Here is a 414,410-nt window from a genome sequence, read left to right on the forward strand (position 1 = left end):
TTTATCATTTTAGTTAGTTAGAGTCATACACATCTCTCATCTATATAGTGCCTTGCTATATACGAGATTTCTATTAGTTATAATGTAAAGGATACCTTTCCTTACAACCTGAGGCCCCACTTAGTGCTTCAGGAATCTTTTATGTATAAATTCTTTCATCTATGCAGGAGTAAAGATGGCATCATGCATAGTTCCATAAAGAGTAGCGGAAGTACAAAGAGATCATCATCTTTACGCTTGTATTCTTGGATAGTATCTATAAAGGATCGAGATCCCAGGAATGACTTCCCCCTGGCAAGAATTTGTCGATGTATGAAGAATACAATACTTTCCTCTCCACTGCTGCTTCTTGCCTGGTTAACAGGTGCTGGCCTGACAACTAGGCATCCTCTATTACACGGCCGAGGTTAGGCGCGTGCGAGGCATTTTTGCTATTAGCCTATATCGCCATACTATGCCTTCGAGATTTATCGAGTAGTTGCAGAGAGACCGGAGAGACCGGAGAGACCAACGATAATAATAAATAGGCGTCACGGGATTCGCGACGAGGCAACGGAGAGTTATTCTGCGATATCGAGGCTATGTAAATGTAATCTCAGATAGGGCGGATACGATGGAGCGGGGCATATAGCATCGGAGGTAGTATACCGGAACTTTGCAGATGCGATAAAAGGCCGGTAGAATAAGTGACGCTTAACGAGCAAAGTGCTCTAGCAGAGAAGGGGACCTAGATAGCTTCGTAGCACGATATACTGTTGCTCCCCTGTGAAAAGAGTAAGAGGGAGTATGATGATGCTCATTGATAACACAGACTAGGTTAGGTCTAGGCTAGGTCTGGGTTTTACTGGGTTGTGTAGAAGACTAGCTATACTACATTAGTAGCTAGGTTAGTAGCTAGTATATAATGTAATCCCTACCTAATTTAGCGTAGATCGGTACATATCACGTGATTTAGGTAATAAAAATGACTAACTAGTTAAGGTAGTCAAATAGGGAAAGATCACGTGCTTATAAGGTGTCTAGACATTTAAGATTTTTAAAGTAAATCACGTGATATGGTGCTACCCTACCTAGTCACGTTACATATAAATTCTGCCACCAATCAGAGGCCAGATCTCAAATCTGAAAGGCGGGGATTTAGACCTAGTAATTAAGAAATTCAATGTTCAGTATGTTTGCTTCGCTTCGCTCAGCAAAAGTAATTATAGACTTATGAGTATACTTTATTTAAGCAAATCAAATATATTCTCACTACCTTCGGAAGATCTTAGAGGTTTCCAAGAATCAAGCCCTTGAATGGGGCTGGCCCGTTATACTATATAGTCTGTTGAAGAAAATATAGGGCAGATGCCAGAACGCATTCTTTCTAAGATTTATCCTCCTCTAGCAGACCCCCCCAAACCACGTCTGCAACACAAAGGCCCTGTGCCATAGCCGGGGCCACTCCCTTGATCAGACTACCGGCATCACCACAGACAAATAACCCCGGAACACTAGTCGCCCCAGTCGGCTCCTTGCACGCGATTACCGAGCCTTGGCCAGGAATTTCGTTGACTTGGAGGCCTAGCTGTAGTGCTAGATCGGTACTAGCGGGCCGAGTGAGTGTCTTATACACTAGGAAGTCAACATGCTCCAATTGACCGCCCTCTAGATAAATATCAACCCCAAGGCCTTTGTTATTAGGCTCTAGACGGCTAATAGGTGTATGTTTTAGAGTAACACCTTGGGCTAATGCGGGTGCAAATAGCTTCGCGGCCTCGTCTTGCTGCTCTTTGGTGTAGAGACTGTCGGTATAGACAACCACGCGGTCATTAAAGCATCGCGCCCGTAAGGCGAGATGCACATAGTGCGCCGATAGAGGCTTAGCAAGGACCCCAACACCAAATGGACCCTCGGCTCGCTCAAAGCCATCGCAGAGTAGGCATTGGTAGATATGGTCAGGCCAACAGGTCGCAAAGCCGGCAATCTCATTTGGGAGTTCATCGATAGCGCCGGTCGCGAGGATAAGACGCCTGCCTTGGTAAACCGCGCCTGTAGCTGTCTGAACCTCAAAGACTGGTTTCTCTTGGGTACCGATCTGCGCGGCACGCTGGACAACAGTGTCAGACTCTAGGCGAACGGTCGGGTATAGAGCTGTGATCTGATGCTGACTCCGAGTGAGGAACTCGATGGGATTCATCCCTTCGCAAGCTAGAACGCCATGCATTGCAGGGCTCGCCCGGTTTCGATAGTCGGGACCAGCGATAATCAGGACATGTCGGCGAGCGCGGCCTAGGGCGCTGGCTGCTGCGAGGCCGGCCGGGCCGGCGCCGAGAATAAGGGCGTCAACAATCATGATGTTTATGGTTCATATAGCAGGAGAAGAAGCAGAGAGGCAACAGATAATAACATGACTTCAAGTACTCCCCTCTGCAGTGGTACCACCCAACGTAGTGCGGGGTTTATTTTGTTTTGATTTATCCACTAGCTGGGTAAAGAGGAACCGGAGACCGACGATAACGACAACGGGGCCATGCTATTCGCGGGCCACGCTGTGACGTCGGGGCTGTACAATGTAACCCCAGGGGTGGTAGAGAAATTACCTGCGCATACGGCATTGAGAGACAGCTAGCACTCTGCACTTGTTAGGGAGGCCGCTGGCATCAGAGGCGGGTAAGATGTACTCCGCAGAGGGAAATCTAGATAGCTTCGTAGCACGATACACTGTTGCTCCCCTGGGAAAAGAGTAAGAGGGAGTATTAACACGAGACCGAACGATGCGGTTAGATCATCTTATCCTAGAGGCTCTGTACCTAGGCAACTGGATTGATCGTAGCCTAGGCTAGCTAGAACAAACTAGGCGTCGGACCAAGCGATATCTCTAGTAAAAATGACAGGGGTAGTACGTAAGGCTAAAAGTAAATTTGTAGTATTTAGTAGGTACTAAAGTAAAAGAAATAGGGCGGTGATAACTTATAAGTATAAGATAGAGACGTAGATTAATAGAAAATTAAGAGCAAGGGAGGAAGGGTAGCGAAGACGAGTCTTTTATATTGGAGGGCATTGGGGTGAGGTTACGTGACAGCGTATTAGGGCGCTAAACCACAAAAAAGGTAAAACTAACCCGATACAGTAATTCACAGGTTCGCCGTTTATAACATACTGTAGATAATGGCTATTAGCGTTGCCAACCGTTTCCCGATGTCGACGTACCACGTGTGGAGTACATGGTTTTGCACTAGAATACTACATGTAACGATCGACGACCTGTATCGATCGATCCGCCTAAGCGAACTCGGTGGAGTTGAGAAGGCTATATCGATAATAGTGAAAGGTGGCAAAAGTAGTTATATATCTAACCTACGTGCAATCAAGTAGTCAATTTACACGTACCATAGAGCGAAACTGAGAAGAAAAAACCACCCAAAAAATGAAATCAAACTTTCACAAGCTTTACTTTATACACCAATTAACGGTTTTATCCATGATTTCTTGAAGCTTGCTCTATCAGCTAAAACAGGATGTGATAAGTCCCCTCTCACTTTGAAACTGGGGACGGGTCGACAACCCCTGCAGTCTGGTTTTCAAAACCAACGGTCCAGTCGGAATTGTCGAGTCCTTGAGCTGAAGAAATGACCCACTACCGTCTATACGAGCAGATGACGTCGACTATATGAGGGGAAGTTATCCCACCTGGACTGGACAATGGTTCCCAGTTCCCTCCCCCCCCCCGCCCAGTCCATTGTAGCATAAGCATACTCCGTACTATAGTATTTTGTGCATTGAATTTACATCATTAAATTACAGAGTTGTGTATTGTATGTATCGGAAGCACAACAGGTTGTCCCCCGGGGCCGTAGAGTCTAGACATGTCATCGGAAGTCAGAATCCCACTTAGGCATCAGCGGTATGATCAACCTTTAGCTCCACAATGCCTAACCAGGCTTGACCCCTCAGTTTACCCAGCGTCCGGCCCAGCCGGTGTGATGGGCGTCCTATCACCGCCGCTAGGCCAGTGGACTGAGATACGGCGGCATACAGGGTTCTCTATCCCGGAGCCTATGAAAGGATCGACCCGTGTATGCTTGGTACGGTACGGAATGATTCGGATCCCGAAGTACCTGAAGCTCGGCACTAAAGGCCAAGGTGAATGCACAGCCTTGAGGCGCAGAATAGTCACTTTCACTGTACGGAGTACTCCGTAAGATCCCCCATCACTTGCACATACTTGATAAGCTTAGAGTTTGTATGGGACAGGGTTTGGCAGGGACTCAAATTCGGGATACTTTACTAGGATACTTTGCTAGGTAGTTTATAATGTGATGGGATGTGCTGTATCGGGTACTAACAATCCAATATTGGCTAGATTCCATTTGCCAAGAAGACCCTTGCGAATGGACATTCAAGATCCTGCATTCTTGATTGAGGGCAATGTGGGTTCGAGAACAAGATAGGGAATCTTAAGACCCTTTCATAGTTAAATGTCTTAAAGGTCTCAAGTAAAAAGAAATAGAACAAGAATATAAAATCCAAAACTGCAGAAATAAGTAGAAGACCCGCAAGAACTGACGACACCTAGTTTTTTTTGGATTTTATTTCCCTCTATTGTTTTGTTTTCTACTTCTATCGCTATTTCTATTCTATTTATTTTTATGTTCAGATATATACACATATTATATATTTATTTTCACCTGATTTCTTTTTTCTTCTCTCTTATTAAAGATTTGCGTTGGTTGGCCCCATCGATCTTCGTTTCCACCATTCCCGGGTCGAAACGCCCACACAGGTCATTCCCATCCCTGTCGAGAACGGCCTGATTCCTTCCACACTCCCCCCCCCCAACCCAATCCATCCACTCTCTCACTCTCTCTATCCCCTCGACTCGCTCAAGGGGTTAGAGATTTCTCTAATCATGCACAAGATATCCAACTTCACGGGCCAAGCCCGTCATGGTTGGGAACGAATGACACCGACTTTCGGGATGTCTAGACCTCACACCGACATGGCTTTTCGCCGACCACACGGTGCGCCACCCATGACACCGCCGACTAGCATCGATCCAACGGTCAATCTGTCCTTCAACGTCCCATTCTCGTCGACCCTAGCCGGCCCCGATGTCGAGGATGTGCTCCACGCCAGTCCTGGTGCCCTCCAGCGCTGGACTTTCCCGGAAGACACCTTGGAGGGCACATCGGTACACCAGCTTCCTGTCCACACAAACAATGTTGAAGGCTTGCAGAGGTTATGTCGGAAGATCACAGAAGAAAAGGGAGGACGGGTGGAAGCTACGCTCACGACCTCCGAAGCCAAGGCTGTGCCAGCGCTACAACGCCGGCCGAATGGCTTGGTGACCAACGTCTGTGTCACGGGTGATGGGGAGATGGCACGAAAGATGCGGGCGAGAATCTTGAATGAGACCCCGATCATGCTGGTACGTGGACGAAATTTTTTGGTTTCCGACACCAACAGGATTTTCAGGCCCACAGACATCCCTTGCTAACATCGGACCGTTCAGAGATGTGCGACCGTTGATGTAGATATGCATCTGATTATAGATGGATCACCAAAAGGAATCAGAGCTAGCGTCCTCGAGCACCTCGACACTTTAGCCGCCTACACCGGGGCTGACATTTTCCTGCTGACTCCCAAGCTCCATGATGCGGATAGTGCGGTAGTTTCGTCCTATGGCTACGCTTCGGACAATGGCTTGGACCAGCGCTTCCGGGTTGCCATTTACGGTGATTTGGAGAGCTCGGAACATGCCAAAACCCGGGTCCTGATCATGATTGACCAAATAGTACGTCTTTGTGTGCGTGTGTCATGAGGCCGGCAAACTAACTGGAGACCAGCTCAAACGCCATGTGGATGCCATCAAATTGGACTCGACTATGCATACCTTGGTCTGTGGCCGCACCCGCAAGAACATCAAGCTCATCGAGGCTGCTACTGGCACCGCTATCTACTTCCCTCCGCCTTTCCCCCAAATTTTTGGTTATATACCCCCCGGTGCGAACCGCCGAAGTGAGGATGAGGTCTACATTACGGGTGAGACCCCGGAACAGATTGCTCGCGCCAAGCAGAAGCTGCGAGAACTTGTCATGGGTGTAAAGATTTTTGTCAAAGACGTGGTTGTCAGTTCAAGCAAGATCGACAACATCTTACTCGATCGTTTGGATAAGGTCCGGAAGGTGATGGAAATGAACGGGTCTTATGTTCTTTTCCCGCAGCTGGGTAGCCAACGCGGCCTTGTTCGGATTCAAGGTACCGAGGTGCTGCACGTTGAGCGGACAGTTCGGGAAATCATGGCTCTGGTATGTCGCTTTGTGATATTCTGACGAAATGATCTGCTAATCTTTAAATGCACAGGCTGGTCAATTCTATAGTGCCTCGTGGTGGATCATCATGCCTGACCCGGCCCAAGGTGGTCTCCGTGCTCCCGCAACTGCCGATATTCGCTCCATGCTATCGGATATCTGCACCAACTCGGAAGCGGAAGTCAGCTTTGACAATCTAACTTTCACGATCAACGGTTCCGATGATGCAGTTAAGGCTGCCATGACAGTCATCAACCAGATTCCCTTCGTGATGCGAAGCCAGTATCAGATGCGGGTTAAGATCGAGCTGGCCAACGAGCACAAGGAGTTCGTTAGTGGCAAGAAGAACGGAAAGATCAACAAGATCATGGGACAGAGTGAGTTTTACCAGACAGTCTACCTGTGACGCGAGATACTGACTCGCACTCAGGCAATGTCCAGATCATCTTCGACGGTTTCAACGAGTACAACTTCTACATCGATGTGTGCGGCAACCAGTATGAGTCGACCAAGAATGGCTTGGACTTGGTTGAGCAGGAGATGCCTGCATCGATCTCGTTCCATGTGCCTGACCAGTATCACAAGCGGATCATTGGGATTGGTGGACAGCATATCCAGCGCATCATGAAGAAGTACTCCGTCTTCGTGAAGTTCTCCAATGCCATGGACCGCGGCGGCATGGGCAAGGAGGATGACGACATTAAGGTTGACAACGTGATCTGTCGGACCCCTGCTCGCAACGCTCAGAGTCTGGACCTTGTCAAGCAGGAGATTATGGACATGGTTGAGAAAGTCGTAAGTGCTTACATTGTCCACAGCTTTGATCTCATGATTAGAAACTTACAATTTGCAGGATGCCGAATACGTGGCCGAGAGAGTCGTCATCAACCGCCTATATCATCGTGAGCTATTGGCCCGTATGACCGAGATCGACGAGCTGGAGAAGAAATGGAACTGCAAGATCGAGTTCCCAAGCACCGAACTTGCCAGTGACGTTGTCACTATCTCCGGCCCTGAGTATCAGGTCCCCCAAGCGGTCGACGCATTGCTTGGCATGGTGCCAGAGAGCCACGAGCTTCACTTCCAGAGCTCAGTTGAACTCCAGGACTACTTCAAGTGCTCCGATTTCCTCGCCGATGTTCGCACCAAGCTCAAGGAACAGTACGAGGTCGATATCAACGTCGATGTTGGTACCGATCTTCCTACTACCCGCGAGGAAGGTTCCTCGTCTCCCACCCCCGGGCCTGAAGACCGTGTGGTCCTCGGCTACACGCGCAACAACGCCGGTGGTTTGAAGGATGCGATTGACTTCCTGATTTCCCGCCTTGTTGCACATGGACTTGACGCGAACACCGTCAAGGGTGCTATTCCGCGCCCTAAATCCGACTCGTTCGAAGAGTCGCTGCCCTTCTTCGACTCGAAGCTACTGCAGCACGCTCCAGCGCCCCTCTCGACCGACTCGCCCACCCGGCCCAACTTCTCCGATGAGACCAGCGAACGAGGATCGATCTTCGAGCGCCTCCGCAAACCCGGAAGCATCTCGTCCTTCTCCTCGTTCATCGGCCGCAAGAATCACTCCGCCTCGCCGGGATCGTTCTTCAAACACGCCTCGAGCAACGCCTCCAAGGCCTCACTCGTCTCCATGGAGTCGCGCGATAGCGGCTACCGGAACCCATGGAACGACTCCGGCGTGAACCTCCCCGAAGACGACTTGCCCGTCCTGGGGAGCTCCCACAGCCACAAGAGCAGTACCAGCAATGGCTGGCCCACGCGCTTCGATGCCAAGTTCCCCTTCGGCACCGCGCCGGGCGACATGACCCCAAAGCATGACCCGCGCACCTCTTTTGATAGTGGTCGTCCTAGCACTTCCAATTCTACTTCTGGATACCCGGCCCCAATTGGGCCACCGCGTTAAAACCAAAATATCCATTTGCAGCAGTATACCCTTTTTTTGGTTGAGTTGTTTTTGTTTTATTGTCTTTTTCTGCTTTTATTCTCATTCCCAGCGTGTTTTTTTTTCGGTTGTCTTTTTGTTGGTCTTCTTGTTGATTGATACCACGGAACGCAAGCAATGAAGGCGTCAAGAAAAGAAAACGAGATATCCAAGATCTGCGTGCGATAGAGCAAGGAGTCATGGTCTTGACCATATCCTGCCTCTTCTTGTCTTTTTTTTTATTTATTTATTTCGCGGTGCGCATTCGGAGGAAAGGGTTGGATAGTCTGAATTGATACCAGGGCGATCTGGCATTGACTTCGGAGGAGTTTTCCGATAAGTTGGGTTTTTATGTTGATGTTTTACTCTTTTGATATCCCCCAATCATCAATGAGATTTTGCCATTAGAACACATTCTCCAATCTAAGTTTTTTGAGGAAACTGCTCCCCTGTTCGAGCATCACACATACATGTCTTAAGATGAACCTCATAGATAGCTTCCAGTGACATGTATGTCTCGGTATGCCCCCCGTGGCGAGTGACGTTAGACGCGGGGTCGAAGTGAACGCACACCTCTACTTCTCTCTCCCACACTTCCAATCGTCAACCTACAACTCCCAAGAAATCATAAACCCCTTGAGCTAAATAACTAAACTCCCATAATACCCAAAAATGGCAACATCCTACCCCCGCCCGGACTTCCAACGCAGCTCTCTAAACTGGAATACCCTAGACGGTCCCTGGACCTTCACCTTCGACGACAAAGACGAAGGGCTAAGCTCGCAATGGCACAAAACCACCCTCCAGGGAAAACCCTCCCACCAGATAACAGTCCCATATGCCTTCCAAACCCCAGCCTCGGGTGTAAACCTCATCGAAGCGCACGAGGTAATGTGGTACGAGCGACGCATCAAAGACATCCGCACAGCCGGTGAAAAACAAAACGGGAATAAACTCCTCCTCCGCTTCGGCGCTGTCGATTACGAGTGCTCTGTCTGGGTAGATGGTATCCTTGTCGGCGGACACCGTGGTGGACATGTGCCATTCGATATAGATATCTCCGACGCCCTGACCGACGGCGCTACAGAGGCTCGGCTCACTCTTCGGGTTAGAGACTCGCCTTATGACATGACCCAACCGCGTGGGAAGCAGTACTGGGGTCCCGTGCCGCAGAATATCTTCTACACGCCCAGCGGGGGTATCTGGCAGTCTGTTTGGTTGGAGAGTGTTCCGACTATGCGGTTGCTTTGTGGGAGTGGAGGGACGGTGTTTCGGTCTGATGATATTGAACGCGGCCAGTTGCATGCAAAGGTTCATGTTGCCGGACGTCGGGTTGGAAGTGCGGCGAAGGTCGAGGTTGAAGTGTCCCTTGGAGGGCTGAGTATTGCGAAGGTCGACGGCGAGCTGATGCAGGATAAAACCTTTGCTGCGGTTGATTTGGGTATAAAGGTTACTGAAGCTGCAGTGGGGAACTTGAAGACAAAGAGCCCGGAGTTGTTTGGCGTTGATGGAGTCTGGAGTCGGGGTGTTGCGCTCTGGGCTCCGGAGCATCCTGTCCTCTATGATATCACGCTTCGTCTGTTCGATGGGGCCGGAAGTCTTGTTGATGAAGTCCAGACTACAACCGGAATGCGCAGTCTATCCTGGCAAAACGGCGATGGAACATTCCGACTGAACGGAAAGCCGTATCTTCAGATGCTATTCCTGGACCAGGGATACTGGCCCGAAACAGGCATGACACCTCCTTCCTCTGAGGCTTTGAAAACAGATATCAAGCTAGCGCAGAAACTCGGCTTCAATGGATGTCGCAAGCACCAGAAAGTTGAAGATCCGCGCTTCTACTACTGGGCAGACCGGATGGGCTTCCTCGTCTGGGGCGAGATGGCAAATGCCTACGAGTTCGACACTGACTACATTGAGCGGTTTACCAGCGAGTGGACCGAGGCCGTGAAGAGGGATATCAACCACCCATCGCTGGTCACCTGGACACCGCTTAATGAGTCGTGGGGTGTATCTGCCTTGAAGGACAATATCGAGCAGCGTAATCATGTTCGCGCTCTGTACTACTTGACCAAGTATGCCCCACCCGGTGGCATTTTCAATGTGTCCACACTGCCAAGATGAAATTGATGAACCAGCTAATATAAAATTCAGGATCCTCGACCCTAGCAGACCAATCAACGACAACTGCGGCTGGGAACACGTCAAAACAGATCTAACAACCTTCCACGATTACAGCGACTCCGTTGAACTGAGTGCAGCATGCGCTACCATGTCAGGAATCCTCGAATTGAAAGGTGGGCACGAGGTTTTCACCAAACCGATCTACTCTGGATATTCCGGCTCCGTGATCGTCGATAAAGGTGCCCGGCATACTCCTGGTGCACCGGTGATCTGCACTGAGTTTGGCGGGGTTAATATCGCACCGCCTAAGGACTCTGCTGCTGCCGGGGAGCGGGACTGGGGGTATACGACTGCGAGTGACCCGGCAGATTTCTTAGTGCGATTTGAGAAGCTGGTCATGGCGGTTGTGAAGCCAGGACATATTTGTGGGCTTGTCTGGACTCAATTGTACGTTGCACACATCATTCCTGGCTTTTGGAATTGGCACCTGGGAACTTCTGCTAATATTGGGTTTCTTTTCTGATCTAGATGCGATATCGAGCAGGAGGTGAATGGTCTGTATACTTACGATCGTAAAGAGAAAGTTCCTGCAGAGAAGGTGAAGGCGATTATGGATGCTGCGAGGGATCATTACTACCAGCATCTCACGTCTCATCACTCGAAGGGTTTCAAGAAGCTACTGGATCAGTATAAGAATATTGTGCATCGTTAGGTCTAGGAATGGTCATTGTAAATTAGTGATATGGTATCTCCAAAACCATAGTCGCCTGCAATAGGACATCATGTTAGGTAATTTTCATATTCATGTTGAACGCTAAACCGCCACTTAAATCCCCCTGATACATAATTTATAATAAACGTTGTGGGGTTCTATATATTTTGAACTGAAAGATGAAGATGTAGCACTTTGTCGACACCCGAGCACCCGATATATTTTCGAGTTTTGCAATCTGGAATGCAAGACACGATATCGGTCAAGATTGAAGTCCGCGGTCCTACGAGGCAAGATATATATTTATAAAAGATGCAAGGGCCAAATTCAACATCATCGAAACATATATTATTGTCACTGGGCGCTAGGAAGATCCCGTTAAGTGAAGACTAAAGAGCAAAGTAGCTCAAAGACCAAGACGCTAGATGCTGTGCTCGCAAAAAAAAAAAGAAACGAACCCCATGAAAACTCCAGAGATGCCGAGACCCAATATCAGTAAAAAATAGAAACGTGCTAGATGAATGTGATGCGGAATGCAGAGTGCATATTACAAGTTAAAAAAAATCACATGTTAGCCAATTCCTGGTCGATCTGTCGGTCCAGGAAGGCTCGCTTGTCGCCCGTGAGCGAGGTTTGCAGGCGGTGTTCGACGAGAACGCGAACTATTGGGATACAGTTAGTGAACTGTATGGTTATTGTTGAAAGAGAGTTTAAAACTTACCCTGTTTTTTGGTGACAGTATCTAGATCAACCTCGGCCAGGCAGCCGCGAATTGCCTCGGTAATGGCACCCTCATCGGGCCCACTGCCAGCACGGAAATCAAAGGCAGTGCTGGTGGGTCGAGAGGTGTACTGAGGCAGGGGGCTGCGAGAGCCAGCATTGCCGAGGAGGTTATCGCTGCTCTGCATCATGCCGACGCTATGTCTGCTCGCGGCCATCGGGTTGTCCTGGTAGGCGCTGAGGCCACCCATGGACATGTGCCGGGAAGCTTGGGCAGAGTGGCCACCCATCTGAGCGCCCGCTTGTGGCATATCCGTGTAGCGGGAGAAGTTTGACATGTGCGAGTTGCGGTTGCCGGGGAGGTTGCCGCCGACGAAGGGTGCGGGGGACTGTGGGGGTAGGTAGGGGTGGTGACGGCCCTGGCCCGGGAATCCGGTAAGAATGGTGGAGGCTGGCTTGACAGATGAGTACTGCGAGTGCATGTCATCCATCTCCATAGCCATGTCATCGTACCGGCCGGTAGCGTAGACCTTCTCCTGGCTGGCGCTGAGGTCGCCGCGGCGGCCAGGGAGGTTGTTGGCCATGGCGTAGTCATCCCAGCGCTGGAGTGGGATGCTGCGTGGGTCGAAGGGCTCATCTTCCACGGCGATGACTCGCTTGTCGCCCTTTTCGCCGATGACAACACGAGTGGTACCCCATCCGAAATCGTCCTGTTTCCAGAAGGCATACAGCGGCAGGATGAAGTTGTAGATCGGGTACGCAAGAAGGTAGATAATCATCCATCCGATATGTTGCCATTGCCGTTTGACAATGAAGATGATCGCTTGCAGACCGTATACACCAGCCAGCATGATAATCGAGATCATAGGGAAGGGACCCGTCTTACTAGCAACTAGGTAGATCAGGTAGGTGAGGTATACGCAGGTCGCAGGAAGGATGAGAGTTCCCACCAGATCGACGAGAACGACGAAACGCATACTGAAACAGCAGAAACCGCAGAGATCTTCCAGAGCTGCCAGTTCCACCAGGTTGTGGATTGTGGAGTTGATCCAGCGGCGTCTCTGCGACAAAAGCACACCCCATGTTTCAGGGGCGGCTGTGCTTGCGTAGGCATCGGGAATAAACTTGTACGACATTGCTGGGAAGTGTTTGGTCATGATGGTTGTCAGGTACCGATCCTCACCAAGAGACAGGAGGTTCTTCTTGTGGAGGGTATCAACATCATTGTCAGCGTAATCGTGAATGACTTTGTCCGAGATGATGAGAGGACGTCCTTTGTCCGCAGTTCGAAGGCGATACATGGTGAAACTAGGCATAGTTAGTATCAATTTATTTCCCCTCAAAAATCATATAGGGGGAACTCACCATCCAGGAAGACAGGTAACACTGCCGAAGAGCGACTCAAATGCCTTGGCCAGGTGATGCGAGATGTAGTATTCGTAAACCTGAATCATCGTCCACCAACTACGTTCCTCATTCTGAAGACTAGTCTCGCCGCAAATTCCGGCGATTTTAGCATCTGCTGCACACGCGGCGACCAAGCGATTCAGAGAATCCTCCCTAACAGTGGTATCTGCGTCGACCATGAGACAGTATTCATATAGCTCGGGATCCACACCGATGACGTTGTTGATTTGGTGGAACATTTCCAATTCGAGGGGCGACATAGGTGAGCGATGATGAACACGGTTCAAGAACTGCATAAGAAGGACCTGCGTATCACGCTTGCCACGATTGCCAGGTTTGGATTTGCGCTGCTCGGATTCCTTGCCAACCTTGACGACCACGATGTACGGCACGACATTGCCTTCGTACTCATACAGTCCGGAGTAAACCTTGCCGTAGTTAAGCTGCTCACTTCCCTGACCGAGCGATTTGCATGGCAGTGCTGGTGGATCCATCTTAGGATCAACTCCGAGGATGTCCAGAACGATCTTGGGCGTGGGGCGGTCATTTCCACCGCCAACAATCATACCATCACAGATGACAAAGATCAGCTTTCGCTTGTTGTCGTACTGCAAGGCAGTCAAAGAATCGAGGCCTTTCCGAAGATCGTTCTCGCCCTCTGTGTATGCGGGAACCATGCAGATGACGAATTTGTCCTGAGGCGTGGGCCGACGTTTGGATCCCAACTGCAGAGCAGCAAGGAACTTGATCAGGATGACAGCGCAGATGAGAATGGTGAAGGCGAGCAGGATCCAGTTGTTGACTGTGCATCGTGGACTATCACGGAAATCAACTTTGCCGACATAGAAGACAAAGTCGAGACATGTCTGGGCATTTCTGAAGTCCGTTGTGTCCTGCCATAGGTCGGTGACATCTTCACCCATGTTGTTCTTGAAGAGAGTAGTCACAGATGACGGTAGCCAATTGTATTGGTCGAGGTTGTTCATAGTTTTTAGAGTATAGAAGTAGTCGGTCAAGTCGTACACCTTTTGGTCTTTGATAACCCAGTAGCGAGAATCATCGTTAGCCTGTGTCTGAATGGCACTCCTTTTCCAAACCAGATCACCCTTGTAGTATGAAGCAATCTTTGGCAAGAATTTATTTTCATACCAGGTATCCTTGTGGAGTGCCGTGGTGGTGGTTAATGACAGTGCTCCAGATTTGTGCTCGGCCGTAGGATACGCGACAGCGTCTGTGTCGTTGTGTTGGAGGGCGAGCGTATCGGATGTAACAAATGGGGCACAATAACGGTTGAGAGGAGGGGGAAAGTAGGCATCTAAAATCTCTCCTCCAAATTGCCGCATGTTGTCTGAGCTTGTGTCTTCTCCAGTTATGTCACTGTGCTGTGTGCGCCAGAACTTGCTGATGTCATAGACACGGCCGTGGATGCCGACGTAGAAGTTATTATCAGTCGTGTGCCAGCTAACCTCCTTCTCATTCCAGACCTTGTCCTTGTTGGGACAGAGAAGGTCACCAAAGGCAATGATGTAGAAGCAGACAATTGCGTTGAAGAGCAGAATCAAAAATACAAGAACAAGCTTTTCTCGCCAGGCCAGGCGGACATCCGGGCGTTTCATGCGACCAACGTATCGAAGCACGAAGGAAGGTATCCAGAACGTCATGGCCCAGACGAAACCAGCCCAAAGTCGACGGCTCCAGGGGATGGTTTTCTTCTCAATGTGCTTCGGATCACCAAACTCAGGGTCGAATTCGCCGACGTACCGGCCATATTCATCATAGTATGCAATGTCTCCTTTCTTGTCGTCACCTTTCCGGCCCAAGCCATAGTCACCGGTATTGGCAGCGTTGGTGAATGGCGCACTGGGAGCAATGGACTTGGCACCGCCCATCACACTTGGGGCCATGGCGCCGCCAGGTGGCATTCCAAGAAGGTTGGAACTTTCATGGATAGCAGTGCCCTCTGGGGTGAAGCCGGACTCGTATAGCGCAGGGCCGTACATGAATGGATTGACCTGAGCCTCTTCTGGCTTGAGATCCAGCATACTCTCCGCTTCCCACCATGCCCCCTCGCGCATCCACACGCGCTGTTCGCCGACGACGGCATCGCCATTGCTCCAGCCTCTCTCGATGATCCAATTTTCAACACCATCTTGGCCTTCAGCACAACCGAGTCGCGCATACCGACCTACAAACTCTTCCACGTCAAAATCGGCAGTGAAATCGAGTTGCTTCAAGCGACGGTTGGCCCATTCCGGGAGTCGCCAGTCTCGCAATTGGCGGGAGACTGCACCCGCAGACCATGCCGTAGATGCCGATGACGCGAGCTGCGCTGGCATGTCATCAGTGGGATGGAGGGAGAGGTGGTACCAGACACGGCTACTGTTGAGCGTGGTAGGAAGATCGAATCGGCCGCGTTTTCCCACGGTGATACCTTCGGTATCAACCGGAAATAGAACGCGTCGGAGAAAGGCGTCAATCTCGAGTTCAACACCAACCTTTTCCAGTACCCCCTGCCGCTTGTCGAGATCGTGTTCGCGTTCTCGCCCGGCAAGGCCTGTGATGATATTGAGATCTGGCTCAACTTGGGCCACTGCGGAGTTCATTTCACTGATGACAGAAGCTCCAATGGGAGGGAGAGGAATTCCATCATCCTTCATTTCAGCATTGAGACCAAGACCATCATCGAAGATACCTCTCATCATGATCGCTTTACCGAGAGCCGGTCGTGGGATATCAACGACAGTCAGGTTGACCGTGTCATCGCTTGACCATTGTGCTGCACCGCCTCCGTTGCTGGAATCGTTTTCCAATGCAGCCTGAATCTCAGCTGTGATGGCTTCGTTTGCTTTGCTGATGACCCAATCAACTAGAGCCTCGTAGATTCCCGCGATCAACACTTCTCGTTCATCAGTGGAACATTTGTGAAGAAGGATCTCTGGATCAATTCCCAAAAGACCCCCGGCATCCTCACAGACCTCCTCTAGATCTTCCTGGTCCACCTCGAACCCAACAGCATTACCGAGCTTAAGGAGACCAGCAAGGACTGATAGCAAACCTCGCTGGGAAGCACCTTTGATGCCGATGGATTTCAAGGAAGCACGGAAGTCTTCTGCTGCTGCAGCATCGTCGGCTGCGGGCAGATAGTGTGGGGGATTATAGGTGCTTGATCGGTTGAACAAGGTATATGCAGCTGGGTCTTTCAAGTCCAAAAATTCACGCTCCGCAGCTGTCGATGTAGAAGTGAGGAGATAGTAGAAGGCATCAAACGCACGGTAGCCGGTCTCAGGTTGGATTTCCAGAAGACCCTTACGCACATTGATGCCGGAAGTGGACAAGGCGAAGGAGAGGCCAACGACAGATCCTTGCAAAGACAAGGTGTAAGTGGCGGCCAATGCTGAATGAAGAGAGTAGGAGGGGTTGAAAGCGGTGACTGCAGTGAGGAAAGGTCGTAGAGCGGAGAGAGCGATCAGAGCTAGCTCGGGTGTTTCCACCGGGATCGCCGCGATAAACGGTTCTAGCAGTGAGGGCGTGGATTGATGGAGAGCGCTATTTTATGTTATGTTAGGACTTATGCTCTTGAGATAAATTCACTTTCAAAACATACCCCAGAACAATGCAGCCATCCTCGGCGCGGCGTCGGGCATGTTCCCAAGCTCTGATAGCTAGATCACGGTCGACCGTGGCGCCAGTTCGGCCATCAGGTAAAGTGGTTGCTGCGGTTACCCATGTATTCACAACCAAACTCGTGGCAGAGTCTAGTTGATACGGTTGACCCGCAGTATAAAACGAATGGAGGGCATTCAATAATGTTGTTGTTGAGACCTGAGTTGCATGTTGTGGTCTGGGTCCGCCCGAGAACCCCGTGGACTGCGTGGAGAAGACCGAGTGACGGTTCGACATGACGAAGGTGAGGTCGGAGGGTCAACGATGTTCACGGCAAGATGCGATGTCCGGCCTGTTCGCTATCACAACCGCATGAGGGTACTTTTGTTTTGTGTTGGGTGCTTGTCTCGCTAAATGTACAGTGAGAGCTGGCGTATAGAGGTTGGAGGAGAGTTGGATTAGTTAGATTTGGAGTAGGTCAGGGTTGGACGATCAATAATTGAGCGAGCGACTGGAGACGGAACTCCTGAATGGATGAGGGAGAAGACAAAACAAGAAGAAGTTAGGCGTGGGGAGAAAGAAATCGATGGAGTTGAAAATTACGGGATATGGAAAAATACCGTCGATCCTGACGATCGTTTCGACCCTGCGCAATCAAGTAGTTAAGCTTTTGGCATTCTTGTTGGTCTTAATGAACGAGCAAAACCATACGATTCAAGTTTCTGTCTGATTTCAAATGCTGACATGGCCCAGGATTTATTCCAACTACGTATTTGCATTCTACCAGACGGGGGGTTCCCCTGTAATTTTGAAACCATGGGATGTTTGTTGCTCTTTCACCCTGATGGGCTTGTGCTTGATAAGTTCCGACCAATGAAAATGCATCGGATGGACAGGGACCTGGGGACCGAGAACCCCGTAGAATGATAGATGGGGTATTGTATGCTTCGTATATTTCGTATCTGTGTATTTAATGTATTAATAGTATTTTGGTATGGCACATGTGTGCACTATATTTGGGATGTCTCACTCATCTTTTTTCTAACAGATGACTAGTTTCGCCACATAATGTATGATCGGAGACTTGATCCACTGTGCCACCTCTACTAGTCTGTCTACTGGCCTATCCATCCTCGCGAGAATGTCGAGCCACTTTATCTTCTTAGGCCGAACCCCCTAGTTTCAGACCATCCATTGTATTCTGGGTCATATTTTCAGAGTTTTTGATATGCAGGTCCCTTGCAAGGAGGTCAATGATCAAAATGTGGGAGTTGACGTGTTCTAAGGACATGGACCTTATACCGACCATGCACACTTTATAATATGTAAACACATTGTTGTACAAAGTGTACTCCGTATGTAGCTCCTTAACAGCTGGAGTGGAGATCCCTCAACATGAGACTGAGGTATATTAAAAGATTCAAAACCCGCTTTTTTCTGATTCATGTATTTTGGTTTTTTTTCCTTTCCATTTTTTTCACTTTCTCTAAGTTGTCAGTCGTATTTCCAAGCTCTTATATCATTCTCTCTGACTCTGACTGTCTCTGGAATATGATTATTGTGGGAACATTATCAGCTCTGGTGGATTCCCGCCGAGACACATCCTATGAAGCCGAAACCAATCAGATATTCGATATTCAATAATCCCCAACTAGACCCTTTTTAATCGGTATGCCCGAGGTTCACCTATTCTTAGCGACCGAGCTAGTAATTTGTGTTGTATTGTACAATACACATCCACCCCCGACCTCTTATCGATTTGTTGCTTTTTTTCCCTTTGTGATCTTGCATTCTGGGCTTCTGACTTCTGCTTCTGTTTCTGTTTCGATTCTTGTGTCTCTCAGCCACTCGTTCATCCTATACTCTCGCCATTGCACCCCAAATCACAACTTCGTCGAATATTTACCCCCCTTGGCACCCCGATGCGTGCCATCTCGATCTGTTGCTAGGGGTCTTTATTCCGCCAAGTCTACGAGGCATTCTTGCTCTCGCTCAACGTTCGTTCCGTCACTGCGAGGCTTCATAAGCCATTCGCTCCGTTGATACTTGTCGTCTCGGTTGCCCCTCATACACTCGTTCACACCCCCAGATCTCAACTGAGGGGATCCAAACATGGTCAATACCTTTTCTGGGAGTGGGCCGGCACACGCTCAGCCCTCACTCCCCTCATTGCCCGCCCACCTCCAGTCTGATACACATCTCACGGCCCATCTCGCCAGTCGGTAGGAAGATCCCCAACCCTGTCAATGAGTATACTTTCGGCATAGCTAACGTGCGTATTAGCTTTCATGTTGGTTTACCAACTGCCCACCTGTCATCTCAGGCCCTCATTGCTTTGAATACATATTCATCGGCGACCAAAGGACCTGATGGCGGAAAAGAGGGAAGCGCTGCGGGCGAAGCTGAAGATCTCGCGCGCCGCGCCTTCACTCGCCTGGGTGCCCGCGCTGAGAACCAAGCCGTTGTATTCTTGTAAGTTGAATCAACTCTCTATATAAAACCTACATCTAACGTTCGATTACAGAGGAGAGAGTGGATCTGGAAAGACTACCATTCGCTCGCACTTGCTGTCTTCGTTCTTATCCTTTTCATCCACCCCGCTCTCCTCTAAAATCTCATATGCCGCCTTTGTATTCGACACTCTTACAACCACTAAATCCGTTACTACACCCACCGCTTCAAAAGCCGGTCTGTTCCTTGAGCTTCAATATGATGGATCATCTTCTGTGAACCCCACCCTGATCGGTGGTAAGATCATTGACTACCGATTGGAGCGAAGCCGCATTTCTTCAGTGCCCACGGGAGAGCGAAGCTTCCATGCGCTTTACTATTTGCTAGCTGGAACAAGTGCGGCAGAGAAGTCACACCTGGGATTTGAGACTGGCATCCATGTTCAAACCGGCAGCAGGCTTTCCGGAGGCGCTGTCAGCCACAAACGCTGGCGGTATCTCGGTCACCCAACCCAGCTGAAGGTTGGAATCAATGATACAGAGGGCTTCCAGCACTTCAAAACCGCACTGCGGAAGTTGGAATTTTCCCGCGGAGAGATCGCCGAGATCTGCCAGATCCTAGCCAGTATCCTTCACATTGGCCAACTTGAATTCGGCATGGGTCAGTCTACCACCACCGGTGCGGAAGAAAGTGGTGGTTATTCTCACGAGGGTGGTGAGACTGTAACGGTGGTGAAGAATAAGGAGGTCCTCGACAATGTGGCCGCTTTCTTGGGTCTTAGTGTCGATGCTCTGGAAAATAGCCTTGGCTACCGGACGAAGACGATCCACCGCGAGCGGGTGACGGTCATGCTTGACGCAAAGGGAGCGCGAGAGAATGCTGACGCATTTGCACGTACTATTTATTCTCTCTTAGTGACCTACGTCATTGAAACCGTGAACCAAAGGCTCTGTGCCGCTGAGGACAGTGTCGCTAACACCATCTCCATTGTTGATTTCCCTGGTTTTGCTCAAGCCCCTTCCACAGGGTCTACTCTCGATCAGCTTCTCAGCAATGCCGCAACTGAATCGCTCTACAACTACTGCCTTCAGTCATTCTTCGACCGCAAAGCAGATATCCTGGACCGCGAGGAGATCACAGTGGCTGCGACCAGCTATTTTGATAATACAGATACCGTGCGTGGTCTGCTGAAGCATGGCAACGGTCTGTTGAGCATTTTGGATGACCAAACCCGCCGTGGAAGATCCGATGCACAGTTTCTGGACAGTGTGCGAAAGCGCTTTGAGAACAAGAACCCCGCCATTTCCGTGGGTGGCACCAGTGGATCAGGTGGCTATATGTCCCAGACCCGGAGTGCATTTACCGTCAAGCATTTCGCTGGCGAGGTGGACTACTCCACAACCGGCCTGCTTGAGGAGAATGGAGAGGTTATCTCGGGAGACTTGATGAACCTTATGCGCTCCACCAGGAGTGACTTTGTGCGTGAATTGTTCCACCAAGAAGCTCTACAGACCATATCCCACCCGCAAGAAAAGACTGCCATCATGCAGGCTCAGGTGAGCTCAAAGCCACTGCGTATGCCTAGCATGGCTAGACGCAAGACCGGACCCCCGTCCCGTTTCGCTGCCCCAAGCACGCACCCCGAAAGTGAAGAAGGCGATGACAACGAAAGCCAGGTTGCAGGATCTAAGCGAGCTACCGGCCGGAAGAGCGGAATGCCTTCCGGACCGGCCCAGGGAGCCGCTGGCCAGTTCCTTTCTGGCCTGGAGATTGTGAACAAATGCCTGAGCTCCTCGAACCTCAATCCCTATTTCGTCATCTGTCTCAAGCCCAATGATCGTCGCATTGCCAACCAGTTCGACAGCAAGTGTGTGCGGATGCAGGTCCAAACGTTCGGCATCGCCGAAATCAGCTCACGGCTTCGCAACGCCGATTACAGTGTCTTCCTACCGTTCGGAGAGTTCCTTGGCCTCGCTGATATCGGCAATGTTGTGGTGGGAAGCGACCGCGAAAAGTCCGAGGTTGTTCTCGACGAAAAGCGCTGGCCTGGCAACGAAGCTCGTGTCGGTAGCACCGGTGTCTTCTTGAGCGAGCGATGCTGGGCAGATATCGCCAAAGTGGGCGAGCGCGTGGTACCATCCTATGGAAATGCTGGTGCTGATGAAGGCGATGGCTTCCAGACCGCCGGTGGAAACCCGGACTCCAAACTCCGACTTCTTCACCCCACCGACCCGTCTCCAGGTGCTTTCATTTATGGAAATGATCCCAAACAAGGCTACTTTGGTAGCCGCGAACTGGATGGACGCTCGGATGCCGGAGGTTCTGCCTTCAACTCCGGTGATATGTTCAAAAATCTTGACACTAAAGAGCAAATGCTTGAGAAAAACAACGAAAAGAAGATGGAGGAAGTCGACGAGGCTCCGACCTCCCCAGGTCGTCGTCGTTGGATGTTCCTTGTCTATCTCCTTACATTCTTCATCCCCGATTTCGTGATTAGGTTCGTTGGGCGAATGAAGCGCAAGGATGTGCGGATTGCCTGGCGCGAAAAGCTGGCTATCAACATGATCATTTGGTTCTCCTGTGGTGTAGCAGTTTTCATGATTGTTGGGTTCCCTGGGGTGGTTTGTCCAACCCAGGCTGTTTATAACACGGCAGAGCTCAGCGGTAAGAATGGTGCGGGTACAGCAGACTCTTATGTTGCTATCCGAGGCGTAGTTTTCAACCTTGGAAGTTTCATGCCCTCCCACTTCCCTTCTATCGTTCCCCAGAAGTCACTCAAGGCCTACGCAGGCACTGACGCAACCAATCTGTTCCCTGTTCAGGTCTCGGCTTTATGTCAGGGTGTCAATGGGAATGTGGATCCCAGTGTACCATTGGACTATCGATCAAATTTGAATGATTCCGCAGCCACAGCGTCCAGCACCACCTTCGATATCAATGCCAAGTACCACGATTTCCGCTACTGGACTAATGACTCCCGAGCTGATTGGTTCTATGAGCAAATGGTTATGATGCGCTCGAATTACAAGAAAGGCTACCTTGGCTATACTTCCAAGGCAATGAAAAAGCTGGCAACCGACAAATCTATGAAGGTTGCAAGTATCCACGGTAAAATTTATGACTTGACCTATTACATTGCTGGACCCCGAGTACCTCGCCGGCCAGCCGGGAAGAACGCGACTGGCACTGTTGATACCAATTACATGGAGCCTCTGCTCGTCGATATCTTCCAAGGAAAGGCCGGAGATGATGTGACCAAATATTGGGAGGACCTGAATTACAGCACGGCACTTAGGTCCCGAATGCAACTTTGCCTTGACAACCTGTTCTTCATCGGCAAGATCGACACTCGAGACTCAGTTCGCTGTCAGTTTGCGCGATACTTCATTCTCGCAATTTCCATCATGCTTGTTTCCATCATTGGCTTCAAGTTTTTAGCTGCTTTGCAATTCGGAAGGAAGAACCTTCCGGAGAATCTAGACAAGTTCATTATTTGCCAAGTCCCAGTGTATACCGAGGACGAGGAGTCATTGCGTCGTGCGATGGACTCTATGGCTCGCATGCGCTATGACGACAAACGCAAGCTGCTGCTCGTTATTTGTGATGGTATGATTATTGGACAGGGCAACGATCGCCCGACTCCCCGCATCGTCCTTGACATTTTGGGTGTCCCCGAATCTGTTGATCCTGAACCACTCAGCTTCGAGAGTCTGGGCGAGGGTATGAAGCAGCATAACATGGCCAAGCTCTATTCTGGTCTGTACGAAGTCCAGGGCCACATCGTTCCTTTCCTGGTCGTTGTGAAAGTCGGCAAGCCTTCTGAAGTGTCCCGTCCTGGTAACCGCGGAAAACGTGATTCCCAGATGGTTCTCATGCGCTTCCTCAACCGTGTTCACTACAACCTGCCCATGAGCCCCATGGAGCTTGAGATGCATCATCACATCAGGAACATCATTGGTGTCAATCCACAATTCTACGAGTATATTCTACAGGTCGATGCTGATACCATGGTGGCGCCCGATGCCGCCACACGCTTTGTGTCGGCATTCCTGTCCGATACGCGTCTTATTGGCGCCTGTGGAGAGACGTCTTTGTCAAACGCCAAGACCTCCATCGTGACAATGATCCAGGTTTATGAATACTACATCTCTCACAACCTGACGAAGGCATTTGAAAGTTTGTTTGGATCTGTTACTTGCTTGCCCGGTTGTTTCACTATGTATCGTGTCCGCACAGCGGAGAACGGGACGCCTCTCTTTGTTAGTAAGGCCGTAGTTGACGCCTACTCGGAAATTCGTGTCGATACCCTCCACATGAAGAATCTGCTGCACCTCGGTGAAGATCGCTACTTGACGACACTGCTTATCAAGTTCCACCCGAAGTTCAAGACAAAGTACATCTTCCGTTGTCATGCTTGGACAGTTGCACCGGAAAGCTTTGCTGTCTTCCTTTCCCAGCGTCGCCGATGGATCAATTCCACAGTGCACAACTTGATGGAGTTGATTCCGCTGCAACAACTGTGTGGTTTCTGCTGTTTCAGTATGCGATTCATTGTGCTCATCGATCTGCTCATGACCGTCATTCAACCAGTCACAGTTGCCTATATCGCTTACCTGATCTATTGGTGTGTGTCTCAGCCAGACGTGCTGCCCATCACTTCTTTTATCCTTCTTGGTGTCATCTACGGTCTACAGGCCTTGATCTTCCTCGTTAGGCGCAGGTGGGAAATGATTGGCTGGATGTTGATCTACCTCCTAGCCATTCCCATTTTCTCCCTTGCTCTGCCACTCTACTCCTTCTGGAACATGGACGACTTCTCCTGGGGTAATACCCGTGTCATCACCGGAGAGAAAGGCCGCAAGGTTGTCATTTCCGACGAAGGCAAATTCGACCCCGACTCCATCCCCAAGAAGATCTGGGAGGACTATCAAGCCGAGCTATGGGAATCGCAAACTTCGCGCGACGACCGATCTGAATTCTCTGCACACTCCTACGGCACCAGACTGCCTCCCTTCCCGCAGTCAGAGTATGGGTACCATACCAACCATACCAACTCGCGCCCGGTCTCGCAACTCGACTTGCCTCTTGGAAGCGGTGGTGCTCGTTACTCAGTCGCCCCGTCTGAAATGATGAGCAACTTTGGTATGGAAGACCTCAGCCATCTCCCTCCTGATGATGAGATTCTCGAAGAGATCCGTAAGATCTTGGCAACTGCAGACTTGATGAAGGTCTCGAAGAAGACCGTCAAGCAGGAGCTTGAAAGGCGGTTCGATGTCAACCTGGACGCCAAGCGTCCGTACATCAATTCTGGTAAGTGATAACTCAGTCGGTATCTTAACGTACACAGCTAACAGATATGCAGCCACCGAAGCCGTTCTATCGGGAGTTCTTTGAACGATCCATCTTTTTTACACCATTCCATTTTCTGTGTGTGGCCATTGTAAGATGTGGATATGTGTTATTAATTCTTTTCGTGTCTTGATTTGTCTTCTTTTTACAAGCGAACTTATGCATGGATGAGAGCTTTGCGCAGCGATTTCCTTTCGGCCCTGGATTTTCTTGAACATTTCGTCTTTTGCCTCATAAAATTATTATATTACCTGCATACTTGAAATCAATAATTCCCAGATGTTGTCTCTGGTGTTTGGCTTGTGATCCATGTGAATGTATCGTCGTAGTTCGTAGGCCGCATGTCTTATATTAAACTATTCTATAACACCATTGGTCAAGTGGAGGATCCTTGAATTCACTCAATCTCAGATCAACGATATCAGCAAGGCCTGCAAGGTTGACTTCGACAAAAAGGACTTCACTCCAGCTGATCGAGCTGTACATAAGCTACTGAATGCAAATCAATGACCAGGAATTAGGACTCGTCCTGTCTAGTTTTGCTTGCCTGGATCTCATATAAAACCGCCAAAGTGAACTTACATTCTGTCACTTTCTGTTCATTTTAATTCCAAGGGTCTAAACGGTGGACTAAGGACTCATACCTACACCTAGGTACCTACAACATAGGTAGGCAGTAATGGGCAAACAAAGAAAACAAAGAAAACAAAGAAATTTCCACTAGTCCTAATTTGGAAGTGACGGCCCCACTTTTCAAGAGAACAAAGAAACTACAGAGCTACTAAGCCTAATTGGGAAATGGAAGCAGGTGCTCAATATGACATGTGATTGGCTGCATAGACTCTATAAAATCCCCCATCTCTCTTCTTCTCTTCTTCTTTCCTTCTTCTCTCTTTTCTCTCACCCCTTTGATCACCGCGAGAACCACGAGCTCGCTGCTGTCCGGGTTTTTGTCATCGACGGATCTTGCATGACGGAGCAACACACCTTAGAGGCAATAGTCCGTAGAAGATCTCTTCTACTGGTATCCCAGGCAGCAGCTGGGCGAGATTTGTGGGACTTGCGTGTGTGAGTTTTCACATCACTGAACCTCAACTTACAGTATGTGCAAATGGGCTGTCTGTGCAAGCTTCAGACTCAATATCTGTCGACTGTACAACTATGGCAGAACCAAAGATCAATTACCTCCTGGGTAAATTCCATCACATTGCAGGATCGAAGTGGCTCATTCTCCCTTCGGTCGGCTTTGTTACCGGAATAAATTTCTCAGTTTGTTGTATTAGCAAAGCATGATTTGAATACTGTTCCTACTAGAAGACGTTTTGCACGCTTTTGAAAGAATCAATCCCGTGTTGATTAAGATATTGATATGAAAGGGGAGAAAACAACAAACCGTAACGATGCGACAATCTCCTCTCTTCACCCTATCTATGTACCCCTATCCCTTCTTCACATGCATGTGGGGATGTCGCTCCTCCTCAAGTGACTGTAAACACATGTGTTAAACTGAGTAGATTTCCAATATAATACATATTCCATTTAGGATACGAACCTTGGCCAGTTCACTCAGAACATGAATGGCGTCGGGATGAGAACCACCCTAGAGATAATATTAGCTTGAAGCTCATGAGGAAGACCGTGGGATGAATTAAAAACTCTTACCATTTCATGGTAGTGGTTCAACAAAGCATTGAAAATGGCCTCAATGCGGGCACGACGCGCGTTCTTGCGCTCTCGCTTTTCCTTTTTAATGGCAGGCCACCATTCTCTTTTCTTCTGCTTATTATTTTTGGGGGGTAGTGGAGGAGGAGGAGGAGGAGGAGGGGGGGGGGGCGCATCGGCAGAGGTTTCGGCCATGGTGGAAAAAAGGCAACACAAAAGAGGCTTGAAAAGAGGCTTGAGAAGACCCTTGGGAAATCAGGTGAAAAGTCCTCTTGGAAGAATGGTTGTGGGGGGACGTGGTAGGAGAAAGAAGGAAGAAGGAAAGATCTTTTGCTGTGTCTTGGGGACTTTCAAGGGTATTTATATTCTTCCTCTAGCTCTCAACTGTCCTTGCCATGTCAATCAGCACCCCCAGCCATTCGGCCTCCTGCTTTGTGAAGTCCTTTGCCACAGAATTTGACAAGCAACAGAGATTACTCTCCTCCAGTTGCCACGGTGCTCGATCCAACGATTCACCCGGCTCCTCCATAAACATCTCGAAATTTCCTAGAACTCGCTTACTCCCCGCATATTTATTCTCATACAGCCAGTCATTGAACCACAGAGGGCGCTTGTCGCGGTCCAAATGAAGAAGTTGGGGGGCACATATGGTTAGGTCAGATTCATGGCCAGGTGCCATTTTGCGCACTTTTTTCGTTGGGACCGGTTCAGTCTCTGTACCAACGGTCGATGCAAGGCCTTCGTCAGTGGAGTTCAAGTTGTCAGGGGTTTGCACTACGCCCATGACTCCAGATCCGCCCTGGTGGAAGGCATAGGAAGTGTCACCAGCGAGCTCCCATCCAATCCAAAAGGTTTCCTTATCACCTATGTAGTTTCACGGATCAGTAGATAAACAAGAGGTTTTGGGGGATATACACTGGGAAATAACGAACCATAGACCATATCATAAGTTCCTACAGTGTCCACGCCGTTCTTATTCCTATCTGGCCCATTCATTCTGCATACAAGCAACAATGCAACAAAGTGCTTCCACTTATCCACAACAACAACTCCCGACTCTTGTACATGCCCGCTCTCCCCAGTCCACATTCTGCTTTGCTGCACAGATTGCGAAATCGGCTTCGGCAAGATTTTCTGTAGCCATTCCTTCTTACTCTCCGGCAGGATATTTCTATCTCTGAAGAAAAGAGCGCCAGTGCGCACATAATCCGGGTCATCAAATAGCAACTCGGGGTTGACAAAGAACAGTGAGTCGGCGTCGATGAATACAACTTCCCGGAAAGAAGAGAGGAGTATAGAAAAGGGCTTACCAGCCCATCCGTTAAGTCGCCAACCTTCGTCGCTCACCATTGCGGAAAGGTCACGCGTTGTGACGCCTGGCAGTGCATCAAGCTTCTTGCGGAAATCTTCACTTAAATCGTTCTCGCCGAGATACATTACCTCGACGGGAAGATCGCAGCCCAGGAGGCGAAATGAAGGAATTGCAGCCAGTAAAAAAGGGGCGTGGTTATTGCCCGCCGTTGTCACGATACCGCGGCCTCCATGGCGCGTCGAAACGTGCAAACTCATGTGATCTGCAAAGTATGGGCTCGTCCATGGAAACAACAGTGCGGAAAACTCGGTGATAAAGTGGCGGTAAGCTTCATATTTGTGCAGCGCCTCAGGGAATGTTGACCCGCTGAACCTGTCGCGGATTTGGGGGAAAATATCGTCCCGTACGTAAGTATGGTCATCGTTGCTGACGAGGTGGACATTCTCCCAAGCCTCAAACAGCTTTTTATATGCACGTGTGCGTAGGGCAAGCTCGTGCAGCTTCTCCTCGCCTGTGCCGATTACTGGCTGAATGAGCTCTCGAAGATAGAGGTCGTTGGAAATTGTCGATAAAAGGGAATCAAGAGCATCGCCAAAGAATTCAGACTCCAAGTTCTTTGAATTCGTGTTCTTTTTGGTATTTTCGACATTATTTTCGAGTGGCTTCAGTGATTCTTGGTCTTTCCTTGTTGCAGAGTCTATATTTTCCTGCAATCCTATTGGATTTTTCACAATAGGTTTTTCATCAGGCGTCCCTTGCGAGGTCGAATCATGTGCCGGTAATTCCACTGTCCTGATATCAGTGGGCTGGAATTGCAAATTTTTGTCCGTGACCAAGCTGGAAGTCGATCGCAGATTATTTGCGTCTGAAGCTGGTGAGCCAAGTAGAAATGATATCACCAACCACCCAGCTACTACCGCAAAAGTGAGGCGCGTGATCCGCAAAAGCATGCGTTTTCGTCGTGTTTTGACGCTAGGCCTCGGATGTGACGGAGCAAATCGGCCTTCTTTGGGTGGAATTGAGTGCTGTGGGAGCATGATGTGGGCAACAGTGGGGAACCACTTGATTCCTCTCACAGCAAAAGCATTAATTTCACAAATTGGAGAAACCAAAGACCTTGTGAAAAGGAACTGAAATAAGCCCATGGATAACCCCGGAACTCTGACCCTGAAAGGACAACGCGCTCTATACCCTTTCCAGTTAGTGTGCCCCGTTCAGTCTATTTTTGACCTTTCCTCGTACTCGTGAACTTTGTACCAAATTCCTAATTAGGTATCGTTTTTACGCTGAATAAATAGTGATAGACCGGCTCTTCACTAAAGAAGTTAATAGTCGTGAATCTGTTGTCTCTTAACTCTCCAAGGAAGAACTTTCGAGAACACCAGTGGACCCGAAGAGCTTTCTCCCGGGCCGGGCCGGTGTCCCAGTGGACCCTTCAGATACAACCTTGGAACATGTCAAGGCTGCAAGGCTATCCAGCCTGTGTTCATAGGTAGTACTGTGTATATTTCGCCCTCACTAAGCGTTCTAAACCCTTGAATGAGGCCTATACGTTAAAAGGTGAAAAAAAGGGGTTATCACGGCTTACAGGGCCAGCTCATTCAACCGACAGATATGATGGGCTCAGCTCCACTAGAGAAGAACCACCACAAATCCGTGAACCACAAAATATGAGTTGCTCTTGTTGTTTGCGCTGGTGGGCCCGAAAGAGGAGGCTGAAGAGGAGGAGCTCCTGGGGTTGGGGACTGTTTCACTTTCGTCAGTGTAACTCTCCTAGAAATACAGGATTGACCCTCTGACATACCGGGGGGGGGCATATTTTCGGTTTCCTCAACCGCGAGAGAGACATGAGGCTCTGCGCCGGTGGGGTTTCTGCCTGTGTGAAATTCAGGGTGCTTTGATCGTACCCTTTTACGCTGCATGTCAGTTATGTTGCTTTCAAATGCAAGATAAGGATGCTTACAGCTTGCACCGGCGCGGTTGGGGGGGGGAGCCGACCCCGCAGATTCACCGGTAGGGCCTGAGCCTCAGCCCTGGCCGCGCGTACTAGTCTATCGTGAATGCTTCCGCCTACCATCTTGTTATGTCGGAATAAGTGTAGCTCTAAGGGCTGTCGGTTCGTAGGCAAGACATGGTACCTTCCCGTCTCAACGGGACCATCAAAACTAGGTAGCCACGATGGACGCACGATCAATGCTTATATCGCTTATTCTTTATTGCTGCGGATCTCCTGATTCTTTATTTCTGTCTCCCCTTTGATTTTCAAGATGGGAAGAATAAAGGCAAATGTCGTATGGTTTGCTGTCAATTTTGTGGGAGGTTCTGTTTATAGACGGGAATAATATACACTAACAGAAAATCAAGGTGACAAAAATCAACTAATTGACAATATATACGGACATCAATCAATGACTGAGCTCATGGTACCGGGGCCGTATCTGAAGCGGTCTATATATTTTCCGAGGGTTTTGACTTGGTTTCCAGCCATGTATTGTAACATGGCTTTTGACACAATACATCTTGGTCCAACAGAAATGCTATCTCCCACCTGTGCCGGGGTCCTCCAGACACACCAACTCATCGAGAATCATAGCATCTTGATCCGAGATGAAATATACGGAGAGGAACTGGTCCATGAGCCAGTTCTCGTAGAGCTGCTTCAAAGCCCGGAGGTGCAGCGACTGCAAGGCATCTGCCAGTATGGAGTCACTGGATTCCTGGGCCTGGCACCGCGAGTCACACGGCTTGAACATTCGGTCGGTGCATTTATACTCGTGCGAAGAGTTGGTGCCACGATTGAAGAACAAGTCGCTGCTCTTCTCCATGATATCTCTCATACCACCCTAAGTCACGTCATGGATTACGCCCTCTCTAAGCCTGGGGAAGGAAGCTATCACGAGGTACATAAGACGCGGTATCTTGAGATGACGCGGCTACCGGATATCCTCGCTAGACATGGGATCAACCAGAAGGTTTTCGAAGAAGAACTGTTCCCTTTGGTAGAGATGCCATCGCCTCAACTGTGTGCCGATCGGTTAGACTATGCTCTACGCGACGCCGTTAGCTTCGGCAAGCTTGCCATGGAAGATGCCAGAAGGGTTGTCGGCTCACTGAAGGCGTTTCCTAGTGCTACAGCGACCCGCCGTCTGCTGGTTCTGGACGATCCCTATTTAGCGCTGATTCTTTCTCGCGCATACATTACTACCGATAAAGATGTCTGGTCAAGTCCGGCCCATATGGATATATATCAGCGGACGGGCTGGGTGATAGGCGAACTGGTAGAGGCAGGGTCTGTGGATGATAAGGTGTTATGGCAAGTGTCCGATGCAGAATTTTGGACTCTGCTTCGTCAAACAGCGAATCCTAAGCAGCTTCGCGCTATTGAGAGACTGGAAGAGGAAGGGATTCCAGAGGATAACGGACTCCGACTGCCACATTGCGCTAAAATTCGCACTCTCGATCCAGACGTTTGGCAAGGAGGAGAAAAGCAACCCGCACCGTTATCGATAGTGTTGCCAACGTGGGGATCAGAGCGACAGCAGTACATTCTCAGTCGTAGTCAGCATCAATGATGACTATTTCATTGTAGATAGCTATGGCCGTCTGCAGGCGTTGATATAGAGTCTACAACTTGAACGTATGGCAGCACGCGCAAGCCGTAAAGTCGATGAATATGAGCTTCTGTGTTACATATGGCCATAAGCCTGCTAATTCTGGCAGGAAGGCGGTCATAGGTAATCTATCACCATTTACTACCAGATAGCCTAGATAAACAATCTACACACTACTTTTACAGCACCAATATTCCCTGTGAAGCCGTATACTCCAGCGATCCCGTTGACAAGTAACGCTGTTAAGAACAGAGGCCGTCATTCCTGACGAGCTCTCGGGTGGCACCCTGGCACCGCCCTACCCGGAGGACCTTCCCGTGACCGCGCCCAGCTAACAGACACTGGAAGCAAACCCGATGTTGTCTGATGTCTGTGGCCGTCGGTAACACTTGTGAGTTGTGACCACGACGTCGGAGCAGACTAGTCTAAATAGTTATATTATTTTTTTTCGAAAGCTATGTTACAATATATCGTTGAGAATCGAGTCAAAACCCTCGGAAAATACATACACTGCTACGGCTGCGAAAAGTGCATATTAGGAGTAGTCATTAATATCTACACAGATTGTGAAATGGTGAATTTTTGTCATTCTAGTTACATAGTTAGAGTCAGACATATCTGTCATCCATACCATACATTGCTGTACACCTTGATTTCTGTCAGGTATTTAGGTAGCCTTGGAACGTGGACCTGATAAGTACGGCAACAAAAGGAGGTTGCACCGGGGCACCGTCGGAACTAGTGAGATTGTAATCGCTGAGCAGCGTCACATCCACTTTGTCTAGTATATACAAAGTAGGCATCCTGATTTTCATGCTAGTGGCCTAATCCTAGGCATCTCAGTAGCTATAACACACAAGCTATCATTGCGTGCTTAGTTGCGTAATTTCGACTGCCTGGAGCCGCTTCTGTAGTGGGAAAATGCGCTGTAAAGTTCCCACTAGACAAGGTTTTTGTTTAGGGCCTAGGGAGTCAGTAGTTATGAAATGTACCTGCCCGAGCCTCATCTCTTTCTTAAAAGGGGGAACATCCCCGAACATCTTGTTGCGCCGCATTCAGTTTATTTTCAAGTCAAATTTATAGAAACCAGACTTTTATATATATATATGTTCAATCGTATTTCATCTCTTGACTGGCCATGGGGCCAGTCTGTGGCCCAGGCTGGAGCAGCAGGTCTTTTCTTGGCCGCAGCCAGCGCTCGGGTGGCCCACCTCAAGTACCAATCTATCAAAGTCAACCCATCCGGGTTACGAAGATCGAAGCTCTTCGTGCTTATCATTTTTGTCACTTTGCGCCTGTCTGTTTTGATTCTATGGACATTGAAGCCCTCGAGTATTGCCGCCCCGGTCGCAGGTTCCGAATTGGTGGCTAGCATTGCTCTGCTGGTTCTGTCAGCCTTTGAGCATGATCGATCAGTGGCGCCTTCAGATCTCATTGCCCTCTATTTTGCGGTCACCCTTCCTCTGGACATCTCTCAGATCAGAGCGCTGCTATCTCTCGACAAACCATCAAGCGCCTTGGCCTTGGAGACAACGATAGACCCCATTCCAACAATTTCCATCATCCTTGTTGTGGTAAAATTAATTGCGCTTGTCAGTGAAGCCCTGCCCAAACGACACCTTTTGCTCGCTAGCTACCGTGATCTCAGTCCTGCGGATACTAGCGGCCCATATAGCAAGATCTTTCTCTGGTGGATTAACCCTCTGCTATGGCGCGGCTTTTTCAACACACTCACACCCGGGGATCTTTATTCTCTAGATTCAGCCTTGTCATCCCAGAAGCTCGAAGCCCAGTTCCGGGGAGAATGGAAGCGAAAACGGAATGCGGGTGCAAACCGACTTTTGCGAGTGGTTCTATCAACCCTGAAATGGCAAATCCTGGCCTCAGGTTTACCACAGCTGCTGTTGATCGGTGTCAAGTTCCTCCAGCCACAATTGATTCGGGATACCACTAATTTCGTGAACAACCCGACCGGTCATCAGGATGGTTTTGGTTGGCGCCTGGTCAGTACATATGCTCTTGTATATCTCAGTATCGCGGTCCTTGGTGCAGCCTCAAAACATCAGATAAACCGATTCATTGTCAGCATTCGAGGCGGACTGATATCCTTGATCTATCAAAAAACTGTGAATTTGAGTATCACCGAACTGGAAGAGAAGGCTGCGTTAACCCTTATTTCCGCCGATGTTGAGCGGATCACGACAGCTTTCGGCACCTTGCATGAGACCTCTGCAGCATTTATTGAGGTTGTGGTCGCTTTATACCTTCTTTACACTCAACTAGGCCCTGGCTTTGTTGCCCCTGGGTTTTTCTTCAGCTGTGCGGTCGTCGCCATAGCCGTCTGCACACGGTTATTTCCCAAATATCTGGACATATGGCTCGAAGCCATTCAAACTCGTACCTCTTCTACTGCAGACATGCTGGGCGCAATCAGGAACATCAAGCTTCTCGGACTATCTTCCGTTGTTGGAGGTCTGGTGCAGCGCTTGCGGGTGCAGGAAAACCAAGTCGCACGTAAGATCCGTTGGGTGGTTCTTGTTCAAGTGGTCTTTCAAAATGTCACTAGCATCGCTGCGCCGGTCTCCACATTTGCGATCTACATTTTCCAGGAACGGTACACGGGGCAGCGATTGGACATTCCCACCGCGTTTGCTATCCTCTCAATTCTTCAGCTCTTGGAGCCACCGCTGATGATGCTAGTCCGAGCACTTCCTGAGCTAGTGGGCTCTCTCGGATGCTTCAGTCGGATACAGGAATTTCTTCTGTCTCCTTCACGACAAGAGCGTCGAACTTTGCAATCGTCGGCCCCCAGACTGGTCGATGAGAATTTGATGGGTCAAAGAACGGACGATGTCCTGGTCCTTCGAAATTCCTCTTTTGGGTGGGGGGACGATAGCCCAGTGCTTCACAATCTTGATCTCCGCGTCAAACGGGGCTCCCTGGTCATGGTAATCGGCCCGACAGGTTGTGGTAAGAGCACCCTGCTGAAAGGCATACTTGGTGAGACTCCCTTCTCATCTGGGACCGTTTGGCTGTCGACCCCTTCGGTTGGGTTTGCGGACCAAACACCATGGACTATCAATTCAACAATCAAGGCTGGTATATGTGGGAGTTCATCTGAAAATGAGCCTTTCTATAGGGAGGTAATTCACTGCTGTGGCCTTTCAGCAGATTTAAGTAACCTACCAAACAAAGACCGAACCATAGTAGGAACCAATGGAATTGCCCTCAGTGGCGGCCAAAAACTCCGTCTTGCCCTAGCCCGGGCGGTCTTTGCGCGGAAAGATCTCTTGATTCTGGATGATATTTTCAGCGGCTTGGATGCGGACACTGAGGACAATATCGTTCGCAGGCTCTTCTCCCAGTCAGGCCCCCTCCGCTCTCAGAACACCAGTGTTGTTCTTGTCACCCATGCCGTTGCCCGCTTGCCACATGCTGACTGGGTAGTCGTACTGTCGAAAGATGGGAAAATCGCCGAGCAAGGAACTTATGAGACTCTTGTTCAACAGACCGGAGGATACGTGGCTGGTCTCGCTGTCCGCTTCAAGGACGATTCCGGTAATGCCGATGAGGCTGGCTCTCAGTCTGGCAGCGTAGAAACACCGGCAAAGCACCCAGCGGTTGACATGACGCATGAAGAGGAAGAAGATGAGATCTCGACTAAGTCCATAGTGTCGAACATTGGGGATTGGAAGGCGATCACACATTATTTCGCTGTAGCAGGCCGATTCTCGATAGGACTCGCCGCTTTTTGGAGTTTGATCTACGTCACTGCAATCAAGGCTCCCGGGCTGCTTCTTAGCTATTTCGCCAGTCCGGTCGATCATTCAACGATTGTGTCTACCTCATGGTTCTTGGGATCTCTAGGGTTGGCAGCTGTAATCTCCCTGGTTTCACTCACTCTGTTGGTCTTGGGACAGTTCTTCTACATCGTCCCTCGAGTATCGAACGGCCTCCACCAGCGGCTCTTGCACACCGTATTGCTGGCCCCTTTGTCGTTTTTCACCTCTACTGATTCAGGCACAGTACTGAACTGGTTTAGCAACGACCTCGGCGTTATCGACAATGAACTACCAGGAGTGCTGATTGGCACTATGATACAGTTAGCGATCTTTGTGATCGGGGCTGGTCTCATCGCGGTTTCAGCATCGTACCTGCTAGCAATTATTCCATTGCTTGTTCTTGTCCTCATCGCCATCCAAAGATTCTACCTTCAGACCTCTCGCCAGCTCCGAGCGATGCGCCAGGAGCAACAAGCGCCTCTGTACACTCACTTCCAAGAAACCATCGCCGGCGTCGTCAGCATCCGAGCCTTGGGCTGGACTGAGCAATTCTGCGCCAAAAACTCTGAGCTACTAGACAATAGCCAGAGACCCGTTTATCTTCTACAAGCAATCCAGATCTGGCTTGCACTTGTGCTGAATCTATTGGTCGCCGGACTCGGAACACTTTTGATTGCAACAATCGTCTCCCTTCGCGACACTGTTCCTCCCGCCCTGGTTGGCCTGGGCCTGCTGAATATCATGAGCTTCAATGAGAGCCTCTGCGAATTGGTCCAACTGTGGAGCATGACGGAGACTTCCCTCGGTTCTCTCGCACGCGTACGCGGTTTTATCGACAACATCGAGCCAGAAGTCAAACTCCTCGAGACAGTTTCTCCTGCACCAACTTGGCCTCCTCATGGTGCAGTCGATATCAACAACTTCGCAGCCTCATACAGTGAATCTTCTTCACTCGTCCTCCAAGACGTCTCTCTCCAGATCCAGCCTGGGGAGAAAATCGGTATCTGTGGCCGAACCGGTAGTGGCAAATCCTCGCTCCTTGCCTCGCTCTTTCACCTCCTGGAATTCCGTCAGGGCTCCATAACCATAGATGGCTTAGACCTGACTCTTCTTTCCCGGGAAACATTACGCCAGCGGCTCAACATCATCACCCAGGAGCCGTACTGGGTTACCTCCGAAACCGTGCGATTTAACCTCGACCCGTGGGGTGCGACGACCCAAGATGACGAGATCTTGATCCGAGTCTTGGAAAAATGTCAGGTCTGGTCTGTGGTCGAATCGAAAGGCGGGCTGAGTGCAATCATGGCTGGGGACTTTTTAAGTCATGGTCAGCGACAGCTGTTTTGCCTGGCAAGGAGTCTCCTACGAAAGAGTAAGGTTGTGGTGTTGGATGAGGTGTCTTCGAGGTGAGTCTTGTGTAGTTTCTAGTCCCCCAAACTGCAGAAGCTAACAATGGAAACAGTGTCGACATCCAAACCGATAGGATTATGCAGGCCATCATCCGAGATGAATTCCAGGGTTGTACTATAATCTCCGTTGCGCATCGTCTCAACACGATCGTCGATTTCGACCGTGTAGTTGTGCTCCATGAGGGGCGCGTCGTGGAGTCGGGGAAGCCTCAAGAGCTATTGGCGCAGTCTGAAAGTAGATTCAAGAAGCTATATGAGCTGTAATCACTGAGAAGAAGGCGTCTTAATACCATACAACTTGTATGAATCGGCAGGTTCATTTTTGCACAATCTTGTACTCCGTACTTGGTAGCTGTAATCCACAATTGAGGTCACCTTTCTCTGCCGATCCTTTCCATGCACGGTCTGCGGATTTATCAACCATCGTATGATCGGGTGTTCGGTCCTGGAAGTATGGAGTACGACCTCAGGTGAACCCTGTTGATTAGTCACGTTGACCCCTTTTCCTTGGAAGGTACCAAGACCGCCCAGGATTCTTGGCATTCAGCCTCATTTTGTATAACCAAACCTTGCCAGGTTAGTCCTTATTGATCTTTGTTGATCCTAAAAGAATATTATGACATCAATAACCGAGGTCTCGTAAAGACGTTTTTTTTTCTATTTTGAATTGTGCACATCTATCATGTGAAGGTGGGTCTAATCGACAAATATATCCAGAACCCCAAGCGACCACTAGTTTGTGTTTATGAAATTGTTGCCTATGGGCCCCATTTTCATCTCTTCTCGATCTCTTTCTACTTCCACACGCTACAGCATGGAAAGCAGTTGTCATACTGCCATCTACCGGAGTTTCATCATCCATGACCTAGGCTGAAAGCAGATATTTTGGCACTAATATCAACATTGTTCCGCCCATCATGTCAAAATCTGACATCTCCAGTAACTCGGAGGCGGATGAGGCAATACCGGCCTCAGCAAAGGCAACCTTTTGGAGCCGGTTCAAGGCACATATGAAGAAGTTCTGGTGGGCTTGTTTAATCGCATTCTGCATATCTGTCTTCGTCATCATTCTCCCACTGTGAGCTTTGCCATAGAAGATTATTCTGTTTATACTAATTGTTTCCTCAGCTTTTATGTCGGGGTTCCCAATTTCGCGAATGACTATATCAACAAGTACGACTACGACTACGACGGCCTCGAGATTACCAACCCCCGGCCTACTGCCTTCCATATCAAACAAAAGAAAAGCCTCAAAATCAAAGGAGCGTTTAGTGGTAGTGGTCATATAACTCCATTCAATGCCACATGTCGTCTCAAAGACACCAATGAAGCTTTTGCAGTACTCCCTGTTCCGAGGATTGCATTTGGCAACGGCGCCGTCCTTGAAATAGACCAAGATTTGGATTTGTCTTGTGTCGACTGTCTGTCGCAATTGGCTTCTGCTGTTGCATCTAACAAGAGCTCTTCCTTTTTGATTGAAGGTTCACCGGATTTGAAATATGGTGCTCTACCGACTGCTCATTTGAACATTCATAAAACCATCAAGGTGGATAGTGAGTGGGCCCTTTTTCCCACATATCCATGAAACAAGCTGACAATGTTAAATTAGGTTTCAATATCACAAGTAAGATATACCATATGACATACTAAATTACCCCGGGGTTACTCTTTCTAAAATTAGCAGGTTTCCTCAATATGAAGGGCGCATTCAACATCACCAGCATGGAACTCCTGGTTCCTCCAGTTGATGGTTATAACTTCAATGCCACAATCTCCGTGCGCAATCCGAATCCCATCATTATTGAGTTGGTATGTCAATTCCTCCCATGCCCTGGGATGTAAGTATGGCTGACACGCTCAGGGACATGTGACTTTCAATCTCACCTTAGGTGGCTCAGACTTGGGTTGGGTCGATTTCCCCTATCTCTTTCTGGAAAAGAGTGTCACCAGCACCGTGGTCCTCGGTTCAGTTAGCAAAGAAGCGTTAATCCAAGAGGCCATTTCGGGTAACGATGACTTTGGCACTGTGACTATTGGGGTTCGTGGGGAAAGCTGTTCTTTCAAGGGGGTTGATATCCCTTACTTCACAGCAGCTATCAGGGCTATGTCTGCGGAAGTAAAAGTCGATCTATTAGAATATGCATCAAGTCTATTTTCTTGATATAGAATATATATGGTCGCGAGTACTTGGTGGATGAGTTTCGAGATGACTAGATGATCTGTGAACCAAGACTGTAGAACTACTTAGATTTTTCAAATATGTTTACTAAATAAAGATCTTACTCGGTTGTAACTAGCCGAGAAACATGTAAAAATTGGAAAACTACGTGCGGAGTCTCCGCTTCCATCAAAAGATTCCTACCTAATATGTGCACAAAATAACAGGAATCACGAAAGCCAAACCCCCAAAAACAAGCATGTTTCTTACTGCTCGCTTATGATGAGCCGCCATTGTCTTACCAATTCGTTCTGCCCATGCCTTTGGAGGATTACCGTTGGGAAACGGAATATCAGGAACTGGCTTGTTCAGGAACCGACAAAGAGGCTCCCAGCCATCTTCAACAGACCATTCGAGAAGTCGATCCTCCGGCAAACCTAGACCTCTAACCATCGCAACATGCTGCTCATAGACCCACTTCCCATTCGATTCGAAACTTCCTCTAAAGAATCGCGGCATCATATTCCTTGACATTGTTTGGCGAATCCAGAACAGATCTGCGCTGAACCAAGATTTGCACCAGTCCCAATCAATAGGATTTTTATCAAAATATCCCATTGTGTTTTGCATGCTACGGTACCAGCCGTCAAGGTCCTGGCGGACATTGAGGATGACTTTTGCGTCCGGGTAGGCTTCAATGAGTTCGGGCGCGAACTCTGCTGCGAATAAATCGCTGACACCCACACTATTTAGAAGAATTGAGTCGAAGTCTTTCGCTGTCAATTTCTTCACCTCGTTCTTCTCTGGGGCTGTGGTGTATTTCTTTTGCAAAAGTCGGTATATCCCTTCTAGAGATGAAGGGGGGAGGATGGTGTCAAAGCCATGATGGGTATGGTCAAATCCCAAAATATGCAATGCTTCGCGGAGACTGTCGGTGCCGCTTCGTGAGATCCCGACGGCTAGCACTTGCATTGGCTCTTTGCGTACACCGCTGGTCGGGGGTGGGAGTCCATAGATTGAATGAAGGATTCGATCGGTCAAGGTCATTTTTAGATGGTGAATGGGAACAGGATGAGGCAGCTTTGATTGAAAGAGATAGCTGCAAATCAAGGTCCGAGGGATGTTTTATATCGTTGTTGCTGATGTGAGGCGCAACATGAAGCCTATTTTGGGTTAGCGGCATGCGTTGAGCCTCGATGACGCAGTCGAGGTTCTTTAATTGGTTCACGCAGATTTCAGGCAGATTCAAGGCAGGTTTATTCAAAAAGGATCAATGCCTAAGTAGCGATGTTCAGTTATGTAATTATTTGGCTCTTTGTATAGGTACAATCACTTTTAGAGCCTTACTCTCGAAGATTGTAACGATGCCTCGGGCTTGTCGCTATACCCTCGAGACATCAAAGAACAAAAGCTTAACAACCATTGATTTTCCTAGTCGCTACTACCATTGCTTAGAGTGCTGCGGAGAGTGAGAGATTCTACATGCATCCATGCAAAAATAAAAAATCCGAACCCTATACGAAGTTTCCGATATACCTATGTAGTGCATTATGGCACACCAAAGACATAAACAATCCCATTCAGTGGCTCGGCTCCAGCGATAAAGTCTTTATCCCTAATTCTTTATCAATTTTATTACTGTTCAATCCACAAAGAATGAATAGTGACAAAGAACACAAGTAAACTCTTTGTGACTCGCATTGTTCCTTCTATGATATTATTTTCTTTTGGTTCCGATGCTCAGAGTTTCACTCTAAAGAAATTGCATAAATAGACTAGACTAGATCCCACCCTCTTCTCAAGAGTCATCAGACATCACTCGAAGCATCTGCATCAACTACATCTCTCTTGACACCCCTAGCTATCCTCACAGAATTCTAACCCTCCACTTAGGTTTATTATACAGTGCTCATTCGTCAGTATGCTGGTCCCCGCAGGAAACGCCGAAACCCAGTTTCTGCACACACGCGATCAGTTCGTAGCTGGCATACAGGTCGAGCTTGACGCCATTGCGAGTCGCAATGGGACTTCGCCCTTCCGCCTGGCACTGGCTGTTGACAATCTCACCGACCTTATTCGCCAGATACGTGTCGTTGAACGAGCTAGTGCCGATATGTTCAGGGAGATGCCGCGATGCCGTACCGTGCTTGATAGACGTGGCTATTATGGGCATAATTGTGCATTTCTAGTGAAGACTCACAAGCTTGGGGGCCATTTGGTTGTGCTTAGGGATAACCTCGTGTCTCTATATTCTGACCGTCGTAGGATTTCCCGGCAGGTTGAGGCCGTAGACCGGTACTTAGATCTTTAGATACATTTCAATTCATTCTTTTAAAAAAGGATTTTGCTTTCAAATGCGCCAGCATTATTCGTAGTATTGTAGTCAGTCGTAGTTCGTAGGCCAAGAAGTTGCTGGCCCGACAGGGTAAGATCACCTGCTAGAACTTATCGACAGGGCGATGAAACCTAGGATTTCATCATAGGGCGTCAATAGCGTTGTTCTATCCCTGTTATCCCTGTTTGGCTAACCGAACAAAGATTCGAAGGATTCGGATTCGTCGGGGTGTGGGGAAGTCCCCGCGGGGAAGACCCTGCGCCAGTCCTGTTTCGTCCCGCGGGTAAAGCAAATGACGACCCCGGGATGCATTAAACCGAACAATTCTTCTCGGGCAAGAGTGAACTGAAATACCATGGGATTGAAATGGTTGAATGTATGGAGAAAAGGACCTGGGGCCCCAGATCTCAGCGTCCCTTCAAGTTCCCCCATTGATCTAAGCACAAGATGGTCCTGCGCGGAAAATACCTACACTGGGCTGTGACAGCTGCAAGCTGTCAAGCGTTTCTTCTCCTTGGATATGACCAGGGCGTTATGAGCGGCCTGATTGGCGCGAACAATCAATTCGGACAAACATTCAACAATCCAGATAGCACTATGCAGGGTCTTCTCACTTCTATCTATGATATCGGCTGTGCAGTCGGCTGTCTCCTCAGTCTCGTCATTGGCCACAAATTTGGCCGCCGAAAGATGATTATTGCTGGTGGCTCAATCATGATTATAGGAACAATTATCCTCGGAAGTTCCTATACCGTTCCTCAATTCCTCGTTGGCCGAATCGTCACTGGTCTTGGTAACGGAATTAACAGCAGTACCGTTCCAGCCTACCAATCCGAACTAGCGCGTCCAGAGCAGCGTGGCATGTTGCTCTCTGCTCAAGGCACCGTGACAATCCTCGGCCTGTGCATCGCGTACTGGCTGGACTATGGACTGAGCTTCGTGGACACGCCTGTGCAGTGGCGGTTCCCAATTAGTTTCCAGGCTTTCTTTGCCATCTGCTTGGTTTTACAGATGATTCCACTGCCTGATTCTCCACGCTGGCTCTGTGAGCAAGATCGCAGCGACGAGGCAGCGTCGGTCCTAGCTCGTCTACAACTGGATCAGCCCGCCGATGAGTCCAATCCTGAGGTTGTTCTTCTACGTCGTCAAATTGAATCATCGATCGAGATTGAGTCTGCTGGCGGACCCTTCAAGTACAAAGAGCTCTGGTCAGGTGGCCAGATGGGAAATCTTCGACGTATGATCTTGGCTGCTGTTGTCAATATCCAGCAGCAGTTTACAGGTGAGTAATACCCATTCGGGCACTGCAGGGAATTCAGGTATTGACATATCCCAGGCTCTAACATGATCAACTACTACGCCCCCGTTGTCTACCAGGTATACTCCTATACCCATATCCAGCTAAACAAGTGAACTGATAGCAAGCTCAATACAGAATGCCATCAATCTATCTCGCAACTTATCCTTGGTTCTCGGCGGCTGCACCTCTCTCGCGTACCTTGTTGGCTCTGTCATCCCCTTGTGGAGCATGGATAAATTCGGCCGACGGGTATCACTTATGGTCTCTGCCGCTGGTCTCTGCTTCTGTTTCGTGATGACTGCTATTCTATTATCGATCGGTACTGCGCCATGTGCATATGCAGCTACCGTATTTGTTTTTATATTCCAGTTGTTCCTCGGTATCGGATATCTTCCAGTTCCCTGGTGTGTTTTGCTATCTTGGTTGTATTCGTGTATCACTGCTAACAACTACCAAGGTTCTATCCTTCTGAAATTTCGACTACGCGTATCCGAGCTAGAGCTCAAGCGTTTGGTGGATTTGTCAATTGGATTTGTGTTTGTAAGTTGAATGAACCTCATAGAGAGTATGTGACTTCGCTAACCCTCGCAGTCATTGTCGTCCAAATTACGCCAACGGCAATTGATAATATTGGATGGAAAACATTCATCATCTTCGCCTGCTTCTGCTTTGCCTGGGTATGACCCCGATTCTGAACCCAATTCTTTATGTTTAATGATACTAACTGAACTAAGATTCCTATGGTGTTTTTCTTCTTTCCAGAGACCAAAGGCTTGGAACTGGAGGATGTTGACCACCTCTTCTCAAGAGGCGGCATTACTGGAGGTGTTTGGGAAACTAGAGGTTATCCCGTTCTCCCTGGCCACCATCGAACTTTGAACACCGAGAGAATGGAAAAACCAATGGTCGAGACTGCGCACATCGAGGTATGAGAGAGTATGAGACTGAAGTCGTGCAAAATAGGTCCTGAGGTTCTTCATATCTTTTTAAAATTTATTTGAAATTAGATTTAGACTGCTCAAGTGCCCTCGTCAAGGCATTACGATAACTAATATACCGCACGATTGGGTAGTACTGTCTACATGTTTGAATTATGAGAGAGCGAAATAAATGTTCATTTTGAAGCTCGGAACAACCTCAGATGTCAAGTACAAGTAGTTGCCCATACGACAACAGCCGTATACTCTATGTTCATCTGCCTTATTTATCCATCTGGCGAAGATACCGCCCTATTTTCTAGACTAGAGCGGCCCTATCAGAGATGATGGGATAATTCCCGCCTATTTTGCAGAAGTTTAGGTGCTTTTGGCGCACCCTGCTGGGCTTTGGGCAGTCTATAATGCATTAGCTCTGTTGCCTTCGAAGGGTTGAAGGGGAAACTCACAGTGGGAGCGGGGGGGGGGGTCTTACCTAGGCTTTGTGAGGATCAACCCCATCACAGCCTCATGCTTGGTTCTCTCCTGGGCCCTTACGTTGGATCGTTGTGAGTATGTATCTGATCAACAGGGGAAAAAGAAGAGACATGCTGGGATATATGACAACTGATTAATGGCTTACCTGCCGTTTGGTTACCCCCGTCTTGCCCGTTGTTTCTTCCTATAGGTGGGGGAAGAGGAGTTGTAGTTTGGAAAACACCTCGATGCTTTCCAGTAAGATGCTTGCAAGATACGCATTTTCATCAGATAGCTTGACACCGTTCGGGGGCTTCACCAATTTTTCATCACTGTTGTAAGGGATATTGGAACAGAATGGCATGGTGGCCAGTGTTTCTGCGTCAGGGTCAGGAGCTCTCAAGGCCGTCGAATTGTTGGATGGCTTTATGTAGGCCGGTATTGAGGAAACCGCATTTGACTTGGGTCGTCCAAGAAAATAGAAATGAAAGTAAGGGAAGAAGAATTGCCTTGACGTCAAATATTGTAAACGAGGGCAAAGCGATAGAGAGGTGAGATACCCTCCAGGGTGACTGAAGTCATTTCTCATGCTCTTCCCAAACACTCTGCAACTACCAACTCATCATATCGTAATGTATTGATACTTTTAAGCTATTTTCCTTTGAATTTCTGTCATGTCAGTATTGAGGCTCAGAGGTTATAGTTGGAACATCAAAAGTCTCTTGAATTCAAAGCTAGATACTAAATAAAACTACCGCCAATCTTGTTCGAACAAGACAAATGTGTCCAGGTATATCAATGACCAAGAGCATAGCAGGTGAATAATTCTGTGTATATTCAACCCACTCCGATCAGGGATGTAATGGAAGTTTTGTTCTATGGCCCTGCTGGGTGTACGGACTCAAAAGTATATCTTTGGATCCCGTGCCCATGCAACAGACCAATTGGTCTTAATTTCCTTGAGTCAAAATCCCACAGCCCACAGAAAGGTACCCGAAGGCTAAACAAGTTTACCGCAAGGTTGGAGCTCCAACTTGTTTCTTCGCTTTTTCGAAAAAGAGCGGGGTTGCACGGCCAGTTGCAAGGGAAATCACACAGTTGCTGCGTAATGCCCCAAACTCCGCTGAAAGCACTGATCAGAGATAACCCAAGTTAGTAACAAAGACAATTAAACCGAGCAAGAGGACTCACCTGGAGTTTAGCCGGACCCGCCTGGACTGGGATGGTGCACCCCCAGTCTGACTTCAGGTCTTCCCACAAAGGTTCTGGTGAGAGAAGAGCATGGGTTAGTAATGATGAAAAACCATAGGCGGGGAAGAACGTACCTTGGACTTGCGTCCCGGATGCCCCGCAAGACGAAATGGCAACGTGTATTGCTACAGCGCGTACCGACTCCGCCTCAGGCCTCCAAACCCGTGTGGATTGATGGGACTTGCGGATGATCCCATCTACCTCCCCAAATCCTCTAAGAGGGACAATCCTGCTAAGAGGGCGCCGATTTGGTCCAGGCATTTGCGACAATTTTCTAATGAGAGGAGACTATGGTTAGAAATGGTAAAATTCCACGGGCTGGAGAACTCACCCGCACATCACCAAGGCTGATAGGACAATCAAAGAAAGCCCATGCTCAGTGCAGGTACATTGCCGTCATCCAACGAAGGTCCTGATGGGTGAACAGTCAGTGATGGGAAAAGTATTATGACTGGCAGGGGAACATACGACCACTGCCGAGGCTTGGGGGCCTGGCTTAGGATTTCCGACGAAGGCTCTAATCAAGAAAAAGCGCGAGTCAGTCTTGTCAAAACTTATGCCAAAAATCGGTGGGTGGGAAAACGTACGGTGCCGGTTCGATGTGTACAGGGTATGACCCCCGTAAATCTACTAAGGCTTTCGATTGTCAGCAGATCATCTTGACTGAGAGGGTGTGATACTCACCTTCACCACTGAATGTCACGGAAGCTAGCCATGCCAGATTAGATCTGGGGAGCTTGCGACGGAGGTGGTTGACAGGAGGAAGGTGAAGAAGCGGGGGTAGGGGGGGCTTTTATATGGGGGAGCTCGCGATGTGACAGCCAAGGTTGTTGAAGAAGGTACGACTCACCTCGCTCTGGCCTAATTGGGAAGTCACCCCACTTTTGATCTGCACAAACAAAGAAAACAAAACACTAAGCCTAATTGGGATACCTACCTGGCCCTGGGGGTGGTCCAGGCGGGTACCCACATCAGCTGAACATTCGAGTATGTTGTAAACATGTGCTCTCTCCCTGGTGTTCTATCACGCTTCTCTCAACGAGCTGTTCATGTCTCCCGCAACTCACTGTTATGGAATAGAAGAGACCACTACAGTCGAGAGTACTACCAGAGCACTCCTCGCGCACAAAAAGAGCCATCCCTCTATATCCCATCCGCTTTAATGGCGTGAGACGAGTAATCAGTGGGAATAATCCAAGGATTGAATTGCAGTGAGCACTACTAGAGCTCCGCAAAGCCCATAAAGCCCATAGCCCAGCCCAACCCAACCCGCAAATGGGCTAGGCTTTGGGCCCTACCTTCGGGCCCACCGGTAGGCCATGGGCTTAAGGAGAAGCCCACTGCGGGTTAATAGGTCCCTAAATAGGCCTCAAGCAGTACAAATATGCCGGAAATTCAGAAGTTCAACCCCCTTTTAGGGATTTTGAAGTTATCCTTCGTTTTACCCCCGTTTCTAAGCCTTATGTTAAGGTAATATTTTATTAGTTTAAATCATTTAGAATTAGTTACTAGTTATCTCTCTATACTATATTTAGAAATGCGAGAAAGCGCATTATTAAGATAATTTATAAAGTATAGAAGTTAAGGCGGGGAACGAATGTCAACAGAGATGACATGTGCCGGGTGGGGTTGTCGATCTTTTGTTTACAGCTGATTTCGTATATCAGTAACCAGATATCCAGAAAAAAAAAATACATACAAAGAGACCTAGAGACCCCAGCAGTTACTTGGATCATATCTCCAAAGCTCATAATCTACAAATCCACCGACAAAATCCGAACCAAATAAACAGCCAACCATGGACAACCCTACCCCACAACCGAACCCAAACCCAAATACAACCGCAGACCCAGTCGCGAACACGCCAGACGATCAACAACAAAAAGAAGCGCTGGCAGCCTTTACTGCGACACTCCTCTCAGTTGGAACAAACCTCGAAACACCGCTCCGCGACCGCGCAGCAAACATCCAATCCAACGCGGCAGCGCTGGAAAGACAAGAAGTCGAGCTAGCGGAAAATACGCAGCGACTAGCGCGGCAGAATCAGCAGTGGGTTGGATTAGCGGATGAGACGCGCGAGGGGTTAAAGGAGATTGGGGATGTACAGAATTGGGCGGAGATGATTGAGCGCGATTTGCTGGCGTTGGAGGATATGATGGATGATGTTGAGAGGGGTCATGGGGAACATGGGAATGAGGATGATGAGGACCGAGAGGATAGTGATACGGAACTGAATGGGGGTGTTGGGGGTGTTGGGAATGGCAATTCAAATGGGCAGAATGGACATGTTGATGTTGATGCTAATGGGAAGAAAGTAGATCAGCCCGCGAAAGGGTGGTTGCGATGGTGGTGATGGGTTCATGTCTTTTGTTCATTTGATTTAATTATTCTTGTTATACATTTATATCACGCACAGGGTATCGTTATTGGTTATTCTTCTTCATCTTCATCTTCTTCGCCTTCTGCTTCCAAGTATTGTTTCCAAGGGTCGAGTTCTTCGGTTTCCTGAAATTCATTCCATTCATCCCACTGACCAAGACTCATCAAATGCCGCATGGTCGGTCGACCGTGGGGGCAATTCCACGGTTTATCGATAGTACCCATGTTCTGAACGACTCGTTCCATCTGGCGGCTCGTCAAGGTCTTCCCGATCATGATACTTGAGCGACAGGCGCGCATAGCAAACATTTTGCGCACTTTGCTTGGTCGTGGTACTGACGCTCCATTTGATGTTGAAATTGACTCTGACAGCAACACGATCAGCTCCTCCAGATCGCGTACGCCGAAGACCACTTCCTTGCTCAGCGGTAACGAGACTAGTTGACATCGACGACCGATAGGCTCATCGCCGCTTTCGTCGACGGTCACGAGGAAACCATTTTTCTCAAGAGCGGCACGGTTCTCAAGGACAACCTCTTCTTCGACGGCAGTGAGATCGAGGCGTTGCGGACGGACGAGTCGCTGATTTTGCACCACGGTTTCAGCTTGCAAGCGCTCGAAGTTGAATTTCTCATCAGAGGCATGTTGGTCAATGATGAAGAGCTCATCATGGTCCTCTCCTGGACGGACTGCGATAATGAAGCCCAAGTTGAACTGGCCGATGATACGCATTTGTGCGAAATCGTTCTTGCTTACAGTCAATGAAAGCTTGTCCTCGGCGGTTTTCTCGCCAAGGTCAGTGGCTTCCTCTTCGGTTTTCTTGGGGCCCGCTTGCATCGTCCTTTGCAGTTTGATGAGTTGAGATTGAAGACTTGAAATAGACCCGTCTACCGTGCCGACAAGTTGTATAGTCGCGTCGCGATGCGTAGCACCTTTGCTCATCTTCTTTGCACGGTTCACGCTGTTTTCTTGGGGAAGCATAGCAGTTTCCTCGGCTTGATGAATGAGCCGTTGAACTGTAGCTTCTTCCTGTGCCTTTTTCTCGGCTTCGTCGAGACTTTCATCTGCAGCAGTTTCTTTGTCTTTCGTCTCGGTGTTTTCGGTTTCTGACAGAACTATATCTTGGTCGGGAACATAGTCGACATCCTCAGGCGGAGGAGAGCCTTCGTCTTCAGGCTCTTGCTCGGCGTCTTGTGTATCCTCGACTTCACTTAAAATGTCATCTCTATTTTCTTCAGCCTGGTCATCCTCACTGGCAGAGCCCTCTTCATCTTCTTCGTCATCCAGCTGCGATCCAGGCGCAGCAAACGCTTTCATATGTTCACCGAAGATATTAGGGCGCGATGGTGTGTGTATCCGTCTCTTCCGTCGGGGCGGCTCTCTCATTAGAGGTGGATCTTCTGAGAATCGTTTTCGTGGAGGACCACTACCGACCATGGATGTTATGGTCCGGTTGCCGATAGTGATGGTGGCTAGTTCGGCAGGTTCTCGTCGTGGACGCATTCTATCGAAGGCATTTTGGACAATATTGGGGATTTCTGCGGGGTCTCCACGAGCGCGAGATGGAGTCTCGTCAGGGGCTGATGGCTGGGATGAGGGTTCCTGAGAGATAGGGGTTGGATCAGGCTCCTCCTGTGTGGCTTCTCGGACGAAAAGTTCATCGTCAGAGATCGCCGCAGCAGGCGTTTCTAGCTCACTTGGAGCTGGGGTCGACATCGAAGAGCGATTGGTTGCAGCGCGGGGTGTTCTCATTGAACGAGCCGGAGATGGCGTAGCCTGCGCACTTCCCATGCCCGCTTGTGAGCTCGCAAAACGCTGAATCGCACTTTGTTGACTCGCCCCCGGAGTTTCCACCGAGCTTTCTTTCGTCCGATCTTGATTTGGGGTTGTAAGTCCACTGCTTTCGCTCAGTTCCCGAGCAGTGACGAACCCTGGAAGTGATGATAGTGGCTGCTGTTTTGGCAAAGGCTTGGATTTGACCGTTGACTGCGGCACAGTTTGGTCCGCATCCGCAAAGAGTTGCGTAAGAGAGACTTTGAGCGATTCAATCATAGCCCCCGCATCATGAAGCAAAATTTGGCGCTTATCAGGCGAAACATTGACATCGTAAGCGTTTGTATCCATCTGAAAGTCCGCAAATATAAACGCCGACTGCGAGACATTAAACGACTTGTAAACCTCGTTGAACGCCTTCTGAATCTGCGGCAGGCCACATGGCCGCGAGTTGACAAAGAACATCTGACGATCCGGAGTCTGACGGCCCTCGCCGAACACAGGACGCGAGATATGGCCTCGGACCTGAATTTTACTCAATTGATCGTCGCCAGCTCGTTTCGTAGCCGTGGCAGGCTCAAACTCCAGCTCTAGATCAAGGGATATCAGGGCGGATAATGTCTTCGCGCCATACACATTGGCAATATTCTCCTTGGTAGTCTTATTTCCATTTGTAGAAAAGACCACCACATTCCGTGTCTTGCCAACAGTGTTCCTGACGCTGAACCGGACTCCAGTGCTAATGCATGCATAGGCATGTAACAGGTTCAGAACCTTTCCGTATTCCCGCTTGATGTTCTTTTCCAATTCCCGCCGACGCACTGGAAGCCGCTTGAAGATACCTTCTACCGATGCGGTCGTTCCTTTCTGCCCAGCAACGATCTGTGTCTTTCGGAGCTTTCCAGATTGTTCAAAGTCGAGTCGATTCGCGCGGGGAACTTGCTTTTCTTGTGCCGTAACGATGTGGAAGTCGGCCAACGCGCAGAGAGAGGATATCGCCTCGCCCCGGAAACCGAAGGTGTGCAGGTTCGAGAGGTCATCGTATGACGACAATTTGGAGGTATAGTGTTTCAATGCTAAGAAAAAGGAATAATCAGTTTGAGCGCCATGTACTAAGAAAGAAGTGACAACTCACCGACGTTCTCATAGTTCTCCGGCGAGATCCCGCTGCCGTTATCTTGGACCTCAATTAGATCCAGACCATTATTCTTGAATCGGACCTCTGAAACCCCCCAGAATCATCAGAAAATGTTTCACAGACTATGTTGGGAAAGTCATTCACCCACCGATCGTCGTTGCGCCGGCATCCAGACTATTTTCGACAAGCTCTTTGGCGACAGAACACAAGTCAACGATAACTTGACCCGATTGGATTTGGTGTACCTGAATAATCCGCTGGTCAGTTTAACACTTTGCGGAAGGACATCGGATTTCATACTGAGCGCGCCTCGATGGCTTGGATTGTCGCCATCTTCATCCCATAATGTCTGCGGAGGATAAGTTGGCACGCGTCTCACTTAACGCGTTGGTTTGCCAAGACCGTGGTGGGCCGGTAGCATATGACAGCTCTGTACGGAGTACATGATGACCCCTGTTCTACTTGACCCAAGGAAGTTTTATTTGCGCTACAAGGATGTGGATATATTCATTTGAATTATTCAGCACTGTAATTACGGATATAAATCAAAACAAACGAATCATGAGCAACACTACCGCTCTTAACGCGCAAAATAAATATGAAAAGACCTAATAGACACCAAAGCGATCCGGCAGCATAACAGGCGCAACCAGAGTCCACAGATAGATAGCATAGCAGACCCAGGAGCTGACGATCTTCACCCAGCTGGCCCAGTATGTGCGGCCCACCGGTGCGAAATCTCCCGTTGTCTCCAGCGTCAGTCCCTGGACTAACAAAGTGGCCACCCATGTCGTGGCGAGGAAGAAGATGATGTGGAAGAGCGAGTAATTGTATTGGGTTGAACCACGCTCGTCGTCCTTCGCGGTGTCGTAGTCGTCCTCGTCATCACTTTCATCCAGGGCACTGGCAGGAAGACTGCCGCTCTCGACAGCGGCCCGGAGAGCTTCAGCGCGCATCTCCCGACGGGTATTTGGCTGTTGGGTCACCAAGCCGTGCTCGTTGTCATCTGTGCCCAGCTGAATGTAGCTGTGACCACCCTTCGATCCTAGGGCAATTCCTTGGGTGGCAGCGCGTGTGGTGGTGTATGCGATGGTCAGCATAGTTACAATCGCACCGAGAACGATAGTGGTCGTCCTGGCTCCGCGGGACCGGACGAGAGGGTTGCAGTTATTGTCATCCGGTTCCATCGAAACGGCAGACATAGTGAGGTAGGTGCAGTAGACAGTGACCATTGCAGCTTGAGCTAGTCCTGCGCGAGAGTTTGACTCTTGGACTGCCGGTTGAACGGAAACGAAGGAGATGATCAAAAACACGATTAGGTTAACCTGCAACAAGTCAGTTGGGCGCCAAGATTCGTGGAGTGGGGGATACATACGGTGATAGCAGCCTGGTTCATGGAGCAGCCACTATTCGCGAAGAAGATGTACATCAAGATGGTCATGACGAAAGAGGCCAAGTACATGCCCAGGGTCGAACCAATAAGCAGACCACGCCACACACGAGAGTCACTGTCTTCGATCTTCTGCAGGCATAGCTCCGCCCACGAGTGCGCAAGGTCCACCAGAAGGATCAAACCCAAAAGGAGGAAGAGCATGGCGCAGAAGAATGCGATATAGTTGCCATAGACGAAGAAGAAGGGTTCAGGGATAAAGAACGACATGACGATAAAGGCCAACCAGAGGATGACCTTCGGACCCCAAAATCCATTCTGGAGAGCGGCGCGAGTATCTTTCGAACTTTTAACCCCGAGAAGCAAAAGGGCGAAGATCAAATGGAAGAGACCGAGGGCAAAGTTGATCCGATGGACCGCGACCCAACCGTGACATTCCTTCCCGTCGCATCGAATCTCCATATAATCCAGTGTCAAATTCTGCAATTTTTTCAGAGCCCACGGCGTGAGCATGATCCAGGAGAGTATGGAATTGATCAAAAGGATGAGGGCATACGCGATTCTCGTCGCCATACTGTTGTCCTTGTTAGTCCGAGGTTCTCCATACTAGGCAGCCGATAAGTGGTACCTGTTTTGAAACTTTCCGCAGGCGCTGCAGACCGCAGAACATGTCGCTGCTCCACAGCATGATGTTCCGACTGTTAATAGCTGTAGAGGGAGAAAACCAAGTTAGCTAACTGTGCAACGAGTGTATCGGTGAAGTGGAGATTGGTGGGCGACAACATACTGTACCAACACTCGGTACGGCCAACAGCGGAATGGAAAGGAGGGCACCCATCTTGGGAGTGCAGATATCCAATAACCCACTGGTCAGGATCTAATGTATACGGCCTTGGAAGTGAACCTAGATCAAGAATCGATGAGAGTGTGGAGAGAGGCAAGTGACCAGATTGAAGATCATCACCTGAGGCCGCCTCCGTCATGGATGTTACGTAATATCTCCAAGTTGAAAATTGATCACGTGCCAAGCCTTTAGGATTAGCCTTTCCACCCCGCTATCCAGCATGACCCTCGACATCATTATCAACACAGCACTATACGAACTCCAAAGGTCTAAATTTGTTTAGTATGACATTTGAACCAGTTTCTAGGTTCTGACAAGATCATCTACAATGAATAGCAGTAGCCCTTTGTTGAGAACATTCCTTATCTCAAGACAGAGAGCAAAGATCGGAGATTCATGGTCAAACTATAAGAAGTTGAGTTGTTAAATGAGATGGTAGAAGGAAGGAAACTAGTATCTCGGTAGAATATGGATACATAGAGAATAACTGTTACTATGTCGTACATACACACAAATCAATGGGTTGCCTTTTACTATTATACAAAATGCTCTCTGCTCAATGATGAATTCGGGAAATAGATAGATACCTACTGGGCAGGTACAAGTCACATGTAACTATGTCGTGACTTGAAACGTAAATCAGGCACTGAGGCCTCAAGGCATCCAAATGTATCAAGTTCCGCCTTATCGCGTGTGGAGAAACACATTTGGCCGGGTAATCGAACTATGACGAGTCCCGATTCGCGCAATTCCGGAGGATTTGACGGATTTGCATAATCTTGATGTGTGTTATCAAGGATGCAACGTAGGACTAAGACGACATAGTACATCCCCCGGCTACATTCCATTCCTCTTTTTTTTCATCCCTCCACAATTTCCTTAATTTATTCACATCTTAGAAATCAATTCATTCTCCATCGTATTTGTACATCAGTTGACGTGGAGCAAAGTTTCCTTGGCGCTTGCTTGACGGCTGTTCCGACCACGCGGCCCCCAGGATCATCTCCAAGTCCTTACCTAAGTGTACGCTCCTGAAAACTCCCAAGTGGCCTTCTTCCCTCAATCTCTCCTATATAACTCCATTCGCTCTTTTCGCCCTTTTCGTCTTTCATTTTCGGGTCCGATGTTTCTCCTAGTGTCGGCCTCACATCTGTCTAGGGCCTAATCAACCACTCCCGCCGCTAAACCACTTGTATCGCACGAGATATCAACCAGAACGACTTGCTGAGGAACGACATAATGTCCGGCTCTCTCCACCGAACTGCCCGGATTATTTCCGTTATTGCGGGGACGCTGGTCGCCCTCTCCTGCGGAACCAATGTACGTGATATCTCCAATCTTATCTCATTCAGGACCATTAAGCTTAACTCCGTGTCAGTATGCATACTCCGCGTGGGCGCCACAATTCGCGCAGCGAATGAAGCTCTCTTCGACTGAGAGCAATTTTATTGTGAGTTGTCCAATGCCCGGTGTCGGGAAACGGGTCTTAACAACCTCTAGGGTGTCGCGGGGAACCTGGGGATGTATGCTATGGGGATTCCAATGGGATTATTGACAGATGCTCGTGGTCCCCGGCTTGTCTCACTTATCGGCTCTATTTGCCTAGGCCTGGGCTACTTCCCAATCTATATGGGTATGTCTTGAGATTACCTTGTCAGAATTGAGTAGTTCTAATGTTTTGTAGCATATGATAATGGGCAAGGATCGATGCCGGTTGTCTTCCTATGCCTCTTCACTTTCCTTACTGGCATGGGCGGTTGCGCTGCCTTTGGCGGTGCCATCAAAACAGGTATGTTACACCAAGGACTCTGCTTGGTAGGGTTAAACTGATGATTCTAGCGGCATGCAACTTCCCTGACCACCGCGGCACGGCAACCGCTTTCCCGATGGCCGCCTTCGGACTGAGCGCGCTATTCTGGTCCAATCTGTCGACCCTCGTTTTCAAGGACGATACCGGCCGCTTTCTTTTGCTTCTAGCCCTCGGAACCTCGATTCTGTCCTTTGCCTCAATTCCATTCCTTCGAATCCTCGCTAGCGAGCCGTACTCGTCCATTCCACACAACGCTCATGAACACAACACCAGCGACCTTCGATCTGTCCCAGAGAACTCCGATCTACATGGCTCTACTGCTTTTGATCACGAACAATACCCCGCGCATGCGCGGTCGCACTCGGTTGCCTCGAACTCCCAAGGCAGAGCATTCGCCAATGACGACGAGACTTCCACCTTGGTATCCAAGCACGACCACCCGCGTCCCTCTTTCGACACACTTGACGATGACTTCTTAGATGAGGTGGCCATTGAGGCGCACCAAAACGACATTAGAGGTCTCGCCATGCTCCGCAAAGTCGAGTTCTGGCAACTCTTCTTGACCATGGCACTCTTGTCCGGTATCGGCTTGATGACCATCAACAACATCGGCAACAGTGTGAAGGCCCTGTGGCTGTACTATGACGACAGCGCAACAGACCTTTTCATCCAACACCGCCAGGTCATGCACGTTTCCATTCTTTCCTTCGGCAATTTCCTTGGCCGTCTATTCAGCGGCATCGGCTCTGATTTACTAGTCAAGAAGCTCGGCATGTCCCGCATCTGGTGTTTATTCTTGTCAGCGGTAGTCTTCACCTTGACCCAGCTTGCCGGCACCACCATTTCCAATCCCAACAGCCTTGTCGTTGTCTCTGGCTTCACCGGAATCGCGTACGGTTTCCTGTTTGGCGTCTTCCCTTCCCTAACCGCACACACTTTCGGCATCGGCGGCTTGTCCCAGAATTGGGGCGTCATGACACTAGCCCCAGTGTTCAGTGGTAACGTTTTCAATCTGCTATACGGCAACATATACGATGGTCACTCTGTTGTCGGCCATGATGGTGATCGCGAGTGCCCCGATGGACTGGGCTGCTACCGCTCAGCCTACTTCATGACCTTTGTTTCCGGGTTGTTTGGTATCGCTGTTTGTCTGTGGACCATTATCCGCGAGAGGAACAAAGATAACATCATGAATAAGAAGCTAGACCACCGACTTGCGTGAGTTTGATGATGTTGTTCTATCAACTTGGATCATCTAGGTGCAGTACGACCTACATGGCAAGTGTGGGCTTATGAATTGCTTTCTTGCTTGCATGTTTGCTTAGACTTTTTGCGATTTGTGATGGCTTCTCATAGAGTACATTTTATAAGGGATGTTATTTGGCTGGTGTCCTCATTTGGTATACCCATGATGCACTGTTTTCTCTATAGGCTTGATACTTTGCGTCTAACTTTGTTTCTTTCTTTGGTTTATCTTAGCTTTCCATGGGCCAGGACTTGGTCAATTTCATTATTGTACATTTGGACATCTTGCCGTATTATTCAACTTATTATCCAAGTAGTCATTAGCCCCGGTCTCGATCTAATGGTGAATTTCCTTCAATATCCCTTCCCAATTGTATATCTTGCTGCCTCATCTATACGATATTCGAACCAGGTCATAATATTGCTACGAGTCGGAAGATTTCGCATGACACTTTCATTTCCCTCCTAGCATACATGTAGATATCGCAACACAGAAAGCGAGAACGTTCGTGTAAAACAAAAAAAGAAAACCCGGCCCGCAGACCCGTCAAAGCTGGCATAAACAATCCAAAACAGTTGCATTGCTCTATCAAAGCAGACAACTGAAGTAATGACGATTGCAAGCACCAACTAGCGCATTGAGAGAAACATCCAAGGCAAAAACACCTAGACGACAAGGCATTTCCCAGTTGGATCACCGATCCATTGATCTTCCGGACACTCGAGTTCTGGAAGAAAAGAAGGATAGTGACCAAGTATTGTATTAGAAGCATAGTGAAAGAGTTCGTACAGCACACCGCAAGGAAAGCAGATTAAAACAAGATGTTTGGGGAAACATCCGCACATAAGAAAGTAAGAGAAATTGAGACCATTCAATAGTAGCTTTTTTTGGGTAAAGTTCCAGCCAGTGATGACGAAGGAGCCATGAAGGGTATCAAGAATATCAGAGGTTGGAGCAGAGCAGCAAGCGTAATGTAGCTCAAAAGCTTGTACTACCCGTGGACCGATGATGGAGTGAATAAGCAGGTGGGAAAGGAGCCGGAAATAGCAGGTTACCGCAAGACCTAAACGCTCTTAGGAGATTTGACTAGCACATCCTCGCCAGATTCCACAACATCCGACAGACGGATCTTTTTTGCGACCGGTTCGCCGGACTCGGCGTCGCCAGCGCTACTAGAACCAAACTGGCGCTCGAGATCGCTAACACGACGCTTAAGATCCTCCTCGCGGCGCTGAGCATCCTCGAGAGATCGTCTCAAACGAACCTCGGAGTCGCGTACAATCATCTCCGATCGACGGGCGCTGGCGTCACTCTGTTCGAGTTCCGTCACGCGACCGCGGAAGAGCTCGTTGACGAACTCGAGTTCACTAACGCGTGTCTTCAGGGATGTGTTGAGGGCCAGAAGGCTTTCGAATGTGTGGGGGGAATCGAGTTGGCGGTCGACTGCCGAGGGAGAGGGTTGGCGCATCTGGCGGGAGGGAAGACCGCTGGAAGGATTAATGCTGTCGCCCAGGGTAACGCTGTCAAACATGTGCTGCGGCGCGATATTCGAGTTGTGCGCGTGCATCGAGCCAAAGCCAGGTGTCTCGGTCCGGGAAACGGGGGAGTTGGAGCGATCCGAATGACCCGATGACATCTTGCGCGACGCGCGACGGTATCCATGCGAGCCGAGGGGAGGGGTACCCGCCTCAGATCGTGGTGGAATGCCATTGGTATCGACAGGGCCACCAGACTACGAAATCGTAATCTCGATTAGCGCATGTTCTTATCTAAGAAAGGTGGAACTTGGGAGGCAGGGGAACTGGGGGGAAAATTTTTTAATCGCGAACTCACCTTGCGCTTAGGGCCCTGGCCGGTCTTCACGCGATTGCGACTTTTAATCACATCTGTTTTCAAGCTTATCGGACGAGGTCGGCCATGCAGTTTCAAGAAGAGTCCACATGCGTTGCAAAGGACTGAACCGAGTTCGTCCCTACGCCACAGAGGAGTGGTAGAGGTGCCGCAATTTTGGCAAACGGGCTGTAATTGAGGTCGCTTGTCGTCAGTCAATGTGGTCGCCATTATGAGGGTATAGAAGTTGGGAAGAGGAAGAGGATGGATGATAAGATTGTGAGAGATTTGAGTCGATAAGGAAAGGGAAAAAGCGGGTGCACGGATCGAGTGGCGCCAAGACTTTCGATAACTCCCCAGAGATAACGAGCGCTCCGATAACAGTTTCTTAATATAAGGCATATTTCACACTTACAGGTCCACTCCCTTGTCCTCCTGTCGTAGCTGCCGGTGATGATGTAGCGTAGGTCATATTTGCCATACTCATACTTGCATCACTGGATGAACTAAAAAAAATAAGGGAAAATATATGTATTAGCCAATTGATTCGAATTCTTATGAGGGGCCGGATTACTGCTCCCCAGGGCCCGATTGAAGATTACGCAAACAAGATAGATCGTCCAAAGATCCACGTGTGGTTTCCATTTAGGACTCATATGGGGTATCAACGCACCGAAGATTAGAGGTTGGTGCTGAAGCGACCGAGGCCAGAGCTGCGAGTCCAGGAAGCGATGTGCTAACAGAAGAGCCTGGGTATCCGTCGCTCTCACCTGAGCCGAATTTGGTCACACTCTTGATATCCGGTAGTGTCGTAGAAAACGGTGTGGATCCGTTAGATGCGTGACGGGCGGAAGAATTCTCGGCGGACAAGTCGTAAGGGAACTCGCGCTCCTGTGGAGAACCAGATTTGAGAGCCGGGTCGATGGGCGACGCCCGATAGAGGGTGGAAGCCACCGTGGAGGGGAGAGGTAGGTGTCAATTGAAATCCGGCCCTAGACCGAATTAAAGGAGAAACGGTAGGTGTCAAGCGAGTCGCGCGATGGATGCGATTATGAACAACGGACTCGGAGCAGGACTCGGAGTCAATGGGTCTATATCAGGACAATTCCTCAGTGATCGATTCAAAGTGAAGTTCCGAACAGTGATAATGGATACCAGAGAGAAGGGACAGGATTAGACTTGCGAGCAATTATCGTGTCTGAATAAGTTAATAAGACCGAAAAGAAGAATGAAGTTTTAAATTAACGACATGATGGCCGAGGATAGGTGAGGGTAGGGGTTGAGAGAGGATGCAGAATTGAGATTGACGATAAGACGCGATAATAACAATCGGGATAACGATTGCCCCAGTATCAACCATTATTTAATACGGCATGTCAGGGGCGTCAACGTTGTGATATTTTGTCTCGCAAAGAATGTATTCAATTCAATTAACCTGCGCTGTTTTGCCTCTTCATTCTACGACCCCAGCCTCTCAATATCAGGAAGCGCAACAATCAGTCCATTCTGCACTATCTGATTTGATTACGGGCGATTAACTCCTTGACGGGTTTTATGCGTATAAAATTTCCTGCACCAGAGCGGATATTTGCCAGCGTGGCGGATTTACCAACATTGACCGTGTATACAAAGTTGCTGTCCCCTGAATGTCCCAATTCGTCATAGAGGGGTGCCATATGGAGATCAATTGCGGTTCTGTCCAAGTTTCAGGGCTCTTAACACATACTTCTTGATGCATCCATCCATCGAGGCCCCTTTCGATTAGGGGGTGGAGACAGAGTGTGGCGGTGCGTAATTGTATAACGGTAATTAACAAGGTGGACCTGCCCACCTCACACACTTTCCTCCATTCTGCCACTCAATACGCCACCGCCTGTGTAAATTAACTGTAATCATGCTTTCGGGACACCCAAGGGGGCGTCCCGACAGCGTCCCGACATAGGTGACACTTATTTCAACTGCCTTCACTCTATCAACTCTCTATTGTATCCACCAGTGGTCCTTTCCTTCTATTATCTTCTCTGTGATGGATTAATCTCTTTTGGTGTCCTTTCGTTCTTTGCCAGCCTTCCTCTCATTTGCCTTCGAGTTATTTTGCCCGTTTGCATCTTCCATAGATCCAACCACCCTCCTCAATCACAATGCCGAAGAATCGTCCTGCCACCTCAGGATATGCCCGGCTCGCTCAGGCTGAAGAGGAGCGAGGGTACCTTCACGATGACTCAGAAGACGAAGACATCGGCGCGTTTTCAACAGCGTCCACCTCCGCTCCCCGATATGCTCCCATCTCCTCCAGAGCCCAGATGCAGGCGTCCGGTCTCCACACTCCCCCAGGCCATCGACGCAGACACAGTGGTTTCCAGTACCCCCAAGGTCGTCGAAACTCCGGGGTGGACATCAAAGCCATCAATGCGCGTCTCGAAAAATGGGCGGACGAAATTGCCTCCAAATTCAAGATCAACCGTGTCAAGGGCAAAAGCTATGAGGAAGAGAAGCTAGAGATTTACCATTCAGTCTTCCAGGCACCTCCCGGAGTTACCCCCGTGACCGCCGAAGCTCTCGAGTCAGATGAGTTTGAGGGTCAGCAACGGCGGGCCCGCGCCGAGTACGAGGAGATCATTGAAAGTGTGCGCCTTGCAATTGAAATGGACATACATCCTCGGATGATCTCACAAGGAAGCTCGGGCAGCTACTTTGCTCGAAACCCCGAAGGGAAAGTAGTGGGTGTGTTCAAGCCAAAGGACGAAGAGCCGTACGCCTCACGCAACCCCAAATGGACAAAATGGATTCACCGCAATTTGTTCCCCTGCTTCTTCGGCCGCGCGTGTCTCATTCCTAATCTCTCCTACGTTTCCGAAGCCGCTGCATACGTTCTCGATGCCCGCCTACACACGAACCTCGTCCCATACACTGGTATCGTACGACTGTCTTCGAGGTCGTTCTTCTACGATTTCTGGGATCGGAGAAAAGCATGGAAAGGCAAGAAGGTTTTGCCTCCTAAAGCTGGCAGTTTCCAAGTCTTCCTCAAGGGATTCAAGGACGCCAATATTTTCCTCCGAGAACATCCCTGGCCTGACCAGGCGAATACTGGATTCCGCACTCAGGATGCCCCGAAGCGCAAGAAGCGGCCATGGAATGAGGCCTGCCGTCCATCTGGGGCACAGTCAGAAGACGAGGATGACGAAGATCCGGGCTATGTGCCCTCGCCTGCCGGTTCCGGTTCGCGTGACGAAAGTGCTGAGCGCCGATTCTACTGGACCGAGAATCTCAAGCAATCCTTCCGTGAAGAGTTGGAGAAGCTTGTGATTCTAGATTATATCATGCGAAACACCGATCGAGGTCTGGACAACTGGATGGTCAAGATTGACTGGGGGACAGAGCAGGTTTCTATCGTGGCAGAGCCCCCAAAACAAACTGGACCGCAGCCTAAGCACGATGAAGACGAGCTTATGCCCCCAGCTCGTCCTGTTTCCGTGAATTCGAATGGCACCCCCAATCCCTCCTTCCACCCATACAAGCGGCATGAAACAATGATGGCTATCAGTCGCACGGGAACCCCACTAGCCTCATCGGAACAGTCAGCTTCTGTCCAGCTTGGTGCCATTGACAACAGTCTGTCCTGGCCATGGAAACATCCAGATGCCGTAAGTTTTCGTATGCACGTGTAATTGTGACTTCCCAACACTAACAACTTGTAGTGGCGCAGCTTCCCCTTCGGCTGGCTTTTCCTACCAGTTTCCTTGATCGGACAACCTTTTTCGCAGAGAACCCGTGACCATTTCCTTCCATTACTAACATCCACAGCCTGGTGGAGCGGTACACAGATGGCCTTGCGTAGTGTCTTTGCGCAAGATGATGATTTCAAAGAGAGCATGTTCGCTCGACAAATCGCCGTCATGAAGGGTCAAGCCTGGAATGTGGTGGAAACATTGAAGCAACCGGATCATGGCCCGCTTGAGCTGACTCGACGAACCCGAGTCTGTGTATGGGATGACTTGGTTGATGTCCCCGTTGCTATTCCGATGCGCGCGCCTTCCACAGACAGGCCAAGGAACAAATCTATGAATTACGACCCTGATGAAGAAGAGATGGATATTGGTGCATCCGCATCTTCCCAGCCAATTCCCGAACACGATTTATTGGGATTAAATTCGTCGCCAAGCGACCTCCCCAACCCAAACCGGTTCGAACTCACCCGTGGTCGACCTGACGCTGACAGCGAACGTGCTGATGGTTCTGTCGGTAGCCCCGCGACTATAAATGACTTCGGCGGTCGAAACACTGGGGGCTCTCTAGATGGATGGCCTTCACTTCCTTCCCGACAGCAGAAGCATCGCAAAAACGGCGGTGCCAAGCCCTTCCGCGTTCCTCATGTTAACACATTTGGCAGCGATGATCTTGAAGGTGACCTTGGCTATGCAGTTGCAGAGGGCATGGAAGGCAACCAGCGCAAGGTGATTGTCGAGCGCCTGGAAGCCGTCAAGAGCAAAAATCCTGTTTTCACCTGGTGTTAAGGCCAAATTGTGTCGTACTACCCTTTGCACTTTTCACTTTTCTACATTCTTGCATTACTTCTTCATTTTCATTTAATTTGCAGCTATCTTCTGCGGCGTTGTCTTCTCGGGGTATTTGTTGGGTCCCCGTCCTTACGGAAACGGTTCCCAATTTCTGTTCACGATTTTGACTGCCTTTTTTTTAACACGAGTCCTTTGCTGGACATGCTCATGATTTGGGAGATTTCCGTGTTGTATATAGACATTCTCTAACTGTTGGGGTAGCCTTGGGCTATGGCGCATTGATTGGGCGATCTGCCTCATGTAGCATATTGACGAGACTTAATTCCATGATACCTTTATCATCTATTCTCTTAGATCAGTTGAACTAAATTAATCAGGTCAGCTAGTGGCGGCATAGATGTAACCCTGCAATATATCACAAGATATAAATCTTAACCTAGGCCGGGGTAGTATACGATCTCTGGTGCTCAAGTCAGAAATATCTCATATTGTTGAGAATGAAGCCGGGGCTTGACGCAATAGTCCCTCATGCAAGACCTCGCGGACTGTTTGATGACATTGTTTCGTGAGACAACATCTTAGCCATCGCAAACACACCTGGCCTAGGCCAAAACAGATAAGCAATCCACAAACGTGGCCATTCACATATCTAGGTACATACATATGTACATACAAGAATAATCGGCCGCGTGTGCGGCCTTGAGACGTATCTTTTTGGTAGTCTTTTCAAAGGTCTTTTTGTAGGTCTTTTTAGACGTTTACTCAGATATTCTTCTCAGATGTCCCCCTTATTGGCGGTGAAAGCGGCTTCAAATGTGCAAACAGTCTCTCCGTGTATAACATTTACATATATAGTTAGCATATAACCTCAGGTAACATGTCATAGAAGGAGAGAAGAAGCCAAAAAAAAGTACCCAAGTCTCAAGCCTCAAGATCTAATATATCTCCACAATCTATAGAAAATGACCGGGGGCATAGTGGGGACCTCGGGACCTCATATATCCATGTCACGCGTTTAGATGCATACGGGTTTTGCTCTCTTATATTTTGCACTCTTCAACTTTCCAGCTTTCTCCAAGTTAAAATTAATTCAAGTACTTCAAAGTTGCGTTCTATACCAAACGCGCGCGGACTGATAAGATCTTATCGGCGGGTTTCTCCGAGGCACCGAGTTCACTGGAGGAACAACTTCGTCATTTCGAGTTTCTAAGCACACGACTGACCTTACGAGTGACTCGGGCAAAGAAGTCGCGCAAACCGAAACACCCACGGCGAGAACACTCGCGGTCAAGGACACTCCCCTCGAACAATACAAGAGCCGCCCACGAACGTGATCACGATTCCCTCGACGAGGCAAACGACAAGGCGCCGACTGGATTGCGACCAGGAAAACGACGTGATTCCCCCCAGGATATATACGTCGACGACCAAGACAACAGCGCAACTAGTGTTGCCCGCAATTTTCTTCAGTATCTCTCACTTTCAATGACGCCGGATATTTCGCGACTCTCGCGTCTGGAAGACGCACCTTTCGTTTACCGGACCATTTGCGCAATCACTCAGCTGCAGCGTTAATATTTGATACGTAACATCAAGGCTCAAAGGTCTTGAACTTGATTGATCTGCCCTCACCAGCAAAACTTACGACAAACAAGTCAGGCGGATAATCGATCCCAAACCGCAACCGCCCATCTCTCATCCCAAACCACCTGATACCACTACGAATCCTTCTCAAATTGAGTTTGGTCATAAAGCTTGAAAGCTTGCCAGTCTGAAGGAACTCGGTCCTTTACTTCATCCACAGCAAGTGAAACGAACAACCAGCCCTTTTGCCTCTCTGATCCACTAACTTCCATCAGTTCGCTTTTACAACACCGTTCAACCTAGAATCCGACCAAACCTTATCCCGGAGTTCTCGGTCACGATTGAGACATCATGGCATCTCATGCTGCGATGCTCCTGAATCCGAAGGGTGCTAAAAGACAAGCTCAAGGCAATGGTAATCCTCCCTTTTCTTCTTCCCCAGCGAGTGATTTACCTCCCGTGGATGCTGTCGCTATGTCCCGCGAGCTTTCCCATGACACGCCTGAGTCTATGACTTCTTCTTCTGCATTTTCTTCTCCTGCTGCTTCTTCTCACGTGGACACAATGGATGCCTCGGCCATGCCTAGAGATCTTAATGACTCACCTGAGGCTCCTGTCCATCTTGGCACTCAGATGGATACCCAGCCTATCTCCGAGGACATGATGCATCCAGCTCAATCTTGTGTCTTTTCTGCCCCTCAGATGGATACTTCAGTTATGCATACAACGTCTCTTAGCCCAACTGACTCTTCCCCCCCTCGTGCTCCAAATTCGCCGAGTCCATCTTCGAGCCTTTCTTCCCACAATTTATCTCATCTTGTTACTTCTCCCCCAGCAGACCCCATGATTCTCAACTCCACGGATTCCCAAGGCTTACTTTTGGAAGGACCAGGAAAACAGCCGGGAAATGGTTCATCTTCTGCCTCTCCCATGGCTCCTTCGGGCACTACAGCCGCTACGCGCTTCCATCAACCCACTATTCGCACGTCTCCGAGTGCGGCGTCTGGAATCTCTACCCCGGCTATGAAGTCAGAATCCAGTCTGACTGTGCAGTTCAGCACCACGCATGATGAAGACAACGAAAGCGACACGAAAAGAAGTCACCACGAGATGAGCGATGACGAAGACATGATTTACCGCCCCAATTTGATCGAGAATGTCTATGGCGTTGAAAAAAGGAAAAACCAACCGTCGAAGAAGATTAAGACTGATCATGATGTGGAAGATAAACAGAACATGACCAAAGCACCGATCTCGATCCCTGGAGATAGCGGGCTTGGGAAGTGGATGAAAGAGGAGAATGCGAAATCAACCCCGGTTTCCACTACACCCAGCGTAGTGGATTTGACAGCAGGTATGAGATGTTTCATTTCTCCCGTTTCCCCTGATTTTGTTTGAATTAATCTAATATTGTTCTAGACCTTCCGAGCACGCCCCAGGACGATGACGAAGTCCAATGCACCGGTTCAACAGATCTCAGCGCCCAGCGTGTCTGCTTCGGCAAAGTTGAAAACGCAATGATCGTTTCGCACACAGTTCCCAAACCAGGACACTCTGTTTTCACTGACTGGTCCCACGCTTGGCCGTCTATCAAATTAGACATACAACGCCAGCCGGTGAAAGGAAATCTTCAGATCCACGTCGCGGACCCTCACGGCAAAGTGTTCGGTTCAATCGACCCTAAAACGGCACAAGGATTGTGTCCGCTCCTAGACTCCGAACCAAAAATTATCGATGTGACAGCCTTATTGGATATCCGGAGAACCTCACCAGATGAGGAAATATGGGGTCCCTCCTCAGGACTATGGCGTGCAACTCTCAATATATACGGCCAAAGAAAGCACGCAGAGGCTGTCGGCAACTTCCTATCTCACCGTAACATCTGGCTAGGAACTCCAAATTCCGTGGACAAAGGAATTACTGTATTCAATCCACACGCAGAGCGCCGACGCCAGCTTGCCGCAAGCACTGCCGCCAACAACTCTGGCCGGTCTCGCCCAGGGCCAACCGTCCGATATGAAGCGCGAACTGCCGAAGAGGCCAATGATGCAGTCATGAAGATGTTCGACCAGCTTGCCAACGCGAACATTCCGACGATGGAGCCATCTCCTCACATCACTACAAAAATGCTCCATCACCAAAAGCAAGCACTTTGGTTCATGACAGAGAAAGAAAAGCCGCGCAAATTTGGCCGAAAAGAAGAAGACAACAATTCTTTGTGGCGAATGGAACGTGCACCAAATGGGAAGACTCAGTACCGTGAGATTATCACTGGAATGATCTCAGAGCAAAAGCCTGAGGAAGCTCTAGGTGGCTTGCTAGCCGACATGATGGGCCTGGGCAAGACTCTGAGTATTCTCTCGTTGATCACCTCATCGCTTGCGTTAGCTGAAGACTGGACTGAGATGGCTCCTGATCCCGTCCTTGTTCGCCGAGCTCCAGGAATTCGAAACACACGGACAACACTATTAGTTGTCCCATTGAGTGCAGTGAGCAACTGGGTGACACAGATCAAGGACCATCTCAAGCCAGACTCCATCAGCTACTACGTCTTCCACGGTCCATCGCGCACCACGGAGTTCAGGGAACTTTCCAAGTACGATATCATTATCACGACATACAGTACCATTCTCAGCGAGATCTCAGGGCGTGGCGCCAGAAGTGGAAAATTGAGTCCTTTGACAAAAATGAACATGTTCCGAATTGTTCTTGACGAAGCTCATATCATCAGAGAACAAAATGCAGCACAGACCAAGGCGATCCTTGGGCTCAACTCCGAGCGTCGGTGGTCGGTTACCGGAACCCCAATCCAAAACCGCATGGAAGATCTCCTCTCTGTGACCAAGTTTTTACGGATTGCCCCTTACGACCAACGCAGTCAATTTTCCCAGCATGTATCTAGCCCGGTCAAAAATGGTGACCCCAATGTACTTGCCAGGTTGCGAGTTTTGGTGGATTCATTCACCTTGCGCAGAGTCAAGGACAAAATCAATCTGCCACCCAGGACAGACAATATCATCACACTAGAATTCACTGAGCAAGAACAGCAATTGCATGACTTCTTCCGCGCGGAATCGAATGTGATGATGAGTGTCATTGCTGGTGAGGAGATGCGCAAGATGGGTGGCCGGATGTATCACCATGTTTTGAAAGCCATGATGATTCTCCGCCAAGTCAGCGCACACGGAAAAGAGCTTCTTGACACTTCAGACCGGGAGAGAGCAAAGGGAATGTCCGTTAACGACGCAATTGACCTGGAGGAGGGCGACTCGGACGAAACCCCGGCAGCCATAGACAAGAAGGCATATGAAATGTTCGCCCTAATGCAGGAAACCGCAGTTCCCCGGTGTGGCAATTGCAATCGAGAACTCGATGAACCTTTGAACTCAATCGGAGCTGTCGCCCGTAACTCTCCAATGGCTTTTGCCCTCCCATGCTCCGATATCTTCTGCCCCGGTTGCTTCTCTGGCTGGAAAGAAGCATTCGATTCGTCTCCCGACGCCCAGATCCGTTGCCCTAGATGCGAAGGCTGGGTTCACATGAAATACTCAACTATCACGCCTGCTGGCTTTGAAGAATACGAGGCCCAAAAGGAAAGTAATCGGCAAACCCGGAAGCTGGGCAAGAATCTGGGTGAATACGAAGGACCGCACACCAAAACCATTGCACTGGTCAACTACCTCAAGGAAAGTGTCGAAGATAGCAAGAAACTCGAAGGCGAGTCGCCGATCAAGAGTGTCGTGTTCTCTGGATGGACCTCGCACCTGGATCTCATTGAGATCGCCTTGCAAAACAATGGGCTTGACGGGTATACTCGACTCGATGGTACCATGACCCTTGCAGCGCGCACCAAGGCACTTGAGGAATTTGCCAACAATGACAACATCAAAGTTCTTCTGGCAACCATCGGTGCCGGTGGTGTGGCCCTGAATCTCACCTCTGCCTCGCGTGTTTTTATCATGGAACCCCAGTACAACCCAGCAGCCGTTGCTCAGGCGATTGACCGTGTTCATCGCCTTGGCCAAACTCGCCCCGTGCAAACCTTCCAATTCGTGATGAAGGGCAGCATCGAGGAGAAGATCATGGACCTCGCCAAGAAGAAGCAAGAGATGGCCGACACGAGCTTGAATCGCGTAAAGCGGGACAAGCGAGAGACCCAAGAGGCTCGCATGCGTGAATACCGCAATCTCTTCAGGTAGATTTGATTCTCTTATATTTTGTTTCCATGTTTCAGCTGTGCATGCTTTTTGCATGCTTCAGTTTTCCGTTTACCCCTGCGTTTTTTCGTTTTCAGTTCCCATTGATTTTTTTGATTTTCTTTTGATTTTGCCCCAATCCCGGTGGCTCGCTGGTTTCGTTTCATGATACCCGGAAAAGGAGAAGGCGTTAGTATCTATTATTACATCTTTTATTCTCCTTATGGTCATATCCCGGGCGTTTGTTTTCTCTTTTTCATTTTTACGGTGAAGTTTTCAAGCACGTTTATACACGGGCTTGCTTGCTTTGACCAAAGAAATAATTTTTTTCCTGCATGTGCCATTCACTGTCTCTAAACATATTTATCTGCACGTACACTAGATTATACACACTTCAAGTTCACTTCAGAAAAGAGGATATAGGAGTTGGAATATGACTCCTGAGTAGAATGCTATCGTTTATACTCTTTGTATGTATGGCGAGATGCCAATAGAAGTGTCCAACTCAGAACGATTTAACACCACAAACTATACGTTCTATGTCACACTGTTCCTAGGTTGATTGAAAGTCTTTTCTCTAGTGACTCTAGCTTGCTGATTTTGCTCACGACCCTACCAAAGTGTACATGAACAACATTGGAAAGTGTGGACATGTGTATCCAGCCCTAACTGATGGTACAAAGCCTGCCTGGTTGCCCTGGGTTTCCACTGAATGAAGAACGTTGACTTTCACGAAGTCGACGTAGTTGTTGCTAAGCCCATGAGCCTCGAAGTCGTTTTGCAGGATTTCAGCAGCGCTTAATTGGCATCTGCACCATTTCGACATCAATCAGCATTCTTCAATGCAAACATGTCGAAATCAATCCATATTGAGCTTCTGGAGAATCAGGCTGCTGTCGAATTGGAGATTGGAAGGGGGATAAATGTGTCAAGATATCATTTGTTTCAGCACCATGTCCATCAACTCAAAGCGAGGGGCAACTGGAAATTCAGCATTGATATCAACCTTGGAATGCAACATGCTTAATTAGCTAAACCATGTACACCGGCCTCAGGCCAATATATCAAGACATCATTCTTCTAGACGAGGAGCGTCTTGCAAAGAAAGACCCCATCACAAGACTGGAAGAAATTAGAATGGTATCATCATGTGGTATTCGTGGGATTTATTCATGTCTGTGCAATTGGTAAAAGATCCTCCATCACATAACGCCGAGAATATAGCAAGGAAAATGAAACCCCGCGCTAGCCCTATCTTTTTCATATTACTCCGAAATTGCAGGTAAATCGTATTGTCTCGAGCACACGCATAATCACTTTGAAGGGTACCCATCCCCATGGATACCAACAGCAACAGCGCCGAGAACATCCTCCAGCCGAGTCCTTAACTTTTTCAACTCCCGCACTTTCGCAGCGCGTTCCTTCTCAACGTCTCTAAGCTCTATCTCCAGTTCCCGGATTCTGGTCTCTTGCTCGGCTTCAGAGGCGCCAATTCCAGGAAGCACAGAGATAAGGTACTCGATCTGCTGTTCCTTGATAATGAGATCGCGCGCAAGCTCTCGTTGGCGGCTCGCAAATGTGCTGGGTGAGTCTGGCGCGGGAGGAAGGTTGGGATCATCACCCTGTAGTGCTGTCCCTGGCGCAGCTCCGGGTTGTTGAGGAGGCGCATGCGGGGGTGATGCATTTCCTGCAACGGCGGCTGCACCCCCCACTTTATTTGCGATAGCTGCTGGGACCGGGGGTGATGACGAGTTCTTGGTGATCTTGGCTAGGGCTGGTACTGCGTTGGGGACATTTGGCGGTGGTGTTGTTGGGGCATTGTCGTGGTATGTTGTGAGATAGCCAAGTGTTGCGTAGAATTGTGTTGCGAGCTATTTTGTCCGTATGGTTAGCCAGAGTTTGAATGTAGGTGCCAGGGAGAGAATTTTACCTGATCCAGACAAGTCTGGAGCTGTGTGAGGATGTCAGCCATATTAGCGACTCGAAAGGAAAATGAAATAAGCTTAAAGTGGCATGAGAAAGGAAAGTAGAATGTATGGTCGAGTGAAAGAAGCGGAGCAAATGCGGAGAGAAGCTCCAATGCGGTGAGACGGGCTTTTCTCCCTCACATCACTCAATGCGCCTGTTGCCACTACGCCATGGCCTTGCTGCCGGATACTCTCCCTTGAGACTTAGAACAAACACCTGTCGCTGCTTTTCTAGCTCCCAGGTTCATTATGAGCTGACACCCTTTACCCGCCGGCTCTTCAAACTCCCTTCAGCCCCATCTCCACCCTCGCAACACCACAATGACCTGACAACATTCCTCTCCTACGCGGAGCATATTTCTCTCCCAGAAACGAGTACGGTACATGTCGGCACACACTACGAGTACACCGTTCTCCAGACCCTACGCCGTTATGCGCTAAGCCTCAATCGCATCGGCGGTCGCGACGACGCCGGCATCGATCTTGTTGGCACCTGGCACCTCCCGGAGCGGGAACGAGAGCGCGCACTACGTGTACTAGTACAATGCAAATCACTGAAGGCCAAACTAGGCCCGAATGTCGTCCGCGAGCTAGAAGGAACATTCCGCCAGGCACCTGTCGGGTGGCGCACGGGCGAGACGGTTGGCGTGCTAGTGAGCCCGCGCGAGGCAACCAAAGGTGTTCGTGATACCTTAGCTCGGAGCGCGTATCCGTTGTTCTGGATGATGATTGAACGGGATGGAACCTTGAAGCAGGCGCTCTGGAATGCCCGTGCAGAGGAACTTGGGATCGGCCCTCTAGGCGTGGAAACGCGATATAGAACCACAGAATACGCCGCGTCTGGCGCAGCTACAAAGGAAATGCTATTGACATGGGATGGGTGTGATATCCCCGATATGGACCAGGTGGAGCAAAACCTTATCGAGTTCGCCGAGCAATGGGTTGCATCCTGGGGTATGGACTTGTCAGAAACCCAGAAGGGAGAGCTGCTGGATGCTATAGAAAGAGTCTTGCCACATGATGGATCTGCTCAATTGCTTGATAGGACAATATCGGATACAGACCGGAAGAAGGTCATCCAAGCTTTACAAGAGCGGCTACAACAGCAGCCGATTTCCGAGTGAACGCTCTACTACTTGAAAAACATGCTATATCCAGGTAGCCATATGGCTAGAATATATTCAGAAGAATTGTATGACTCATGACAGAAAATAATCCAAGGGTATAGAAACACCAACAACGATAGAAAGACACAGCTTCCAGCCTCCAAAAATAAAACGCCAGAGAGCACAAACACCCACAAAATCGTCCCTCGTCGTGATCATCCTTGCATCGTTGACCAAAAGTAGTTTGCGTAGAAAAAGCGGGAGAATTTCGGGTCGATATTGACGACATGAACATCGCCCTTGCGGCTATTGCGAATGACCGCTCGGTTGAAATTACCCGCCTCATCGGGCTCGATATCAACACCGAGTGAACGGAAGATCTTGAGCCGCAAACTAAATTGAAATTAGCAAGAGTATCAATCCATGACCGAGATATAGGCACGCACATTGTCGCATCATCAGCCTCACGCTCGCGCCGCGTTGTTTCGTCGCCCTCGAGACCCTGGGACTCTAGGTCGACCAGTCTTTCCTTGAGCATTTCTAGCTCACTCTCCAAGCGCTCGCTTTCAATTTCTAGTTCTGACGCAGCCTTGGCAATGCGAAACTTCTTGGTATCCAACTCCACGATCTCCGCCGCGTGTTTGCCAGAGTCGTGCACGGCTACGGCTTCTTCATGTTGTGTAGATAAGGAATTCAGGTGACGTGATAGTTTTCGCATGGCCGACTCGGCCTCGCGAATGCGCAGGTCGCGCGATTGCTGCAGGGTTGCAAGCGAGTCATTGATGCGTGTGACGGCTTGTTTATCGGGGTGGATGTTAAAGTTGCCGATCGTGTGGTGGATGAGCTGGAATCGTCAGTAAACTCATTGAGCCTAAATTACGACAGTAAACAGAGTAGCACATACAGTTCCAGGGTCCTCGTCGAGCAACATGGTGTCGGTGGTTACAGATTGTCAAGATGGAAAGTCGGTTGTTTTGGGTTTGTTGCGGCAGCAACAGCCACTGCACCGCCACATATGTTGCTCCTCCGCAAAGTGACGTTGTGCCTATGATTTCTCCGTCCTCGCTTCTATCTTCTCGCCTAACGCAGCCACGACTCTTACCTTTGACGAACTGTTATTGAACTATTAGAATTCTCGTTCTGATCAATATTGCTACGTCTAAATCCACCAAGCCTCTACCTCGCCATGTCCAACCTTCCATGTACGTGGTGTGGTGTGTTCCGACCGATGCCTGATGCTTAGAAACTGACTTGCTTTTCCCCTCCAGATGCCGCTGATGCGGAAAGGTTTGTTTTCTGCGAATAAATCAGCGAAAGAAAATATCGGAATTAAAAGAACTGACTTGACTACCACCGACACAGTCCCTTGAAACCCGCCGAGCTACAGGTCCTCAGAGCGCAATACGAGAAAGAAGGCGACTATGTCGGGATCCAGACGAAGTTCAACTACGCATGGGTATCTTTTATCTAGTCTTCGTCAGGTGTACCCACGCTAACCGGTACTCCCCGCCTATGCGGGGGTGATATTGACTACAGGGTCTGATCAAATCCAACACCCGTTCCGAACAGCAAGAAGGCGTTCGCCTGCTTTCAGAGATCTTCCGCGGAGCTCCAGAGCGGCGACGCGAATGTCTCTATTATCTGGCCCTCGGCAACTTCAAGCTAGGCAATTATGGAGAAGCCCGCCGATACAACGATTTGCTCCTCGAGAAGGAACCCGCAAACCTCCAGGCTGCCAGCCTTGGGTCACTCATCGATGATAAGGTCGCCAAGGAGGGTCTTGTGGGTGTCGCAATTGTGGGCGGATTGGCTCTCGTCGCGGGTGTGGTTGGTAGTCTGGTGATCAAGGGAGCCAGAAGACGATAAACACCTGTTGATGATGGGCGTGGCCTGAAAAGGCCGTGACAGCCGAAAGTTGTCCGTCTGGAGTATAACCACCTATGTATATTTTTCGTGTGGGGTCTGATTCATTGGCCGTTGGCGATTTCTTTTCTATTGTCGGAGCATCCGAGGGCGTTATCTTTGTCTCTACTCTATCTCTCTCTTTTTAAGCCACCAGTAAGTAGGGTGGTGGTATGCTACATACCTGCCAATCGTACATGACCCAAAATTTATTTGATGCGTGCATACACCTAGGTTCTAGTAGCAAACCTATTTTGTCACATTCATAGATTGCTATGCAGTATATACCTCGGCATGGAAGCTCACCATACTGCAATGTTGATACCGACAATTACTGATTCTCTCTAACCTGAACAATCTTCCCAGTCTCAACTTCATACACATAGCCTGTGATTGGAACATCCAAGACAAGAGCACTATCCTTCAATATCTGGATATCATCCCGAACACTCTGCTCGACATCCCCGAAGGGTAAAAACGCAATGTGGTCGGCGTTCTGGTGTAAATCCACACGGATCTTGTCTCTGATCCCCTCATCGGTGAAAGTGAGCATACCACAATTTGTCTGAAGATAGTCAGCAACTGATTCAAAAGTTGACAAGATTTAAGCCAGGATTGAGGCCTAGTCTCAATGATCTGCAGGGGTTATGTACATGATGCACGATAACGATCTCGCGGGTGCCCAGCAGCTGCTGCGAAATGATGACGCTGCGTAGTGCATCTGAGGCTCTACCGCCAGCATTGCGGATTACATGGGCATCGCCTTCTTCAAGACCGAGGGCGCGGGCGGGATCTATAGAGACATAGTAGGGGTGAGTATCATTCTGGCGTATCAGAAGTGCTGCAGAGTATACGGACCAAGGCGAGCGTCCATGCAGGCCACCACGGCTACCTTTCTGAATTCAAAGAAATAGAGTCAGATATATCTATTACATGACACTTGTGTAGTATAAGTTGGAACTAGAACGAGGGCTATCAACGCACCGCTGTGGGGGTAGCTGCAAGTCGCCCTTGGTGAAGGATGCGACGTAATTGGCATTGGCTGCTTCGAATTCCTTTGCAACAGACATAATAACTTAGTACGTGTCGAATAGATTAATTTAGAGGACCTTTGGGACTAATCGTGGTATATAAAGAACATGCACACCCCGCTTCTGGTGTGATATGGCGGAAGAAAGGCAACATATTTTACCAGTAGTCCTCGCCAAAAATCAAGTTTTCGAGTGAGCTAGAATCTTTAACCCCAGTTCCCTTCTTAGATCGAATTTCTGGGGAAATATGGATTTGGGTGGAGTTTGTTATGAAGGGTTGTTTCTATGGCAGTTCAATCATGTATCCGGACACTTACTCTGTATAGCTTTGACCTAATAATTACTTCTGGCCCTAATATGAAGCTGGTCATAAATGGAGTGATTATTTGCAATTATTGCAACTCAAGTGCTAGATATAGCCAACCAGATCAAGCCTTGAATTCCTTCTTCGCAATCTGTCCACAGATGTCACGCAAAACAACCCCAATAGCTTCGAAATCACTTGTCTCCAAATAAGTCTGGCCACTCAGACGAGTCCACAACCAAGGACCATGGCGGAAAACCGGCAGGAAAGTGTTATGCTTGTCCAGCAACTGCGTCTGAATCCAAGAAAATGCCTTAGGAGCTTCTTCCTCAGACAACACAACCAAAGGGGTATGGTTGAGAGATTCAGTCTCCTTTCCGGCAGCAGCAACAGCAATGGGCAGCCGGATTGTAGTCATGGAACATTGGCGCATACGGCTCTGCTCGCCAGGCTTCAGATCAGGTTCTTGCAAGACCTCAGTACCGAGAATAGCAGCAACAGCGTCTGCGCCTTCATTTGCAACACGTTGGTTGTAGGCAATGATAGCATCCTCGCCTCCGCATACTTCAGCGCGGAACTTCAGTGCTGCGGGGACGCAGATGTAAGCGGAGTCATCACTGGTGGCGACGAACTCGAAAAGTTGCTCGAAGGCAGTCTTTGTCACCGGGGCGTTAGGGTCTTGCAACACTGAGGCAATAGTCTCAGCGGAGTCCGGAGCTGGGATGAATCCCCAAGATGTTGGCATGGTGGTGCGCAATAGATGCTGGTTACGTCGGGGGACGTAGAGGACTGCACAGCTGCGGGGTGTGTAGAGCCATCTTTATGAAGCCAAGTCAATATTCAAGAGGTTACTCAATTTATTGGGAAGGGTAGGATAATGGGGATTGTTCATACTTGTGACAATTTGATACGAAAAAGTCAGCCTGTAGCTTCTCCATATCAAGATGGATATTTCCAATGCCGTGCGCAGCATCGATAACGCTCAAAATACCCTCTTCACGACAAATGGCAGTAATACGCTCAAAGGGGAATCGCACACCCGGATTACTGACAATGGCGTCGAAGACACTGGCCCGGACTTTGAGTCCCTCTTCACGAGTCTGGCGAATCACTTCGCGGAAACGGCGTTCCAGCTCATCTTCAGTAATGGGAAATTGGAAAGACACTTTTCGGGACTGCAAAGAGCTATGCTCCTGTAGCGAGACAACACCTTTCTCAACAGCACCGTAGACAGGCTCGAAGTAAATGAGCGCCTCACCCGGCTGGAAAGCCAAATTATACAGTACCGTCGCCACGCCTGTAGTCGCATTTTTGACAAATACGCACTCCTCCCTCTGAGCGTTCAGGAGCTTTGCGACAGCCCCACGGGCTTCATCCAGATGCTCTGCGTGGTATCGGCGGATATACGGATCTGGCCGCACATCGGCGAGATCCATGAAGGCACGCTGTGCGTCCTTAACAGGAATCGGATGCGCACCGAATGATCCATGGTTCAAGTTCTTATAGGCAGGATCAAACATCCAGTGCTTCAGCATCGGCTTGCCAAAGGGAGTTGGTTGGGTTGTCGCGGCCATGATGTTGGGAAATGCAAAAAAACACCTTGGAAAGAGTAGTGGGGATAAGTTCGGAACACCACGACTTCAGCGGGAAGAAGTGAATTTAAACACAAAACCGAGGCGCAATGACTCAAGTTGGCTCTATGATAGCTTTGTCCACTGCTTCACATATCGAGATTAAAAACACAGGTGAGTCACGCCGAGCCAATGAACCCCTCTTGCGATGCTACCCGGAGATCCACATGCCGCCGAAGGGCGTACAAGTAGAAAATACCTAGGTAGCTTGCGTGTCTTACAAAGCTGAGATACGAGATAAGGATGTGTATAAGATCTGTACACTGGTTTGCATTGACTTGCATTGACACGCTTATACAGTAGATCTTGGGGGTTGCAGCAATGCGGCTTTTTGCCTAACAAAAAAAAATGAGTCGTTTTATAGTTCATCCCAATTCAACAAAAATGTATCCTGAAATGAACGTGGAAATTGGATAGACGGGTGAAACATTATTTCAGGGGCAGTCGCTGCCAGTACAATCAAATGGGCTATAGTCAATTGTTTGAATTGCCGGGTCACATGCCCGGTGGTTCGTGTATGCATTATATATTTACAGGTAGATATTGCGCTATAATTCACAAAGATTATCAAAACCCCAGCCTACACTAACCGTTGCCAGACGCAGAACCTTTTCAACGCTCTGGCGTCGGAATACTGGTCCATTGCCAACGCATATGGCTTCTTTTGAGAGGGCTACAGTGGCGTTAGTGGACTTCTTCAAGAGGGTTCCGTTCCCGAGAACTCACATTTGATGAACATCGTTATATCAAGTGATGACGAGACTGTATAATCAAAACGGCCGGAGGAATCAGGAAAGTTCTCAAAGAGCACTCTCTTGTCACGCAGGTATCCTTGCACTCCACTGGCATCCAGCCACGCACCAGTAGTTGACTCGAGCGCAATCTGCCATATCTTAGACGGGACCTGGAGTTGCTCATTCGAAAATATGGCCATATTGGACTGCAGGGCGTGAAGCACATTGGCCTTGGGATCTGTCAAGACACCGGTCTTATCCTGCATGACATCGTAAAAGCCTGAGATCAGACGATTGCGTGCTGACAGACTCGGAACAGACCCAAAGACTCGGAGGACTGCGGGACTGTTTGGATTGTCGATAAGAAGGCGATATCCACCCTGGCAGCAAGTCCGGACTAGACGTTGTGCGATATTCCACTGCCTGTCAGGCGATATATTACTAGAGAGTAAATCTAGTGTTGAGGAGTTTGATGATAATGGCGGAGTGATTTCAGGAAATTGAACAGTGGATGATGACATAACGAGGTCGAATGGCAAGATGGAGTGACCTTGATATGGCGGAGTAGGAGGGCCGGGCCATTTTGTAGCAGCTGATCGTATTATATCCTCGGCATCTGTTGAAGTCTCTGAGTATTCGTTATCCAGAACTGGTGTCGAGATTGTATTATTATTTGTGGTTTGTGACTCTTTTGCGGCCTGAATGAGGTGGAAGGCTCCTTCAGTCGGATCATCGCTCCCAGCCTTCGCAAGCGACACGCATTGCTGAGTTATGTCTTGAAGAGCCGATGCAATATGCGGATATCGTGAGAGGAGTTGTTCTTGTATAAGAAGACTACTGAAGGAGAGGAAAGATTGGCTGATATTCTCGATGCCGGTTTCTAATTCGTGTACGCGATTCTGTAGGTTACCGATTGTGGTCTCCTTTCTCTTGCGATATGCCTGCTGCGCGAGGCGGAGTTGTTTGCGACGTCTCTAGAAATTCATGACGATAAGTATAGGAACTTGGAGCGTTGGGATCTGACCCACCTCTGGCACTTCTTGCTCGTTGGTCACAGTTCGAGGACGACCGCGTTTGCGACCACTCGGTTTAGCCGTTTCTTCACTCATTTTTCGAAATTAGATATGTGAGGAGATCTCAGTCTTCTCTGTCACGAGTTGTCCTGAAAATGTGCAGCCCGCTTGAGATCCATAAGAAGCATGACAAATGCAGAGGCGATGCGATGATTAGGCGACTAGCCGAGGCGTCGGGATGTTGAATAATCGAAAAATCAACCCGTCTTTGCAGCAGGCGGATGACATAACATGTCCACGGGTCCACGGGTAGGCGATCAATGGATCCATGGATGTGGCAGAATTTCAAGGTTCCAATTCTATTGGTTGGTCGACTTTTATCATTTAGCAATGGACCCACTATCCATTCTTCAGTTCATACTATGTTGTATAGATGGGAAACTTATTGTCTAGGGCCTCCCTAAAGACTGCAGATCTGCACTTCTGTATCCATAGAGCTCTCAAAAACAAAACGATGACGAAGTGTGTTCCAAAAGGCCAGCTGGGTTCAAGCAATAGTACTGTAAAATCCAGCACAAACACAATACAACAATTAGTAAGAGATTCTAGACTAAAAGAAGCATGTCCTACACCAGATTGCTGAAATCCTCATCATCCGTATCCATTATCCAAATCCTCGTTGTCCGTATCCTCGTCTGTATCCTCGTCGTCCCAGTTCTCAGTGAATCTATCCTCCACAATATGTTCTATGTCGGACAGAGACACGATTTTCTCAAACTCGAAAGATTCCAACTTCGGCAAGCTTTTAGATAAAGCCTCAAACCCCGCAATTTAAAGGACGACTGGTATCTCAATTCGAACATTCAACAACCCCGGAAAGAGCTTCTAGATATGTAGAGGTAGTGGTTAGTCATGCGGTGCATCAGATAATAGCTAGTGAAACAAACCGGAATCTGGTAAGCGAAATAGTCCCATTGATCCGGGCACAGATAGACCGGCCCATTGGAGCGGTTGACATAAAGGGTCTCGAGGTTTGGCATGCTCAAAGTTGGGATGCGGATACGCTTCTCGGTGCGCGAGCCGTGAAAGACTGGAATAAGGCGCAAAGTGTGTAACTGTGAGAAGAACAAATTTTCCAGAGCTGGCCGTATTGCTGATTCAGTCTCCTGGCTATAGGTTGTCACAGTTGCAGTCTTCACAAAGTTGTAATACATCTGGCGGCGATCGGGGGAGATGTCCATCATGACCTCGTCGAGGGATTCCCCATCTGCTTCCATGTCGCTCCACAAGATACGTAGCGCTTCATAGCACCACGTCTTATTCACCAAGGCGCAGTTCAGTAGCCAAGGTGTGCGACACCAAATTTTAGAGTTCTTGTTGGCCCAAAGGAGGATTTCACACACGATTTCTGGAATAGCCAAAGCTCGGTGGGGAGCGAAGAAGCCGCTTTTAGGGCTCATGTTAGGAAGTGACGGCTTTGGAAGTGAGCGTTGCAATCCATTTGCCGCTTCGCTTCCGAGAGATCACTCACTGGATCTGGAAGAGGTGGTGCGTCAGGCATCTCGGTGTTTCTAAATTCAATGCTAGCAAGTGATCTTGTACAAAATGGATATGAATGTATTAACTTACTAGTTCATTGGTTGGCACCTTCGTCATCTGAACGTCGGTGTGGTACTGGATCTGATGGTATTGGAAGGGTTGTTGGAAAAGGAAGACGTGGAGAGAATGGTAAGATTCTACAAGAAGTCGATAGTCAGAGTGAGATTTCTCATCAAGAATTTCTTCAAAAGGTTCTCCGTAAAGGAGCCATGGATCACAGTTGTCTCCGATTCCTGTTCTGGAGTAAGCGGTACTTCAGTCCCCTTCCTCTTCTTGTATAGTAGTTTCTTTTTCTTCGCTTGATATTCCAGATTCCATGGTCTATGCCTTCCAAGGCTAATTTAAAATACTTACAACTGTCTCCAGGGCTACCTCATGATGTAGATCGGTGTTTGTAATTTAATTTTCTGCTTAATCCCTCATCGTCACGATCCTGTCAACATAGAGTACACCAAACCTAGAGAGCTATTGCTATTTTGGTACGGAAGCCTCAAAAAGCCTATTCTGACCGCAAGATCTTGCTATAAATTATATACAAAAATGAGGGCTTTTGAATAAAAACCAGACTATCGGTATTCCAATAAGGTATGAATACACCAAGACTCATTATGTATGTAGGGCACAGGTGTCCCATCAATTGGATATTGTCATTTGGCGTCTATGAATAATAAAGGTAAACTGTAAACAAGAATAGAAGGTGCCTCTAAGCGCCGCGGCTGTTTCGTGAGCCGTTGAAGTCATCGCTCATGTATCATGTCCAATAAAAATTTAATCCAACGCCGGGTCCGATGAAGTCGTCAATAATAATACAAACGCGGATGCGTTCAACCCAATGCAATAACACGCCCAAAGAGTGCACACAAGACACCTGCCATTGCAGGAACTGGCTATTCGCACTGCCCACCGATGAAGCAGTATGAGGATCGAAAGCCGACTCTTTAGCCTCTCGAATGGGTGTGTTGGTAAAAGTAATGATAGTAGTGGGTTTAGTCGAACATGTAGTTCTGATCATCAATCGAGTCGACGTTCTCGCAAAATCTCACCGCCAGAGGGGGAAAAGGCAGCCGAAGAAAAAGGCAATGCTGCTGACATAAAGCGGAAGGTAGACTGTGTGGGAAAAGACTCGATATTAACTAACGAATCTAAGAAAAAAGGGATTCGGGGGGTAGCTCACTCATTGAGCCTCCGCCTGGTGGCTGGTTTTGGCCAGAGCTGGACTCCCAGCTATACTGGTATCCTGTCGACGAGGTCGTAGGAGAGCCGGTCGCCACCCAGGGCCAGACATTTGGGGTGACCCAGCTTGAGGTTTCTTTGTGGGTTCCACTCCAGGGAACTGGGACGCTGTCGATGGTTGCAGTAATTGTGGGTGCGGACTCGGTCGATTTGGGCTCGGCGGCTTTGTTGCCATTGACTTGGCCTCCTTCCGCGACGATTGACTGCCATGAGCCACTTGTGTCACCATATCTGTACGAAGTTCCGGTGGAGTAATCAGTTACGGTCATTGACTTCAAATACATCTTGAACGGGCCCTGGCTATAGTCTGTTTGACCACCAGCCCAGTCTGCACAAACACAGGCTGTTAGCAAGAACGATATGGGTAGTTTTTAGAACAATGCCACTCACCAATAGTGCCCTTGGGGTTACTCGGATCACCGCCAGCCCACACACCGACCTTGACCATCATCGGGCTCTGTGGGTACTGGTTGGTTTCTGCTGTCTCGGGAGTGAGAACACGAACAGTCTTGCCATCAATTGCCCACACAATCTGGCTGCTGGTCCAGTCAATGGAGAAAGTGTGGAAGTCGTCATGGTTTCCGGAATTGTCATGGAAGGCGCCACGGCTGAATGAACTTGTGTCTCCTTTGCCGAAGTAATTGGTCTGCACTTGGGCGTTGTTTCCACCCAGCCACTCCCAGTCAATTTCATCCAAATCGTCGGACTGCATGACTGCACTGCTCACGATTCCCGTCCCTGGCGCTGCCTTGATGGTGCATTCCACGCGGCCGAACATGATGTACCAGCCGGACTGAATCAGCGGGCCATCACCCTGCTTAGCAATAGTGAAGGTTGCACCGTTCGTTTGGTCATATGTGACGGATCCAGTCGACTTGAAACCATCAGATGCGCCACTTGTGAAATCAAATGTCTTGTCAGATTGGCCAAATGCAGTATCAGCGGGACATGCTGCTAAATGTTAGTAACCTGTCGACACAACGGTAGTTATGAGCCTTACACTTCTTTGTCGGATTGCAATCGGTGTAAGTCTGGGCCACAACTAGCGTGGAAGATAGCAGGCTCAGGGCCGCACCAAGAAAGAATCGCATGGTGGGCCAAGTAGAGTAAGTTATAAGTAATCAACTATTATGCAATATTGAAGATGAGTGTTGATACGAAAGGGTAACAGGTGAGGAAAGAAGAACGAGGAAATTTCAAGTAAGTCAGGGGAGTACACAAACGGTCTTAAACATCTTGGGAAGGTGCCAGCCTCCTCCGTTTTCCGTGGCTTCTTTCCAAGGTTTTCTGGTCGATCCGTGGGTCCCCGGCTGTCATTCGTCCAATCACATCCCGTGCTGGATCGAGATTGTGCCCACAGGTGGACCAGTAGTGGACCACCTGGGCAGCTACGGAGAGAGCTACGCCACGTTGTTCCATGGAGTCTACTTTTTGTACATGGAGTCATTCCATGTAGTCCCTCGTACACTCAACGGATGTGCAGTCGAGATATCAATGTGCATTCTCAGTTTGAGGGTGCATGTGCATGTACAATAGCTATTCTAGATAGTGCGTGGCACAGAACACATTCGATTAGGTATCTTCGATCGAGAACCTTGGAATACGTACGGAGTACTTCGTACATAGTTATTCATTCGATGAAACCAGTTTACCTGAAAAACCAAGAAAAAGCGGCAAGGCCCAAGCAAAATTAATAGGTGGCAGGGTACACACGTATAGTAAGACCCACAACCCCCAGCCTCTCGCATTTAAATACTCCGTACTCCGTATGTACTCCGTACACCGGTTATTATAAGAGATGTGATCTCATATTGAAGGTTTCCTCTGCAGGATATTAAGTCATACTCCGTACGGAGTCCTCGTAGGTACTATTACTCGTCAATAGTCATGATTCCAATCTTTGGGCCAGGGCTGCCTACCATTGGGCAGCCATCTCCCCATTGACTCTAGCGGCCTTATGAATGATATGACCTTGTGAATGATATGACTTAACGATCAACTTTGGCTAACTTTTGATATCCGTACTTTTCACTTAATGGGCACTCTGCTTGAGCGCAGGAGTAGCACGAGAGGCTGGTCCAGACCTTGGTCGACATAAAGCCGCCGATCGATGTACGCGATCGATGTAAGGGGGATCTGCCGGGTGACGAATTGAACCACAACAACGGGAGAAAGAATAGTCCGATAACTGTGGGTCCTATTATGTCTCGATGCTTACAACTTGTTTCTTTGGCCATGAAGAATTGCCTAAGTGCAAGTTCTATTCAGGTGTGCACCTAGGCTCCTGTACGACCAAGCAACCTCTTGCGGTATACCAGACTACCTAGTCTGGTGGCCTCTCTACCTGCAGTTACTGTAATAATGTCGAAGTAGCCCGAATTACCAATGGCTCTAGGAAAAGCTCTAAGAAACTCAAAGTTCTTGCGGTGAGTATCGCTTGATGAACGCATTTTGTGCTTCATTTACTACCTTGTTATTCCACTTATGCCACGATAGTTTCAGATATACACAACGCTACTAGCTTGATTTTAAGACCCTCACCTGATTTCTTCACCATGGGTGATCTGGTTCCTTTCGTTCCTGGTGGCACCCCTCTTGCCGAAAGAACAGTGATCGTGAGCAGCGATAACAAAGACCTAGGGTTTGAGACGACTCATCTGATCATCACCATCAGCGATGAGGCTTTGAGCAAGGCGGCCTCTCGCTGCTCTTTGGACTGACAGTGAAGTCGAAGCGAATTTCACTGACAAAAGTCGTGCAAATACCGAGTGGGTCTAGCTGTATCTCAATAGCTATAGTTCAGGCGTGATATTCACACGTAACTTGCCAGCTTGGTCTCCTAGTTTACAATGCTGAGGTCAACCATTTCAGCTTTTAATACAGCGACAATGGACGAGAAAGTCATGCAGGGTAAGTTGATGCTCCACTCACCTAGATCTGTAGGGTCCTTGAACTAGTGGTCTCTACTCCGTAGTGGATTGCTAGACCACTTCTCGGTTGTGTTCGATATGATTCATACCTTGAAAGAAATAGCTAGGAAGCGAAGATCTCCCAGTTAAATCATGCTCCTGGAATCCTACACGAAGCTAGTGTCATGACCAATTTTGACATCCAGCAAAGTCTGCCGTTACTAGGACTGCAATATGGGGGCCAATTATTTCGTCCACGAATTAGCGCACAGAGCGTACTCTGAGGAGTATATCATAAATAACGTCTGCCCGGTTATTTCTAGCAAACTGACTAGTACCATACCTACTTAGTTCAAGTGTAAGAGCGAAAGTCTAGAAGAGGGAGATCGTGTATTTATTCATGCTACTGTCGTCATTACAAAATTCGCCCAGAAAATCCGAATGGATTCTCCTGTTCGAACTAGATAAATTTGAGAAGAAAAAGGTGCGCTTCGGTCTTCAATTGGTGCGATGAAAGTCACCTGAAGCTTGATCTAGCATATCTGTATCTCGGGACCATTCTGTGGGCATATTGTCATGTACAGTACTAGAGCTCTGTTTGACCATATCACAATCTGTGACTTTTATTTCATAATATCATTATATCCAATGTAGCTTTTGGTTTGAATAGATATATCACAGGCTAGATAGATTACAATAAAGGAAAATTGGGCTGTGCAACGGTAGCAACACATTACTTGGCAATCCAAGCTGTCACCTTCCAGTGAAGCCAAGAAAATACGAGTACAACATTGGAAGTGGTACAGGGGCTCTTTGTCACAGCCTCGATACCTCGAGAGTGGAATCACCCCCGGGGCCGGGATGACGGTCCAATGACTCGACTATACTCCGAAGATGGCTATGCAATGTAAGAATGGCACACGTATATGGAGTAATTTAGTACATTATACATACTCTTCATGAGAGAAAGCAAAAAATAGAACAGACTACAAAAGTTGAAGCTGAACAAAGATGGGGGGGGGAGCTCCACAGTCTCCCTGTCGAGCACGGACGGCATCACGGACCATCCTCAATGAAAATGGTTATATCTATAAAAAAAACATCGAAAGAAGTGAAGAAGTGAAGACATAAAGAAATGAAGAAGGATACAAAGAATAGTCTCATGTACCTAATCTCCAAGTAATCTACAAGCTTCAGGGTGAAGATGTTCTGTGTATTCTCAGGCAAAAAGTGTAGCGTTAAAAGAGCCTCATGACTTCCGAGGGCCTAGTACCCGAAGCTCTCACAGATTTCTTCTTCGTCCATCTCTTTCTTATTATCTGAATCTTATGTTGAGCTTCGATTTTGAATTTATTATTTTATAAGGATCTTGGCTTTGTTCTCGATCGTCATTACGTTGATCCGCCTTTGTCACGAGTCACGACTATCCCCACTCTACCTCTTTCCCCCCCAGTTAACACTCTGGGACCTCAATAATCACCCCGTTTGCCTTGCCAGCATGCGCCCGGGTTGTCCTTAACCACAATCACTTCCTAAAACCTCATGAAATAACGCCCCATTTTGATATTCACGCCCGACGCTAAACTCACGCCCTCGGTCCGCCTCGGATTTTGCTTTTCATACGCCTCCCTCCGCTATCCTCACGCCCCGCTAGCCATCCCAACTCCTTCGCGCTCTTGGTGCCAACTCACTTATTTTCCACATCTCGGTTTCAAATCGAATGCCCTACAGAGTTCCTTCCAGCTATTAGACCCTCTACCGCGTCGCCGGGTCGGCCTCCACAACGTGGCGCTAGCACCCGAGACAGCAGAATCGATAACCGCCCGTTGCAGCTTCCCCCGGTCGCCCACACCATCCGATAGTCATCGGTTCTTTTAATGCTGGACGGTTCTGACATATTACCACACCCAAGATACAGCTGGCTGCAACTTGACTAGGACCGCCGTGGTGGCATTCGGCCGAGTCTGAGCGCAACCATGCCGGCGTGGGACCGCAACCAACCCGACAATCGTCAGGGTTCAGAGAGCTCTGGAAATAGCTGGATGTCGCAAGATACTGTGCGACACTCTGAGAGTCTGTCTCGAGATCGAGACGAGGGCTCTACGGGAGGTCACAATGCTGACCCGTTTCCGGGATCCTTGAAAATGGACTCCAAGTAAGCTTCTGTTTCTCCAAATGACCCGCTGACTTTCTACGCGGTTATGGCGCGTCGAATCTAAGCTCAAAAGAAGAGACGCTAAGATTTTTTTTTTTTTTTGCCAGGCCCGACTCCTCAAAACCCCCTCGGATTGATTGGGGAAATTCCATGTGGTCATGGAACTCCCCCGATATTTCCCCCACTGAACAACGCAAAGCCTCTGGCTTTAGCAATCATCGAGAGGCTTTGATAGTCCCGGGCAACAGAGATGGCCCGTCTCAATCATCCGTCTCAAGTCCTCGACCTCCGCCCCTTCACCCATCTCGCGCCGACTCCGATGAGATCGAGTCGATTGCCCCGTGGTCCACACTCCCCAGCAGTGGTCAGCCAGATGCCAGTGGTACTTTCTATCACGATTACTCTGAGCACGAAGCCTCGCCTGCATCATTCACATTTCGCCCCACGACCGGACGAACCATCGCAAGCGAACCAGCTGAGTATGAATACCATGGGGAACATCGCCGGCCATCTGCTGCAAGCGCAACCACAGTCAGTAGCCAGGGGTCTAGATCTAGTATTAGCCAAAAATTCCGAAAGAAGCATCTGAAAGGTCTACTTGGAGATGACTATCATTCGCCTGGAGAGCTTCAAACTGATGACGACGGCTCTCAGAACCCGCCAAGCAGGCGTGGGGGACCAGTCGACCAGTTGAAGGCGCGAGAGAGAGCAAACTCAGATGGCTCGCGCAATACGCCCGAGGGCTCCAACTCCTCGCAACGTCCCCAGAGGTCACGGGCAAATAACCCTCTACCCTCCAGTGACATCACTCCATGGGATTACCAGAGCTTTAATGACATTCCGCAATATGGGGAGGCACCAGTACGTCATGTACCCATCGGACCCAATGGACAGCGTCTTCCATCCTCGGAAAATGGTGCCTCGGGCCAGAGGGAGCCAAGCCGACGGGGACCTGGCAGGCATCGTTCCTCACGAAGCAAAGAAGAGAACCCGACTCTTGCTGGCGATCTGGCATGGTCCCAACCCCGACCTACTACTGGCAGAGACGACATTGGACTGCGGCCGTTTAATGAGAACTATTTGCATTCAGTGACAGACATGAGCGACACCACTACAATTGCAGGCCGGTCGACAAGTCCAACACCCAGTGTGCGCAGCGCATACCGAGACCATGATCAAAACTCACAGCATCCCAGACTCGGCGGGTTTATCAAAAAGATCCTCGGCAAGTCGCACGACAAATCGAGAAACTCTTCCCCACCACGGCGCGATAGGCAAGGAAGCCTTGAAGGGAGTACTTCCTCTCGATACGCAGAGTCAGTGGATTCGGACCGAAAGAAAGATTCTGGGAAGGGCCTGATGGTTGGAAGAAAACTTGGTAATCGTCGTGTATTCACTCATCAAGGTGGTGACCTTTACAACCCTAACAAGGACGACAAAAATCAAGAAGAGAATAAGCATGTCTTCCACCTTGATGTCGATATGGAAAACTTGAAAGGGATTGTCCGACCACCTTCGCCTGGCCAAATGAAGCGTGGAAGGGATGGGACAATCACACCCGGCGGCGACGATTCCAAACTCGAAAAGCCGTGGAATGCGCCTGAAAGTTGGCAAGTCAGGGGGCCCATTGACCCTACCTTGGAAGACCCTACCTTGGAAGAACCCACCCCTGTCGGCCCTCGTGATCGTGAAGCTTCGTACTTTATTCGGATCTTCCGAATTGATTCTACTTTTGCCACGCTATCGGCTGGTGTGAATGCTACCGTATCCGAGATCCTCCTGATGCTTGGTCGGAAGTCTTTCTTGCAAGATCATCTCAACAATTATGAGATAGTTCTGCGGAAACATGATCTTTCACGGCAACTTGACCACAATGAGCGACCTATTCAAATGCAAAAGCGGCTGCTGGAACAAGTTGGCTATACCGAAAAGGACCGTATCGGAGATATTGGCCGCGAGGATCACAGTTATCTCTGTCGCTTCATCTTCCTGCCGACCAAGCTCAGCGGTTACAGCAGTCTCGAGGCTGAGCCAGGTTTCAACAAAGTGCAAAAGTTCAGCCATGTGGATCTCCAAGGCCGCAGTCTTGTCACTATTCCAATTACGCTGTATGCAAAATCCTCCGAGATCATCTCGCTGAACTTGTCGAGGAACTTGTCATTGGATGTTCCCAAAGACTTCATTCAAAGCTGCATTAATCTGCGAGAGATCAAGTTCATTGGGAATGAGGCCGCATTCCTCCCACAAAGTTTTGGTTTAGCCAGCCGATTGACCTATCTGGATGTGTCAAACAACTGCCTTGAGGACTTGGATCATGCGGGTCTCGATCGACTGACTGGTCTTGTTAGCATCAAGATGGCCAACAATCAGTTAACCAAGCTTCCCAGCTCCTTCGGCAACTTCCAAAACCTGCGAAGCCTGAACATGTCGTCAAATGGTTTCAAGGTCTTCCCCGATTTCCTTTGCAATCTCAAGAGTCTGGTTGATCTCGATATCAGCTTCAATGGCATAGAAGAACTTCCCAATATCGGCCGCTTGGCCACTCTCGAGCGCCTTTGGATGACGAACAACAACTTGAGCGGCCCTCTTGATGATTCCTTCGGGGAATTAGTGAATCTCAAGGAGTTTGATGGACGCTTCAATGCTATCACCAATATCGATGCTCTCTCTAGTCTTCCACGCCTAGAGCAGATATTCTTCGGTCACAATCTTCTATCACGTTTCAAAGGCTCCTTCCCGAGGTTGCGGAGTTTACACCTGGACCACTGCCCTATGACGCAATTTGATGTTGACGCTCCTATGCCAACATTGACTTCTTTGAACCTTGCCTCCGGCAAGCTCTCCCAATTCAGGGATACCATCTTCGAGAATTGCCCGAATATAGCGAAGCTCGTCCTTGACAAAAATCATATCTCCTCGGTTTCAGCTCAGGTTGGCAAGTTGCGTCGACTGGAACACTTCAGTATGATCAAGAACCCACTGTCGTCTTTGCCCTCAACTCTGGGTTGCCTTGCGGAGCTCAAGCACCTCAATCTGAGGGAGTGTAATTTGAACTCTCTGCCAGCTGAAATTTGGCACTGTGCTAAGCTGGAAATACTCAACGTATCCTCAAACATTTTGTCGAGCTTTCCAAAGTGCGGTGCTCCATACCCTCAAATTCCTGGTGAGCCTACAAACACACCTGGGACTACACCAGGCATCGCTGGAAACCCCAGCTATGAAGATATAGGCCCACTGGATGAACCAAGTCTACGTCGACCGAGTCAAACGTCGAATGGTCTTATGAGTTCTGTACCACCAAACGGGTACCGGCATCCTTCAAATGCTCAATCTAGTAGGAAGGTATCGGCGGCGTCGCCACCATATACCGACCCGAACTCGGTGACTAGGAAGGACTCGAACTTCTCTCAGCAGATGGCAATGACATTTGCGGCGTCCCTTCGCACACTTTCACTTGCCGACAACAGGCTTGAAGATGATGTTTTCCGGGAACTATCCTTGCTCCCAGAGCTGCGCATTGTCAACCTTTCCTACAATGACCTTACGGAATTGCCGCAAGGTATTCTCAAAAGGTGGCCATTGATCTCCGAGCTGTACCTGTCCGGTAACGAGTTGACCTCTCTCCCATCCGATGACCTGGAAGAGGGAAGCAACCTCAAAGTTCTTCACATCAATGCCAACCGGTTCCAAGTCTTGCCTGCGGAGCTTTGCAAGGTCAGCAAGCTTTCCATTCTGGACGTGGGGAGCAACGGGCTGAAGTACAATGTGTCAAACTGGCCTTATGACTGGAACTGGAACTGGAACCGTAATCTCAAATATCTGAATTTCTCGGGCAACAAACGTCTGGAAATCAAGCCGAATATCGCGTCGCTGGGTCCTCCGGCCGCCAATGGCGCTGACCTGACTGATTTCAATTCCCTAACCCATCTCCGTGTTTTGGGACTGATGGATGTCACACTCACCATTCCCACCATCCCAGAGGAAACTGAAGATCGCCGTGTGAGAACATCCGCCTCCTTGGCTGGTACTCTCGCCTACGGTATGGCCGACTCTCTTGGTAAGACCGAGCATCTATCTATCATTGATATGATTGTTCCGCGGTTGAAGCAAGACAATGTGGAAACACTTGTGGGAATGTTTGACGGACAGACATTTTCCAGTGGTGGTTCTCGCGTCGCAAAGTACTTGCATGAGAATTTCACTTCTACCTTCTCGTTTGAGCTTAAGAAGCTTCAGCGAGAGCAGGGTGAAACACCATTAGATGCACTCCGACGGTCGTTCTTGGCATTGAATAAGAACATGGCAGGCTCTGCCTACAGGTCCATTGATGACCGCGAGGTCCGGCAGTACCATCGAGGATCGACTGCGGCCAAAATGCTCAACCAGGACGACATACAGTCCGGGGGTGTTGCTACTGTCCTGTATCTGAACAATATGGACTTGTACGCCGCGAATGTCGGTGATGCCCAGGCTATTTTGATCCGGTCAGATGGCTCAATGCTTTCTTTGACGCAAAATCATGATCCCGCGGAACCCAACGAGCGCGCACGCATTCGTGAAGCAGGAGGTTTCGTGTCTCGCACAGGGAAGCTGAATGATGTCCTCACCGTGTCGAGGTGCTTCGGGCACTTCCCTATGATGCCTGCTGTCATTGCGGCCCCTTCCACATTGCATACCATCTTGACGGAGCAAGATGAGATGATCGTGTTGGCATCAAAGGAGCTCTGGGATTATGTTACTCCCGAGGTGGTGGTGGACATTACAAGGAGAGAACAGCCAGACTTGATGTTTGCAGCTCAAAAGTTGCGTGATTTGGCCATCTCCTTCGGTGCCACCAACAAGCTGATGGTGATGATTCTCGGTGTCGGGGAAATTCAAAGGAGACGCCCAAAGCCCCGTCCTTCTCTCAACACTGGCTCGTCCACATTTGCTGAGGAGCAGATCATCCCCACTGCCAAGCGTCCCAAGAAGCGCGATGGTCCTGGAGATTCGCGACTCGCGCGTTTCGAACACGTGAATGCTCCCGAGGGTGAATTGACTATCATGTTCACTGATATCAAGAAATCCACGGGCCTATGGGAGATTTGTCCGGATGCTATGCGCTCTGCTATTCAAATCCACAATGACATCCTGCGCCGGCAACTTGCAATCTTCGGTGGCTACGAGGTCAAGACAGAAGGTGATGCTTTCATGGTGGCTTTCTCAACCACGACGGCTGCCTTGCTGTGGTGTTTCAACTGTCAAAATCAGCTCCTTGAAGCTGAATGGCCTACAGAGATTCTTGATCAACCCCAGTGCCGGGTTGTGGTGGATATGGACAATAATGTTATCTTCCGTGGCTTGTCTGTCCGCATGGGTGGCCATTGGGGCGAGCCTGTCTGCGCAAAAGATCCGGTCACCAGTCGAATGGACTATTTCGGTCCAATGGTGAATCGTGCGTCACGAATTTCTGCCGTCGCGGATGGAGGTCAGATTTTCGTTTCGTCAGATTTCATGACCGACATCCACCGCAGCCTAGAGATTTTCGCAGATACTGAGCGTTCTGCATCCACCAGCTCGACCGACAGCAACTCCCGCGGCGATAGCCTCGGCCACAACATCCGTCGCGAACTGCAACAGCTCAATAGCCAAGGTTTCGTTATCAAAGATCAAGGCGAAAGAAAGCTGAAGGGTCTGGAAAATCCGGAACCCCTCTACCTTGTTTACCCCTCCGCGCTTTCTGGTCGCATGACCTCTTCGGAAGAATCCCAGGATCGCGACAGCTCCGTTGCAACCATCAGCCCAGACAATCAACTTGACATCCAGACAAACGTCATTTGGCGTCTCTGGGAAGTCACACTCCGTCTTGAGCGACTTTGCGGTGCTTTGGAGCATCCAAGTGAACCAAGCCTCAGAGAGCCGAACGTCGCTCTCTTCAACATGGTCAAGAGGCACGGCGGTGAGCTCAACGACTCGACCGTTCTCAGTTTGGTCGATCAACAAGTCACCCGTATCGAGGTTAGTATTACACAAATTCCCCTTTAGTTCTACTTTGAATCCTAACAAATTCCAGGTATGCATCAACACACTCTCCCTGCGCCACATGATGCGTCCCTTCAAGCCAGGCGACAACCTCAGTGACCACGCTGTACCCATCACCGAGGTACTACAGCAACTACAAACACAACTCGCCGAATTCCAAGCTCTCAAGGAGCAGATGGCCGTTGGTGCTGCGGGCAACATCGGCGGACCACCAACTCATGACAAAATGGGCCCTTCAGGCAATAGCGACAGCGGTATTACCTCCGCTTCGTCTTCTTTCCTCCATCTCCCTGGCGATGCCAATCGCTCTTTTGATTCCGGCCGCGGCTAGTACTGATTTCTGCCGTCTGCTTTATCGCACTAATTTAAATCTTACTTTTGGATTCCGTTTACTTGCTTATTTTACTCTTTTTCCTTCTTGTATCTCTCTGGCTTTTTTTTAGTGGGCGGCGTTCCACTGGCGGGAGGGGGTCTGCAGATTGTTTTATATAAAGCATTATGGCATGGAGCCACGGTGGTTGTTTCGGTATCTTTTTTCTATTATTGTCTCTGATCTTTGAATCTTAGGGCTGTAAGTAGCTCGGACAGTGAATATATATTACAGTCTATATGATACTACCTTCATGGGCTTCTTTCTTGTCATCTAGATCCTTCGCTCCTTTGAATCCAAGTACATACTTCAACCTAAGTCAAGTCCTCTGTACGAGTTATGTATTTTACCGCCTTCATATAAAAGGAACCCCCAAAAAGCATGTCGGTATGTTCTTACATATAATATATCAGGTTATTAAAGTATTCTTGTTTCTTTGATATCACAGCTACTGGCCTGAGGCCGCAACGTCACATTTCACAGGTCACGTGCTACTGTTTATGCGTGCGTCATCGACCTTGTTTTCTTTCTGCTTGGTCTGCTCACCCCTTCATCTGGTGAACCGAATCCAAGAACAAAAGGGAGAGACATCTGTTTCTTGAGCTTTATTACCAACATTTACATAGTTCAAGTCGTTAGTCCCAACGTCGGCTGTTTTTCCCGCCCCGCTTGTTGCCCTGGCTACGAACTGAACGAATGATCGAACTGGGTCTGGCGTAATTAACAGCTCGACAAAAAAACAACGTTCTCCTACCCCAGTTAAAAATTCGAAAAAGGGAACGATCAGTGGCATCTCACTTGCATATTGCAATATCATCTAGCCACGCACCGTGCTGCAAGTTCGGTGTCCATCTTGAGAAAAATCCCCCTTGACTACGACATCTCGGTCGGGGTCTTCGCACATTAAGCAGACCGCAGCGTCGCACATTACACGTCACACAAAATGGCGGACGAACTGGAATACCTCCATCCAGATTTCGATCTGAACTCTCTCACCGTCCCTCGTCTCCGCTCCATCCTCGTCAGCCACGATATCCCGTACCCTGCCTCAGCAAAAAAGGCTCAACTGATCGGCATCCTTGAGGATGAAGTCCTTCCGCAAGCTAGAAAGCTCTTACGCGACCGCGATACGGTTCGACGAACTAGTATGGGAATTACAGACATGAGCAGTCGGTCGACATCAGTGGCTAGCGACGCGAACGACAGAGAGTCGATGCCTCCTCCTCCCACACCCTCAACAGTCGGATCCACAAGAAGAGGCGAGCGAGGTACATCGCGACGCAGCACTCGTCACTCAACGGTAGACACCGATGATGGTCTCGGCCCTGCCACACCTGTCAGGAACACAAAGCGCACGAGCGTTGCTCGCTCAGTGGGTAAACACGCCCGCACGTCTGACACGGAAACCGGCGACGACACATTCGCTACTCCAATCGCTGCTACTCGTCCTACGCCTCGCAAATCTACAGCCAGAAAAGTAGGACGGAGTGAGGTCCTCCCGTCGACAGAAGTGGATGAATACACTCCTACTGGGTTCAAGTTAGAATCACGCTATGAGAGCACGTTTACGGATGACAATCCTTTCCAGAGTGGAAGCCCTGAGGCTCCTAAAAGCGCAAGGATGAGCTATGATGCCAAGCGGAAGAGTGTTTCGCGCTTATCTACCGACAGCCCAGCTCGGGGCCGCGGACTTAGGTCACGGAAATCAGCAACCCCATCTAGCATTCAGCAAGATGGTGGTTTCCAGCCACCCAGGCGGGATTCGTTTGACTTCGCCTCTCGGTTAATACCTCCGCAGGAGGAGCCCGAGGGGGAGTCGGAAGAATCCGAGGATGATGAAGAAAGCGAAATTGGCGCGGGTGAAGAATTCACGCCCGAGGAACAGCTCGCTATGTCTATGGAGAATGATCAGTACTCGCGACAAACTCAGCCTAGGCGACGACCCCAAAAGCAAGGAACCCTCAGCCGCTTGGCCCCTTGGGTGGTCATCCTTTCACTGGCCGGCAGTTTTGGTACCTGGTGGCGCAAAGAAAAGCTCGAAATTGGATATTGCGGCCTGGGAAAGCCCACCTGGTCTTTGGCAGAGACCAAGGTTCCCGAATGGGCGAATGTTCTGGAGCCTCGGTGCGAACCGTGCCCAAGCCATGCCTTCTGCTACCCGGACTTTGAGGTGCGCTGCGAGAATGATTTCCTTTTGAAGCCGCACCCTCTTGCCCTCGGGGGGCTGGTGCCGTTGCCGCCAACATGTGAACCCGATAGTGAGAAGGAGCGCCGCGTGAAGGCCGTTGCGGATAAAGCTGTTGAAGAGCTTCGTGAGCGCCGGGCAAAGTGGGAATGCGGCCAGCTGAAGGAAGACGGCAAGGGCGCCAGATCTCCAGACATCAGCGAGCCAGAATTGAAGGAAGAGGTGGCTAAGAAACGCCGCAAGGGCCTGAGTGACACCGAATTTGACGAGCTGTGGAAGGGTGCCATTGGTGAGATCCTTGGCAAAGATGAGGTTATCAGCAAGACCAAGCAGTAAGTTTCCTTCACCCTAGGAGGGATTCCCGTGTCTCCTTGGCTACGCTCATCGCTCTGGACTCCCACATCCAGCGGCATTTCTTAATAAAGATCTGGTCTGACCTTGTGTACCGGAACTGACAGAAACGCGTTCGCAATCACAGAAATTCCGACATCCTCATTCTCTCATCTACCTCCATCGCACGACTCCCACTCGCATGCGCCGTCCGCCGTCACTTCCGACTCGCTCTCCTCGCGTATCGACTCCCTATTTCACTTCTAATCGCGGCCATTGGTCTCCTTGTTTACGCCCGTGCGCGTGTCCTTGCACGTCGGTCTGACATTGCTCGCGTGCCTGAATTAGTAGCTACAACCCTTGATCGACTATCCACACAGGCCGCACTCTACGCCCGCGGCGATGCCAAAGAACCGCATATTGCTATCGGTCAGCTCCGCGATGACGTCCTCCGTTTTGAACTCCAAGGAAAGCGTCGCGAGGAGCTCTGGCGACGGGTCCGCAACTTTGTCGAGGGCAACGCTAACGTCCGCGCTTCTGTGCGAGAAGGACGTAGCGGTGATGTATCTCGAGTCTGGGAGTGGATCGGTGGGATCAACGCTGTCGGCGAGCCGGAACATAATGGCCGCCGCGAGAGCGCACGATTCTCTATCCCTTCTCCGTCCGGCAACATAGTGGCAAGCCCTCACACCCCTGCGGGTGAAAGCCAACCCGAGCCTATCTCTAGTCCAAGAGAATCTCGCCGCTGGGACGAGGGCCGTCCGATCTACTGATTCTCGTCCTGCTGTTTTGGGGATGCCTTTGGTATCTTATGCACGCAGCTCGGCTGTGACTGTATCCTTTTTGATATCCCACCCGTTTCTTTCCTGATGTATGAGATATGGTTCTTGTTTTCCGGGGTTTCTTGTCTTTTTTTTAAACACTTTATTCCCTGTTTCCTTCGCCTACTTCATCAGTACATATTAATTCTTGTCCATACAAATTTCATTTCCCATTCCAACCAAAACTTCATTTTTCTCAGACACGATCGTACTTTGTGCATGATGCATACAAACTAGTCCATCTGCAATCGTTCTCACGGATTTCGTCAGTGCTTGGTGCCAAGCCTAACCGCATTGCACAGCACATATGTTGTATGCAACACACCCCATTGGGTATATGTTGCATGTGTCTGTGGGACTACTATCACACCGATGGAACCCGCGGGGTTCTTCTGCGGGTGAATACGCATGATTCAGGGGAATGCACATATTCATTGATCCTAATGCGTATAGTACTCCGTGCCAGAAAGGTAGTAAGTATCGTGTATCAGCTCGAATGATCCAGGCAATATCAGCCCAACCATAAAGATCAAGACCCACAGTATCTTCCCACGATGTGGACAAAAGCGGGCATTGGTAAGCTACTTCTACAACATACAATGTGACCAATGCGAAGAGTCTAGAAGCACTCTATACAGATAAGCGTATAGTTGGAATGAATTAACTTACTTTTAGCATTCTTTCCACTTAGCCAAGCACTCTATACCCTGTATGCAGGTGAATATGCAGCTCGGTAAAAAGGCATATCGCTTTCGCTCCCGCTGTTGCCCGTCTCTATCCTTGGTGCCCAACGTGCGGAGTATATGTTCCGTATCGAGAGCTGATCAATCAATATCCCTGTTGGTTTCGAATCGCTAGTGCCCGTGTGCTTTTGTTGGCATTAACGGTCTAGATGCTGATTGGACCGAGCGGAATACCAGTTCGTGTGGGGTTTGTGTTGAGGTTCGTTGCTTTCATTTTTGGGTCTTGGGTCTCATAAAGAAGTCTTTATAATGGTAGGATGTACATAGTGTCACCAAGGCAGGGTTGTTTGATATGAGCGTCCAATGAAACGGGGAATATGAGAAGTGATGGTCGAAGCTACTGTAGGCCGCGCGAGTCACGTATATCAAAGGTATCGTAATTTGAAATAACATCACAAAACCATCTGGTGAACAACAAAGAAGGTGAGATATTAGTTGCTTCGCGCATTAGTGTCTGCCGTCACAGTGGTTCGAATGACGTATCTACAGATGCGCGATACTCACTTCGAATATCGCCGAGGTATGTTGTAGGTATTGCAGCAAAGACCAATCACGAAGAGAGGTGCTAAGTGATACTTGAGGACTGAGTGCATGAAACATAGTAGCACTGGGATCCCGTGGTAAAGGGGGGATCCCCGATCCTGTTCAGCCAGTCAGCCAACCAACCAAATCCCATATTTGCTCGGTGAAAGGTTCCCTGGGAAGATGGGGGGCAGCTTTTGTGTGCTTGGTGTGCATACGGAGTACAATTGTGCCTGACACGCAAGTAAGCTACATCGGGAAGGTAATATAGCCCTAAATAAGAGGACTTGTGTGGCGAATCCCGGGTTTGACCGCTTCTTGAGAGTAATCAAAGAGAGGCATCCTATCAAGGAAGGCTAGGGGCAATGGAGTGGGTACGAACACTATCCGTAGTGCACCGTATGGTCTTTGGTTTTCTTTTTTTTTTCACCCTTTTTTTCACGAGATTGCGTTTTCATCTCCGGCCCCGCTCTTCTTAGTGCCGAGATACAGCAAGTTAGGGCAACAGGTAGCGATCTGGTAGATAGTGTGGATGACTGCTTGCTCTAGGGCAACTTTGGGAAGCTTGCTTCCTTCTATGGCCGTAGGTAGTCCTACGGAGTAAGCAGGATTATACCTGAATGGTTGGTAGCTGTGCTGGGTAGGGGCCACGTAGCGTTGTGGCGCCGAAGATCGGTGAACGGGCGTAGAACTTTGCGTGGTAGAATCACGGGGGGTCAGGATAGTGGAGATACTTGTACTCCGTAAATTGAGGAGCATGTGTGGTATGTCCTCCGTACCGAGTATTGATATGGGGTAACATTGCAAAGACTGCAGATATGTATTTAGCATACTCCGCTTCGACCTGCTTATATCGAGTAAGCCCCCGAGTCTAATATATGGATGAGATTGGATGGGATTGGATTGGATGGAAAGTACGGTTCTTCACCTCTCTGCAGACGCAGTTGAGCCATGGTTGAATTGGCTAATAAAAGCAATAGTTGTGAATACCTTCTTGAGAGCCTTCAAGGTTTTCTCAGCAAGAAGAAAATCGCGTATGGCCATGTCCAAGTATGCGGTAACGGACTTTTGTTTTTCTTTACCTTCTTTTTCTATTAAAAAAAGAGATCGGAAAAGTTAGAGGTAAAGGTCATGTTGTGCATAGTGAAACCGATACGGCCAAGTCTGTAATAAGCCTCGGGGTGAGGAACCAGATGAGGGAGGACATTGAGCCATGGAAATCTTCGCCGGCACCAGTCAGAGTGCTGGATTATGGCCCACCTGTCAAACTTATACCCAAAAGCCTGTCATAGTGTTTTGGTTTCCAAGGTTGGTCCTGGTCCGTATTAGTGCCTTGTCCCACTTGGTCTTAGTATATCCACAAGTGGTGCCAGTCGAAATCGTATAGCTATACGGAGTACTCTGTATGTATAACATACTCCATAGTCAGCATGCCGAAGGAAATTCAATGTACACATGTTGTAGTCATCAGCCCAGATAAGACCGAAAGTGAATATACTTTATACTGAGTATGTTGTACACGGGATAGAGTTGAGCCATGCGAATGGGGCAATCAAGGGGCACATGTCAAGAATCCGTTAATGACCGCGAACAAACCGTGGTAGAGCTAGCCCCGAGAGCAGCCCAGAGCTTAGACAGTGGTTAGAGCCCCGTTATGAGTGCAATATTGTTAGCTCGATGGGTGCTATTCGATACTTGGGGATGGATGAAGTTTCCAGCCAATATTGAGTTACTTTGTACTGAGGGCGGTCAGAGAGATGTTCACTTCTCGTTAATCGACGGTCTTGGCGAATTAAGTTCCACAGTGTAATAAGGAGGTCAGAAGGGTCAGAAATCATAGTGTGACTTGTAAATTGAGAGTACAACATAAAATGATCACTTTAGCGACTTGGTTCACTGGTGTGGCAAAACAGGCACAGTGGAGATTTGACAACGTTTCGCCTGGTTTCACACATTGCCTACTGCACAATCTACAACATACAACATAGACAAAATGTTAAGTGGGGTTTCTAGTCGAGGGGTAATGTTCCAAGAAAGGTATGGAGTACTCCATACTCCATACTCCGTGCAGAAACAGGATATCTGGGCATGTGTGGATACGCACTATAACGTGTACAACATAGAGGAAAGTAGACTCATCACTCAAGGCTTTGCGCATGAAGTTCCGAAGCCCCGAAATAGAGTTAGATCAGAGAAAGGGGGAAAAGAATTTGTATTAGACTTTAGATCATCTTGATCGCCAAATTCGACCGAAAATGACAGGGATCGACTCGAGGGCATGTGTTGTACTCCGTACCTATACTAACTAGCACAGCAAGGGAACCTAGGAAAAAGAAAAGAGAAGGAAAAAACCGAATTTTAGATTAAGCAATGATGTTCAGTGTACTCTGTATGTTGTAAGTGGTAAAAATCATCGGTGGTAGTGTGATGATTCCATGGCAATCTTGGTATTAGGGGTTGAGCCTATCAATTACACCGGAAAATAATTCCGGAGGTCGATAAATTAGGGTTATGGATAGGTTAAACGGAGATGTCAACCGGGTGTATAAGCCTATGAATGATAATAATACGAACGTAAAGAATATTGTATATATATGCGGAGTACGGAGTACACGGATATATACACATATACTAAATCGTACAATATAGAACTATAAATGGGGATTTTAATTATTTGTACGGAGTACTTTCTTCTCCGTACCTCGTACTTAAATAGCTATTAACTCCGTGTAATTGCAATATTACTTCCATTCGGCCATTAGCAGATAGAGGAGATTTGCAATGCTGATTTTGATACGGAGTACGGAGTAGTAATATGTGTAAGAAAATAAAAAATAAAAAATAAAATTATATACAACATAGATACAAAATTACAATTTCTGATTTAGATTTGAGATCTGAGATCAACCAGTATTATTTCCTGGAGCCTCAGTAATCCTCTGCTTATTTTCTGGATATGCCTAAGAGGCCCACATCTGTCATTTCTCCTCAATTTTCCCTGTTTTTTTTTTATATTTTTTCCTGCTTTTTTTTCATTTCTTTACCTGTCATTTACCTGTCATTTTCATATTTTTGGGTTTTGGGGTTTTGGGGTTTTTTTGGTTATTCCCCCCCTATTGTCTTTCTTTCCCCCCCCCCACTTTACCCTCATATCCTAATCTCTAGGCAGCGCACAGTGCAGAATTGTCACTGCATACAACATAGGTCTAGCGTGGCCCGGCCCCTCCTCTCGTTCCCCATTCTATAACTCTCTTTCTCTACGCTCTTTCAGTCTGCCACGTGATTTGCTTGATTATCATGCTTTCAAATGGTGGCTGGGAAGACAGAGAGTTGTGCCTTTGATCTGCTATTTATCACTTTGTTTTTCAGACTTCATGACTGAACAGACACCCCGAGGCTATAGGCCTCTTGCGCCTCGTACCAGGTTGCTTGGAGGGGCAGATGGGGGAGATGGACCAGGGAATCCTGCTGGCGGGGGTGTAACAGAAGAAAGACGCATGAAGCGAGTATCGACGGCTTGTACGGAGTGTCAGAAACGCCGAACTAGGGTACACATTCACTACCCTTCCTTTTTTTTCCCCTTAGCATCTCTCCCATTCCACCTAATCTGTACTATCAATCTGACATGCTCTTTTTCTTATTGTCGTTAGTGTTCCGGCCCTCTTGTATGCTCCGAATGCTTAACCCACGGCCGCGAATGTATCTTCGATGAGTCCTCCGATAAACGCCGAAAGGCCTCCAGCAAGAGAGCCCTGGATGAATTGGACTATTACAGGTCGTTTGTGGAGGATTTCTTCGGTATCTTCCGGGCTAGTCCCGAGGAGACGGTGCAATACCTCGTCAATACCATACGAGCGGGAGCAGCCATGGAGCAGATCCGAGAAATCATCACCAGTATCATGCAGGATGAGAATCGATCCATTTCCCAAAATTCAGACGTGGGCGACTCAAATCTGAATCTGAACGACACTCCAAACAATAAAAAGGACAGTTTCTTCAACCCTCGCTGAATTGGCCCAATCTCCTCGGGCAATAGGGTAATACACACATCTCTGTATGAATATGTGCCAGCATTACCCCGGCCAACCCAAATCCTCCCCCGCCAAATCCCTCGATCTCAAGTTCTCGAACGACTAAACGAACATGGTTGTCTCATAGCGTTTCCTTCATAGCTGTTATTCGTGTCGCGTTTCTTTTCGATATGGAGCAGGTCATTCAGAGAACTGTCACATTATCCATCATAGCTGTGTGGCCAGCTCCATCTTCATGTTTATTGCCATATCTCGAGACAGATTGAGATCTCGCAAAGAAACCAGACTGTTCCTATTCTCTTACCTGACCCCTAGCATTATATTTCCTTTTTCTTTGTTGCAAATGTTCTTTGCTATCCCAGAACCAGGGGCTTTAAAATCTTGCGACATTGCGGAGAGTCCCATTGTACCTTGACAAAAGTGAATATACCCAGAGATACCCAGTTCTAGCTTGTCACATTCAGACATTGTTTCTCGGGTTGGAGTTACACGCCGGGGTGTTCGTGGTTCGGAGCAAGTGGGATCTGTTTTTCTTTTTATATTAAAATGTGCATCAACCTAGTAGTTATTTTTCCAACAGCAACCATCCTGCAATAAATATCCTTCCTAGCCTCAGACTTTGGTCCACATTTCTTCTTTGGTGGAGATATGCTCCTTCGGTCTATGATGTGCACCAGTTGTCCTTTGCAGATTGGGGCTGCTCTCTGTCAGTGTCAATCACTCGCATTCCAGCATGATATTTGATTCCCGATAACACGCTCAGATGGTTACATAGGCAGCCAATCACACAATCACATTTTTGGGCATCCATCCATCTATGGATGTTCTTCTCCTGCCCCTATCAATCTATATGAACACGATGATATTGTCAGTTGTGCTTTCCCAACCAGCACATAGTCTATGAGCTCACGGTAAAAGTGCTTACCGAGGGCCCATATATAAGTTTCTCTCCACTTGTAGCTATAGAGAGCAAATGAGCGATTTCGTTGGATGCCTATAACAGCATCGGTGAACAGTGTAATAACTATAACTTGTGTAGTTTAACCTATATCTGTACTCCAAATATACTATGTGTACCTATGTATGTAGGTAAGAATCCGGGGAGGTGGAGGCATCCCCGCGCCGACCGGAGACTTGCCGAGATCCTGTGCTTTTCTATTTTCCCCCTCTTCCCCGGATACTTCTCCTTTCTAGCTACCTCTAGGTCATCTCCTTGCGATATTACTCGGGAACTATTTCCCTGGCTCGGCTTGTTTTGCCGATCTCGATATGATAACCACTAATATTGCCATGCAATCTCGGCCCGCAATCAAACCAAATGAAACTTCAGGGTTGCCCGCCTCTCACAAGAGGAAAGCATCCGACACATTAAAAGACGGTGTTGCACACCGCCAGAAAATTACCAGAGCCTGTGACTCGTGCAAAGTAAAAAAAACTCGATGTACTGGTACTTTACCATGCACAAGATGTACACGACTGTCACTGCCTTGCAGATACAACGCCGCATACTCTCGGGGCCTACCACCAGATCCTCTTCCTGCATCACCGAGTCCCCTTTTGACTCCAAATGGGTATCGTGCATCTGAGGATTTGGAAGGGCACACATCCAGCCCCAATCTACAGGACAATGGTCGGGATTCGACTGTGACGGACAATCTACTTTCAATCCCAAACAAAAGCCGAAACCAGCACCAGCAAGCGGTATCATCACGGAACTCTCCAGAGCCAGGTTCAACGGATTTTGAAGGTAATTACCTTGGCCCTTCATCCGGTGTGTCGTTTATCAACCGTGTATGGAGCCGTCTACATCAAGACGAAACGACACACTATCCAGATGAACTCCAAAATGAGTCCTCGCGGAATACAGCGGTGTTTATGTTTGGAGATAAGCCTTACTCCAACCCCTCAGAGGCGGAGTTTACCCTCCCGTCTCTGGAAAAGGCACTGGAGCTGGTGGGAATTTACTTCGATTACTCTATGGTCACTTATCGGTTTGTGCATAGGGGCAATGTGGAAGATTGGACTAGACAGGTTTACCAAAATAACATTGGCCTCTCGAATCTCCCTGTGGGAAATATGGTTGCTCGGACTGCTATCGTTCTCATGATCATTGCTGTGAGTACTTTATATATGGAAATGAAGCCCGGGGGAATGCCCGGTGGGCGGGGTGAAAGGCTAGAAAGGTCGGTAATATCTTCATATGGTCAGGAAAGCAGCCTAACGGAGCGATTACAGTGAGCGCTGGTATGCAGCGTCAAAATACATGTCTTCTCTTGAGTCAGGGCCGCCGCGACTGGAAACCATCCAGGCCCGGCTGGGCCAATGCCTATATCTGCTGTCATCGTCACGGGCCAATGAATGCTGGTACTCATTCGGCACGACAATGCAGATTGTGACTGCACTCGGATTACACAGGAAGGGTCCAGCCAAAGTCTCGAATAATGGGTGCTCGCATCTTGAATCGGAGCTCCGCAGGCGCATCTTCTGGAGTGTATACACCCTAGATAAATATTTAAGCATTATGTTCGGAAGACCTCGGCTGCTCCACGACGAGGACATCGACCAAGAACTACCAGAAGAGACGAACGACGAAGATTTACTGGAAGAAGATCCAACACGAAGAACAGGCTCCACTGATAGCATGATGATTGCCTCTGTTCTTCATTACCGGTGAGTCCCTCTGGGTACCCTATACTTATTATGCCCATTTAGTGTGCCTGGGCACCTAACACTGAACCCAGACTCGGTCGTATTCTGGGCGATATATCTCGTCAACTATACAGCATAAACACCCTCTCTCGAGACTCCCCCCTCGAAACCGCGATCCGCCTAACCTCAGAACTCGAAAAATGGAAAGAAACCGTCCCACCCTTATTCAATAGTGTTCACCCAACCAGTCTAATACCACCCCTCTGCCGCCAAAGCCAAGTCCTCCAACTCGCCTACTCACACGCCATGATCCATGTTACTCGCTCATTCCTCTTAAACGATTTCACAGACCTCAGCCGCAGACCGAAAGTCCCACACCCAATGGTCAGCTCGCACGTCCAGAAATGCATTCAGGCTGCCGAGGACATCATGACAATAACTGATGGTCTTGCGCATCAAGGTGTGCTGATCCAGTCCTTCTGGTTCACGCACTATGTGTGCTTCTGTGCTGTTTTGGTCATTTACATCCATACCATTCAACAGCACCGTAAGTCATTGAGCGGACCTAGAGCCTCTGTCTCTTCGGTCGGAAGTCCTCATGACTCAGATAAATTGCGCCAGCTCTTTTATCTCGCTGAATCTTGTCAGCAACATCTGGCTGAAGCCACGCGCAAGAACTGTCCGAGTCGTCGTTACGGGATTATTCTGGAGGAGTTGAGACAGGAGGTTCATCGGCAGATTGGATCCAATGGGGTCTCTGTTGAAACCCGGACTCATTCTGCTAGTGGAAATGATACTATCTATGTCTCTGGAGAGGGTTCACAGAATGTGGATGTAAAATCGGTTCTCTTTGACGCCCAGGCAGCTGATTTCATGATGCCACCAGCCGAATTGGGGATGAATACGGGAGACGATGCAGGCTTCCTTGAGAGTCTTGAAGGATCGATATGGTGGGCTCAGCTTGACTCATGGGTATGTATTAGGCTTTCCCTGATAATGACGAGTACGGAATGTTGCTCGCTTATACACACCTTGTGTTAACACTTTGTTCTAGGCTTTGTCCAATCTCCCTAATGACCCATCTACATTTAACTTTTAAGCACAGAATGCATGTAGCTTACGAGTCACAAGGCCAAAATCGCGTTAAGGTGCAAATATCCTGCTGCAGTTTGTGTCACATTCTGGTCATTCTTCCTTCAACACGCTATCTCGTTATAAATCCTGATTTAGTGGCGATCAAAACTGCATGAGACTACTGCGGTGAGTGTTTTCCAAGTACTCATCGAACCTTGCAGACACCTCAATCACATCCTTGAGGTGATCATAAGTCAGAACCTCCCTTTTCCACTTCGCATACTGGCGAGCAGTGGTGACAGCATTCCGAATTTGCCGACCATTCAACTTCTCCCTCTGAAGTACATGCAAGTTCCCCATAATATCTTCAACATCAATAGCATCCTCATCGAACCCATCCAGTCGCTTGATAAACGTTTGCCAGATAGATCGTCTCTGTTCCTCGCCGAGGGGGGGATAGTGTAGTGCCAGCTGGATACGCGATTTGAACGCCTCGTCGAAGGTGCCTACTCGATTGGTGGTCAAGATCAGGATTCCCTCGAAATACTCCACGACGCGCAGGAATGCCGATACAAGTGCGTTCCGGTTCATATCTTCCAGACTGCGCTGCTCAAGGAAAACATCTGCTTCATCGAGCAGGACCACGCAGTTCCAGATCTTGCCCAGATGTAGCACAGACTCGAGGTACTTCTCCACCTCCTCTGGCTTGATGCCGATGTCACCGCATGTGACTCGATAGAGAGGCCTCTCGGCTATTTCAGCCACACTCTCTGCGGTCAGTGTTTTGCCCGTTCCCGGCCCACCGTGCAGAAGCAAGACAAGCCCGTTTCCTTTGCCGGCGATCAAATCGGCAGAGTATTCGAGCTCGATGTGATTGGTCACTAGTGCCTCGATAAGATCTCTGGATTTGGAGTCGATGGCTAGACTCTCGAAGGCGTCTTTGTTCCACTCGATAGGCGAGATGCGGTCGACTGAGAGATCGAACCATTTCTTGCGCCGGAGGTTGAAGCCCGTCACCCTCGGAGGCATCAACATGCTGAACGGCTCTTGCGGGGGTTGCTCTCTGGCCATGACTCGGTCATTGAGTGTCTTTCTGCGTGGGCCGTCATCAAAGTACCTGGTTGGGTTTGGATGTAGTCTGTTGTATGTCTTCATGTCTATGATGTATCGGTCGTCGGCCTAGTAGCAATGGTTCCAAGGTTAGCTCGGCTTATCGTTACAGGCTGATGATAAACACATACCACGGTCTGGAAATTCTCTTCTTCGGTTGCCTCATAGGACACATACTTATGTGTGCGGAATGTCCAGAAAATCTCACCACGACGCTGAAGTTTCCGGACGAGATAATCAGGGGCATACTTGATTGGGAATACCCCAAGGTCCGTGATAGCACATTCTTTGTCTGCGTTACTGTCGGGTAGAGGAAGGCTAGAGCCATGCGACAAATAGTCCACTTCAAGCGACTTTGGCATTTCGAAACTGAGGTTAGTCCGAGATTCATAAAACTCGCCATCGAAGTCCCAGGTCTGGACACTGATCCGCCAATAAGTGCTGCCATCGAGGTCTATTATCGGATATGGCCAGTCCTTGACTACATAACCAATATGCTCTTTGCTTTTGTTCGACACCAGGACTTCATTGGGCTTGAACAGATATTGAATGTACTCCGGGCGAATTTTGCCTTTCTCCAAAAGCCGGTTTGCTGCAGCATACTCAGTGCCGCAAGCCTCTTGGACATAGTCCATGAAGAGATCAAATTGTCTTTGCGCCTCAGAGCTCAGCCCTTGTTTGATTTCAAACTCAACATCACCCTGGTGATGGTAGACGAAGAGATAAGGTGACTGGACCTCCCCCTTGTCTCGGTAGTTTCTGGACATAGATTGAAACTCTTCACCCCTGAGGAATTCTGCAATCACGTCTTTGAGATCTTCGGAAACTGGAAAGATGGTCTCGCTGAATGGTTCTGGCTTGCCATACTTTGTGTTCGGTGACTGCGGCTCGGCCCTTCTTTTGTAGTTCCGGAAAACTACAAAAGATATGTCTCTGTTGAGAGCGAGGTACAGCTCGAAGTTAGTCAGCGGATCATTGCAGCGCAGATATGGCGCACCCATGTTTCGATGGATGAGCTCGGGCGGATCGGAATAAATCCCCATCCATGGAGACCTAGGCGGAGACCTGTGTGACCTTCGCCTAGGCCTGTGGCTGAATTCATCGTCATTATCATCCATGCTATGATTGTCACTCGGATAGGTGTCGTCTTTCTCAATCCGATAAAGGATCTGATACTTTGAGGCTGTGGGTAGAGCAGGCTTTCCTTCCAGCTCCCGGACCTTGTTTTGAAGCGCTGTGACTTGGGCCTTGAGGTCATTTGCCTCTGATAGAGAGATACTTCCTTGACTGGGAGGAGTGTGCATATTTGAGCGAACAGTGTTTGCATTCTGCGGATCCATATCGTATGAGTCCACAGACGGTGGACTCAAATTCCGTTGCCTTGCCGAAGTATAAAGGGCATTGGGATGATACGTTGGGGCTTGGGGATATTGATATGGAACAGGACCCGGCGGGAAAGGGCCTGGCGTTTGCATGTTTTGGTTGTTGACTACCGACGGCCCGAAAGAAGGGATGGGAGTATGATACTCGACTGGTCTTTGGTATGCGCTACTCTGGGACGCAGCCAACTGGCTTCTGACGTTCTGTTGTTCTAACAGCATCAGTTGGAATGGGTAATCCTGATTGTTGTGGTGTTCTTGCTGTGTGCTAGGATTTGGAATATAAGATGTACCATCAAGAGGTTGGGGAGCTCTCCCTCCGAGCAAAGCAGGAACCGGTTGCTCTTGTGAAGCGTTTTTACCGCTCAGATCTTCGGAGATGGTGTTGGTCATGTACAGTTCGTCACGAGGACGAGCTGGGTTTGAATGAGGATACATGCCCACAGATGACAAAGATGCTTCTCAAGAATCAAACAGACCGTTCTACTATCCAGAGAGAATGGGAAATAGACAATAAATAGGCAAAAACGGGGAATACGAGGAGATTCTGATTCCAACCACCCCCGCGTTTTGAGCCTCTGGATTGTCATGTGTTGTGGCTGTGTGCATGTTCATGTTAGGATGGTTATATTTTCATGCATAGATACCTATCTCATGAATGTTGGTGCCTCCCAGGTCTCCATGTCTACCTACATATATGCAGCACTATGTACTGGGACCATCCTTGTATACCTCTTGCAAGCACTGCGATAGTCGGATGACTCCCAAATTGCTATCATATAACCTCAAATCTTGACATCGTCGGCTCGCATGTATTCAACTTGATTGTGGCCAGGAATAGGAGGCAACACACTGTGTGTACATATTTTGACTAGCAAGCAGATTATCGTGCAAGATATCGGCTTAACGGTGAAGACGAGGCATTCCAAGGTTATTCTAGCGACTTTGATAGACTAATTTCACCTGGGTCATATCTACTGTCAGAAGTACTAATGGATCGTAGGGGATATCATGGACTTGGACACTCTTAGCTAGTCGGTTTAATTTACTTACCTTTTTTTTAGCAAACTCTTGTTCGAGGTTAACCACACAGTAAATTGTTATTTAATAATATCTAGACCTTTTTGAGCATTCTCTCGCGTAGTGATAGCTGCAGACTTATGTGGTTATTGAGATATAAATGTTGATTTACTATATGTTTTGGTGATCTATTCGCTTACCGATTATGTTAGGGGCATTGATCACGTCAAAACAATTACAAGATCCCATATTATAGTGTGCATCAGGGCATTTTCCAAGCCAATACAATTTGATAGATGATTGCTTCATCTCGGAGAGTCCGGCCCGAAATGGAGTTTATACAAAGGACCGATCGGTTATAAGACATATTTCCGCTAACTCCATCGATGGGTATACCGTCAGTGATCGTGATGCCATTCTACTATAAATCAGGTCAAATTGCAGAGGGATGGGAGGGGTTATATATACTCTTGTTTGTTTAGTTTCTCTCTTCCCCTAACCCCCTGCCCACTGAGCTTGAAACCCCGGCATCGCCATTGTTATCGCCACCGCAATCATGCCAGCCCCGTACGACACAGACACCACCGCCGACGAGCTAGTTAACGATTACAGCCATCTCATCAAGGACAAGGTCGTTCTAACGACCGGTGTCTCTTCCGGTTCCCTGGGCGGCTTCTTTGTCCAATCCATCGCCAAAGCCAAACCCGCCTGGCTCATCCTGGCCGCCCGCAACGCCGACAAACTCCAACAAATCGCCAACGACATCACGACCGCATATCCGGATGTCAAGGTCCGCAAGGTCAATGTTGATCTGGGTTCGCTGAAGAGTGTGCGTGATGCGGCTGCCCAGGTGAATTCCTGGGATGATATTCCAGTCATCGACGTGATGGTAAACAATGCCGGTATCATGGCGGTTGATTACCAGCTCTCGCCAGAGGGATTTGAGTCCCACCTGGCAACCAACCATCTAGGTCCATTTCTATTCACAAATCTGATTATCAAGAAGATTTTGGCTTCCAAGAGCCCTCGGATCGTCGTGGTTAGCAGCGACGGTCATCGTATGAGTCCTTTCCGCTTCGATGACTACAACTTTGATGTAAGTGATGCATGTGATTTTGCTTTTGTAAGACACCCGTACTTAGATATCGATCAGGCAGGGAAAACTTACCACAAATGGTTCGCCTATGGCCAGAGCAAAACAGCCAACATATTGTTCGCAATCTCCCTGGCGGAGAAGCTCGGCCTAAAACGCGGCCTTCTCGCATTCAGCCTACATCCGGGCGTCATCTGGACAAATCTGGGTAACCACCTAGACTGGAGTGTGGATCTGGATGGAATTCGTAAGTACTAGCTATGACCATCAAATGCACGGCCGCTAACATTACCATAGGGAGCGCCGATAAGGCGTTGGGCAACCGGGAGGGCTGGAAAGAGTTCGATACTAAGCCGTTGGAGCGGGGTGTTGCGACTCATATCTATGCTGCGTTTGATCCGGCTCTTAAAGGTATGTTAGATACGGATCCATGGGAGACGGAGAGTATACTGACAGGCTGACTCGGTAGCTAACAATGGTGCTTATCTTATTGATTCCCACGTAGCAGATCCACTGTCTGATACAGTCAAGCCGTGGGTGACCAGTAGGTTTGAAGCCGAGAGACTGTGGAGGTTGAGCGAGAAGCTTGTGGGCGAGGAATTTCCATACTAGAGTCGCAGTGTATATGTGAGCTCGTCTCATATGGCACCCCAACACGATGCAGGACATCCATACGCCAGATGAGATTTATATATGGATGAAATGATGAAACGACAATCAATTTAAGTTAAAAAAAAAACATGTTCTATTCAATTCAAGGTAAACAGCGTAGAGAGTATAACCCAACATCAAAACTGCCGTGACGGCACAAGACAAATACACCATGGATCGACTTAGAAGATATATTTCCTTCACCCCTTTGAGTGGAAGTACCTGGGCTCTACCCCCCTCATCTTCGTCATAACATGAAACTTGACCTCGTGCAAATCCACCCAAATAGAATGATCGCTTAGGTCCACGAAATGATTTGACGCCTATAGTGGCAAGACCGTAGAGTCTATTGACTAGCAAGTAAAAGTGATAGATAGTAATACCCTGCGGAACCAACAAGAACAAGCCAACACAAAAACAAAAATTTGGCCGTCCTTCAAAACACCTAAATCACCGGAACTCACTTGTTGGCCGCAATCCCAATCCGCTCTTCTCATAAGCCATGTCAATCATTTTCATCTGATCCCATGAATCCTGACCCTCAACCCAATATTGCGTGGAACGCCCCTTCACACGATTGACAAACTCTTCAAGCTGGTATCGATATGACATCCACCAGTCCTCACCGGGGAGGTTTGCAAACTCACCCCCCGCCTCCTTGTAACTGTAAGCCTTATGCGACTTGGACTCGGTCCAAGTCTTGACCGGCCTGCGATCACCCTTGTCACGAATTACGAAGGTATCCTTGACATCGATACGGTGCCAGACAAAAGCGTGGATGAACCCGTGCAGCGTCACGACCCGGGTGCGTAGCTTCTCCTGTGTCTCCGGGAGGGACCTGTCCTCAACGACGACTTCCTTGTGCGTGACGCGAGCCTCGGACGGTTTCCACAGGATAGGCCCACGCATATTGGTGGAAGCTTCGGCAATACCGCCGTTCGGGAACCGGAATGTGGCTTTGAAGTCGGTATCGCACTGGTCGTGGATACCGTCGCCGAAGATGCCAGGTTCACAGGTCAGACACTCTACGGGGTTGTCGTCGAAGATCATGCGGGTGATGCTGAAGTTGTATGTGCCTAGCATCATCATACTGCCTCCGGCGAGTTTGTAGTTAAATCCGATGTTGTCCTTGTCGAGAATCAACCATGGAATCATGGAGTCTGTGTGGACGTGGACGACATCAGCGGGGGTGATGAAGGACCGGAACTTGCGCACTGCAGGATGGAACCGATTGTGAAAAGCCTCGAGCAATACGGGGGCATTCGGCTGTGACAGTTCAGGTAAATTGAAGAGAATCTCGGCCTCGATAGCGTTAGAGGTCGATGGCTTCTCTAGAAGGACGTGCTTTCCGGCGCGAATAGCGCGCACGGCCCATTCGAAATGCAAACTGTTAGGCAAAGGGATCAAGACTGCATCGATATTGGGGTCTTCGAGAATTTCTGTTTATAGTGAGTTGCAGTTCTCTGGTAAGCCTCTGAGTCTAACGCACCTTCATAGGATGTGCGAACATCGGGGATGTTGTGCTTTTTAGCAAATGCTGAGGCACGAGCATGGTCTCTAGCGGCGATCGCTTGCACAATAACCTCGGGATGTGAGAGGGCAGGTGTGATCAAGGCGAGAGGTCTATTGAATATCAAGGTCAGCGAGGTGGTGCAATGAGCCCCTGGGCATTGAATGCGGCTCACGCAATCTGGGCCGCCCCCAGAATGCCAAAACGGATAGCATCGTCCTTCTTTTCGACCTTCGGAGGGACGAATGCCGTGAATAATCGCATAACTATGGCTGCCATTTTATTTGCTTTTTTGTTTGGTTGGAAGCTTAGAGAGGCAAACAATATGAATTTAATACCAAGGTAGGAAGGGTAGTTGCACCGTCGGGGTTAAAGATTGGACCGGCTGACAGGGTATAGAGCCGCTAGTGTCTCTCAATATTTAGGACCGTCACAACCTCTCGCTCGAAAATTCCGGACCATTGAAGTCATCATCTTCAGCCCTATTGACAGCTGGATAGGTGCGCGGACGCAACGCCGAACGTTCAACACTAAGAAAATGGACATTCCAGCATGACTTTCATTGAATCCCCTCAACCCGGCAAGCTCGGTATTCAACACAATGTGCATATTCCCCCTCTAACCTCTGACATGGCACTGGTGAAGACAGTGCTGTCCATCTTGGACACATATGTACATGTAGATATTAGATTCATCGGGTCCGATAGAAAGTCCGGTGGTGCTTACCCTCTTACGTGGTTGCCAGCCCTAACAACATGACGACTTTACACCGCTTGGGATCATACTTCTACTTCATGCTTCAATGCATCTATTCAATATATCGTTAAGGCCGACAGATGTGTTATTCACTCATTGATTCAAAGAGGCAAATATGACAGCCTCCAATAAAAAAGATACAACACGACGAAGTCTTTTCAATCTCTGGATCCCAGCTAAAGTCGTCTCTGGAAAGCCAGACACTTCTCCAACTGACTCGGGGGCGACAGAAAGCCCAGCATCAGAGCCAATTATCCCGAGGGGAAAAGATCGTCTTAGGGTTCGTTTAACTCGCAGTGGCTCCAAGATTCTACTGTTGCTGGGTTTGCGTGGTTCATCCAGGAGTGAGTGATGGTGTCTTTTATTTCTATAACAGACCATTTACTGACTCTCCTTCGCAGGCAACAAAGGGTCTAGCGTCGACACTGATTGCTGTGATTCTGCACAGGCCGGCGACGAAAGCCCAGATTCCTCGAACCCATCCTCCCCAGGTGGTAATGGCGATGATACGCCAGGATATCTGACTGCAGCCGAGTCCCCTCAAAGTGAACCAATACCTGTCACTCCTTCGCTCAGCACCCCCACCGAAGGGTTTGGAACTTTGTCCGAGCCGCTTCCCGACCTGCGACCGTCACCCGACAGTCAGGGTGAATTGGCTGTTGTCAATGACGTCCAGCAACATGCCACAAATGAGGACCCTCTGCCAACTACTGTCACTGAGCAACCGAGCTCAACAAGTTCAAAATTCGTCGATCGCTTCTCGCATAGGATCTCGCTAGCGTTTGGCCAGCCCACTGTCATACGCCGTGCACATCTTCAGTCAAGACCGAGTGTTCTTCGCCTCAATTCTCCAGTATTAGATGATCTGAGCAGACAGAGTGATGGAGCCAATGATAGCTCAAGCCCATCAGCCAGCCCCAGCAGTGGTAGGTCTCCTGCTGGTGGGCAGTCAACTTCATTGACTCCGCCCACGTCTGGAGGGCCGTCTCCTTCCTCGGATAAAGACAAGCTGCAAGACGGACACGAAACTGCAGTGATGCATTTGCCCTCACTCTCCGAGATCAATGAAGCTGTCAACGCTTCAGACACAATTGTAACCGCGATAACGCCGTCAATCAAAACTGTGGAAGCGACATCAGTGGCAAAAGTTTACTTGGAGCTATACTTCAACTTCATTTTCCAAAACAAAGATCCCCGTCAGCAACGTCAGCTCGAGTTAGAGCAGCATATCTATGCGTTTGATCTCACGCCTGAGGAACGGTTGATGACAAGACACAATTGGGTCTTGGGAGAGAACGATTATCTTCGACAGTGCCGTGTGCTCAAATCAAATCGATACTGCACTCAAAGCGAAAACGCGATGTCTATTGCAGGGTACAAAGCCATAAAGGTACTGGGGAAAGGAAGCTTTGGTGTTGTGCGTCTTGTTCGACGGAATGGCTCTGATTTAAACAGTTCCCATGAAGATGACCCTCTGGCTCTCAAAGACAACAATGTTCACTACAGATCGAATCCTCTTGGAGCTCTGATTTCTGCTGTGGAAGGTGCCAAACAAAGCCGTCGAAGGTATATGACCGGCGAAAAGAAAGAGGTATATGCCATGAAAGTCATCAACAAGGCAGAGATGATCCGCAACTCCCAGGAAGGCCATATTCGAGCGGAAAGAGATTTCCTTGTTGCCTCTGAGACCTCTCGCTGGGTTATTCCTTTGACCGCCAGTTTTCAAGATGCCAACAATCTATATCTTGTGATGGATTACATGGTTGGTGGTGACTTTTTGGGGTTACTCATCCGCAAAGATACACTCCGCGAGGACTGGGCACGATTTTACGTTGCTGAGATGATATTGTGCATTGAGGAGGCACATCGACTTTTCTGGATTCATCGTGATGTCAAGCCTGACAACTTCCTCATCTCTGCGTCGGGCCATTTGAAAATTTCCGACTTCGGTCTGGCTTTTAATGGGCATTGGTCGCATGATCAAGCATATTATAACAGCCATCGCTACTCCTTGCTGGAGAAACTTGGTATTGATATCAAGGGAGATTCCGAAGACCAGAAGGAGGTTTCCGAGGCGAAGGAGCTCGCACCCGAGATCAAATTGCACAGTCTAGATGACTATACTCTTCATCAGTCATCCTCAACAAGTTTATTGGATTGGCGAAACAACAAGGGGCGACGCAGATTCGCAAAAAGCGTTGTTGGAACCAGTCAATACATGGCACCTGAGGTCATTCGCGGGGAAATGTATGATGGACGATGCGACTGGTGGAGTTTGGGTATCATTCTATACGAGGTAGGTCGCTCGATATTGCCGTTTGTGTGTATCGACTTCTCATAGCGTTTCCAGTGTCTATATGGTTTCACGCCCTTTGCCTGTGAAAATCGCCACGATACAAAGATCAAGATCCTTGTAAGTATCCCCTCTGTTCCCTTGTTCTGGTTGATATTCCATTCTGAAATCTCTCAAGCAACACTCAAGAACTCTACGATTCCCACGAGAGAAATCCACGGACAAGTTAGTCTCTCAGGAAGCCGTGGATCTGATCACCAGAATTCTCCAAGAGCGCGAATATCGCCTGTGCTCTCCGAAGTACCAAGCCAATGATATACTGAATGGACGTCCTGTCTCAACTCAAATGCTGTATTCCATGGACGCGCGGTACAGAAATATCGCCAGCTACTACGTGTACCCTAACGATGCAGCAGATATCAAGATTCATCCGTTCTTTCGAGGTATCCGATGGCAAAATCTCCACATGTGCCAACCACCGATGGTTCCTAGGGTCAGGAACTGGGAAGATACTAGATATTTCGACGACTGGAAGTTGGGCGGCGATGATGTCGAGCATGGTGTTGGTAGTGAACCGGAGGACCATGACCAAGAGCCTGACCAGGTCGCCCCTGGGAATCAAGAAATCAGTCCAGCGGAGGACGCTGTTGAGCCGCTAGTTGCTCAGACTACACCACACGCAGCACAGGAGCAGGCAAAAGATGCCGAGAAGAAAAAGGAGAAGAAGCGGCCCCGCGATAAAATCCTTCGGGACAAACAGATGACCAAGACAGTCCTGGACATCCGCAAAAAGGGCGCTTTTCTGGGATATACATACCGGCGACCCCACGATGTTGCTTTGGCTTTCAGCACAGAGCGAGGGCGTCAACCCTATACCAGAGGCCAATTGACTGGCCTGTACACATCGTGATTACACCAAGCATAGCCGTGGAATGGAGAGCTGACGCCCTACTTGACTTGGAACAAACCTGTTGCCGACTATCATATTTCCATTCACGCGCCACACCACCACCGTCCCTTCGCCGAGCAAAGCATATCCATATAACCCTCTTTTCATTCTGTATAGCGCCTCATTCCCTCATAGGTGATATGTTCACCGTCCTTCGAACGTCTTCACTACACTCTCCCTCGTATGTATCCTTAGGAATGAATATATAATTATGGACCGAAGATGTTAGCCTACTATGCAAAAAGAGAGTATTGTCATCAGATGGATACATCCTATTTCCTATGGTACTTCATCAAAGAAGAATGAAGCGAGACACCCAAAAGAAAATGAAACAACGCTGAAAAATTCATACACACAGCAAGAAGAAAGTACCTATGTATGGTCTCAAATCACATCGGGTGGGTAGGAAAACGGGGTATCGGAGAGCAAATTCAGGACAGAGAAGCTTTTAAGGGGGTATCAAGTTCGGAGTAGATGGATATGGAGGGAGAAAAGATTAAGGAGATGGGTGCATAAGTAGCAAAAAGCAAACAGAGTTCACAGAACCGGCGCGCTCATGGAGAAAGCCGAATCCGTGACACGATCCTCGGGCTTCATAGTACCATTGAGCAATGGACAGAGCTTCTTGTTTGTTTTGATGTGTCCGACCTGGCCACAGTTGGCACACTTGCGTTGAGTACCAGCAGGCTTGCCGTCCGGATCGCCGGAACGAGGAATGCCCTTTTGCTTCTCGCGGGCGAAACGACGCTCTTTGTTGCGGTTGAGACGGCCGAGCTCGGCCTCGATCAACTTGCGGTTGCGGGCGTCGACTTCTGGATCGCCCGTGGGCTGGAGGGATTCCAGCTTTGTGTGCATGGCTTCGTTGTGGTGACGGTGTTGGATGTAGTGTCTGATCACTCGGGGATCGAAAACATGTTGTTCCTGCTCCACGATCTCGCCGTTTTCCAGTTTGACCTGGCGGGTGATGCGTAACACTTTCCCACGCTGGCTGTTGAAACTCATTTTACTGAACTGACTTGTTGTCTCATCGTCACGACGATATGGTCCAGGTGTCGGTGCTTCGGATCGGGGTGTTGGTTTGTTGAATTGATCTTGGTATTCGTCTTCCTGGTCCACGTCGCTTTCCTGATCGGAATGCTCGATGGTAGAGGAAAGGCTGCTTTTTTGAGCATCCCAGATCCGACGAATGGATGTTTCGTATGATTTTTGCTGGCGGGCAACATTGTAACTGTGACCTCCAAGCTCCTTCAGTCGCTGCGCGTCCAGCTTATCTTCAACACTTTCACCGATGGCCTTGAACCCACCCTTCATGCTTGTTTTGATGAAGTTGTAACCTTCACCACGGCCGGTGGGGTCTCCTTCGCCATGAAGTTTCAGCATAGCCTTACCCTGAGAGGCCAACAAAAAGTTGCGAGTTGCCTTCCAGGGAGCCATCTGCTGCTCGAAGCTTTCGAATTCTTCGTCTTCCTCGTTTTCGCCACCAGTTTCGGCATCATTACCATAACCAGTGTCGTGGAGATGCTGCTGTCCAATCTGCATGGATTCGAGAAGACAAACATCTTCGGGCTGCACCCAAGAGCGGATTGTGTCTTGGTCAGGGAGAACTGGATCCAGTGGCTTCCAATATTTAGTGTCTTTGTCGTGCTGAAGGAAATCCTTGACCTTCTGTCGGTTCTGCATATCCGTGGTGTTTGGTATGTGAGCTGTAACATCGCTGATCGCGAGTCGCTCATCCGGGCTCTTCTTCAATAAACGATACACCAGCATCTTCATGCGATTCTTGGCGACAGTTGTCACCTTGCGCGAATGCGGTCCAGGGATGTCAACCGATGGGAATTGCTGTCCGGCGACGTAGAAATTTTCAATGTTGCGCAGGTAATAGTTACAGCCGTCAGATCCAGTAGTGTTGCGGACAACGAGGAAGTCCGTAGATTTTGGTTGGTGCTGGAATAGCGGTGCTCGGTACATGGAGTTTGAGATTGCCGGGGAAATTTCGCCAGGGTCAACATGGCCAAAGATTGAGTAGGGACTCTTGTCCTGGGGTAAGAGAACAACTGTTTCGCCAATATCTGCCCTTGGGCGAGTGGGATCATCAATATTCTTTCGCCGGTAATAATTGATGAAGCGATTGCACATTCCAAAGTTAGCTAGCGTCATGGGCAGCTCCTCAGAATACTCCACCAGCAAGACATTGGAGTTATCTCCCATGGACAATGACTTTGTAGAATCGTAGACAGTTTTAGCATCTTTGCCACGCAAGTGCTTGCGTCGTAACTGAACGGGGTTCTTGAACCAAGACGTTTGGCCAGGCCGGAAAGCCATAGCAGGTCGGTGAAAAGATCTAGCTTCAGCCTTGGCCAACTCAGTCTTGTAGTAGGGCCACTGCAGACGCAGGGCTGGCAGACCGTGCTCGAGTGTCACGTTGCCAAGAGTACTGCGGATCTTGTTCTGATGATTCTGTTTAAGCATGTCGTATGCTTGATCATTCGAAATGTTGTATCGCTGAGTGAGTCGGCGCGTCAGATTCAGGTCCACTTCATCCCTGGTGCGAGGAGCGGCGTGTTTTGGTTTATTTGCGACAGCATCCGCTCTTAATTCGTCGACAAGAATGTTCGGATCATTGAGATCAATTGTCACTCTCTTTGCGACTTTCATTGTCGCTTGTTCTGGGTCATCCAATAGTGGAATATCGATATGTGATAGAGCAATGACATCCATCGGAGTCGGCCCGGTCTTTCGTTTTTTGTTCGGAACCTCAGTTTCCATGAGCCAATCTGCTTCATCCTCATCAAAGACATCTTTTCTTTGTGTCAATGGCTTCTCTTCCGAGTCAATGCTGGAGACATCATCCTTCACATCCCAGTCCACACAAATCGTTCGAAGGTCCTGCATGGTGAAGCCACCCGGCAGGACTTCATCTCCATCCACATCATCCAGGTCAAGGTCATCCTTTGTATCCTCCTCCGCCTCATCTCCCTCCTCTTCGCGATCCGATTGTGTAATCATCACCAAGCCATGAGTTTCATGGTCGAGGCCACGCTTGAGGGGTTGTCCAGTTCTGAATGCACGCTCTTGATCAGCCGCCAGCTCGATGTTCACTTTCGTGGGTAAGACAGGTTTAGGCGGCTTGTTCGGCTGTTTTCCAATGAAGATTGCCTTCTTGTGGGGAATCAACTCGAGCCAACGTGGAAGAGTGTTGCGGTCGAACGAGGGAAACAAGGAATGCAAAAGCTCTTCGTGGTTCTCAGGCGGTGCAGGTGGATTTTCAACGCCGGACATGGCAAACAACTGCTGTTGAAGTTTCCATGCGCGGAGTTCGACGGGATTCATGTCTTCCGACATGATACTGTCATCATCCGGGAATTCATCTTCCTCCTCCATCATAGGCGGCTCTGGTTGCGGTTCCGGGGCTGACGGAATGGGTGGTAGGTCAACGGGTGCATCTGTCAAGGGCATTTCTTCGTCTTCGAAAAGGCCACGGGTAGGATCATCCTGTCCAGCAGGAGGCGGCGAAAAAGGACCTTCGCCAAAGAGATCATCGAGATTGTCATCCTGGGCCGGAGCCCCCTCTACCTGTTCACCGAACAGATCGTCGCCATTTCCGAAAAGAGCGGCGTCATCCGATCCCAGGTTCGCGAAAGGATCTTGATTGTCATCCACTGCAGGCAGGGCTGGGGCTGGGTGTCCGGCGACCTCTTCCTCCGGAAGTTCATCGTCTTCAAAATCCTCGTAGTCGATTGCATCGTCTGCCTTTTCCCCAACCTCTAAATCACGCGACAAGAAATCTAGAGAGGGACCGGTATCTTCGTAGTTGTTCAGTTGTCGCATCACATCGTCGAAATCGGCATCATCCTCGCCCTCCGGCGCCTTCGGTGTTGCGTGAGGCATGATGGGCAAGTGCGCTGGTGTTTAAGGTGAGAGAAGTGTTGTAAATGAAGAAAGCGTTAGATTCAACAAGTTGGTGAGAGAAATCGTATGGTTAAGAATGTAGGCGCGAGCCAGACAAGGCGACGACGCGATTCAGAATATGCACATCTGGGTATTATGCGAGTCTGCGGTTTGGATGTGGGTTTTGCCGTAGCTCTGGTCGCGCAGGAGAGAGAGGAGAGGAGGAGGGGCGTGTCGGACAGGTGGTTGAAGAGAGAAAACGGGTTTCCAGGATAATGCGCAAGGGACGGGTCCACGCTAACCCGATAAGGCAATCAGCTTGGTGCCTGAAGTTCAATACTTGAGGGCTCAATAGGATCTTTTGAAAAAAAAGACAATGAAGAACAATAGATAATAAAACATATTTAGAAGTAAAAGTACAGTTCATGACATTATTGTCAAATGAATAGCAACCATAAGTCATGACACATTGAAATCCCCATAGAAAATACACAACGCCTTGCTTGCACCCTCCATACAATAGTGCATCACGGTAGCCTTGTCACCATCAGGAACTAGTTTTGCGATTTGTTTCAGATCAGATGTCCTTGGGATGTAAAGTACCATGTGCTTGCTGAATACTGAGTATTCATCATACAATCTTTGGAGGGAATATGGCTCCATGGTCTTCAGGTTGAATACCTGATCTGAACGATATCCCGGGCCTATTATATTTAGTTAATGTCATAGAAGCAAATACTTGATGAGACTTACCTCCCCAGGGAGGGCTAGCAAATACGACACTGTACGGCGCCAGTTCTTTAAGTTGATTCTTGAGAATCTCGAAACAATCGCCTTCGAACCAAGTGATTTTGTCCTCCACCCCATAGATCTTCGCGTTGTGTTTTGCGCACTTAAGCACAGCAGGATTTTTTTCAATCGCATAGATTCGCTTCCATTTTCCGGTCAAGGCAAATGCAATGGTGTTTCCGCCTGCGCCAGCGAAGGCATCCACGAGAATCCTGCGCCCAGCAGGCGCTGATTCGGCAATCTGTGAAGCTATTACGCTAGATAAAGGTCAGCAGGAAATATGGCATAATAGAAGAGAGTTACAAACTTCGCGACTGGTTCTGGTGTAACGCCAAACCAAGCATCATCGGTCAACCATACACCATCGTCGTACTTGGAAAAGATCCGGTAGCGTTGTGCCCAGTAGCTGGCAATTGGGTTAGCATTAGTATTTTTCAATGGCAATGACACTTACTTCTGGATATCCCAGGGCACTTCGTGCAAGCTGCTGTAGTGATGCACCTCTGGAGGCGCGTCTTCGTCTGCCATGATACAATGCAGCGATAAAGCGAAATGATCGATCTATTCTCGATAACTGATAAAGATGGGTGGTGTTTGCATGGTTTGCACCTTCGTATCTGGCCAGCTCGCATGAGGTAAACACACCTAACCACAGCTTCTTTATTCAGCTTCATTCGATCACCTCTCCCAATTTTAATTATAGCAGTGAATTATGTTCGGCGCATTAAATCGCTTCATCGGCCGACTAGACGGGGAGCCTGGCCAGCAGCCTCGCAACGGTCCCAGTGACAACGCATTTGGTTTCCAGGTCCTCCGCAACAAAGACCCAGAACTACCACTAGAGCCATGGTTTGACTTTATCGTGGGTATCAACGGTCATACAATTGTGAGTATAGAGGATCATTCTATTTCATGGCATTATAACTTCGCTCACACTGACATACAGGAAGATCCGGACCCGAACCTCTTTGCGACAGAATGCCGAAATTGCGCTGGGGGGAGCTTGACACTTGAAGTGTGGAGTGCGAAGGTAAGGATACTAAGATGGTATCGCTAGATTCGAGCTAAACTTCTATTCTATCAGGGTCAACGAACACACACAGTCACACATCCTATACCGCCAACAAACCCCACTCTCGGCCTCGCATTGCAGCTTGCCCCCCTCTCTTCTACGCAAAACATCTGGCATGTTATTGCAATTCCATCGCCACTGAGCCCTGCATACCGAGCTGGGCTGCTTCCTTACTCAGACTATATCATTGGAACCCCCAGCGGGACGTTAAGAGGGGAGTCAGCACTCGGGGAGTTGGTTGAAGACCATCTAAATCGCACGCTGGTTCTGTGGGTTTACAATAGCGAATTTGATGTGGTTCGTGAGGTCGAGCTTGTTCCTACCAGAGGCTGGGGTGGGGAGGGCGCCCTTGGTGCAGAGTTGGGATACGGTGCTCTTCACCGACTACCCATTGGACTTGGAGAAGAGGTCGAAGGACCAGGGGAAGTTGTATTTGAGACTCGCGAGGATGGCACTGCTGCCCCGGTTGGTGGCCCGGAAAGCGCTATTCCAGGCATGGCAGCTCCGTCGGGTAACTTGCTAGTCCCAGCAAACATCACAGCCCCGCCGCCCCTAGCCTCCACTCAAGCAAGAGTTGGCTCGCCTTTACAAAGCAGATCACCCGCCGCCCGTCGTGCAGGGAGGTCACGGCCAGCGGCATCGCCAAACAGAGCTTTTGATGATTACTTTGCCGAGGGTGAAGAGAAAAGTCGGGAGCAAGACTATGCGCCGTCACGGCATGGAACTCCTCTACCTCCGCCACCGAAGGTAGGAGCCGAGCCCTCTCACTCGGAGAGCCCTGCGCCGGAAGGATCACCAGGGCCTGCGCAGGAAGAATGAATGAATAGCTTAGAGAAAACAGAAATCAATTTAATGTAGAGTATGACGAAATCAAATTATGTCGATCATCGCAAGCTACCTGTTCCCATTTGCAAGCATACGCTCATAGGTGCTCTTGTCAGGCCACATACTCTATGACTGAACGATTCAAACAAAAGGAATCAATCCGGGTATGTCTTCGGATCTACGAGTTCTAAGCGTACATATGCAACAAATAAATCCGCTCTATAGCCCCAAACAGCTGGGCTATATTTAGTGACCCTTGCTCACCAGCTCTTCCAACTTCTTCCGAGTGTCACCGATCTTCTCCTCCATCATCTGGCGCGCCATTCCGCTGTGCGCAAGGCCGGTGTACCAGATGTGGTCCGCACGCTCACGGAAAGCCAAGTGCTTCTCCGCAACGGCAGGGACCTTCTTCTCGTACTCCCAAACCAAGTCTCCAACATTCCGCATCGTCACGGGCAGGAGGGTGTAGGCGGCAGCAGTACCGAAAGCGAGCGGGGAGGCAGTGCGGAGGAAGATGCCACGGTTACGGGAGACAATGGAACCGGCCATGGCGGCCACGACGACATAGACACCGCCGGGCAAAAGACGCTCGCCGGACTCGGCAGAAGGTGCGAGCGAAGCAACGGTGTTGGTGAAGCAGTTTTCGATGTTGAGGGCCCGAGACAGGAAGTTGTTGAAGCCCTGCTCTGCGGCAAGGGAGTGTGAGTAGAGGAAGAGGCGAGCTTGTCGGACCTGAGCGGTCAGGATGTCTGTCGGGGTGGGCGAAGAGGGAGCTTGTTGCGCAGCCGGCGCGGCGATCAACTTGGGGGTGGTAGGCGCAGCAAGCTGAGAGGGTTTGGAGGGTTCAGGAATGTCGGCTGGGAAGTCATCGTAGATAGGTTTCCGCTATATTAGGGAAGCAGTCGTGTGTCAGACCAAGCCTTTCAGACATTCAACAGAGCTAGGAACAGATTTGGTCATACATTGTCTCGAGGCTCTTCTGCGAATGCGGTCTTCTTAGGGTACAGAGCAATACCTCCCGCGAGGAGAGTGGCTGCGATCGGAGCCACAGCCCGCTGGTCACAAGTCAGTATGGAAACGGGACATTGGGGAATCAATTGCATCCAGCTTGAAAGGAAGCAATTATACAAAGACATACCTGTTGCAACATCGGCCGGAATGACATCCTGAAGGTGTGGGGAAGAGCAGAGGGGGGGGGGAGCTGGTAGTGAGGATGAAGCAAAGTCGTGTTGGAGCAGGACGGGAATTCTTCGGCTCGGCGGAACGTCCAGAAAACTCCGTCATTGCCCGTTCTCCTTCACTCTATATTTCTTTCAATAGGGAATTTGTGATTTACATTTTCCGATGGTTTTAATCTGCTTCTAATATAATATCCAAAATGCTTCGCCCTTTACGACGAACATGGACATGTCGGAAATGCCTACATCTGCGGCCCCAATATCGAGCCTTCGAGAGCGCCGCATCTTCTCCGTCAACATCGTTTGAGTACATTCCAGCCGATAACAGTGCACCAAGAAAGAAGACCGATGACCATACTCTGCGCCGCGTTTTTGATTCCCAACCGTTTTGGAATGAGTTCTCCCAGCAGCGCACCACCACAATCCCACGGCGAGCTGGATTGGTCCAAAACCAGTACCTGACAAGCCCCGAGGGCTTTAGGACATTCGCAAATGTCTCGCTACAGAGATGCCAGGCTATCGTTGCCAAGGTGCTTGCCGCCTCGACAGTTGAAGAATACAGGGCCCTAGCACGAGACCTTGACCAGCTGAGCGATCTCCTGTGTCGCGTCATCGATCTGTCCGACTTCATTCGAACCATTCACCCCGATCCGCGGATACAAGAAGCAGCCACGCAGGCGTGGGCTCTTATGTTTGAATATATGAACGTTTTGAACACAACTACAGGGCTTCATGAACAGCTCAATAAGGCCTTAAACAACCCCGACGTGACATCACACTGGACCGAGGCAGAACGGATCGTGGCACAGATTCTCAACAAGGATTTCTCGAACTCTGCAATTCATATGCCACCCAATGTGAGGCAGCGTTTTGTAAATCTCTCGAATGATGTGAGCCAGTTAGGTTCTGATTTCATGAATGGCGCGGAGCCTGCAAGGTCCCAGGTAGTTTTTGGTGCCAACAGCCTTCAAGGATTGGATCCTATGGTTATCTCCAAGATCAAGCGGTGGAATAAGAAAGCGCCAGTTCCGACTATGGGAATTGTCCCTCGACTTGCTTTGCGCTCGGTGCATGATGAAGATGTTCGCAAAGACATCTATCTCGCGACTCGAACATCCAGCAAGCGCCAAATTCAAAGGTTGGAAGAGCTTCTAGTGAAGAGGGCGGAGTTGGCACAACTTACGGGCTACAATAGCTTTGCGCACATGACTCTCGGTGACAAAATGGCCAAGACACCCGAAGCAGTGTCGAACTTCTTGACTTCGCTTGTGTCAAGCAACCAGGGTCCAGTCCGGGAAGAACTTTCTAAGCTGCAGGACTTGAAAGGGGGCTCCTCTCTGCGGCCCTGGGATCATGCATACTACGTTCATAAGCGCGTCCTAGAGTATTCCCAAGCTCGTCGCTCTCGTCACATGGGTGTTATCAATGAGTTCTTTTCTCTAGGCACAGTGATGCAAGGTCTCTCTCGACTGTTCGACCGTTTGTACGGTGTGCGTCTAGTCCCTCATGAAGCATCTCCGGGCGAGACTTGGCATCCGGACGTTCGTCGATTAGATGTGGTGGATGAATCGGAGAATCACATTGCAGTCGTCTACTGTGACCTGTTTACACGGCCGAGCAAACACCCGAATCCGGCTCACTTTACTCTGCGCTGCTCGCGCGAAATATCTGCAGAGGAGATTGCCGAGTGTGCCTCCCTGGATCAATCTGCGCACCCGAATGACGGCATGGCCACTGGCGTGGACCCGCAAACTAACACACTGCGCCAACTACCAACCATTGCCCTCGTGTGTGATTTCCAGGAACCTCAAGCCAATGGCAGCGGCCAACCAACCCTCTTGAGTGAGCAGAGTGTTCGCACCTTATTCCACGAGATGGGCCATGCTGTTCACTCCATCCTAGGCCAGACACCTCTGCAGTCCATCTCGGGTACTCGTTGCGCCACGGACTTCGCTGAACTTCCGTCCGTATTGATGGAGAGCTTTGCGACTGCGCCAGAGGTGCTGCGTCTCTACGCGCGACACTGGAAGACCGATGAGCCTCTGTCTGAGAGCATGATGCAGAGCATGGAGCTAGACCGCACTGCGCATGGGTCCATCTATGGTGCCGTTGAGAACGAAGCACAGATCCTCATGGCGCTCGTTGATCAGGCCTATCACTCGATCCCAGCTGATGTCAGCTCAGCTGGCATTGATTCCACCGCTATCTATCATCGTGTCTTTTCTGAGTATTCCAGTCTGCCCGACCCAAACAATGTCCAGCCACGTACCTCTTGGCAGGGCTTCTTCGGCCACTTGTATGGCTACGGTGCCACGTACTACAGCTATATCTTTGACCGCGCGATCGCAAACAAACTCTGGCAGGACGTCTTCCAGTCTGGTCAGGCAGCAACTGATCGTGCCGCCGGAGAGCGATACAAGAACGAAGTCCTCCGCTGGGGTGGTGGCCGCAATGGCTGGCAATGTGTGGCCGGTGTCCTGGGAAACAGCAACCCCTCCAATACCAACGGACGGCTGGCTGAAGGTGGTGATGAGGCCATGCGTGAGGTTGGTCGCTGGGGCCTCGGGCGTGAAGGTATGTCTGGATAATGTGACACGAGTGTACTTTTATTGCCTTTTTGATACATCTATACCTGCCTTAAAAGGCTTTGTAAATATACATAGGTTCGTGATATGATTTGATCTGGACATTTTCGATTAAACTCTTAAGGCTTGAACTGCCCATTCACTGTGGACAAATGATTATCATCGAATACGATTCAGCCGCACGGACATTATGGGCCTATAATACATTGTGAACTAGTATATCCAATAAGAGCCCACAACATAGTTAGGCAATCCAGTGATCTCCGGTGTGCATTGGATGCAATGTCTGAGACAAGGCTCCTCCTAAGTAGCGCCACCGTTATTGGCGTTGGTTATGCTGGTTATGGCGGGGTGACTACAATGTCTCACTACCCCTTTGTCTCGTGTCGTACGAGGTTTTAATCCCGTTTATTATTGTACGGAGTACGGAGTACTACTTGAAAAGTCTTCACACAAAATGAAAGTGAATAGACAATAGGATCAAGACTAGGGGAGTAAGACTAGGCAAAGTATGACTTTCCCACAACCAACAAGCCTTATCGCACGTTTTCGTCCTCCAGTCTCAGTGCCTCTGACGTATTTCCTCTTTCGCTGTGCATGTGGTGGCTTGCCGTAGCGTAGCAGACCCTGCTACGCCCCGATGATAACAGGCAAAGCGCGGTCTTGGAGTTGTATTGCCTAGGCATGGCACATGCTCTTTGTGTAGTTTATACTCCGTATACTCCGTAGTATTCCAAGTAACCTAAGTTGCCGTGAATAATACTTTAATATAGAAAGTATGTCCCACTTTAGGGGTGTGGGTTATATACCTGCTTGAGCATCTAGGCCTTCTTATCTTCTTACTACATCTGCAATTCATTTGCAATAGATACAAAGTACCTCCCATGTACTTCATAATTCACCGCTCTCTCTTGTTCATTGTATGATATTGCAATTTTAACCTATTTTCGTTTCACCCCTGCTCAATCAGACTGAATACCGTTTGCAACGCGGAGAAATTATTTATTTCCAGCCTGACCTTCGATCTTCTTCTTGCAAACACCATTCAAATTAGTCTACTCATTCAAAATGCCTAATATCCTCATTGTCAATGACAATGCCTCCTTCGCTTCAAGCGATACCTTCTCTACTCGAGATTCGATAGAGCAATCACGCCACTCACTCCGTCGAAGAAACACAGTTTCCCAGCTTACAAGAAAGGTCTCTAAGAGAATATCTCAAAAAATCCTCAAGGCCGGAGCTCAAGAACATGTGCTGAGCGCAAGGAATCTCAAAGATCTCAACGACGCAGCAGATATTGATCCACACAACCTATGCTCGCCAGCTCATCAAGTTCACGACGTTAAGATATACGACCCTATTCACGAGATCATTGAGGAGGAATGCCCTATATTTGATGTGGAAGCAGCCAGAGAGATGCGTCTTCATCAGTCGTACGCAACCTTCTGTCAAAACTTCACGCTATCGGGGACAACAAGCAGGAGTAGGAAGTTCGATTTATCAATGGGAACGGAGGGGGCAGATGAACATACACAATCCTCTCACACGGATCTGACTCTCAAAAACAACGACACATCGGAATTTTCGGGTTCTCATGCCTCTCCCGAGCACATAACGGTCCATTCAAGGCCCAGACCAAATACAGTCACATTCCCAATATCATACCCATCTACGGATCTTGATGATACACCCATACCACACTCAGCAACTGTCAAAAATACCTCTTCGGAACTTCCAGTCACAGAAACATCAAAAGTCGACGACGACTTTGACAGAATCAGTTCAAGTTTCGAGATAACGCCCAGCTCCAACTACCCCCAACCACCACCTCGCATTATCACCCCGACTGTCTGGATGGACATGCAGCGCAACGAGCGAGAACGCAAAGCAGCTCGACGGCAAAGACTTTTAAACCCGTTTCGGTCATGGTTCATGACAAGCCAGCCCTTGTCGGGGCAGAGATATGAAGTTGGTAAATAGCGGGTTAGAATAACGGGTTCTGCTGTCGGGCAAAGCAGAGCAGGTCTGATATATTGGATGGCTTTCAAATTCGCTGGTTGTATTTTAAATAGAATTCTATCTTAATCAAACAAACAATTCATACTTGCTTTTTGCTTTGAAACATGTTAATATCACTTGCCTGGACCCCGCATGGGCAGTCTCATCTCGCCTCCAAATGCCTGGGTTTCAACGCCATATGCGCCAATCTTGAAATTGGATAGGCTTTTGGGATCTTGTGTGTGTGGTTTGACCCCGCGAGGCTTATCATTGTATATTGTATAATATAAGATACATATGATAGGAACACCACTTCATTTCAACACGAGTTTGCAGAAGCCATGACCTCTTAGGAGGTAAAGTAGACAAACTATGCAGTACCTAGTCATGCGTTTCGTATCTCATTCACTGCAATTTTTTTTAAAAGAAGTGTCTCGGGCATATAAACGAAACTTGAACTCAGCAAGTCATTGATGCATCGGAGGGGTCAGCATACGCCACTATATGATAAGACGATCGTATTCACTCTGCCCAGGAAATCTAACCCGACGCCACCATCTAAATAACCTTCAATGAATTTAAGACAGCTCACCATCCACCTCAGGATGGCGGACCCTATGGCCAGCCCGAAATAATACGACAGTTGCCGCTGCAGTCACTTTCACAACGCAGATCCCATCACCCATAGCAAACCAACCCGTCAAGCCATGCGACGGTACGGGGTACAGAATCTTTCTTGAGGTACAAGTGGGAGGAAACGGCCACAAGACCATTCGGCGCTAAAACTTGTCATGCAGGCTTAAGTCTATAATATCAACAGATATATCTCAGTTTGTGTCCCAAGCGCCCATCTGACCTACTATGATACCGATGGGCTGCCAGGGCTTGAATCATACCCCCTGCTTGTGCTGGGTGTCCTTGTTACCCTCTGTTCCAATCATTTGAAAGGTACTATTTTGGAACTGGCATGTATGCTCGAGAATGATATCTTCGGTATCGATGTGGGGGTCTGGGGGATAAAATGCCATATATTTTCTCTTTTAATAAACAAACAGGTACCAAATTTGAAAAATGTCAATATTAGCTCATTTTTGAATACCGACAAGTCAATGGGAGTGAATTAGTTCAAAATTTGGGGTCAATTTTAAAGATAGATACATAAACAAGCGCGGAGACTCAAAATATATAGCCAGCGAAAACATCGATTAAGAGACCCAACAAAACAAGATATGTGCCAAAAAGTTACATACAGCCAAAAGGAACTTATCTACAACATGTAAAAGTAATAAAACAAGATTAAGAGCTCGGGAGCTTGGAGCTGTTTGAGCATAAAGCACCAAACCAAGTATGCATAAGTAGGCTAACAAAGACAAAAGTCAAGAGTATCTATCCATGGATGAAAAACCTAAGCCTTGGTAAAAAATAGTATATTTGAAATAAACTAAAAGACCTCGCTAAGCTTAACTTGACAAAATAAGATGAGAAAAAGAAATTCACCCGTCTTCAGTGAGGATGTACAAAAGCAAAACGCCAAAAAAATGGACTCGCGGGGAATCGAACCCCGGACCACTCCCATGCTAAGGGAGTATTATACCACTAAACCACAAGCCCAATTTGATGGAGGATGCGAGCATCTAATGCTATATGAACGGAAAAAAGGGTTTCCTCAGAAAAAATTACAAATATGGTGCTTCACCAATGAAAGGGCTACGATGTTCCATACTCCCCGATCGGGATTGTCAACAACGATATTGTTGTAGTACTAGCCGTGTCTAGTTGGACTACAACCCTAAGTCTAACAGTCAAATGGCAACTTCATCACATATAAATGGCACTTAGGAATCATAATCAAGCCGGAACAGTGGAACTGGGAAGGTGTGATGTGATGTAAGGAGAGGCCGATCTCAATGTTAGCCTCGTACCGTTTTTTTTTAACAAGGAATAAATATTCATAATATACTACTAAAGAGAATATTCCTATGGCATATGCACTGGTTAATCCAAACACAAAATGGCAATGTGTGGGATGAGTATGTACATGGAGCAGGGGAAGAAACAGCTTTATGAGACACTCTCTCGCAAAAGACCAGACATGTTTCAATTCCTCATCACACGGATTGATAGACACTCAGAAAAGGGGTATGGAGGAATCGAAAAATCGCACAAGGAAAGAAAAAGTAATCGAACCTGTCGAATCGCTAAAGTTGATAGATGAAGTATGGTGTGAAACACATCCCGAAGACCAAGAAGAAAAAAAAAAAGGGCCCGCCGCGTGCAAATAAATATTGATATGTCGATTCTTCTCATGTGCTGCTCCCAAATCGGTTTGTCAGCCAACTGGTGAAACCCCCTCCACTGCTACCCTCACTGCGGCTGGACCGTCGGTTGCTAGATTGCACCTCATCCGGTGTAGGGGACCGGCGTGGTGAAATCCGATTGTGCAATGAAGACAACGAGGATCGACCACTGCGTGCGGTGCGAGCAGAACTGTGACGCCGTTGGGATCTCGATTGGTCAGGACTATCTTGGATCACTACCGGATTCTCACAGGTGCCTTCTCCGCCTCTGTGGAATATACTGTCAGGTGAAAGTTCTCGGTTTGTGCATATAGCCCATAGAGACTCACGCTGTGTTTGAATTAATACTACGCCGGCAATGCGGACAAGTATCATGTTGGGTCAGCCATGCATGGATGCAGTTGAAATGAAACCAGTGCGTGCATGGTAAAACTGTGACTTCCAAGCCGAGTTCAACATTATCCATGCAAATTGAGCACACTGCTTTCCCTTCAGATCCCATCATCTCTTCGTTAACCTTTTTCTTCGGCAAAGCTTGAACGGCAGCATCAGATGCTGGCGGTGCTGCAGTGCTGGTCCCTCCAGTATTCTCAAGCAGTTGTGAGATGACTCGGTCGAGCTCCTGTTGCGAATATACTGCATCCCCGTTTCGACTCATGTTGAGAATGGCGGACAGGATCGAAAGAGCATGTGGACTTGCCAGGCCACGAGCTCCACGAGAGCTTCGCATGGTTTGTACCCCAAGGTCCGCGCGAATGGCGTCCATGATTCTAGATTCTGATCAGTCTGCAAACAATCAGAACAGATAGAGCCATTACATACTCATTTATATCCATCGGATTGCGGTTATTAGGTTGCGGTGCATCTGTATTGCGGGGAGATAGGCCTGGGTGATAGCCTCTGAGGTGGTCGTCTTCAAGCCAGTCGGGAGAGGTAGAGGATTGAGGATGGAAGGGGTCCTCTCCGTATCCCCTATATCCACGAGGATTTGGCTCCATTAAATTTTGTAGAATTGTATCGAAGCTTTGCATCATCATCGGAACCATAGGGTTCGGGCCATTGTTGCGCTGACTAGAAGCAGTTCCAGTGTCAAGTGTCGCGCTGCTGAAGGAGAAACGGCCGTCGGGTGATCTATATGTGCGCAAGGAGGTGAATGGAGGAGTGCCACTTCCGAGAAGCCCAGGGGCTTGCCGTTCTTGTGTGTCACGTTCCCAAGGATTGTGATCTATCCACGGGTTGGCGCGTGAAGGCGACGGGGAATCGGCACGGTGTGAGGGGGAACCTTCGGAAGGCAGTTCTGGAGGAATCTCAATCTAGAGGAATAGATAATGTTAGAATTAAATCAATCAAGAGAGAAAGCATTCACTGTACTATTTCTGTGAACTCGGATTCACAATACGGGCATGTCAAATCATCCTCCTTTGTCCAAACCCTGCCACAGGCATGGCATAACATGCGGTCGCTGCTGTCCATGTCGCAATACAGACTGATAATGACCTAAAGAGTCATAAGATGTTGTACAACGCAGATGTTAGGATTGAAGCTGATAGAATCGATAAGCACCAGAGCAGTCACGAGTCATGGCCTTATCTGCGGGGAGTGATCACAGTTGGCTAGATGACCATCATAAAAAAAAGATTATTGGACAAAGAAGAACAGGAAGTGATGGAGGGGTTAATGTATCACACACGTGGCAAGGTAACGTGTTAGAACAAAGAATAATCGGAAGGGATTACTTGATTTAGTGAGCCTTAAGAGGCTCTAGAGAGGTTGGGAGGTTGGCTGGAAAGAGGCAATGACGTTGATCAGCAATCGCCTCCATAGCCTCAAAAAGGCAAAGGGAACCACCCGTGGACTTATACCCGAGACTACATGTATGAAACAAAAAATATCCACGTTTCATATATACAAAAATAAAAGATCATGCATCAGGCAGCCCTATTCCCTGTTATTTAACATTGGGTTTCATATCGGGGAAGTTTGTTGCGACGCAAGGGCAAGAGGGGCAAGGTATACAGCCCCGTATAATCAGAGAAAAAAAAAGGTAAAGAAGCAATCCTCTTTTTACACTGGAATAGACATTAAGACTCAATCATATGATCAATTCATAAAGAAACTAGTACAAAGTATATAATAAACAGCAATAAATGGTCACTTTTTCCATGCAGGGATACAAATTCCTCGCGATCATCTCATCCCTGCCAAATGCAGTGGGGGAGTGAACTGAAAAAAGAGACAGCAATGGATATCACAGGAATGATGCAATTGAACCGGTAACCTCAAACACCCCGATGAAAAGACGGATGGCAATATCGAGCAGTTTACTTAATCTCGAGGAGCTTGACGTCGAAGACAAGCTTAGAGTTGGCAGGGATGCCGGGGAGGGCCTTCTTGCCGTATGCGAGAGCAGGAGGGATGGAGATGCGACGCTCACCACCGACAGCCATGCCGGCGACACCGATGTCCCAACCCTTGATGACTTCGCCCCTTCCGAGCTTGAAGGTGAAAGGCTTGCCCTTCTTGTTGGAGTCGAAGACCTTGCCGTCCTCGAGCTTGCCGATGTAGCGCATAGCGACAGTGTTACCGCTCTTGGCAGCAACACCCTTTCCAAGCTTCTTATCGTCCAGCTTGACGCCACGGATCTCCTTAACGCCGAGAGTGCCAGTGGGCTTGTCGCCGGAGGGAGTAGGGCCCTGCTCGAGGTTCTTGGCGAACTGGACCTTCTTGTCGGTCTTGGCCTCCTTCTTGTCATCCTTCTTCTCCTCCTTCTTAGCATCCTTCTTAACATCCTTCTTGACCTCCTTAGGCTCAACAGCGGCGGCATCGCCGTTGTTCTTCTTGAGCTTCTTTTGCTGGGCCTTGGTCAAGGCGGGCTCCTCAGCCTTGGTAGACTTGGCCTTGTTGGCCTTGGCCATCAGATCATCCAGGGTGACTTCATCCTCGGCGGCGCGCTTGTTCTTGCCCTTCTTGGACTCAACAAGCTTAGGGGCCTCCTCCTCACTCTCGACCTCGGTGATTCTGGGGTCCTCAATGTCATCAAGGTCATCGCTCTCATCATCATCCTGCATGGCCATAAGCTCATCCATGTCGAGCTCATCCTCATCGGGAGACAGGTCGTAGTCATCCTCGTCCTCATCATCGTGGTCATGGTCATGGTCGTGGTCGTGACCCTCATCGAGACCAATGACGTAGTTACCAGTCAGGAAGACAGTGTGGTTACCAGTGACCTTGAAGAACACGGGCTCACCCTCGCAGACAGTGATATCCAGAGGCTGTTGGTAGATCTGTAGGGGTATTAGACGTCAATATTCAACAAGTGGTGAAACCAAATAGGGTGTTGTTCTTACCTGGCTGGGGCTGAGGGTGCAGATAACGTTCTCATCGAGCTCCAGACCCTCCTCGGACTCTGAGTCCTCATCGTCAAGGGCAGGGCCCTTACCCTTGATGAGCTTAGAGATGGCAGCCTTCAGGTCGAAGTCCTCATCATCATCCTCCTCATCATCATCTTCCTCCATGGCGTCCTCGAGGTCCTTGAGGGCAGCAGCTGCCTTAAGCTTGCGGGCCTTCTCCTTGTCACTAGGGCCACCGTTGGACTCCTCCTCATCGGATTCCTCCTCCTCCTCATCACTGTAGTCCTCATCATCCTCGTCATCCTCGTCAAGGTCAAGACCGGGAGGAGCGCGAATAATCTTCAGAGTGGAGCGGGAAGGCTTGCTTGAGTCCTGGTCATCCTCGAACTCTGGGGCCTCATCGGGATCGATAGCGGCCATGCTGATGCGGAACTAGATTCAATGTTAGCATAAGCCATCAAGTAATTGATCATCACAGCAAGACTGACCGAAGCAGCAGCGTTGGGAACTGCTTGAACCATGGCACCGGGAGGAACCCGGAGCGCATAGACTGCGACAGGCTGAACGGCAGACATTGTGAATAATTAGGATAGATTGAGGGAGGTGAAAGAAGATCAAATTCAAAAAGAGAATGAACCACGTGGAAAAGGATGTGGATGGAGGGAAGAAAAGAGAAGAAAAGAAAAGATGCTCCCAAGCAACAAATGCGGCAAAAAATTGGAGAAAAAAAAATCGATCAATGAGATCAACGAATCATTCACCGCTGGTGTGTTGCCACAGGTGACCGCTTTCCAAAAGCTTGGATCCACGTGATGATTACCGAGCTTCGCGCGAAAGGGCATGGATGTTTCCCTCTTTCGTCTTTATACTGTCTTATTGGTCATGATGGTTGTTGTAGCCCAAAATGGGCTCCCGTCATGAGATAAATTCTAGTGCAGTGCGCAAACGCATTGAAAATCGTACGTTCAGTCCAAATATCAGTCCCCGCTCTTATCTGACTGTGTCTAGATGACTTCAATGATGAAGCAGGAGAGGAATATGAGGCCTCCAGCTTCGGCGGGTTTGGGGACTATATGCGCCGGAAAAAATTGAAGTTACAGAATCTTGACGCAGAAATTCGAGCATCAGCTGGCGATTGCCCCCCAATATTCCGTGGTGTAGTTGCCCATGTCAATGGGTACACTCAACCTTCTTTGCAAGACCTGCACCGTTTGATTGTCAGCCATGGGGGTGGCTTCCTTCAATATTTAGATGGCAAAACTACAGCCACTCATATCATTGCTAGTGCTCTGACACCCAAGAAGCGTGAAGAGTTCCGCCGCTACCGCATAGTGAAACCTACGTGGGTGACAGACAGCATCAAAGCAGGACGTCTACTGCCATGGGATGAATTTAGAATAGTAGACGAAGGTCAAGCACAGAGGGTGCTCAAGTTTGACGATGGCCGGTTTACCAGCCAGACAAATACCCCTCGCACAGGTTACAAAGAACAATCAAGGGCTAGTTGGTATAACTCTCAGCTCCGAGATATGAGCACAACTGAAGCAGGTCTCGACTCTTCGTTAAAGCCTCTGATCCCATCTACGCGGTCCAAGGCCCCGCAGATGGTCACACCAACCATGCCGAGCCAATCATCCCAGTCAGACTATGGTGACTTCCCTAGCTTTACTATGGAGAAAGAGGAGGAAGTTCATGATCCTCAGTATCAACAAGAGACACCAGCCAATGATGTAACACAATTTACAATCCCACAACAAGCTCCCAACTCCGACCAAGTGCCCACTTCACCAGATCCATTGGTTGACCTCGAGTCAACCTCGCCTCTCGACCAAATAAGTCCATCAAAACCCGCTTTGACCTCTGAAGAGTACAATGCACAGCTCCTTTCCGACCCAAGGATGCAGAAGTCCTCGGTTGTCAATCCGGAATTCCTGCAGCAGTATTATAGAGAGTCTCGCCTCCATCATTTGTCAACCTGGAAGGCGGATTTGAAAGCCCAACTGCAGGCCGCAACGAAGGAAAATGCACAGTCTCAGATATCGAAAAAGAAACCCTTCCCTGGATCAAGACGGTACATTCTACATGTCGACTTCGACTCATTCTTTGCGGCTGTCTCGGTTTTAAAACGCCCCGAGCTCCAAAACAAGCCGGTTGCTATCGCCCATGGCTCTGGAGCAGGCTCTGAGATTGCTAGTTGTAATTATCCTGCACGTGCTCAAGGTGTTAAGAATGGGATGTGGATGAAAGGAGCTTTGCAATTATGCCCCGATCTCAACGTCCTGCCGTATGATTTCCCTGCCTATGAAGATGCGAGTCGCAAGTTCTACACCTCGATACTTGCTATTGATGGTACGGTGCAAAGTGTAAGTATCGATGAGGCTTTGATTGACGTCACAAATCTATGTTTGGAAGCTGGCGGCTCAGATGGAAAGACTATATCAGAAGGATCAATTTATCGCGAGCAAGCGAAAGCGGATGAAATTGCCCAAGCTTTACGCGATTCAATCAAGGAGAAAACCGGATGCGCAGTCTCTGTCGGAATTGGCAACAATATTCTGCTCGCAAAAGTGTCTCTCAGAAAAGCCAAGCCTGCTGGGCAGTTTCAATTAAAGCCAGATGCTGTTCTGGACTTTATTGGAGATCTCACAGTTCGCGATCTTCCTGGAGTGGGCAGTAGCATGGCAATCAAACTCGAAGAGCTGAGTGTGAAGTTTGTCAAAGACCTCAGAGATCTCCCAAAAGAGAGACTGATATCTGCCCTGGGACCCAAAACTGGAATTAAATTATGGGAATACGCTCGCGGAATTGATCGAACCGAAGTCGGCGATCAAACGATGAGGAAATCTGTTTCGGCCGAGGTAAACTGGGGGATTCGATTTGTCAATCAGGACCAAGCAGATGACTTTGTGCGTTCTCTGTGCGAGGAGCTGAATCGAAGATTGATGGAAAATATGGTGAAGGGAAAACAGCTCACCCTAAAGGTCATGCGTCGATCGATGGACGCTCCTCTAGAACCGGTCAAGCATCTCGGCCATGGAAAGTGTGATACATTCAATAAGAGCGTCGCTCTTGGTGTTGCGACCAATGTACCAGAAGTCATTGGGAAAGAGGCAATATCGATGTTGAGAAGTTTCAACTTTTCGCCTGGAGACTTGAGAGGTCTTGGTGTACAGATGACCAAACTCGAACCAATCAAGTCTGGCCCTTCAGGGCCCGAGAGCAGCCAGCGACAACTGAAATTCCAGAAATCTCCACCTCGCGAGAAAGTCATTTTAAATGCAGACCCTGACGAGCTGGAGAGTCCGCAGAAAGATGACTCTGTTCGTATTCAAGCGGATCCAGTACTCAGCGATAGTGCCCACAAGCCACTCAACATCTCGGGGTCTCAGTTTATCATGCCCACTCAAGCAGATCCCAAAGTCCTTGCCGAGTTGCCTACGGATATCAGATCAAGACTCGTTGCACAAGCAAAGCCGCGCCAGGATCCTCGCTCTGGCTCTCCTTGTCCTCTCCCGCGTGAAGCACGACAGCCTGTCCAAGCAGACCTTCCCCCGCAGTCCCAGCTTGACCCAGATGCATTGGCGGCTTTGCCTGAAGATGTCCGCCAAGAAGTATTAGGATATTATAACCACCCAGCCACTAACGTTGCGCCGCCGCTGGCGCCGGCCGTACCAGAGTCGCGCCCATCAACCTCTAGCTCTCTCAAGCTGAGAAGACCAGTCTCGCCACCAAAAAAGAGGCGTGGTCGCCCACCCAAGTCGGCGACGACTGCGAACAAGCCTAAGCCCAAGCCTCTGGATCAGTCAAGCTTTGGATTCGTTCTTTCACGCCCAGCGGCTGTATCTGCTAGTTTGAATGAAGAGGCTTTGTCTAGACAAGTGTCACCAAATGTCGAAGAGCCAGCCGAAGCTTCAGCCGAATTCCTTGCTGCTCTACCTGAAGATATCAGACAAGAACTTCTTGAAGAACAACAACGCTCCCGCATGCAACAGCGCCTGCGAGCTACTGAACCTGCACAAAGACCTCCATCTCGGGCACAGGAGGCTCCTCCTGCACCAATTGCCGTAGAAAAACTTTTACCTCTACCGCCACTCCCCAAACGTCCCGTATTTACATCACAGCGTCTGTCCCAGTTACCAGATCTGCGAGATGCTGTTGGCTCATGGCATGAAGTCTTTGCAGATGGCGGCCCGTACGGTGATGACGTTACTTCGTTATGTAAATATCTGTCCAGTGTGATATTGCAAGAGAAGGATGTGGACAAAGCTGTTTCAGTGGTGCGTTGGCTGATGTGGTTGGTCGGTGATCATTCGCAGCAGCAGGCGCCTAAACAGCCACAAGGGTCCCGACCCGAGGGAACTATAAGCTGGGAAGAGGCTATAGAGAGCATGCAGTATAGTGTACAGGTGGCTCTAGAACAGAGAGAGCTCCCTCCGGTGGACTTTTTGTAAATTATACCCAAATGTTAAACTTAACATCGTTGACTGTATATACCTAACTGAGCCCACAAAGGTCAATAATTTATGCAAGATCTGCATGCATACATTGTAAACATACCTAGGTGGTACTTATGTACGAATTGGACAAATTCTGAAAGAGAAGAAAGCGAGAAAAAAAAGATCAAATAAAGTATTGAGAGGCGAAGATGACATGAAGATGAGGCGCAGATCAAGGTGGAGCCGTGGTCCACGGGTACGGCCCACATCTGTCAATCTTCTACCCCGTACGGAGTATATTCGCTGTGTTTAGACATTGAACCCATCATGCCGCCTGTCACCAACGGTCAATTCTCCTTCAATGTCGACACATTCTATGTCGCCGCGTCGGGAGGACAAATCCACCGCCGTGCAGCGCCAGCTGAGATAAAAGCTCTTTACGATACCTCGAGGGCAGACAAGAGCACACCGGATCACCCAGGCCATTGGTATGAAGCACAGCTCCTTCACTATGGCCTGCCACCGTCAAAGGTCAAGGCTACTGCTAAGATAAGGCTCTTGAAAGCCGTGCAAGATGGCGCCCTGAGTGTCCCCAAGGAAAGCCTACAAATCGAAAAGAATCTGAAGAAGGAATGGAAGAAACAGGATTCAGAGGAACTGCCACAGGCAAATACCAAGATCACAACGACGAAGACTGTTACTACCAAGACTATCACAGTTTCTAAGACGGTTGCGTGCAAAACCACTGAGAGCAATACTACTGCATCCAAAGCCGCGGCTAAACCTGCGGCGACGAAGGCTGCTGCCAAAAGCGCAGCTGCCAAGCCAGCTACGCCTCAAACTGCCCCAGCCAAGAGAAAGAGGACCTCGAATGACGAGGAGACAGCTAATCAACCACAGACTGCCAAACGCCGCGTGTATGGCAAAAAGGCCCAAGACAACACGAATGACCCCAAGCCGAGCGGATGGCCTGAGCAGCCTGAGTATCAGGATGCGCCTCCCTCGTATGAATTCGCCTGTGGAATGGTAAATCTCCCCCCCAATTCACAAACACAAAGGGCACGTAGCTAACCCACCCGAGTAGAACGGAGAACATCCTTACGATGCATTAGATGAACAGATGAACATTGACAATGCGAGCTGGTTCAATGCATACTCAGACCCACCATCTCCACCCCGAACCCTGAAACACACCCTGGGCCTACTCAACGGGACGTACAAAGTTCGTTCCTCTGATATTGAAGACAGCTGGCCACACGCTATACCATCTGACGGGATCACCTTATCCCTCCGCCTTAATGGACGGGAGATTTGGGGAGCATACGAGTTCGGGATGTTTGAGGGTGTACTGTGGATGCCAGAAAGACCCATGAGGCCCTCCTTTGGTAGGATTCCGTTTAAGTGGCGTGGACGGGAGACTGGTGAGGGTGAAATGAGCATTGAAGATGACCAGGAAGGTTGGATTGAGTTTTTGGGTGATGGTGATATTGTTGGGATGATCAGCTGCTACGGAAATCAACATTTCCGAGGTCAACGGATTGATAGTTTTGTCCGGACAGCTAGTGATCTGCGTGATGAATGGGATGGCTACAATGAAGAGGAATATGAACGAGAGAGAAGGAGTCGGTGGGGTCGGTGGTAAATTGTGAATGCTGGCGAATGAATATCTCGTTTCAATGATTCCCAGGTGGTCTCCGAGGAATATGGACGAAAGAGCAGGGCCTGGTGGGCCGGGTGATATATCGTGAAAGCTAGCTAATGGATATCTTGTCTTAATGATTCCTAGATGGTCTATTTGACCCTAGTTCAAGCTAGTCTGGCAAAATCCTCCCTGGATGGAATAATGATCACGGGTGATACCGCATTAGGAAGGTCAGCAATGGTGAAACTGGCCAGGGTTTCGATCCTCACCAGGAGTAGTTGGGACGGATAATCTTTTTTTGCTCCTTTCCTATATCAGCCCTTTACCATCAGAATCTCTTCCCTTAGCTTGTATCGGGGTATAGTGGTGGAGTAGCTCTATCTAACAGGAGATTCTAATATCATATAACACTCATATTGCTTTAGTTTCTCTTCTATTGCACCCACCTCGAGGAGATACAATGCACTGTTAGCATTCTTATCAACTTGACACTAGGGGTTACAAGCAACACCCTCTGTCGGTATCTATATTTTTGCTATATATACTGGAAAGCCAACTATAATAACGTCCCTGACCAACGTTCTATGTACAGGCTTCACTCAAAAGTTAACCAGCTGCGATTCTACTGACGAACGAATCCGACTGTCCGGCCTGTAACAGACCAAATATTCCAGAGCATCCACACCGCGGAGAGTTTAGGCCCAGGCGCCAACGATACTCATGCAGAAAGCACCCAAGAATACTAGGATGCAGGCATAAACTCTTCTCTTCCCACGAAGAATGCGCCAGCTCTCATCACTGAGAAAGTCCTCCGACATCAACTCCACAAGCGAGGCAAAAATCAGAAGTCCAGCTGAAATGGCATTCATGACGCCGACAACAAGTAGACCGACCTCCGAGTCGGGGCTGTAAAGTGTATGGGTTGCCAGGCCAATAGCCTGCCCGATTGGTGTTCTGGACCTTGGTCAGCACCATTGAGTTTAAAGTGAGTGGGAGTTAACTTACGTGCATCCATACGCAAGGGACATGATCCAAGGCTGGAGTTGCTTCTCTGACCAGGGAAGCGAGGCAATACGGGATCCAAGAGCCAGACCTTCAAATGTTTCTGTAGTCGATTTAGTCAAATGCACTGCTCTGATTAAGCATATGGACATGGAGAACTCACGATGGAATACAATGGCAATTAGTAGAATCACAAATTCACTGCCAACCGACACACTGAGTGACATGCCGATAAACACGCTGTGGAAAAGAATGCCCATCTCAAGAAGGTAGACCTGCATGGTCTCTTTTTTCTGCTTCTGCTCGGGGGTTAAGGCGAAGGTATCGTCATGACGCTCCACATCTGTCTCGATAGCCCCATTATCCTTCTCGTGATGAGTTCGAATATCAGGCGCAGATGAAACTCGAACTATGTCTTCAGTGCCTTCACCCATGCGATTGATAGCTCGGCTAATGCTCGCGGACCTTCCAATTAGCGGACCCATATCTCGCAGATGAGATCGGCCATCCATTCTAGCGGCGTGTGAGATCGGCACCCTAGTGTGCTTGGGGTATGCAGGGACATCAAGGGTTGGGATTGGAGCAGCTGTCCTGGAAGCTGGCTTTTCGGCTGGCACCTGGTTCCCTCCACGGCAGATACTCTGGGCTGGACTGAATACCATTTCGATGACCGTGACGAGGAATATACCACCCAAGGCAATGGCACCCGGCATGGCAGGGTAGTCCTTTGTCCAGAAATTAGATAGACATGGGTCTCCCAGCGAAGTAAACGCCGTCGGAAGGAGATGCACAAATGCTGTGGCGATGAGGACACCGGTACCGAAATGGGTGACGAAAAAAAGGAATGCGGGTGGGATATGCATTCGTGGGAATCGAGTTGCAAGGATGGGGAATGCGCACGCAATGCTCGAAGTGGCTAGGATGATGAAGAGGGCTGCAACGTGTAGAGGTAGGTCGTATGCACCGCGGGTACCTCCCTGAGCACAACTTGATCGTTTGACTGGCTCCGTATACTGCTGTGTAGCAGGTGCTTCCAGTATGAGAGGTTGTTTAGATGTGAAATACTGCTTCAGACTACCGAAGGAGATGACTGCCGAGACAAGAAGCACGGAGAGGAGCCATAACGCCCAATCCTTGATACTTTGGTATGATGGAAAAACATCTTTATTTGGATTAAGCCCTGTGTGGCCAATTCCAACATGAGTATTTTGGGGAGCGAGACGTCCTGCTCACTCGTTAGAAGGTTATTGTTTAAAAATATATGCTTGCTGTTCATACCTGACATTGTCAGGGACGCCTCGCACCCCGGGCTAAGGTAATTCCCTGCATCCTTTTCCTCTAGCGGAGGAATGCCCTTCCAATTAGAACTTCCCCCCAGAGTGCCTGGGCCAGAATCATCGTCTTTGTTTTCACGGGTGTTTGAAATGCCATTGAGGTCTTGGCGGGTGGTCAGGTCGGGAGAGAGCAAGCGCGGGTTCTGATTCCACCCATCGTGCAGTAGGGTGTCGTCAGTCCGAGATGGGCAATTCATGATGCTTTGATATTGAACCGTGCTTTTAACTGACTATCTGGACTCAGTGTAACAAGTGAAAATAATCAATTCGCCCCCATGGGCTTAAGGCAGCACCGATCCCGAGGGCTTGGCATTGGGTGGACTCCGGCCCGATTTTTCTTGGCAATGGACCATCAACTATCGCCGTGATTCGCCCAGACAACCTATTCGATCCGGTATTGGCCGAACCGTGAATCCCTGGGGCAAGATGCTTGCGTTGCAAGCACGAAGAAATCTGCGATATGGAACCGAGGCTACCAAAACGTAACTTTAGACAAAGGGGCCCCAGAGCTTTAGGTCTGGCGCGGCCCCGGGGCTGATCCAAGATTACCAATGGATCAGTAGGACCTTGGGAGAAACAACAGCCGGGGGCCAAATTCAGGTTGATGGGTATCTCTCAATTGATATAGGAACTATGTGTTACAAGAGCACAATAGTATACATTGGTATTCGTATCACTTTTCTTCATGATCATTTTGCCCAGGGAGCCTTGGTATGCACATCGGCATTTCCAGTCTGTGAAGGCGAAGGCCGAGGCTGAGCAGACCAAGGGGCTCGGGTCGGTGCCATGGGGCCTGGAGGCACCCTTGAAGTATCTGGAAGAGCAGAGTTCCCTCTGCTCGCACCACTAGGCATCGAGTTTGGAATTCCCTCTCTACGCACCCCAGTCCATGGGGCTGCTGTCGAGGCCATCGGGGGAACAGCCTGCGTGCCTGCCCCGGACTTAGCCCAGGGAGCCTGGGTGCCACTCCCAGGTATGGGACGGGAAGCGGCAACAGAAGGGTGGCCAGAATCCGGCGCAACAGGCCGTGCCTGAGGACCAGATGTGGCATGGACTGTGGAAGGGGGCAGAGGCGCATTTGGATCACGGTCCCAGCTGAACAGAGACCCGAAAGAGAAGTGCTGTACCACGGGGAATTTTGAGAGCACTTCCGCGTTGTACATCTTGATCATTCCCTGGTGTAACCTGTCAGCGAGAACATCCCCACAGATTATCAAGACTGCGAACCTTGTTGATCTTGCCCCAGCCAGCTCGAATGCCAGAAATATCGAACAACATGGGGCTGTGCTCCCAGAATGGGCCTCTCTTCACATCATAAATGAATCCGATAGCGGAGAAATAGAGATTAGTTTGGCGTTCCCTTTCAACAACTTTTGCATTGGCAACCCCACCCGGGTCGGGTGCATTGGGTAGTGAGCCTTCTTCAGGAGTTAGGTCAGTATCATTGATTGCAGGTGATAATTGTGCAGATCCAAAGATATAAGGGGCGAAGGAGTGATCATCAAGACCCCACACGCCGTGGGAGCCAGCAGGCTCGAGGTTGTATGTCTTAATAAGTAGTCTGATAAGCTCTAGGTATCTATGTGACGACAGTCAGTAAGGGAAAAAGCATATCTGGCGTGGTAGATTCTTGGGAGACGCACGGGTGGATGATTCCGATGACGATAGCTCGTTCCTCCACGCCTGGACCGGCGTTGGGAAATCCATTCAGCTTCCATATTCCACCCAGGAAAGCCAGGAAGCTCAGTTCATGCCCAGTACCATAGTCCAATCGCTGGCCACTTCCCCAGCTGCCCAAGAAGTACGATTTCAACTCCCTCTCCGCCGTTGCGCCCTCATCCGATAATTTCCTATCCAGGAGGTCGGCCGGTAGGCATTCCTTCAGAAGGTCGGATGCGCGACTTTCGACCACTTCAGACCATCTCCGAAAGCTTATATTTCCAAACCTCCGCGGGCCGGTATCTGGTGGAACCTCCTGTATGATATCTTCGAGTCTCGAGAGAAGTCGCTGCAATTGTCGGACCGGAGCAGAGTATTGTATCGCATCGCTGTTGATAGTCCAGGTTTGTAGAGTGTCATCGGATACCTTTACTGGAAACATAGATCGGTTGAGTTGTAGTATCCACGTCATGATATCAGTATAGGCTTTGGAGGTTAGGAAAGTCGATACATCTTGTGACTCGTGGATCTTTTTGCTTGGTTCGATAAAGGCGTGCGGTGTAGAGTCCAAAGTGGACAATACACGAAAAACTGGGTTAGCCATGTTTGCTGAATGAGAAAATCCGAGGTTGGAGTGAGATGAGGGAAAGAAGGTTGGAGGGGAAGCGGGATGATGTTATTTGCGGCTCCACTAGAGCTCTTCCCTTACCGCGTCTTGTCCTCTTTTTTTTTTAAACTTCCCCACGCGTTTTCGAGAAGATGGCGCCAAAAAGATCCAATCAATCTACTGACTACAGTCTTGGACTCTTGAATAATATCAATGTACTCGGGCGCGACACCGTGAAAATACAGGACCCCAAAAGGCGCCGCACCACCCATGCCGATGTCTTTGATCTTCCTATTTCCCCCTCCCCGACAAAATCTCGGAAGACCCCTCAAACCGAACCAAAAACTACAAGCCGGTTGAATTTGCGAAACCGTACGGTGCTTAGATTCACGCGACCGACTCCACCTCCTAACGTTTCCAACAATGAAGAAGACAACGGGCTAAGCAACGACGAATCCGGGTCAGGCGATAGCGAGTCCGAATTAATTCAACATGGTCTCAGTGGCAGCGGAGAGGAAGAGTTGTATGATAATCGGGACGAGCTTCAGCGTCAGGCTGAACATGATCCGTTTCCCGAACCAGTCGATCTGTTCCCAGCTGAAGATGAGGATCAAGCTGATGATCAGGTTGGATACGAAGCTAGAAATGCACAAGCAGATGCATCTAGAGGCGGATACGAAGATGAAGCCGAAGAAGAGATAGATACTGAAGCTGGAGAGGAACCTAGGAACGCACAAGACGATGCATCTGGAAACGGATCTGAATATGAAGACGAAGAAGGGGCAGATGATCAAGCTGGAGAAGAAGCGATAGACGCGCGAGACAATGCGTCTGAAGACGAATCCGAATATGAAGATGAAGAAGATGCAGAAGATGCAGAAGATGAAGAAGATGAAGAAGAGACAGGCGATCATCCTCTAGCTGAGGTCCAGAATCATTCAACACCCACCCAGCAGATCACAATTGCAGACGCTCTCGAGGCGCAAATCCTCGAGAGTGTACCAATGAACCAAAAGGATAGCATACATATAAGTCGCGTGTCAGCAAATGCTCAAGAATCGCAAAATGCCTCGTCGCAGCTTCAAGAAGTACCAGAGACACCAACAATCCAGTCGGCCCGCCCAAATCAGGACCATCGAAGCACTCGCTCAGATATCTTCACGTGGCTGACCGAGACCACTAAAGAATCCGGCTTCAAGGATACCTGGGAAGCAATCCGCAGAATAAGAAAAGCTCTCAAGGCCCACGCTGATCCCTTCACGAAAGAGCATTTCAGGGGTATCATAAAGCTCATTGAGCGGCTACGAGGTCTGTTCGAAACTATGGCCAAGGATCCTGCTTCAGCTTCTCCCTTGAAAAACCAGTGCAGGCTCATCGCCAACAGCATCTTTAAAGAAAACCAGTGGATCGTTTACACCGAAGCTCCTGAGGATGAAGATGACGGTGCACACCTAGTCAATCAGCTCGAGGCCCATATTGTTCCCCGATTGATTGACCTGATCATACTCGGATTCAAGACCTACAAGACTATAAATGACCAGGGAGCGCGACATTTTTGCATTATCCTGGATTTGCTTTGGGGGTCCTGTGATAGGATATCTTCTCTCGCCCAGATGCATTATGATATTAGTGGGGGCGTGATGGCTCATTCTAAACTGGCGATGCGACACGTGAAGACTCTCAAGGATGCACTAAAAGACGGCCGGCTACGCGAGACACCTCATCGTATTCCCCAACGCCCTCTAGCGTACAGGCAATTTGAGTTGGAAGAGGTCGAAAGCCATATTTCTTGTGGACGGTGGACCTCTGCAGAGAAGAGTGCACTCCGTGATGGGTTACAATTATACGGGGGTAAGAGTTTTCATTTATCATGCTATATGCTATTCTGACGGTATCACCAGGGGAAGATCGATATATCGATATCAAGTGTGACAACACAATCGGCGGCCAACTCTCCGAGCGCATCCTGCAAGATATCCAGGGCCAAGCAGTCAAACTCGGATTGGATGATCGATGACCCAATCAAGAGTTGGGAGGGACATGATTAGGTGGAAGATTGCATTCTGTAGTAGATTTGATTTCATATACCCTTTTGCGAGAATGGAGTTCATAGAGAGAAGATTTTGAATATATCAGAGTACCTAGGTGCTAGTATGGCAGTACAAGCTATGTGGGGTGCCGCGAACCACAAACTGTGAACCACCGGTGTTCGGTTGAATATCCATGGTTGCCAACTATCTTTGCCTCGGCTGAAGCCTTATTATCTTCTTAGGGGTAGTGCAGATATTTTAGTAAAGTTCGATAGGATATAGTTCGATATCGGTGAGATGGCCTGGTGATAGGATCGGGATTTTTGTCTTTGAGCTCCTGATTCTGTTTCTGAGACATCTTGGGTACTAGTACCTACTAAGGTGGTACTACACACGTAGATGAGAAGGTGGCCGGAGCTTTGACTATTATAATGGATACCAAGCTGCAAAGCAAAGAATGAGCATACAAGACTGATCTCGAATCCAGTCAAAATATATATTATATATTATATTTTCAAAATAAAAACAGTAAGACAAAATGCAAGGAGATAATAGTTTACCCCGGATGCACGACCCATTTAGGGGGGTGTCTATAAGAGAAAGAGTACAAAGTATAGAGCAGCGACGATCCCCCCCTCCTAAATTGACACCGCTTTCTCTTTTTCCCGCTTTCCCCTTTTCTTCCCCAAAGCATCTTGACACCATTTGCTTTTGTCGGTTTATTTGCTTTTTTTTTTTACAACTGTGATCTGGACTTCTCTTGGTCTGGATATCAGTCTGCGAGTAACTGTGAAGAATTCACATTGGAACGGTTGTGCGGCGCGTGAGTACATTCTTCTCTTTTCTGCATGTTTGTTTATAGACGGGAGCTTCGGTTGAGCTGCACAATGGCACTTGGTTCTGCTATGTGCACAGCTGGAATACCTTGGGTGACTAGGAAAAGGGGGCTTTATCCTTGTATTCAGCACGCTACAAGCTCCTGGCGAGCTCACTGGAGCTGCAGGAATTCGAAAGCTTAAATCTGGGGTTGAGAGCATACCGGTTGGGCAGTCATGTGTTTAGGGGTTTGAATTTACAACAAGAGCTGGCAACTGACAATGTTTTGCGCAGACAGCTCATTGGTACATGCCAACTGAACCTTACCGCGAACCTTGCCCTCTTTAATACATTAATTCGAACACTCTACCGATATGTCCTCAAACGACGAACCGGTCGTTGTCCCTGCTCCTGTCGAGGTCGATGAAAATGAGCCCCCAGCTACTCCGATAGAGTCCAGCGTTGTCTCTGGAGGCGAAGAGTTTGTTAAGCCCAGCCCCGAGGTATCCAAGGAAAGCCCTGCGGCCTCTCCGGCCAAGGCCAGCCCTGGTGCACCTGGCACCGCGAAGCGTCCTTTATCTTCTGGAACAGCTACCACCAAACGGCCCACCTCATCCTCTGCGTCGAAACCCATGACCGGTACAACCCGCACGACCACCAGCACGCTGAACAAACCTCCCACTCGTCCCCCGACTACAACAAGCACCCGGAAGCCTCTGAGCACCTCGACTGTCTCGTCTCACCGTTCTCGTATGTCAGTCAGCAGCTCAGCAGATGAGAAGCCTCGGTCTGTGGCGAGCTCGGGAGATGAGAGGCGGGGAATCTCTGGTACTGCGAAGCGCATGTCCATGGCTGGAACTACCTCCACCCGTGCTCCTCTCAAACCCACATCGTCTTCCGTCGATCGTAGATCGAGTGTTGCTAGTATCACCGCCGAGAGGAAGCCCGCGACCACAACTGCGCGCACCGCGACCTCGACCTCGACCTCGACGAGCAAGCCTGTGGGCAGGTTGACTTCATCGGCGACACCTGCAAGCCGGACTGCCACTTCCACTTCCACCTCCACCACTAGACCTGCTACTGCTACTGCTCGGCCAACTTCGACTACGAGCACCGTGAGATCTGCCACTGCGACTGACCCTAAGAAGCGACTGAGTACACTTCCTGGCTCAATTTCCCGAGCTGGTGATTCCGAGAAGCTGCAGGCCCTTCAGACTAAGCTCACAGAGAGCGAGGAGACTGTTGCTAGCCTAAAGACTGAATTGGAGACCGTCAACGAGAAGCTCAGCCAGCTTTCTGTCGCGGCCGAACAGCCCTTGGGTGATGCTGGTGCCACCGAGACTATTCGCGCGGATCACACCGCAGAGATTGAGAAGTTGACAGCAGCCCATACCGAGGAGCTCCAGGCCTTGCAAGCGCGACTAGACGAAGCGGAGTCTCAACGGAAAGAGCTAGAGGAGAGCTCGCAAAAGGAGCTGGAGGAAGCTAGACAATCCGCCGCTGCGCAAGGGGATGACAAGACAGTTGCCCTACTTGACGAGCTCAAGTCAACACATCAGACTCAGCTTGAGACCATCGAAAAAGAGCTGGCAGAGCACAAGTCTGCAGCAACTCACTTTGAGGAGCAGATCATTGCCTTGAAGAAAGAACTCGAGTTCCGGAAGGTTGCCCTGGAGGAAGAGAAAGTTCTGGAGCTCGAAAACTTTAACCGAGAACTCAAAGGCTGTGAGCAGCTCATAGAGAAACTCAACACGGAAATTGTTAAATTGAATGCACTCAAGGAGCAGGAGGTCCGTGCCGCGGAGGAGTCTGCCCAGGAGAGTGTCTCTGGTCTTCAAGAACAAGTAGCTTCCCTCGAGGCGAAGCTTGCTGCGGCTGAATCTGCTAGCCAGGAAAGCTCCGAGCAGAACGCTTTGATTGCCGAGAAGGACCAAGAAATCACCGAGCTTAAGCAGACCCTTGAGAAGACTCAAGGCGAGCTCCAGGAGGCACGTGACGCTGCGGCTACTGAATTGTCATCAAAGGTCGAGGAGTTGGAGACTGCTCATGAGGTTGCTATCGCAAGCCTCAAGGCCGAACATGAAGCTGCTATTACTGATATTTCGGCTTCCCACGCGGAGAAGCTCACTGTTGCCATGGCGGCGGCGGAATCGAGTGGGGTAGAGCACACCGCGCAACTCCAGGAACTTCGTGATGCCCTCGAGGCGTCTAAGGCCACTGCCCAAAAGGGACAAGAAGATGCCGTTGCTGAGCTTAAGACAACGCACGAAGCGGAGCTCAAATTGCTGCAAGAAAAGCTGGAGGCTTCCGAGAATGCCCTCGGCGAGTCCCGCCGTGCACTTGATGAGGGTAACGCCTCTGCACAAGACCTTGCCATCCAGGAGATCGACGCTCTTCGACAAAAGTGTGAGTCGCTAGAGTCGCAGCTGACTACTGGCACTGGGAAGATCAACGCGCTGCTTGAAGAGATGCAGAGCAAGCAAGCCGAAGCCGAAGCTATCCACCGCACTCTACGTGATGTTGAAGATCACTCCAAGCAAGAGGGTGTGCAGAAGGACAACAAGATGAAGGCTCTGGAGGAGAAGGCTGCGGAGGCCGTGTTCCTTCTCGAGCAACACACCTTGCAGGCTGCTGGTGTGTCCGAAAAGCACGCACAAGCTTTGGAAGAGTTGAAGGCTGAGCATGCTGCTCAGCTCGCATCCGAATTGGAGCGGGCCAAGGAGGCATCGGGCTCTCATGAAAGCACTCTGAGTGACCTTCAGACGAAGTACGATGATTTGCTTGCTGCAAACAAGGAACTGGAGTCTACTCACGCTACGCGGGTTCAGTCCCTTGACGCTGAATTGAAGGCCGCACTCGAAAACCATGCTCGTGAGATTGCTACCCATACCGAGGGTCGCGAAAAGGAGACCACTGAACTTAAGAATCAATTTGAAGAGACTCAGTCGAAGTTGCAAGCCGAGCTTTCCGCTTTGCAGAATTCCAGCAAAGCTGATGCCGAGATTCACGAACAGCAAATCGCCGAACTGCAAAAGGGTTTTGAAGAGACCAAAGCCAAGCTGCAGGCTGAGATTGAGGCTGTGCAAACCTCCAAATCTGCTGACGTCGATGCTGAGCACAGTAAGGCAATTGCTGAGCTACAGCAGGGATTTGAAGAGACCAAGGCTAAGCTGCAGGCTGAGATTGAGGCTGCTCAAGCCTCCAAGGCTGCTGAGATTGATGCTGAGCATGGAAATGCGATTGAGCAGCTTCTTACTATGCACGAGGTTAAGTTGTCTAGTCTCAAGGAGGAGCTCGAAGCTTCTAACAAGACCAAGATTGACGATCTCCAGAAGGCCCACGATGCAGCTCTAGCCAGTGCCAACGAACAGTTGTCTCAGGCCAAGGCTGCTGCCCAAGACACCTCCGCGCTGGATGACTTGAAGGCCACAGTCGCTGATCTGCAAGCCAAGCTTGCTGACTCTGAGAAGGCCCACCTTGCGATACAGGAATCTGCCAGCACTACTTCTAAAGAAATCGAGGGTCGTTACTCAGCTGAGCTCGCCAAGATCCAGGCTGACCATGCTGCACTTGGAGAAAAGTACCAAGCTGCCGTTGCCCAGGTGGGTGAATTCGAGAAGCTTGCCAAAGACTCGGATAGCCAGAAGTCGCACCTCGAGTCGATTATGAAGCAGCTCTCTGAATCCCGCGACCAACTTCTCAAGGTCAAGGCTGATAACGCCGCAATCTCCGACTCGCTCGTTGATTGCAAGAGCCAAAACAAGACCTTGTCCGAAAAGCTTGAAGCTGGCGAACGTGACCTGAACTCTCAGATTGACAAGAACATGGGTCTCCTCAACCAGCTTGGCGATGTTGATTCCGACATCTCTGCCAGCCGGCGCCGTGTTCGTGAACTCGAAACCGAGCTCGCAGTTCTGAAGGCGGACAATGGCGAGAAGAGCAGCTCTTCGGGCTTGGAGGCTAGCCGGTGGGCGACAGCTGATGAGGGTAGCGAGAACGCTGAAGATGGGGGTCCAGCCACAACGGAAGGTGAGGACCTAGGCCCATCCATTGAGGGAACGGTGGGAGATCCCCGATTGAAGAAGTCTTCCTACTCATCAGATCTTCCCGCATTCCACCCATTCACATGATTATGAAGACTATATTAGCGTATACAGAAACTAATGCATTCCATAGATGGCAAGCATCCAGGAACAGCTTAAGCACATCCGAACGGCCAATGATGATTGGTACAGCGAGCATCACAGGTCAGTCAAATATACGCTCATAAAAAACAAAGATTATGCTGATCCCTCCCAGACTTATTGGCGAACTTGCCAACCTCTCCCGGCAAGCATCCTCCGAGTCTCCTAGTCCCTCGACCACACCCAATTCAGAAGTTCCACCAGCCCTCGAGCCAGAGCCTACTCGCACCCGCGCAGCAACGGTCTCATTTTTCAGTAGACGCTGAGTTTCGCGTGGATTTTGTACCTTTTTGAGCTCTTAGTCGTGATGCAGCATGACTTTCTTTTGTTGAATCCTGTTTCACTCTCTGCTCTTGTGATTCTACTGTATGTAATAACTACGCAGGATACCCTGTCTTACTGTGTCGGGGTTTTCCCACTATTCTTGTTTCAATATCTTTTATCTTACACATACAACTTGTTTGAGTTGAGCTTCGTACCATCCGTTTCGCATTACAAAAATGGTCAGACTGGCCGGTTCTTAAATAGCAAGAGATGTATAACTGGTTTGATGCTTGATTTAAGCATGCCGAAATGGATAATTCAAGTGCAATGCTATGATCGAAAGTCTAGAACAAAGTGGGTATCTCAATACATAAAATAACAATAAAGTACAAAGAACGCCTTTCCCATGTCCCAATATAGTCCGCAAAGGTGGATTGAAAGTCACTCCGAGTCGGAAGCGTAGCTGACCAGCGCTGGTGTTGGTGCCACAGCAGAGGAATCAACTTCTGTGCCACTGGGATCTTCGCGGAGGGATGGAGTTGAAGAGGCAGCGGTTTTCCTCTTCTTGATGCTAGGCTGCCATGCATTCTTATCATCAGCATCCACCAAGAACGGATCAATGATAGCACGAGTATTCCCAGCCAGCTCACGGCGGAGAGAAGCTTTCGGGGTCTCAGCCATATCATCCTTCCTAGGCCTCCTCGAGGAACGAGATTTTTTCTCTCCAGGCCCCGTACTTCCTGCAGGCTTTTCCTCCCGCTGCTCGAACATAGGCCGAAGACGAGTCACCCGGGCAGCATGCGAGCTGAGAGTATTAGGATCCTGCCCAAACCCCACCATACTCGCCATCTGCCGATCCACCTCTGTCTCATCTAAGAGCTCAATCCCAAGACTCATTTTATCCTTAAGAGCCTCACTCTTAGCCTGAGCCTTCTCAAGCCCCTTCCTCTCCTGCCGAAACGTCCTCCGCAACCGCATAGACTTCTCATACGGATCCTCCCAATCCCGATTCTGCCGTTCCTGCAGCTCAAGAATGCGAGCCGCCTCCGTCTTCGCCCGAATCTTATCCTCAACCTTCCCCTCGATCTTCGAAAACGGATCCTTCTCCGCGGGATCAATCTCTCGCGCATACGGCTTGATAGCTATTTCTCCAGGCTGCAGCTCCTTGTCCTCGCCAGTATCGCGTTTCCGTCCACCCTCGGTAACGACATACGCCGTGTTCTGTGGGTCGGTCTTGATCTCGATCGTTCCGCCGCAGACGGTGTGTTTCATGCGGAAGCTGTATATCGGCGTCGAGTAGTAGTTGCCTACTTTTTTCTTCTCTGCGTTGAACCGTACGCCCTGCCCAATTATTATAGGGTGCGGCTTGCAGGTCGTGCACCATACTGCGAAGGGCATCTCGAACCGCACGATCAGTGCGCCTGTTGTGTGGAGGTGGCGGGCGCGCGCGCCGAGTGCGTGCTTTCCGGCGAGTTTGTTGCCTGTTGTTAGGCCTTCTTGGTCCGGGGGGACATATCTATTGGAAGTGTTAGTTGGGGGTTAGGTGGGGATTTGGTTATTTTGCTGACCGTCCCATGTCTATTAAGCGGCATGTTAGTCGGCTGTTTCGCATGTTCTTTGTAGTGGGATCGGGACTTACTGAAGCCCTGCATCTTGGGCGAGTTGTGTAGGTATCGCCGGACCGATGTGGTTGGAGCTCCGAGGGTGTACAGGTTACTGGCCGTGCTCGCAGACAGCCAGTCCGAGTTGACAGTGTTGTAGAAGCGAAGTGTCGGCGGAACTGACTTTGGTCGGAGATAGCGGGATTAAGGTAGATGACTCATCATTGTCTAGGGCTATCCATAAGGCATCTATACTCAGGACATCACCAAAGACGAAAAAAAAGAATAGATACATTATGTAACAAAGTAAATCAAAGAAAAAGCTGGCAGGACAATAACAATGATCATACTTCTAGAATGGTGCATCGACGTGCATCTACCTCATCCTTACAGCGCGAAGCACCATACTTCGTCATACACTCACTCTTCCGAATAACATTTTCGTTAACCAAGACGCTCTACACAGTTGAGAGGCTGCTCCCTTGAGGATTTAAAGCTGATTACTTCCAGAGTCGGTTTGCATCTTCTTTTCTACTTCTCTCTTCTTGTGACAACCCCGTTCTGAGTAACACCAAGCCCACTTCAATAGTTCGAGAGCCTTGCTCGGAAAATGGACCAAGATACGCCCCAAGATACAAAGCACCTACTCTTGGAGCTGCTTCTGGACGACGTGGGCGACAAAATCGACAATTTCGAAGCACAACTGCTGCTGAAGGATACAAACCAGCCAGCCGGTAGGCTAGAAGAAATAGATCCCGATAGGGGGGTGGCACTTCATATATGGAAAGCCGAAATCGAAAGACAAAGAGTCATATTGAGTGACTTTCGCATGGCCACAGCTCTGTCGCTAGGAAGGGAGGCAGAAGAGACACCGTTACCCAAAGAAACAAAGACATTCACCAAACTTATCTCTACCGCTATTCAGAAGCTAGTTCACTCTCTCAAGAACATCATGCGTTCCATCAAAGTCCTGGGTTTGGCCGACTCCCAGCCCGAGGTCTGCACATCCTGTAGAGAAGTCTGCAGCGAAATCTTCAAAACACAATGTTCCCACTTCTATTGCAAGAATTGCTTAATCCGCATGGTCACGAAATCTTTGCAGGACGAATCCTTGTTTCCTCCTCAATGCTGCCACAACCCGATAAAAGGCTCAGGTATGAAGAAGATGATAGGAGCTGCATTGGTGCAAGAACAAAAGAAGAGGGCAACCGAGCTCAGTGATCCGGACCGAACTTACTGTTCAGACTTGACATGCTCTCGATATATCTCGCCAACAACGAAATTTTGGCCGGCTTTTATTTCAAACACAGTTGGTACCTGCAAGTGTGGTGTATGCACGTGCAGGAAGTGCAAGAGGGGTGCCCATGGGGGTAGATATCTATCTCAGCTAGACAAGTCATTGGAGAAATTGATGAAGAGGAAGAGATGGCAACGGTGCACTAAATGCGGCCGTGTGATAGAGCTTCAAGAGGGCTGTCCTCATATCACGTAAGTTCTTTTGTTGGCTCTTCCAAGGCATATAAGGTACTGCGAGGCCTTATACTGAAATCTGGTAGTTGTGTTTGCAGAGCTCAGTGGTGTTACTTCTGCGGGAGGAAGTGGAAAATTTGCGACTGTTAAATACAAGCAAAACGGAAATCCAAACAAACCCTTTTCATGAGTCCAAGCGATTCAAACAGACTGTGTGTATAATACAATGGGGGTTATTCTGACTGAACTTGGTCAAGAGTAAAGTATGTGTGGCTTTGGTACACTTGGCTTGGAGGAATATGGGATCTACTCTGTCAGATATCTGAAATCACTCAATCACTTACATGTTAGTGATGTGTCATTGCCTGATTTTGCTCAAGGCAAGCAAATTGATACCTTTAAATTGCTGTACAACCGAGAAATGATATACTTACAAAATTTTAGGGTTGTACGTAGTACATTACTATGTATGTATATTAGGCACTCTGTAAGCCCAAATAGCCTCAATTTATGTAAACCCACAATTACGTTGAGTATTAAATGACTAGATAGATGTATGACAAAATGATGAGTGGTAGAAGGGTGAAAAAATCAAGTTGACGTTTTATATTAGGAGGTAAGTAGGTTGATGTGTTGATCACCAGCTCTGCTCTTCTAATACCATGAGACATGACGGTATAAAAACCAAAACCTTTGAAAGATCGCTAAAGATACGTCGTTGTGTATTATTTGTGCCGTGAGCCTTGTTTTCTAGGCATTGACGTGGGTATACTACGTCGTATCAACCTCACCACCAACTTACTTTCTTACCCTCTTTTGCAGAAGCTCCAACCTATTCTAAGGAGTCTATCCTTTTCAAAAGTCTTCCATTACGCATATTTGGAGACCTTTATCGCATGGAGTACTATACATATCGAGATACAAGCCTCCAGTCTTACAGGTATTCTTGGTGAACACAACTAGGAGACCAACAAACCGCAAAAGAAAATACAAACAAGGCAACGACTCACCCTTGATGAGATACTAGAAGAAGGATCAGCATGAGCAACGTCAGTATGGGTACAGCTATGTCAATGGGATTAGAGACAGAAAATGACCTGTCCAAGTACAAGAAAAAGAAAACCTCATCCAGCTCCCTCTCTATCGATATTCGAAAACTTGGTAATTCCATCGAAAATGCCATCAACCTAACTGACTCCCCCGAACCTGAGATTTGGCGCGAGTGTGTCTCCTGCCGGGACGACCAACTCCAAGATGATATGATCAAAACGAAGTGCTCACACTTCTATTGCAAGGCATGCTTGGTCCGCCTATTCCAGAATTCTTTGCGTGATGAATCCTTGTTTCCTCCTCAATGCTGCAACAAACCAATCGCAGCCTCGGAAAAGATGCTCGGGTCTGCATTGGTTCAAAAGCACCGGGAGAAAGCGATTGAGGTTAAAGACCCAGACCGAACCTACTGTGCAGATTCGAAGTGCGCTCGATATCTCCCACCAACGGCTGCACGAAATCGGGTTTGCAAATGCGTGGGCTGTGGAGTGCGCACATGCAGGAAGTGCAAAAAGCACGCTCATCAGGGAACTTGTGTATATAAGCTTGATGCGCTTCTGGAGGAATTGGCAAATTCGAAGGAATGGCAACGATGCTCTAATTGCAGTCGTCTGATTGAGCTCGTCACAGGCTGTTATCATATCACGTAAGGGCAATTTCATTTATGGTTTCATTGTTGTCTTCTTCATCTTTGACAGTGCAAGGTTTTGGACTCACATCTACTAGATGTCTTTGCAAGTTCGAATTTTGTTACTTTTGCGGGAAACAGTGGAAAACGTGCGACTGTCTCTACGCAGAAGAGGAGAACCTTTACGAACGAGATACCTGAACTAGCCAACTCAAGGAGTGCTCCAGATTTTTATTGGAGCGGACATGATAGGATTTGACTGGTCATCTGGGAGATTGATATGGATGCAATTGAAGTGAAGTTGGAACAAAAGGAATTATGTGGTTTACATGTTTTTGAGTCAATCAATTTGATTTATTTCTCGTGGAATAGCCTAAATTGTTCAACAACTTCCTATTTGGTCAAGAATGGTGCATTTTCTGGTCTTTGGTGGTTAACCAGTCGATAGCTTCAGTGCTGCTTTTTGATATCTAGAACAATACCAGCGGATTATACCAGACGATTAAACACATATGTTGGCCATCATAATTACATAAAGATGCTGTAGTAGACTTTTCTGTAAATACGATACGAATTACTATTTACACATTATCTTCTTTATACTCCTCATTATGACTTCACTTATAAATAAAGCAAGATCTGTCAAACATGATCAATGTTTTTGATCTTCCAAAAGCAATTCCACCTTGCTTTGCAAGAGCATCTAAAACTTTGTCCATGATATCAATTCATCGACTGTGATATGAAATCAGGTCAGAATGAGTACCCTAGTACAGCTGGGAGCACGCATTAGTAAGATTTGGAGACGCAGAGCAACCTTGAGAAACTCGAGAGGTGCAGCTCTATCCCTGGAAACAATGGCTGATCAAAACACATCGTTAGGGAGTCTAATGGAACCGAAGAGGTCTGCAGAACTGGCTGATCATATCACCTCGGATGATAGCGATGAAGACATGCTTGATGAAGGTCCGAATGATGATGATGCCGCTGAAATCAGCGAAGAAGAAACCGAGACTCGGCAACAGTGTGTATGCTGTACGGAAGAGCACCCACTGTCGGATATTATTCAAACAGAGTGTGCCCACAACTATTGTTGCGAATGCATTGTTCGCCTTTTTGAAAACTCCCTTGCGAACGAAGCCTTGTTTCCTCCTCGATGTTGCCGCTTGCCAATTCAGGCCTCTGCCGCCGTCGAGGATATGATAGGCATCGAGATGGCGAAGAGATACAAGGAACGAAAGACCGAAATGAGCGACTATGGAAGAACTTATTGCGCAATTCCAACCTGCTCTCACTATATTCCGCCACAGAACATCCGTCGTGGAGTGGGAATCTGCGGGCTCTGTAAGGCTCGAACATGCACCGATTGCAAAAGCCAGGGGCACAGAGGTGATTGCAACTACAAGAAGGTCAAGGCTAGGAAGAAGGCCATTGCTAAGGAGAAGGCCGCGGCTAAAAAGAAGGCCACGGCTCAGAAGAGGGCCATGGCTAAGGAGAAGGCCATTGCTAAGAAGAAGGCAATGGAGGAGGAGATGGCCAATGATGAGAACTATCAGTTGCTTGAAAAACTAGCAAAGAAGAAGAAGTGGCAACGATGTTCCAAGTGCTCTAGAATCATAGAGCGTGTGACAGGCTGCTGGCACGTAGTGTAAGTCGAGTTTGTCCCCATCAAGTTCAGAATTTTTGAAAACTGACAATGTCATTTAGGTGTGTGTGTGGAAACAACTTTTGTTATAACTGTGGGGAAAAGGCTCAGGGCGGTCCATGTTCTAACAAAACTCCAGCAAGCTTCCGAGCAAGAAGACGATGAAAGTGTGAACACCATGCCATGTAGAAGACAGAAATTTGATGCGAATAGAGGAATGATGGATAATGTCGAGTACGAGTTTAGGGGATTGAATAATGATTCACGTTGAATTAGTTTAATTTGTTCGTCTTGTTTTTTGTGTTATGGCTTTTGGTTTATGTGGCTTGAATCTGTGTCCGATGTGCTCCATGGTAACTCTGATAGCTAAAATTACAGTCAATTAATCAGAATGTGAGCACTGATTGCGATCCAGACTCTAATAAAACTAAAATTGGAGGACATTTGCATTGAGAAATCTTCGTCGAAAGGAAGCCATAGACCGGGCTATCGACAAATCACCTACTATGTCTTTTGTCTTTTTGAAGGTCTATTACCTCCAGCTTCTTCTCCATCATTTGCAAATTCTTTCTTCCAAGAGCCATCTTTGACCTTGGTGTCATTGCCGTGTAACCCAACACCGTAAGCGTGTTTCATGCCAGCCAGGCATATCTCCCTTCGCTCATTGAAATCGAACATTGGCTTTGGATACGTGTGTGCAGAGTCCTCGGAGCTAGAGGAACTGCCATCTCCAGTGATCCTGCATCCCCATTTCCTCTGATCTGCAATGGGGGCTTTCCACGGCTCGTATATGTGCTTTTTGTCAAATTTGGCCAGCTCGGGACAATACTTTCTGATAAGAGAGCCTTCTGGATCCCACTTCTTTCCGAACGCGATAGGCGAGTAGCAGCGGTAGAATTGAGCGAAAAATGCCGTGCAGGAGAGCCACATCCAATTTCCCACGTTGCAGGCGACTTCGTCTGTCTTTTTGTTAGCTCTCGCCGGAATCATTTCAACGACGAAGACTCACGATCTATCAACAATTCCTCAAACACCTCTGCACCCCGTTCCCATGATACATAACACCCACCTCGAGTCAGAAAGCAGGCAACGCTGTGTCTTCCTAGATGGTGGATCCAGCCCTCCTGCCTCAGTTGGCGCATCAAAGCATCGATCCATGGGAATCCGGTACGACCATCCTTCCACCGTTGAAACCATTCCTCTGCTTCTTGCGAGTCAACTTCGTAGGACCCGTCGATCGACCCATCCTGATTGGGAGGGTTTGTTTGAAGACGCCAGTCGATGAATCTAGCAACCTCGTTTCCATATGTGTAGGAGAACGCATGCCCAAGAGGTGCTTGGGCAGCGAAGTACATATCGCGGAAGAGCAGCTGGCCAGGGAGATTGGTGGGCACAGTCGAGACTGGCTTTTTGGCTTTTCGTTGTTTGGTTAAAACGCCTTGAACATCCCACCAAAACTTCCGCACAGAAAGCGAGCCAAAATGAAGATGAGGGGATAATAAAGTTGTTGACTGGGGCTCGAAATCGGCTGGCGATGTATTGGGTTTTTCAAACCTGCCGATATAATCCTCATTTTTGATACATTCCCCTAGTATTCTCAACGCTTCTTGCTCGCCTCCTCGGTGGGGAGTGGTCGCTTGGGAAAGATCAATGCCGATGTCTTGCCAAGGAACAGCAAAGTCCCTCGAGGGACCCATAAGATCAGCATATTGTTCATCTTTCTTGGTACGGTGTTCCGCATTCAAGTCCGGCTGGCTATCAATAGACTCTCGTTTGAGACTACCCAAGTCCATACGTTCCTCACCCCAAGGATCAGGAATGCTTTTAGGGGAATCTAGTGGCTTTTCCGGGTTGCCATTGTTGATTTTCACTGCAGCCTTTTCCAGTTGGGTGATGCTCATGGTTGGTTTGCCATTGTTTTTCCGCACAACCTCATCGGGATCAAACAGAGTCCGACCCATTTTGACAATCACTTCGACACCAGCCTTCTGCGCCATATGCATGACCGCGTTATCTCGGTCTCGAGCATACGCATCAGTGTCCTTTTCAAAAACGAGATGTGTCACACCCCAATGTTTCCAAAGCTTTGGAAGGATGGTCTGTGGCCCCTCCCGCACGACGTGGAGCTTTTGTTTCGGATTGAGCTTTGTATATGCCGTAGACAAATCACTTTGACACTCAAGCAGAAACTTCCACCTGTTGGGTCCGACTCGTGCTTTATAAACATAATGCTGGTCCCATGTCCAAATTGGAATAAAGACCGATGGATTTAATGACAGAGCGGCATGTAAAGCTGGGGAATCATGGAGCCTCAAGTCGGTCCTATGCCAGTACAGCACCACTGGATTCGAGGCAGCTCCAGCTTTCATGTTTCTAGCAAGTGACCAGCTTTCCTGGCCAAGTGAAAATGACAATTTCTGACGGAAGAAAGAATGTGGAACAGGAAAGATAGCAATGCAAGCCTTTTATGCAGTTCAGTGCAGAATATGCAAGGTGGTTGACAGACCAGAAAGCAGGGCTAGTCGGTGACGTCATCGGATGTCAAGAGCTGTTTCCTACGAAAGCTATAAGTATAATCATTGCGAAATGAGAAAATCAAAGTGATTGAATTGATGCTACGCATTCGGCGCATATGTGACATATGCTACTATTTAATTAATATCCAAAATAACATTCACTGGGGGATAAGGCCACGGATTTCCTCCTTGGACAGAGTCTTCAGGCCAAACAAATCGTTAGAAAGCTTCTCAGAATTGAAAAGAGAACCAAATCCTTCACCAAAGATAGCCCGCAAAATGAATTTAGTTGCAAAGATTGCTGGGTTGGGGGCCGGCTTAGCCAATTCTGCGAAAGCATCCTGTTCCAGGTCTGTGGTCTTAACAACATTCTTCTCAATGCTCTTGCCGGACAATTCCAGCAGCTCATTCTGCGTGACCCTAGCCTCCTCGATATAAACAGGGGAGTTCTTTGTGGCTTCAAGGTTGTTGATGATTCCAACAACTCCCTTGCCGATGCCACCGAGCGTGGTTGAGCTAAAACGACGATCACCGCCATCGTAGAGCGCAGCCGGGCCAGCCAGATTGAGCACGAAGTTGTGCTGAAGACCCCAGTCGAGGAAGGGGCCAGTAATGAGCAGCGAGTAGCTGAGACCAGACTGCTGAGCGACGTTCTTGAGATGCTCCTGAACGCTGACCTTATCGCCAAAGACAGGCAATTTAGCAGTGAGGGCATTTGTGGTGTCGCACCCGTATTCAGAAGGGATAATTCTCTTAACACCAGTTGCTGCTGCTGCATCGATCAAGCGCACATGGGTGGACTTGGGAACTGCGCCAACATTCAAAGTGCTGACAACAACATCCTGGCCGGACAGAGCGGCCTTGAGCGAGTCGAGGGACTCATAGTCCACCTGTGCAACGTGGGCACGGGAGTCAAAGGTCTTATCGCTACCTTGTCGAGTAAGGACAGTCACGTCAAAGCCTGCGGCGAGCAGCTCCTTGAGCACTGCAGGACCGAGGTTTCCGCTAGCCTGGGGATCACGTTAGCGAACGAAAAGGTATGAGGGTTATTGTGCTGACATACTCCGGCAAGGGCAACCTTAATGCTAGTCATGTTTAAGTTAAGATATAAATGTGTGAGATAATCACAAACTTGGCTCTTCAAGTGAGAATTGTAGGGGGATAGAGTATTCGAAGTAATGAACAGAGTGTGAGTGTTGGATGTCCAATTCGAAGCCCCCAGATAGAGGGGTCATAGCCCTTTATAACCTGATGCCATAGCATATTCGCACGCAATACTGGTACATCATGGGTGATTACAGAGCCATTGTACTACGTTATACTACAGATTTCAAAGGCACATCCATGGATCGCGCGATCCATGACAGGATCAGCGGAATTACATCCGTGATTATGTCAGCTTACGAATTCTCCTGTAGAATTCCGCACTTGGTTATCAATCAATTCCTCCATCTAAAAATACCTGGAATGGTTTCACTTGATAACAAATACATTCTTGGTCATCCTCCAGTGAATCCCGCGCTTGGAATAGGTAATCACCTTGACTGAATAATTCATGTCCCATTTCACGGTTCCTTCTCGCACCCCCTCAATTAGAACCTATGTATTCGACAGGAATTGCAGGCTTGGAGTCCACAATGCCTGCATTCGAAAATATAATCGGGCATCAAGTCACCACATTCCTCGCATTCGGCGGAGATCCCGAGCTTTTTCCACGCCCCTTCATGGTAGCAATCATGCTGCGCAATTAGGAATTGAGCTGCTTGCTCAACAATCTGTGGGGCAGGAGGAACAGGCTGGTTCCGAGCCGCAATCAGCTCCGCTCGCTCTTGAAGCCTGGCCTCATCCCAATGGGCGCATCGGCACTGCTTCCATGGCGTAGAACAAACATAACAGAATTCATGCTGGCAACGGCATCTAGGCAAATGATCGTGTATTAGCATGTGTAGCCATAATGTCAAGCAGTTTTCATGTCGATGGAACGAAACTCTTACGTGATATGGTTGCAGCCGCTACGAAGCTCAACAAGATGACTGCAATTCAAGCATCTTTGCCATCCTTTTTCTTTTGCAAGCTTGAGGACCTCTGCACGGTCATCGACGCATTCTCCCTGATGAGTGGCCTTCTTGCAGAGGGTACACGTTTGTCGATTGCAAGCCCTGCAAGTTGCGGTTGTACCACGGACATGTACTGGCAAAATGTACCGCGAACAAGCTGGGTCTGAGCAATACGTCCGATGTCGATCTCCTTGCTCAATCCTCTTCTCCTCAAATCTCGCCCACAGCTCATCATCGATAATAGCCCGCGCAGCTTCCAATGGCAAAGGCACACGGCAACAACGAGGAGGAAACAAACTTTCGTCAGCCAGGGAATTTTGAAGAAGATGAATCACACATCCTTGGCAATAGATATGCGAGCAACTGCTCTGAATCATGTTGAACTCGGTATGACTTTCCGAGCAAGCGGTGCATTCCCGCAAGACACTAGGAGGAGGCACTGTTGGAGTGGTCGTGGCATCTGCTCGCTGGCAGGATTGAGCCCGAGCATCTGGTTTGGGGACTAGGTCCAATGTGCCACGAGGTTGCTGTCTTTGGAGTGGTTGCTGTTCCTGGGGAGGTTGTTGCGCTCGAGGCTGTTGCTGTGCTCGAGGAGGCACGCGGCCAGCAGGTGGTACAGGAGCTGCCGGAGCTTCATTCACCTCACGATTATGAATGTCTTGAAGAATGGCAGCCTGGTCGAAACGTGATTCTTTCGATATCTGTATAGCCGCTCGAAGGTCTTGTTGGGTCCTCATTCGCCGCCGAAGCTCGGCTCGCCAGTGTAAAAGAGCAAGATTCTGATCACCAACCCGCGCTCTTTCATTGTTTGCGTCACGACTCAATGACCTCAAAGCATCTTCAACCTCCTGCAGTGCAGCTTGTAAAACAAGATCGGCTGTGTCAAGGTCCGTTGTGTTGGGATCCATAGTAAAGTCAGAAATAGAGCGGGGAGAAGTGGTTCTTTGGTCTGTAGGTCAAAGACAATGTTCACCCAGATATAAGAAGAGATTTGCATCCCACGACTCGATGGCCAAGGGGAAGGGCATACAGGGGTTGAGACAAATGGCAAACAGGCAGTCACACGGCTTGATAAATAAGGGAAAGAGATTGAGAAGTCAGACATAGATATAAGGTGAAGAAAATGGAGATGAAACAAAGTAATTGGGAAGATTGAAGAAGAAAAGACCGGAAAGAGACACTGATGAAATCACGCTCGACTCTCGAGTCTCAAGTCTCGATCCAGTGGACAGTAAAGGGTGCACGTGAACACAGACTAATTTTGGGAAAGAACGAGGGACAGTCAGAGAGGGAGGTCACTTGGGAAATACCTAGAAGAGAAAAGAGATAGAGAAAAGGTCTCGACCACAATAGAAGAGGAAATGAAGATGCTAGAGGGCTGGTTCTGGAACACCTGATTTCCAGGCCCTCCCTACACCATGTGAGCAAAACCTCGCGTATAATAAGGATGAATGATGATATATAATTGAACAAACTTATTCTAGTTCTGTGCCAATTCTGGCAACTAAGAACAGTATATAGCATTGCCTGTGAAGCCATTGAAAACAAGACAGACTACTTTGAGCTAACAAATTTCATGTTGGCATTCTTCTTTTGCTTGGTGCAATTCCTTGGACCTGGTCACAATCACTAAACTGTAAGTGGATAATGTGCTTTGGTAGAAATGTCTTGCGTATTATTATAATCTCCTAGCTTAATATTCAATTGTTTGTTTAATTGCGTCGTAGATTCCTAGAGCGAGAAGATCATCGGTTAGTTATAATAGGAACGAACTGAAGGGTACTGGGTACTAACTTGCAACATCAGGCAGGATGAATTGCTCGTAACTCAGCCCAGTATGTGTGCTCCACCCAGCAACTCGCTTAACGGGGGCTTCAAGACATAAGAAAGCACTATCTTGTATTGTGGATGCAACCTCTGCACCTACGCCATAGTTGATCATACTCTCATGCACGACAATGGCTCGACCCGTCTTCTTGACACTGTTGATGACGGTTTGCCTATCCCAGGGATATATAGTTCGTAGGTCAATCAGTTCCACACTGGCACCGGGCATGGTCTTCTCAATGGCGGAGATAGCAGAAGAGCACATGTAAAGAGGCTGTCCATATGAAATGACGGTCAAGTCCTTACCAGGTTTGATGACCTCAGCCTTGCTGAGCGGGATGGTGTAGTATTCATTCGGGACATATTCCACGGCTGCACGGTAGAGGATCTTGGGTTCCATAAAGATCACCGGATCGTTGTGCTCGAAGATAGAAGACAGAAGAAGTCCTTTTGCTTGAGCAGGAGAGCGTGGCATGACTACTCGCAAACCAGGAATATGCGCAAAGAGCGATTCTGGGGATTGAGAGTGGTACCTATTCCAGTCAATTAGCATACCAATTTGCTTGGCATTCAGATACAACATAACGTACAGAGCACCGTGTCCAACCGCACCACACGGCATGCGGATGACAAGACCCCCGACATTGATGCCTGTCCCACCCTCTCGATACCGAAACTTGGCCGCTTCATTCACAATCTGATCGAATGCTGGAAATACGTAGTCGGCGAATTGGATCTCAGCTATAGGTTTCATCCCTTCCGCTGCTGCCCCAATTGCAAAACCCGCAATACCTTGTTCTGTCAAGGGGGTATTGAACACTCGATCTGACCCAAATTCTGTTTGGAGATCCATCGAGCATCGGAAAACACCCCCAAATCCAACATCCTCGCCAAAAACGATTGTTCGATCGGATTTGGATAGTGCTGTCCGTAGTGCTGAGTTGATAGCTTGGTAGAGGTTAAGTCGTTTACTTGTAGCACCTGCCGGGTACTCTGATGTATTTGACAAGGATGATGAAGTGTGGTGTAAAATGGGGGTGGTTTTGTAGTCAATAGGTAGGTTCAGCTTTGCTGCCGGAGTAGGAGCTCCAGAGTAGAACCGGCGAGGAGTTTGGGCAAGAGACCGTAAAGAGGTTCTTAAAGAAGCCATCTCTAGTTAATATTATGGGATATGAACAGAATGTAAATGCATAAGTTTTCTTCTTTGTAGGGATGATTGCCTTTAAATTTACTCCTTGTTCATTGTCCGGGGCATTGCGCGGGGAAACCGCCGCGGATAGCCGAGATGATGCAAACGGGGCAAACCAGCCAAACGAGTCAAACCGGACCTATGACGAAGTGTGATGGGTAACATAGTAAATAATGGATATATATTATAAGCACTGTGGAATATCGAATCTCCATAGAGCGTAGAATCATAGAGTGTTCAGGGTGAGACCTAACATGCTGATTGTGTACTCTCTTTCAATGGATTCCGAGATCGGACTTGATCTTTGCTCTAGTGTTATCTTCGTGTGTAAAAGTTGAAGCCGGATTTTGCTCATCCTCTCCATAAGAAACTGGATAAAACCCAAACTTGACTCTTCATAGCGAGACTCACAAGCTTATATCTCTTTTTGAAAGCCATTGGACTTGTAGGTTTGCTGTAGGAGTATCTCGGATTTGATTCGGTCAAAGATTAGAGGGGCAATAATCTCTTATCGGGGCTATCACTTCGGACCCGTGACTTGCTTCCCCGGCCCACCAAAATTGCCATTTTTTCCCAATGACTCAATCTTCCTTCTGTTTTATACTCCACGTCTATAAGTCTTTTTTGAATTTTACATTCAATTCTACACAATGGCACAGGGAAAGGTATGAACTATTGCTTCTGCGCTACAGCTTCCTTCTCAATCCCCAATCTCAATCCCTCAATTCTATCTCACACCGCCACCGGCTCTCCACACTTTGTCTGACAGTTCAATCACACAGGTTTGCCTCGCCTACTCCGGCGGTCTCGACACCAGCTGCATCTGTATGAATATCACCGGTCAATTCATTCACCAATTTCGGATACTAATGATACCGAATTTTAGTGAAGTACCTCATTGAAGAGGGCTATGAGGTCGTCTGTTTCAGTAAGCCACGATTCAATACCATGTCAAATAATGATCAAGTACTAATATGAATATAGTGGCCGATGTTGGCCAGGAAGGTAATTAATTCAGTCGGCATATCGTCATCCAACACCACTCTAATAACTATTCGCAGAGGACTTCGAGGCTGCCCGCGAGAAGGCTCTGAAGATTGGTGCCCTCAAGTGCGAGATTGTTGACATCCGCCGCGAGTTCATCGAGGAGCTTTGCTTCCCCGCCATTGCTTGCAACGCTGTCTACGAGAACGTCTACTTGCTCGGTACCTCCCTTGCTCGCCCCGTTATTGCCCGTGCCCAGATCGATGTCGCCCAGGTACGCTTTACTTAACCCGCCAGCAGAAAGATGTCATACTGACTCAAACCTAGCGCGAGGGCTGCTTCGCTGTCTCCCACGGCTGCACTGGTAAGGGTAACGACCAGGTCCGCTTCGAGCTTGCCTTCTACGCCCTCCAGCCTGACATCAAGGTCATTGCCCCGTGGCGCGACCCCGTCTTCTACGAGCGCTTCAAGGGCCGTCAGGATCTGCTCGACTACGCTGAGGAGAAGGGTATTCCCGTCACCTCTACTAAGTCTAAGCCCTGGTCTATGGACGAGAACCTTGCCCACTGCTCTTACGAGGCCGGCATCCTGGAGGACCCCAATACCACTCCTCCCGCCGACATGTGGAAGCTGACCCAGGATCCCCTGACCGCCCCCGATCAGCCCGAGGACTTCACTCTCTACTTCGAGAAGGGTGTCCCCGTCAAGCTTGAGTACACTGAGGCTGGCAAGCAGAAGGCTGTTACCGACTCCGTCGAGCTCTTCCTCACCGCTAACGCCATTGCCCGCCGTCACGGTGTTGGCCGTATCGATATCGTCGAGAACCGTTTCATCGGTATCAAGTCCCGCGGCTGCTACGAGACCCCCGGTCTCACCTGCCTGCGCTCTGCCCACCTGTGAGTATTGTATCGCGAAAGTATGATGGCATAACTGACATGTGTCTAGTGACCTTGAGGGTCTTGTCATGGACCGTGAGGTCCGTGCTCTGCGCGATTCTTTCGTCACCTACAACTACTCCAAGGTAAGCACGATATTCCCGGTATTTGAATCTCTGATCTAACATATCCAGCTCCTGTACAACGGCATGTACTTCTCCCCCGAGCGCGAGTTCCTCGAGTCTTCCATCACCGCTTCCCAGAAGTCTGTCAACGGCCAGGTCCGCTGCCGTGCTTACAAGGGTACCGTTTCCATCCTCGGTCGCTCCTCCGAGACTGAGAAGCTCTACGACATGAGCGAGTCCTCCATGGATGAGATCGGTGACTTCTCCCCTGCCGAGACCACTGGTTTCATCAGCGTGTCTGCCATTCGTCTCAAGAAGTACGGTCTGATGAAGGCCGCCGCTGGCGAGAGATTGTAAATTGTGTCTCCGGAAGGATGACCATATCATCTTCAATTTCGAATGATTGGAATGCCAAATGTTGACCGTCCCTGGCTTCCTCAGGCCAGCATGTCAAGTCTCATTGTCCAATATTCCACCGATGTGTGATGGATGGTCTTGGGCTTGAATGACTGTATAATGACTAGAGAAAATATTAACAATATGGGAATTGGTATTAAAAATGCAATGTGTTGGATGAATTGAACGATCCCATCTTTAATATGTCCACATAAACTTGTGCCTCCAATGAAGGGGAGTTGACATTTCTAAAGCTATGTACTCTTTATTCTAGTCGCTAGATGGTAACAAAAACCGAGGTATAAACAGGTGATGTATCGTATCGACAACGTCTACAGATTCGCATTGGCCCTGATCTGTCCTTGGTCTTCTGCCCACAAGTTAGCACATGACTACCAGAGATAAGAGGGAACATACCATTCCAAGTATCCAATGCCGCCTTCTCTGCGTCCCAACCCCAAAGGAACTCTTGTGTCCTACGATCGGACCATTTATCGGGGTTATTTCCGCTGGCCGAAGCCTTGAACTGCGCATCTCGGGCAATTTGCTCAGGCCCATCTGGCAAATGTAACGTAACACGATTTTCCGATCCAGACTGCTGCACCGTCTCAGCACGTTTCTTCCGAGACCTTTCATAAACACTCAATGCATGCGGAATCTCCTCGCGTGATGAAATAGCCGATAAGACGACACCAAGCGCGGCCGCATCTTCAACAGCCTGGGCAGCACCTTGAGCAACATATGGACTAAACAAATGAGATTAGTCGTGAAGCAAACCAGCCAAAATTTCTTGAGCACATACAGCATGGGATGACAAGCGTCACCGATCAGAGCAACGGATCCCCGGATCCATGTTTTCAACGGACGATGCAGACACAACTTCCACTCCAAAACTTCATTATCATCGACCAGATCAATAAGTTTCCGCACCGTGCTATCCCACCCATCATAGTTGTCCACCATAGCCTGCTTGGAACCCTTCGTGGTCCAAGACTCCTCAACACCATGGCTATCAGGATGAAGCAGAACAACATTGTACAATTCATGCTTGCGCACAGGGTATGCGATAATATGGCGTGAGGGGCCAATCCAACGAGTCGCTTGCGGCTCGTCAATGAGCTTCTTCAATGCAGGATCTTCCTCCATAATGTGCCGGGGTAGCATGATGCGGTACGCCGCGTCACCAGTAGCAACTGCTTTAATAGTCGAGTCTTCAAGCAGGTGGTCACGAATAGTGGACTTGATGCCGTCTGCACCGATTACCACGTCACAGCGGATGATTTGGCCATTGGCAAGACTAACACTTGCTGGGTAGAACTGCACATCTGTGACGGTTGAGTCCTCGCGCAGCTCAACGTTGGGTAGGGCTAGGGCCCTGTCGATGATAGCATTGTGCAGGTCTGCGCGGTGGATAACGACTTGCTGGCCGAATGTCTTATTCACTGGCATTGTGCCGAGGAGCTTTCCGTTGTCCCATCTTCGGACATGGATGTGCTCTAGGGCTACATCTTGGGCGTGGATTAGGTCCGAGACGCCCCATCCTGATGCCAGTTAGCATGAACACATGGACATTTTCTTCGCAGAACGCAGACTGACGGTCGAATAGACGCAACATGTTTGGGGACACTTGAATTCCAGCTCCCACTTCCATGAGCTGTCGTGGGTTGTTAGCCTTGGTTGAGACGCCACGGGTTTTTGACGACACATACTTTCGGCGCAGCTTCAAGGACAATGACATGGTGCCCTCGCAGACCTAGTGTGAGGGCTGCCGCCATACCGCCGATGCCTGGTTCGATTATTGTTAATACAGCTCTTTTCCCGAGCCAATGCAGCTTTTTGCTGCGTTCAGAAACAACATACCAGCACTACAACACATTAGTATAACAATCTCACATCTTGAACCATGCACAACGGAAAACATACCCGACAACAATCACCTCTAAAGGCACATTTGCCTTTGGGACCTCCATCCTGACACTTCCGTTATACGAGAATGAGAGTGGTATGCGATAGAAACAAATGCTTCGAAACGACGAGCTTTTGGTCGGCAAGCCAGGTCTTGAAGTACTCGAGAAATTACTACCCCCAGTCTATTCGTTCAAAGGATTGCCGTTCCGATCCACACTATTTTGGGGAAGGGAAAGATGAAATTGGCGAATGCCGAAGAAAAATATACAATTTCTCATTCCCAGCTGCTTTAGCGCCTTGCACCGATCCACAGCTTACCCCCCGTCAGCTTATCAGACCGGAGAAATTGGAATGGAGCCATCATTTCCTTATATCATCTGGATTCTTGGCCAATGCGACGGCACTCTGCGGCTTCCTGTGGGGCCAACGGGTTCCCCCAGCTCCCCCAGCATTGCTTAAGTACCGAATTTGCAAATTGAGGGCAGAGTCCATATTGAAGACGATATTTTCTTCGACATAATTGTGCAACTGAGCGCAATAATTGCACATGGAAAAAAAGCATATACTAATAATATCTGGCTTTGTGGCTTGTCTCTGGCAACCCCGATCGCCTGTTCGTTGCCGGTCCGGGATTAGCCAATGGGCGCATTGCTATGCTGAACCTCCGGCTCTTTAAGAGCCCTCCATCTGCCGACCACGTCAGATCACTGTCTTTGGGGACCCCCTGGGCTTCGCAACTTCGATCCGTACGGGGGCTGTTTCGGTCATGCATGTTGCATCTTGACGAGGCTCACGGCAAATACTTGGATTGAATATTGCCGATTAGACATTCTTTACTTTGGACTTATTGGCTCGATGAGTATCTTACTGATTTATGAAGTACTCCGTACCTACGTACAGAGTACGGAGTATTCCGTAGACTATCAAAGCTCGTGGAACTGATACCGTCGGTGATCCGATCAATTGTCGTTTCAGGAGAATGCTCGTCATTCCACGCTGTGGGATTAAATTGAAATGTTATGCGTAGACATTCTTTGCTAGGTTATTTGCTAAAAAAAATTGCTAGAACCACTTTTTTGAGAGGTCACACAGCTCTATCTCTTCCAATGTACCCTATATGGATGTCTATTTCCAGGGCTCTACAATATACATACAATCTAGAGCTGCACCCCGAGCTTGTGCGTAAGTATCCACCAAGGAGTTTACCCTGCCGATCATCGGCTTTCTTTGGACACCAGTCACCCTATTTGCCGGACAGGACGGTATGTAGGATTTTATTTGAACGACCATGAGTTCAAAATAGGACAAGGAAAAAAAAAACAAAATAAAAAAATAATAGATATCTAGCTTGAGTGCCAAAAAAACCTCGGCACTATTGCCCTTTGCACAACGTGCTAGACCTCGCCAACCACCAATATGATGACACATGGCCCATTTAGCTCTAAGGAGCTTCTGAGGAGCTTAGTGTATATGCTTGGTACTTTGTCTCCCTATCATAGACAGCGAAATCCAATCCTACAGTACTATTCTCCGTCTCAATCACGCGAGCTTCGAGCTGCGAGTCATAATCTAACACCTAATCGGAGTGGGTCACTTCTTACATACACGGGACAAGGGACCCTAGGTTTACCGGAAACGAATTTCTCATAAAGAAAGGTCAATGATACGACATCCTTGAAGGATATCTATCCACTTGAACACGCAATTCTGATAAGAAATCTGCTTGGCCAGACCCTGGCCATTGGGCATCTAACTTTCCAGTCGAATACTATTATTCGAGAATTAAGAGCTTCTATATTCGAAGTCTTTTCCTAAGAAGCATGAAGCCTAGATATCCATATGTAGGTGCATGATGGATGAGATATTTGTAAATTTGAGGTAGACACCAAAAGCGAAAGACGTAGTAGAATATGTATTTTGAAGATATGTAAGATATCTATTTTTTTTCCCTGGTCGGGTGTATAATACAGCAGATGCCACCAACGAACGCCAAAATATGCTTGCGCGAAGGGATTTGCATTGCTGAAAGTAGTTGAAGGAAGAAGAAGAGGAAGAAGAAGAAGAAGAAGAAGAAGAAGAAGAAGAAGAAGAAGAAGAAGAAGAAGAAGAAGAAGAAGCAAAATGATAGAAAAGCAGGCGATGACCATATCCAAAAGAAATGTAGAATGAGGGGAAGTGACGCATAAGTCATGGGTCGTCGTAAGAAGCGTTGTGTGGATCAAAGCGGCTGCATGAGCCGTTTGAAGTGCATATCCACTCATTAATGACATCAGTGGAGGATGAAGATATGTATGTACAAATTGTGATTCTGTCGGGTGGCGAGGGTTGTGGGGTTAAGAGGAAGAGGTGAACATAAGTCGTAGGCGGCTGGGACCCTTCTTTTTCTCCTTGGGCCGTTTCTCGGTTTCGGAGACATAGGTGCTGTGTTTAGATGGGGCGCGACTGGGGGCGTTGCTGGGAGCTCGACTAGGAGCTCGACTAGGAGCTCTGCTTGGTGCTCTACTAGGCGCTCTGCTGGGGGCCTTTGATGGCGCCTTGGACCTCGAAGAGCTTCGTCCGAAGAATCCACTCGGCGCCTCTGAAGGAGCCCTTGATCTCCGTTCGTGCCGCTCTGATGGTGCATGCGTCGGAGCCCGGGTGGTGCGTGAACGGCGGGAGCGACGGGACGAGGCGACCGACTCATCTTCATCGAATTTGAAACGAGGATCGCGTCGCGCACGAGCAGTCGTCACATCGATGCCTGACATCGCTGCCGCGGTGGGTGTGATGAATTCGCCATCAACAGATGTTCCAACGCTGTGGACTTGCTGGTCAGCGACGCCGCGTCTCCACATCTCAACAGAGCTGAGATCTTCTGTGTTGAGTTCCATCATTTCCTCCATTTCCAATTCCATTTCTTCTTCGGCGGGCTTTCCCTCTTCCCCGATAGCACCAGCTTTAATTCGTTGGATAATCTTGTACCCTCCAAACATGACCACCGTCACACCTAGACCGACTCCAGCAGCGATGAGGAATTGAGGACTTGCAAGAAGAGCGAAGACGGCTGGCGAGGCTGACTTGAGCGCAGTCAACGCGGCGGGCGCCATCTTGGTCCCCAGGTTGCTGATCTCCGCTAGGGTCAAGGCGACGGCGGCCATGGCATCTGGGTTCTTCTGGAGATGGGCTATAGTCGCGGTAGCACCATGTTGCATACAGTGTGCTTCTTCCAGAAGCCACTGTGCCCGGTTGACGAGACCATCAAGCTGTTGTTGTTCGTTCTTGGGCTCTGGGGGGTTGTATCGAGATAAGGCTGCATGAGAGGCGTCTCCATATGCAAGATCCATGTCGATATGCGCATCAGATCTTGACCGAGCCGTTGATGGGCGAGCGGCGTTATCTCGGACCGACAAATCGTGATGGGTATGACGGCGGGCGAGTGTCTGCTCGGGCTCGTAATGAGAGTCCCGTCGCGATACAACTGTCTGCTCGTCGTCGTAGTGAGACGAAGCACGATGACTACGGCCGCTGTGATGTCTTGAGCGAGTCCCACGGCTTCGTCGAGAAGCGGCTACCGACGGCGCGTCATCGATCTGATAATTGGCGAGTCCTTCGAGTGCCTGTTGCTCTGCAATTTTTGCATTACGTTCTGATTGGAAGGCGGACTTGCGCTCGCGATAGGCGTTTTTGGCATGGCTGAAAACACCAAATAGTTGCTTACTCTAGTACTTGTCAGGATGCGGGGTTGGGTGTCCGCTAGAAATCGAACTTACCGTGCTCACAACTTTGCCGGACTTGTCAATCACAGCGATTGTTTGACCAAAAGGCGCCATAGCAAATAGTAAGTCGTTGCGACGACCTTACCGAAAATCAGTCATCAGACGGTCGAGCCCTGGAGATCGACGGCCAACAAGGAAGCGGTGTAGGGTTAAAAAAAATGGGTTAAAAGAAATGTCCGGGGTATAGATCAAAATGTCGAAGAACTAAGCAGGGTATAAAAGAATACGCAAGGCACAGCCCAGGAGAGTTCTCGGTTAATAAGGCAGTTGGGTTGTTAACCTCAGGCCTTTATCAGCGCAAAGGTCCGATCGGAGGCGTCCCAACGAGGTTTTAAGGCGTGGGAGAAGTGATGCGGAATAGGGAGGCTGGGGATCAAGTGCATCCACGTTGGGCAGAGCAACGAACAGTGCCAGGTTGCAGGAGCTATAGTGCAGAGTAATTGGGTGCCACTTTAGGAGGCAAACACGTATGAACTGGTTCAGTAGGTTCAATGAGCTCACACCACATATCACACTCGAAAGCTGTTGGGCGCCAAAGTCGATCTTTGCGGTATAGCTGCATGTGCCGGGACCCGGAAGAGAATTTCCAGGGAAATCGAGATCACATTATTATATTTAGATGCATCGAAGGGGGAAAAATGGAAAAGAAATAATCCTGGGTTTTTTGACATAGGTACGGAGTACATACAATATAGGTCTGCATTGCCATTTGATCAGCTGTTACTGAGTACCTAGGAGGTAGACTACAATGGAAGGTGAGCCCAGATGCAAAGAGCGGTGACATTTGACATTTCATTGGCTGACGGGGTCACCGCCACTGTGGCTGATGCCATCCAATGTCAGCTGTGGCAAGCCATGTGTGGCGGTGCTGAGGCTTTAACATGTGAGGACAGATTCGATGGCTTCGGAGACTTATTTCTCTTTTATCTCCAGGGATATACATTGTGTATCTAATTATGGGAGGTATACTCCGTATTCCTGCAATGATGATTTCAAGACCAGAATTGCGCCATTACTGTTGTATCACTTGATTCCCAGTCATTTTCAAAGGTTTCGTAAGATGCCCCTGGACACATTGATCACAGATGGGCACCTGCAGGCCAATATTGCTAGTCCAGTACGGAAGGATGAAAACCATCAGGGGGTTGTACACGGTACATACTCGGGCATAATCCTACCTACAAAGTACATGTCGGTATCTCTCTCTCTTATCAATAAAGGACTTTCATAAATTTCAAAATTGGAGTGCAGATCACCGTCGGTGTACACTTCATTGTTCTTTTTCCATATTGGACCGTTTTCATTGATACTCCAGACTCAATCTAAATCTCCCCTGAATCAATACTGAATCCTAAATCCCCATATCATGGTCGCCCGTCGCCCCAGTACCCCTTTAGCACGATTATTGTGGGAGCCAAGGTGCGTCTCATAGTTATGGAATTCCAATGTTCAACCTCAATGAATGGACATGCGACCGTGGCATAGAGAAGCCAAACCCAATTAATCTGACAACTGATTCTTTTCCTATATAGAAGGACTTGTTGCCGGAAACAAAGGGATGCTAGGGATGGTGAGTCAAATATTTTATCGATGGTGCAATATCTTCTTATTGTTATTATTGTTTTTTTTTTTGCCCGTGCCGTCTTGGTGATTCATATTCCTTTATATTCCTTCATTTTGGTTTTAAAAAAACTTTGAAACTCTTCAACCTCAAAAAAAAAAAAAAAAAAACAGAATGGAGTGAATCCGCGAAATTTCGAGTGTTCTGTTTGGTTGATTTTGAAGCGGAGAGAATCCGAGAACACCAACATCACTTAACTCTCCACATTGAATACCATTGCAAATTGCAAAAGCTTCTCAGACTGATTATGGATTTAGTCGAATCAGGGAGCACCTCTGAGGAGGATCAGAAAAGCTGGGACTCTGATTCTCGTACTCAATCCGATGCCAGTGCTCTTCCCAATAGTGACTGCGGCATCGGCCACCGCGTGCTTGCCAGTCGCTCCGTTCTCGCTCTGGCTGTTGATGAGCAGTGTGTTTTTGCTGGTTTACAAGGAGGAGATATTGTTGTAAGTTAAATTTGGATTCTTCTTTCAAATTGTCCACGGCAATGTTCTTCTACTGCCAAGGTTCAAAGCTGACCGCTTCATTAGGCGTGGTCCCTTGAAACCTATGATCTCGTGGCATCTGTCCACGCACACAAAGAGAGTGTGTTAGGCCTCTATCTCTCTGAAGATGGAAATTTACTATTTTCAAGCGGCGGCGACTCCGTGGTCAATGTGAGTCATGCAAATGAATAATCTCCCGAACCGGGATTAATGACGTGGATAGGTGTGGTCCACGCGAACATTTGAGCGTCTCTACTCAATTTATTCACACCACGATGTGGGCGATATATTTACAGTAGTCTATTCGTCAGATAACCAAACTATCTACTGTGGTGCGCAGAACACAAGTATACAGGTACCTGACCCTTGTCTGCGCCCCCATTTAGCGACATTCTAACCCGGACAGTGGTGTGATCTCTCCGAGGAAGGGTTAACATTGAACCAAGCATCGTCTGCCCATCCATCTAAGCGGACACATCGCTTCTTTGATTCTCGAGGGCCGGACGGTACTCGTGCTCCAGGATCATCGGATGGTGCCCTCTCTGACGGTGGTCGTGTGTTGAGCTTCAAGCGGGATCATCATAAGCTCTTCGCTCATCATGGCTACGTTTACTGTATGCTCCTAGTCAAAGGTCTGGTTGAGACCGCTCCTTCCGAGGAGGTTCTTTTAACTGGTGCGGGCGATGGTGTGGTGAAGTTGTGGCGCCTAGGTCAAGATCCTGGCGCGGCTCCATCCCAAATTGCCAAGCTACAGAATGGAGATGCTGTGTTGAGTGTTGCTGTTGAGGGATCACTACTATACTGTGGTTTGGCTGGCGGCGCCCTTAACATTTGGAATTTGGACTCTCAGCAGCTCGTTAAGCGGATCACTAGACATGCTGGGGATCTGTGGGCTGTGCATGTCATCCAGGGTATCGCTATCTGTGGTGACTCTAGTGGAACGGTCAAGGTATGCACTAATCTAGATTACCCTCACCTTCGAATCGAATTCCGCTAACCTCTGCTAGAAATTCAACTCCCGCTTTGAAGAGGTCGGTGGCTGGGTTGCTCATGAGGGCACCATGCTCGCCTCGGCTGCCGGACGGTTCAAGGATCGTCGGATCTATGCCACTGGTGGAAATGACAACTCAGTAGGAATCTGGGATTTGACTGAATTCTTTATGACCCAGGAAGAGCTGCCTCCGATCAGCAACGGTACGTCCCGTACAGGTCATTCACGTTGAATACTCGCTAAATTTTCCCCAGACGAAATGGTCAACAGTCTTGCAAAGTTCGTCTCTTTCAAGACCATCTCAGCAAGCCCCAAATTCGCTGGCGAATGCAACCAGGGTGCTGCTTTCCTTCGGCGACACTGCAACTACCTCGGTGCCAAGACCAAGCTCTTGACTACTGGCCAGGATACCAACCCCATTGTTTTTGCTAGATTTAACGCTACCTCGCCCGACAAGGTGGATAAGACTATCCTCTTCTATGGCCACTATGACGTTGTGGGTGCAGAGACGAACCGACCAAAGTGGAGGACAGATCCTTATCAGCTCACCTCTATTAACGGCTTTCTGTACGGCCGTGGTGTCTCTGATAACAAGGGACCCATTCTGGCATCACTATACGCCGCAGCCGATCTCGCCCGGACGAAGACCTTGCGTTGCAACGTCGTTTTCCTCATTGAGGGTGAAGAAGAGTCCGGTTCCCAAGGTTTCCACGAAACAGTTCGCGAGCACAAGGCTCAGATTGGACCGGTCGACTGGGTTCTACTAGCCAACAGTTATTGGCTTGACGATTACAACCCGTGCTTAACTTACGGGTTACGCGGTGTCGTGCACGCCAACTTGGTCGTTACTAGCGATCATCCTGATCTTCACAGTGGTATCGACGGCAGTACACTGCTGGATGAACCAGTCAAGGATATTGCCATGCTTCTGTCCACAATTGTGGGACGTAAAGGAAAGATCAATCTCCCCGGTTTCCACGATGCCGTCAGGCCTATCACAGACGCCGAGCAGAAGCGGTTTGAGGCTATCGCCGATGTATTGCTTCTGCAGCACCCCGAGATCCCCGACAGCCAGGCGCTGATCAAGTCATTGATGCATCGCTGGCGTGAACCCGCCTTGACCGTCCACTCGGTGGAAGTCCCCGGAAGCAAGAGCGCAACGACCATCGCACGCCGAGCCAAAGCAACCCTATCGATCCGTATCGTACCGGATCAGTACGCCGACGAAGTCGCAGCCGATCTCACCGCTTATGCGCAAGAGCAATTCGCGCTGCTCGACTCACAAAACGACCTCACAGTCGAAATCACGGGCAAATCCGACGCCTGGCTTGGAGACCCAGATAATGAAATATTTGCCACGCTCTCAGAGGCGATCACCGCAGCGTGGTCCCCGGGCCAAAAGGACCCGAAACGCCAATACCCGCCCCTCTCACAATCATCAAACACTCGCCCAGCGACCAAGCCCAAACCCAGCGCGGGCCCAATCCCCGAACTCCGTCGCAAAGACTCCGACGACAGTCTGGCCTCGCACGTTGAGCGGGTAATCACATCGACAACGACCTCATCAGCGGGTAAGGAAGCCGCGCGCAAACGGTCCACGCAAACAGCCGCCACAGTGCCAACTTCCTCCACTCTCACACAAGCCACGCCGACTTCGTCTGAGGAGTCGGTCACATTGCCAATCCGGGCCAAGTCTACTCCGGATGCCAAAACTCCCACTACAAATGCACCAGCTGTTGCGTCTGGGGCAGCCAAAGTGAAACCGATGTTTATCCGTGAGGGCGGGTCCATCCCGACAATCCGGTTTTTGGAAAAGGAATTTTCAGCCCCGGCTGCTAACTTGCCTTGTGGGCAGGCGAGTGACAACGCCCATTTGGACAACGAGCGCATGCGGGTGGAGAATTTGTATAAAAGCCGGGAGATTTTCCGGTATGTGTTTGCTAACTTGGTAGATAAGTCTTGAGCGGTGTTCAAGTTTTTTTTTTAGGGTCTCATTTTGTAAAATTATCTCTTCAATTGCATTTGATGTGTATCTTTTCCGGGGCTTGACTTTCTTTACCGGGGCATTCATTACATCTGGAATCCTCCAGACCGATAGTCTGTAGACCCATGACTAGTCTGTAGACTCATGACCGTAGTCTACACATCCTGGATTAGCTCCTAATTAACGTTTGACGCTATAGTCCATAAATGAGAAAGACAACGCCCCAAAGCGGATCATCTCACCGTTTCCCCCTGCCTAGTTAGGTACTCCACCGCTCCATACCTACATGTAGGTATTCCAAGGCTGTCTTACACCAACCCGGGTCCCCGCTTTAGAGGCTGTTTAATCCCAAAGCCGTTAAATCACTAGGCTTTTGAGTCGTTGTACGGAGTACATCCACTTCCGATGTGCAACGTCTGGAAATTTTTGCCTTTCCGATTCATAATCCTACTATGTACATGTGTCTCGTATAATCGCAGCTGCCCCTCCACAGGAAGGTCAATGCTGTGTGGAAATTGGCTGGTACTAGGTTTAATGCACCGGCTGGGGTTCGGCGAGCCTGGAAGAAACTCGGCCTTAAGCCGAATAGGGGGTTCCATGCATGATGCTCGCTTTGTTTGAAAGGGTATTACGTAGCGCCACAGCAGGGTTCACTACTTAGATCTAAGAAGAGTATTGGATAGGTCGTTTGTGTGTTCGATCGTGGCTCGGGGAAGTGTACTAGTGCATGGTTATTCTGTGGGGCTCGGGGTTTGAGGTATGTTTTTCTTTGTTTGCTGGCATAGAGGCTGAGATGGTACTTGGATATCTAGATATTTGGATATTTGGATAATACATATGTACATACCTTACATATGTACATATGTGTAGAGATATAAGAAGAAGGTGCTGGTCAACGTTGATTCCCACTAAAGGCCTATTTGTGTTTGCATTTTCCTATCCTCAAAATGAATTCTCTTCCGTTTCAGAAATTTCTCTCCAGTCTGTCCAGGCTCTTTAAGAGCTTGGTCAATATGGGGAGTATGTCTCATCCAGTCTATCTGTTGGATCGAAACGAGGAGGAGACTAAACGGTATGTGTTTACTCTTCCTATTGGACTTTTTCAGACCATTTCACTATGTCATATCCCCCGTTTTGGCTGGTGCTGATATTCTTATACATAGTCTCAATGACCAGCATCGCTTTCTCGTCGATCTCTCGAGCCTCATTCATCCGTCTATTCCAAGAGACCTTACTGCAATCGCTGATTTAGGCACTGGCACAGGGTATGTTGATCCCCCTTCTTTTCAACAATAAGCAAAAGAAATTCGAAGCAAACAACAAACCATTATCCCACAGAAGCTAACTCACCACAGCATCTGGCTCCAAGATGTCGCCAACCTCCTTCCCAATAAGTCAGTGTACCTCCACGGCTTCGACATCTCCTCAACCCAATACCCACGACGCCACGAGATCCCACGGCCTGACCAAAAGCCCATCCTCCTGACTGTCCACAACGCACTTCGCCCATTCCCAGCAGAGCACCTTGGCCGATACGACCTCGTACACATCCGACTCCTAACAGCAGGCTTGAAACAAGCTGATTACATAACTGTGCTTGCAAACGCGCGGGCTTTACTCAGTATGCTTTCCTGTCTCTCCCTTTCTCTTCCATCTTCTCTCACAAAAGGAATATACACCCTCAAACTTGAACCCCCAACTAACAACCACAGAACCAAATGGATGGATCCAATGGGAGGAAGTCGACCACACAGCCTTCTGTACAGACGCGGTACCAGAGCCAGCAGCTATAACCCGACTGCGGGAATGCGTAATCGAAGCTATGCTGAAACTAGGCCTGTGGCCGTTCGCTCCACAGCGTGTCTATGACGAGATCAATGCAGACGGATTCACTGACGTCGTCCGTGAGACTTACACTACTGTTGGGAAGGAGCATCTACGTCCTATTGCGCAGAAATGGGTTGCGGGTGTGATGCGTGCGCTGGTGCCGCCTTCTATGCTTGCTATCGGTCAGGCTGAGGATATCAAGCAGGCACGTGGGATTACTGAGAAGTTAGTTGGCGAGTTTGAGGCTCATTGTGAGTCTGCGACGGCGCTGGTTAACTTTGGGGTTACAGTTGGTCGGAGGGTGAATTAATATTTCGGAGAAGTCTGAGTTGGAGGGTTTGTGGACATGATTTTACTGGGAGGCTTTTTTTAACAAATTTGCAGTGCTCACAATCTTTGAAATGAAACTACGATTCATTGAAAATCCTTTGTAATATAAACTAGGCATGTAGCACTTGATGTCTCATTCAAGATCTATTGTCTATATATATATTAGTACCAAATAAGCCCCAGTGCCCCACAAAATTAATCCGGGGAGAAAATATTTTCGAATCTTCAACTTCAAAAATCAGACCCTTCAAAACTCCAGATCTACCAGCAATGGCAGAATCAATGGAAATTCAAGATGCCCCCAGAGAGCGAAGCAAAGTCCAAGTTACTGCAATTATGATAGCGCTTTCAGTAAGACCTATGGACACTGAACTAAAACTGCATATCCGCCTACTAATTCCCACTAGTTATCGATGTTTATCGCCGCACTTGATCAAACGATCATGGCAACAGCGATCCCAACAATCGCAGCGTATTTCCACTCTTCTGCTGGATATACGTGGATTGGCGGAGCTTATCTGCTTAGCTCCGCCGCCAGCGCATGTATCTGGGCCAAGCTTTCTGATATCTGGGGACGGAAACCGATCTTGCTTTTGGCTGTTGGGTGGTTTTTCCTTAGCTCCATTCTTTGTGCTGCTTCTACGAGCATGGAGATGTTGATTGCCGGTCGAGCGCTGCAGGGTGTTGCTGGTGGTGGTTTGCTCCAGCTCGTTACGATTATCATTTCGGATTTGTTCAGTGTTAGGTAAGATACTTTGATTATCTACAGCCTGATTTGGGCTGTATATGCTTGCCATGCAGGGTTCTTACTAACTGTTGCCACAGACATCGCAGTCTATACCTCGGCCTGATGGAGGTCATGTGGGCTTTTGCTGGTGGTGTTGGACCATTGCTTGGCGGTGCATTCAGCCAGTACGTCACTTGGAGATGGACTTACTGGATCAATCTCCCGATCTCCGGGGTGACCTTTGTGCTCCTTTTCTTTTTCTTGGATGTGCATAACCCCCAGACGAAAATCATGGATGGTGTCCGCGCCATTGACTGGTTCGGCAGTCTCTCAGTTCTAGGTCTTACTCTCATGCTGCTGCTGGGATTGGACTTTGGTGGTGAGACATTTGCCTGGAAATCACCGCAGGTCATCTGTCTGATTGTCTTTGGATCGCTATGTTCTTTGCTGTTCGTCTACAGCGAGAAGAAATTAGCCAAGTATCCCTTGATGCCTATGGATATCTTTACTCGATTCTCTAACATTGCCACCTTATTGGTAGCCTTTGCGCATGGTTTCGTTAGTATCTTCATTCCATTGGTCATCTTCAACCACTAACAAACCTATAGGTCTTCATCGCTGGGGAATACTATATCCCGCTCTACCTACAATCCGTACACGGCTCCTCACCAATGGGCTCCGGTGTCCTTATTCTTCCACTAGTAGTGATGGAAGCATTCTCCGGCATGTTCACTGGCGCGATCATTCACCGCACAGGCCGATACCTCGAGCTCATCTGGATCGGCCTAGTACTAATGACTATCGGAAATGGACTATACATCAACCTAGGCGTGGGATCCTCCGTCGGTAAGATAGTCGGATACCAGATCCTCAGCGGTCTCGGCGCCGGATTCCTCTTCCAAACACCCATCATCGCTATCCAGGCCATGGTCTCCCAGGAAGACACTGCGACCGCGACGGCAACAATCGGGTTCATTCGCAACATGGCAACCGCGGCTTCCATTGTGATCGGCGGCGTCGTCTTCCAGAATAGTATGGGCCAGAAACAGTCCAGCTTGTTGGCTTCTGGTATGTCGCCTAGCATGGCGGCTCAGATGTCTGGGGATTCGGCGGCTGCGAGTATCGAGTCGATTAAATTCATTACCGACCCCGAGCAGTTGCTTGCTGTTAGGGAGGCTTTTGCTTGGAGCTTGAGGAATATGTGGATTCTTTATACGTGCATGTCGGCTGTTGGGGTCTTCTTTTCGGCTTTTATTCTTAAGGCCAAATTGACTAAGGAGCATGTTGAGACTAAGACGGGATTGAATGTTGAGAAGACGCCGGTTGTTGAGGAGAATGTATGATAGAAATTAAGGTGTATAGCAATGTATGGTACGGTCAATAATATTTATACAACAAAACCCGGTTATAACGAACCAAAACTGGTGCACCAATTAATCCCCCATAGTAATAAGAAATTCCCTCCTTACTACGAAGTTCGTTAATTCACTATTCTTCCCATACAAAATTCGTTATATCGAAGTTTTACCACCTGATTTTAACCCACTTTAACCAATTAAAATAAGGGATTGATATAACCACCACCCCACCCCCCCTGCTTGAAACGTCATCTATCATAGTGGTTATGTGAACAGCTTCAGAAAACTAGCCCGCGGCAGTATCATGTGCCTGCTTCCTTGCCCTATAGCTAGGAGTGGCGTAAGGCATTCGATTGCTCTGCAGATTACTGAGGGGATACTATAATAACTTGTACAGCCAGTGAAAAATGCTAGCCAAGAAGCGCCTTTCCTAAATTAGTTTAAATGAATGTGTGACTAGTAATTTGGGGGTGTGCAAATAATATGTATGTTATACATAGCACATGTGTGAGAGGTTTCGACCGGTACGGAGTAGAACTGGCACAATTGAAAGACGGTATAAAAAAGTGCCCATCACCGTAATTTGGTCTTGTTTCGTTCTCTAGAATGGAATGTCTCAAGGTGATTAGATCTTCTGATCCACCTTTTAGCCCCCTAACAACAAGTACAGTGGGACCTCCGAAGTAACTACTCCGTATTGGGCGGAATTTTGTGCCTATGTGAAGGTAGCCGCCCAATACTTCGGAGGTCCCCCACATTGTAGACTCCCCTGTGCGAAACCACTTCTTGTTTAGTTGCAATTCTAAAATCACTCAATACAAACATTCACAGCTTTCACCATGGTCTGGCATGAGTTAAAAAAAAAGACCAAGAGAAAATTTCACCGAAACGCGGCGACCAGATCAACTGAAATTCCAAGCACCCAGGCGTCCCTACCCCTCATCCAGCCTGCAACCTCTTCCACAACTACAAATTCACCCAATCTCGATACGACATCGGAAACATCTAAAAGCGATCCAGTGGTTGAGATCGTGGGACCGGCCTCAAACTCTCGGCCTAATAGCACAGATGCCTACATGACCCCCCCCCCCCCCCCCCCCCCCCCCCCCCCCCCCCCCCCCCCCCCCCCCCNGCTTTCACCAAAGGAACAGCAGCAACTTGACGCCTTTAGAACACAAGGACAGCTCACATTCAGTGAGGATGCTCAGAAATCTTATATCAAAGACCTCATCGACATTACCATAGGAAAGCAGAAAGAATGGGAGGATCGTCGATGGGTTCTCAAATTTGATGGCCACACAATCGTCCCAAGGGAATATATGGAGGACATAGTGAACTGCCTTACGCTTGCTGGTGATATTGGTGTCAACTTCTTACCTCAACCCGCAGATGTTGTTTGGCCTGTGATCAAGGGTGCCATGCAGGTACGCTACCTCCTTCTCCCACTAGTCACTAGTCACTGGCTCACTCTTCAAGGCTCCCATCACCGCAGAAGCTGAAATTGGGGCCACCCTTACGGTCACCGATCTACTGGTTCGATATATTAGCTGTGGAAACGCATACGAGAAAAATTATCTTCCTAAAGCTACGGATCAGCTTAAAGAGAGACTTAAGTCAGCTTTGGAGGATATGTATGTTGCGTGTTTGAAGCTCATATGTGTTACTCTGAAGCAACTACAGCGTCATACGGCTTCACGAGTGGCCCAGGCCTTTTGGAATCCTCAGGAAGTCCAATCACAAGTCTCGGAATTGGAGCAGTTCTATTCTACACTACTCGGGGTTACTCAAAATTGTCAGAGTGAGATAGTCGACCAGATCGACGACCGCATCCTTGATTTTGTCAAGAATTTCAACAACTTTGAATCCTTCGTCGCAAACAACTTTCACATGATTTTGGAGCGACTGGACGAGCAGAGAATAACCGAAATGCTTGATTGGATCTCACCCACGAAGGAGCGAGATCGACACGACCCTACCAACACAGATCGCTTGCTTGATACTTGCGAATGGCTATTGCAAAATTCCACCTTTAAGGAATGGGATATGAGCGAGGGGAAAGCGACTCTTTGGCTCCAGGGGTCCCGTAAGTTTCGTATCTTTTATATGACTGAGAAGGATCATTGCTACGATGGACAAGTAAGAAGCTAATATCAATAGTTGGAACTGGGAAAACATACCTGACATCTAAAATCATCGATCACCTCCTCAAAACGACGCTTCCCTGGGAGGGCCTTGCGTACTACTACTGTAAGCGAACTGAGGGACACCGTGATGAGAAGCCAGATGATGTTATTCGAAGCCTATTTCGTCAACTAGCAGCTCCAGACCAGAACTCGAAGATCAGCAAGGATGTTCAAAGTCTGTTCCTTCAGATGAAGAACAAGACATCTTCTCCAGACATCAACATCTGCAAAGAGCAACTTGTCAAGTTGGTCAATGAATATAGTCGAACCACCATTGTTCTAGACGCTCTTGATGAATGTGATAAACGTACAAGAAAGGTACTATTCGACTTCATTGACCGTCTTCAGTCCTGTTCCGAAAAGCCGATAAGAGTATTTTTCTCTGCTCGTCCAGACCCGGACATCAAGAAGCGCTTTGGCGACCATTCCACTATCCAAACTCGAACCACTGATGTCAATGGTGATATCAGACTATTGATTGAAGAAAAGGTCAAGGATATCCAATGCTGGAATGATATGTCAGAAGAAAATCAAATGGAAACCGTTGACAAACTTTTAGAAAAGGGTGCCGGGATGTAAGCGCCTTAGGCCATTGTATAAGCATGAAGAAGGACTGACGATAACATAGGTTTCAACTCGTGAATCTCCAAATCCCTTATCTCATAGACTGCGGCTTGAAACAAGACGTTTTCGCTCAACTTGAGAAGATACCAGAGGACCTCACAAAAGCCTACGAAGAAATCTATGACAGATTATCTCAGAAAAGGTTCCAAAAACGGCTTGTGGACCGTGCATTTATGTGGGCAATGTGCTCATACGAACCTCTCACCACGGATCTTATTTTGGCAGCAATTCGTTTTGATGGGGGGGGAAGAGGAGCCGCAAGAAAGAATTACTAAGGATACCTTACTGGGCCTCTGCAGCAATTTGCTTGTCTGTGATACACATCAGGACAGTGATAGTTGGGGATTCCCACATGCTTCTGTTATAGATTTCATCGAAGAAAAGTTATGGGACGTACATACGGCCCATTGCCATGCTGCCAAAGTTTGTCTCCGATTTCTTATGCGTGTGTATGGAAAATCGATGAGCGATATACCCACAACTCACAATAACGCCAATGAGATTGTATCGACTCGAAGTCAAGATCAAGACATCCTTCAAAAGAATCACCCATTCCATCGCTATTGCCGACATCATTGGGTACGCCATGTCCAGTATCAAGAATTCAATCTACCGAATGAGGAGGGGGAATTTGATATGGAGCTAAGATCCCTACTCCATCGGTTTCTGGGCTCTCCCACCCAAGGTGGGCCAGCCTATCAGGAGTGGTATCAAGACATAGTCAATGATGACAGGGAGTTTTGTCCATTGAACTCGATCTTCCGGTTCGAAATACAACACCAAGACCTCTCACCGCCCATCCTCCCAGTTCTTGCGATGTCACGTCTCTCATTTGATGGCATTCTTTCCGACTGGTGGGATAGCTACGAGATATCTTTATCACACATAAATGATCGAAATGAAGCCCCTCTCATCCTTGCTGCCAAAGCTGGCTGCTTTTCGATATGTGAAAGGCTTATTAGGAAAGGGGCGTCTGTGAACCAATGTGCCAATGGATTTAGTGCTCTTTCAGCTGCAGCACAGGGCGGTAATATGAATACGGCCAAACTTCTTATCGAGCATGGAGCCTCGGTAGATCTGCTTATTCAGGGGTATTTGGGAAGTGCTCTTGCAGCTGCAGCATGTGACGGTAATATTAAGATGGCCAAACTTCTTATCGAGCATGGAGCCTCGGTGGATCTGCTTCTTCAGGGGTACTTTGAAAGTGCTCTTGCAGCTGCAGTATGGTACGGTGGAAATATAATAGCCCAGTTTCTTCTCGATCATGGAGCCTCAGTGGATCTGCTTCTTCAAGGGAAGTATGGAAGTGCTCTTGCAGCTGCGGCATATGGCGGTGAAGATAAGATAGTCCAGCTTCTTCTCGATCATGGAGCCTCTATTGATCTTCCTGTCCAAAGTGGTTTCTATGGGAGCAGTCTTGCGGCGGCAGCCGCAAAAGGAAACGCTTTGGTGGTCAAGTATTTTATTAGCCAATGCAACGCCAACGTGAATCTGACTTTGACCACGGGAAGATATGGAACTGCTTTAAACGCAGCCTCCTATTGGGGTCAAATCGATTGTGTCAAGATTCTGCTCCAAGCTGGAGCCATTGTGGATCGTTCCCTGACTCCTCAAGGCTTCAGTGATGCTTTTCTGGCCTCTGAAGCGGTTGTTGTCACAAACGATTCATATAGATTCCCAGAGTCGCGATGCTGGGGAGATCGAACTGAGCGCGAAATGGCTGATGATAAACAGGAGGTAACGAGGATTTTGAAGGAGAGCGTATCCTCAAAAGCCATTAGTGAGTAGTGCGCAAGAGAATCAAGAGACCGTCTCTGCGATGAATAAATCATCTGTACTTATCAAAGAGAAGAAAGATCTTTAGTCGCATTGCTGGGTGATTGCATGGGCGCTAAACGTTTGAAGTATGATTTTTTTTACCTAATTCTGAATTTATCTTGCACCGATAGAACAAGAAGGTTGTTTCACATGACCAAGCTGATCAAATTCAGGATCAACCGCGGGGTACAGAGTAGGTGATGAAATGAAAATGGCATCCAGATACGAGCAATTGGGGATGTAGTCATTCATAGATGAGTTTCCGATGAAAACGTCAGATCAAAAGCTATTTTTGACGAATAGCCCTTGGTACAATGCTATAGTGACCTGAGTTGAATAATAACTTATTGAGCATAAGAATCCATTCTCCGATCTTTCTATCTTATAACCAGTTCCCGAAGAGTTGGGATATATTAACGTGTCCCTACGCCCGGGAATCTTAGTGCATTCGGCAATATTACTGATACTTTCCTCGTAGCGGGCCGTATTACTCGTATAAACCTAGAAACCCTACATAGGGGCTAGGTGGTAGATAACCTGGTATGCATCAAAGAGCTGTCTGGTACGATTGGGGCCCTACCCACAGCTATGCACAGGATGTAGGTTAATCCTACAGCCATTAACAGTTCTTCTAGGCTAGTCTTAGTATTGAACTTCGACCACGGCGGATAATAATGGCTGTAGGGGTTCCTATGTGCGGAACGCGCCCCTTCATATGTTCTATCCCCAGTATGGTCTAGGTTTCTCGTGATTTTTTGAAGCTTTCCACGAGAGTCGCGTTATCCTTGCTGGAGTGACACAAAATTGTAACCTACATGGTCTCTAGATGTCTACATATTGAAGTATTGGGCGGCATTTCGGTACCTTCACATACCGCCTGTTGTGAAGAGACACAAAATTCCGCCCAATACTTCAGAGGAACAGTCATTGTATTTACTACGGAGTATATGATTAATAATTGTATGCCAAGAGCTACCTACCTAGTACCTACTAGGTAATATTCGTATTAGGTTTATACACTATGCCAACAGTATTTCACATTCACAAAACTCAGGAGTCAGCTAGCTGAAGACTTGGAAGCAGGAAAAACCAGTATTATTCGCATAATGTATGTGCAACGCATAACAATATATTAAAAATCGAGTCAAACAAACAAGAAGCCAATATAGACAAGTAAACAAGTGAGCAGTCATCGCAAAGCATCAATATTCCCTTATTGAATCGAACACTTTCCTCCGACTACACAAAGAACAGGCAGATCAGCAACACTATTTCCAACCCAGATCTTAATGCCCTGTCCATTGACGGGAGCCTTCCAATCCTGCACCACAACATCCCAAACACTAACATCCTTGCGAGTAAGGTGCAGCGTAACCGTCTGACTCTGACCAGGTGCAAGCTCCTTTGTCTTCTCAAACTGTCGGAGCTGCAAGGCCGGCGTGTCCAGTCCCAGACTAGATGGAAGCTCAACATATAGCTGAGCAACAGCCTTTCCAGTTCGTTTACCCGTATTCTGGACCTCCAACTGGACCGAAAATACAGTCTCGAAGAGAGCGGGATTTCCGCCCTCGCCACCCCCAGCCCGGGGGACTGCGTGCGGCTCGGTACTGTAGCCGTCCGGGTAAGAGTACTTCTTCGTCGCAGTGATCAGCTGCGGGTTGAGCAGGTAGGGGTAGATGTAGCGCCAGATGCGGGTGAAGCTGGTAGAGGACCAGGCAACCTCCGATGCGTCAGGAATGCTGGTGTTGTAAGAGGGGGTCAGCGGCTTGGTGGGTCGTGCAGCTGGGTAGGCCGAGTCTAGCAAAGTTCCTGTTGACAGCGAAGGCTGGGAGAAGTTGAAGGTGGTGTAGGAGAGACCGTGGCCAAAGGCATACCGAGGTGTGATATTGGCCTTGATAAAATGGCGATAGTCGATGTATAGCCCCTCGGTGTAGGTGTCCTGGATCTGGCCGAATGGCTGACTGATCAAGTCCACACTATCCGGGTAATTGTCTTCACTGCGGGGAATGGTGTATGGCATGTGACCGCTTGGGCTGTAGTCACCAAACAGGATATCGGTAAGGGAGTTTCCGGCTTCTTGTCCGGGAAGATGTGCTACAACCACTGCTTTCACAGACTTGAGTTCAATCCACTCTTCCATCAGGATGGGACCGACGGTGTGGATAATCACGACTACATTGGAAAACTTCTCTGCTGCTGCTTTGACAAGATCGTCGCCATTGTGCCAAGCATTGAGTCCAGCTATGGTTCGATCTCCAGGGTTTCCTTCGACTGTAATATAGTTCTCGCCTGAATCTGCACTGATGAAAACAAGAGCGATATCGTTGTCATTGGCAGTAACGTCCGAGGGGAATTTGTCGGTGATGTGGAACTCAGCATTCTTAGTGATATTAGAGATTGCCTCTTGGGGTGTAATTAGGTAGGGTAGCCTGGCTGTGCCACTGCCCCAGCCCATGGTCAAAACGCCTTTGTTGCATCCTTGGTCGACGCAGGAGTTGAGACCGTCTGGATTTCCACCTGCATCTGTGCCGAATATCTTGAGAGAATCATTGCTATGCAGAGGAAGAATGTCCATGTCGTTCTTCAACAAAGTGATTGCTTCCCGTGCAACAGCTCTCGCGGTGATGTTGTGGTCACCCTTCACATCGACAAACTGGTTAACAATACCAGATGGAGAAATTAGAGCTCCGGGGTAGATCAGGCCCTCCTTGTCCTGGGTGTTGGTCGAAAAGTTTGGTAAGGGATAGTTCTCATCCTGTTTGTATTTATACCAAGTAGCAACGATACGTTGAACCTAGACCGATATATTAGACATGAGGAAAATCAAAATATACTGGACCACATACCATATCGTTGAGACGGTCGACGGGAACACTGCCGTTCAAAACTGAACGCGACAGCTCAGAGCCCCAGTATGAATCTCCAAACAACGGAACTGCTCCATCACCAGGCATGGCCATATCCAAGCCAGCTATGGCGGACGCAACGCCAGAGTAGTGGCCCAGCCAATCCGTCATCACAAATCCTTGGAAACCAAGTTCATCCTTCAGAATGCCATTGATCAACTTGCTGTTCTGGGAGCATGACGAGCTATTGACCTATTAGGTGTCAGCAAAATACAAATACCTCAGAACATGGATTTGAAGAGACTCACATCGGAATAAGCTGTCATCAAGGATCCCACACCCGCGCGAACACCCTCGGCGAAAGGCCAGAGGTACAGCTCATGCAGCGTGCGATCATCAATGTTAGATGAATAGCCCTTGGTAACAACACTGCTCATGCGGTGCATTTCCTGCTCATTACCAATGAAATGCTTGATAGCCGCGATAGCGCCGGTACTCTGCATACCCTTCACAGTCTGAGCACCACCAAAGGCCTGCAGAGTGGGATCAGCACCGAAGCCTTCCCAGTTCCGTCCACCGCGTGGCTTGCGTCCAAGTGCTCCCACAGATGGTCCGAGGAGCACGTTGACTCCCTTGCCGCGAGCTTCTTCGCCGAGCCCAACACCCTCGCTCATACATGAGGTCTTTATTAAATGTTGCGCCAACCGTGATACCAGGCGGAAAGGCAGTGTTGTGGTCCGAGTTGCGAATTCCCAGAGGGCTGTCTTGGAGGCACAGGTTGGGAATACCTAGGCGAGGCACGCTCCCTGTTTGCCCTACGCAGGGTCCCATGAAGAAGCCCGTGCCTGTTGTTAGATTAACTTTCTCAGCCAGCGTCATATTGCTGACGAGATGATGTGCCTTGGAGTAGGCTTCACTCCAGTCGGGAATCCATCCTCCCGGAGGCGTGGGGTAGTATGGAGGTGATTCATAGCCTTCTGCTGCTCTCGCGTGCAGGGCTGTAGTAGAGTCAGATTCGTCTGGTACTGGGGAAGCCAGGAGAAGTGGGGTCAAAAGAGAGACTAGAGCTAGATGTGCCCAAGGAGCCATGGTGATGGATTCGCGAAAAAAAAAAGGAAAAAAAAGAAAAAAAAGGAAGGTATATGAGAAAAGATTGTATATGGGCCAGTCAAAAGAATGAGTGCATTATGTTCCGCAGAATCGAACCTGCAAGATTTCAATCTAACAGGATCCCTGGGGAGCTATAACATATAAGGAAACTACAGACTACTTGCTAGGAACAGGGAAAGAGCAACGCCCGCGTGCACATCTCGGGGAAATGTATATTCACGGGATGATCCTTGCTGGATTCGACGAGGATCGTCGTGAGATCCTGTTAACATCGCACTTGGCAGTGCAGTGAATACCGTGAAGCCTTGTCACCTTTTCACAATTGTTCAAGGATCGACTCCTGGCTAGTCTACTAGTGACTTCACCTGCATAGCCGAGGCCTGTCGGACAGGAAACCGCAATTCTGATAGGCTGTGCATATGGATTCGGAGCATAACAGAGGTACCTATTCCGTACTCCATACTCTGTACTAGTACTACGGAGTACGGAGTAGTATTTTCTAAATAATTAGCCCCCGGATTACCCTCCCTAAAAGAGACAAGTGTCAGGGGTTTCAATAGTTAAATATGCAACCCAGCACGTGCCCCCTTTTCTCGACTCACAGAGTTCATTTCGTTGGTACGTACGGAGTACAACTTAGTTCAAGATATCACCAGAAGTTATAAATGGAAAAGTAGTTTGCACATCGCCCATTCAAGCCATTTTCACTGCCTATGTTCTAGCCACAACAGGGGGAAATTTATCTAAAAGACATATAAAAAGACTCCCGAAGGACGTGACAGGGCCGCATAAGCGGCCGACTTTTATTACTGTAAATAGAACATCCGTTTGATCGGCATTGAAATGGCGTTTGCTCAATTTCACCCGTCATCTTTAGATCTTGGTATAGCGCAGGTAAGGCTTGACCTCGCGAACTTCACCAAACTTTTTCTTGGCATCGGCAGTGCTGACAGAGGGAGGCACGATGACATCATCGCCAACGTTCCAGTCAATCGGGGTAGTTACACCTTTCTTGTCACCGGTCTGCAAGGAGTCGATGACCCGCAGGACCTCAGCGGAGTTTCGGCCCGTGGAGGCGGGGTACATCATGGTCAGGCGGATCTTCTTGCTCGGGTCGATGATAAACACGGAGCGAATAGTAAACGCGATTTCCTTCTGTCCGAGGCTATCCTGGTCGATCATATCGTAGAGGAAGGCAACTTTGCGGTCGGCATCGGCGATGATTGGGAATTGGACTTGTGTGGAGCCGACTTCGTTAATGTCCTTGATCCACTGATCGTGGGAACCGAGCTCGTTGGCACTCTGGAGAGAAAGGGGGTATCAGCTAAGTCTATACAAAGTAGGTGTTGTAAATGACGGGGACTCACCAATCCGATCATTTTGACCCCGCGTGCGTCGAACTCATTTTGAAGCCGGGCGAAGGCGCCCAACTCAGTTGTACACACCTAATTAAATGTTAATCCAGTGTCTTCATAGAGTATGTTGGTGAGCGATACGGGGGTGAAGTCGGCAGGGTGTGAAAAGAGGATGGTCCAATTATCACCGATGAACTCGTGGAAGTCAATCTCGCCCTGGGTGGTCAGTGCCTTGAAGTTTGGGGCTATCTTATGTTAGCATGGTGTCTTGGCAAATGGAATCCTCTCAAAACGGTACCAATTGAGCCCAGGCGCAGACGCGGCTGTTCCATCTTGGCTGAGATGAAGCGGCGGAAAGCGGGCGCACGAGGCACCTGTGCAGACCACGAGGGCCGTGGAGCAGCTCTGAATGCACGGAACATCTGAGGACCAATTCTGGAAGCCATGATTGTGAAGAGTGAAAGGTCAAAGCTCCTAGATCTCAAAGTTGACTCGGGACTTTAGAGATCCTGGGGCCGTGAACCCTTGAACCCTTGAACCCGTGGACGTCATCGAATCTGACTAAGCGACCACTTTGCCAGTACCAGATGGCCTCAGGCCCTAACTTGTACATGCACAGGTGTTTATATGCGATCGACAATGCTTTTGTCACTTGAATTTAATCTATGTTTCATCCTTCTCGTATCGAATCTAAACGTGGCGTGCTTTGTACTATTCTCTTCAAGATGTTGCATTTGTGTCACTCGTGAACGCAAACTGCAGGGATTGTGAACTCGGCAGATTTATGCAGCCAAGAAAAATTCTATTAAGGTCCAGACTTATATCCCATTTATAGAACACCTTGATCCCATACAATTGGAGAAATGAGATGTGCTGTGTATCTGAGACATTCCAAGGTGGGAAATTAGACACTATCCACGGGTTGAACTGAATTCTATAATTGGACCAATGAGAGGTCCAATCTGAGACCCTTAATATCGACACTCGGTCCATGTCCACAATGCTGTTAGCCAATGCCCAGTTTAGGAATAATTTTTAGAAAACTCAATAGCATCAATGCTTTCTAAAACCGTGCATTTCACTTGGAAAAAAAAGGATAGATTGAGGTACAAAGTAGAAGTCTTGCTATAACCATGCACCTATACTCCGTACTAATCTACTTGAACTCCCAATACAAAACTTCAGAAAATGAAAGCCAAGCTTTTGTGGGCCCTAGATGGGCCCTGAATGGATCCTGCTCAAGAGATAGACACTTTTCCCTCATAAACCGGAGGCGGATCCCTTTTTGAAAGTGTTATTTTCGTTCGTATTCCTCCCAAGAGGTTCCCTCACATTCAAGATGGGACGGTTTCACTATCTACTCGGTTTGCTGCTATTATTCATATGTTCATTTATCTGGATTGCATCGAACCTGGCAAAACAACCACCAAGCATTGTTCTTACTCATGGATCGTGCGTCTGCAGCGAAGAAAATGTTACCGTCGCTTCAGATGCCAGTATCATACCCTCAAATCTACCGAAACTTCCCCTTAAAGATATGAAACCAATACCAGAGCCCAAGATACCAAGCTACCTCCCAATCGCAAACTCTCATGGTCACCATGCACAGTCATCAATCCCATTCAAACTCTGGCAAAAGGCCGGTTCAAAGAAAATCAATGACGCCCGCCAGAGAGACATCCATAGTTGGCTAGATGTGAACCCACGTCTACGACACGAGATATTCACAGACGACAGTGCAGATGAGTACGTTCGTGAGCATTTTGCCGACTACCCAGACGTCCTTGACCACTATCTCTCTCTTCCGGTGCCAATCCTAAAAGCGGATCTCCTTCGTCTATTGATCTTACATGTTGACGGAGGAATTTGGAGCGATCTTGACGTGACATGCCACAAACCAATTTCTACCTGGATTCCGGAACAATACCAGAACAGAACAAATGTTGTTGTCGGTTTGGAGTTCGACGGGTCCCAGTTCGCGAGTTGGACGATCATGGCAAAACCCAAGACAAGCCATATCGTAGCGACCATCAAATATGTCGTCGATAAACTGAAAGCGACTGCTGCACAGCACCATGTGACCACCGCCGGACTTAACATGACGATGATCACCGATGTGGTAGATCTCACGGGCCCACAGGCGATGACTGTTGCCATATTGCAGAACCTGCAAAAGGAAATGGGCGTTCCTGTCGGCCGAGCGAATATAACCAATATCAAAGAACCCATCCTATTTCAGGACGTGCTCGTGCTGCCTAATGCGGCTTTTGCCTCTAGACAGGGTGGCTACCCGACGGATAGAGGGCCATATCTTGTTGAACACCATTACGCTGGCTCTTGGAAGAATGTCAATGGTGGCGAGACAAAATCGTGATATACTCGGAACCTTTTGTATTGGTATGCACCGCATAAAACATATGTGACACGATGGACATAGAAGCATAAAAGATAATCTAATTATTGCATTCAGCGTTTAATTGACTCCCAAGGAAGTGAGTATTGCTAGGATGATAATTACATGTAAATTCCTGTCAACTATGGCTTTCTAATCTTGCGGTCAAACCTGGGTTACGAGAGGGATGAACCGAATCATGAGATCCCTGATTCTATATGGTGCCGCCGCAACTTTGTGTCTAGTCCGCTATTTGGGTATTCGACGGGCCAAACTGTAAACCGTCAATGGAAAGCCCACAGCCCGGTAAATTTGAATCAATAGCCATCTCAGCCCGGTTAGACGTATACATTGGGATGCTCTGAAATTAGTGTGGCAAGGAATATATGGTTCAATTCTCTTACGTCGTTCAGTACTATATAGCAGAGTTTTTCTCACCTAGGTTGCGCAATTCGTGTTCTGTATAACCTGGAACGTCAATTTCAACTTCAAGGCAAGGCAGCCCTTGCAGAAGCTGGCTAACCAAATCCTCAAATTGAACTTATTGTAGCTCCTGTGTATGCCTTATCATGTTGAACCTCCGTCCAAGCTGCATGATACTTTCTGACTTTCGTATGACTGAATGCTAGAGGTCCATATCAACCCAACACTAAAGCAGGCATAGGGGTGGTGGGGATTTGGTTGCGCAACTAAGAGAATCGTCAAACCACTGTGGCCAAAATCACTTTTGAGCGTGATTATATGTATGCCAAACAAGACTAGTGAGCCACTTATGCGGCCTTCTAACGTCTTTTTAGCTGGTATTTTTAGCTGGTTGTTCTAGAGGAATCTTCCGATATATGTGAAGGAGGTAAAAACAGCACTTTTCTGTATATAACCTGTGATTAATGCAGTTGCTTGTAGCGCTATTTGTGAGGTCTTTTTGGTCATCTTTTTAGATGCCTTTTTATAGACATTTTCCCCTTCCGCAGTTTCATACATAAACGACAGAAGAAGGCGGAGAAAGGCTCAATTAGTGAAATGGACCTTTCTATATATGGCCAAGGTTACTTGCTTGTAGCGCTATGCGATAGAAGCATGTGGTTGTATGGAGAAGAAGAGTTTGAAGAGACCTATGTTGTTTGTTGGCTTTTCTTCGAGGTTTTTAATGTTGCTTTCTACCTGTTTACCTTTTGTTCATTCATTCCTATCAATTTCATGTCACTTACGGCTCTATCCCAACTTTCTTTCATTCTTCTTGTTTCCCTTTAAACACCAAAACCCAGAGCTAGACACTCTCTCCACAGATATCACGCCTTTCCGCCAGTCCAAAAATCCGCGATGAGAATCATATCGGTCAACCCGTACGTCATACGTGGGGCTCACCCCTCCAGCAGCACTCAAGATCCCAACTGGGGATATAGCTGCCTGGTGCGCATTGAAACCGACACGGGCCTTGTTGGGTGGGGTGAGGGAACCACCGATCTGGGTTGGGGGGCGCCAAAACTTCTCGAGAGGATCAACACAATGTTCGCCCCAACCCTGATTGGACGTGACCCCACTGAGCCGATGGCCATATGGAAGACCTACAAACCCTCTCGGTTTCTAACTACGGACGTGAACTATGAACCTCCGATGAACAACAGACATCCATCGGTGCAATCAGCGCAATCGATATTGCGCTGTGGGACATTACCGGAAACGCCAAAGGCCAGCCCATCTGCAAGTTACTAAGCAGTGCCATTCGATCCCATATCAAGTTCTGTGTGGAAGTCTCGCTTGATGACCTTTGGGTGCAACAGTTTTCCTCTGACTCCCCATGGCAGCTAGCCTCTGCTACAATACCAGAGGCACAGTCATTGCTTGATTTGGGCTTCGACACTTTCCAGGTCAAAATTGAGGGCCGACCTGAAAGCAATATGCAAGTTGTCCGGGCGACTCGCGAGGCATTTGGCCGACACGCAAGCATTGTCGTCGAAAACTACAATCTAAATGCACCAGGAAAGGAGTTAGTTTGGGCAATGTCGTCTGCAAGAATCTCTCTTTTCGTCGAAGCTTTTAAGCCACACTCCAAAGACAACCTGAGGCCCTCGGTGCCGGTGGCTTGGGGCGAAAATGAATGGGACGGGAAGAAGCTCTGCGAGGGAATGGCTGGAGGCGGTGTTGACATCCTTTGACCAAACATCATTATTTGCGGGGGTTTCACTGCTTTACTTCGGATTATGATCATTGCCAAATCCCATGATGTTCTGGTTATGCCATCGTGCAGCTCGCTACACGGCTCCGGGATTGCTCTTGCGGCTATAATCCAGGCCTCTGCTGCGGTTCCATGGCGCCGAATGAATGCCGAGCAAGAGACCAGCCCCAGAGATCCCATGATCAAGCTTTCACCCGATACGTTGAACATTCGGAACCAGTTCCTTGTGCAGAAGATTGGTGGCTCGGGTGGATATCTAGGTGTGCCCGAAAGGCCGGGCTTGGGAACGATAGTTGACGAACAAGTCTTAAGCAGAGTAACAATTATTTGAATGAAGGGACTACTTTTTCAATCAAACTGGCCCCGGTTTAGTGGTACCTAGACAAGGCATAAATTTGACAATCGATTTTGTGACGTCAGGCCGAAGTTCCGTCGATTCCAAGGTTCATTCATGTATGTACCCCACGCGGGCCGCAAAGCTTAATTTATTGAATCTGCAACTCCACAATAATGCACAACTTTGGAATGTAGACAATATGTATGCTATTGTATCACAAGAACATTGATTGATATTATGCTAATTTTCTATTTGGAGGGGGATGTCTGAAGGCTGCCTTGGGTGGGTAGGGGACTGTTTGAAGGGTAGTTGTTCAGGAAGGAAGGAACGCGTAGGACTCTTTAAAAGGTCAACATTGATCTTGTTTTCTCTCTTTTCTCTCTTCTTTGTTCTCTCCTCTCATATTCGTCAAAACGTCTGAATTGTTTTTTTTTTCTTCAACCACAATGCCTGGCGTCAATTCGTTCGTGTTTTTTGTGCTTCTTGCGGCCATGGCCGCATATTGGCACCGTGACCTCTTCCAACTCGTTGGAAGTATCGTTGTTGTTTTCACCGTGTCGGTGGCGGGGGCTTGCTGTTTCAGCGGGTAAGTTTAGGACATTTCATCCCTCATATGTCCCCTCTGTATGGCCAACCTATGGGTCATGTCTCATGACACCAAAAGAGTTGCCAAAGATGCCTTGCCCAAAAACCCATCCAAATACCCCTCCAAATACCCATCCAAGTACCCTTCCAAATACCCATCCAAGTACCCTTCCAAATACCCATCCAAATACTATTCCAAATACCCTTCCAGATACCCTTCCAGATACAGTATGGAGACTAACATTGAGTAGTCCCCGTTTCTGTTTGTTTCGCCTGCTGCAATCAGTGGCAGCGTTGGCCTGCGAGCCAACACACGACAACCACCACGCCGAGGCCACCGAGGCCGAGGCCGAGAAGAAGAGATTGAGAGCTCAGGTGGGGCTTTTGGAGCAGCAGCTCCGTGGCACGGAGGCACGAGTTCGTGATTCCGAGGTAGCCCGGGAGATCGAAAAGAAACGCCACGAAAAGGAGGTCCGTCACCTGGACGCTCGACTGGCGACTATCTCCCGGGGTATCAAGGAATCCCTGCTTGCGAAGGATCGGGTCATCGTCGAGTGTCGCCAGTGGCGGCGCAAGTTCGAGGACCTGGAAGACCTACAGCAGCAGGCCCTGGAAAATCCCGTTCGCGAGATGAAGGGACGTCCTCGTTGGGTCCCGGCCAAGAAAAACGGAGTTGGGAAGGGGGGACGTGGTCGGCCGGCAAAAACATTCACTGCCATTGCGCAGGTGGCGATCGTCAATGCGGCGTGGGAGTCGAAGCTGGTCAAGTTCGAGAACGAGGCCCGAGACTATGTGACTCGCACCGACGACCAGCTTCGGTCTCTTCACGACGCCGCCACCGCGCTCAGCAATGAGAACGCATACCTCAAGCAGCAAGTCCAGGCGACCCCCGACATCCCCCACGAGCTGGCCCAGCAGCAAGTGAGGGATGCGGTGAGAAGCACAATGCTGTACGCTGACCAGCAGCATGAGGAGCGTGTCGATTTGCTGAAGCAGACTTTTAGCAAGGAGCTGATGGCAGCCAAGGTCGACTACGAGGGGAAATTGGCGGAGGCAACAACGGAAATCAATGCAAAGGAGACCGCGTTCGCTCAGCAGCGTGAGGCAGCCGAGAAAGTAGCTACGGCTACTGCCCAGGAGATTGATTCTCTGAAGCGCGAGCTGGGCGAGCTGCGAGCCTCCAATGCTCAGATTGCCGGTGACCTACGGGTCAAGGAAGCAGAAACTGCCAAGCTTGACGAGGGGCTACAGAAAGAAGCTGCTAAGGTCCTCAAGCTTGGGCAGGAGAACGACGGCCATAAACAGGCCGGCAAGAGGATGCAACGGGATTATGAAAAGTTGCAGTCTGCGAATGCAACTCTTGTGGGGGAAAAGCAGGACCTGGAACAACAGCTAGAAGACCAGGATGCCGCATGCCACGATCTCGCGGAAGACGCTGAGAAGTGGCGTCGGAAGTCTAAGGGCTGGAAGGCCAAGACGCACGAGCTTGGCCAAGAACTGGCCACCATTCAGACGGCAGACCTCAACCAGGCGATTGGAGGCATGGGGTTTGGTGCTGAATAAGCACCCGTCCCGGCCTCCCGACTCCTAATCGCCATCCTGTCGCCTGGTTGATCACTCTGTCGTCTCCTTCCAGCCCTTCCTCGGTCTTCTGGCTGTTCCCAGGCCCTCTTCCCCCTCGTTCCTTCCTTGTTGTCCTCATCTAACCCCCACCCCCCCTTTAATCTGCCCAATTCCCACCTGCTCAATCTAGTTAATCATTTCCTCCCCCCGCCGCTCCGCTCATCGAAACAAGAGCATGGGCCATCAGTCACCCATGCTCTAATGAATTCTTTGCAAAACCGTTCATTTGCCGCTCAGCCATTAGTGCTGAGCCTGGCCAAGCTTCTCCTCATCGCCGTCTCGCAACTTCCTTTTACCACTGCTGCGCCCATATTCTCGCCTCTCTTTCTATCATCCCGCGACACAGAACCACCAAAGGAACCGAGCGATCCGAGTTTATGGCTTTACTTGGGATTTTCAGCTGCTCTTGTGTTGAGCGGTGGAGCATTTGCGGGTCTTACAATTGCATTGATGGGACAGGTTAGCTCTTTCCAACGCGGCTAAAAATCCCCCGATGAACCAGGCTGACATCCTGATTGCTTTGTACAGGATGAAGTTTATCTCCAAGTCATCAAGTCATCCGGCGAAGGGCACGAAAGGAAAAATGCTACTAGCGTTCTCAATCTCTTGAACCACGGAAAACATTGGGTTCTTGTCACACTCCTCCTCAGCAATGTGATCACAAATGAAACCTTACCCATCGTCCTCGACCGAACACTCGGTGGTGGTTGGCCGGCAGTACTAGGAAGTACTGCTCTGATTGTTATCTTCGGCGAAATTGTTCCACAATCCATTTGCGTTCGTTATGGTCTTCCCATTGGTGCCTGGATGGCACCTTGCGTCTTGGTCTTGATGTACATCATGTCCCCAGTTGCCTGGCCAATCGCAAAATTGCTGGACAGGCTGCTTGGAGAGGACCATGGTACCATCTACAAAAAGGCTGGATTAAAAACTCTCGTCACTCTCCACAAAACCTTGGGTGAAGCCGGAGAGCAACTGAACTCCGATGAAGTGACCATTATCAGTGCAGTTCTTGACCTCAAAGAGAAGTCGGTAGGCAGCATCATGACACCAATGGACGATGTCTTCACCATGTCTGCCGACACTGTCTTAGATGAGCGCACGATGGACCACATTCTTTCCCAAGGATATTCCCGCATTCCTATCCACGCCCCTGAAAACCCGATGAATTTTGTTGGTATGCTCCTTGTCAAAATGCTCATTACATACGACCCGGAAGATTGCAAACGGGTCCGCGAGTTTGCTTTGGCCACGCTTCCTGAAACACGTCCTGAAACCAGCTGTCTGGATATTGTGAATTTCTTCCAAGAGGGCAAGTCCCATATGGTTCTGGTCTCTGAATATCCTAGTGAGGATCGTGGCGCTCTTGGAGTTGTCACCCTGGAAGATGTCATTGAAGAACTGATCGGAGAAGAAATCATTGACGAATCTGACGTCTTTATCGATGTCCACAAAGCCATCCGACGAATGACACCTGCACCTAAGTCTCGTGTTGCTAAAGGCAAGATCGTCGAGGAGCCTCCTTTGAACGCCTCTGTTGTCACCGATGGCGACTTGATTGACGTAGATTCCACACAACCTGATTCCACGCAACCTTCATCTCTTCCCAAGCCTTCAGACTTGATTCGACGCCGCAGTTCTGTGGAAGCACCCCTTCCCCGCTTTCAACTTCGCAAAACAAATACAAATACCGACATCAATCCAGACTCAGCAAATGAATGGGTCACACAAGTCGGCACCACAGATGAGATTCGAGAACATCTAAAACACCTTGGTCCCTCCAACCTGGCCAGCAGGCCGCGCCAAACCCGTTACCATGCCGTCAAGATAAAGCGCAACAGTACTTCTCCATCCCGCTCCGCACAAACCGACTTTGAGTCTGGACAAAGTAACTCCGACTCCCAAAAGCTTATCCCTTCTTCTACCGGATATCAAGGTGGCATAGGCGCGGGCTTGCTCAACTCCGCTGGAACAGACGCTAAAGATGGTGCGCATGCTCTCAAAATTGGCTACGGCACCATGGCTTCGCAGGACAGTGTGAGCAAAGGCACCGGTGCTCAGCAATACAAAGACCTTCCCCAAGTCTCCATTCCCGAGGCTGTTCGTGAGGAACACGAAGACCAACCGCGTTCTGGGTCGACGCGCGCGGCTAGTAGTGACAAAGGCAGTGTTGAATCGTCTGGTACACCAGGCTTTGTTTATCACCACCGCGGACCGGCGCGTAGTGGAAGCATCACAGAACAGGTCGTGGATGTCAATGGTATTCGCAAAGTTGTCCTCCATGCAAATTGCACGAGTTCTTCAGAAGGTGAATCACACCCATCAGGCCATCATCGCCATCGCGACCACCACCATACCGACGGTTCAGTCCTTGATACCGATGACGCAAAATCTGAAAACCCCGACAGTGGCCACGCAAAATCAAAAAAGAAGCGCCGCCGAAAGAAGCATGGCAAAGCTTCAAAGTCTGATGGCGGTCCCTCAGAGGACCAGCCGTTACTTCGATAACCCGTTATTCCAATGAGCCGTTACTCCAATAAACCATTACTCTGATGACCCGGTAGTTAGTTCAATGGAACATATTCCAGTACCACAATTATGCCCGTATATCCATGAGATGTAGAAGTGCCCCGGGGTTCCAAGGGTATTTTCATTGCTTCGTAGCCGTATGTGCCAGCTGAGAAGCAAAAATTATCTTGTACCCCCCGGGAACTTGATATACCGTACGAATTCTTTAGGTGGAGATTTCAGTCACAGGTTTTTTTTACAGCCAACATTGGAAAGCATTGATTTATTTGAATGCAAGGTTGGTGGAGGGATCGATCCAAAATTGAGCCAACATGTAGCAGGCTACGTCTACAATTATAACATGCCCCACTAGGCAGATATTGAGCAGATTTGTTTTGATTTTGCTCAGACTACTTACATGAATGATATTTCCAAAAGACTCCCCCAGATAACATGAGATGACGACACAATGATGACAGCTGTAACAAAAGGTATATGCAACATGTAATCGCTATCCATAAAGACGTCCCTCCATAAAGTTGTCCAATGTTCGGTGAGGCCTCGTTAAAACCGACCGGGTTGAAAAACTCATTTGAGAAAATGGCCCGGCTCGGAAAGAGTACCTCACTTGGTTGTTTCGTTGCTGAATCGAAGGGCTTATAGAAGCCCGAAGGTTGCCAAAAGTCGAGCAGTCTCACGGCACGGGAGTAACAAGCGTGCAAGTTGAAGAACTGCGGTGGTTGTCGATGTATTGCGAGTATTGGCGAATGTTTCGGTGGTGACATCGAGAAGACGATGCCGTGATTGAAAACCGGTCGATTGATGTGATTTCCCGTTGGTGTTGTTGTGAAGCGATCATTGCAGCAGGGGATCCTAGATAGGAAGTTAGTTTTGAAAGATAAAAGAAGAGTACAGGTAGAACATACGCGGAAGTGCTTCTGGTGATTGTTGGCTCTTTGGACGCGGGCAACGTAACGGTTCTCTTGGCGGAGGGCCCGAGTTCTCTCACGGCGCTCGGAAGTGAGAGCAGCTTCCTTTTGTTCTTCGGTGACACCAATCATACCCATGCCGCCGTTGGCACGAGTGACAAGGGCACGGTGATGGCTGGGGCGGACACGGGGTGGTTCCTCCTCAATTTCTCCATTCGCAATGGCAAGCTGTCGGGCAGCTCGCTCAGCGGCTGTGGGGTATTTGTGAAGGTTTTGCCTGTAGTATTTGGCAAGCGAGCGATGACCGACACTCTTTCCAGATGGAAGGTGGAGCTCATAGTCTGCCTCGTAGGCACCTGATGCATTTCGATATGAGTCAAGATCGTCCTCGTCGACGGAGGATGCGGAACTGTCGGTTTCCCAACCTTGGTCCTCTCCATCTCCGTTCACCTTAACGCCACCGCTCTCGCCAGTGGACTCGTCTTCATCCTCGGAGTAGGTGCTCCGGAAATCGTAGTATTGGCCGATTTCAACTTGCTCTTCTTCGGACTCAAAGGCAATCATGCAGTGGCTCTTGTCGCGCATGTGGGTTTGAATGGCTTGTGCGTCGTTCTTGATGGCATGACAGTACAGGCATTCGAAGTTTTCGGTGATTTTGCGGTAGAGGTAGTTCACGAGGCCATCAAGATCAGCCAAATATTTTTGCTCGGGGATGAACATGCCGTGGTCGATGCGCATGTGGTCCACGTTGGTGCGAATATCAGTTGAATCGGTTTTGCAGAAAAGACAGCGAGACGGCGAGAATTCGTCCTTTTTGACATCAGATTCCATATCCTCGTCTTCTTCTTCATCAATGGTAGCAGTCTTGAGGTCCTCGGTGACCTTGCTGACGTCATTGTCGGACTTGGTCACAGGTTCGCCGAGAGAGAAAGCGGAACTCTGGACGGAGGCAGCATCACCATCCTTACGTAGGCTGGCCGCACGTTGCTTGTGCTTCGAGCTGTTGAGATGATTTTGGTACGAGTTCTCGCTGTAGAATGCCTTGTTGCAAGTGTGGCAAGTCTTTTCGTATGAAGCCTTTGCGGCGGCCTCGTTGGAGGTAGCTTTGGCGGCAAGAACTTTTTCGTTGAAAGTTTCGAGAGTGACAGGTGGCAGGGAAGCGATGCGACGCTTCATGTTGTATAGACTAGGGAAAATCAGCTTCTGAAGTCGGAAAAATGATATAAAAAAATGTTTGAGAGAAAAAGAATTCAAGACTTACTGCCAGTCTTTGCGCATGTGATCTCTCTGCGCATCGCTGCGTTGGAAGGCAACGAGACAGGTGTTGCAAGTGTATTGCAGCGAGGCTGCGTCTTGGTTGGTTGACGACATATCGGTGGTTTTTCGAGAGTCGTTGGTGGTTGAAAGGGAGGGTTTTCCCTGTGGATTGTGGGATGAATATTTGTTGTAGGCGGGGTACATATGAAGGCTCTGCCTTCGGTCGATTTCTATGATTTTTTGATGAACTGAATGCAGATTGATGATCAAAGTGGATGAAAGTTATGAGACCCAGATGGATGTAAGAGAGAAGTATTTTTGAAATGGGACGATCCTCCAAGTCAGTCTTTATGCCCTCGATAGACCGTCAGGGTTGATCTGACTCCGAAATTATGTTTCTTATCGAGCGACTAAGCCCCTCTGAAATGCTACTAGTCCTATTCCAGTAAGCGTGATGTTCGTAAACGGCTTAGTAATCACCGAAAAGGTCGGCGGGCTGAGTAATCCAAGGTCCGCCGGACTATCAGACTTCCGACAGCTCCGATGACAAGAGTGGATATAATTTGCCTGAGGCATCGTCATCTTACTACGTTATCAGCGAGAGCGTCTTGGTCGCAATTACTCAACGCGTGGAGACGAGCAAACCACTAGCGCTCATTCTCACATACAGCTATTTTCAAACCCTCAGATATGCCACTTTGTTAAAATGACAAGGCTCCGCGGAGGTTCCATCGACGCCCCCAACATCGCGCAATCCCCCGGCCACGGGCGAACTCACAGTTACCGGTCAAAGCTCCCACCAAACGCACCGGATGCGCTCGTACAGAACACTATCGAGGTATCCGATCCCTCAAGAGTGTTACCCCGGTATCGCGATGATCGAAGACGAAAATTCAACGGCTTAGTACGCAGGTGAGTAGAACTCCAAATACTGTGCCTAAACCTCCTAACTCCGCATGACACTAATTGGTTTGGCGGAATAGGTACAAAGCTCAACTGCTTCACGGCTGCAATGATCCCGGATGTCGAACCTCTACATGTGCTAGTCATCGTCGAAGACTCAGTGAAGGTCCATATCGTAGATACACGGAGCTCAGTGCGAGGACCCTGGCATGCTACCTCGCTAGCCTAGACGACCCGGAGACCGGTTTATGTTTGAACTTGCCTAAGCCTCCGCCGCAGTTGACAGCAGAAGATTACCATCGGATTTCCCTGCGCCGAACCCGCACGCTTGAAGCACAGACCGCCGCAGCTCACAGGTCGCCAAAACCGGATCGGTACGATGAAGATCACTCGGCCCACGACGTGTCCAGACCTTCACAAAATAGATCAGCTGTGTCGGAAGTTAAAGAAGGTGGTTCTTCACCGCAAATACGTACCGGTGGTAGCTATATTCGAGACCTCGACCACACCGCGGAGCAACAACTAAAAGACCCCAAGTCTTTTACACAGAACCTCTTCGATACAATCTCGCTCCGTATGGTCGAATGGCTTCCCCTTCGCCGTGCTCCAGCCACATTGGAGCCCAATTCTAAATTACCCGCACCGGGAGCCGCAAACCATCCATCTACTCACGAGAAGCATCACCACCATGCCGACAAAATTCCCGGCAGAGATGTCAAAACTACAGGCAGTTCCACAGCTTCAAACCAGCCTGGCTCTCAACCTCGTACTCCTTCATCGCGAACATCGGCATCTCAACATCCCGCGGTCGAGCTCAAGTTTCAGAACCAGCATGTGAAACGACTATCAGTCTCTGAGGTTGACCATTGGCGCCAGAGTCCACGTTCAAGCCTTGAGGATAAAAGGAAACCAGAATTTAACATGAAGCTCCCCGTGGCTTCTTCTGATGAATTTGTTAGCCTACCCTCACCACCAGCGTTAAAGCACCGTCCGCAAAAGCACCGCGGAAGAATTGGGGACGTCGATTCAGTTCCCCCGAAGGAACAGCGCAAAAGTCAAAGACGTGTCTCCTGGGATAGCCAGAAGCTGCTGGATGAGGTATCTCCTATCCCTAGCACGAGGAGCACAGAGCCCATGCCTCCTCCTCGCCCTCTTCCTCCTTCTGTTGCACAATCTCCGAGTGAGCGTAAACCAAAGCAAATTCTCGTCGAAAACTCGCTAGACACCATTCCGCTGGCTCAAACAGTCACTCATCTTACCCCCGAGATCATCGATGGTCTGTCACAGATTATGATTGAATCTGCGGAAGATGCTGATTGCTGGGAGGAAGAACTTGATCGTATCCAGTGCACTGGCAGCTTTGAGCAGCCAGATTGGCTTTTTGCAACTCTGCGTCAACGTGAAGTATTTCCGTTCGTTGCTCAAAGTGCATTCTTTGTGTTCAGCAACCCCAGTCAGATTTTGCGCTCCTTTAATAGCGAGTCATCGGATATGATCGGGGCTACGTTCGGTCGCCTTGATGTTTCCCGTCTGCGTCTATCGCTGCAGCGCCTTTTCACGATTTGTCCATGGGATATTGCACTACATAGCCTATGGAGCTCTCTGGACAAGCTCTTTGTTCCCCCGCGGGGATTTACTTCCTCTGGACGGCCATCCCGCCGATCATCTCGCAGTTCGACCATGACAGGACCTGCGGGTCCTCCGGTCGTTCCTCGACGAATGTCGGAATCTGCCAGTGAAGATCACATGTCGGATCCTGATGCCGCCTACATTGCCACAATTGCCTTGTTCACTTTGGTCAGCTTTGTGCCTAATATTGACTTGGGGACTTGGAGAACGGTGGTTCGGATGCGTGCCGCTGGGTCTGTAGCTTCACTGTCGGACATGCGCAGGCTACCTTCGAAGAATGCTCAGCAAGCTATCGAATTGACAGACAGATTGGAGCACGAATTAGGTCTCCGTCTCATTAATCGCCTCGTGCGGGCTCTCACTGCACGACTAGCCTATGATGAAATCTCCAAGTCCTGCCAAGTATACAGCCTAGACGTACCAAAACAACGAAGACTCAGCGTGCTGGACCGTGTGGTTGACTATCTTAGCGAACACCACATTTCTCATACTGCTGGCAGCGATGAGCCTGCTGATTCTATTAGTCCAGCCTCCCTTATTGTTGAGTGGCTTCGGACTCTTTTCCTGCGTGAATGGGACGGTAACCCCGAGATGGCTCGTAGCAGCCCAGCCGGCGGTGCCATTCAGATTTTAGCCTCAATGTACAAGGAACGAAACCGCTTAGGTCTTTCACCTGAAGACTTCCATACACCCCTTCTTACGGAGCGGCTTGATCCATTGGATATGCCCGTCGGATGGGTTGGAGGTCTCTCAAACAACCGAACCATGCATCTTCTATCATATTCATTCCTTTTCCCTCCGTCCTCTCTCGTCATCTACTTTCGTGCTTTGAACTATTCTGCCATGACCAAGTCCTATGAGGCTGCTATGACCACCACGAGACATGTCACTCAGACTGCCTTCGGTGCTATTCAAATTTCCGATGATCCTCGGCTCCTCACCCGCATGAAAACATCCATGTCCACTTACCTTGTTCTTGTTGTCCGCCGAGACAATATTCTTTCCGATGCCTTGAGCCAATTATGGCGCCGTGAAAAGCGAGAATTGATGCGACCTCTGAAGGTGCAGATGGGCATGGATGAAGGAGAAGAAGGGCTTGACCATGGTGGTGTTCAACAAGAGTTCTTCCGTTTGCTAATGGGTCAAGCCTTTGACCCGTCCTATGGCATGTTCACAGTTGATACTCGACACCGCATGTCTTGGTTCCAACCATGCTCATTGGAACCACTCTACAAGTTCGAACTTATCGGTCTGTTGATGTCTATTGCAATTTACAACGGCCTGACCCTCCCCGTGAATCTTCCTACTGCCTTCTACCGCAAGATGCTGGGCCTGAAGGTAAAGCATCTGGACCACATTCGGGATGGATGGCCGGAGCTCAGCCAAGGGCTCGATACATTATTAGCATGGAAAGATGGCGATGTCGGCGATATTTTCACACGAACCTACGAGTTCAGCTTCGAAGCCTTTGGAAGCATTGAGACAATCGATATGCAAAAGGTTGATCGTGATGCGGCGTGGCCTCTCGTCAGCAAAGTCAAAATCACCGCCCCAGCTCCTACCGCGGGATCCAGCGCCTGGATGGATGTGCCAGCTTACTGCGACCCTGCAATATTGAAATCACCAACTCCCGTCACAGTCGAGGAGGCTACCGATGTCACATCCTACAAGCCTAACTCAGGCACGGCCGCGAAATCAGTGTCTGAGTCCACACCACTTCAGTCCCCTCTACCTCCGGCTGAAGAGGCTGCTCTTGTGACCAATAAAAATCGACACCAGTTTGTCAAGGATTACATTTTCTGGCTCACAGACAAATCCATTCGACCACAGTTTGAAGCCTTCCAGAGGGGGTTCAACACGTGTCTGGACCGATCAGCTCTGTCCATCTTCTCCCCGGAAGCACTGAAAACCGTGGTAGAAGGTATCCAATCAATTGACGTAGAAGAGCTCGAGAACCATACCCGGTACGAGGGTGGATTTGGTCCTGATCATCGTGTCATTCGTGATTTCTGGGATATTATCCAGGAATACCCCAATGAAAAGAGGGCCCAGTTACTCGAATTCGTCACTGCTAGTGACCGAGTGCCTGTCAACGGAATATCAAGCATTATGTTTGTGATCCAGAAAAATGGCGTCGGAGATTTGGTAAGTGCTGCAACTTTCTATAACCTACATAATATGGATTGTCATACTGATTATTCTTCTAGCGTCTTCCTACCAGCTTGACGTGCTTCGGACGTTTGCTTTTGCCAGAGTACTCGTCAAGGGAAGCCTTAGCGAAAAAGCTTGACAAGGCTCTCGAAAACGCCCAAGGATTCGGCGTTGCATAAAAGGTTGTCTATTTCATTGTTCCTATACATACCCATTTGTTCTATATTTCATTGATATGGTGTTGGCATTCTATTTTACATGGTGCAAATAGCATATTTTCATGAAGTACCCGGCCTCCCACTTAACATCTAAAGAGGACCCCGAAGTACTCGGCCTCCCACTTAACATATAAAGGAGGCCCCTTATTAAGATAGACAAATCAAAATTTATAGATCTCCATCAGACTCCAGTGCAGAGCTGTGGTTCGCTTGACGATGTGGCGCTCCGCAAATTTATAAGACCAGATCGGACTTCTGAGGTCCGGGGGGTTGATGACTCTTAACAGTCACTTCTTTGAATTGTATATATTTGTTTTTTACATATATCTCTCCATTATATTCTTTGGAATTCCCAAATTCTTTTTGGGTCAAAATATACGGAGTACTCTGTAAGCCACTCCGATTTACCCGTACCCCTTGCCCAAGCCCTCCACCGCTATCAACCCCCCACGTCCCGCGATAAGCGCTTCAGCGTCTTCAATATCTGCAACTCGTGCAACTCCTACAAGTTTTTAACGTGAAATTTACCAGCTTGCCCTTGATACTCTCTTGAACATCGAAAATGGCCCCAATTATTCACTGCGTTCGCCACGCCCAAGTATGTCCATCTCGTGACAATGATCGCAGCCCAAGTCCCTGAGCCTCGACAAATGATTCGCAACATGGCCCTTCACTGCTCTGTCGATCTAATACATAATAACAGGGCCTGCACAATGTTTGCACCGCCAACCACGTCATCCAAGACCCCCTCCTAACTAACCTTGGCCACGAGCAATGCCAAACGCTCCGCGAGAATTTCCCCCGCCATGCCAATATTGACCTGGTAACCGCCTCGCCCCTCCGTCGCACCCTCTATACTGCGCTCGAGAGCTTTGCGCCTGTCTTTGAGTCAAAGCCAGACTTGAAGATCATTGCCCTGCCCGATATTCAGGAGACCTCGGATGTTCCCTGTGATACCGGGAGCGAACCTTCTGTTCTGAAGGAGGAGTTCAACACAGGAGTTGATCTGGATCTTGTACAAGATGGGTGGAACAACAAGGTATGTGTCTCACTTGTCTACAGCGCGGGGTTTGCCCTATTAGTATCCAGCATGTGGTATACTCACATTTATCTCTCAAAAAGCTATCCGGTCGTTACGCCCCAACCAACAAAGCCCTCAAGGAACGCGCTCGTGCAGCCCGTCGCTGGTTGAAAGCCCGCCCGGAGAAGGAAATTGTGATGGTCACGCACGGCGGGTTCTTGCACTATTTCACTGAAGACTGGGAAGACAGCAGCCAGTACCAGGGTATGTGAAGTGACAAGCTACGATTGTGAGGGATCATTCCGCTAACGCTGTTTTTCATTCTCCCAGGCACCGGCTGGTCCAACACTGAGTACCGCACTTTCTCTTTCAGCGAGGAAACACACACAGACGATCTGGAGGGATACCAGTTGGACGGTGATAATGCCTCACTTGAGGAGACACTTGACTCACGGCAGCGCCGGGGTAAGACTGGACCTATGCCTAGCAGAGAGGAACAGAAGACACTGTATAAGAAGGGCACCCAAGGCTGGGATGACCAGGGATTGCAGATGAGCACCGCTGATCGGGAGGCCGCTAAGGTCACCGGAGGTAAGGAGGTCAATGGGGTCCGGATATAATACGGGCAATGAACAAAAGTGTGATTTGATGGACATTGCTATTGTACTTTTCGGTTGTCGCAGATTGCGACGGGTTACAAAGATAGAACCAGTATATACATAGATTTGACATAAACCAAAAATAATTCCTTGGATCTTCAAGCAAGGCTCTTTATTCCATTGTCTGTTAATTTCTTTACCCTATCTCCCTTGGTTCTTGAGCCCCCTTTGCTATTTTATCCATCGGTGGCTGTTTCAGCAGACAATAGAACAAAGCTGACAACTATGCATTATACCATGGCTTTCATTGTCGAATCCTTTACTCGATATAAATCTTCTTTACCTTCGGTCGTGCACAATGGCCTTCTTCGGCCTCGGGAACGCAATAATACAGTCTGCTATAGCATCGACAAGGATGCCGACAAAGAACATGTATAGAACAACTTTGAGGTGGGCTACCCTTTGTCTTGGATATGATTGTCTATATAATAGCTTTCGGGCCCCTCGCTTTTGATCCCATCATCAGGAGTATTCCAGCTCAAGACAAAGCTCAGCACATGTCTTCTGCCTACTATATATGACTACGAGCCATCCGCTGAGTATCTTTTCCATTAACTTGCAGGATAGACACTAAAATTTCTATCTAGGGTTAACTACATCCCACGCTATCATATCTTCCTATATATCGCAGGTGGGCAGCTTCCCGCTATATGATCATTGCTAACACACAAGGTAACAAACTAGGGCACTATAGGCTTCAACGACGACAACGAGTACCGATCCGAACATCCTTTACTACCTGCCTACGGCTAAGCTTTTTTATAACTCTTATCCTCACCATTTGACCCCCCCTTACTAACGAGATCTAGATATACCGCACCATACATCGTCCGAGGCCATTCGAGTATACCGTTCCATATATTATACCACATCAGGTAGGTCATTCTCGATGCGGAGAACTACACTAAGAGATTGAAACAGGCCCCGTACAAAAAGAATCCCCCAATAAGAGTTCAGATAATGATAACTAAATGGCCAAGTTCTTTATTACCCTCATTGGAAAGATGAATTGAGTACTAACGAAGCATAGGTCCGTCGATATTCTCTATTTGAGCATCATCACATCTATGGCCAGCCCCTCTATTAAGATGGTAAGTCATCATCCCTCCTCGTCTCACTAACCAGAATTTTATAGATACCTCTCGACGATAGGTCACAATATACTGTGGTCAGCGATCAGCCATATAGTGAGCTAGATTTACTACACTCCTTCCCCTATGATTTGGATTCAGTACTAACGTATCTATACCAGACTTGCTTATTTTTCCAGAATATTGCACATAATCCTCTTTTTAAAGCAGCTAGGTCATTCCCTTAAGCCCCTATTATGACTAATTTGGATTTCACAGGCAGGGACTAGCTTGATTAATTGACTAGCTGAATGGTTTACCACATTCCTATCTAAAACTTCTATACTATAATTGCCAATCAGCTAAGTCATTCCTTTGAAAACGCCGTTGTGACTAACTTGTGCCATATTGGCATTCAGGAATGCTTCCTATTGCTAGCTCAATTATTGTGCAAGCTAACTCAGTATATGACTCTCCCCGTGTATTCGTATAATTCAATTATGGTGACCATTTGTTGACCAATGACTTATGGATGACTTCAAGGGGTTTTAAGTTCAAACACAGCTAAGTCGTTCCAATCTATCTTGACCCTCTGTACTAATATGAAATTTAGATGCAGCACCTCGATGAATTAATGTGAACATTGTCAAATTAATTTATTATTGAGTATCCATGTATAACATTCCTTCCTCTGAATTCAGACTCAGTACTAATTAAACTCGCAATATAGACATCCTCCTAAAGAAAGCCCTTGCATGGCCACAAAAGGGTCTGTCATGGAAAACCGCCACAAATACGGAGTACATAGTAGACTTGTGAGAACATTGATTCTCAAAGGTCGTCATCAATATCACCAAATCTGTTATAGTCCGGGTCTTTCCAGAAGGGTTCTAGATCATAGTGACTCCATGGAGAATATGAGGATCAACCCCTGTTTTGTATGTATGGAGTCAATAATCTCTAAGCCCAGTCATAGGCAGTTAGATTTGATGTCATGCATAGAATGCCGATGCCTACATTTCCCCGTATAGCTTGATCATAGATAGCCTTGCAAAATACTTTAAATGCTGGTGCCTTCAATTGACGTACGAATCAGCGGGGATAGGTCTTCTATTTTTAGGCGCCGATCGCTAAGTCCCGTGGCGCAGACTTCACTCCGGGCGAGCTCTGGAGATATAACTTCTCCACATAACCACACTGGGTAGTCTCTTGCTGAATTGTACACAACCCAAATGACAAGATGATCGACGAAAATTTACCCAGTACGTTGTAAGGATTAAGGCAGTCTCGTCTCTTAGTGCGGGCTACGTCATCTCCCAGCTTCAAGATTATCATACTGACCGCAGCACAGCGTTCTTCCTCAAGAACAACTCAAAACAGCCTCAGATCAGCACAATATACCATAGTCAACATGGTAATGACCCCGAACCAGCTTACTCCTTGCGCGCCCTCGACCCCACCTCCCCAACATCACAAAACCGCTACGGAGTGGCGCTGTACGACCCGTATGTGACAGATGTTGTCTACGGCGAGGTCGCCGTGGTTCCAGATTGGACCCAACCAAGTATGTCGGCAGACGCAATACGAGCAAATGGCGGCGTTGCACCGCCCCCGGAACCTATCCTTCCTACCGAGTTCACCATCCAGCTCTACAATCCCGACCAAGAGATCACAGTGCAATATCATACCAAAACATGGAACAAACCAGCTCGGTGGGAATTTGAGATGCCGCAAACCACATTCCGGGTTCCGTCCGCTTCAGCGCTCGACCAGACTCAGATCGATCCCTCTATCGCAGATATTACTCCGAAGTTGAGATTCAGTTGGCGCAAGGATGGGAAACTGTCAAAGGATTTGACATGTTTGTTGAACGGCAAAACCTCAACAATTTCGGACACGCGCACAAAGAGCCGTGAGCCAGATATTACGGTCGCTCTATTCCAAGGGCTGAAGGAGCTTACTCTCTACGAGCCCAATCTCTACCGCGTCGAGATGGAAGATTTCAAGGGGTTGGAGGTCGTGCTACTGTTGGCCGCCGTTGCAATTCGAGATATTTTCTTTGGACCTGCCAAGGAGGCCTTCCATATCACCCCCGGTGGGCCGAACCAAGCTCGCAAGCCAGTAGCAGGGCCAACTGCAACTGCGGCGCCAGTCACACCAACTAGTGATCCCAGGCTGAACCCACAGGCCCGACCTACTGGGCCAGCAATGAGTGGAAGGCCATCACCGCCTCGGCTCAACATTCCGAACTCCTCATCTCCAGCCCCACAAGAGAGGAGGCGACAAGACGAACTCGCAAGACAGGAAGAGGAGCGACGAAGCCAGGAAGTGTTGGCCGCAGAACAAAAAGCACGGCATCGGCGGGAAGCTGAAGTCGAGAAAGAGACCAGACGCCTGCAGCAGTTGTACGGGAAAGAAGAAGAGCAAGCACGAAAGCAACGACATACCCCGGCTCCATCTTCTACACCCTATCTTTCACCCCGACACACCGGACCCCCTCAATCTTACTCCCATCAACACTCTCAATCCTCAGTCCAACTTTCTTCCCAACCTACAGGCCGTCCATCCCATCATCCCCGTCAACAACATTCCCCAGGCGCACAGGTCCCTACCTTCGCCAACAACCCATACCTCAATGCACCGGGGCACTTGGATCCCCGAGCCCAATCATCCATCCATCTCATGCAGTCCCGACCACAGCAAGCACGCCCGCAACCCCGACCACAGTCTACCGTTGGGTTCCTCCCTACTAGCAGCGGTGCTCTCCCCGCGGCGTCGAGGCCTCAAATCCAGCCGAAAAAGAGCAGTTTCTTTGGGTTCCGGCGTAACAAGGAGGAAAGCAATGCTACCAAGCTTGAAAAAAAGCGGAGTTCTATGTTCTGATCATTTATACCCTGGGGTTTTCCTTTTATTTTTCTTTTCCCCGCATCATACTTTGCATTTCGTGGTGGATACAACTTGCCCTCATGACCATCTCATTATACTTACACAGCGATTATGTTTTCATTCCAGTGCATCTAAATGGCATTTCCTCTTCCACAAATTTCAGACCTAGTAAACAGGCGACATAGCCGTCGTGTATTGTTTTAGAGTGCCCATAGAGTGGCGAATGGCTGACTACTGGCAATAGAATACATCTTGAAGCATTGAATAGAAGAATGATTGTGCCTATGTAAGTATAGGATATAACATTTTGCATAAAACCTATCCCTACATAATATAATTTAACAGACAAATACACCCACAGAGTTGTTTGATTTGATTCATTCCTTCAATCGCCTGGTTGATGTCTGCCGTCTGAATATTGGCCAATTCTTGGCCAGACTCAGCATGAATGGCCGAGCGGCAAATGAACGGTTTCGCAAAGAATTCATGAGATCATGGGTAACTGATGGCCCACGCTCTTATTTCGATGAGCGGAGCGGCGGGGGGAGGAAATGACTAACTAGATTGAGCAGATGGGAATTGGGCAGATAAAAGGGGGGTGGGGGGTAGATGAGGACAACAAGGAAGGAACGAGGGGGAAGAGGACCTGGGAACAGCCAGAAGACTGAGGAAGGGCTGGCTGGAGACGACAGAGTGGTCGTTCTCCTGTGCAAGCTTGGCAGTTCCTTCCTTGTGTTGTAGCTCATCGGCAATCTTCCCTCTCAGTCGGCCTTGGCTGCCATCAGCTCCTTTTAGCAAGTCTGCTTCAGCAAATCAACACGCTCCTCGTGCTTCTGGTCAGCAAGCAACATTGTGCTTTCCAAGGCATCCCTCACTTGCTGCTGGGCTAGCTGTGGCTTCTTGGTGTGAAGTTGACCCCTCAAAGAGCTGCTTTGCTCTTTGGGTTGAGCTAGAGCATCTCCCCGCTCCCTGTTGCAAGCTTTAAATCAGCCAATAGCTCAGATATAAGCGCGGTTGAGGTCAGACTCAAACAGAAATGTAAGACAAAGTGAGAGAAGGGTCAAAGCTGGATGAGGAAGAAATGAGATGATATATCTTGCTCCGCCTAAAAATGGATTCAATGTTTATGATGATGAGAAGGGGGAATAGGAAGATAGAAGAACCGAGGAATGGGATATAAATACCTCAACATATATATAGAAGGGAAGCATGGAAGGTATAGAGAGTAAAGAGACACAGGGAGATGTGTAAGAGGAAAGAATGAGTGAAGAAGTAAGGGAAGGGGGTATAAATACCTTGGGAGGTATAGAGGAAGGGAGGATTGGAAGAGAGAAGAAGTTGAAAGGCGGGGATGGTAATATATATACCTTCATACCTTGGTAGGTATGGATGGTGGACGAGTCGAGAGAAGTGAGAGAAGAATGAAAAGAGAGAGAAACAGAGTAAAGAAGATTGCAATTTCCTTATAAGGATACTTGGCTTTCTTTACCTTGGTATGCTATTCTTACTCTTACAAGAATACTAGCTTATGTTCTGTTGTGATGTCTTGTTAGATGGTCTTTTAGTAGTATTTTTAGTAGTCTTTTAGGTGGTATCTCTTAGGTTCATTGATATACAGGAAATGGGCTGATTTGTGAATTCGACATATGTCATGTTGAATGAAAAAAGGAAAAGCACCAAATCCTAGGAAGGTTTGCTACAGTTCCGAATCCAGCTCTTGCTCGGCCATTCACGCTTCCCCAGATTGCGGTTCAAAGTAATCTCCAGTGGTCCTTCGTCGCTCACATCCCAACTAAACCATCCACAGGGCGTCCAATCCATTCTCATGCCGAAAGGATTCACGGCTTCACGGAAAAATTTACCAACCCACTCTCCAGTGTTTTCACGCACACATATATCACCCCGCTTGTTCCAGAAGTCTTCCAGCTGCGAAGGGGTCGACTTTGTGAAATCGAATAGAAAACGAGTACGCATGCGTAATCTCTGGTCTCGACAGCCCAAAGAGAACGAGACGCTGATTTGAACCTGAGCGATGGGATGTTCGTCGAAGGTACATGTGTGTAGCAACATCTCACATTTGCAGCTGCAATTTGTCAGGGGTTGAAGACCACCTTTGGAATCGAGGGGCTGCTGACGGCATAGAGAGATCAATTGGAGCTTGTGGTGGATGGTGAGCGTGCTACAGGGATACATATGAACTTCACCGGCGTACGGCAAATAGCACTTTCGACTACCAAGTGTGTCGCAGCCAAAAGAGCACTTCTTATGGTCCAGCCTCCAGAAGTGTTGTATATTCCAAATGGAGCGTGGATGAAGTATCCAGCATTGTTCGCAGAATTTCCAACGGGAATTTTGGAGTCGGCGAAGTAGATGTATTCGAATCCATGGGAAGCTTTTGATGTCTAGGAACATCGGCGGTTGGGGTGTCACGGGCATAGTCCTTCCAAGTTTCTCGAGAACTGTGAGGTATAAGGCGAGCGTAAATTTACAAGTCAGCGCGAAACAAATGGCATCGTCAGTCGAAATAGTCGTATACATTAAGGTTACTATTTTGGGAGGCATCTCCGGCCATTGGCGTCTCGGTGGAAAGGTCTCTAGGGAAATTTTTCCACTCATTTTGAATATCTTCACAGAGATGTGAAGAGTGAAAAGAATCCATTGGTCCTAACTAATGATTTAACTAATGATTCAACTCAACCCTGACGTCGATCTTCATCATCGACCACATTTTGGACTTAGGTAGAGGAACCAGTCTTTGGTATCTGTTCAGTTCGTTGATTCTGGGCTGGACCCAGTAAAGAGATGATTATATAAAATCTGCCATGGTTGAAAGACAGAAAGGCGTCGAATAATTATAGCCGAAAGCAATCCCTCATTCCCTCCGAGTATCCGAGTATCCCGCAACACTGACCAATGATCAAAGCATACACATCCATGGATAGAATCAAAGGGTGACAGTGCACGCACTCAAGATTCCGGTTTCCTTAGCCAAAGCAGCAGTAACATGGGCAGGAACTCCTCTGTCAATACCGAGGATCATCAGGGCTTCCTTCAATGATTGACCCTTTGCAGATGGTTCTTGGGAGCCTTCATCTGTGGGGTGAGACTTCTCTGGGCTTTCATTGATAGCCAACTTGTTTGACACAGGAGCAACAGTCATGAAATTGATATTGACGCCCTCCTGGCCAAGGGTGTTACCTACAACACCAATCTTCCCCGGTGAATCATAGTTCTCGCAGATCAATAAGGTCCCCTCCGGCTCAAAGGACGCTTCAAATCGACCCAGGCGAGTGATCAGTGGCTGATCACCAGAGCAGGTGCCGGAGATAATTCGCTGGTGTTGGTCTGGAATTGACCCAGTGGAGGTGTCGCCGGAAGCTGGGGCTCGGGACGATGCCCGAGAAGGTGGACGTGCGACAAGAGTGACTAGCGACGAATAGGACGAGTGGTCTGATGGGTCGCGGGAGTGTTGCTCCGAAACATAGATTCCACGTTCGCGAGCCACCAGCTCAGCGTTGACAATATTGATGTTAAGTCCCTCCATGCTGCTAATGGGAGCAAGAAGACCCTTGATCAAAGCGGCAAAGAGTGGTTTCGTGTTATTGATGCTGCTCAACTCGCCTTCATAAATCAGATCAAAGGTATTTCTGCCCATTGCTCCGCCTGGAGAAGCTGCATAGTGCTGAGTATACAGGCTGCCCAGTTTTTCGACTAGGCGTACAAATGGCTCAACTTTTCGTATTCCTCTGGCAGAATGAGAGGAGCATTGACAGCGCTGCGCGGCAACGATCCTTGCAGGATTTCCAGAACTTGTTCGCACACATCGACTGACACGTTTTCTTGTGCCTCTACTGCGGAGGCACCAAGGTGCGGTGTAACGACTGCTCGTGGGTGGGCGATTAGTCGTGCCGCAGATGAATCAGGAGCAGGAGGTTCTGAAGTGAAAACATCAATAGCGGCACTGGCAATATGGCCTGACTCCAGTGCCGCGAGCAGTGCATCCTCATCAAACGTTCCTCCCCGTGCTACATTTAATACCCGGGCACCTGGCTTCAACTGTGCTAGCTCGGCTTCCGCAATCATTCCCCGAGTTGAGGCGATGAGAGGTGTATGAATCGTTAGGAAGTCGGCAGATGCCAGCAGCTCTGGGAGCGAGGATATGAGGGCGACCGAAGCCGAAGCCGCAACCGCCGGGGATGCATATGGATCGAGGGCATTCACATTCATGCCCAAACCCTTGGCCAGTCGTGCTACTGTCAATCCCACTAGTATAGTGCAATGTCAACTCACGTTTCCAAATGAAGCAAATTGAGAAACAGTTACCTTTTCCCAGACCAATAATCGACAATGTCTTCCCCTTGACTTCCACACCGACGAATCTACTTCGTTCCCATTTCCCATCTTTGAGACTAGCACAGCTCTCAGGAATTTTTCTCGCCATGGACATCATCAATGCAATTGTATGCTCAGCTGCGGCGCCAATATTCCCTGAAGGTGAGTTGACGACCACAATCCCTAGCTTTGTAGCTTCCGCGACATCTATACACGGGGTCAATAACACACAGCCTTTAACAAGATTGAAACTTACCAACGTTGTCAACTCCAACACCGGCACGTGCTACAACCTTTAGGTTCTTTGCAGCTCGCAGCACAGTCGCAGTGACTTTAGTCTCGGAGCGAACGAGGAGGGCATCATGATCGGGGATTATCTGGAGTAATTCATCGGCACTGAGACCCTTTCGTTCATGGACATCCAGCGAGCCGCGCAGAAGAGCCAGTCCATCCGGTGACAGCTTTTCTGGCACAAGAGCCTTGGGACGAGAGGCCCTCAAAAGAGCCATTGGAATTCAATTAAGTCAATTAGGGAGAAAGAAAGAAAAATCGGCCAGTTTTAGAGCATTGTATTACTCCCCGCGGCAGGCGCGCCCTCAGGTTTCTTCCATTTTATCCAAACATCCTCTATACGACCTTGGGAAATATGTACAACTGTACAGAACGCGGGGTACAGCCGCCCTGATTGGAGAAAAGCCTTCTACAGGGTACCCCTAGGACTAGTACTCAACTCCCAATTGGACTTCATGTCCACCCTCCCGTCATACTTGCGCCCTCATCCCTCATATTATCCTAGGCATCCTCGTTTGTTGAGGGCCACATTGTCTCCCTTTCAAACATGCCTTGTTTTTAATCCGGTTCTAGAAACGGGTGGCCATCTGGAAGATGACCAATTATCACATAAAAAGAGACTCAAATCCTCTCCAAAGCCTCCTTTAGCTTCTAGTGGTCAATGAATACAGCAGTATTGACCCCAGAGACATGCCTACCCCCGGATTGGTCGTCCAAGAGGGCGCAGCCCTGGAGGAAAGCTTCATATCCCTAATGAAAAGGTACCGGGGAAGCTGGCAAGGTAGCATCATCATTCTCTTGATGAATGAAAGGTCACACTACAGTTTCTCAATGCCCATTGCTGGTATGAACTCATGATGCCGAACACATCGCCCAGTTATGTGGTTACGCGAAGTGTACAGGCGACTAAGTACGGGCGACTAAGTATGCCACCGGTTCATAAGTCTCCTATTGGATATCACCTCACCGCCTTCTTAAAGCATACACTACTACGGAGTACTTTGTAATTAATTTCAACTTCTCTTTTATTTTCTACAAGAATAGTCGGCCGGGTTTGCGGCCATATGATGTCTTTTAGCTGGTCTTTTTAAATGTCTTTTTAGATATATATAAAGGGGGTAAAAAAAGTATCCTTCATGTAAGCGACTTTTCTACCTACGTACTTGATTTCCTCTGCCACTTCTTGGCTTTCCCTTTCCGCTTTAGTGCTCACCTCTTGCCGCTTTTTACTCACTGAGTGGAACTGAGCTGAGTATTATTACATAATCACCAGACTCGCGGGCTCACTGAGCAGCCTGATCTTACTCACTGGTTATTACTTGCCCAGGTTAATGAAATCTTGGCAAGAGACTGGACAAGGGCCTGGCAAACGCTTTCATTGACGTTGGTATAAGGCCGTGACTCTGAATAATGACAAGAGAGCCCTAGTAGGTTGAGCTCTAAATGCTGGATACGACGTTGTTGAACGATGTTGGCGAGAAGATGATATGGCTACATTGATGTCAGCAATTGCATGTCTGGTGAGTCTTTGCAATGGTTAGGAGACTAACCAATTCCTCATCGGGTGTCCAGTCAACGTTGAGGCCAAGGGAATGAATATTTGGGAACTGTTCGAACAAGTGGTCGAGGTTATGGAGGCTCGCGCGAAAAGAAAGTTGTTCCCATGAATTTGTTCCCGTATCAACATTGGAACTGAGTTCATGTCGAAAACGTACGTTATTTAAGGAATTGGAGTGACTTTTCGCCAACACTGCCAGTGTATCCCGTGGAAAGCCCTACCCAATGAACTTTTTCAAAGGTGGGAGCTCCTTCAGGAAGGCGTGGAGCTGGCTTATACATTCGACAGAGGCAGGGCACTACGCCAATTTGGAATGCCTGTTGAAGTATCGAGTACGCGATGATGAGGATGTCCAATGACTGGACTTGACTGTTTGCACAACATAGACTTACCAATATCGCTAATTATATCACGTTGCAATTGGCTCCATTCAACCCCAGTAACCGTGGGATCTTGCTGACGAAGGCGATGGTGCTCATTACCTCAACCAGAAATTAGAGAGGTCTTCCTCTCGCGGGTATCAGGATTTTATCCATGTCCTTCGTCATACGGGTTTTCCACGTGAATTAGTATCTCTAGAGTTGCTAGAGTATGCTGCTATTATAAATCCATTGAATGCTGACAAGAGTCTTAAAGAAATTGCTCAAAAAACTATGCTCCTGAGATATGGGCCCACTTAAGCCTTTCAAATGAACAGTTCTTGCAGATTACATGAGACGTACAAACGACCGAAAATGGTACTGAAAAATACGCAAGTATCTCACTAAGTGAGTTTCATGTTTCCAGCACAGGTTTGTCTGTGCAGTCATTCAAGTGGACCCTGGACGGGTACAGATATACTGACAGGGTGTGTACCACTGAAAATACAAGATAGCTTGGATTATACAAATAGAGGCGATACGCCGAATCCACACATGTATATCCATATCCCTTACCAAGAAGCCAAAATGCGAGACAAAGGCTGGTACTCCGCTCTGTCGGTAAGGTTAGCTATATTCTGCTATCAGTCAGTGTAGGGTTGGGATTTATTGCCTACCTCAGGTAATGGTAATGCGCCCCGAACACAAGCACTCCAAGCACTTGCTTCCCTGCCTCCGCATAGTTGTCTGCAGCCTGCTGGCCCTCACCAATGCTCCAAGTCATGGATCGAGAACCGGTCTCCGTCGTGACTATAGTACTGGTGCGTTGGTCGAGATTCTGTGTCATATAGTCCATCTTTTCAACCGAGGGACGGTTTCCTGTATCTCAAGATGGTGTGGTTAGTGCTGTCGAGGTTATGGAATAGGCATGAATGGAGAATGGCTCACCGATCATATCGATTCGAAATGTCACGTCAAATAGGTTATAGGTAAGACTATCCTTCAAGTAGTCCCCTTTATCGGCGATCACACTCAACTTGGTCAAGATAGGCTTGACAGACGAGGAAGGGCTCATCACCATGGCCGCCCCGTTCTGCTCCGTTGTAGACCCAGGTGTGTTACCGGGCGAAGGCGCCGGGGTCACCATGTCTGGAATCCCGTTGGGAATGGCACCGGTGTTTACAGGGTCCTTGACTTGCACTTGGACAGGAACTATGGAGTCCGCTCGCTGAAAGCCTGGGAACGGAGTCCGCAGATAGAGGCTATCGTGGATTTCTTCGGGTTTGGTGAAGCGACGCCGGCCGTAGACGTCGTTGAAAAAGTCACGGAAGCCGCATGTCTGATCAGAAAACCGCCAGCACAGTCGAATAGGATCCCCTTCCTTGATATACTGGGCGCTCGATCCCCCGACCGTCTGCACCCGCCACAAAGGGAACTCCCCGGAATCGGTCATCGCTGGTAAGACAACACCCTGCTCGTTGCGGAAAACAGTAAGGTAAATATTCATCTTCTCGTGATAGCTTCGAAGGGCGACTAAACTATCGTGTTTGAGCTGTCATTTGCAAGTATTAGCTATCTGGACTGGTAGGAAGGCTGGGGAAGCCTACATGTTGGCCATCGGGTATAATCATCTGCCAGGCGGTCTCCTGGTAGTCCGTGACCGATAGGTGTTCAATTTCTTCGGCCTTGTCAGCTCTCGGATTTTGTTACTTGTTGGAGCAGGGATCTCACTTTTCAGCCTCTCTTCGTATTGAAGGAGAACCGGGGCTTGGAATCTAGATCCTGATCTCAGCACTGTCTTTCTTGGACGATTCTGCACTAGAGAAGCTCACCTTGCTGGGGAGAACAGGGCCAATTGTTTTTGTACATCGAGCTACTTTTTGCATTAGATGACGAAAGAAAAGTCCCGATGGGATCGACAGTGACGAACCTGCTTGAAATCCCTGGTAATATCTGTGACCGGCATTCCAAAGGATGTACCGCCCGACCGTTTGATCTCGGTGACCTTCAACTGTCTCCGTTTAAGTCCCATGCGAATTGGGTGGATGGCCTTGCCAAACTGATGACCTAAATAATTGCAGATGTGATGCTGCTTTTCTATGGGGGTCTCCTTGTCCCCAATCTCCTGGGTCAATCCTGGAATGTCGGACTGTACTTTCAATCGCACATCAAGGCAACGGGATGGAGGAATCGCCAAGTATTGAGATAGTTGAGGAACAGCGGAGAGGAACCACTGCTTGACATCCACCATCTTGACATCGCTGCAGCTACTAATAGCTGTCGCTAGCAGCAATGGCTCAGATCTTTCGATCACTCGCCAGTTATTGAACGGCAGAACTGATGCACACCACGTCGGCGGATTAGCCGCATAGATGGTTTGCCCTCCCTTCGCCTCGAAGGCGGACATATCATTGACGTTGGTCTCTTTTATGGCCTCTTCATCTTCCGAGCCGGTCTGCTTGGAGGCCTTGGATGAGCCACCAATGCCCCAGGGAGTGGACACGGCAAGACCGAAATGAGCTTTAAACTCTTCCTTCTGCCGCGACTCACTGACAGTGCTCTTGCTGTTGGTGACCCTAGTGGTCTGCAGACTGCCTCCGACTATGACCTCCTGGCAGAAGATATGGCCGAACTCGGCCTGTAGTGCCCGGAGGTCATTGATGTTTTTGGTCCTGCGCACCTTGTCCACCGCGCTGCGTAGGGCGTCAGTCGGCTCAAGGTCTTCGGGACGCAGGAATATCGTCGCCCGAGGGAACTTAAACTCGGCAATCAACTTCTTCTCATAAATCGTTTCGGATTTGGCCTCCCCCTTTGTCGTGCTTGACTTAGTTCCGGCGGTGACGCCGACACTGACACCCTTGAAACCACCCGATCTATTGAAGGTATGAGCAAGAGGCCGCGGACCTGAGAACTACTTTTCCATGGAGAGACTTACACTTCACCCTCAAAAGAGGTAGATGAGAAGCTGTTGCGCGCCATTGACTCTTGAAGCTCATGACTAACAAGAGAAACGGTAATCTTGGACTCATCGTTCACCACAAAGGAAGGCAGAGCATTCGCTTTCTTGGGAAGGTCGCTGGTCATTGCCTTTGCTGAGACCACCTGAGGGGAAGCCTCAACTGGAATCGCGAGAGGGAGAAGGCTCGCATCCTGCGTCAGCTCTTTTTTAGTCGACGCTTGGGCAACCTCCTTATTCGGCGCTGCGGATGGTTGTTCCTCAGTGGGCTTCGTCGTCGAGCCTGTTTTGATGGCTGCACTTGCCGCCTTGGTGTTGCCGGGGGTAGAAGTCGGGGGTAACACAGCTGCGGGGGCCTTTGGGGCTACCGGGGTAGTCGTTGACCCTGTGGTTAGATGCGGGAGAGAGATAGGACTGTCCATGTTGAGTCCGGCACGGAGTTTAAACGCTATGAGTTTCCAGAGGTCAGGTCCACCGTTGTATCTTAAATTACAGCAGAGTGGTGTCAAAAGGCAAAGAAGGAAAAGGAAAGAAACCCACCAGCACGAGGAGCGGGTTTGACGATGTTCCTTTCCAGGTCGACCGTCCAGCCATGCATCAAACCGCAATTTCGGAGGACCGAGTGCCATTGGTTCTCGTCTAACTCAGACGCATGTCTACAATGAGAATCTTATCAGTTTCATCGCACATTTGTTCTTTCAGTAGACAACGAGCTTACAGTGTATTTGCCGACGTCGCGGTTATCTTGACAAGATCGTTTAACTCATTTGCTGCGAGACCCTGGTTTTTGAGATCACCGGCTTTACCCTGAATGGTTTCCAATGATGAGAGCTTGGTAAAGCCCTGTTAATTTGTACAAGTTAGTCATGGTGCTCCTCAACCTTCGAGTTCTTTCAAACTAACCGTGCTAAGATCAACCTTCGTGTCGATTTTCTGGGGCTTTACAACATCAGAAGCTGCCGACCACTCGGATCTCTGAGTAGGCGAGCTGAAGTAAATATCGTAAATAGGAATTTTCCCATCTTTCTTATCCGACAGTGTCTATAGGGCGCAAAGGCAGGTGGGTTAGTGTTTTGGAAGCTACAACCGGCATTCGAGAGTCGTCTCGGACAGTATACGTATCGTACCGAATGAGAAAGATAGGTGGATAGGAGAGTACGGTCCTCAAACGGTGTCTCATCCTGCAAACAAAACTCATGTTTCTGAGACTGTGCCGACCTGTGATAGCGTGTGAAATCAGTGATTGGTCTTCACTCTTGATGAGAACACAACTGATGTCCTACATGGAAGCAACGAGTGGACGCAGGTGACCCAAAATGAGGGATGGCAACTGATCGCTTGGAAATCTTGACGAGCTGATTGACGCCTCGTATTTATTCTTTCCATTCGCTTTTTGTACAAATCGGAGGGTGAACGGCAGATTTTTGAAGATATCCGTTGGGGATAGTGTCGCAGGTAGCTCTTTCACGTAGACGATACCGATCGGGGCCTGCATATTACGCCATCAGATCGGATCAGAACAAAATTGACACGAGATGTGCCGTCTCGGGTTAGTTCTCTTGCCTTGGTATTGTGGGCTTTAGGATCGGCAGGCTTAGTTTGCTCTTTCTCCGCACTATCGCCAGCTTTTTTCTCTTTATTGGCGCCGCCATCAGCTGGCTTGCTTGCTGGTTCCGTCAGTTTCTTCTCCCCGGTGGCCGGTGGCTGCGCCTCTTTCTTCGGCGGGAGAGGCTCGAGTGACTGGAAATATAGCTTCATACTCATGGTTTCCGGAACAACGGAACCGTCATTTAGACAAATGATGAATTTGAAAGGGCTATAGAACATAACATCCCGGATTAGCGATCTCTATGGCGCATCATAGAACTAGGAGTTTGGAATGTGAATGCGTGGTGACTTACATTTCAGCCTTGAGCATCTGCTTTATTTTAGCTACATTGTAGCCCACTAAGAATTCTTGCAGCGAACGTCTGCCAAGTCAAAAGGTTCAGTACTTGATAGTTGCGACTACAAAAGAAAACATTGGTTATGTACTTACCCCGGTGCACGAACAACTTGCAGCGCATGTGGTGTTCCTGTCTCAATATATTTGTGAACTTTGACAGTCTCCCAAAACTCTTCTGGAGACTTATAGATGGGCTTGGCTCTGCCGCGAGTTGGTAGATCAGCCAGATCAAGCTCGTCTTTGTCTGAAGAGCCACGGTCATCTTGCACTTCCGGGACTGTGTCCACGTTGTCCTTCGCATCTTGTAGGTGCTCTTCTGATTCCATGATTCAATCTGTTGAGAAATAGAGTTATATGCAAAAAAGAGTTCAATGGGTTTGGGGACTCAGGGGCGTATGAACAGTAAGTGGTAGATGAAGGATGGGTAAGTTGAGATCAATTTATTTCAACTGACGACAGAGATGGGAGGTTCTTTTTCTTCGGGTGTTTGAGTTTGTAGTTCTCCCTATCTGTCAATCGGCCAAAATTACTGTGGCTTGGTCACCTCTATCTAGGTCTTGGTGGCCGGAGACGCCGACTTCGATCTTGCAAGTATCGGGAGGCCTTCGTCTCAATGAGTGGCCAGCTGAACCCCTGCTCACTTGTCTAAAATATACTTTCCCAAGATAACAGGAATTTATGCCGATGGAACATGCTCATGGGGTCAACAGGAGGCTAGCGGGAAGAGAATATCTCACGATGAACTACTCCGTACTGTAGAAAACGTGACCCGCAGTGGATCCTTCCAAGGTTCCCCGTTCATGCGAGTAGCCCCACTCGCTATTATGCAGTCAGCAGATGTGGAGCTTCTTCGCTTTCCTCGGCTTGTAGCACCGCATTTCTCAACTTTTAGCAAATCGGTGTTCCCCTGTCTGTTAGACACGGCCATTGGCAATCCACTTTTTGCGGCTTTGGGGGTATATTTACGCGTAACCTTCTATCCATTACCATTCAGCTAAAGAAAAACAGCCATAGGCACTCGGAAAGGTCGAGACTATCGCCAGTCTAAGGAAATAGTTAGCGACCAAAAAATTCATTGCAGCTAGGATTTGGGATAGAGAGATACAAGAAAAATGTAAAGGATACCCAAGAGATCCCGCCCAGAGTAAGCCAGTTTCCTCTTGAAGATTCACTATTTCTTCTCGTCTTGATCTCTGCTTGAAAGCACCAACCTATACCGCTAGTCGAAGAAGTGATTTCAAACTGCCCTTACTATGCCTGCTCTTATTCTTTCTCCATACAATGACTCCATGCGCCTTGGCCAAGGTTACAATTCCTTCCTGCAAACACCATGCTTGGAGGACTCTGTTACCATTCAGCAGGCTCCTGGCTCACAGGGTACTCGTCCCGAGAATCAGTCCCAGACGGTCTCCTACTCAACTAGATGCGTGGACCGGATCTCTGAGGTTGTTCGCTTGATGGGTGTCTCTGCTGGATCATCGATCAAGAGCGGATCAATCGACAACTCGGGAGCCTTCACGATCGATGAGGTCAAATTCGCAGAAAGTGATCTGAATGTGGTAGTTTCCGTCAAGGTATGGAATATCACCTCTATCCACGGCTGTTGCGAATCTTGACTAACATTATGTTCTAATCGCGCAGGTGATTAATCGTGAGTAGTGATCCGGAACCCTAGCTCGTTTTATCAACCCTGTGTAGCAGCTGATGACAAGGACCATAGAGATACAACGTCACCGTGGGAGTGCTACCTTGTAAGTGTTTCATATTGTCGAAATCCAGCAAGAATTTGATGAATAACATGCACGCAGCATGCCCAACGCGAAGATTGGCGAGCTTACCGAAGCCGAATTCCACGAAATCTATGGCGACTGCTTCATCTCCGGCTTTCTCGAGGGGGGGGAGCTTCATGGCATCGTTTCCATCCGAGTTCTAGATTCTTCACGTCGAAATGCTGTCATTGCGGAGTAAGTCCATAGTATCAGTGAAATACGCTCCAAGCTATAAATAAAGCCACTCTAACATATCAAAGGCTGAAATCCCATCTCAACACGACTTCGTCAGCCCCGGGATGGTCGCTGGGGGATACCAGCAAAATCAGTTCCTACATGAGTGAGACAGAGACCAATATCACTGTAAACTGGTCTGGCGGCGGATTCATCAAGCCCGGTATGTATTCACCGCTGTAAAATGCATAATGGGACAAATCTAAATTTCTTTGCACATTCTAGAGCAGGATGAATGGGATTTTGATACCCTCATTCGTGTCGCAAGCAGTTTCTCGCATCGCGTGGCTCAGTGTCCTCATAAGACCTGGGCTATATTGACGCGATATGACGCGCTGGATAGTTTCATTGAATGGGCCAGGATCCCTAAGATCAAGATCCGAAAATATGACAACATACAAAGACATGTTGCTGACCTTCTTGATACTCATCTTGAGTACAAATCCAATTTGGCTCGCCTGAACAACGCGCTTTCGAACCCGGAGAAATATATTGCTGCCACTGGGGAGAATGCAATTCCCGTGACGATTAAATCTCTGGTGTTTGAACGGTCACGGCTCAAGCTGGAGATGGATTGCATTGTGAAGGAGATAGAAGACCTGTAGGAGGGCATTTCTTGGCTATAATAAGGTATCTGCTGATTGAAGATCTAGTGATGCTGCTCCTGAGCAAGTCAAAATGATGGAACTCAAGCCGAGAGTGACAGCGCCGGAGATCTGGCGCGCTCGACTGCCTGTAAGATCAATCTGCTTGAAAAATTCTGATCTCAAGTGATTGCTGATAACTTCATTCTAGGTGCTGAAAAAGCATGAAATGGAAACTCTGAGCTCCATTGATAACGAAGTAGATTATCTACGGGGACTTCCATCCATTCTAGGAGACAACGGCGAGCCAGAGAATCATCCGCTTGTGGATCATTACCAGGACCTCAAGGAACGAGGAACATCTTCTGTTACGGGAACTCCAGCTGTCAAGCCAGCTGAGAAATCCGTCGAGCAGCCCATTGAGACAGGTTTATCTCAGCACGCTCCTCCTCCGTCATTTGAGTCAGCCTCCGTTACCCTCTGTGACCCAGCAATCCTATCTCACCTCAACCAAAATGAGGTCGACTTCGTGACCAGTGCCAAGAATGCGGAATTATACAAAGCATTCTACTTCGGTCGGCCTGTGGGAAATCTCTACGGTGGCAGTTTCTTCAACGATGCCCCTGATCTGCTTAATGCGGTAGGAGCCGATGAATGGCCCACCCGACTCGAGATGGATGCAACCAGTGAAAATGTCGTCCATCGTATCAAATTGGTCTACCCCAAATTCACCTCGTCTCACGCAGCCGAGCATTCACCCTTCAGTGCAGGAGGTGTTGCGAATGTTCGAGAAACCCTTCCGGCAAATGCGAAAATTGTTGAGATTCGCTTTACCGAGCGGTTGACATATGTTGCAGTGGAGTTGAGCAATGGCCGCAAATATGCTTGTGGTACTCGCCCTTCGAATGCTGCGGCACTGATAACTTTTTCTGTACCTGAAGGCTTCAAAGGATTGAAGGGTTTCTGGGGCCGAGAGGGTCACTCTTTGGAGAGAATTGGTCCTATCTGGGGCTAGAATACGCTTCAGATTTTGCAACCTGTTGTATGAGTGCTTTTTGTGTGTTTTGAATGAAGATTATAGTATTTTGTCTTGCTAGAATCCCTTCAGATCACGTATGCTTCATAGTTTCACTTTTTCAACTCCGGGCCAGGTGTGTTCAACAATCTACGTCCCAGTACAGCTAACATGTGGCTTTGGGAGTTCTTTCACAAAAATAAAATAGAAATTTATATACAACGGTACGTGGCTATCGCGGAGATTTTCTTGAAAGAGATATTATACTCGCCACCTTCTCAATAGTTATCTACACTTGTACCCCTCTTCAACAATGGAAAAATTGTAAGATAGATTGTTTAAAACATACAGAGCTTCGGGCTGTCGGATGAGCTCTAGACAAACAGCTTACGGTCTCGGCTATTATATCTCTCCTTGTCCGCAGCTCGGCATGAAATTCCCGTGAACATACTATATCCACTTTCCAAGGTTGCCATTGTTGACGACCCTAGCTGGAAGTAAAGTTTGGAAGTGGATATCATCAATGTTAGCTATCTACAAACCCCGCAAGTTCTTTGTCTAGCAGAGCTGACGACGGTTCGCCTATAATTTACTCCACTAAAAGTTCATAGTCAGCCAGCCATGCATTTGCATGCGCCTTGCTACCCCTGGTCACTTAGTGGCTGTACGGAAAGTGGATATCAGAACGCTATTTCAGCTGCACCAGAGCGTACAAAGGCTCACGGTATTTGAAAAACATGTCGGGTAATGAGGAAAAACTTCGGACTTCAGCTGATGTCTCTTTGTTCGCGACGTCGATTTGACTAGATTGAGTATCATTCTAGACCTAGTGTCTCATACTACGGCTTGATCGCAAATTGTTTAGGAAATGGAAACCGATAATGTGCCATTCTTATCTTATGGTTAAAGTAGGCGAAGCACAGCCTGTGCTGGATCAAGTTCATCTATAAATTGGCTCTAGTTTCTGCATCTCTATCTCAGTGTAACAACGTGCATCTCGTGAGTTCAGAAACTACTATCAGATTGTGATTTACCAAGATTCACCAAACTTCAATCCCTCCAAGCATACCTTCATCACCCTTCCCCTCACCTAGACAGAATGTCAAAAGAAGATCGTATTTTCAAGACTAGCGTATGATCAAAACCCCGAACCCATCATTGTTCTAGGTGAACTAATTCACAATACAGATTGGTGCCTATGACCAGGTCATTGCATTGTAAGTCAACCGATCATGTTCCAAGAACAAAAACAGCGGACAAAAGTGAGCTAACCACTCGCGTCAATGGTATAGGTCTCAGGTCATGATCAATGAGGGCCTGAAGAATCTCTGGAGCAAATCCGTTTTCGCCGAAGACTTGGCTCTTGCGAGATCTCGCCAGACAATTCTGGAGAAAGGAGAGGAGCTTCCTGAACTAGAGAAGCCCCTGGGGTTCTCCTGCAGCCCCACGCCCAACTCATTCCTCGATGAAGTCGTTTTTGGTCCTCCCCAGCTCATTCTTAAGCCCACCGGAAGCGATCTCAGTTCCATCGAGTATAAGTTCCATCTTGCTAGTGGAGAGCTACAGGCCATCTGCGATGAGAATGCCGAGTCCAGCGCACCTGAGCCCGTCAAGCGTAAGCCGGGCACTCGCGCTCCCATCAAGAAGGCGTCACGGCTGTATTCGCGATATACCATCAAGGATTGGTACGTGACCATTCCAATCAAGCTTTGTAAGACCAACTCCGATCCCCTTTCCTGTCTCATCGTTCAATAACTTACTGACTGATCCTTTGCCTGCAGCTCTCGTTCCGATGGAACCAACCTCGAAGGAATTTGCAGAAGCGATGAAGTTGAAGAAGAAGGGTAACCACTCCTTACAGAAGCTTCTGGTTGATACATCTACCATCAACTGGGCGACTGCCACAGTGGACCTGGGCTACTGGGCCGAGACAGATGAGATGGTGGATGAAGATGGGTTTGCCCGCACCATTGAGCACAAGGTTGTTGGCAACCACCGCTTGTGGGAACAGGAAACCCCAACCTTCCAGTTTTATTTCCGGCAAATGATCGAACAAGGATTCAAGGACACATGGGAGAAAGGCCTCGGAAGACTGTGCACGATTGTCAAAGACAAAGAGGATGGTATGCGATTGAAATCTGCTCTCAACAACAAGCACCCTCGACGCTGCTAACCAACTCTCCGTCTTCTTATAGACTCTCTGACGCCGACATTCGAGATCAATGATGTTCGCCACCAGACCTATCCATACCGAGAAGGTAACACCGACGTTCTTCATGGCATTCCCCAGGGCAATAATCACTACCTTTTGTACCTGGAAACCGTGGGATCCAATATCCCTCCACCCGTCACCCAGGAGGGTGCCACTCTCTCCCCCAGCGGGGGAAACTGGACCGAAGGTGGGGACTACCATAGTACCAACAACAAAAGCAAATTTGGTACCTACGTGCTTTCCAAGAAATGCTTCCTGGAGGGACACCTGCTCCCTAAGCTCACCGAATTCAATCGCATCATGCAGCTAGACATCATGGAGCGGCAGGCTGAGTCGGATGCCCAATTCTTCCACTGGTACGCCAAGGTTGGTTACAAGGTGCACCTGGGCAAAGGATTTGAGGATCGGGTAGGCAACTCGGCCAAATTTGACTGGACGCCTGGAAACCCCGTCATCAAGCCATATTGGGATGATCAGCACTGGTATAACAAGTTCAGAGACCAGGAAGAAGGCCAACTCATCTGGTCGAACGTGGATGAAGAGTGGGACACATCCGGAGCATACCACCACAACGGATCCGTCGAGACCTGGGCGTATGGTTCTAGTAAGTTTTCACTGCGAGCATTTTGTGGGAAAATGTACACTACTAACCCCAGGCAAGCTATCACAATCAATCGCGTGGTAGTCACCCCAGGCTCCAACGTCATCCGGATGCATGGTATGTCCTGGAACAGATTCACCTACAAGGTTGATCCCAGTAAGATCGAGTGGAATCGCATTGGAGGGTAAGTAGCCCTTTCCTCGTATTGCTCTCTGTTCTGTATCTTATTTGCTAATATCCCATTAGATTCCTCAATGTCGTTCACTGGGAGATAAACTTTGTTCTTCAAGCAAGTCGCGACGGAGGCCTCTTCATCGAGGTCAAGTCTGAGCTGCCGCGCGTTGAATTCCCATGGCAGGCCAATGGCAAGTGGGGCCTGGAGCCCTTTAGACAGAAACTTCAGACTTCCTACGAAACTGTCCAGAAGAACTTCGAATACATTACTGAGGGTTTGAAAAACTGTCTTCAAGGTCAGGATCGCCTTATTCTGCCTGTAAGTGACCATCGACATGACTTTTTCCTACTCGCACTTCCCTCCCAGCCCTCTCAGCTTCACGGAAAGTTGACTCATTGTGCACAGTCTACCGGCGTTTACCTCTTCAGCAACCCGCTAATGGGCCACAACGGCGACCTGGTCTGTAATCTGGAATATGTTGAGTGAGTGACCCCCAAAGCTTTTGATCCTCTCGAGATGTTAATATGACAATTTAGGGAACCATTTGATGCCGATGGTGAAGTCAAGAAGGATCTGAATGAGATGACTAATTTCAAGCGCACTCCAACTCGTGATCTGGCGAGGCACCCGGTTTTTGAAATTGCTGGCAACGTGCAAGCATCCGAAGCTGATCATAAAGAGGAAATTTAAGTTCATTGTGGTTCTGTCAGCTTGCGCGTGAAGCCGATTGATGAGCTGGTGAAGGGAGGCTAGCTAGATGAATTCTGCGATATAGCATGCTGTATTTCCAGGCTTGTAGCAGTCTGTATTGAAATATATCTTATGTCCAATCCCCTAAGTCCATATCAAAACCAGCTTTCAGGTATATTGTTACAAACCATTGAAATCATGACATTATATTTACTAGAGACGACAGTCAAAAACAAAAAGAAACGGAGAGAAAAAGAAAAAGAATACATATGTAGCTGCTTCTCAAAGTGCAATACAGTACACAAGTGTACGTCAGCACATGGGCATTGGCAATTGGTATTCCGATCATCACAATATCACAACAACAGACCCCCCACTACATTGCTCTGAGAAGGTTGGTTAATTATTGAACACCCTATTTTAAACTTTGTCGGCATGCACCATACAGTGGGTCCTGCCTTTCCGAGAACTATAGTGTGTTCGAATGCGCTCGCTAAATAAAGCTCGTCATGGGTTCGGGCCGGTAGGAGTTGCTGTTACTGCGTCTTCAGCTTCGCCATTTTTCAGCAAGCCCCACTCCACATGGGAGCTCCCGCTCCACTGGCAGGCCAGGCCGAGAATGGGCCCAGTCCTGTACTTTGCAGCCTGTAAGGTACCCCAGATCTCGATCTAATTGAGGTCAGCTAGACATCAGAATGTTTACAAGCGAGGCGCTGCTGAACAACGGAGTCTGGCCGATATCAGATGATAAGGCCTCTGAAGTGTATCGCTTAATTTCACCACTTCTCATGGAAGTCATGCCGTCCAAATCTTAGAAAATACCCGGTTATCATGTCCAGTAATCACACGGAGCAGTCTAGATTCAAGACACCTATCGCCTGACGATGCTCTGATCCTTCTGTCGCTATGCCTGGACGGGCGACCGGAAAACAGATTTAAAGAGGTGCTCCCTCCCGGGAAACAAAGGTCATGTTGATCATCAACTGCAAACACCGCTTCTGTGTCAAAGAGATATCTCATTTCTACTCAATATCTTGTCAGAGCTCCAGCTATTCAGTATCTCCGTCACAACACTATCAACCCTTCACCAGAAAACATTCTGCCATGGCCCAAGAAGTCGACCAGGTGGCCGCAACCCTCCACCGTTTCGGCGAAGACAACACCCTCTACAACGAGGGCTACGGATCCAAATGGAATCCTGAAGGAAAACCCGACAACTGCGTCTGGGTTTCCGTCTCCCGCTTCTTTAATCACCCTGTGCCGGAATGGTCTAGCATGGTGAGCGCCGCGGCACCTCCCGGAGGGGCCAGCGTGGGAGAGATCGCGCACTTCATCCGACAGACCTGTACCATGGCCCGATGCTACATGAAGGACGTCGAGCCCACCGATATCTTTTACCAGGGCACGCTCGTGTGCTACTCGCGGCCCGACGGCTCTGGACACTGTGTCCTGCAGCGTGAGGGGCGGTATATGTGCTTCCAGCACAGCGACGACGGGATTGATCTCTCCGATGAGGTCAATGACCCAGATAACACGATCTTTTATTGTTGGACCTTTGTAGATAGTGTCTACTAGGAGGTAATTGATCAAGGAAGGTGACAGAACGGGGATCTGATTGTTTTTAATGTTGGTCACTTTTCTTAACTTCAGCAAGAACAATGACAGACATGAAGTTCTATCATTCCACCTCAGATAGTAAAAGAATGCGACGTTTATGTCATATCATACCTTGGTAGAAGTACCTATTGCCTTCCTACTTAAAGACAGTTTCTGAAATTCTTTGGGCAACCAAAGGCAATATCCAAGGGAATGCCAAAACACTTCACCTTGATACTGATCTCAATATTGATAGCCACTAATGGCCATGGGTCTTGTATTCATTTTACATCTGTGATATTCGTTTCGAATAGACGGTCATTCTGTTGAAAATACTTTGATAGAGCATAGCTCGAAAAGCATGGAAGTGACAAGCCACAATGATTGGTGATATATTGTACTGGAAAGATACGTAAATTCCGAGGATTTTCAGGCTCTTGGTCAATACTGAAAGTTTTCACAGGAATGATCTGAGAACCTGTTTCTTGAAGAGCATCCATTTCCTCACTCTACTATGACGAGAGCTCAAACATGTTGAATCGGCCTCGAGCGCCATCCAAAATGGGCGGCCTCTCAATTCGTCAACGCCGCCACACTTAATTGCGTTTGCCTGTCTTATTCTGGTCTAAACCCAGCTATATTCAATCATTGCTCCTAGAATCATACTCACGGCCTCTGGGGTCCTCTAGGAACTGTACCTGTCCCCCTGGGAGTGAGACAGTTCGTTCCTGGGCTCTCTACCTTGGATCCTGGAGCCACACCCGTACGTTCACGGGGCCCTATAGTTCTCTGGGAACTGTGGTTACGCTTCCGAATGCACATGGGTCGTGCGGGGGAACTCTACAGGAGCAAGATGATCCAAGAACCACTACATGTTGACTTCTGTAGACTACTGAAAGGTGGACAGGGCTAAAGCAGAGAGACTTCCTCTAACCTCGTATATGGAAGTGTACTCGGACTACAGCTTTGGGGCGCATCCTGATAAAACAGGAGGTATTAGCCATATTCGGAAATTAGTTTAGCGGAGAGTTAGCGTGACTCTGAACAGCATTCAGAGTGCCACGCCTCTGATCAGTCTGAGTAATCAGGGAGCGCTCATTGGACCTCACGGCTTTATCACGTGATGAATTTGAGCAGCTCACTGAGTCTGAGCCCGGACTGAAATTTACTCAGTGAGCCTGACTCTAAGCGCCCTCGTAAAAGCGGCGGCAGCTAAGATAGGAATGCCCCACCGGGAGAGGAAATATGTTATGTACAGTGACCCAGGTGTACAGTGACCCAGGTACAGTGACTGTTCATAAGTTTTAATACCCCCTTTAGCCCCACCCATATACCGCCTGCCTTTATCGTCTATACCGCCTATGTAAGATGAACTGGTAGACCTCATATCTTTCGAGTTCAAGTCACATTCCTAGATATTTTGATATATTTTCCTAATATGATGCCTAGTCTTGTGTAGATAATAATTTAAAGCCAGAGATCTTCTTGTACAACGATATCGCAGAAAATATTTTGACCGGCAGAATATTATATAATCAAGATGGTGTGGGGCCGGGGTGTTAAAACTTATGAACAGTCACTGTATAGTTATATATATACCGAGGTACTTTGTAATAAGGGCCACTTTAACTTTACAAAAGTACTTCTAAGGTTAGAAAGTGAGGGTGGATCTGAATTACTGCCTGGCAATATTAACCAATGAGAGAGTTATGAATCGGTGGCATACTTATGTTGTAGTCGTCTGTAGAAGTGCTCGTAGGCCTGTTGTCATCCCTGGTATTTTATGTTGTAGATCCACGACCCGTTGAGTAAAACAGCAAACGCCCTTAGTATTGCGAAACTGTTTCGTACTGACGAAGGCTTTCCCGACTAGTTGGGCATGCATAATGAGTGGGAGATGCTTCCCTGTTGTATTCGACCTGCAGGGATAATGCTGGCAATTTATAAATAGGGGCAGAATGTTGGGAATACCCTGCCACCCAAGATGAGACTATAAGACTCCCTAGTTCACAATTTCAAAGGGGATAAGAGAGTAAGCTACAAAGGACTTGGATGACATGATTTGAAGGGCGATTGACTATGTGAGTGAAGATGAATATAAATTCGGATCCGAACGTGAGACGGCTTGTTTTCCCCGCCCAATTGGACGTTTTGCTTGGCAAAGGGTTCTCGACATGTAACAACCTGGATTTTCCTAGGACAGCCTCTCAATTTTTCATCTCAAATCAACTTTACTTGGCTCTAATTGGCTCTAGACAGCTTCATGAAACCTGAGCCCGAAAAATGGGCACATAAATTCATTAGCCTTTCATCTACCCCGTGATGACAGCTTATCGGTCTTGACACCATGGTGGGAGTTCCGCACAGTACAGGCTGTGCTCTATGTCGCGAGCGACGGATCAAGGTAAATTTCAATTCTCACGGTAAGATCGAGCTCAAGGGCTAATAAGGATCTCCAGTGCGACGAGGCAGTCCCGGAGTGCAACCCGTGTCAGAAATATGGCCGCGCCTGTCCGGGCTACAAACGAACCTTCCGCTTTCAAGACGAAGGCCCCAACCTCGCTCGGCGACATCGCTCCAGCACGCGACGAAAGGGGAGAGGCGCATCGGCAGGCTCAACCACATCGGCAGGCTCAACCGCGTCGGCTACATCTTCAACCCGAACGGACCGATCGCCCCCCATTCACGGTGACTCCGCTACCGCTGCAGACGTAGTGCGCGGCAATGCGATTGCGCTTATACAACGACACTCCTCCTTGGGCGGCTGGGATGAAAAGGTGTCGCCGTCGCTAGTGCGCAAGTCGTTCCGTGCGGCACAGCCACAATTATTCCTCGACTTCATCAGCACGTCGTTTCCGACCCTCTATTATCATAATCGGTTCCGGTCCGGCGATGCGCCCGGGTTCGCCGAATATATTGTCATGAATTTCGGCAACGATGCCTACCTCGACTCTGCGGTTTGCTGCTTGAGCTCCGTCTATTTAGCACACTTGACTCAAGATAAGGCTCTCCTCCAAGCAAGTCGGCAAATGTACTCCAAGTCGCTGCGTGAGGTCATCCGGTCCATTGCGAAACCCGAACATGCCAAGTCGGACAACATGCTTTGCACATCCATTATCCTCAGTGTCTTCGAGATGTACGCGCAGACCACGCCCGACGCCTGGGTCGTGCACTCCGACGGCGCCAAGCGGCTGATGATAAGCCGAGGCCCAGAAGCGCACGGGACCGGGTTCGGAAGATGGTGCTGGATTGCATTCCGCGGCTTCCTCATCGCCACAGCAGTCTATGAGGGCAAACCCTGCTTCCTAGACCAAGAAGAATGGCAATCCTACGCGACGAAAGTCAGGGTTGAAGACTGTCAGAAATCAGGGGAGTGGTCTGCATACGGAGAAATATCCGACCTGGCTTTCATGGAAATCGCCAAATGCCCGCGGTATATCAGCGAGACTCGGGATCTGCTTTCAATGCCGACTGAGCCAGACTCAACCACCTTCACAAATCTCATCGCGCGCATACATAACACTTCCCGTCAGCTGCGCTCGCTCACTACAGAGCTCCGGGCATGCATCAGTGCGCATAGTGAGCGCCAGCAAGGTATCGTCCAGCGGCCCGGATCATTCATAGGTCCCGTACCAGAGATCTTCCCGGACACCGGTCCATCCCTGCTCCTCAATGGAGCAGAGAATATGCTAGAGACACTACAACAGCTCTCCGACCGTCTTGGAGACCGATTGCGCTTTGTTTCCATCGCGGATTCGCCAGATTCGTCTGTTGCCACGCCACCCAGCAGTGGCAGTGAATATTCCACATCCCCCTATCCTGCGACATCGAAGAGCTTCACCCTCCCCTTTCGCATACATTCCGAGCTTGGACAGGGTCCGTCTAAGACCTCTGATCCACATGATCCCCGTGCTGTGATCTGGTTGGATCGCATAGCGTCGTCAATGGGTGTCCTCGGCACAAAGGTCCTCCTGGGTGACGAGAGTGATTCAGTACAGATGGTCGGCTCATCACCTCAAGTGGTGGAGCTGCCGTAGTCAATGGTGATTATTGCGTTGACATGAAATGTAATACGAAAGGATATCTGTTCCTAGCCGGTCTAGGATGAACTTTCCCCTACCACACAACATTACACTCTACCTCTACTTCCCTCCCCAACATGAACAAATGAACAACTCAGATATCCAAATTTGATGGGTCTTATCGGCGTATATAAGTATAGAGATATCAGATGCAATCATATTTTAATCTCACTTGAATACAAGGTACCATCCTAATAATCCAAAGACTGCTCCAACAAGCTCCTCAACTCGCCCCTTTCAGCCTCCAACTCCTTACTCAAACTCGGCGCAAGCATAAGCACCCGCTGCTGTGGAATAGTCCCCTCAACCAACCCCTCCAAATCCGCAGCCTTGAATCCTAGATCCTTCAACCCACGCGGCTGATCACCAAGCGTGACGAGGAACTCCGCAATGGCAGCCCCAAGCACCTCGCCCGCACTCTCCCGCTTAACATTCGAGATATCCACACCAAACGCCTCAGCCGCCGCTAGATGGCGATCAGGGTTCGACGCCGCGGTAAAGCGGAAGACAGCAGGCGCAGTGACAGCCACGGAAACACCGTGCGGGATAATGGGATGATCAACCTCATAGCCTGCATGCTTATAACCCGGGTTCTGGCTGGAAATCGGGTAACTCATACCATGGCAGAGGTGAACGCCTGCATTTCCGAAGCCGACGCCTGCGAGAGTAGCCGCGAGCAACATCTCCGATTGTGCTTCATGGTCATTTGGATCGCGGACTGCGCGCGGCAGGTACTTGACTGTTGCGCGCAGGGCGGCGAGGGAGAAGATGTCGGAGATAGGGTTTGCGCCCTGATAGGCGGGCCGGTTGATGGGGTTTGTTGGGCGCGGGGTGCGCTCGTTGTATGGGATTGCGGTCCAGGATTCAAGGGAGTGGCAGAGGACGTCGAGGCCAGAGGCGGCGTGCACGGCTGAGGGCATGGTGCGGGTGTTGAGTGGGTCACAGATTCCGAGGGTTGGCTTCAGATTTCGGTGGGCGATACCTGTTTTAGCCTTTTTGGAGACTAGGTCGAAGATTGCGGTGCCTGTTGTCTCTGAGCCTGTGCCGGCTGTTGTCGGGACGGCGACGAGGGGGAGAAGGGGTCTGTCTACTGGGAGGCCTTTGCCCAAGGGTGCGTTGACGAAGTCAAGGAAGTCTGCTTCGGGAAAGACGGTATATAGGTTCATCAGTTTAGCCGTGTCGATTACGGAACCGCCACCTGTTTTGGTGTTAGTTTGTGTATACCCTAGGGGTAGGGGTTCAGGGAGATGTACCGACGGCTAGGAAGGCATCGGGTTTATAGGGCTTAGCGAAAGCGATAGCCTCTTTTATACTTAATTCGGAAACATGTTAGTGTCTATACAACAGCCACGCATCAAGCTCGAGGTTGACTTACGAGCTATCCTTGGGCTCGGTGCGAACTTTGTCAAAGATAGTAAACTCAATGCCTTCACGGGTAAGACCCTCAACGGCCTGCTTCATGGCATTAAGCTTGGCCACATTGGAATCGGTGACAATGCACACGCGCTTTGCGCCGAGGTTGGTAAAGTCCATTCCGACCTCCTTGGTCGCGCCGGGTCCGAAGCGAATGCTAGATGCCGCCATCTCGAAGGCATACTCCTTCTCGCGCGAGGGATCCACAGGTGTGGACATGCGGCGCTTTACATGGTTGAGCAGAGATGGGGTTTGCTGGTGGTTGTGGTGGTGGTTGGGGTTCTTGTGGCATGGGCAGTTGGGTGGGTGAGTGTATTGTACTGTGCGTAGCAAGTTCAGGGCTCGATTGGCCGCCGAGGGGGCGACTCTGATTGCTGGAGAAACCATTGCTCTATGTTTTCCCTAGACTGTGTAGGATGAGGAGAGAGGGAAAGTGAAGTTGAAGTAGAGAAAGGTCAAAGAAGGTCAAGAGACTGGAAGAAGAAATGTGGGACAAATTGGGGAAATGCGGGGAAATGCCCCGGACTTCTGGCCGAGGTTTGTTTTTTGGTTCTGCACTCTCTTTCTCTCTCTTCCTACTCCCTTATTCCGGTGAATTATTCATAGCTATCCAATATATTCATATAGGATTCTCCAAAATGGAGAAACTGGAATCCAATGCCTCTATATCCTACAGCCGAGGTTGAAATCCGCCGATCATGACGTCTGCAACCCTATATATCCTCCGCGACACCAATAAAAATGAGTAATTAGACATACGAAGTCGAGTAATTCAATTGAGCATCACTAACATATCCAACTCACACACATATCCAGATTCCTTAACAATGTCTGAACATAAATTTTATACTCTGATCCCTTCTCACTCCAAACTAAACCCGTAAACTCTCAACAAAGTGACAGGACCAAATCCGTCGAAGCATCAACAGCCCTCACCTGACTTCCAGCAGGCGGAACTCCATTCTTCCAAGAAATCAACGGTTCAGAAGGCGTGAGACTCACCGGGTGACCGACAAGCGGATCCCCGAAGACATCAGAGAGATCATACCACACTTTATCCTGTCTCAGACCCCGCTCCTTTGTAGAGGAAAGATTGTATGCAAAAATCATCTGCGGCGCACTGGTATACAGCCCGTCACGGTTGGTGCTGATTTTGATTGCGATGCCGCCAGTGTCGGGGTTCTCGCGGAAGACCTCAGTGTACTTATCGTTCGGGAGGAGAGTTCGCTCCGGTAGGACCGTAGAGGCCACGGACCAGAGGTAGACTGGGAATTTGCAGTTGTTGTGCACTATCGCATGGCCCAGATTTCGGTGCGCCGGTGGTGGCGTGCTCAGTGGTCTCAATGGGCCACTGCTTGAGGATGGATAGGCACTGAAAGCAATGTCTCTTGGGCCGTGGTGGTTGTTGTGGATTTTTGGGGTCGAGAGGGCGAGAGTGGTGAGCGAGAGGAGAGGGAGGATAGTTGAGAGATGCATCTTGCTTGATTGATTGTGGGGCTGTTGGGATACTCTTTCGTTATTCCTGGGTTAGAATTAGGAATGGGGATGGCTTTATATAGGCGTGTTCTATTCCTGCATCTAGTATCATTCCACTTGTTGTTGTGTTGTACTGCGAGCCTAGACCATTGGATCTGATTCTTCGCGGCAGGATGCTTCTAGGCAGTTGCTATGAGCCCTAGCTCAGGGGAAATTGGACGCCAAGTCATGTTGTGCTATGTAGATGTGGCGCAAAATGAAGGGGTGCGAAACTATCACAATGTAGTAGCCAAGGAGGACCCCTCCGATTGTTCAACAGAAACAGATGAAGAATGTTACCATTTCCCTAGTTAGTGCCCATGTTGACTTTTTATCCCCAGAGCAAGATCGGACGATCGACAAGATTGATTTCCGAGATTCTTAAGTTCCAGCGTGGAATGTGCGGGCCTTTCATTTTATATTGTATGTTGAGGATAGAATGGGAAGAGCCAAACTGTCGGATATTTTACAGGTGTCTAATATAATTTACCAAAGAATGTGAGTACTCTACCTCGAGGTATAATTTAAAAAGGAATGAATCAAGTTATTCTATAGTTATAGGCCAGACTGCAGAGCAAAGTTGAAGGATTATACTTCTTCAACAACCTTTATAGTCAGTTCCACCCGTGAACGGCATGACACAGTCTGGATACACAGGCTGATACTACCATCTGAAACTCTGGACTTGATCAAAATATAAAACTCGGTGGCTAGGGCAACTGTGGCGTTCTAAGCATTCATTTTCCCCCTCAGGAATGTGAGCTTTTATAGCGAGACAACACGGAGAATTCTTTTGGGTTTGAAACCACCGAGGAATGTCAGATAGAGAACTTCAGGGGCTTATAATGGAGATATAAGCCCCTCCTAGAATGGCCTGCTGCAGAACTTGAATTTAAGGAATAGGACAACTCGGTAGTTCATGTGGCACGCCCAAAGGTCGGACCCTCATTTGTGGCATCTTCAGCGAGATGTCCAACATCCATTAGAGAAAATGGTAAGACAGACCTAAATTTCTGTGCAACATACGAAAGGTTTGATAGATGTAACACTATACTGTGATTCAGACTAGGAATATCGCCATCTTGCCATTGCAGCAACCCGGTGGTTTAGCTAGAAAGCCAAACGATTGATAGGGCTAGATGAGATATAGATCTAATCTGATATAATTACTCTACCTAGGTATGTAACAAATTTCCAGTTCTTCGAAATTTTGCTTGAGATCAAGATGTGCCAAAAAAAGAAAGTAATTGTATGTTCAAAATATGATGTCAGGTTTGTACATGAAAGTAAGTATATGATAGGTGTGACCAAACTAGGAGTCGTGAAAGAAAAACTTTAGGAAGAAGAGCTGAATAGTGTTTAATAATGGTAATTCAAATGGATTAACAGCTTGTATGCCTAATGGAGGTCATTGTGCACCTAATTCAACACTATGTGAAACTGCACTATGAAAAGATGCTCAGAATATAGCTAAAAAGAAGAAAAATTCAGGTATAATCAATAAACCTACACCTAGGGAATGAAGGTAAGGGTAAGTTTTCGCCCAGATCAAATCCATGACCCGCTTAGAATGGGATACTCTTTAAGGTGCTGAGAACGGCGGTACCTATGCGAGCGACAACCCGAACGAAATTAGTAGTAGAGTCAACAATAGTAGCAGAAGTCTCGAAGGCAATAAGCTTAACTATAGTAATCTAAGTGTTATTAGTTAATATTGCAAAGGAAGCTACATAAAAGACCCAGTTGTCATATTCAGTAGCGCCGTTCCAGCTCATGTAGACAGTGGCACCAGAGCTGGTGATTTTCACCGGTATGGAGGGTTCCAAAAAGGAAAGGCAGTCCACTGGCAGTGGTAGTCGCAGTAAGATGCAACTTCATTGTCGTCACCATCAAACTTCTTGACCTTTTAAATGTAGTCGTATGCCAGGAAGGCATGACTGTCTACCTCACTAAGTAGCTAGCAGCTACCGTAGCTAACGGAGTGGATGGGGTAATTGGGGTCATTCAGAGAGCGGAGACCAGTAACCGTCTTCTTGTGGTGATGGAGTTGATGTGGTAAGCACCACAGGGGAAATCCTGGGAACCGACATCCTTTCTGAGTCGCCGGTGGGAGGTGGTGGGAATGTAAGCCTCATGCTCAATTGCACCCCATGAATGTACTACCGAACTTTTGTTGGGCTTCAGACAGTTTGGAGAGTACATCAATCTTGAGGGGTTTTGAATCAGCCGTAAAAACATTAAGTGCCACGCATCTGTTGGATTTCTCGTCCTAGGCTAGTCAGATCGTTGGGTATGTACCATGGCCAGGCTTACGGACTACCCGGTAGCGGCTGTGGAAATAACCCCGATTCGTTATTGGGTTCATGGTTGGATCGGTCGATTTTAATGTAGTGACAAAATAATGTACGAGGTCGAGGATGAAAATATTCTAGGCTCGCCCTCTTATGAATGAGACGATGTGGAAAAGAAGCGGACGAATGTAAGGACCTGAGGAGCAAGCAGGATCTTCTCATTTTTCGTATCGCAATCAAGGTGTTCTGATCTTAAAACGAAGCTGGTACATATTCTAGCTTATTGGTCTCGCCTGTATCAGCTCGGTAACATATAAAGGAGGTGAAGAGGCTGTAAGAGTCGAGAGGAACGCGAATGTTAATATTGGGTCTGGGATAAATTCTCTCCGGGCACTCTGCACCTTGTGTAGTTCTAGCATAAGCAATTGTTCATAGTAAAGGCATAAAACAACAAGCAAACATACACATGTCCATTTACACATAGATGTTTAGTTAAGAAAATATTCGTTGAGCTACCACGTGCAGAATATATATACGCGATGAAGTGCTCTATACTCTTTTAAGGGTGTAATATTATACTAATAGCTGGAACCAGGTGATCCCCAAGGATATATTTCCTCCTATTCATAATATTTAGAGTCTGCTCATGCCGCGTACAACAGCAAGAAGCCAGATCCCACAATGAAGGGAATGTGGCCATCGGAAGACAGTCTCAAATTGCAGAAATTGGCTACGGGTGCGACAGCTATGACGTGTTGGTTGAACAGATCATCAGGCGCAGGGAAACCGCGGCAGACAAATATCATTGTTCTAATTCACTCTTCTTCAGCGCTATGTACCTTGGTTATAAGTAAAAAAGGCTTCTGTGCGGTTCATGCTTTTTACCTCTTAGTATGTCGCAGAGTGATAAATCGAACATGTCTTCCCTTCTATAGCTAATGATCATCCTTCTAGCTAAACATGTAAGTAAAAGGATATCTCAAAGAACATCCAAAAAGAAGATCGAAGTGCCGTCTTACAAATAAGGTCCCTTATGTCATCTCGAACCGGATAAGTTTGACTACTGAAGCCCTACATCTTTGAGGATAAAGGCCTCATACGCGTCCGCGTCCTCTCGCATATATCCAACGAGTATCGCAGGACGTGTAATTGCAGGATTGGCAGTGTATTCGGCTCATAAATGTTAGAAGAGATCTGCGACTGATGCCTATTACCAATTTTCTTTTGCACTAGGCGTGGTGGAAGTGGTTGTGGCTTCAGACTGTTCAATTTTATAATTTCTGGGTTCACTCCCCGCGCGATCGGAAGTATTGGATTGCGTATGTTTCTAACGTTCGTTGCACGTTCGCTGCATGTTTGCTACATTGAGTTATACGAGCACCGTATATTGGATGGCTTTAAAAGAGGTAAATCTGGTGGTATACTCGGCCCCGGGGTAATGGACCATTGGCTAATAGCACAGACTCCACGGCACTGAAGGACCTCGGGAACCGCATGCATGTGCTGGGGTAATTAATAACATGAACCTGTGGATCGAGCAGAGAGTCCTATTCTACTTTCGTAGGTAAATTGACGAAGAGAAAAAGTGTATATAATATGAAACATTTCGTTGACTAAAAGCTCGGGTTAAATGACCCTCCATCGCCAAGCGACCAGTCAATAGACGTAAGAGACGGAGAAATAGCGGGAACACAAAGACCTGACAATTAGACTTCTTAAGGTCCTTTGTATCCTTTGTATTCTTTGTTTTTTTTTATGACCTCAATGTTCTTGATCTTCTTTGTGCCGTTGAGTTCTGAAACACGCGTGTTTTGGATCTTTGCTTGATCTATGTTGTGTGGAATAGTAAAACTGCCTTTCTTTAGGCCACTTCATTCTTGATTGGCCTCAAAATTATGACAAACGCGAGATTAAAAACCAAAATACCGTGCAGTAGCTCGCTTAGCTCGTAACCCCATGAACGCCACCTCCGTTTCTCCGCAGGCACGGACACATCCGACTCATCGCGGAGACCCCCCAGTCAGGGGGTCTCAGGGGATCTCCGGGCTTTTCCCGGGGTTTCCCCAAGGCAGTGTGAAATTGCCTGGCCAGGAAGATAAGAGACAAACGATTGTGGTGACATTGAAATCTAAAGGTGTTTCTAAAGGTGTTGCACGTTGAGTCTTCAACTTCCCAGGTTGTGCCCTATTCCAGCCTACAACCCCTGTAGAGCCAACAACTTTAGACCATCTGGTGGCGTCACAAATTGCTTTTTTTCGGGTTGAATTAGCCAAATAAGACAAGGAATAACTTACGCTAATTGCGGTGCTTATGCGAATCTTGAATTAATAAATTATAAATCTCCTTTCATCTTCACTCTGAACCCTAATGATGTTGCACGTATGCGCGAGATGAAGACGGCTCTTTTTGTGACTTCTTTGCCTTCATGAAGTTTGCGCTTCATCGATTTTCTCTACATCTCTCTCTATTGTGAACTCTTCCCCCTATTCCACCTCTTCCCTAATTTGCCTAGCCTTTGTTTACCCTCCACGATAACTCCCCAGCAACCGCCGACGGTTGACATGAATACAGCCCACGATGGCTACCGATCATATTTCGAAGCCTTCCGAGGCCGATGCCCTGATCCTCGAGGCTTGGGGTCAGGGTCTGATGGTCGGAAGTCTACTCATTATGGCTGCTATCACTCTTGCCAATATGAAGTCACATATTCTCTTGCATAAGTTGATCTTCGCTGAGGTAAGGAAAAAGACTGGCCCACTCATATATGGGCTATGAATCTTCGGCTAATATTTGGATTGACTATAGCTCATCCTGGCTATGGCCCATGGTACTTTCATCTTCCCCCACGAGCCGGTCTACGGCTGGTATCTATCCGTGACCGCGATCGGTCTCAACATCTCCTGGGCTCTACATAATGTCATTGCCTGGATGAAGAACCGCCCATTCTTATCACGAAAGGTCTCAATAATCTACATTACCACTGTGATCCTCTGCTGGCCCTATTGGGCTCTGGAGATCTATGCGAACTTCACATACTTCAACAATATCAATAAGATTTTCTTAACGACTCGGCCAATGGAGCCATTATTCCGGTTCGTCATTCCCCTTCTGCCCAAATATCAACTACTGCTCTTTCAAATTTTGAATTCCTGTCGCCCTAACATAATCTATCAACAGCGACCCATGGTGGATCTTCACAACGGCCAGCCTATTCTGGACAATCAAGCGCGAGTACAACTTCGGATTATGGGAGCTAGTAGTAGTCAGCCCACGCTTCGGAATCATGCTGGCAGCAATGTGTCTGTCAATTATTTTCATGATTGTCGATACCTGCAGCGTGTTGAATGTCTTTTCCAGCATGCTCCCAACAGGTGTCGAGCCGTTCTGGAAGGTAAACCCTACGCTGTCCATCTAGTTTCCATTTTCCCACAACACACACTAACAATCCCAGTTATCCTTTATCTTCAAATGCCTCTGCGACACAGTCATTCTCGACGACTTCAAGACCGCCCTCGATCACTTACGCGTACACTGGATGCGTAAGAAGAACGGGGAGTTATTTGTCACTCCACTTACCACCCCGAGCTCCAGCCCTCGTACATACAGGACACGAAGGGATATCGAGACTGGTGATTTGCCTACTACCCCAACTACCCCTACGAAGGGATCTTACGCCCGTGCGGTGCATATGGACGACGTTTAAATGTTTAACGAAATTCCCGGTACCCCATTGCGGATGGCGTGTGACTACCTGGATTGCGACTGTTTTCTTTTAGTCAGGGCTTTCGGCTTCACATTATGCGTTGGCTTCACATTATGCGTTGGGAATGGTGTTTGGGGCTTTGAGTCTGGTTTCTTGATCTCGGGGTATCCGGACGGATGGACTGAAATTATTGCGATTTTACATACCCATTTTACTTGAGGATAGTTAGCGATTTGAAGCGTAACATCCAAAGAAGAAGAAAAAGACAAAACAAAAAAAGACACAGAAAGCTTCCATAGGTTAAGTAGTCAATGGAACATACAAGTCCTCTTCTTTTCTATTTGTACATGCTGCCATAGGTAAGGAGATCTGCAATGCACGAAACCCCCCGGAGAATTGACTCGGAGAATTAGCATGTTTTCATGCAGTGTCACATCTATGAAGTTCATTTTCATGGTCTGACTACCAATGGTAAAAGGTATCCAAGTCTGATCTACTCTATTTATCCGAGTCTGTCTTGTTGATATTCACATCATCTACACAAAGATTGAATAGGCTGTCCACTTCCTCCTCACCTGATGATCAAATCACATCTCTGACCAGTCATATCTATTACTTGGCCTGGATTGGAGAAAAAACTGATAATGCAAATTCCCCGCTCAAGATAGTACATCATGCACCACTTAATGTACACTCGGAAAATTGAGGTGGTTCATTGATGACACGACATCCCACAATCCATACTCAGTATCACAATGTAGGCTCGAGTTTTGGATATAAATATAGCCATTTCGCCTATATAACACGCATAATCCAATATCTTCTAAACATACCCCACATTCCATCCAATATCTCCTCGGCAAGATAAAATTCAAATAACAATGGACTCCTTCAACATCCCACAGACCCAAACAGTCGCTCTCGTCCATTCCCTGGGCGGCCAAGTCGAGTTCAGAACAGACTATCCTGTGCCAATCCCGGGACGCAACGAAGTCCTCGCCAAAGTGCTCTACACCGGCGTCTGCCAGAGCGGTATGTATTCTGTCAAATTGTCCAACCAGCGCTCTCACTTGAATGCCATCTATCTCTCAACAAGAGCCAGTCTAACACATCAACAGATCTACATACTAAATCCGGCACCGCAGCCGGACCAGACGGCAATTCGATCACAAAGATTAAACTTCCACACGTGGGCGGCCACGAAGGTATCGGCCGGGTGGTCGCGCTTGGACAAGATATCACGCACGCCGCGGGTCTGAAAGTCGGCGGGCTGGTCGGGATCCGGTTCGCAAGCCGCATCTGTCGACGGTGCGAGTTCTGTCTTGCGGGTACAGAGCAGTACTGCATTTCTAGTACGAACCATCTTCACCACGAGGATGGCTCTTTTCAACAGTACATTGCGCTCGATGCGGATTACTTGACGATTTTGCCTGATGATGTTGATCCAAAGGTTATGGGGCCGGTGCTTTGTGCGGGTTTGACGGCTTATAAGGTGGGTTTGGGGCTCTGTGTTGTGTGGTTTGGAGTTAATTGGTGATTGATTAGGCCGTCTTGAATGCGAATGTTCGTCCTGGGAATTGGCTGGTGGTTGTTGGAGCCGGAGGTGGTCTTGGGCATTTGGCTGGTATGTGTTTTCCTTTTCTGTGTGGTCTGGGAGATGAGTTGCAATCGACTGATATTGTCCAGTTCAATATGCAAGAGCTCAAGGGGCTCTGGTAATTGGTGTTGACACTGGTCCTGGTAAGGGAGAGTTTGTCAAAGGTCTCGGCGCGCAGGAATTTATCGACTTTGCCTGTGAGGATCCCGTCAAGAGGGTGCTAGAGATTACTGGCTTGGGTGCCCATGCTGCTGTAGTAACAGCAGGTAATGCAAAGGCGTTTGCACATGCTTGTGATATGCTGCGGGTTGGTGGTACTTTGAGTTGTGTTGGTATTCCCCCGGGAAGACCGAGCTTGGAGACTCCCATCTGCACGATTGTGATCAAGGGCCTCAGGATTACGGGTAATCTGGTGGGCTCGCTGAAGGAATGTATGGAGGCTGTTGATATGGTACAACGTGGTATTGTCAAGCCTGTGGTCAAGGTCCGGCCATTTAAGGATTTGCCTCAGGTATATGAAGAGATGGAGAAGGGTGATATTTCAGGACGGATTGTCCTTCAGATCACAGAATGATCCGGTGGAAGTTTTGACCAGATGATTGTTAAATTATCTGCAGATAGGTTGTTCTAGCCAGTCTGATAAATCTGGTATTAACTCGTTCTGTTCATCGAGCTCGCTGTTTGGTATGTATCCGAAAATCTGAGCTTGACCACCGGGTCCATTTCCGCCCAATTGCAGGCCCGCATCTTCCTCCCCGATTGTCAGTAAGCGAGCTGGAGCCGCGACTAGAGCCTCAGCAGTTTTAGCTCGAATTATTGATTTTAACATGGTATCCTGCTCGAGAAACGGGGCTATCTTCTGGTATAATGCATGCAGAAAGTCCTGTGGTCCTAGTTCGAGCCGAGAACTTATTTTGTGTGGGGACAAAATAACCGTGTCCGCCAGCGAGTTGGCAACTTCGAAGCATTTCAGTAACTGCAAAATGACATTAGCCATAGCCTGCATTTCCTTGGTATCAAGGCACTAGCCTGGTCTCGTCCTAATGGGAGCAAATCCGTATCACTAAAACCCCGCAAGGCTTGCAGTAAGGCACGGCCAACTTGCGCTGGAAATCCAAAAGCCAAGACGGATGTGCACGGCGAAGAAGACAGTAATCCCAAAGCGAGTGCCTCTTGCCAAAGGATAGTCCTCATCCACTCCCGCGTGATGTGGTAATCTGCTGATCGGGTCGAAACGTGATTAGCCATGCTGAAGCATAGTGAGGCAACCTTCAGCTCGGTGTCGGTCAAATGTGTAGCCATGATAACCCCAGGACGCGAGTTGCGCCGTATCGATATTTGATCAAATGCAATGAAGAGCTTAACGAGCTCTAGCAGCCCTTGGGCATGAAAATCAGCATTCATATCTCTCTCCAAATTTATTAATTCAGGAGGGTCAATATATGAAGGAGAGAGATTCAGGTGTAGTGAATAACCTCTGTGGACAGTTAATAAGTTACTCTGCGTGTTCACAGGTTCTGGCCTACCTCTCTGATACCCAAAGTAGCGGAAATACCAAGGCCTTGCTTACAATCAACTCATCTTCCTCGTGCGGGAACTCTTCATTCAGTCTCAGGATACGAGCTCCGGCCATGGCCTCTTGGATGAACATCATTGCCGAATTTCGTTGGTTGACCTTGGCGTGGTACACATGTAAGAAGAAAGACACCAGAACGCTTCTGAGATCCAGATTTGCTCCATGGCTGTCGTAACTTGCACGCATTCGCAGGCAAGCCTGAGCCATTGTGGTGCTATCCACTGTCCGGGATCCATCTACGAAAGGATCAAGATGCAACTGAGCCATTGTGGCAGCACAGAGGGCCATGATGAGACAGGAAGTGTTCCCGGCATTGGAGTCAACTCTTTCTGGATGTATATCCTCGAGGTTTACTAAAATAGCTTCTGCGTTGACTACAGGCCAGACACCGTATGAATATTGCTGATACAAACGGATCACTGATGCAAGGATTGTCCTTGGAATGCACTGGGGGCTGCAGGCTGGGGCAGATGAAGAAACGGCCTCATCGCTAGCGTTTTGTGCGTGTGCATTTTCTTGAGTATTTTGTGGATACCCTGTAAATTGAATCTCGGGGATGGCGGGTTCTCGGCGGGTAATAAGCCGCCGAGAAGCGTTTTGTGCGTGTGCATTTTCTTGAGTATTTTGTGGATACCCTGTAGATTGAATCTCGGGGATGGCGGGTTCTCGGCGGCTTATTACCCGCCGAGATTTCGGGCCCCTCCTATGCGCGGGCTTCAGGTACGTACAGCGCACCTGCTTTACTGCACTGCGGCAAGTATCGCAGGGCCAAGAACCGCTGCATTTCACTTTCCGGGAGATACAGGTATCGCAGGCTCGTTTGGGTGGCATGAGGACCTAAGTTATTGAAAGTGGCATGTTGAGATGTATGTTGTATATCGGAATGCGGAGACGTCAGAGTTCCCCAAGGAGGGGTATTTTCGGCATATTTGCCGATCTCGACATGGGGATTTAGTTGGATATAAACGATGTACATCCAACATAGTATATAGATGTTGTGAGGTCGACTGCAGAGTATACAGTCATGTAATTTAATTAGCAATAATTTTGGGAAAAGTCGAGATCTCAGCGACGTCACCGATGCGCCGAAAGGAAGGTCCACCCCCTCCATGGCTAACATGACCCCCACGTCCATAGAAATACCAATTGACCCCCCAAGGTTACTCTCAACTTTTCTTCGCCCTTTACATACATAGCTGCATACCAAAGCAAACCTCACACTCCATCGATCATGGCTCTTTCCGCACCTAGCACAGATGTAAGTCCCCCACGCTTCCAACAACCCGAACCCCGAAAGCTAATCAAGAAACAGCCTAAAGTCCTGATCGCTCAAGAAACAAGCGCAGAGCAAATCTTCCCCACCTTCACAGCAGACACTGCTTGGCAGCTAGGAAATGCACTGAGGGAGCGAATCCTCCGCCTCCCCAGCGGACAACGCCAACCGGCCCTGATCTCCATTGCTCTCAGCGGCGGAGCCCCACTCCACGTGGTGTTCCAGGCTGTGACGGAGAGTGGCACGATCCCAGACAACGAGAACTGGGTGCGCCGGAAGCGCAACACCGTGCTCCGCTTTGGTATCTCAAGCTGGGCTATGAGACAGAAGACCGTTAGTGGCCTCCCGGCTGATGCCGACGCGGACCAGGTCGAGGCTGCTTTTGTTAAGAAGTACTCTGTTCCGAGTGCCAATGGCGGTGCTGTTGCGGATGAGTATGCTATTCATGGTGGTGCCTACCCGATCCGCGTGCGTGGTGTGGATGGGGTTATTGGTGTTGTTGTTGTTAGTGGGTTAAAGCAAGAGGATGATCATCAGGTTGTTGCCGAGACTATTCAAGCGTTTATCGCTCAGCAAGCACAATAGATGTCGTATCTAGTCAGCACAGAAGAGCATTTAAACGAGACAACACTTACTACGTGGTGATTACAGAAGAAAGCAAAGGCGGACAGAATATACCTTCTACATAGACATCCCATGCCTCGGGCATGTATGAAATAGGTAGTAAGTACCAAGGTACGTCGGGACTCAACGTGTATTTAGTGCGATTCAAAAGATTTATGAAATTTATGAAATTGGCCGCGGCACTATGTATAATAGAAGAATGCGAGGTATCATTGTATTGTATTCTTAGCCGGCGTTTAACCAGGCCTAAAAGTTGGATGGGACACCAACAGTGCCCCGTGTAGATTCGAACACAAAAAGGGACTCAAGCAAGAGAAAAAAAAGTGGAACTCCATGAATAATGCCTCAAAGATAATTTTACAGTTCGTCGTGGTCAAGGGGCTCGTCATCCTCATCAGGAGGAGAGGCAGAGCCGTACAGCTTGCTGGTGATGGGGTAAGCCACACCGGAAAGCTGCTCCTTCTGCTCCTCGAAGTCCTCCATGGTAGCGGTGGCGGCGTTGTCCTCGAGCCAGTCGTTGACCTCCTTAACAGCGTCGAGGATGGACTGCTTGTCATCCTCATCGATCTGGCCACCCAGACCGTTCTCATCGTTGACCTGGTTCTTCAGGCTGAAGGCGTAGTTCTCAAGGCCGTTACGGGCCTCGATCTTGCCCTTGATGGCCTTGTCCTCCTCGGCATACTGCTCGGCCTCCTGGACCATGCGGTCGATCTCCTCCTGGGAGAGACGACCCTTGTCGTTGGTGATGGTGATGGACTCAGCCTTGCCGGTGCCCTTATCGGAGGCGCTGACCTTGAGGATTCCATTGGCATCGAGGTCGAAGGCGACCTCGATCTGGGGAACGCCACGGGGCGCGGGAGGGATGTTGGTCAGCTCGAACTTGCCGAGCATGTTGTTGTCCTTGGTCATGGAGCGCTCACCCTCGAACACCTGGATCAAGACGGTGGGCTGGTTGTCGGCGGCAGTCGAGAAGATCTGCGACTTGCGGGTAGGAATGACAGTGTTGCGGGGAATGAGCTTTGTCATAACACCGCCAGTGGTCTCGATACCGAGAGTGAGGGGGTTGACATCCATGAGAACAACGTCGACCATGGAGTCATCGCCGGAGAGAATACCACCCTGGACGGCGGCACCGAAGGCAACGGCCTCATCGGGGTTGATGCCCTTGCTGGCCTTCTTGCCGGCGAAGAACTCCTCGAGGAGAGCCTGGACCTTGGGGATACGGGTAGAACCACCGACAAGAACGATGTCGTCAACCTCGGACTTCTTGACTTTAGCGTCCTTGAGAACCTGCTCAACAGGCTTGAGGGTCTTCTTGAACAGATCAACGTTAAGCTCCTCGAACTTAGCGCGGGTGAGGGTCTCAGAGAAGTCCTCGCCGTTGTGGAAAGCCTCGATCTCAATGCGAGTGGACATCTGGGAAGAGAGAGTGCGCTTGGCCTTCTCAACCTCACGCTTGAGCTTACCCATAGCCTTGAGATCCTTCTTGACATCGGTGTTGTTCTTCTTGTTGTACTGCTTAACGAAGTACTCCATGACACGGTGGTCGAAATCCTCACCACCAAGGTGAGTGTCACCAGCGGTAGCGAGAACCTCGAAAACGCCGTTGTCAATAGACAGAAGAGACACATCGAAGGTACCACCACCAAGATCGTAAACAATGACCTGGCGCTCGTCACCGGTCTTATCAAGACCGTAGGCGATAGCGGCGGCGGTGGGCTCGTTGACAACACGGAGGACGTTGAGACCGGCGATGGTACCGGCATCCTTGGTAGCCTGACGCTGGGCGTCGCTGAAGTAGGCGGGAACGGTAACAACGGCGTGGGTGACAGTCTTGCCCAAGAAGCTCTCGGCAATCTCCTTCATCTTACCGAGGATCATGGCGGAAACCTCCTCAGGAGTGAAGGTCTTAGGGGACTGGTTGACGTCGACCTTGACCTGGGGCTTGCCATCCTTCTTGACGACCTTGAAGGGGTAGTTCTTCAGGTCCTTCTGGATGTCCTTGTCATCAAACTTGCGACCAATCATACGCCTGCGATGCGTTAGTGCTGAATTCATATTGTGATGGGTGTGGTCGAAGCTTACTTGATGTCGAAGACGGTGCGCTCGGGGTTAGCGGCGTATTGGTTCTTGGCGGCGTCACCAACGAGGCGCTCCTCATCGGTGAAAGCAACGTAAGACGGGGTAATACGGTTTCCTTGGTCGTTGACAAGAATCTCGACCTTGCCGTTCTGCATCACACCAACACAACTAAAATTCAAGTTAGCAAACTGTCTTCATTCAACATCAATGATTCTCGAGACCGAGGCAACATACGAGTAAGTGGTTCCCAAATCAATACCAATAACACTGCCGTAGCTCTCAGGGGAGTTTTCTTCCTGGGCATGGGCGGTGTTTCCAAAGAACGCCAGAGGCGCGACGAGGACGAAGAGAAGGTAGAAGATGGTGGTCCAGGCGAAGGGCTTGGACGCACCATCGCGTGCGGATAGGCGAGCCATTGTGAGAAGTGTATGTATAGGTAGGTGGATCGAAGTCCTTTTTCAACACGAAGACAAAGAAGCTTTCGTTATGGAAGCTTCGCGCGTGCCGCTCTAAACAGCTGCGCAGACGAGTAAACACAAGGCGTGTTTGACTCTATGAACCCTTATGTTAGTCGATGATATGTGGGAAAGGGACCCAGGGCGAAGTGAGTGAATGGGAGAATGATCAGGAGAAGAATCGAAGAAAGAGGACTTCTTGTACGCGGATACGGCCCAGCGGCCATGCTGGCCTTTTCCCAGTTCAGGTCACTCCTCGTGCGTTGATTGGCTGGCTTTCGTTCGGCAGTGGCTGACTCAGAAAACACCCTGCAGCCACACCGCCTTCTTCAACAGGCATTGCGCTTCCCAAAACAGTTTAGTGGCAGGGGTCTATCCACAGACTACTCAGGGCTTCCACCAATAAACGACTGCCAAATGATCGAACTTGCTAGAAGGGGGCCAAATGTTTGCCCCTTCGGGGAATTCCCGCGATCTAGTCACTGCTGAAGTTTACCCGGTTGACTCATGTCCTTGATACTGACCACGTGTTGCTACATGGCTCTATGCTACGTTGCAATAGCCTAATTTGATGTCGATTCATTGATTAGGACAAGTGGCATCTCGATCGAAGAATATGATGGCAAGGTACGGAGTACACTCCGTACTGCGGGCCTAGATTTGGGCCGGGGATCTCCCGAGTACGGGGGGCGTGAGAGCACCCACCAGGCCCTGGGAATTTAGTACACAATTGACGAGTCTAACTCTAATGGCACTGCTCGCGCGATATAATCCAATAGTGCATTCAATAATTGAGCTTGAAATTCTTTCGAAATAAATATTCATAATCATATACAAAAAAAAATTAATCACTGGGCAGCGAGCTCTAGATATATGTTGTATAACCACGATGATATATATTTTTAGGTTCAAAATTCCAGATGAACTGTAACGTACTACCAACAACGAGAAAATATGGTATATTCATGAGATGGATTTTAACTAAAAGAGCTCATTCTAATAAACCAGCAGCCACCGTTGAGCCTCCTGCGCGCAGGACAATCCTGGTCGGTGCTTCTAGAGGAACAGCTTGATCCATTTCAACCACAACACGCGCCACAACACCCGGACCGACAATCTTAGGACGTTTCTTGATAGCCGCTCCTGATGCTTTGTCCAGAGATGCAACCAGCTTGCTGATGCGACCAGGTACATGTAGGCGGCCACGGTGCACGTCCACTTGCATGGGCATCAGGTGTTCGAAGGCCAGAACCTTGGCGGTGAAAGAAGTGATAGTAGGAATGGGAGAGGAAGGTCGGCAAACAACGTCACCCGAACGGAGGTGGATAGGGTCGATATTGGCAATGTTTAAGACGACGTTGTGACCTGCCACGGCCCAGTCACTTGGTTCACTGTCCACCTCCAAACTGCGCACAGTTGCTGTTTCACCACTGGGCATAACCAGGATCTGGTCGCCCATCTGCAAGCTGCCTGCATCGATACGGCCAGAGATGGAAAGCGGACTTTGCACACCACCTCGGAAGACGTCACCAATCGTCATACGTAAAGGCTTTTCGAGGGCGTGTGTGTATGGCTCCGACGTTTCCAGTTCTTCAATCAATGTGCGACCTGTGTACCAGGATGCATGAGGGTCATCAGTTCGTCGAGAAATGTTATCACCCAGAACTCCTGAGCACGGCACAAACGAAATGTTGCTGTCCTGGAAACCTGCAGTGGTCAAGAACGCGGAGATCTGCTGTTCAATCTCTTCGAATCGTTCATGATCCCATTGCACAGTATCCATCTTGTTCACAGCCACCACAATCTTTTGAACGCCCATGCTGCGCACCAGAAGGGCGTGCTCCTTAGTCTGACCCTTCAAGCCTGACTCGAACTTGCCCACACTGGAATCGATGACCAGAACAGCAAAGTCTGCCTGACTGGCACCAGCGATCATGTTCGGGACGAAATCACGGTGACCAGGTGCATCAACAATGGTGAAGGCTGTCTTGTCGGTCTCGAACTGATTAGTGGCGATATCTATCGTCACGCCTCGTGCTCTCTCCTCCGACCCTTGGTCCAGCACCCAGGCTAGTGCGAATGAGCCCTTGCCGATCTTCTCGGCCTCTCGCCGATACCTATCCAGAGTCCGTTGGTCAATAGCACCTTGATCTGCTAACAGCCGTCCCATGAGAGTGCTCTTTCCAGCATCAACATGACCTGTATTGGATATGAGTTAGTCTAGGCCCGCACCTTCTCGCTATTGAAGATCAACTTACCAATAACCACAAAGTTTGCGGACCGCTTGCGGGTGGATTTCTTGTACTCTGATATTACATCAAGATTTTTGCTCTTGACAGTCACTTTGTCTTCCACTGATAGATCCTTCATGCCACCTGCCAGGTCAGACTGGCCTTTCTTCACCGCTGCCGATTTCGATGCGGCAGATTTCGACTTCATTCCTACAAATTATTAGGCAATTGCCTCTAAACCTTCCTGCGGGTCGCCAAACCTTTCGCTGTGTTCTGTGCATTGAGAACGACATCGTCGGGGCTGGGCGCTGCAAAGTCAAAAGGTTCAGCATGATCCTGTCCATAGATCCTCAACAGGTCTGAGCTGTTGGAGTGTAAGTGGCTGGGCTCAGCTGCTGTCGGACCAGTTGCTGCGCCAACGATAGTGCTGGCAAATGTCGAGGGCGCGGCTCGAATGGTGGACACTATTTGCTGGGGCTCTGGTTCTTCTTTCGCTTCAAGCACCACCCTTTGCATTGATTCAGAAACTTCAGACACCGATGGCTTTTTGGTCTCAGATTCGGGCCGGTTTGGTGTCGGATGCAATGTGGAGCTTGGGGTTGCCAAACGACGGGGAGACTCAGAACCCTCTGAAGTCTTTGGTGTGGACCTCCCGCTAGCTCCAAGTCTGTCACGAAGAGAGCGCGATGTGCCCAGATTATCAAGCGAGGATGTTCTTGGTTGTTCGAATCTGGGAGTTGATGGAGACGAAGTTTCCGGCAGGGGTGGTGCCTTCTCGCCCTCTTTTTTCTTCCGGGCTGCAGCCAGGGCGGCCAATTTGGAAAGTTTTCCACCACTCTCCGGTGCACCTCCCAAGAGCCCCAAACGTGGATAAAGCGGTTCAATCAGGATATCGGATTTCCGATGGGAGGGAATGTTGAGCCAGGGACAATCGCGAAAGAAATCGGCAGCCGAGAAGTGTGCTGTAGAAGGAGGAGCAGGGTATGCTGGCACTGGAAGACCTGTTAGAACATTGTTCAAACTTTGATGGCATCAGTTTTGAGTATCTAAAAATCACATGGGATGGATTTGGACCAGATACACACATTTTCATTTGCAAGGAACAACAGCACAGAAGATCATGTGCCCCAGATCTCGAGCCCAGCGACGACACTTTAGGATAAGAATTACCCCATGAACATTGCTTACCTGATTGAATCTTCGATTTCTGTAGCTTCGTAGCCTCCTTCTCTCTCTTTCCTGCATGCAGAACTTCGGTTAGCCGAATTTCACAACAAACAATTGAAAGCGCAAACGCGCAAACGCGCGATAGGTAATATGATGTTATGTGGAGTATCTGTGCAGATTGAGATTGAACATACCCCTCAAATAATTGACCGACTTCTCGATATCATTATAGTAGTGCCATAATGCATCCTGGACTTCTTCTTTCGTGGCGGTCACTGACGGTTGCCCGGCAGCGAGCTGTTGCAAAACAGCGGTAGTACACTGTTGCAAAAACTCCTGTTCTTCGGGGTCAGCAGGTGCGTCCTCATCGTCATAAAAATCATCATCGTCGTATTCGACATCCTTAATACGGTGTCGCGACATTACGGCGTGAGGAGGTGGGGTAATGAACGAGGGGTCGTAAGTGACGAAGAAGGGACCGTAATATACTAGGAGCAATTAAGGTGACCGCCTTCTTCACCGCCTTCTACTTACCTCCTAACTTTCGGAGTTATGATGACGTAATAATACTAGTCGGACTCCGTACGGCCTCTAGCATTATTAGAGCTTCAACTCGACATTATTACAAATATAGTGCCCTTCTGTCAGGACCCTAGTCCCAAGAAGGCCTTAGTTAGTGCCTAGGGAGTTTGGCTGACGGCCTAGCTTCACACCAACCTCGTTATATGACACCTTCCCATGAAACCTATCTAACATTCATTGCGAGTCATATGCTCTCTACTCCGTGGAGTTAATTAACTGAACATGGCTCCCTTTATTCTCTCCCAATGTAGCGCCGCCGATGGCACTGCTTTAGCCGCCAATAGCATCCCCGCTTTCTGGGCCGACCCGCACTGGGTACTAGCTTGGCGCCATCGGACCCTCGAGTACCACATTTCGCAGATAGCCCTACGCTTCCCGCGCAATCTGCTAAACAGACGGGAGACCTTACGACACCAGAAAGCAGTGGATATAGAGACGGGTCGCATACTCGGCTACGCCCGATGGTGCCTACCACCGTCTTATGAGATAAACCCAGATGATGGCACGCCGATATGGCCCGAGGCCCAGGTCCCAGCAGTCGAGCCCGAGAAGGAGGCCGAGATCCGGCAGATTGCCGAGACTGTTGTCTGGGATCCAAACGACGATGCCGACGAGCTGTTAGATCGCGTAAACGCACTCGAGAAGGAAGTGACGCCAAAGACACCGTATATCAGTAAGTTGCGTTTTGATGTGCGGTGCGACTCTAGAGGAAGATATGTCTTGTCTAACACGTTGGTTGGTAGCTCTGGAGTACCTTGCTGTGCATCCGGACAATCAGCGCAAAGGAGTCGGTTCGGCATTGGTAAAGAGCGGGATGGATCAGGCGGATAAGATGGGGTTACAGATTTTCGTCCACGCTTTGAGAGAGGGAGCTGAACTGTATAAACGAATGGGATTCCGACTCATAGCAGAGCTTGTCCAGGATGACTCTGCGTATGGTGGTAGTGGGGAGTATGGTACATATTTCTTCATCTATGAGCCTAGATTGAGGACTGATTCTACCTGAACGAGTTCAACTGTCTGTTTTCGTCCCAGCAGCCCAGATAGCCTCAAAAGCAAACTCAAAGTTGCTCACAAAGCTTGACACCCATTGGTTTTCGAATCCTGCAATATGAATACCAATGATTGGTACTCTGAAGAACAAGTTGCGTTCAAGTCAGACGAGGGAAATATGTACGCAATGGAGATAGACTACTAGAAGATCAAATATGAAGACTTTCTGACTAATTGCTTTTCCCCTGCCTTACATCGTAATTGGAATGTAACATTTCATGCGATGAATAGGATAAGATGCCAGGCAGCGCTCAGAGTCACCGGGGAAGCATTTGCTTTATTACTGAAAAGAATCTAAAAGAGGGTGTGATATGATTGGGATCAACATGCATATAGTCTCATATAGGCAGTTAAGAAGCTCGCACTAGTAGACTACAGATTCGCGCCTTCCTATTCTTCGACACTCCACTTCTCCTACACACATACACACACTGCTAGAGGTGGAATCAAAACGAGTCTTTTTGTCCAATTCAACAATCTTTATCTGCGAACTTCACTCTTCTCTTACTTTTCGCCCACTTCAATAGTTTTGTCTGTTGACTCCTCATCAACCGCAAGCGTGTTGTTCAGTTCTTATCGGCCTTTACAGTAGCCATTTGCTTCTCATTTATTACAGCACTAGTAGTAGTTTATAGTGTCCTTGAAATTACGGTATCGGATCATTGATATACAACATGCATCGTTGTACATCCAGATCTCTGGCATTTCGATGGACACTTTGATAACTCTAGGCCAAAAAGAGTTATACTATCTAGACTAGAACCTATGTAATTATTATATCTATTCTATCCACAAGCTGAGTTTATCACTTCTAACGGTTTGAGAATATACGGAATCGGCTTTTCCGACACATATGATGTCGAAAGAGCCAAAAGACCCAAGTGAAAAAAATGTAAGAATATTCATCTATCGAAGTGGACTACCTCCAAAGAAATCACCGGTACCAGGTCCAGAAAAGCTCCCGTTGCTCGGGGTCAAGGCAATCGATCGCCTGAAAGCCTGACGAGGGGTGGTAGGGGCACTGGGGGATCCAGCGATGGGAGCGGCCGATGTTGGGGCGACTGGCACCACGGACCGTGTGTCCGGGGTGCTAGGCGTGTTGCGACCGCTGTCATTCTGCATGGTGACAGCGGTGCCAGGTCGGGAAAGAACTGTGATGGTGCCTCCATTTTTAGGAGGTGGGCGGAATCCTAGCTTGGAACCTTCGCGGAAGATTTCTTCCAGCATTTGTGAGACAATGCCTGCATCTTCGTATTCCTGGAATTTTTTCCAGAGACGCAAAGCCATACGAGCATCCTCGATTGAATCATGACCTTGTACGGTGTCGGGTGAGGGTTCCTCTTGAATATGCTCCTTGAAGACAGCCCAGGCTAGGTACCTGAGGCTGAGACGTCGGTTCTTCCCGGGATGGAAGAAGAGGTACTGTGTATCCACGGTTTGTGCCTTGGGCACTTGGATGTTGATTTTGCGGAAATCAGAGGCTAGGCCATGACCGACGAATACACAGCCGAGGTTTAGAAGCAGCCAAAGCTTCTTGTAGGCAACCTTGAGTGGGACAAGATTGTGTTCACTGGTTCGCGGATCCAGGTCACCGGGCTTGATACCGGAATATTGGGTCACATAGTCCACGATTGGCTCACGGATGGTGATGTAGTCATCAATAAAGGGAACTCCTTCGTGGACGCCCACACCGCGCAAGACGGAAACACGGGCCAGCCCGCTCTTGTTGGGGCGTACCATTTCCTGGGATCCGTCTGCTTTGACGTCAATCTCGGCTTTTTCGAGATCAACAAACTCGGTATCCAATGCGACAGGTGTCCCGGGCTGTGGCATTTCCTCCTCGGTGAGAGTCTGACATGACTCAACCTGACGGCCGCCACTACAAGAAGACAACTGTTAGCATTTCTATCCAAACGTCAATCTTGATCATGTTGAAAAACTTACTTCAAAGACCACTCGCGGAATAGCAGGGTTTTATCGAGGGCGTTCTTCCAAGAGTCATCGACCACATGGCGTGGGTCTCTCACTTGGTAAGCTAGCACGCAAGGTTGTTTCCAAGGCTGGGTAAATCGGAGTGCTTCATCCCTGTCGACCTCGGTGACCAAGAAGTCATTGAACAGGTGCCATTTGCCTTGTTCTTCGGATTCGGCACCTGAAATGGAGACATTGACGAAAGACACCAAATGGGGCTTTTGATGTTCTGGGATGTCAATCTCCGCGACCAAGCCCACCAGATCATATACCGCGAGCCCGGGTGTTTGATTTTGGATTCGGACGCGAAGATCATCGCCCTCAAAGCACATCACCTGCCCGCTAGCATCAACTAGAACTCCAACGGCGTCAGGCAACCAACCTGGGATTGCCCAAAGCCGGCGGCAGAGAGGGTTGGTCAGGGCGGCATTGAGCACGAGAATCAAAGGCATGCGGTGAATGGTCTTGCGAATCGTCACTTGCTGGTAGCGACGACAATAATTGCACCACCCTCGATTTTGTGTCTCTCGCTCGATACTTGCGCGTAGAATATTTGAGAAGCGGAATAGCGGATTGCGTCGCGCATGTTTAATATCGATATTCGGATAAATCAGTTCATTGGCGAGTGAATTTCCAGGGCGCACAATTTCGTTCTGGCAGAACATGCACCGAATAGACTCGGACGCAATGGTAGCTAAGCGCTGATCGAGTTCTTCAGAACTAGGCTGAATCATTCGGAAGTCTTGGGCTACTTGAGTCAGGAAGAAACGGTTGACCGCTTGAATCGCAGTTGAGAGAGATTTGTTGGTAAGATTCTCTTCCAGGAGGCCGAGATTTGAGGCTTCTCGGAAGCTGCTGAATGTCTTGAGAAGGTTGGTGGCCTGACAATTTTGCCCGCTTGCCTTTTCAAGCATATCGAACAGATAGCCCAGTTCACACAAAAGACAATGTTCAAATATGCACGATCCAGCTGCATGATTCAGGGCGAGATTTCGGAAAAGTGGGATGAATTTGAAAAGTTGAAGAAGAGAATTGGTGAATGAGTTGGAGATGTGAGTCTCAAGTCCAGAGAATGAGGTCTTGTTGTAGAATCTATAGAGAATGTGAGCGAGGGGTAGCAAATGAGTTGGAAGAGGAAGACATACCTGAAATCGAAGTCATCTACGCCAAATCGGCTGTATTTGATCTCTACGTTGCTGTATTTGAGCAATGGGTCGTCATCGCTCTCTCCGTTGATATTTGCTCCTGCCAATGCCTCTGCGGCATCGCCAACCAAGCCGTCTGACTTGCTATAGTCCCGAGCCTTTTCACTCAAAAACTTTGGTGCAATAAGAGCCGGCTCTGCCGTGGTCAATGCGCGAGTGTTTTCTATTTGGTATCGACGAGTCTTTCTCGGGTTTGGAGCATGGTGTCCCATCTCTGCGGGTCGTAAATATGGCAACATAGACTGATCCAACGGAGCCGGCGGACTGCCAACCTCAAAAAGCAAATGGCTTGGCCACGCGGAAAAGAGACGTTCGTGGTAATAAGGCATCCCAACCATGCTCAATGGAGATTCGGAAGACCATTCTACCTGAGGAGGCCGCGTAGGAACGTCGGCAAACTCTGTCTCTTTGCTCAATTCATTGAAATGAACCTTGGTCGGTGAGCCCCATAGGTGAATGGAGCATTCGGCATCGTTAATAGCCAATGCTTCTCCTGATGGTGACAGGTCAATACCGAGCACAAGTGACACATTGGCTTGTCTCAAGTTGACCGAATTTGGATTCATGAGATCTATCACTTGGAGTTGACCTGTTTGTGAAGCCACGAAGCTGGTGGTGTGAAGTTTGGGATGCATGCGCACGTATGCTGCTCCAGCATGGAACGGAATCGGAGGTAACGGTGTTAGGGTTTTCAAGTCATAAACGTTTGCTAGAGGGTCCACGATTGGGGATCCGAGGTGGCGGACTGAGAAGCCACAGGTGACCAGCAGGTCATTTCGTGCATCCATATCATTAACACCTGTTCCGTGAGCTTTCCATGACTTGACCACACTGAAGTCTAAGAGACTGAGGGCATTGACTGATCCAGTATCTGTTGCAGCACATAGATATCGACTTTTCTTCATCATCGTGTAGCCATGCTCAGTGGGCAGTTTCTCGACGATTGTGCCCTTATCAATATCTACTGTGAACATCACGCGCTGAGAACCTGCGACAAGGATTCGATTGGTCTGGGCGGTGAAGCTCATGCAGCGGAGGTCGACCATTTCATCGTGAGTAAGGTGCCACTGTGTCAAGCCTCGTCGTGTAATCATGTGCACACTCTTTGATGATAGCGAAATCACACCTCTTTCGTGGAAGATTATTTGCCGTACTGCACCCTCAGAAACCGGATGGGCTCGAACAGAGGTGTAACGCTGCATCTCCGGCCCGTAAAAGGAAGAGACCCTGCCCTGGCGATTCGAACATCCTTATCAGCGTCCCGCCTCAGAAATCGCTCAGTCAACATTAGCACTCACATATTCATTGCCTGTCCATAAAAGCTCCATCATATCGTCAAATGCCGTCGCCGTTGCCACAGTTGGCATAGCATGCGGACTCGGCGGCGGCATTGGGATACGCGACAGCTCATCCCAGTCGGCCTCCATGCTTGCGGTAGCCTCTGGAGTCCAACTCCAAGACCGTAATTATCTTGAGCGTGCTCTCTTTTTCTCGAGGTGCGGGCCTGATGGGGCCTGGTGTAAACTGCTGTCTTCAGCCACGTGGGAATACAGCGAGTGTGGGCATCGTTCGGCGCGAGGGACGCGATTGCGGGGAAGCTATCAGAGGATTTGGCGGTGGGATTTTGACACGGTGAGAGGTTTGGAGTCGAAAAGGCACCAAACGAACAGTCGAAGCTCGGCTCAAAATGCCTGACGCGACGAAATGAGAAGCGGTCGGACTCCAAATGCTGTGCATGTTGCCGGCGAGGAATAGGAACGGTGAGATGTTGGTATCATCACGTGATTTAAAACAATATCGCCAAGTCTACGGGCATCGATACCGCCTGGAACTTTAGAGTGAAGATCACCGAGAGCAATGATTTCTATGCAGGAAAGGAACTTACAGCAGAGGCATAGAAATTTGGCCCACATCAGAAGAGAAGGATGGCTATATCTATACAGTCCTAGAGATGTCTAGGTGCAAACACGTGGCGACTGGCCTCAGATCACCAACGAAGAGCCTTTCTGGTTCAATATTGCATAACACAAAGGGCTTTCCTTCTGTTGAATGAGAATATCAAGGAGGGAAACCAATCTGGTTGGTTATAAAAGTGAGTGTGGCTTTGAAATCCGATCTATAGCGGCTATAACAGTGGCCATGGGTAGAAAGCCTGCTAGATGTAGCACACAAACGAACCACACAAGCCGGATAAAGTTAGATATGTACATCGGTGAACTGTGGGAAGATATAGCAGCAAATTATTTAAGGTGTACGACGTTATTTTATTAACTCCACAATATGTTTGGGTATCACAAGAGACATTCTTTTCTATCCGCTCAATGGACCATTAAATACTTTCTCGATCTCCAACCAGTCGATGTAGTCAACACCGGTCAGTGGCAATGTCGGATTGTGGAAACTGGAATAAATTCCTTCGGCTTCCCCGGAAAGATCTAGATTCCAGTCTCCCTGCATATCAAACATTGCGTCTGGAACATCCATATTAGACCAAGGCTCAAGCAGTCTGATCTCATCTTGATGATCACTCCGACTACTTGACGCCATAGCCATATACGGATGAGCATCCAATGAAGTCAACAACGCATCTTGTCTCGAGTCTGGACTGGCAGCAAATGTCTGAGTCTTGTCTCGGGAGCCTACATCGCTGTGCGAGGCATTTGCGTCGAAAACATGATCCGGCCAAACATGTAAATATGATTGTGCAATATCCTGTAGGCGTCGCTCGGCAGCCAAATTACCAGACCGTGATAGAAACTGGAGCACTTTGGATGCTTGATCGAGCGCTGGCGGAGGTTGACTTTGTGACTTGTCCAAGAAGCCTACCATGACCAGCACAAATGCAGCGGAGAATGTTGCATCCAAGTCAAAAAAGCCATACCGGGCTTAGGATAACGTGTTAGCTCTTAGGTTTAATAAACATGCGAAATTTGATGTGTGGGGTAAGGGGGCATCGACCAAAGCTCTGGAAAGACTCACGGATGGTTTGCTGGCGACGAAGTGATTCAAGAATTGCGAGGCTTCTGGTGGCTGCCTCTTCACATGTATCACAGAGACGGAGCAGCATACTCGGCGCTGGATCAGGTGACTGTGGCTGTTGTTGGCTCTGGACTCGAAACCGAGCTCTTTGAAGTAATATTGGTCGTGTACATAGGATAATAGCCTGATAACGAATCAGGAACAAAACCAACAATGTGTTCTGCTTGGAGATGGTCTCACCTGGAAAAGCATTAGGTACAACGATGCACCTGTGCGAGTTACCAACTGCAAAGGTCGATTGAAGTCCAACATCAAAGATTTAGGAAATGATCGGCCTGTGTCATGCAGTTCTTGGAGAATTTGCTGGATCTTTTGAACTAGTTCTAGTTGGGTGATTGACTTATTGCCATACAGGGCTGTTGTGGGTATATTAGCATGAATTTAAGATCCCAGCGGGGCATAGCTTACATGACATTATATCATCAGTGACTCGCGCGATACGAACATTGATGGAAAGGGCAATTGGTGACTGAAAACCCATCGCGTTCCGCGGGAGTTCAGTACGTAGCTGCCGCTCATCGGCCCCTGCAGCCAGCCCAAGACCCGAAGAAAGGCGCCTAAAGGTGTAAGTTGAGGTCCAAGCACCTAAATCTGCCAAGAAGGCCTACCTGTCGAGCATGTATACTGTCCACCATAGTCTTAATCTGTGGGCACTCTGGGAAGGGAGGCAACGTTGGTCAATTTCCCGTAGGTTGCATCCAAGAGCAATAGCAAGCCGCAGTGCAAGTCCAATCTACCACATGTCAATGATACTGTTCAAGGGCATTGTGGGTTATGCATGACGTACGTAGAGATAAGCATCATGTTTGCGGTCACACCACTGCAGATATGTAGTAATCAATGTCAGTATCTCGACAGCGATAACACCTTCCCCACCCATATGATGCAGTGGAGGAAGACGCTTCAAGGCTTCAGCGAACAAGTCTGTTCCGGGAGTCTGCGATGTCGGGTGTTTTACATCCATGAGCTTTGCCATGGCCATGACCAAAAGATATTCTGTAAACCATGGAGAGTCCATCTGCTGCTGCCTTGTCTCTGGGCTCTGAAATAGCAACATAAGATCGTCTGAGAAAGATCGTGGGTCAAAAAAGTGTTGGCTCACGCCAAGATAAAAAAGGAATTGGTCAAGCAAGTGCTGTGATTCCTCCAAAGACGGGAAAGATACACCGGAAACATTGTCAACGAGCTCTTTGACCGAAGTCCACTGAGGTAATCGATCAGCCCGATATTGAAAATTTGAAGTAGATCCATGAAAGCTGCGGTCATTGGAATGCGAACTGTCAAGAAGCGATCTAACTTGAGACTCGAATGCAGGCCCGGAGGTCAGGTCCGTTGCTTTACGTAGAGTCAGTTCATATTGCAAGCAGATCAAGAAGAAGAAAGCGAGGCCAAGTTACCCGGACTTATAGCAGGATCGTTATCGGGGTATAATAACTCATCTTGCCTCTGATTGGGGAGCTCGTTATTCCCAGGTGTTGAAGAGCTTCGTTGCGCAGATTGACGCCCCAGTGTCTCATCTGGTGCTACTGGAGAAGGCAATGAAGACACTGGACCCCCTGCAGACTGGGCGCTGAGCTGCTCTTCATAGGTTCGGACTTTTTCCAAGAGATGTTTCACTTGGCTGGTTGATAGTCAGCAAGAGTGTCCAGAGCCTACGACGCGCATAAACCTACGCTTCAGAAAACCGCCTGCGACCGGAATGACCAAAATTGCATTCCCAATTGTGTTTGACACAAGCGCGACAAGGCTTATCACCGGAACATTTTACTTTGCGTCTTCGACATGTTTCACATCTGTCCAGCTGTTATCATACATGACTCACCGCAGCCGGAGATGCAGACGATGCATTGCATACTTACGCGTTGGTAGATCGTGGATTGGAGCCTGCCATGGTTGTAAATACACCGCGTACGGCTAATATTGATATTGATTTGATAGTCACGTTTCGGTCACAGGTGTGAAAGCGTCGGACTGTATGGATCGGGTGTTCACCCGAGGCTGCGGGGACATCGGCATGGACCTCCGAAGGCCCCGCAATCGAAGAGAATCAAACATTTTCAAGGTTGGATAATGCAATCAGCATGAGAATGAATTGGTATCTGCGCTCGAATCCGAGTCTTCTCCCGCGAAAAACAAAAGGACTGCCTCCGCCGCGACCTTAGAGTCGTCCTTATCCTCGCCGCCAAGCACCACGGAGCGCCGGATGTTTTCTAGATGCGAGGCAAGCAAATCTGCAGGCCAGTTAAATTGATCGGCAAATTTATGACAGAGCTCAGCAGTGGCGAACGCATCGAATTCAAAATGTCCTTGTAATGTGAGAACGTGTCCGGGCTTGTAGAGGCCCTGGATTGGACATTTCAGGCTGCTTCCGACATGGAGCCATGGCTCAGGCAATATCGTCCCCTTTACCCCGGAAACTGGTGTGTCTTCTGGGGAGGATATCACTGCATCGCCATGGATGAGCTGGATATGAAATGGCTGTTCTGGAGTAAAGCGAGCTAGAGGTGGGAAGTTGGAGACAAAAGCAGGGTTCAAGATGATAGGCTGCATGCCAATCTCATGGCCATCGGATGACGCCTCGACGGATATCTTAAATGAAGATCCTTGGGACGTGTAACTTTTGTCGCTTTCAAGGAGGGCCTGGCCTATAAGTTGATGTCCAAAACAAGACCCGAAAATTTTGACCATAGGATAGTCGGCATACACTTTCTCAATAAAGGATTTTAAGGCTGGAATCCAGTGCAACTTGTCGTATACTGCGGCTGCTGCTCCAGTGACCAGAATCGCGTCAACAGGGCCTGGGAAGCCAGGGGATTCATTTTCCGTCGGCGACCAAGGGCTGACCCGTAAGGACTTCAGATGTGGGAAAGACCCGCCGACAACGTCGAATGCAGTGATGTGGACATTTAGAGCTCTTCTGTGCTGGTGGTATTGGCTTGCATTGATGCGATTTGCGGCGGCAGTGAGAAGAACATTGAATTGTGAGCTGTACAATCCTCGTTTCGCGTAGACAGGGTAGCAAGGAATGTCGGTGTCCAGGACAGCAATATGTATAGGATGGATAGACATGGTGATCAGATAGCCTGGAAATTAAAGAAGAGGGAGGGAGAATGTACAGATTGAACAAACGAACGGCTTTCCATTTGTGTCATTTTGTCGGATGAGATCCGAAACACTCGGGACAAATGGCCGACAGATCTATCGAAAGCATATTGGTATTTCGGCCAAAGCTCTTTATAGTAGCAGCACCTTCTAAAATACTTTAAGTAGAGTTAACACGCATTTGGATCTGGGGGAATTTCGACTACGACGACGGTAGGTTACTTCAATTGATCTATATTCTCCTTGCGCGGCTTTAAAAGAGTACGATAAGCAACTCAAGACTACAAAGAAGCGAGTCTCAAGTACTTCAAGTCTATCATTTTGAGGGAATTTCACATCATTTGTCTGTATTTGAAGAATTACGGAATAATCCCTCAATAGACGAGGTGGGCTAACATCTTCTATGAGAGTTGGCCCCGGAACTAAGCTTCATTGGCATCCACTTGGCCGCTAACCCCGAGACATCCTAATGACACTAGAATTAAAAGACCAATTATTATGAAGCAATTCGGGAGCTAAGGTAAGAGATGGACGATGTAGAGTGCGCGAATTAAACTAGCGTTCAAGCACCCCTGGAAGTCATCGGGCGTTGGCGCCCCGTCCACAGCCAACACGCCCTGGAACAAAATACTAGAGTAAAGCGTGTAACACTCTAGCAATAAAAGGCCACCACATCGCACCAAAAAAAGCTCGTAAAACGCTGTTACTCATACGGAATCATGTCTGGAGCCGCATACACCAATGCGCGAATGAACCGAGGGATCACACCCAAAAGCTCTGCACCACGCTATGCCTTGAAAGCACCAGAGCGACAAGTCGCCTTTCGACTAGAACACATCGCGACGGAGAAAACAATGCTACTCCTCAAGCCGCATGGCGATCCCCAGTCTGATCATGCGTACAAGATCTCGGACGAAGAGGGCTCTCCCGTGTTCACAGCGACTGGTCGAAAATACAATGATCGCTCGTGTCGTGAACTCCGTGACTCATCTGGTTTACCGTTATTCGATATCCACACGAAGCCATTTTCAAATCCTTTGGGTTGGGTTGTTACCTTGCCCGGGAGCAAAATCAGCGACGCGACAATAGCGAAGGCGATGCCGAAGTTGGCTTGGAATAGCATCAACTTAATCTTCTCTTTTAGGAATGGCGCGGCCGAAGAAAGAAAAAGTGAGGAAGATAAGCAACTCACGTTGACAATTAAGAAACATGGAGAGGCGCTGGCATTCTTTGATATTGTGGATGGGGACAGGAGGATTGCTGAATTGCGCGAGAGTATCATCCACAACGAGAAGTTGGTTTTGAGGAAAATGAAGCGCGGAGGAGACCATCGCCCTGCCTTGGACATAATCGTGAGCCCTGGTGTGGATATTTCACTAGTAAGATGAGCCCTCGGCTTTACCTGAGAGATATCTGCTAATTCATAGTAGGTGACGGTAATTGCGGTCATTGTATCTGACTGGTTCTTCAGATCGGGTTAATCAGGTGGCAGAAGATAGTTGATTTCATACAGATGCGAGCGGCTTGATTATAGATCTGATAAATTAGTGTTGAGATACTGCTAGTTCTATAACCCATCCCCAGCTCTCCGCAGACGCAAAATGAATCAACAGTTAAAGACCGGCTTGTCCAACCACGTACTAATCTTGGCTAAAGCAGAAACATCATGCTCCTTTTTCGATGTATTGTGGTCCTTGATTTCTCCATCAATCCACCCTCGAGTCCCTCGAACATGCTTCAAATACGTTCCAATAGGCTGACACCCGCCAAAATCAATCAAAACAGGCATGCCCTCTTCACTCACCATAATGTTGTGGGGAGTCAGGTTGTTGTGAGCTAATCCATGTTTATGAAGGTGAAGGAGAGAGGATTCAAGGGCGGGAATGAAAGACAATTTCTCAATTGTCCCAACTCGGTTCTTGAGATAAGTGTACAGATCATGTGGATGTTTGTCGATGACAAGTCCGATAAAGTACCCACGGAGAACCCAACAGCCGTGATAGCGGATTATATTCGGGTGTGGGTGCTGGGACAGCGACTCTAGGATCTCAGCTTCTGCTAGCAAGGATGCCGAGAGTTGGGACAATGCATTGTGCTCCTTCATCACTTTGTACATTTGTGGATCTGGTCGCTTGATATAGAAATCTTCGATGAGCGTCGCTGGGGCTTGTATCAACTCGATCCCCAGAACCGGCCACTGTGTGAATATTTCTTCATCGGGAACACTCTTGAGGTTGTTGGTGACCTGGTCAAAAGTAATCTCAGCTTTGGGGGTTTCAAGCATGCCGTAATAGAAACTTTCGTTGCTATCGAACAATGCGAAAGATGTTTGTTGGATTTCCCTTGTCTTATTATCGTATTTCTCCCATACTTTAGTGAGGTCATCCCAGCTAGTTATTTGTGGTGCCATGATGACAATAAGTGCGTATATTGCAAGGAGAGTTGATTCAAATGATCGATATTGAATAGAACTGGAAATTCGGCTGGGGAGTATGTGACGTGAAGCGTGAAGTCAACCTGCCTCTACTGTCTAATGGAGCAGACAGAAAGATTACCAAGAAGTGAACAAAGAAAGAAGAGAAGTGAGATCTCAAAGAGGGGAATAGCCAATACCCAGTGAGGCCTGAGGCCACTAATCGAGAATCCTTGCATCTCTACAAACGCGCTTATGAACGTGACCTCATAGGAAGAGAAACCGTTTTCATTCTCACTATAGGCTGTTCTCATACTTTGACTAGATTAAGTGGGCAGACCCCCTTTATATGAATTCCATTTGTGGTATACCTCAGCCATCACGGATGATGTGCATTGCCCACAGCCACCGAGTAAGATTGGGTTATCGTGATGTGGTAGTAATTATCCCCAGTTAGCGAATCCTTGCTTAGAATGGCAGCATTGTCGCTCGTGGAGTCGTCATGTCTGGGACCAGTCCGCCCATGCGAGACTTGAATCTTTGCAGCATAGCTGTGGTGCATTTCGTACGAAGAATCCAAATGTTTCTTGGGAAGAAGTCTCTTGTACAACGGACGCAGGATAGGAGCCGACGCGGCAATATTGAGAAGAACGGCCTCGGTCCTGAGATGTTAGCGGCGTTACGAGTAGTCGGGGATAATTCTTACAAAACCCATGTGAATAGAGCAACCGTATTGTCTAGGAATCATGTTAGGGTGGTCTACAACTGGTGCGGCAGTTACTCACAGGTATAGTCCCCTCTGTTGGCTAGAGCTGCTAGTTTGACGATCTTTAAAATGACAGCAATAAATGCACTGACAAGTTAGTTGTGGGCACCTTAATGGAATTTAAAAAGAGACACAGACAGAATACTTAATCCCAAGAGGACTGCCACTCCAACCTTCCTTCGAGTATTCATCTGCAAATTCCGGATCATGTACGCGGGGAAGAACGTCAAAAAAAGGTCTGTCACGGCGTTGAACGCTGAATGTGCATAGCCTAAGTACTATACAAGCCAAATATTAGCACAACCTTAGTTGATGGATTCGTCTTCTTCTTCTTCTTCTTCTTCTTCTTCTTCTTCTTACAGTTTGCACATTTGGATTCCAGCAGCTTCCTGATCCCGCCCCCTCATCCCAAAGAAGCACCACATTGGTGCACTGTGCGTATAGGCAAACAACAATGACAACATTAGTCACTAACTGTGCAGTAAATAGGGTCCACAGACCCCCGCGTAGCCTTGGTGTTATACCGAAGAGGTTGATAAGGGTGGTGATTGTCGATAAACGACCAAAGGTGGAGCCTAAGACCCCAAATGTCTGTCCAATTGCGTTATATTTGAGAGCCTGGATACGGTCATGTTGAGATAGAAGGGCCTGGTGCTGACCCCAGCCGTAGTGATACTGGACGGTGATTATTGATGAAAAGGTAAGAACGATGCTCTGTTTCGTCAGTATTGAATACAACAAGAAATATAATGTAGGGACTGAACCGTTGATATTACCAGCAGAGCATCACTCAGTCCAAGTTGACGGGTGATCTGTGCTTGGGTGTATAGACGCGCGGTGGTAATGACCATAGCGATGGCTGAGAGTGCCCAGCATACTCCGAGTGCCGCTCCCCCTAGTAGCAGTCAGGTCAGTCATGATCAATTCGATGTTTGCGTTTAATGTGATTCACCGATATTGTCGTTGTCAGAAGACATGGCCCCATCAGTTGGATAGAGTGGTAGATCCTGCAGCGAGAACCAACATGGAATCAATGAGATAAGAACATTTCTGTCAACAGTCCTGTCAGGTACAAGCAAGCAATTTACAGGGTATTGCCTCTAGCAGGGATTCAGCACCTGCTTACCCAATGCATGCAGTTGCTCAAGCCATTCTGTCCAAAAGGGCCAGAAGAAATCCAAGGGCTTGTACAACACACTCCGTATATATTTCCCAATTGTCATTGACGGTTTCCTTGCCCAGTTATGATTCACTAAACATACACTTATCCAGAATCAATGGCTAGATCGAACGAACCCCCATCCTTAGTACTCACCTGTCCCATATTCCCCCCCCCCCCNTAAATTCATCGGGGTTCATCGATTTCCGTAAATACGTGTATACCCTTGAAATTAATACCAGCTAAGTGTCAAAGGAGAAGAATAAAACCATTCATATTAGGTGGCTGATATTGCCACGTACGGCAATATATTTTAGTAAAAAAGCTAGCCCAGGGTTATGATCCTTCATTAAAAGATTCCATGGCCTATACCTTTCCAAGCCTAGCCAATCGTCAAGAGTATCTAATACCTATCATTTATATTACAAATATTCGTAAGCATTTATAACAATAGGCTAGGAGTTTGACTAACTGCTTTTCGCTAGCTATCCCGATGGGTTATTACCGACATGTAGCAGCTTGCTATGTTGTATGCTTTAGCATAACTAATTTATTGCACATCCACGAGTGGCCATGATGACCTGTTAGCTTTAGCGATACTCCTATCCCGTCCACCCGCGGTGCATATATGTATCCCCTAAACCTTCCCCTTCAAGACACACCCCAGCTCCCAAAAATGACTCGTCTTCTCTCTTTGGCCATGACCACGGTCTCCCTGTTGTCTACTACATTTGCTCTTCACCCCGTGGATGTTAATGTTCTTTACAACTTCGGCAATGGCACCTGGGCCGAGAACCTCGCGGTACGCGCCAATGGCCACATTCTTGTCTCACGCCTGGATACCCCTGAAGTTCTCCAGCTTGATCCAACGGGTGCCAGTGAGCCCATTGTAGTTGCTTCCTGGGACTCGACAACCTACAAGGGTTGTCTCGGCGTGTCCGAGACGAGTCGCGATATGTTCTACGTGGTAACCTCCGGCTTTGTCGACGATAATTTTGTGCTCACGTCAGGGGTTAACAGCATCTGGGAAATCGACATGAGGAAATTCGCCGTCTCTAAGAAGACAGGCGAGGTGACTTCTAAAGCAATTGTCTCCAAGCTAGTCGATATTCCCACTTCGGACTTTCTGAATGGCGCTACCACTCTATCCAAGACCTCGATTCTTGTTGCCGATGTTTACAATGGCTGGGTTTATCACGTTGATACCCAAACGGGGGCTTACAATGTTGCCATCAACGATGAAAAGATGAAGTTCGACGTTGTCCCAAATCCAGCCGTCAATCTCGGAGTCAATGGCATCAAGATCAAGCATGGATATCTTTACTGGACCAATACGGCTGCCGGCACTTTGAACCGTATTCGCATCACGAATCAAGGCGCTGCAGTTGGTAAATCTGAAGTTGTCGTCAGCAATGTTCCCAAGGCCGATGATTTCATATTCAAGAAGAACGGCGTTGCCTTCATCGCGCAGAACCAAATGGATGAACTCAGTGTCCTCTACCCCAGATCGTCTGCTGCCCAGCTTATCGCCGGTAGCAACACATCGACCATTCTAGCGGGTGTGTCGGCTGGTGCTTTCGGTAGGCTGCGAAATGACGAGCATATTCTTTACCTCACTACTAGCGGAGGTTAGCTTCATTCCATTCTCCATTTTATACGATTTCAACTGACATTTTGATAGCCGAGGCCTTACCTATCAATGGCTCAGTGACAGTCCCTGCGACTCTTTCTTGGATTGATACTACAAATTTTTGATATCCATCGGTGTAATAAAATGTAGTATAATATCAGATGAGTGTGCCGTTGGTATTTGAACCTGGGCAAACAAATCCCATAACTCTCCTCTTCTATCATTTGTAGTCCTTCTATCTCCATATCCTCTCTCTCAGAGTCACGAATAACCACTGCCTACAATCACTTCACACACAAATAGAATCATCTCTCGACCCTCGGCCATGACTCCGACCAATATGCCCCAGCTCAAGAAGGCCCTTGGCAAGCGGGGACGGGCTCCAGTGAGCTTTGATAAAAACCACGAGTTCCTACTACGCTGTATTACTCAGTCAGCTGTTCGAGTTAGTCATATTTAACCCCCATTCCTAAGCTTCCTAGCGTTTGCTCATCGTATTACAGATTGACTACGCTGCCGTTGCCGAGTGTGAGGGAATCTCGGTGAAACAGGCCCAATGGCGGTTTTATAGGCTCAAGACGCAAATAAGTAGCCAGGAAAATGCTACTGATGATGCAGACACAGAGGCCAAGAAGCAGGGTCGGGGACAGAAGGACAACAAGGATAACAAGGATGGAAGCGATGCTAAGCAGAACAACTAACGTCTGTCTCACGGGTCTTCGTCTTATCTCCGCTCTCCTTAGCTATTTTGTTTTCGTTCTCATCATGTCCTAATGGGAAGGTTGAACCTGATTCGTGCACAATCCAGGATCGACTGCCAACGGGGGACCATGTCACTAACCTGGGATTCGGTGTTCAAATGTCTATCATTAAATCTACTCGATAAATGCACATCTATTCATCTTCCACTTTCTTCGAGGCCTCAGCATCCACCCATAAGCCACCAAGCCTCTCCTCGACACTAGGCCTCAGAAACGGACCCTTGTGACCAGAAGGAAAATAATTTGTCCCAACGTGAACCACAAATGGCTCATTTATAAGACCTGATTCCGTCAGCCGCTCTTGATCCCAGAAGACATAGCCCTGGTTCCGCAAATCGAACATAGCGGGAGCGTCGGGCTTGACAAAGCCGTGGAAGCTGGTACCCCATTTCCAGCCTAGGTTGCAACTGCCAACTTCATCCCGGGAAATGGAAACCAGTTTACCCCTAAGGACAATGTCTTTCTGTTTCTCGTCACACGATTCGATGTCTAGTCCACCCTGGAAAAAGAAGTCATTGACGGTGTTCTTCTGCGACTCCACGTATGACTCTAGCATGGCGTGTTTGAGGGCTGGCAGTTCCATGAGACTCAGACGTAGGAGGTATGGTAAACCACATGATATAAGAAATTTCACATGGTCCAAATGGTGGTTGTCTCGGTATGACTTTGTGAAGAAGGAAACGTCACCAGGATCTTGATCTTTAGTTGATATTGCATCTCCCGAAGCTTCTTCCTCGACGCCCGCGCCGACAGAGCCAGTGAGGGAATACGAAGCCATGAAACCATCCTCGACTCTTTCGCAGAGCGATCTAATGAACTGAGCGAGAAATTGTCGTACGCTGATGATCTCTTCGAATTCATAGAGGGTGAATTGCGAGACGAAGCTCAAAACAATCTGAGAGAAATTTAGAGCCGCGCTTTTGTCGGTGAGGAGGTGTAAGACACGCTGGAATCTCGCATAGATTTCGCATCGATAGAACGCCCGTTGAAGACGGGCGTGTTCAGTAGATGATAGATTTGCTCTTGGGTGGACGGTTGTCGTTTGGAACTGTGTCGGTTTTTCATGGTGCGAGATCAAATTGCCCAGTGACCACTGACAATAGCTATCGATCAAGCGTTCAATATTGACATGGAGAGAAAACAACGTATCGAGGTTCGCATTATCCACGCTAAACTGTTTGACATTCTGACGCCGACGAGTGCGGTCGGTGGCAAAGAGCGAAAAACATTCAGCCTTGACTTTGACAATTTTTTCGCCCGACTTGATAAGCTGGGGAATATTTTGGGCGTCCAGCGCGGTATAGACGTCCGCTCTACATGCCGGGTGGATGGCCTGACGGAGAGTATGTTTGAGAAGATGTTGTTTGTAGGCGGCGAAGGTGCGGTATAAGGTTGCCGAGGCTCTGGAAGCGGAAAGGAGATCAAGCGGGGATAAACATTCCAGAACGGTCAACAGAATTTCCGTAGACAGGGAATCTATCATGGTGTGAAGTCGAAGATTAAGCTTCTCCTTTTCGTCATGGCTAGTTGGTCCACTTTTTAGATGTTTCTCATTGGTTTGTCATTTTCCTTATTAGGAAATGTATCACAGAAAAGACATCGATAAAGCATTATAGTACTGACCTACGGAAACTTGAAGATCAAAAGCTTATATGTACTAACATACCATTAACGACATATTTAAACCGCCGGCTACATACATGACAGAGAAAAACATCCAGCAAAGGAGGGGCAAAGAACCGAAGAATACTGCTTGCAATGTCACACTACGAACCCAAACATTAAACACAGTCAAGGCATTTATTCCTATTAACCGAATGAGGGTCTTCGTGACTAAGTATCAATTACCGATAAAAAGAAGCTGGATTCGAGCCAGCTCCACCCTGTGGAGGCTGGTACGCCTGGTACTCGCCCGTGCTTGCGGCCGGTGGTGCCGGGTTGTAGGAGGTATACTGTGGCTGCTGCGCTGCCCCAGGTACCGGCGGAGGCTGGTGCGATGGAGGGGGTTGATGGGAACCGGGAGAGTCGGGATACGGAGCTTGTTGCTGTTGTTGCTGTTGCTGGAACTGATGCGGGATTTGGGGCACACTGGAGGCAGGCGGGATCTGAGCTGTCTCTTCAGCGGGGTATACCGAGGGCGAGTAGTCTTGCTGCTGCTGCTGCTGCTGCTGCTGCTGCTGTTGGAATTGCGGGTGGGCAGCAGGCGGAGCTTGAGCAGTTGGGGGATACGGCATGCGCTGGCCAGGAGCAGGGTGATCGACAGGTGAATCGTAGACAGAGGTGCTCAGTTCTTGGGGATGATCGTATGTAGATTGCGGACGGTGGCTAACAGGTTGGTAGGGGTCGGCGTGGGGTGGCTGCTGTGACGGGCCGGCCTGGGCCTGGAGACGAGGATCAGGGGAGTGAGAGGCTGGGCGGTATGGCATGGCCTGCTCGCTGGCGGGGTATGGTGCGTATGCATTCGCCTGGGTTGGCGGGGTGTCTGGGCAAGTCAACTTAGAACTGGGAGGTGGTGGGTAATTTCTAGAGTCTACTAACCTTGAGGCCGGGGAGTGTAGTATCGGGGATCTGCCTGAGGAGCAGAGGGGTACCCGGCAGGCGCAGCACTAGGATAACCGTACTGTGGCTGGGCAGGTCGTCCATATTGAGGCTGTGCCGGGTGGCCTAGCGATGCCTCAAGGAGGGACTCGTAATCGCGACGAGCTTTGATGAACTTTTCATTGAGCTGGGTGAATTCATCTAGACATGTGTAAGCGAAACATCCATGGCAAAACAAACGAGTGGCTGCTTACCTTTCTTCTGCGAATATTTCCCAATCAATTCGATGAGCTTTGGACGAATCGCAAGCGTAGCTTGATAGAGTGTAGTAATCTCTTCGTTTTCTTGAACATTGAGGTCTGTATTACGGGTGCTCAGTAGAGTCAGAAGCTTCTCGACACTCTTGATCTGCCCAAAGACGTCCGCTTCCATTTGAGCCTCCCGCTGCAGCTCATCGACAGTGGGATCTGGGAGTTTCTCCACATAGTTGAGAGGGAAAATGCCGGTTTGTCCTCTCAGGGAGCCCTTCCACCAATCCTTGTAGACAGACTCCAGAACTGCAATAGTATCGCCTTTGCGGAATTGAAGCTCTCCTGGCTCAGACGGTTGGAAGTCGAACAATGCTCTCACGCGCGACACGGTAGCTACTGATGTACCTGAGAGAGCAGGTTGAGTCTCGGTGGGCTCCTCTTGATTTGTGGGAGCCGATGCCGATGCAACAGCAGCAGACGAAGCCTGGGCTCGAGGTGCTGCCGCGGCAGCAGCCGCCGGGGTTGCTTTATCCTTAATAGACAGGGCTAGGGCCATCTGCAATTCCTCTTCTTCCATCTGACGATCAACATCGGTGATCTCACGCTTTCCAGGTTTCGACGGTGGCTGCAGATTCGGGTCTAGAATATTATGAGTCGAGCCCGGATATTCACGAGGTAGAACAGATACTTACTCGTTGTTTTTAATTTCATGTATGCCTGTTCCATGATGCCAAAATCCGGGTTGGATGCGAACATCTCAGTCCATTCTTCCATGCGCTCCAGAATTTTAGACTTAACTTGTTGATGCGTATTCTAGACAAATATATTAATATTTACCATTTAAGGAAACGAAGGGTTGGGATATGCTTACACGATCGTTCGCCAAGCGTAGTAGCGCATCAGTAAAGCTTCTCGAAGCTAACTCGCGATGGATCTTCAACCCGCAGTTTTGCGACAACGAATTTCCAAGCTAAAAAACAGTCAGCTATAACCAAGAGAATTTTCGCGCTTGAGGAAGCACAGTATCCGGCCACAAACCTCCAATGTATAGAGCTGGACGTTGGCATTTCGGTGAGCCAGTCTTTTGATCATCGCAGCCACGGCCTCTTTCGCACTGTATCACGGCACAAATCAGCAACGGGTCGTTTGGTGAATTTAGACAAGCCTGAAATTCCAAGCTAGCCACGTACCCTGATTCCTCTGAGCCAACTTTGTCACAGACATCCTAAACCACAAAAGTCGAATCAGTTGTGTCCCAAGGCCGTGGTGATTCCGGCGATTCATTATAGTCTCATGCACAACGCACCAGAATAAATTCCCAGTTCTCGGAGGTCAGATTCTCGTCCGTCGCCTTAGCTATACAGAAGCAAATATTGTCAGTAAACACATCGCACAAGCAGGTTCAAGGTGCCCCCAAGCTTTTCCCTCCAAGCTAGCCAGCTCCCGGGGTGCATGGTGTATTTGATGCAGCAGAAAATGGTGCAACTTACCGACGGCATCGTCAAATTGGTTCTGCTGCGCGCGAAACATCGCGAACGTACGTCCTCTAACCTTCGCAGGTAATCACCGGGTGGTATGTTGTATGTGGATTATCGGAGAAGTTGGGCAGCACTGCTCAGCTTCTGACAAGCGGCTGGTCTTGTTTTCAGGTCGCAGAAGTCCAGCGACAGATTCCAATTAGACTTGGGTATCCAAGACCACACTCTCTTTCAAACACTGGTTGTGTAGCTTGTAGCGATGGTCCTCCAGCACCGATTGCGGGGAGTCGACGACAGCAAAAGATGCGGCTAGGCTGCGGGTTGATGCAGGCGGTGTGAATATCACAGGGACAGGGCTTTGGCGAGGAACGGTATAGCAAGCGACTGGTATTGCAGCGCTGGGTATCTGTTAATCAGGTCCTTGGGGATGATCAGTTGACAGTGTTGGGGCTACCTATTGTGTACGGGCGGAACTGTCACCTGAGTCAGCATATGACGACGTTTGGGAGACCCGTATTCGTACTCCGCACATAGAATGGCTAAGGGATCAAAATTGAACTAATTTTTCTTAAGTACTCCGTACATTATGTCTGCCTGGGAATTGAGCTTCTACAACATAATTTTTCATTCTTTTCCTCCTTGTGTCAATTTCTTTTTTTGGTCCACGCTAGTTAGGACTTCGCCCTACCTACGGAGTACTGTGTAGGCTACTCCGTTTCTTCTTCCCACATCTGCTTATCGGTTGTGGCTGAATACAGCTCCACTATGTTAGGCACACATACGGAGTACTTCCTAACGTGATGTAGCATAAAAATTTCGAATTTCGAAGCTCATTAGCTGCTTGTATTCATCATGAACTAACGAAAATAAATTGGGCAAATACAACTACAAGAAATTACATGGACATCAAATTCAATACAGAGACAGTGAGCGGCAAAGCAGATATCACAGGCAACATGCTCATGGAATGGAGTCATTTTCATCGAAAATCGATGTAAGAGGTGAATAAAGAAGTAAACTGGGTACATAAAAGGATTCCAACAACGGACTGTAGTGCACGTCGGGATCTAGAAGAAACATTGGGAGTGACGGGGTATCTGAGCAAGACGTCAAGAGATATCAAGTACGACGAAATAAAACCGAAACATAGGAAATAAAAAAAGCGGTCATTCATCAGCATCATCTTCAAGCGCCTCCTTTTTGGGCTTTTTCTTGGGCGCGGCTGAGACGAGCAGCCTTGACGAGGGGGGCGAGATGCGATAGTGGTGCGCAGAGAGACATGAATGGGTGCTAAAGGGCAAAATGTCAGTTATCGCTATGAAAACCATGGGAAATAGGAACGAGTGAATACCTTCAGTAAGTCATGGGCCGACGCCCGCTTCTCCGGGTCAACCTTCAGGGCAAAGTGAAGGAATTCGCGGAAGATCGGGGATAGATTGTGCTCATCTTTAATGGTGGGTGTTCCATTTGTAGCAATCAGATAGAGTGCTCGCAACGGGGACTCTGTCAGGTACGGTGGCTCGCCCTCGATCATCTCGATGGCCATGATGCCTAAACTCCAAATGTCGACCTTGCGGCCATACTCTTTGCGAGTAACAACTTCGGGAGCCATCCAGTACGGGGTACCAACCATGGTGTTCCGCTTGTTCTGCGAATCATTGATTTGAGCACAGAAACCGAAATCGGCTGGAGATTGTTAGCATGATTTCGACACAACACAGGGTGGAACTTACTCAGCTTGATGTTACCATCCATTGCCAGTAGGATATTGTCGGATTTGATATCTCGATGAATGACACCCTTGGAATGCAAATGCTGGAGACCGCCCAGAGTCTAGTCGAAATAGTTAGCATCTCGTCGTCTTATATTGCGACGGAATCAATCATTCTGTACTCACCTCTCGGCAAACAGCTGCGATCTGTCCCTCGCTCATAATGTTGAAGGTAACCACGTCTGTCAGACTGCCACCTTCCATGTACTCCATCACAACCCAAAGATCCAGGCCATGTAAGAAGCTCTCTAAGAAATTCACGATGTTCTTGTGCTTGCTATCTTTCATGACCAAGATCTCGTTGATGATTAAGTCCTTCTTAGGTTGCAGGTCTAGATTCATCTGTTTGATGGCAACACAGTTGTTGTGGGGATGCTCATACGCTGTGTATACACCACCCGAAGCACCTTGGCCGATTTTGTTGAAGTTGTAGTAGATTTGCGTGGGGTCACCAGGATGACAGATCGACATCAAGCGCGCCCGAATATCCAAGGAGCTGCTCTGTCGCTGCTGGCGCTGTCTAGGTCTAGCAGCGGGTGGAGCACGCGTACTGGGTGACGCCCCAGACGAAAGATCTGGTGCTGGAGCAGTAGTTGACGTGGATATGGCCGGCGGCTGCTGTGCTTGCTGGCGTTGGGTACGATTCCGTTCCAAAGTTTGCTGGGCCGCGGCCATGACCTGCTCCTGTTGCCGCTGGTATTGTGTTGGGGATGCGATGACATTGGGAACGTTCGGGATGCTGGGGATGCTGGGGGCAGGGGTACCATTTCGGGAGCTGGAGCGACTACGGTGTGGCGATGCCGGTAATGGCTCAGATTCTGGGATAGTCGGAGTGCCAAACGTAGGAGCATAATTATCCTGGGGAGCTCGCTGTGGGACTCCGTACGAATTTGAGACCGGGGGTTGAGGAGGAGGGCGGGAGGGAGTCATCCCAGTGGGCGGTTTTGGGGGAGCACGATGGGGCACCATACCGCCCACTGGAGGAGACATGACCGGCGGCGGACCTGCCGGAGGCCCGCGAGGGATTGGCGGGGGCGATCGCGGATTTTCAAAGCTGCTTTCGTGATTTTGCGGAAATCGTGGACTTCCCGGTGGCGATGTTTGTTCTCTTGGGCTGGTGGCTTGGGAAGCTTGAGCAGCTTGAGCAGCTTGCGCATTGTCGAACTTATGCCATACTTCATCATCGCTGTCGCCACGGGTGTTCTTTTCGTAGAATCGCATGATATCCATCATAGTTTGCGGGTGCTCCTCCTGTTCCTTCTTCGAGATACCGTTCTCCTGGAGTAGTCGCTGCCATTCTTTGGGAAGACCAGTGAATTGGCCGGTCTGATTGTCGTAGCCGACGTGGGTGACATGAACCGGATTCTCTGGAGCTGAAATTTTCATATTGCGACCGGGGGTACCGAGCATACTATCCACGAATCTTGAGAAGCTGGCCTTTTTGCTCTGTCTCGTTCGGGGAGCGGCCGGGGGATTGCCATCGTCGGAATATCGTTTCGCGGCGTTGTTGGGAGGCCTTTCGGTCTCGCGATGGGCGAAGGGATCCATTCGTTGCGTTAGAGTGGTGAAGCTAGCTGACTGGCGGAGTGAGTGGCGTCCGCGAGTATCGGGGCTGGTGTGGGCAGAACGAAGTCCGGGCTTTTGCTGGGAGTGAGGATCAGTCTCGGCGCTATTCTCATCCAATGCACTAAGCATGCCCCGCGTTTCGTAAGGGGCGTTCAATTCATCCGAGCTCTGCTCGTTGTAGGAAAAACGGTTGGAGCTGCGGGTGCGAGACCGGGAGGTCAAATTGGAGAAGAAGCCACTTGATTCGTCGTTGGAAGGCGAGGGACCGCCACTGTTCTGATCCAGAGACGACGAGGAAGAACCTGGGAATTGGGCGTTGGATCGTGATCGATTATGCTCGCGGCTGCCGCTGGGAGAGGAACGTGGATAGACTGGAGCGGAGGGGGTGCGTTTCAACGATGTGGTGCTCTGATGAGTCCGAAGAATGCGCGAACTGAAGCTAGGGGCTTCTTTGTGAAGTTTGCTAGATGCTCGGCGGAATTTCAATGGGAAATTGTCCTGATTCATGGTGGGCAGATTTCTGTCTCTACACGAGACAGATTGAAATTGGGCCGAGGAGGGGTCAGATGCAGGAGGTTTTTTTTTATTATTTTTTTTGGACCAACCAAGTTCACGACCTGAGGGGAATTATGGCCGCGGAGAATAACCGGGTCCCCGAAGGTTCTTGAAGATGGATGGAATGGAAGATTGGAAGGAAATATGGAGAAGAGAGGAGGTTGATGTTTAGCACGTGGAGTCTTGGGAAAAGGAGTCGGGTGGCTGGGGGGCGGTTTGACAGGTTTATGGGAACTTTGAACGGGTTTTGTATAGACACAAAGTATAGGAAATGAATAACATGAATAACCTCAAAGTGGTTGAATATTATATAACAATATTATATTAAATATGTACTATATTGTACTATATTGTACTATAGAATCGAGTCAAAGACAATCGTGTATAAATTCCTCCTTATTTAGCCCTGTTATCCTAAGAATAGAACTAGTCTCAGACTTCTACCCCGTTTCATATTCCTCTTATCACAGTTAAACGGCTTCTACGAAGTATACGAGATCCACTATCTTTAAAAAAACTTCACTAAATTCCACTTGTTTTCTGCTATAGTTCAAAGACATTCTTCTCCCAATTATAAAATCTCAAGCAAACAGCCCATAAATACTTCTCAACTCCGTTCAGGCCCCTTTTTGCCCCTGGCAGGTAGCCGAACACGTCCCAAAAAGGTTAAACCGGACAGGGTTGGACGGGTCAAGTGTGACGAAAGCAAGCCAACATCACTCGGCACATTGAAATTCTTGGGCGTTGGGCATTGGGCAGTTAATTTAAACCCTTGAGCCTTAGTAAAATATGTTGTAGTCGCACAGATCCCTCCTGAATTATGGCCATTCTAACCGATTTGCTGAACCGCGGGCTTCGGGGCATTTTTCTTCCACATGCGCCACCGTTGGTCGCCTTCGATATATCTTCTCTCGCCGTTTGCCACTCAAATCTTCCAGGCAAACAGTATAAATTTTGATTGGAGTCTGTTTACACTGTTTCTACCATGCTACGCCATTTCCTCATTTAATTTTTGACTCGGATCGGTATATAGCACTTTCTGTGATATGGCTTTGGCCATTTACACCCCATATTAACAGTAGTGAGAACGGATGAGACGTGGTCCGGGCTCTAAGGGCCTGTTTCGACTGGTCAACTTCCATTCAAAGATTGAGCATTGTCTGAACTTCCTCTTCGCCTCACTGTCGTTGGCCCAGTCAAGCGGGGCCCAAGATTTGGCCAGAAACTGAACCGTGCAACAATTAATATTCCCAAATGTTAGGCGATCTCATAAATTTCATGGAACTTTCTACGCATTCGTATCTCACTTTAATGGGTTAGCCTCAATATCTACCCTTGGCGATACAATCAAAGATCCACAGTATTTGGGAAGAGAGAAGAGAAAAAGGGGCAAATCGGCCGAAAGTCGGAGGCTATAGTTGCCTGAATTATCAGGCGTGTTTAAAGCAAGACGAGACATCAAACGTGACCTCAACACATTCGACTCCAAGACCACAGAAATGAGCCTATTTTCAAACGTTTCATTTCCATTGTAGAACTTGGAAGTCAAGTAGATGTGTTAACATCACTTGAAGAAGTTTCTTTGAAACTTGAATATGCTTGAACATAACTAGCCCCTGAATAACAAGGCCAGGTTAAGAAGGATATCTTGCCTACCGCTTTATATGTTGATTTGAGCTCTAGAAATCCGCTCTATACACTTGATGCTAGGTTTTCTTTCTCTAGCAATGCATTTGAAGTGATCAAATTTCGGCCATTGTTGAAAGCCTGGCGTGTCTCTGCAATTCCAGGTGAGTATTCTTGATGGTATCTAGGTTCACAGGGTAATGCATATGCTGGCTATGGTGACGGCGTGAACTTAGTGCCATATGTAATCACCTGTCCATGTCGGAAATATTCTTATTAATGATAGGGCTTCTATCTTCTCATTTGGTAGCGGTGATCGTATTTTCGTCCTCAACGAGAACAAGCTTTGCTCAACGCAGTTGAAGCTTGCCTGAGCAAGGTTCAAGATATGTTAAATTGGGAATACCTGATGACATACAGATGTTTACACTTCAGGTGCAATATCCATCGGAAGTTCTTGATGCTATTACAGGACTAAGGTGCAAAGTGCAACCATATTCTTCACTTATCTAGTTTGTCTGGACGATTCCATTTCGCATCTTCCCTTATCCTCTCATATCCTAGTAATCCTGTCTTCACTTACTTGTGGCCAAAGGTCTATTCGTTGTTCAATGATCTGGGTGTGCTAAATACTCAGTACAAATGCGGCTATATCTTTGTGGTGCACGAATACATCGAAGGCTTTACCATGACCAGCAGAATGCAAAACTTTAGGATAATAAAGCTTCCACTAGAACTATTTCGATATGATGAGAGCAGTCTTTGCAAACAGTTACAAGTTTCCAGATCTTCGAACAAAACAGGACGGAAAGCTATGGCAAGAAGGCTCCCCTCGGGTATATGGTCATTTGTTTACCAGTTCCATCCACATTTGGTCTCCATGGATGGCTTGATAATACTTCAGCGAGGATATGTCTCAGGCCGTGTCTATATGCAGTAAGTTAATTGATCTTTATATTCAAGCTACCATCACCTAGGCATTATCCAACCCACAAGCTTTCGGGGTTGGTAATTGTATCACAGATATCCTGTTTAAGAATCGATATAGCTGGCATTTACTCCAAACCAGGTTGGTTTCTTATATCTAATCTTCGTATAAGGGAATATAAAATGAAATTCTGTAAACATGGTCGTTAAATTTAACCTGATTGACAAAGAGTCTCCTCAAATGTAGGGAAATCATCAATGTATGGGGATTGCTCACATGGCAACCACTTCTAACCGTGTGAGCTTTCTTTTTGTTTACCTCCCATACTCTTCTCTCATACTCTTCCGCACTTTTCTCCTTCGCCTTGCTTCACATCAGCTCTCCTTTCATCTACACTAACACGGCTTAGTTAGGCAACTCATGTGCTTGAGCTCTGTCCCTTCGTAGATGGTAGAGGTCTCCTCGTCTCCTTCTATTGTTGTCACCTTTTCAACCCATTTTCCTGCACTCCCACTCATTTTTATCCAAACTCCAACAATTCTCTCAGCGACACCTAAAGTGTCGACTTGTCTCTTTAGGAAGTTCGTCTCGTCCCAAGTCTCTTGTCCATCTTGTCACACTTCTCCTGCAACTCTCCAGTCCTCTTGTTGTCACTTACACAAGGCTGCTGTCTTCACTTGTCTGTTCGTTTCAATTCCAGCTTCACTTAATCACATTTCTTAACTCTCACATTTCTGCAGGTGCTTTCCTTTCTCAGAACACCGCATTATGGTGGAAAACACCGTATCTTCTCTTGCTGTTATTGCACCAGAGGATGCGACAGTCAGCTATTTGTTGTCTCGAGTCTTATCTGGTAGCAAAATATGCAAGGCAGCGGAACTTGCTGCATTCCTTCCTCAGTGGCTTAGCGACGTCAAAGAGAAGAAGCCAGTTTCTCCGGATATTCCAGAGCTATTAGCTCATCTTCTTCTCCCATTTGGCACACCTGCCATCCTGGGTCAAATCGAGAGGCTCCAAGTTCCCGACTCTTTAACCAATAGGCAGAGGTGGATGGTGAAGCTCATTATCCTCATGGATAACAAAGCACATGAAAGGCTGTTGCAGAAGTTGGAATCTATCCCAGATCAACAGATATCATTTGAAGATCTCTGTGATCAAGAGAACGGTAAAGATACTGTTTAATCCAAGCTTCGCTAAACGATACTGACATGACAGAAAGCTCAAGAAGACAATACGGATGATTACCTCGTCGTTGACCCCAACCGAAGCCTACAATTTGACTATGACATGCGGGATGTGATGACTCGGGGCGACAAAGACGCAATGAGAAAGCATACCGACGTCTTTTACGTGACTGGCTCCGTTGCCTGGACCGTCCGATCTCCTTACTGGAATGTCGCCTTGGCCACCGATGGTGAAGGTAACCGAATTCTCTCAGATGATGTCTTGGATAAAGTTCTTCCGAAATGGAGACAAATTCTCACTGGGGAGACGATCCCGACCCCGAAATATGGTGTTGTCGATTCTTTTCGTTCATGGCTAGCTAGTGAAGAGAAAAAGGCCACTGACCTCGGCAAATCTTGGCCCAACCGCCATGTCAATGCTGTATATTCGGTCTCGAAGCCCAAGTTCGTAAGCCCCAGGACTCCAGAACCATATTCTCGCCTTCGCAGCATGAATGCGAGCCATCTCTCCCCGCTTGGATCCACCCCAAATGTCACCGACAGTGAGCAAACTGAATTGCTCCGAGAGATACTCACGGAAATCAAAGAATTGAAGAACATAATCAGCCAAGATATCGAAAGGAAGCAACAGGTCGAGGTTACGGAAGATCAAATGCAGGAATATTGGCAACAGGGCTACCCTCCCATTCCTCAGGAAATGCAGCCAAACTATTTCGTGCCGCAACAGGGTTCATTTGACGGTGCTCAATATCCTTTCCCCCAACCCGAGTCAGATTGGCAGCGCTGGAACCCACAGTATCAAGACCCGACTAGCATGTCAGGCCCGGGAACTGATTCAACTCGGCTCTGAGCCTCCCCATAATCAAGGTAGGGGCGGCATCCATGTACGATTTGTTGGGGGGTCTTTGACCCAAATACTGAAATACAGAGAGGTTTGAGCTGAGAGTGAAGAACGGGTGATATGTGGGTGGGCAGCTATGGCTGGATTTTGTGTTTAACATTGAGGATTGCAGCTGCTCCTCACAGGATCATCCTAGTGTCATGGAGTATCAGAAGGACACGTCTGTTAGATTTTTCCAATTGAACTCATTTTCACTCTATCATAGGTCGTATGCTAACATTTGTATATAAGATCTCTAAACATCTAGCATAGTTTCTGGTTCACCTTGACAGCAATGTGTGAGAATGTGCCAAACCTCGATGGGTATGAGAGGGAAAGAAAAGAAAAATAAAACAACAGTAAAAAAACAAGAGACATTTCCCCTACACCCGCTGCTTGTCCTCGTGCTCTGCCCCGGCAGTGTGATGCTGATCTATCAGACTTTACTCCAGGAGGCTCTCACAACCCGCCCCGAATTACCCCAGTCTGGCCCCAGATCACCAGCCCCCGCCTCGCTTTGACACCGATTGCCAATATAGCGGTATGTTCAACCACTATAGATTGAGACTCGGCCCAGTTGGATGTTCTTGGCACGAGTATGATTACTTGAGAGAAACACTGTTCCGTACTGAAATTAGAAACAATGTATCTATATCAGGTGTTGGGCGCAAAACGAGGCCCAAGAGACTCAAGAGCACGGTTGTCTGATAGGGAAAATTATAGCGTAAATGACGTGTTATATCGGAGAATTTGTTTTCGTTGTGCAGATTGAATCGGCCATTTTCTTAGGCCAAATCAAGTGAATATGTCTTTAGCACTTGATGTGATTCACTGTCAACATGGCGAAACGAGTCCTAACCCCCGCTTCTGATGAGAGTTGATCATCTGCACAGACTTTGGCGAATGCGCATGACACGCACTCTTTTCTTTAGCTTCTTTTCAATCTCAAATACTAGTTGAATTAGTGTCGGACCTCACGCACAGGGCCTCGCAGATGATTGGTTTGATATCGTCCGCAATCGGTCCACATGGGCGCAGATCATCCACACGGCGTAAACAAGAGTCAAGCCACGCAAGTTAGTGGAACATGATGTATTCTACGGTTTTCTTGGAGATAACGAGAATAGAGGATGGAATTAAAATTGCAAAGTCGACTTGACCACTCAAGGAGAATAGAATTCACTAGTGTCAAGGTAGATGCCCACTCCCTTGCTGATGAGAATGTGGAACCAGCATGCACTTGCAGCGAACAACACATCTTCTATCCCGTTCCTGATGCCGAGACTGCTGCCGAGGCCTTTAGCTTCTAGGTTTCTAGGTCAGATGGTTATCGGTGTAGCTCATGTGGGGGAGATTTGCAGAGGATTTAATCGAGTGAAGCTAAACACAATTTATGTTAAATGCGCCTTGCACAATGGGAGACATCACAAAATGAAATAAGATTGCCGATGCAGTGCAGAATAGTCCGTAGATGTATACACTATGCACCATTGTACCTCTTTGTTTATACAGGAATCACTTGTTTTTCTAATCCAAGGATCCACAGGAGCAGGACTCCTTGGGACTCGGTAGTGAGCTCATCCCTTTCGGGGCCGACTCCAGTTAGACCGGACTCAATACTTACATGCGCCTTACATCGCCCAGATACGATGTACAGGGGTTGATAGCCGATGATTGGATCAGCTGTTTATATACGAAATGGTCATACTTCGGGGGCCCAACCCAGGGGAGCTGCTCATGGCATAGACCAAATCAACATAAATGAGACGTAATTCCTCCTTCCCAGAATGTTTACAATTCACAGTCTGATTCTCCTTCTGTCTATACATCATGTTTGGTCTTGTTCCGCTTCTCTTTACTGCACTTGTCAGCGCATACCCTAACCGGGGTCCTTGCACAGGCGACTGCTGGGCCCATGACCCTGCCATGATCCAGCGTGTGTCTGATGGGAAATACTATCGCTTTTCGACAGGCACTGGTGTTAGCACTCATAGCTCACCTTCAGTAAAGGGTCCATGGACGGACCTTGGCTCGGCGTTGCCAGATGGGTCTAAGATTACCCTTGACGGTGTGGACAGCAAGAATATCTGGGTAAGAACCTGAAAACCGCCAGCAAGCAATATAAAATCCAAAAGCTAATGTACTCTACCATATAGGCCCCTGATGTTCACTACCAGAACGATCAGTACTATATGTACTACGTCCTGTCAAAGATCGGCACCCAGAACTCACAGATCGGTGTAGCAACATCCAAGACCATGGAGCCTGGTAGCTGGACAGACCACGGCTCTGTTGGTCTCCCTGCAAATGACAACTACAACCGTATCGATCCCGCCTGGATCACCATCGGCGGCAAGAACTATATGAACTTTGGCTCCTTCTGGGGCGATATCTTCCAGGTTCAGATGGAGACTCCCCTGAAAGTTGGGGGCGCCACTCCCTACCAAATCTCCTGGAATGCTACGCTTAACCACCGCGAAGAGGGATCGTATGAGTTCAAGTACGGCGACTACTACTACCTCCTCTACTCCGCTGGTATTGCGGGCGGTTACACAAAGACATTCCCTGCTGAGGGTGCCGAGTACCACATTCGTGTTTGCCGATCCACGACCGGTCTTGGTGACTTTGTATGTTTACCAATCTTCTTACCCATTCGCAAAGTCACCCACTCTAACATTTTTAATCCTACAGGTTGACGCCGACGGAAAGTCCTGCAAGGAGACCGGTGGCACCATGCTCCTCTCCAGCCACGGCCAGGTGTTTGGACCCGGTGGCCCTGGTGTCGTCAATGACAAGGACCTTGGTGTGGTTATGTACTACCACTACTACCCACTTGCTACCAAGCAGAGCACCACGGAACCCAACAACGCGAACTACAGATACGCGTGGAACGTACTTGGCTGGGAGAATGGCTGGCCTTTCGTGAAGGCCACTTAATTCACATATTTCTCGTGGCGGGCCCGCGAGGCCGATACATATTCTCTTACATTCTTTTCCTTCTTCTTGTCAATGGTTGGTTGGGCTCTACTTTTGGAGGTATTGCACTCGTTTATACGATACCCGTGCCGTCTTGATCTCTGTCATGATGCGCTTCTTTTTGTGTCTGGGAACTCTTAATTATCTAATATAACCATGATATAATTATTTGGGTCAATCTACTCCTCGAATATCTGCAGGATTTCTGCTTTTAAAGCCATGTATAGTCATCGGGTAATGCATATCTTTGGCATTCAAGATCCTATGCACCCGGGTCGCATCATGAACATCTTCCAGTTCACATACCCCACCTTCAATATTCAGAGTGCTGATTACAAGATAGTAGCAAGCCTGTTTCCATGTCAGGGCATTTTCCCCGATCATCTTGGCACCCGTAACGACAAAGTATGTTACCACCATGCCCACAATCCAGCCAGCGAGATCACGTAGGAATGCGGCCAGGCCCGCATACATAGCCAACCTTCAAGAAGGATCGTCACAGGCATCTAGATTGTAACTAGTGAGATGTCCATTTTTGGATATTTGCAAAGACTGAGACTGACATCTATATAGGACCCATAGATCCATAAATTTTTCACCCAGTGCTAGAACCCTTCAAATCGAACTATATAACTACTATCAATGTCAACATAGAGTGACACACTGAATAAAAATAGGGAAAAGAGCCACTCCAACCCCAGACTCGAAATGTTTTCGGACCGGTTGGATCCGATATAGTCAAGATGTTGCCACGGTGGACATAGCCTGGGGATATATGATATCCCAAGAAGAAAGGCAACGTTGCTAGCACCGTCCTCCAATTCAAATGAATATACATAAGATTAAAGGGCGATATATCACATAACCCATCAGAAATCTAAGCTAAGTTTTGATAGGAGATATATTGTTGGTAAATTATTTAGTCCACTTGAATGTCATTGAATGTCATCAAAATATATTAAGATGTAGCCACAGTGACGTGCATCATCAATTGGCCACTTGCCGCACTGTGGCCACGTGTGGAATCTAATCCTGGTATATAAAATAGTATAAAAGTATAAGTTATAAAAAAGCAATGACAATTTATTGAGATTGGACCATGATTGGAATTGCATTGCAACACGTATGCGAATGAGAGCGAAGAACAGCTATTATAGCTATTACAGCTATTACAGCTATTGATATTGCTCAAATTCACCTGGACAAGTTTAAGGTAAATTACTATCAATTGCTTTCAATTCTAAAAGAAAAAGAAGAGTTCAAAGTGACGAAAAAAGGGCTAAAGTGTAGTCACGGACTCGGAGAAAAACCCCCCGGAGACTCGAGCTGGCCTTTTCTGTACTTTCTGGATTATCCGGGGTTCTCGACCTTTCTCTCTCACCTCTCACCTCTCACCTCTCTTCTTCTCTCCCACCTCCCCTTTCCTCACTTTCTTTTCAGGTGGCTCCTCTCTTTGAGCCCCTGTATCCTTCATTTTTAATTATCGGCGCTTTGTCAGTCCGAATTGCTATTGCATTTTATTGAATTGCATCCGCATTCTCCTGAAAGAAAAAGCTATATATCCCACTCAATTACAAAAGAGGAAGGATATACTTTCACCTGTGAGTTATTTCCAAGTCCCGGTCATGCCATTGATTGCACTCGAGGTTTACGGTGATCTGTCCTGATCTACCTTGATCTGTTGTGATTGCATACTGACCCAGGCCCGTGATTGCAGGATCTTGTGCATAGCCCATTTACCAATCTTGTCTCCAACCCCGATTTACCTTTTCAATCTCCATTTCTCGTAATGGCTTCTGAACCAACAACCACTGCCAACGGCGGATCCCTCGCTGCCATGTTGGAACAACAGCACGCCCGCGACGAGGTGCACAAGCCCACTGTGGAGGAAACCGTGGACGAGGAGGACCTCAAACACCCCCCTCCCACTTCGCTGCAGCCCGAACAGCCCCTCCTCGTCGACTCTAACACCCCCGAGCCTACTGTTTCTCCGGCGTCTGTCCCTAAGCCCGCCACTAAAAAGGCCCCGACATTCGATGTTCAATCCGAAGAATTGTTCCCAGCTTTGGGCAGCGGTCCGAAGCCCGCTGCCCCCGCGGCCGCTACATGGGGTGCGAAGAAGCCTTCCGCGGCCACTACTGTCGCAAATGGCTTGCCCGCGAAGTCAATGGGTATGTGGATTATTTTGTGGCTCCCTCGAATCGGACATATCTTTTTTTAACACAGGAACAGAGATCCCCCGTATCATGGCACTCCCCGGAAAGCACATGGAGCAGCTCCGCCTAGCACCCTCCCAGATGCAACCCCGTGGACAGATGAAGAAGCCTCTTCGTGATATTCTCCGGGATATCTCCCGGAGATCAAAGGCCAATGTTGATATGCGCGGTGGCCCTGGTGGCTCAATCATTTTCGAAGGAAAGGGCTCCGTAGATGCGGTGCGCCAGGCTCTCCGCGAGGTGGCTCAGCAGGTTGGATCTAAGGTATATCGATCGAACGTGCGCAAAAGGAGTATCCAGGCTAACCAATTTGTTTTAATAGCAATCCGTCCGTGTTCCCATTCCCACATCTGCGCGCGCTCACATCATTGGCCGCCAAGGTACCGTTGTGCAGGATATCCAGACCCGCACCGGTGCCCGTGTTCAGGTCCCCCGTGCCGACGGCAACGCCGCCGGTGCCGACGACGATGACGATGATACCATTGATATTTTGATTGAGGGAGATGCCGTGGCCGCGGAGATGGCCCGGCGCGAAATCGAGGCGATTGTCAAGGAGCGCGGTTCAAACATGAGCTTCCGATTGAAGACCGTTCCTCCTGAGTTCTTCCCCTTCATTGCAGGTGCACATGACGCCAACGTGCGGGCCATTGAAGAGCGCACAAAAGCACAGATCAATGTGCCGCGCTATGATACTTGGTCGAGCCAGCCCCCTCCCCAGGAGGCCAACCCTGGCCAGGTCCAGTTCGTGGCTGTGCCTGATAAGCACATTTTGATTTCCGGAGAACGGGCTGCCGCACAGGAGGCTCGGGCTGAGATTGAGCGCTTGGCTGCGCAATTGCAACAGCAGCTTACTCTGCGCCAGCTGGCCATCAACCGTGGCCAGCACCAGTTCATTCTCGGCAATGAGGCCGACGCTCTGCACCAGTTCGTTGCCCAGACCGGATGTGCCATTGTCCTGCCCCCTGCCTCCGACGAGAGCGAGTTCCTCACCATCACTGGTCCCCTCGACCAGATCGAGGCTGGCATTGAACACGCTATGGATCTTGCGACAAGCATGCAGATGGCTAGCATTGATCTGTCCCGCCAGCACCCCAATGCTCCCGCCGGTCCCCATGCCCACGCAAGCGCTCTTTCGCAGTACCTCCGTCGCCGCCAGGTCATTAAGGAACTCGAATCGACCTATGATGCACACATTGCACTTCCTCCTAGCGTTGGTGGACCCATCACTTGGGAGGTGTACTCCCGTGACGGCAAGAACACCATTCGTGCCCGTTCCGATATCATGAACCTAGTCCAGGCTCTCCCACCTTCTAGACTCCGCCACATCTCTGTAGACCCGTACTTCCACCAGTACCTCCGCGACCGAAGCGCAGGCACCCTCCAGAGTGACTATGGCGTCCACCTGATGGTGCCGGATGACATCAACTCCCCCGAAGTTGTTCTTGTTTATGAGGGCCCCTCCGCAACTGCCTCCCGCTTCGAGGTCCCCAGACAGCGCCCCTCTCCTGCAGATGTTGCAGCCTTCGAGAAGGGTCTGCAAGAGGCCCAGGAATTCCTTCTGGGTGCTCTCGGAGACCAGCTTGACATTGTTGCCAAGACGGTTTCCGTCCCTGCCAAATACCAGGAGAAGGCGCGTAAATTCATCACCCGCGAGCAAGAGGCCAAGGGCGAGGACAGCATCCCTGTGCGTGCCATTGTCGGTGATGCTAAGGGTTCTCAATGTGAGGTTTCCCTTCGTGGTCCCTCGGCACTGGTGGCTGAGCTTATCGCCAAGGTGGAGGCTTTCGTCGTGGAACAGGAGAAGGACGATCTGGAGCGTGGATACACCACTAGCTTTGACTTCCCCCAGAAGTACGCAAACTTCCTGATTGGCAAGCGTGGTGAAAACATCAACAAGCTCCGCGAGGAGTTCGATGTTGATATCAAGGTGGAGAACGGGAAGGTCGAGGTCAAGGGACCCAAGGCCAAGGCGGATGCTACCCGCATGCGCATCATCAATATGGGCAAGAAGCTGGAAGATGAGACCACTCACATTCTCAAGGTTCCCGCCCAATACCACCGTGAGTTGATCGGCCAGCGCGGAAACCAGGTCAACCGTCTTCAGGATCGGTACTCCGTCCGTGTCCAGTTCCCCCGCGCAACCGTTGCCAGTGATGACTCCACGGAAACCGGCAGCGATGCTGGTGGTGCTCGTCCTCAGCGTACTCAGCAGGCTCCTGATGAAGTCCTTGTCAAGGGCCCCAGCAAGGGCGCTGACTCGGCTCGTGATGAGATCCTCAGCTTGTTGCAATATGTCATTGAGCACGGTCATTCTGCCGCCATCTCTGTTGCCCAGAGCCAGGTCGCATCCTTGATCGGCCAGCGTGGCCGCGAGATGGATAAGCTTCGCGCTGATACTGGTGCCCAGATTGATGTTCCTAGTGCCAACGATGCGCCGGATGCGTCCGGCCGTGTGGAGATTCGTGTCAAGGGTACTAAGCAACAAGTTGCCGAGGCCAAGAAGATCTTGCAGCAGCGGGCTAGCGAATTCGATGCGACTGTGGTCAAGACCATTGAAGTTGAGAAGAAGTACCACAAGGCTTTGATCGGTGGAGGCGGTATGTTTTCATGCAACCTGATATGTTTATTTGCAATTACTGACTCAATATAGGTGCCAACATCCGCAAGATTGTCACCGAGGCTGGCGGCCCCACTGACGGCAGTGCCGCCAGAATGGTCCGTTTCCCCCGCCCTGAAAGCACCGAGTCGACCATCCGCCTCGAGGGCAACGGCAAGATCGTGGAGAGCATCATCGCCGCGATCGAGGAGTTTGTCAAGGAGCGCCAGGACCAGGTCACGGAGATCCTCGACGTTCCCACCGCCCAGCACCGCATGCTCATCGGCCGTGGAGGTGACACCCGCCGTGGAATCGAGTCCAAGTTCAATGTCACCCTTGATATCCCCAAGCAGGGCTCAGGTCGTACCGACGTGAAGCTCAAGGGACCCACCAGCGCCGTTGAAAGCGCCAAGGAGCACCTCAAGTCCATGCTGAAGGAGCAGCACGCGGAGACCATCGAGGTCCCCAGCCACCTGCACCACGTCCTCGCCGACAATGGCCACATCTTCCGCCGCCTGCGCAACGACCACCAGGTCACCGTCGATCACGCTGGCCAGCCCGTGCCTGTTCCCGCCCCCTCTGCCGCCGAGGATACCCGCACCACTGCTGAAGGCACTGACATGCCCCTGATCATTGATGACCCCAGCGTAACCGCCGATGCTCACTCCTGGACCATCGTCGACAACAACACCTCCGAAATCGCCTCTACCCCCTTCCCCTGGGTTCTCAGCGGTACCCCGGAGAACGTGACCAAGGCCCGTGCCGTCATCGAGAAGGCTCTCGCCTCCGCAACCCAGCAGTCTACTACGGGCTACCTGATCCTGCCGGATCCCAAGACCTACCGCTTCGTCGTCGGCCAGGGCGGCAGCCAGATCAACGCCATCCGCAAGAAGACCGGTTGTCGTATCAATGTGCCCAAGGACCAGGCTCGCGGTGAAGCGATTGAGATCCGGGGTAGCTCCAGCGGCCTGGAAGAGGCCAAGGAGATGATCCTGGAGGCCGTGCAGAATGGACTTCACGGCGCTGCGCGGTGAGTGCTTATGGTTTGTTATTGCGACAGTGGGTTTGATCTGATACAGAGAAACCGACTCTTACACCACCCTTCTCTGCTTTAAATTCGAGCGAGCGGGAACAGTATCATTTTAGTTCTTTTTCTTTTGGCTTTTTCTACTTCAATTCTTGTTTTCATCTTTTTTTTTTGGTATCTACTTCATGAATATTGGGTTTTAAAAGAATTTCTTTTTGATCTTGCTTTCGCATTTATTGCTTTTGGCCTTTTCCATCCTATTATGTCTTTTTTTCTTGTAGCTACTTCCCCAGATCTGATTCGGATTGTCTACGAGGAATTGATGGACCTCGATTCTTTTGTAGATGAGACAGAGTGTTGACTGCCCAGGTGGCTTTCCAATCTAAGTAATTTGGCTCTATCATGAATGAATTGGAACTCCATTTTATCTATGTTGTAGGTGACATGCCACCTATCTATGTTGCATGTAATCTAGCCGAGATACTATGGTATAAATTGCAACATATGTAGATTGCCGACTAGAAGAGGAATAGGATCGAACGCTATCGAACAGCCAACAACCTTGGAAGCTCGGACTCAATCTCCTCTTATCTCCCCTCATCTTTAGGCTATTAGTAATTACTTTTCGTAAGAGAGAATTGGAGATATTGCAGATATATTGGAGAGACGGAGAGATGGGGAGATGTCGGGAATGGGGATTTCCGATCCTAAAGGAGTAAAGGACTCCGCCGGGAGTGATCTGCGTCAATTGCCGTATTGAGCCCAGGCCCCGGAGTACGGAGTACGGAGTGGGTTGATTATCCGCATCTTCAGAATTCAGAGGTTTCTCGGTCTAACAGATCAAATCATGTTGATAGTCATTTTCGGAAAAAAAAAGATTAATCCAATAAGGTATGTCGAAAATACATATGAATAGATAAAAAAGGTAATATAAAAAAAAAGAGCTGGATACTCATAAGGCCCGAAACTCGAAAAAAAAACGCTCTCTTTGCTCTTTTAGCCATAGCGACTCCCATGCGTATGGGAAACACAGGTCTTTAAAATCTCAGATCTGCATTCTGACCATACAACTCGCCAATCCTTTCACAGTGAATCATCTAATTGCAAAACAAAATAACCCGGCAGCCGACTAGTTTACTGCTGCTGAGCCTGCTGAGCCTGGAGGTAGTTGTATGCGCCGTATGCGATAGCGCCGCCGACGAGGATGACAGCGTAGAGGCCGACGCCGAAGCCGGAGGCGGAGGAAGAAGACAAGGAGTCTGTGCTGGTGGTTGGCTTGGCCTTGGGGACGGGGTCGCCGGGCTATTTTTCAATGGTGTCAGTATTGGTGCATGTGATTGTATGGGGTTTGGGGAGGGCCGAGGGTAGAAGGAGGGGGAGGGAACACATGAGTGTGAGAGAGAAAGGTGGATTGTAGTAAGGATGGTGGGATGCTTTTGGGGTGGGTTGCGTACCATGCGCTTCACGTCGCCGACGAACATGCCGTCGTCGAGGAGGGCGCGCGCTTCATCGCTGTGGCCGACGTCGTCGAAGGCTTCGGTGCAGTCTTGGCCGGCGAGATCGAGGAGGACTTCCTCACCACCACTGTTGGATTTGTTAGCTGGCTGATTCTGGGATTGGATCTGGGGTTGGTGAAGCAATGCGAGAGGGAAGATAGTAGGCTGAGGTGGCCTTTTTTTTTCTTCTTGTTTTTCTTTTCGCTTTTGCTTTTTTTTCCCTTCTGTTCGCCTCTCGCTCTCGCTTGTTCTTTTGGCCTCGGGTATTGGGACGCTAGACTCGGTGGCAATGGGTAGATATGGAAAGAACGTACGGGTGCTCATTGGCGAATGTGGTGCAGTCGTAGACCTTGTCGTTAATGATAAGGTAGAGATCCTTCTTGGTGCTGTGCTCGGAGACCTCCTGGAGGGTGAGTTGCTTGACTTCAGACATGGTGAATTGAGGTATCTGAATAATATTGCCGATGTCAGTTGGGGTTCTGTAAAGACCAAGTAAAAGGAGGGGATATGTTGAGTGGAGTTGGCGATAGGAGAAAACAGTTCCGAGAAATGTTGGGAGATAGGAAGACAATGAGACAACTTACGGGGTATTTCGGGGAAATAATAAGTCCAGAAAGGCAGGTAGAGTATAGCACAAAAGAGGAAAAGAGGAAAAGAGGAAAAGACAAAAAGAGAAGAAGAGTAGATGTCCAAAAAGAACAGAAAAAGAAACCCCCAAGATGTCGCTGGTACGTGCGGCTGGGCGGTCTCGTCGTGTGGGTCCCAGGTACTGGGGACTTTGATGCCGTGAATGACACCCGGCTTATAAGAGAGGGGAAAATACAGGGGATTTCTTATTGGATCGTTAATACATTCTATTACATTCTATCTTACTTGGTCATTGTGCTTAGTCTAATTGATTCTATGTATACCGTATGTACGCCGTACTCTATGTTGTGCTAGATAGCATAGGGGTCCTGACGAATCAGGGGCTGCTTATTAGAGTATGAAGAAGAGGGGAGATCTGGCCTTGGAGTTTGCGGCGTATATTACTCTTTAAAGTATTGAAGATGTTTGGATTTTATGATATAGTATAGTGTTATAGTATAGTGTCATAGTGTAGTACATAAGAATATACAACTGCCTGGCCACCCTGCCCTGGTTAACCGTAACCTCGGGGGGATCAATTCTCGGGTAGCACCGTCGGTATCCGCTTTCCGCTGGAGTTAGGAATATGTACATCAAGTACGGAGGACGGAGTTAGTAAGTACTAAAATACTATTTGCGTAATAATATACACCCAAAAAAAAACCCTCTATCCAATCGTGATCATGACAATGTGCTAGAAATCAAAACGCTCATTTCGCTGGAACTCGCTCATAAAACACAATGTAGGCTTGCTCGTTCTGTAACCGCTCCCGCGGTCGAAGCTCCCGCGGATTGAAGTCAGTGGCCCGATCGTCATCGAATTTCCGCCAGCACTGCCGCTCCGCATCGCGGACTAGTGAGATGTAGTGTCCGCTGCCCATTGAAGACCCGAGATGCCGCAAGACCGCAAAGGCATCGTAAGTGAATGGCGGGACCGTGGCGCCGGTGGTGGGCGGCATACCGGGCTCCGGAGGGGGAGGGTGAGGGTGAGAAATCACAAAATCGTCCATCCGTAGACCGTGAAGCGGGAATTCGATGGGGGTGTGGATCTTCCGTGCACTTTGGGTCTTGGATGCAGAAAAACGCTTGAAGTGGACAACGAGAATTTGGGGCGCTCGTGTGATGATGATCTGTTTGGTTGCCATTCGCTTGCATTTACAGTGTGGGCACTTCCAAACCTCGTCGCCGCTCAGCATCTCCTCCTTACAGTAGCTACGGAGACACTGATAGATATCACCGGCACCGGTAGGTGGGATTTCGACGCTGATACTGTAGAAGGCCTCGTAGGTAGTGGACGTTTGTCGGCAGGTCGTGCAGCGCAGTCGACTGGCATGTTGTCCGGCGAATAGTGACGAGATGAAAGACTCCTCTCGGTGGCAGTATCGATCCCATTCAATTTGGGAAACTTTGGTCATTGGCATTCGCTCTCGTTGCATCTCCTCCGAAAAGGTCAACGGTCGAAGCGGTGTTCGCTGCCAGTTGATATTGAGATCCTCGTGGAGGCAATCTACCACAAAATCGAAGAATTCTTTGGCATCTTGCTGCCGGTCGATGCCCCATTCACGATTCAAGCGTCCACAAAAGTTCCGGAACGAGGTTGGCATGATGACCTCGACATCGTTCTTCCACAGCGACCGGGTCAGGTTCGCATAAAGTCCCGGCATAACGCCCTGAGACCCCTTCCAATTCTTTTGTACATAATAGCGAAATCGGTTGTCGATGAAGAATCTACTCAGTGGAATTGTTGCGCTGAGGCATTGGATCGTAGAATTCATGTAGCACGTCACACCGAAATTGGTCAATCCAGTCCGCGGAATTTTGAGGCGATCTAGGCGGGAGCTTGGAGCGTACAAGGCGGTTCGGTTCGCCGAATTCTGTCGGTGCAAATGGGGTTGGATTTGCCGTCCATCGGAGACGCCGCTATAGCTTCGACGAGGCACAGCAGGGGGTGGTCGAGAGGGGGCCACTGACATGTGCGCAGCATAATTTGGAGCAGCGGTAGAAGGGGGAGAGGGATCCGCGTGCATCATGGACTGTTGAACATCGTGCGGTTCAGGGAACCGACGCAAGAAAGCCTCATATGTGTGGACAAATGGACTTGAAGGCTCTGGTCCGGTCTCCTCGGGTTCTTCCGTCAGCGAGTCTTCCTCGGCATACGTGCTCGTGTCGATCTCCTCGACTTTAGATTTCTCCATCCACTCGGACAACTCCTTCGAATTCAAAGGGGTAAATTCGCGCAGTCGTCTCTTCCGAATTTCAAGGCTTGAATTCGCACTAGCCATGGTAGGCACTCTCCCGAGGGGCCGACCAGGTCTAAGCACCGGCTTTCTGGCCTGCAGAGAACTCATGGCGGCAGCAGTTGAGGAGGTCGCAAGGGATTGTGGCCCTAAAAGATCGATCCAGGCGTCCAATCCACCGAGCAGCAGAGCCGGAGGCCGGCCGGCCTTCAACGGTTTGTATGCATTGAACTCGTAAAGAGTATCATGGAGAGCTCTCAGATGGGGTGCTGATGTCCCCACCGGTGAGCCAGCGAGATAGCTGACGGAATCGGCACTTTGATCATAGTAAACCACAAGGTCGTACTCGTTCCGTTTCTCAAATAAGGCCTGCTCATGCTCCGGCGAAACAACAAGTCGCTCCTCTAGTTCTTCCGCTGACACATTCTCTTTCAGAACCACAGGTTCTATACATATGATCGATTTTGCATATACGTGACCATTATCATACTGGTCTCGGGCCCGAACGTCAATCAGCAGTACATTAAATTTCCGCAGATCTTCAAGGAGGCTCTGTGCAGTTATAGTTGTACTGTACGGCAAATCGGGTGAGTTGCTTCGCGTCTCTCGTGCCGAATTCAAGCCATTAGGCGTCATAGCTCTATATGGATTCTCATCGAAGCCTCCCCGGGTTGGACTGACACGTGGTGAGTTGCTGAATTGTGAGTATCTTGGATTGCTTGAGTGTATGCTCTCCGTTGACCTTCTTGGTGGATTGGATGTGGGCTTTGATGGTACCGTGAAAACGGGGCTATAGGCCGGGTCCGGAGCACGCGGTAACGAGGTGTTAAGCGGAAGCTTCGGTGGAATGGTCGGCACATTAGATGAAGATCCCATGCCGCGAGGTCCCAATGGTCGTCTTGGCGGTGGGGAGCTGTATGTCCCAAGGGGTACGTTCGATGGATGAAGTGGGCTCTGCCCTGCAGATCCTACAATTGGGCTTCCCGATCCAGCAGTACTTGCTCCCAACCCATGTTGATTGGAAGGCGGAGATGCCTTGAGTTTCGCAAAACGTTGCGCAAGCATGTCATCTGGAGGACTGGAATATCTCTGCGGATGTGCCTCTGTCTCGGGCGTTCTTTGATACTCAGTCGGACTTGGCATTCTAGCTAAGTTTGCTCCAGAGTCTCGATTCTCACGGCCCCGTGGCGTGACAGAAATTTGTTCTGGAGACCTGGATGTAAAGACACCGGTTGGCTGCATACCACTGACCAAATTATCTTCGATGATGTCCCGCTTGATCGCATCCATAGTGCCTTGTTTGGATCGCACCGCCCTCACTAGATCGGCGAATTCCTTGTACCAATCAGGGCGTTGGCTGACGATTCGATAGTCTGGATGATGGGGAATGAGATTGATAGTGATTTCAGAGGCCCGAAGGTACTGGATGTAGGCTTTATCGTTATAGTCGTCATCTGCGAGGTTCTTCGCTCTTTCGATTGCATCGACAGCCGTTGGCAAGAGAATACTAAGCTATGATCTTGTTTAGAGAAAATGATTCATACAATTTGCAGTAAGTGTCGCACATACCGGTGTAGTATCGTTAACATTTAACGCAGCAGCCTGGTCTTGCAGGTCTTTGATATTGGGAAACCGAGGTCGCCGCGGTGGGATGAGAGGGGCCTTGCCCTTGGGATATGAATCCGGCCTGTTGATTTGTCCGCTGGTAGTCATGTTTTCCCCCACCGAGTAAGGACGTCGGCTGGCCTTCCACGGTGGTATCTTTGGGGGAGATGGCAAAGTCGCCGCATCGGAGGACATGGTAGATCCAGGCAGCGACAAGCGGACTTAGCGCATGGTTATATCCAAGATCAGGAAAACAAAGAACGTAGAGCCAAACCACTGGCGTACCCAATCCGCCCAAGAGTTGATCAAGTTCAAATAACAAACACAAATAACGAAAGACAGACCAAAGTAAAGAGGACAGATCCAGGGACGCAATGCGGGATGCCTCTGGGGTAATCAGATGACAGTACTTCACCGCCCCCAGCCTATGACGCCAGGGGCTTAGTCACTATTGAGGTGCCTGGAAGCTCCTCCTCCAACTTACCAGCCTGATCTTCATATTTGCTGCATTTAAGTGTCTTGGCTTTCTGCAACACTACTGCGATCTGTGTACCTTCAATATTACGTGCGCATCGGGTGTTTCGACTTCACCATGGCAGGCTGGTTCTCTTCAACCTCGCCGCTCGATGAGCAAATCGAGCGGGCGACAGCTTCCTCCCTGTGAGTTTTGATTGCCGTATTGTTATCATGCATATATGTACCGGTGTTGCCTACCGGGATTGTCTGAAATAAATGTCCATGTGGCTAACTCACTTCTAGGGAAGACATTGCCCTCAACCTGGAAATATCAGACATGGTTCGATCAAAGAGCGTTCAGCCCAAGGATGGAATGAGGTCTTTGAAACGACGACTCGAGAATAGGAATCCCAATATTCAGCTGGCGACACTGAAGGTGAAACACTACCCCCCGGTTGATGATAGGCTTGGAACAAGCGCTGATAAGCCCGCCCCTCTAGTTAACGGATACATGTGTCAAGAACGGAGGCACACATTTCTTGGCCGAGATCGCGTCTCGGGAATTCATGGATAACCTTGTCTCATTGCTGAAATCCGAAGGCGCTCCCCTTAATGCCGAGGTCCAGGGGAAAATACTGGAACTTATTCAGAACTGGGCTATGGCTGCACAGGGCCGTATGGATTTGATGTATTTGGGAGAGACATATCGCAAATTGCAGAGCGAGGGATACCAGTTTCCACCAAAGACAGAAATGAGTGGCAGTATGCTGGAAAGTAGCGCAGTGAGTGTGCCTCAAGACCTTCGCTCTGAAGCAGAAGCTAATCTGTGAATCTGTCTCAGCCTCCAGAGTGGATCGACTCTGAAGTCTGCATGCGATGCCGGACTGCCTTCAGTTTTATGAATCGCAAACACCACTGCCGTAACTGCGGCAACGTTTTTGACGCTCAGTGTTCAAGCAAGACCATTCCTTTGCCGCATCTTGGAATTCTACAGCCGGTCAGAGTAGACGATGGATGCCATGCCAAATTGACCTCCAAGTCATTTGCGCCACCAGGAATTTCGGATCGATCCGCGTTCAAGAACAACTCCATCAGCAAATCTAACACAATGGAACCTCGTGCTGGTAAAGCGGATACAGGATTTGATGAGGATTTGCGTCGAGCGTTGCAAATGAGTCTCGATGAAGCCGAGGGCAGAGGTCCTTCGGGATTTGTACCGCAGACAGGCAACGCTCCAGAACCCGCCAAACCCGCCCCAGAGCCGGAGCAGCATGTGGACGAGGAAGATGCGGATCTCAAGGCTGCGATTGAAGCATCCCTGCGTGATATGGAACAACATAAGCAGAACCACGCGGCTGCATTGAAGAACGTGCCCACTCCAAGTTCCATCTTGCGCGATTCATCTAGCACGCCCGCTCCATTGCCGAAAAACCCATACGAACTAACCCCGGTTGAAACCGAGAATATTCATCTCTTCTCCACACTGGTGGATCGGCTCCAGCATCAGCCGCCGGGAACAATCCTTAGAGAGCCGCAGATCCAGGAGCTATATGAGAGTATCGGTGCGCTTCGACCAAAGCTGGCTCGAAGCTATGGAGAGACCATGAGTAAGCATGGTGAGTACAGTAGTCTCAACATCTCTATGTATATAACCGCAAGCTAATCATCACAGATACATTATTGGATCTCCATGCCAAGCTCTCTACGGTTGTACGTTACTACGATCGGATGCTGGAAGAGCGCCTGACCCTTGCTTATTCCCAACACAACCTTGGCCATGGAGCTGTGCCTGGGGCGGCGCAATATCCAAATCTTCAGCCATCGTTCCCTGCTCACCCTCCCGACGTCCAGAGTGGAGCCGAGAATTTCTATTATGGAACTCAAATGGACAGCTCTCGCCCACCTGCTTCCATGTATGCACCGCAGCAGGTGAACGGCGATGGGTTCCAAGGTCCACCCAGCGCCTTCCATAACCCCGCCTACCCATCACAACCTCAACACGGAGCCCCCACAAATGAGTCTCACAGTCACGCTTGGGGTGGAAATACCTACCCGACCCTTGGATCACCTTCACCTAGCAACGTCATTCCAAATAACTATACCAATGCCCCGGCGCCAAGTGCCCCAGCTCAATATCACGGAGGACCACACGACCAAGACTCAGTCAAGTCACCTAACACAGAACCCCCATATCAGCCGTCGCCTATTATGCACCAGGAATCTCAGTATCAGGCCAGTGCGCCTCCCGGCGGTCCTCCCGGCCCCGAGCAACACGCATCTGCCGGCTATGTGCAATCGCCAGGCTATTCTGTGCCGCCTACCGCGCCAGCACTCCATCAGCAGGCAACGGGCCCTTCTCAGTCTTACTATTACTCGTCACAGCCCCCGCCTCAACACCCTCCTAACGCTGTGCCATCTGCCTATCCTTCAACCAACGCCGGACAACCGGGGCCGTATGTACAGGAGACTTCGCAACCGCCTTATCAGCAACCAGCACGGCCAGTGGAGGAGAACTTGATTGAACTATAGCGTAATTACATTTCTTTTGGCGTTATCTATGGTTTTATCTTTGTGTTTTTCCCCGCCCAATGATACCTGAAGACTTTTAACAGATTGAGTGTTTGTAGCTTGAAGTGTGAATGAAGAGATCTCAAGTATACACGAAACGACACTGCCTCTACTGCTAATAGCTATCTCCAATATCCTTGAAGGATATTAAGGTGCATTCTCAAAGGTGCATTTTCCTTAATTATTATTGTTACTATGTAGCTTTTTGAGACGCTAAACCATCTACTGGATTGTTCCATTTATAACCTTTTTGGCGCAAAGTCGTCTGCCTTAGGCATTCCACAATATGGTTTACCCGCTCCTTAATCGCCGAAGACAGCAAGATCACCCTCTTTCTTCTTCACTTCTCTAATTCGCCCCCCGGATTTCTCTCCTGTTCTTCTTCTTTTCACATTCCATTTGATTTTTCATTCATTATTAGTGGTGGTTCAAACCGGTGTAACCCGGCTTCCAGCTATTGAGTCTTCATTGCTTTTCGCCTGCATGCTCTCTAATCTGCTGTGAGACCTCTTGATCAAGTTGCCTCGGCCAATCCCCACATTCTATGCTCAGTGAGCACAGCTGATTACCCGCCTGTGGCTCCTCTGGGAGCTTTTCGCTTACCGCCATGCCCACCTCTAACGCCTCGAGTACATCTTCCCCTGTCAAGCGCCCGGGTCTCGGTCGCCGTGCCGTGTCCTCCCATGCAGTCGTCACGCGCAGCGCCATTCCCAATGACCTATCGCTGTCCCACACGCAGAAGGCACTTCTACATCATAAACCTCACCGCGCCCATGTTGTTGGTGCTCACCGCAACCACCACCGCAACACCTCTACCAGCAAAAACTTTAACAAACTCCAACGATTCCAACTAGCTCCCGAGACTGCTGGGCGACAGCATCAGCGGAAGAAGTCGGCCCCCGCAACTCCAATAGCGAGTCCAAAGGAAAGCGGACACGTTCGCTGGGATAACGTTTCAGATGATCGTACAACTGATCCTTCCATGAAGAGAAATTATTCCACTCCTGTGTTGCGCCGGAATCCATCAGCCGTTGGGAAGAAAGCATTGGTGACTGAGCGGCCGCCCCCCGGCACGGTAAAGAAAAAGACGGTCGGCTTTGAGCTGGGGGATGACGAGACTGATGAAGCTGAGTGGGAAGATACCACGCAGTCACCCGAAAGTACGAGGCGCAACTCGGTGGCACCATCCAATCCCAGCGCAGACAATAGCACCGTTCTTGTCGACCACCTTACCTTCGTTAAACGACCATATCCTCAAATGCCTCGAGCGACCAGTCTACCCGAGTCGATCACCACCAAGTTCGTCCGACAGCGCCTTGAACTGGACGAGGACGAGGATGATGATGGGGATGAGGAAGCTGAGCAACATGACTCAGAAGAAGAAGAAGCCGATGGGTCTAGTCAGCACACTGAACAAGGAGACATAGCAACCCGCCTTCTAAGTTCTACGCACTCATCCAAAGCCCCCCCGGCCATGTCCTCTATCTCGGCTATGGTGAAGCCAGAAGCCAATAATCTCAATCCCGCATCGCGTAGCAGCGCATCTCTCAACCTGGCTGCTGGCCAGGAGAACGCTCGGCGCACATTCTCTACAACCAGCATGGCCAGCATGCCGGGCTCTCAGCCCCAAGCTACCTCATCCTCCATGGAAGGTGGAGTGTCGAGGTTCATTTTGAACAACAAGAATAGCACGCAGGCATCTTCTCGCACCGATTCGGACCCAAATACCCCCTCGTCGTTCCTCCCTCACTACCACCCACAAACACCGCCCTCTCCGAATAGTGCAGCAGCCAAATTGACGGCATCTCCTGCACGGCCACGTGGTGCTGACTTGCCTTCTCGCACCCAACAGAAGCTCTGGCTTCAACGTACTGCAACCCTCAATAACTCTCCTCCTGATAACCATGGAGTGACCGCAGCAGTTCCGCCGTCTGCCATTGATCCAACATTTAATGCCGCTAGCCACAGCACGTATGACGCCAGCAGGGGGCTCAACGGCGACGTTCGAGCTGGCGGCGCTGGACACGACAGCGAAACACGTCATATCCGCAAGGCGTACGAGAAAACATCTCTAGAACTGATGGTCGTGCGACGTTTCCAGTCTCCCACCGGCCAGAGCTTCGCTCGTCTTCGTCATATTGCCCGAGCCAACAAAGCAGAGCAAGGATCAGCTCTCGGCAAACCAGTCAAAGCAGTACCTTCGCTGCCCCTTCTGCAGCAAGGTAAACGGCCCAGTCGCCTCAGCTCCAGCCCTGCATCTGAATCCCAATTGCGTAATCCAAATCCTATCACCTCTGAAGATCCAGCGACAAATGATGAACCTATCGATACCGCAAAGACTGGCAAATCCAATGATCCATCTCATCCCATCCTCTCCACTTCAGCCGAAGCTTCGCGTGACCTAAGTGGTGACAATGACGAAGGATTTCAGATTAACGACAGCGCCATGCTGATCCGCCGGATGTGGGAGAGCCGAGAGGTCGCCATCCACGGTTAACTTATGATGTTTACCCCTTTATGTTTATGACTCTTAGCTCTATGGTTCGGCGTTCGCATTCTGGGGTTTTTTTATTATAGCGATCAGGTTGGACATACTATGTGTTATTTTTGTTTTCTTGCACTGCACTTTTGCTGCATCATGTTGATATGAGTAGCCAATGTCACAAACTTACATAGTCATCACAACCCACTGTGCCCACTGTGCCCACTGTGCCCACTATTTTCAGTAGATCCAAAACAAATCGTCTGCCTGAGAGTGGCCCCAGGGGTCATAGGTCATACCTGCTCCGGCTGGTATGACATCCGGGGCAGGTCTGGATGGCCTGACCTGATGATTAATCGCCAATCCCCCCCTCCTGATTTGTCCTACAAAACCCTAACTAGATGGCCTCATACTTCAAACTCCAGACTTCTTCATACTTCAGTTTCCCAGTGGAATATACAGAAAGCTATCATGGATCTCGTGCCATTGGTAACAGGTCAGATCCTGTGCATCGCATACTATACCACTGGACTTTTTCTGGTGTCAATCGTCCTCAATGTGATCAAGCAGCTCGTGTTCTACAACAGAAAAGAACCACCTGTGGTCTTTCATTGGATTCCTTTCATTGGAAGTACAGTCGCCTATGGCATGGACCCGTACCAGTTCTTCTTCGCTTCTCGTGCTAAGGTGTGTATATCTTGCACCCCTTGATGCTTCCAAAGTGAAAGATGACGCCTGCTAACGAACACGTTTAGTACGGTGACATCTTCACCTTCATTCTGCTAGGCAAGAAAACAACCGTTTACCTTGGCGTTGAAGGCAATGAGTTCATTCTCAATGGGAAGTTGAAGGACGTCAATGCCGAAGAAGTCTACGGCAAGCTTACAACACCCGTCTTCGGATCTGATGTAGTCTACGATTGTCCCAATTCTAAACTTATGGAGCAAAAGAAGGTATACCTCCTTCTGATCACTGGTCTCACCTCTCATATCCAAAACTAACACCCAACTTCCCTAAACCAGTTCATCAAATACGGCCTAAGCCAAGAAGCCCTAGAATCCTATGTCCCCCTCATCGCCGACGAAACAAGCGCCTACATAAAATCTTCCCCCGACTTCAAAGGCCAATCCGGAACCATCGATCTCGCCGCCGCCATGGCCGAGATAACCGTCTTCACAGCAGCCCGCACCCTCCAAGGCGAAGAAGTACGCTCCAAACTGACCTCCGAGTTCGCCCAACTCTTCCACGACCTCGACCTGGGCTTCTCCCCAATCAACTTCATGCTCCCCTGGGCACCACTACCGCATAACCGCAAGCGCGATAAAGCACACGGACGCATGCGCGAGATCTATTTAGAAATCATCCAAGCGCGACGGGAAGCCGGCGAAGAAGACAACGTCAACGGCAGGGACAAATCCAAAGGCACAGACATGATCTCGAACCTGATGCGCTGCGTGTACCGCGACGGGAATCCGATCCCAGATAAGGAGATTGCGCATATGATGATAACGTTGCTGATGGCGGGCCAGCACTCGTCGTCCGCAATTAGCTGCTGGATTCTGCTTCGACTCGCGTCGCAGCCCGAGATGACGGAGAAGTTGTATGCTGAACAGATCAATAACTTGGGCGCTGATCTCCCACCGCTGCAGTACAAGGATATGGATAAGCTTCCGCTGCATCGCAATGTGATCAAGGAGACGTTGCGTCTCCACTCTTCTATTCATACGCTTATGCGGAAAGTGAAGAATCCGATGCCGGTGCCTGGGACTGAGTTTGTTGTTCCGCCGTCCCATATCCTGCTTTCTTCGCCTGGTGTAACGGCGAGGGATGAGCGGCATTTCCGTGATCCGTTGCGATGGGATCCGCATCGCTGGGAGAGTCGGGTTGAGGTTGAGGATTCTTCTGATACGGTAGATTATGGGTTTGGGGCTGTCTCTAAGGGAACCCGCAGCCCGTACTTGCCGTTCGGGGCCGGTAGACATCGTTGTATTGGTGAGAAGTTTGCGTATCTTAATTTGGAGGTTATTGTTGCTACGCTTGTGAGGGAGTTCAAGTTTTTCAATCGTGAGGGAATGGAGGGGGTTCCGGACACGGATTACTCGGTATGTCTTCGCAGTTTCTTTTGGCTTGGATTAATGAGGATATGTGGCTGACTTCATTCTAGTCCCTCTTTTCACGTCCTGTGCAGCCGGCGACTGTGCGATGGGAAGTTCGTTCATAGGGCTGGAAACTGGATACTGTAATGTTAGTCTTGGTGTCGACAAATCAACTTTTAATTATGAAAAGGGGTCTAAAGGTTTGTGTCTTGAAGAAGAGAAGAGGACCATAATTTCACGCGGGGTAGTGTATCAATAATAGGCAGTCTATCATTCTATACCGGTCTTGTAAAAGTGACCAGTACTTCAATCAAACGCCATATTCGCCCAAACAAGATCTAAATTGATAAACAGGAAGACCGAAAATGGTGGATAGGAGGGGTATGAGTAGGATGGTAAAGAAGATCGCAATAAAAGAACTAATGAAACTGTAGTTCAAAAGCAATCAATCATATCTCGGTGGAAGTTGAATGGAAGCCGAAAATGTACAATGGGAAGTATTCCGAGACCTGAAAATAACATCCACAGAAGAGCAGCCAATGAGAGAATGAATACCTTCTTCTCATGTTGTTATGCTTCGTTCTTGCCCCTACCGCGTTGATTGCCGCCTCCGCGACGACCATTAGCATTTCCAGAAACACCAGCACGACTTTTATTCGGGGCTTTTTGAGGCTGGGTTGGGGCCTGGCCACTCTGATTCGTTTTGGGTGTTGTATGCCCAGAGCTTGGGGCCGATACGCGTCTGTTATCTTGAGGAGCAGGTCCATCGCCGGTATTCTTGTTGCCTCGACGCTTACGCGGGCCACCGGCAGCGCCAGGCGCCTTGCCGCCTCGCCCGCCCTTTCCAGCGCCAGGTTCATTTGGCTCGGGGTCTATCAGTCCTTGCACACGCTTGCTTTCTTGATCCCACCACTGCTGGAACTCCTGCTCGGCCTGGATCTCTTGCATTTTATGCTTGGCTGTGGCTGCTTCGCGGATCGCTTCCTTTTCGGTTTGTTGCTGGAGCAAAATGGTCGACAGAGAGTACGAGCCAGAGGATGGAGAACGTGATCCTGTTAGGTCAGGTCGTGGGATGTGACGAATTGACTGAATGGCTGGCTGTGGTGATGTTGGTTGATTGTTGAAGGTTGCTGTCGAAGGTCTCGGCGTTGAAGATTTTGAATGAGAAGAAGAGGGCTGTGGATTGCCTGACATGCTGCGGCGTTGTGTTTGCGTGGGTGTGGCCACTGTGTTTGACTTTGGCGGCGGCGTCCCGGCCACAGTCTGCCGCATAGTCATGGGCCTTTGAGGTGATGATTTAACAGCCCCAGAAGCCGGGGCGATTTGACCTGGCAGAGGGCCGAGTTTGGGGAGCGACGCTGGAGAAGAATTTGCTGGTTTCTGCCAGGGGTTCTGCGGTGCATCCTTCGCCTTCTGTTGGGCAGCCAGCTGATCTTGTATCTGTTGTTGCTGGAGCTTCTTTCGCTCCTTTTGGGAGATCTTAGGTACAAAGCTACCGCTGCTTTCGCGTCGATCTGCCATGCCCAACGTGAGGTTCGATACCCGAGACTGTAATGCTTCTCCCATGATATCTTTGATATCCTTCTTGGAACTCGAAATCATTGGCGAGGTCCATGGCGCAGAAGAGGGGTTAGATGATGATGCCAGAGCTTGTTTTTGGTTTTTGATGATTGCCCTGGACTCAGATGGGGACTGTGCTAGTAGCGGATCTTGCGGGGAAGACATCTGATCCTTCAAGAAACCATGATCGCCGAAGGACTCGGCCTCTGGGACGCTTGCCCCTAGAGCTGGGGAGTCAGGGTATGACCGATTTTCGGGTATACCTTCTGTGAATCTCAGCCCACGCACGGCGCCCTTGCCTTTAGAAGCACTTGGTGACATAAGGGTCTCATCGTCCATTTGAAACATGAGGTCCCCAACCGACTGCCTGGGCTTCAGAGTTGGGCTACTACCAAAATTTGGTGAGCCTCCGGATAGGCTAGCCTTCGCTTTGCGCACAGACGGAGATGAAGTGGCCTTCTCGTTAGGTGTTGACCGGGCTCGCGCATCATAAGGTTCAAGGCGACCAAGGCGGGACTGCAAAGCCATGGCATCGATCCTTCGTTGCTTATCTGCCTCCACAGAGTCGACAATTTCGGGGTATTTTTCAAAGACATACTCCTCAGAATTTCGCCCACGGGATATGGGCCAGCATGCTAGCTGATTCTCGCGGCAGATCAGATCCAACTCCCAAAGAAGAGTAGTATCCAAATCTTCAAGATATCGATTGGCGAGCATAGCCTCGAGATTGAGACAGATATATTCCAGGGCGGCATCCTTAAACTCTGTGACACAGCAAGGGGCAATGGAATTGAGCAAATAGCACACGTTGCGCGTTGTGACAAAACGACCAAGCATCTTCTGACACACTTGAGATAGTCGGTCAATCATCAACTCATTTGCCACGAACATTACATCCAGAAGCAAGTCAATGAAGTCATCGAGATCTTTGGTCCGGACTTCATCAAATAGCCGTTCTTCTGTATCGGCATATAGGTAACGCAGGACAAATTCAAATGTCGAGCGATCAATGTGCTTTAGGTCGACATACACATTCTGGTTTGGGTCCGCTTTGCGCGAGTCCAGCCATCTTCCGCCCGCATAACCATTGAACAGAGTGTCAAAGAACGGGCATCTCTGACACACGACTTGGCTGTGCACTTTGATTGTGTCGCCTTTGAGCTGCACGGTCACGTCTGCGCTATCAAATAAGAATGAGTGGTTGACGGCATGAGCCATATCTGCTTTCAGGCTTCTTTGCGGCTCGACCATTAGTCGTGCTGCCCGCTCCAGCGCTGGCAGGCCGAGTTGCATAGAAACCCGCATAACTTCAGTGCGAACCTGCCGGAAATGGGCCGAGTTTGCGGGCGAGCTCCTTGCTAGGCGCCAAACATCGAGAATGCCGTCTGTGTAAAGGAAAAAGACAACGTTCATAACGGTCAAGAAATCAACGCCTAGGAGGCGGATCTGGGGATGTCCGTCCTTCCCGTATTCAATATCAAAAACGTCTGGGACAGATGAATAATATGACTGCCGGAACTCGGCCAATGACTTTCCCAAGATGGAACTACGACCAACTATAAGAAACTCGTGAACGGGAATGCACAAGTCAGATAGGGAGCTGGTCACCCAAATAGTCCCCTCGGTCCATACAGGTAGAAATTGGCTTTCAATATCTGTGGATGAAAGTATGGCTCTTTGAATACTTTTTCCTGATGAAAGCACAAGAGGGATATTCTGAGCCTCATCTTCTAGGATCAAGTCCAACTCTTCCAGCCCTGGGATTGAAAATGGAGACAATGGCAACATATCATCCCAAAGGTGGCTTTGCTCAACATGAATTTGTTCTCTGGTCACTTCACAGTCACGTTGAGCGACAGCGTAGGCCCCAAAGGCATTGCTGCGCACCGCCACTGCCCGTGAGAGGCCAGGTATGCGGGCAAATTTGTACTCTTTGGAGGCTCCCTCCTTATTCTTTGTCCGGCGTTCTTTTCTCCACGCTGATCCAGATGTTGTACAGATAATGATCGAACCGTCTTGTCCAACATCGACATCGCTCGCTGCCATGTATGATTTCTTAACAGACCATGCTCGAACAGGGGTGGCTAACGAATTCCGAATCTTTGCAGGATTGGTTGTGGACGTCAAAGCCGAAGAATTATCGGATTGGTTGGCTTGAACAGTGAACACATCACCAGAGCTGGACAATGCACATATGGTGTTACCTCCACATACAACCTTGACGACACGATTCGCAGTCTTGTCGTATCTGGTTACCATAAAGCTATCCCTGATAAATCTAGAGCTCACCTCCAGTGGGAATGAGAGCTTTGAGTACCCATATGACGAGAAAACCCAGACCTCGTGGTTCTGCAGAAGCACAGAGGTAGCACGGTCTATGGCAGACACCATCTTGATTGGACAATTGAAAAGGGAAGCTCCAACGCGTCGCGGTGTTGTTTGTACCTCAAGCGAACGCGCATCAGAATCGACCAAGCCAAGCTGACCTTCATTCTTGCCAAATGTGTAGAGACCCGAGGTACTGAAGACCACCGAGTGGATAGACGATGCTGCTGCACCTATGATAGTTTCCTTCTTGAACGGGTTGAAGATCTGGCGAGGAGTCGTCTGGATGGGAATGTCATTTTTGTTGCTAGTCCTGGGCAGGCCATAGCCAAGCTGCCCGAACTTGTTGCTTCCCCAGCTGAAAATCTCACCCTGCTCGGTAATCGCCAGGCTATGGTCTTGACCCAGAGCAGCCGATACGACTTTCTTCCCCTCCAGTCCACCCGTTTCAATACAAACAAAGGTGAAACGCGTCGATTCATCTCCTGTTCCTAGTCGCCCTCCAGGTCCAAATCCACACATGAACAGATTAGCCTCGGGGTCATCTGTGATTATGGCGGTATGCAGTTTGGACATGATAATGTCTTGGAACTTCATTGGCTTGTTTGTGATCAGCGTGGGCAGCTCGGTCGATTTGCTCTTGGGCACGCTATCTTCGAGGCCTAGGTGTTCCAATTTCTCTTGGTATTCACGGTAAAATCGATGCAGAAGATGCTCGGGGCGCTTCAATGAGATGCGCTCAGGAAATTGTCTGTCGTCCTGATCCCCTAGACCAAGGTTCAGGTTTTTGTTGCTTCCTAGGGTAAAAACTTCATCGGCGGAAATATTCACGGCCCCTTTCAGGACAGTCTTAAGAGCGTATGGCCCATCTTCCTCGTCATCTCCAAAGTTTGAGGCGGCATTGGAAGCAGCATCACTGCCCAAAGTATCATCATCAAGGTCTAAGTTCGGCCAGTTCTCAGAGAGATGCTTAATTTCACGGGTTCTAATGGTTGCGCCAAAGACGTCAAAGGGACTGCAACCCTCACGGTCCTTGATCTTGATCAGGCCACCACTCGGATGGCTCGTATTTCCACCTTTACTGAAATCCGTCATGTCCTGCAGATCGCGCGCCATGAGAGCCAGAGCAATTGTGGCGTTCCCAGCGTAAAGAGCCCGATGCAGAGCCGTCCATCCACTCTCCCAGTCCTGCGCATATATATCGACAAACGGAACTTCCAACAAAGCGCGCGCGAACCTAGCGGCGGTAGGTTTCGAGGACGAAGCGACATGATGCAGCAATGTACGGCCGTAATGATCGCGGGCATTAACATCGGCACGCGACAAAGTCGCGCCCCCGCGCGTGAAGGCCGCCCAGTCAGGCACAGAGGTCCCAGTTGATGATTCGAGATTTTTCTTACTTCTTGGTGTATTCGGAGATGAGGCAATCATTGACCCGGGACTTCCAGTCTTCGATGACAGATTTGTCGCAGCTCTGGAGGTCCCTCCGGAGCCCCCTGCAGCTCGCGGCCCCGCGAACGTCGCGTTCGCCAGAGCGCGCTGGAACCGCTCGACATCATCTTGAATGAAACACTCCCAAAGCTTATTACTCATGTGCCCGGAGTGGTAGACGCGCCGAATCTCTTATCAGGCCCAAGCTGAGCGTTGCCGTCACCACAGTGGGGTGGACCGCAACGGGGAGCTGGGTGATAAGAGGACTCTTGATCGAGGGGAAAGAATAAGGATTGCCGACGCTATAGGTATAGGTCGATGCGATTTTGGTATCACAATTTTCTGGTCGTGAATTTGACGCGAAATGGATTGTGGGCTCGGGGTATGCGCGTGTGGCGAAAGTGTTTATTTGACGGGGGACCAACTCGAAATTTTCGAATTTGAAGAAGGGACGAGGGGTGAGAAGACGTATGTCTCGAGATACGCAGGTGGTTGGAAAGAGCAAGATGTCCTGGGTCGCACTTGCCAGAAATCCAGTCCGGTTTGCCCTCGATGTCATCCGTGGATCGTGGACCCGCCCCACAGTCTATTATAACGACCTCGGGGTCAAAACCCACTATATAGTAAGTAGTACATTAGTACATCTATATCGGAGTCTCCGGGTTATTTCGGACTTGTCAAACTGTCATAAACGGGTCAAAGCATGTCTCTAAAATGTATGTATTTAACGCACTTCTTGGGTTGATGAGGGAAAGAGCCAATAAAGCTATTTATACTACGCAGTATAAAACTCCATATTATGTGTCTGTATGGACGTTATCCACTTCTGTAAAATTACTCTGACCAATAACGACGCGAACGTCCCTCCATGCCCCCGGACGAGAGGCGAGGATCATCCAGGGCAGAGCCCGTGGGGAGAGCCCGTGGGGAGCTGATAGGATGATGCACCCTTTTATATATGTATGTTTTATGTATGACATTTCGTCTCAATTTGAAGTTCTCGAGTTAAAGTTCAGTTCCCTCATGTAGAATGGCCTGGTGACATGCGCCGTCCGTACCACACAGACTAAATCTACATCATAATCTTTCGACCAGTTTCCAGGTCCTGGATCCCTTTCTTCAGCTGCGCACGTCGCCGACTCAGCGCCGCATTCTCCCCCGCAATCTCCGTCAACTGATCTTCCGACAGGTTCGCAACAAATTGGGGTGAGAAAAGTCCAAGCGGCTTGCGGGGTCCGGTGAGCAGACAGTAGCCGGTAGCTTGCATGCAGATGTTATCCACGAAACGCTTGGATGCCACCTCGTAATAGGCTGCTAGAATGTCGTGGATATACCGAACGGTCCGTTCGCCGTTACTCAGTAGAACTCTGGGCTCGTCTTCTGTAGGCTCATACTTCTCCTGGTGGCTGGTAGAACGATGTCAGTATATCTCATGGATCAAATAGATTCGTCAAACACACCTTCTCTTTTGAGTTTCCTCAAGGGTGTCATGAAATTTCTCATTCAATGTCATTATGTTCATGCGCTCGACATCAAGGACCAGCTGGGCCTGCTCCATTGCTTCTCTGTATCTCTTGGACAGCTCATCGGTGAGGACACTCACCAACTTGTCGCGAATTTGCTCATCAGGGCAGATAACTTCAAGGACTTTAAGCATAAAAGTATGCATGATATCAATCACGTCGCTGACATATCCGAGTGCAAAGTCGGTCCATTTGCCAGATTGCCTGTTCATGATGGTACACAATAGAGAGGTTTGAAACGTTCCCACCTCGAATCCGCGGGAAGCACGATACTGCTCCTCGATCCATACGAGAATACTGTCATCAGTCGGCTCTGTCACAACCTCTTGTTCGTGGAGAATGCCATCAATGGCACCACTATTCTCTGACACATCCAGGTGCTTGCGTACGGGTATTCCACTACCGTCTTCCTGATCCGCCCCGCCTTCCATCAGTTGTATTGCTGGTAATTCATCAATAATTTCACTGAGAAACTGGTATTCAAACCCATATTTTTCCATGTCGGACTTGAAAACATCCATGCGGTTTCTGATTATCGTTGCCAGCCGGGAATGTTTTTCTTTGTCGAACAATTCATTTGTGCCATATGAAGTTGCCATGGCTTGCGAAACAATGTCTTGAAACCTCGTTATGACATCAAGCAGGAAGCTTCTCTGCTGCTCTGGGGTGCTTCGTTCATTTCCAAGAGCAGACAAATCATGCCTCATGGCCTTCAGCTTTCGACCAACATCGGTACGCATCTACATATATAGTCAGCCAAATATGTAAACGAAAGTCGAGATGATGTGACATACCTTCGGAAACTCGCGCCGAATTTGGGTCGTTTGCACATCTTGCAGGCGAGTCTTGAGGGCAAGAATCCCAAATTTGTCCTCTGGAAGGTTGCTCCATGGGTGGTTTTCCCGGAAAAACTTCGCCTCGACCAAGTCTCGGTCAGAACTCTGGTCAAGTAGTTGCTGCTGGCCAGCATTGCGCACAACAATCCAGCCAAGCTCCAAGGAATGGGATTTGCCCTCAATCAACTCCATGATCTTGTCCTCGGCACCCTTGTCTACTAAGTCAGGTTTGGTAAACACTCCCAATGTGCGATTTCCCTGAGTATCGCACTCGCGCGCCATTTCAAGGATCTCTTGCGTGGCTATGTCCACATTTGCAGGGACAACGGTCAGCATGATTGAACGAGGATTGCGCATGTAACCCAAGACCATATCTCTAACCATCTCCATATCCTGCTTGGTGGTAAGACCAGCCGTAGTATTCTTGAAGATACCCGGGACATCGATGATACTCAAGTTATCTTCTTCGGGTCCACAAATCTCTAACCGGAAGACGTCTCGAGTAAAGGTGGGCTTGAAAGTGTCGTTTTCAGAGCCCGATAAACCCATGGTTTGGTGAACCTATAGTAGCTAGTTATTACAGAAGGTTTAGTTATGATTTGCTCAAGTGACGAAACTTACTTCGCGCATTGTTTCAGCGAAGGATTCAGAGTCAAGTGATTCCATATTGGCTCCTTTCCATGCTGCTAAACGGGAAGCGTGCTCGGGGTCTTTATCGAGTGCTGAAACGATAGAGGCATTGATGGTCCTCTTTGTGTCTGCCTTGATCCGCCGGAAGATGATATGTGTAGCAAACTGAGTGCACAGTCCACTATCTCTAGGGAACGGCAATTTGGTAAGTCCCTCTAGAACTGAGCTTTTTCCACTAGACTGGTCTCCCACAACAACAAGCAGAGGCAAGTTGACATATTCACCTAGGTTGCAAGCTAGGAGCCGGTCTATCTTGTCCAACAGCACTGGGTCACCGAGCCCTTGGCCAGGCAACTTTGGGGTAGACATAACGGCCATGGTGAAAGTGGTGATGGTTGAAAATTAGAAGATTGAATCTATGTGATGTGCTAGGTGGATAAAAGAATAAGAAGGGGGGATGGAGAAGGAGAAAGAGATAGGATAGGGCAAGGAGAAAATATCCATTCCTATGTGTCTTTTAAATTCAGACCAGGGCAGGAACGCTCCGACAATCTCAATCCTTTGAATTGCCAATTTCAATGAAGTCCCATAGCCCCATGCTCCCTGTTCCTTGAGTTTGTATCAGCACCCAAGTGTTAATCTCCTCTTAGCAATCGCCAAATATACCCTCCAATATTGTTTCTGTGCTCTTCTATGTAAATTAGTCCCAGGTCCCACCGTGAGAGTCCCGCGGGAGATGTCAATGTCCATTCGGGATTGGTTGTCTCCTCGATGCTTTTGAAAATAACTCACATCGCCATTCCTGCATATTGACCTGAAGCTTCTAGTTGCTACATTCTGAAATCATTTCTTGCTGACTGGCACTTACCGACAGAGGCAAATCTTCAGTGTTGTGGTGTCTGGGCCCTTGGGTGAGCTTCGTGCTTAAAATTCTGTCATCATTTTGGCTGCTATCTTCTATACAATCGGCACCATCCTAATGGCTGTTAATTCTGGTTCTCTGGCTGAGCTTCTTGTTGGAAGAGCCTGGTCTGGAATTGGTTCTGTGCTTGGAAAGACCATCGGCCCTATATACATCTTAGACGATGCACCGACCGAAATGCGTGGCATGATGACCACATTTTACATACAGTCCAAACTAAGAAAAGTAGGTCACCCATGGGCTAACCCCTTGTCACTGTAAGGAATATATCCACTTTCCTCCACATTCGTAAAATGATAATTATGTTTCTCTTGGTCTCTTCAATAAGCCGGGGATCAAGCACAAAAGGTTATTCAAATCTGATAACAGAACAAGTTAGCAAGAAATTGGCTTGATTTTCAGTTCTAGTCCCTTAGGGCTAAACATAATAAATCACCTAGTCAGATTTGTTTGGAGAGCCAGGATCTGCAGCGGTGTAGTTGGTCGACGGTTCCTCGACCCGAGCGGCACAGCCGCAGTAAGCATAACACGTAGAATAGGTACCTGCTGGGCAGGTAAGACCACTGCCCTGGCAGAGTAGTCTCGATCCCAAGCATGTACAGGCACAGTCCTGGATGCAGGCCTGCGTGGAGATGGGTGATGTGCAGTACACCGATCCACACTTCACATGGAGAGTGAAGAGGACAGCGCAGAGGGCTGCACTGAGGTTCAAAGTCTTCATGAATGCGGTAATAGTTTAGTAAAAAGTGATTTAGGATAGGAGAGAATGGTTGGATGTGTACAACATAGAGAAGTATAAGGAAAAGTTAATTTGTCCGAGGCCCACAGTGGGTAATATAGTCTGGATCATACACCCTAAGATAGATAATACTCATTGATACCAACCTTGGAACCATGAAGGGGGCGGTTGCTTAGCCAGGTCCTGCTGTGTTATACTGCTTCTTTTTCCTAATTGATCCAGTTCCATTGGACCCTTGATTCTTTTGACTGTCTAACTGGCTAGTAGAGAGTCTAGAGACTATACTAGTGGGAATATAACTAAACTAAGTCTAGGTCCCATGTTAGCGCAGGATAAGCACAGCACAGCAATTTCCAAAAGAAGCAATCCGCTGGCGGAACCTTGCGCCATCGGATCATTGGACTGCCATAAATATTTAGGCTGAAGGCAAGCTGTAAAAAGGTTACAAAGTCAACTCAAGCATCGCAGCTATTCTGTCCATCCATTTCCTCCCATCATGGCAATCTTAATTAATCTAGCTTTGGCGGGGTTACTGTTACTCCTGCAAGGTACCCCGGCGAAGAACATCCAAGCGGCCCTGAGCGCCAATATCGCCGGTGACATTCCCCAAGAGAGCCAACTGGTTGAAACAAGTCTATACAATCAAGGATACAGTTCCACTCTCCATGTAAATTATATCGGTCCTTTATAAACAGCCCGGCCAGCTCTAACCAGGTTTCCAGTTCGACGATGTGCCAACTGATGCAGGGACTGGAACCGGAACCATATCCACTTACTCATACATGAATTTCAGCAGTTTTACTACTGTAAACACCCTCACTGCGGCATCTCTCGGCTCTATCTCAGTCTACGACACAGATTGTGCTTCCTCCCAGCCAAATGCGCTATTCAGCGCCCGCGCCCTGGATGGTCATAAAGCACGGTCACGCTGGGTAGCCGACACAACCAAACTGCATAGTGCAGGTCTTTCGGGCTTTTTCAACCTTAATGGTCTATCTTTTAAGCCGCTTGGAGAAGTGCCGCGCGGACTAATCTTGGAGATTATTGCATGGGAGATACGCGACTCAGAAGCCCAGAATGTGTACAATACTTGGGCTGCTTATACTGAAGGGGGTCAGCAGGATATGCAGTACTATGATTTCACAATGTTTGGAGGATTCTGGGGGGAAACGGTTAACATGGTTGAGATCGTTATCCGGGCTCCAGATGAGGAGCAGAAGGAGGTAGATTGGGCTTTCTGTCTGGATGATCTGGACGTTGAATTCTTGGATAGGGGGTTAGACGAGTGATGTAGAGAGGTAGGTAGTGATTTTATTAGTTTTCGTGATTACTCGAACTGCACTCGGCTCTGTCTGTTCCCATCATTAAATCCTCAAACCAATCTATCATGCAAGCTCGGGCCTCTGCCTCGAACCTCAATTACTGATACCCCATCATTCGTACTAGCTGTGCCTCATATATGTGCGACGCCTCGCTGTGTGGTGGTTGTTGTGATGGGGCCACAGAACCACTATCCAAAAGGCACGGGCCGTAACGGGAGGCCTAACCTTCAAAAGCCCACTAAGAGAGGTTCATCCGGCATCTTATAATCGCTATACAATATTATATTCTAACCCTTTCACTAGCCGTATAAAATTAAAATTTAGCGTTAATAATAAGAGTAGCTATATAAGTATATATTTTGACTTTAAAGAAAATCTGATCAGTAGAGGTTAAGTCACTACGAAAAAGGTTAATATTAATGTTTTACTACTCGATACATATTTAGGATCTGGACAGGAGTACTACTTTCTAAGCGAACTTCTATAATTTATAAATTATCTAAATGCCGCGTTTCTCGCATTTTTAAACGTGATATATAAATTAAACTCATGATAAGCTCTAAATTGATTGAAATACTAAAATATTACCTTAAGTTAAAAGGCTAGAAACGGGGCCTAAACATATAAACCCTAAAAGGGTGTTCAACTTCTGAATTCTCGGCATATTTATACTGTTTAGGGGCCCATTAATCCGCAGCAGGCTTCTACTTAGGCCTATAGCCCACCGGTGGGCCTGAAAGTATGGCCCAAAGCCCAGCCCATTTGCGGGTTGGGTTTGGCTGGGCTATGGGCTTTATGGGCTTTGCGGAGCTCTACGGGAGAGCTTCTAGCTCCTCAGCAAGCCTAAGAGGTGGAAAACTTACTCTGAAATCTGAGATACAATGTGTTAGAACAAAGAGAAAACTCCCAAAGAACTTTCACTGCTACAATGCCCTTTTCATTGACAAAAAATACCCCTCATATCTAAGTTTAGTTTCACCACAGGTTAAGCCAGCTAAAGTTGGTGTTGGTGACACGGCGAGATTCTACAGCTTACGTCGGATGGTTTCTCACTGCAATGTCCCCGGGATATCTTTCTTGACAGCCACATCACTTAAGCGTAAAGATGATAAATACTCAGGCCGTCATAAACAAAAGGGTGTGATCGACCTAACGGAGGAGATGTACTCCGGAGATTGCATATGCATGTTAGCGCTTTGGTTGTTATGAAACATCTTGGACACCCAAGACACCAATCATGTCAAGCCTGAGGGCATGGATGTATATAGACCGATGGCATCTGGAAAATATTTGCTGGTTTTTGTAAGCATGCAGTACGTCCACTAGGTCTATATCGGGTTAACAAAAAAATTAAAAATACTGAGAGGCTGACCGGATTGAACGGATAAGCTTCTACCTCAAGGCACAGCCCAGAATTCGTGATGCCTTCAGCTTTCAGCCAACCTAATACCTAATAGATAATTTCCAGTTGAGTAAAGGAATCTCGAAGTCTCCGGTGTCGGTGGGAACGCGGTTGGGGTAAGATTCTTTATCCCAGGGCCATCCCTAATGAGCACACGATGGCGAAAAACATTGAGGGAAAGGAGAGAACATGAGAAAGAATAGAAGCCGATTAAATCAAAGATGATTGAGAGAGAAAAGAATGAGTGCGTCCACCGCCGTTAAGCGCATTCAAATGTTTTGGGTGTCAGCATTAAGTCTCCCGAGCCGGAACTCGGGATAGGGCTCATAGACTTGATCGGCTCTGCATCAAAACAATCAACGGCTTCAGGCATCTAGGTAAGCCCAACTGATTAACTATGGTATAGTGCAAGTTGCAACATAAATTCTTCGACCATCAACAATATATGCTATATACTTTTTATTTCTTCCACCAATCGGCCTCGTATCCTATTCTAAATCTTACTCCTCACCAGGCTTCACCCTTACCAAAAAGGGAAGTGTCATCTGTTCCTGAACATCCCACTCGGCTCAATGCACGGCCCAGTTCCCCACGCCGAATATATTAAAACGAACGAACACGAAGAATGCAACCCAAGCCCTTTCATGTGAAGCACCAGTACGAAGCTAACGACAGCCTTTTATGCAAGAACCTATTTCTTGCGCAATATCCCCCGCATAATGAGGGGTAACGCTAAGAAACTCCCAGGTTATAGCATCTATGTATGCAGAACCGTTGGGTCCGGATACGGAGTTCAACATATGGAGACGGAGGTGCTTATTCCCGAGGCGTATCCCCGACGTATCCGTGAATATAATTGCATTGCAGGATGGGGTTTCTCCGCTAAATGTCTCAATAAGCAGCCTCGGATATTGCATCCATGCCATTTTATGCATCCCAAATCGGAGCAAAGAAGAAACTTTGTGCGGGGCTGACGCCGATCCTCTACGAGTTTGAAAAAGATTTACCCCCCCTTTTCATCCAGATGTTGAAGACGAAACAAAAAAGTAAGAAGATGAGTCTATCTCCTTAATAAGTATATGCGCACATCAACCTACTAATCTCATGTGTTCATGCTACTGTGGGCAAAAGATATAAAACTAACATATCAACAGGGGGATCTGCAGGGCGCCGGACGGATCCTGCGCTGCCCCGAATGGTTTATGCATGGGGTACTCCCCGTAATCAGGGGCCGAGTGAAGATCGTCGCCCTATTCACCAGCCTCGGTAATAGAAATCAATCACATTCTTAGGAAGAAACTTTGGAAGGTATGTATCGTGTTTGGATCGCCCCGAGTATATAATGTGAAGATCACCCCTTCCTTCGTCCAGCATCACAGCCCTAACTCTCCAACATAGAGCAGGAAAATGGCATTGTCCCTTGCGCGCATGATGCGCCTGGCCCTGGTTGGGCTGGTGGCATTCACTTCAGTTGCCTCAGCGCTGCCTGCGAATCAACTTTCGCGCAGGACGGTTCAGCCTCCCGACAATGATCCGTTCTATCAGCCACCTGCTGGCTACGCATCCAAGGCGCCTGGGACAATCCTGAACCAACGGGACATCACTGCCGCATTCTTTGGTCTCGTCCCGGTTGACGTCGACGCCTATCAGCTGCTTTACCGCACGACTGCAGTCAATGGCTCCGCCATTGCAACAGTTACCACCGTGTTCAAGCCAAAGAACGCTAAACTCGATCGTCTTGTTTCCTTCGCCACAGCCTACGATAGCTCTTCAACGAAATGCCAGCCTAGCTACGCCTACCAGCTCGGTGCGTCGCAAGACAGTTTGATCGCTTCGGTCGAGCTACTGATCATTGAGATCTACCTTGCTCTTGGTTATACCGTCGTTTCTTCCGACTATGAGGGACCCGAGGCTGCCTTTGGACCTGGTCGCCTCGCAGGTATGGGTGTATTGGATGGTATCCGTGCCGCGAAGAGCTTCAAGACCTTGGGTATGACTGATAACCCCATGGTTGTCGGTGTCGGCTATTCAGGCGGTTCCATTGCTACTGGTTGGGCAGCCTCTTTACAGCCCAAGTACGCACCAGAGCTAAACATCAAGGGCTGGGTGCAGGGTGGAACTCCCGCGAACGTTACTGGCACATTGTTCCAGCTTGACAACACAGCCTTCAGTGGCTTACTTCCTCCAGCTTTTGTTGGTCTCTCAAAGCCTAGCGCCTACGGTGCCGACCTGGCCCCTTTCCTCGACAAGGTCGTAACAGCAGAAGGTCAGAAGAAATTGGCCAGCGCCGCCTCCCAATGCTTCACTGCGGATCTTGCATCGTTCTTCGAACAGTCAATCTTTGACACTAGCTTCCAAACTCTAGGCAAGGAGTTCATCTTCGACCCAATCGTTCAGTCAGTGTTGAAGCAGAACACCATGGGTGTCAACAAGGACGAGACCCCGACGGCACCAGCATTTATTTACCACGCCACAGACGATGAAGTTATCCCTTACGCAGATGCCAAAGCTATGGTTAATTCCTGGTGCAACTGGGATGCGACCGTCAAGTTTACTACGTATGCCAGCGGTGGTCACGCGACCACTGAAATCATTGCCATTCCTGAGACCATTCAATTTGTCCAGAATGCCTTTGCTGGCAAGACCAAGAGTGGCTGCACCACAAATACTGAGCTTGGCAGTATTCTCAACCCGCTTGCTCTTGGTGCGGCGCTCGAGCCTATTTTCATAAAGCTCATTGATGCACTGACCCATTTGGGTGATCAGGACTCGAAGGTCAAGAACGACCCCGTCACAGTGCTCAACACAAGCCTTTGAGCGAATCTTGACATTTAATACCATTGGTCATGATGAGCATTGAGGGTTTGGGCCACAACTTTTGTATATGTTCTGGATCTATATATATATATATATATATGCACATGGTTATAATTCATTCTTCCATTATCTCTTTGTTTATTTTAGTCAGACTTTAGCATCCTTTATCTATATGATTAGATAACTTCTTCTTTCAAGATATAATGTGTATCATGAACAATGGGAAGTCAAGCTTTCTAGTCACCTATATAGGTACAAAGTGATGATCAATGGAATGAAGCTATGACGTTGGATCAGATAACCGTGTAACATGCCGAAATAGAATATGGGGAAATTCTGGAGAATCCATATAAAGTAGATATCAAGTAGATATTATATAAATGATATATATATACAGTCATCACCCATACCTTTTGAGGGCTATGTTCTGATATATGTGTAGATATATATCACGCCTTGTAAGTCGTGATCAGGTGCTTATCGGTTCCAGGGTACCTTAGCCGGGTATGGCGATCCTTGCGACCGTGCATGGTACCCGGCTTGTACAACAGCCTTTTTCTAGTTAAAAAGGGAGATATATGTAAAAGGAGAGAGAGATAAGAAGAAGAGCAATATAGGCAGCAAACCCCCGTGTTTGCATCATCTGTGTGGCGTTCTAGGCTGACTAGGTCAACTCGAGACCTGTCGAGTCACCGGATGTGCGTCACGAACTATCTTCATTATCACCACCCCTTCTCTCTCTTTCTCCGCATCCATCTTGATTCTCATTTCTTTTTTTAACGGGATTTCTCATATTTCTCTCGCTTCTCTACGCCTCACACGGCGATCTCATCTAACTGCATCTGCCCGTGCGGAGAAGCTCTAAACTTGCTCCGAAGGTCCTAGGCCGGAGTCACCCCCAGACCACATGCTGGCCGTCCATTGTCTTATCGTGAATCGTTTAGCGTCTCAGATTCAGGAACGTCCCTAGAAGATCTCATTCTCCTCTTTGTTAGCATGGCCCTCAGTCCTGGACCCATCGCTGCCCGATTGCGTTCCTGATAACAGATTCCGGCGGTGATAACACTCCTATCCAGTACTCCTTGGACCCGCTCCATCAGGGTAATACCGTTCTTGCCTCTTGTTCGCATGCATGTCGATGGTCGCTAATCAAGTATTCGCAATAGCCGCCCACCATGCATCAACATCCCCGATCATCGGCGGTGCCGTCTCCGGCGCCAAACTTTCCACCCAGACCGACAGCTCGGGACGACCGCAGAGAGCAGGAAGCTACCCCGAGCTCACCAACCGTCGATATGGGATCTAATTCTGCCAGGGGGTTGGGGATAGAGCCGGGACATCATCCATCCGAGCAGGGGAGGAATGTGGCTTTGGGCAAGGAGGCTCTGACCCGGTTAAATCAAATAATATCGGTATCGTCATTCAGATCGCCCCTCCAATGGCTTATCAGGATGCTTTATTGATGGCTAACCTCTTTTTCAACAGAACTACCACACAAAAGCTGCATTGATTATCCTGCATTCACGAGTTGCACTGCCTCCCTCCTACAACAAGGGCTCCGAGTCCCCTAGAGTCAACCGCTGGGTGAGTCTCCATCTCATGGTCGGGTTTGCGATGCTTTTTGGGACATTTAAGCATCTGAAGGTGGACAGGCGCTAACTCTATCTGTTTCACTCCAGTTCAACGTTGAATTAGATGATACAGATGTCCTTCGGGAACCCCTGCGACCTTGGAGAACGTGCGATGCAACGGACAATCGACCACCACCCCTCATTATCGAAACATACCTAGACACAAAAGGTCTCACAAATAATCAAAGTCTGGTGATTCTTGATGAGAATGGGAAGCGTTGGGATGTGCGCGAGTCACTCGCGGAGCTTGAGGGCGCCCGTGCAAAGCCACACCAATCGGAAAATGACGAGATTATCTTGGAGCGGTGGAGAATCGAGTTGGGAGGGTCCTCAAGTAGGCCTCCCGCGGATTTGGGCTCTATCTTGCCGACTGTGTATAAGAAAAGCATTGTGCTCTTTCGATCCTTATTCACCTACTCCAAGTTCTTGCCTGCATGGAGATTCGCTAAACGCAACAAAAAGTTGCGGCAGAGTCCAGCTCTCCAGATCAAGTACCGTGTGGTAGATGGGAGCGCTGCTCGTGATGATCTCTCACTGGATCATTTGACAGCCCCGTTGAGTGAGGGAAGCGAAAAAGTGGTGGACACCTACAGCTTTGGGGTCACGGAGTCGCCCGCAGGTCCCTTTTCAGTTCAAGTCACGTATCGGACGAACTGCGATTTCCGCGTTGATGACTCGGAAGCGCTACTAAGCTCGCGGTTTATGGGTGCTGACGACGAGATATTTCGTCCATCGTTGCCTTCAGATGATGTCAACCGCCCAAATCCTGAAGTTGGCTCTGTGCCAGTGGAGAGAAGGACCGTTGAGAACCCAGATTTCACGCGTGCATACGGCAGTCTCTCGACCTTCCATCAGGTTGGCCCAACAACAGGTGCAAGCCCTCTATCAGCACTTCGTGCAATGAGAGATTCAGGCGCAGGGTCTCCTTCGCCAACAGAGTCGCCTAAGAGACTCCTCCCTTCTGCCAAAGTCGTTCCCTCAGGACGTGCTGCGCAAATTGCTGGTGAAGGTGGAGCCTCAAGTTTCCCACGCCGTCCCTCCGTTTCCTTCCAACCCTTCAAAGCTCCCCCTCTTTCTGCTTCCCCGGCTTTGGCAGACTCTCCCTTAGGAGTATCTCCCCGCAACATGTCCTCACGCATTCCCACTGGAACATCTGGCGATTCACGCGTCATGCCACCCCCTTCTTCTGCCGCTTCGGCGCGCAGACCTATAACCATCGCATCTGAACAAGCTATATCATCCTCTAATTCCGCATCCCCCAAACCTACTCCAATCTCCCGGTACAGCAGCTCCTTTAGCCACCGACGAGGCCGCCTTTCTGCAGGGGTAAATAGATTGGAAGATGACAACTCTAGCGGTCGAGCGAGTGCGACATCATCCAATGCACAGCCCGGGTCCGGCCTACTCACGGAAGCTACAGGCACCAGTGCAGAGTCCATTCATGCAGATGATGAGAATATCTCTGAGTTCTTAAAGATGCTGGATTCGAAGAAGGATCTGATGAACTCATCTACCTCTGCATCTATTCAGCCTGGTCCTAGGCAGCCGAACCCCACGGCAGCAGCTCTTGCTCGCTTCCGCGGTATGCGAGATTCAAACGCCGCGTTGTCAGACTCAATGTCACAGTCTATGCACTTGCATCGCTCTTCCATTTCTTCCAGCAAGCAGCTGTCAGGAGTCCCACCGATGGTTGCGGGCACCTCCATATCCACAGCTTCTTCTCCGGGGAAACCTATATCCCCCCACACTCCCCACACCCCCCACACTCCTGCCATACGCTCTCGCCTGAGCTCAAATAGCGTTGCTGATGAGATTGAAATCGACCCCCGTTCAAGAATCCCTCGCATACAGCACGACTCGACGCTAGAAGAACACCCCGGCACAGAAAATTCGCGAGGACCTTCCTCTACCGCAGGGGCTATTGACATCCCAACATCGCCGCGGATTTTCGATCCTGCTTACCGCCGCTCGAGCTCCGCAGCCGTGCGCCGGCCGATCGTTACAAGCGAAGACGACGAAATATTCCCATTCGGCATGCGCAGCCTCAGTCTGGGGGCCGATGAGCCCTCACACGCCACCTTGGGTGCCGCCCAACAGCAGAATGAGTCCCAGAAAAGCCCACAATCACCAGCCGAGCACCCAAGCGGCCCATCCGGCTGTGCAACGGGTCCGTATCGGGACAATGCATCGCTCCGCGGGCAGATGTCTGGGCCAACAAGCGCATCAGCCTCCTCCAACCCCCATGTCTACCAGCCCCGGTTCGCAAGCTCCCGGGGCCGCGGCTACTCCGGCGGGCATTCCCTCAGCTCAGCATCCAGCAGCCTCGCCCGGGGTGCTAACCTCCCCCCGCACTTGGTGGAGCGCGACCATGACCGCGATGGCAACGCCAGTGGAAGTAACAGCGGCAATTCCACGCTAGAGATTCGTCGTGGTTCTGCGCAACGGCCAAGCACGGGTCGGACGCTGTCCGCACAAGCGCCAGAAGACGACGAGCCGCTGCTTTTCGCTATGAGTGACTTCGGCGCCTCGCGGCGCAGCCTGGATGAAGGTAGGCATGGGAACCACGGTGGGGCTGAATCGGCTACCGGATCCCGGCGTGGTAGTGGGAGACGGGGAGCAGGCCTTCCGGGCTTCCATGTTTGGTCGTGAAATATAGTATACATGGGCATTCCAGTGATGCTTTATTTTGGTTTTCCGTTTTTGTCTTAACTGCCTAGGTCCCTCGCACTTCCTTCGTCCTACCTCCCAACTTCATCTTATACCTTGGCTATTCCTTAGGCGATTGGGCCTCCATTTGCTTCAATTTTTGATCCTTGTTTTGCTTTTAAACCATTTCTTACTTGCGCGGTTGGCTGATTTCATAGACTGAACACTCCAATCACAGATTGATTACCGCGATGTGCATAGAGATTGGGTCTTTTGTTTTGTTTTGGGCGTCTGTTTCTTTTTGCTTCTTTCTTTCTTTCTTTCTTTATTTCTTTCTTCTTCACTTTAACTTTCACTTCACTTTACTTTCGAAGTTCTGGGATTGCTTTGCTCATTTAGCATATTCCCTGCATGATTGATACGACTTGATGGTTTCTTGGGTGACCAACGCTTTTTCTCCCTACGACTATATGATTCTTGATCTATTTGATGATGTTGGTGGGTTTTCACTTGTTAGAGTTAAATTATCTATTTAAAAAAAATTGAAACAATCGTTCGTATTCGTTACCGGATGAGACAAATTGTAAGCAAGATAAGATCACGACTAGTAACTATAACACCGGACAAACTAGCACGAGTAAAATGATATCTGGACTGGGATGAGGATGTATGAGCACTTTTCAGGGCCTTCCACGCCCAGGACCGCGGCAGAGGGCCGACTGGGTCAGAATGGAGGGGTCAGGCGAGCCCACTTAAATATCAGATTTTTGGGAGCTGGTTGAGAGGGTTTACCGGTAAGGAGCTTGAAAGGGTCGAGTATAGTGCACTTATGTGTGGTAGACCACGAATGACATCATGCAAATTTACACGTCATTGGAGTTGAAGTTGCCGAAGTTCAATCTGACCTGAAGTATTGTTATGACAGTGTCTAGTACCCCCTAGATACAGCCCATGGTATTGTTGTTGGATTGAAGACGCGCACTTTATACCTTGTTTTGGCCAGTTTTGAGTAGGGGATTACTTAAATCATACATAGCAAAGAGATACGTAGAAGAGAAAAACAAATGACTTCGTTACGGATCATGGGCATTCCATGGAGACATCTAAATACATTGAACATCCAATTTTTTTACCCTGCTAGGAAACCTCAACTTAACACGCTTATGCGATGTAGGTCGAGGCCGACACGTCACCACCACGGCCGGTCCAGTTAACGTGGATATCCTTGCCCTCGGGGAAGGTCTCGCTGGCGTTTTCGGGCTTGATGCGGAAAGTGTGGGCACCGAAGTAGTCACGCTGGGCCTGGAGGAGGTTGGCGGGCAGGTTCTTGGAGCGGTAGCCGTCGTAGAAGCTGAGGGCAGTGGAGAAGGCCGGAGCGGGGATACCCCACAGAGCGGTCTTGCTGATCACGTTACGCCAGCCGTTCTGGGCGTTGTTAATGGCCTTGTTGAAGAAGTCGTCGAAGAGCAGGTTCTCAAGGTCGGGGTTGTTGCGGTAGGCGTTGGTAATGTCCTTAAGGAAGACGGAGCGGATGATGCAGCCACCGCGCCACATGAGGGCAATGGAAGGCTTGTTCAGCTTCCACTTGTACTCCTTGGCGGCCTATTTTGGGAACGAAAGTTAGAAACTGACTATCAGTGAGCCTGACAAGAAAGAAGACTCACGTTCTGGATGAGCATGAAGCCCTGGGCGTAGGAGATAATCTTGGAAGCGTAAAGGGCCTGCTCAAGGTCGTCGACGAAAGCCTGCTTGTCGCCCTCGAACTTGGGAGTAGGTCCGCTCAGGATGCTGCTGGCGCGGCCACGCTCCTCCTTGAGAGCACTGAGGCAGCGAGAGAAGACAGCCTCACCGATCAGGGTGACGGGCATGCCCAGGTCCAGAGCGTTGATGGCGGTCCACTTGCCGGTACCCTTCTGGCCAGCCTTGTCGAGGATCTTGTCAACAAGGGGAGTGCCATCGTTGTCGTTGTAGTAAAGGATATCACGGGTGATCTCGATCAGGAAGGAGTCGAGAACACCAGTGTTCCACTTGGCGAAAACATCGCCAATCTCCTTGGAGGAGAGACCGACACCGCGCTTCAGGATATCGTAGGCCTAAAATGATGTCAGCGGTTGCCCGAGAAGATTTTTCAGCTTGAAAGTAGCTTTACCTCGCAGATCAGCTGCATGTCACCGTACTCAATACCGTTGTGGACCATCTTGACGTAGTGACCGGCACCCTCGTCACCGACCCAGTCGCAGCAGGCCTCGCCGTCGCTCTTGGCGGAGATGCTCTGGAAGATGTCCTTAATGTGGGGCCAGGCCTCCTCGTTACCACCGGGCATGAGGGAAGGTCCGTAACGGGCACCCTCCTCACCACCGGAGACACCGCTGCCGACGAAGCTGATGCCCTTGGCGGTGAGGTACTGAGTGCGGCGGTTGCTGTCGGGGTAGTGGGAGTTACCGCCGTCAATGATGATATCACCCTTCTCGAGGAAAGGAAGAAGGGACTCGATGAAGTCATCGACGGGCTTGCCGGCCATGACGAGGAGCATGATGCGGCGGGGGCGCTTGAGCTTGGCACAGAACTCCTGGATGGAGTGAGCACCAACGATGGACTTGCCTGTTTTATGATGAGCATTTTTGCAAAAGGGATCGGAACCTGTTATTCTCTATAGAGCTTACCCTTGGCCTCGTTCTCCAAGAAACGGTCAACCTTGGCGGTTGTACGGTTGTAAGCGCAAACGGTGAAACCGTGATCAGCAACGTTCAGGATCAGGTTCTGGCCCATAACGGCCAGACCGATGAGGCCGAAATCAGCACTGGGAGCAAAGTGCGCCGGAGCGCCGACATTGATGCCGGCGAGACGGGCGCTATAGTCAGCGATCAATGTCTCTCGTCAACAACTGGGTAAAAATCACAATGGGAACAAAAAGAAAAGGAAATCCGCGAGCTTCCGGAAAAGGATCAGACTCGCAGCAGCATAGCTCCATTGGTATCACCTTGCACTAGCATCTAGCATCTATAGGGATTTGGTCTTCCAGATAGAGCTGCTGCATGATGCCCGAGCAGCATTGGAGATCCATGCGCTCTGGTATCACTGCAAGATGCAGGGAGGTGTAACCACTGGGCTGGAATTGGTGAAGTGAGGGAAGGGAAGGGTAGAGAACTTACACAGCTTGGTCAGCCATGACGATTATATGTGAGATATGAGGGTATTGAGAAAGGGAAAGGTGAATCTAGAGGAGAGAAGAAGATGAAGAAGGAGAGGAGGGGAAGAAGAAGAAGTAGGCCGGCTGACGGAGCAACTCTTCCGTCATCTTTGGGTGGAACATACCGGCGGGGGTACCGTGTACAAGCGTTGTTCTTACTGTCTCCGGTGTAGCGCCAAGTATTGGGTACAGGAGCAGAGTCGTCCGGAGTCAACCCACTCGGGTTCTGTTAGAATTTGGAAAGCAATATCCGACCCGGTTTTCAATTCCCTATATGCTACATCCTTTGTACCTTGGATTTTCTGTTTAAAACATACATGTGTAGTTGTGATTGGAAATGCAGCTTTTACTTGCGTATGATAGCGGGGCATGGAGGGGTAGCTTGAACTGAAGAATTGTATATAGCATACCAGGTAACTAGTAAATATACATGTTGTAGGTATCGAGTAGGGGATGATGAAACAGCAGACCCCCAATCGAATATCCATGTAACTGATCGAAACCATCCGAATCAACCCCCCTATCCCACCTTGTCCACGCATCGGTGAACTGTTCTGGTAGACTTGCGACGGAGAAATCACTTGCCGATGCGTTCATACCCGGCTACGTATGGGCTAGGCTGTTTTGGGACTAGAGTGGGGGTCACTGAGCCCCGGGGCCGGACACCAGTGATGACTTAGCAAAGTTCCCAAAGTGCTTATGTCATAACTGAGTCAGAAAAGCTTGATCGAGTCATGTGACACGTCCATCCGTCGCCAACGGCCTAGCCAGCGCATTCAGAGACAAAAAAAGTCATATTTCATCTCTCACCCGATTCTTATATAAAAAGTTCCGGTTCAGCGTACTCCTTGAAGACACACATTTTCATAATTTTCCAGGCTTCTCACAGTGACCATTTTCAAGCTGCGCAACGGTTCGCCTCTTGCTGCTCATCCTTCGGGTGCCTATCTCAAGCGTGACGTCTGGCGAATGACTGCGGCGTCAGTCTGGCCCTGAAGGTACGTTTGCGGTTGCTACTTTACATCTAGCACTCTCGTCTCTCGCATCTCATCCCTCTCTCTCTCTCTCTCTCTCTCTCTTCCCTATTTGGATATCCCGTTCATCATGTCCCTTCCGCCTCCTCCAGGTCTCAAAAAGACTCCCTCGTCACTTCCGCCCCGCCCACCTCCATCCGCCAACACCGCGCAGCTTCCCAGCGCCAATCCTGCAGGCCATGGCGGTAGATCTCGACCAACAGGCTACAGCGCCTTCACGGCGTTCCAGCCGCGCGCGGTAGCTTCCAATCAACCGCATCGCGCCAACACCCACTCGGTTTCGACTCCGCCAGTCTCTGCTGCTGGGTACGCAACCCCCACAAACAGCTACGTCAGCCACTATCAGCAACCTCAGGCATATCAGAGTGCGCCTTCCTACTATGGACAACCTCAATACGCGGAAAACACATACGGCCCGACCGTCCCACACATTGCGAACCCGTTCGGATCTACGCCCAACCAGGCCAACACAGGGTACCCACAGACTGGCAATGCCCCCGGCTTTGATGCAGAGACTGAGGCCCAAATTGCGCAGTGGCAGAGCGCCTACAACAAACCCACTGAAGACTCCAAGAACCAAGGCAACCAGCCTGGTTCAGGCATGAACACGGGAACTGGAACTCCAACCATTGGCGCCGGCACTCCTGTCCCGCAGTCTGATTCACAAAAAACAGTCATTCGCTCTGGTGGTGGTGAGACATGGACCGACTCGACCCTATTGGAGTGGGATCCGGCACATTTCCGCCTTTTCGTGGGTAACCTCGCGGGCGAAGTGACGGATGAGTCTCTACTGAAGGCATTTTCTCGTTACACATCGGTCCAGAAAGCGCGTGTCGTCCGAGAGAAGCGAACGCAAAAGAGCCAAGGGTATGGGTTTGTCAGCTTCAGTGGAAGTGATGACTACTTCAAAGCGGGACGAGAAATGCAAGGAAAGTACATTGGTTCGCACCCAATCTTACTGCGTCGAGCTATGACCGAGGTTCGCCCAGCTTCGAACCCCAAGCATGGAAAGCATGGGAAGAAACAAGGCAAAGGCAAGGGTCCCAATGGAGATAACGCCGGTGGAGCAGGTGGAAAGGTGAAGCAGGACGGTATCAAGAAGCCAGCCAAAACCAAGGGAGGATTGAAAATTCTAGGTTAAGTCAATAGATGCGATAGGCGGTTCATGTAAAGAAAGATACTGTCTTTACATAGAATACTACTTACGATACTTCTTCTTCACTACATGTACTATTACTGAATTTGAAATGGTATCATATCTGTTTTCTTGTTCTCGAGTACTCCGTAAAGACTTTCCAATTGTTGACAATCGGGTCACGTGATTACACTAGTGGACTTAGGCATGCTTGCCTTCTCATCTGCATTGCACCTGTGGACTTGTACGTTGTACCTTCAAGGTGTTAGGTATATTCCATTGAGCACCTTCGAATGGACAGCTTTGCTCAGATATTTCTAGCCTATCTATATTACCCAGATAATGCATGGAGTAATCTGGGTACCTAGCCACAGTATGTGGTTAGAACATTGAGTTCCCCAGCCCCTCTAAAAGCACATGGCTGGGGGGAAAAAGTCCAGTTTAAAACCCATTCACATTCCAGCTGACTCGATATCTTTAACTTTACTTTCTCACATTCTTGCGATCTCTAATCTCACTTTTCTTGAAAAAGGAGAGTTGTGTGTTGCAAAAAGAACCAGCCCGACGAGGCTGTATACTTCTGTGTATACAAACCCACCCAACGCATTGCTGCCCACCTGTACACGGCCTACCACCTTGACCTCCACGCCTTGTTTTGATTTTACCTATCATCCTATCGGCTTGATAACGATCGAAGCTCTCTACACCTATCGCCACATCATTCATCTCTCGGCCACGATCTGCTGATCGTCTCCACCCAAGATGGTTAAGCGCAACATCACCATCGCGATCATTATCATCGTCCTCTTCCTCCTCCTTGCCCTTGCTGGATTTGCCATTTGGGCGGTAAATAACCACGTCTCATTCTTTTCCAAGAAGAAAGAGGGCGATGCGGAGAGTGCAGATGGGTGACAAGGCAGGGTTGCAGCAGCAATCACTGCACCCTTGACCTTGGCCTTGGCCTCTGGCTCTCTCGATCTCGCTTTTACAGGCATTGATTGCTTCTTTTTTTTCCCGAAACACACATACATACGATCATACACAAATATCTACGACCACGACATTTTCTGCGACACGATACCCTTTCTGCTGGCATTCAATCCTATCCGCCACGATGATGAGCTGCGTTACGAGTCTTTTACGTTGAAACACGCCTTTTTTGTACACTTGTTGGCGATTGAAAGCAATCAGTACATACGTTGCTTTCGGTGTATCTTTCTTTTTTTCTTTCTGGGATTTTTTGGTGCGGAGTTGAAGGTCTTTTGCTGGGTCCTTTCCTTGGATGTACTTTTGATGACTTCATTTGGTGCACATTCTTCGCTTTATTGAACTCCATATGGTGCATATTGCTATTGATAGTTTGAAAATATCATATCGATCCATTCCTCACATATTTCGAAGGCCGTAAGAAGTGATTACCTAGGTAGTGTTCCAAGGACGTTCTTTCTCTCCGTTTCAATCATCAGAGGCATGGCGAGGTTGGCCCGAATAATGCTCGGAACAAGGCCCTTGAGCGTAAGTGGAGAGAGGTAAGTCCTACCGTATACCGGGATAGAACGTGACGTTAATAAAAAGTAAACAGGAAGTTATAGAGGCCCGCCGGAGGCGGATTAAGGCGGAGGTACTCCACGACTACCTCGACATTCAGGTTGAGCGCTAAATACCCGTAAGATATGGAGGTGGGCGGCGTAGGTAAAGATATATCCATCGAGAATGTGACAAGTATAATTTCAAACTTCTCGATACTTTGACAACCATGCACAATCAAAAAGGGGAATTCAAATGCACTGCCTCCAAGGGTATACATATCTACCCAAACTAGGTATTAAAACATCCCACCATCGAAAAAAAGCCTTAACATACATGAGATACCAAGTAGACAAAGAAACCACAACGCCCCAGTAACAAAATGGCTCGCTTAAAAAACATAACTCAAAAGCTCTTGTCCACGAAGAGCCGTGGCGACATGCCAAGGCAGTGTGTTGTTTTGTACACTGCATATGCCCTTGGCCCGGGCAAGACAGCTCAGGTCCCGATACATACTTAAGGTATCTTTCAGGACGTTGTCGTGGGATGCGGGAGGACGTGGGGAATAGATGAGATTGACGGTTATTGAAAACACACCGTCGCCATCAGTAGCGCCTTTGCGGCGGAGGAGATACCCGCTGGAAAGGGCGGGGCGGAATTCGGTGAGGTGTGGAGAGCTGTTGAGTCGGTGTGATAGGATGGCTAGCCAGGAATCGTCGCAGATGTCAGTGAGCACGGCTTCTGAATCAGTTTCGAGTGACGTTTCCGTTGGCGTGGGGGCACTGTAGGCGGCGGGACCGGCACTGGTTGGCGTAGCTGCATTGCCTGATTGTTCAGGGGATGCAACGCTGGCACTTGGATTGGGAGTTGAGACAGGGGTAGACGAAGACAGTATGTTCAGCATAGCCATCGATATGGGTGGGACTGGTGGCTCAAGAATCAAGTCGGGAACAGTGTTGACAGCCAGAATGGTCAATTCCAAGGACCCGGGTTTTAACTTATTGTGATGGTCTGCTAGACTAGCCCATGCTGTGAATGTGTTAGCAATTTTGCCCTCGATATCAGAGAGAATAAAAAGCAGTACCTTCAACCTCATCGGTTTCTATAGGCTCGGTGGTTGCTAGCTGAACTTTCCATCGTGCTTGGAATTTATCCATAATGTGTTTCGTCGTAGCCCATATTTCATTCCTTATTTCGGAAATCGGTCTGGCACCACCTGACTGGCGATACCGCAGGCAGTAAGACATGGTTCTCTGGATAGAACCTGGCAAATCAGACCATGCTACCGATATCCAGCGTTGGTCAAGACTTTTAGAGTAGGCAATGTGAAGACTTCGTCCATCTTGAAGCGGCGAGGATCTTTCAGGGGCAAGTCGGAAACTAATGGCTCTCGGAAGAGCGTCGGCCAGAAGGATTGGTGGCGCGCAGAGTAAAGGGCTCATATCCACATCATTTGGGCGACATCGGCTGTAGACTTCTAGGGCCAAATTCAAATAATCTGTCTGGGGAGGTACAACCATCGCTTCGCTTGACATGATGAACTCCAGCGGAATTATCTGCAGAACAAGCTCGTTTGAAATTCGAGTCTGTCTTCGTTCAGAACCGGCTACCAATTGTTGGAAAAGGTGCCAGAAGGCGGAACAAATGTCTGCTAGTGCCGCAGCGTGTGTAAATGGGTTGATAATATAGACAACATGGTTATCAGTAGTCGCTGGGGATTGCGAGAGCTCCGAGCCTTGAGAATTGTTAGTTAAAGTACACAGCCGTTAGAGAAAACACATACCAAGCTGCTCGCATGTTCTCTTCAAAACCTGCATCATAGATTCATAACTTGATGTTTCAGATTTCCAGGGCTTCAGCCCATCCTCAAATGCCACAGAATCGTCTCCTCTGGCATGGGTTCCAAGGCTGCAACTTTGGTAGAGAAGACCAAACCGATTCAAGAACACATCTGCTGCCTTTGACGCAGCTTGAGGATGAATACAATAAGCAGAAATATTCTTCGGTCCATGAGCAGGCTCAAGACCAAACGTCTCCCAAAAGGATACAGCGGGAGGAAGAGCCTCTAAGTATTCCTTCCCTCGACGCACACGTATGTGGGGCGCCGATAACTTCAAAATGAAGCTTTTTGGGCTGTCTTTGGGCGGTGGTGGTTGCTGTTGTGGTTGCTGTTGTGGCTGATTCGCAACAAATTCATCGTGCAATGATGTGTATCTTTTGAAGTCGAGTTTCGAGGTCTCGCCTAAGAGCGTTGTGTCGAGGGCCTGCAGTGACAAAGACTCGCTCTCGAGATCAAAAAGTCCAATTTTCTCATCAAGTGGATGCTTGAGGGAGGACTGAGTGATTTGGTCGACCAGAAGTTGGGCGATTTCAAGTTGACCTTCACGGCGAAAAAGTACAGGATGTTGTTGAGGTGGAAAAGTAGAGAAATAACCGGTTAATGTCCAGTCGGAAAAATTGGCTAAGAAATTACCCAGGAACGTAGAGTTCTCGGCTGCGTATGCGGGACTTGTTTCTGTGCCAGGCAATGACTTCTCTTGGGATGTAACTGAGATGATATCAGATTCCGAAGAAGCTCGTTTCCGCTTCAGGGAGGGCATTGTGGGCATGGCTGCTGGCGTTGGAACATGCTCCGAAATGATCTCGATACTGTCATCGCTGCTGTCACTGCTCACCGAGGCTGATCGTAGACTATTTTCTGACTGAATCAGAGATAAACTGGTCGTATTATGTTCTTTGGAGGAGCCAAGTGCGTTAGCGCTGCTTCGTGCACGGTGAGGAATGCCGATCGTGGGTATGTCAGATGTATGATTTAACGTGTCCAATGAGCCGCCACTGGAGAACCAGAATTTACCAGCTGCCCCATACTTCTGATCCCAATCACCAAGTAGCTTTGGGAATGCCACTGGATGGTAATGCCCTTGCCCCCGGTTATCTGTAGAGTTTTGATGATTGTCTGCCTCGGGGCCCGGGAACAATATCTTTTTCACTTCTACTGGGCTCAAGGGCGGGCTAATTGTTTGACCTGCGCGATCCATAGGTGAATGAACTGGTTCTTCGGGGGCCACAGGCTCTTCAGATAACCGTGGGGCTTCTGACTGGATAAAAGAGGCGTGTACCTCATGTGCCTCGACATGAGTTGGGATTCCTGGTGGCTGGTTAGGGGAGGGCTCTGCATCAAGCATGGCCTCGGCCTCCGATTCGCTCTGAGGATGTGAAGCTTCGTGGGCTTCATCTGCATCCTCTACACGAGAGTCACCCTCCATGCCATCGAAATCAGGGTCATCAAAAAAGCTGAAGTCCGCATCGGTGATACCTTTCGACCCGAAATCTCTTTCGTTCATTTCCCCAAAGAGGTCTTCTTCGTCGCTCGCATCATATCGGCCAGTGCCAATTCCAACACCACTGTTTTGAACGGGGGATATATCGGATCCTGGCGCATTTCTTCTTGAGCTTCGTTGCATTGCATGGGGTATTCCGAAGTCGGAATCGTCGGCGAAAGCCTCAGAAGGGTTTGGATTGTTCAATCCGACTGCTGCAGCTCCATCCGGGGGAGTTGGATAAACAAGATTTGTGCTTTGCAAATCAGGATATTGCGCAATTCGGGATAAACTCTCTATGCTTTCGAGGGGTTCAGCCTTGGGTGGCGACATCATTTCGTGGTCTTTTGATTGGGGATCTTGGGTGATAGGGGTGTTTTGGGCAGTATAGGCAATATGATCTAGCTTGAGAGAGCTCGCCATTGTAGACCATCGCTCTGCAAAATCTAGGGGTTCGTCAAGAAGGGAAGTTTGAGCCTCGGAAGAGATATTTGATGAGCTAGCCCTTCTGAAGCAAAATCTCGCTGGCCATAGCATGCGTTTCAGCGGCAGTGCAGATTGACTATCATCACTCTGTCGCCATGCTTCCCCAGCAAGCCTCGCGAAAAATGGCTCCCAGACCTCCACTTCAACCCAGGGTTCCTCATCAATTGTGTCAACATGCAACCCGAAATTCCGTAGCCACTGCACAACATCCAATTTCCACTGTATTCTTTTTGCAGATAGATTCCCAGGGGGTGGGTAACCCAAGGAAGGAACAGTTGGCGAGTTAACATTAGCTGTAACAAGCCTAGCGATAGTCCCGTTCGGGCATAGCCAAAGATCAGTTCCAGGCTGCACGTCGATTATTTCGGCAATGTCCTCGCATGGGCTACACAGTCGCATTATGCCCGTTTGGGATACAGTCTGGGCGGAAACAGTTATTGTTCCACTCATAGTTAACTGGATGTTGAGTGTTGTTAAGCAAGAAGTGGAGAGGATGCTTTCATTGTTGATATGGGGACTTTCGTATCCCGAGCTTTCGACGGCAGTGAAAAGGGTGCGTGATCCAAGGGGTAGAGCAGCATGGCGTCGAATCAACTGCAGGCCGATTGAACCAGCAACAGCAGATATAAAAGAGGCATAAATGGCCGCTGAACTGCTGTAACCATCTTGACGCCGAGATGACGGTTGGCTCTGATTTGGCCGTGGTTGCCCAGCGGGTTGGGTACCGAGCTGACTCTGGTTGTCAGACGACAGCCCTTTCACCAAGTCCAGCGAGGAGACACTTCCTAGGGCAGAGACTATTACAATAAGATTAGCAATGTCCAGAATTACTCTACGAGCTGGTCATAGACATACCTTTCAAAGTTGTTGTGCCGACGACGATCCTATTTGACTCTGCGTCATTTCCCCTCACATACAAAGGGTTCAGGCTTTCGAACTCGGGAGTGGGGGAGAACACCCAAAGCCCTAGACGCCTTGGACATGAGGCCAGGCAATTCAAACCTCTCAATCGAGCCTCTAAATCTTTGAGACGACTCAAGTGCTTGAGAATAGTGTAGCCATTGGCGGGGCTCTCCTGTGGATTATTTGCGATACCAGCTTCTTCTGTGTATATTCTCCAGTAAATATTGGAGAATCCATCCTGATATGACGCGTCAGCGTGGACGTGAAGGCACTGTAAATTTTACGATAACTCACAACAAGATGTATGTTGGTGTTTGCGCCGCCAGGGAAGTCCATAATTCAACGGTCGCGGTCGCGGACAGCCCCGGAAGCCTTTAAAGATAGAAATAATTTTGAAGATGACTCTGGAAGTCATTTCCAATCGCAGGTTGCATGGTCTGTGGCAAGGAGTGAAAGCGCATAACAGAGAGATCAACAAGCAGCGAATACATTAGCTGATTGATACCATGTTGCGCGGAAGTGATCAACAAAGACTAGGAGGTCTGGCACAACACTCTCACTCAAATGAAATCAGCGCACCAAATGAAACAGTAATGAGTTCAAACACAAGGCTTATCGCATGAAGTCAACAGAAAGTTGAAATGCGTAATTCCGGGGGACGTTCGCCAGGGACACTCGGGCCAATCAACTGTCCCGATTATCACGTGATCGCTATCAGTGGCTTTTTATCGCAGTTTTTTTTTATCTTTTGCAGGTTCGCTTTCGCCGACACTGATAGGTTGCAAATAAGTTGCAAATCACCTCAAAACAACTGGCTTGGCCTTCTTTACACCAGAATATACCAGCATGAAGCTGTCCAACCCATCCGAAGTCCCGGTATATACCATCTCGGGCTCAGACAGTGCTCGCCCGCTTCCCGAATGGCTTGCTAGACGGCGCAAGCGCAGCTTGAAAAATGACCCCGAGTATGCCAACCGAGTTGAATTACTGCAAGACTTTGAATTTGAGGAAGCAAGTCACTGTGTTCGAGTCAGTGAGGATGGAGAATGGGTTATGAGCACAGGTTCGTATTAGTGATCCTCATATTTTCGTAAAAGCGCATACCCTAACACTCTTGTTTGCAGGAACTTACAAGCCACAAATTCACACCCACTACCTTCCGCAATTGTCCCTTTCATGGGCGCGTCATACAAGTTCGCTCAACACCACATTCATCCTACTGTCTTCCGATTATACCAAGTCCCTCCACCTCCAGTCTGATCGATCTCTTGAGTTCCACACTCCCTCGGGCTGTCACTACACCACCAGACTTCCCCGATATGGACGTGACATTGTCTACGATCGCCAGTCAACTGAAGTGCTTGTTCCTGCAGTTGGTGTCAATCAGGATGGCATGGGAGAGGTGTACCGATTGAACTTGGAGTTAGGCCGATACATGCGGAGTTTTGAGGTTGATGTCGGAGGTGACGATTTTACATCCACAGGTGGCGGAACTCTCCAAGGTGGAATCAACACAGGCTCCGTCAACACCGGTGCTATTGCGGAACAGAGTCACAATTTGTTGGCCTTCGGAACTTCATTGGGGACAGTTGAGCTATGGGATCCTAGGGCGAAGGGACGCGCTGGTGTGCTGTCTACCCCCACCCAAGTTGGACTACACGATGAGCGATCAGAGATCACTGCGCTGGAATTCAATCGCTCCGGTATGAGCCTCGGAACCGGCTCGTCTAATGGCCTCATTCACCTCTACGACTTGCGTTCGCCCGTTCCCTTCCAGATCAAGGACCAAGGATATGGGTTCCCTATTCACACTCTCCAATTCCTCGAGCAGTCGTCTGCAACACAAGCTGCGACAATCGAACCCAAGTTGCTCTCGGCCGATAAGCGCATCATCAAGCTTTGGGATATCGAAGATCAAAAGCCTTGGACCTCTGTCGAACCGGCTGTGGATCTCAAGTCTGTTGCTTGGTGCAAGGATAGCGGCATGCTCCTCACAGCCAATGAAGGCCGACAGCAACACTCATTCTTCATCCCGCAGCTTGGCCCAGCACCGAAATGGTGCTCATTCTTGGACAACCTGGTTGAAGAGATGGCTGAAGACCCCAATGACCCCAGCGCATTCAAGTCTGCTCAGTCTAGTTCTGTCTGGCCCGGATTCACGCTTGTGCCCAGTGAAGAGGTCGCTAAATGGGATGCCAAGCTCATCAAGGCAGGCGGAGAGCCCATCGATCTGGCGTCCTACATGCAGTCAGGAAAGATGGTACCTTACTCTAAGGGCTACCAAGTGTCTAACTTTGTTTATAACTCTATTACTGGGTTGTTCCCCGACACAGAAAACCCCAGAGCGAAGAAGGTGGCCGAAATTATGAACAAGGAGCGGGAGAGCCGCATTCGTGGCAAGAAGAAGGTTGCTGTCAAGGTGAACAGGAGACTGGCCGAAAGGATGCTGAACGCGGAGGAGAAGAGGGAGCGCAAGCATGCCAAACGCTTATTGGAAGGCTCCGGCGACCAGGAAATGGTCGATGCTGCTGCTGCCACTCCTTCCGCAGGCGAGGACAAGAATGTATTGGGCGGTGGCCGTTTCGCCCAGCTGTTCGAGGACCAAGATTTCGCTGTCGACGAGACTTCACGCGAATTCCAGTTGCTAAACCCCAGTACGGTTCCCCAGGCTGCTGCCCCATCAGCTTCGAGAAAGGAGCGTGGCTTGACGGCAGTCGAGCAAGAAGCCATCGACGACGTTCCCGGCTCAAGCTCCGACTCCGACTCCGACAGCGAGGCGGAAAAGCCCGCCAAGACAGCGGCTTCCAAAAAGATATCCTCTGCAGACTACAAGCGGACGAAGCGACCTCCGCCTCGTATGCAAGTATCTTCCTCAAATCAAGCCAACTCCACCCGGGATCGCTCCTTCGGTTCCCGTGCGCAGAATATGAAGTCGAGACAAAAGCCTGCACGACGCGTTGGTGTAGTCGGCGAGCAAGAGATGAGCTTCAACCCGGCCGGGAAGCCGAAGCGCGCTGCCCCCGAAGTCCGTTACGACAAGACCGACACATCATTCCGGGCCAAGGAACGCCGCAGTGCTTCTGGCAACACTTTCCGCAAGATGTAATATGTTTTGCCGTTCTTGTCCTTTTCTTGTGCCATTTTCTTGACACCACACAATCTTGTCCAGCCAGGAAGTCTTCTCATCCAACTACGAAGTGTGCTATTGGCCTTTTCGTCTTCCTCACTGGGCAAAGCTTTATTACGGGCACACATGTCCTCTGGCTGGACCACTACCGAACACCAGGGTCAATCTCATTGGCAACCTTTGTTGCTCCTATGTGAAATCAGGCGCTGTGTGAGGCGCTGCTGTGTTGTTCCCAAGGCCGCATTTTTTTGAACCTACGGCAACTTTCTCAATACCCTATTTGCACACTATCTCATCATCATAGACAGCTTTGGTGTAACGCCCGAGAATTCAAAGCTCTGGTGCACATATCTTTTTGAATGACCACTCTGTATCTTAATGTCTCAAAAGCGATGCCAACAATTTTGAATATCATTCAGCTATTTTTTCACTTTTCTCCTCACACTCCCTTTCAATTTTATACCTAGTCATTCAATAGTAGACGACTTTCAACCCGGACTCAGCATGCATACAGGGTTATATAGGTAGTAAAGGAGAAGTAGATGGAATCCCGAGCTCGCACTAATAGACCGATACTCTAATCGAGTTTTTGTATAAAGCGCCTTGTTTCGTCATTCTATAATAGGAGCTAGGACCGCCGTTAGAGCTGCCCTCTAGTTTATAAATAAGTAATATTCTAAAGTAATAAGGGAGTGATTCAAGGCAGAAAATGTTTCAGATAGGCATTAGTGTTGGACAATCTCCGTAGCGTTCCTTCGCCGGCTTTATATGCCATCGCTGTGAAAATTATATCTAAATAGCTACGTGGCTGCTAATATAGAAATTCTCCCTTAAACGGTTGTTTCGTTGAAAAATGCATTCGGATATAGCATTCGCCGCTATACAGCCGATTAGTGGCCTGCAAGAAGGGATGTCTCGTTTCAGATTACTATTGCTTAAACCACTTGCATCCGTGGCTGTAAATTACAGCCATACATTAGGGGAACCACTGGCTGCCACTGTAGGTAGTATATTCGGCAAGGTTGCGAGTTGCTTTCAGACATAGTTCGTTGTAGGTTGTGATTTTCTTCAAATCTCAAGGCTCTAGGTGTGACGGGTCATGTCCACCTAATTTTAGTCCCCCGGGGGCCATTGACACACTCCTAGGAACCCATTTGGGGGCTCTCCGGATTGTAAGGTCCATATGTCCACTAGGCTGACATGCCAAAAAGGCACAATGTTTAGTCAGAAGGCTAACGATTAGTTTCTTGAAAAACTCAACAGTTAGCAGATCTTCAATCCCTTCACAGTATTCAGGTTTTCTCTTTCTCTTCCAGCGTTCGACAATTCGTCTCCTTGATTCTAAAAAAAAGCAAGTCCCGTGAATATCAATCGGCATTAAACGCATTTTACTAGTCGTATCTATCTAATCTAGTATTCCTTAGATACAGATAAAAGAAACTCACTTATGTATTAGCCGCGATAAACTCATTATAAACATGAAAATCGGTATCCTATATGACATCCTTGGTGCAAAGTTCAAGCAAAGAGTCCGGTGGCCATGCTGCCCTGCAGCATCTCAGCAAGTCGCCCCGGAGTTTCAGCAAATATATGTTCCCAGCGGAAGGTACCCATGTCCTTTCTTCCTCCTCCGATATTATCGACTTCTGACCTTGATTTGAGAAAATACCTGTCAACGAGGTCGTTAGGTAAAGTGGAGCGGATGATATCCAATAAATAAAGTCCGTCATCATCTCCTGATGTGGGAGATGACAATGGAAATGGATAGGCTCGATGGTCGGCAAGGATTGCTTGAGACAGGCGATCATGATCCATTCCGATGAATGTTTCCTCATGCTCTTTATTTTCTGCACAAGAACCGTGCGTATGTGGTGGTGCAGGAGACGTGGAACTGCTCTCTGGCGGCCCATCGGAAATTCTGGCGATATATTCTTCGTGTGGACCATGAATACTGTTACCCAAGATGCAAATCATCGGAACATGAGTCAAGGTAGACTTCTGAAGCTCATCAAACGTCACAGGAGTCAACTCCCAGTGAAGTTGCGGGATAATATGGTGTCCCAAATCCTGTGGTGTTCTTGGCCCCTGGAGCGTTGCTATGTGTGCATTCAGATGATAGCCTAGCTGAAATTTAGCTATAGGCACGCGACATAGTTCAAGATGAGAGAATATATACCTTCGGAACAGAAGTGCCGATCTACCAACAGCATAGGCCAATTGTTTGCTGCCCAGGCACGACGGCAGACAAGAAATCCAACATATGCGGCGATGACAAGGTGACCTTTAGGGGACTTTTTTATCGAATTCTCGACTAGTCTGTAGATTTTACTCTTAATAATAATGTTCAAGTTAATGTAAATATGCACTTACCTCTGTGCCACTTCAGAGAAGGAAAGCTTTGCTGCCCATATCCGGACCCAAGAACATGAGAGAGCTGATATCCATTTTTGCAGGGATTTGAATCGTACATCCAACCGATTGGAACCTGTTGCCTTGTATAGGCTATTCTTTTGATCCCAGAATGACGAAATCAACTGTGAGGCATAGGCAGCGGCATCTTTAGGCTGAAGACGGATCACGGTGTTTTGGGTAGGGGACTTGCAGCTCTGCCTGTACTTCCCCAATATGAACATTGCAATCAAATATCGAATGACAACGTGCTGATTTTCCACATCCCACTCTGGAATCTGGGAATCGTTGGAGGGTGGGTGGTATTCGGGCTCTGTCCAACCCAGCGAACTAATAATTTTGTCCATTGCATCGAACTTTGATCCGAAGCCGAGCCTGCTCGGACATGTGTTGTCTGAAGTGAGCTTTAAGCAGATGGCTTGGGCATTCTTTCGCGTGAGTTTTAGTCGTTCAATATAGATAGGAATTTGTAAATCTTTTCTCGAATGCTCAACTCCAGCATGACATCCCTTTTGGTAAAAGGAATAAAGCTCCATTAGCATTCCGGCACGTACGTGGCAGGCAGTTTCTCCCACATGGCCGTCGAAAGCTTTAAATCCCGCCGTATCGTTTTCGTGCTTTTGAGAAGATAAAAGTTCGTCAAATAGCGTGAGTGAATCGATGGCATCGGTACAATCGCGGACAATGTCTGACAAGAGAAGTGGGTAGTTCTCGCGCTTTTGAGAAGCACTGGTTGCACCAAACGGTAGGACTGTGTATGCCATTTGTCTCTCTTTTGCTTGGTGGAGTTCGTCTTTTCTGCAGGATTCGCCAGAGTAAGGCATATGCAAAATATATCCCCACCAGACAGGGTCTTACCAGAATTATAAGAATATATATGGGATAAGATAAACGATTGGGCTTAAGAGAACCCAAGAAAATGTAGATACTGGTAAGTGGCTGAGGACTGTAGGATTGTATTTTTTAAAACAAACACAGCTCCTTTTATGGCTCGGATCGGCAGCCGGCATGATTTATTAGGTTTAAGGTTAAACTTTCATCGGCCGCCCGAGCCTAGTGCTCCCGAAGTCGCCGCAATCTCGGAAGACTTCGAATCTAGATCCGCGAATTTGTTCCATCATGTTCTGGCCACGATTTCCATTGATTTGCTACTTTGTGATGTAAGCTTACGGCAACGACTTTTCTTAGTACCAGTCCAAATAAAACAAACAATCACATCAGTACGAAGTCCCGTCTGTTCCGAATAATGACGAAATTTAATACCTGATATGGTGGTTACATTGATGATTCAATGACCACCTAATACAACAACAGAGGCAACAGATATATATCCCATATATGGGAGTTGGCCCCATCTCTGGTACCCATTACGAATGAAATCGGAGTCCACAAAACATCTATATTGCAAACATGCGTATTGTCAAGGCAGCATACCACTACGTGAGCGAATTGGAGCGCACCATCCCAGATGGCCTTGGGTATCTTGGGATTGGGTCTTCTATTTTGTTCTTGTCATGTGTGTTTCTGATTTACATTGTCGTGAAAGCCATTGTACGCCTTTACTTCCATCCCTTGAGTGATATACCCGGCCCTCGGCTGGCTGCTGTGAGTAGATGGTATGACTTTTACTATAATGTCATTCATGACGGTACCTACTCCGGCCAGTGGCTACAAATGCACAAGAAGTATAGTAAGTGAAACATGGAATGCAAAAGGAGTTAAGACTAACGTGAGGTAGATTCCCCGGTCATCCGCATTGGAGTTAATCATGTGCACGTAGCAGATGAAAGTCTTTATCATGAGTACAGTGCTCCCAGTGATCCGTGGAGCCGCTTTTTTACCTAACATGCTATAGGATTTACTGCTCTGGGACCCAATACAACAAGGATCCATCATTTTACAAGCGCCTTGGCCTTGATGGAGCAATTCTAACAATTACGGACCCCGAACAACATCGAGCTTACCGAAATATCATCAATTCATTGTTTTCGGCTAGAACAACCAACGAACTGGGCCCAATTATGGCCCTTGAGCTACAAAATGTAGCTAAATATTTAAGCAAGAAAAACAAGGAAAACACCCCCATTATAATCCAGCGCGTTTATCGTTCTGTATCGGTAGGTCGGCATACTTCCCATATCTCGGCCGGGATTTTTGCTTACTGTTCTCCCCTTGTGGGGGACTAGGCTGACATGGTATGCGAACTGATGTTCGGGAAATCTCTCAACTTGGTTGAGACCCCTGATGCGTACCACGACCTGATGCAAAGTGTTGATCGATTCAGTGCCATAACATGGCTGAGTATGGAACTTCCAAGTCTAAACCACGTGTTGACTCAGTAACTGATATGATTAAGAAATGCATTTCCCTATCATAAACAATATCGTCGCAGCGTTCCCTGGCTTTCTTATCGACATGATTCTTCCTGGATGGCTGGGCTACCGAAAGGTAATGTGACTATTTTGATCATCATCTAACATTCGCTGTGTCATATTAACAGAATAATTGCCAATAGAAACTTGGAAGTTGGTATGCAGAGTCCAGTAATCGCTATGATCTGGGGAAAATAAGCGACAATCGACCTACATTCTATGATCTAATTGTGAATGCCCAATCGAAAGGGGGTGAAATGAGATTTGACCGCGATTTACTAGTTGACGACAGTCTTAACTATATCATCGCAGGCATGGATACGACAAGCTATACGCTCGCGTATGCGACATACTATATCCTGACCCTGAAAGATGTTAAGTCTAAACTCTGTGCCGAACTGGACGAGGCTGCACCCTTTATCCGTACAACGACAGACTTGAGGAAAATCCAACAACTGCCGTATCTGGTAAATATATCTGACTTTCCATCGTGTAAAGACTCGTTCTAATCTTCCAAAGACTGCAGTAATCAAGGAAGCTCTCCGCCTGAGTGTTGCAGCCCCTGGAGGTCTCCCACGACTAGTCCCTGCTCAAGGCATGGAGATTGGAAAGATCTTTGTGCCGGAAGGGGTGAGTGACCAAACAACATTTCTGGGACCCATGAAGTAACATCATCGCAGACTACAGTCTCACTATCGCATCGAGTTGTACAAATGAGCGAGAGAATATTTCCTAACCCCGATGAGTTCACCCCTGAGAGGTGGCTAGGCAGAGATGGCCTGGCTTTGGAAAAGTGGAATATCGCATTCAGCAAAGGACCCCGTCAATGCATCGGTATGAAGTATGTTTTATATCAATCAGCGGAACTCCCCTTACCATATGAAAGAAAGCTCGAAGCTAATGTTAAAACTTCAGCTTGGCGTATCTCGAGATGTACGCAAGTATTGCATACTTGTTTTCACGATTCGAGATGACCTTGTTCGAGACCGACAAATCCAGTATAGCGTCATTTGACCGATTTGCGGCTAGAACTAAGTCGGAAGTAAAAGTGAAGATATTAAGCGACCGATGGGAGGAGAATTAACTGGAGAAATCGGTTGGATATAGTTTTGAGAAGGCAATAATTAATCACGGATAATATATAATTGGAATGTCTCTAAATTTACTACTATATACGGACTTTGAAGTGACATCTGGTAACTCCAATCTGTTTTGATTGGGGCAAGGGAAACGAACACCAGATACGAACCTATCCCAAAACTAAAGTGTACTAGTTTTTCAAAGTAAGAGCCGCTATTCAAGAGATTTTGAAGGACATCCACTTAAGCTTGCACCTTTTTTTGATGCCTTGGAATCCCACTAGTTCGGGGCCGGGCCACCATCTAAACAAGGAGTCATGATCAAACCATCTGGCTGGCCTTGCTCATTTCCGTTCATTTACCAGTCTACGATATACAAGTAATATGACTGATAAGTTTGTCATTTGCAACCTAGCAATTTGAATTTTATCGTAGTTTGTTGGTTGGTCATACTGCATCATAGATCTATGCACCTAACTATTATTTCCAAGGACATGATGATGAGCTATGATGTCGTGCATATGCCTTTAATGACGATTGAGTATTCTCTCTACTTCCAATAACGGAGGCAGCCTGCAAGCGGACGTTTCATCTTCTGAACCCTGGGAAGAAGGTGGGAACATTCATGTCACTGCAGGCTTTACCTGTAAAAAATCGAAATGCAATCCAAGTGCCCCGACTTAAACTATTTAAACTTGTCCTTGCCCACCAATTGATATGAATCATGGTTGATCCAGCTAAAGACACGCGTGGATCAACTTATGAGAACTTATTCCTTTCATTGTTTTTCCTTTTCACAACAGCCTGAACCAACCGCTCAATCTGTTGAACATGGGTTCCGATGAGAATTTCAAGTACGAATTCGATGTTTCCGGGGAGAACGAACGTCTAGCTAGGCAGCACCAGGCTGTTAAGCTTGGAATGGGGAAATTAGTATTGGCCCCAATGGACACCTCGCGTGAAGGCCTCAAAGTCCTCGACGCCGGTACCTCAGACGGTAGAAACACTACTCATTGTCTTAAATCACAATTTTGAGGCTAATTTAAAATTTCTAAGGCTACTGGCTGAAGGAGTTTGGTCCTTCTTTGCTTCATCGTCAAACATGTGAATTGATTGGGGCTGATATTACAGGTGAAAGGTTCCCAGACAAACCTGAAGGATTGAAACTAGTTGTGCAAAACTCCGAGGGCCCCTTTCCTGATTCATGGAACCAGTCTTTTGATCTTGTGCACCAACGCTTTACCCTTAGCGGGATACAGAACTATAGAAAGTGCGTATTTGCGCTCCTCGGCTTGGTCAAGCCGGGTGGCTGGATCCAGCTGGTAGAACCGGAAGACATCTCTTCCGAGCCGAATGGTCCCCAAATGCAGTGCTTCGTGGATTGGGTCAAACTTTTTGCGATTAACTCAGGATCGGACTTGGGATTTCAGAATGGGGGACTCGAATCAGCGTTAAGGGAAGCTGGGCTTATCCGTGTCGGAACTATGGTGGCCCCTGTTTGTTTTGGCGCTGAATGCCCAGAGCCCAATATGCGTGAGCAAACGGTGAAAGCATGTTGTCATACTGCTTCTCAATTCCGGAATTCCTACAAACGTAAGTTTTACCCCCCGGACTAATTTCAGCCGTTACTGAAGTAACCCTCATGCAATTATATGGACTGCTAATGATCAAACCAGGTCATCACAACGGATCCGATGGAATAAACCCCACCGAAGGTGATTCATACGTCCCTCGCTTAGCTGATGAGCTGAGAGAGAGGGGGGGATACACGGCTGTACGAGTTGTCTGGGCACAGCGCCCATTCTGAGAATTTCCATATTATCATAACCTACAAACGTTTTAATGGCAGAAAATGACATTTTCGGTGGTAAATACCAAGGATTTCGCTCTTATCAACAGAAATCTCGAATATAAATAGGAGTATCACAATATATACTAGGAGAGCGGAACGATAATATCCGGTTGGTCCGGTTGATCCGATTGGACAATATGGGCCCGCTCTCTGCGCTAAAGCCGAAACAGGAAATTTCTGCGTATTCGCACATCTATTTACAATATACAACAACCTACTAAGATTCCAGGAAGAGCAACCCCTGGTAGATGCATTGATCTTTGCATCGATTCTAGGCTCCCAGTTTAAATATTTAGTCTAAATGTAAGCTCTCGCCCAACGTAGCTGTTGCTTAAAACGAATACGACATCGCTCTCCTACGCCTCCACTTGATTTATGGAGATCGATCTCTCCAGCGTAAAACCCGTTAGGGCACGACGGACGCATCAAAAGTCGCGCCTAGGGTGCGCAAATTGCAAACAACGTCGCATCAAGGTAAGGCTCTTGGCTCTCGATACTACCCGCTGTCATATCTGCCCCATCCTTTCCAATTAAGTCCTTGATTCACATTACTTGTGTTTCCCCACACTTTTCGATTACTATACATATTCTCGTCTTCTCTCTTCTCTACGCCTATTTTTCACTATGTTGGGAGCACTGCGCCAATTATTTTGCTTCTCTCAACGACGATTTATCGAGCTACCGGAAACTGACTTCTTCCAGTGCGACGAAAAAAGACCAGCCTGCTCCAACTGTTCAAACCATTTGATTGAGTGCGGATATTACACTGCTGCAGAGTCCCCCAGATCACAATTCCCAGAATTTCTAGAGTTTTCCACTGAGCGGCCACGTTCAAAACGATACCGACCTCATCATTATGCGACAGGTGGACTCAAACAGACTTTCAAAATATCCAAAAGTCAGCCATCGCCATATACCCAGCCAACCCAATCAATTGGAATACAATGTAGTCTCTCATCAGGCTTGACCGGCACGATATCCTTGGCCGATCTACAACTCTTACACCATTACACAGTCGACACATACCAGACTATGACGACTGGTCCAGTTCTCCAAAATTTGTGGCAAAAGCACCTCGTGCAATGGGGAATTGAGTTTCCATATATTCTACATCTCATTCTCGCTTTATCTGCCCTCCATCTGGCTCACGAACAGCCAAACCTCCAACAGCAATACATCCAACAAGCCGACGAGCATTTCAGCTTTGGGGTGCGATCAGTTGCAAGCGTGCTCTCCCAGCTAAATGCCGAAAGTTGCCAGAAGGTTTACATGTCAGCGGTTATTATATGTTTCATATACTTCGGCAGAGGCCCACGGCCAGGAGAATACCTCATCTTCAGCGACAGCGGACCCGCTCAATGGCTGATTCTCATGCGCGGAGTGCGAGTGATTGTTTCCTCTCACCATGAAAAAGTCTTCAGTGGGATTCTCAAGCCAGGACCCAATGACCGGAGTCGGAACTTAACAGCTGAGATGCGCATTGAATTGCATGAACATATTGTGCACACGGAAGCTGTTCAACGACTCATTGAGAGAGATATAGCCGACGAGGATATTTGTGGTAGGTACCTGGCTGTTATTGAAGATCTCTTCGAAATCATGCGCGAGGTTTACGAGAGACGATCTGGCGGGTCTTGTGGTGTGGACTTAATGGATCTCCTGATGGGGTGGATTTATCGTCTTCCCGATGAGACGATTGGCTCTTTAGAGCAGAAGGAGCCGCATAGTCTTGTAGTACTCGCGCATTGGGTTGTGCTTCTGAAGTACATGGACTCGGCGTGGTTCATGGACGGCTGGGCTGAACATATGTTATCAGGGATTTCTGCGCATCTGCACGAGGACTTCCATCCGTGGATTGAGTGGCCATTGAAGCAGGTATACCAAACTCAGATTGAATAGTTCTTTATACCAGTGAAATTCAACCTTTATATATTCGAATGATGATCATTCTCCTGTATAATTCTGAAAGTGCTGGACTACTTAGAACCAAAATTTTCACGTCGATCAGATTTCTATTCACAGGCAAGAAAATTGGAATTTCCAAGTTAATGCAAATTCTGCCTAGGCTACGATGAAACCAGGGTTCTTTACCTGTAGATCTGAGCAAAGGAGCAAAGTAGTGTACAACGGATCGGGTGGGTTTGCGTATTCGTTTCAAAATTTCCTAATCAGGTAATCGTAATAGATCGTCAAGGAACAGGGCGTTTAAGCTTGGTTTAAAAATAGGCGAGCCATCTCATAAAGGCTTAACAATTCCCCCACCTGTATCAAGTGTATCCATCAGACTATCAACCACTCCTTCGCAATGGATATCGACTTCCACCCCGGTGTTAACGGGTCCAGTCCTTATGTTGACTTCTACCCATATACACCCTCCGACACAGCAGGCTATGCATTCATGGCCATGTTCGGCGTTGCAACAATCTTTCATTTTGTCTTGATGTTTCCATTTCGTGCGGTATACTTCACTCCTCTCATTCTAGGAGGCGTTTGTACATTTCTCCCTCCCTTCAAGTGCTGGATTGGAATTCGACTAACAGGATCTTAATTAGGTGAAGCATTCGGATACTACGGTCGGGCATGGTCCCATAAAAGCAGAACGGAAATCTCCTCATGGGCCCTGCAAGAAATGCTCATCCTTTGCGCCCCGCCTCTCATCGCCGCAACAATTTACATGGTCCTCGGTCGAGTCATTCGCTCCTTCGGTGCCGAACATCTAGTCAGCTTGAGTCCTAAAAAGATCACGGTCATCTTCGTATTGAACGATGTACTCACTTTTTGTACGCAACTAGGCGGTGCTGGAGTCCAAGTCACTGGAGACGCGAATATCATGGCTATCGGTAAGAAAATCGTCTTAGCTGGTCTGATTTTCTCCCTGGCTGTGTTTGCCTTCTTCATTTGGATCGCAGCAACGCTGCATCGAAGACTTCTGAAAAATCCTACCCAGATTTTGATCATGAACGAGCTTCATTGGCGGCGATACATGTACGCTGTATACGCTGCTTGTTTTGCGTTGATACTGCGAAATCTTGTTCGAACTATTCAGTTCGGGGCGAGTAAGGATTCGGTTGTTAATCAAAAGGAGTGGTATATTTACGCTTTTGATGGATTTCTTATGTTCTTTTCTATGGTTGTTTTGATTTTCTACCACCCTGGTCTTCTAATCAAGAAGGCTCGTCGGCTGGCGAAGGTTGCTGATTTTCATGAGCCTCTAGGGGTGCCGGATATTCCGTTAACTCAGTATGAGCCACGGATGATGGCAACCTAGACAAATGTGCTGGTCACTATCGTGATTGCAATTTCATTTGATCTTTCCTTTCTTAACGTTGCATTTTGGGGGACCCCGATAATGGTGCATGGGTTGCTTTCTTCGATTACTAGTTCCTAAGAGCTTCATACAAATGATATTCTATCGAATGCTTTTCTACTTGTAGCACATATTCCACTCCAATGGGGCAAACCCGAACCTTCGAGATCAAATACCAGCTAGTTATACATCTAGACCTTTTTGTTACCGATAGTATTTTGAGACTAACAAGCGAAGAAACAGTCATGAATCTTCCAAACACCGATGAGTAAATGGAAACACTGGCAACATAGAGGACATAAACATATAAACAAACAAATTTGACCTCAAGTGTGGCCTTTTTTCTCTTGGTCGAAGTTTTCCTCCTTGTCCTCCAACGCAGGCGATGATTTGATGTGCCCCTGCTTTTGCTCCTGCACACACTTGTCGTCATCGGTTTTATCCATATGCTCTTTCACATCTTTATCCTGTCCACTCCACGGACCACTCTCCTCGTCGCCATTTCCCTTCATGCCATCGGGTCCGATAAGCCCTTCTGTGGCAACACCGAATCGATCCGTCCCTCGTTTGACCTTGCGAGTCCGGATACACCACGAAATGCCGAGCACCATTGTCATAAACCAAAGCAGCATGTTTACCAGGTCGATCCAAACCGCAGCGCGCATGCGGGGAACTGACACCGTCGCAGTTTCGTATTCTGTGTCGACATGGGAAGTGTAGAGGTTCCCAAAAACGCCCACCTGGGCAAGCCAAAGGACAAACAGAAGCCCATCCCAAGAGCACCATGCAACCTTGGTCACAGTAACGAAGCAATGCACAATGCAAGTCAGAGCAGAGAGTGCAGCAATAAATTCGGCGTATATCCATTCTGCGTGGGCATGACTCTCGATCTTCGTAGCCTGTGCTAAATCGACGCCATAAAGACCAGCAACTGTGACAGCGAAGACAAACTGGAGGGTGCGAAGGGTAGCACGGCTGAGAACACCGCAAAGTCCGCTTTTGTGCCAGTACTGATCAATCGTTTGAGGTGTGGATTTGGCCATGTTGGATATAAGGGGGAAAAGCGGTTTCACGATATGGCCCGCAAGATACGAAGATGAAAGTTCAAACAAATTGTGTCGGGGGGGTGTCTCCCATTACTTTTAACTGAGCGAAACTTAGTGCTACGTAAGTATATAGTGGAATATCCAAGGGTTCAAGGTTAAATTTCTAAAAAAAGGAACCCTAAAACTCTAATTGTTACAGTTTGTAGAAAGATTAGTCCGCTTTAGGAAATTTTATCGTACCTGTACATTATATTACTTATCTAGGCAAGTACACCTGTTGCGGCTAACCAATCGGAAGTCCTCAGAGTATAAAATGGAGATAATCATCTGAAGCATCCAGCAAAATGAACCCTGATCGGTGTATCCCTTCATATTTAACACATGATTGTCTATTCTTAGCCGTTTAACAGTGTCAATGGTGGCGACATCAATTTTTAACATCCTCCACTTCTATTCTTGCTTATCAACCCCCCCCCCCCCCCCCCCCCCCCCCCNCCCCCTCCTCTTCCCAGCCTGTTGTTTTCGACTTTGGATCCTGCTTCGTGAAGCATAAACGACACGTAGAGACGGACGCCAGCATGACTGATTTGGGACCAATCTCCACTTTCCCTGATACTGATGATCCTCCGCCACCATATGAGGCTCTTTGGGATTCAGATGATAGACCAATGCGACAGAGTATTTTGCCTCCGTCTGAACTACCATGTCCTACTGCGCCCTTGCCTGACCTTTCTTTGACCGAAGATGGCCGTGTGAACATGCGAGTTGGATTGCGGTTCAGTCGCAATCTTGAATGGCTGATGGATACCCAACCTACCCAAGTTGAGGTGTCCCAAACGGCAGAAGCGACTTTCCCTACACCAGTGTCTAATTTCAATCTTCGCCTGAACATTGTCATCCAAGTAGTAGGCAGCCACGGTGACGTACAGCCTTTCGTTGCCTTGGGTGAGGAGTTGCAAAGACATGGACACCGTGTGCGGTTGGCAACACACGCCAAATTTGAATCATTCGTCAAATCAGCTGGGCTCGGGTTTTACCCCATCGGAGGAGACCCTGTTGAATTAATGTCTTACATGATGCGCAATCCGGGGCTAATTCCGAGCATGAAGAGCCTGCTGGCGGGCGATGTTCAACAGAAGCGAGCTTCTATCGCCGAGATCCTAGGTTCCTGGCGGTCTTGCATAGATCCAGACCCACACGATAAAAGGCCCTTTGTTGCAGATGCCATTATTGCAAACCCGCCAAGCTTTGCCCATGTACACTGTGGACAAGCACTCTGGGTCCCTGTTCATCTCATATTTACAATGCCCTGGACTCCCACTAGGGTTTTTCACCATCCTCTTGCCAACTTGGACTATTCTGAGAACGACCCCTCGTTGGGAAATTATATATCCTACCATTTTGTCGAATGGATTACATGGAATGGGTAACTACTCCTTACGCAAATTACCTTGGGATATCGCTAACACATTCCAGTTTGGGAGATCTGATAAACACATGGCGGAAGGATACCCTAAAGCTAGACACCATTCCAACTACGGAGGGCCCGAATCTGTATGAAACATTAAAAATTCCTTTTACATATTGTTGGTCGCCCGCGTTGACTCCAAAGCCGGAGGACTGGGGACCACATATAGGTGAGTTGACTTTGCATGCAATGGGAAAATATATGCAAACTGACAATTGCAGATGTTGCTGGCTTCTTCTTCTTCCGTGAGCCAGTGGCTTATGATCCACCACCAGAGCTAGATGACTTTCTGCGTGCAGGTCAACCCCCTGTCTACATCGGATTTGGCAGCATTGTTCTTGAGGACGTGGAGAAAACCGTTTCGGTCATTCTAGAGGCCATCCAAATGACAGGGGTGCGTGCTATAATCGCTGGTGGCTGGAGTGCACTGCATGGCCGAGATACTTCTAGTGTCTATTATATTCAGGATTGTCCACATGAGTGGCTATTCAAACGTGTCGCAGCCGTCGTACATCACGGTGGAGCGGGCACCACTGCATGTGGTCTACGCAATGGGAGACCCACCACAATTATTCCATTCTTTGGGGAGTAAGTATAGCCAACTCTCATAATTCCATCTAATACTGATCAATCGAGCGTTTTAGTCAACCTTTTTGGGGTAAAATGGTTGCCACTGCGGGGGCTGGGCTGGACCCAATCCCTTATAAGAGCCTTACGGCACAGAAATTAGCAAACGCTATTTCCTATTCCTTTACCCCACGAGCCATTGCGGAAGCTCAATCTATTGCGGAGAAAATCAAGCAAGAACCGGGGGTACGTGCAGCGGTAGATTCGTTCCATGCACATTTGCCACAAACACAAATACAATGTGACATGATCCCCGGAGAAGCTGCGGTTTGGAAGCTTAAGAAGGGAAAACGGATTCTCAAGCTGTCGAACACGGCTGCACTGGTTTTGAAACGTCAAGGGCGGTTCCAAGAAAAGCATCTCAAAAGGTGAGTAAAGCTGAAGAGCTGGCGACTAATCATGAGACTCCTGGCCATGACTAACCTACTCGCGAGCACAAACAGATACCAAAGCAAGCCATTCAGTATAGACCCCCAACGTTGGGACCCACTTACAGCTGTTTCCTCCGCGTCGCTGTCAACTTTGACTGGCATGGCCGATGCCACAGCTGGAATCTTCATCGATCCTTACCAGGAATGCAAACGTCTCCGATCAAACCGCCATACTCGTCTTGCCATTCCTGTCGCTGCCTCTACGCTTCTCCCCACCGGGTTGCTTTCAACAACTGAAATCCAAGCCTTCGTACAGGCCGTGACTAAAGGTTGACCACCCCACCACTGCGCCTCGAATCACGCCTCGAATGATCAGAACTACGCCAGGCAAATGGCATTAGCTTCAGCTATCAGCCTTGGAAAATTTTTAGGACGTTCCTCACGTGGCATGTTTGTAGACCTACCCCTTGCAGCAACAGAAGGAATTCTGGCTATTCCTCGATTGTACGGTGCTCTAACCCGAGTCCATGACCCCGTACGAGGCTGGAAGAGCGGCGCAGTGGTGGGGTGGTCAACCTTTAGTCACGGCCTGTACGAAGGCTTCACAGATATCTTTGTGTACACATACGCTGGCAAGAAAAACGAGGGTTCCGTTGGCGTAGCCAAGGGATTGATGAAAGGATTGACCAGCTTAACGGTCAAAACTGGCGCGGCCACTATCGGCCTCATTGCTTATCCCAATCAAGGCATATATCGCTCCATTCGGGCTAGGAGACGGAAAGAAATTGCTAGGCGGATTATGGATGCAAGATAGGCTGAGGCGGAGTGTACTGTGAATGGAAGATGTGCACACATAGATGTAGCCGGGTTGTGCTCTTTGTATGACGGGTTCTTGGTATCCCGAGAAAAAAGGCACAAAATGCGCTAAAATTCCAACTAAATTCGCGCATAATGCATCTTGTGTCATACTTTTTTTTCTCTCTCTCCTTTTTCTCCCTTTTGTTTTGCAACTTTACTAGACTAATTGTCGCTCTATGTTGTAGTGTGTGGGAAAGCGTAAACGGATAATAATACCTTCACGTCTCCCCAGTGTTGACATTTATCTTACTGGCAATTTCAATCATTTCTTTCCTAGTCATGTTCTCTCGACATTATGATTAAAAATCACTCATGGGCTTTACTAGTACTTTCGACGCTTGTGGGTACTGGCTACCGATGATTGGCTGCATTCCTAGCATCGGTTCTCCGTATACGGAGCTAGGAGCAAGCAAGTACAGTGACTGTTCATAAGTTTTAACACCCCAGCCCCACATCACTTTGATTATGTAATATTCTGCCAGTCAAAATATTTTCATCAATACTGTTGTACATCACAATCTCTGGCTTTTGATAATAGTCTACACTAGGCTAGGCATCGTCTTGAGGCAAACAAGTTAAAATATCCAGACATGCGATATGAACTCGAGAGATATAAGGTCCGCCAGTTTATTTATGTAGGCGGTATAGGCGGTAAGGGAAGGCGGTATGTTGGTGGGGCCAAAGGGGGTGTTAAAACTCATGAACAGTCACTGTAAGCAAGTAGGTAATACCAAAAGGTGCTAATAATAGTCTTCCCAAAAGTGATCTCTCGAGGTCTACTCCGTACTCCGTACAATAACGGTTACCTAATTTCACATAATGGAGCTAGAAGTAACGAACCACAACGAATTTTTACCTTGCTAACTAGAATACTCCGTATGTCAATTTGATATTAATTCTTAGTGGGGTTGTGCGTTAAGATCAGCCGTTGTTTGACAGGTAGTACTCCGTAGATAGTTCTTCTACGATACAACACTCTCCCCCTCTCTCTGCTTCTAGCCTAGTAAGCTCGACATTTTCTCAATAACTACCCTATCCTTATATTTGTTCAATTGACTCTAGATGTTTAACTAGAATGAAGATAAACGTTTTTTTGTGGCTGTCAAGAATTATATACGATTAAGATGCTATATTGTTATTTTAAGAATATATACACTTCAAGCGCTTGTGGACTGGCTTTATAAGAGAAATGTGTGATTGAGGACTTGAAGGGCTGCAGTGGCAGGGCTTTTGTTTGAATATGGAACATAGTGGTAATGTAGATATTTCCTCTTACAAGACTCCTTGTTTTCTGTATTATATTAGAATCATGAAATGCTTCCGGTTTAAAATTTTTCACTGAAGCACTCACTTAATTAGGAACTGTCGGATGCATAATATTGTAGCCTTTCGTTTTTTTTTAGCGCTGTGTGTGGGCCTGGACTGGAAAAATCAAACCAGGTACCTATCCATAGTCCTCAGGGTATTCATTGGTTCGATCTAATCTAGCAGCCTTCCCAAGACCCAGTGTATAAGCGTTAGTCCGTAGTCGTACTCGTATTTTTGTACTCCTGTTACAGTGGGGCTATGGGGCAATAGACAACACTTACTATGTTATAGACATTCACTATTCGCTGTTCACCTTCTTCTGCCTGAAATTCTGCGCAATTGCAAGCTAGTGTTAAATCATACGTTATATGACTTGGTTAAAAAGAAAGAAAAAAGACCAAAAGACCAAAAAGACGCCAAAAGACGCCAAAAAAAACACCATGACAAACTCTTGCCTAGTTTATGAAACCGATCTCGGTCAATCTGACACCTTCGGGTGTGGATAGCTTGGTCTAGCTAGGTGAATTGGGGAACGGTCTACTACCAAATTGACTTAGACCCTTAATTACATGGCTGCCTTATGCTGATGGTTCAGCAAAAAACTACTGAAAAGGAGATTCCTTATATTGAAGAACGGCCTTGCGATACACTCGAAATTCCATAAAGCAATATTTTCATCTTCCAAAAGTGCAACAGGGTCTCATTGCTCAAATTGCTTGATGAGCTTCAATATTTTCTTCCGTCGCTTTTCCAAAATACAATACTGAGATGATCTATTCAGTCGACATGGCTTCCATTCATGAAATCCCTGCCTTCGTGGTTGGATTCCTCCAATCATTCTTGGGCGCTCCTATTTTACCTTCTCTGTTATCTTTATTCTATCTCTTCTGCACAGGATCCTTGTTCTTCGATGTGGTACATTATATATTGCATCGAACCAATAGATCATCACATCCCCTTCTCCGATATCTCGCACGTATTCACCATTTCCACCATCTTTACTTTACTCGGCATATGAACTTCGACAATAAATATCTCTGGCAAAATCTGGCTCAAGCGCTGCCGCTTGAGTTGGGACTTCAACTCTTTGGAACAGCACTTGGATATGTCTTCGCCATTTTGGTGACTCCTATCGACCTTGTGTGGATAACGCGAAGTCATCTCTGGTCAGTGATTGGCATTCAAATACTCAGAACATCCATTGTTATGCTCGCGAGTGGCCGCGACTCGAATCACCTGGTATACAAAACCGCCCCAAAGGATCCTAACTGGATATTTGCTGGCCCGGAGTTCCACGCCCTCCATCATGTTTACCCCGATCGCTACATGGGTTCATTTATCAAACTATTTGACTGGGTATGGGGTACTGCTTACTCTTTTCGAGGGAAACGATTTGTGATCACGGGCGGAAGCGGAGCTTTTGGTCAAACTATTGTTGCAGAGCTTCAGCAAGAAGGAGTACAGAGCATTCGCAGCTTGAAGTTCGGCGTTGATTGGGATCATCAGCACTTTGAAAAGGCTATCGAAGCGCTTTCTGCATGTGACGTCCTCATCCTAGCCCACGGTACCAAAGGCCAAGACGCAGTGGAATCGAGTTGCAATTCAGCAGTCCAACTGGTGCAATTATTCAAACAGAATAGATCCTCCAACAAAACCAGTCCAACGCTCCCGGAAGTGTGGTACGTTGGCAGTGAAATCGAATTCCATCCAGCCTTTGGAAATACAGAGCTACAGCGTTACTCCGAATCAAAACGGCGCTTTCTCCCACATGCTCGTTCTTTCTTTGACGATCCTGATATAATTTACCGTCATATTGTCACACCGGCTTTTCAATCACCAATGGGGCCAGCTATACTATCAGCAGGCTGGGCAGCGAGGTGTACAATGTGCTGGATCCGGAGAGGTGCCCGATACATCCCTGTTACATATACGGGATTTGCATATTTGAACTACTTCAAATTTATGTGTTGGGTTCCCTACGCTCAGGATACAGACAAACTGTGAATAAGCAATGGGATCGCACAAAATGTCTTTATTTTTTATTGTAAATATTGCTATTAGATATTTGAAATGTTCAAGTTTCAGTAGAAGTCCAGACTATATCATGCATCAGTACTTTTCTTTTTATTAAATCATTCACAATTCGGAGAAATAAGTAACGAACGATGTAGGCTTAGGCAAGGAGCTTCACCGGGTCTATTAGGGCTGCAGTATCGGATTGAATCTTGCTTTGTTGAATATGGTGTACGGACTAGCGACAGGAGTATTCAAATTCTAGTGGCAAATATTATGCTGAGAGATCTGCGAGAATAGTGTAGCCATGCTCTGCCATCACAGCCAATGTTTCTTCTTGCTTAATATATATATTTAAGTATTAAGCGAAAAACAAATTAAAGATCCCGCCAACTATCAAGTGAATAAAATGAACAGCGCGGAATATAGATATGAGAACAAAATGCAGTACAGTTAAGACCCTGAAGATTGCCATAAAATGTATACACATCCAGCCGTGGCGGAGTGTACCGGTAGAATCCCACCCAGGGATCTGATTTATTGACCTCATGAAACACAATATCTATCATTTCCGAGTTCTTCTGCACAGAATGGATTATGTGGAAAATAATCTTTATGATCAACAGGTGAACGACCCGATCGGGAGATAAAGTAACGAATACGCGCAGATAGATCAAAGCAGAATCCACTGTATTCAATTTCTCGACGTTCCTGCGCCCCCGGTTGCGTTTGATATTCAAATTATAGGGTACTGAAGGTTTTCGGATCCTGGGTTGAACCGGGTCCCATTCGTTATAATGATATCAATTTAGAAAAGACACGCTATTGTTAGATTTATATAGAGCATAATTTATCGACATCTTCAAGCTCCACCATTGATTCAGCTGTAAATCTACTCCCAATGTAGCAAGTAGTCCAAAGGAAAGCATATGCAGAAGCGGTGCCTCGTTTCACGTCCAAATGGATCCCTGCACTGCTCGTAGACACCTTGATTCTTAATACTCCTTAAGAATTATCCACACGGGATATGGGATTTTTCGTATTAAATTGTGCGCGTGTTCGGAAAAGAAAAGTAACCTGGATTTTTGACGTATGTCAAGTGAGTTCTTTGGGCTACTGTACTAAGTTTCTGACGCCGGTCAGAATATATGGTTATTTAGCTAGTGTTGGCTTTTTGACGGCCGTCAGAATATATGGTTGCTTTTTGACAGCTGTCAGAAATTGGAGTGATTGTAGAATCCTATGATTAAACTATCTAGTATACTCGTATAGATCTTCTGTTGGTCCTAATTCAGGCACGCAGCAGGCCACAATCAGGCACTCAGGCATAAACCTCGAGTTTCGAACCATAGAACATTCCAAGGATCTAAGGATCCAAGTTTCGTGGCCCATTTCCTAAATAGGGCTTAGTAGCAACCTTGGAAGTACCCAGATGAATGACTTCCATTGTTCTCAGGTGCCCAGGTGTGTACCTATTTCCTAAATAGGATTAGTAGCGAATGACTTCTATTGTTCCATTGTTCTATTATTCTTATCAATGGGTTCAACCTTGGAACCTACTTACCTATTACATGTACATGTACCTAGGTACATGCATAGGAAGGTTATATTCCCAATCTTTTATCACTTTCCTCTTTCCCCTTCGACATACCTTCTGTATACTTTCCTTCATCTCACTCTATCAATGGATCCAAGGCCGTCGTACTTGCTCCATATCTCACATTCCTCTTCAAAACATCTTCTGCGCACCTTCCTTCGCCTCACTCTCAGCCCAAGATGTCTGAATACGACTTCTCACTCTGTGCGCACAACTGGTCTCTTGCAAGATATCTTGGTTTCCCCGTACCATCGCCCACTTCCGTGTCGCCTCCTCGATTTGATGAGGAGATGTCTGATTCTGGCCCGACCTCAACACCTCCAGCCAAAAGATCTGTCCGAACCCCGGCATCCAGCCCAACGTCCCGGCGTAAACGTCAGAAGCTATCCCGGGCAGAAAATACTCCAACCTCCACAACTGCTAATTACAAGTCGCCTGATTATATCCGTGAATTGATAGCGAGAGGTGTACGAAAATCCAATGAAAAGCCAACAGAATACAAAATGATGGTAGGACAACTCGAAAGCCGTCCAGCGAATTGGCAGGATCTTCCCAGCAGAACCCTGGATTCCTTTAACGAGATCATTGGGACTATCGGAAATGAGGGCAGTATTCATGGGGGCATCATCCCCCTCTTGATGGACAACATTGGGTTGACATTAAACCCAGAAACACTGGCTGTAATGGACATACCATTTACCAAACAGTGTCAGCTCCCTATCCAAGTTCCACTCCACGAAAACTCCAAGAGCATCCCAGCTCCGTACCCTGACATCTCTGTTGGTCTCCGTCGAAGCCAGTTCATGCGTTATGAACCTGCCCTTCACCACCTCAACCACATTGCTTCACCTATTCCAAAGATTCCCGAGCTTGTATTCCCTTGCTTTGCTATTGAGGCGAAAGGTGACAGTGGAGGCATGGACGCAGAAACCCAGAACCGGCACAACACAGCGAATATGCTATTCAACCTCAGACAGCTTTCGGTTCTCGCAAACGGCGAAGAAGCTACGCACCTCTCATTTGACGGAGTTATCAAAGCCTGTTCGGCCACGATAACTCAACAGGCAATCACCATCTTTTGTCACTGGGTTGGGCAGGACGAGGAAACACATAAGCTGGTATTCTACTCGTGTTCGGTGAAATCTGTCGCTTTTGGTGCAACATCACATCAGGATTGGAATCGCGCCTCGATGTACTTGCAGAATGCCATTTCCTTCACGGTCCAGAAGACAATGAGCCAAGTCAAGGAGGACTTGCCAAGATGGAACAAGGAAATATTCCGACAAATTCGGTTGAAAGAAGAGAATCAAGACCAGGATGCAATACCTACCACAACTCCTTCAAGCCCCAAATGCAGCCATCAGGAAAACAAGGAATAAAGGTTCATGTCTTAGCAATACATGCTGCAGCTTTTTGTCCCTGCTCCCTAGCCGTGTCGTGTCTTTCGTTATATCCTGGTCTGTTGTATCTCGTTACGTCGCGTGCTTGTCCATTGTTTTCTGTTCAGTCGTGTGTTGCTTGTTGAAAGTTTCAACTGAGGCGTTGCAGAAATACAGAGTTATGAACGCCAGTCCTATAAGTAGCGCCTGTAACCATTTGTTGGACTCGAGTACGTACTGAGCTACAAGTTCGAGCAATCTCCACTACTATGCTCTCATTCACTCTTCGGGCGATCTTTGCACATCTACTCTTTGCAGTTGCAGCTTCTGCTAGTTGCAAATCCTCTCCCAATAATTCGAGCTGGCCTTCTGCAAACGAATGGCGGGCACTCAACCAGTCCATACAGGGGACCCTCATAAGAACTGCCTCTGCAGCCTCATCATGCTACCCTAGAAATCCATTTGGTTCCCCCGATAACTGTACTGTTGTGAAGAACCATTGGACCTATGTCTCATACCATTCCGCCTGGCCTGAGAGTGTCGACTACCCAATATATACCAACAACTCTTGTCTACCCCAGGGGGCGACTGGATACACCAAGGATAAAGGGTGCGAAATTGGTGGCTTGCCGCAGTATACCGTGAATGCCACGACGGAGATGCAGATTGCTACTGCGCTGAAGTGGGCTTCTAGCAGGAACATTTGTGTAGTTGTCAAGGGGACAGGGCATGATCTCAATGGCCGGTATGTCACCTACTCCAAGCTGATAACGACCTGACCGCACTAATCACATATCAGGTCAACGGGAGCATTTTCACTATCCATTTGGACGCATAATTTTAAACACACTGTGCACCACTGAGATTGGAATGTTCCTGGTCAGAATGATACCGCAGACGTGCTGGTATGTGGCAGTGGAAATAAGTGGGGATCTGCCAACTTCGCTGCACATACCGTGCACAGGGCTATCGTAGGCGGCGAAGACTCTACAGTTAGTTTGGGTGGTTTGATACAAAACGGTGGCCATGGGTGGCTGTCAAGCCATTATGGTCTTGCGTCGGACCAGGTATATCAGGTCACTGTCATCACCACTGATGGTAGGCACCTTGTTGCCAATGCAGCGCAGAACGAGGATCTTTTCTGGGCTGTTCGCGGCGGTGGAGGAGGACAGTTTGGCGTGGTGACCGAGTTCGTTCTGAAAACTTACCCAGTACCTGAGAACATGGTCACGGGAGGGTTTCCTTTCCATGCAGCTTCCCAGTCCAACACCAGCGAAAGTGCTTCTTGGAGTGCTATGGCCCACCTTGCTTCTCTCATTCCCAATATCATGGATACTGGTCTCACAGGCAGCGTGTCCGCATTTACGGGTGAACAGGCCGTGGCGCTGATTGGTCTAGATCAATCCGCTCCAGGGGTCGCTGCGTCTGTGAGTCTGACTGGGTTTAACATGACTACTCGTGGAATAAACGCTACTATCAACAATCTAGTTGCTCAGATAGCCAACAGCACGCAAGGGAGCTATTTGAACTTTGCTTTGACAGCACCAAAATCTAAGGGTTACTACGCCCACACTGGCTCTAGCACCGGTGCTGGGGCTGTCAGCTTGCTCACCAGTCGCCTCTTAGGCCGACAGGAACTCTCCGACATTGCCAAAGACGACCTAATCCAATACCTTCAACAAATTCTCGTTTCTCAGGGCTCCACTGGATCGATGCTACTCTTCGGTCTACAATCAGGGCTTAGGCCCGCTAACGTCCCAGAAGAAATGCGTGGAAGTGTGCTTCCAGCCTGGCGTCAAGCCTATGCACATGTCAAGACTTATGGGGCATTGATAAACGCCACTGGTGATCCAAGCGAGTCCCTCAAATCAGGAGCTGAATACTACGAGACAGTCAAAGAGCCTGTATGGAGGAAATGGGCTCCAAATACAGGTGCCTACATGAATGAGGGGAACCCATTTAGCACTACGTGGAAGCAGGATTTCTATGGTGAGAACTACGATAAGCTTCTTGAAATCAAACGTAAGTATGACCCCAGTGAAAGTTTGTTTATCTGGAGTGGTCTTGGTAGTGATATGTGGAACTACGACCTGAGAAGCGGATTGCTGTGTCGGACATCCTAAATTCCAGCATGTCACTTCACCGAGGGGTTTTGAGACTTGGGAGAAGCGTAATATCTATTCTGTTACGCTCAATACTAGCTGGTGCTCTATTTTCACAAGTCATCTATCCCCTTGTCTTTCTCCCTTTGTCCTGCGTGTACTTTTCTTCTTGTTTGCAGCTCCTTGTCTACTATCCTAGCTGTGCATTATATTTGGTATAATGATTAGGATCAGAAGATTTAACATTCTAGCAACTATCCGCAAGGATTTCAGAGTTTTCCGTATCCTCCTCCTCGAGATCTTCAAAGAGTGGCATAAACTTCTCGTTCTTAGCCTCGGTTTGTCCAGGAACAGCATTGCCCTCCTGAACTTCACAATCTCTAAGCACCGAGTCATTGCCAATATAACTATAACTCCCAACTACACATCCAGTTAACACACATCGTTCTCCAATAACAACGTTATTAAGAATGACACATCGCGTGATTCGAGCACCGCTGCAGATCTTGGAGTTTGGGCCAATACAAGATTCTTTTATAACAGAATTTCTCTCGACAACCACATTGGATCCAAGAAGACAGTCGGTCTTTGAAATAAAACAATTTAGACCCACACATTCAGGAGAGGCAATCTTTTGGTCCTGGGCAAATGGGGAGCGATTAGCTGTATGATCAACCTCTTCACTGGATTCTAGTTTGGCAAGACGAAGGGAGGTAGATAAGAGAAGAGCGGGATTATCAACACGACAGACAAGGGGCGTAGACCCTGTATGCAGATAGGCTAGAAGAGGCGGTACTTCCGGGATGTCGTTCCGTGGTGGTTGGTGGGTGATAGTGCTCAATTCCCGGTAGTCGTTCTCTTCATAGCTTTCTTTCTGCTGGCTCAAACAAGCACCCATTCCTAGCTTTTCATGTAGTCCCCGCTGCCATGTAGACTTAGCCCAAAGCCCAATAAGATCTTCGCTGATAGACACCAGTCTTTCCTGACGCCGTGCGAGATCCTTGACCCAGTAGGGGAAAATGTAGAGGTGTGCATCGCGGTACCCAGTCAGCATCTTGGCCTGTGTGGCTTGTCGCTTCGCAAATGAACGACGAAGAAGAAAACCTTTATCGCGGTCAAGATTACTTTTCACGGTATCCATCCCGATTGACATGAGCAGCTTCGATAGCTTGTGACTTGATCTTGCTGAATTCTTGATATGCCGGAGTGGTTCAACGGCTATCAGATCCAAGGCCTCATCCTTTGCAGCATTCTGCGCATGGTAATACACACAAAGCGCGCCTCGAAGATATCTTTTTTCCTCGGCCATTGGGATCTGTCCTTGAGACGCCATCCACATCTGTAGTAGGTATGCGCCCTCGATTTCACAGACGAGATCGCAAGGCAGGAGGAAAAAATCGGATTCAATGCAAGACTGCACCTCGGGAAGGCGAAGCAACTGTGCTGTTGCCATTGTTGCTTGAAGTTCTTGAGGAGCGAGGACTTTTGGCATAGGAAGTGATTTTAAATCAGGGTTTTGCTGCAAAGCAGATTCGATACAGGCAAGGGCAGAGGGATGTGTGATCAGTGTGACATCTGAAACAATTAGCCAATACTCATAATGATGAAACGCGATTGGAGGCTCGAATGGTCTCTCACTCACCACTGATATTCGACATCTTACAGAACTTCAGCGGGTAGTATATCATCGGTCTGTTAGCGATTAGGGCAAGGCATTTTGGAGTCTTCTCTTGATCAAGAAGGGTCCCAAATGAGGTCCCAGGACCGCATAAGATCAGAGCTTGGAGCCCAGCTCTAGGCAGATGAACCCCCATCGTGTTGTTGATGAACTATAGCGCGATTTCTTGACGCGCGTTAAGAAGGCAGAAGGCTGCTGAAAAGAAAATCAATTAAATGACAGTTAAATTTCCAAATAAAACCCATAAGCCCTGATCTTTATACTGACGGGGGGCTCTACTAAATATATACGATGAAAGCCTCGATATGCATCTACTTCTTTGTTGCTGGAGGTGGATCGTGAAAGACAGGTGGATCAAAGAAGCGGTAGGGCCCACCCCCATCAAAATTACCTAATCACCGATATGCCGAGGTCCGCGCGGAGAACCTTGGAACATTCTTGTTATATTAAGCTTGGAAGGATAAACAAATCTATTGTAGAACTACGCTTGAACCAAACTCGATCATCGCATCGGAAAGGGAAAAAAATATGGCCACCCCAGAGTCCCAAGCCAAGAGGCAACGCAAGCGCAGCGACTATGGCTTCCACCAAGTACACCAGACCCGATGGTCAGTACCAGGACCTCTGAACGGGGGCCCGAAAACCAACCAGACACCGACACTAACAAACCACACCCACAGGTTCGATAACGATATGTACGCGCACCTCAATAACGCAGTTTACACACACCTCTTCGACACAATCGCGAACACGTACCTAATCCAACACTGCGGAATGGACCCCTTCAGTGTGAACAACCCAACTCCAGCGTCAACTCACGGCCAACCCTCCAACTTCCCCTCCCCATCAAACCTAGCAGCTGGCGCAGACCAAATAGGTCTGATTGTTTCGACGCACGCTGATTTCTTTGCCTCGGTGCGCTTCCCGGATCTGCTGGAGGTTGGGCTGCGCGTTAATAGACTCAGCAAGTCTAGCGTTACCTGGGAAGTGGGTATTTTCCGTAAGGGTGAGGAGGATGTTAAGATGGTTGGGACTTATACTCATGTTTTTGTGTTGAGGGAGACTATGCGGGTTGGGAAGACGGGGATGGAGGAACGGACTAGGCAGGGCTTGGAGAAGTTGCTTGTTAGGGCTGAGGCGAAATTGTGAGGGATAGAATGAGAATGCTGGGCGCTAGGCTAGGCTTGTACATAGTTTTCTTATCGGAATATAGGCAGCCCCTTGCATTCCAAGGCAGTCGGATAATTTTCGGGTTACAATTGGGATCTAGACTTGAGATTGATCAGATGATCCGTATAGGAATTCGAGAGAAAATAAGCGATATATCGCTCGGCAAAACGCTTGATCGATTGGTATGGTATTAATCATCCGAGGAATGTGAGACGCCGATGGTGAAGAAAAGACAAAAACGTGCGCCCTGTAGATCAAGTAGATCGTCCAAACCCCTGAATCATTAAAAGTCTAATCTAACCTGAGATCTATGAGACAAAAAGAAGACCTGAAAACATATCCATCGCCATGAGACAAAAAAAAACGAACCGAAAACTTTTGTGGGTTGTCATAAAAAATAAAAGAGACACGCTAAATCGCTTCACAATATCGAAAAAGCGCCAATAGAATACGTGGGTATACATGTATGATGGAATTTCCAATCATAATTAGAAGGATTGTCATCCAACAATCCCAGGTGTGGTTTGAGACAAGCTCACTCAAATTTGCCAGCAATGATACTGCTGCAACGGGACACGTTGGCACTGGTGGGAGGTGAGGCACCGCGGCGCATGGTGTATCCATCTTCGTCGAGCCACCACTTGGGGTAAGGGCCAAGAATGAAGCTGCCCTGGGCGTCCCAGCCAGCGACCCAGTGAATGCCATCGTCCAGGAGGAAAAAGCGCAGCTTTTCCGGACGGCCGCCCTTGTGCAGCGGGGCATCGAACCAGCGACAGCGTTCCTCCAGTTCGGATTCAAACATGTAACGATGGAGGATGCGGCAGTAGACTAGCGCAGCAGGAACTTTTTCATCGGTCTCGCACCCATCCCGATGGATGAGGTGCCATCCGCGACCAGGGAGGAACTTGTATGTTCCCGGGACGGGGGATTGCCAGTGTTGTTCCTTAAGGTCGCTGTCGCGATCGCCTTTTTGGAACCAGTAGGTAGGGCAGAAGATAGCTCGCGCACAGAGGAAGAGATTGGGGGCCATGATTGAGGGTGGTATCAAGATCGAAAAGGGTATGTGCAAGGATGACTTGTCCTCGAAGATCGGGGGGAAAGTCCAAGTTGATATAGAAACAGCACTGGTGTACAAAAAAATCTCAAGGGCTAGAACGGGCTATAAGTCGACAGCCATGGTGAAAAATAATAAAATATCGATCAGTCAAAATCCAAGCTGAGATGGGAATTTGACGGGTCTCCCGTATGTTGTATTCACAAAAGCTCGGTGAAGGACCCCTGAGAACCTTTCGGGAGACAAAGAATGTGGAACGGCAAGCACACTTGGCACGGGGTTGTAATCTGAGGCAAGGACTGGTTGAGAATGTCCAATTCAAATAGCACTGGCCAGACAGCAAGGTATTTTCGTTATCGATGCGGTGAGTAGGGGTTGGCGTGTTTTAAGTCGGGGAAAAGGGGTCGCGATAAGCTTGCAGGTTTGAACCTTTGAAGGAACAGCTTTGTCCTTGATAGCGGGAAAACAGGATGGTGGGTGGGAAGCGAATAGGGATGGTTGAAAAGAGCTTTGACTTGCAGCAATCGGCAACACGCAGTAGCAGGCACACGCACGGCTGGCCGGTGTTAGAGCTCAACAAGAGCGTGTGCTATAGATAGGGCATTTAACTGGAGGAATGTCGCCATGGTGATTTGTAGATATATATGAAGAAAAGAAATCAAGAATGTGTGTTTGGATATATTTGGCGGTCAGATGGTGGAACAAGAAAAAGTCAATCGACCCGCTCTTTTGCCCTTGGCGGCCCCAATTGGTTAAGCCACAACTGCGTAGCTCTAGAACCTCGGGACTTTCCCGCACTTGCCCGCCGCCTTGGAGTGGCTGAAATGGCTGAAAATGTGGATTATCTAACCGCTGACCTGAGAGATTTTCACGTGCGGGACCTACCGAGACTTGGCACTCTCATCCTTTGGCTCGCGGCTTTTTCTCTTCTCTCCTTATTATCCCGTTTAGGGCTGATCTCTTTCCTTGTCTGCGTCATAGCTCCCCCCAATTGATGTCCACCGGTTTCACACGAACGTTTTCTGACTCAATAATAAAGCCTCGAGCTCTTGGCATACATTCCCCGGCGGGAAATTTCCAGGCTGCAAAATTCTTTGTGGCGCAGTTGTCCTTGTGGTTCAGCCCTATGCTATTTCTGCTCGGGCTTGTCCTAACTTGCAAGACTTGCCAAGTTATATTCTACTAGTTTCTCATTCCTCAGTGTTTACTTTTTGCACGGCCTTCGATTGCCTGTGATGTATCAGTCTCGCTATGGCCAGCATAACTGATATATGGTGTGATGACTGCATGCCGCATGTTTACAAGTTCATCACTATCTAGGCTTAAAATATCCCTGTCCATGCGTAATCACAATCCCGACTGACGTGTCAACAAACCAAAAATCATTGCTGTGCCACCTGGTCCAGAGCCTCGTAGCTATAGGCGATCGTAACTATAGGCGATCGTCAAGCAAATCCTTGCCAAATTTGCAATATGACATGACGCATGGCGTTTACGATAATGGAAATATTTCTGAAGGGAAATAAATATATCTCTAATGTTAACCCCTTGATGCAAGATAATGCAACACCAATTTTTTTGATATCCGAACCCTGATCCTTTTTGGTTTTTAGTGCTTGAGCCCCTTTCGAGGCATCGGCCTTCTTTCAAACTGCCCAGCCCTGGAGGCCAGATGATTTTATCTCATTCACTTATATGGCTACCGCCAGGTCTTCCCCCTTTGCTACATGGGTCAAGCTTATTCGGAGCTCATTAAATTGAGTACCTAGTCAAGTCCAAAAATTTTAGACCACTACCATACTAGGGTATTAAGGGATTCCCAGCCGACAGAAATCACTAGGACTTATTTAAAGAGAAACAACCGGTCTTCTAACTTTCTTAGTATCGCTTTCACAGCCAAACTCTACGTGCCAGATTTCAACAAGCTGACGTGAGAAAAGAGGGCGCCGAATGCCCCCGAATCCTACGGGATTACTCTTGAAATCATTTAAATTACTCCGTATTCACAATCTAATTAGAGCGCCAGTCACTCACGACCTAAACCCTATCCTAGTCCGAGTGAGGCCCAGTACGGTCTACGTCGTGTGAAAATACATCTGTGCACTGCCAGGGACATACCAATTCCCACTCTCTTTCCATGGGAGCCCTCGAGGACTCAGGGCGCCCCGACTCACCTTCCACAGGATTCTCCATGTCATCAGCCGAATAACAGCGATACCTCTTCTTCCCTTTGAGCGGCATTTCTCCGCCCATGCCATCAACCCCACCCACCACCCCCCACACCGGTGGCGCCACCAATCCATCCGGGCAGTTTGTCAAAATCCTCGACCTCGGCTGGGATATGTGTCAGCCGGAAAATCAGCCTGACACCGCCGCACCCACGCGCATCATGGCAAACGCGTCGAGGGTTCATCCATCGCGGCGTCCACGTGCTATACAGCGACACCCCCAGAATCCACACAAGGTATATACCTAGCAAGATGGATATGAGGACCGCGCCAGCGTGAGGTATATCCGGAATTTGTTGGTCACCGCCCATGTCCCAGTGGGGCGTTCCTCTGGTCTACGATCTCGCAATCGATCCCTGCATTGCATTCCCACGTCGATAGCTAGGAATGGCCCTGGCGCTGAAAGCATATTGTATGCGTTTACGGCTTGAAACCATATAAGGACTCGAGGCAAGGGTGGTGCTCACTAACGAAGTTCGATACGATGGTGAAGCGGAGAACGAGCGAGCTGGAGTTCCCTCCTCCAGCTAGAAGCTTGATGATGAGCACCGGGTCATTTCAGCCTTTGTCGGCCAGCGCCATACTCTGTCCTAACGTCGGGCTCCACTACTACTACTACTACTACTACCTCCCCCGCCACTGGCGGAATACGACGGCTGTTCATTAGCAGATCATTGAAGCTGATGGGGTGATCAACACCGTGGCCACCGACTGTCAGAGGTGAGCAGCCTGGAGACAGCGCTCGTTTTGGGCGTATGTGCTCATCATGCGGTGCAGGTAATTTGCCAAACTTTCCTCGGGTTGAAGATTGACAGTGTAGCTTCAAGCCCCGATGGGCCGATGGGCCAGTATAACCAAGACCGCCCGGGCAAAGAGCGCAATCACTGCGTAGGCCAGGGTCAAAAACACGATATGTGGCGCGCGCGCCGGAGGATGTCGGAGGGGATCCGATCTCTCTCAACCTTCTCTTCACGGTTTCTCCCGGTCGCTTATTAAGGAATGAGCAGAGGGAAAATCGTCTCTCGGGTCTGATCCTCCGGTCATAATTTGGTGTTGGCTCTTAAAAATCCCTTAGATGCGGAAGATCCATGGAGGAAGTGTTCTTTACATCGACGCATGCGGGTGAGACTGCGGGGTTGTATGGGCGAAGATCATCGTCTGTGCCTTGTTTGGGGCCATAAATATTCAAGTTATTATTATACTCGAACTAGTACTCCGTATGTAGACTCCACGTGGGCGACCGTAGCGCTTTGAACTATCACCCCTGAACCTGCATAACCCCACATTTGGCTCATCGTGGTAATTCCAGATCCCACGATTTATTCTCATTAAAATCTTCTGTATAGGCTTTGCTGGATTGCTTTCCAAAAATTAGACCAGCGTGGAGTCAATGGGGCGATGACCGTTTTCTACACATCAAGACGTATATATATCTCCCAGGGTCGTCTCTCAACCAAGATAAGAAAAAAAAGAATACAAGCCGATAGCTATTTCTGTCATTCCTGGCTTATTCCTAGCTTTATACTGATCTCAAATTGGGATAGTCGGCGGGAAGTGAATCTACTGGGGCTATGGGCCCTATGACTGTGCTATGAGTAAATCGCGGCAAAATGTTATTTTGCCGAACCACTGAAAGTATCAACCAGAATTTTTCCCCGAAGTCACAAATGAATATTAAACAAACCCAATGTTAAAAAAAAGGATTGGAAATTAAACTCATTCATTTCATCATGTCCCTAACCTTCGAATGTATTCCCCTCACAGTCGAAGGCGTTAGCCTGAACCTATCAACGACCCATAGCCTCACCTCCAGCCCACCAATTCTCTTCCTCCATGGCTTCGGTTCCAGCAAAGAAGATCTCGCCGATCTAACCATCCAACCATCCTTAAAACACCATGGCTTCATCGCCTACGACGCCCCCGGCTGCGGCCACTCAGCAAGCAAGAACCTCTCCGCGACAGACATCCCGTTCCTTGTGGCGACCGCCGAAGCCTTGCTCGCGCGCTTCAAGATAGATAAATTCCACCTGATGGGCCATTCGATGGGCGGGTTAACAGCCCTCCTCCTCGCAAACCAGCATCCAGACCGCGTTCTCAGCTTCGTGAATATCAAAGGCAATCTTGCACCAGAGGATTGTTTCCTCAGTCGCCAGATCTTCATGTTCCCAGCCGATGACGATGAGGCATTCATGGATGCTTTTATTGAGCGCACGCGCACATCGGGCTCGTTTGCCAATGCTATGTATGCTAGCACCCTGCGCGCCCGGGTCCGGGCTGCTGCGGTTCGGCCTATTTTTGAGTCTATGGTGCAGTTGACTGATCATGGGGACTTGATGGACAAGTTTCTAGCATTGTCGTGTCCGCGCATGTTTATGTTCGGGGAGGAAATGCGTGGCTTGTCGTATCTACCATTGTTAGAGAGGGAGGGTGTTGAATTGGCTGATATTGTGGGCGCTGGGCATTTCCCCATGTATTCTAACCCCGTAGAGATGTATCGCCACATTTCGGGGTTTTTAGATCGGGTCGCATAGTGGGATTAATATTGTAAATAGAATTAGAGGTTAGAGGTAAATACAGAGATGAATGTGGGGCAGATACAGGGCATTTCACCCGACCATAATAAAAACCAAGGTTCCTGTTTAGGGTTTAGGGCCATATTTCTAGTTCGACAATAATGGACATCGACGCCAAGTGATGCGTGGGTATTAAGGTTGTTCCGGAAGACTTTATCCTCTTAGTAAAAAGCTTTTTTTTTTTTTTTCTTGGGTCTGGGTCTGAATATAATTTAGGAAAGAACAATTCAAAGTTGTCATTGGAAAGAATCAAATGTGTATCAGTCCGAATGCCACCTGGGTATTGGCGGATATTTACATAAAAAAATATTCTAAATTCGGTATCTTTGACTCGGCTTAACTCACCTCCGAGCGCGACACTTCCAAGGTTGAACGGTGGTGGCCGGCTCGTGCTGACACGGAGTACACGGTATTACTCCGTACAAAGTATGACAAACTCCATTCACTAAGCCATTGTGGCTTGATTCGCTGGAAGAGGAGATTGGTATGATTCAAGTGGACCGGCCCTGATACGGTACCCCGTGGATTGCCTCGTTCACAACCGCACATGACGATGCCGGCTCAACCGGAATCGATGAGTTCATCTGTAAGGGTTCAATCGGATGCTCCGTATTCCTGCAAATAAATCGCTCAAGGGAGAAAAAGGTACATTTAGCAAAAGTAATATTGACGGTCTCCGTTGGACCTCCGCACCGGAACTAACCACAAACAGTGCGGGGACATCACGATTGGACCTTTCATTTGTGCCATCACCAGTTCGGGTTCTGAGACAAGCTTTTGCCGATGTTTAAGTGGATCATAGTGGATCTTTAGTGGATCCTCTGGTGGAACGAGGGCTGACCTTAGTGGCCAGTCGCAGAGGCTGCCCAATAACGAAGCTTTAGTTTCCGGTGGGAGATGCCTAGGTGGGGCCATGTTACATCTGGCGTGGAGTGAGTGGTTGGGGACTGATAACTTACCTTTTAGGTATTGGATGGACCATTGCTCGAGGTCCTGATAATGGTCCACACAATTTGCATGTCCAATCCTAGTATTTTCTTTTTTTTTTTTTTTTTTTNCCTGTTGATAACATGATTCCTCTGTTTTTTTCCTGTATATGAAGACAACAGTACCCTCCTTGATTCCTACTCTTTTTTCCTTCATCTCTTTTTTATAATTTGTGAACCTTGTCTGATTTTCATCATGGCAGACAATATCTCCGGCTCCAGCATAGGTGCCGAGGCCAATGCTTATCCGAATGAGGAAAAGATGGACACCAAGGAGCGTATCGTCTCTGCTTCCAACGACCCCCCTCCATATGTTGGTGCTAGTAGCTCGATGTATGTGGATACTAGCATCACCTTTGAGAACTATGTCCACTGGGCCAAGCGGTCGCGTGAGGTTGAGAAGCACATGCGGACCGACAATGTGGGATTTGAGTACTGGATTAGGAAGTGGTTTAATAAAAACTCCGATGATTCGGTGACAACACAAGGAGAGGCCCCGGGACAGCATTCTCCTGTCACTGACCCCAAAGCCAACTCTACCAGCAAAACGAACGGCCATAGCACAACCGACGATTGGGGCATCACTGAGGCAGAATGGGAACAGGCACAACGAGCCACGCGAACCGCAACCTGGGGTTCGATCTTCTATCTCATCACCACCGATATTCTTGGACCGACCAATGTTCCCTGGGCGATCAGTCAAATGGGCTTCGGACCAGGGGCTATACTTTACACTGTTTTCGGTGTCATGGCTTGTTACTCCGGCATGCAACTGTGGCAGATCTTCGTCGGTCTTGACTCCACTCGATTCCCGATGCGCAATTATGGCGATGTTGCTTTCCGTATTTACGGAAACTGGGCACGCATTTTCGTCAATGTCCTACAGAGCTTCCAGTTCTTTCTCAATGTGACCCTGCTCATTGTGAGCAATGGACAAGGACTGGCGCAGATGGCTACCGGTGCCAATGGCAAGGGGTTCCTTTGTTTTATCGCTGCTGAGGTTATCTTCATGGTCATCGGCTTTTTCCTCGGACAGATCCGTACCCTGCAACGCCTTTCCTACCTGGCCAACATTGCAGTCTGGCTGAATGTCATTGTTATCATCATGACCATGGCCGTGGTTTATGAGTACCCGCCTAACTATGAGGCCTCACTGACTAGCTACAATACTCCAAAGGGGCCTGTGAAGACAACCGGATACTGGCCCGAGAGTTCAACGCTTACCGACAAAGTCAATGCTATGATGAACGCTGTTTTCGCATACGGTGGCGCAACCATCTTCAATGAGCTCATGGCTGAGATGAGACGGCCATATGATTTCTGGAAGGGTTTTATCATTGCCGAGATATTCATCTACGTTTGCTACCTTGTCTCAGGCATGGTTGTGTACAGTGCACAGGGCCAATTTACGTTCAATCCTGCCTATCAAGGTAAGTCACATAACATCCAATGGGGGATCTTGAGATTGCTAACAATCCTGCAACAGGCATTCCAAGTTCTGCCTACAGGTTCCAGACTCTGGGCAATGCCATCTCATTTATTACCGGTATCATCGCAGCACTGCTGTATGGTAACATTGGTATCAAAGTCTTCTACTCTTCCGTGTGCCGCGATGTCTTCCACTTGCCCGAATTGAACAGCCGAACTGGAAAGTGGCTGTGGGTTGGGTTCGGTAAGTTACCATCTAGTTCTCCATTGCTCCATTTGTGAACGATCAGTAACAACCTCCCTAGTGCCTGCCTACTGGGCTCTCGCCTGGGTGATTGGCGCCGCAATCCCCCAAATCACCAACCTCACATCCTTCGTGGGAGCCGCCTGTATCCTGCAGTTTTCTTACACATTCCCACCACTGTTGCTGGTTGGGTTCAACGCCCAGAATGATGCGATACTCGTCGAAGAGGAGTTCAATCCCACAACTGGCCAGGTGCAGCGTGTGGACAATGGAATCAAGCGGTTCTTTAGAGGTTACAAGGTGAAGTTTTTCCGGAACACTTTCGATCTACTCTACTCGATTGCTGCATTGGGCGCTGCCGGTCTGGGAATTTGGGCTTCAGTCACTGCCATGAACTCGAGTTTCCAGGCGGGTAAACTGACCCCTTTCACTTGTGCGAACCCGGCTGGATAAATCGGGGTCCAGGGTTGGGTTATAGGTCTGGGGGCTTGGTTTGAACTTTGACAGGTTTCATAGATCAATGGGTGCCTCGGCGGATGTTTGTTCTTTGTTTCCTCTTTCCTCTTATATGTACTAAATGAAGATGTATAGATTTATGTTGCGACGCCTACAATGGTGGTTGTTGATGCCTTGTTTGCTAGACTTCCTATAATGTTTAGTTAGTTAGCTAGCTTCAGTTGTTTGTAAAGAATACAGGTTCCTTCTCTCTCAATTTAATATCTCACCTGGGCTGACAGTCAGCTCACCTTATAAGCGGCTATCACAACGAATAATGTTTACCGAGGACAAACGGAGTGTCCTACTTGGAGAAGGCAAGTCGATTACTCAATTAGGTGGGCCCTAAATCCCGGCGCTTTCGCCCTTGATAAATTTGAAGAGGTTCTCAAGAACAAAGGCAACTTACAAATCTGACACAATCATACAGAAGGAGACGCTGCAAAAAGCCGGAGGGTCCTTTGTAGGACGCAATTTAACCACACGTTATGATCTTCAGTCTCCTATTTACTTTTCAAGTATGAAGTATCTTTCCCACCTGCAATCCTTCTTTCTGGCAGTACACCGGTGAAACCTCATATGTTTACACGCAAGAAAATTAACATATTTCCCTAGCTCCCAGTAGCCGGTCGAAGTATCAAGCATATCTCCTCTATGCAGGTCAATTCCACAACTGGAATCGGAGGAAATTACGAAATGGGGTCAAACTATCAGACTACTATCAGACTCAGAGTATCAGACAAAGGTTACCCCTATCTTGCGAGACTGTCGCTGTAACTGACAGGGGGAAGATAATATATGGACTTGGACAAAAACGGCAATTTTCGTGTAACCTTTTCAGACCTCAACAGGGTTAGATGCCTATCTGTGTTGATTGGATTACGAGCTATACAATTCTATAATAATACAACCACCGTACACATAATACAAGATAGTGGGTTAGCCGCTTAGATCGCTTCAGGGATGCAAGGGTGCAGGGGCGAAAAGTCCCCGGGTCCGGCCCGGCAAATTGCATGCCATCACGTTGCACTATAACGTGCTCTAGATATGTGATGGCGATAATTCCGTGTCGTTAACCGAAGCAAACCGTGTCTTGCCGCAACATGATAATTTTATTTACAGCTTCATCCTCGGTCATCTTCTTGTCCCATGCATGTCGAACGTGTTATATTTGGTCGGGCAACAGACATGACCCGATTTGTTCTGTGCGGAATAGCTTGTTGCTTGGGGAGTGGAAGATACGTAGGCATATTCTTGATCAAGGTCTCTCCTAATTATTGCAAGTGGCAAAGAGGCGACAGGATTTCGTCTTAATATCGACCACGAGTGGCGTTGTCTCATTATGTAACACCTACTCCGTCAGGTAGACCTCGGGTAGAAGCTGTTGGGGAAATGCTACTCGGAATCAATAACTTTCCTAGCGTTGCCGGTGTTGCTTCATTGCGAATCCCACTCTCCGATTGCCGACTTCTGTCGGCTATGTTCTGTCACCTGTGCTCGTCCGAGTGTAATAGAGAGAATGGCTATTCTGGAAAGGGTTTCCGTTTCTATTTTCGCTAGTGAATGCAATGCTCAATGTTCCTCTATCACAAATATAATTAGCCGTTAGGGTTTTGTGATTATTAAAAGTCCAGTATCAAAATGCACAGACTCGTACTTCAGTAGGGTTGAAAGTCATACGCTGCTCAGCTACCTGGTCTTGCAAGTCGATTTGGTTGTTAGTTAGTCTATCAAATGGCAAAGATGTTGATTCATATACACATATGCTAAGGAGAAGATGTAATGAGAGCTGGGTAGTAAATGTCATATGACTTCGATCAAGATAACTAGCTAGGCTTATATATACAGAATTGAAATTGAACCTTATAAAATGACTAGATACAAGGTGAGTATCCCAAGCATACTACCTGACATGTTCTAAACCCTTTTTATCTCGTCGCACGGTCCTCAGCTTCTACGCCCTGTACTTCTTTGTGGTCCGAGGTGATAGCGCCATCAAAGGAAAGCTTCCCTTCGTTTGCAGTTTCGATATCACGCAATCTGCCAAAGGCATGGAACTTTTCAAAGAGAACATCCATCTCCTCGAGAGAGCGACCCTTGGTTTCCCTAACGACAAGGAAAACCCAGAAGGCCATGGCAAAGCAGAAGCAACCAAACATGATGAAGGTTCGCCAGCCGAGGTTACCGATGGCCGCAGGAGTCACGTATGTCACCACAAAGTTGAAGAGCCACTGGGTTGCCGATCCGCAACCAACACCGTACGCACGAAGACGAGTTGGGAAAATTTCGGAAATGTAAACCCATGGAATCGGTCCCCATGAGGCGGAGTAGCCAATGACGTAGAAGTAAATCATGACGATCATAGCGAGGGATGCAGACGAAATACCGCCGTTACCACTAGGGTCCGGGGGATAGGATACCAGAACACCACCCAGGATGAACATCATCGTGGACATCCAAATCGCTCCAGCAATAAGAGACCACCGCCGACCAACCTTGTCAATACCAATGATGAGGAAGATTCCGGTGGTCACTACCTTGACGATACCATAGATGCCCGTTGTGAACAGACTCGTGCTGCCTCCGGCCACTCCAACAGTCTGGAACAGCTGAGGAGCATAGTACCCGATACTGTTGGTGCCGGTCCACTGCTGCCAGAACATTATCAAGAAACAGTTGACAAATCGAATGCGGTTTCCAGGCAGGAATGGTTCTCTCCAAGTAAGTCCCTGGGTCGCTTCAACTTCGTGTTCAACGGCCGCTTTAATTTCCGCCATCTCGGTCTGGACCGCAGGGCTCGTAGTTGGCTCGGAGCGCATATAGGCAAGGGCTTCGAGGGCTTCCTCGAAGCGATTTTCTTTGGCTAACCAACGAGGAGATTCGGTCAAAAAGAACAAGCCAATCATCATAAGACCACCGGGCACAAGCTGGAATCCAATAGGGATGCGCCACTGCTTGGTTGTGGGGGCAATAGTTTCCGACACGCCATAGCAAAGCCAGTATGCAACAGTGACACCAATGACGAGGAATTCCTGGAAAAGACCAGCAATACGGCCACGAATCGCCGGGGGGCAGTTCTCAGACACGAAGACTGGAGTGATAGCCGACATGCCTCCAATTCCGAAACCTGCAATCACGCGTCCACCGTACATATATGATAGCGCGCCGGTGGCGGCGGTTTGGACAGCAGAACCGATAAGGAAGAACATCAGGAATCCCATGATGGAGTAGCGACGGCCAAACTTCTCATTGACAAAGGAGGCGAGGATAGCGCCGAAGAAACATCCGGCAGTGAGAAGTGAAACGACGTTCGATGAGACTTCAGCATTTTTGGCATCTGAGAAACCAGAACTTCCTTCTTGAAGTCCAAAGTCGGCCTTGAAACTTGGAAGCTCCAGCACACTTCCCATCACACCTGTGTCATATCCTATTCCGGGAACTTGTTAGCATACTATATGTGATAGCCAATGGGAAAGAGGAATTCTTACCGAATAAAAATGAACCCGTATATGCCACCGTGGCCAGCACGTAGACACGACTATTCTTGAATATACCCATCTTGCAGTTTAGGCTCCCAGAGTATGAAGTGAGGAAGAAAGATATCGGGGCAAGAAGGATTGGATATATAAGGCCCTGAAAAGAATGGAGCACAGACACCCCTCATCCAGCCAATTCTTGGAACAATTCTTGGAATTGTGTTCATTAAATTCCAATTGCTGGGGAAAGCGTACCCCGGACCCATTGTACCATGGAGGTTCAATTGCCGACAATGTGGAGTATGGAGAAATGAAATTCTCTGTTTGGTCCATCCAACTCCATCCACCTTGCATCCACCGTGCATAAGTGTCAACGGAGAAATTATATCCACGGCTAGATAAGGTTACACACCTTTCCCACTAAACGAAATGTGGAAAGTATGGGGCCCCGGGGGCGTAACTCGGCAAACCTGGAGTCGGAACTGTTTGTGATAGCCGGAAAATTTGGTCATTCCCTTTTACATTCTTCGAGTGCCTCCTTTAGTATCCCATTCTTCGAATAGCACATTCCCCGATGTACTGTATTTCTCCATGCCCTTTTTGGTGGTTAAGCTAGGTAGCAACCCCCAAGGTCAATTTGATAATGCGAATCCTTGGCATCATCTGCCAAGCCTTCCGGGGTCGGCTTCCCTTGGAGGCGCTCAATTGCCGATACCATCACCATCCCACACGGGCACCGACATGGGTATCCCCGGGACCATGGATATGTACTAAAAGGGGGAAAAATCATTGGCCCGAATGACTCGTACGGCTTGGGCTACCGGCATTACGCTGTTCAGTATCTCCGCATTTAGTGTTCACTTCCCCACATCCGCTTATTCCCCCACATAACCAGTATGACAATGGTTATGCCGGGGCACCCCGCGCGGCGCAACACGCTGATACTTAATATCATCACACAGAACAATGCCCTCGTTCAACGGATTAATCTCGCCAAGGTCTCTTACCACGGCGTTTGGCTCACTCCGAACCTTAGGATACTCACGACGACGCCAAGTTCCTTATTATATCAAATTATTGATATGACGCGTATTTAAATCTGCCTGTAACCGATCACTGTCACGAAGATGCGCACGGTTCCCGCCATCTGATGCTTTGGGGCTGTGCATTCAGGATAGAAGCAGCCGTGCTGGACTGGCGGCTGTCACCGATGCATGGAAGCAAGGTGGTTTCCTATCGCAGTAGCCGTGCTGGAGCGTGCATGTTAGCCACCTCTGCGGCGCTCGAATAGCCCACCGGACGTGCGCCGTGCATAACCCGGGTATTTGTATCGTCGATTAATGTCGCGGAGTCGTCGAAGACTATAACGGCACCCTCGAAGGTGTTGAGTTCGTCTGGGGTCTCGAGGAGCCTTTTCCGAAAGGCCGGTGAGATCACGCATGTCTTCAGGATTGCTAAGTTGTGTTACGCATGTGTTGCTGCACGGTTCTCTCCATTACAGCTTAATGCGTCTAGACATAGTATTTTCCTGCTTCTAGTAACTCTGCCATGATTCAGGGAGTCAACCGGTGCAGGGATACTTTCATCCTAAGAACTCGACGGCGGGTTGCATGTTCATGAATAGAGGGATACAAACAGCCTTTGCAGGAGGGTTTAGTGTTTCACAACATTGGGTTTTTGGTCGAGGATTTTGCTGTGCGGATTATACTATACTACCGAGACTGGGTTGATAGGCCTGAGTTTGATGACATGTATAAAGATGGAATTCTAGGTCAAAGAAATAAAAGGAAGAGAAAGGGAAGCCGACTCTGAAGCCGAAAGATGCCAGGGCCGACCCGGGAATCCCGCATCTCGGCCTTGAATTTAGCCTTGGGATAAGTTCAATATCCCTTTTTATCCGAAGGACGAGTGGACATGAATGTGTCTATGTACTTTGTATACAAGTCCACCGCACACTATCCACACAGATCCACTGATTTTATGAGTGGAATTGGTTCCATCTGATCTACGTTGATGTACATCAATTTACAATATGTTTTGAAGTCAAGAGGGTTGTTCTATTCACAAGTCCCCTATTAATACAGAGCCCCAGACGCCATCTATGCAAGAAGAATTCTACTGAGCTGCGCACTGCGCCGGTTCATCGTCGTCTTCCTCGTCTTCCCATGCTGATGCGTCATGGCCATCCTGCGCACCGAATTCTTCCAATTGACCCTTGGGGTCGTATTCAACTTCGTCCACGGTGTCGGCCTTGATAGGAGGGCTGGGTTTAGGGAGGATTTCCTTAAGTTTCTCCAGCATCTCTGGGGTGGGCTTCCACGTGTTATCGGGGAACTTCACGTCAACAACCAAGTACAGGTCGCCACGGGCATCGGTACGCTTCATCGGCATACCTTCTCCGGGTACCTTGAGGACCTGGCCGGGTGAGAGGATAGCGCCGGCGGTGAGGGGGTGGTTAAGCTCAATGCCACGGCCATCGAGGTGCTTGATCACAACACGCGAGAACCCAGTCAAGGATTCCGCAAGAGTGATGTCAATATTTGCACGGAGATCCGAGCCGGCACGTGTAAACACAGGGTGTTCTTCCTCAATGATCTTGAAAACAATGTCGCCGGGCTCTTGATCGGGCACCTGGTCGGCCTCGCCTTCCAACACAATCCTGTCTCCTTCCCTAGAGCACAGTAAGTATATGATTCCGTTAGATAGTAGAAAAAAAAGACGGTCTTACCTCGCGCCTCGGGGGATGTAGATCTCCAGGATCTTCTTCGCCTCGGTCGTCCTCGTGCCCTTGCACTTCTTACACTTATCCTTCGGGGCGAAATATGAGCCTTCTCCGTTACATGTGGTACAGATAACCGTCTGCTGAGTCACGAACTGGCCCATGCGCTGCAAGACCTCCTTGTGGCCTTGGCCACCGCAAGTCGAGCACTTTTTGGCGGTGGCCTTTTCCTTGCCACCCTTGCCCTTGCAATGTCCGCAAATGATGTTCTTGACGCTGGAAAACCTAACGGTCTTTCCCTTGTACAGATCCTCCAGGCTGACTTCGTAATCTTGCTCTTCGCTGGGGCTCTTGCGCGGTTTGTTAGGGCGACCACCAGGCATTCCTCCCATGCCTCCCATGCCAGGCATCCCACCCATACCTCCCATGCCACCCATGCCACCACCGAACATCTGTGCCAGCAAGTCATCCAGGTCAGGCTGTCCTGCCATACCCGGCTCACCCGACCCGTTGAAGGCAGACATGCCGTGTGTGTCGTAGAGGTGTCGCTTATCATCGTCGTAGAGAATATCATAGGCCTCTTGCACGGCTTTGAACCGGATTGAGGCTTCCTCGCGCTCAGCTTCGGGGACTTTGTCGGGGTGGTTGGCCAAGGCCGCCTATTGGAAAGCCGACTGTCAGTATCGCTGGAATATGGAGACGATCGGGGTGCGTCTTGCCTTGCGGTATGCCTTGCGGATGTCATCTTTGGTTGAGCTCTGATGGATCTCTAGGACCTCTGTATGAAACAAACACTAATCAATATGGTATTTCTCTATAGTCGATGCGCGAAAAACATACCGTAGAGGTCAATTCCAGCCGGAGCCACTGAGAACATTGTTAGTAGGGTCCAAAAACAAACACGACTTTGCAACGTACTTATCAGTGATTAACTGTATAAAATACGATCGGACTTTTCTTCAGTAGAAAGAGGCCGTCAACTTGAGCCCAACTGTAAAAGAGAGAGAGGTTGGTGAACGAAGTGAGAGCGGGAGTTGTTTGATCCAAAGAAGTTGAGAAATTTTGTTCGGGAGCTCCGCGCCGCAACTCCGCAACTCCGCAACATCTCAAAGAGATCAGCCATTCTTTTCTTCCCTCAGATACTTGGACTATTTCACAATGAGAAGTCCTCAAGGGCTATTTACCAGGCGATCTTGGGTCATTCAACGCAGGAACTTTTCCTCTTCTCCAGCTCCTCAAGCACATAACTCGAAAAACAAACTGCCAAATAGCCCTGCGCGCACACGTTTTGCGCCCTCGCCCACCGGATATCTCCATCTAGGCTCCCTACGGACAGCACTTTTCAACTACTTGCTGGCAAAACGCACCGGTGGTAAATTCCTGCTGCGCATTGAGGATACGGACCAGGTTCGTGGACTGCGCTCCGTTGCATGAACTACGACTGATTACGGTAGAAACGGACGATCCCCGGAGCGGAACAGCGACTTTACGATGATCTAAAATGGGCGGGATTAAATTGGGATGAAGGTCGGTTTGAAACACATACCAAAATTAGGGGAAATTGCTGACTCTCGCTTTCCCGACAGGTCCCGTCGTTGGTGGTCCCTATGGACCTTATAGACAAGTGAGACACTCCTTTGTCGCAAAGTAAATCATTCCCTGACTCTTTGTTCCCGCGCAGTCCGAACGAACAGCTTTATATCAGTCCCACGCCAATGATCTCGTCTCCAACGGCCATGCATACCGATGCTTCTGCTCCGCAGAACGATTGGATTCGATCGCCCGTCACCGCAGCCAGGCTGGACTGGCGCCTGGCTATGACCGGAAATGCGGCGATATATCTGCCGAGGAATCAGAAGATCGAGCAGCGAAGGGAGAGGCACACATTATCCGATTAAAAGTGGAGGAATACCCCATGTTCAATGATCTGGTTTATGGCAAATCTGGTCAGAATCGACCGAATAACTCGAAGCTGGATTTCATCGACCGTGTATACAACGACCCAGTTCTTATCAAATCGGACGGACACCCCACGTACCACTTGGCAAATGTCGTGGATGATCATTGCATGAAGATCACTCATGTTATCCGAGGAACGGTGAGTCTACTTATTATATTTGTAACTATCAAGTCACAAGATACTGAACTAACAACTATCAGGAATGGATGGCATCTACGCCTATGCACATGGCGCTATATAATGCCTTCAAGTGGACGCCACCAAGCTTTGCTCATGTCCCTCTGCTCGTTGACCAGAGTGGACAAAAGCTCAGCAAGCGCAACGCAGATATCGACCTCTCGTCATTCAAGGATCAGCAAGGGATCTTCCCATCCAGCTTGGTGAACTTTGCTGCACTCCTAGGCTGGTCCCACTCCGAGAAGTCTGATGTGTTAAGTCTGAAGGACCTGGAACAGATTGTATGTTCATCTCATATCTCGTGAAACCACCTCAACTTCACTGCTAACAATTGAACAGTTCAATCTGAAAATCACACGAGGCAACACTGTCGTCTCATTTGAAAAACTCCAATTCCTCCAGAAAGCACATGTCCAACGTTTCGCCAAAAGTGGCGGCCCCGAGTTCGACGAGATGGTGAAGAAGGTGACCTCGGTGGTGGAAGAAAGCCACCCTCTCGACAAACTGTAAGTCAGCTATCTGCTGTAAAGAGCTCACGCCTGGATTATATGGTACCCAATTACTAAAACCTAGCAGCGCCACGATCCTCAAAGGTCGCACACTCTCCGAGTACATTGCGCCCCTCATCCGCGCAGATGCCAACAACTACACAAATGCAAAGGAGTTCGCCCAGCGTAACTCCATCTTCTTCACCCCAAAACTCAACAGGGCCCCTTACAAACCGGCCTCACCCAAACCCTCCCCAGAAGTCCCAATCAAAGCCCTGCACACCGCAGCAGCCGCTTTAACCCTCGTTCCACCTTCAGCCTGGAACATAGACACGCACCGCGACAACATTAACAGCTACGATGGCTCGGAAAGCGTAGTCTTCTCCGCATCTGAGTCAGAGCCACCCGTTGGCTCCAATAATGCAACCAAAATATTCAAGAAGGAGCTGTATCACTACCTCCGCTGGGCGCTGTCGGCTTCTGCGCCTGGGCCTGGAATCTCAGAGACTATGCTAGTTCTTGGGAGAGATGAGACACTTCGCCGAGTGCAGGACGCCAAGGCATTGACGCAGTCCCTTGTTCCTCCTGCTGGCCAGAGAGTTCCTAAGGGAACTTTGCCTGAGGATCAGAGCTGGATGGGGAGTCTTGCGACTAGCCGGTAGTGTAGAATGAGGAGATCGAGCGACTGTATTATAGCTGTAACAGATATAACCCAATTTCAATATGTATTATGTGGTTGCTGAAGCTAGAACTCTTTGTGTACAACCTGATGAGACCCGATCAATCAGAGCTCCTGCTTAGTTCCTGTTGACTGCTCCAGACGATGCAGGCTTGAGAACACGCCTTTGTTCGCCAGCAATTCCGAGGGATGCCCTTCTTCTATGATTCGACCACTATCCAGAACAACAACTCGGTCAAAGTCGAGCATGGTATGAACTCTATGCGCAACCATAATGATAGTGCAGTTCTGGAACTCCTGGCGAATGACTTTCTGGACCTTGGCGTCTGTCTCTGCATCCAGACTGATTGTAAAATGTTAGCGTTGCTGAAACAAAGAGATGCAAAAAGATCACATACCTGCTTGTCGGCTCATCTAGAATCAGAATGTTACTCTTCTTGAGGAGCGCCCTTGCTAGACAAAATAGTTGTTTTTGACCTTCAGACAAAGTTGTGTCGGTCAATATCGCATCTAGCAACACTCCACTGTGAGCGCCGCTGTTTGTCGCAGACACAAGAGCTTTCCATATATCGACACATTGGAGAGCTTCAATGATATCGGCATCGCTGGCGATGCCTAAAGGATCGACGTTCTGCCGAATGGTACCCGGGAAAATGAAGGCTTCTTGACTGAGAGAGCTGATCCGGTGCCGAATCAATGACCGAGGCACCGTCGATATGTCTACCCCATCAATAAGGATCTGACCAGAGATCACCTCGTTGAGACGGAGTAGTGATAGAGCCAGAGTGCTCTTGCCACTGCGAGAGAGTCAGCTTGTTCTCACCTTTACTGAAATGTCATTTCTCACCTTCCAGTCCTACCACACAGCCCAACTTTCTCCCCAGCATGAATATCCAAAAGAAGACTGTGCAATACGGGCTCTGCATTCTCGGACTCATATGCAATGTCCGCGCCAGCGAATGAGATATCCCCCTTACTTGGCCATTCTGCGTCTGGCAGCTGCTCATAGGCTATATCATTTTCCTCGCTTGGAGTATCTTCCGAGAACTCCTTGATCCTGGCAATCGCACCCAAAGAGGTTTCCAGGAGGGTCCAGTTCTGAATCAGTTCTGAGAGTACTTCTCCCAGATCCATCATCCCAACCAGAGCAATGCCCAACAGACCGGGGCTCACTTGTCTGCGCAGAGCGACAGCAGCCCCAATAAGAATGACCGTCATACCGGTCACAATAAGTTTTAGCACCAGGCCAAGCCATTGCTGAATGCACAGCAGGAGATAAAACGGCCTTTGGGACCTATCAAGTAAGTGTAGCATTTTGGATGTAGACGCCGTAGTCCATGAAAAGGCACGGATGGTAACGATACCGGCGAGGGATTCAATGAAATGAGTGTAAAGGGGGCTTTTAAGCTCAATCCTGGGGGTTTGTCAGTTTGTTGAACTGCACAAAAGCATGTTGATTAAATTAAAGCATTGTTGGCGAGGAAAAACATACTCTAATAGTCGTAACTGGCCAGATGTGCGCAGGTAAAAGCGCTGGACTAGTACTAACATCCCAACCAGGAAGGGCACGGATATAGCCAAATAGGGCAATGCAGCTATGGCAATCGCAGATTGCGCAAGTGCCCCAACGATTTCTTAATGTCACTCAAGTCAGAAACACGTAAAATAATTGGAGAACATCCATGGATGTATAATGAATGCACTTACGAAATCCTGTGGAGATGAAACCTCGAGGCAGAATCATGTCCACTAGCCTCATGTCTTGACTGAACCGGGTGATGAGAGAGCCCGTATCGACCTGAGACAGGAAGGACAAAGGGGCACTGGATATGTTAGCTGTAATTTCGATTAGTGAAGAATTGGAAATTTCACCTCATGCAGGTCTGCAGTACGGTAGCATGGACATTTTTCGACGCGGTCGGTACAATGACGACCCAGGTCCAACTTATAGATGGAAATCAATCAGCATGTAAATCTGAACGAAGTGTAAGAAGGCTTCACCTACTATACCGCAAGAACTATTGAAGTAGCTTCGATGAAGGACAATGCCCCATACATTCCAAGCCAGTAACCCAATCCCGAGTTCGAAGCGCTGTCGGGGCTAGAGGACCACATTCCAATCCAAGCGTCTATGCAAAAATGAACATCATACGACATTTATTATCGGTTGGGGGAGTTTTGACATACCGCGCAGTCCACCAATGCCACCACTTACAGCCAGTATGAAACTCAGCACAAAGACTCGAAGCCAGCCCATAGCAGAGAAATAATACTTGTAAACAGTAATATCAGCTGTCTTTCGGCCTTTATCGGCAGCAGTTGGGATGGATATGCGGCTGGTTATGGCTTCGAGCGTCTCCGGAAGCTCGATTGCGGTGTCATGCTGCATCTCTTCTTTCTCAGTCTGTCCTGGTCGGATACTTAACCGTTGAACATATCCTCCGGTATGACTGAGAAGCTCAGAGAAGCTACCCTGTTCCAAAATACTGCCATTCTCGCCTAGTACGACTATAAAGTCGGCCTGGGGTATGTATTGAACTGATGATGGTCAGTATATACTTACGACAAGTGACCAGATAAAGATATCGAGGGTTAGGGAGCGCACCATTGTGAGTCGCGAGAAATACAGTACAGCCCAGTCGACGCAGCAGTCCAGACGGGCCAAAGACATTGTTGAATACCAGTCGCGAGGTTGCATTGTCAAGGGCACTTAAAGTATCATCGAAGCACGCAATCCTTTTGCGAGCATAAACAGCTCGTGCTATAGCCTATGATAAAATCAGTCCACAAACCCATCATTATTTCCCGGACAGATCAATCGTATAAAGGGGAATACAGTAGCTTACAATTCGTTGCTTCTGTCCTCCACTAAGCTTAGAGCCTTTGCTACCAACGGACGTCTCATCACCCGCTGGCATCTTCTTAAGATCGGAATCCAGAGCACATGCGCTCACCACGGTCGAATACCAATCAGCGTCAAACGCAGCGGATGCATTTTCCCTAATGATGTTTTCCCGGATTGTCGTATTGGTTAGCCAAGGGGTTTGCTCACAGAAAGCCAGGTCTGGGTACTTGATGAAAGCTTCGCCATCAAGAATGGACGTCTCATTTGCGAGGCCTTTGAGGAAAGTTGACTTTCCGCTTCCCACAGGACCGACAATCGCAACTAGAGTACCCAAGGACGAGGGGCGCAGATTTAGGGTGATACCGGCACTATCTGACGGAGAGCTATTCCAGCCAAATCGAGCATTTTGCAAGGAGATCAGCACGTTGGACTGATTCTCTGACGAAGAAATTCCCGTAGCCCCGAGCGAAGAATAGTTGGAAAGTTCGACTTCGGATGAATTGTCGGGCGATGCAGGAGTAGATGATGCAGGAGGATCTACTTCCGGTTGGAGCAGTTTTCTTTTTTCTGTGCGTAAGTGAGGTTAATTCGCTGTACATCTTGCTCAGTAAGACACATATCCGAGTACTCACCAACAATATTGGGACGTCTCAAGAAGTCCTGCACTCGATATAAACATCCTATTGATGCGAATGTGTCTGGAACTGCCAACAATAGATGCATGAGTGGAGTGATCAGCAGATTGATCAGTGAAAGGGCCGTGGTGGCTTGTGAGACGGAAAGACCATCAGACCCTTGCACCTTTGCAACCACAGCATAGGTCGCGAAGGTGGCAAACTGCGCAATAATCCTTGGGAGGTTTACTGAAAGGGCTTGTCAGTCTGGTCCCAGTGTGTTCACTCGAATTTCCCGTATTTAGGGACTTGCAATTCTACGTACTCATGCAGACACGGACGGTTTGGACTCGGCGGAATTTCTTGGAGATCTCAAGCTCGTCAATCCTCAAGCCTTCAATGGATCTCTTGATCATCTCTGTTAGTCCTAAAAACTTGACGCTTTTTATTGAGCCGAGGACGTGGCTGGTAAAATTTATCCGCTTCTCGGTAGCTTGTAGCCATGTCTTCTGCCTAACGGACACAGCGTCGCCCATGGCGAAAGAAGCAGCAGTAAAAGCTAACCAATTATATTAATATATTGTAGCCATAAATTCTGATGCGAAAAGTGGTAGAACATACCTGTTACAATTAAAATGGGTGTGATACAGACAACACCGATCTGAGTTTGAAGGACCCAAGCCGCTAGTCCCAGCTGTAGGATACTAGCCCAGGATTCGCACACTGTAGAGTGAAAGTACTCGGCGAGCATTTCAACGTCAGCTCCCATAAGGGACATGGCACTAGACTCATCGGTGCTCCCCAATGGCAGCTCCATCATGTGCTGATAGACAAGAGCCATAAGGCCACCGCGGACCATGGTCGTAGCACGAAATCCTAGGTGCTGGTAGGATGCCGTACTGACCTGAATTAAAAATTGGAATTAGCCGATAATCATCTAACAAATTCGAACAAGTAGTTAAAGACATGAGACTTACAGCAGCCCCGATGAAGACAATCGCGGTAGCTCCTATCAACCCATAGCCAATATTTATCGAAGATTCAGTCTGCTCGAGGAATGTGACAGTTTTGCCAACTAAAAATGGCTGTGCTATGCTAAACCCAATCAGGGCGAGTCGAGGGAAAGTAATAGCAGCAATATCCCAGCGAAGGCAATTGATGATAGCCAGCAGCAACGCATGTCGACGACTCTGATCACACAGCGCCCATGACTTTGAAAATCGGTCAGATAAATCACTAGACGACAGTTTCTCGTGGATGTTAGGTAGTGCATCGCCAGTTAGCAGCAAGGTGTGTCCTTTTCTAAGCAACGCATTGAGCCAGGCAAATAAGCCCCGACTAAAGAGACCACTGGTACTCTCGATAGACTGAGTCTTTTCGGCCGGCAACAACCATTTCCGTTTTTCGACATTTGCCAACACCAGGAGGACCAACTTGATGACCAGAGACGCGGTAAGACAGGCCGGGTATGCTCTACCATATGGCAACAGCCAGGCGGTACGTGCTCGTGCGACATCTAGAAGCACCGTAATAAACAGATACGCAGAGACAAGGAACGAGGGACGAACAGCCCGGCTGTGCTCTAAATGAAGGAGAACGACAAGAGAAACTGCCACTATAAGGCTGAGAGTAGCACCAGCAACTGACACATGCTGTGCGGGGTAGTGCTGCGTTGCACTAAATACAAGCAAAGCGACTTGGATTCCTGCTGATACTGTTGCGATGGCCTAAATAGAGCATTCTTTAGATATTTCAGATCAGACTATGACTTTAGAGAGATAGCAAGACTCACCAGCGTCGCCAAATGAGTCGATGAAGATTTTACTTTTAAAGACTCTCTAGATAGCTGGAACAGGCGAATTGGAAACAGCAGGAGAAAACAGGCTGCTGGAGTAATGTCGAATATCCATGCTTCAAATAGGACTTGCTTACAATGTCAGTATGAGTGGGGACTGCCCAGGTGCCAAGACTTCGGAAAGATGTACCTGTAAAGTCGAACCCTCCTCGACAACCATGTTGACTAACCACAGGCCCAAAGAGGCTATCACATGTGTCCCCGATGGACGCCATTGCACCTCTTGAGCTTCGATGGGTGTCCTTCGTGTTAGAGGAAGGTTGAAACTGAATTTAACGGATGAATTTAAGCCGCCCAAAAGACCAGGGGGTCGTTTTATGGTAGCCTGATAACGAATCCGCTAACCCCGTACGGAGTCCGTCATGAGGCTGCAATCCAAGTCATACCCTGGTCCAGTAGGTAGACAGCTAACCCTAAAGTAGTCAAGTGCCTTGGCTTAATATATCCATGCTATTTAATCCAAGGGTGAGACAATTGAAGGGAAGCTTGGAGAATTGGAAGATAAAATTAACAACACTATATCGAAACACTGTACTTCGCTGACAAATACATAGAAAAACGGTGAAAACCAAGGACAAAATCCGACTCCCAAACCCGGAGATCGAAGAGGGAATAAACGAGCCATGAGCACCAAGCCAAGGAAAACCATAAGTGACAGAGAAACGAAGATAAAAATAACACCATGCCAAGAAGACCAGAAAAAGGAGAAGATTAGACGCAGTGGGAATTGAAACAGCGAGGCTGTCGGTCGAGAAAGGTGTATGTGACAGGAATCCTCAGAAGGCTGCAGCCTGACACAGTCAGGCGCAGGGTTGGGCTCAATAACATCGACAGATGAAAGAGAGCATGGGCAAGATTGGCATGATAAACTCGTAATTTTGAACAGGAAGAGAAGTTGAAGTCGGCCACTCGGGAATTAGCGTGTGTGGAGATAGAAGAAAACTGCCCGTAAGGAATTCAAGGGAGCTCAGTCATGAAAGGGAAGCCAAAGTTTATCATGAGCCGTGCAGAATCCAGTCGTGGGATCATCAAAGGTCAACAGTTGCGTAACCACCGTTGAACATCCGAGGCGCCGAGAAATGAGATGCAAAAGGTGAGATGCATTATGGGGAGGGGAGGCGATGTCAGAACATTTAGTAAGTTTCGTAGTCATCGGCCCACTCGTTATCACTGCCAGCAACACGCAGGACCTGCCCGGGATGCGGACCATCTGGACTAACACTGCGAATGCCCTTAGCCTTCTTGCCAGTGAGATCGGATCCATCCTCGGGTGCAAATCGCTTTTCTCCCTGTGCAGCACGCAGTTTGGAATAGTAAATGTCACTGGGATCGGCTTCTGATCCGGAGCCGTCCTCGAAAGTCTCCCAGTTTTCAGATCCAGAGGTTGTAGTGTTGACTGTAGAGGAGTTGGAGACCTGACGGGCAGCTGGGGGCGGAGCTGCATGCTGCAGGTACGGGTTAGGTCGGGGGAAGGCTTGGCTAGAGGAGTTCAGAGACAGTGAGGACTGTGAGGAGTGAGATGAGTGAGAGAATCCAGTGGATCTTTGCGAGTTCGAAAATCCTGAAGCGCTCATGAAGGATCTCTGGCGGTCATCATATACGTCTTCTGGGCTAACAGGCCGCACATAAGCACTAGACATGGCGCTGTTGCAGCGAGGCGGCTCCATGAGGTGGCTGAAGCGGTCTTCTCTTGACTCGACTGTCAAGGCACGCATCCGTGGAGGAGGTCCACGTGGGGGCGGCATCTTTCCATTGAGTGTGCTAGACGAGTATGCGCCGGGTTGCATACGACGCTCAGGGGAGTTGTTTCCATGGGGCATGTTTCCCAGCGGGACGCGAGCGGGAAGCTTTGAAGGGGATGTTGCGCCGGCTCTTGAGGTGGCCCCAGCTCTAGAAGCCCCGTAGCCAATGGTGTTGTGTTTAACTGGGCCGCTGCTAGTGGGGGTCTTTGTGGCTGAGCGGGGGGGAGGCGGGCCTCTCAAGGAGCTTCCGGGGCGAGGCGGCGGGAGTTGTCTCATTGTGTTTGCTTTAGTAGATGAAGGTGGTGCAGATGGTGTCTTTGAGCGTGGTGGAAGCATTGACCTGACAGGTGTCAATGAATCAAGATATCGGTCTCCGTGAACCAGGAATGGACGGCCGAATTCGTCTTCCCAATATTCCAGCTCCTTTCGCAGGTCAGCTTCAAGCTTCGGCAATTCTTTGGCGATTCTCTTGCGCAACTTCTCCTCTCTCAATAGCTTTCCAGGGTCACGCTTCTCTCCTTTATTCCCGCGGCCCATAAGGCGGGATGCGTCTTGGCTTGACGTTGCAAGTGCCTCGCGGTCTGTCAGAAGACTGCGGTGTCTTTCAATCATTTCGAGAGTAGGAGCGCGCTGCTCCTTAATGGCCTCCAATCGTGTAATCTCGGCCTCATGGGCCTCGAGCAAAGCATCACTGCACACATCGGAGAATGCAGGTGTGAAATCGAGCATTTCCTCTTCAGAGAAGAACAGAGTGTCCCAAAGTTCCTGCAATCGACACCGAGCATCCTCCACAAACAAGTGGAGATTCTGTCTCTTAAGTTCGTTGAGGCGTGTCAATTCCTCTTCGAGGTCGTTGATAATGCGCAAACCGCAGCCACGGTTCGCAGCCAGGAATGCCTTGCGATCAGCCTCCTCAACACCAAATCGATCCCAAAGAGAGATCACAGTATTTCTGAGGTCGTTGATCTTGCGCTCACGGCCCTTCTTTTCTTCCACCAATTTATTGCGCTTGGCCATGAGGTTGGCCACATCATCTTCATGCAGCCCCAGTTGTTCAGGGGAATCGCGATAACACTTCACAATGGTGGAGTCTGTTTGCGCCTGGGGTGTTCCGAGTTCGGCCCAGAGCTTGATCATTTCTTCGCAGGCAGATTGGACCTGGGCAATGCGGCGATGGTATTCTTCGTAGACGTGGGTGAATTCAGCATCCAATGCCGTCACATACATAGGTGAGAGGTCAAAGCTTGGAGGAATCGATGACCCTGGTGCAGTGGGAGGAAGCTCAAGCTTGACAAATGATGGCTCGAGGTGTGAGGAATAGGATTCAAGCGCGTCCACGAGTTCTATTCCAGGTTAGGAAAGGGAGATCAACGACACATCGCACAGGTAACACTCACTCTTAACCTGCTCAAAGCGCTCACGATGCAACTTGCTCATCGAGTCGTTCTTCTCGCGCAAGAATGCAATACATTTGTTAAGTGGGTATGTGACACGAAGGTCGTCGCGGTTAAGCTCGTATTGGCCATTGGCTCGTTCATCGCTCAGGGACGATTCCATTTGTTGAATAGCTGTAATAAGACGTTCTGCTTCCTGCGTCATATCCTCTCTCTCTCTAAAAATAGGATTAGCAAGCCGCCAATGGGTCTGGTTTTGGATGCGACTCACTCATCAACAACCTTAAGATGGTTGTTTAATGTCTCTGATAGGGCGCTAAAGAGCTGTATCACTATGTTAGCCACAGGACAATGCCATTGTTACACCTAGTTCGAGCCTACCTCCGCTTCACGGGACTCGCGCTCGCGCGCAGGAACTCCGATCTCGTCGTAAATCCCATGGAGCTGGGCGACGATGTTATTGACCTGTGTGGTCAGGTAACCGGTGTCTACCGCCATTGTAATGAAAGTCCCTTAATTAGGGTGACAAAAGTCGAGATTGATAACAAAGAATGAGTTGTATCCAATCCAACGACACAGTGCCGAGCGAGGCGGCGACAGGCTGACCAATGTCGGGATCAAAACAAGAGAGCCTGGCACACAGGGTTCTCAGCACACAAGGTGCGACGGAAATAAACGAAAGTAAAGGTTTGCGAAAAAATACTTAGGGCAGCGACATAGGAGGGCGAGCACACTGTTGTTTATGAGGGGGCAAGTAGTGAAATCGCGGATGATAGATAACATCAAGTTTCCAAGGTCGCAAGTGGTGTTTGGGCGCGATCGTCGTCCAGGGCAACGGCTGACTCAGCCAGTTCCACCGCCCAATACTGCCAATCAATGATCAACCCCACGGCCTACTCTACTTCATGCATTGACTTCGAATGCTATTTATTCTCCGGTCCTTGCAGAACTTCCATTATCACTGAGCCCTTGCTTCAACTACTCTGATCCTTTCAATACATTGTTCACCCTTTGACTGTCTGCTCCATCCCCATCCATCCAAAAATGCAGGCTGCCCAGCAGGCCTGGGGTGAGTACCTCCATACCCATATGACAGCGAGCTTGTGATTAACCAATGTCCATGCACAGAGCTCGAGAACGCGATAAGCGTCTTCGATCCTCAGCGAGACGCCCTCTACGAATACAATGCCGACACAGAAAAAGCTCTTAACGACGCCCGACCATGGGCGACCGACCCATACTATTTCAAGCACGTCCGAATCTCCGCTACAGCACTATTGAAGATGGTGATGCACGCCCGCTCAGGTGGCTCACTAGAGATTATGGGTCTGATGCAAGGCTATATTCTACCCAACACCTTCGTGGTGACAGATGCGTTCCGCCTGCCAGTCGAAGGTACCGAGACCCGAGTGAATGCACAGGACGAGGCAAACGAGTACATGGTATCATATCTTGAGACGTGTCGAAACGCAGGGCGGATGGAAAATGCTGTCGGATGGTATCACAGTCACCCTGGTTATGGGTGCTGGCTGTCTGGGATTGATGTGGCCACTCAGCAAACACAGCAAATGACTGGACCTTTTGTCGCCGTCGTCATCGATCCGGACCGTACCATCTCCGCGGGTCGCGTTGAGATCGGCGCTTTCCGCACATTCCCATCGAACTTTACCCCACAGAAGGAGGCTCATGAAGATGACGAGTATCAGACTATCCCGCTCGGGAAGGCGGAGGACTTTGGCGCACATGCCAATCAGTACTACTCTCTTGATGTCAGTCATTTTAAGAGCACTCTTGATACGCAAATATTGTCCCTTCTATGGAATAAGTACTGGGTCGCGACTCTCAGCCAGAGCCCGCTATTCACCTCTCGTGACTTTGGTAACAAGCAGATCATGGATCTGAGCCAGAAAGTACGAAAGGCCGCGCGTGGTATGGAGGCCACCGGTCCTCGTACTGGTGGTGTCAACGCCAAAGATCAACAACTAGATAAGGTTGTCCGCGGCGGACAACGGATCGTTGCGGAGGAAGTGAAGGGTCTCCTGGCATCCGAAACGAAGATGAAGCTCTTCCACGGCATCGGAAATGAGACTCCTTCGACGGAGTGATTCGGTTAAAATGATGAGGGGTCCTCAATCCCATGGATCTTGACATGACTGCCACGCTTTTTTTCTTTAGCTTGAACTGTTGTATTTGGCGCTCAGCGGGTTAATATTCCTCTATCTCTTTGCCATATTCGCTGGCGTTTCTCGGGTCTTGCCATGTGCAGCCGTCTTTCTCGATCGATCAAGATCATAGAATATCAAAATCGCAGTTCCTGTGAATGAACGAATTTACGACTTCATCTTTCGCCATTTGTAGACGTCCCTAATAAACGATAAATACTGCCCTCATAGGGTGATGTAGAAATTCCGCTAGGCAAAGCAGTCTAAGATAAATCAAGAGAATCAACCTCTATTGGCGCGGAATACGCAATATTCCGAGTAAGAATGGAATAAGTAGTGGAACACTGTATATAATGAAGTGGGAAGGACCAAGCCAACTCCACCGGACAACATCCATCAGACAGGAACAAAAGTCTCAAGTCGTTCGTGACGTTCATTATTCAGAAGATGACGTGGAGGACATAAGCTTGAAAAGAAAAAAGCAGATCGCCCCAACCTGGCGACAACACAAGGGGATATGTTGAAAAACAAAAGAAAGAAAAAAGAAGTGAAATCCAAAGCCAAAAAAATGGACGCCGAGAAAATGGCCAAAATATGTCACAGTCAGTACAAAGAAGAGGTGAGTACGAGGTGGTCACGACGGGAGGTAACCTCATCTGGGAGATAAGAGATGGAAGCAGGAAAAAGGGGGGAATGCGCCAGAAATCCTAACCAATCGAACAGCTCTATCGGGAAAGTGGTATATCGAGAATCAACGTACGGAGTACTTCGTATTTGCCACTCCGTATTCGCCGGTACAATGAGAAATGCGCCGAGGGTGACTGCAGGGAATGTTCAAAGGTGTGGGTCTTGGAAAGACATTCACATGCATGAGATAGATCGATCTTCAAGGATCCTTGCTGAGAAGGTGAGAAACTGAGGTAGTGTGGAGACTAGGACAGCCTAAACAAGGTCACGAGGCCCGCAAATATCCCAAAAGGTGTCGGTTTAACCTGCGTTGGTAAAATAAATAAATAAAACAGTGGCGTCGATTGGAGCGCGAATCGCGGGTTTTGTCGAACCTGTTTGGTGGGCGGGATGTAACTTGACAGGGATCTTCACGGGTTACAGGAAACCGGACTCAGATAGTAATCTACGACGTTCAGAATCAAAAACGGTTAGTCTCAACAGCCGAACAGTAGAGAGAGAGAGAGAAAAAAAAAACGCAAAATTCTCTTGGCCCAAAAAGAGGAGAATAGCAGGTCAAATTTGGGTATCGCCGAGCAAATGCCAAACGCCATTTAAAACAAAACAAAAATCCAAGATTATCGCAAAATAGCAACGGTGGATGCAAACAACAAGGAGCCCTTGTCTCTGCTTGTGGTTTCAGCATACCTTGCAATCTTTTCATCCTCGCGCTCCCTAGGCTCAATTTCCAGACTTCGTTCGTACATGTCGTGTACATCACCAGCGCCTTGGAGGTTACTGAGAATGTAATCTTGAAGTTCGCCGACGGGTTGCAGAAGATACGGCACGTTCTGGTATTGTTGGATATCCCGAATGACTTCCGCGGTCTTAGCCCGCTTATTGAAGTTGATCAATTCCGAAGGTGTTAGAGACGGAATACCATCTTCAATGAAGGTCAAATCCGTAAGATAGACACCTAGGATATGTGTTAGCCTCAAATTAAAGGGGTGAGATATTCCAAGACGATCCACTTGAGATAGTCGTAATGCATACCGAAAAATGGAATACAGGGCGGGTTAGCGAGATGCAGGGTTTCTCGGTATTCGCCAAAGTTCTTTGTACTAGCCATAAGCCGGCGCATCTGTTCCAGAACTGCGGACGTGCGTCCGCTTACCTGGCCCCACGTCCTACCTAGACGATGAATCGGTGCAGTTCCAAGAGCCGAGATGATGGATGTTAGGGTAGAGTAATTGTTCAGATTGCGACATTTCTGTACAATCGAATTAGCAAAGCCGAAATTTAGGAAACAAACTTAGAAGAGACATACATCAGCCACGTTCACAAAGTGTTTGATGACTACAACACGCTTCTTGACATCGCCTTGAGCGAGAATCATTTCGGCGACCCAGTTGGTAAGCTGATTCGAGTGCAGAATCAATGCCTTGACATTAGGAGATGGTTCCGGCTCATCAGGCCCGACCTTCTTCTGCCATGTCTTGTTCAAACACTCAGTGGGTCGAATTTTGGAGTAGAGGCGCGACTCAATGACGGTCAGCTGCCGAGCAAACTCCGTTGGATCAATGTCGAGGAACTTCAGCTTCTTCATGTTCTTAGGGATAATTGGTGTTGGTGCAGCGGTGCTCTGAGTCGGAACAAGCCGCTTGACAGTTGTATCTTGTCCCCGAAGTCTTTGTTCGATCACGGCCAATAATGTAGGGGTTCCTGGGGTTTTTGTGGTAGCGATTGAGTCGCTGGTAAAGGTATGAACACGTCGTAGGAGATCCATGTGCAGTTCATCATTAGGCTCCATCCAGAAGTGATCGAACCAACTCTTAAGAATGTTGACAACACGGAATCTGATCGGCTTCTGTTTTCGATCGATCCACATTTGCATGTCATCTTGATTCAGACCAAATGGAGGCTGAATGTTGAACCGCTGGACAAGCATTTCAAATAGTTCGGTAGCAGTAGTGAAAGAGCGATAGGTAAGGAGGAAGGTGTTGTTGAAGGATGCATCAAGCTTATCGTGCCGGGTGAGGTGTTCAACCAATCCTGCGAGTGTTCCACATTTGAGGATTGGCAAGTCTCCCTTGTTATCGTAGAACACTTCGCCTTCATGGGCCATTTTCAAGAACCAGGGAGTCTCTTCGGGCTCACGCACTGGCTCCCGGATTGGCTCCCGGGTGATAGCTGTGGGGGGTGCCTGGCCAAAGAATCGTTGTGCCTTGTCCATATTTCTTCGTACTTTATCGGTGCCACCTTCCTTTTCAGGAGCGTAGGAGGACGGAATTCCAATTGACTCTGTGGCAATCTTGGCCTTGGACTCGCCCCGCTTATGGATGTTCTTGTACGATTCATCTTCCGCTTCTTGGCGACCATCACGTTGTAGAGATGACGCTGGTTCGGTGGGGATCTGCTCGAGGAGCAGCGACAGTGAAAAGCCAATCTGGGAGACAAAATTCTCCAACTGCCTGGCGATGCCTCGCACGGCATTCACACGATCGTCGAGTGAATTACCACGAAGCTCGGCCCACTCATCAGCCAGAGGGGCAGAGACCGCCTGACAGCTCAGCACGAAATCTCCAATTGCATCGTAGACTCTTTGCTTCTGCAAGCTGAAGTCTACTAGCTGGGGGTTCTGGAAGCTGGTCCCCAACGGAGCTAAATTCATCGACTCGACCGAGGAGATCCATGGGCGAAACTGTTCAATGACCTTAATTGCAGCAGCTGAGATTGCATCCGCAATATCTCCATGTTCCCCCACTGTAACGATCTTCCGATTTACAACCAACCGTTCTTCTAGTCGCCGAATGCTACCAACAAAAGATCTCCTGAGAATGTCGATTGAATCCAAAAACGCAGTGTCGAGACAGACCGATGGCTCTACTCGCGAGTCGGATCCATCCGGGACAAGGAATGAAGTTGGACCTGAAGCATTCAAGGAAACACCATTGTTCTGCCAGCTACCACCTGAAAAGCTACCGCCAACAAAGCCAGGCACAATACGATGGATCGCATCACCGCGCTGTTGTTGAGCCACTTCCACGTAGCCATAAACACCCTGCATGACTCCGTCGGCCTCCTGCAGACATTTATTGGCCGAGTCGGCACCAGGCCAATCAGCGGCGGCAATGTGTGACGAAAGAACCAGTTTTGAGAACTTGGACATCATGTCCCGGAAGTGAGGATATAGGGCTTTGTTTGTAGAAATGATAGATGGGTTGCCAGAGTGATTATCCGTCGTGTCAGATCCAGCAGCCAGCAACATGCGAAGATGGTCGGATATATCCTCGGCCTTTCTTACATACTCCGCACGCTCACCGTTGAAAAGCGTCCGGCGGTAAGCTTCCACAGCGTACCGCATGTTATCGACAAGCAAAGGCCAAGTTATTGGTGGTGCAAAGCCATCGTCGACAAAGTGTTGAGGGGGGTTGGAGGAAATAGAAGGTCTGGAAAAGCTTTCGGTCACAGATGTGCTCGTACTGTTTCCGCCCAGGCTGTAGAGTTTTTGCGGGCTTTTGCTCGGGGGCTGCGGTTTGAAATCTTTAGATCCCGGGGCGTACAGGGAATCCATGGAGGTGGCAGGGGATACCCCATCCATCACGGACTGGCGTCGGCGAGAAATCGAGTCATGCGATCCTAACATCAACGACTCTCCTTCTGCCTCCGATGCAGATCCATCGTACTCGTCTTCGTCTCGCTCAAAGCCACGCGCCATCAGCTCCGGGGGTGGCCGTGTCTGATCGGGGACAAAGAAATTGTTTCGATCTCGCGGGCCTGGTTCGGTTGTTGCGGTCGGATTCTCGAAAGGGAGCTCCATGGTGGAATATCCGGTAAGGGTATTGAAGTAGAATAGACGGCCGTCAGGTGTCGCCTGGGGGATCCAGAATGCAGCCTCTTCCTGCTCCTTGGGCGCTGGAATACCCTCGATAGGGAGAATCGGCTGTGATTCCCGAGAGTTGCCCTCGGAGTTCACTTCCTCCTCATCGTGTCCATCGCCATATTCATCTTCAAGTCCGGAGTCCGCGCTGAGGTCGGTTTCGTGGTGGGCGTGTGCGAACTGGTCGCTGAAATCGTCCACTTCCGTGATTGGGGTACAATAGTTACTTGGGAACCAACCTCGAACATCATCGATGACTCCATCCCACCATCCGGTTTCTAGCTGGTTGAGGACCTGGATAATGTCGCCACGGCGGAAACTCAGGCTAGTGTGATCGTCGGCGTCATAATCGTACATAGCCCGTACGAAGAGCGCCGGCGGCTCCGGGCTGACTGCATATCCAGAGGCCATTTTGACCGGGGAATGTTTGATATGGTTGTAATCTCGTGACACACTGTTTTCCCGACTGCGATAGCGGGATAAGGCTGTGGGCGTGGTCACTTGTTCGTCGGTGTACTCGAATGCGGTCGCAACAGTCCCAGACTTGGCTAGCACGGTAGTGTCGACAGCTAAATCTGCCGCACGAATATCAAACATCGAGGGTTCACAGGGCCACAATCCAGAGAAGCTTCTGGAGGGGTTGAGGGGGGTGGTTTGAGCTCAATATCCGCTCATGGCTGATTATTCGATGTTGAGGAGGGGGAAGTGCGGGTAGGGAGTCACTTCTTACTCGGTCCCCAAAAAAAAAAATTTAAAAAAAAGAGCTTGCGTAGTCAAACAAGAGTACTGCAATTATGCCATCAATAAGTTATAACAACAGCAACCCTGGAGAAATGGAAGTGGGATTGAATTAGGGGGAGTTGCACCAGGTGGAGGCGGCACGGGCGCATGCAATACCGGTATTAATACAAGATGGAGCCCACAAGAAGGTCTTTTTTTGAGGGGAACCAACCTTGAAGTGAAAAATACGCAAAAGATTACAATACCATACCAATGAAATGTTTCTATCTTGCATGAACACGATATCCAATGACACCAAACACTCAACACCAATGAGATGAGCCTTTCAAAATGTTATGTACTTGGATATCCACAGTCTTACAGGTACCACAAACCCATGTAGTATTAATGTGACTCGACTTGCATTTGACATTTGATATTTTAAGTCCAAGTTGGACTCAGAATAATGGGGGGCAGCTGTCCCGTGTGTTAGCCCTACATCTGGAGCCCCAGACCATCCATTATTATTACATATTTAAATTTGTGTCTTTGTTTCAACATGATGTTCCCCACCGTCTGTGTGTGTGTGTGTGTGTGTGTGTCTGTGTCTGTGTGTATGTGTGATGAGATATCCACACTCACCACCTGGGCATGCCCAGGCATGCTTACACGCTTATGGTCACATCTCCTCGCTACCTAGGTCCATAACAGGTCTAAGCAGTCAGCCTGGTAAGGTATGACATATGTAGTTTGACGTATAACCTCAAAATTGGTGACAAATGCCAAAATATTAGAATGTACTCCGTACGACCGGTCCATAGCCCACAAATACAAATTTCGGCCGTGGTTATTGGTGGTTTAGCACATGTAAGACATGCATCTATCAATTTGCAATTGTGAAGAATGACATGGGATATCCGAGCTGCAAGTTCCTTTAATTTGACACATTATATGTACCTCAACTCCATCTACTCCGTACTATCTTCATTCTTCAATAATTGATCAAGGGTATCCTAGTTTGAACCAGTAAGGGGCATCAAAGCCTCACATAATCTAAATTATTAGTTTGTACCTCGGAGAGCCGACAATGCGCAAATCCGACAAGATATTGTCTCAGTAAGAATGGGCGATAATGGAGTGATCCATGTACTCGGGGGATATCGACAATATCCAACCAGACCAGATTCCCAGCCCCCAGTGGAGTGTGACAGAGACCATTTCTTTTGGTTCCCTTTCCAAGGAAGTTGTTTCGTGTCAAGTGATGGGTATGCAACATATAGCATCCACGAGACTCTTCCAGATGACCATCGGAAAAGATGTCTATTCTCCAATCACTTATTAGCGCTAAAATGGTTCTAGAAGGCGGTTTTTAATCTATTTAATTTTGAGCTACTCTAAAGTGGGTTTCCCAGTTCCCACTTTCCACACTCGGGTTGGATCGTGCTAACGCTCGTCCCCGGTACAATACATAACACTAGTTATACTAAATATATGTTGTACAGATGGTATACACGTAAGATAGTTGAAGTTAGGTCCGCGCGTGGTTGATGTAAGTGTGGGTAGATACAGAAGCATTCTCGAGCGTCTTTCGGTGATAATGCTGCATAGCATGACACAGCCTCGTTCCGAACTCCGGCTTTCAAGGCTAGTTTTCCACGAGCGCATTGCGTTAGACGTCCAACTTTATAGTTGTATACCTTGTTTCTTAATTATTAATGCATCTGAACTTAACGGATCATTTAATATTGTATGTATGAGAATCCTTTGGCCCCTCAAATGGGGCGTACTGGCAGCAGATGGCATGATCTCGACAGCCAATCCAAATACACTATCAAGGCCCACTTCACTCTTCCAACTTGAACCATGGTACTCCGGACGGAGTACGGAGTACAGCTTGTGAATCTCCACCTGGGCAATTTTCACTTTTGCATGAAACTACCTAAGTATCAGAGCCTTTCAGAATGAGACTTCGACCCTGATAGGTTACGCTGTATGCAAGACCGTTGGTTATCAGCGCCAGAACCATGTGCAATGGACCCGGGAGCTTGGAAACTTACCCACTTAGCAACGGACCGTTTCTCCTCGTGGAGATGACCATTGTTGAGAGAGGTGTGTGCTCATAGGCGACGCGCAATGAGGCTGCAACGAACGTTCGGTGTCTCAGGTATGGGCATGTTCGAGGCAAATCAGGGCAAGTCAATGCGTTGCAGTCGAGCAATAGTATTATATGATTACAACACGTTGTGAAAGCTCAGCTCGATTCTATTTGGACAAGAAGGGTATGTTTGATGTGCTTATAAAACTTGCATGTTCTGAGCCCTGGGGGTCATGACACACATACAACATACAAGGTATATATTCCAAGCGAGTACATAATTCAGTAAGCAGATCATGCTGTATGTAAAAAAAGATAGTCTTTTGTGCCGACGTGGGCATGTGCACAACATATATGTTTTATTCCTCGTCATTCATCGCACGAACTATTTGGAGATATTCATCTTCGGAGGAATCGGAATGCCAATTCAGGACACGATTTCCGATTAGGTTCATACGATTTGGTTAAAATCAGGGCCTTGACCTGGGACTAACCTCCAGGTTATCTTCATTTCTCGCAGATGACATGGTGCAATTGAGCATATTATGAGATAACGCGTAGATTTATATATATATATTAACAAGAAAATAGGTTGATAAGTACTTGAGTTTATACATATATGTTAACACCTTTCTAGCTAATAGCATGAACTTTTTGAGTCTAACCAAGGCCGGAGCAACTTAAAGGCCATACACGCAACAGGGAAGAGATCCCGAGCAAGCCATTACACCTACGTGAAGGAGGTTTACATAGTATACGTTGCATACTTGCTAGAATAGCATTATTGTCACCTTCCTGATTGGGAGAAAGTATTTATCGCACAACAAATCATATCTGGAGCAAGGTCACCACTATCTCAATGTTGCTATTAAACTCCGAGTAGCCAATACCTTACCCTTTGAACTACAATATATCTACTCCGTACTCCGTACGGAGTAACTCCTAAGGGAAAACCAGATAGCAAACCAAACGGCCTTGAAATTAAAAAGTCGCCACCATACCCCTCGTTCCTTGTTCCTTGCAGTCGGACATTGCGCGAGTCGCAGAAGACAATCATCACCAGTCACAAGCCGCGCCAACCGGAGAGATTCCCACCTGCCGAGACCTAATACTGCCGCTCGGTGCAGCACACATCCAATAGCGACTTGATCCCATTTCCTTGTTTACCCAGAATGTCGGGTCTATCCCATGCTCCCCCTTTTCGTTTCCTTTTTTTTTTCTCACCTCGATTTCAATGCGACACACAAGGCACGCCTGGCTCCCCACTTAATTACAATTCCCGCCTCACTTTCTATCGCATGGAGTAACACAACCCTAGTCCACCCGACTATGGAAGTCTATTTGTTGGCGATTCCTTTGTTCTCGAACATGGGCGCGTCGCACGTTAAACCTTGATGAATTTTGAGCAATCAAGTCGCGACACTCAAACGAAGAAGGTTCTCCGGGCCCTCCGTTCTCCGTCTTTTTCCCACTTTAGTACCCTTAGCCCGGTGTCCACCTTTTTCGAGAAAATTCCGCGGGACTACCTCCGCGCGGGGGGAGGAGGGGACTATCTCCGTTGGATAAGTAAGAGATCAGCAATATTACGAGCCCAGTAAAATGATGTTGAATATTATTGGCAATGTGATGAATCCGTGCTCGCATGTGTGGTGTATCCCCTGCATCGGAATAATTGTCCAATCAACGCGACCAATTAGCCAACGCGACAGGGGGGTGAGAGAGGCACTTGCGTTATATGCACGGCACGTTATATGTATGTACAGACACCGAAATAGCATGCAGCACCGACTGGCTGTAGGAGTATGGAGTAGTTCAATCTGTCTCGCAGGCAAAGAAAGTGGTGCAGAAACATAATTATGACTCGTCCGTCTGATATCAGAACGTGAAGCGAACCAAGATCCGGACGGGAGTGAACCATGGACCGGAAGGTCTTCCCCGGACATCCCCTTCCGTCACGATCCAGGGGTTGGTCGATCGCATCTGCGATTGATCATGTTTCCACTGTTCAAAACAAGGTCCTGGATGAACAGGCCTGTCATGCAGTCTTTGATCATCGACATGTACGAAGTAAAATAATGTATTGCACATTGTAAATTGTCGCTTGGACCATACAGTACTCCGTACGGAGTACCAAGACGAGGGTTCTGAATTCCATATTTTCACGTTTCATTCAATATCCACATGCTACACGCTACGCAAAAAAGCTTTCGTTTACCCATGTCTCTGGATATGGTTACAGGATGTGGGCGCCCGAAGCCCAGACTCGTGTTTCTCGGGACGGCCGGTGTGAACGCAGGATTCGGAAATGGGCTTCCTGGACCAAGTAGGCAGGCGCATTTGCGATTGTGTAATACACACTCTGAAACCCACTGACGGCCCGCTGTCTGGTAAGGAGCTTTACGACCTAAAAAGCACGCGTTGGGTGGAGAGAGACTCGAGTGGTCTTTGTCTTGGTTTGCCAACGCTGGGATGTTGGGGGTCCTCTTTGAAGACCCATTATTTAGCGAAAGTATATCGGTCATAGCGCGCACAATGGGGACCCTCGGCTTCAAGGCGAAATTCCATTTCGATTTACGCGATCAATGATGCTCACACCGTCAAGTCGGTTGAAGTCGAGACCGGTGGGGACACGCTTATTTAGTAGATTCCTTCTATCTTGCAGAAGCGGTGAAGATTAAAATATACTGACACGAAACAGGCTTCACCGACACTATAGCCTGGAGACGGCTGGCTTGGGCTGACTTACAGAATAGGACCCGAGTTGAGAGATTCCAGACCGTTCTGGCGTCCACGGCGGAGACACCGGACCTTGGCTATGGAGCTGTCGGGACGATGGGCTCCAGCCAAGCCCGTCTGTCGGTGTCTACTAGCTCAGGGGCGCCGGGGAAGAGGTTCCTGAAATTCTTGTTCCAGTAGCGGGCTTGCTAGTGTGGACCAGAGCTCGAAGGGAAAATGGTCGAAGAAGTCTGATTCGTAACTGGTCCGATTGGATCCTCAATGCAGATTCATAATTGGGTGGGTTTTCGATGGATATGGTGCTTTTGTTCAGCGTGCTTTTGACCGCTCGGAGGGGTATGGAATTCAAGACATATCCCGGATTTGCGGCCCAAGGGATTGGGAATGGTGGATCGTCTTTTGTATTACTTTTTGAGGCAAGGAATCAATCAAGATATTTGCCAGGCGGTCAAGTCACCGCTTTATGCAGTATCACCGCCATGGGCTTTATTCTGTTCCTGGGTCGAGAGCGTTAGACTGGGTCGGTCCGCTGCATCGGGAAGTGGACCAAGCAAAAGCTCGAAGGATGTCGACTGGTTGGGTTTGCATCAAGATTCATGGACTGTAGGGATCCCTTTCTGAAAAGTGTACGGAGTAAGCCACCCGGCTTCACCGCTGGAGCTTGAAGCTAGTTGATAGTCTAGATCCACCAGATCAGATGAAGTTTTGCTTAGGCTTCAATGATCAACCGGAAGCCCGGGAGAGTATTTAGGGATTTGGCTTCCGCGAATCAAGGGGGTGCTCAGGGACACAGAGGCTAATACGGAGTTGTATGGTCGATATGGAAGTGAGATTTTCGTTAATTTCGACGCCATTTCATTTGTCCCGATGTGAAAGGCGATCTTGTGCCGTGTTCCACGCGAAGCGCGTTTCCCAAGTAACCGCGTCGGTGCTCCGCGCCCGGGATCCTCGGGCTTCAATGATGTAAGTATTGGATTCGCCCCACAGATAGGACCCGGGAACTCGCGATACTCAATTTGCAGCTCCGCAGTGATAGGTAACGGTGTACCTTGTAAAAAGTACGGATAACGGTCAATTTTTGCGGTGTATAAAACTGCAACTTCACCAGTGTGGAGCCTCGGAGGAAAGATCACGTTGAAGACTAACCTCATGGGCGGTCGTACTATATTATTTGTAGCGCAGTTAGCCGTATTATTTTGTGTTGGCAATGCATAAACTAAAAGGAGTACGGAGTGGTAAATCAAAAGTTGTTATCCCATCCAATGCTCTGATTTGTATTCTGCTCTGCATGCCGATCTTTCCTCCATGCAGTCCGGCAGGTGATTTCTCGAGGGCAATACAGGGTACATACATCGATCCTATGCATAATGCAGTCGTACATGGCATGACGGGGCACATAATCTCAAGCGTGGCACAGTCAAACAGATGAACAGCCACAAGGCGGGGAGTAGCTATCATAGGGCCAGAGGGTCAAAGGTGAGACTGAATCTGGACCAGTCAATTTGTGAGGCGACAAAAGTACCGTAGAATGATCTGTCAGGAGACGGGGCTGATGGGCACCCAAGCATACATAATTCTTGATTTGATGCCAACTGGATCGATCTACTTTCCCAAATTGATGGAAATATTCCATTAGTGGGATATAATTACAAGATATGGAGTATAGCGCAGCCAAGTCCTCATTCTCAACTTTGGCATTCTCACATTCAAGGCAAGACAAATGCAACTCTATATGTGATTCTATGTATCCCTGTCCCATTCCCAAAAGTATATGTTCGGAGTTGTGTGACAAGACTTTTACCTTGTATACACCATATTTGTATACATATACATATACATATACATATATAGTTCTAGTAGAAATAGAAGTGATCTCTCTGGTATATTTGTATGTACAATGTAGATCCTGGGAGGAGGGGTTGAGGGGTAGACGGATGTGAACCATGGTTGAGATCTATCACGACTTCCGAGGCTTTGATATCCGAAAAAGACGTATGGCACTATTCGAGGTTACAGATGAGACTGATATAACCCCCCTGTAGGGGGGTGAATCTGAAATCAGAGAATTAGGGGCCATTACCACCGTAAGCCTCTCCAAGTGTGCCACGATCGAATCACCCGCCTCACATGCCACATAATTTAAGAACTCGATAAACAAAGGGCTTTCCCCTCCGTACCCATAAAACCTCTGAGCGAGGGGCACGATTCAATAACATAACCCACCGAAGTACATTGAAAATCACCCTCGCAGGAAATTCCTAAATAAAACATTTAAATGATCGACCCTGTAAATGTTTAATTATATCTAATAAAGATCCAAGGGGGAAAAAACTAAATTGAACCATGTGGGCTCGCGATCGGGACAAATCTATACAACATAGGGCTTTTTTTTTTTGGAATAATTACGTGTCGATTTTGTATGGTAAAGTGCATCGTAAAGAAAGAGAAAGGGGGGGGGCACATTTGAGTGAGAAAGTGAGTGGTTAAAGGAAGACAAGGTGCGTGGCCGGAAAGGGGGCTGGGCAGTTCCCTTTTAGTTCCCCTCTCTGATAGTTATTTTAGCTGTGATCAGTCCCGCTTTCCTCCCCCCCCTCTGTTACCCAGATGGTCTTTGCTTTCAACGCGTAAAGGGTATTAGCTTAGGCCCACGTCCTTTTTCCCCCTCCCTTCATCAGTCCCCTCCACCCCCCTCCACCCC

The 414,410-nt window shown here is 48.6% G+C and overlaps 135 protein-coding genes across 135 annotated transcripts; 73 read left to right on the forward strand and 62 right to left on the reverse strand.

The window, feature by feature from the left end:
* Positions 1-1,366: 1,366 nt before the first annotated feature.
* On the reverse strand, positions 1,367-2,335 carry PEX2_003610 (Pyridine nucleotide-disulfide oxidoreductase, class-II; the record flags this gene model as incomplete). The annotated part of the gene is made up of 1 exon (XM_016737639.1): positions 1,367-2,335. The coding sequence occupies one exon, from the start codon at positions 2,333-2,335 to the stop codon at positions 1,367-1,369; it is 969 nt and encodes a 322-aa protein (XP_016598695.1).
* A 2,679-nt stretch (positions 2,336-5,014) lies between these two features.
* On the forward strand, positions 5,015-8,208 carry PEX2_003620 (KH domain protein; the record flags this gene model as incomplete). Its single annotated transcript, XM_016737640.1, has 6 exons — positions 5,015-5,410; positions 5,495-5,776; positions 5,829-6,290; positions 6,346-6,670; positions 6,724-7,088; positions 7,147-8,208. The coding sequence occupies 6 exons, from the start codon at positions 5,015-5,017 to the stop codon at positions 8,206-8,208; spliced, it is 2,892 nt and encodes a 963-aa protein (XP_016598696.1).
* A 690-nt stretch (positions 8,209-8,898) lies between these two features.
* On the forward strand, positions 8,899-11,062 carry PEX2_003630 (glycoside hydrolase family 2 protein; the record flags this gene model as incomplete). The annotated part of the gene is made up of 3 exons (XM_016737641.1): positions 8,899-10,301; positions 10,381-10,797; positions 10,879-11,062. 3 exons carry the CDS (start codon positions 8,899-8,901, stop codon positions 11,060-11,062), a joined length of 2,004 nt encoding a protein of 667 aa, XP_016598697.1.
* Positions 11,063-11,626: 564 nt separating this feature from the next.
* Positions 11,627-17,089, reverse strand: csmB (putative chitin synthase; the record flags this gene model as incomplete). The annotated part of the gene is made up of 4 exons (XM_016737642.1): positions 11,627-11,724; positions 11,784-13,090; positions 13,148-16,735; positions 16,794-17,089. 4 exons carry the CDS (start codon positions 17,087-17,089, stop codon positions 11,627-11,629), a joined length of 5,289 nt encoding a protein of 1,762 aa, XP_016598698.1.
* Positions 17,090-18,904: 1,815 nt separating this feature from the next.
* On the forward strand, positions 18,905-24,637 carry chsE (chitin synthase class Va; the record flags this gene model as incomplete). The annotated part of the gene is made up of 4 exons (XM_016737643.1): positions 18,905-19,014; positions 19,076-19,264; positions 19,317-24,553; positions 24,606-24,637. 4 exons carry the CDS (start codon positions 18,905-18,907, stop codon positions 24,635-24,637), a joined length of 5,568 nt encoding a protein of 1,855 aa, XP_016598699.1.
* Positions 24,638-26,030: 1,393 nt separating this feature from the next.
* PEX2_003660 (Actin-binding FH2) lies at positions 26,031-26,449 on the reverse strand (the record flags this gene model as incomplete). Its single annotated transcript, XM_016737644.1, has 3 exons — positions 26,031-26,078; positions 26,145-26,192; positions 26,255-26,449. The coding sequence occupies 3 exons, from the start codon at positions 26,447-26,449 to the stop codon at positions 26,031-26,033; spliced, it is 291 nt and encodes a 96-aa protein (XP_016598700.1).
* A 178-nt stretch (positions 26,450-26,627) lies between these two features.
* PEX2_003670 (putative alpha-1,3-mannosyltransferase) lies at positions 26,628-28,603 on the reverse strand (the record flags this gene model as incomplete). The annotated part of the gene is made up of 2 exons (XM_016737645.1): positions 26,628-27,118; positions 27,187-28,603. The coding sequence occupies 2 exons, from the start codon at positions 28,601-28,603 to the stop codon at positions 26,628-26,630; spliced, it is 1,908 nt and encodes a 635-aa protein (XP_016598701.1).
* Positions 28,604-29,198: 595 nt separating this feature from the next.
* Positions 29,199-29,643, reverse strand: PEX2_003680 (uncharacterized protein; the record flags this gene model as incomplete). The annotated part of the gene is made up of 3 exons (XM_016737646.1): positions 29,199-29,311; positions 29,371-29,482; positions 29,530-29,643. The coding sequence occupies 3 exons, from the start codon at positions 29,641-29,643 to the stop codon at positions 29,199-29,201; spliced, it is 339 nt and encodes a 112-aa protein (XP_016598702.1).
* Positions 29,644-30,100: 457 nt separating this feature from the next.
* Positions 30,101-31,138, forward strand: PEX2_003690 (uncharacterized protein; the record flags this gene model as incomplete). Its single annotated transcript, XM_016737647.1, has 1 exon — positions 30,101-31,138. One exon carries the CDS (start codon positions 30,101-30,103, stop codon positions 31,136-31,138), a length of 1,038 nt encoding a protein of 345 aa, XP_016598703.1.
* Positions 31,139-32,283: 1,145 nt separating this feature from the next.
* On the forward strand, positions 32,284-36,632 carry PEX2_003700 (ABC transporter, integral membrane type 1; the record flags this gene model as incomplete). Its single annotated transcript, XM_016737648.1, has 2 exons — positions 32,284-36,365; positions 36,422-36,632. 2 exons carry the CDS (start codon positions 32,284-32,286, stop codon positions 36,630-36,632), a joined length of 4,293 nt encoding a protein of 1,430 aa, XP_016598704.1.
* A 653-nt stretch (positions 36,633-37,285) lies between these two features.
* PEX2_003710 (DUF3712 domain-containing protein) lies at positions 37,286-38,582 on the forward strand (the record flags this gene model as incomplete). Its single annotated transcript, XM_016737649.1, has 6 exons — positions 37,286-37,446; positions 37,497-37,921; positions 37,978-37,992; positions 38,053-38,177; positions 38,230-38,406; positions 38,535-38,582. The coding sequence occupies 6 exons, from the start codon at positions 37,286-37,288 to the stop codon at positions 38,580-38,582; spliced, it is 951 nt and encodes a 316-aa protein (XP_016598705.1).
* Positions 38,583-38,730: 148 nt separating this feature from the next.
* On the reverse strand, positions 38,731-39,573 carry PEX2_003720 (sulfotransferase family protein; the record flags this gene model as incomplete). Its single annotated transcript, XM_016737650.1, has 1 exon — positions 38,731-39,573. One exon carries the CDS (start codon positions 39,571-39,573, stop codon positions 38,731-38,733), a length of 843 nt encoding a protein of 280 aa, XP_016598706.1.
* An 862-nt stretch (positions 39,574-40,435) lies between these two features.
* Positions 40,436-40,741, reverse strand: PEX2_003730 (uncharacterized protein; the record flags this gene model as incomplete). The annotated part of the gene is made up of 2 exons (XM_016737651.1): positions 40,436-40,672; positions 40,727-40,741. The coding sequence occupies 2 exons, from the start codon at positions 40,739-40,741 to the stop codon at positions 40,436-40,438; spliced, it is 252 nt and encodes an 83-aa protein (XP_016598707.1).
* Positions 40,742-41,308: 567 nt separating this feature from the next.
* Positions 41,309-43,093, forward strand: PEX2_003740 (sugar porter family MFS transporter; the record flags this gene model as incomplete). Its single annotated transcript, XM_016737652.1, has 6 exons — positions 41,309-42,143; positions 42,198-42,238; positions 42,297-42,565; positions 42,619-42,701; positions 42,753-42,838; positions 42,896-43,093. 6 exons carry the CDS (start codon positions 41,309-41,311, stop codon positions 43,091-43,093), a joined length of 1,512 nt encoding a protein of 503 aa, XP_016598708.1.
* A 3,508-nt stretch (positions 43,094-46,601) lies between these two features.
* Positions 46,602-47,156, forward strand: PEX2_003750 (uncharacterized protein; the record flags this gene model as incomplete). The annotated part of the gene is made up of 1 exon (XM_016737653.1): positions 46,602-47,156. One exon carries the CDS (start codon positions 46,602-46,604, stop codon positions 47,154-47,156), a length of 555 nt encoding a protein of 184 aa, XP_016598709.1.
* Positions 47,157-47,233: 77 nt separating this feature from the next.
* Positions 47,234-50,432, reverse strand: PEX2_003760 (ATP-binding mismatch repair protein PMS1; the record flags this gene model as incomplete). Its single annotated transcript, XM_016737654.1, has 4 exons — positions 47,234-50,031; positions 50,091-50,177; positions 50,242-50,338; positions 50,394-50,432. 4 exons carry the CDS (start codon positions 50,430-50,432, stop codon positions 47,234-47,236), a joined length of 3,021 nt encoding a protein of 1,006 aa, XP_016598710.1.
* A 269-nt stretch (positions 50,433-50,701) lies between these two features.
* On the reverse strand, positions 50,702-52,056 carry PEX2_003770 (serine incorporator domain-containing protein; the record flags this gene model as incomplete). Its single annotated transcript, XM_016737655.1, has 2 exons — positions 50,702-51,418; positions 51,469-52,056. 2 exons carry the CDS (start codon positions 52,054-52,056, stop codon positions 50,702-50,704), a joined length of 1,305 nt encoding a protein of 434 aa, XP_016598711.1.
* Positions 52,057-53,566: 1,510 nt separating this feature from the next.
* Positions 53,567-55,359, forward strand: PEX2_003780 (uncharacterized protein; the record flags this gene model as incomplete). The annotated part of the gene is made up of 5 exons (XM_016737656.1): positions 53,567-53,647; positions 53,706-53,777; positions 53,828-53,960; positions 54,012-54,116; positions 54,167-55,359. 5 exons carry the CDS (start codon positions 53,567-53,569, stop codon positions 55,357-55,359), a joined length of 1,584 nt encoding a protein of 527 aa, XP_016598712.1.
* Positions 55,360-56,446: 1,087 nt separating this feature from the next.
* PEX2_003790 (putative GATA transcription factor (AreB)) lies at positions 56,447-57,444 on the reverse strand (the record flags this gene model as incomplete). Its single annotated transcript, XM_016737657.1, has 2 exons — positions 56,447-57,115; positions 57,217-57,444. 2 exons carry the CDS (start codon positions 57,442-57,444, stop codon positions 56,447-56,449), a joined length of 897 nt encoding a protein of 298 aa, XP_016598713.1.
* Positions 57,445-59,354: 1,910 nt separating this feature from the next.
* On the forward strand, positions 59,355-61,727 carry PEX2_003800 (1-phosphatidylinositol 4-kinase LSB6; the record flags this gene model as incomplete). Its single annotated transcript, XM_016737658.1, has 2 exons — positions 59,355-60,857; positions 60,912-61,727. The coding sequence occupies 2 exons, from the start codon at positions 59,355-59,357 to the stop codon at positions 61,725-61,727; spliced, it is 2,319 nt and encodes a 772-aa protein (XP_016598714.1).
* A 1,938-nt stretch (positions 61,728-63,665) lies between these two features.
* PEX2_003810 (Helicase, C-terminal) lies at positions 63,666-67,513 on the forward strand (the record flags this gene model as incomplete). The annotated part of the gene is made up of 2 exons (XM_016737659.1): positions 63,666-64,668; positions 64,734-67,513. 2 exons carry the CDS (start codon positions 63,666-63,668, stop codon positions 67,511-67,513), a joined length of 3,783 nt encoding a protein of 1,260 aa, XP_016598715.1.
* A 1,310-nt stretch (positions 67,514-68,823) lies between these two features.
* Positions 68,824-69,482, reverse strand: PEX2_003820 (med21 domain-containing protein; the record flags this gene model as incomplete). The annotated part of the gene is made up of 2 exons (XM_016737660.1): positions 68,824-69,381; positions 69,441-69,482. The coding sequence occupies 2 exons, from the start codon at positions 69,480-69,482 to the stop codon at positions 68,824-68,826; spliced, it is 600 nt and encodes a 199-aa protein (XP_016598716.1).
* Positions 69,483-69,626: 144 nt separating this feature from the next.
* Positions 69,627-70,601, forward strand: PEX2_003830 (uncharacterized protein; the record flags this gene model as incomplete). The annotated part of the gene is made up of 1 exon (XM_016737661.1): positions 69,627-70,601. The coding sequence occupies one exon, from the start codon at positions 69,627-69,629 to the stop codon at positions 70,599-70,601; it is 975 nt and encodes a 324-aa protein (XP_016598717.1).
* A 197-nt stretch (positions 70,602-70,798) lies between these two features.
* On the reverse strand, positions 70,799-71,514 carry PEX2_003840 (kinetochore Spc24 family protein; the record flags this gene model as incomplete). Its single annotated transcript, XM_016737662.1, has 3 exons — positions 70,799-70,976; positions 71,030-71,427; positions 71,488-71,514. 3 exons carry the CDS (start codon positions 71,512-71,514, stop codon positions 70,799-70,801), a joined length of 603 nt encoding a protein of 200 aa, XP_016598718.1.
* A 255-nt stretch (positions 71,515-71,769) lies between these two features.
* On the forward strand, positions 71,770-72,449 carry PEX2_003850 (mitochondrial fission 1 protein; the record flags this gene model as incomplete). The annotated part of the gene is made up of 4 exons (XM_016737663.1): positions 71,770-71,785; positions 71,852-71,870; positions 71,946-72,039; positions 72,120-72,449. 4 exons carry the CDS (start codon positions 71,770-71,772, stop codon positions 72,447-72,449), a joined length of 459 nt encoding a protein of 152 aa, XP_016598719.1.
* A 367-nt stretch (positions 72,450-72,816) lies between these two features.
* Positions 72,817-73,555, reverse strand: PEX2_003860 (beta-class carbonic anhydrase; the record flags this gene model as incomplete). The annotated part of the gene is made up of 4 exons (XM_016737664.1): positions 72,817-73,050; positions 73,139-73,278; positions 73,344-73,381; positions 73,470-73,555. 4 exons carry the CDS (start codon positions 73,553-73,555, stop codon positions 72,817-72,819), a joined length of 498 nt encoding a protein of 165 aa, XP_016598720.1.
* Positions 73,556-73,944: 389 nt separating this feature from the next.
* Positions 73,945-75,394, reverse strand: PEX2_003870 (putative aminotransferase family protein (LolT); the record flags this gene model as incomplete). Its single annotated transcript, XM_016737665.1, has 2 exons — positions 73,945-74,617; positions 74,715-75,394. The coding sequence occupies 2 exons, from the start codon at positions 75,392-75,394 to the stop codon at positions 73,945-73,947; spliced, it is 1,353 nt and encodes a 450-aa protein (XP_016598721.1).
* Positions 75,395-75,981: 587 nt separating this feature from the next.
* On the reverse strand, positions 75,982-77,294 carry PEX2_003880 (bZIP transcription factor; the record flags this gene model as incomplete). The annotated part of the gene is made up of 4 exons (XM_016737666.1): positions 75,982-75,999; positions 76,042-76,124; positions 76,178-77,159; positions 77,214-77,294. 4 exons carry the CDS (start codon positions 77,292-77,294, stop codon positions 75,982-75,984), a joined length of 1,164 nt encoding a protein of 387 aa, XP_016598722.1.
* A 555-nt stretch (positions 77,295-77,849) lies between these two features.
* Positions 77,850-78,835, reverse strand: PEX2_003890 (uncharacterized protein; the record flags this gene model as incomplete). The annotated part of the gene is made up of 5 exons (XM_016737667.1): positions 77,850-78,000; positions 78,070-78,083; positions 78,146-78,673; positions 78,730-78,767; positions 78,829-78,835. 5 exons carry the CDS (start codon positions 78,833-78,835, stop codon positions 77,850-77,852), a joined length of 738 nt encoding a protein of 245 aa, XP_016598723.1.
* A 1,104-nt stretch (positions 78,836-79,939) lies between these two features.
* PEX2_003900 (glycoside hydrolase family 16 protein) lies at positions 79,940-81,121 on the reverse strand (the record flags this gene model as incomplete). The annotated part of the gene is made up of 3 exons (XM_016737668.1): positions 79,940-80,358; positions 80,421-80,981; positions 81,031-81,121. 3 exons carry the CDS (start codon positions 81,119-81,121, stop codon positions 79,940-79,942), a joined length of 1,071 nt encoding a protein of 356 aa, XP_016598724.1.
* Positions 81,122-84,915: 3,794 nt separating this feature from the next.
* Positions 84,916-91,446, forward strand: acyA (adenylate cyclase acyA; the record flags this gene model as incomplete). The annotated part of the gene is made up of 3 exons (XM_016737669.1): positions 84,916-85,094; positions 85,202-91,091; positions 91,147-91,446. The coding sequence occupies 3 exons, from the start codon at positions 84,916-84,918 to the stop codon at positions 91,444-91,446; spliced, it is 6,369 nt and encodes a 2,122-aa protein (XP_016598725.1).
* Positions 91,447-92,428: 982 nt separating this feature from the next.
* Positions 92,429-94,773, forward strand: PEX2_003920 (putative sister chromatid separation protein (Src1); the record flags this gene model as incomplete). Its single annotated transcript, XM_016737670.1, has 2 exons — positions 92,429-94,002; positions 94,149-94,773. 2 exons carry the CDS (start codon positions 92,429-92,431, stop codon positions 94,771-94,773), a joined length of 2,199 nt encoding a protein of 732 aa, XP_016598726.1.
* Positions 94,774-101,556: 6,783 nt separating this feature from the next.
* PEX2_003930 (fungal specific transcription factor domain-containing protein) lies at positions 101,557-103,865 on the forward strand (the record flags this gene model as incomplete). The annotated part of the gene is made up of 5 exons (XM_016737671.1): positions 101,557-101,562; positions 101,612-102,300; positions 102,353-102,787; positions 102,859-103,738; positions 103,821-103,865. 5 exons carry the CDS (start codon positions 101,557-101,559, stop codon positions 103,863-103,865), a joined length of 2,055 nt encoding a protein of 684 aa, XP_016598727.1.
* Positions 103,866-104,002: 137 nt separating this feature from the next.
* Positions 104,003-106,767, reverse strand: PEX2_003940 (ATP-binding protein; the record flags this gene model as incomplete). The annotated part of the gene is made up of 2 exons (XM_016737672.1): positions 104,003-105,019; positions 105,082-106,767. 2 exons carry the CDS (start codon positions 106,765-106,767, stop codon positions 104,003-104,005), a joined length of 2,703 nt encoding a protein of 900 aa, XP_016598728.1.
* Positions 106,768-107,905: 1,138 nt separating this feature from the next.
* On the forward strand, positions 107,906-109,054 carry PEX2_003950 (uncharacterized protein; the record flags this gene model as incomplete). The annotated part of the gene is made up of 4 exons (XM_016737673.1): positions 107,906-108,445; positions 108,503-108,689; positions 108,740-108,853; positions 108,912-109,054. The coding sequence occupies 4 exons, from the start codon at positions 107,906-107,908 to the stop codon at positions 109,052-109,054; spliced, it is 984 nt and encodes a 327-aa protein (XP_016598729.1).
* Positions 109,055-109,543: 489 nt separating this feature from the next.
* On the reverse strand, positions 109,544-110,882 carry PEX2_003960 (Gfo/Idh/MocA family protein; the record flags this gene model as incomplete). The annotated part of the gene is made up of 3 exons (XM_016737674.1): positions 109,544-110,532; positions 110,583-110,716; positions 110,779-110,882. The coding sequence occupies 3 exons, from the start codon at positions 110,880-110,882 to the stop codon at positions 109,544-109,546; spliced, it is 1,227 nt and encodes a 408-aa protein (XP_016598730.1).
* Positions 110,883-111,474: 592 nt separating this feature from the next.
* PEX2_003970 (AGC-kinase, C-terminal) lies at positions 111,475-114,562 on the forward strand (the record flags this gene model as incomplete). The annotated part of the gene is made up of 4 exons (XM_016737675.1): positions 111,475-111,703; positions 111,761-113,655; positions 113,701-113,772; positions 113,831-114,562. The coding sequence occupies 4 exons, from the start codon at positions 111,475-111,477 to the stop codon at positions 114,560-114,562; spliced, it is 2,928 nt and encodes a 975-aa protein (XP_016598731.1).
* A 576-nt stretch (positions 114,563-115,138) lies between these two features.
* Positions 115,139-118,489, reverse strand: PEX2_003980 (DUF3591 domain-containing protein; the record flags this gene model as incomplete). The annotated part of the gene is made up of 1 exon (XM_016737676.1): positions 115,139-118,489. The coding sequence occupies one exon, from the start codon at positions 118,487-118,489 to the stop codon at positions 115,139-115,141; it is 3,351 nt and encodes a 1,116-aa protein (XP_016598732.1).
* Positions 118,490-118,948: 459 nt separating this feature from the next.
* On the reverse strand, positions 118,949-119,806 carry PEX2_003990 (RNA methyltransferase; the record flags this gene model as incomplete). Its single annotated transcript, XM_016737677.1, has 4 exons — positions 118,949-119,193; positions 119,243-119,535; positions 119,586-119,684; positions 119,733-119,806. The coding sequence occupies 4 exons, from the start codon at positions 119,804-119,806 to the stop codon at positions 118,949-118,951; spliced, it is 711 nt and encodes a 236-aa protein (XP_016598733.1).
* A 184-nt stretch (positions 119,807-119,990) lies between these two features.
* PEX2_004000 (uncharacterized protein) lies at positions 119,991-121,169 on the forward strand (the record flags this gene model as incomplete). The annotated part of the gene is made up of 3 exons (XM_016737678.1): positions 119,991-120,164; positions 120,225-120,308; positions 120,363-121,169. 3 exons carry the CDS (start codon positions 119,991-119,993, stop codon positions 121,167-121,169), a joined length of 1,065 nt encoding a protein of 354 aa, XP_016598734.1.
* A 252-nt stretch (positions 121,170-121,421) lies between these two features.
* Positions 121,422-122,340, reverse strand: PEX2_004010 (MICOS complex subunit MIC26/MIC27; the record flags this gene model as incomplete). Its single annotated transcript, XM_016737679.1, has 3 exons — positions 121,422-122,060; positions 122,138-122,230; positions 122,314-122,340. The coding sequence occupies 3 exons, from the start codon at positions 122,338-122,340 to the stop codon at positions 121,422-121,424; spliced, it is 759 nt and encodes a 252-aa protein (XP_016598735.1).
* Positions 122,341-122,553: 213 nt separating this feature from the next.
* Positions 122,554-124,941, forward strand: PEX2_004020 (mitochondrial intermediate peptidase; the record flags this gene model as incomplete). Its single annotated transcript, XM_016737680.1, has 1 exon — positions 122,554-124,941. One exon carries the CDS (start codon positions 122,554-122,556, stop codon positions 124,939-124,941), a length of 2,388 nt encoding a protein of 795 aa, XP_016598736.1.
* Positions 124,942-126,006: 1,065 nt separating this feature from the next.
* PEX2_004030 (uncharacterized protein) lies at positions 126,007-126,918 on the forward strand (the record flags this gene model as incomplete). The annotated part of the gene is made up of 1 exon (XM_016737681.1): positions 126,007-126,918. One exon carries the CDS (start codon positions 126,007-126,009, stop codon positions 126,916-126,918), a length of 912 nt encoding a protein of 303 aa, XP_016598737.1.
* A 2,418-nt stretch (positions 126,919-129,336) lies between these two features.
* PEX2_004040 (putative RING finger domain protein) lies at positions 129,337-130,706 on the reverse strand (the record flags this gene model as incomplete). The annotated part of the gene is made up of 4 exons (XM_016737682.1): positions 129,337-129,423; positions 129,715-130,003; positions 130,056-130,546; positions 130,605-130,706. 4 exons carry the CDS (start codon positions 130,704-130,706, stop codon positions 129,337-129,339), a joined length of 969 nt encoding a protein of 322 aa, XP_016598738.1.
* Positions 130,707-131,554: 848 nt separating this feature from the next.
* Positions 131,555-133,158, reverse strand: PEX2_004050 (FKBP-type peptidyl-prolyl cis-trans isomerase; the record flags this gene model as incomplete). The annotated part of the gene is made up of 3 exons (XM_016737683.1): positions 131,555-132,517; positions 132,581-133,015; positions 133,072-133,158. 3 exons carry the CDS (start codon positions 133,156-133,158, stop codon positions 131,555-131,557), a joined length of 1,485 nt encoding a protein of 494 aa, XP_016598739.1.
* Positions 133,159-133,487: 329 nt separating this feature from the next.
* PEX2_004060 (putative DNA damage repair protein Mus42) lies at positions 133,488-138,661 on the forward strand (the record flags this gene model as incomplete). The annotated part of the gene is made up of 5 exons (XM_016737684.1): positions 133,488-133,542; positions 133,592-136,860; positions 137,251-137,275; positions 137,333-138,045; positions 138,104-138,661. The coding sequence occupies 5 exons, from the start codon at positions 133,488-133,490 to the stop codon at positions 138,659-138,661; spliced, it is 4,620 nt and encodes a 1,539-aa protein (XP_016598740.1).
* A 695-nt stretch (positions 138,662-139,356) lies between these two features.
* On the reverse strand, positions 139,357-141,194 carry zrfD (putative plasma membrane zinc ion transporter; the record flags this gene model as incomplete). Its single annotated transcript, XM_016737685.1, has 4 exons — positions 139,357-139,615; positions 139,667-139,766; positions 139,827-140,888; positions 140,942-141,194. The coding sequence occupies 4 exons, from the start codon at positions 141,192-141,194 to the stop codon at positions 139,357-139,359; spliced, it is 1,674 nt and encodes a 557-aa protein (XP_016598741.1).
* A 492-nt stretch (positions 141,195-141,686) lies between these two features.
* PEX2_004080 (serine/threonine-protein phosphatase 2A activator) lies at positions 141,687-143,260 on the reverse strand (the record flags this gene model as incomplete). Its single annotated transcript, XM_016737686.1, has 3 exons — positions 141,687-142,172; positions 142,225-142,576; positions 142,641-143,260. The coding sequence occupies 3 exons, from the start codon at positions 143,258-143,260 to the stop codon at positions 141,687-141,689; spliced, it is 1,458 nt and encodes a 485-aa protein (XP_016598742.1).
* Positions 143,261-143,415: 155 nt separating this feature from the next.
* PEX2_004090 (uncharacterized protein) lies at positions 143,416-145,280 on the forward strand (the record flags this gene model as incomplete). The annotated part of the gene is made up of 2 exons (XM_016737687.1): positions 143,416-145,114; positions 145,165-145,280. The coding sequence occupies 2 exons, from the start codon at positions 143,416-143,418 to the stop codon at positions 145,278-145,280; spliced, it is 1,815 nt and encodes a 604-aa protein (XP_016598743.1).
* A 1,203-nt stretch (positions 145,281-146,483) lies between these two features.
* Positions 146,484-150,239, forward strand: PEX2_004100 (M protein repeat protein; the record flags this gene model as incomplete). The annotated part of the gene is made up of 1 exon (XM_016737688.1): positions 146,484-150,239. The coding sequence occupies one exon, from the start codon at positions 146,484-146,486 to the stop codon at positions 150,237-150,239; it is 3,756 nt and encodes a 1,251-aa protein (XP_016598744.1).
* A 759-nt stretch (positions 150,240-150,998) lies between these two features.
* PEX2_004110 (Saf4/Yju2 family protein) lies at positions 150,999-152,209 on the reverse strand (the record flags this gene model as incomplete). Its single annotated transcript, XM_016737689.1, has 4 exons — positions 150,999-151,898; positions 151,944-152,073; positions 152,126-152,135; positions 152,197-152,209. The coding sequence occupies 4 exons, from the start codon at positions 152,207-152,209 to the stop codon at positions 150,999-151,001; spliced, it is 1,053 nt and encodes a 350-aa protein (XP_016598745.1).
* Positions 152,210-152,768: 559 nt separating this feature from the next.
* On the forward strand, positions 152,769-153,650 carry PEX2_004120 (Zinc finger, RING/FYVE/PHD-type; the record flags this gene model as incomplete). The annotated part of the gene is made up of 1 exon (XM_016737690.1): positions 152,769-153,650. One exon carries the CDS (start codon positions 152,769-152,771, stop codon positions 153,648-153,650), a length of 882 nt encoding a protein of 293 aa, XP_016598746.1.
* Positions 153,651-156,163: 2,513 nt separating this feature from the next.
* Positions 156,164-157,124, forward strand: PEX2_004130 (BRcat and Rcat domain-containing protein; the record flags this gene model as incomplete). Its single annotated transcript, XM_016737691.1, has 3 exons — positions 156,164-156,334; positions 156,485-156,954; positions 157,091-157,124. The coding sequence occupies 3 exons, from the start codon at positions 156,164-156,166 to the stop codon at positions 157,122-157,124; spliced, it is 675 nt and encodes a 224-aa protein (XP_016598747.1).
* A 331-nt stretch (positions 157,125-157,455) lies between these two features.
* Positions 157,456-160,560, reverse strand: PEX2_004140 (DNA photolyase, FAD-binding/Cryptochrome, C-terminal; the record flags this gene model as incomplete). The annotated part of the gene is made up of 4 exons (XM_016737692.1): positions 157,456-157,910; positions 157,961-159,120; positions 159,630-160,477; positions 160,531-160,560. The coding sequence occupies 4 exons, from the start codon at positions 160,558-160,560 to the stop codon at positions 157,456-157,458; spliced, it is 2,493 nt and encodes an 830-aa protein (XP_016598748.1).
* A 2,753-nt stretch (positions 160,561-163,313) lies between these two features.
* On the reverse strand, positions 163,314-164,501 carry PEX2_004150 (Transketolase, C-terminal/Pyruvate-ferredoxin oxidoreductase, domain II; the record flags this gene model as incomplete). Its single annotated transcript, XM_016737693.1, has 2 exons — positions 163,314-163,884; positions 163,942-164,501. 2 exons carry the CDS (start codon positions 164,499-164,501, stop codon positions 163,314-163,316), a joined length of 1,131 nt encoding a protein of 376 aa, XP_016598749.1.
* A 689-nt stretch (positions 164,502-165,190) lies between these two features.
* Positions 165,191-166,881, forward strand: PEX2_004160 (argininosuccinate synthase; the record flags this gene model as incomplete). The annotated part of the gene is made up of 8 exons (XM_016737694.1): positions 165,191-165,205; positions 165,323-165,365; positions 165,427-165,468; positions 165,525-165,545; positions 165,602-165,798; positions 165,852-166,420; positions 166,470-166,545; positions 166,594-166,881. 8 exons carry the CDS (start codon positions 165,191-165,193, stop codon positions 166,879-166,881), a joined length of 1,251 nt encoding a protein of 416 aa, XP_016598750.1.
* A 371-nt stretch (positions 166,882-167,252) lies between these two features.
* PEX2_004170 (putative salicylate hydroxylase) lies at positions 167,253-168,890 on the reverse strand (the record flags this gene model as incomplete). The annotated part of the gene is made up of 7 exons (XM_016737695.1): positions 167,253-167,290; positions 167,338-167,666; positions 167,723-168,461; positions 168,517-168,574; positions 168,630-168,706; positions 168,781-168,785; positions 168,844-168,890. 7 exons carry the CDS (start codon positions 168,888-168,890, stop codon positions 167,253-167,255), a joined length of 1,293 nt encoding a protein of 430 aa, XP_016598751.1.
* A 2,271-nt stretch (positions 168,891-171,161) lies between these two features.
* Positions 171,162-172,637, reverse strand: PEX2_004180 (uncharacterized protein; the record flags this gene model as incomplete). The annotated part of the gene is made up of 2 exons (XM_016737696.1): positions 171,162-172,526; positions 172,578-172,637. The coding sequence occupies 2 exons, from the start codon at positions 172,635-172,637 to the stop codon at positions 171,162-171,164; spliced, it is 1,425 nt and encodes a 474-aa protein (XP_016598752.1).
* A 1,814-nt stretch (positions 172,638-174,451) lies between these two features.
* Positions 174,452-177,872, forward strand: PEX2_004190 (glutamine amidotransferase subunit DUG2; the record flags this gene model as incomplete). The annotated part of the gene is made up of 7 exons (XM_016737697.1): positions 174,452-174,652; positions 174,737-174,862; positions 174,915-175,046; positions 175,098-175,640; positions 175,699-175,885; positions 175,937-177,611; positions 177,866-177,872. The coding sequence occupies 7 exons, from the start codon at positions 174,452-174,454 to the stop codon at positions 177,870-177,872; spliced, it is 2,871 nt and encodes a 956-aa protein (XP_016598753.1).
* An 807-nt stretch (positions 177,873-178,679) lies between these two features.
* PEX2_004200 (putative LaeA-like methyltransferase) lies at positions 178,680-179,803 on the forward strand (the record flags this gene model as incomplete). The annotated part of the gene is made up of 4 exons (XM_016737698.1): positions 178,680-178,738; positions 178,830-178,931; positions 179,022-179,287; positions 179,379-179,803. 4 exons carry the CDS (start codon positions 178,680-178,682, stop codon positions 179,801-179,803), a joined length of 852 nt encoding a protein of 283 aa, XP_016598754.1.
* Positions 179,804-180,093: 290 nt separating this feature from the next.
* On the forward strand, positions 180,094-181,893 carry PEX2_004210 (MDR family MFS transporter; the record flags this gene model as incomplete). Its single annotated transcript, XM_016737699.1, has 4 exons — positions 180,094-180,174; positions 180,231-180,568; positions 180,649-181,108; positions 181,159-181,893. 4 exons carry the CDS (start codon positions 180,094-180,096, stop codon positions 181,891-181,893), a joined length of 1,614 nt encoding a protein of 537 aa, XP_016598755.1.
* An 854-nt stretch (positions 181,894-182,747) lies between these two features.
* Positions 182,748-186,503, forward strand: PEX2_004220 (ankyrin repeat domain-containing protein; the record flags this gene model as incomplete). The annotated part of the gene is made up of 5 exons (XM_016737700.1): positions 182,748-183,332; positions 183,385-183,991; positions 184,066-184,666; positions 184,720-184,890; positions 185,048-186,503. The coding sequence occupies 5 exons, from the start codon at positions 182,748-182,750 to the stop codon at positions 186,501-186,503; spliced, it is 3,420 nt and encodes a 1,139-aa protein (XP_016598756.1).
* A 1,243-nt stretch (positions 186,504-187,746) lies between these two features.
* Positions 187,747-190,468, reverse strand: PEX2_004230 (beta-glucosidase; the record flags this gene model as incomplete). Its single annotated transcript, XM_016737701.1, has 4 exons — positions 187,747-189,327; positions 189,380-189,631; positions 189,688-190,044; positions 190,085-190,468. 4 exons carry the CDS (start codon positions 190,466-190,468, stop codon positions 187,747-187,749), a joined length of 2,574 nt encoding a protein of 857 aa, XP_016598757.1.
* Positions 190,469-191,362: 894 nt separating this feature from the next.
* Positions 191,363-192,290, reverse strand: PEX2_004240 (peroxiredoxin; the record flags this gene model as incomplete). Its single annotated transcript, XM_016737702.1, has 4 exons — positions 191,363-191,791; positions 191,857-191,934; positions 191,986-192,089; positions 192,143-192,290. The coding sequence occupies 4 exons, from the start codon at positions 192,288-192,290 to the stop codon at positions 191,363-191,365; spliced, it is 759 nt and encodes a 252-aa protein (XP_016598758.1).
* Positions 192,291-193,381: 1,091 nt separating this feature from the next.
* Positions 193,382-194,218, forward strand: PEX2_004250 (glycosyltransferase family 32 protein; the record flags this gene model as incomplete). Its single annotated transcript, XM_016737703.1, has 1 exon — positions 193,382-194,218. The coding sequence occupies one exon, from the start codon at positions 193,382-193,384 to the stop codon at positions 194,216-194,218; it is 837 nt and encodes a 278-aa protein (XP_016598759.1).
* Positions 194,219-195,556: 1,338 nt separating this feature from the next.
* Positions 195,557-196,392, forward strand: PEX2_004260 (Mandelate racemase/muconate lactonizing enzyme; the record flags this gene model as incomplete). The annotated part of the gene is made up of 2 exons (XM_016737704.1): positions 195,557-195,816; positions 195,882-196,392. The coding sequence occupies 2 exons, from the start codon at positions 195,557-195,559 to the stop codon at positions 196,390-196,392; spliced, it is 771 nt and encodes a 256-aa protein (XP_016598760.1).
* Positions 196,393-197,195: 803 nt separating this feature from the next.
* Positions 197,196-201,465, forward strand: PEX2_004270 (putative DUF21 and CBS domain protein (Mam3); the record flags this gene model as incomplete). Its single annotated transcript, XM_016737705.1, has 5 exons — positions 197,196-197,335; positions 197,414-197,562; positions 197,627-198,886; positions 199,088-199,416; positions 199,486-201,465. 5 exons carry the CDS (start codon positions 197,196-197,198, stop codon positions 201,463-201,465), a joined length of 3,858 nt encoding a protein of 1,285 aa, XP_016598761.1.
* Positions 201,466-202,320: 855 nt separating this feature from the next.
* PEX2_004280 (putative C2H2 finger domain protein) lies at positions 202,321-203,855 on the reverse strand (the record flags this gene model as incomplete). Its single annotated transcript, XM_016737706.1, has 3 exons — positions 202,321-202,338; positions 202,392-203,580; positions 203,656-203,855. 3 exons carry the CDS (start codon positions 203,853-203,855, stop codon positions 202,321-202,323), a joined length of 1,407 nt encoding a protein of 468 aa, XP_016598762.1.
* Positions 203,856-204,357: 502 nt separating this feature from the next.
* Positions 204,358-208,513, forward strand: PEX2_004290 (HECT domain protein; the record flags this gene model as incomplete). The annotated part of the gene is made up of 3 exons (XM_016737707.1): positions 204,358-204,563; positions 204,779-208,328; positions 208,391-208,513. The coding sequence occupies 3 exons, from the start codon at positions 204,358-204,360 to the stop codon at positions 208,511-208,513; spliced, it is 3,879 nt and encodes a 1,292-aa protein (XP_016598763.1).
* Positions 208,514-209,114: 601 nt separating this feature from the next.
* On the forward strand, positions 209,115-210,193 carry PEX2_004300 (uncharacterized protein; the record flags this gene model as incomplete). The annotated part of the gene is made up of 4 exons (XM_016737708.1): positions 209,115-209,150; positions 209,256-209,591; positions 209,675-209,837; positions 209,904-210,193. The coding sequence occupies 4 exons, from the start codon at positions 209,115-209,117 to the stop codon at positions 210,191-210,193; spliced, it is 825 nt and encodes a 274-aa protein (XP_016598764.1).
* A 2,349-nt stretch (positions 210,194-212,542) lies between these two features.
* PEX2_004310 (uncharacterized protein) lies at positions 212,543-214,185 on the forward strand (the record flags this gene model as incomplete). Its single annotated transcript, XM_016737709.1, has 2 exons — positions 212,543-212,564; positions 212,654-214,185. 2 exons carry the CDS (start codon positions 212,543-212,545, stop codon positions 214,183-214,185), a joined length of 1,554 nt encoding a protein of 517 aa, XP_016598765.1.
* Positions 214,186-217,132: 2,947 nt separating this feature from the next.
* PEX2_004320 (uncharacterized protein) lies at positions 217,133-219,029 on the reverse strand (the record flags this gene model as incomplete). Its single annotated transcript, XM_016737710.1, has 4 exons — positions 217,133-217,835; positions 217,910-218,453; positions 218,512-218,727; positions 218,777-219,029. 4 exons carry the CDS (start codon positions 219,027-219,029, stop codon positions 217,133-217,135), a joined length of 1,716 nt encoding a protein of 571 aa, XP_016598766.1.
* Positions 219,030-221,300: 2,271 nt separating this feature from the next.
* PEX2_004330 (uncharacterized protein) lies at positions 221,301-225,955 on the reverse strand (the record flags this gene model as incomplete). The annotated part of the gene is made up of 16 exons (XM_016737711.1): positions 221,301-221,343; positions 221,406-221,607; positions 221,677-222,280; positions 222,336-222,406; positions 222,460-222,503; positions 222,561-222,601; positions 222,659-223,601; positions 223,664-224,167; positions 224,221-224,340; positions 224,403-224,527; positions 224,588-224,725; positions 224,812-224,902; positions 224,968-225,173; positions 225,215-225,500; positions 225,586-225,654; positions 225,723-225,955. The coding sequence occupies 16 exons, from the start codon at positions 225,953-225,955 to the stop codon at positions 221,301-221,303; spliced, it is 3,720 nt and encodes a 1,239-aa protein (XP_016598767.1).
* A 927-nt stretch (positions 225,956-226,882) lies between these two features.
* On the forward strand, positions 226,883-229,231 carry PEX2_004340 (uncharacterized protein; the record flags this gene model as incomplete). The annotated part of the gene is made up of 8 exons (XM_016737712.1): positions 226,883-227,203; positions 227,271-227,280; positions 227,350-227,380; positions 227,438-227,593; positions 227,659-227,795; positions 227,858-228,233; positions 228,286-228,367; positions 228,428-229,231. The coding sequence occupies 8 exons, from the start codon at positions 226,883-226,885 to the stop codon at positions 229,229-229,231; spliced, it is 1,917 nt and encodes a 638-aa protein (XP_016598768.1).
* A 1,099-nt stretch (positions 229,232-230,330) lies between these two features.
* Positions 230,331-232,909, forward strand: PEX2_004350 (uncharacterized protein; the record flags this gene model as incomplete). Its single annotated transcript, XM_016737713.1, has 9 exons — positions 230,331-230,363; positions 230,420-230,448; positions 230,524-230,942; positions 231,013-231,354; positions 231,427-232,047; positions 232,105-232,228; positions 232,291-232,537; positions 232,625-232,701; positions 232,756-232,909. 9 exons carry the CDS (start codon positions 230,331-230,333, stop codon positions 232,907-232,909), a joined length of 2,046 nt encoding a protein of 681 aa, XP_016598769.1.
* Positions 232,910-234,013: 1,104 nt separating this feature from the next.
* On the forward strand, positions 234,014-234,484 carry PEX2_004360 (uncharacterized protein; the record flags this gene model as incomplete). Its single annotated transcript, XM_016737714.1, has 1 exon — positions 234,014-234,484. One exon carries the CDS (start codon positions 234,014-234,016, stop codon positions 234,482-234,484), a length of 471 nt encoding a protein of 156 aa, XP_016598770.1.
* A 2,368-nt stretch (positions 234,485-236,852) lies between these two features.
* PEX2_004370 (Zn(II)2Cys6 transcription factor) lies at positions 236,853-238,542 on the forward strand (the record flags this gene model as incomplete). The annotated part of the gene is made up of 2 exons (XM_016737715.1): positions 236,853-236,909; positions 236,965-238,542. The coding sequence occupies 2 exons, from the start codon at positions 236,853-236,855 to the stop codon at positions 238,540-238,542; spliced, it is 1,635 nt and encodes a 544-aa protein (XP_016598771.1).
* A 236-nt stretch (positions 238,543-238,778) lies between these two features.
* Positions 238,779-241,476, reverse strand: PEX2_004380 (uncharacterized protein; the record flags this gene model as incomplete). Its single annotated transcript, XM_016737716.1, has 5 exons — positions 238,779-239,785; positions 239,841-239,899; positions 239,963-240,320; positions 240,805-240,831; positions 240,894-241,476. The coding sequence occupies 5 exons, from the start codon at positions 241,474-241,476 to the stop codon at positions 238,779-238,781; spliced, it is 2,034 nt and encodes a 677-aa protein (XP_016598772.1).
* Positions 241,477-246,383: 4,907 nt separating this feature from the next.
* PEX2_004400 (uncharacterized protein) lies at positions 246,384-247,509 on the forward strand (the record flags this gene model as incomplete). Its single annotated transcript, XM_016737717.1, has 4 exons — positions 246,384-246,542; positions 246,612-246,898; positions 246,984-247,197; positions 247,258-247,509. 4 exons carry the CDS (start codon positions 246,384-246,386, stop codon positions 247,507-247,509), a joined length of 912 nt encoding a protein of 303 aa, XP_016598773.1.
* Positions 247,510-248,390: 881 nt separating this feature from the next.
* Positions 248,391-249,680, forward strand: PEX2_004410 (zinc-dependent alcohol dehydrogenase; the record flags this gene model as incomplete). Its single annotated transcript, XM_016737718.1, has 4 exons — positions 248,391-248,541; positions 248,628-249,001; positions 249,055-249,133; positions 249,196-249,680. The coding sequence occupies 4 exons, from the start codon at positions 248,391-248,393 to the stop codon at positions 249,678-249,680; spliced, it is 1,089 nt and encodes a 362-aa protein (XP_016598774.1).
* Positions 249,681-249,713: 33 nt separating this feature from the next.
* PEX2_004420 (putative C6 transcription factor) lies at positions 249,714-250,103 on the reverse strand (the record flags this gene model as incomplete). Its single annotated transcript, XM_016737719.1, has 1 exon — positions 249,714-250,103. One exon carries the CDS (start codon positions 250,101-250,103, stop codon positions 249,714-249,716), a length of 390 nt encoding a protein of 129 aa, XP_016598775.1.
* A 1,810-nt stretch (positions 250,104-251,913) lies between these two features.
* PEX2_004430 (DUF967 domain protein) lies at positions 251,914-252,540 on the forward strand (the record flags this gene model as incomplete). Its single annotated transcript, XM_016737720.1, has 2 exons — positions 251,914-251,940; positions 251,995-252,540. The coding sequence occupies 2 exons, from the start codon at positions 251,914-251,916 to the stop codon at positions 252,538-252,540; spliced, it is 573 nt and encodes a 190-aa protein (XP_016598776.1).
* Positions 252,541-252,936: 396 nt separating this feature from the next.
* Positions 252,937-255,077, reverse strand: bipA (Hsp70 family ATPase KAR2; the record flags this gene model as incomplete). The annotated part of the gene is made up of 3 exons (XM_016737721.1): positions 252,937-254,611; positions 254,665-254,829; positions 254,896-255,077. 3 exons carry the CDS (start codon positions 255,075-255,077, stop codon positions 252,937-252,939), a joined length of 2,022 nt encoding a protein of 673 aa, XP_016598777.1.
* A 1,030-nt stretch (positions 255,078-256,107) lies between these two features.
* PEX2_004450 (putative translation elongation factor EF-1 subunit) lies at positions 256,108-258,937 on the reverse strand (the record flags this gene model as incomplete). The annotated part of the gene is made up of 5 exons (XM_016737722.1): positions 256,108-257,315; positions 257,375-257,557; positions 257,608-258,339; positions 258,536-258,586; positions 258,709-258,937. 5 exons carry the CDS (start codon positions 258,935-258,937, stop codon positions 256,108-256,110), a joined length of 2,403 nt encoding a protein of 800 aa, XP_016598778.1.
* A 381-nt stretch (positions 258,938-259,318) lies between these two features.
* On the forward strand, positions 259,319-260,102 carry PEX2_004460 (GNAT family N-acetyltransferase; the record flags this gene model as incomplete). The annotated part of the gene is made up of 2 exons (XM_016737723.1): positions 259,319-259,769; positions 259,840-260,102. 2 exons carry the CDS (start codon positions 259,319-259,321, stop codon positions 260,100-260,102), a joined length of 714 nt encoding a protein of 237 aa, XP_016598779.1.
* Positions 260,103-261,055: 953 nt separating this feature from the next.
* On the reverse strand, positions 261,056-264,752 carry pan2n2 (poly(A)-specific ribonuclease; the record flags this gene model as incomplete). The annotated part of the gene is made up of 4 exons (XM_016737724.1): positions 261,056-262,028; positions 262,094-263,212; positions 263,266-264,557; positions 264,624-264,752. 4 exons carry the CDS (start codon positions 264,750-264,752, stop codon positions 261,056-261,058), a joined length of 3,513 nt encoding a protein of 1,170 aa, XP_016598780.1.
* Positions 264,753-265,635: 883 nt separating this feature from the next.
* PEX2_004480 (fungal specific transcription factor domain-containing protein) lies at positions 265,636-267,382 on the reverse strand (the record flags this gene model as incomplete). The annotated part of the gene is made up of 6 exons (XM_016737725.1): positions 265,636-266,210; positions 266,305-266,488; positions 266,545-266,720; positions 266,773-266,921; positions 266,973-267,097; positions 267,152-267,382. The coding sequence occupies 6 exons, from the start codon at positions 267,380-267,382 to the stop codon at positions 265,636-265,638; spliced, it is 1,440 nt and encodes a 479-aa protein (XP_016598781.1).
* A 1,058-nt stretch (positions 267,383-268,440) lies between these two features.
* Positions 268,441-269,433, reverse strand: PEX2_004490 (type 1 glutamine amidotransferase; the record flags this gene model as incomplete). Its single annotated transcript, XM_016737726.1, has 1 exon — positions 268,441-269,433. The coding sequence occupies one exon, from the start codon at positions 269,431-269,433 to the stop codon at positions 268,441-268,443; it is 993 nt and encodes a 330-aa protein (XP_016598782.1).
* Positions 269,434-270,185: 752 nt separating this feature from the next.
* On the forward strand, positions 270,186-270,947 carry PEX2_004500 (uncharacterized protein; the record flags this gene model as incomplete). Its single annotated transcript, XM_016737727.1, has 2 exons — positions 270,186-270,845; positions 270,897-270,947. The coding sequence occupies 2 exons, from the start codon at positions 270,186-270,188 to the stop codon at positions 270,945-270,947; spliced, it is 711 nt and encodes a 236-aa protein (XP_016598783.1).
* A 125-nt stretch (positions 270,948-271,072) lies between these two features.
* On the reverse strand, positions 271,073-271,876 carry PEX2_004510 (uncharacterized protein; the record flags this gene model as incomplete). Its single annotated transcript, XM_016737728.1, has 1 exon — positions 271,073-271,876. One exon carries the CDS (start codon positions 271,874-271,876, stop codon positions 271,073-271,075), a length of 804 nt encoding a protein of 267 aa, XP_016598784.1.
* A 382-nt stretch (positions 271,877-272,258) lies between these two features.
* PEX2_004520 (uncharacterized protein) lies at positions 272,259-273,622 on the reverse strand (the record flags this gene model as incomplete). The annotated part of the gene is made up of 7 exons (XM_016737729.1): positions 272,259-272,541; positions 272,586-272,616; positions 272,665-272,732; positions 272,784-272,923; positions 273,006-273,359; positions 273,422-273,540; positions 273,598-273,622. The coding sequence occupies 7 exons, from the start codon at positions 273,620-273,622 to the stop codon at positions 272,259-272,261; spliced, it is 1,020 nt and encodes a 339-aa protein (XP_016598785.1).
* Positions 273,623-274,480: 858 nt separating this feature from the next.
* On the forward strand, positions 274,481-275,437 carry PEX2_004530 (uncharacterized protein; the record flags this gene model as incomplete). The annotated part of the gene is made up of 1 exon (XM_016737730.1): positions 274,481-275,437. The coding sequence occupies one exon, from the start codon at positions 274,481-274,483 to the stop codon at positions 275,435-275,437; it is 957 nt and encodes a 318-aa protein (XP_016598786.1).
* Positions 275,438-275,759: 322 nt separating this feature from the next.
* Positions 275,760-276,135, forward strand: PEX2_004540 (uncharacterized protein; the record flags this gene model as incomplete). The annotated part of the gene is made up of 2 exons (XM_016737731.1): positions 275,760-275,879; positions 275,938-276,135. The coding sequence occupies 2 exons, from the start codon at positions 275,760-275,762 to the stop codon at positions 276,133-276,135; spliced, it is 318 nt and encodes a 105-aa protein (XP_016598787.1).
* A 193-nt stretch (positions 276,136-276,328) lies between these two features.
* Positions 276,329-280,514, reverse strand: PEX2_004550 (ESCRT-0 subunit protein HSE1; the record flags this gene model as incomplete). Its single annotated transcript, XM_016737732.1, has 10 exons — positions 276,329-277,718; positions 278,044-278,677; positions 278,734-278,934; positions 278,988-279,623; positions 279,677-279,797; positions 279,856-279,954; positions 280,023-280,098; positions 280,175-280,209; positions 280,291-280,340; positions 280,475-280,514. The coding sequence occupies 10 exons, from the start codon at positions 280,512-280,514 to the stop codon at positions 276,329-276,331; spliced, it is 3,282 nt and encodes a 1,093-aa protein (XP_016598788.1).
* Positions 280,515-281,647: 1,133 nt separating this feature from the next.
* Positions 281,648-284,306, reverse strand: pakA (mitogen-activated protein kinase kinase kinase kinase STE20; the record flags this gene model as incomplete). Its single annotated transcript, XM_016737733.1, has 4 exons — positions 281,648-281,752; positions 281,814-282,148; positions 282,196-282,295; positions 282,360-284,306. 4 exons carry the CDS (start codon positions 284,304-284,306, stop codon positions 281,648-281,650), a joined length of 2,487 nt encoding a protein of 828 aa, XP_016598789.1.
* Positions 284,307-287,676: 3,370 nt separating this feature from the next.
* Positions 287,677-288,942, forward strand: PEX2_004570 (uncharacterized protein; the record flags this gene model as incomplete). The annotated part of the gene is made up of 2 exons (XM_016737734.1): positions 287,677-288,073; positions 288,128-288,942. 2 exons carry the CDS (start codon positions 287,677-287,679, stop codon positions 288,940-288,942), a joined length of 1,212 nt encoding a protein of 403 aa, XP_016598790.1.
* Positions 288,943-290,802: 1,860 nt separating this feature from the next.
* On the forward strand, positions 290,803-291,909 carry PEX2_004580 (Glycoside hydrolase, family 43; the record flags this gene model as incomplete). Its single annotated transcript, XM_016737735.1, has 3 exons — positions 290,803-291,063; positions 291,129-291,599; positions 291,664-291,909. 3 exons carry the CDS (start codon positions 290,803-290,805, stop codon positions 291,907-291,909), a joined length of 978 nt encoding a protein of 325 aa, XP_016598791.1.
* Positions 291,910-293,737: 1,828 nt separating this feature from the next.
* Positions 293,738-297,906, forward strand: PEX2_004590 (putative RNA binding effector protein Scp160; the record flags this gene model as incomplete). Its single annotated transcript, XM_016737736.1, has 5 exons — positions 293,738-294,119; positions 294,181-294,428; positions 294,487-296,761; positions 296,815-297,790; positions 297,840-297,906. The coding sequence occupies 5 exons, from the start codon at positions 293,738-293,740 to the stop codon at positions 297,904-297,906; spliced, it is 3,948 nt and encodes a 1,315-aa protein (XP_016598792.1).
* A 1,015-nt stretch (positions 297,907-298,921) lies between these two features.
* PEX2_004600 (cytochrome b5-like heme/steroid binding domain-containing protein) lies at positions 298,922-299,716 on the reverse strand (the record flags this gene model as incomplete). Its single annotated transcript, XM_016737737.1, has 3 exons — positions 298,922-299,089; positions 299,242-299,371; positions 299,598-299,716. The coding sequence occupies 3 exons, from the start codon at positions 299,714-299,716 to the stop codon at positions 298,922-298,924; spliced, it is 417 nt and encodes a 138-aa protein (XP_016598793.1).
* A 904-nt stretch (positions 299,717-300,620) lies between these two features.
* Positions 300,621-303,947, reverse strand: PEX2_004610 (putative ubiquitin C-terminal hydrolase; the record flags this gene model as incomplete). Its single annotated transcript, XM_016737738.1, has 2 exons — positions 300,621-303,659; positions 303,717-303,947. The coding sequence occupies 2 exons, from the start codon at positions 303,945-303,947 to the stop codon at positions 300,621-300,623; spliced, it is 3,270 nt and encodes a 1,089-aa protein (XP_016598794.1).
* Positions 303,948-304,344: 397 nt separating this feature from the next.
* Positions 304,345-306,737, forward strand: vps27 (ESCRT-0 subunit protein VPS27; the record flags this gene model as incomplete). Its single annotated transcript, XM_016737739.1, has 5 exons — positions 304,345-304,412; positions 304,512-304,662; positions 304,709-304,990; positions 305,050-305,824; positions 305,881-306,737. 5 exons carry the CDS (start codon positions 304,345-304,347, stop codon positions 306,735-306,737), a joined length of 2,133 nt encoding a protein of 710 aa, XP_016598795.1.
* Positions 306,738-307,383: 646 nt separating this feature from the next.
* PEX2_004630 (uncharacterized protein) lies at positions 307,384-309,273 on the forward strand (the record flags this gene model as incomplete). Its single annotated transcript, XM_016737740.1, has 1 exon — positions 307,384-309,273. One exon carries the CDS (start codon positions 307,384-307,386, stop codon positions 309,271-309,273), a length of 1,890 nt encoding a protein of 629 aa, XP_016598796.1.
* A 456-nt stretch (positions 309,274-309,729) lies between these two features.
* Positions 309,730-311,479, forward strand: PEX2_004640 (cytochrome P450; the record flags this gene model as incomplete). The annotated part of the gene is made up of 4 exons (XM_016737741.1): positions 309,730-309,945; positions 310,014-310,211; positions 310,281-311,360; positions 311,423-311,479. The coding sequence occupies 4 exons, from the start codon at positions 309,730-309,732 to the stop codon at positions 311,477-311,479; spliced, it is 1,551 nt and encodes a 516-aa protein (XP_016598797.1).
* A 445-nt stretch (positions 311,480-311,924) lies between these two features.
* PEX2_004650 (BTB domain and ankyrin repeat protein) lies at positions 311,925-316,832 on the reverse strand (the record flags this gene model as incomplete). The annotated part of the gene is made up of 1 exon (XM_016737742.1): positions 311,925-316,832. One exon carries the CDS (start codon positions 316,830-316,832, stop codon positions 311,925-311,927), a length of 4,908 nt encoding a protein of 1,635 aa, XP_016598798.1.
* Positions 316,833-317,742: 910 nt separating this feature from the next.
* On the reverse strand, positions 317,743-320,037 carry PEX2_004660 (dynamin family protein; the record flags this gene model as incomplete). Its single annotated transcript, XM_016737743.1, has 4 exons — positions 317,743-318,076; positions 318,131-318,933; positions 318,988-319,590; positions 319,651-320,037. The coding sequence occupies 4 exons, from the start codon at positions 320,035-320,037 to the stop codon at positions 317,743-317,745; spliced, it is 2,127 nt and encodes a 708-aa protein (XP_016598799.1).
* Positions 320,038-322,102: 2,065 nt separating this feature from the next.
* Positions 322,103-322,609, forward strand: PEX2_004670 (uncharacterized protein; the record flags this gene model as incomplete). Its single annotated transcript, XM_016737744.1, has 1 exon — positions 322,103-322,609. The coding sequence occupies one exon, from the start codon at positions 322,103-322,105 to the stop codon at positions 322,607-322,609; it is 507 nt and encodes a 168-aa protein (XP_016598800.1).
* A 2,547-nt stretch (positions 322,610-325,156) lies between these two features.
* PEX2_004680 (uncharacterized protein) lies at positions 325,157-325,336 on the forward strand (the record flags this gene model as incomplete). The annotated part of the gene is made up of 1 exon (XM_016737745.1): positions 325,157-325,336. One exon carries the CDS (start codon positions 325,157-325,159, stop codon positions 325,334-325,336), a length of 180 nt encoding a protein of 59 aa, XP_016598801.1.
* Positions 325,337-325,451: 115 nt separating this feature from the next.
* On the forward strand, positions 325,452-326,861 carry PEX2_004690 (Lipase, secreted; the record flags this gene model as incomplete). Its single annotated transcript, XM_016737746.1, has 1 exon — positions 325,452-326,861. The coding sequence occupies one exon, from the start codon at positions 325,452-325,454 to the stop codon at positions 326,859-326,861; it is 1,410 nt and encodes a 469-aa protein (XP_016598802.1).
* Positions 326,862-328,036: 1,175 nt separating this feature from the next.
* On the forward strand, positions 328,037-331,141 carry PEX2_004700 (uncharacterized protein; the record flags this gene model as incomplete). Its single annotated transcript, XM_016737747.1, has 3 exons — positions 328,037-328,273; positions 328,347-328,445; positions 328,541-331,141. 3 exons carry the CDS (start codon positions 328,037-328,039, stop codon positions 331,139-331,141), a joined length of 2,937 nt encoding a protein of 978 aa, XP_016598803.1.
* A 1,158-nt stretch (positions 331,142-332,299) lies between these two features.
* Positions 332,300-334,307, reverse strand: PEX2_004710 (NADP(+)-dependent, decarboxylating phosphogluconate dehydrogenase; the record flags this gene model as incomplete). Its single annotated transcript, XM_016737748.1, has 5 exons — positions 332,300-332,740; positions 332,803-333,231; positions 333,288-333,739; positions 333,802-333,989; positions 334,291-334,307. The coding sequence occupies 5 exons, from the start codon at positions 334,305-334,307 to the stop codon at positions 332,300-332,302; spliced, it is 1,527 nt and encodes a 508-aa protein (XP_016598804.1).
* Positions 334,308-335,432: 1,125 nt separating this feature from the next.
* Positions 335,433-336,503, forward strand: PEX2_004720 (RNP domain protein; the record flags this gene model as incomplete). The annotated part of the gene is made up of 1 exon (XM_016737749.1): positions 335,433-336,503. The coding sequence occupies one exon, from the start codon at positions 335,433-335,435 to the stop codon at positions 336,501-336,503; it is 1,071 nt and encodes a 356-aa protein (XP_016598805.1).
* Positions 336,504-338,415: 1,912 nt separating this feature from the next.
* PEX2_004730 (uncharacterized protein) lies at positions 338,416-343,069 on the reverse strand (the record flags this gene model as incomplete). The annotated part of the gene is made up of 5 exons (XM_016737750.1): positions 338,416-339,053; positions 339,109-339,759; positions 339,808-342,627; positions 342,686-342,971; positions 343,028-343,069. The coding sequence occupies 5 exons, from the start codon at positions 343,067-343,069 to the stop codon at positions 338,416-338,418; spliced, it is 4,437 nt and encodes a 1,478-aa protein (XP_016598806.1).
* Positions 343,070-343,579: 510 nt separating this feature from the next.
* Positions 343,580-345,839, forward strand: PEX2_004740 (WD repeat NOL10/ENP2 family protein; the record flags this gene model as incomplete). Its single annotated transcript, XM_016737751.1, has 2 exons — positions 343,580-343,796; positions 343,858-345,839. 2 exons carry the CDS (start codon positions 343,580-343,582, stop codon positions 345,837-345,839), a joined length of 2,199 nt encoding a protein of 732 aa, XP_016598807.1.
* Positions 345,840-347,378: 1,539 nt separating this feature from the next.
* Positions 347,379-349,033, reverse strand: PEX2_004750 (uncharacterized protein; the record flags this gene model as incomplete). The annotated part of the gene is made up of 4 exons (XM_016737752.1): positions 347,379-347,980; positions 348,037-348,176; positions 348,231-348,697; positions 348,824-349,033. The coding sequence occupies 4 exons, from the start codon at positions 349,031-349,033 to the stop codon at positions 347,379-347,381; spliced, it is 1,419 nt and encodes a 472-aa protein (XP_016598808.1).
* A 646-nt stretch (positions 349,034-349,679) lies between these two features.
* On the forward strand, positions 349,680-351,725 carry PEX2_004760 (cytochrome P450; the record flags this gene model as incomplete). The annotated part of the gene is made up of 9 exons (XM_016737753.1): positions 349,680-349,959; positions 350,008-350,071; positions 350,125-350,386; positions 350,456-350,570; positions 350,626-350,717; positions 350,785-351,108; positions 351,161-351,271; positions 351,322-351,482; positions 351,557-351,725. The coding sequence occupies 9 exons, from the start codon at positions 349,680-349,682 to the stop codon at positions 351,723-351,725; spliced, it is 1,578 nt and encodes a 525-aa protein (XP_016598809.1).
* Positions 351,726-352,551: 826 nt separating this feature from the next.
* PEX2_004770 (class I SAM-dependent methyltransferase) lies at positions 352,552-353,527 on the forward strand (the record flags this gene model as incomplete). Its single annotated transcript, XM_016737754.1, has 3 exons — positions 352,552-352,705; positions 352,777-353,313; positions 353,397-353,527. The coding sequence occupies 3 exons, from the start codon at positions 352,552-352,554 to the stop codon at positions 353,525-353,527; spliced, it is 822 nt and encodes a 273-aa protein (XP_016598810.1).
* Positions 353,528-354,604: 1,077 nt separating this feature from the next.
* PEX2_004780 (uncharacterized protein) lies at positions 354,605-355,471 on the forward strand (the record flags this gene model as incomplete). Its single annotated transcript, XM_016737755.1, has 1 exon — positions 354,605-355,471. One exon carries the CDS (start codon positions 354,605-354,607, stop codon positions 355,469-355,471), a length of 867 nt encoding a protein of 288 aa, XP_016598811.1.
* Positions 355,472-355,877: 406 nt separating this feature from the next.
* PEX2_004790 (RTA1 domain-containing protein) lies at positions 355,878-356,840 on the forward strand (the record flags this gene model as incomplete). Its single annotated transcript, XM_016737756.1, has 2 exons — positions 355,878-356,064; positions 356,125-356,840. 2 exons carry the CDS (start codon positions 355,878-355,880, stop codon positions 356,838-356,840), a joined length of 903 nt encoding a protein of 300 aa, XP_016598812.1.
* A 365-nt stretch (positions 356,841-357,205) lies between these two features.
* PEX2_004800 (MARVEL domain-containing protein) lies at positions 357,206-357,922 on the reverse strand (the record flags this gene model as incomplete). Its single annotated transcript, XM_016737757.1, has 1 exon — positions 357,206-357,922. One exon carries the CDS (start codon positions 357,920-357,922, stop codon positions 357,206-357,208), a length of 717 nt encoding a protein of 238 aa, XP_016598813.1.
* Positions 357,923-358,503: 581 nt separating this feature from the next.
* Positions 358,504-360,725, forward strand: PEX2_004810 (glycosyltransferase; the record flags this gene model as incomplete). Its single annotated transcript, XM_016737758.1, has 5 exons — positions 358,504-359,351; positions 359,402-359,562; positions 359,615-359,981; positions 360,038-360,388; positions 360,455-360,725. 5 exons carry the CDS (start codon positions 358,504-358,506, stop codon positions 360,723-360,725), a joined length of 1,998 nt encoding a protein of 665 aa, XP_016598814.1.
* Positions 360,726-363,571: 2,846 nt separating this feature from the next.
* PEX2_004820 (uncharacterized protein) lies at positions 363,572-364,561 on the forward strand (the record flags this gene model as incomplete). The annotated part of the gene is made up of 1 exon (XM_016737759.1): positions 363,572-364,561. The coding sequence occupies one exon, from the start codon at positions 363,572-363,574 to the stop codon at positions 364,559-364,561; it is 990 nt and encodes a 329-aa protein (XP_016598815.1).
* Positions 364,562-366,346: 1,785 nt separating this feature from the next.
* Positions 366,347-367,546, forward strand: PEX2_004830 (uncharacterized protein; the record flags this gene model as incomplete). Its single annotated transcript, XM_016737760.1, has 1 exon — positions 366,347-367,546. The coding sequence occupies one exon, from the start codon at positions 366,347-366,349 to the stop codon at positions 367,544-367,546; it is 1,200 nt and encodes a 399-aa protein (XP_016598816.1).
* A 269-nt stretch (positions 367,547-367,815) lies between these two features.
* PEX2_004840 (putative isoamyl alcohol oxidase) lies at positions 367,816-369,669 on the forward strand (the record flags this gene model as incomplete). Its single annotated transcript, XM_016737761.1, has 2 exons — positions 367,816-368,291; positions 368,463-369,669. The coding sequence occupies 2 exons, from the start codon at positions 367,816-367,818 to the stop codon at positions 369,667-369,669; spliced, it is 1,683 nt and encodes a 560-aa protein (XP_016598817.1).
* Positions 369,670-369,895: 226 nt separating this feature from the next.
* Positions 369,896-371,336, reverse strand: PEX2_004850 (uncharacterized protein; the record flags this gene model as incomplete). The annotated part of the gene is made up of 3 exons (XM_016737762.1): positions 369,896-370,068; positions 370,264-371,223; positions 371,291-371,336. 3 exons carry the CDS (start codon positions 371,334-371,336, stop codon positions 369,896-369,898), a joined length of 1,179 nt encoding a protein of 392 aa, XP_016598818.1.
* A 518-nt stretch (positions 371,337-371,854) lies between these two features.
* PEX2_004860 (acyl-CoA thioesterase) lies at positions 371,855-372,475 on the forward strand (the record flags this gene model as incomplete). The annotated part of the gene is made up of 1 exon (XM_016737763.1): positions 371,855-372,475. The coding sequence occupies one exon, from the start codon at positions 371,855-371,857 to the stop codon at positions 372,473-372,475; it is 621 nt and encodes a 206-aa protein (XP_016598819.1).
* Positions 372,476-373,031: 556 nt separating this feature from the next.
* Positions 373,032-373,526, reverse strand: PEX2_004870 (uncharacterized protein; the record flags this gene model as incomplete). The annotated part of the gene is made up of 1 exon (XM_016737764.1): positions 373,032-373,526. The coding sequence occupies one exon, from the start codon at positions 373,524-373,526 to the stop codon at positions 373,032-373,034; it is 495 nt and encodes a 164-aa protein (XP_016598820.1).
* A 3,982-nt stretch (positions 373,527-377,508) lies between these two features.
* Positions 377,509-378,309, forward strand: PEX2_004880 (alpha/beta fold hydrolase; the record flags this gene model as incomplete). Its single annotated transcript, XM_016737765.1, has 1 exon — positions 377,509-378,309. The coding sequence occupies one exon, from the start codon at positions 377,509-377,511 to the stop codon at positions 378,307-378,309; it is 801 nt and encodes a 266-aa protein (XP_016598821.1).
* Positions 378,310-379,533: 1,224 nt separating this feature from the next.
* Positions 379,534-381,462, forward strand: PEX2_004890 (putative amino acid transporter; the record flags this gene model as incomplete). The annotated part of the gene is made up of 3 exons (XM_016737766.1): positions 379,534-380,767; positions 380,824-381,009; positions 381,071-381,462. 3 exons carry the CDS (start codon positions 379,534-379,536, stop codon positions 381,460-381,462), a joined length of 1,812 nt encoding a protein of 603 aa, XP_016598822.1.
* Positions 381,463-383,432: 1,970 nt separating this feature from the next.
* On the reverse strand, positions 383,433-385,062 carry PEX2_004900 (Major facilitator superfamily domain, general substrate transporter; the record flags this gene model as incomplete). Its single annotated transcript, XM_016737767.1, has 2 exons — positions 383,433-384,931; positions 384,993-385,062. 2 exons carry the CDS (start codon positions 385,060-385,062, stop codon positions 383,433-383,435), a joined length of 1,569 nt encoding a protein of 522 aa, XP_016598823.1.
* A 2,033-nt stretch (positions 385,063-387,095) lies between these two features.
* Positions 387,096-388,576, reverse strand: PEX2_004910 (putative DnaJ domain protein (Mas5); the record flags this gene model as incomplete). Its single annotated transcript, XM_016737768.1, has 4 exons — positions 387,096-387,651; positions 387,709-388,358; positions 388,401-388,477; positions 388,540-388,576. 4 exons carry the CDS (start codon positions 388,574-388,576, stop codon positions 387,096-387,098), a joined length of 1,320 nt encoding a protein of 439 aa, XP_016598824.1.
* Positions 388,577-388,857: 281 nt separating this feature from the next.
* PEX2_004920 (glutamate--tRNA ligase MSE1) lies at positions 388,858-390,986 on the forward strand (the record flags this gene model as incomplete). Its single annotated transcript, XM_016737769.1, has 7 exons — positions 388,858-389,106; positions 389,154-389,226; positions 389,286-389,323; positions 389,381-389,797; positions 389,860-390,117; positions 390,176-390,342; positions 390,413-390,986. The coding sequence occupies 7 exons, from the start codon at positions 388,858-388,860 to the stop codon at positions 390,984-390,986; spliced, it is 1,776 nt and encodes a 591-aa protein (XP_016598825.1).
* Positions 390,987-391,108: 122 nt separating this feature from the next.
* PEX2_004930 (ABC transporter, integral membrane type 1) lies at positions 391,109-396,532 on the reverse strand (the record flags this gene model as incomplete). Its single annotated transcript, XM_016737770.1, has 14 exons — positions 391,109-391,346; positions 391,402-391,800; positions 391,851-392,417; positions 392,496-392,637; positions 392,711-392,826; positions 393,009-393,132; positions 393,191-393,541; positions 393,609-393,771; positions 393,850-394,415; positions 394,481-394,711; positions 394,788-395,021; positions 395,084-395,366; positions 395,440-396,189; positions 396,488-396,532. The coding sequence occupies 14 exons, from the start codon at positions 396,530-396,532 to the stop codon at positions 391,109-391,111; spliced, it is 4,209 nt and encodes a 1,402-aa protein (XP_016598826.1).
* Positions 396,533-397,450: 918 nt separating this feature from the next.
* On the reverse strand, positions 397,451-399,951 carry PEX2_004940 (putative microtubule associated protein (Ase1); the record flags this gene model as incomplete). The annotated part of the gene is made up of 4 exons (XM_016737771.1): positions 397,451-399,402; positions 399,457-399,671; positions 399,725-399,777; positions 399,835-399,951. The coding sequence occupies 4 exons, from the start codon at positions 399,949-399,951 to the stop codon at positions 397,451-397,453; spliced, it is 2,337 nt and encodes a 778-aa protein (XP_016598827.1).
* Positions 399,952-400,497: 546 nt separating this feature from the next.
* PEX2_004950 (Mov34/MPN/PAD-1 family protein) lies at positions 400,498-401,558 on the forward strand (the record flags this gene model as incomplete). The annotated part of the gene is made up of 2 exons (XM_016737772.1): positions 400,498-400,522; positions 400,582-401,558. 2 exons carry the CDS (start codon positions 400,498-400,500, stop codon positions 401,556-401,558), a joined length of 1,002 nt encoding a protein of 333 aa, XP_016598828.1.
* A 1,361-nt stretch (positions 401,559-402,919) lies between these two features.
* Positions 402,920-406,758, reverse strand: PEX2_004960 (putative cell division control protein Cdc25; the record flags this gene model as incomplete). The annotated part of the gene is made up of 3 exons (XM_016737773.1): positions 402,920-403,257; positions 403,335-403,551; positions 403,609-406,758. 3 exons carry the CDS (start codon positions 406,756-406,758, stop codon positions 402,920-402,922), a joined length of 3,705 nt encoding a protein of 1,234 aa, XP_016598829.1.
* Between the last annotated feature and the right edge of the window lie 7,652 nt (positions 406,759-414,410).

Source organism: Penicillium expansum (genome assembly GCF_000769745.1).
Source record: "Penicillium expansum strain MD-8 chromosome Unknown contig8, whole genome shotgun sequence".
Classification (NCBI taxonomy): domain Eukaryota; kingdom Fungi; phylum Ascomycota; class Eurotiomycetes; order Eurotiales; family Aspergillaceae; genus Penicillium; species Penicillium expansum.